The sequence below is a fragment of the Triturus cristatus genome, chromosome 5_2, assembly GCF_964204655.1.
Source record: "Triturus cristatus chromosome 5_2, aTriCri1.1, whole genome shotgun sequence".
NCBI lineage: Eukaryota > Metazoa > Chordata > Amphibia > Caudata > Salamandridae > Triturus > Triturus cristatus.
This window is the reverse complement of record NC_140588.1, coordinates 880,619,613-881,196,328: the sequence shown is the minus strand read 5'-3', so window position 1 is coordinate 881,196,328 and position 576,716 is coordinate 880,619,613. Positions and strand designations below refer to the sequence as shown.

The following is a 576,716-nucleotide window of genomic DNA, read 5'->3' as shown; positions in this document are numbered from 1 at the left end:
ATTAATGATTACAACTTAAGTTTTCAAAAAATTATCTAAAAATAATATGCTTTTATTATTTATTAGATATTTTAACAATTGTTTTCCACTTATACATTAATGTCATGTTAACTTTTTTTAAATATAATTACATTAAATTACTTTTAATTAATTCTGTATATCACTTTTAAAAATTATTAATGCGAAGTAAAAAAATATTTTGTAGGTGGGAATTTATATTTTGATTTAAACGTCATTAATATATTTATACTTTCTTTAATATATTTAAATTCATTGAGGATTTTCTTATAGATTAGGTTAATTGTGCTGTAGCATTTTTTATTTAGTTCTACATTTAAAACACATTCATAAAATTATTTTAGAATAAAATTTCACATGAATATTTTTAGTATTGTTTTTAAAGTTAAATACACCTTTTTACTTTATGCTATACTTTACCAAAGTCAGGGTGGAGCTCTCACTATTCTAAAGCATAGGGAACATTTTGAAAGGTTTATAAAACTTTATATTAAATTTGTAAAAATATTTTTATAATAACTATTAATGCAAATTAATTTTATGTACTTATTTCAAATGTAGAAAAAAATAATAGAATGCTAAAAGACTATGAACTTAATTTTGAATTCAATATTTCATTTTAATGTCTTATTACATACAAATTATTTTTCTGAAGTTTAAACTAAAAAATACATTATCATCTAAAGTAAATGTTATTTTTATTATGCATTAATAATTATTAAAAGTGATGTAGATGATGTTATTTAAATTAATTTAAATATATATTAATAACTAGTAATGATACATTAATTTACAAATTCAAAAAAGTTATTAAAACGTATAATTACATAATAAATATGTTTTATATTTAGATTTTTTAACATTAGATTATATTTATTTATATTTTTATGTAATAAATAATTTAGTTTAATGTAAAATTATTTTCTATAGGATTTTGTTTTAAGTCGCTACCTCTATTGGGTTTTATTTTAAATTGCTACCTCCGTTATTGTCTATGAGAGGGTGTTGCCGTATCAGTGGTGGGTCACATGTGGTACTGGACATACTACTGTTTATTTTTTGGTACTAATAACTTTTACTCGTAAATTTGGCTTAACACCCTTTCTTCGGGTGAAGATGTTTAAGGCTACACTTTAGAGTGGTTTCCAGCTCAGAGTTTGTGAATGGCCACAAATAATATAGTTATTCCATAGTGTAAGAGTAAATTACACATGTGCATTACTCAGAAGTGTAAGTTGCCTTTGTGAATACCCCTGTAGTACATTACTTACAAGTGTAATTTACCTTTGTGAGTAGCCCTGCATGTTCCCCAGAAACACAAATTGCAGATATTTAAGAGTTGCAAGTTCAGTGCAAGAGCCACTCACTTATTCATTTGGGAATACACTTATAGAATAACACAAAATCAATAGATATACTGAAAGATTTGTAATATAAGTATAAATCTGCCCCAAGTGTCATTCATTAAACGTTCAATATTAACAGTGCTCTCCATACCCAGTTTAAGCGCAGCCTGCAGCTATTAAACATGTATCTATTTTACCTGCTGTATTTTCTAAGGCACTAAAGCAGGTCATGGTGCAGTTATCAAATATAATTGATTGAAATGTAAGAGAGGTTATTAGTGTGGTTAGAGAAGTACAAGATGTGAAAGTTATGATGAGTTTTTTTATCAGTGTTTCTAGGTTGGCTACTTCAGCTGGGGTGCATGCACACTTGTCACAGGTGTAAAGGTGTAGAAAATTAACCCCCTGGTTTTTAGTCACTAATTGTAAGTATCCAAGTAATGTTTTTTATGCAGCCTTTGTACAATATTTCTGTACAAGACTATCTGGAAATACAGATATAGGATGAACTGATGAGTTTATTACAAAACGTGCAGTATAATTAAAACCTAAAATTTTGCTATAGAACATCCCCACTTATAGTAGGTTATACAACTTTCTACGGGAAAAACAGACAGACATTAATTGGTCGTCCAAATGTTTGTTCTGAAAGCTACTGGACATTGTGTACTCCCCTCACACACTGTTCTCAGCGCAAGAAGCAGAAGTAGTACGATGCTTGTTAAAACATCACTCTCCGTGGACAAAGTCATTTCTTATCAGGGTTTATTGTTTTTCTAACACAACAGTCCTTCGAACATAAAACCACACTTATGAACCAAAGTGAAAAGACAAAATACAGTGCTTATTTAAAGGTTTGTAAGAAGCACCCACGATTATTATTATTAATATGTTTTTATTAATTTATAATGCATTTTGACAAGATAAAGGTATATCAATTTATTTCTGTGCATTTTTCTACTATTCACGTTATTTCAGTCATTAAGATGTTAAAGCTGAGTGTCAATGAGGTATCCCACAAAGGAAGTGAGCAGGACTGCAAAGTCACTCAATCATGATCCAGGAGCTGACCCAAAGCCCTCTCTAAGTATATGTAATGTATTGCAAATAATTGGCTGTTGCCAACAGCCAGCTAAAGCTCTCTATAGCCAAGACCTAAACCTGTTTTATCTTTGGCTGCTTCACAAATGCCTCATCCTGAGTTTTTATTTGAAAATGCATCATTTATATTGTCTTTGCATTAATTTGTGGCTAAATATAGCCGACGTGAATGGTAGTTTCCACCCACTGGAGATCGTCCCAGCTCCTGGCAGATTCGATATGTTTAATTCTAGACTCCTATAATGAGGTAGGGAGATATTCGGGACCGGGGAGACTAGATGGAGCAAAATCAAACGCTCCAAAGAGACAGTACTCAGCAGACACTGACAGGAGGGGAATCTGAAACTAGAGACTTTGGTAGAGGATTAAGGACATCAGTGCTTAATTTATAAAACAATAGATAAGTACCAGGGCCCTTGTCAGGAGGTCATTGCGGCTTGCAGCACCCATTGCCCCTGTCAGAGCCACCAGCGACAGAAGCAACACAACAACTGACCTTAACACCCTACAAGTTTGACAACTAAGACAATTCCTGATCCCCAAAGATATAAGAATGGCTTGGGCACAGATTTTAGCCATTTTTTATGTATATTCAATGAATACACAACAGTTGTGCTGTTCATCTCTAATTCATACAAACAGTGCCACCATGTGGCAGACTCTCATAAGCGCCAGTGTTGACAATTAAAGTGCTGGTGCCCAGCACCCCGAACTACCATCTCAAATTAAGCACTGAAGGACATGCCCCAGTAGGCATGATGCAGGGCAACAGGTGTTAGCTAAAGAAAATTGGGTGTTTAATTGTCTATGAAGCGAGCACGGGTGCCATTCTCTCTCTCCTTCTCTCTTCTCTCTCTTCTCCCTCTCTGATCGCTTTCTCTAAGCATTCCCTCTCACTCCCTTTCTTTCTCTCTCTCTTGAAGCCTCCCATGCCTACAGCAATCAGGTAACCTCAGGGAGCTGGGGCAAGTGACAGAGGCAGCAGGAGTGGCCTCCATGGGTAACAGCCCACCAAGGAAATGCCTGGTAGAATAAAAGGTCTGTCTGGCCCCTTATATGCTTGTTTTAAAGTTACGACTGCACTCCAACATTGTCCCAATTTAGAGGTTTATGACCGAGCAGCATCAGTGTTTCCCAGACCCAGCAATAACCAAGTGGGATCACAACCCTTCTCAGGTTAGACAGCTACTTCTTGCAGATAATTAACAACGCCAAATGCAAGTAATGCTACAGATTAACGTTTCTATGGTTCCAGCCGCGGTCGGTAGTAGGAGTAGCTGCAGGGCGGTGACGTGGGGTGGGGGAGGGGCAGGGTGGGGGGTAGTAAACTATGGATTACGGAGGTTTGCAGGTTAACATATAAATTAATAAAACGAATTTTGTTGCGTGCACTGCATCGCATTTGGGGATGCAGTGCACACAACGAAATTCGTTTTTATTAATTTATATGTTAACTTACCTGTAAACCTCCGTAATCCATAGTTTACTACCCCCCACCCTGCCCCTTCCCCTCCCCACGTCATCGCCCTGCAGCTACTCCTCCTACCGGCGGCGGCTGTGTGGTTCCTTGTTTTCTAAAACCTTCCAATAACCTTTGGAAATGAGCTCGACCAAAGTGATTTATTGTTTGCCAGTTCTACATAGCACTTTTTTTTTCTTTAGATGAAAGAACAAGGAGTTTTTCTTGAAACTTAGCAAGGCACAACTTTCGCATCTTTAAATATTAATTAACTTGGCATGGAATTATATCTCACTTTGTACCTCTACATTTCTACAGTGAATATATTCATACCCAAATGGCGCCTTCCTTTGGCCTCAGAGATTGTGAACACACCGGAGAAGAAGGCAAAGATTTACTGGCAGGAAATAATGATATTTCTTGAACCGGCTTAAGGTCTGCGGCTTCCATTAACTTTCGAGCACCTGATGTCAGTTTAGTTTGATGGTTTCTATTAAGTATATTTCCAAAGTCAGTACTGCCCCTGGTATTCTGTCTGCATCCTGTCACACGAGTGAAGGTACATTGTCAGATCACAAGCTGGTAAACGTCATAATTATACTTCCTGTGCCCGAAAGAAGTCAGTCAAGCCATGTTTCCGGGCAGTTAATTCTCCCCCAGTCACCAGTGACACGCACAGGACTGCAGGCTGTCATTAACTTTACAACTAGAGGTTACTGCGTCAAACTCTCCGGTTAGTCTACCATTAGAGGTGATTGACTGTCACTTTAGTCTTTTTTTCAATACATTCAATGGATAGATGCTTCCTATGCCGTCATTTTCAGCCTTACTCGTAGTTGCGGATTTGCAAATGTTTTCCTTTGAACAACGTACTCTTATTCTTGCGTATATACTTGTTATTATTAATAGTACACAAATATTTCTGCATGTGGTTTTCACTTTGAAATGAGAACTCGTGAAAAGGGCTTATTTGTTTTCAATGTTAGTTATCACTCATGAGAAGTGATGCCACTCGTGGGGAAATAATGCCAGTTTGCAAGAAAACACTATGGCGGAAAAGTGGGAAACTGTGAAATAGGGAAAAGCCAATAATCGGGAAGTAAGCAGGACCATGGCACACAGTTACATTTTTTTTTCCCTAATAATCCCGGCCCCCTGCTGTACCTCTGTAAAAAAAAATGTTGTCCAGAGGTTTTCTTTTTTGATTTGTGTTTTTGGATCATTAGAGAAGTAATTTAGTTTTGGTAGACATAGCTGATTCAGGACAACTTTTTCTGGATGACATTATTAAAAAAGGTGGATGTGTTGCAGTGATTAATAAATATTTCATGGACTATAAGACCTATACACTTCATTTTGTGTCAAAACATAGGTTTTAGGGGCAAGTAGTCTTATAGAGACAGAACATAACTCCTCAGAGCAACCGTTCCATCATTTCCAAAATGGCAGCTATAAAAGAGGAAGAAGAGGCATTTATATAAATGACACAAATAATAATGGTTTTTAATCCTTCTATGTATACACCATATAATGTTTATTATCTGACTATGAAAACAATTATGTGTATCACTCCTGTTTTAGACACATTTTCATAGTTTACTGTATTTATTTGTTTCAGCAATCGCTTGTGGTACATTTGCAATATGTTGAACATTTGAGAGCAGCATATCGACAGGGACATCTTTTTGTAGCACAGGTTATGCAAGTACATGTACATATAGAGATCTGTGGGTAGAGGCTTTTGTAATTCCATAGGTTTTAACGCCTCATCACTATCTTCCCCCAAAAATTCAAACTGCTCTTTCTCTACATATGCCTGATTCAAAACATTTACACATCTTCTGATCAAGTAGAACGCTCTTTTAATGTGTACATGCACAGTATATGATGTCAGTGGAAGGTCACTTAGAGGGACTTATCTCTTGAACTCACTATACCGAAGTTCATCAAATGTGTGACTGTAAGAACTCGTTTTCCACCAGCAGCGGCCTCTACAGGTGAGAGGGTGGGGCAGTGGGGGCGATGGAGGGGGATTTTGACAGACGATGTTGATGGAAAATGAATTATTTATTTAATCCTTTCCACACACGTAAGAGGTATTTTTCTACGTCTTTAAAGTCTTATTCTTCTTCTTTCTCAGCAAACCCTTTTAGAAACTTCACAGATTCATCTGATAAAGCTCCAAGCTTTGTTCCAATTTTTCTCATAGTTTCATCACCCATAAGAAAATGTGCCTTGATAAGAACACGGGGCATCTCTGAGTCTAGATTGTTGTACAGAACATGAAGAGGAAGCTGGATTTCTTTTGTCTGTTCCATAACATGTCCATAACTATGACAGTCCTTCACTTATGAACAATGCAACAAATCTAAGCAGCACATTAATAAAATCTGTTTCATTTGACAGTACAATGACTCGATTTGAACCATTTCGAACAGTCCACTCAACGTGTGGCACAACACGGAGGTCGGCTTCCTTAAATTTGCTGTTCAGTTCTTGAACAATATGTCCTGTACCTTTTGAATATATCTCTGCAGGCATCAACTCCTCATTGACAATCATTCCACTTGCAATAATTGGAAATTCAGTGTTCACTGAAGCATCAGCAATGTTTTGTCGAGTTTATATCTCCAAGCTCATCTTGTTCGGTGTTGATGACCAGAATATATGAAGTTGCACAGGTATAGGTGTCTAATTTTTGATGCAGGCAAGGTCAATGGTTCCACTTGTAGACAGTCATCTGATTCTCTCACATTGTTTGACAGATAGTTCAAGGTAACTGTCAAAGACAATGTGCAGTTCTTGCAACGTGCACACTGACTTTAATGTCTGTAGAACAGTCTGAACAACCTCTCTGAAGTTTTGCATGGATGAAATCTTGACTATTCGCAATTGTGACATATAATCCACAACAGCAGTTTTCAATGAGGACACCTTTTCAAATTGAAATTTTTCAGGTGAAAGTCTTTTTTCGAGCTCTTGTATGTGTTTGTGCTTCACTGGTATGGTTGCAGCAACTCCATCAAATAATGCGTATGTTGGAAGATGCTCATGCACCAGAATGTCCTTGATAAATTCACCCCTTTCTTTTGCCACATCCAACTCTATGTGTTTGCGAAAGTTGTTTTTTTGTAACAGCTGGTTGTATGAAACTCTTACTTCGGCTATTATAGCGTGGAAGTTTAGCTTAAGTGATTATGTCAAACAGCTTTTTCTCTTTCACTACAAATCTCTTCTGCTTTAGTTCTGCATATAGTTTCGATCCATGTTCCAGGATATCTAATAGACATGCCTTTATATAGTTATCCATATATTGTTTGGTCACGGAGTTGTGTTATCGCACAGGCTCAGTCATTTCAAAAGGGTTTCCTTGCTGCTGCATGAAATGAAGAAGGCTGCAGGCATGTTTATTAAAATGTTCCCCTCTCTTTCCCACACGTTTGTGGTGAGGAACAGTTTCATGATGGTCTTAAAGTTAGGATTTTTCTCAGTTTAGGAGTAGTAAGTAGTAAAGGACTCCTAACTTTACTACTCCTAAACTGAGAAAAATCCTAACTTTAAGACTTTCGGTATTCACAGAAGGCATTTAGGAGTCCTAAAGTTAGGACTCCTAACTTCTGTGAATACCGAAATGAGTAAGTGCCTTCTGTGAATACCAAAATTATAAGTGCCTTCTGTGAATACCAAAATGGTAGTAAGTTTAGGATTTTGTCTTAAGTTAGCTCTGTGAATGGGGCCCATTGTTCTGACATTTTTTCACATTCTTTGACAAGGTTTTCTGATTTTAAACTGAGTGTATTGAATAATGCCTGGCTTTGCATTATGTCTTTTGAATGAAGTGCACCCTGCGCCATGTTCACTTCTGAGATAAGATATACAAAACCTAATTTGTCATTCTTGTTCCAGAAAGCATTCCAACACAATGTTTCTATAGCCTCAGCTATGATGAGCAAACCTTGTAATGAACGAACATAATGAGTTCCGCTCAATTCTGAATGGACAGTTTTGCTTCCAAAGATTTCAGCCTCAGTAAGTGCATCGTCTATGAAACATCCACTGAGATAACTTCCTGCACACTGCAACGCAAATTTTGTCATGTGTAAAACGCCCATCGTTTGATAAATATCCTAAAATCCTACTGGTTTGCTCATAAAAATGTCAGCTACATTACAGAAAACATCTTCATTGCAGAAAATTGGCAGGATAAGCCGAGCACACACATTTTGGAATTTCCTTTTGGGCTGTGTATGCTGTTGCGTAGTTTCTGATTGGAGATCGTATTACTGATAAAAACCCACCCTTCTTCAGTGGGAATGTATTCTGGTAGATCAGAGCATGAATTCCAGCCCACAGAGGAACTGGCTCTGCTTCATCGTTTAGTGCACCGAATAAGCGATATGATAAATTCAGTTAAATCAGCTTTGTGGACCGCCGCATCAGGTAGAAGAAGATCCATGTCCTCACCACTTTTACACTTTCTGGTGCACTGGGATGTGTTGAGGGATTTTAGTGATTTTGCACTCGCTGGCAAGGCAGTTGGGTTATAAGTTTGCAGCTTCATTTGTTTATGCCTACAGCTGACACATCTTGTTTTCCAGCAGCTACTTCATTGGCACAGTCTTGAAAAAGCACCATGACAGTATTGTGTGTGCTGGATGTTCCAGATAAAGAAGAGCTGTCTTCAAAATCAAAACTATCAAGAGCAGCAATTGTAAATCCTTTACTGATAAAGTGACTTGGAAGTGGTGTGCTGTCGGATTCACAAGATTTACAGCATGTGCTGCTAACTAGTTCCTGCTCTGTACTATGTCATTATTATTTGTTGATACACCAATCCTATTCATTGAAGTGATTAGCACTCTACTTTTGCACTTGTGATAAATTGCATGAGCGGTCATCATGTGTAGTGGAGTTTTCTTTTTGCCGTGATGTAATTCATAAAACATGATTTGGAAAATACAGTACATTTGCACAGCATAAGCCTGTCAGTTCTGGGATTGTCTTCCACTTCTTCGCTTATATCTTCAAAGCCATCATCAATGTTGTCATCAATGTTGTCGTCTTCTGTTCCAAACTCAATAACTTTTGTTTGTAACAGTTTTGCTTTGCTGATATTAAACAATAACTAAAAAATGTTATGACAAAATTAGGCATTCATGTTGACTCCCATGATGAGTCCCGGGCATCACAAAATTTGTCATTAAGGCTAAAATCTAAATCTTTCAGGATGTTTCTTAAAATGGTTCCTGCTGATTTTACTGTATCCTGTGATATTTTTAGGCAGCAAGAACTTTAGGATTCAAACCAGTTGAGAACACCATAAGTGGCTCATTCTTTTTATTAGCATGACAAAAACTAATTCTGTCATTTTACATTCTCACCAGAAAAATCTTAATTTCATTATTATGGATCAATACAGTTTCAACAATGTTGACCATTATTTCTCTGATCTTACTGAGTGTGAACCCGTAGCAGCACTCAAGACTGGCTTTAAAACTTAATTTGCTTTTTCAAAAAGTGCAAACTCAACTGAAGGCTGGTGGCTACGTTGCTGCTGGGAGCTCATTGTGCTTTCATATTTTCGAATGTAATCACGCATGCAGTCGGGTAGGCATACAAATCCGCTGCAAATACATTCACCTCACTGTTTAGATGAGCTACTCGGCTAAAAACTTCATCTTGGAAGAAACTAGCTGCAGATAAAAACATATTTGCCCTTTGAGACTCACATACTCTGTACTTTGTTCTTTCGTCAATCCCTTTGGCCCTTGTTCTGGCTAAACCACAGATAACACATTGAAGATCCTCTGCTTTCTGATCAGTTGTTGGAGGTGGATGAGGGGTAGCCATTGATCTTCTAAGTGGATGAGAATTAGGTTTGGTTGTCATTGGTTTCTCAAAAGACTCAGATGATTCTTGTTGTGATTCACTGGTTCCTGCAATTTTTTGGCAATTTATTTTCTGGCTTTTTTTCCATTGTTTATGACTTGTAGCACTTGCCGTTACAATGATAAAATGTTTGATCCTCTTCACCCATCAGCTTCAATCTTTTGTGAACTTTGTCTTGCTGTATTTTTGCAGCATATTGAACTCTCTTCTGTCCAGCCACAGTTGATGTTAGCTTTTCTTTCGGATTAGTTTTGCATATGACACATTTTTCTTTGTTGAAGGAGTCCTCAGATTTTGTAGTTAGCAACACTCTGTCAGGAGGTAGAGATCCTCTGCTACCACCTGCTTCACTCATGTTTACAAATTTGAATCAACAGAAAACCTGAAACAAAAACAATATTAAAATTAATTACCAATATGATGGCTAAAACACACAATCATAGAGCTGCCATTTCGGAACATGGAGGAAGGGTTGCTCTGAGGACTTATCTTTTGCCTCTATAAGACTACTTGGCCCCCAAAACCTATGTTTTGACACCAAAATGAACTCTATAGGTCTCACGGTTCGTAAAATATTACACCATCAGTACAGCACATACGCCATTTTTAAAAATGTCATTCTAGAAAAATTTGACCTGGATTAGCAATTTCTACCCAAGCGAATTTACTTCTCAAATGATACAAAAACACAAATGAAAAATCAAAATCTGTGTACAACAATTTTTTTACGCGGTATAGAAAGGAGCCAGGAATAATTACATTAACTCTGAGTTGCCAGTTCAAATCCAAAGCATTTTAAGCCAGTCGCAACTATGTTGAAACGTGAAAAACGCATAATTAATTTAAATGGATAATAACACGATGGGCCAGAATTACTATGCATTGTTCTGATCGCATACACTCCAAATCAGATTTAGTGACAGCAAAAATGGATATTCTAATTTATGAATCAATCCTATTTTAGGAGTTAGTTAAGTTTTACTGACTCCTAAAATTGGATTGCGACTGGATACTGAATCGGTATTTGGTAGGCGAGTGTTGTGGGCATCTATTCCAAATACTGAATCAGTATGCAATGTATCAATGGTTTGCATCTGTAATTCAAGTCACAAACCATTGAAAAAGTGCTGACCCAAGTTAGGGTGGTAACCCTTTCATAGACAAAGGGCTCCCTTTGAGCCCTTTCCACTTTATGAATGTTGACAAACACTTCATAGGCACTAGGCAGTTGTGCACAGGACCACAGGCGATTCTCAGTGAAACCTTTTAGAAAATAAAGCATTTTTTTAAGCAATCCCATTTCCTTGAATGAAAAAAGGCAGCATTTTTGTTTTCTTTTCTTTATTTAAACACAATCATTGACATGGTGGTCAGCTGGCCCTGGCAGGCCACCATCCCTGCAATTGGGTCAAATCAGAGTGAGTAAAAGTTGCATTCTAAATCATGAACATTAAGGAGGTAGGTCACATTGCAACCCACTCCAATTTGGAATTTGTTTAACTGACCTATTAGTACATTGGTCAGTTCACAAAATGCCACACTAGATGCATAAATACTGCTGGCTGTTTTTGCAGCCATTGTAATAGAACATCTATGCCCTCATTGTCTAATTATGTATACCTATGTGTATTTACAGACACATGCATTTCCAAATCGATACGATGCTTTAGATAATGGTGCTTAAAAGTGCAATTTTTGGTATCTTGTGTGTTTTTCCTATGAAACACAGTAACACATGGTAGTGGAAGCGAATGACATCACATATTTGACCCATTGTCCCTTCCTTAAGTTCTCTATCAGAAACCCCAGAAAGTAAACAAGTCTCTTAGGTCTCTCTATTCTTATCCTGCCACTACATTTTGATACCTGAGACCAGGGCTAGAAAGGATAGTTGCAGGGCAGACAGAGGGCATGCCTGGAGAGGCCAAGTCTAACCACAATTGAGGTCTATGATGTTACAGAAGCCGAAAATGACATCTGCTGCTGCACAAACTAACAGGTAAGCACCCCACCTTCAGTGGCATGGCATGTAGCAGTCAAAAGTGCAGTTGTTGTGCTGCACCGGGCCCCAGGGGTGGGCTGGCCACCTGCATCCCAACTATGGGGACCCACTTTTTTCTTACATTATAGCTCATGGCACAATTGCAATTCCACAGTCAGTGCTTAGGCATCGCCCAAACATTGATGCGTGAGCTAAAAAAATATTTGCGTATTTTACTCTAAAAATATTTTTGGAGGCAGGATGCCAACAACATGCAGTACCCACTAGGTTCACACACTGAGGAAGAAACAACCACATGTGTCTCACTAAAAGCAGTCAAGCTTACTCTCAAGAACAAGAAAATGATACTACAAATGCTAGCTCCACAGATTGCAAAAAGATTTAAGAACTGCAAGCTGTGAAAAAGGCCACAATTATGTCCTACATGAAGAGACAAATGCAGATAACTAATAACAAAGTAGCGCCAAATCATGCTTTGAAAGACGGGCATTACTCTAAGCAGCAGGCCTTCTCACAGTATTCTCAGAGCAAAAGAACACTATACTTAACAAAACTGTTGGTGAACAGGTATCAGAAGGATGATCTTGTCCACTTCAGGGTTTTTTTATGCCCTGAAGTAGGAGAAAATACCTTTTGCTTATACCTAGCCATTTCCAATTATTACATAATTCACTAAAATGTAAAATAGAGGGGGGGGGCTACTTACAAGTCTTCCTCTAGAATCTCACTGCCTATTATTCACAACCATTGCATTTTGCACTTGAAACATCTCTTAATGTGTGCCATAGCATTTACATTATGTGGCAATTTAGAAGTCAGTTAGAGGCAAAGTGGGTAGAAACCCAGTTTGTGCAAGTATCAGCAGTAGCGCCTCCTGGCAATTGAACACAATTATCACTTGCGTCCCTTTCGTCCTAACTCTTACCTGCAGCTTTATACAGTGGTAGCCAGTGCTTGAAATAGAAGAAATACTTCAGGATCCCAGGAATTGCGGGGCAAGATATGCCTGCATAAAGGGGGTAGACTCACCAGAGGCAGAGTCATGAAAGAAGAAGTCTGACAGTTAACCTATACATTTATGGCCAGATTTACTAAGCCCAAGACTTGCCATTGTGTCATGCAAGGTGATGCTGGGCAACACAAGGGCTTAAGTCATATTTACTAAGCCATGCAGAGCCTCACTGGGTGACTCTGCATGGCTTAGTAAATCTAGAATAATGCAAGGCAGCACAAGTCACTGCCTTACGTTACTCTGCTTTGAGAAGGCATTCCGTGGGTGGAGCGTGTGTGTTTCCGCAAATCCACCCATGCAATTTGACGCATTCCCAGATTTACTAAGACTAGTAAAACTGGGAATGCATCAAAATGGTACGCCTTCCCAACAGAGGCGTGACAAGGAGAAATATGTTTAGTTCTGCTTATTATTTCATCATATTTTACTAAGATCAGCCTAGTTCCAGGATCCAGATTAGTAATAGCTGCCAGATATGGCATCCACCTGGATATGCCTTATTTTCTGCACTGGTAGTTAATGCCCATTGTAAATTCTATGTAAAGGTATTAATGTATACAAAATGGATGCAAAGCAAGTTTGCACATTTTGTGCACTTGTGTAACTCAGATACAAATAACTCCAGATGGCGCAAATGTCATTTGCAACTCTGTTTTTGCAATTGAGACGCAGGAGTGCAAATTAGCTGATAAATGCTTGTTTTACAAATGTTTGTAAGCCTATTGTGTATCAAACCTTTCCTCTGCACAGACCCAAATCAAAGTAGCACTTACAATTGCCTTATTTTGTTTTTTGGAAACTTATAAAAATAGAACAGATGGTTTTTGTTGTACCTCTAATATGTTGCATGAAAATAGATGGAAAGTCCTTGTCTCACTGAATCAATTCACTAACAAATGACTGAACAGGAATTTCTAAAATAATAATAATAATAATAATAAGGCATACACTATAAGCTCAGTGCAAGAACCAGTAGATTTCATCACAGAGGCAGCACACCAACCTAAATATTATAATCATTCTCATACAATTAGTTTTAAATTAATATTTTGTCATGTGCAGAACATTGCATCATAGCTATTTACTTGGCTAGTGATGTGGTCTAAAAACAATCTAACAGCCATTGACTCAGCTCATTAAAACGTTGGGAATTCCCTAAACATACCATGGCAAAGGCCCTACACAAGGCACACTCCAAAGATTTATAGCAGGATCAAACTCATTTTATTTTTACATTGATCAAAACAACCAAACAACTGCACACAACTGAGGAAAATCTCAAGGACGTATGAAAAGGATGCCCAGTTTTTAAAAAGGGCTACAATGACAAACTAATGGTAGAAGGCGCTGTGCCAACGGGGGGAACATGAAAAATTTATAACATATGTCAAAAAAGTAAAGAGTATCTTGAAGATAAACTTGACCAAGATGAAAAGCTGAAATTATGACTCACATTTCAAAGGGCAGTGACGAGTGATGGAGTGGATTAAGTGGTGTAATTGCAGAGCGAAAGACCACTTCACACACACATTCACTGGTCAGCTCAGCGCCTGAACAACACATTGTTCTTCTGGGCCCGTGTTCATTTTAGGGTGCACTGTCTTTGTTTGAGCCACGGGGAACCTTTAAGTTGCTAAGGCAGCTGCAAACAATCCAAACAGTGAAATACAGAGTGGCTGCTTCAACGCCGCTCTGTGTTTCATGATGCAGGTAGCAACCCACATGCACTTTCTTTTTTCCAGAGTTTTATACAGCGCAAACTTGACCCGAAGGTATCGGGTATCAGGGAGCTTTATATGAGCACCAATTGCATTACACAAGGACACAATCATTTTTGTTAGGAACAGGAAGATTAAATGATTTGCCCAGGATCACAGGATGTTGAGCGTCATTGCCGAGACTCAAACCCGGTTCCCCAGATTTTAGGTCGACCGCCCTAGCCATTAGACCACATCCCATCCCCTCTTTGAAGAGGGAAGGGAGATCCCCTTGCAGGAAGGTACAATGAGTGACTGCATCCGCTTGCAAAGGGATGTCTGGGGGCTCATGGGAACCCTTTCATTCCTCCAGAGGGCTACCCTGAAGGGACTACTGTCAGTGTACCTCCTAAGGGCATGGTTGCCTCTGCACCACGTCCGTAATACAGCACGGGCACAATTGATTCCCCCATTTGCATAGGTTCACGCCCCCATGCAAATGAGGGAATGGCCCCTGAAGATAACACTGGTGCTACATGTGCACCAACACTATCAGTATTGCAGAAAGGGATGCACAAGAGTCTGCAGTTCCTTCTCTAATACTAGAGTTCCCCGGGGTGGAAAAACAACTGTTGGGGCCCTTGGGCACTAGCTGTAATACGGCACCTGTTGTCATTTATTGACTTCATTTTCCATGCTTTTTCATTCATTCAATGCCATTTAATGATGTTCAATATACAGATTTAGAAGTGTCTTCATTTTCTCTAAATATTTCCATGGGCAACATTTAAATGTATATCCAACTCCCTTTTGAATAATGGATTTTCTGTGTTTTTTGCAACAACAAAAAGAAAACTTAAGGAGAAGCTAGCAGACGTCAAATAAAAGAAGGAAGATAGATAACCATCTTTTAGGCCTCATTCACAAATCTCTAGTTCTGAAAGTCGATAAGGTACCTCCTAAGTTTGCAAAAGAGTTCCAATTTTCGGGGGGTATTTACAATGAATTTCAGATGTATGCTTTGAAATCTATGGCATGCAAATATTTCCAGGAGGTGTTTTAGGTTCTTTATAGAAAATGTCTACGTTGTTGAAATTATAAGTAAGTAATGGAGAAATATGCCTTTACACAAACATTTTATTCTTTATTCTCTCCAACTACAAGTAATTTTCCCTATGGAAAAAAATCTTCCCTCGCATTCCAATTGAAGATGGGATGTACCAACTCCAAAAACCTGGAAATATGCTTTATTCTACACCTTTCAATGTGCAGTGTAGAGAACTATGTGCACATTGATCATGAATTACTACAGTTTGCAATGCATACTTATGCAATTCCCACATTTGTGCCCCAGCCCTTTATTTATTAATTCAGAAAACCCACCATCCAAACTGGAAAGTGCAGTTTCCTGGGGAAACTTTCACAGAGCCTAAGGGCCTGATTTAGATCTTGCCAGACGGGTTACTCCGTCACAATGGTGAAGGATATCCCATTTGCCAAACTATAAATCCCATTGGATATAATGGGATTTATATTTTGGCGGACGGAATATCAGTCACCGCTGTGACGGAGTAACCCTTCTGCCAAGATCTAATTCAGACCCTTAATCTGTGAATTGATATGAGGAATTCACTCTAGCAAACTGCTGTTTTGCATACCCAAAACATTTGTGAATCAGCTAATGTGTTTATCTTAGTTAAATTACCTTGAGACAAAAAAAATCTTAGGTTAGATAAATTGACAAATTTAAAATATAATAAAAAAATATATATAAAAATATTGGACGTGAGTATTAGGGACTTGGCATTAAGAATCTTTATGTTTAGTGTAATTAAAACTATGGGATAGTTAAAGGTGGCACATCGGTCTCTACCCATTGAGTTAAAACACAATTAAGTTAGATATAAAAATGTTCATTTAAACTTAAAAATAGAAAGAATGTAAAAATAAATGTATTGGAAAATGTGTTTGTAGATAGCACAAAGGTGCCATTTACAGGCTATAAAAAACATGCATTGGCAAAGCCATTAGGGCGCACCGCTCAGGACCACATTGGCTTTTTCCATGGTTTTAGCCAAGAGGCACAGCATCCATGATGAAGTGCGACATGGTAAAAGTAGTAAAAAAAAAAGATTTTGATCTCTCCCTCTCGTGGCTTCGCTTTCGACGGTAAAAGTTTTGCCTGGATCACTCTAATTAGGGGAAGGAGGTTTGGGCCAGCGATGTTATTCTTAAGGTTCCTTAGTGCCACAGCGATCATTAATCCCCTTTTTTTCATGGCCTCAGTTTGCGCTGTGTACTTCCCTTTATCGTCAATCATGATTCCCAGGTACTTGTAACTTTGAACTGCCTCCAGTTTCTGTGACGCCAGATACCATTGTGGTTGTTTCTTTTTTTTGCGCCAGTTCACACAGAGTGTTTTTGTTTTTTCTCTGTTGATTCTGAGTTTATTCTCTACAGAGTACTGAGTTGTTGAGTCGAGCAGGCGCTGTAAACCCACCGGTGTCTGACTTACTAGTACCAGGTCATCTGTGTAAAGTAAATTAGATAGCTGGAGCCCACCTATTTTTGGTGCATGCAAGTTATTTTCGTTTAGGGTAGTTGAAAGCTCTGCCATAAAAAGATTAAAAAGTAATGGGGCAAGTACACAGCCTTGCTTTAATCCGATGGTTGTTGGGATCCTTTTTGATAAGTGGTCTCCTCTGCCCAGTTTGACTTGCACCCAGGTGTTGCTATGCAGGAGGACTAGCTGTTTTAGGAGTAGTGATGGAATGTTCATTTTTTCCAATTTTTGACACAGTAAGTTCCTATTTATGTGATCAAATGCGGCGCTATAGTCAATAAAACATAGATATAGGGGCTGTTTTTTGGCGAGTGCAGCATCTATCACTAATGAAAGGGTCATGATGTTCGTGGTAGTGCCCATGTTCTTGCAAAAGCCTGTTTGATTTAACGGGATTGCAGATGTTTCCGCCGCTCAAGTTGTTAGTTCTTGTAGGAGCAGTCCTGCGTAGTATTTTGCTTCGTTATCAAGCAGAGCTACCAACCTATAATTTTTTGGGTGGTCCCGTTGCCGTTTTTATGGATGGGGGAGATGATCGAACACCTCCATGAAGATGGTATCGTAGAAGTTCGCAAGATTGATTCAAAGGTTGGTTTTAATATGGATGCCCAATATTCTGGATCTTGTTTGTATAATATGGGCGGGATCCCGTTTGGGCCTGGGGCACCCTCGCGCCTGCCTTTTGAGATTCTTTTGCAGATGTGTTTCCGCGTAATTTTGAAAAATTGTTCTGGAGTTGGATTAGTAGACAGTTGAGGTGTTAAGGTTGAGGGAGCATTGATATAAAGTTGGGTTTCTAGATCTTTATTGAAGTGAGTATGTAGGAAGGTTGTCCAAGCCTCTTCAGTAACGTATGAGTTAATGCCTAATTTATATGAGCTGGCAAGTGTGTTGACCTTTAGCCAAAATTGAGCGCTGTTGTTGTTTTTAATATCGTGCAGGAGTTTTGCCCAGAAGGCCCCTTCAGCATCTTTTTTTAGGCGCCATAGTAGTTTCCTTCGTTTGACTTTCAGAGCCCTCAGTTCTTCTAGGGTCGTGTGGTCCAGTTGATCTTTCTTTAGTCTCCGGAGTGTACGGTTTATCAATGTTCTGAGATTTTTAAGTTGCGCGTTGTTTTCAATATGAAGGAATGGGCATTTCGGTTGAGCGAGGCCTGGGCTTCTCTTTGAATATGATTCCTTTTTTACACCGTATTTGTTTCCTAGTTTCCTTGTAAACATCTCCCAACTTCTTAGGCTGTCAGAGTCTGCAAGTTGTGCCTCTTCCATCAGTAGTTTTGCGAGGATGAGAAACCCTTCAGGGTCGTCTGTTTTGCATTTTATTCTCATTTCCATAGCTGTGAATTCTAAGTTGTGGACGTTTGCTGACAAGGTATGTGGTGTAAAGGTTGAACATATTGTAATTTCCTGTGGTAGATGATCGCTGTAATCAGAGATTCCGATGTGATAATCAATTATTTTTGAGAACATGCAGCGAGTAACAAATGTGTAATCTATTGTAGTACTTGCTATTGAGTTATGGAATGTTGCAGTCTGTGGGCGGTCTCCAGGAAATCTTCCATTTAGTGATCTAAAGCCCAGCTGTTCAAGGATTGCTAGAAGCTTCTGAGATGTTTTCGGTGTTTTTGTGTGACTCCCGCCTACGTTATTATCTTTTATTATTGCGGACCATGCAAAGGGATCATCCCCCATGTCGGTTTCTTCAGGTGTTCTCCTAAACATGTTTGCATTGAAGTCCCCAGTAATAATCAGCCTATTGGTCTGCTGTTCCGTTAAAATAATTTCTAGCTTCTCCTTCAGCTGCAAGATTCCTTTAGATCTGCCGCGCGGATGTAGATAGAGGTTTATAAGAATTACCAGCTCATTTTTTTCCTCCCCTTGCAGGGTTAATCTGAGTACTTGCATAACATTTGGAAGAGTTAAGTTGTGCGACATTGACTCCAGAGCGTAGATCCTCTTTATGGAACTGTATGTCGCCAGACCTCCCTTGCTGTGTCCAAATCTGGCACTTTTTGTTGCAGGTGTGGAAAACAAATTGAATCCATTCAGGGCTGGCGGAATTTCACACCAGGTTTCCTGGAGCGAAATTATATCGAAGCCTTCTAGGTAAAGTTGCAGTTCCCGGTCAAAGATCTTCTCTCCAACCCTGTTAATATTCCACTAACAGATTTTAAGAGTTTTATTTTTTATTTCGACATTGGGTACACAGAGCTTCGAGTGTCACGGGTTTTGGTTTTTTGTATTTATGGTCCTCGATAACCAGGTCCACTCTTGTGGGGGTGTGGTTTTTGTTACGTTGGGTATAGGGTAACGCTGGTCCCTTGTTTCATTGCACTCTGGGCTTTCGCTGCGGGCTCCGCGGAGCACTGACTAAGATTTATTGCTCAGTTGTGTCCCCCCCGGATCCTGTTTGATTTGACAAGATGATAATTAGTGGTTCCGGTTATCTTGGTTTGGAGTAAGGCCGAAGCTTGATACCCCAGGTGTTAAATTTAGCATGTTCTTTTAAAATTGTATCTGCTACCGTGGATGAGACCCAATCTGTTTTAGTTGCTTCTACCCCCGGGTACTCCGAGGACTCCACAAATTCTATTGACTCTAGGTCCTCGGATCTTAGGGTCTTCAGGCTGTTAATCGAGTGTATTAAACGTAGAATGTTTCCTCTGTTGAGTATATCTATCCGTCCCCTGGACTTATATTCAGGGTGGAACATGATTGTTGTGGGGTTCAATTGCGCAGTTTGGACTAAAGATGGTTCTTGGATGATTTTAAGAGTATCCACTAGCTCGGGAGGTTCTCTTGGGGTGGATGGGACCATGCCGTCGGTTATGCCCTCTTTAGCATAACCTCTTTTTTCAGGGGGGTAGATCTTTTGGGCTTCTGCCCCGCTTATGGGTGTTCTAGGGGAATTGCTTCCCTGCGCTCCTGTCCCCTCTTCCAAGTGTTCTGGGGGTTCCTGGTGACGCTCTGTCACCTCGCCCAACTGAGCTGAAGTATCTAGGGGATCTGTGCTGAAGTCTTTCCCCGAGTCTCGGACCGTAGTCCTACCAGAGGGGTTTAATTCAATAGGTTCAGTAAGTTTCTGATTTCGCCTCTTTCTCATCAGCTTCCTTCGCTGCTTGCGGGTAAGCGAGCTGGATGATGGAGTGTTCGTTTTGTTGCGCTTTGTTGGCCCCGGCGAAGGTGTCCGAGATCCAAACCTTGTTTGGTTGTTTTCCTCTGAGCTTGTTGGGACAGAGGCCTCTTCGTGGGGGCTGGAGTCTGATTTCTGGTCCGTAGTGGCCTGCCTCACGTCCCCAGTTGTCAGTCGTGGTAGTTGTTGCTCTGCTGTACTTGTTATTATGGCTGACCCTTTCAGGGTTGCCTTCTGTGACACGGTATCTTTTATGTCAGATAAAAGATTGTCCCTTGCCTATGGAAGGGTAGCCAGCTTCTCTATTAGTGTTGCACAGGTGCAGCTGGCCTGTGTTATTTGTGTCTCTGCCTGTGCTCTTCTAATCAAATTATTAAGGTCTGCCAATTTGTCATCGATATTTGCCACAAAAATCGAGAGGGAGTTCAGAACTGACAGTTGAACATCCATCTTATCTGAGTGATATTGCATGGCGTTAACTGACATTTGCATTGTGTGTAGCAAAGTAGTCTAAATGTCTTGTTTTTCCTGTTTTTCCTGTTCTTTTTCCTCTTCTTTTGAATGTTTTGTGTTATTCCTTGGCGAGCTATTTCTTCGTTGGAGTTCAACTTGGGGACCGAGAGAGTAAGAGGCAACTAATTCCTCCCATTCCTCCGGTGTCAAATAAGAGCATTCGGGTTCAACTTCCTGTGTTATTAAGGAGGATTGCCGTTGTGTGTTATTTTGTGTTGTTGATTCGTCTTGTACAGATCTTGTAGTCAGTTGGCCGTGACTACCTTGCGGGCATTCCTGTGTAAGTTGGGAGAATACTTCCAATATTGCCTTTGGAGTGGTCTGAATTTCTCCCACCGCCATTTGAGTTGGCATATGCAAGGGGTCTTTATTCCCCATCATTGCAAACTTGGACTCTAGCCTCTCACCTCTCCCTCTGGACTTCCGCACCCTCCCAACTGGAGCGGTACCGCCAGACACCAGGACTACTGGAGCTCTGATTACAGACACTCCACGTCCTCTAGACACTGGGAGATCCTCCTCAAATGACCTATTGGTACAGCCTAGGCCCCCGACCTGATGTTCCCTAAAGAAACCATCCAGGCCCTGAGACTGGGTTTCGGGCACCTGGAGACACGCAGTCCCACCCACTCCTTCTCCGCAGAGACAGGACGTGAGCCCCTACACCGAGACCTAGCTGGGCTACTCTGAACCTCTTCCACCACGCTGGGCTGGAAGACACCTCAGCCACTCCTTTTGGAATCACTCCCCAATGCAAGCTCCCTATCCCAGAGAACTCACACCCAATCAACCAGCAAGCTCCTCATTTCAGAGAACTCACACCAAAGTTTTCAGCAAGCTCCTTATTTCAGAGAACTCACACCATTCATACACACACACACCCCTCAGACTGGTAAGACAGCTTCTACCGCCCCTGATTTCTCAACCTGACCACCACGTGACACAGGTACCATTACTCCGGGAACTTTGAATGGGACGTTCACATTCATCCAGCGCATTACACATTCATCCCAACCCCTCCCAAGACTGGTAAGACAGTTTCTACCGCCCCGGATTTCTCAACCTGACCACCACGTGACACAGGTACCATTACCCCGGCAACTGGGAATGGGAATACATGCACTGGACACACATCTGCTGCCACCACTGGATCCCACCCTTACTGGTGAATCCAGAAACACATTTCCACAGAAATGACACTTAAAAACAAACTTAGAACAATAATCCCTATACCATGTGACTATCTAAAATGCAGAGTTTTGTAGTGCAGCCAGTTGCTGCTGCGGTACAGCGCAAACGCAAGTCCTATCCCACCGCTGCCACCAATGTTAGAAATGGGATTTCTGGTTGGCTAGGGCTTGCGCCAAAGCCAGGCAGAAACCACCACTCTAGTCAGGGCTGGGGAGTTACACGCCAAAGATAACCCCTGCTCACCCCCTTGGTAGCTTGGCACGAGCAGTCAGGCTTATCCCGGAGGCAATGTGTAAAGCGTTTGCGCGCGCACCCAGCAACAACACCCGAGGCCCACCACAAAAGAAACTCCACACAAGGTTATATATAAAAAATAGCCTTTGTATTGTACCAAAACACATTAGATAATATTCACACAATTTACACTGTGCCAACTGGCACTGGGCAGAATTTTACAAGGGACTATTTACACGGGACAGGGCCACATGGACCACTGTCAGAATCAGCCCAAATCACCAATAGTAAATGTAGAACATATACCCATGGAAACACAAAGTAACTGTAGAGCACAACCAGTAACTACTGGCGCAATAATGACCTCAGCGTCATCACACTAGCTTCAGGTATAAAACCTATCCTGCATCCATCACAGGGGCATAAACACATTATGCAATTTCTCATTAGTCTAACGCATTAGACCTTACCTCCTAAGTATAACTACTCTAGGGGCGTACATCGCACAGGGAAGTACAATCTCCCTAACATCACCCTAAACAGGTAAAACAACCTCCTAGGCAGAAAAGACCACATTTAGAGGTATAAAACACAGGGTGCGCAAAACATGCTATACTCAGTACATTTCCTAGCACCCAATCCCATTAGCATGAATCACAACAACACCTCAATCACATTAGGGTCCAGGTCGTACCAGAACCTAAACGTAGCAGCTGCCCACTACTTGCTGGGCAGCCGGGGACAAGAACAGGGCCTAAACGCTGCAGCTGGCACTAAGTGCTGCGCAGCTGTGGAAGGCCAATGATGAGGCATGGGCTTTCAAAGGGTCCCTGAAACAATATCAAAACGTTGGAGCCACCTGGGCTCTAAAAACGACATGTCCCCCAGTACTGTGGAGCGCACTGGCGCTGTTAACATGAAATATGGCCCCCAAACGTTGGAGCCATCGGGCTCTGAAAATAACCATGTCCCCTGGAGCACACTGGCTCCTGAAAGTCATATGCGCCAACTGTTGGAGCCATCTAGGCTCGGAGAACAAACTTGCACACGTGTTGGAGCCACCCAGGGCTCTGAAATAACTAACAGACTTGCCCCATCGCTAGAGCCACACGGGGCTCTTTAAAATTACTATGCGCCAAACTGCTGGAGCCACCGGGGTTCTGAAAGGCAGCATGCCCCTCACACGTGGCAGGCATGGGCACCACAGGCCGGTGGGGCAGCGGGAAGACATGCAGCTATGGGCATGGGCACCTCTGTGCCCTTACTTTGGAGCCCTCTAGGCTCTAAACAAAGATAGGCAAACCGGTAGAGCGCGCTGGATCGGGGGATCACTTTAGGCCCACGCTCTGGCACCCTCCCTCCCCTCCCGGCAGCTCTACTCACCGGGCTGCTCTCCGGAGGCGGCGGGGAGATGCGGACTCTTCTTTGCGATCTGCCGGGGCTCTCCATTTCTCACTGGAGCCTCGGCGGGCTTCATCGGTGTGGCGGGCGGGGCTCTCTCCCTCTCGAGAGCCTTGCTGGCAGCGGCTGCATTTCTCTGTGGCGTGGGGCTTCCCTTCACCTCGGTGAGCCCCGTGCTGCCATCGGCCATTCACCCGAGCCCCCCCCCCGCGGCATGGCATGGCTTCCCCCAGGCCGGAGGAAGAGGAAAGGGAATCCTCCAGGCCCCGCCCCCGGTCAGGCGGCGCGGGCCTGACATCCGTTTTTCTTGCACGAGGGCCGCGGCAGTGATCTCACGATGTCGGCAATATGAGGGGTAGGCTCCCTCGGTAGAGAAACACAGTCCACAAGCGGGGTGGGCTCCCGCGCAAAGTACAAATAACCACGGCGGTCATGCGGGGTGGGCACCCGCCTTGGAAGGAAATGAGCGGGGTGGGCACCCGCATTCGGTATTAATCAATTAAAGAGGCACATGCGCGGGGAGGGCTCCCGCTAAAGGCAGGACAGGGGAATCCCCACGCTGGGGGTTCCCTCAGGAACCAAAGACGGCAGCTCAGCGCTGCACAGATCCCACGCATTCCCCTTTCCTGGGGGGAAACAAATAAATACAGCATAGCGCTCACAAGGCGCAGAAGAGTGCTGCCAAGGTCCTGGAGATGAAGAAAATAAATCCAAAAATGTCCCAGAGGTCTTCCAGGTAGCCAGGGAATCCAGGGGCTGGGCAGGGCCCAGGGAGGCAAGCATTCCCCTGGGCCCCAGCAGCAGCACGCCCCTGGTAGATTCGAGTCAGAGCAAGAACATTTTCATGGGGTCACAGCCCCTCTTTTATACACCAAATCCTTTGTTCTCAGATACAACTGGTTCCTGAGCACTTTGTTTTGCTCAGCCCCTCTCCCTATTCACAGAACAGGCCAGGGTCATCAGTCGCACCACAGGGGGCGGAGCCAGCCCTATTTAGGTCCTAGGTGTACTCCTCCCATTCATCAACCTGCAGAGCTCTCCACCCACCACTGGGGCAGACCCACCCTGGCTCCTGGAGCCAGGCACACCAGCCAATCACACGCCAGACAGTCACTGCACATTTATGCCAGTGTCTAGAAGTGCCGCTTCTATACTAGCTACAGTAACGCCGCACACATCATTACGCAGCATTCAATCTCACGAGTTTGCACATATCAAACTCGACCCTGCACTCCCCACGCATCAGGAACTAGCACGGTCACTCAGATCCCCCATGCATTCCTATGGGAGGGCAGGTCAGTCTCATTCAACCACAGAGTGCACGCGCTTTCCACTGGGACACAGTGTGAAAGTGCCTAGAGGCCTAAGACCACTAGTACAACACAGGAAACAGGCTACGATACTGCAAAAAGTTCTAGGGGTGAACTTGCGAGAAGGGCCAAGTCCAACAAGGTGGGAGGGAGATTTCTTTTGCCGTATGCGGATCTGTGTTTTGCTTTTCCGTTGCTTTTTCCTCCTGTAGCGGCTGTAATTCAGGAGTAACTGAGTCCTCCTTTTTTATAGTAATTTTATTGTGATTGTCAGCAATGCTGTTAGCAAGATCACCTGGATCTTGTTCCTCGCACTCATAGTGCATTGATCCCTTTTTAGGGCTCGCTGAGACAGCGAAAGCTGTCTCTTTGAGACATTTTGTAAGTGGGCTTTCAAAAGTGCTACCCACATGGTTTTGCTGGCCTAGGGTTTGAGTGCACGATGGCGTGCACGTGCACAGCTGCTCCTCTGCTCCTTGCATTCCCTCCTCCCTTCTCACCCAGCCCTTTGATGCTCTGCTCGATTACTTTCACTTTAGCCGCTTTGACCCTTGAATTCCCCCCTCCCTTCTCACCCAGCCCTTTAATGCTCTGCTCGATTACTTTCACTTTCACCGCTTTGATGTTTGATCGCAAACGCGATCACTTCCGCTTGGCATAGCCTGTACTTGTTCTCTTTGTCCTCACATATGCTCTTCCCTCTATGTTTTTCTCTCTGGTCTCACATGTGCTATTCCCTCTGTATTTTCACTCTGCCCTCACATGTGCTTTTCCCTCTCCATTTTTCTCTCTTTCCTCACACATGCTATTCCCTCTGTATTTGTCTCTCTTCCCTCACATGTACTCTTCCCTCTGCATTTTTTCTCTATGCTCTCACATGTGCTCTTTGCTCTGTATTTTTCTCGCTGCCCTCGCATGTGTTCTTCTCTCTATATTTTTCTCTCTGCTCTCACATGCTCTCTTCCCTCTATGTTTTTATCTCCGGTCTAACATGCGCCCTACCCTCTGTATTTTTCGCTTTGCTCTCACATGAGCTCTTCCCTCTCTATTTTTCTCTCCTCCATCACATGGACTCTTCCCTCTGTATTTTTCTCTCTGCCCTCACGTGCTTTTCCCTCTGTATTTTTCTCTCTGCCCTCACATACTCTTCCCTGTATGTTTTTCTCTTTGCCCTCAAGTGCACTCTTCCCTCTGATCACATGCATACACAACTATGCACACATACAAACACACACATGCATTTACACACACATATGAACATATACAAACACACACAGACATGCATAAACATATGCATATACATGCACACCAACACACCAACCCCACATACACATATAAACAAGCACGCACACCAACATACTCAAACACATATACATACACACAAACATGCATACAGAGACATAGGTATACACACAAACATATGTGTACACATCCATGAAGACAAATGAACACAATGACACACCCATACTTGCACACCAACACACACATGCATACACAAACATATACACATACAAACACACACACATGCATACACACACAGATATATACATATAGACACACACACTATGCACACACACGCATCTCCCTTACTGTCTCAGGGGAAGAGTCGGTGTCAGCTGTCTCCTAGAGGGAGATCTCGCATGAGACAGTAAGACTCAGAGACATGTGGCGGTGGGGAGAGACAGACATGCCTCCCTTTAATTGTGTTGTTGCAAGATGGTGACTATCTTCTGCCACTGGTGCATTCAGATAAGCGGCAGGAAGTTCGTCGGACACATGCACTGGTTTCAATTTCGAGAAAGTGGGGTGAACGTTTCACAGATCGGGAGTGTGTGTCAACACGTGTTTCTCCTTCACGGCAAGGCCAATCAGTATTTAATTGCATAAGTGAGCGGGTATGGATGTAAACAAAAATGTAACACTAATACCACTCTTGTGAACAGGTTTGCTGTGAATGTATGAATGAGAATGGCGTTTTAGAATACGTTGCATGGAAAAGGGTCAACATGGTGTATACGTGCTTTTGGGTGTTTTTTATTTTTTTTTAATTTATTTTTTATTGCATGGTTAACGTCATGATATACCGGATTCGGATGCTTCATTGCAGATCAGTTGTTTGGCCCGTGGTTATTTACGAGTTTGGAAAATACTTTTGTATTGGTTCGATTCTTTTTGTCTCTGCCCTATCTCTTGGCTGCGTCCTTACTCTCTCCCATCTTCTCTCTCCACCTCTTTGCTACATGTTCTCTCGTAATGTTTTCATTTTCCCCAACTCTCCTCTTTACTCTCTCTAATTCTTTTTTTGCTCCTTTTCTGTCTCTGTCCCTTCTCTCCTCTTTCTCTCCCCACCTGTCCCTTCTCTAACCCCACTCCTCTTCCTCTGCCCGCCCGCCCCATCCCTCTCTCTCGCAGTACTGCTGCATAGGCAGCACCAGGTCTCTGATGCCTTCTCAGTGTTGGCCCTGGGGGTGGAGGAGGTAAGTCAGCCCCCAAGTGAATCCCATTATCAACAGATAGTGAACCTCTATTTACCAACAAGTACGGAGCGGTCTCGGGTGACGGCTGATGCGAACAGTGATCTGCTCTCGGCCCCGGCAGGGCCTGTGGGGTGGGGACGTTACCTTACACTAGGACAGGAAGTAAAAGTGATATCCTCCCCTCCCCCCCACTCCACCACTGTCTCTCCTCACCCTCCACCTCTCTCTCTCCTCCACTTCTGATTCCCTTCCAACTCGGTCTCTCCTTACCCTCCACCTTGGTCTCTCCTTACCCTCCACTTCGGTCTCTCCTTACCCTCCACCTCGGTCTCTCCTCACCCTCCGTCTCTCCTCACTCTCCACCTCGGTCTCTCCTCACCCTCCACCTCCGTCTCTCCTCACCCTCCACCTCCGTCTCTCCTCACCCTCCACCTCACCCTCCACGTGTCTCTCCTCACCCTCCACCTCACCCTCCTCACCCTCCACGTGTCTCTCCTCACCCTCCACGTCTCTCCTCACCCTCCACGTGTCTCTCCTCACCCTCCACACGTGTCTCTCATCACCCTCCACGTGTCTCTCCTCACCCTCCACACGTCTCTCCTCACCCTCCACACGTCTCTCCTCACCCTCCACACGTGTCTCTCCTCACCCTCCACACGTGTCTCTCCTCACCCTCCACACGTGTCTCTCCTCACCCTCCACACATGTCTCTCCTCACCCTCCACACGTGTCTCTCCTCACCCTCCACATGTGTCTCTGCTCACCCTCAACACGTGTCTCTGCTCACCCTCCACATGTCTCTGCTCACCCTCCACGTGTCTCTCCTCACCCTCCACACGTCTCTCCTCACCCTCCACATGTCTCTCCTCACCCTCCACACGTCTCTCCTCACCCTCCACACGTCTCTCTCCTCACCCTCCACCTCACCCTCTACACGTGTCTCTCCTCACCCTCCGTGTCTCTCCTCACCCTCCACGTGTCTCTCCTCACCCTCCACGTGTCTCTCCTCACCCTCCACGTGTCTCTCCTCACCCTCCACGTCTCTCCTCACCCTCCATGTCTCTCCTCACCCTCCACGTGTCTCTCCTCACCCTCCACGTGTCTCTCCTCACCCTCCACACGTCTCTCTTCACCCTCCACACGTGTCTCTCCTCAACCTCCACACGTGTCTCTCCTCACCCTCCACGTCTCTCCTCATCCTCTACACGTGTCTCTCCTCACCCTTCACATGTGTCTCCCCTCACCCTCCACACGTGTCTCCTCACCCTCCGCCTCACCCTCCACATGCGTATCCTCCTCATCCTCCACATGTGTCTCCTCCTCACCCTCCACAGGTGGCTCCTCCTCACGCTCCACATGTGTCTCTCCTCACCCTCCACACGTGTCTCTCCTCACCCTCCACACGTGTCTCTCCTCACCCTCCACGTGTCTCTCCTCACCCTCCACGTGTCTCTGCAGCAACCCTCACACTGTTGCACGCCACACACTGCTGCACGCCTCACACTGCTGCACGCCTCACACTGCTGCACGCCTCACACTGCTGCACGCCACACACTGCTGCATGCCGCTGCGCGCCACACACTGCTGCACGCCTCACATTGCTGCATGCCACACACTGCCACACACTGCTGCACGCCACACACTGCTGCACGCCGCACACTGCTGCACGCCGCACACTGCTGCACGCCACACACTGCTGCACGCCACACACTGCTACATGAAACATTGCTGCACGCCACACACTGCTGCACGGCACACATTGATGCAACCGGCACACTGCTGCACGCCACACACTGCTGCACACTGCTGCATTACTCACTGCTGCATGCTGCACGACACTGCTGCACGCAGCACACTGCTGCACGCCGCTGCACGCCGCTGCACGCCACAGTGCTGCATGCCTCACACTGCTACACGAAACACTGCTGCACGCCGCACACTGCTGCACGCCACACACTGCTGCACGCAGCACACTGCTGCACACCGCACACTGCTGCACGCCGCTGCACATCACAGTGCTGCATGCCTCACACTGCTACACGAAACACTGCTGCACGCCGCACACTGCTGCACGCCGCACACTGCTGCACACCGCACACTGCTGCACACCTCACACTGCTGCACGCCGCACACTGCTGCACTCCACACACTGCTTTTATGCGAGTTTATGCTACTGACATTGTAAATGACAATGCCTTTTATTTGTTTTAAAACCAAAACATAAATAAAAGGCATTGTAATTTTACAATGCCAATAGCTCAAACTCTTATAAATGCGAGACCTATTGCATTGCAAATGCTTGTTTACTTTACTGCTGGTGACCCCGCCTAATACATTGATGTGATCACTGCTAACAATCTTGGATCGGGTGGTCGCTATCAGATCACTAACATTAGTAGCTCTGGCTGATTTTCAATGATCATAAGTAGCTCTTATTGCAGAATAGGTTGAAGACCCATGTTCCAGAACTTCCCCACACAGGAATCACAAAAACACATGATTTTAGCCAAAATGTGAAGTATTCAGGGCATTCTGGATAAAAAACCCCAGTGGGATCCACGCAACTCAAACCATCCTGGACTCCAGCGAGTTTCTGGGTTTCAGAAAAATCAGTGTTGCTACATTTTCTTGGGTGGCAGCAAGATCGGGTATTTTTTTTAGGTCCACACTAGTTACCGTTTTTATTGGTAGAATTGTGGCAAAACAGTGTAGTATAACTGCTGAGCACATTTAAAAAATACATAGGGTTCGCTACTACTGACTTGTCATACATTAGATTTTACTGTATCAATTGTGCATGGACGCTACACAATAAAATACCATTATGAGTTGCAGCTCGGTTGATAAATCTGGGCATCACTAGTTTTTGGACAATCAATTAACATTATATATATCCCTGCGACCAGTAAAGTCTGACATAGGTAACAGTATATTGCATTTGTATATAGGCCATTGGGGCAAACAGTTACAGATCGCACAGTCACCTATTTCTGTTTTGTACATGGTGGGAATCACAAAAAATAGGAAAAATCGACTACCGTTTAAGGACAATGCAAAAATTGTGGTTTATACAAAGAAGTCATTTTTTTTGTAATGCTGCTCATTCCTGAAAGCAGGGAAGATGGTTCTTCAAGCATAGCAAACCTTTTGATGATCCCATTTCTAGGGGAACAAGCATTGGCATAGCCAATAGTTCTCGCTTTTGGGACCTTATAAGTATTTAGTTATGCAGCACAATATCCTTGGTGCAACATCAACTGTTGCATGGCTAATAAGGTCCCAAAGGCGAGACCTATTGGCTATGCCAATGCTTGTTTCTCTGGTTATGTGGTGTCCAGTCAATCAGGGTTTCTTCTTTGTTGTCGCTGAGAAATGTGTGAGTATTGTGACTTGTGTTCTCTCCATCTTTCATAGCCCTTGTAAGACTGTTGGTCCGAGCTTGATCAGCTGTTTCACTTAAATTAATATTTTCCTGGGTGTTTACTTTTGGCGTCGGCGTCAGCTCTAGTTGGTTCAGTTTGATGTTTTTTTCTTCCGCGTATGCCTTGTCCCCCTGTTTCATCTTCCCTTCATACATCTCGTACCTCTCATCTTCTAAGCTAATTTCGCGCAGTCTTGTAGCACCTGGCACTTCCCTACTGGGCGAAGGCCTCTCGTAGCCTTTATCTAGCTGCTGCTGCTCTTCGGTGTAGAATGTTTTGATGGGTTGAAGGGGCGGTGGGAGATTCTTTTCTTTGTTAATGGCTAGGTATAGAACCGATCCTGCGTCTTTTAGAAATGAGAATTTGGTATATATTTTTGGCTGGTGGTTTTTGAGTTTGGTGATCCCAGTGGTTGAACTGTTTATGTTGACTATCGGCGGTACCTGCGGGCTGCTAAAGAGTGGGGAGAGCAGGAGAGGTTCCCTTTCCTCTGTTGAATGAGTTTCTATGCTCTCTAAATTCTCTATGGCGGGAGTCTTCTTTGTCCTGTGCGCTCCCCTGTTGGGGTTCGACGTCACCTGCTGTCTTGTCTTCCCTGATCTCATTGTTGCGTCCGATGTGACTTGCGTTGCGGGTCCCTCCGCTTGCCACCCTCACCTGCTCCTCCCCCAAGGCTCCGCACAACAAGAGCGGGGGGCAAGCGGGGTAAAGTGTGCGGGAGGCAGCGAGTAGCGCTAACGCTAGGAACAGCGCAGGAGGGAACCAGAGGGCTGGGAGGGCAGGCTGGGAGGGGTGAGAACAAAAGGAGCTGGGGTGGGCAAGGGAACAGCACCCCCCCACACGCATGCAGCAGTCAGCCCTCACCAACCAGCCCTCACCAGCAAGCTGCCTCTAGTCCAGGCGATAAGCAGCGGTCCGATTCGCTTACCGCCTCTCAGTATGGCGTGCGGGCGTTTGATGGTGACTGCGGCACTAAAGGAAACGACAGCAGCAAAGGCGATTGGTGGTGATTGCTGGTGAATGGTGGCAAGGTGAAGCGTCAGGAGGTCACCTACTGCATGCCGCGGATTTTTTCACAGGGTCCGGGTCCGTGTCCGCGTCAGCTGTTGCAAATCCGTTCAGGACTCCCCCACGCTTTAGCCCTGCTCCAGGACTGCTCCAGGACATCCCGGCGGCTTGTGGATCCGGCGGCTCTATGGCGGCTCTATGGCGGGTCGGCGGCGGCAATGGCAGTGGTAGCTTTCAGCGGCGGTTATAGCGGCTTCTGTGATAATTTTAGAGGAACTTATTTACCCAATACTTTTTAAGTTGTGTCAACAATCCTGAAACATTAAAATCTGCTATGGTTACTGGTGTTTCATGTAATAAGTTATTCTTGCAGGAGGCACAAAACAAAAGATGTCACTCTCTCTTCTATCGATAGAGCCACCAACACTTAATCCACTATGTATTGCATGTAGCGTGCTTCAAGGTTAGAGTTGGTTGTGAGACAGTAATTACTACACCTCATATAAAGATAAACTTACTTAAAATGACAATTGCCCCGATATCTGCTACATCCACCCATTGTTCCAATTGTGTAATTCTATCATAATATAACCCTGCGCTCACTCCCACAAAACCTTTAGAACTCTTCCAACTGCATCCCACTGGGTGTGTCTACAGGTCATTAGAGTATTTGGAATTATTGAGTTTTTCATCTTTCTTCATGAATTTTGGAGTGTCTCCTCAATATTCATTATACCACCGCAAATATTTACTGCTGTTCTCTGAACATCTAACACACATTACGTTATCAGAGAGTTATATAGCAGTGTATCGGATAGTGTGATCTGACAGTACCACGGCTCGAGCAACGCTGCATTAAACATGAAGAGAAAATGATCAGTCACTGCTCTATGGCTTTTGCTCACCTAAGTGAGACCATCAAACCATGTTTGTAAATTCACCAAATGATGGTCGTTGAGTGTTCAAATAAAGCTTATGACGCCATACTTCCGAAACAATATGTTTCATCATTATTGAAAAATGAGAGCGTTAGCAGGTTTCATACTTCCCTTTGTCTCACTACCCAATGTTTCACCTGGCACCGCAGGCTTTTTCAAGGTGCCATTTAAATACATTTTTCCTCAACAGGTCATAAGTAAAATACAATAAAAAAAATTGATCACTGTTATTGCTTGTGGTAAAAACATCCTAAAAAGCACACTAGGACCTTAAAGGGTCTCTTCATGCTACTCAGCAGCTGATCCATGACACTAATAGAGATACTAGCAAGGATAGCAGTGCTCTTTGTCTTGCTTTTGGAGTTTTAGAGAGGCGCTCCCATAAAAAGCTAGGAGTGATGGTTTCAGGGGACACAGATACTCGCGTCCATAACTATCAGTAGTCATCAATGGCAGCTCGCAGAGGGAGTGCTGCGGTTGGTGGGCGGGGGAGGGGCAGGCTGGGGGGGTAGTGGAGTCGGACATACTACGGCCAAGAGTAAAGCAAGTAAATAAATAAAACTATTTACCTTGCGCTCGCTGCATTGCCGATTTGGCGATGCAGCGTTTGCAAGGTAAGTAGATTTATTTATTTATTTACTTACTTTACTCCTGGCTGTCGTATGTCCGACTCCACAACCCCCCCACCCGGCCACTCCACCGCCCCAGCCCACCACCCCGCAGTACTCCCTCTGTGAGCCGCCACTGGTAGCAATGTAGAAGTTGCAGGACGTGTGGGGCTAAACTGCATGTTGAATGCATGGAGCAGGAGGTGTTATCTCAGATCAGTAATGCTTGGACACCTCCTCTTTACAACAACATTGAAGACATCTATATGCACTATTGCGTACAAAACGTTTTCCACATCATCCCTCAAACCTACGTAATGTTGTTACAGTGTAACCCAAAACATCTTTACATTATTACATCTAATGTATGCTGCTTGCAACTAATGAAGGTAATATGGGATGTGGCACACCAAGTGAAACTGCTTATTTTGTGATTGACCGAATGACAGAGATATGTAAGTGCCATGTTTCGGGAATGGAGATTAGCCTCTGCGCCATATTTTATCTGCTGTGTTTGTTGACCTTTTGCTGGTAGTAACCAAAGTCTGTGCAGACAGCATATGAATTAATTTACCTAACCATTATACAAGCCATCCATTTAAGGGTCTCGCCATTTCTGATTGCTCATCATGAAGATTTATTCAATATGGTGTATTGTCTGTTATACAGCTATCTATACACATATACATACTTGCAGGGAATGTGTACAAAGACTGTTTGATAGCCTAGAAGAGTGAAAATAATTAAAATCAATGTATTTTGTTGCAAAATCATTTATAGCACTGAAAGCAGCAACACATTACATTCAATGAAAGTGGCCATGTTTAGGGTGGAAAATAAAATATGGTACAATTAATGCACACAGATTGGAGAGTGTGTATATGTTTTCGCCAGATATAGCCATTTAGGCTAGATCCCATGTTTCTAGTTATGGATTTTCATTTAACGATCGCATCAGTGCATTCTTGAGTTTATAGTAAATATTATCTTCAACCGACCCAATTGAACTAACACATTATTGCTAAAAGGAGCCAAGGGCTAGAAAACACCCTAGTGGATGGACATGAAACGACAGGGAAACCCATGTCATCTATGTTAGTCTTCGAGAGATGCAGTTGTTCCATTGCTCTACAACATATGTATGTTTAGAATGAAAAGGCCACAGATGCAACCAACATGCAGAGTGTGCTGCTTCCAAGGAGACCACGGATGGAACGGCATTCCGACTGCACTGTATTATCATTTAAAGGCAGGTTCACTAGAATTTTGAGGCCCAAATTTAGTAGGGGGTTGACTACATTATGCATCATGTTATGCGGCAGGCCCGGTTCTAGAGGGTGGGCCTGGTAGGCCAGGCCCACCCAAATATGATCTATTACTACGAAGACCTAGGTTTCCGAAGGTATATCGGCCATAAAAATTGGTTCAAAACCCTATAGGTATTTTGTACTCCCCTTAATTTGAGAATTTTTGGGTAGTCACCAACCAGTTAGCCACCTTCACTTTTTAAATCGATAAAAGATTTTACTTCGAGCAGTCTCCCAAATGATCGTCAAGGTGTCTAAACTCATGTATAGTACACCAGAAGTTTCTCAATTCAATTGCCTCATGAGAGAAACGTGAAAAAATAAATGTGAAAAAATGTGAAAGAGACGTGATGGCACCTCACGTGTGCAACCCCAATCGAGCCTGCTGGCTGGTACTCGTCAGCTCTGCCCACTCTTCTCATCATCGGTAGCCATCACGCTCGAAAGTAATAAACGAGGTGTCCACAAAATAAACCCAACGAAAAATTCGTAGGTAAGTGATGCGACTGAATAGTGAAGAATAAAAAGTGAAAAAGGTACACCCTCTATAGGTTCAAACTTTATTCCGCCTTAGGAGTGCACCCACTTCAATGCTTAAAAAGGTTGCTAAATATGCATACCATTCTTATATGCCAACATGTTTCATCGCCTGGAGTCTTTCTGGCGATTTCGTCAGGGCAACAACAGTCGCTTGGCACACGATAGGGACACTTCTTAGAGTCACATTCGGGGACTGCCAAAAGTAAAAATGAACAGACACACACAACACTTTACCATTATAATCACCCTTTCTTCATAGATCAACATGATATCTCTCTGTTGAAAAATTACCCTCGTGGAGCCATGGCCTCGCGTACCAGCTCATTCAATGAGGTCACCCTAAGGCTCCTTGTGTGAGTCCTCGTGGTTAGTGTAGCATTCAACCGTAATGCCAATCTGTCAATAACATAAAAACACTCAAAATCTTGTTGTGTAGAGACTCTATTTGGCAATTAGGATACCACAATCATAGCTACATGTCATAATCCTAAAACAAGCCCCTTGTTGTTCCTAATATCGTTTTTCTCTCCGTACTTATCACTACTATGTTTAGGATGCTCTTATTCAGCCTGCTATGTAATCACCCACGTGACTTGTAGTGCTCATGTATCTTTACGCATTCAATAGCGCCGTATTGGGGGGAGGAGCCTAGCGCGCAACCAAGATGGCCGCGTAGGTACGAGGCTCCCGAGGACCTCCGCGACCTCCTGAATTAATCCTGGCGATATCCTGTCCTCGTTGAGGGGACTGTGTTGGGGAACCGGAGCTGAGGCGCCACCCGTTTTTTGGGCTCGAATCGGACCCCGAACGCCGGTGGGAGCATCGATCGAAGGTTGCGGCCTTCTCCTCGCCGGCCCCCCGGATTGGAGTAGTGGGGCGATCCGGGGACAAAGTGAATAACAGCGGCGAGCGGGGCTGGGCGACTGGCGTACCCCGCACTTTCACTTTCGCTTTTGCGCCCTCCTAGCTCTCAAGCGGGGTCGGGCTGCGTAGCGGGGTGCGGTGGTGTGGCCTTGTCCAGGAGCCCGGCTGACCCGCCGGCGGTGGGTTGACCCGCGGTTCGGTGGTCGCCCCTGCCCCCCCCCTGGCACCCGTGACTTGGTATAGCGGCCCGTTTGGGGAGCTTGGCACAACGGTGGAAGAGCCAGCATGTCCACCAAACAAGATGGCGACCGGGCGAAGGTGAAGACGACCCGCCGTGGCACGGCGCACCAGGCCAACAGTATGGACCGCTACACGCTCCAGAAGGGTTCTCCGGAGACATCGCGTGCATCCCCGGTGGGCCCGACGGAGGCATCTGCTCATCCGGTGGATCTGACCCTCCGGGACGTCATGGGCGCCATCGCAGAGATGAAGGCCTCGGTGGACCAGCGTTTCGACACCTTAGCGCAAAAAATAGACTCGGTCCTGGTGGATGTGAGCCTTGTGAGGGCAGACTTGTCCAAAACAAACGACCGAGTCGACTCCCTGGCCCACACCGCAACGAGCCTCACGACAGACGTGGTGGCCCTCCAGAAGGAGGTGCGCCGGCTTGGCCAGGCGAGCGCCCTGATGGACCGGCGACTGGAGGACTCCGAAGGTCGGGCCCGGAGGAATAATGTCCGTATTGTGGGGGTGCCGGAGGGACGAGAGGCGGAGGCGGCGGATCTTTTCGTGGAAGAGTTGATCCTGACCCATCTCCAGCCCCGGGGGCTGAGTAAGCTTTTTGCGGTGGAGCGTGCTCACCGGGTCCCCGGGGGCAGACCTAAGACTGGTGCCCCGCCGCGGCCTCTCATTGCCCGGTTTTTTAATTTTCGGGACAGAGATGCTATCCTCCAGACCTCCAGGCAACAGGGACCGGTCAAGCTTGACAACATGGAGGTACATTTCTACCCAGACTTTACTCCGGCGGTCCAGAAGCAGCGACAGAGCTTTCTTGGTGTTAAACGTCGCCTAAGGGACCTAAACCTCAAGTACTCAATGCTCTTTCCAGCTAAGCTGAGGGTAGAGGTGGATGGTCGCACGCACTTCTTTGACCGGCCCGAGGCGGCTGGGGACTGGCTGGACACTCTGCCTGGAGATCGGGGCCGGGGGGGCGGGGGGGGCGCGGCTGGCGAGGAGGGCCCGCCGGATCAGAATTGAGGGGTGACTGAATAGGCCTTGCTCTGGACGTTGTTCCTTCACCATTTATTGATTGCGTATGTTCCCCTCCTATGGAGGTCGTGCGGGGTCTGTTGGGGGCTTCCCTCCTCCTCTGGGGGACTAGTTAGTATTTTAGCTATGGGGCGACAGGCACACTGCACTTTGGGGGGGCTGTCTGGGCTCATGCAGGGGTGCAGGGAGGGGGGAGTTCTGTTGGGACCGGGGGGTGGGGGGGGTGTGTTGTTTGTTAGCACCGCAGGGCAAACCCGCTACTATGTTGTTGTTTTTAGGATGCTCGATGGGGGACGACCGATTGTTTCGACTTATGATGGGGGGTAGGGATTTGACTGTGTTGTCATGGAATGTTAACGGCCTGGGGGATAGGATTAAGCGTGGTGTGGTCCTGCAGTACTTAAAACGTATTTCACCAGATGTTGTCTTCCTGCAGGAGACGCACCTTATAGGTAACTCCTTTCATGCAATGAATCGGCGGGGATATCGTTTGGCGGCCCATTCCGGCTTCACCTCGGGCTCGCGGGGGGTGGGTATTATGATCAAGAACTCGCTCCCGTTGGAGATTGATGAGGTGCGCCATGATGAGAGGGGACGCTACACGGTTCTGGTGGGAAGAATGGAGGGTAGAGTGTTTATCTTTATATCAGTGTACGTCCCGCCTGGGTTACAAGCCACCACATTCGCGGACCTGGGGCGCCTCCTTCTGGACCTTCCGAGTGGCCTGCTGGTGGTTGGAGGGGACTTTAATGCGGTAGCCTCTGGGTCTATGGATCGCCATCCCCCTAGGGACCTCCCCCGGGCACAGGCGTGGCTGCCCGGCCTTCTGGACACGCTGGGCCTGGTGGATTGCTGGCGATTAAAGCATCCCGCATTGCGACAGTACACCTTCCACTCGGGTGCCCATGGTAGCCTCTCGCGGCTTGATTACATCCTTGTCCCGGCGGCCCATGCAGGGAGGGTGGGGGAGGTGCGCCATCTGGCGCGGGGTATCTCAGACCACTCCCCACTGTTGTTGCATTTCGATGTCTTCCCGAGGGGGGATGGCAGGGTGGCCCCAATCAATGCATGGTATTTGCGCGACCCCACCATTCGTGCCGATTTGATCAAATCCTTACAGCGATATTTCGACGAGAATGTGGGGTCGGTCTCTTCGGCCATCTCCCTGTGGGAGGCTTTCAAGGTAGTCCTTAGAGGGGAGGCCCTCTCCTTTATCTCCCATGCCCGGCGGCGCGAGCGGGAGGAGGTGACCCGGGTAGAGGCCGAGATTGCAGAACTGGAGGGTGACCTGGGGAGCGGGGTAACAGACGCCAAGTTGCATGTTCTACACCTAAAGCAGGCGGCCTATCGGGCCCTCGTCACGGAGGCGGCCAGGGGCCTCAGTAGAGAGCAGCAGGGGCGATTGTATGATGTGGGTGATAAGGCTGGCAAATTGATTGCGTGGTTGGATAAGAGGGAGAGAGCGAGCCGCGTGGTGCCTTTGATTGAGAGTGTTGATGGTGCGTGTGTCACTGAGCCGGAAGCCATTGTCTCCTGCTTCGCGGATTATTTCCGCGAAGTCTACTCCCCGGTTTCCCCCTGCTCGGAGGAAGATTCCCATGCCCTGCTTCGGGACATCGCACTGCCCTCCCTAACGGTGGAGGACAGGGATTCGCTGGACGCCCCTCCCACCTCGGACGAAATTGCCTTGGCTATTCGCTCGGTTGCATCCGGCAAGGCCATGGGCCCCAATGGTATTCCCATCGAGCTCTACAAGCTACGCCCGGATGTGTTGGCGCCCCACCTGCGCGCGATGTTCCTGGCGGCCCACTCGCAGGGTTCCCTCCCGCCGGACCAGCGTCTGGCCACAATTGTGGTGATCCACAAGGAGGGGAAGCCCCGTGAACGGGTCACATCCTATAGGCCGATTTCGCTTTTGAACGCGGAGCCCAAAATCCTCGCCAAGGTGTTGGCCAACCGGTTGGTTGGCGTGGTGGGCGATTTGGTCCACCAAGACCAATCTGGCTTTATACCGCACCGCAACACGGCGCTCAATCTGCGGCGCTTGCACGGGGTGCTCGCGCGTGTCCCATTTGTGCGGGAGCCGGCCATCTTGGCGTCCTTGGACGCCACCATGGCGTTTGATACGCTTGAATGGCCATACATCTGGGCGATGCTGGCGAAATTCGGGTTTGGCCCGGGTTTCATTATCTGGGTCAAATTGCTATATTCGGGCCCATTGGCGCAGGTGGTAGTGAATGGGCGAGTCTCGGCCCCATTCGCGCTGGGGAGGGGTACGCGACAGGGTTGCCCCCTGTCGCCTCTCCTGTTTGCCCTGGCCCTGGAGCCCCTGGCGGAGTGGCTGCGGTGGCACCCTTCTATCCGTGGTCTCCGCTGGACTCCCGAGCATGAGGACCGTGTGTCCCTCTATGCTGACGATATCCTTCTGTATCTCGCCTCCCCGCGTAAATCACTGATCGTCCTGGTTGATGTTTTGCGCTCATTCGGTCGCAACTCAGGCCTGGTCATCAACTGGGCGAAATCCTGTGTCTATGTGCTTTCCGGGGAGGCTCCGGCCCTACCACGGGACTGTCCGATCCAGATTGCCTCCCAAGGTTTTCGGTACCTGGGTATCTATATCACACTTGACCCGGAGGCCCGCTATGAGCGGAATTTGCTGCCCCCCCTCCAGCGCTTGAAGGAGGACGTGGTGCGCTGGCGGCGTCTGCCGCTCTCGCCGCTCGGCCGAGCGGCCCTGTTTAAAATGATGTCTCTGCCGCGCTTCCTCTACGCCCTCCAGAATACTATGGACTTGGTCCCGGCACGCTATTTCCGTGAGGTGGAGGGCCTCCAGCGGCGCTTGTTCTGGGACGGGAGGCCGCGTATTGCTCTGGCTAAATTGACGCTCCCGTGGTACGATGGGGGGGTCGCCCTCCCGGACATTAAACGGTATTACTGGGCCTCCCAACTAGCTGCAATTAATCATGGCCTTTATGGGCCCGCCTTGAACCCGGCATTTGAGATGGATAAGATGCTCCTACCCGGTGGCGATTACAATCGCGCGCTCTATTCTGGCGCGCCCGACTCCCGTTTGACGGGACCGACGCGTGTCATGGTGCGTGTCTGGCACGCGGCTAATGCAGCTATGGGGTGGAAGGACCGTTTGACCCGGGCGTCACCGCTGTATGCGTCTGAGAGGTTGGCTCCCTGTGGACGTCGAAGGGCTTCGAGAAGTGGGACACGATCGGAATCAGCACGGTGGGAGATCTCTGGACGAGGGGGGGATTCAAGACTTTTGAGATGCTGCAGGCGGAGTTTCAGCTGCAGGGCAGTGAGTACTTTCGGTACCTACAAGTCCGCCATGCGCTGGGCTCCGTCTTCCCGGACGTCGCATCCATTCCGGAGTCTTCCCCCCTGGAGGACAGAGTGCTGGATGGCCATGTACCGGACAGCACAATCTCCCTCATATACAAAAAACTGATCAACGATAGATCGTGCCTGCTGACTAGTCTCCGCGAGGCCTGGGTTGCCGACGGGCTGGAGCTGGACGACGAGGATTGGATTTCCGCGGTGGCCTCTCCGAAAGAGGTGGCCATCCCGGCTCGCCTTCGTTTCGTCCAGCTCAAGATCCTTCACCGGGTTTACGTGACGGGGCCACGGCTTCTGCGTATGGGTTTTGCTGGTGACGGACTGTGTAAGCGTGGCTGTGGTGCGTTGGCGACTTTCATGCATATACTGTGGGAGTGCCCGAAGGTGGAGCGATTCTGGCGTGGTGTGCATGAGGTCCTGCGTGTGGTTACGCGTGTTGCGCTGCTGCCTGAAGCGAGGAGATGCTTGCTGAATGTATGGGAACCGAATGACTATTCGGTCCCGCAGACGCGGTGGGTGACTCTGGGATATATGATAGCTAAGCGGGACATTGCTCAATTGTGGGGATCCCAGAGGCCCCCTGCGGTGTCGGCTTGGAAAGAGCATATGGATTGGTGTATGTTTCGTGAAAAGGTGGTGTATGTGGCGAGGGGTAAGCCTGGGGCGTGGGTGAAACTCTGGGGCCCCTGGAACGCCTACCGCGGGGGTATTTGTGAGCCACCATTGCTACCGGCTGCCTCGCCTGCTCCGTCTCCCTAGACGGCCCCCCTCCCTCGGCCGCGGGCGCGCGGTCCCCCAGTCCCTGATCTACTCCCATTCCCCTCCTCAGAGTTCTGCTGCTGGTTCGGATCCCCCACTTCTGGAGCACGTGTTGTCACTTTGGATCGCGGGTTGCCTTGCGGGTGTGGTTTTTTGGTGTTGTTTTGTTTCAAGAAAAGGGAACCGTACTGTGGGCTTGGAGCTGTGTGGCCTGCACCATTGATTACTCCTGTTTCACTGCTCTGCACTGCCGAGAGACTTTTACTGTATGTATGCAATATGCTTTTGTCATTCTAGCGGCCGGCCGGGTGGTTGTAGGCCCATACCTGTAACTTTTACAAACTGCAATAAACGGTTTCAAAAAAAAAAAAAAAAAAAAATAGCGCCGTATTGGACTACTCTCATACCCTCTAATATGCAATCCCCCTAGTTTCACCGGCAACGCGATGTGCTGTTTTTTTATATATACATGCATGGATAGGGATTGGTTCCGGCCCCGGTCTCTCGAGTTATGATAGGGACAGCTACCTAACATCCAAACCGGACAAACATGCATCATGCTGGCCCCCTTTCCTCAAATACAACACCTCCTTACCGCCCAAAGCCTCACGGAGCTCCTTCTCTCCGCCGGTCGACGGTGTTGTGTTTCCGAGGCTGTTTATATTCCCTCCCCCTACGCGTCCTCCTCAACGCGGGACCAATATAGGCGCCATTTTGGATTGGGGAGGTTCGTGTATGTCTAGGATTGGGTATTAAGCGCCGTAAGCCTCGATATTAATTTAATTTAATTTAATGTGGTGTCTTTCTTGTATAATGCGATCTTTAACCTTAGTCTGGAGTGTTGTCACCTGGTGTGTATATTGGTGGTTCTAAGTAGGGTATTGCCCGCAAAACAAATCATCTTTTGGGAATTTTAGGCGCCATCTTGGACTGTACAGTAGATAGGCTCTAGGGTAACCAGTTTGGTTTCAGAACACTGACTCTGATGCATCAATGTAGTCATTCCCAGGGTGTCCAAACAGACCTACGGCGAGTGATAGAACTCGACTCGAGTCCATTGGTAATCACTGAGTATTCATGTGGTTGGTGTCTTATTGTGTATCACTGTTTTCCAGTATTACCCGACCTCCCCACAGGACTAATCAGAGGTTCAGGGATTAAGGATTGGGGGGCGACCATTATTCACTGATGTAGATACTTCTATATTTTTAGGATTCAGTATCTCGCCTTCCCCCATTCGATTTGGTCATTCAATCCCCCTCGGTCGGACTTCTCCTGGAAAATCCATCTTGCTTCTTTTGAAGCCAAAATGTCTTCCACGTTTTGAGGTGAGCCCATTATTCTCTCCAAGACCACCCACGTGAATGTGTGCTTGGTGTTGTGACAGTGTTGTACCAATTTCGTCATCAACTTGCCTGCTCTAATAGTGCTTAGGTGTTCTTGCATTCTAATTTTCACCTTTCTCGTTGTTAGTCCTATGTATTGAAGGTTACATTGGCACGTTAGTCTGTAAACCACATTGGCAGTATTACAATTGCTAAAATGCTTCAAAAGCCAAATTTTTCCTGAATTCAGGGCTACACTTTGGGTTTTCTTCGTTAATCCGCACACTGAACAAGACCCACACGGGTAATGACCAGGGGGAATGGACGACTCTGTAAACTTCTGTTCCACTTTGACCCGTGTATGCACGAGTTTGTCACCCAGGTTAGTAGATCTTTTAAAGGCGAACCTGGGAGGGGGCATACTAAAATCCTCAGTTGACAACAAAGCCCAGTGTTTACGAATGGACTGTCGGATCTTCGTAGCTAACGGGTCGAATGTCATGACAACCAGAAGGCAGTCTTCTTTCGTTTTTTCATTCTTCTGGAGCAAAACGCTCCGCGGGGTGTTCATTGCTCTTTTTCTAGCCTGTCTGATGGTTTTGCGAGGATATTGTCTCGTCTCAAGTTTGGCACATAGTTCTTCTGACTGGTCCAAAAATGTTGCAGTCGAAGAACAGTTCCTGCGGTACCGAAGGAACTGACCAACAGGAAGGTGTCCCTGAGTGCTCTAGGGTGATACGAATTGTAAGACAAAAGGGAGTTTTTATCTGTTGGTTTTTGGTGTACTTTGGAACATAGCCTGCCCCCTTCTGCATAAATGTCTAGGTCCAGATATACTGCTGTATGGTTGCTATAGTTCCATGTGAACCTCAGACTTGCATCCTGATGGTTGAGCCAATTCAGAAACTGTAATAACCCATCAGCTAGGCCTGACCAGACGCAGAGCACGTCGTCTATGTATCTCTTCCAGAGACGGATGTTACTCTGGAAGGGATTAGACTGATGGTGTATGACGTGCTCCTCGAACTGGCCCACATAGATACAGGCCAGGCTCGGCGCCATCGTTGCGCCCATAGACGTGCCCGTAGTCTGCAAATACATGGTATCTTTATAGCAGAAGTAATTTCGTGTAAGGGCAAGTTCTATGCATTGTAGTATGAAAGATTGTGGAGCATCATAGAACCACTCTTGTGCCTTGAGCGCATGCGCTGCTGCCACCAACGCTGCATCTTGTGGTATACAGGTATAGAGTGACTCTATATCAATGGTTACCAAAAATTCATTATCTGGGTCAAACTGGAAGTCTTCAAGGATATTGAGTATTGCTGTGGTGTCTTTTTCAAAGGATTTCTGATTAACAACTGATTCCCTCAGGAAGAAATCGGCGAACTGCGAGAGAGGCTCTAACACCGACTGGATCCCCGAAACGATTGGTCGGCCGGGTGGAGGGCGTTGTGGTTTATGGATTTTGGGTAAAGTATAGAAAGCCAGAGTTCTTGGCTTATCGTTAACCAAGAACTCGGCCTCCTTCGCTGTTATCCATTTTTTCTCCTTCGCCACAGTCACCATGTTCTTGATGATTTCCAAAAGTTCTTTCTGGGGGTCCTGTGCCAGTGGACGATAGTTTTGGCGGACACTTAGTAATCTCAACACTTCGGTGTCGTAGTCGATGGTATTCATAACTACTACAGCACCGCCCTTATCTGCGTTTTTGATCGTCAGGTGCTGGTTATTCTGAAGGCCCTTGACTGCTTCCCAATCTACCCTTCTCATGTTGTTAAATTTAAAGGTTGTATTTTGCTGTTCCAATCGAGAAATATCTTGCAGTACTTTATTTTCAAAGACCGTGATCTCAGGGCCTACCATTGTATTAGATGGGCAAAAGTTGGATGGCTTTCTAAGTGTGGTGTTAAACACGGTTGTGGGATCCTGTGGTTTATTGGCGAAGAATTTCTTTAATTTTATTCTTCGCAACGTTTCATGGAGTTCAATCCTGCATTTCAAGGGGTCCACCCAAACATGAGCCTTGGCCCTCGCAGTGAATCTGCCACCGATGTACAACAACCACAAAAAAAACATCAGATAACTGGTGATTTATGATCCTGCTGCAGAGCAACCATTTGTCTGTTGGTAGTTTTTAAATGCTGATAAACTCAACTTTATGGGAATAGCTCAGTGGGTTACTGCCTTTGTCACAGATATCCTTGTGTTACTTGCAGTTCAGAAGTTACTATCCTAACATAGAACAGTGACCTATGAACTGTCATCAAAGAGCTGCATACAAACTTCACTTTTTTGTGTTGTGATATAGTTAGAACTTCTCCAGTCTTTCATTATTCTAATGTTGCTAAAAAGAGTTTGTTTGGGCAGTTATACATTTTTTTCAGTAAAGCCAACCCCCAACCACTGGAGTACTCTTTAAATCCTGAGTTTGTGCTTCTTCAGACCAAACCCTCGTAAAATATATTGCCCACGAGTATGGATGACATGTGATTTCTACACCTTGTAATCCTCATTTGCTTATGTGGCATTCCCCGTAGACTGATTTATTGTCCCTGTATAACGTGTGCTGTTATGTAAAGTACTGTGACACCCTACACTGATATGAGTAGCGTTAAACAACAAATTAAATGGATATGAGAGAGAGGCAACAGAGAGATGAGGAGCACTGGTGGAGGGTGGCAGTGAGGGAATCCGAGGAGGAGGCCAAGGGGAGGGGGGAAGCTACGGAGAGATGAGGGGCGCTGGTGGAAGGTGGCAGTGAGGGAATCTGAGGAGGAGGTCAAGGGGAGGGGGGAGCTACAGAGATGAGGGGTGCTGTTGGAGAGTGACAGTGAGGGAATCCGAGGAGGAGGTCACGGGGTGGGGGTGGAGCTACGCAGAGATGAGGGGCACTAGTGAAGGGTGGCAGTGAGGGAGTCAGAGGAGGAGGTCACGGGTGGGAGGAACTACGGAGAGATGAGGGGCACTAGTGGAGGGTGGCATTGAGGGAAGCCGAGGAGGAGGTCATGGGGTGGGGGGAACTACAGAGAGATGAGGGGTACTAGTGGAGGGTGGCAGTGAGGGAATCCAAGGCAGAGGTCACAGGGTGGGGGGAACTACAGAGAGATGAGGGGCCCTGGCGGAGGGTGGCAGTAAGGGAATCCGAGGAGGAGGTCACAGGGTGGGGGGAACTACAGAGAGATGAGGGGCACGAGTGGAAGATGGCAGTGAGGGAAGTCGAGGAGGAGGTCATGGGGTGGGGGGAACTACAGAGAGATGAGGGGCACTAGTGGAGGGTGGCAGTGAGGGAAGCAGCCGAGCAGGATGTCATGGGGCAGGGGGAAACTTCAGAGAGATGAGGGCACTAGTGGAGGGTGGCAGTGAGGGAATCCCAGAAGGAGGTCATGGGGTGGGGGTACTACAGAGAGATGAGGGGCACTGGTGAAGGGTGGCAGTGAGGGAATCTGAGGAGGAGGTCATGGGGTGGGGGAACTTTGGGGAGATGAGGGGTGCTGGTGGAGGGTGACAGTGACGGAATCTGCGGGGGAAGTCATGGGGTGGGAGGAACTTTGAGGAGATGAGGGGAGCTGGTGGAGGGTGGCAGTGAGGGAATCTGAGGGGGAGGTCATGGGGTGGGGGGACTACAGAGAGATGAGGGGCACTGGTGAAGGATGGCAGTGAGGGAAGCCGAGGAGGAGGTCAAGGGGAGGGGGGAGCTACGGAGAGATGAGGGGTGCTGTCAGAGAGTGACAGTGAGGGAATCCAAGGAGGAGGTCATGGGGTGGGGTTGGAGCTATGCAGAGATGAGGGGCACTAGTGAAGGGTGGCAGTGAGGGAGTCAGAGGAGGAGGTCACGGGGTGGGAGGAACTATGGAGAGATGAGGGGCACTAGTGGAGGGTGGCATTGAGGGAAGCTGAGGAGGAGGTCACGGGTGGGGGGAACTACAGAGAGATGAGGGGTACTAGTGGAGGGTGGCAGTGAGGGAATCCGAGGCGGAGGTCACGGGGTGGGGAACTACAGAGAGATGAGGGGCCCTGGCAGAGGGTGGCAGTAAGGGAATCCGAGGAGGAGGTCACAGGGTGGGGGGAACTACAGAGAGATGAGGGGCACTGGTGGAGGGTGGCAGTGAGCGAATCTGACGTGGAGGTCATGGAGTGGGGGGAACTTTGGGGAGATGAGGGGTGCTGGTGGAGGGTGGCAGTGAGGGAATCTGAGGGGGAGGTCATGGGGTGGGGGAACTTAGGGGAGATGAGGGCCACTGGTGGAGGGTGTCAGTGAGGGATTCTGAGGGGGAGGTCATGTGGTGGGGGGACTACAGAGAGATGAGGGGCACTGGTGGAGAATGGCAGTGAGGGAAGCCGAGGAGGAGGTCATGGCGTGGGGGGAACTACAGAGAGATGAGGGGCACTGGTGGAAGGTGGCAGTGAGGGAATCCGAGGAGGAGGTCATGGGGTGGGGGGAACTACGGAGAGATGAGGGGCGCTGGTGGACCTACGGGAGCTACGGAGAGATGAGGGGCACTAGTGGAGGGTGGTAGTTAGGGAGTCTAAGGAGGAGGCCATGAGGGGGAGGGGCTACGGAGAGATGAAGGGCAATGTTGGAGGGTGGTAGTTAAGTTATCTACAGAGAAAGAGGTCATTGGTGGGGTGCCAAAAAAGACTTCCACACCAGCACGAAAGCCGGCCCTGTCATGGCCTTCCTGTTTTCGTTTATTTAAATAACAGTCAGGTGATTAGGACAACTGTGGAGTATACTTTAAAGTGCTTGCTAATTACATTCACTGCTATATTGAATGTTTTAAGTTTGAAGGTGATTTTACTGTTGTTTTCTACTGGGAATAATTAAAGTGGAACTGAATGGTGGCTGATATTGGGCTGGGGCCCAAGGTCAGCTGTGAGATAAGGTGCAATGGAGTGGGGTGGTAGAAAAATGGATAATCAAGCCTGTAAGGGAGCGCGCTGCAGAATCAGGGGTCAGGTGGAGGTAGTAACGAAGAGGGTTTCTCCCTGAAGGCTCGTACAGAGGGAGCCTGAGTGGTGTCACTTGCCTGATACTCCCACCTTAGAAACCCCCTCTTCCCATCAAAGGGACATTACATGGAAAAAACAGATTTTGAGAGTGATAACATTTAGAAAGAGACATGGGAAAGAGTGCATTTTACTGGGCCTTGTAAGGCTAAGGGGAGATAAAGGAGGGCCCAGAAGCAGGCCTGGCTAGATATAGAAGTGATAAATCGGGCCAGCAGTGGCCCACCCGAATGCACCCTTGGCCCACCCAAATAAAAATTCCTGGAGCCGGGCCTGTTATGCGGTAGTATTGTCTTGCTATTTTGTCACTTTAGCACACATTGATACAAAAGGGACCCTAACGCTATCTATAAAACAGAGGTTTCGTAAGAACTGCCCATATTCACCAGACTGGCCGTAGCGGGCACCGGGCAATCCCCCGGTGCGCCGCACTGATGGGGGCCGGTTTTGGGCCCCTGGGGGCCGTTTTTGTTATAGTGCCATTTTTGCAGCATAGCTGCAAAATCGGCCCTGTAACAAAATCGTCTGAAAACCGGCCCTGGCAAAGAGCTTGGCGGCACCCCCAAGCCCCGGGGGGGCATGCCGAGCACTTTTCCAGGGCAGGTTTTGGTTCCCGATCCGGCCCTGATATTCTTCTGAATATATTATTCATCCACAGATAATGATTCCATCTAGCATGGCAGCACATGACACAATTGAATTAACAATGTCCCTTCTAACTCCCAGAGTAAAATAGGTAGCTTGTGTAATGCAAACAATATTGGACGAAGCACAAAACAAGCCTACATGTGCAAACTTAAGGCCTGACTCCGAGTTTGAAAGATAATTCCAGACCCTGAGTAAACTGTCTCCAAAGTGATCAGAATTATGAGTATTGAGGTCACATCTGAACCACTACAATTTTACCCTAACAAATGACAGCAGGTCTAACCTGCTGAAATGTACTGGAGAACGTCTTGGGATAAACCACAAAACATGCAGAAACAGCTGCAGTAAGCCTCATCTGACCCTTTATCCCCCCTGCAAACTCATAATAAGAGGTATACCCCACCCAATAAATATCTCCCTGGGGGAATCGGTATGCACTGAATGGGGTAAATATCCCTGAATGTTGCCCAACTTGGAATTAGACCCTTAATGTGGCAAAAGGTGTCGCATCTTTTATGCTTTAGGACTGATCTTCAGATTTGGTTTTACAATGTGTATATATTATGGGCTTATTTCAAACACCATTTTTCAAAAACAAACAGCTTTGCGAACACTATTTTACATTACATATTTATGATGCAAGTGTCTTGCTTGGAGACCCGGTAGGAATCGGCATTTGAACCTAAAAAAAAAAAAAAAAGTTACATGTTTGGATTTGTTCTGTACTCTAAGTGCCCTGCTGAAATAACCATTGTTTTTAGAAATGTTTCAGTGGTAAAAAATGAATTTGTTTAAATAATGAAGAAAAAAAAAATCCTGCAAAAAAAGAAACATTATTCACTTACATGTAAGTATGTTGGGGTTTTTAAAATGCTGGAGACAAAAGTCCATGCTCTTTTCGTCAAATGTCAATATTAGTTGAACGTTTATTAACTGAATACAGCAATCAACAAATGGAGGGTGATCGCTTAACCTTTGAAAAGATTCTGCCTTAAGTTGCAATATTTGAAGTAACGGTTGACGGTTGCCAGTAGGTAGATTTAGTTAGGACCAATTTTCCAGAGGAAATCCGCAACATTCTATTTGGATTAACTTTGGCGCTGATTGACGAATCTTCGTGAAATTTTCAAACCTTTTGGCGCTCCTATTCTGAAAGTTTCATGGTGATTCGTCAAGCGGGAGCCGAGAAAAAAGGGGAGGTCCCAAAACGCGTTTTCCCCATGCAATTTCCCATGGCACCTTTAGCCGCAGCTACAGCCCGAACTGCTGAACGGAATTACACCAAATTTGGCAAAGAGGTAGTCCTTAGTTCAGACTCATGCCTTTTGCTTAAATGGTGTAAATCCGTTCAGTAGTTTGTGAGAAAATTACATTTAAAAGTACATATATATCTATGGCCTCGGAGGGTCCGCGTACCCTAAGCGCAGCCTAAGCGCACCCTGCCGTGCACGAGCTGTATTCTAATTGCCTGTCAACACTCCAAATCAGGAAGTGTTGGCAGCCATCTTGTGCCTCGGTAGAACCGAGGCACAAGAAATCAGCAAAAGAAAAGCGAAAAACGCAAAAAGGGGGCAGGGTAGAAACACTGAGGGGGAACTAATTCCCCTTGAATACTGGAGGTCACTGGGGGCCAACTAGCCCACCAGGAACCTACACTATGCACCAGGGGGCTGCATTGCAGAGAGGTGCAATGAGGCCATGCCCCTTTTTACACCTCTCTGCAACTCAGCTCTATGGCACTTACTGGAGGTACCTGGTGGGCTAGTTGGCCACCAGGGGACCTCAGGATTCAAGGGGACTTAATCCCCCAACTTAAAACGCACCATGGGGCGCGTTTGCCCAGTGGTGAAGGTAGGGGGCGGGGCCTGAGGTGATTTGTGTGCAAACACGCCCTGTGGCGCATTTTAAGTTGGGGAATTCATTCCTCTTCAATCCATAGGTCCCCTAGGGGCCAACTAGCCCACCAGGTACCTCCACTAAGTGCCATGGAGCTGTGTTACAGAGTGTTGTAAAAAGGGGCGTGGCCTCTGAACACCTCTCTGCAACGCAGCTCCCTGGTGCATACTGGAGGTACCTGGTGGGCTAGTTGGCCGCCAGGGGACCTCAGGATTCAAGGGGACTTAATCCCCCAACTTAAAACATGCCAGGGGCGTGTTTGCACAGTGGTGAAGGTAGGGGGCGGGGCCTGAGATGATATGTGTGCAAACACGCCCTGTGGCGAGTTTTAAGTTGGGGAATTCATTCCTCTTCAATCCAGAGGTCCCCTAGGGACCAACTAGCCCACCAGGTATCTCCAGTTAGCGCCACGGAGCTGTGTTGCATAGTGTTGTAAAAAGGGGCGTGGCCTCTGAACACCTCTCTGCAACGCAGCTTCCTGGCGCATACTGGAGGTACCCGGTGGGCTAGTTGGCCCCCAGGGGACTGCAGGATTGAAGAGGAATTAATTCCATAACTTAAAACGCGCCACAGGGCGTGTTTGCTCACATCACCTCAGGCCCCTGCCCCTTCCTTCACCATTGTACAAATATTCCTCTAAAATCAGCCGACCTACGAATTCCGATTTACTCTCCTGTTATCAGGAGAGAACCCAGTGTGTTATATCCTAAGTATTGCATGTATGTGTAATCAGCCTAGGTCCTCCTAGCTGCTCAGCCAGAGTGAAAGATGGTAATGGAATGTTGGTGTGACTGTGATGCGTGGAATGCCTGGGTGCCTGAGTGGATGTGTGGATGACAGTTGGAGATGGGCTGAGCAGCTAGGCAGGCTGCTCCTGGTGGGGCTGGTGTATGGCTGGTACATGACTTGTACCCATCTAGAGCTGGCTGGACTAATAGTGTTAATATCCTGACGTGGATCTAATAAAGAAGACTTGAAACTACTCACAAGGCTACCAGTGTCTCTATGCAGGGCACAACATTTATTTGGCGACGAGCGGACCAGGACTCAAGCGTCTTCAAGGATGTAACAGAAACAAGGAGAAACCAAGACTACAGTAACCACGAGATCAAATGAAACATGAGAACCTTGATGGAAGAAATTAACCATAAAAAGGAAAAGAGCGTCTTTGTTGGAGCAACAGGCAAGCCAGCCCCACCAGTGTCCTGTCATCGGACGGCCCCAACAACCGTGTGTGTCCAGCCTGAACTTACTCCATGGACATGTCAACAGTTATGGTCTAAATGTTAGGGTGTGTCTGGAATACCTTTCACCCTACCACATCCTTAAGTATGTGCTGATTGGATATCGCGTAAAAGGATTGTGGCTATACAAAGGTGAGTTAAAGACTAACTCTGTGAATGTATTCACATGTACCACACAGGAGCGATGTGGTTATGCCAAGTTTGGTGTCTTGGTTACGCATGGAAAGCACTAATTACATCTGAGATCTGAGTTATACTATATGGACCTGTGAAATCAGCAAGTGCAGTGACAGATGTGGCTCTACGCAATTTGTGCTTTGGAACTTGTGTGTCTAGGAAGTTATGTACTTTACTAGAGGTCTGACACACAAATGGTCCTGTGAAATCTCAGCGCAGGGTCAGATGTGGTCATCAAGCGGTCTACGCAGTGTTTTCCAAATTCTACACATGGGCACAAGAAGAGAGGTGTTATGTTACATCTCTCTGTTTAGGAGCGTATGGATCTGGATTCTTCTGTGGGGGAGATATGGACACATCTATCGTTATCATGCGTTATCAAGATCTGACTTACAATCTGCACATGAGCCTTTTTGAGGTGAGCTTGGGGTCTTGCCTACACAGTGTTTTGTTTGCCACGATTTGTCTGAAGTGTCAACTAGGAGCAATACATTGACGGTGAGGCCTTTCCATTCTTTGTTTTTTTTTCTTGCTTTTGAGGCCTCCTCGCATCGATGACAGTTTAACTGTCTTGTATCTTTTGAAACCCGGCACGAGTCAAACAACTCGCGCGTCTACCTTTTTCCTGCTGGTTGGTCGCGTGTGATCTCTCCTGCGATGTGCCCTGCGTCATCTGCATTCTGACGTGCAGAGCTGCCTCGGCTCTGGCGCTGCTTCTCGACTGATAGGATGTTGTGGTGCATGTACGCACCGTGAGCCACTCTGCAGCGACGGAGAAGACGTGCCGCTATCTTGTGTTTGGCGGCTGTGGTCAATTTATTGTGCTTTGCCATCCACGTTATTTCTGGTTTTGGAAATAAAGTTCTCTTTATGTCAATATGGAGTTCGGGACAAAACGGAGTTCGTTTCCCAGAACAAGTGTGGATTTGACAACGTGGGATTCGGCGGCTGAACGAGTTGAGGATTCTACCACGAGTGATCCCTTTTAGGTTTGATGCTCCGTTCCATGTATGTCGGAGTTGTTTTTTTTCCTTTGGATTGTGTCATCTTTTGTCCACCTCATTTTTGACCAGAGCAAATAATTGATGTGTGCATTCTGAAGACCACCCATTTCGTCTGGACCAGGGATTATGTTTTCCATTTGGTTCTTTTGGGTGAAGTTCCACTTTTGCTCACTGTTTCATTTTGGATCTATTAAGCTATGGGTATTGCGGTGCCCTGTGACTCTTACGTGCCACGGATTGAACATGTAGTGCTGTCAAGAACTGGAGTTCTAGATCTGTAATGTTTTGGTTTCAGGTGGCGTTCGTTGTACTGGTGTTTTCACAGTGCAGCGATGAATTGTGTGACATCGCACATTAGTGTCGCTCTGGGGTAGTTATTATTCGTTTAGGAACTTTGATAAATGTCTAAAGGAAAGTGCAGGTTCGTGCTATAGTTCTTGTGTTTTAGACAATAGATAACTCCAGTGTTTTGGTCCTTGTTGTGCTTTTTATTCCCTTACTTAGGGGGGTGTCATGACCCATCACAACTCAGGTGAGAGATCGCTCACCGGTGTGGGGCACAGTTCAGTAGTGATGCCACAGTATTTCGCTCATAGGTTGGGTCGTCTATTTGTTCTAGAGGGTGGTATTCACAGTGTTCCCTTAAACTAGGGATGGGTCTGGGTAATAGTCCCTTTACATTTGATTATTTTTGGCCATAGTACATCCTTACCTCAGGGATGGGGATGGGTTCGAGTCCCAGTTAGTAACCTCTTTAGCAGGTTTGGGTTTTGGTGTAAAAATTGTTATGTACAACTCTTTCACAGTGTTGGGTTTGGGTTTAAATCACATTTTTCAGTTGTGCGCAGTACTAATCTACAACTAGGACAAACCCTATTCACAGTTGCGCGCAGTACAAAAGTACAACTAGGGTGTGTGTTTTGGGAGCTAGCCCCTCACACAGTGTTATGGGTCGTTGTCCCATGTCTTTGTGGTTCCCTTGTATTTGGGATAGGTGTTGCGGTGTATTTTACCTTTGATTTTACAGTACAGTGTTTTACAGCTTATGTCATTATATTATTACTTGTACTTGTTTCTCAACACTACGCTTCTTAATGATTTTACAATTTTTATGGGGGAGGATGGAGGATACTGTTGCACATGTATATTGATGTTGCATTTTTCCCCATCTTTTCTGAATTAGTATTGTTCATTTTTCTGAGATGTGTTGCTTTATGTTGCATCACGGAGTTATGAATTTTACTGCTTACGTGTGTATAGTTTTTCCTTTATTTGCTATTGTTGTTTTGTTTGTAAAGGAAAGGGATAATGTTATATCCTAAGTATTGCATGTATGTGTAATCAGCCTAGGTCCTCCTAGCTGCTCAGCCAGAGTGAAAGATGGTAATGGAATGTTGGTGTGACTGTGATGCGTGGAATGCCTGGGTGCCTGAGTGGATGTGTGGATGACAGTTGGAGATGGGCTGAGCAGCTAGGCAGGCTGCTCCTGGTGGGGCTGGTGTATGGCTGGTACATGACTTGTACCCATCTAGAGCTGGCTGGACTAATAGTGTTAATATCCTGACGTGGATCTAATAAAGAAGACTTGAAACTACTCACAAGGCTACCAGTGTCTCTATGCAGGGCACAACACAGTGCTGCATCTTTTAGCCCTGCACTGACCCTGAAAAGTAATTCTAAGCGTACTTACCAGTAACTTGTATTTCCTTCCATAGGAATCCATTGTGTGGTTTTCAGCAGAAAAGTTTCTAAGTGTCAATTTTTGAAATGTACAAATATTCCTCTAAAATCAGCGGAACTATGAATTCCGATTTACTCACCTGTTATCAGGAGAGAACCCAGTGCTGCATGTTTTAGCCCAGCACTGACCCTGAAAAGTAATTCTAAGTGTACTTACCAGTAACTTGTATTTTCTTCCATAGGAATCCATTGTGTGGTTTTCAGCAGAAAAGTTTCAAAGTGTCTATTTTCACAAACTAAAAATATTTCAAAAAAATCGTTTGTATGACTTAAACACATTCTTTCAACTGTTTACCGGAGATGCACCAGTGCTGGATCCAGGATCCACCACTGAGAAAGAAGAGCTAACGATTACACTACTTACCTGCTAAGTGAATTTTCTGCCATAGGATAACATTGGTGTTTCTATGTGAAAAAATGTCTGTGTCAACTTTTAAAATACAATAATATTCCTTAAAAGTCACTACTGTAACCAAAACGCTTTTACTCAACTGTTTACAGGAGATGTCCAAGGACTGAATCTAGGATCCAGTCCTGTGGTTAGAAAAGTAATCCATAAAGTAACTAATTGCATTTGACTAGAAATTCACATTGAGCTCAATGTTGCATTGTGTTTCAAATTGTGTTGCCCATTGCAACAACTGTAACTACTGTACTTAAAATTCTATTGACTATTTGCAAAGTATTAAACTAAAGTAATTCATTCTGAGAAAGTATATTTTGTATTGTAATGTATAATGTAATTATAATGTAATTAAAAAACATAAAATATCTCAAAATAAATACTTTAAAAATGTAGTAAATCAGTATAAAAAAATCAGTATAACAATTAATACATTAAAGATTTGTCATTTACAAAACCTTTGAAATTCACTGAAAAAACCATAGGTTTCAGGCCTGATATAGTTGGGAATTAGCATTTAAAAAACCTTTGAAATTCACTGAAAAAACCATAGGTTTCAGGCTTGATATAGTTAGGAATTAGCATTTAAAAACATTTGAAATTCCCTGAAAAAACAATAGGTTTCAGGCCTGATATAGTTAGGAATTCGCATTTAAAAAACCTTAGAAATTCACTGAAAAAAACATAGGTTTTAGGGGTGTTATAGTTAGCTGGACATTTCACTCGTACAAAACCATTGAAATTCCTCCGATATAGTTAGTTGTACTAACTACATCTCGCTCACCCGCAATCCACTGCTGATGATGTCACATATTACATCATTCATGACATGGTCAGTGACATCACTGATGACATCTCAAATGACATCACTGATGACATCACTGATGACATCATTCAGTGAATGTGGTTTGGTTCGTTATTTAAATATGTATTATATATATATAGCAATTTGCATTGAACGAACCAAACCACATTCACTGAATGATGTCATCAGTGATGTCATCATTGATGTCATTTGAGATGTCATCAGTTATGTCACTGAACATGTCATGAATGATGTAATATGTGACATCATCAGCAGTGGATTGCGGGCGCGCGAGATGTAGTTAGTACAACTAACTATATCGGAGGAATTTCGATGGTTTTGTATGAGTGAAATGTCCAGCTAACTATAACACCCCTAAAACCTATGGTTTTTCAGTGAATTTCTAAGGTTTTTTAAATGCTAATGCCTAACTATATCAGGCCTGAAACCTATGGTTTTTTCAGTGAATATATGTATATATATATATATAGATATTAAGTACCCAATTTCCAAATGTATTAAAAAAACGCCAGGACACCTTGAAAATGCAGTGTAGTGGTACTGACTGCACCAGCAACGCGTTTCAGCTTTCGCCTTGGTCACGCTGAGGTTAACGCAGAAGCAGTATCTTTTTATTTCTGATTATAGTGCAATAAACATAGTAAAAGGACCAGTGCATTAAACAATACCAACTCATTCCACAATTTTAGCGGCCATCTTAGAGCTATAAATCATTGTCAAGTGCTAATTGCATATATACCTATACATATACCTTCTCAGTAAAGCAAAGCACAAGAAACCAAAACAAAGTTATGGGTACTTAATATTACAGGGTTCTGCACCACTCCCCTGATAAGGAGTTGACGCCTCCCCCAACCATGTGATTGTCTACCATACTGTAGCTTCAATGCGTACTACAACTCCCAGAAATCTTCATACCTGGGCGGGTGGGACGTGGGGAAACTAAAAGTTAAATCTTGATGTAATTGAAGTGTTGCAGTGTTGGGCGCACTATGTTCAGTTTGAATAAAGTCATGAAACCTCTCGAGTCCCCACACTACGTTCCAACCAGATGAGCGCAAGTCCGCAGGGTCGTGGGCTGATTGCAGTGAATTAGTGACCTCTGTGGAGTGACAGACTGCCAGCTGGCAGAGTCCCTGGCTTGTCCCGCACTCAGGAGGTGGGCTGCCGCATGTCAATACCTTGATCGAAGAAAAAGCTGCTTGCGCAGGAACCAGTAACGCAGGCAGCCAACTTGATGGAACAGGGCCCCTTGACGTGTGTCTGGTTGACATAAACATATCCAACAAAACCTCCAGCAGCACAAAAGGAAGAGGCCACAGGCAGGGATTTCTGACGAGGTTTCTTTATTAAACAGCAGATATGGCATGATGTATTTCGGCTTCTTAACGCCTTCTTCAGATGCCGCTGCTAAACTGAAGGTAAATTCTGCCCAGCTTTAAATAGTTCTGCACCACTCCCGATATATATATATATATCTTCAATCTGGAGGAGTTTTTTTGGGATATATATATATATATATGTATGTATATTATCTACTGGTGGTCGCCAGTAGATAGTTATAGTTAGGACCGAGTTCCCATAGGAAATCTGAAAATTCTATTTTGAATAACTTTGGCGCCAGTTGACTTATCTTCGTGAAATTTTCTAAACTAATGGGGCGCTCCGCTGAGCTCCTACCCTGAAAGTCTCGGGGTGATTCGTCAAGTGGGGGCTGAGAAAAAAGGTGGGTCCCAAAACACGTTTTCCCCACGCATTTTCCCATAGGACCTTTAGTCGAAGGTACAGCCCGAACGGCTGAACAGAATTACTTGAAATTTGGCAAAGAGGTAGTCCTCAGGTCAGGCATGTGCCTTTTGCATATATGGTGTCAATCTGTTCAGTAGTTCCTGAGAAAATTGCAGTTAAAAGTACATAAATATCTATATGCGCGCTCCGTGCGCGCACCAAATGTCCACGAGCGTAATTCTGATTGGTGGTTACATGACTGTAAACATTCGAATTGGTCGAAATCAGGAAGTGTCGGCCTCCATTTTGTGTGTCTCACACTGATAAACAAAGGAGGAGAACATGGAAAGGGGGCAACGAAGAGAGTTGCAGACCCCCTAGCATTTGTCAGGGGGTCCAAGAAGGTCATAAAAGTATGAAAAATAAATGTAATTTTTTTTTTTTAAATCGCGTGGTGCGCGTATGGTAAGCTTACCGTACGCGTACGGTAGAAACAAAAAAAACAAAAAAAAAAAGAAGTAAAAAACAAATTTAAGTGTTAAGATATTAGGGGGCTCTAAAAAGAGCCGTTGTGTTTATGAAGTGTTTTTTGGTACCTATAAGTAAGTACCGATGCAGAGTCTAAAGTTCAAGAGGAAGACTCTGTTGCCTTCAACATTGAAATGTACACCGTCTCCTCTATAAATGTCTTGCATGTTGTAACGCAAGTTGTTGTGGTATATAGAACCCATACCATAGTCTCTGAGGAAAGCAGAAACAGACTTATTGATGTGCTTTCTTGCTTTGTCAATTTGCAGACAAAATTGGTTGGACCAGTTCCACTTTTGCCTTTGGCATATGTTAGAATATACGAAGGCAGATTGAGGAAAAAGCGACATCAATTGCACAAAGGTGTCCTTAATAAGCATTTCCAGACCTACACCAGTTAAAGTGCCTAGGTCATTTCCACCACAGTGCACAATAAAAAGGTTAGGCTGTGGGAGATGTTGAAAGGTTTTTACCAAAGGCAATAATTGGTGCCACTTTAACCCTCTCTGACCAATCCATTTAATGTCTACATTTGGCAAAGCAAGGTCTCTCACCATACCTCTGTTTTCTGCATACTTTTCACTCCAGAAGACATAGCTGTGACCTACAATCCACACTGTGAACATCTTTCAAGGAGATCTGGATGCACTCAGAAGGTGTCTTTCAGTAGAATGGCAATATGAAATAAAAGACAGTTTTAAAATGGAGGCATACATATTTTTTTAAAATAAAAAGAGCTCATTGGCTGATTCAAATCTTTTTACAGTAAAAAGTAGGCTGTATGTGTACATTTTTAGAAGCATGTTTTGTATTGGTTCAGAACATTGTGTTCCCACAGAAGATTAGTTTGGATTTGCTGTTAGGTTGGACAGGTGAAGCACTCTTGCTCTTTGGATTTGAAACATTGTGTGCTGAACTCCTGACCTCTCTCCTCACAGCAGTGTTCCATGAGCTGTTGCTATGGTAGCAGGCAGAAGTCAAGTTGGGGGAAGGGTACATTTGGAAAAGGGTTGAAGTTTTCAACCAATAGAAATGTGTGATTTCATTTGAAAAAAGTGGGAAGCACTGAGATTTGTAATTAACATGTATATGTGTGAAAAAAGAGAGGGAAACATTGCCATTTACTGGTTCTGGAGAGAGGAGAGAGGTGTAGAGCTCTGATATTCTGACTCTGATAGTCTGCTGTTTGAGTGCCACATTTCTTTCTCAACTAACTCATTTTAAAGGTGAGTTATGAGTTTGAGAGGGGATGTATGTGGTGATTTTTTATATAAATATTAGAATTGTGATTCTTCTTTAAAAGTTATGTTTTACATTTTATGGTTTGGGAGATATTTAACTGTCTTTAACTATTTAAATATTATGGAGTGTGTTTTTACCATAAGTTAAGGTGTACTGGTATCACTGAGGAATACTGTTTTGTGCCTAGAATCAACCCATGAGTCTGTGGGCACACAGGAATTGTTGTCAGAGATTTTAATAGTGATGGTCCGGTTCTGTAAGAATGGCATTTGTAGGAAAGGGGCAGCTTTCTTTTTGTAAATACGATGGTTTCCATTCAGCATAAATCAGTAAGACACAAATGGGAGGCAAATGCTAACACATTTGAAATTGTTATTGCAGATTTTGCTTCTCATCATGCAATTGCTGAGCTTGGTCATACATATACAAAACTGCAATTAAACCTTGCCACACATGTACTTTTACATACATTACTACAATGTTTATGCTGTTATGGATGCATGCATGCATCCATCTCTTGCAACTGAAAATAAACAGTCTACATAAGCAGACTCTTAGCACACACCCAGCAGTTTATCCTGTAGAATCATGCTTAGTATTCACAAGTGAGTGGTGTTTCAGGTAGCAGTGAGTAACGCTAATACATTCAACATCACTAAGGCTGATTTCTTTTGCTGGAGTGTAGTCAGTCACCAAGGTCACACATGTTCATGGTCTCAAACAGCTGTTTGCACATGTGCTGTTTTCTGTATCTCAAAACTGTAATGAAAATGTATGCGACTGTTAGAGTACCTAACACTTGCAGAAAAAAACAGTAGTAAGTGTGGTTTGAAATTGGCAAGCACATTTCATTTTCTGCCTAAAATCACAGAAAACAGTAGTAAGTGTGCTTTGAAATTGGCAAGCAAATTTCATTTTCTGCCTAGAATCACAGCATGAGTCTGTGAGCACACAGGAATTGTTGTCAGAGATGTATTTCGTGTCACTCTGGCTATTTTTGGATGTATCTATGCATATGTCTCTTGTAACTGGAAATACACAGTCTGCATAAGCAGACTCTTAGCACACACCCAGCAGTTTATCCTGTAGAATCATGCTGAGTATTCACAAGTGAGTGGTGTTTCAGGTAGCAGTGAGTAACGCAAATACATTCAACATCACTAAGGCAGATTTCTTTTGGTGGGGTGTAGTCAGTCACCAAGGTCTCACATGTTCATGGTCTCAAAAAGCTGTTTGCACATGTGCTGTTTTCTGTATCTGAAAACTGTAATGAAAATGTATCAGACTGTTAGAGTACTTAACACTTGCAGAAAAAGACAGTAGTAAGTGTGCTTTGAAATTGGCAAGCAAATTTCATTTTCTGCCTAGAATCACAGCATGAGTCTGTGAGCACACAGGAATTGTTGTCAGAGATGTATTTCGTGTCACTCTGGCTCTTTTTGGATGTATACATGCATATGTCTCCTGTAACTGAAAATACACAGTCTGCATAAGCAGACTCTTAGCACACACCCAGCAGTTTATCCTGTAGAACCATGTTTAGTATTCACAAGTGAGTGGTGTTTCAGGTAGCAGTAAGTAACGCTAATACATTCAACATCACTAAGGCTGATTTCTTTTGCTGGAGTGTAGTCAGTCACCAAGGTCACACATGTTCATGGTCTCAAAAAGCTGTTTGCACATGTGCTGTTTTCTGTATCTGAAAACTGTAATGAAAATGTATGCGACTGTTAGAGTACTGAAAACACTTGCAGAAAAAAACAGTAGTAAGTGTGGTTTGAAATTGGCAAGCACATTTCATTTTCTGCCTAAAATCACACCATGAGTCTGTGAGCACACAGGAATTGTTGTCAGAGATGTATTTTGTGTCACTGTGGCTCTTTTTGGATGTATCCATGCATATGTCTCTTGTAACTGAAAATACACAGTCTGGATAAGCAGACTCTTAGCACACACCCAGCAGTTTATCCGATAGAATCATGTTTAGTATTCACAAGTGAGTGGTGTTTCAGGTAGCAGTGAGTAACGCTAATACATTCAACATCACTAAGGCTGATTTCTTTTGCTGGAGTGTAGTCAGTCACCAAGGTCACACATGTTCATGGTCTCAAAAAGCTGTTTGCACATGTGCTGTTTTCTGTATCTGAAAACTGTAATGAAAATGTATGCGACTGTTAGAGTACTTAACACTTGCAGAAAAAAACAGTAGTAAGTGTGCTTTGAAATTGGCAAGCACATTTCATTTTCTGCCTAAAATCACAGAAAACAGTAGTAAGTGTGCTTTGAAATTGGCAAGTAAATTTCATTTTCTGCCTAGAATCACAGCATGAGTCTGTGAGCACACATGAATTGTTGTCAGAGATGTATTTTGTGTCACTCTGGCTCTTTTTGGATGTATCCATGCATATGTCTCTTGTAACTGAAAATACACAGTCTGCATAAGCAGACTCTTAGCACACACCCAGCAGTTTATCCTGTAGAATCATGCTTAGTATTCACAAGTGAGTGGTGTTTCAGGTAGCAGTGAGTAACGCTAATACATTCAACATCACTAAGGCTGATTTATTTTTGCTGGAGTGTAGTCAGTTACCAAGGTCACACATGTTCATGGTCTCAAAAAGCTGTTTGCACATGTGCTGTTTTCTGTATCTGAAAACTGTAATGAAAATGTATGCGACTGTTAGAGTACTTAACACTTGCAGAAAAAAACAGTAGTAAGTGTGCTTTGAAATTGGCAAGCACATTTCATTTTCTGCCTAAAATCACAGAAAACAGTAGTAAGTGTGCTTTGAAATTGGCAAGCAAATTTCATTTTCTGCCTAGAATCACAGCATGAGTCTGTGAGCACACAGGAATTGTTGTCAGAGATGTATTTCATGTCACTCTGGGTCTTTTTGGATGTATCCATGCATATGTCTCTTGTAACTGAAAATACACAGTCTGCATAAGCAGACTCTTAGCACACACCCAGCAGTTTATCCTGTAGAATCATGCTTAGTATTCACAAGTGAGTGGTGTTTCAGGTAGCAGTGAGTAACGCTAATACATTCAACATCACTAAGGCTGATTACTTTTGCTGGAGTGTAGTCAGTCACCAAGGTCACACATGTTCATGGTCTCAAAAAGCTGTTTGGACATGTGCTCTTTTCTGTTTCTGAAAACTATAATGAAAATGTATCAGACTGTTAGAGTAATTATCACTTGTTCTACCACAGTAGTAAGTGTGCTTTCAAATTGCAAATCAAATTTCTTTTTCTGCCTAGAATCACACCATGAGTCTGTGCGCACACAGGAATTGTTGTCAGAGATTCAATTCGTGAAACTCTGCTTCATTTAGAATTGCCTTCGTATGAAAGGGGAAGCTTGATTTCTGGAAATGTGATGGTTAGCATTCAGCCCAAAACAGTTTCTCAAATAAGAGGCAAATGCTAACATATTTGAAATCAACATGGTAGATTTTTCTTCCACTCTTGCAATGGGTCATGTAGTTGCTACATACAAACAACTCATATTAACCCTTACCACACATGTAGTCTTACATACATGTTTACAGTGTTTAAGTAGTTATGTAAGGGACCATTCAAGTCTCTCTTGCACCTGACAGTAGACAGTCTCCAGAACCACACTCTTAGCAGAGAGCTAGCTGTTTTTCCTGTACACTCATGCTTACTAATCAGCACTGTGTGGTGTTTTAGGTAGGAGTGAGGAACGCTAATACATTGAACATCACCAAGGCTCATTATCTTTGCTGGAGTGTAGTCAGTCAGCCAGGTTACACATGTACATGCTCTGAAAAAGCTGTTTGGACATGTGCTCTTTTCTGCCTCTCTAAACTATAAAGAAAATGTGTCAGACTGTTAGAGTAATTAACAGTTGCAAAAAAAAAAAAAGTAAGTGCTTTTGAATTGCAAATCAAATATCGTGTTCTGCCTAGAATCACTCCAAGAGTCTGTGTGCACACAGGAATTGTTCTTAGAAATTAAATTCGTGTTGGTTTTGTTGTGTTTTTCACTTGTAGGAAAGGGGTAGATAGTGTTATAAGATTAGAAAAGATCATAACAAATATAGTAATATATTTAAATTACAAAAAGGTATTTTTTTTTACTTTCTTTCAGGTATTGCTGCAGAGCAGTGAAGGAAATATAAGATGCCTATAAAATCAAGAAAGCGAAAACAACAGAAAAAACATGTATATTTGAAGACAACTGGAGGACCCAAGTTAGTTGAAGATGCTCATGTTGGGAAAAAGAAAAAGTCTTCTGGTAAGCAGACAAAGGAATTCTTTAAAAATATATTCAAAAAAAGGAAAAATGTAAAAAATGTCCCCATTGGAAAAACTGTTTCAAGTAGAAAACAACAGGACAATAGTGAGAATTTACTAAATGCTAATGTAGAAGCACAAGCAATAAAAATTGACTTGAAAAGAAAATCAGCATTTAAAGAGATCCGTAGGAAAATGTTTCAGAGAAGAGTGATGTCCAATTTGCTAAAGGATGTGAAAAAATATAAGTAAAGAGCTTAATTTTACAAGAGAAAAAAAGATATTGAAGCCATTGTAGCTAAGGCTTTAGAATTAAAAAGAAAACTATTCATTTTAATTTTGAACAGGATGCGTACATTGGATAAAATGGTCAATGTAATGAAGTCACAAAGCAAAACGAAAAGAGTAGTGAAAAGAAATAACTTTTGTAAAGTGTTTTTAGGAGAATGGATGCATAGTTCAAGTACTGAACCATTTTTTAATGAAGAGAGTTATCTTCAAAGTAATAGTTTGCTGCATGCAGTTGACACCACTGGACGAGCATATGAAGTTAAGGATGGTTGTGTAATGGAAAAGGAGAAAATGGTTCCAAGAAATGAGGAAGAAGTGATGGCTGCAGAGGTTATGCGGAGATGTCCTAAAGCCCCAGTGTATACTTGGAATTGTAGTAGTATTTGTACTGTGCGTCAGGAATCTATTGATAAATTACGTAACTTTCTAAGAGAATATAGTAAAAAGAGTGTTAAACAGAAGATTAAGGTGCTTCAAAGACTAGATCCATGCAGAGTGAGAGAGAATACTGATTTGCAAGGACATTCTCTGGCTTGTCTTTCTAGGAAAGTTTGCCAAAGTGTTTTTCATCATTTTAGGATGCTGGCAGTTCATCATACTGAAATGAGAAAGTTTGTGAGAAGATTGTATTTTGCTAAAAGTCCAGCACTAAAGTTAAATGAGTTGAATAGGGCTCTGTTCCGTGGAACTGTATCAGATGTAGAGAAGGTTACTGATGAAATTCAGTTTTGTTACTTTGGTCCGGAACAAGAAAGTGCAGAAAATGACACAGTTATTGAGGAAAATGTGGAAGAGAATGTAGAACCCTCTGTAAGTAAGAAATTTGAAGATCAGATGACAAAATTTGCTATCACCTCTAATGAAAGACCAAATATTACTTGTATATGTTGCCCGGAGAAGCCATTACAAAAATCAAACAAGAAATGTTGATCTGTATGAAAAAAGTGAAGAAGAAGATAATTATAAGTGGAAGGATTTTGCAACATATATATTTCAAGAAAAATGTTTTGATTTGGGTGAAGATCAGCGTATTTGCAAATATTGTTATAACAAGTTACAAGAAAATAAAATGCCTGCTAGAGCTGTACATAATAATTTAGAACTGGTTGATATTCCAGTTGAACTTTCTGATTGAAATACGTATGAGTCTATACGCATTCAATGTGTTCATCCGTTCCAGACCATAGTACGTATGGAGCCAAAAACCGGTAAATTAACTCCTTCAGATTTACAGAGAGGTTTAAAAGGAAGAGTGGTCTATTTGCCATTGGATTTGAAAAAAAATATGGAAACTATTGATGCAGATACTTTGGAAACTGAACCATTAGTTATTCTGGTTAATGGTGTACCTACGAAGAATAAGAAAATTTGGCAGGAGCTGGTAGATGTACGGAAAGTACAAAGAGCAAATTTATATTTGAAAAGGAATAATAAATGGCATGAATCAATTTATATAGATGAAGATGAAGAAGATGTACTAGGAGACACAGAAACACCAACTGGGCAAATTGAAAAAGTTGACAAGTCAAAAGAAGAAGAAATTTATGAACATTTCAGCATACATTCTCTTCATTCAAAATAAGTAATGGCAAACACCATTGATCTGTTTCAAATGAAAAAAGCCAAAGGAACTCCCGTGAGTGTATGGGAGGAGAGCTTGGAAGCTCGTTGTTTTCCCCAGCTGTTTCCTACAGGAGAAGGTGGACGATACGATGAACGCCCAGTACACATTCCTGCTTCTGAGTATCGGACTACAAGATTATATGCAGAAGATCCAAGATTTCGTCAAAGTATTCCATATTTGTTCCATCTGTTATTTGAAAGTGACTTGTCTGCACTATCTTATGCAGTAAACCACATTTTAAAAAGTGGAACACATTTACATAATGTGTCTGCTAAGGATTTTATGAACAAAGTGCAGCAGCGAGATGATCATTTGGAATCACAATTGATCAATCTGATGGCTTGTCAGCGTGGGACAAATGAATATTGGTACCGACGCCATGGAGAATTGAAGTGTATGTTACGGAATTTAGGAACTCCTACATGGTCCTAACCCTAAGCTGTGCCGAGTACGCTTTGGATGATTTACTGGATTTTCTACGAGAGGCAAATTCAAACATTAAAAACATCGAACACAAGACAGCAGGAGAACTGTGCTCATTGGATCCGGTTAATGTTTGCAGATATTTCAATCATAGATTTGAGGCTATGATGTCCCTCATCTGCAATAAAAAAATCCACCTCTTGGAGAAGTTGTGGATTTCTTTTGGAGAAAAGAGTACCAAGCAAGAGGTGCTCCTCATATTCATATGCTGTTGTGGATCAAGGATGCTCCAAAATTTGGAACAGATGCTGATGAAGCAGTGTTATCTTTCATTGAAGAATATGCAACATGTGCTATACCTAAAAGCACAGAAGAGAAAAAGTTAAAAGAGCAAGTTTTACGTTTCCAAAGTCATCGGTGTGGAAAATACTGTCAACGGAAGTACAAGACCAAAGATAAATTCTACACAAAATGTCGATTTGGATTTCCTAGACCTGTTCTTTCAAAAGGAAGAGTCAACAGTTTTATGTCAGCTGTGCGACATACTATTACAAGAAAATCTCCCAAAAATACGTACAACCTAAGAAGAAAAGAAGAGTCAAAATATATAAATGACTACAACCCAGTCATTTTATCCATGTGGAATGCTAACATGGATATTCAGTATGTGGCAGACAATTCTATTGCTGTTGCTCGGTATGTCACATCTTACATCACTAAATCTGAGAAAACGGAATTGAAGGAAATGTGGGAAGAGATTTCTCACGAGAAGACTGTCAGTAAGAAGCTGTACAGTTTCAGTTTAAAGATGTTATCACATCGAGAAATTGGAGCCTACGAATGTTCAGATAGGTTATCATCTGCAAGTCTGTATTCGAAATCAAGAAGAATAATTTGGGTCAGTTTAGGCCTTGCAGGAATGCAAAATCGGGTACTGAAATCTGTTGGAGAAATTGAATATTTGGTCGAGAACGACCCAGAAAGTACAGATATTTTGAAAACAAACATGTTGGACACATATTACCCAAAAAGAAGTCATCATCTTGAGAACATGTGTCTCTATGAAGTGCTGCAGAACTACATTTTTTCACGGAAAGCCACAGAAGACATCAATAATGGAAAATAGAAAGTCATTGGTGAGGAAGGATGTTTGGTGAAGCAAACAAAAGGAAGTTTGATTAATCACAGGAAGCTGAGTTGTGACACTACTGACAAAAAGGAATTTTACTACTTGGCACTTTTACAGCTGTTTAAACCATGGCGTTCAGCGGACGAACTACTTGGAGAATTTCAAAGCTATGAGGATTCATTTAATGCATGTAAAGATACCATTGAATGCAGTATTTTCAGGAATTATGTCCAAATGTTAAACGAAGAAATTGAACAGGAAGCTACAATTGCAGCTGAAGTAGCTAGAGACAGTTCTCAAGACAACCAAAGTTCTGGAACGCTCAGTCAAGATCCACTAGGACAGCCAATCTTAGAAAATGAAGCTGCAATAGCCATGACTGAAGTGGAAACGGCTATGAATCAAGCTCAGGAAGATTTAATAGACTTACCAAATTTGGAACAACAACTGAATGAAGAACAACAACAAATTTATGAAGAAGTCAGAAAAAAAATTGATCACGGATTACTACATGAAAATAAAGAGTGCACATGCACATCATTTGAACCAATTAGGTTGTATGTGAGTGGACAAGCTGGAACTGGGAAAAGTTTCTTAATTAAAGTCATCAGAAGCTACCTACAGCAAAAAACTGATTCAACTTTGTCTTGTGTTGTTACTGCTCCAACTGGGTTAGCAGCATATAACATTAAAGGAATTACTCTCCATCGCTTGCTAATGTTACCAGTGGAGCATGAGAACAAAATAGAATATCACAAGCTAACTGGCGAAGCATGCTTCGAAGTTTCAAGAGTGTTGAAGAAGATGCAAGTTCTCATTATTGATGAGGTAAGCATGGTATCAAACTTAATGCTTGCCTTTGTGCATTTAAGAATGCAGCAAATTCTAAAGAGAGACTATGACGTGTTATTTGGTGGAAATCATGGTATAGTTTTTGGGGATCTTCGACAGCTTACTCCAATTAAAGGACAACCAGTGTTTAATACTGTGACACATGAGGACACGAAGAAGTCATTAGGAAGCATTGGTAGTGCGAATATTTGGTCATTATTTGAGTACAAAGAACTCACTACCAATATGAGGCAAGCAAACGATGAAGAATATGGAAGTATTCTGAAAGATATCAGAATTGGACTACTCACAGAAGTTGGCAGAAAAGCATTACAGAGTCGGTTGCTACATAATTTATTTCCAAGTGAAGAAATAGTTGCAGAGAAAATATACAAGAACATTGCAGAAAAAAATACTGTAATCTGCTTAATGCCAACACTACGTGAATGCTCAATATTCAATGAGGAACTTTTGAAATTGGAAAAGGAAGAGATTAAGAAAATGTAAGCAGTGGACAAAATCCAACATGAAAGAATTACTATTACATTAACAGGCGAACTGAAAAATAAATTGGATTCTCTTGAGAAGAACATTTCGAAAACAGCTGGATTAGAAAAAAATCTATATCTTTGCATGAACTGTCAAGTATTTTTAAGGAGAAATTTGGATGTTGAAAAAGGTTTAGTAAATGGAGCTATGGGTAAAGTTGTGGGTTTTGTTAACTACCAGAAAAAAGAAGGAATTGAGTTTTTAAAAATAAAATGTGATCAGATTGAAGAGGTAAAAGACATTAGTCGTTGTTCAGTTCGTTTTTTGCTTGTGAAAGACTTATATGTACGTAGGAAGCAGTTTCCATTTTCTCTAGCATATGCTGTAACTATTCACAAGTGTCAAGGATTAACTGTTGATAGTGCATTTGTAAACATTGGATCTACTGTGTTCAAAGAAGGTATGGCATATGTTGCTTTGTTACGAGTGAAAACATTATCTGGTTTATTCATGATAGACTTTGATGACTCAAAAGTTAGTGCAGATGCAAATTGTGTAAAGGAGTATAATAGATTAAGAAGAACCTATGCTCCTCATTTAGGTCAGTATCCTGTGTTGGAGAAACGTGTTGTTTCTCGGAAAAGGAGATTTGAGAATATCTGTAATGAGGATGTAGAGAAGAGGAAACAAAAAGAGAGTCATGTAATTGCAAGCAAAAAGAAAAAGGACAATGTTGAAGAGGTTGTTGGTTGCCATTTTGAAAATAGCTCTGGTGTCAACTGCTACGCAAATGTAGTGCTGAATGTTGTATTTTTTCTTGAAAGTTTGCAAGAGCAGATAATAGAAAATCATGAAAAAAGATTCTGTTCTGTGCTAAGTCTTCTTTATGAGAAACAGAGTGTTGATAACGCTAAAATAGAAAGTGCGACTGAAATTAGAAATCTATTAGATGTATGTTCAGGACGAACACAGTTTTCTCAAAATGTCCAGCAAGATGCACAGGAATTCTTGATGTACATCCTTTTGGTACTTGAAGATGAAGGGATAGAAATTGAAAATTTGTTTGGTCTCTGTTATAAATGGGAACATAGCTGTGAAAACTGTTTCTACACATGCAGCTCTAATGTTGATTCAGAAAGGTTTATCTATTTAACATTGCCAGAGACTAAATCAGTGACTTTTAGTAAATTAGTTAAAGATGCCAATCATAGCATGGAATGTTGTGAATGTAAATCTGACATGTTTTCAACCTTACTTTTAAAGAAATATGGACAGTATGTAATTTTAATGATGCAACGTTGTAGAGCTGATGGAACAAAATTGGACACTTTAATAAAGAAATTTACAGGACAGCAATTATCAATTTCTGGAAAAACTTTTGTCACAGTTGCAATAATTTTCCATGATGGGCCGATTGTAACTTCTGGTCATTACACAGTTTTTCTTAAATGTGAAAAAGGCTGGACACTGTGTAATGATTCTCAATTGGTTTTCAAGCAACGTTTGCCTTTTGATTTAGCAAATTCCTATTTAATTTTTCTGAAACCAAAATTTTAGACAGAAATTGCAACATCTGTACAAAACATTATTGCAATTTAATTGGATTACCATTGGAAATTTCATCAAAAAATATTTAAAAAATTACGATTTGGCCTAAAGGAAAGGTAATAATTTGCATTGTGGACTTCTTTGACACAAATTATTTTGGTGATTATGCTTATGCAACAGAATTTTCAGACGATATTTATTGGTATTAGTTATTGTTCTTAGGTGAGATTTGTATTGCAAATGTTACATTTCTATTACGGTATGTTTTAGTGAGAAGAGATTCTGGGCTTTTTTTAAACAATCTTTCAGGTTGTTTTTTTTTTTTGCCCGCTGTTAAGTGATGAATGCAATTGCTTTTACGATTTACAGTGAAATGCAATATATTCTGAAAACAGTAAAAAAAGGGCAAAAATTTTTTGTTGAAATATGAAAATATGTGCACTGTAGTCTAAAACGTATTGTTAAATATTAATACTTTTTTCTTTTTTTACAGATTGAGAAAGGAAAAATATGAAAAATAAACTTCTTTATAGAAAGTTAAAGAAATCACTTATTTTTAATTAACTTATTTTGATTGGCAGGTAAGTGGGAAATTTCTGGAATTATCACACATTTACTTTAATGCTCACTTTTTTTCACTACTCTTCTCTATGTTTTTCTCATTTCTGTAGTAGTCCCTCAAGGACCTTGTAGGGTGATTAAAAATATTTTGTTTAAAAAAAAAATTTAAAAAATGCGCGTACGGTAAAAAAAACCAAAAAAAAAGTGATTACAAAAATTTCAAAAAAGTTAAGAGGTAAGGTTGGCTCTTAAAAGAATTGTTGTGTTCATAAAGGGAAAGAGGAAAGAAAGAATGGGAATATTAACAAGGACCACAGATGTGCTGGTCTATCCTACTGTTTATTAGGGAAACACTAGTCTCCGCATGAACAATTAGGCCATGACATCTTGTGCACCTCATTGAAACCCTCCCAAAACGAGGGTTTATTTCCAGAGGAGCAGAAGAGGGTGATGCTCCCACCGCAGAGGAAGGGCTCAGCTGAGCTGCCGAAGATGTACTCGGCTGAGCTTCTGCAGGTGTGCTCGGGTGACTTACTGGAGATGTTTCTTCAGTATGTCGAGCATAAGTCCTGGGATGTTTATCCTTAATGTGTCTAACCATAGAGTGATTTCCAAAGGAATACTTCTTCCTTGGATTCCCTCTAGATAAGACACGCTCACAAAGTGAGCAGGTGACTAAAGGAGCATTTACCTTTTTCTGCCCCTCTGGATAGGTAAAATATTCCCATACAAAAGAAGTCTTTTGTTTCCTCCTTCTCTCTCTGATGATGCTGCTACCAGGCTCACTCTCAGAAGAGGACTGCTGTTCTGCCATCGTATCTCAAAGACAATTCAGATCCTTCTCCTAAGGGGTCACAAGCAGTAATGAGGGGAATGGGTGTGGTGTAGGAAGGTTCTAGAACTGAAAGTAGTTTAAACCAATCAAAAGTGTTGTTTCTTGATCACATGACCAACCGTACGCGTACGTTACGCTTACGGAGCGCTTACGGTAAAACTACGCATGCGCGTACGGAAGACACGCGCACGCGCGCATGCGCATTACAGGCACGCTCGTACACTTCCACGTAACGTGCGCGCGCGTGCGCGTGTAAAGCATGCGCTTAGGCGTCGCGTAGGAAGTACGGACGCCTACGCAAATTGCGTAACCATACGCAAACAGAGTAGAAATATTACGTACATAAAGCGAAACGTGGGCTTACGGTAAGCTTACCGTACGCGCACGGTAAAAAAAATAAAAAAAATAAAATAAATTGTTAAAAAGATTCACTATGTTATACAACTATATCTTACCTTTTTTTTAAAAAAAAGGTGAAACTTTATATATTGCAGAATGCATTAAATTTTACCATAGTGTTTAAAGGGAAAAAAAAGTTTAAGAAAAAGATGTAAAAAACCTTGCAAAGTAAAAAAAAAAAGAAATGTTTCACACACGTTAAATTTAACAATTAGCATTTAGAAAACCATACAAATTCACTGAAAAAAGCATGGGTTTCACACACGTTATAGTTAGGAATTAGCATTTAAAAAACCTTGCAAATTCACTGAAAAAAACATAGGTTTCACACACGTTATAGTTAGCTGGACATTTCACTCGCAAAAAACCAATTAAATTCCCCCGTTATAGTTAGTTCCGCTAACTATAACTCGCGCACCCGCAATCCACTGCTGATGACGTCACATATTACATCACTCATGACATGGTCAGTGACATCACTCATGACATCACTGATGACATCTCAAATGACATCACTGATGACATCACTGATGACATCATCCTTGTGATAGAGTGGCAGACCTTCTCTCACCCTAATATAACAATTGATACACACATTCAAAAATAGAGACTAAAATTTACAAAATATTGGACATACCAATACCAGTTATAACAATCTCTTCAGTAATTCTAAGATCCACATACACATCCACTCATTCACCAACAGTCCTATACAGTCACTCATACATGTACTCACTCATCATATGTACTCATACACCTATACATCCTGATACACAACGCCACTCATCCATAGAGTTACTCACACACATTGTCACTCATGCTAATAAAGAATCAAACATACATTTACTTGCATATACAGTCATACACACACCACCACACTTACTTCTACGGAAACTTACACATACTTAGTCTTTTAAACAATCACTTATAGAAACACATACTTATTCATACAGGAACTCTTTCAATCTCTCACTCTCACATATACTCACTTATATACACCAATAGTCACATATACTAGTTTAAAACATATGTAGTTACTCATAAAGACACTATTGAGACAGTCTATCACTCACTAACACACCCATGCACACACTCATCCACCCATACAGTCCTGCACACATGCTATGTTCAACACATACAAACAGTGAGTCACTCATTCATGCACCTATGAACTACGTAAAACCCCCCCCACCGAACCATGCAGACACTCAGACTGATACTCAAAAAACCAAGTAATAACCTATATAGACACCCATGTAGCTACTCACCAACCCATGCAGCCACTTATACACAAAGTGAGAGACTGATACAGATATTTACATATTTAAACATTACTCACTAAGCCATGTATTCACTATGATACACTTAATCAGTCAGTTACACAATAAATTAAAAAAAAAAAATCATCCATTTAGACACTTATATACCCATTTATTCTTCCATCGACCTTGAGATATACATATATTAAACATATTTAATTTTCAGAAAAACACACATTCACTGGATGATGTCATCAGTGATGTCATCAGTGATGTCATGAGTGATATCACTGACCATGTCATGAGTGATGTAATATGTGACGTCATCAGCAGTGGATTGCGGGTGCGCGAGTTATAGTGCGCTGAACTAACTATAACGGGGGAATTTCATTGGTTTTTTACGAGTGAAATGTCCAGCTAACTTTAACGTGTGTGAAACCTATGGTTTTGTCAGTGAATATATACATATATATATACATACATACATATATATATATATTTATATATATATTCACTGAAAAAACCATAGGTTTCACACACGTTATAGTTAGGAATTAGCATTTAAAAAACCTTGCAAATTCACTGAAAAAACCATAGGTTTCACACATGTTATAGTTAGCGGAAATTTTACTGATAAAAAACCAATGAAATTCCCCCGTTATAGTTAGTGCAGGCAACTATAACTCACGCGACCGCAATCCTCTGCTGATGCTAATACTGTATTTAGACACTTATTTGCCCATGTCTTCTTCCATTAAATTTTAGCTATACATATATTGCAAATATTTTTTTTTCATAAAGACACATATGTCATCAGCAGAGGATTGCGGTCGCGTGAGTTATAGTTGCCTGCACTAACTATAACGGGGGAATTTCATTGGTTTTTTATCAGTAAAATTTCCGCTAACTATAACATGTGTGAAACCTATGGTTTTTTCAGTGAATTTGCAAGGTTTTTTAAATGCTAATTCCTAACTATAACGTGTGTGAAACCTATGGTTTTTTCAGTGAATTTGTACGTTTTTTTAAATGCTAAGTTACTTTACGCCATTCGTGACGTGCGCGCCCACTTAACGCAGTTCGTTCCGTGCGCGCACGGTGCGCTTCGCGCACCGTGCGCGCCCACTTTACGCAGTTAGTGCCGTGCACGCACGGTGGGCACGCGGTGCGCTACGCGCACCGCGTGCCCACGTTACGCTAGATGGGCCATGTACGCACGGTGATATATATATCAAAGAAACTTCCCAATGTGCAGTTGCTCACAGCAGCAGGAACGGACAACTTCACTCGCCGATGCTTGCATATAGTGTTTATTAAATATAAGTTACGTGCCTAGTCCATGACGCGTTTCGAGCCACTCGGCCCTTGCTCACATGACAGCGTTACGTGCATAACATTGTATTTAAAGGGAAAACACCAACCAACACCTGAAAACAATCAAATGGCATTGCTGAAGAAAATAGAAGAAATACTGTTGCGTACTGGTTCATTGTTAAAACAACTCAGTGTCGTATTCCAAGCATGATTTAAAGAAACACAATTCATTAAAATATGTTACATTTTTCTTTGTGTGTGCAAACTGAAATTACCCGAAATATTGCCAAAGTCAAATGGTATAATTACTAGTCACGTGATCACAGACATTGGTTGCACTAAATCATTGAATCTGTCCTTCGATATGTAAATACAAAATATAAATAATACAGAAACAGCTCATACAATGTCAATGGAGACAAAAATGAGTGGTCAATTAGTTGGTCAAGAACACTCACGATTGGTCTTAGTACAAAAAATGTGCAAGTGAATGAGAATTGGTATTGCTAGGTACAAATACCCTAGTTGACACCTGATGTGGTGACTCCACTAATTCATAAATAGGTAAAATACTGTATGCATTAAGGATGATTCACTAAAATTTGTCACCTGGAATGACCCCTTGGAAACGGTTTACTAATGGTTGTTTGGATCCTGGTTGAAAGATATTATGAAACGAGTAACACAATAGGTATGCCAAGATCAAATGAGTGCTCAGTGCTAGAATACAAAGTAAAATGTGTGTAAAGTGCTAATGATTTAGAAATACATAATCTAGGTATCAGCCTTACATGTCCCCTGTTCCAAAATGGAGAGGGACTAAGAAATATATAATCAAAATATGTGGTATAAGTACCTAAGGCTGATGACTGATTGAAGGGATCCCCCTTAAAAACAACACAATGTATGTGGTAAAACATACAGAGTAAACAATGAGTTTGCAAATGTAATGTGATTGTAGGTCAAAGAACATATCATTGGTATACATTGCACAAATGTACAGATGTAAGTCAACACCCAGATATTATTTGCTGTTAGGTCAAAAACGGTATTAATGAGAGGGACTTAATAATCACATATAAAGAGGATACAGGATAGTAGTGAAACTAAGTCAATAATTGGTTGGCCATAGAGTATGGAAACATGGCCAATAACTGATTGCTGTACCTCAAACATTGGCCAGATGTTAATTAAAGGAAATGGTGCATGTCCTCGCCTGTATTGAGACCTTGGGGGTATTTGGTATCGAGCTCGATGATATAGCGAGATTCCAATTGTCGCAATCGCTTTTCGCGATTGCCTCCCCTTTTCTGGCTTGGTACAGAATCCAGGACACAATATTTAAGGCAATTCAGATTGTTGTCATGCACCATTTTGAAGTGTCTGGCCACTGGATATGCGGGATCCGAGTTGACGATAGCTCGTAAGTGCTGGAGAATGCGAGCATGAACCGGCAACTTAGTGCTGCCGATATATTTGAGACCACAAGTGCATTGTAACATGTAGACTGCATATTCCGTTCGGCAGGTGTAGTGCCCTTTAATAGGGTAACTTACCGTTGAAAAGGCAGTGGTATAGCTAGTTGTCGTTATCCCAAATTTGCAGGCGCGGCAGGAACTGCATTTATAAAAACCCAATTTGGGAGATAACCAACTGCCTTTGGTTATAAGTTCAGGACTAGATCTAACTAAGTCACTGTGCATGGAATGAGCTTTACGGAAAGTGATAGTGGGCCTGATGGGAAGTACCTGCTTGAGAGTAGCATCTGTCAAGACAATAGGCCATTGTTTATTGATAATGGTCTTAATGTCTTTGGCTTGTTTGCTGTATGTGGTTATAAGCCTACATGCGATTTGATTGCACTGTAAATCATTAGTTGGATTTGATGTGGGTGTGTTTGAAGGATGTGCAGTGTTGCTTAGAAGTGAAAGTATGTTTTTGCTGTTAGCCTTGTCTTTGGCTGATTTAAGTTTGGTAGGATTATATCCTCTCTCTAAGAACCTCTGGGTGGCATCATTTTGATGGCGAACTAAATCATCAGGGTTGCTACAGGCTTGGCGTATGCGTAGATATTCGCCATAGGGGAGACTGGTGATAGTGTGGGCAGGATGGAAACTTTTGGCGTGCAAAATGCTATTCCCAGCTGAGGGCTTGCGATACAGACATGTCTCAATGCGATCATTCTCAATGTAAACTTTGATGTCAAGAAAATTACAGGCTAAATTGTCTATGTTCGCAGTGAAATGTAAATTGATGGTGTTCGTGTTAATACTGTTAACAAAATCCTCAGCTTCCTCATGAGTACCATGCCAAATCACAAAAATGTCGTCAATATAACGCCACCATCGAATGACATGTTTTCTCCACAATTCCCCATGTTCTCTCTGTAGGACATGCTCCTCCCACCAGCCCACGTGTAAACACGCGTAGCTGGGGGAGAAGCATGCCCCCATCGCCACTCCCTGCAGTTGTTGAAATAATAAACCATCAAACGTGAACACATTATTGAGAAGACACCAACGAATCATTGATAACAATATCTCATTGTGGCAATAGAATTCTATAGGTCTTTGGTTAAGAAAGTATTCAATAGCTTGAATTCCGTCAATGTGCCTGATGCTGGTGTATAGTGCAGCAATGTCCAACGTTATGAAGCAATACTCTGATGACCAAATCTGATTGTTAAGTTTGCACAGAAAGTCTTTGCTGTCACGTAAATATGAAGGTAATTGGGTTACAAAGTCCTGTAAATAATAATCAATGTAACGGGAAGTGTTTTCAAAAATGCTTTTGTTGGCAGAGATGATTGGTCTGCCCTGTACCGGGTTTGTGCCTTTGTGAACTTTGGGTATAAAGTAAATAGTTGGAAGAACAGGATATGAATTGTGCAAGAAATTAAATTCGTCTTTGCTGATCAAGTTGTCTCTTTTCCACATGGTGAGATCATCTTTGTAATTTTTGCTTATTTTATTGAACTCTGTTGTGTTGGTTCTGCGGTAACATTCTTCATTGTTTAGATGACGATATGCTTCAAGTTTGTATTCCTTCTTGCCCCACAGTACTATATTGCCACCTTTGTCACTTTTGTTGATAATGATCTCATGATTGGTGCTGAGCTTTTTCATCAATTGAAAATATGCACGAGGTTGATGTTTGGAGTAAGCACCCTTGGTTTTCTGCTTGTTTCGTCTCAAATGGATTTTTTTGAGTTCTTCAGTGATCCGATCGTGAAAAATATCAACCGCATCGCGGGGCATGATGGGAACAAACGTGGAAGTTGGTTTGAAGGGACTTTGACCAGGAAGGGAGATGTTGATGCCTTCTATATCTGACAGTTCTTGAGTGTTAATACTTGTAACATCATGGTCATCGTAATTGGTACTCAATGAATGGAGAGTTTTCATAACTTGAAGATCGCCGGCCACGAGGTTCTCGGATTTGTTAGTGGCTAAGCTTGTTTGTTCTTGACTGTTCGATGATTTAGGAGTACTTGTTTTTGTTTGGCACAAAACTGAAACATTTTTTTCTTTTTCTTTGTATGCTTCGTTAATGTGAACTTGTTTTTTGATGGTATAATATTTGGTTAATTTAAGTTTTCTGATGAATTTGAAAACATCAACTCTTGTTTCGCTGTAATTGAAATTGCTTTCATGGCAAAACTGAGACCTAGAGCTAGTAATTGTTTTTCTGCATTATTAAGCTCAACATCCGTTAAATTGATGATGGTGTGATCAACTGATGTTAGCGTTGTTGCCATCTCTTTCTCTGCTGCCCTCTTCCTCTGCCTCTTGTTGCATTTGCGCCTCTCTCTTCTGCAGTGATTTCTTTTCTGTTTGGTTGAGCTGTAGCATTCCGAGATCTCAGTGATTTTTTCCGGTCCTCTGCTAAAAAATCAATTTCCTCGGCATATGTTAAATGGCCTAAATCTTCTCTATTGGTAGATGAAGAATTGCCACTAGTATTCGAATCAGTGTCGCTCAAGAGAGCACTGAGGTCAGACGTGGAGGCATTTGTATTTGTTGCTGTGGCCTGTGGTACTTTGTCATTGGACTCTTTGCCACTGTTTCTGGATTTTCTCAGATAGTCATATTTGCGCGCGAACGTGAACACTTGCCCCAGTTCATAATCTCTTTTGTTGCGCGCAAATTTGAAAGCCTTTCTATTCTTAATGATGGTCTCTTGTTTAGAGAGGCGAGTTTTCATTTCATCAATGCCTTTGTCAATTGTATCATTAGTGGATGTATTACGGATTTTGGTTAGTTCAGAATTCAGGCGTTCAATTTCTTTGAGATTTGCGTCTCTATCAATGCGGGCGTATTTAATGAGTAAACACACCAGATGCATGGAGGCCTCTAGGTTACTCTCTGCCCATTCTTTGAGTAAAAGCGGGTTCGGGCTGTGAAAACTGGGGGCAAGCATAATTCGTAACCCACGCTGTATCCTCCCCACTTCGTGGTATTTTTCCAATGACTTTATTTCCCACCATTTTGTAAGTTCACTTTTGCTGTTTTTCTCCAGTGCTCTCAATAAAGTTTTTACATCGTCATTACTTTGATTGGTATCTTTGTTAGAGTTGGGATTTGTTTTAGCGGGGATTTGAGGTAGGTTGGTAAAAACTTCTTCAGCTGCTTTTTCACGTTCACGTAACGCGTCTTCGGACATGGCAATTGTCGGATATCTCGTAACGATAGATATTGTAAATGAGCGATGAAGGAATCGTCCCTCAAAGCACGAATCAGCATGTATGGCACCTCCCCACCTGCTGTGTTATACCCAGTAAACTTACTGCATGTACGATGGAATCTCGAACGGTCCTCCGACTTTCCGACATTCACTTCGATGCAGCATGCACGGTATACAGGTTACGCAGGGGGCCGGTCCGTAGAGCTCCTCCAGGAGCAGAATGCCACGTAACTTGTAGATACAACCGGCCAACTTCCGGGTGAGGGGTCCGTTGCTTAGGGAACAGGCTGGATCCCTATCGAAATCTCAAAGAAACTTCCCAATGTGCAGTTGCGCACAGCAGCAGGAACGGACAACTTCACTCGCCGATGCTTGCAAATAGTGTTTATTAAATATAAGTTACGTGCCTAGTCCATGACACGTTTCGAGCCACTCGGCCCTTGCACACATGACAGCGTTACGTGCATAACATTGTATTTAAAGGGAAAACACCAACCAACACCTGAAAACAATCAAATGGCATTGCTGAAGAAAATAGAAGAAATACTGTTGCGTACTGGTTCATTGTTAAAACAACTCAGTGTCGTATTCCAAGCATGATTTAAAGAAACACAATTCATTAAAATATGTTACATTTTTCTTTGTGTGTGCAAACTGAAATTACCCGAAATATTGCCAAAGTCAAATGGTATAATTACTAGTCACGTGATCACAGACATTGGTTGTACTAAATCATTGAATCTGTCCTTAGATATGTAAATACAAAATATAAATAATACAGAAACAGCTCATACAATGTCAATGGAGACAAAAATGAGTGGTCAATTAGTTGGTCAAGAACACTCATGATTGGTCTTAGTACAAAAAATGTGCAAGTGAATGAGAATTGGTATTGCTAGGTACAAATACCCTAGTTGACACCTGATGTGGTGACTCCATCAATTCATTGTCGGGAGTGGGCAGTGAAGAGACGTAGACCAGGTTTGCTCGTGTAGGGTTTTATTCCCTTATATTTACTTTTGCCATATAAGAGCTTTGGTTTGTTCAGTTCTAGGTAGGGGTCCGTCTTCCTTCGCTTCTTGATTAGGTAAACAGTCCCTTCTCAAAGGTAGCGGGGGTTTTCGGCCGTCCTTGGATCGTCTCGTCCGCTGGTCGATCCCTCAGGAGATGTAACCCAGAGAAAAGAACAGACGGGGAAAGGGTCAGTGGACTGTGTATACTATCTCAAACAAATACCCAAGGGACCAGGAGTGAGGGGATGTACCCGAACTGAACAACTCTTGTTCCTCATGCACGGCAGTTATCGCAACGGTGTTGTGAGCGCCGAATTCAAGTAGGGAAGGGAAGGAGAGGTGGAACAGGGTACTGGCGCACGTCTTAACAGCGTTTAGTTATTTCGCTTTGTAACTCCGAGACTCTACTGATGCGCTGTCCCGCCTTCCCAACACCCTTGCCATTCGCTCCCGTACCTGTCGAAGCCACGCACCCCTTGGTACGTGGCTCGGGGATTCACCGTGTCGTTGGCCTCCTGGCTCGCCTGCCGTTGCTCCCTCTTCCTCGGAGATTCCCGTCCTCGTCCTCACCACGGTAGCCCGCTCCTCCGATTTCCGACTCTCCACTCCCTCTGCAGTCCTCTCTTCCGGTTTTCTCGCTCTCGGTGTATACCACACCTCCTTCAGGGAGTCCCGATCTTTATCCAATGCCAGTGACATGACGCTGCTGGCAGGCGGGGCTTCGTTTTGACTTTGAGTCTGGTTAAAGGGACCGCTGCTCCACTCGTGGGGAGATGTCGTCTCCCATTCGTCCACATTGTCTCTCCAGTCCTCCTGATGGAGAGAAAACAAAGGGGCTAAAGGTGCATATGCAGACCACCAGTCGTCAGAACGGGCAGGGGTTGTGTCTGGCGCGGCCCCCGTGTCACATTCATAGATAGGTAAAATACTGTATGCATTAAGGATGATACACTAAAATTTGTCACCTGGAATGACCCCTTGGAAACGGTTTACTAATGGTTTCCAGTAGGTAGTTATAGTTAGGACCATTTTCTGTTTTGCTTATAACTTTGGCGTCGTTTGATGAATCTTCATGAACTTTTCCAAACGAATTCTTTGTTCATATCAGCTCCTATGCGGCAAGTTTGGGGGTGATTCGTCAATGGGATGCCGAGAAAAAAGGGGGTCCCAAAACGTGTTTTCTCCATGTTCATTTCTATTGGAAACTTTAGACAAGGCTACAGGCTGAACGGGTGAATGGAATTACCCCAAATTTTGCAGGGAGAAGGGTCTTGGCCTAGAAGGCACGCTTTTGTTTATTTGGTGTAAATCCATTCAGTAGTTTTTGAGAAATATCGAAATTTATAGATAACGATATTTGGGAATTCTGCCATCTGATTGGCTGAGGCGTTACGAGCATGAGCTTGCTGCTTATTGGTTGGGAGCGCTGTGAGCGGTTGCAACTAGGAAGTGTTGGCCGCCATTTTGTGATTCTGTTGAAGCGAGTAAGGGGGAAAAAGGGCAAAAAAAGTAGGAAAGAGGAGGGTTGGAGCACTGTAACCTCTGTGGGGTGTTTAGGGTGTGCTATAGAGGGGGTGCAAAGCGAACTACTCATACCTACTGGCCTGAAAGTGCTGGGCTATGGAAATTAAGTGAGGTAGTACCTAGAGTCTGATGCTGCTAAGGTGAGGGGCTGCCGGACTCGGGGATGAAAGAGTAAGTCGAAACTGTTTGTCATATGCTGTGAAGTCATGTGCTCTGGCCGCTGTGCCATATCTGTCAAGTAGTGTCAGCATGTAGTTATACCTACTTGGAGGAACTTTTGTTTCGAACATTGTAACTTGTGTATGGTGCTTAGGGTGTCATACAGGGAGTGCAAAGGTAAATTTGCGTGTATCAAATCAATACGGTATTTGTAAAGCGCAAACTACTCACCCCTATGGGTCTGAAGGCCCTCGAGGCCGGTGTGGAAATTATGTGAGCTATTAAGTGAGCTATTGCCCAGAGTCACATGGTGCTGAGATGAGGTGCTGCCGGAGCAGGGGAATAAATTGTGAGCCCTGTGCTCTGAACTCATGTTTTATGGCTGCTGCGGCACACCTGTCCAAGTAGTGTCAGCATGTGTGCATACGTAGTAAGAGGAACTTTTGTTTTAAACAGTGTGACGTCTGTAGGGTGATTGGGGGTGCTACAGAGGGAGTGTGAAGTTCAATTCTGCCGTTTCGAATCAATCCGATATTTGTAAAGTGCAAACTTCTCACTCGTACGGGTCTGCAGGCACTGGGGGCCGGCGTGGAAATTAAGTGAGCTATTGTGCAGAGTCACATGGTGGTATCCTGAGCTGTCGCTAGAACCGGTGGTCAAAGCGAGAGGTCTGTGCTGCAAAGTCAGGTTGTCTGGCCGCTGCGCCACAGCTGTGTGGAGAATACATTTTGGCGAGGGTCCGGGAGTTGCCGTTACCTAGCCCTAAAATAGCGGGCCTAAGTTGTCAGTTATAGGGTGGCTAAAGCCCTTGTGTTTATTAGTTGGAGCTACATGTAGGTGCGGATGCACAACTTCAGGTTATTTTGTGATCTGTGAAGTGTACTCCATCACTTCTGTAGATATCAGGCATATCAAAACGTATGTTGTTGTTGTTGTAGATCAACCCCATTCTATCGTCTCTGAGGTATGCAGACACAGCTTTGTTGACATTCTTCCTAGATTTTTCAATCTGAGGACAAAATTGTTTTGACCATTTCCATTTTTGGCATATATTGGAATATACAAAGACAGTTTGAGGTAAAAGTAATATCAATTATCCAAAGGTGTCCTTCATAAGCATTTCCAAACCTACCCCAGTCAATGTCCCTAGGTCATTTCCAACACAATGCACAATCATGAGGTCAGGGTGTGGAAAATGCAAAGGGGTTTTAACCAAAGGTAGCAATTGGTGCCACTTCAATCCTCTCTGTGCAAACCATTTAATGTCCACATTTTGTAAAGGTCTAAGTCAATACGTCTGTGTTCTGCATACCTCTTGCACCAGAAAATATATCTATGTCCTACGATCCACACTAGCATTTTGAAGTTATGGCTGGAAGGTATGGAAAGATGTATGTAGCTCATGCAGTTCCTTCGTAGAATAAGAGATATGTTTAAAGATGGGGAACTACTTTTTTTTGCCATACAAAACGATACGTGATTGGGAGATGATAAGCATTTTTTTTTAAAGTAGGGTGCACATTCGTTTTGTGGAAAAGCATCTTTGTGATTGGTTAAGAAAAAGCAGTTTCAACGTGGAGTACATATCATAGGATAAAATTTGCTCAACTCAACCTCACCTGCTACTTGCATTTGGAAGGCACTGTTCGAACTTAAAACAATTGTGAACTTTAACCTGCACGTGCCGTTAAATGTTCGAGAAAATGTTGCAAAAAAATATCGTTAAGTTTAAAAAAATTGATGAACTTTTAACCTGCACGTGTTGTAGAATGTTCTAGAAAGTGTGTTGATAGAATACGTTGCACTTCTGACTTCTATGTGTTGCTGAATATTAAAAAAAGAAACCAATAGAGAGAAGTTTTGAAACCTAAAAGAATTAAGGAACTATTCTAATTTGTTCTTTACATGTATTTATGTGTGGAGCAACAAAATTATAGACACAACAGCACCAGGAAGAGGAAGAAGCAGGGAGTGGGGGGACGGGGGGAGATGGGCAGAATGGCCACATGCACGATTAAGTACAGCACGAGTATAGACAAACAATGGCCAAAACGAAACACACCAACAAGGAGCACAAGTCACACAACCCAATAACATCACACCACTGAATGAGCATAGAAGTGAAAACCACGCTGCATTCATACAGGATGTGTACAAAAGCCGGTTGTGGGTGTTGTGGGATGTCCGCGACCATGGTCATCATGGATGAGATGCCCAGCACATGGCACATGGGCGAGTTCACTGTGTGTTACGTTGCCAAACAGCTGCTCCTCCCTCCCACGAGCCCCCACACTTTTGTACGGTATGCTGTTGTATCTCGTGCCCTCGTACGGCACACCATTGTAATGCCTATTCACGCATGTCCTGTTGCATTCCAACTACACCATCACAGTGCCGTTTGGAGGTGGTGCATGCCACTTTACAACATCGACTGCTGCGGCCCTTGTGGCAGGCCACACCAGAAAACAGAGACACACTTACCGCACTTCCTGTACACAGACATGTCCGAGACACCCCGTTCCCCTTGCTGGATAGGCACACCCCTGCGCTGACCTGTGTATGCCGGACCAGCACACGCCGGTTGTGCATGCAGGAGGATGTGTGCGTAGCTACATGTCCAGGCTCACAGCCAACGCTGAGGTGACAGCACACTGTTATGTTGCAGGGCCTGTGCCTATCATGCTAACACAATGACCACAGGCACACACTCGCTCAGATGTGGGTTTGGGGGCGTTGGCGGTCCTGGAGTTGTTGCGATGAGTCTTGTGGCCCTCATGGGTATCCCTGTATCATGCTCATTGACTCTATGGCACCTGTGGGTGTTCTGGTGTGGCTCTTGGGTGTGTTTCCTTTCATGATTCAGATAGTCGTCCTGCTTAACACCAGCAGAAAGCAAGTGTAAAATCCCTGGTGCTAAAGTGGCTTATCGCCGGAATTTGTTTCGCATTGCAGTTGGTGTGAAAGTTATGATGTGATTTTTTTCGTGTGCAGAACAATATACGAACTGGGCAGTGTATCCCATCAAGATCCAGCACCTGACGCACTATTCCCAATCAATATAAATACAATGAGATTTCTTAATTGATTTTGTGTGTACACTGTAAGTGCAGCCACTACCTCAGTGCAATTCAATACAGGATTTTAGTATTTAGAATAAATTGCAAAGGTGCACCTTGTGTCTTTTTGCACGGGAACGGCTAGTTTGCATTTCATTATCAGCACTTTAATGGAAGTAAAGTTGAGATAAATCGAACACACTATTCAGAAGTTGGGGCAAACTGCAGACATCACCAGTATTCATGCGATAAGTGCCCCAAAATTTAACACCATGGTGGACACCATCAAATAACAGTAATAAGAACAGGAAAGAGTCACACAGCAGTTAAGGAAAACAACCAAAAATGTAAAAAAAAAGAATTAAAAAAAACTTCCTTTTTTATAAACATATATATTTAAACGATAAACTAATAAACAAAATGTAACAAAAATAATACAAAACAACAAGGCGGAACACTCCTGTGGGGACCATGGATGTCAACGACAGAGCCTGGAAATAAAGTACAAAATAAGGACGTGTGTAATGTGCATATCAAAGGAGAGAGACACAGAGAAACAGAGAAGGAAAAAAAAGCCAGAGAGAAAAAGAGAGGGAAGGAAAGAAAGGGAGTGAGAAAGGGAGAAGGAAGAGAGAGAGTTAGAGAGATAGAAGGAAAAGAAGGAAGAGAGAGAGTGAAGAGAGGGAAGAGAGAGAGAGAGAGAGGGAGAGAGAGAGAGAGAGAGAGAGAGAGAGAGAGAGAGAGAGAGAGAGACACTGCCGCCCCTGCGCATCCATGAGCAAATAATTACCTGGTGCCACCGGAGTGTGCAGCAGTGGGCACTTCATGTGCCCCGCAAAACTCCACGCATACCAGATATGTCACTGAGTCATGAATGGTGGAGACCACATCAGCTTCTCCGCGGATCTCACATATGTCGCTGCGTCCTGAGTTATAAATGGCGGAGACCACATCATCTTCTCCACGGCCCAGCAGATCTCACATATGTCTCTGAGTCCTGAGTCATCAATGGCGGAGACCACATCAGCTTCTCTGCTGCCCGGCAGATCTCACACATGTCGCTGAGTCCTGAGTCATCAATGGCGGAGACCACATCAGCTTTTGGTGCCACTGAGACTGTGGAACTCAAGTCCGTGCCACGTGGTGGTAGGCCCCTGATGGCCATATGAGTTTCGGGTGGCACTAACCCTGTGCATCTGAAGTCCGCGCCAAGGGGATGGTAGGCCTCTGACGGCTATGCAGATCAGGGTGCGACTAACCTTCCGCGCAAATTTTCAAAGACTCTTTATGGTTGAGACGCGTGGAGCGTCCGCCATCCAGTCAGCACCGGCAATAAAGGATGGGACGTTGTTGATCTATATTTGTGTGATCACATGGCCTGTGACACATGTTCTTTCTGTGATAGATACCCCTTTGAAGCTGCCTCTCCCCACATCAGCAGGTAACGCACCCTCTTCCCACATTACCATCATACCCCCAACAACCTTCTTGGGCCCAGTAGTGTCCCTGTGTGGTTGGACAAAGAAGAATCTTAGTCATGTATAGATTTACATATAAAAAAATTATTTAAAGAAAAGAACAACAAATAAGACTGAAGGGAGTCTGGTGCTGTGGTCACTGCCACGAAGTTGGGGTGACTGCCATTCAGGACTCAGGACACAGTTACACATGTGGGCTTGTGTTAAAGAGGGTTAGTGGCACCAGAAGCATTGAGACTGTATGAGCCTGTGATGATGCTTGGTGTGGACGGGCTGCACTGGGAGCAATGTGTCTTGGCTACTGGACTGGGTCATGTGGAATCAGGACTCTATCTGAATTGTGAGGTGTGCTGACCGTAGTGTAGGCCAGAGGTAGCGATGAGCAAGTGCCCACAGCCACGTGCATACGTTGGTGGCCCCACCAGCCTGCGTAGCGCAGGTTCAGTGGCACCATGTGTCGCCAGCTTTCCATATGCAAATACCCCTCACTAATCGAAGGGAGTGTGCTGCCGTGGTCGCTGTCACGAAGTTCGGGTCACTGACATTCAGGACTCAGGACACAGTTACACATGTGGGATTGGCTTGTGTTAAAGAGGGTTAGTGGGACTACATGTCGCCAGCCTTGCATATCGAAATATGCCTCACTGATCGAAGGGAGTCTGGTGCTGTGGTCGCTGCTATGGACTTAAGGTCACTGCCATTCAGGACTCAGGACACAGTTACACATGTGAGATCCGCTTGTGTTGGACAGTGTTAGTTGGCACCACATGTCCAAAATTCAAATTGCGAGGTCTGCTGCCCACAGTGTGGACTGCTAATGAGTGTTCGTTTATACTTGAAAATGAATTTGGTGATTTCACTAAAGCTATAACTGATATAAAAAATGTTCAAGAAGAAAGGATACTAAAAGGATATTATGTAGATTTGAGGCCTGTAATAGTTACTTGCCTACTGGACTCTGGAGTTAATGAATGAAGAAATAATTTTCATTGTGAGCCATACTGAGTGCAGTGTAGGCGTATGATGAAAAGATGAAATAAGTATAGAATACACTGACGAAGTGTTATATTTTCTGAGTACAATCTTGTTGTTAGAAATTAGCATTAAAATTGGAATTGCGAGCTGTAGTGCCTACAGTGTAGACTGCTATTCCATGTTAGTTTGCATTTGAAGATTAATTTGCTCATTGTAGTAAAGCTATAACTGATATAAAAAATAGTTCTTGAAGCGAGGATACTAAAAGGATAATATGTAGGGTGTAGGACTGTGATAGTTACTTGCCTACTGGAGTCTGTAGTTTCATATGGAAATACCCACCACTGATCAAAGGGAGTGTGGTGCTGTGGTTGGTGCTACGGACTTGGGGTCACTGCCATTCAGGACTCAGGACACAGTTACACATGTGGGATCGGCTTGTGTTAAAGAGAGTTACTGCCACCACGCGTCGCCGCCGTTGCATATGTAAATATGCCTGACTGATCAGAGGGAGTGTGGTGCTGTGGTCGCTGCCACGGTCTTGGGGTCACTGCCATTCAGGACTCAGGACACAGTTACACATGTGGGATTGGCTTGTGTTAAAGAGGGTTAGTGGGACTACGTGTCGCCGGCCTTGCATATCGAAATATGCCTCACTGATCGAAGGGAGTGTGGTGCTGTGGTCGTTGCCACGGACTTGGGATGACTGCTATTTAGGACACAGTTACACATGTGGGATCGGCTTGTGTTGAACAGAGTTAGTGGCACCACGTGTTGCCGCCATTACATATGGAAATATGCCTCAAATCCAAGGGAGTCTGGTGCTGTGGTTGTCTCACGGAGTTGGGGTCACTGCCATTCAGGACTCAGGATACAGTTCCACATATGGGATCAGCTTGTGTTGAAGACGGTTAGTGGCACCATTTGTCGCCAGTCTTCCACAGTGTAGGCCAGAGGTAGCGGTGAGCAAGGGCTCACAGCCACGTGCATACATTGATGGCCCCACTGGCCTGCATCTCGGAAGGGCCGTATGGGTAGCGGTGTGTGTACAGGTGTGTTGATTAGTGAATTGATGTCTCAGTTGTATATATGTCACTAACTATATATGTTTTTAGACAATATATGTGAGTGTTGGGGTGTATAATTGACTATATGTGACAGAGAGTGATTGCAAGAGTTCCTACATACATGAATGTGTACTTGTATTAGTGATTGTATAAGAGAGTAAGTATGTGTTAGTATCTATATAAATAAGGAAGGTGGTGTGTGTATATCTGAATAGGTGAGTACATGGGTGTGATTGATTTTTGGCATGACTAAGTAGATGTGTGAGTAACTGTATGGATCAGTAGCACTGTGTGAATGTATGTGTAGGTATATGAGTGGATATTATACTGATGTAATGATGAGTGGCAGCATGTATGAGTGACTATGAGTGTATGTCTGGCTTACAATATATAGATAGGAATCAGTGGATGGGTATCTAGTATCTGGTATTGGTGGGTCTATGGTTTCGAAAATGGTAGTCTGTATTTTAGAGTACGTGTATCAAAGGTTATATTAGAGTGTGAGGAGGTGTGTCAAACTATCACATGAATGATGTCATCAGTGATGTCATCAGTGATGTCATTTGAGATGTCATCAGTGATGTCATGAGTGATGTCACTGACCATGTCATGAGTGATGTAATATGTGACGTCATCACCAGTGCATTGCGGGTGCATGTGTTATAGTTAGCTCAACTAACTATAACGGGCAAATTTCTCTGGTTTTATATGAGTCAAATGTCCAACTAACTATAACGTCTCTGAAACCTATGGTTTTTTCAGTGAATTTCTAAGATTTTTTTAAATGCTAATTTCTAACTATATCATCCCTGAAACCTATGGTATTTTCAGTGAATTTCAAAGGTTTTTTAAATGCTATTCCTAACTATAACGTCTGTAAGATCTATCTACTATTGTGCTATTTGTCATTAGTACTGTTTTTTCTAACTTTTCAACTACATAAAATAAACTGCACAACTGATATGTAATGTAAAATATTTCACAAATTATAATGAGTTTTTAAATAATACAAAATAATTTAACATTCAGAAAACAATTTCTCTCCCTTTTTTTGCTGTCATCAGCTTCTACTTAACTTCACTATTCACATTGATGTCAGTGTAGATTCATCATAAACAGAAGGAAAAAAAAAACAATCAACTAGATTGTTAAAAAAAGAAATCCCTAATTCTCGCAAATATAATACAAAATCAACACAAATAACACATCCAATACTATTTCCAATCTTCCAATCTTTACTTTCCTTTGTAGTTTCTGTTCACATTTTGCAATATGCCAAATAATGTATCAAAAATTTCGCTTTGAAATCATCCAGTATGAATTCCTTAAAGTATCTTAAAACCTTCCCACTAGCCCGAATGATGTATCTAAAATTTTTGTTTCAGAAATATCAAGTATGAGTTGGGTAATTCATAAGGCAATCTCGGTTTCATTTCCAAGTGTGTATCGTTGCAGTGACTCCAACCATTATTACACTTTAAATAAACTGTATAATGTCTACTTGTGGTAGTACTTCCAGCATGCAAAACAATAGCAACTGTTGCAAAAGTTCTTCCAGAAATAGATACTTGACTAGCAACAAAATGTTTAATTTTGGTTTCCACTTTTCTTCCATTTGGTCTACAGCGTTGCAGCATTATAATCAAAGATTTTCCATATCTTTGTAGTCATAATGTAGATAGCATTGTTAATTTACAACAAGAACAGATCATCTTGTGATCAGCTTCTTTTACTAATTTGGAAAATGGTACAGATTTGCAGTCAGGTATTGTCAAATATAGAAATCGTTCTCTGTCAAATATAGTGCTTGAAGTTAATGAACACTGTTCACATTTATGTTCCCATTTGTAACTGATATTTCACAAAATCAACAACTTTCCCCATTGCTCCATTCACTAAACCTTCTTTTACATTCAGATTACACCTCAAAATTACCCAACAGTTTAAACATACATCTAAAAAAAATTCTAAACCAGCAATTTTTGATACAGACTTTTCCATCTGTTTTATTGCCTTTTTATGCACAGACAAAAGGAAAAAGAAATTCCAGGACACCATAAACATCAAAGCATGTTCTTGAATATAGAATGACCCCCAGGCTATCCGACACTGCGCAGCCTCGAAAGCAGTACAATGTTGTAGTACCTGGAAGTGGGGAAAGCAAATAAGTTGGAACAGTCAGAGGAAAATTACAAAACATTCACCGCGGAGACCACATGATGATCTCCTATGGGCTATTCCCCACAAAACTGTCTACATATAGAAAAGGAAAAAAAGAAAAGAAGGGAACGGAAAAAATAACAACTACACACTCAAAGTCATCATGCCCCTAGAATGAAGGCCAAAGCAAATAATAAAGAACAATTCGAAAAAGCAACTCGTGCCTATCAAACTATCATATGGAACTCACACATACAATTTTTTTTTTAAAAGGGGGCGGGAAAGGAAAAAAACACCTAACAACTTCCAGGGGACCATTTGCTCCTAAATGGGAGAGAAAATAGACGTTAAATCTCCAGGTATAGACGGGGGGAGAGGAAGGGGGGAGAGAAAAAAAAAAGGGGGGGTGAAGGGTGGGCGCAGTGCCCTTTGCTAAGCGGGAAGGGGGGGGGTTGGATCTCCCAGTACCCAGCTCCCAGAACACCCTAGACCATAGACTCCGGTGAGGAGAGTCCCGCAGGACGGTCCGGCATATGACGTGCCTCCCGGCCCTAAGGATTTCCCCCCACGGTTCCGCATACGGCTGGTGTCACTTGGTGATCCTGTCTTCCGCAATCAGGGCCCGCTCCTCAGTCCTAGCCCAACGTGTAACATCAGCCTCCCACAAGGTCACCAGGGGGGGATGTGCAGACTTCCAGCCAATCACTATCCGTCGTTTAGCTAACAGAAAGGCCAGATCAACAAACCTATGTCCTAACTTACGGGCTTTAGGCCTCGGGAAAAGGCCTAACAGGCAAACCTTAGGAGCACACACTAGAGTACGGGACAGCACCTTATTAACCACATCCAATTCTCCAGTAGGCAGATAGCTGCGGGCAGGACCAAATCATGTGGTCGAAGTCCACATCTTCCAAGAGGCACCTGGCGTAGGAGATATCTACCCTATTATAGACCACATTCAGTCTGTGTGGGGTAAGATATGTTCGATGGAGTATGTTTAATTGGAGGACTTTAAAAGCTGTATTCCTCAAGTCTTTCTTGTGGCCCTTCAGGATTTTCTGCCACTCCTTGTCCGATAGACTCCTATGGAGGGTCCCTTCCCAACGCTCCCTGAGCCCCGATAGAGGACTCGGATTCAACTCCAATAATGCAAGGTAGAGCCAGCGCACCAAGTGCCCCGCTGAACCTAACATCACCACCGCATGGAGGGCTGGGTGGGTCTCGGGTTCTACCATGCTGTCCAACCACAGCGCTCGCATTGCCCCACTTATCTTGTGATAGTTTAAGAATTGCCCAGCCGGGAGTTCGTGATACTCTAAAAAATCTCCCAGAGGGAGCAGTTCCCCATCCCTGTAACAATCTCCGACTGTCGACACACCGGCTTCCTCCCAACCTGCCAGTTGGTGCCGCGGTAGCGGGGGGCCCATCCCAGATTGAGGGAGACACGCCAGCAGGAGACTAGGAGTGTTTAACAATTTAGTTCTGGAACGCGTCGTACACCTATTCCAGCATTGCACCACCACAGAGAGCAACAGGCCATTGGGGAAAGTTTCTGGCGCCTACAAAGAAGCCTGGGAAAGAGCTCAGTCTGCAGAGCACCTGCTGGAAGCGGCAGTGTGGCCAGATTCCTGTCATCCAGCCATCTGGCTAGCCACTGCAGCTGTCCCGCGAGATAATAGGCTTCAAAGTCCGGGTCCCCCAGACCACCATCCACAAGCGGGAGCCGCAGCATCTGCGAAGAAACTCTATTGCGGCTGCCATCCCATACTAGATCTCTCAGGAGACCGTCCAACAGTTTGAACCAGGATCGTGGAACCAGCACTGGAAGATTGACAAAATAATATAGTAAGCGGGGCAGGACCACCATTTTACATAACGCCACTCTCACCATGATGGGCAACTTAAGAGTGCGCCAAAAGGCCACATGGCCCGAAGCGCCAGGAGGACGCCCCCAAGATTCCCTTCAAATAAGTCAGCCTGTGCATGGTGAACCGCATCCCCAAATATTTAAACGATAGCGGCGCCCATTCGATAGTAGTCGGCAAGGACAATGGTCTGTCCACGGAGGGGTGCAGTGGGAACACAAAGGTTTTATTCCCATTGACGCACAGACCTAAGTAATTGACGAACTCCTCCAGGATGGTTAAAATAGGGTGGACCCCCACGAAGATAAATCAAGACATCATCTGTATACAGCAAGATAATGTGGTGGGCCCTGCCCAGAGATATCCCCAAAACCGCTGCCTCCCTCCGAATCCGCGCCGCCAGGGGCTCCATAGCCAGGGCAAATAACAATGGCGACAGGGGGCACCCCTGCCTGGTCCCTCTGTAAATAGGATAGGAAGCCAAAATAGTCACCCCTGTGAGCACTCTGGCAGAGGGCTCCCCATAGAGGAGACGGACCCACTGCAGCCAGTCCACTCTCAGCTGCATTCCGCCCATGACCGCCCACAGAAAGTCCCAGCGGAGAGTGTCAAATGAAACATGACATGATACAACCGCCTGAGGTTATTGGACGTTGAGCAGGAAGGGGGAAAACCATTTTGGTCAACATGGACCAGACGACACATAAGAGGGAGGAGTCTCAGGGCCAGTTCCTTCCTCAATATTTTAAAATCCACGTTCAACATGGAAAGAGGACGAAACTCAGTCAAAGGAACGTGTTCAGTCTTTGTCCTGGGCAAGGGGATGACTAACGCCTCACGCAGCGAGGGTGGTAGCTGCTTAGCCTGAAATGCAGAGGCATAAACGCGTACAAGTTGTGGGGCCAGCATGTCAATATAGGTGCTATAGAATTCGGCTGGAAAGCCGTCAAGCCCAGGTGTTTTAACTCGGGCCATATCCCGGACCGCTGCTCGAATCTCACCTGCACAAATTGGGAGGCCAAGCGGGTCACTCGCAACCGTATCCAGTTGCGCCTCAGGTTGGTCGGCCAGATAGATACACAAGGCTTCTTCCTGGCGGGGCCCCAGGACGTCATAGAGCATTTCTTAATACTCTCTAAATGCATCATTGATCACCCTCGGGGAGGAGAGAGTGTGGCCACGAAGGTCCCTAACACTCAGGATCGGCGTGCCTCTACTATCGGATTTAATCAACCAAGCCAAGAGCTTCCCAGCTCTACCTCCCTCCATGTGCTGAGTGGCCTGATACGTCGAGACATCTACTAACCGTAATCTATCCCAAGTGGTGCTATACAGGCTCTTAACTTCAGCTAGCTGCCTGTGGACCCCAACCCCCCCCAGCAAGTTCCCTGTCCAGGGCCAGAATTCGGGATTCCAGCTCCTCCAGCTCCTGGGTCACCAGGCGGCGGGTGCCTTCAGTTTGACCTATGCAATCCCCATTGAACGCTTCCCACTCCAATAGCGGTGAACTAGCGGTGCCCTGATTAGTCAGGAAATAGTCACCGACAGCCCCAGAAAGCACCTGACGGAACCCATCATCTTCCAACAAAGAAGTGTTCAATCTCCACCACGGTATCGGGGTCTCTCAGGGAGCGGGGTAAAAGAAAGGAGTAGGGGGCTGTGGTCAGAGAGGGCCTTACCAAGATATTCAATTCCAGACAACAAAGGGGGGGAGCAAAAAAACATGACAATGCACGTGTGTAGGTCGTAGAGAGGGGAATAATTAGAATACTCCCTTCCTGCAGCATGTTGGAGGCACCAGATATCATGAAAATCCCAACCAGAGGCCCAGTCGCGAAGTCCTCTAGCTATGGAAGTAGCTGTGGCACTGCGTAGTGGAGGGGTAGACCTATCCCACTGCACATCACACACACAATTGAAGTCGCCCCCCAAGATTAAATTCTCATGGGGGAAGCTCACCAAAACACCAGAGAGACGATTAAAAAAGGACAACTGGTTTCTATTAGGGGCATAAATAGACCTCTTTGCCTTCCAAGACACCCTCAATGATCACATATCTAACCTCCCTGTCAATCACCTTCCGAATAAGCTGGAAGGGCACCCCTGGTCTGACCCACACCAAGGCCCCCCGAGAGAAGGCCGAATACTCCGTTGCATATAGCTGACCCCGCCACCTGAACAACTTCAGCCACAGTAAGGTGCATTTCTTGCAGCAGAACCACATGCACTCCTCTGCGTTTAATATAATTCAATATAATATATCGCTTAGAGGGCGATCCCATCCCCCTGATATTCCACGTCATAAGTTTATACTCTCCACGGCGACCGTCAAGTCCTGCCATGAGAAGTCAAAGTGTGGGTCCCACAACCCACCCCGTCCCAGCACCCAACTCGGAGCTACCACAGTTCCCCTGGCATATAACAACAACCCCAACAATGAAACTCCCCATCCCAAGAGCGGTCTGACAACAGCCAGCTGCCCAAACTTATACACCATGGCCAAAACCATGGACCTGGTGGTATCCTACACCAAACCGGCAAGGTCCAAGGCAAACAACCCTAAGACCTACAGAGGGGGCGCAGCACGCACAAAAGGAAAGCGAGTGTACCAGAGATCTAGGGCCATATGTAGGTAGCATACAAGTTACCACTTCTTAAATACCGAACTTTACCGATTCGGTATTTAAGAAGTGGTAACTCGTATGTAGGTAATCATTCGGTAAATATTACCGAATCGGAGAAATTCGGTAATTACCGAATCGGTATTTACCGATTCGGTAATGAGGCATACCTTCCCATTGATTGAATCAATGGGAAGGTATGCCTCATTACCGAATCGGTAAATACCGATTCGGTAATGGGGGGAGCACATTCAAAGGTGGCAGGGTGTCACATTGACACCCTGTTGCACCCCTGATTCCTGCATGTGTGCACATGTGGCGCACATACATGCCCTAAGGGCATGTATGTCTGCCACATGGCACTGTTAGTCCAGCAAAATATTGCTTTTTGCAATGAATTCGGTATTTAGCACCAACATATATTTGGTGCTAAATACCGAATTATTTTCCCTACACATCACTCATTTGAGTGTCACCTACATCTCATTTCAGGATTCGGTATTTACCGAATCGGTAAAATTACCGATTCGGTAATTTTACCGATTCGGTAAATTACCGAATCCTGAAATGTTCCCCCTACATAGCAAAAGCCTAAATACCGGTCGGTAACGGTATAATTACCGAAAATCGGCCGTTACCGACCGGTATTAGGCTACCTACATATGGCCCCTAGTCTCCTACCAGTGTAGCCACGAAGGGTCGCCCCAGCCCTCCCCCTGGTGCTGACACCCAAAGCCCCCCACACCAAGAGACCCAAGGAGCAACATCATAGACAATGCAGCCTAGAGCACCCAGAAAAATGGAGCATACTAAGTAGAAGTATAAAGGAGAGGGAGAAGGAGAGGAACAGTGGGACCCAGGTCCTTCCCAGAGTTACTTTAGTCCACAATGTCATCCGCCGTCTGTGGGGTCCCCTGAGGCAGACCACCTGTCATGGCCTGCGACGAGTCAGAGTCAATGTCTTCTTCTCCGTACTTGGTCTCCGAGTCCTTCTCCGAGGAGGAACCCCCATCCCGCAGCAGATGTGCCACAGCTGCCAATGCATCGGCTCTCTCCAATTCCCTCCGAATCCTCCAGCGAAGCGGTCTTTTCTCCGAACAGGTCGATCTAGTCGCCGGTCACTCAGCATTTGACTTGGGGGCACCTTCTGATCTGTAGGACTCAATCTAGTCTCATGCATGTTGCGGGTCCTCACAGAGGAACGTTTTTCCGTCCACCATGATCTTAATCCTGGCAGGGAACAACAAGGAATGCTGGATGCCTTCCTCGCACAGTGTCTTCTTAACTTCCAAGTACGAAGAGCGACGTCCACAGCAAACGGACCATCAGAGCGAGCTTTCCGTAATAACAAGTCTCGATCCCGGAAATGAAGCAGCCTCGCGATCACTGCATGTGTGGGGCTACCAGATGCCGGCAGGTATTCGGTGGGCCCTCTCCAAGGCGTGAAAGGGAGAGAGGCCTTGGGGCGCCACTACATCCCTCAGCCAGGAATCCAGGTAGGTGAATATATCCTGCCCCTCCACGCCCTCTGGAAGGCCCACCACCCACACATTGTTCCACCGATTACGCCCTTCCACATCTTCGGCCCTCTTCTCCAGGGTGGAAACCTTACCCGCCAGCTCGTTGACCTGGGCCGTTAACTTGTGGTGCTCGGGGGCCAACACCGCCAGGTCCACCTCCGATTGCTTCACCCTGTCCGCCAACTTGGCGTGCTCCGCGCGCAACAGGCCCAGGCCCACTGCCACCGTAATAATGTCCTGATGCAGCATTGCCTTGTCTGCAATGGCCACCAGGATTTTGGCCAGTTCCTGCTGGACTGGCACCTCAACAAGAGTGTCCCCCATCGCATTCTCAGCCATCGCCGGTGGAAGGGACTCCGAGCCCTGCAGGGGCCCAGCCTGCCGCCCCTTGGGTTTACCCATGACAGGGGGGGCAGAGTCAGCTGCCCGCGATCAGGTTCTCCTCTCCCTGGGCGGGCTCGATTCGTCTGCCACCACTCCAGGGTCCAACAGGTCTCCATGAGCCCAGCAGAAAGTCTTCAGAAGCACCCCAGCGCCCACTCAACAATGCTCAGCTGCAGGGGGTGCCCAAGGCCGCTCTCATGCGTCTCTCACTGCCACTCCTGAGCGTTAGGGGGGAAATCAGCAGACTGCAGACGCCCCGAATGTTGCAGCGCAATGGGCCCAGACTTCACGGGAGGCATCCTCCCCAGCTCCCAGCCAGGTATCCGGATCAGCAGGGAGCGTGATGGACAGGTTCCAGCGCCTCCGTACACTCCATCTCCCACCAGGCGCTGCAGCCGCTCGGAAGTCAGGGTGCACGCAAGCTGTTCCACAGGTGGGCCGCCGACGCCTCCACACAGTTGGCCCAGCCAGCCCAAGCCAGGGACACACTTCCTCCTGCTCGGGGCAGCTCCATCGCCTCTCCACCAGGGGCACACCACCGTTCACCAAGTGTCAGGATCATCACTCAGCCAGGGCTCACTCGTGCCGCCCCCGCACCTCCTCACCAGTAGGCCAGCAGTGTCCCCACACAGCAGGCTCCATCAGCCCGAATCTTCCTCCCGCCTGCCACAGCGCCATTGCAGCTCCGGCCGAGAAGCGGCCGCACGCTGGGGAGCAGCCACCGCACCTCTGCGCATCCCGCGGCCACCACCACGGAGCCACGCTTCCGCTCCAGCCACCATCTTAAGGCCCTCGTGGCCAGCGCGATCAGTCTCGCAGAGCCTCCGAAGAACAAGCGCGAGGCAAGCCAGGGGTGAAAACAGAGCCCCCAGGGTGCGCAAGGGCCAGGCCAGATCTCCGATCCTAGGCGGATAAATGGCAAGGCTGGCGCGGAGCTCTGGGCTCACGCGTCCACCATTGTTGGCTCTCAATCCACACCCCCAAGAATTGTTATTCCTTGATGCTCGATTTTATCAATAGCTTCAATGTGAACTATTTCTTGATTTTCTAATTTCATAAGCTTTCTATTAAATGTATAACACTCTTAAACTGTAGGCATTAAGCAACCTACAGACTTTTTTTCTTTCATTTTCTTGTATATAACTTCTGCTGGTGTGTTTTCATATGTAAACAAGTTCTTTGGTAGACGAATTTGAAAAGCTTCTTTACCATGTTTGCTTAGAACACCAATTCTTACATCTTTTAGAATATTTGCATAATCTTCATCTCTTACTTGTCATATATTCTGAGTGAGTTCTTTATATTCAAAATTTAATCACAGATTCACATTTCCAATACTTCCCAGAGATTTCTTTGTGTCTTCATGTAGAAGAGTTTTAAACACTGGTTCTCCTTTTACAGGGGTTAGTTGTAGCAGATCTCCAAATACAATTAAATGTTTTCCTCCAAAGAGAACGTCGTAATCTGTTTTTAATACCTGTTGCAATCTTAAGTGTACAAAAGCAAGCATTAAGTTTGAGACCATGCTCACCTCATCAATAATTAATAGTTTCATTTTCTTCAGGACTCTTGACACTTCATGAGAAGCTTCTCCAGACAACTTCTGATATTGTAATTTATTATCATGCTCAACTGGTAACATCAGTAATCTATGCAAAGGAACTCCTTTAACATTGTGTGCAGCTAATCCAGTTGGAGCTGTTACCACAGAACATAAATGTGAACCAGTAGTTTTTTTAAGATAACTGGTCAAAACTTTAATTAAAAAACTTTTACCTGTCCCAACTTGACCACTGATGTACATCAGAAGAGGTTTAAAAGATGAACACACACATTCTTTTTTTCATGCAACAAACCATGGTCTATCTGTTCTCCCACTTGTACATATATTTCTTTCTGTTCAACATTTAGTTGTTCTTCTAACTTTTCCAATGTAATATTCTCCTCGCGTTGTTGCATTGCAATTTCGACTTCATGCATAGCAATCGCTGCTTCATTTTCCAGTATTGGTTGTCCAAGAGGATCTTGACTACATTGACCACTACTTTGACTATCTTGGGAACTTTCATTAGCTATTTCAGCTGTAATAGTGTTTTCTTGTTCAACTTCATCATTCAACATTTTTAAACATGTAGGGGAAATTGTACATGCAATGCTATCTTTACATGCATTAAAAGAATCTTCGTAGCAGTCAAAGTCTCCAAGTAATTCACTTTCGGTACACCATGGTTTAAAGAGTTGGAGAAGTGCTAAATAGTAAAATTCTCGCTTATCTGGAGTTTCACAACTGAGTTTCTTGTGGTTTATAAGATCACCCTTTGCATGTTTTACTAAACAACCATGCCATCCAACTAATGCATATTTTCCTTCTTTTAAATTCTGTTTAACATTTATTTTGAAGCTGCAATGTTGAAGTACTTCATACAGACATAGCTATTCCAAATGTCGACTCCTTTATGGATAGTATGTGTCCAACATATTAGTTTTAAGAATGTCTGTACTGTCTGGTTCATTTGCTGCTAAGTGTTCAATTTCTTCTACTGATTTCAACACTCTATTCCGTGAGCAGGCAAGACCTAAACTTACCCAAATGATTCCTCGTTACTTTGAATATAAACTTGAAGAGCACAAGCGGTCTTAACATTCATAGGATCCAATTTCTCGGTGGGAAAGCATTTTCAAAGTAAAGCTGTACAATTTTTTGCTAAGGCTTTTCTCTTGTGCAATTTCTTCCCACATTTGTTTCATCTCTGTTTTTTCTGATTTTGTTCTGTATGATGTAATATAACGTGCAACAGCAATTGAGTTATCTGCAACATACTGGATGTCCATGTTCGCATTCCACATTTTTAAAATGACTGGATTGTAGTCATTGATATACTTTGACACTTCTGTTCTTTTTAAGTTGTAGGTATTCTTTGGAGATTTCCGAGTTATTATGTGCCTTACAGAAGAAAAAAAAGAATTTACTCTTCCTTTACAAATGACTGGATGTGGAAAACCAAACCGACATTTGGTGTAAAATTTTCCTTTAGACTTGTATTTTCTTCTGCAGTACTTTCCACAATGGTGACTTTGGAAACGTAAAACTAGCTGTCTCAAGCTTCTATCTCCTTCTTCTCTCGGAATCTCACATGTCACATACTGTTCGATGAAAGACAATACTGTTTCATCAGAATCAGTTCCAAATGTAGGTGCATCCTTGACCCATAGTAGCATATGTATATGAGGTGCACCTCTTGCTGGGTACTCCATTCTCCAAAAGAAATCGGTAACTTCTCCAAGAGGTGGATTCTTTTTATTGCAGATAAAAGATATCATAGCTTGAAACCTATGATTAAAAAATCTGCACACATTTACAGGATCCAATGAACACAGTTCACCAGGAGTCTTTATTTCAACATTTTTTATATTGGAATTGACTTCTCTTAGAAACTCAAGCAAATCTTCCCATGCATACTCTGCACAGCTAAGTGTGACAAACCATGTTGATGTACCTAAGTTCCGTAACATACACTTGAGTTCTCCATGAGTTCTCCAATTCTCATTTGTTCCACGTTTACATGCCATCAAATTCATTAACTGTGCTTCTAAATTTTCATCTGTTTCTTGAATTTTCTCCACAAATTCTTTTGCAGAAAGAAGTGATTGATGAAATCCAGTTTTAAGTATGTTGTTCACTGCATACGACAGAGAAGATAGATCACTTTCAAACAAAAGGTGAAATATGTATAGAATGCACTGTCAAAATCTAGGATCTTCAGAATATAATCTTGTTGATCGATATTCTGAAGCTGGAATCCGTACAGGTCGGTCATCATATCGTCCACCTTCTCCAGTAGGAAACAGCTGTGGAAAACAACAAGCTTCCAAGCTCTTCTCCCATACACTTATTGGAGTTCTCTGTGCGTTTTTCATTTGAAATAACTCAATGCTGCTTCCTATTACTTCTTTCGAATGCAAAGGACATATTGTGTAATGTTCATAAATCTCTTCAGTCCTTGACTTGTCCACTTTCTCTATTTGACCACTTGAAATTTCATATTCATCTTCTAAACTTATCACCTGTTCATCCACATTTACAGTTTTGTAATAAATATTGTTCTCTATAAGATATAAGGTAGCCTTTTCAACTTTATTAACATCCACAAATTCTTGCCATATTTTCCGACTCTTGTTATCGGTACACCATTTACTAGAATGACTACTGCCTCATTTTCGTCTTTCTCTCCAGCAATAGTTTCAATATTTTTCTTAAAATCCAAAGGTAAGTACACCACTTTTCCTTTCAGTCCTCTTTGCAAGTCTGTTGGTGGCAGTTTACCTGTTTTAGTCTCCATCTGAAGTATAGTTTAAAAGGATGAACAGATTGAATTAGAACCGACTGTATGTATGTATTCAATTCTGCCAGTTTCTCTGGAATAGCTACAAATTCTAAGTTATTATGTACTGCTCTAGCAGGCATTTTGTTCTCTTCTAATTTGTTGTAACAATATTTACATACACGTTGATCACTACCTAACTCAAATCGACCTTCCACCAACAAGTTGCAAATTCTTCCCACTTACTATTGTTCTCCTTTTCACTTTTCAAATACAAATCAACATTCCTACTTTGACTTTTATAATGAGTACGTCGACAACAAACACAGACATAGTTTGGTATTTCAGAGCACACTACATTAAACTTTCCAATTTCTTCTTCAAACTGATCAGTGCTAATCACTTTCCCATCTCCTTCAACATCTGTAATTGTCAAACTTTCACTTTCTATGGACTGCTCTTCTGAACCAAAATATCGCATTTCAATATCATCACACTTTTTTTGAACATCTGATAAAGAACCATGTAAAAGACCTGTATTTAGTTCATTTAAACATATTGCAGGACTTTTTACATAGTACAGTTTCCTTACAAACTTCCGCATTTCTGAATGGTGTACTGCTAACATCCTCAAGTGATGAAAAACACTTTTACACACTTTTCTTGAAAGACAAGCCAAAGAATGCCCATGCTTCTCAGTATATTTTCTTACATTCCATGGATCGAGTCCTTGCAACAACTTAATCTTCTGTTTAATACTTTTCTGTGTATATTCTCATAGCAAATTCCGCATTATATCAATAGATTCCTGTTGAATACTACAAATACTACTAACACCCCACTTATACACAGGAGCTTGTGTACGTTTCTCTTGCACTTCTTCAGCTATTAACTCTTCTGCACTTTTAACAACCAATTCCTCTTTTGGAAGGGGACAACTATCCTGAACTTCGTAGCAATGACCTCCAGTATCAACTGCAAATAGTAAACTATTTTCCTGGAAGTAACTTTCCTCATTAAAAAAAGGCTCACTAGTAAAAGTATGTTTCCAATGTCCACTACAGATTTTGCAAAAGTTGGTTCTGTTCACAAGTCTTTTTCTTCTACTTTTCTCTTTCAACACTTTGATTACTTTATCCAACACTTTGATCCTCTTCAAAATCACAATGAATAACTTCTGTTTTAAAGTGAAAGCAGTATCCACTAAACTTTCAATACGCTGCTTCTGTTTGAATTGCAGCACTTTCTTTTTATATTTGCAGCATGTTTTCATTAAATTCTGAATCACTCTAGTTCAAAAAGTGTCAGACGAATTTCTTGAAATTGTTTTTGTCTCCAGGTAACAGATACTGTTTCTTTATCATGTTTTCTTTTCCTGGTATTTGAAATTGAATTCTCCTTCTCCTTACTTGAAAAATTCTTCTTTTTCCTTTGTGTGATGTTATTTTCATTAAATGTTCGTAAAAAAAATTCAGAAATGATCTAGTGTTTTTACCAGAAGAAACTGTTTGTGTAGTACTCTCATTTTTTTCTAATTGAAAATCTTTCCTTTTCTTTAAATATATATGTTTTTCTCTTGTCTTTTTTTTCAGTTCTTCTAGGCATTTTCAATTTTTAATCCAAATGAAATAATTTTCTGAAAAAAAATAGATTAAATTATTTTTTACATCAGTTCAATATATTAAAACAATAACATACAATTACATAAGTTCTACTAACGTCTTCCAGAGCATTAGGATGACGGGTAGTGCCATAGAACATACAGCAAGTATTTATTTAATTATTTACATACACCTTTAAATTTACATGTAACTGCACTACCTTGTACTTTTCACCTCTCCACCACACCCCACCACCTCACAGCACTCCCTCTGCAACCCACTGCAGACAACTTTATAGATAGTATTTTTAAAAATGGTACTTTATGTACTTAGGATGATATTATCAACCAAACGGCACACAGAAAAATTACCATTATTAGGCTAACAATTTTATCAACAACTTCGCAAACATAACACTGCACCCAAAGCTTTAAGTGGGGGGGTCTGTGGGGTCTGAGCACCGGCAGTTTATTTTTGGGGGCCTCGAAACGGATCTCTATGGGGCTCTATTTTCGGGCCTTGCAAAGGTAGTCCGTTGTTTTTTTTTTATTGGACTGTAGTGAGACAGTGAGAGCATGCACATTGCTCACTACTGAGAAGTGGAGACATCATGCCAGGTGAGTCGCTTTGTAGGAGAAAAGAAATCCTTTAAAGAGAGCCATTTTCTCTCATGATTTCCCTTCTCTTTTTGCAGCGCAGGAGCAAATATCATCGTGGCGTGATTAGCAGAGAGACCACCAGGCCCATTGCCCTGGACTCCCTGAGACAGCTTCCCAATCGCACACACAGAGCCGCACCTGAGTACTTCACAGGTCTTCAAAAGACCATTTGCTTGTAAATGATGCTCTGTTCTTTTCCACCCCTTTTTAGAGCCCCTACATCCCCACTCTGCCTATTGCTGAAAGAATTAGCCTCCCCTGAAATTTCGCTCTGGTTGCGCCTTTGGAGACGACCACACACAGCCAACTCCAGCACAACCCTGCTCTCACCTTTCAAAGTGTCTTGTTGTAGTGCTACGAAAACACACGCTTTGCCTGGCTCACTTAGGGGCATATTATCAAGAACGGCGTTAATACTATCGCCGCTTCAGCGGCAGGAAACTGCCGTTAAAGCGGCGTCAATGAGCTTGATAATATGCCCTTGGTAATTCCCATAGAAGCCCAGCTTCACAACAGAACCTAGGCTGCTATGGGAATTCACAAGGGTGTATTATCAAGCCCATTATCGCCGCTTTAGCAGCAGTTTCCTGCCGCTACAGCGGCAATCATTTTAACGCCGTTCTTGATAATATGCCCCGTTATGTTTCTAAATTAACGTCTTACACTGAAAAGCTGCTTTACATTTCTTTCGCTGGATCAACCTTTGTTTAAAACACCACCAGAGAAGGGTGGTGAACTATGGTCCACAGAGATCAACTCAAAGCTTTCTTGTTCTTTATCAGAAACATCTGCCTGTCAATGATTATCGCCAGCCTTTTCGGCTTCTTAAGAGGCTGGGTGGATGAGTATACGCGGTATTTAGGATCGGGGAAGAGGATGCACGGAAATAAGGACCGATAGTTGAATAAAGTGCGAGTGGATAGATGGCCAGATGGATGAATGGATAGCTAGATGGATGGATGTATGAATGGATGGAAGGATGAATGGATGCATGGACCAGTACTTAGGATAGACGGGTGGGCTGATAGATGGGTAGGATTGGTTCTGGGACAGATGTATGTATGGATATATGGGCATATGACTGGATGGATGGCACAGTGCTTACCATAGGCGAGTGGGTTGATAGATGCTTAGGATAAGTGCAGGGACAGATGTATGTATGTATGTAGGTAGGAATGTATGAATGAGCTGAAAGATGGTTGGATGGCGCAGTGCTTAGGATGGATGGATGCAGGGCTTTAAGAGGGCCGCTCTGATGGGAGGAAAGAAGGTAATTTCAGGAAATATCTATGTTGTATCTATTGTAAGAGGAAAACGACTGCCTTTATGTAAATATTAATTGCATTGGATTTGGTATAATGGTCATTAAATAAAGTATGTTATAAAAAATAAAAAATAAAAGTGGGCCGGCTCTAAGCACTGGCAGTTATTTTCAGAAGGCTTCGAAACGGGTCTCTATCGGGTTCTATTTTCGGCCCTCGCAAAGGTAGTCAGTTTTCTTTATTTCTTTTTTTATTGGACTGCAGTGAGAGCATGCACATCGATGTGCGCATGCTCATTTTGCTCACTACTGAGAAGTGGAGACATCATGCTAGGTGAGCCACGTTGTAGGAGGAAGGGAAATCCTTTAAAGAGCGTGTTTTCCGAAAGTAGGATAATTGGAGGGGATTTTCTTAAGCACACAATGCTAGTTATCTTGATGTAGACCACGCCCCTACTTGGATAGCCCACACCTCTTTAACAGGTTTGCCCCGCCCCTTTTAGAGCACCCCCAGCTTTTTTTCCCACTTAAAGCCCTGACTGCACCATAGTAACAAAGAAATAGTCCAAGCTTCCATTTAAATGTACATTGACACCAGGTTTCAAAATTTGCCATCAACGCTGGCAGCCTTCTACCACAGTGCAAGAGTGTCTATCAGCACGAAGAATTGTTATCCACAGAAATGTTCTGTGATTTGCGTAGCTGTCTGCTGGAACACTCATCACCAAAAGGTATTAAAACATTCAAATTTGCAAGTAAAACATATACCTTACCATAAAGCGGTTCATAAATGGGCCCAGTACAACTACACCACCCTCATCCCCATTCTTGCTTAGCCTTACGAAATCAAAGCAAGAGCCCCAGCAAACCGGGTAGAGCCACTATAGCAATACAGGGACTTAATTTCAACAAGTGTCTGCCGGAACGCTCAGCAACAAAAGGTATTAAAATATGCAAATTTCCGGAAAAAACATATACCATACCATAGAGCGCTTTATAAATGGACCCAGTGGCACTATTTCACCTTTACTAGCTACACATGTGCACTTTACAAATGTCCGTCTTATAATCAGCAACATACCCACCTCTCCCACCCCCACCCCTGCCCTTGCTTAACCTTACGAAATCAAACAACGAGCCCCAGCACTCCCGTTAGCGCCACTATAGCCATACATAGACTTAACTTCAACAGGTGTCTGCCGGAATGCTCATCAGCAAAAGATATTGAAACCTGCAATTTTGCAAGTAAAACATACACCATACCATAAGGCGGTTAATAAATAGTCCCAGTACCACTACACCACCTCCACACCCGCCCTTGCTTAACTTTACGCAATAAAACAAAGAGCCCCAGCATACCTGGAAGCGCCACTATAGCCATACAGAGGCTTAACTTCAACAGATGTCTCCCGAAACACTCATCAGCAAAACGTATTAAAACATGCAAATTTGCGGGTAAAACATATACCATGCCATAGGGCGCTTTATAAATGGTCCCAGTGGTAATACATCACCTTTAGTAGCTAGACATCTGCACGTTACTAAAGTCTATGCTTTAAACACCAACATACCCACCTCCCCACCCCCACCCCCGCCCTTGCTTAACCGTAAGAAATCAAACAGAAACCCCCACCATTCCTAGTAGTGCCACTATACCCATACACGGGCTTAATTTTAACAGGTGTCTTCCGGAACGCTTACCAGCAAAAAGTATTCAAACATGCAAATTGGCGGGTAAAACATAAACCATCCCATAGCACGGTTTATAAATGGGCCCAGTGGCACTACACCACCTTTACTAGCTAGACATCTGTATGTTAATAAAGTCGTTTAAACACTCTGTAGAGTGTATAGCAGAGGATGGGGAGAGTAAACAAAGTTCTAATTCCCAAACTTTTGATATACCGTCCCTTTACTGTATGTATATTAAGGACATTAAATGGAATGAAAAAATTGACGAGGGTCTCAAAAGGGATAGTCAAGCTGAGCACCGGTAAAACCCGGACCACTTAAACACCTACGTATATTCAGCACAGGGACACAGCCTGACAATTAGTATCACTCATAAGCACATGTAGTTTACTAATGTCAAGAAAGTCATATAGAAAATATACCGAACATTTTCATTTCTTTTTTTATCTCTCACACATTTATAAAACATCTCTTCTAAAGAAACACTCCCCAACCACTTCTATTTCATAAGAACAGACAATCATTAATACGTTTACTACCATATATTTTAGTATATCTACCTTTTTATAATTCACTAGTCACAAACTACTAAAACTATTAACTATACCCAAATGCAAAACAGAAACCATGTTCATATTATATCTCAACCTATATTCAAATGATTCAAACTATGCGTACATATAAAAGGAACATATCACTTTTACTATCCCCATCTCCTCTCCATGTAATCTCCAAACACTGTAGACGGCCTCACAGTACAACAACCTATCTAGACTATCTACCTCTCACTGTCAAAAATGAGACTACAACCTGTCCACATAACATTTCTGGGTTTGGTTTTATCGCTTTTAACTTAATAACACATACATCTCCTACCCCCCCCCCCCCTTCTCCACTACTTCCACAAAAAGTATAATTTGCAAACGTGGGACATTTTGTTTATCTCGCCTGAATACATTAGCAAACCCAAATTAACGCTGTACCTCATTTTCAAAACCATACAGTCCTTTAAAGATGACAAACTACATTTCTTCTTAGTGAAAAATTCCTAAACATATATGAAGTACTTATTTAACAACAGGTCAAACTTTATGCATATTTTACAACCAATATGAAACACCACACTTTACTAACAGTATATTATTTTGAAATAAAAAATGCTTTCAAACTTAAAAATATCACCGCAAATACTTAATCACTACTACAGAACACATAACACACCTTGTTCATTTCTACCTCACCTTTGTAGTTGGTATGCAGATTTCAAATGTCACACACGCATGCAATTCTTTCTTTGTCACACAGTACATGTAATGCACTGCTTTCATCAAGAATGGAACCAGTAATGGCACAATTTCTCTGTCGCTATATAGAAAAAACCTCTTATCTGACCTTTCCAATTTTCCAATGGTAGTCACTCACATATAGACATTCCCCAAAACAGTATTACATTGCAAAGACAGCTTTCTTTTTCATCTTTTCTTTGTTTTATTTTTTTACAAAACATTCATATAATATTTTTTACGTATGAATTGTATATCATTTTTAAGTATTTTTATTAAAATATTTCCACATGGAGTTAAATTCAAACTGAATACTGTTTTAGGGAATGTCTATATGTGAATGACTACCATTGGAAAATTGGAAAGGTCAGATAACAGGTTTTTTCTATATATTCACTTTCTCCCCTCCTCTTAGGCCTAAAAGCAACTAGGGGAATCCTTCTTCACACATACAGACAATTTCTCTGTCGCTCCACATATAAATACATGTAAAGAACAAATCAGAATACTTAATTCCTTCATCGACATTCCAAAACTTATCTCCATTGGATATATTTGAATTTTCCATCTGAAAAGCTACTTAATATTCCGCGCCACATACAGGTCAGAAGTTCAACCTATTTTATCACCACACAATTTTCTGGAACATTCTACGACACCTGCAGGTTAAAAGTTCATGATTTTTTTAAACGTAACTGTTGGACTTGGCCCTTCTGGCAGGTCCACCCCTAAACTTTTTTGCTTTTACTAGTGGCCTGGTGGTAGTGATTTTTGGTTTCTGCGCACTTTCCCTGTGTCCCAGAGTAAAGTGCGTGCGCACTCTGAGTGCATGTGGTGAGATAGGCCTACCCTCCCATAGGAATGCATGGAGAATGTATGTGTCCCTGGTAGTTCCTGATGCGTGGGGTGTGCAGGGTTGAGTCTGGTATGTGCGGACTCGTGTGATTGAATGCTGCGCAATGATGTATGCAGCATGTATGTGTCTAGTGTGGAATTGCCACTTCTAGACATGGCTGTGCGTGTGCTGTAAAGGTGCTGACACGTGATTGGCTGGAGCTGGCTGGTGAGCCTGACTCCAGATGTCTGGATGGGTCTGCCCCGGTGGTGAGTGTTGAGATCAGCATGTGTGATGTGAGGGAGTGGTGCACCTGGGTCCGGTGAATAGGGCTGGGATTTCCCCACACAATGCTGGCTCCACCCCCTGTGGTGCGACTGATGACCCTAGCCCTGCCAGTGAATAGAGTGAGGGGCTGAGCACATCAAGGGTGCTCCCCAACCAGCTGTGACTGGTTTTCCCCCTCACCCTGAACCAAGAACCAAGGGAAAAGGTGTATAAAAATGGGGCTGTGTCCCCACAGAGGTGTTCTCTTCCAGGATCCTCTCTGAGGGGGGCTGCTGCTGCTGGAGGCCAGGAGGAACCGCCACTTAGGACTGCCTTCCTGCCTGGAGGGCCCAGTGAGCTGGCCCCTGGCGCAGCCTTGCCCCCCTGCCTACCTTCCTGAACTTTACCAGGACTTTGTTCCTGGACCTTGCCTGCCAGCGCCTGGGAAGCACTGCCCTTTTATTTGAGAAGCACCTGCATCTGTGGCCAGCAGCGCGGCACTACGCTAATCTAGGAGGGAACCCCGACGTAGCGATTCCCCCGCTTTGCCCTGGATTCATAGCAGGTACCCACCCCGCATTGTGGCGCTCGTTGGTGGGTGCCCACCCCACTTATCTCTTTATTTAACGTACGGGAGCCCACCCCGCATACGTGTGCTCTAGTGGGTGCCTACCCCGCATATCTTCCGCCTTGTATAGTTATTTTCGGCGGGAGCCCACCCCGTCATTGTATTCCTGCCCGCGGGTGCCCACCCCGCCACTTTATTTAATTTAAACGAAGGCGGAAGCCCACCCCGCGCTTCGGAGAAAGCAGAGAAAATCACGCCGCAGCCGGGCTTCAACAGGAGGTCAGGCAACCTCCTTAGAGACGTGGGCAGGGCCTGAGTTGATCCCGGAAGTCAGCGCCGGCTGGAGCGGGGTTCCCGTGAGGAGAGGGAGAGCCCCGCGTGGCACATGGTGATCGGAGAAAGTGAGGTTGCCGTGCCAGGGGCACCCGTGTGAAGAGGAGAGCCCCGCGCGGCAGTCTTACCGAAGCAACCTTCCAGGCGGGGCCTCCGGTGGTGAAAGGGAAGCCCCATGCGTTTTGAAGTCCCGGGTGAAGAGAAGGTTAGAGGAGCCGCATCCCAACCCCGGGCAGTCCGCCACCACGGAGCGAGACGTCCCTGCAGGAGTCCCGGTGAGTGGGGCTCTAATCCAATTGTTGGGGGCATCGTTATTCAAGAGTCCCCCGAGCGGGACTCCAACGTTTGCGGGCATTGGTTGCTTTAGAGCGCGAGTGCGCTCCACCGTCAGGGGCAGTGTTCCTGAGCCCCTGAGAGGCTCCAACGTCCTGGGCAAATTGGTGTTTTCGAGCCCACGAGGCTCCCACGCTGTGTTGGGCACGTTTCCCTTGCCGATCTAGAGCCAGAGAAGGCTCCCACGCCAGGCATCATGTTTGGTTTAGGGAGTTAGTGCGCTCCAAGTGTGACATATATGTTTTAAAGGCACCGTGGTGCCAGGTTCCTTTCCCCAGCTGCCCAGCACTTAGTGGGCAGCTGCAACGTGTAGGTTGTGCTCAGTTGCTCCTGGCTTGTGCAGCCTTGCCTTGACTTTGCTGGATATTGGGCATTTCTGCACCCGTGAGAGGTCAGTTGGCCTGGGGACAGTTTTACTGTGTTGTGCCCTCACCTAGGGTACCTGGTGATTTTTACATATGTACTTTGGCACCTGCACAATGCCTTTATGCTATGTTTCTTTCTAGCTGTGCCTATGCGTAGGAGAGGGTTTTTCCTAGTATAGGTTAGGCTGATGTGTACATGGTTCCCTGCGTAATATTTCCCTAAGGTGGTTAGGGTTGCGTAGGTGGTACTTACCCGTTACCAGTAGTTACTGGTTGTGTGCTACATGTGTTATTTTGTGCTACAGTAATTTTATATCCTATGTTCTAAGTGCTAAGTTCTAAAAGGGCTAATTCCTGACAGTGGTCCATGTGGCCCTGTCCCCTGTACATATAATCCCTTGTAAAATTCTGCCCAGTGCCAGTTGGCACAGTGTAAATTGTGTGAATAGTATCTAATGTGTTTTGGTATAATACAAAGGCTATTTTTCATTTATAACCTTGTGTGGAGTTTCCTTTGTGGTGGGCCTTGGGTGTTGTTGCTGTGTGCGTGCGCAAACGCTTTACACATTGCCTCCGGGATAAGCCTGACTGCTCGTGCCAAGCTACCAAGGGGGTGAGCAGGGGTTATCTTTGGCGTGTAACTCCCCAGCCCTGACTAGAGTGGTGGTTTCTGCCTGGCTTTGGTGCAAGCCTTAGCCAACCAGAAATCCCATTTCTAACAGTAATGGTTTTTTTTCAGCATAGTCTCAAACATTTAACAGCACCTCCGGGTTAAAAGTTCACCATTATTTTAAGTTCCAAATGTAGCTTCCAAATGCAAGTAACACGTCTGGTTGAGCTGAGCACATTTCATCCTATCGTATGGACTCCACGTTTAGACTGCTCTTTATTAACCAATGACAAACATGCTTTTTCACGCAACTAATATGCACCCTAGTTTTTAGTACCCAATGCTTCTTATCTTCCAATCAATTATCGTTTTCTGTGGGGAAAAAAAAGATTTTCCCCCATCTTTAAACATATCTCTTACTCTACGAAGGAACTGCATGAGCTACAGACATCTTTCCATACCTTCCAGCCATACCTCAAAATGCTAGTGCGGAATGTAGGACATAGCTATGTTTTCTGGGGCAAGAGGTATGCAGAACAGAGACGTATTGACTTAGACCTAGGTTTACAAAATGTGGACATTAAATGGTTTGCACAGAGAGGATTGAAGTGGCACCAACTGTTGCCTTTGGTTAAAACCTGTTTGCATCTCCAACACCATGACCTCATGATTGTGCATTGTGGTGGAAACGACCTAGGCACATTGACTGGGATAGGTTTGGAAATGCTAATGAAGGACACCTTTCGACAATTTGTGTTGCTTTTCCCTCAAACTGTCTTTGTATATTCCAATATATGCCAAAGAAAGAAGTGGAAACGGTCAAACCAATTTTGTCCTCAGATTGAAAAATCTAGGAAGAATGTCAACAAAGCTGTGTCTGCATACCTCAGAGACCATAGAATGGGGTCGATCTACAACAACATACGTTTTGATATGGCTGATATCTACAGAAGTGATGGAGTACACTTCACTGATAGGGAAATCGAGTTTTTCTGGATAACCTGAAGCTGTGCATCCACACTTATATGTAGCGCCAACTAATAAACCCAAGGGCTCTTTTTAGAGCCGCCTTATAACTGACAACTTAGGCCCGCTATTTTAGGTCCAGGTAATGGCAACTCCCGCACCCTCGCCAAAATGTATTCTCCACACAGCTGTGGCGCAGCGGCCACACCATCTGACTTTGGAGCACAGAGCTCTCGCTTTGATCACCAACTCTAGCAAAAGCTCAGGATAGCACCATGTGACTCTGAGCAATAGCTCACTTAATTTCCATGCCGGCCCCCAGCTCCTGCAGACCCGTACGAGTAAGTAGTTTGCACTTTACAAATACCGGATTGATTGGAAACAGCAGAATTGAACTTCACACTCCCTTTGTAGCACCCCCAATCACCCTACAGACGTCACACTTTTTAAAACAAAACATCCTTCTAGTACGTATGCACACATGCTGACACTACTTAGACAGGTGTTCCGCAGCGGCCAGAAAACATGAGTTCAGACACAGGGCTCACGGTTTAATCCCCTGCTCCGGCAGCAGCTCAGCTCAGCACCATGTGACTCTGGGCAATAGCTCACTTAATAACTCACATAATTTCCACGCTGGCCTCCAGGGCCTTCAGACCCATAGCGGTGAGTAGTTTGCGCTTTACAATACCGAATTGATTTACCTTCACACTCCCTGTATAACACCACCTAAGCACCATATACAAATTACCATGTTCCAAACAAAACTTCCTCCTACTACGAATAAAATATTACTGACACTACTTGGACAGGTGTGTCACAGCGCCCAGAGCACATGACTTCACAGCATAGGACACACAATTTGGGCTCACGTTTCATCCCCGAGTCCAGCAGCAGCTCAATTTAGCAGCATAACACTCTAGGCAATACCTCACTTAATTTCTGTACCCCACACTTTCAGACCGGTAGGGGTCAGTAGTTCAGCGCCTTTATCCCCAAGTCCGGCAGCAGCTCAGCTTACGCCCTCAGCGCCATCAGACCCATATGAGTGAGAGGTTTACACTTTCCAAATACCAAATTGATTTGATACGCGCAAATTTACCTTCGCACTCACTGTATAACACGCCCTAAACACCATACACAACTTACAATATTCGAAACAAAAGTTCCTCCGAGTAGGTATAACTACATGCTGACACTACTTGCACAGATGTGTCACAGCGGCCAGAGCACATGACTTCACAGCATAAGACACACAGTTTGGACTCACGCTTTCATCCCTGAGGCCGGCAGCAGCTCAGCTTCGCAGCATGAGACTCTAGACAATAACTCACATATTTTCCGTACCCAAGCACTTTCAGACCAGTAGGGGTCAGTAGTTCGTCCTAGTAGGTATAAACACATGCTGACACTACTTCCACAGGTGTGGTGCAATGGAGAGGGCACCTGACTTCACAACATAAGACACACAGTTTGGGCTCACGCTTTAATCCCCGAGTCCCGCAGCAGCTCACCTTAGCAGCATCAGACTCTAGGCAATACCTCACTTAATTTCTCACTTTCAGACCGATAGGAATGAGTATTTCGCTTCGCACCCCCTATATAGCACACCTTAAACACCCCAGAGAGGTTACAGTGCTCCTACCTTCCTCTTTCCTACTTTTTTTGCCCTTTCTTCCCCTTACTCGCTTCGACAGAATCACAAAATGGCTGCCAACACTTCCTAGTTCCAACCGCTCGCACCGCTCGCAGCCAATAAGCACCAATCTCATGCTCGTAACGCTTCAGCCAATCAGATGGCAGAATTCCCAAATATTGATAACTGTAAATTTCGATATTTCTCCAAAACTACTGTACGGATTTACACCAAATAAATAAAAGTGTGCTTTCTAGACCAAGACCCTTCTCCCTGCCAAATTAGGGGTAATTCCATTCACGCGTTCGACCTGTAGCCTTGTCTAAAGTTTCCTATGGAAATTAACATTTGGAAAACACGTTTTGGGACCCCCTTTTTTCTCAGGCCCCCCTTGACGAATCACCGCCAAACTTTCAACATAGGAGTTGATATGAACAAAGAATTAGTTTGGAAAATTTCATGAAGATTCATCAAACGACGCCAAAGTTATAAGCAAAACAAGAAATGCTCTTCCTATGGAAACTTGGTCCTAACTATAACTACCTACTGGCGTCCGCCAGTAGGTTTTATATATATATATATTCACTGAAAAAACCATAGGTTTCAGGGACGTTATAGTTAGTTGGACATTTTACTCATATAAAACCAGAGAACTTTGCCCATTATAGTTAGTTGAGCTAACTATAACTCGCACACCCGCAATGCACTGGTGATGACGTCTCATATTACATCACTCATGACATGGTCAGTGACATCACTGATGACATCACTGATGACATCTCAAATGACATCACTGATGACATCACTGATGACATTATCCACCTGAATATCTGATGCACATAGTGATGGCCTAATATAAACTTTGATACACGCACTCTAAAATACAGACTACTATTTTTGAAACCATACACACAACAATGCCAGATACTACATACCACCCACTATTTCCTAGGTCTATACTCACATCCACTCACTTATACATGCAGTTACTCATCAAGACAGTACTATAATATGCACTCATACACCTATACATACAGTCACACTCCGCCACTCATCTCTCAGAGTTACTCACACACCTAGTCAGTCATGCAAAGAATCAATCACATACCCATTTACTCATGTATACAGTTATACACACCAACTGCGTTATTTTTACACACACCACATCACTGATTTATTCAAATACTAACACATACTTACTGTCTTATGCAATCACTGATACAAGCAGACACTTTTATACACCCACTCCTTCAAATAACTTACTTTTACGTATAGTCATTTATATACTCCAACACTCACATATACTGCCTTAAAACATATGTAGCTACTCACACATATACCAGTGAGACAGTCATTTACTCACCAACATACCCATACACACACTAACTCACCCATTCAGCCCTTCCCAGATGTACTTTTGAATCCATACAACCAGTGAATCACTCACTCAGACATGTATGCAGAGAGTCACAACCCCTCCACCCCCCCACACAGATACTCTGTCACTCATACAGATACTCAGACGACAAATAAATAACCCATATAGACACTCATGTAGTTACTCACCAACCCATGCAGCCGCTTATACACCAACTGAGACACTAATACAGATTTTCACACAGTTTAGTCACTAACCCATACATTCAGTAACACATGTTCAATCACTCAGTTATACAGTCAGTCACGCACCTACTAAATAATCCTTTCAGGGACTTGTAAATTCACTCTTTCTTCAATACACCGTGGCATAGATATATATGAAAAATATTTAAACTTTACAGAAATACACATTTACTGGATGATGTCATCAGTGATGTCATTTGAGATGTCATCAGTGATGTCATCAGTGATGTCACTGACCATGTCATGAGTGATGTAATATGTGACGTCGTCACCAGTGCATTGCGGGTGCGCGAGTTATAGTTAGCTCAACTAACTATAACGGGAAAATTTCTCTGGTTTTATATGAGTCAAATGTCCAACTAACTATAACGCCTGTAAAACCTATGTTTTTTTCAGTGAATATATATATTATATATATATATGTACTGTCAATGCAGTAAAAATGCGGATACTTGAACATCAGAGGGCGATTGCCAATAAGGATGAGAACTATCCAGTTGCCCGTCATTTTGCAGGCTATCACAATAGCATTAGATCGCTACTAAAGTTTTTCTGCTTAGACTGTATTCCCAAGGATATCAGAGGGGGAGACAGAGAGAAAAGGTTACGACGTCTGGAGTCGAGATATATTATTGAACTCCAGACCAAGTACCCTTACAGGCTTAATACTGGTGAAGAATTAATAACCCATCTTTGAGACAAATTAATTAATTAGTGCAGCACTCTCTAACACCTTGGCACCAAGAAAGAATACAAAATGATGACACCAAAACAATGTAAGCCCATTCAGGGCAGCATAACGAATAATAACAACGTTATTTACGTTTGAAATTATTTATTTGAATACAATATATAATAATATAATGTGCGTTTTTATTTAAACTAATGCAAAATAATTACAATTTATTGAGTATTTAATGATTGTCAACAGTAATGAATTGAAATTAAGGTTGATTTGCACATTCAAATATGGCGCCCTGAATTTGGGGTAGTCCTTCATTTGATTTGATGTACCATATCTTTATTTACTTTCGCCTCAGAGACGCTAGCCGACACTGACGAAGGCTACGGCTGAAACACGTCTGTTTTGTTGAATTTTTTGCACCGAATAAATCCCTCATTGGATTGATACCAACGAGAGTGCTGGTCCTTTCTGTTTGTGAGAGCAGCAGTAGAGCGAGAATATATATATATATATATATATATATTCACTGAAAAAACCATAGGTTTCACACATGTTATAGTTAGCTGGACATTTCACTCGTGAAAAACCAATGAAATTCCCCCGTTATAGTTAGTTCAGCTAACTATAACTCACGCCCCCGCAATGCACTGCTGATGATGTCACATATTACATCACTCATGACATGGTCAGTGACATCCCTCATGACATCACTGATGACATCTCAAATGACATCACTGATGACATCATCCAGTGAATGTGTGTTTTTCTGAAAATTAAATATGTTTTATATATGTATATCTCAAGGTCGATGGAAGAATAAATGGGTATATAAGTGTCTAAATGGATGATTTGTTTTTGAACAATTGATTGTGTAACTGACTGATTAAGTGTATCATAGTAAATACATGGCTTAGTGAGTATATTTAAATATGTAAGTATCTGTATCAGTCTCTCACTTTGTATATAAGTGGCTGCATGGGTTGGTGAGTAGCTACATGGGTGTCTATATAGGTTATTAGTTGGTTTTTTGAGTATCAGTCTGAGTGTCTGCATGGTTCGGTGGGAGGTATTACGTAGTGCATAGGTGCATGAATGAGTGACTCTCTCTTTGTATGTGTTGAAGACAGCATGTGTGCAGGACTGTATGGGTGGATGAGTGTGTGTATGGGTGTGTTAGTGAGTGAATGACTGTCTCAATAGTGTCTTTATCAGTAACTACATATGTTTTAAACTAGTATATGTGACTGTTGGTGTATATAAGTGAGTATATGTGAGAGTGAGAGATTGAAAGAGTTCCTGTATGAATAAGTATGTGTTTCTATAAGTGATTGTTTAAAAGACTAAGTATGTGTAAGTTCCCGTAGAAGTAAGTGTGGTGGTGTGTGTATAAATGTATATGCAAGTAAATGTATGTTTCTTCCTTTATTAGCATGAGTGATTATGTGTGTGAGTAACTCTGTGGATGAGTGGCATTGTGTAACAGGATGTATAGGTGTATGAGTACATATGATGAGTGAGTACATGTATGAGTGACTGTATAGGACTGTTGGTGAATGAGTGGATGTGTATGTGGATCTTAGAATTACTCAAGAGGTTGTTGTAACTGGTATTGGTATGTCCATTTTTTTGAAAATGATAGTCTCTATTTTTGAATGTGTGTATCAAAGGTTATATTCGGGTGAGAGGAGGTCTGCCACTCTGTCACAAGGATGATGTCATCAGTGATGTCATTTGAGATGTCATCAGTGATGTCATGAGTGATGTCACTGACCATGTCATGAGTGATGTAATATGTGACGTCATCAGCAGTGCATTGCGGGGGCGCGAGTTATAGTTAGCTGAACTAACTATAACGGGGGAATTTCATTGGTTTTTCACGAGTGAAATGTCCAGCTAACTATAACATGTGTGAAACCTATGGTTTTTTCAGTGAATTTGCAAGGTTTTTTAAATGCTAATTCCTAACTATAACGTGTGTGAAACCTTTGGTTTTTTCAGTGAATTTGTACGGTTTTTTAAATGCTAATTTTTGTATTATTTAATTAAAAAAAAAATTTTTTATTAAAAATAAAATTCCTATGTATTCATTTATATATTATCTGTATCTTTTTATTTGTTTTTGCTTTTTTTTTTAAAAAATTCAGTTAGGATAAAGTTGAATAGTTTTTTTAATTTTTGCAATTAATTTTTCTCCACTTTTTTTTTTTTATATAAATTCTTGGGGTGCGCTCTCTGAGCGCGCTCCTAGTACAATTTCGTACGTTTTTTATGAATACCGTCGTACGTTATTTACGTACGCAAATATACGTCATAGTGCGCGCTGGGAGCGCGCACCCAGTACGTATGCGTACGTACGTACGCATGCGTGCGTGCGTCCTACGCGCTCCACGCGGTTTACTTCCGCATACGCTAAAATTACGCGCAATAACGGTCGCGTATACGCGTGTTCAACGTATGCGCGCTAGGTACGCGCATATGACATATGCACATGCGCTCCTACGCGTTCGCGCATACGTAATCACGAGGTGCGCGCTCGGAGCTTGCGCAGTGCGCGCACCTCGGGTTTATGCATAATAAAACAGCACTTCTTATTGGTTATCATTACTTTCAGTTTCTAATTCTTTCAACACCACACCCAATCCCCTCATGGCAAGTCATGTGATCAAGAATCATCACTTTTGATTGGTTTGAAGTACTTTCAGTTCCAGATTCTTCCCAAACCACACCTACTCCCCTCATTATTAGTTCTGATTCCTTTGGGGAAGGAGCTATTCTGTTGTTGAGAGACAATGGCTGAACAGCAACCATCTTCAGACAGTGACCAGGACACTCTTGAGAGGCAGAGGATCAGGAAGCAGAAAGACAGCTTTATATGGCAGTTTTTCACTTTTCCAGAGGGACAAAAAAAGGTAAATGCACCTAAAGTTACATGTGTACTTTGTCAAAAAGTCTTGTCACGTGGGAATCCTAACAAGAAATATTCTTTTAGCATTCACACTATGTTGAGGCATGTTGACAAAATGCATCCAGTGACTTTTCGTCGAGCTTCTGGAGCAAACCCTCCACCTGCTCTACCGACGACATCTGCAGCAGCTCAGCCGAGCACATCTTCGGCAGCTCAGCCGAGCACTTCTTCTGCAGTGGTGCCTTTGCCTTCTTCCACACCTCGTTTTGGACCACCTTGTTTTGCTAGGTTGTCCACACGCTGCACTGATTGCGGTAAACTTATTTCTGTGTGTGAGACCAGTCTTGATCTCATTCAGAGAAAATTTGATGCCCATGAGTGCAGTAGGCCATAGATGTTTTTTCTTTTTTTTCGTTTTTCTCTTCCTGTTTCCCTCCATTAACTCAAGGGCTCTTTTAAGAGCCACTTATAAACTTAACCCCAAAACATTTTTTTGAGGGATTTTTTTTTTATTTATTTTTTGAGGTGCGCGCACCCTGCGCGCGCCCAAGGTTTTTTTTTTAAATTATCTTTTTTTTTTTTTTAAGTTTAATGTACAAAAAGAGGTGAAGAAATGGAAGCATGAAAAGGGAGGGTTGAGTAATACTAATATTTTTCACTTATTTTTTAAAAAAAATAAATTTTTTTGAAAAAATTTTTTTTTAAAGTATTTTGCAAAGGAACAGAATTTTTTTTTTTTTCTTTCCAGTTCTGCAAATAAAGAAAATAAGTATTAATATCCAATCATACATTACAAAAAGCATTACATGTTTTTACATATTTTACAAAGCAATTTTTGCCCTTTTTTTCTGTTTTCAGAATTTTTTATTTTTCACTTAAAATAGTGAAAACAATTGTATTCATCATTTAACAGCGGGCAAAAAAAAAACAATCTGAAAGATTGCTTAAAAAAAGCCCTAAAACTTTCCTCACTAAAATATACCTTGTTAGAAATATTACATATATATTACAAGTACTTCTCTAGATGAATACAAATTTTCTAGACAAACCGTCTTTAAACCTTGTCGCAAAAGCACACATGCCAAAATAATTTCTGTCAAAGGAGTCCACAATTGTTTTTATTACTTTTCCTTTAGGCCAAATAGTAATTTCAAGATCCTTTTTAAGTGATATCTTCAATTATAATCCTTTAAAATTACAAAAAATGCTTTCTTCAGATGCAGTTTTTAGTTTTCAAAATTTAGGTTTCAGAAAAATTAAGTAAGAATTGGGAAAATCATAAGGAAAATGTTGCTTGAAAATCAATTGGGAATCATTACACAGTGTCCAGCCTTTTTCACATTTAAGATAAACTGTGTAATGTCCAGAAGTTACAGTAGGTCCTTCATGAAAAATTATTGCAACTGTAACAAAAGTTTTTCCAGAAATTGATAATTGTTGTCCTATAAACTTCTTTATTAAAGTATCCAATTTTGAACCATCAGCTCTACAACGTTGCATCATTAAAATTACATACTGACCATATTTCTGTAAAAATAATGTAGAAAACATGTCTGATTTACATTCAGAACATTCCATGTTGTGATTGGCATCTTTAACTAATTTACTAAAAGTCACTGATTTACTTTGTGGTAATGGTAAAAATATGAACCTTTCTGAATCAACATTACTACTACATGTGTTCATACAGTTTTCACAGCAATGTTCCCATTTGTAAGAGACACCAAATAAGTTTTCTACTTCTACTCCTTCATCTTCTAGTACACTCAAAATATATATTAAGAATTCCTGAGCATCTTGCTGGACATTTTCTTTAAACTGTGTAGAACCACAACATACATCTAAAAGATTTCTAACATCAGTAGCACTTTCTATTTCAGTTTTATCAGTACTCAGCTTCTCAAAAAGGAGACTCAGCAGAGAACACAATCTTTCTCCATGATTTACTATTATCTGTTCTAGCAACTTTTCAAGATAAAATACAACATTCAGCACTACATTTGCATAGCAGTTGACACCAGAGCTATTTTCAAAATGGCAACCAACAACCTCTTCAACACTGTCCTTTTTCTTTTTCCTTGCTATCACATCACTGTCCTTTTTTTTTTGTTCTGTTCATCCACATTACAGATATTCTCAAATCTCCTTTTCCGACAAACAACATGTTTTTCAATCACAGGATACTGACCTAAATGAGGAGCATAGGTTCTTCTTAATCTGTTATACTCCTTTACACAGTTTGTATCAGCACTAACTTTTGAGTCATCAAAGTCTATCATAAATAAACCAGATAATGTTTTCACTCGTGACAAAGCAACATATGCCATACCTTCTTTGAACACAGTAGAACCAATGTTTACAAAAGCACTATCTACAGTCAATCCTTGAGACTTGTGAATAGTTACAGCATATGCTAGAGAAAACGGAAACTGCTTCCTACGTACATATAAGTCTTTCACAAGCATGAAACGAACTGAACAACGACAAATGTCTTTAACTTCTTCTATCTGATCAAATTTTATTTTTAAACATTCAATTCCATCTTTTTTCTGGTAATTAATAAAACCCACAACTCTTCCCATAGCTCCATTCACTAAACCTTTTTCTACATCCAAATTTCTCCTTAAAATCACTCGACAATTCATGCAAACATATAGATTTTTTTCTAATCCAGCTGTTTTGGAAATATTCTTCTCTAGTGAATCCAATTTATTTTTCAGTTTGCCTGTTAATGTAAAAGTAATTCTTTCATGCTGAATTTTGTCCTCTGCTTCCATTTTCTTAATCTCTTCCTTTTCCAATTTCAAAAGTTCCTCATTGAATATTGAGCACTCACGTAGTGTTGGCATTAAGCAGATTACAGTATTTTTTTCTGCTATGTTCTGGTATATTTTCTCTGCAACTATTTCTTCATTTGGAAATAAGTTATGTAGCAACCGACTCTGTAATGCTTTTTTGCCAACTTCTGTGAGTAGTCCAATTCTGATATCTTTCAGAATACTTGCATAATCTTCGTCGTTTGCTTGTCTCATATTGGTAGTGAGTTCTTTGTACTCAAAGAACGACCAAATATTCGCATTACCAATGCTTCCTAATGACTTCTTCGTGTCTTCATGTGTCACAGTATTAAACACTGGGTGTCCTTTAACTGGAGTGAGCTGCAGAAGATCCCCAAAAACTATGACGTGTTTACCTCCAAATAACACGTCATAGTCTCTCTTAAGAATTTGTTGCATTCTTAAATGCACAAAGGCAAGCATTACATTTGAAACCATGCTCACCTCATCAATAATGAGAACTTGCATCTTCTTCAACACTCTTGAAACTTCGAGGCATGCTTCTCCAGTTAGCTTGTGGTATTCTATTTTGTTCTCATGCTCCACTGGTAACATTAGCAAGCGATGTAAGGTAATTCCTTTTATGTTATAGGCTGCTAACCCAGTTGGAGCAGTTACCACACAAGAAAAATTTGAAGCTGTTTTTTGCTGTAGGTAGCTTCTGATGACTTTTATTAAGAAACCTTTACCAGTTCCAGCTTGTCCACTCACATACATCCTGATTGGTTCAAATGATGTGCATGCGCACTCTTTCTTTTCATGTAGTAATCCATGATCAATTTTTTTGATGACTTCTTCATAAATTTCTTTTTGTTCTTCATTCAGTTGTTGTTCCAGATTTAGTAAGTCGATTGAATCTTCCTGTGCTTGATTCATAGCCGTTTCTACTTCAGTCATGGCTACTGCAGCTTCATTTTCTATGATCGGTTGTCCTAGAGGATCTTGACTAAGTGTTACTGAACTTTGGCTGTCTTGAGAACTGTCTCTAGCTACTTCAGCTGCAATTTTTGCTTCCTGTTCATTTTCTTCATTTAACATTTGGACATAAGTTGAGAAAGTACTGCATGCTATACTGTCTTTGCTAGCATTAAAATAATCTTCATAGCTTTGAAATTCTCCCAGTAGTTCGTGCTCTGAACGCCATGGTTTAAACAGCTGTAAAAGAGCCAAGTAGTAAAATTCCTTTGTGTCAGTAGTTTCGCAACTGAGCTTCCTATGATTTATCAAACTTCCTTTTGTTTGCTTCACCAAACATCCTTCCTCACCAATGACTTTATATTTTCCATTGTTGATGTCTTCTGTGGCTTTCCGTGAATAAATGTAGTTCTGCAGCACTTCATAGAGACACATGTTCTCAAGATGATGACTTCTCTTTGGGTAATATGTGTCCAACATGTTTGATTTCAAAATATCTGTACTTTCTGGGTCATTCTCGGCCAAATATTCAATTTCTCCAACAGATTTCAGTACCCGATTTCTCATTCCTGCAAGGCCTAAGCTTACCCAAATTATTCTTCTGGATTTCGAGTAAAGACTTGCAGATGATAACCTATCTGAGCATTCGTAGGATCCAATTTCTCGATGCGATAACATCTTTAAACTGAAACTGTACAGCTTCTTACTGACAGTCTTCTCGTGAGAAATCTCTTCCCACATTTCCTTCAATTCTGTTTTCTCAGATTTAGTCATGTAAGATGTCACATACCGAGCAACAGCAATAGAATTGTCTGACACATACTGAATATCCATGTTAGCATTCCACATGGATAAAATGACTGGGTTGAAGTCATTTATAAATTTTGACTCTTCATTTCTTTTTAGGTTGTAGGTATTTTTGGGAGATTTTCTGGTTATAGTATGTCGCACAGCTGACATAAAACTGTTGACTCTTCCTTTTGAAAGAACAGGTCTAGGAAATCCAAATCGACACTTTGTGTAGAATTTATCTTTCGTCTTGTACTTCCGTCGACAGTATTTTCCACACCGATGACTTTGGAAACGTAAAACTTGCTCTTTTAACTTTTTCTCTTCTGTGCTTTTAGGTATAGCACATGTTGCATATTCTTCAATGAAAGATAACACTGCTTCATCAGTATCTGTTCCAAACTTTGGGGCATCCTTGATCCACAACAGCATATGAATATGAGAAGCACCTCTTGCCTGGTACTCTTTTCTCCAAAAGAAATCCACTACTTCTCCAAGAGGTGGATTTTTATTATTGCAGATAAAGGACATCATAGCCTCAAATCTATGATTGAAATATCTGCAAACATTAACTGGATCCAAAGAGCACAGTTCTCCAGCTGTCTTGTATTCAATGTTTTTAATGTTTGAATTTGCCTCTCTTAGAAAATCCAGTAAATCATCCCAAGCGTACTCGGCACAGCTTAGGGTAAGGAACCATGTTGGAGTTCCTAAATTCCGTAACATGCATTTTAATTCACCATGGCGTCGGTACCAATATTCATTTGTCCCACGCTGACAAGCCATCAGATTGATCAGTTGTGTTTCCAAATGATCATCTCGGTGCTGCACTTTCTCCATAAAATCCTTAGCAGACACATTTTGTAAATGTACTCCACTTTTTAAAATGTGATTTACTGCATACGATAATGCAGACAAGTCGCTTTCAAATAAAAGATGGAACAAATAAGGAATACTTTGACGAAATCTTGGATCTTCTGCATATAGTCTTGTAGTCCGATACTCAGAAGCTGGAATCTGTTCTGGACGTTCATCGTATCGTCCTCCTTTTCCTGTAGGAAACAGCTGGGGAAAACATCGAGCTTCCAAGCTCTCCTCCCATACACTCACGGGAGTTCCTTTTGCTTTCTTCATCTGAAACAGATCAATAGTGTCTCCCATAACTTCTTTTGAATGAAGAGGATGTATGCTAAAATGTTCATAGATTTCTTCTTCCTTTGACTTGTCCACTTTTTCAATTTGACCAGTTGGTGTTTCTGTGTCTTCTTGTAAATCTTCTTCTTCTTCTTCTATATAAATTGATTCATACCATTTATTATTTTTTTTCAAATACAAATTCGCTCTTTGTACTTTTCGTACATCCACCAGCTCTTGCCAAATCTTCTTATTCTTTAGGTACACCATTAACCAGAATTACTAATGGTTCAGTTTCCAAAGTATCTGCATCAATAGTTTCCATATTTTTTTTCAAATCCAAGGGCAAATACACCACTCTTCCTTTTAAACCTCTCAGTAAATCAGAAGGAGGTAATTTACCAGTTTTGGGATCCATACGTACTATGGTCTGGAACGGATGAACACATTGAATGAGTATAGACTCATAAGTATTTAATTCAGAAAGTTCGGCAGGAATAGCATCCAATTCTAAATTATTATGTACCGCTCTGGTCAGCATTCTATTTTCTTCTAACTTATTATAACAGTATTTACAAATACGCTGATCTTCACCCAATTCAAAACAATTTTCAAGAAATATATATGTTGCAAAATCCTTCCACTTATAATTATCTTCATTTTCACTTTTTTTATACAGATCAACACTCCTTGTTTGAATTTTATAATGACTTCTGCGGCAACAAATACAAGTAATATTTGGTCTTTCATTAGAGGTGATAGTAAATTTTGTCATTTCATCCTCAAAATTTTTAGTAATAATGAGTTCTACATTCTGTTCCTCATTTTCCTCATTTACTGTGTCCTTTTCTGCACTTTCTTGTTCTGGACCAAAGTAACAAAACTGAATCTCATCAGTAACCTTCACTACATCTGATACAGATCCACGGAACAGAGCATTATTCAACTCATTCAACTTTACTGCTGGACTTTTAGCAAAATACAATGTTCTCACAAACTTTCTCATTTCAGTATGATGAACAGCCAGCATCCTAAAATGATGAAAAACACTTTTACACACTTTTCTAGATAGACAAGCCAGAGAATGTCCCTGCAAACCAGTATTTTCTCTCACTCTGCATGGATCTAGTGTTTGAAGCACCTTCATCTTCTGTTTTACACTCTTTTTACTATATTCTCTTAGAAAGTCACGTAATTTATCAATAGATTCCTGACGCACAGTACAAATACTACTACAGTTCCAAGTGTACACTGGGGCTTTTGGACGTCTCCCCATAGCCTCAGCAGCCATTACTTCTTCCTCATTTCTTGGGACCATTTTCTCTTTTTGCATCACACAACCATCCTTAACTTCATATGCTCTACCATTGGTGTCAACTGCATGCAACAAACTATTACTTTGAAGATAACTCTCCTCATTAAAAAATGGTTCAGTACTTGAACTGTGTTTCCATTCTCCCAAGAACACTTTACAAAAGTTACTTTTTTTCACTTCTCTTTTCCTTTTGCTTTGTGACTTCATTGCATTCACTAATTTTTCTAATCTACGCATCCTATTCAAAATTAGAATAAAAAGTTTTCTTTTTATTTCCAAAGCCTTACTTACAATATTTTCTATAAAAATGTTTTCCTTAATAAATTTTGATTTTTTCTTATATTTTTTCACATCCTTTAGCAAATTTAACATCACTCTTCTCTGAAACATTTTTCGACGAATGTTTTTAAAATCTAATTTTCGTGTTAAATCTGTTTGACATACTTCTGATTGTACATTCGCTTTTTTTTTGCTGTTGACTGTGTTGTTGCTTTGTACATAAAACTCTCTTTGTTTTACAGTTATTTTTGCCATTTTTTTGTTTTTTGAAAATCTTTTTTAAGAAATCTCTGCTCTGCTTACCAGTAGACTTTTTCTTTTTGCCATCACCAGCTTCTCCTGCTATTTTTTTTCCCAGTTTTGTCCAGATATACTTGTTGTTGCTTTTCTTTCCTTTTTCTTGTCCTTAAAGGCATTTTTTTTCACTGTTGCCCAGCAATACCTGCAAGGAACTAAAAAAAAATCCTTTTTGTAATTATAATTCATTAAAATATTTTTTTTTACTTTTCATTTATTTCAAATGTTTTTCCATTTGTCTCTCATTTGTGATTTACTAATTTGTGCACAGTACTAACCACCACAGTTGAAAAAAAACAAGCTACCCCTTTCCTGCAAGTGCATTTTTTAACAGAACAACTACAACACAAATTATATCTGTGGCCACAATTCCTGTGCACACACAGCCTCATGGTGTGCTTCTAAGCAGAAAACAGAATTTGATTTGCAAATTCAAAGCACATTTACTACTCTGGTAGATCAAGTGATAATTGCTGTTTCAGCCTTACACATTTTACCTGGAAAATCACAGAGGCAGAAAAGAGCACATTTCCTAACAGCTACTTCATACCATAAGTATCTGCAACCTGGGTGAGTGTTTAGAGTAGAGCAAAGAAAATGAGGCCTTGGTGACGTTGAATGTATTTGCATTACACACAGACCTGAGTAGTACGCATGGGAGTGTTGGAGAAGCTGCTGCGTGTGTCCCAAGAGTGTGTTTCTGCAGACTATGTATTGTCAGCTGCAAGAGACATGAGCAAGGAGATTTCCAGAACTGCATGAAGACTACAGGGATGTACGTAACAGTGCATGTGTGCTAAGGGATAATTTGTGTAAACACAACAGGCTGCCCCTTTCCTGGGACTACAATTCTTACTGAACAGCATCCTCACAAATTAAATCTCTGCCCACAATTCCTGTGTGCACACAGACTCATGCCATCTTTTTACGCACATAATACAGGCTGCCCCTTTCCTGGGACTGCATTTCTTACTGAACAACATCTTCACAAATTAAATCTCTGCCCACAATTCCTGTGCGCACACAGACTCATGCTATGTTTTTTGGAACAAAACAGTGTCCCTGAATAGTACCAAATTACTGTTACAGCCTAATACATTTCCCTTATCATTTACAGAAGCAGAAAACAGCACATGTCCTAACAGCTCCTTAAGACCATGTCCATGTGTTACAGGGTGAGTAATTAGACTAGATCAATTTAAATGAGGCCTTGGTGACGTTGAATGTGTTTGCATTACACAGTGCTATCTGAAACAGCACACAGAGCTGAGTACTACACATGAGAGTGTTGGAGAAGCTGCTGCGTGTGTGCCAAGAGTGTGTTTCTGAACACTGTGTATTGTCTGGTGCAAGACAGATGAGCAAAGAGACTTCCAGAACTGCATGAAGACTGCAGGGATGTATGTAACAGTGCATGTGTGCTAAGGGATAATTTGTGTAAACACAACAGGCTGCCCCTTTCCTGGGACTGCATTTCTTACTGAACAACATCTTCACAAATTAAATCTCTGCCCACAATTCCTGTGTGCACACAGACTCCTCCCATCTTTTTACGCACATAACACAGGCTGCCCCTTTCCTAGGACTGCATTTCTTACTGAACAACATCTTCACAAATTAAATCTCTGCCCACAATTCCTGTGCGCACACAGACTCATGCTATGTTTTTTGGAACAAAACAGTGTCCCTGAATAGTACCAAATTACTGTTACAGCCTGATACAGTTCCCTTATCATTTACAGAAGCAGAAAACAGCACATGTCCTAACAGCTCCTTAAGACAATGACCATGTGTTACAGGGTGAGTGATTAGACTAGATCAATTTAAATGAGGCCTTGCTGACGTTGAATGTGTTTGCATTACACAGTGCTATCTGAAACAGCACACAGAGCTGAGTACTACACATGAGAGTGTTGGAGAAGCTGCTGCGTGTGTGCCAAGAGTGTGTTTCTGAACACTGTGTATTGTCTGGTGCAAGACAGATGAGCAAAGAGACTTCCAGAACTGCATGAAGACTGCAGGGATGTACGTAACAGTGCATGTGTGCTAAGGGATAATTTGTGTAAACACAACAGGCTGCCCCTTTCCTGGGACTGCATTTCTTACTGAACAACAAATTCATAAATTAAATCTCTGCCCACAATTCCTGTGTGCACACAGACTCATGCCATCTTTTTACGCACATAACACAGGCTGCCCCTTTCCTGGGACTGCATTTCTTACTGAACAACATCTTCACAAATTAAATCTCTGCCCACAATTCCTGTGCGCACACAGACTCATGCTATGTTTTTTGGAACAAAACAGTGTCCCTGAATAGTACCAAATTACTGTTACAGCCTGATACAGTTCCCTTATCATTTACAGAAGCAGAAAACAGCACATGTCCTAACAGCTCCTTAAGACAATGACCATGTGTTACAGGGTGAGTGATTAGACTAGATCAATTTAAATGAGGCCTTGCTGACGTTGAATGTGTTTGCATTACACAGTGCTATCTGAAACAGCACACAGAGCTGAGTACTACACATGAGAGTGTTGGAGAAGCTGCTGCGTGTGTGCCAAGAGTGTGTTTCTGAACACTGTGTATTGTCTGGTGCAAGACAGATGAGCAAAGAGACTTCCAGAACTGCATGAAGACTGCAGGGATGTATGTAACAGTGCATGTGTGCTAAGGGATTAATTTGTGTAAACACAACAGGCTGCCCCTTTCCTGGGACTGCATTTCTTACTGAACAACATCTTCACAAATTAAATCTCTGCCCACAATTCCTGTGTGCACACAGACTCATGCCATCTTTTTACGCACATAACACAGGCTGTCCCTTTCCTGGGACTGCATTTCTTACTGAACAACATCTTCACAAATTAAATCTCTGCCCACAATTCCTGTGTGCACACAGACTCATGCCATCTTTTTACGCACATAACACAGGCTGCCCCTTTCCTGGGACTGCATTTTTTACTGAACAACATCTTCACAAATTAAATCTCTGCCCACAATTCCTGTGCGCACACAGACTCATGCTATGTTTTTTGGAACAAAACAGTGTCCCTGAATAGTACCAAATTACTGTTACAGCCTGATACATTTCCCTTATCATTTACAGAAGCAGAAAACAGCACATGTCCTAACAGCTCCTTAAGACCATGTCCATGTGTTACAGGGTGAGTAATTAGACTAGATCAATTTAAATGAGGCCTTGGTGACGTTGAATGTGTTTGCATTACACAGTGCTATCTGAAACAGCACACAGAGCTGAGTACTACACATGAGAGTGTTGGAGAAGCTGCTGCGTGTGTGCCAAGAGTGTGTTTCTGAACACTGTGTATTGTCTGGTGCAAGACAGATGAGCAAAGAGACTTCCAGAACTGCATGAAGACTGCAGGGATGTATGTAACAGTGCATGTGTGCTAAGGTATAATTTGTGTAAACACAACAGGCTGCCCCTTTCCTGGGACTGCATTTCTTACTTAACAACATCTTCACAAATTAAATCTCTGCCCACAATTCCTGTGCGCACACACTCATGCTATCATTTTACACACATAACACAGGCTGCCCCTTTCCTGGTACTGCATTTCTTACTGAACAACAACTTCATATATTAAATCTCTGCCCACATTTCCTGTGTGCACACAGAGTCATGCCATCATTTTAGGCACATAACACAGGCTGCCCCTTTCCTGGAACTGCATTTCTTACTGAACAACATCTTCACAAATTAAATCTCTGCCCACAATTCCTGTGTACACACAGACTCATGTCATCATTTTAAGCACATAACACAGGCTGCCCCTTTCCTAGGACTGCATTTCTTACTGAACAACAACTTCACAAATTAAATCTCAGACAACAATTCCTATATACACACAGACTCATGCTGTGTTGGTAGGCACAAAACACAGGCTGCCCCTTTCCTGAGTTATCAATTCTTACAGAACTAATGCTTTTTTCAAATGTGCTGCCATTTTCCTCTCTTTTCTTTCAAAGTGATTTCTGCTAAATGCTAACCATCACAATTAAAAACAAGCTGTCCTTTTCTTTCAACTGCAAGTCTTACTTTTCAACAGCAACACAAATTACATCTCTGTCAACAATTCTTCTCTGCACACAGACTCATAGTTTGATGGTAGGCACAAAACAGTATTCCTCATTGTTACCAGTACACATTAACTTATGGTGAAAACATACTCCATAATATTTTACATATTAAAAACAGTTAAATATCTCGCAAAACAGAAAATGTAAATCACAACTTTAAACAAATAATCACAATTCTTTTTTTATATCTAAATTAACCACAAACACCCCCTCTCAAACTCATAACTCACCTTTAAAATTAGTTAGTTGTGAAAGAAATGTGGCAGTCACACAGCAGTTTATCAGACCAGAATCTCTGAGCTGAACACCTCTCTCCTCTCAGCAGAACCAGTTAATGGCACAGTTTCCCTCTCTTTTTTCACACATATACATGTTAATTTCAAATCTCAGTGCTTCCCACATTTTTTCAAATGAAATCACACATTTCTATTGGTTGAAAACTTCAACCCCTTTCCAAATGTACCCTTCCCCCAACTTGACTTCTGCCTGCTACCATAGCAACAGGTCATGGAACACAGGTGTGAGCAGAGAGGTCAGAAGTTCAGCAGACAATGTTTCATTTCCAAAGAGCAAGAGTGCTTGACTTTTCAAACCTAACAACAAATTAAAACTAATGTTCTTTGTTCACACATTTTTCTGAACCAATACAATACATGCTTTTTAAAATTTAAACATACAGCCTAGTTTTTAGTGTAGAATGGTTTGAAACAGCCAATGAGTTCTTTTTATAAAAAAAAGTATGTGTGCCCCCATTTTTCAACTGTCTTTCATTTCATATTGCCATTCTACTGAAAGACACCTCCTGAGTGCATCCAGATCTCCTTTGAAGATGTTCACAGTGTGGATTGTAGGTCACAGCTATGTCTTCTGGAGTGAAAAATTTGCAGAAAAAAGAGGTATGGTGAGAGACCTTGCTTTGCCAAATGTAGACATTAAATGGATTGGTCAGAGAGGGTTAAAGTGGCACCAATTAATGCCTTTGGTGAAAACCTTTCTACATCTCCCACAGCCTAAACTTATTATTGTGCACTGTGGTGGAAATGACCTAGGCACTTTAACTGGGGTAGGTCTGGAAATGCTTATTAAGGACACCTTTGTGCAATTGATGTCACTTTTTCCACAAACTGCCTTCGTATATTCTAACATATGCCAAAGGCAAAAGTGGAACTGGTCCAACCAATTTTGTCCGCAGATTGACAAAGCAAGGAAGCACGTCAACAAATCTATTTCTGCTTTCCTCAGAGACTATGGTATGGGTTCTATATACCACAACAACTTGCGTTACAACATGCAAGACATTTATAGAGGAGATGGTGTACACTTCACTGATGAAGGCAACAGAGTCTTCCTCTTGAACTTTAGACTCTGCATCGGTACTTACTTGTAGGTACCAAAAAACAAACAATAAACACAAGGGCTCTTTTTAGAGCCACCTTATATCTAAACACTTAAATGCGATTTTTTATTATTTTTTTTTTAAAGTTTTTTTTCGGGTGCGCGCTGGGTGCGCGCACTCGGCGATATTTTTTTTCAAAATATAAATCTTTTTTTTTGCCCTACAAGGTCCTACTGTGACCCCCTTACAATGCCTAGTGGGTCAATATCTCCCCACTCTGCCCCCTTTTCAAGTTCTCCCCCTTTGTTTATCACCCCCTCTTTATGCGAGAGACAAAATGGCGGCCGCCGCTTCCTGATTTCCACCGATTCGAATGTTTACTGACATCTGGTAAAGGTGACCTTCATTGGCCATCGAGCGCTTGCAGCGCACACTTGCTCATATCCTGGCTGCTTACACTGCTTTTAAGCTTCTTGTTTTGTATTTTGGTTCTTTATAATTTCGGTATCCCTTGTTTTTAATCTGGGGTTTCCCCTTCCCTGGCCCTTACCTGCACGATAAAATCTTGATATACGCACCGCTGCTTTGGCGGATCCGGGCTCCCGGGGCTCCCGCGTGCACTTTGGCCGCCATCTTGGAGCGGGTTGAGACGCTCCTGCATCATCCAGGTGAGCGCTCGTGTGCTCCGGCAGGAAAATCTATTTCAGGTGCTGGATTCTGGCTGGTCAGCCTGGTAAAGGTGACCTTCATTGGCCATCGAGCGCTTGCAGCGCACACTCGCTCATATCCTGGCTGCTTACACTGCTTTTAAGCTTCTTGTTTTGTATTTTGGTTCTTTATAATTTCGGTATCCCTTGTTTTTAATCTGGGGTTTCCCCTTCCCTGGCCCTTACCTGCACGATAAAATCTTGATATACGCACCGCTGCTTTGGCGGATCCGGGCTCACGGGGCTCCCGCGTGCACTTTGGCCGCCATCTTGGAGCGGGTTGAGACGCTCCTGCATCATCCAGGTGAGCGCTCGTGTGCTCCGGCTGTCACTTTTATATTACATCACTTCCGTAGCGCAGCGGTTACGCGCAGCGGTGAAGTGCCTTCACTACGCCTGAGTCTCGCCAGAGTCCTGCCCGTCTGCGCCCGTCAGCGACTCGGAGGCGACGGAGCGGCGGGAGACTCTGGCCAGACCTGACGCTCTGTCAGGATGATTTACTATTCCTCCTCCTCTCTTCTTGCCATGCGGCCTCATTCTCGCTCCTGTAGGACTATCTTCCCGGGACGATTTAAGGGGAAACGCTGTTGTCCTGCTTGCGGCTGGTCGCCTATCTGGGTTCCGGTGGCCGCCCGCCGACCTGATAAGGCTTGCACTATTCATTCGTGCCTTCTGCTTAATACTAGATCTTTAGGTAGGCATGCTTTGGACATTTACGATCTGTTGGTCAGGGAAAGCCCTTCATGCCTCCTATTAACAGAAACCTGGCTGGGTGAGGCGTCGAATCCGGATATCTATGCGGCCATCCCTCCGGCCTATAACGTCTCCCGGCAGGACAGGGTCAAGGGGAGGGGAGGTGGAGTAGCGGTGGTGGTGAAGAAGAGTATCTCCTGTTCTCTTCTCCCCTTTAATCCTCTTTGTGGTTCTGAGGCTCTTGCCTTCTCGCTTAGACTCTCCCCGCACCAAGCATTGAAAGGGCTTTTGGTATATAGGCCTCCAGGTCCGGTGGGTTCCTTCTTTGAGGACCTACAGACGGCCATCTCTGAGTTGGCTCTGTGTAGTGAAGTATTATGGAATTAAGAGTAAGAGAGTTGGATACTTCAACTGATAGGTTTATTAGCCACAGCTGCTGCAGTCCCAGAGTAACTGTCTCACATGGAATCTCTCCACTCCAACCTCATCAGTACATTCCACATTCCAATGACATAACACCGTGTCATTGGAATGTATGCTAGATCACCACAATATCATCCCATCCTCGTCGCCAAATTGTAGTGAAGTATTATGGAATTAAGAGTAAGAGAGTTGGATACTTCAACTGATAGGTTTATTAGCCACAGCTGCTGCAGTCCCAGAGTAACTGTCTCACATGGAATCTCTCCACTCCAACCTCATCAGTACATTCCACATTCCAATGACATAACACCGTGTCATTGGAATGTATGCTAGATCACCACACTCTGTCTACACAGCACTGCGTGCTGGCGGGTGACTTTAATTTGCATCTGGATGTGGAGGACGACCCTGATGTTATCAGATTGATGGATATTACGTCTCCGCTGGGCCTTGTACCCTGTGTCATGGGCTCTACTCATGAGAGGGGCCACACTTTGGACCAAGTGTTTTCGTCGACATCTCTTGTCGACATTGATATTGTGCCAGTGCTATGGACTGATCATAGATTGATTAAGTTCTCTATACCGTCGGCGGTGTTCTCACACAGCGACGCTCCAACACAACCTATGTCAGTCCGAAGGGCACTGCACAAAGTGACGCCTGAGCTGTTGGCGCAGGCACTGGTGGACCATCCTTGTCCCCTTACGGCCGATCTGGAGCGGGACATCGAGGCCTTGCAGAACTGGTTGGTAGCAAGGCTAAACGATCTCGCCCCTATAGCTGCTCCTCGGTCCACAGCCAAACGTCTATCAGCGCCATGGTTTACTGAGGCGCTGCGCTTGTCTCGTTGCAAGTGTAAGGTTGTGGAGAGGGCCTGGCGTTGCCATTACGACGAGGAGGTGAAGCAAGCCTATACGGCGGTAGTGAAAGTCTATCATCGCGACATCTTGCATGCTAAGAAGGAGTACTTGGCTAGGAGGATTGAGGCATCTACGAACTCCTGCAAGGAGATCTTCACCGTGGTGAGGGAGTTCACGACCCTGAGAGCCACTGTCCCCCTGCCAGCATCGTCTGACACTTGGGTAGGTGATCTTGCCAGTTTCTTTACCGAGAAGATTAAGGCCATCCAGGCCTCTTTTCCGGAGAGGTCTGGTGAGGAGAGGCGCAGCTTTGGGGTGGGAACTGTTTCATCGTCCATGCCAGCTGCTGTGCTGGAGGAGTTCCCCGCCATTTCCAACGAAGCTTCCCTGATGCTGCTAACCAATCTTAAATCTGGTTCACCATTGGACCCCTGCCCGGCCAAGTTTTTGGCCAGGGTGGCAACGGTGGTGAACCCTTTGGTTAATCCTCTCCTCAATGCCTCCTTGAGGGAGGGCAGGGTCCCATGCGCCTGGAAGAGGGCTATGGTGATCCCCCTCCTGAAGAAGCCTGGACTGGACGCCGAGGAGTTGGCCAATTATAGGCCAATTTCCCTTCTCCCGGCTCTGGCGAAGATCACGGAGAAGCATGTACATGGCATCCTGTCTGGTTTCTTAGAAACCAACCATCTCCTACACCCATCACAATCCGGGTTCCGGCCCAGTTTAAGTACTGAGACGGCTTTGCTGGAGGTCACGGAGGTTATCCGTGAAACGTTGGATGTAGGCGGTAGGGCCATGCTTGTCATGCTTGACCTGTCGGCGGCCTTTGACACCGTCCCCCATGAGGCGCTTCTTGCTAGGCTCTATGACATCGGCCTGAGGGGGGCGGTGCTCAAATGGTTTACATCTTTTCTTGAGGGCCGCCGTCAAACAGTCTGGGTCTCCCAAAGCTCCGCTGAAATGCCGCCACTGGGTGTCGGAGTCCCTCAGGGATCAGTACTGAGCCCGACTCTCTTTAATATCTTCATGGCCCCTCTGGCGGCATTGGTGGAGGACTTTGGGGCCCAGATTGTTTCTTATGCAGATGATACCCAATTGCTCTTCACTTGCGGGAAAGATCAGGCATTTGACGGGGAGGGCATTCGGGGTTGTCTGGGGATGGTCTTTGACTGGTTCCAGTGGAACGGTCTGAAGGCCAACTCCAGCAAGTCGGAGGTCCTGTTCTTCGGATGTACCGTTGACCCTGAATGGCAGGCCTGGTGGCCTATGGACATGTGTCCTCCGGCTCAGTCTTCGTTGGTTGCCAAAAACCTGGGAGTTAAGCTGGACAACAAGCTTACGCTAAGAACACACATCCTTGGTTTGGTTGGCACCTGCTTTGGCTTTTTGAAAATGCTCCGCAAATTTCTACCTTTGCTTTCCGAGGAGCACAGACGGATCACTGTCCAGGCTCTTATAGGTTCACGTTTGGATTACGCCAATGCCCTTTTTTTGGGATTGCCGGACTATTTGGTCCAGCGCCTGCAGGTGGCGCAGAATGCTGCGGCTCGCGCCATCTTTGGACTCCATAGGCGAGTGGGGGCTTCTGGGCTGCTGCAGGCATTGCACTGGCTGCCCGTCCGGAAACGGATTATGTTTAAGACTCTGACCCTGATGCATAAAGCTTTGTTTGGCACAGGGGCAAAGTATTTGCAGCAGAGGCTGACTTTTTATCGCCCAGCTCGTTCCTTACAATCAGAAGCTCTCTACTTGGCCTCGGTACCTCGGGTAAGGAAAGCTCGTATGGGGGGGGCGCTCTTTTAGCTTGAAAGCCCCCCTGCTTTGGAACTTGTTGCCTTTGGGTCTCCGCAGCATGTCTAGTCTGCTTTTGTTCAGGAAGGGCTTGAAGACCTGGCTTTTTAATTTGTAGGTTTTGTTTCTTTTTCTTTCTTAGTTTCTCTTCTGTTCTGCTTGTATGTTGTTATGTTTTTCTCGATGTGCTGCAAGTGAAAAGCGCCGGGACACTCTGTCGGAGTAGCCGTGCGCTATATAAATGTCGTATAACATAACATAACATAACATCTAACAACCAATCAGAAGTGCGCTCGCGATCGGCAAGGTGCGTGCACAGGACTTGCTCAGTGCGCGCACGCTGCGCGCGTACATATATATATATTGATTTAAATGCTAATTTCTCAGGAAATACTGAACTGATTTACACCAAACCTGCAAAAGGCACTTCATGGACCTTATGGCTACCTCTCTGCCAAATTTCACATAATTCTGTTCAGCCGTTCGGGCTGTAGCTGCGACTAAAGTCCCTATGGAAAAATGCATGGGGAAAACGCGTTTTGGGACCCCCCTTTTTTCTCAGCCCCCGCTTGATAAATCCCCCCGAAACTTTCAGGGTAGGAGCTGAGCAGAGCACCCCATTAGTTTTGAAAATTTCGCGAGGATTCGTCAACCGGCGCCAAAGTTATTCAAAATAGAATTTTGAGATTTCCTATGGAAACACGGTCCTAACTATAACTACCTACTGGCGACCGCCAGTAGGTAATATATATATATATATATATATATATATATATATATATATATATATATATATATATATATATATATGAAACAAACTCCAACTTGTCAAAAAGTATCAAAATATGCTGAAGCTTCTTAAGCAGGAAACGGACACCAGTTAGTGCTGTTGCTGTTTAGATGCAAGAAATGCCGCCATGACGCATTTCGGGCCCACAAGCCCTTGATCACATGACATGCCATTTGCATTTTTTTCCCCGTTTTAAAGTGCTAGTGCAGAGAATGCCCGTGAAGATAGACTCTATGCGTCTGTCTTCCAACATACCGGCTCGCGGCATAGTGCCGAATGCTTAAAAGCTATTTTACATCATATTGCTGTTTGTAAACAATTACACTCACTGTTTAAATACAATAACAATGTGCAACGTTGATTTTCTGCTAGTGCAAAAGGCGACATTGAAGACAGACTATGAATGTCTGTCTTCCTACAAGTCGATTTAAGACAAAATGCCGAAAGACAGCTGTTTTGCGTCACTATGTAATTGTAAACAATTCCACTCACTGTATAAATACAATAAAAATGAACAACGTTATTGTTTTGCTAGTACCAAGACCATGTGGCAAATGAATTGCCATTAAGAATTTTTAGAATTCAACACTATAAAAAAGTATAAAAAAGACTTCTAATATATCGGTAAAAACATTGACATATGGTAAATTGGATGGTGTATAATAGCTAAAAGGTGGGGCAGGAAATAAATAAGAGCATATACAATTACGAGTGTTAAAAACATTTTTTTACATAAAACACTCAAGGTTAAAACAATTGTATACTGTTCTGATCACATTTCTTACTCTTTAAGATGATTCCTTGTCCCCTAATTGATAGTCAGCGGTATGTTGGGCTAAGTCATATATTGTAAAGTGCTAGAAATATGTGCAACACCTGAATAGATAAAGTGCAAAAAGTGCTTTGAATCTGTTTTAGAATTTAAAAACAATTAAGATTCGGTGCTTAGAAAGACATATTCCTTTTATAAAAAAAGGAAAAAATAAAGTTTAAAATTAAGGTTAGATGAGTCCACTGGGATGCTAGGAAACACCCAATTTTGCGACTGGAATGGAGTATAAAGGCCCACTAGCTTATTAATTGTTACCAAATGTCTAGTTGGAAAACTCATTTGAATGACACTTGTACAATATATTTTTATCTAGAGCCAAGTATATAAGTCTTCCGTTGTATTCAGGCCATTCGGATGCTTACTATCAAACTCCAAAATGTATTTTGTTTCCAGTTTCCTCAATTGGGCCTCTCTGTTACCCCCTCTCCTCAATGACGGTATTGAGTCCACAACATAATATTTATGGTCTTGTACAAGACTGTTATGGACTTCCTTTATGTGACGGGCCACAGGATAGCTTGGATCTGCATTGGCAATGGCTCTGGTATGTTGAAGGATTCGTTTGTGGACTTGTAGCTTTGTGCTACCGATGTATTTCAATCCACAAGCACATTCCACCCACATAAATTGCATACTCTGATTTACATGTCAGTGGTTTGGAGATTATGGTAGGGGCTGATTTAAAAGGGGTTATGAAGGTGTTTTTGTTTAAACCCAGTTTGCAAGCTTTACATGAGGAGCATTTTTTGAAACCTCCAGAATTCGTTAGTCAATTTTTGTTCACAGAGATTTCTGGACTGCTTTTGACTAAGAAATCACTGGATGAAGGAGCCTTTCTATATGTAATGACTGGGTTAGCCGAGAGATGTTCACCAATTGTTGGATCATTGCGCACAATGTGCCAATTTTTTCTTAGAACACGGCTGATTACATCTCTTTGTTTGTTATATGTCAAAATTAATCTTGGATTGAGAGCTCCTTTGTGTTTTGGCTAGGAATCATGGAAAGTTCTATGTTGGAGTTGGGAAACAACAAATCATCTCTGCGTAGTTGGTTAGTTTTACTTATAGCCACCGAGATTGTATGTGTAGAGTAGCCTATCGCTAAAAAACGCTTTCTGCAATCTTCCTGTGCTTGGACCAGATCCTCATCCCTACTACATATTCTGCGTAGCCGCAGCATTTCTCCATACGGAATGCTATGTATAGTATGTTTTGGATGGAAACTAGAAGCGTGTAAGATGGTATTACCCGCTGTCGGCTTACGATACAATCTAGTCTCCAGTTTATCGTTATGTGTGAAAACTTCTACATCTAAGAAGCAAACCGAATGTTCACTGATATTGTATGTGAGATGCAAATTAATGTCATTATCGTTGAGCTTAGTAATAAATGCTGCTGCACTTTCTTTATTGCCATGCCAAACCAAAAATAGGTCATCTATGTATCTCACCCATTTGATTATATATCTATTGATTATGTCTTTATACAGGGTATGTACTATTTCCTCCTCCCACCAGCCCATATGGAGGCAAGCATAGCTTGGTGAAAAGCTTGCCCCCATAGCCATACCTCGAGTTTGCTGGTAGATTTGATTATGGAAGAGAAAATAATTATTGTTCAGGCAAAATTCAGTCAAGGCAAGTAACATTTTGTTATGATTAAGGAACTGAATTGGTCGGCTGTCCAAGAAGTGTTTCAGAGCTCGCATGCCATCTTTATGGTGTATGCTCGTATATAAACTTGACACATCTATAGTAATCAATAGATACTCATTACACCATTGGCATTCATGGATTTTTGTTAAAAAATCTGTAGTGTCTTTTATGTATGATGGTAGGGCTCTGACATGCTCCTGTAAAAAAGAATCAATGTAAATGGAAATGTTCTCCAACAGACTTTGTTTGGCCGAAATGATAGGTCTACCTGGGGGGTTGTTAGTGTCTTTATGGATCTTTGGAATGAAGTATGTCACGGGCGTGACAGGCTAGTCTTTTTTTAGAAATTTGTATTCGTCCGTGTTGATCAATCCTGCGCTTTTCCATGCTAGTATGCGTTTAAAAAGCTCATTTTGTGCTGCTACTAATGTTAATTTGTTGCTTAATTTGTAGCATGACCTGTCATTCAATTGCAACAAGGCCTCTTCCAAGTATAATTTCTTAGGCCAAAGCACAACATTGCCACCTTTATCTGAGTTCCTTATAATAAGGGAATCATCTTTTTGTAGTTTTTTGATCAGCTGGTAATATTGGTGCTGGCGTGCTTTGTGATGATTGAAAATGCCCCGGGTTTTGTGATTGAGCTTTTTTATTTAGTTCAAAACTACTTCATGGAATACGTCGATGGAATCACGTGGGAGGATAGGGACAAAGGTTGATTTCAATTTGAGTCCAGAGTTGATCGTGGCATTGGTTGAAATGGCTTGTTGCTCCAAGATTAGATTAATGTTTTGTGAGTCCAATGTTGGGGAAATGCCTGATTCGAGAGCTTGCATATCACACAAGAGAGTGGTATCTGATACAGCTAAATCTTGCGGCAGTTCATTAGTTGCCAAGTTTGAAATAGGAAGGGAGATTTTAGATTTTTGTAAGCTGTGGAACTTTTTGAGTTTTAATTTCCGTATAAATTTATAAACATCCACCCTTGTTTGTGTATACTGGAAATTAGATTCCGGACAGTACGATAATCCTAAGGATAGCAGTTGTTGTTCAGCTTCACTTAGATTGATATCAGAGAGATTGATAACTGATCTTTCATTGGACACTTGGGAAGCTATTTTTGCCTCCGATTCTTTCTTATCGGTTTCTTGTTGTTGTTGTGTTGGGGACGCATTGATTCGCTTGCGCCGTGCTCTGCGTCTTTCCTTGCGTTTGATGTTCCTCCTTTTCCTCCTCTCATGTTTGTATTCCTGGGGCGTAGATTGAAACGTCATTCCTCTTGTAAAAAAACAATTTCTTCACTCAAGGAGTGTTTGGAAATTTCTTTTAGCAGATCCATCCTATATTGAGCATATGGAAAAATGGATTAAGGATTTCTTTGAGTTCAATACAGGATCAACGTCTATTCAGATGGTATGGGATGCTTTTAAACAGGGGTGAGGGGGGAGACTCTCTCTTTCTCAATTAACAAGCAAAGAAAGTATCCGCACAAATTAACAACTTATTATAACGCAGTACTGGAATGTGAGACAAAACTAGCTGTAGCCATTAAGAATTCTCTAGATACCGAGAATATCAAAGCTACTTTAGACATATTCAAGTCTAGGCTATATTAGAATTTTGCTTCTAAACTTGCAGAACAGCTCGCTGTTTTCAGGGCACAGGTATATGAGTTGGGGGAGAGGTCAGGACACATTCTGGCAAAAAAATTTGGCAAAAGAAATCCGTAACACTATAAATAAAATACAGGATGAATCTGGTCAAGTTCATGAACAGCCTGATAAAATTTTGGAGGTTTTTCGTCTGTTCTATGGGAATCTATATACGGAGGAGGTGACATCATACACATCGGACTCGATGTTAAATTTTATTGTTAATAATAACATCCTTAGGTTATCATCTATACAGGCAGTCTCACTAGACGAAGATATTACTTGGGATGAGATAGAAGCAGCCATTCTTTCCTTACCAGCGGGTAAGGCCATGGACCCAGATAGAATTCCCCTTGAGTTCTACAGAACTTTTCGACATGTATTAAAACAGGCGTTACTTTCCATATGTTTGGCAGCACAGAAAGGGACAGCTCCCCCTTCTTGGAGAGAATCAATAATCATGGCCTTTCTTAAAAAAGAGAAACCACCTTTACAACCAGCCTTATATAGACCAATCTCTCTTTTAAATGCAGACAGCAAAATTTACTCAAAAATATTAGCCTCCCGTCTTTCTGGGGTTATCGCTACAATTGTTTCGCATCTGCAGCATGGGTTCATTCCTAACCGAGATACTACTGACCATATCAGACGTGTGATTGCTTTAATGGACTGGGCCCATGGCTCAAACATAGATATGGGAATCACCCTGTTAGATGCCGAAAAGGCATTCGATAGGGTGGCGTGGCCATATCTCTGGGATCTTCTTATCTTAAAGGGCTTTGCTCCCAAAATGGTTACGGCTTTAAAAGTACTCTATGATTCCCCTTCTTCCTATATTAGTATTGGTGGGAAGAAATCTCTTCCCCTTAGTATTCATCGTGGGACTCGACAGGGATACCCTGCTTGACCTCTTCTTTTTGCTCTATACATTGACATCTTTTTAAATAGATTGAATAAAGCAGAGGATATAAACCAGTTCAGGTGGCTGCCACGACATATAGAGCTCTAGCTTATGCAGATGACATAGTAGTACTGACAACGGATATTAAGGGGGCAATACTAATAATCCAAGATCTTGCGTCCCAATTTGGCAATTTTTCTGGTTACAGATTAAATATACAAAAAACACAAGTTTTGTTTGTCGGTCTGAACCCCCCATCACAACTAAATTTTGTTCCAGAGGCTACTTATTTGGGCATAAAAATTACATCACCAGTCGCTGCTATTCCAGAACTTAATCTGACTCCTGTACTGAAAAAAGTGAACTCATCTTTAGAACGCATTGACCATCTCCATTTATCTTTATTTGGCAGATGCAGTGTTCTAAAAATGATGATCCTACCTACATTTTTATATATGTTCAGGGCAATTCCATTAGCGTTCCCCTCAACCTTTTTTCAACAATTGGAAAGGATGTCTGCCAGATTTCTTTGGGGGTACAGGGGGCACCGTAGGTCATATAAAAAAATGATTCTTCCTAAATCAAGAGGAGGCTGGGGGATCCCTCATTTTCTTTACTATTATCTGGCTGCGGTGTTACAGTTTATCTCACCACTGATAATTGGGCCTAGAATACGAATTCCAGCTAGTCATTCACCATCAATCTACGAATTTGCAATGGGTACAGAATGCCAAGGAAGCTTTTTGAGAATTATAGAGCCTAGCTACTTCATTAAAACCAAGTTTAAGATTTTGAGTGCTGCGTTTGGTGCTTGGCGGCTAATTAAAAGGCAAATGGGCTTTGGTAAAATCCTGTTGTATACTCCGTTTACTTCATCTAGTATTTTCCCAGTAATTTTTCAGGATGCAGTAATGTCACGGTGGCGTAACTTAGGAATTAGCTGCATCGGCGATCTATGGCAGGATGCTCAGCTTATTACTTATCCATTATTACTGAACAAATATAATTTAACCCGCAATGATTATTTTAAATATGTGCAGATACATAGCTTTTGTAATACCCTTCGTCCACAAGATCGATCCTGGTTAAGGAGGATCCCACTCATTGATAGTTTGTTCACCAAAAAATCGATTGGCTCATACTATAACTTGCTTTTGGCTTCACTCCCAGACGATATTTTGTTACATCAAAACAGATGGAGTGAAAAATTGGGTATTGCTAATATCAAAATACAAGAATCAATAGTTTTGGCTAACACTATATTAATAACTGGGAGAGCCCGTACACAGCATTATATGGCCTTATTTGATTTATATTATTCACCCTCCAAAATTAGTACATGGGGTACTACTGTAGGTACTTCATGCAACAGATGTGGACTTTTTGCAGCAGATGCACTTCATATGTTTTTTGTGTGTCCTCACCTGTCCTCTGTGCTGTCTGAAATTCAAACTTTTCTTAAAGTATTGATAGGTCAGACAACTGTCCTGACAGGAGAATTAGTGCTAATAGGTGTATCGTCTCTTGATCTATCCGAAGGCCAGACACACTTTCTTTTCATTTCTATGGCAACTTGGAGGGCATGTATCACTCAAGGCTGGGTGAATCCAGATCCTCCCTCCTTTTCTTCTTGGAGAGCATGCTTATTAGCCAAGTATAATTTGGAAAAGGCCATATATAGGGCTAAAGGCAGGAAAAGGAGAATGATGGGTGTACAACTCTGGGCGCCTCTAGAGAGTTGGATTAATGAAATTTTGAATTAAGATGTTTATATATCATGTGTCCGGAAGTTTTCTATCTTTGTTAACAATTATGTATATTGTGTTAATATATTATGTGTTTTGTTTTTCACTTCTGTCATACAATTGCTGTTTCCTGCTTGCAATAAATGAAACTGTCAATAAAGAGATTTAAAAAAAAATAAAAAGGAGTGCTTGGAAATAACAGAGGCTGTTGCTCCCCTACTTTGTTCCACATCTGACTCGCTGTCTATGGCCGAGCTAAGATCTGATACAGATGACGCCGTTGGTATGTCCATTGTTTGTCACTGTCAAGAATTCCTGTCATACGAGGGGAGGAAAACGGTAACCGGCGAAAACGGACTACATCTCCCAGGATGCTTAGCGGTTGAGAGGTTATGTAAACAGGAGAGCTGTTACATAACTCAAGGGAAACACGCCCTTATGTAAACAGGAGAGCTGTTACATAACTCAAGGAAAACACGCCCTTATGTAAACAGGAGAGCTGTTACATAACTCAAGGGAAACACGCCCTTATGTAAACAGGAGAGCTGTTACATAACTCAAGGAAACACGCCCTTATGTAAACAGGAGAGCTGTTACATAACTCAAGGAAAACACTCCCTATAAAGGGAGGAACCGGGAGGTACAACGCTGTCGGATATTGTGTTCACACCGACGTACCTGCTTCGTGAAGAGCAGTGTTCCGGAGTGGTGCTCCAGTAAGGCAAGAACGGAGGTAGGTCGAGTCGTTACTCCCTGGGCCGTGTCTTGCCCCATCGTCACCTGTGAAGGACCCGGAAGCTCTACCGGTCAACCATTGAGCTTCGCTTTTTGACTCGGCTGAGTCCAAGCGCAGTGGCGCTTTTGCTGGTTGGAGTCGTAACTCCCAGCCCGACCAGAGACACAGGGACTGCCAGCTGTAACGCACACCAGGAGGTGTTTGCCGCGTTACAGACTCGGAAGTCCACAGGATCGATCGAGCGGCTGCTCTCGTTTCAGTCTTCTTGCTTGTGATTGGGGTATCGGTGACGCATCACCAGGAGGTGACTCCGCGTCCCGGTGCAGTCTGAGGAAGAGGTTGAGCGGCTGCTCCCTTCAGGTAGAGACCCCGGCTGGGTGTTTCCCTGACTCCTCGATTCTCCCCAGCACTCTTCGTGCCCCTCACAGCCTACCGATTGGCATTGTCGGCCATTTCATTTCTGCCCTCTGTTGGCATACGCCGGGACCGGCGTATATGCAGAGGACGGTTAGGACCATCCGTGCTGTGGGCTGGTAACGTACTTAGCCTGGAGGATTCCAGTGACTATAACTTTTGTTTATTCTTTGTATTATATTTGCCTTCATTAAAACAACTAACCCTTCACTAGTGGTTGCGTCCTCATTGTCGTGTCTGTTAAACGATCCTGAGACGTTCAGGGCGTTACAGCCCCGCTCTGTTGTCAGGATTCGTTTGAAATCTAACTGCTTTGCGCGGCATCTTGACAGCGTCATATTTCCGGGCAAAAGTGAAAATCTGTCCTCTCTCATAATCAAGTTTGTCACGTTGAAATTTATATGTTTTACGTTTTTTTATTATATCTTCTTCCTTTTTTAGTCTTGTGCTCATTTCTTCTCGTAGCTTAGACGAATCAGTGCTAGTTTCCCAGGCCATAATCTGCTGGTTGATCACATCGATTTTATTTTGTAATTCTGCTCTGTCACTATCCGCATACTTGATGAGGATACACATTAGATTTTTAGAAGCCTCCAAGTTGCTCTCCGCCCACTCTCGCAGCATGGTTGGATTAGGGTTTTCATAACTCGGAGCGAGCATGATGCGGAGACCTCGTGGCATTCTGCCCACTTCCAGATATTTAGACAGAGATCTGTGCTCCCACCATTTCGCTTGCTCTGTTTTTATGAGTTTTTCCAACTGTTTGTATAAGTCCTTCAAATTTGATGGCTGGCTATGCATTCCTGTGTCCGATACCGGTATCTGAGCTTGGGAGTTAGGGCTCTCAGTAAACATAGCATCCGCAGCTTCCTCCCTACTACGTAGCATGTCGGCTGACATTTCTAATTGCAATAAAATATTTTTGCGCGAGTTTCGGTGATTGCCTTGCTCGCAGCACACCTCTCACCAGACAATCTTGGCGTCTCCTACCTCGTGCGGCGCTTCTTAGACTCGTACGCGTCCTACGACCTGGCCGGTTCCGCTGCACCGCAGTCAGTTGGTTGTTTTGCCGTCTGGGGGTTACAGGACCTTTTCCTCAGGGAAAGGGGTTGCTTCCGGTTCACGAACCGAAATCGGCTTTACGTCCTGTTACCACATCGAAAGAGGGGGTCCGCTGATCCAAGTAAGCCGCCTTGGAAAATATGAAACAAACTCCAACTTGTCAAAAAGTTTCAAAATATGCTGAAGCTTCTTAAGCAGGAAACGGACACCAGTTAGTGCTGTTGCTGTTTATTTAGATGCAAGAAATGCCGCCATGACGCGTTTCGGGTCCACAGGCCCTTGATCACATGACATGCCATTTGCTTTTTTTCCCCGTTTTAAAGTGCTAGTGCAGAGAATGCCCGTGAAGACAGACTCTATGCGTCTGTCTTCCAACATACCGGCTCGCTGCATAGTGCCAAATGCTTAAAAGCTATTTTACATCATATTGCTGTTTGTAAACAATTACACTCACTGTTTATGTATATATTTTATTTTTTTGGGCAAGTGCAGTAAATCTGCAAAGCCATGAAAAACGTGGCTGCACCATCACATATCTTACATCGGCCTTCTTTAAAGAAGACCATTGTAAAGTGGGCCATAGTGGGATCAATCAATCAGAATCTTAATTAGGCACGACTACTCACCTGTGAGGGTCTCAAGGCACTAGGTGGGGTGTGGGGGCTGGATCTGCGGTTCAGTCGAAGAGCCTGGTCTTGATGGGCATGGCGACTGAGCTATTCCCTCACCCAACAAAACTGATCTCTCTGAGCATAGAACAAGGGTTTAAAACACTCTACTATGCTCTCCACCTAGCGTGGTTTCCTCCACAGTCAATCAAACAATCAATCATAGGCATTTGTATAGCGCACTGCTCACCCGGAGGGTCTCAAGGCGCTGGGGGGGGGGGAAACGCTACTGCTCGAACAGCCAGGTCTTGAGTTGCTTCCTGAAGGCGAGATGGTCTTGTGTTGTCCGGAGGTGGATGGGGAGGGAGTTCCATGTCTTGGCTGCCAGGTAGGAGAAGGATCTTCCTCCGGCGGTGGCTCTGCGGATGCGGGGGACGGTGGTGAGAGCGAGGCTGGCGGAGCGGAGCTGGCGGGTGGGCTTGTGGAAGGTCAGGCGGCTGTTGAGGAACTTGGGGCCCAGGTCGTGGAGGGCCTTGTGTGCGTGGGTGAGGAGTCGGAACGTGATTCTTTTGTTGACGGGGAGCCAGTGCAGGTCTCTCAGGTGTACGGAGATGTGGCTGTGTCGGGGGATGTCCAGGATGAGTCGTGCTGAGGCGTTCTGGATCCGTTGGAGTTTCTTCTGGAGTTTGGCGGCGGTGCCGGCGTAGAGGGCGTTTCCGTAGTCCAGCCGACTGGTGACGAGGGCCTGGGTGACCGTCTTCCTGGTCTCGGTGGGGATCCACCGGAAGATCTTTCGAAGCATGCGCAGGGTGTTGAAGCATGAAGACGAGACGGCGTTGACTTGTCTGGTCATCGAGAGGGAGGAGTCCAGGATGAAGCCTAGGTTGCGTGCGTGGTCCGTTGGCTTGGGGATGGCTCCCAGGGCGGGGGGCCACCAGGAGTCGTCCCAGGAGGAGGGTGATGATCCCAGGATGAGGACCTCCGTCTTGTCTGAGTTCAGTTTCAGGCGGCTGTTCTTCATCCATTCGGCGACGTCTTTCATCCCTTCGTGTAGGCTGGCTCTGGCGGCGTCCGGGTCGCTGGTGAGGGAGAGGGTCAGCTGGGTGTCGTCGGCGTAGGTGATGATCTTGAGGTTGTGTTGACGTGCGATGGTTGCGAGGGGGCTCATGTAGACGTTGAAGAGGGTGGGGCTGAGCGATGACCCTTGTGGAACGCCGCAGATGACTTTGGTGGCCGCTGACCGGAACGGGGGGAGGCGGACTCTCTAAGTTCTTCTGGCGAGGAATGAGGTGATCCACTCCAGGGCCTTCTCCTGGATGCCAGTGTTGTTCAGGCGCTGTACCAGGGTGCGGTGGCAGACAGTGTCGAACGCTGCGGAGAGGTCCAGGAGGATGAGGGCAGCAGTTTCCCCTTTGTCCATTAGGGATCTGATGTCGTCTGTGGCTACGATGAGGGCGGTCTCCGTGCTGTGGTTGGCTCGGAAGCCGGATTGCGAGTGGTCGAGGGATCCGTTGGTCTCGAGGAAGGCGGCTAGCTGTCTGTTGACGGTCTTCTCGATTACTTTGGCAGGAAACGGGAGGAGCGAGATGGGGCGGTAGTTCTTGAGGTCGGAGGGGTCTGCAGTTGGTTTCTTCAGCAGGGCACTGATCTCGGCGTGTTTCCAGCACTCCGGGAAGGTGGCGGTGTTGAAGGAGGCGTTGATGATTTCGCGGAGGTGGGGTGCGATGATGTGGTCGGCCGTGTTGAAGATGTGGTGTGGGCAGAGGTCCGTAGGAGATCCGGAGTGGATGGTGTTCATTGTGCGTGTTGTGTCTTCGGTGCTGACTGGGGTCCAGGCGCGGAGGGTGGCGGTGGGGGGCATCGGTTCGGTGATGGGGTTCGTGGTTGGTGGGCCGAAGCTGTTGTGAATGTTGGCGATCTTGTCGTGGAAGAAGGCTGCGAGGGAGTCGCAGAGGTCTTGCGAGGGAGTGATGTCATTGTTTCCGGCGTCGGGGTTGGAGAGCTCTTTGACGATGCTGAAGAGTTCCTTGCTGTTGTGGGTGTTGTTGTCCAGTCGTTCCTTGAAGGCTGTCTCCTTTGTGGCGCGGATCAGTTGGTGGTGTTTGCGGGTGGCGTGTTTGAGGGCCGTCATGTTGTCTGTGGTCTGGTTGGTGCGCCAGGTGTTCTCCAGGGAGCGGCAGTTCTTCTTGGAGGTGATGAGCTCGTCGGTGAACCAGGAGGCTTTCTTGCTGCCGCGTCTGCTGGGGGGGTTCTTCTTCAGTGGTGCGAGGGCATCTGCGCAGTTGGTGATCCACTGTGTGAGGTTGTTGGCGGCTTCATTGGGGTCCGTTGAGCTGGTGGGGGGGTTCTGGCTGAGGAAGGTGGTGAGCTGGTCGCCGGTGATCTTGTTCCAGCTCCTGCGGGGGGCTTGTTGAGGGTGGTGGTGGGTCGTCGTTTTACTGAAGCTGAAGTGGACGCAGCTGTGGTCAGTCCACTGGAGATTGGTGGAGTGGCTGAAGGTGACGTATTTGCTGGATGAGAAGACTGGGTCAAGCGCGTGGCCCGCGTAGTGGGTGGGGGTGGTTACCAGTTGCTTGAGTCCGAGGTTGGCCAGGTTGTCCAGCAGAGCAGTGGTGTTGCGGTCCTTGTTGTCCTCCAGGTGGAAGTTGAAGTCCCCCAGGAGGATGTAGTCGGTGGAATTGATGGCGTGCGGGCTGACGAAGTCTGTGATGTCTTCGCTGAACTGTGTGCGTGGTCCCGGTGGTCTGTAGACGAGGGTGCCTCTGAGCGTGGTCTTGGGGTCGGTGTGTATATGGAAGTGGAGGTGTTCGGCGGAGGTGAAGGTGTCATCGGAGTTGGTCGTGCTGCGGATGGTGTTCTTGTGGATGATGGCGATGCCTCCTCCTGTCTGGTTGACGCGGTCCTTCCTGGTGATTTTGTAGCCTTCCGGGACGGTGATGGCGACGTCGGGCGCTGAGGAGGCGTTCATCCAGGTTTCCGTCAGGAAGGCGATGTCTGGTGCTGTCGAGTCGAGGAGGTTCCAGAGTTCGACAGCATGCCTGTGAACGGAGCGGGTGTTGAGCAGGATGCACATCAGGTGTTTGTTGCTGGGGCTCGGTTAAGCAGGTGCGGTGTTGGGTCGGAGGCCGGTGAAGCGGCAGGTCAGGCAGGTGAAGGGTCCGTGGGTGCGTGTCGGGGTGGCTCGGTAGCAGGCGGTGTTTCGGCCGGCGTTGAGTGCGTGGAGGGTTTTGGTGTCTTAGATATGCAGGGTGTGCTGGCAAGGGTGAGGACAAGGGGGTCTGGCGCTGGGCGCGGTCCAGGCGCGGATGGGCGCAGACGGGCTTACCATTGGCGCACCTTCGGCGCTCAATCGGCGCTCCCGCTGCACGCGTCCGCTGCGCGGTCGCTCTGGGGGCATCATAAGTAAGGAGCCGGGAGGGAGGAGCAGCTGGGTGGCGGGAGCGGGGCGGCGAATGTAATCACAGGGGGGCGGGGCCGCAGGGAGGCAGCGGCGGGAAAATCCAAGAAGCAGCGGGAAATTCCCAGGAGCAGCGGGCAGCGAGCGAAGGAATCTGCAGGCAGGAGGCGGCAAAGGCAGGCAGGAGCGGCAGCAGTGAGTGGGGCGACCAAGCCCTGTGGAGGGCTGAGCGGTCACAGTGCGGCTCTATATATAAATATTAGGTGATTATAAAGGCCGGATCTTCCCAGCACATTTTAAACATCCACCAGTCCGTCCATCTCTCTTCTAGTCACATATTTTTTGGGGCAAAAGTGAAAGGCAACTCTGCAAAGGGCCTGCGGGAATCAAAGATTACTCAGAGAAATCAATATTGCGACAGAAGACTGCTAATCCCATGTATTGTACCTATTTCCTGCCTGGCCATAATACATGGGCCCTACATATTTTGTGTGATCTCATTACTGATATGAAAATGTTTTTATACATGAACGCTATGAAATTATTGAATGTCGTCCTTTTTCTAGTACTCCAGCAGGAAGATTATAATATGCACTAATCCCCATTTGTGTAGAAACACGCTCTAGTGTTATTCCAGTGTTATTCCCTAGATTACCTCTGCTGTTTCCTATTGTGTCATCTAGTTGTAGGAGTACATGTCTAGAAAAATGCACTCCCACCCCCTTATTGTGTTACTCGTTCAGTAATAATCATCAGCACATACTTTTCTGCCTGATGACTGAGCCAATCTTAGTTATTGCCTTGGGCTCCCAAACCACATGGCGACCCACAGGCGTGCTAAGTATGAGTGACCACTCATCACAGGCCAACTGTTTTTCACAATCTGACTACTAGATTCCATGATTCCATCACCCCAAGTAGAAGACAAGAATTGAATGGGCGTTCAAAATCCTATCTTGTTTCCACCCTTATTGTATTTCCTCCGCAGAAGGACTAAAAATTGGTGGATGCCCCATCTGCCATAATTAGAGTGTATAAATGTGTAAACATTTTAAATACGGCGGATGCGGCATCTGCTAAACATCTGGATGTCCCACACCCACAAACTCTATATAATCCTATAAGTGTATGTGAAGTCTGCAGCGATATGTTCTTTAACCCAGGTAATCTCTGTAATCTGCTTGTGTGGCATTTGTCTGCCTTCAGAGTGGGACTGTATGAGTGCCTGTATGGGAACATCAGATATTCCTATTATTATCCAACTCAGTAGTACTCAATTTATCAACTTCAGAGGAGTGATGCTGGGTCAGCTATTTGATGAGTACTCATATCTGCTACTACACTATAAAGCTGAGGCGGAGGCTGGCTGCTGACCTCACATTGTGCTTCTATGTTGCCGCTGTCTCTACCTCTACTAAGACTAGTGCAATAACGTTAATCACCCCTTTAGAGGTCATTAATGGGATGGATATCTTACACCTCGTGATCAATCTATTTTCTTTAAAACACCAAACTTGAAGATCGGTCAATTATCTTCCCACTCTCACTGTGCAAGTGTTCACTAATGTGTTATAATTGTCATATGAAAGCCAATTCACGGATATGGAAATATTCATCTATGTAAGAAGCTCTGAAAAGGATAGTTCTGTAAACCTTTCTAGTATGGGAAGCACAAAGGGAATAAATGTAATGTTTCTGTCCGTCTTCTCTCCTCTCTGGTTCGCAGCAGGCTCCAATTACCACCATATCACCGGAGAACCCCACTGTTCAGAAGGAAGAAAATTGAGAGGATTCAAAAGTAGGCATGTATGCATTCTGCACTTCTGTCACATGCATTAATGCATATGTATTATTAATTTGCATAGATTAAAATAGATTTTTCTTTGCTTTTGAATTCCAGTTCCTGATTGTCATGTATTTTAGTAGTGAAAGTGCAGTTTTATACATTTGTATATAGAGACCGACCTGGATCACAAAAACATGTTGTTTGCTTTATTACTTGACTTTGGGGGTAAATAATGCAGTGCTTATTTGTCACAGATCTTGTCTTCATATGACAGCTTATTTTTTGTGGTAGTACTATGTGAGGAAAATATTGGTGCATGTTTAAACAGACAACCTGCAGGTGAGGAGGAGCAACACCAACAAATCTATATTACAAAACACATCAAAATAAAAGTAGTACAGTGCATCATTAACCCATTTACAACTAATCAAAACAACAACACAACATAGTACGAAATACAACAAAATAGCAACACAGTAACAATGCAATGACAATATAAAAACACATTCCAACTCAACAATGCGCCAGTACAACACATCAACTGAACACAATAATAAACAAACTCAAAAAAATACAACAGCACAATTTTGCAATTGAGTTATGCTAGACTGTGGTGTGTGTTTGTATGCTGGAGTTCAGGTGTTGTGTTATTGTACTGTACTGTACTGTACTGAGATTGTACTTTTGTTGTGTTTTGTTAATCTGTGGGCTCCACATTTTGGATTTGTTAAACATTGTTGCCATAACGCAGGTGGGCTCCGCTTATAGAACTCTGATGAACGCAAAGTTATACAACTAAGTGTCACATCAAGAACGTTTGTTTTCCATCTTATATTTTATACTGTGAAGTATTCCTTGATGACTTAGTCACACATTATGTTGCTTAACAGGGGACATCATCACAGTTACGAAAAAACCCCTGTGAAGTAAAAAGCGAAAGGCTTCTAGTTATGTGCAGAGTTGTTTATAGAATTACCTGAAAAGGAAAAAACTGCAGGATAGTGGTCTCATGCGCATTTGACATGTGTCTCTTGTTATAGATGTAAATGCTGATCTGCTCAAATCAAGGAGTCTCAGGAATACAGCATCCTTTTGTTTTTACAGGTATATGTAGTACAGGGGGCACAAGTGATATTAATGAGATAAAGCATACGTTAAGATGACAGAGCATCGTAATCTGGTTTGTCTTTCTTTCAGGTCTTCCTCACCGCTGTTCCCTTCCCATCCTCCCCTCTTCCCTCGCTTGATCACTGCCGCTGTCTGTGCTGCAATATCATCCAGCTGTGGGAGATATCCAGAGGTGGACTTCTTGAGCTTCACGTAGATTCCGAGGAGTTTGTGTGGCTGACACTCCTGCTCCAACTGTTCAACTATTTAATATACCAGTTAGTTCAAAATAGTGGCCTAGACCATGACCTTTGTCATTTAAGTGCTTGGTGCAAACATCTTTTACTACTGTATTAGGAAAGCATGTGTCTGGATGTGGTCATTTGTGACAGGAATGCTTGCTTGAGCATATATATTGTGTGGCACTTTATTGTGGTGAAGATGTGTTCGATTGTTTTTGTGTAGAACTTGTGCAATGTGATGTTGTGTTGTAATGTGGTTGTTTTGTTTCATTTTGTTTTTACTGTTGGTCATTTAACAAATGTGAACAAATGCTGCTTCATTTCAAGGAAAAGCATAAACATAACAGAGCATAACGAACAATACCGTGAAATTGGAATGCAACACGACAAAAAACAGAAGAACAACACTATGCCTTATTTCGGCACAAAACAGCACTTAACACAGCACCACTAGTACAGAATGCAACCCAACACATATGCACAAATAATCATGTCTCTTGTGACCAACTAAACCCATTTTCTTACACGATATATGGTGGTAGAAGTTATTTGCATCAAGGGGAACCTTTACCACCAATGAAATAAAAGAGTAACGACCTCTCACTCGAATTAGCACTTCCAATGCAGGCTCTATGTAATTCGGAAAACAAATCACAAGTCAGGGGGATGCTTCGCTACCTACCCTTAGCTGAACCACTCTACCTACAAACGTCATCGACCACGTGGACCTTTGGCAAATTGTTACAGCGCGAGATTATCTCAAAGACAGCGTTGTGACTGGAGTGAAAGAGCGGCGGGCGGAAGAATGCAAAGGGTCTCCTTGAAACTCCCACCCCCAGAACATATTCGGATATAACACAAGTGCAGCAGAACTAGTATAGTTTGCATGCGCAGCGGGTGGAAACAAACGCGAAGGTTCCAGGGTTTCTGAGGACGTTTAGAACCCCTTGTCCTTTGGAAGCTTTAATTAGTTTCTTTGCTCTTTGATGTGTTACAAAGATGGCGGCTGTCGTGCCCTCGGAGGAGTCTAGCATTAATGAAGAACATTGTGAGCATAGTTTTTGTCCAATTTGTTTACCCTTGGTGACCTCGACAGATTATAAATCTAGTTTGCCCGCTAAGTGTAAAATAAACAACTCACAGTGCTTGGCGTTCAGCGCTTTTTTCAGTCTTATAGAAAGTATGACTCATTTTACAGAACTAACATGTCGCATTTGCACACCGATGATGCTGTTTTTTGCCCCGAGTTCACTCCCGTAGCACCTCCTGCTGCTGAACATGTCATAATGTATGTCAGTGTTGTTGTCAGAGCTTTCTGGAACGTGCGTCTGAACTCATGCCAAAATAATTCTTGCAACTTCTGTCGGGACACATACAAAAAACTACTGGCCAGACTCATTACTAGAATTCTTATGAGCGCCTTGTAAGGATGACTCTAAACCAGTGGTCGAAGTGGGCGGGATCGGCAGGGCACGGCGTGCCCCTACTTCTTTAATTTAATACAGTCTGTTCCCCTACTTTATTATTTTAGATAAGCGTCCCAGGACAGCCGAAATAGCCCGGCCGTTCGTGGCTGTTCAAGGACGGGCGGGCACAGAAGGAAAAGGGCTGTCGCTTCCTTCTTGCCGAGAGAAGTCAAGGACAGTGTCCGCGTCTCCTGCTCCACCGCTAGCAGCCGCCCCCCTCTCTTTCTCTTATTCTGTACCTTTTTGTCGTGCTCCAGGTCACTTGTTGAAAACTGTAACTTTTCTTTCCTCTGCTTTTCTTCATTCGTTCCCCTGAGAAATGGATCCAAAAAAGAGGAAACACTTTCGCTGCAAATGTCTTTTTCTGACATTTTTCTATGCAGCCTCGGGAGGAGAGAAAAAAGGTTTAAAATTTGAACAATAAATACATAACTAAATAAAGCAAGAGAGAGTGGTCGCAAATTGGCCTGATTGATTTTATTCACCCCCAAACACATTGGCACTTTACAGCGTTTGCCAATGAATCGCTACTTTTCCTTTCTCATCTTTCTTTAAACAGCGTTTTTTCCCGGGTGGGGAAGTGCGCCATTCATGGAGGTACTGCAATACCAGCTTGATGAGTGGATTGGAAAATGTTTAATGTGATCCTTATCATATGTTTTCCCTATTTTAGTTCATAAAATGTGTCCTGCAGCTCTGTGTCCAGGGATGTGGTCTTTTTAAACCATACTGCCTATGTTTTGTAAGGATATAAGGAATGGACACTAAAACTGGTCCCTTCTGAGCCCTGTAGTCATGTGCTTAACTTTTCAGGCAAAAACGCTCATTGATTTCTGAATAATGAGTGTAAAAGTGTTAAGCTGTATTCCCTATGAGTGTTTGCTTTTTCCAGAATGTTACTTTTTTCAGCCAGGGTATTACTCTTGTCTAGTGTATAATTTGAATTGAATCTCATCTAGGTGTTTATAGAGGGGCACAATTTGGTTGTAGTTAAAGGCAGTGCGATTTTCTCTATGTTGGGCAGTATGGTGTCCAGTGGGGGAGAGGATGTGGCACTTCTTTAGCCAGAGATGTCGAATTTGGAACTGGGGAACCAGGTTCAGCCTTTATGACCAGTCCAACAGACTACTCTCCTGAGAGAGCACATTCCCCTGCTAGACCTTAGAAGGCCCAGCTAGACCTTAAAAGCCCTGCTGTCTTAGCATCAGCAGGTGGACCCTATGGGTGGCAAGTGTGGGTTAATCTTCAAGGCAATCCATACTGAAGTTCACCTCCAGTCTTGTCGGCAGGCATACAAAGAAGCACACCCTAGAGCAACAGTAACTCTGTCCCTGAGGTCCCAGGACCCTTGACGCCGGTCCGCCGCACCCATTGGTACCTTCATTGGCCTTGTTTCAGCAGTATTAGCTGCAACTCATCAGGGCTCGGCAATGCAGGATTTGCACGCACACCAAAATAAGTTCACAAACTTAACAGTCTCTTTACTTCATGCACAAGCACTTGTAACATGTGCTGCCTGCTTTGAAGTCTGCAGTGTTAACTAAATTATGCAGCAAGAAAAAGGCTGCAGCGTAATGCGGTATATTTCCTGATACTTTATTATTTTGACATTTTTACACATACTAACAATCTTTGCAAATATTTTGACTCGTTAGTACCAGTTCAAAATACAAATGTAGCAGTGATAAAGGTAACAACTCAACCTTTGCAAAGGGCCCTTCAATTCGCAGCAACACAAGTCACCTTTTTAGTAACTTTTGATCCGTTTGAGCTACAAACAATTTATTAGTTAAAAGCGTCAGATAATGCAGCAGATGATGTATTATGTAGCAAATATAGCAGAGCCATAATTATGTGGAAAACATTTGCAAAACAGGATATTTTGCCATTCATGTTTGAACTGCTTTTGTGGAAAAGGGAAGGAAAAGCGCTTTTGACAGAAACTGCACGGCTGAGAGACAAATGGCTTGTGATAGCACTTTGAAGCATGTTTGGGACATTATGTGATTGGATACGTATCCCAATTCGTGAATGTATTTTAATGTCAATTTGAATGAAATAACGTAATGAGCTGTAACTGGTCAGTGAAATGCAAAACAAATACTAAAAATTGATATGTTTTGCTCCTTCTGGTCACACCTCTGACTCTGCCCACTGCCCCAATCCTCTGGTTTTTTCCTTCCTCTGATTCTCCGCCCACAGTTCCCCTACTTTTCCCCCCCACTTCGACCACTGCTCTAAACCAACAGTTGATTTGAAGTGCCGTTCATTTCAGCACTACAGGTGACAGCCGTGCCTGCCGTCCAGTCCCCTCCAACTGCCGTTCTTGTAGTTTTACTATGCAATGACGAAGTATTGACATCGCAACATTAACTGATCACACAGAAGACAGACATTGGCATTGCCAGTAGGTCTCACCTTTGGGACCTTATAAATGTTTAGCCATGCAGCACATCATCGTGGGTGCTGTGCCACCAGGGATTGAAGAGCTAAACAATCACTACACAGTGGGTCATGCAGTCTGAATCAGGAATACATGCTTGCTTCAGGAAACATTTATGGACACATTTCAAGACTTTTTGATGCACAGACAGAAAGACAAGTGACTTGATGTAAGTCAACAGCACAATCAAATTCTGTATGCGACTGCATCACTAGAGTATTTTTTCTTTATTTAAATGTTTAGTTTATTTTCATTGTCAGCAACAGCCATCAGATGTGCAAACAGTAACAACAAATACATGGAAGACTGACGCAATTCACAGCTGTCCAAGCAGCAATAGACTTGTGCAAGAAAGACAGCATAGTTGGAACGAAGTAGTACATCTTATATTACGTTACCAGCATATCCACTGCCCGTTTGGCCCCCCATAAATCCTCTAAGAAGCACCTACTGGAGCTTAGGAGAGGTGCGTGCCCCTCTCCTGAAGTTTGCTGCCACTTGGGGAACGTTATGGAGTTTAAGTGTGGGTGCTGTGATTTCGGTTTTAGTACCAAACTGACTTGCGCACTGGCAGGGACTGATGGCACAAACGCTGAGCCTCGACCCTCCAAGGTAATTTCCAATGACACAGTTGCTACCTTAGCAAATCGTGGTAAAGTGGACATATTCTTAGGGCCCTCTCAGGATCACTTCTTTCAGTGCATTCTGCTAAACACCCGCTCACTAGTCAAAAATAAATACCAGTTCGAATGTCTGATGCAGGTCTCTATCTGGATATTGTATTTCTGACTGAAACCTGGACTAATGAGGCATCGGATCCGGACTGGCATATTGCTCTTCCAGCAGGTTACTCAGTGATGAGCCAGGATAGGCTAGGGACTAGAGGTGGAGGTATTGCAATAATACATCGCTCCCAGCTAAAGGTTCGGGTGGAAGCCATCACACACCTTCCGGTGGAAGCTTTGTTATTTACTTTTAATATTAATAACATCTCCACCTTACATGGGCTACTGTTATATTGTCCACCTGGACCTAGAGCACCCTTTACTCAGGTGTTACAACCTCTTCTTGAATCCTGTTTAGAGTATACCACTTTTACTATTGTGGGTGGTTTTAATTTCCACTTAGAACTTAACAACAACAGTGACACTACGAGGCTACGTGACAACCTGGCTGCCTGTGGCCTTACACAAATTGTATCGGATTCGACCCACTCGGCCAGCCATACACTCAATGGCATTTTCACTAACAACCCTGATATTACCTTGGTCAAAATTGCTCCACTACCCTGGACTGACCATAAGGCTGTACATTTTACACTCAAATACAACAACCCTAATAATGCCACCTTAAATAGACCCTCTGTGGTGAAAACTCGTCCCTGGTATAAAATAGGGGGAAACAAGCTAAAAGAGTCACTCGGCATCAGCCCACCCCTACCGGTCATTGACAACAATGACACGGTTTCCCAATTTGAGGATTGGATTCGACAAGCAGTAAATCGGGTTGGTCCGGAAAAAAATCTCTAGAACTCAAAGATGTCAGGCGACACCTCCGTGGTACGGACCAGGTCTTAAAAGCATTAAATGTAACTGCAGGAGAGCTGAACGATTATGGAGATCCAATTATAGTAAGGAGCACAAACTAGCATATAACTTAGCTTTGGAGCAATACAAGGAGGCCATTATAAGGGCCAGACAGGACTACTTTACAGCCAATATTGGGGAGGCTAAAACCTTCTCTAAAAAACTTTTTAAAACAGTTAAAACTCTATCCAAGCCGCAACAGTTCAATCAGTTTAGGCCTCATCAAGCCTTCTGTAACAAGCTGGCTAGTTTTTTTCAAACAAAAGTCCAAAATATTTATGATGATCTCCTTCTTACTGTATCCACTGCAACTGCTTATACTAAGTCACCAGTGGAGGTGTTTAGCTCTCAGAGCCAACTCACGAGTTTTCTTAGCTTTTCACCAGAGAAGGTGAAGCGCCTTCTTTTAACTACTAAGTCAGGCTCATCCAATGATCCTTGTCCTCCTGCAATTTTACATTTAGATCCAGACACAATCAGTACCGACTTAAACCCCCTCCTTAATAAAGTAGTTGAATCAGGGAGATTTCCATGTGCCTGGAAAAAAGCTTGTATCAGGCCGATCCTAAAAAAAACCTGCCCTAGACCCGACTAAGGTTAAGAACTACAGACCAATCTCTTGTCTGCCATTAGCAGCCAACATTTTGGAAAAATCAATGAACATGGAACTGACTCAATTCCTTGAATCTAACAATTTCTTAGATCCCAGTCAGCTTTCGATCCTGCCACTCTACTGAGTCGGCATTGATAATGGCTACAAAAGGGATTCTCGGTCTGGTTGACAGAGGGGTCCGGGCCATCCTCATCCTCCTAGACCTGTCGGCAGCATTTGACACCGTGAACCACACGGTGTTAGTGCAGCGGCTGACGACCCTGGGGATTGGGGTTATGGCTCTGGCCCTCCTTACCTTCTTCCTAGCATCCAGAGAGCAAAGTATAGTCTGGGATCATTTGCAATCTGACACTTTTCATCTTCATTGCGGGGTGCCGCAGGGCTCGGCCCTATCACCCACCCTCATATATGTCACCCCACTGGCCAGAATTATTAGAGAGCATGGTTTCCCCTTGGTCTCCTATGCGGATGATTCCCAACTCATTATATCCGTATCAAAATATCCAGAAGCCACGGCTGTTAGTTCTCACTCCTGTTTGACCGAAATCATGAGCTGGATGGGTCAAAACTTCCTGAAGATTAATACTGAGAAAACTGAGGTGATGGAATTTGGTAAGGGCCCCTCTGTGTGGAACCAAACCTGGTGGCCAACAGAGGCGGGTGAGGGTCCCTGTCCTACAGCCAAGGTTCGGAATTTAGGAATCATCTTGGACAATGAATTAAAATTCGCAGGCCAGATAAACCGCTTTGCGTCTTCTTGCTTTTTCCTATTAAAGATCCTACGAAAGATTTTCCTCTTTATCCTTCAAGAACTCAAGAGAACAGTGGTGGTAGCTCTTATTCTATCTAGAATTGTCTACCGTAATGCTCTTTTTGCGGGCATTGACAAAACTCAGTTGTCCAAATTACAGTCTCTACAAAACGCAGCTGCTTTTAAATATCCCCAAAGGTCATTCTACTTCAGCTGGAATCAGAGCATTACATTGGCATCCCATCCAGCAACAAGTGGAGTTTAAGGCCCTTTGTCAGGTCCATAAGGCACTTTATGGTGGCGAAGCTGCTGACATCCAAAAATTGTTCCCAAGGCATGTGCCCATGAGGAACCTCATATCAACGAATGGGGGTCTTGTTCAAACACCTAAATTTTGCAGAGCTAGATGGGGTGGCAGGAGCCTTTCCTATCGTGCTTCCACGCTATGGAATAAGATGCCAACCGCCATGAGGCTGCAACCTAACCTGCAGCTTTTTAGGAAATCACTTAAATCCTGGCTGTTTTCCTCTTAAATCAGCTACAGCAACTTACAGTGCACCACGGTCTCATCATTTCAGCGCCAAGACGCCTCGACATTCGAGCGCTTTATAAACCTAATTTTTATTTCATTTCCACTCCCGGAGTGTTTTGTGTTGCATCGATAGGCACTGGTTCTTGTTAGGTATTCAGGGTTCTGTACTGGCTACAAGCCCCTCAATCCCATCTATCAGGTGCAATCCGTAGTATTCTATCCAGCAGCCCCACACTTTGTGGAATTTCAACGAACACCCCTTACTGTGATAAGTAACCCTCTCTGCAGCCATATAGAGGTCCATTCCTGTCTTCCATTCATGGATAGTGGGTACGTCTTCTGCTCCCTAATGCCTGGCTATATCTCGCTTAGCACAACCAGTCCCAGGTCACTAAACATGAGTTGTGGGAGTGGAATGTCTATAGTGTTCGGTGATGCCTAGTAATATATATTTGGGGTCTGTTGGGAGGGTTACTTTGAGGATGGCATAGGAACTCTCCCATATAGTGTGCTAGAAATTACCTCTTGCTTCACGGCAACACTAGCACGTCGGTGCCTCCACCCTACCCATGATTTGTAGTCTCTATCTGTCGTAATACACCATGTGTAAGAATTTATACTGGATCAGTCTCAGGCAGGATTTGTTGGCTACCTCCCTGGGGTGCATCAAGGCGGCTTCCCACTCTATGTTCTAGAGTTCTCCTAGGTCTAGCTCCAACCTCCCTCGAAATGAACCAAATTGTCAGATATTATTGTTTAATGTTCTGTATGTGAGGGACACCACTACCCTCATGAGCGCCTCTTATAGTAGGTTCCCTTCCAGAGGTGCATACTCAGGTATCTCACAGCCTACCAGTCCTTCCGCCAACCAGGCGTGTCTCAGTTTAGCGTATTGAAGAAATTGGGACTGGTGCAAGTTACATTCCGTACAAAAAGTTGCTAGGGATTTGAACTTGCCACCCTCCAAGACATTTCCGACTGTAGAGATTCCAATCGAGTCCCACAACTCGAGCCCCCACTGCTTGCCTATTTCTTTAAATCAGGCACCCCTCCACAGCGGCGTTTCCTGGTAATTTTACGGGACCACACCAGTGTTCCTTTGAGGTTCCTTTCCCAGGCCTCAAAGGTAAGCTGCATTGCAGGGAGCAATCTCTTAGTACCCTTACCACCATACGTGTAGTGTAGGTGCGAGCAGGGTTCCAGGACAGCCCTTTCTAACCTATAGGTAGGGTGATCTTGTGATGCATGGGCACAATTATTAATCGAAAGAGATGTGCTTCCCAATAGTATGCTTCAATATTGGGGAGGGCAATCCCACCATTATACTGATTATGCTGTAGGGCCCTAAGAGCTATTATAGGGTGCCCGCCCTTCCATAGTAAAGTTCTTATGTCACCATTGAGAGCAGTGAATGTGGCCATAGGGAGTGAGTGGTACGTGTTTTTGAGGGTGTACAGCAGCTGTGGTAAGGTGATCATTTTAAATAGGGCTGGCCGTCCTGGCAAAAAGAGGGGGAGATCATCGTTCAGCGACCTTCTAAAAATTAGTTGAGGCACAGTTCCTTATTTGGCATCATGAAGATTCCAAGGTATTTAAAACCATCAGGAACCACTGTTAAGTTTCCTGGAAGCGTTGGAAGATTTCTGGTTGGCCATGGGGAGCAAATCAGGGAGTTATCCCAATTAATTGTATAGACTTAATGCTTCCCATATTCTACTAGTGTCTGGGATATAAGTGAAATCATTATTGCGGGTTCAGTCACATACAGAAGGATGTCATCCACATAGAGGGAATTCTTATCCTCTAGTCCCATCGTTAGGAGAAATTTGGAAGCCCTTAATACCAGGGTAAGCATGTATCTTACAGGCCTGGGATTCCACAGTGAGGGCAAATAGAAGGGGAGAAAGAGGGCAGCCCTGTCGCATCCCTCTTCCGATCGCGAATGCTGGGGACAGCATCCCATTTACCCTCACAACCTTGACCGGGTCGGCGGTATAACACCACCCAATTCTTGAATTTGGGCCAAAATCAAAATTTAAGAAGTGTGTGTTCCAGAAATGGCCAATGGACCACAAAAAACATTTTCTCTGCGTTGAGGGACAAGAACATGCGAGGGGACCGTTGGTCTTTCACCACTGCCGTCCAGTTATGTGAACGTTGTAGGTTCAGTCGGGTGGCCCGGCCTGGCACAAATCCCAACTGGTCGTTGTAGATGAGGGGGGGGGGATTACCTGCAACAAACGGGATGCCAAGACAGTTGCCAGAATTTTTACTTTAGTATTTAGTAGTGAAATGAGGCAAAAGGATCCACATCTCTTTGGGTTTACCCTTTTTATGTATTACCATAATCGTGGCCCTCCGGAGATCTGGGGAGAGCACCCGAATCACTCACCTCATGATAAAGGATTAATAAATGAGGTCCCAGGAGATCCGAGTATCATTTATAGAACTCTTCCATTTGGCCACAGAGTTTTCTCCAACTGTAATTTGTCGATGGCGTCCTACACTTCGCTAAGGGTAGGGTCAGGATCCAGTGCCTCTACCGCTCCTGCTTCCAACACTGGCGTTGAAATGGCTGCCAAATAATGGGCACTTTCTGCGGGTTCACTAAGGGGACGCGATGCATAGAATGACTGTAATAGCTAGGAAAAGCCTGAGCGATCTGCAAGTCGGAAACGTGCGAAACCCCCTCATCATCTAGAATGGTCTGGACCCAGCATGCTTCCATTTCGTTTTTACTAAACCATGCCAGGAGTTTCCCTGCTTTATCACCCACTTCATACAGCTGATGTAGTGTTGCCATCTTGTGTTTTTTGGTATTGTCTTAGGCCAAGTCACGGTATTCTGTGCGCCGTGTTTCGAGCTGTCAAAGCATCTTGGGGTCAGTTGCTGGAGGGGACCAATCAATCAATCACGTGTTTGTTGAGCGCGACTACTCACCCGTAAAGATCTCAAGGCACTGGAGGGGTGGCGGGGTGTAGGTTCCAGTCCATCAAGGCGGGGGTCTGTCGAAGAGCCAAGTTTTGAGGTGTCTTGTGAAGATGGGGAGTGATGTTGTCTGTCTGAGGGGGAGCGGCAGGGTGTTCCAGGCTCTGGCCACGAGGAAGGAGAAGGAGCGGCCTCCCGATCTGGTCTTTCTGGTGTGGGGAACCATGGTGTAGGAGAGCTGGGCTGATCGTAGGGTTCTTTGGGGTGCATGGAAGTTGAGTCGGCTGTTCAGGTATGCTGGTCCGGTGTTGTGGAGGGCTTTGTGCGCGTGGATGAGGATCTTGAAGGTGAGTCTAGTCTTAATGGGGAGCCAGTGGAGTGTGCGCAATGATAAAATCATCACAGGAATTCTGAAGTCTTTCATTTACTACCAAGTCAATGGTTGTACTCAGGTGCCCCAAATGTGTCAAATGCTAATCAAGAAAGGTGTTTTACAGACATTTATTATGACTAGTGTAAATAAATAACTTCACTGGCTTGAATAGTGTCTGTGTTTTTAAACTTCAAATTGAGCAATTCAAAGCTATGCCTAACCAAATGCTCAACCCCCTAGGTCTACCAAAAGTTTATTCTATGTCAGGACATGGAGGTGAGGATTAGGCATGTATTTCTTCTTTATTTTTAACATCAGCAATGTTAACAGACAACAATCAACATTGGACGTCATTTCCCATGGGGAATACTTCTTGCATGATTCCAAAAAACCATAAAGTTCTAAGGAAAACAGGATCAGAAAAGTGAGTTCCTTTGGACTGCCCTATAAGGAAAGTACTAACTACTGATCACATCACCTCGTATTGGCTTTGGCCACACAATCTCTAAACCACTTCACATACACCATACACACAAGGGAGGCATAATAGTAAGCCCAAGGTCACAATAATGAAATATATATAAAAATAGATCTATTTATTGATAATTGTATCAGAAAAAATACAAATGGAAATACACATTATTTCTGTGTCTCCAGTTAGATTGTATGGACATAGAGGGGAACTATAATGTGAAGCCCAGGGGGATGGTTCACACCAGAAAAAAGAATTTTGTATTTAATGGCTCATCAATACTAGTTCTTCTGGTTTTATTATAAAAAATTATTTTGAAACACAAGATTGCGAATACTATAAAATGTGATAGTACCATTGGATACATGTTTATGTTTTAGTTTATACGCATAATGATGTTTTGCGATTTAAATCAATTAAAACACAGTTGTTGAGTGGCAGATGAATATATGTATGTTAACATATAGGTATTTCTATTTTAGTTTTCTTCAAAAATCATTTGACCAAGAGAGTCACAGATGCTGTCTTGAAAAAGATGGTGCAATAATATTTTCCATCGAAACGTGTCGATGCTCCATGACACAATCCGTCATAAGGCTGGAACAAAAAATCATTAAATAACTTTGTGGTATCGGGTTCTAGTGCTTTACATTGTTTTATAACGGATGTGTACCCTGCTAATGAGAAAGTGTACTCTCTATGTTAGATTGTATAGGTTTTTATTACGTTTCTAGGCTAGGAATTGATTATGTTTGTCATATTACATATGAACATTACCAACTCTGTGTGCAATATTTTTCTCTTGTCTTTTGATTAAGTGTTACAACAAACAAAGTCTTTTTAATATGGTTTTAGAAATAATGTGTATTTCCCTTTGTATTTGTATGTGAAGTGGTTTAGAGATTGTGTGGCCAAAGCCAATACGAGTTGATGTGATCAGTAGTTTGTACTTTCCTTATAGGGCAGTACAAAAGAAATTCACTACAACTAAAGAAAAGAAGCCTATTGAATCAGGAGCCTCTGTAATTGGCATTGTCCCTCATCGAACCACCTCTTTCTTCACTGCTGCAGCGGTGTTCAGATGCGTGCAGGAATGCTGGTCTCCCTTTTCTTTGGCTTTCTCTTTGTATTACTTTATTATTGGTTGCAGTCTGTTTGGCGAAGTCTCCACTTCGCTTCCGCAGTCGTGGGAATGCTCTATCACTCCTTTGTGGCCGCACCCTTAATTGGTTTTTCCTGTCAAAGCCCGGGGCCAGAGTGCGCAGCGGTCCTCCGGCCACTAGAGGGCATGCCTCCTCATCTGTGATGAGGCGCTATTGCCTCAGCATAGAGGGAGGGCGCATCAGTTACGGCTTGTGCTGAGTGCCTCCGCCCATGTTTGTAGTGCTTACAAATTTTGCCCCGGCATGCGTGGAGTGAGTCACCCTTCAGGGTAAGGTTTGCAGGGCAATTAACCTTGCGCTTCAGCAGAGGGGTCCAGGCTGTGATAAAATACTCTCACCCATGGTGAATTGAGGGACGGTGTTGCCTTCTGGGTTGTCCCCAGTCCTATTCTCCCTCTTACCTGGTGAGCAGCCACTCTTCCATACTGCTACCTCCTGCAGGTGGCTAGCGTGCAGTTACACTTGCCTCATGGAGGACTTTGAGGATTACAATGAGGAGGAGGAGGACGTACAGTATTTCCTTGTCACTGATGACTTCTGTGATGCAGTGGACGCCTCCTTTGTCAGGGCGGTCTCGGATACAATTGCCCCTTTGGATAAGACATTGATGGACTTGGTGCAACAACCCCTCGCACTGAGGGAAGAGCTTCCTGAGCCTTTGGCCCCCAAACCTCCAGAGGAGGACACTGCTCCTCTCCCAGACAACCTGTGTACATGCTCCCACCCCAAAGTGGTGGACCTAGACACCTTCGATAGGCTCAAGAAGACGTTCCTGGGAGCCAATGCCCCACCGCCTGAGGCTCCAGCTGATCTTCTGCCAGCACGCGATCAGAGCCTGGAAGCCTCCCCCACACCCTCGGATGAGTCCCCTGCAGGGTCTGATGGTGAATCGTACCAAGACCGGACCTGTCGCCCTTCGCCACTCGACCCTCTGACTCCCACCCTACGGTGGTTGACCAACAAAATGCACAGTCAGACTTTCCAGTGCCTGGGGAGCTCTTACACCCCCGCTCCTCGGAGTGGGTCCACTGTGATGAAGTGGCCAAGTATTTGGCCGGTAGGCTGCGTGAACCACTGGACCAGGAGATCCATTCCCCCCGGCCTTCATTGGAGGGCTAGGCGGTGGTCACGCCCAAAATTGATGGCCATATTGTAACCTTCTTGACCAAATACATCAAAGACCCTAAGAAGTCATGCCAAGATAAGTGCTCGGACATCACAGGCCCTTAGTTAAAATCTTTGATATGGCGGAGGACGCTAAGGTATATGGGGCCTTGATTCCACCCGATATCTTCTCTAGTTGGGCACAGAGAGCAATCATATTCCTTGGCAACGCCAACTGTGCCATTCCCACTGAAAGGCATAGGTGATTGCTCATCAAGCTAGATCCTAAGTTGGGGGACTAGCCAAGTCAGAAGCAAGGCAGGTGGCACAGGGCGGGCTCTTTGGCAATCCATTCGTCAAGGAGCTTAGCAAATTTGTGTCCACATTTAATTCCCTGGTTAAGGCCCAGTCAACCGTGAAGTGCATTTTTCATACAAGTGTCTTCTCCGAGCTAGCTGTGATGGGGAGCACTTGGCTGGCCATTCCTCTCAGTCCTCCTCCGGCATAGGCCAACCTTCGCAGAGAGGGCAGTAGCAGGACTCTTTATGGTTTGGAGGATTCTACCTTACCAGGGGCCGATCACGCCACAAAGGACAGCGCAACATGCCCTGCGGTGAAGAAGCCACCATCTCCCTTGGTGAGTTCCTTAATTGTCTCATGCTATTTCTGAGGGGGTCGGCTAGCTCAGTTCATAGACAACTGGCGGGTTCTTACACCCATAGCCTGGGTGCTGCAGACTGTGCAAGGGTTTCACGTGAAGTTCTATGGGTCTCCCGTCCAACTCTCCCCTCCCCGTCCACTTCTCTTCTCAGGCTGGGAGGCCATTCTTATCCAAATGGAGGTGCAGGAGCTGTTGTTCAGGTTGGATATTTGCCATTCCACCCCACATCCTATGGGATTTTTAAGCAATCTGTTCTTGGTGCAGAAGCAGGACGGGGTCAGCGAGCAGTGATAAACCTCCGGGAGTTCAACGAGTGGTTGGTATAGGGCCACTTCACAATGGGGGGATTCAACTGCTCTGCGACCTCCTTCACCCCAATGATTGGATGGTCCGGCTGGTTCTCAAGGATGCAAATCTCAGGGTCCCACTTTTTCTGGCGTATCGATGGTTTCTCGAGTTCCAATGGCAGAACAAAACTTTTGAGTTCACCTCGCTTCCTTTCGGACTGTCGTCGGCACCTTGGTGTTTCTCCAGAGTTCTTCAGCCAGTGGTAGAGCACCTACGGGCAGGCAGCCTGCAAATGATCGTTTACCTGGACGACATGTTGTTCATGGAGCATTTTCCTCTGTCCCTCACCCGCCAGCTGTGGACATCAGTGGAGCTGTTTCAGTCACTGGGGTTAGTTATCAAAGAAAGCGAAGTCCAGTCTAGTGCCCTACTGTACGATCACGTTTTGGGATTTCGTGATCAATTAATTGGAGGCCACGCTGAGTCTACGTTCCAGGAAGATAGCGAAGATCCAGAACGAAGTATGACGATTGTTAGCAAATCCACAGACCTCCCTGCCCACCATCGTCAGGGTGGTGGGCCTCTTATCGTCCTTAATCCAGGCCATTTTTCCAGGTCCCCTCCATTTTCATACCCTGCAAAGGCTCAAGGTTTCCCACTTGTGTGCGTGCTGACTCACGCCCAGTGGGTGCCCCTGTCCAAGGAGGCCAGGAAGGAGCTCAACTGGTGGCTTTTCCACATGGAGGCGTGAAACTGGCATGCTATTTTTGGCTCCCAACCAGACATTATAATCGAGTCAGACGTCAGTGGTTGAGCTGGAGGGCCCGTTGTGGAGAATTCATCACCTGCGGTGGATCGTCCGCCGAGGAGCAGTCGCTCCATATCAATTGTATAGAGTTGATGGCTGGTTCCTTTGCAGTCCTGTGTTGGACCAAGGACCGGGTGCAATCTTGCGTCCTGCTCAAGATGGACAATGTGGCGCCAGGCCCAGCTGGATCTTGCCAAGAACTTCTGGGAGTACGGCCTGGAGGATCAAGTCTTGGTGACAGCAGAGCATCTACTGGGTTCAGCCAACGAGGTAGCGGATTGGCAATCACGTAACCTCAGGGACTCAGACTCTGGTGATTGTTCCCTCCAATGGTCCAGTCCCTTCTCTCACTTTGGGGACCCCTTCATGATGGACCTGTTTGCGTTGCGTCTTGATCACCAACTTTACTGGTACTTCAGCTGGAGGCTAGCACCGGGGGCAGTGGCAACCAATGCCTTCCTCCAGGATTGGTCAACGGAACAAGGTTATGCATTTCCCCCGTTCGCCATAATCATGGGGCTGACAACTCCAATGCTCCGACAGAAGGTGGATTTGGTGGTGAGGTTACCACGGTTTGGAAGTCACAAGGGTGGTTTCCAGTTCTGATGGAACTTTTCTGGGCTTCTCCAATCCGTCTACACCCATTGTAGTGGGGAGGGCAATGATGCTTTTATCAGTGTATTCCAGTCAGCAGGGTCGCTCACATCACCCCTGGTGCTCTCAGGCAAGGTGCACCTATGCTATCTCAATCTTTTCCTTTCTGCTCCGGTCTCAGATATTTCCAGGTCCCTACAGTCCTAGTATCCATGTCTTTTGTCTGCCGGCTGCCAACTCTACGGTTCCCTTTCCCCAACCGATTCCCATGCAGCCACGGAAGTGCCAAAAAAGAAGTATTTACCATTGGAATGGACTGTGAGTTTTGCCAGATACATCAATACATCTGCCAGTTACATTACATGAAGCTTCTGCTTGACTGTAAGAAATGATCTTCTCTGCTACTGCACTGCATGTGTGAGATCTGGAAAAGGCATGATGGTATGATTGTCATGGGCGATTGTGGCCAGTATGCATGCAGTGCTGATGATAACATCCCTCGCCTGATAATTGAGAAGGCGTGCAATGGCAAGTCTTTGTATGGCTCTTGGAAGGGGCCTTAAAATCAGAGTATGTTGTGTACAGTCTACCACAAAGAAGTTAGGACTGTGGAGGAGACCCATGGTTTCAGCCAAGTTGTGAGGAATCATTCCGTACTTGCACCTTATACTCCCTTAATAGCTTCTAATAATTTGGAAACGTCCGCTTACATTCAATGAATCTAGTCGTCTGATGTGGAGATGCGTGTCTCCGCCTGCATTACTTGCTTCGTCATCTTGCGGAGGTTTTGTATTAGAAGGGACATGTCTTCCTGCAACCCCTCCATCTTTGCCTCTAAGGACATACTGGTGTAATTTATGATCTGAAGTGTTGTCTCATTTGAGGATGTCATTCCCTCTTGCAGTGCGATATGGAGTCTAGATTTCTCCCCCTGGGGCATCCTGATTCATCGCTCGATATTTGGCTGTGACTGGTGGCTGCCCTTATCTTTAATCATGACACAAACCCCTCCCATGCTCTGGGAGCACCCACTGGACACTATGGGTCTCCAGGTGCAAGTCTGGGAATCTGGCTACCAGATGAAGACCATGGCTTATTTGTTCTAGGCCACCGAAAATGCAGGTATAGCCTGGAGACGGGGGAAAAAAGAAGGAACGGCCCAGCCTGAACCACAAACAGCCATGTGCCAACCAACTGCAGCAAGTGGTTAACTCTGAGGGTAGCAGCCCACACAGCACAGATGGAGAGTATCCCTTGGACCAGACTCCACCAACAACTCACAGAAGGCAAACTCACAGAGTCTGTCCATTGCCTCTCCAGTGTCCCACTGGCCTAAACCTCAAGCTTCTGCATCCAATGCCCAAATGAGGTCCATCTTCTATCAATAGGTCATTCCATCCTTCAACACCCTAGGATACACTGCAGGGTAAGGCTTTCCAGGGTCCCCTTGATTGCATTCACAGTGGACATGAATATCTTACCCCCCAACACCACCAGGTTCAGTCAAGGAGGGGCTTGGACCAAGCAGAGAAGCACAAGGCCTGGATTTTCGAATTATCCTATCCCAAGAGACCCTCACAGGAGAGTAGCCACACTTTATAAGCCCCTAATTGATTGATTGTTATGTGAGTGTCTTAACAAAAATTGGATGGGCACATAGGCCCTTGTGTTGTTTTTCAGCCACTGTACATCCATGAGTTTGGAAAAGGCTTAGCTAACCTGCATCCAAAAAAAGTGGTGGAATGTGCATTTATTTGACATAAAGCACATCCATTGGTTCTATGTTCAATTCATGACATAATAGTGTGTATTGTGAAAACCCACCAGCCAACATTGTACCATTGTCACATGTGCCATTTCGTTGTCCAGACATAACGTTATGTTTTGATTTACAGACTACGAAACCATTGTCATGGTATCTGTGCTTCTACCTCTTACAATGTGTGTCACAGATTAATGATCAAAATCATTTTGGAAAGGGGAATAATCCCTATGCTTATGCAACCTGTTTTGTAGTACCCTAGGGTGGCACACCACTTGTACACTGTCACATAGTCCCTTTACGTTGGATGTGTGTAATTATGTTGTGGTCTACATAGTTATTGGGAGGGAAGGGGTATCACATTATCCATGGTATACATTATTGGCATTAGAAAAATGAATGATGTACTTTGTAGTGGCCTATCTTGCTTAATGCCGATTAGGCCTTCCAATGTTATGCAGACATGTTTCCCATCACAATGTAGACATGAGATGGGCCTGTGCTCCAGAATAGCATCATGATAGATGACAGTCCCTCATCCCATTATACTGGTTAAAGTGGCCCACACTGTCTTAGTCAGAGTCAACATGTGCAACTTGTTAACTATATGTTGTACTTTTGACATTCTATATGTGATAAGAAATGGGGCCACAGCAACAATGTATACACAGTGGAATTCAACACAAGACCAATTTGACAATCTTTCCCTACATGATTGAGTGCCTTGTGGTCTAATGTGTGTTGAAGATGTACTTACCAACAAGCAGGCCATTCCCATGGGTCCCATTCTGGAAACGCTGATTGATGGCAAATTGCCTTAAGATGTAGGAGTCATACGCACTGCCAGGGTACTTTGCAAGTACGTTTATGAATAAGCCCAGATGGTTCACGATTGCCAGCATATTCATTGAATAGGTGAGATTCCTATTGCGGTATATGAGTGTGGTTTCCACAGGAGGCAGAAGTTGTATATGTGTGCAGTCCATTGCTCCCAACACATGCGTGAATCCAGCTATTGCATAAAAGCCTTGCTTCTAGTCCTGCTGTTCTTGTGTATTGTTGTGGAAGTAGAGGTACTGAGGCATGAGGACCTAGAGAAGGATGTCTCCGATACTCCTGCCACTCTGGCGGTGGTGGGTTGAAAAGTTCCTGACACCAGCATGTGCAGGGCAGTGAGTAGCTTGGTCTGCAGAGGGATGTTGGTGCAGCACTGGGATGTGATCTACAGCCATGGCACAATTTGGCTCAAGAGGCAGACAATGGACCTCCACTTGAGCCTGTAATGAGATATGACATCCTCTTGCCTGAGGTCAATGAGGATGATCTTCAGACGGTATGTCCGCTCCCTTCTCCGGCGTTGCCTCTGTGGTGGTGGTGGTGGTAGTAGTAGTGGTCACCTTGGTGCTCCTCATGAGCCAAACCTTTTATTACCTCTATACAAATGTAATACAGATGTGCATGCTGTATTCAAAATGTACTCCTCGCTTACACCCAAAAAACCAAGACTGCAAATACCCCCACAAGAAACAAGCATTTGCAATGCAATAGGTCTTGCATTTGCAAGGATTTCAGCTATTGGCATTGTAAATGACAATGCCTTTTTCATGTGTTGTTTTTTAAAAACAGATAAACTAAAGGCATTGTCATTTACAATGCCAATAGCTTACAACTCTCGCAAATGCTAGACCTATTGCATTGCAAATGCTGGATCTGTGCCCCATGCAGCCTGCAGGTTGCGATGTTGTTATGACCATGGAACCAATGAAAGTTAGGAGAAAATAAATCTATAGTTATACACTGCCACAATGAAGACGTTAGTAGTGAACATCTTAATTATAGTAGTGCATAATGATAGTTTTCTTTTCTCCTAACTTTCACAATGCAAAGGGGAGAGGATGTGGCCTCACGTCTAGAGCTTCCGACTTTGGAGCTGGGGAATGAAGTTGGAGCCTTTGTGTCAGCTCAGCAACCTGTGATTCTGGGTGAATCACTTAATCTGCCCGTGCCGACCAAACAACGAATGTGTCCTTGTGTAACATAACTAGCGCTTATGTAAAGCTCTCCTATATCTTCGGGTCGAGTTCGCGCTAATAAATCAGCAAAATATTTTTTTAAATGCCTTCAAATACCAAGCAGTGGAGGAGGAGGCAGCTGCAGCACTGGTATGCAGTATCAAACAAAAGCCCATTTATGCAAGGACAGGGTGGGGAGATGATGAGCCCAGCACTGCAGCATGTCCAGAGCCCTCTGGGGCCACGCGGACTGCTGTTAAAAGCAAAATTAAGTAAAGCACTTGAAATGTAAGCTTTCCTCCCAGGGCACTGTCCTGGATATAACAAATGCATTTTCGCAGAGAGGCTGAGTGCCCTACAACTTTTACTGACATAGCATGCATTTGTTTTTCTCCTCTTAACGTGCAAGCTTTGCTGCTAAAGTAATTTTTTTTCAACATTTAAAAACAAAGTATCCCTCAATTACATTGTCCCAGAAAATCGGTTGTGCGTCGCAGTCATGAATCCGAAGCGCTATGACACCTTTGGGTAAAGTCCACGCTATGTAAAAATGCATAAAATAAAATATAAAGGAGGAGGAGCCTAGCGCGCATCTAAGATGGTCGCGTGAGCACAGGGCTCCCCGGACCCTTTCTGCTCCTCGGAATATATCCTGAGATTATCCTGATTTGGTTTATGGAATCTGGGAGATGAAGACCAGCTGATCATATATCTCTTTTTAAAACTCTAATTGGACCTGGGAATCCTGAGTTGTCGTCGTCGGAACTTTTGGGACCCACCCGGCGGAGGTGGCCGGGGTGAAGGTGACCCGTGGGGCCGGGCTGCAATTGAACAACAGCGGCCTCAGCGCGGTGCCAGTTGCCGAGTCAGCGCTTTCGGTTTCGATTTTGGCCTTCAGTAGATCGGCTGGCGTGCGTGCTCAAGGTGGCGAGGTGCCTCCTGGGCCTCTGCCCGAGGCTTGCTTCCATCTGCTACTGGTGGGCCTGACGCCTCCGACCCCCACATCGGCAGTTTGTGGTCCTTTTGCTGGCGCCCGCACACCTTTTGATCGGAGGTCCCATTGAGAGACTGCGCTCGCATGGCGGGCAAAGGGGGTCCGGAGGGGCGCAAGACCAAGGCTTCTCTGCGCGGGGGAGCGGTCCAGAGCAACAACATGGACCGCTACACCCAGGGCAGGGGGCCCCCTGGCGCTACTGGCCTCTCCCCGGATGCTGCGGGGGGAGGCACGACCGTCTCTGCGGAACTTTCCCTGCAGGACATTATGGGCGCCATCGAGGGCATCAGGGAAACCATCGCGACGCAATATGAGGCCCTGGCCCGTAAGATCGACACAGTCGCAATCGATGTCACCCTGATTCGGGCCGACCTCTCCAAAACCAACGAGAAGGTCCAGGCCCTTGATACACGGACCTCCACCCTGGGTGCGGAGGTGTCGGATCTGCGGGCCGCGCTTGGGGACATTAGAGTGGTCAACGACCATATGGCCCGGCGGCTTGAGGACTTCGAGGGACGGGCCCGACGCAACAACATCCGCATCATTGGTGTACCGGAGTCCTCAGACGGCCGCCCGGTGGACCTCGTGGTCGAGGAACTTATCCTGCAACAGCTGTCCCCGGCTGGCCTAAGTAAATTCTTCGCCGTGGAGCGGGCCCATCGAGTTCCGGGCGGCCGGCCGCGGCCGGGGGCCCCCCCGAGGCCTATTGTGGCTAAACTGTTCCACTACAGGGACCGCGACGCTATTCTGCAGGCTTCACGGACCCGTGGCCCGGTCCGCTACGAGAACTCGACTATCAATTTTTATCCGGACTTCACGCAACTGGTCCAGAAACAGCGGATGGGATTCCAAGGGGTGAAGCGCCGTCTCCGCGAGCTGGGCCTGAAGTATTCGATGATCTACCCGGCGAAACTCCGAGTGGAGCATGGAGAGCGGACAGCCTTTTTTGACTCTCCTGTTGCCGCAAGTGACTGGCTGGACTCGCTGCCGGACGGGGGTGGCCGGCCCGGGCCCTCTGGGGGCACCGCAGGTGACGGGTCCCCTTAGACTGACATCTGGTCCTTGCTTTTGCGGTTTTGTACTGTACAGTTGGGTCTTACTTCTTTTGCATACTGTGTTTTACCAGGACCCGTGAGGGGCGCGGGCGGGTTCGGGTCCCTTTCCTCCTCCGGGGTCTTTTTGTAGAATGGGGTTAGGGGGGCGACAGGCACACTGCAAGTTGGGGGGGGTCATTGGCCCGCAGGGGTGCAGGGTGGGGGGAGTTGGACTTGGGGTGGGGTTGGGGGGGAAGGGGGGTTGTTTTGTTGTGTGTTTTTTGTTTACAGGGCGAGGTATTGATTTTTGTCCATATTTGGAAACCGTGCTGCGGGCTGGGGGCCTCTTGATCTATTGGAGGGGATGGGGGGAGACGGGTTGAGGCTTATGTCATGGAACGTCAATGGGTTGGGGGATCGTATTAAGCGGGGTGTTGTACTGCAATATTTGCGTCGTGTGACTCCTGATGTGGTGTTTCTCCAGGAGACGCACTTGGTCGGCAATGTCTGCCATGCGATGAACAGGGGGGGATACCGCCTCGTAGCCCATTCTGGTTTCACAACGGGCTCCAGGGGGGTGGGCATTCTCCTGCGAACCTCCCTTCCGGTGGAGATCACGAGGATAGTCTCGGATGACAGAGGGCGCTATGTGTGTTTGCTTGGGAGGTGGGAGGGGCAGCCCCTTGCCCTGGTTTCAGTCTACGTCCCCCCGGGTCTCCAGAACTCCACCTTTACTGACTTGGGTCGAATGCTGCTTGACCTTCCGGACGGCCTCCTGCTCATGGGCGGGGACTTTAACTCTGTGGTTTCGGGTGAACTGGATCGTCACCCACCGAGGACCCTCCCCGCTGCCCAGTCATGGCTGGGTGGGATGTTGGAGACCTTCGGCTTGGTGGATAGTTGGAGACTAATGCATCCGACCCAGTGTCAGTTCACCTTTCATTCGGGGGTGCATGGGAGTCTCTCTAGGCTGGACTACTTCCTTATGCCCGCGGCGCAGACTGGTCGGATTCGAGAGGTCAGACACTTGGCGCGTGGTATCTCCGACCATTCTCCGCTGTGGCTTCTCTTTGACACCGGGTCGCGGTCTGCAGGGCGGATAGCTCCTATTAACCCTTGGTACCTGCGGGACCCTGCGACTCGTGACAGCCTGGTTAGGGCCATGGACCAATACTTCAGTGAAAACGAGGGGTCGGTGTCGTCTGCGTTGTCCCTTTGGGAAGCCTTTAAAACTGTGATACGCGGACACGCCCTCGCCCAGATAGTGGTGGCCAAGAAGGTTAGGAGTGAGGCGGTGGTGAAGCTGGAGACTGACATCTCGGGGTTGGAGTCGGCCCTGGAGGCGAATGTTACTCCGGACGGGCTACATGCCCTTAGCCTGAAACAGTTCGAATATAGGTCCCTGGTCACTGACGCGGCCAAAACTATGTACAGGGAGCAGCAGGGCCGATTGTATGACGCGGGGGACAAGGCGGGAAAGTTGATCGCGTGGCTGGACAAAAAGGAGAGAGTGAATCGTGTGGTCCCCGAGTTGCGTGCTGCTGACGGTGTGTGTGTGACTGAGCCGGATGAGATTGTGGAATGTTTCGCTGACCACCTCCGGGCGGTGTACTCCCCGGTGACTGACAGGGATGAGGATGACTCTCGCCTCCTACTGAGAGATATTGCTCTGCCCGGCCTGTCCGTTGAGGACCGGGAGCGGCTGGACGCTCCCTTGTCGTCGGATGAAATAGCGACCGCGATCCGTTCCCTTCGCTCGGGCAAGGCTATGGGTCCTAACGGTCTGCCCATTGAACTATACAAATTGCGTCCTGATAAGCTTGCGCCCTTCCTCAGCCGCATGTTCCGCGACTCTCTCGCGGCGGGTTCCCTTCCGGCCGACCAGCGCTTGGCCACTATAGTCGTTATCCCCAAGGAGGGCAAGCCGCGAGACCGCTGTACTTCTTACCGGCCCATTTCACTGCTCAATGCGGAGCCCAAAATCCTGGCGAAAGTCCTGGCCAATCGATTGTTGAGTGTCGTGTGCGACCTTATTCATCCGGACCAATGCGGCTTTATCCCGCACCGCAACACCGCTCTTAACTTGCGGCGTCTTCACGGTGCCCTTGCCAGGGCGGAGTTCCTCTCCGAACCGGCCGTGCTGGTTTCTTTGGATGCCACGATGGCCTTTGATACTATTGAGTGGCCATTCCTCTGGGCCGTCTTGGATAAATTCGGCTTTGGAGAGGGATTTATTGGCTGGGTGAGGCTCCTTTACACGGGACCCATGGCTCAAGTGGTGGTGAATGGGCGGGTCTCTCGGCCCTTTGCCCTCGGCAGGGGCACGAGGCAGGGGTGCCCGTTGTCCCCGTTGCTTTTTGCTCTCGCCCTGGAGCCGCTCGCTGCCTGGCTCCGTTGGGAGTCCTCGCTTAGAGGGATCCGGTGGGGCCCGGGCTTCGAAGATCGGGTCTCGCTGTATGCGGACGACATTCTCCTGTATCTCACCTCACCGCGGCAGTCACTCAACGTCCTCTTTGACGTTCTGACCTCCTTTGGGAACAATTCGGGTCTCACGATCAATTGGTCTAAATCCTGCGTTTATCCCATCTCTGGTGGTCCTCCTCTCCTGCCGCCTCAGCTCCCGATTCAGATATCTCTGAGCGGCTTTAAGTACCTGGGGATATACGTTTCGCTGGACCCGGTGGCTCGCTATGAGCAGAATCTCCTGCGTCCACTTCGGCGGCTGCGGGAGGACACGGCCCGGTGGTGCAGGCTCCCCCTGTCCCCGCTGGGTCGGGCCGCGCTGTTTAAAATGATGTCCCTTCCCAGGTTCCTCTATGCACTCCAGAACTCCTTCGATGTTATCCCAGTGGCCTACTTTCGGGAGGTGGAGAGCCTGCAGAGGAGACTGGTGTGGGACGGGCGGGCGCGTATTGCTCTTGCCAAGCTCACTCTCCCCTGGTATGACGGGGGCATCGCGCTTCCTGACATTCGCAGGTACTATTGGGCCTCGCAGCTATCGGCCATTAACCACGCCACGTATGCGCCCGGCTTGAATCCGGCGTATGAGATGGACAAGTTCCTGCTTCCCGGCGGGAACTACAACAGGGCACTTTATTCCCGCCTGGCTGGCCGGACCCTTACGGGTCCTACTAAGATTGCGGTGCGGACCTGGAGGGCTGCCACTGCGGCCATGGGCTGGAGTGAGCGATTAACATGTGCTACTCCCTTGTTTGCCTCCGACCGCCTGGGCAGCTTGTGGACCACGAAGGGGTTTGACCAGTGGGACACGATTGGTATCAGCAAAGTGGGAGACCTGTGGCATAAGGGCGCGGTAAAGACTTTCGCGGTGCTCCAGGCCGAATACGAGCTGACCGACAGGGAGTTCTTCCGCTACGCCCAGGTTCGACACGCCCTGCTCTCGGTCTTCGGGGAGGGGACCAAGATCCCTGTTTCCTCGCCCCTCGAGGACCGTATACTTGACGGACATGTCCCTGATAGTACTATTTCTTTAATTTATAAAAAATTAATTAATCACCGGGCGGACCTTTTTGTGCGCCTTCGGGAGGCTTGGACTGGGGATGGGGTGGAATTGGACGACGAAGATTGGCAGTCTGCACTGTCGTCCCCCAGGGAGGTTGCCATTCCGGCTCGTCTCCGGTTGGTACAGCTCAAGATTCTCCACCGGGTGTATGTGACGGGTCCGCGCTTGGTCTCGATGGGATTCTCCGGCGACGGGCTCTGTAAGCGAGGCTGTGGGCTCAGCGCCACCTTTCTTCATATCCTTTGGGAGTGCCGCGAGGTGGCGGACTACTGGCGCCGGGTCCACACGGTTATGGGACAGGTCACCGGGGTCGTGCTGCTGCCGGAGGTGCGTCGCTGTGTCCTGAATGTGTGGGAGCCCAATGACTACAGCGCGGCTCAGACTCGGTGGGCGGCCCTAGGGAACATGATTGCCAAGAGGGACATAGCGCAACTTTGGGGCGCTCAACGGCCGCCCACCGTGTCAGTATGGAAGGAGAATATGGACTGGTGTATGTTTAGGGAGAAGACTGTGTATGTGGCCCGTGGCAAGCCGGGGGCATGGGGTAGAATTTGGGGGCAATGGAACGCGTATCGCGGAGGCATCTGTACGCCCCCCCTGGTAGATACTGATATCGCCATGTCCCCCTGACCCTTGATGGCTCCTGGCGCCTTTTGGAACAACTACATATGGACGTTCATCTTCCTTGACCCCCTCCCCCCCCCCCCCCCCTCCGTCCCCGGCCTCCCGGTACTCCTCTCTTTAGCGGTTTGCTCAATTGTCCTGACTGGAGTTTCCCGGGGGGAGCCTGACCCGCACTGGTTTCCCTCATAACTCGCATTATGTTGTATATTGTTTTTTTTTTTTTTTTTGTTTTTGTGATTGTTGGACTTACGCTTCCTGTTCCTCGAGCACTATCTGGAGCCACTGCAGGGCAGTGCCCTGGGAACTGATTGTAGCCTTGATAAGTGTAGATTTCCTTCTGTACCTAGCGGCCGGCCCGGGTGGTTGTAGGCCCGTACTTGTAACCGAATTATTGCTTAATAAAACTTTTTCAAAAAAAAAAAAACAAAAAAAAAAAAACAAAATAAAATATAAAAATTAGCGCAGGGACAGTGCTGTGCGGATTATGATACATTGAATTGAACTCCCTTTTCCAGAACCGTGCCAGCACCGAGCCTGAAAGCCGCACTGTAGCCATGATTATGTTGCACTTAGAAAATACCTGAATCCCAGGGGGCAGCCTGCGCTCTCCTGCTAAAAAGTACGTTTGGACTTGGGCAGAAGCCCTGGCGTTCCCAGTGTCGGGCTGCCCCCGAGCCGCTGTGTATTTTTCCAGCAGTAAAACCCTGTAAGGAAAATAAAAACGGAAGACGCCCATGGCGGAAGGGAGAGGGGACGAGAAAGGAAAGAGGAACTGCAGAACTGCTGAGACACCGCTTGCCAATATCTGTTACGCTGCTGCTTATGTGTGCACGGAAAGGTGGGAAGGGAAGATGGCGAGGAAGGCAGCTGGAAAGATTCATCCCCCTCACCAAGACTCCCAAGAACACGTGAACGGAAAAGCTATGAGAGAGAGGGACACACAAACAGACGGGCTGATATAGAAAATATTTGAACCAACAGACACGCTGAGCTATGCGAGAGCGCGACCGTCACCGACAGGCTAACTGTAGGAGACAGGAGCAAGCAGACATGCTGGGATTATGGGACGCGCCGTGAGCGTGTACATCTGCTGATCGCCAGAGAAGACAAGGAGCAGGCAGACATGCTGGGATTATGGGACGCGCCGTGAGCGTGCACATCTGCAGATCGCCAGAGAAGACAAGGACTTGGTGAGACCTAACTAGTGATGACTCGCAGAAACAAAGATGGCGTGCGCTTGTCCGGATGGGCTGGCCTAAATGTCCACAGGGCAGTAACCGAAATTACGAAAAACTAATCGCGAGGCTGCGATTAGCATAAAGTACGACCCTCACCTATTGGAAACAGGGGCGGGGCTTAAAGCCCCCTTCTGAAATATATCGTTGACTATAGCTCTCGCAGGCGAGGAGCGCATGCGTGCTGCAAGCAAGGTGAGACCTAAAAAGGGAACAAATACTGAACATCAATCCTGATTCAACCCCTTTATTGAATGGAGCATGACATGGTCAAACCTGATCAAAAATAAGATTGCCCCCCTTCTAGTACAATGCAGACTTTGGACAACACATATATCACATTGGACATCAGCGAAGCTTCTCAAACTTGGCCTTTTAAACTCCGGCTTATGTTGGAGTTGTTGAAAGAACAATAGGTGATCTGCAATCTGCCCAAATATTTTTGAACAGACATTAGCTTACTCATTTACCAAGAACTAAACATAAAGTGGATCCAGACTTATCAGCCATCGCTCTAAGCATATAACCTGCATCGGTCACGCAAACCCTCCAGCACAATGATATCCTTTTCTAGACATTCTCATAACAATCTGCCTAAGGCTGTCCTCTGTGAATGGAAAGATTTCAAACAGCTATCTATTTACTCCTGGTGGGCTTCGACACAATTTATTAGAGGCACCAATAAGTCCTTCAACTCAAATCTTCGCTCGAACACTTCCAAAAACACTAAAAGCTGGAAGAAGCTGGATAAATACATGTCCTTCCTGAAACCACCACTTCCCCACCAAGAGAATATTCTGTTTCCAATCTTTAATACTTATGAACCTCCCCTTAACTCGTTAAAATACCCCAATTTACTCAATCATGTTACACAACTTTGAAAATCTTGTGTTATCATGCATGGATGTGTCCATTATGCAGATTCGGGTGAAGAACTCTACCCCGCTTCTGTGACAGAAGATCCTTCTTAATTGGTAACCTGATCGGCGGGCAGATGCTCATGCCCAGAAGGTACAACACTCTTGTGGCCCAAACTGGATTCACTCAAATGATTTGGCTCCTGTATTTCCAGATCTTTTCAGAACTTTGGACAGGAAAGATGGGGCAAGAAGGCATACAGACGTTCTGTTTTCCACTCACGAAAACTCCAACCGGCAAATCTTTACACACTGCATGTGCCAGGTGACGCCACCTGAGTTCGACCACTCTGGCATTCAGGAATCCTGACAGGTGGTTTATAATCAGGGAAATGCACAGACTCACCAGCCAACTCCGCAGGTTCAGAGCCTACTGGCACAGTACCCAGGAACCCACTCTGTCTTGCTTGTTGCAATACGAGCCTCTCTTTAATTTACGGCACGGCCTTCAATACCAGATCAGAGGCCTGCAACTCCAACAGACTGATATGGAGCCGGGCCTCTGATGGAGACCAGAGTTCTCTGATCTCCATCTCCCCTAGAAGACCTCTACAACCCGGCAGTAAGGCGTCCGTAACCAACGTCAGCTCCGGGTGTGAAATAGAGAGGCGAGTGGCAATGAGTCCAATTGCAGAACTTGTGCAGTCTCCTTTGAGAGCTAAATGGCCTTTGTTCTGGGCCCACTATTACGTTAGATCCCATTGCAAACCCCACATATGCTACCTGAAGTAGTCAACAAGGAGGAGGCATGAGGCTAAAAGGCTAATACATCTCAAAGTCAAGACCCAGGGCTGAGGCTGTAATTTGGGCTCAAGACTGAATGTCCTGGTTGCATTGGAGGGAAAGTCTTGCGCTGCATGGTATCCAGGACAACCCCAATTAAAAGAAACCTCTGCAAAGGAATCAGGTGCGAGTTCGGCTCATTGGTCATAAACCCCAATGATGTCAGGAGGTTAGCTGTCATCTACAGGTAGTCTAAGACTGACTCTGGTGAGCTTATCGTTATTAGCCAGTCATAGGGGAGTGGAAAAATTGGTATCCCTGACCTCCGACGATGGGCAGTGACCATAGTCATTATTTTCGTGAACATCTGAGGGGCATTGCTGAGGCCGAAGAGAAACACAGCAAATGGAAAATACTCCTGACCTACTTGAATTGCAGGTGACATCTGTTAGTGAGATTCTAAGGTATTCCAGGACTGCCAACAAGGTCTCACTGTCCATTTCCCAGAGGGCACATATACATATATATAAGCCCAATGAGCAGACTGCATTAACCGATCTCAATACTAGGCTCGCCAAAAAGAACATTTGTTTTCCAAGAGAGTCAATCCTCTTAGACTCCTTAACCAGGGCAGTCGCAGGGAGTGAATTTGGGTTTGTCATGTGTTTCCTGCATGGCCCATTGTCGTTTTCCCTATGTTATCCTAGTTGTACATGTTGTAGGCTGCATTTTTGTTGCACAAGTTACTACATAAGCACATTTGCTTTTGTGCCACATTGTATTTTCACACAGAACCTGCAAATTTTTTTGTTCTGTTCTTTTACTGGGATTTAGTCTGAACATCATAGATAAGGTCAAGCAACAATGCCCGTGTTATTCTACTGTACATAACATGGGAATGCAGCTTCTGTTTGTGAGCAAATGTCTTGTCATATCTGAGGACAGGAGTTTAAAGCACGCACACTGAGCGAAGGTCCTGAGGCAAGATTACACATCTGCTGAGATGTAGTACGTCCATCTATGCATGCTAAGGTATGGGTTACGCCACTCATCCCAGAGATCTTTGATAGATAAGTATTTGCTTCAGTAGAAAGGGGAGTTCAGGCTAATCTGTCTTATCGACAGGGCTTTTTATGGTATATGATTTGTTAATCATGCGAGAGATAGTTTTGCTATCCATTCGTTTTTTTAACTATGATGCAAATACTGCATCTTAGAGCACAATAGTTTAAATATTCTAAACTTCCTTTGTGTCTGTTGTTTATCATATTGTGGACAAGTACGAGTAAGAGAGTGAAAGGGTGCACCCTGTAACTGCAATCCCTAGAGGCTCAAGAGTGTTGTGTTCTGGGGTGCCAACTCACTTGTTTCTCTGGCAAGTGAGACACTATATCAAGTCGGACTCGGGCTCATAGATACTGAGGTAGTATGGTGACTCAGTCCCTACATGCCGATGTTCTATGATCACAAGCATAGTTCTGTTTCTGAGCAGAATCCCTGCAACAGGTTCATCTTGTTGGTTGGAGCCTGAACAATCAGACTCTCTGGAGAAGCTGTTTAGTGAGGAAATCAGGGTCACCCGGTGCCGGCCTGTGACGTCTGGCCACATTCCTAGTCACCAGTGGGCAAGAACAGTGGTTCAACCAGGTGCCCATTAAAGTGTTAGTGAGCAACTCATTGAAAAGAAGCAACAACTTGGATGTGGCTGGCCCAGGTTATAAGGTTTCCATAAGGACATTTTTCTTAACCGCAACAGAGGGCAGTTGCAGGTCCAAGGCCTCAGCTGCGTTACGAATTACGAAAGCAAATGTTGCACTCTCTTCTGTTAGAGGTCCAAATGGAGAGTTCAACTTTGTATGAGGGAAAATATCAAACCCACTGGCCTCTTTTAAGTCCATATAAAAACTTTATTCATCATAAGGGGGAAACCATCAGCATCCCCACCATCATTATCTCTGGGTGGTGGCAAGCTTGGATCGGAATTGCAGCCAAAAAGATAACGGCCCTAGTAAAGGCATAGGATCGTAGTAAGTCTTTATGATGACCAGTTGCGCTTTAGTAATCTAATTGCGCAACATTGGTCAGAATCGTGCTGACATTAGTGTAGAAGCTTTTTCTAACGTGCAAATTTGTGTGACAAATTATTTATGAGAATGTCTAATTCTTAAGCTGCATATAGTTATAACAGGTTAACTGATGATATTGCACTTTAAATTATAGCAAGTATAGTTCAGAAGTTTGGTTAGTCATGTCATATTTTTGAATAAAAAGACACCTTTTTATCAGAACTGGATGCTGTTTTCTTATTTACCCTGCTCATGCTTATTCCCCCTTCCCAATCAGACACATGCTGCAAACGTTCTCTCCTCACAGTTTTCAGAGACATGGCAGATGTAATGTCAGTTGTACCATTGGTTAGACAGTGTGTACGGTGAACAAACTTTTCTATGTGTTCCTTATGTATAATTTTGAAGGACTTCTGCTAGAAGTTCAGATGTGGGTGGGCTAAAGGTATCATTTTGTGAAGGTGTTTGTCTAGAAAATGTTTCATATTGTATTTCCAAATCTCTGCAATAATGTTGCTGAGGGAGCGAGGTAAGATTTACCTTGCCTTAAGAAATGAGTTTGTTCTAAGAATTAATGTAGTGTGACGCTGTTTAATCTGATTTGCCCAAAGTAAGCTAACCATGATCATGTCACTCTGAATCTGCAGTTTTGCTAACTGCTTATGCATAAATTGTGTATATAAACCACTGGTTTTAGGGATCTGGGCGACTTCTCGTTTTACTCCCAAAACTCTGTCTGATTTTATTTGGATTTCCCTCACTTAGAATGCTGTAAGAACTCTTTATAAATTTGATGTTTAAACTTAGGGAATAGCTGCTTACTAGGATTAATGTTTCTGATGATGATTTTGTATTTCTGTATGAGTCTTTATATCATTTCTTACAAAATGTTCGGTAATGCCACATGAGATTTCCTTTAAGAAATCTTTTGAATGTATTTCTGATCTAGAACTCAATTATTGAGTGGTCCCAGTCACTATTTGATCGTACTGTTCATACTCTGCAAATTGGATGGGGTTAAGGAAAGAGGGTGGTGTCTCTAGCTGGTATATCAACTGGAGCTGCCAAGGTAATACCTGGGGTGTAAAAAAAATTAGGGTTCACTTGATTATTGGAGTTCTGCACCCACAAATTTTGGCAGCAGAGGATGGTTACATTATAGAACCTCCTCTTTTAGGAATCCCCCCCAAAATTTCCAGAAATATTGATACTTCTCAGATGGAATAGAAAAGAGTTTTGGAATTTCGTAAGATATTCCGAGTCTGGACTCTCCTGCAGAGTGACTAGCTGGATAGGCTGTACTTTCTGAGCGAGATTGGAATTTAAGTATGAACAGCGAAATATTGTGCATTGTATGCGATGAGATTATGGTAATGGATTTCTGGTTTTGTGTTGAGTTGTTTGGGTATGAGATGATGATTGTGGGCTCAATTGGTGGAAACATTACTGTTGTGCTAATGTATTATTCACATTTGTAAACTGTATTTTGAACCATTAATTAATGTTTATTAAGTGTTCAGATTATTGAATTGAGGTGGTTATTGGATTCATTGAAATCCAAGATCTCAAGATATTTTGATTACTTGTCTGTCATCCTGAAGTGTAGAGTGAGGTGTGGCTTACACACTTAAAGGGATTATGAGATAATGAATTTCCTTTTCTAAGTTGTGCATAATAATATAGGTTGGTATAACTAGCTCTTGACAGCACTGGAGCAGGCGCACTAATCGGGTAGATGACTGCAGGTCGGTAGCCTTCTTGTAAGGGAGCTTTGTTGTTGTGCAGGTTGGAGAATTAACAATCTTACAAGTTTTATTTTGACTGGTTATCTCCTTTCTAGGGCAAACAGACAAGGGGGTTGTTGTGGTTTTACATTATGTGAATGGGGTTGGCAGGAGACATGGAACGTGTAGGGGATTCCATGGACAAGGTTCGACAGTATGGCATTCCCTGCGAGGAGGCTGATGCAGTGGTATCTCAGCAGACCTGCTCACCGGTTTCCTGTTACTGAAGCTTGAATAAAGACAAGCTAGAACTACAGAGTATCGCGTGTATTTGTGTGGAACACTCCGGCTTAAAAATAGGTGACGATTTGATTACATGGTTGCTGTCATCACGTGTACAGTAACTTTGAAGGATCTACGGAGGAAGATTTATAAGGCTGCTTAAATCTCTACCAAGCAGTGCATTTACACTTTGCACCATGCCAATGATGGAATCCACAGCAATTGGGAAGTAAGGTAAATTACCTTAACACTGAAGGTAGAACACCACTGGGATCAACCGCCTCATCAGCCGCATTTTTTGAGAGGCGGAGGCATTCTGGCTGAGCCATCGTTGCACGTGACGTCAGTGAGGGCTCGTCATGATGCAGGGTCACGCAATGTGACCTTGGATGGCGGCCATCTTGGCATATCATTGGCAAGTGTATTATGGTTGCATAGCAACAGGGTCGCAGATCTGTTACAGATACCACAGGGAAGGCGCTCTAACGAGGCAAGGAAGCCGTTTGAGAAGCTACACCGCTGGGAAGTCGTGGAGTTTGACTGCTTCCTTCCTTATCTTTTCACGGAAAAAAGGTGAGGGTTTTTTTCCCCCCTATGGTGCTAGTGACATTTTCTACACTGAGGTGTGAGTGCATATTTAATTGATGAAAAGTAAAAAAAATTGAACAAGAAGTTTAGGATCAGGTACACATTATGGCTCATCAAAATTAGCCCATCTCATACATTTTGGGCATCAGGATCAGCTACGAAGTGGGTTGAGTTGAAAGACTATTTTGTTAACTATATTAAGGCTGTGGAAGAGGCTGAAAAAATGAAAGCAGACACAAATGAAAATGATTTTATTGCATTCGTTAGGGCCAGTAGGGTTGAACACCTTCACGTTCATGCTCAAGGCCATCATAAGTGAAGATACAAATGTTTTTGAAGCGACATTAATGGATTTAGATAATTACTTCGCACCGAAAGTGTGCATGGGCATCATACGCTACAAATTCTTAATGCCGTTTTGAAGAATTAAAAAAAAATTGAACGGCTTTCCTGTTCACTGATAAGTTGTGCTGTAATTGGTTGTCCAGCTAGGAGCTGCACTGGGATTGGTGAGACATCACCACAAAGTAGTGCTCTATTTGGTTGATGTTAGACCTTTCATCTTTAGGGTAGTCTTCCTCCAAACCTTTTGCCCGCTTATCTCCACTTTTTGCTGCATCTTTTTGTTGGCATACACATTTTAGGTAACCCCTGCTCACCCCCTGGGTAGCTTGGCACGAGCAGACAGGTCTATACCAAAGGCAATGTGTAAAGTATTTGTAATCAAAACACATAGTAATACAGTGATAACACCACAAATGGACATCACACCAGTTTAGAAAAATAGAGTATCTTTATATAAACTCAACAAGCCAAGTTATATTTATAAGATGTTATGAATAAACTCCTATTCTATCCTATGGGACAGATGGCCTATCCATAGTGAAAAACGAATTCCACTGTAATTCACTACCAGGACATGTCATACACACCAGTACATGTCCTATCTTTAACATATACAGCTCCCTGCCCACAGGGGTACCTTGGGCCTACCTTAGGGGTGACTTATTTGTAAGAAAAAGGAAGATTAGGGACTGGCAAGTTGGTGCACTTGCCAAGTCGACATGGCAGTCACAACTGCGCACAGACACTGCAGTGGCAGGTCTGAGTTACCTTTTCAGGGCTACTCATGTGGGTGGCACAATCAGTGCTGCAGGGCCACTAGTAGCATTTGATTTACAGGCCCTGGCACACTCGGTACACTTTAGTAGGGACTTACCAGTAAATCAAATATGCCAATCATGGATAACCAAACATGCTCACAATTTACACAGAGAGCATATGCACTTTAGCACTGATTAGCAGTGGTAAACTGCCCAGAGTCCTATAACCAACAACAGGTCACGAAAAAAATAGGAGGAAGAAGCAAATGGTTTGGGGATAACCGGGCAAAAAGGGCCAAGTCCAACACAACCCCCTTCCAGCCTAAAGCCAGGGTAGACCAATCCATAACTTAATGGGCTTCCCTGTTAAGGGCAATAGAACATGGAACCTGGCACGCAACAGCAGGGGTCTATTCCCGTTCTATGCCTTCCTGAACCTAGTTAGATCCCTCTATCCATACTCTCAGGGCCCACTAAGCTGACCCATGGGGAACCCTTCTCCTCACCTGTGGACCCCATCTGTGCAGCGCCTAAACTTACTTTGCTCACAGATGTGTGCCAACAGGCAGACAGTACCCACATGGCCTAATCATGTGGGTGGCACAATCAGTGCTGCAGGACCACTAGTAGGCTTTGATTTATAGGCCCTGGCACACTCAGTGCACTTTAATAGGGACTTACCAGTAAATCATATATGCCAATCATAGATAACCAATCATGTTCACAGCTTACACAGAGAGCATATGCACTTTAGCACAGATTAGCAGTAGTAACGTGCCCAGAGTCCTATAGCCAACAACAACAGGTCAGAAAAATATAGGAGGAAGAAGCAAAAAGTTTGGGGATAACCCTGCAAAAAGGGCCAAGTCCAACACATGTGAAAGTTGAGATTCTGAAAAAGAATACTGCGCGTCATTGTTGTGGAAGTATCGGGCATTAGAAAAGGGAGTGCAGACAAAATCGAAACAGGGTAAAGGTAAATTCAGAGCAAGTTCCACAAATGCATGGAAATGGTGGCATGTCAATAATGCAAAATTCAGAGCTGAATATGCAAAATCAGAAATCATTTCAAATATCAATGCCAGCAGCTCCAGTAATGCAGTAGAATTTGAGAAATACAATGCCATATAATGGGAGCTATCAACAAAATCCAATGATCCTAAATGATGAGTTTGTAGGAAGCAGTTCACAATGACAGTGCCTGCTTATGTGGAGCAGTCCTAGAAGTAGATCAAAGTGGCCGACATATTGATGCAGAAGCCAATGGCCAAACCAATTCATTCTTAGCCGATATAGGAGCTACCCATTCTAAAGTTCGTTCTGCCGAAGTCCCAAACCTACCCTTCTCAGGAAGAGCAGTCCAAGTTGTAGGGAGCAGCAATAAACAAATTGGTAATCAGTTTACAGCAGATGCTCCAGTTAAAATGGATCAATTGGAGAATAAGCACCAGTTCATATTATGTGATGCTAGTCCAGTGAATCTCCTTGAAAGGGACCTTTTTCGTAAGTTGAACAGTGTGATCTATTGCGCAATGGATGGTGTTGTAGTTTAAATTCAATATGAGTACTCAGTTGTTAAACTTATCTCAGAAGACTCATGTATTGAGTCATACCCAGTGCTGACAAAAGTAGACATACATCTAGATTTAAGACGTACTGTCAGAGAAGAGGTATGGGATTATACAGGCAGAGATTGGATTGATCAAGTGAATAAAGCCAGTAAAAACAAAGATATAACCAGATGTAATATTCAAGCGTTAGGCAATACAAGTTGACAAGACAGAGAAAGGAATGACCAGTAATTGAGAAAATGATTGAACAGGGAATCTTCCAAGAGGTGCTTGGTAGCACTTGCAATTCTCTGATCATGGGAATTAAAAAATGAATGGGAAGTGGGGAATCTTAGAAAAATAAAGACAATTGTTGTTCCATGCTGTCCAGAGGTACCGAATCCTGCAGTGATTCTTTTCCAGATTCACTCAGAAGCAGAAAGGAATACAGACATTGACTTAAGACAAGCATTTTTCTTGATAACTCTTCATAAGAAAACTCAGTATCTTTTCGTGTTGCAATTTTAGAATAAAGTAATCATATGGTGCAGAGTTCCTTAAGGGTATACTGAGAGCCCATCAATTTTCTCACAAACACTAAAGAAATATCTAGAGTCCAAAATGTCCATTTAATTCAGTACTAGTACAGTATAGAGATGATTTACTGATTGCATCCAAGACTAAAGAAGATTGTAAATTGGATATGTTTATCTTGTTCAACCATTTGGCTGAACATGGGCATTAGGTTTCCCCGACAAAAATACAGTACTGTAAAAGAGAAGTAAATAATCTTGGACACCGTGTTGAAGAGAGTGTGAGGAAAGTCTCAAAAGGATGCATTTCTGCAATTCTGAAAATAAATCTTCCAGCCACCCAGAGGGAGGTTTGGATATTTTTGGGAATTGTTGGATACTGTCATCATTTCCAAACTTTTTACTGAATGCGAGGCCCTTAGTGAGATTGACATGTAGTGATGTCCAAGATCCGGTATAATTTAACAATGAATGCAATGAAGCATTTAAGAAGCTGAGAGAGTTTGTGTCATTTGTCCGCACTCAGGATGCCTGACGACAATATGATGTTTTTCCTGTTCTATCATGAGAAAGAAGGATGTGCACTTCAATCCTCGGCCAGAAGCATGGGGAGGGGATTGATGCGCCCAGTGGCTTATTTGTCTGCTGTGTTCGATCAAGTAGCTGTAAGTCACCCAGGTTATCCGAAATGGGTTGCAGCTGCAGCGGCCGGTGCAGGTACGCTCAGTGGGGGCGGGAATTGACAGATGATGGAATAGGGAAAATTAAATAAATAAATAAATCCTATTCCTTCTTCTGTCGACTCAACCCCCTCCCCTCTACTCCTGCATGCCTCACTGCGCTTACCTGCACCGAATAAAGTGAAGGGAGTGTTCATGTCCTACATTTGATTGAGATCCTTTTAACAAGAACCAGGACTCAGTACATGGCAAGCAGTAGGCTGACTAAGCAGTGAACATATCCATTCAGAGATGCAATGTCCTGACTCCAGCAACAATCCTACTTATTGCAGACAAAACTGATGAGGACAGGGAAAGTGAAATGGATGATGATTTGGAACATATTGCCTGGAGGTGACCAACGTATTCCCAAAACCAAGACCAGACATTTAAAAAGAATCTGTTGCAAATTGCTGATTTAACACTGTTTGCGGATAGTTCCTGCTTAAGGGATGAATATGAAGCGTTGAAGGCTGCCTATATAGTGTGGTCTTTTTCAAAGGCACAAGGGGTGTCTCCCTTTCCAAATGTGACACTGGCCCAAGAGGCAAATTGGATTGCCTTACCTAGAGCTTACTGTCTATCTGAGAATTTGAGCGAACAATCTATACAGATGGCCGATATGGTTTTGGTGTTGTTCATGACTATGGGCAACGGTAGACACAAAGGGAATTCATTACATCCTCTTGAGCTCCAATAAGAAATGGTATGTACATACTAGAATTATTAGGAGCTATTCAAAAGTTAAAAGAAATAGATGTGGTCAAGTGCACAGCTCATACAACTGGTAAGGATATGTCACCCTTGGAAGTAGATATGCTGACCAGATGGCAAAGTGATGGCACAGCAAAGTGGAAGTGATTAATTTGAAAATGAAACAGTACAGGAGTTAAATAATGTAAATTGTTTCTTTATGGATTAAATGCAAACCTATGAGTGAACTCTGTGATTTACAAGACGATGCTCCAGAGGAAAAAGAAGTGTGCAAAATTGAGCTATAAAAATAATTATCAGGATGTGTATGTTAATGCAGATCAGCAATACATTTTGCCAAATGCAATGTTACAGCCTATGTGTAAATATTGGCATAATTAGACTCATGCAGGAAGAGGTAGTTTAGTTAGACTTTTTTTTAAGTATTGGGAAAATTATGGATTTTGATATATTGCAGAGGATATATGTAGCCTCTGCATGGTCTGTCATTTGAACAACCAGGATAAGAAAACTGTAACTATCATGAATCATATTGGCAAATCAGAAGGCTCATTCTTGAGAATGCTGGCATATTTTATTGAGATACCACATTATAATGGACTGAAGTACATCTTATCGATTATCTGCCTATTCTCCGAAAGGGAGGAATCAAATCCCACCAGGAGGGAAGAGAGCCTTCCAGTTGCCAAATTGCTATTGAGGGAGTTGATACCAAGATGCGGCCTACACACCTCTATTGAAACAGGTCCTGGTGCACATTTCAAGAATGAGGTGCTGTAAATAATCTGCACGGCATTTTAAATATCGAGTAGTGTTTCCATTGCAGGTATAGACTGCAATCCTCTGGATTAGAGGAGAGAATGAATTGCACTCTCAAGAACAAGCTGACGAAAGTGTGCTCTTCATCTTGACTTGTTATGTTATGTTAGAGTGTTTTTTATTGAGTGCACATTTCACCCGAAGGTCTCAAGGCGCCAGCCTGTTCCAGGAAACTGTGGAAAGGAGAAAAAAAAGAGAAAGGATGGACAGAGAGAGTATCTCAAAACAACCAAGTTTTGAGAGCCCTACGGAACTTTCTATGATAGGTCTCAGAATGTTATATTATGTTATGACTTTTTGAACATGAGCAGTACCCCCAACATGAAAATGGGGTTATCTGCTGATAAGATGGTGATGGGCAGAACAGTGAGACTTGCACTTACTTTTACCTTCAGCTGCACTGGTTTTAATAACTGAGGACATTGTGTCTGAGTATTGTAATGGTGTGGCCTATATGATGAAATCTGTCTCTCACCAGGTGGGTGTATTACAGAAATCTACAAAGACATACCCTGCCACGGGCTGAATGTTGGTGACTGAATTATGATCGTAGGCATGTCTGAAAAGGGTGCATGGACGAGAGATGGAGAGGGCCTAATCAGGTCGTGTTGACAACAAATACAGCAGCCAAATGTACGGGAAACCCTCAGTGGATGGTATAGTTCAGAAGAGTGTTTAAAAGATAATTTTGTCATTTTCGAGTGAAGCAAAAGCAACAAATGATGGACAGAAGGCTGAACAATGCAAACATTCACCCATAGTAACAAATATCTGGGCTTAATCCCAGTTTGGATCAAACTATATGCAAATCAGTCTTGACCCTGTGCCTCATGGGAACAGTCCAGTCCGATCTGCCAAGCCAGGTCCTCCCTGGACTGGAAACAAGTATCCTGGGATTGGTTTCGGGACATCACCCCGGCTAGCTTGAATCCAGTCGCACAGTGAGCATGGGACCCATGTCTGGGCAAAGCCTTCCCATTTAGGGCAATAAAAGCAAAAGGAACAAATGATGGCTGCAATGCTGAACAATTTAAACATTCACCCCCCGTCACAAAGATCTGGGTTTAATCCATTGTTCTTTTGCTCACCACGCCACCTCAGTTTGGACCCAGCTACATGCACATCAGTCTTGACCCTGTGCCTCATGGGAACAGTCTAGCCCTAACTGCCAAGCCAGGTCCTCCCTGGACCAGAAACAAGAAAGAAAATGTGTCATATATTATTTTCACATCTCTGGACTAATGTTGCTGAGGAAGTGAGGGGAGATTTACCTTCCCTTAAGAAATGAGTTAGTAGTAATGGGGGAGAAATGCTGCAGTCGGCGCTACTATGGCAGGTACACTGGACAATTTCATTGTAAGAGCTGCTACCCTCCTTGAACGTGAAATTGACCTCACAGGGCGTCGCCTTTCCCTTGACCCTGTTTCCCATAAACGTTCATCATTGGGTAAAATAGCATCCTCTGTTACTTCCAAGGGAAATACTAAAATTCTTTTTTTTTAAATTTTTATAGTCCTCATTATGCAATACTGGGTTTTGAGATTTCTCAGGGATCTCTTGACGTTTGAGTTACTCTCTTTCGTGGCACCCATTGTAGAGAGTTGTCAAGGGTACTGTATCTCTTTAACCCTTTTTTTTTTTGGAAACTGGGGAGAGATAGCCCCTCAGGCTACTCCAGTCTTCTAGACTTCAGATGTATTGCTAATGCTTAATCATTGGACTCAATTGCAACATCCTATAGTTTAGCTAGTCAAACCATTTTGTTCTTCCCAGATTTCCCAAAATTTAAATCTTTTATTTACACTCCCACTCCTGTCCAAACGTGAAATTCTATGTACATTGTTTATCCACCCCATATGTGTAGGAGTTACAGGTCTTATCCAATTCACACATATTTCTCTTCTAGCGAGAAGAATTAAGGTGAAGAGCAGGTTTTCTTGCTCTTTCGTTAATTTAGGAAGATTTGCCTCTTCTTCTCTAATCCCAAAAATAACCAAGTGGGTACTTACTTCGATTGGAAGTTTAAATACCTCCTCCAGGGTTTTGGACACTTCTTTCCAGAAGACATCGATCTGAGGGCACTGCCGAAACATATGCAGGTCGTCTACTTCATCTTCATCGCATTTCGGGCATTTTTTCGGAGTTGAATTTTTAAATTTTGAAAGTTTTTTCGGCGTCCAATACGCTCTATGAAGGGTAAACAAGTGGTTTCTTCTTAGGGCAGCAGATTTTATAACACCCCAGCATTTCCCCATAGATACTTGCCATAGGTTTTCGATGTCATTTGTCGGCAGTGCGTTTCTCCAGATCTTTTCTAATGTCTTGAGGTTGTCTTCTCCTGATTCTGTAAGTGTCCAGTACCATAGGGAGACTTCTTTCTTTTGCGCTCCGATATTGAGCATTTTGATTTCTATTTCTCTATCTCCTTCATAGGGTTCCTTCAAAGTTTTGATCCAACTGGATAACTGGTAAAACTTAAATTTGGATAAAGTCCCTCCCGTGTTGTCATTCAGGAGTGACCAGCTAATGATGTTACCCTGTTTTATCAGTTGTCCCCATCTAGTAATCCCATTTGTTAAAAGAGGAGTTGAGAGACTATCTCGGAGGCATTCTGGCGTGCCCGGGGACTCCCAGATCGGAGCATAATCACTGTAGTATGGAATTCTAATTGTTTTTCTTACTTGTGTCCACAGTTTGACAGCAGATAGGAGGATCTTTAGTTTTATTTTCTTGTAGAATTTTGGGTGACCAAATTTATATAAATATTTTCCCACAGGACTCGTTATAGCTTGCAGGTGTGGTGGGTAAAATTTATAATCGTTTAATAAGATTCTTGCGTATTTAAACTGGAAGGCCCAGCAGTAGTGCAATAGGTCTGGGCTAGCAATACCCCCTTGATCTTTCTTCTTTCTAAGTTTATTCCATGCAATGCGAGGGGTTTTATTGGCCCAAGTAAACAAATTTAACTCTCCCTGCAGTAACTTTATTGATGTTCTGTTAAATTCCAGCGGGATCGTGCTAAAAATATAAGTGAATTTCGGTAGTATCATCATTTTAATGATATTTGACCTGCCCATAAAAGTTAACTGTAAGCCACTCCAAGTTCTTAGGAGCTTTTTGGTTTCGCTGAGTACCCTCTTAAAGTTTACTTCTGCAATTTTATTTATGTCAGTAATTATGTCTAGCCCTAGGTATCTTATTTTTGTTTTTATCAGGGGATGATTATTAGTGTTAGTACAATTCCATACCATGATTTCAGATTTGGCCTGGTTGACCATATATCCAGAGAGTGCACCAAATTGGTTAATAGAGATCTCAATATCATGAAGGGAAGTTAAAAAGTTGTCAGTGAAAATCATCAAATCATCTGCAAAAAGGGCAACTTTTTTTGTCCATCCATTATATGAAAATGGGGATATGTTAGAGTTATTCATTAATTTTATTGCTAAAGGCTCTATGTACAGGTTAAAAAGAAGTGGCGACAGAGGACAGCCTTGTCTAGTGCCTCTCATGATTTGTATTTTATTTGAGAGATTGTTGTTAACTAGGACTCTGGCTGAGGGATTTTTATATATTGATTTAATTGAATCTTGAAAATTGTCTCCAAGTTCGTATCTACTCAGAGCCCTGTTCAAATATGCCCAGTTAACCCTATCGAACGCCTTGGCAGCGTCCAAGGTGATGATAGCTAATGGAAGTTTTTCCTCGGTTGCTATGTCAATAGCTGTAATAAGTTCTTGGGTTAATTCTTGGATTTTTCTGCCCTTCATAAAACCCTTCTGGTTGTTTCCAATTAGGGGGTTGACTACTTTGGTTAGTCTTGTTGTCAGAATTTGCATATAAATTTTATAGTCGCAGTTTAAAAGAGAAATGGGCCTATATGATTCGCACTGTTCTGGATTTTTTCCGGGTTTCAAGATGATACTGATAGTCGCTTCATTCCATGAAGTAGGAAGATTCTTTTTATTGATAAAAATGTCGTTCATTAGTTCAGTTAAGTGAGGAATTAGTGTTTTACTTAGTGACTGGTAAAATTCGTTTGGTAGAGCGTCCGGCCCGGATGCTTTTCCTCTCTTTAGATTCCTAATAGCTTCTGAGACCTCTTCTTCACCTATTTCTTTGTTTATTTCTTTCCTTTCTTGCTCACTAATAGATGGAAGATCTATAGACTCCAGATAGTTTTGAAGTTGGGTCTCGGTCGGATAGCAGTCTTCTTTATATAGTTCATTGAAGAAATTTTGAAATTCTTCTCTGATTTCTGTGTCTTCTATTGTTAATGTTCCCGATTGGCCCTTTCGTATCTTAGGAATCTTATTTCTAGTTTGTTCAGATTTTAGCTTCCATGCTAGTAGTTTCCCACAGCCTTCGCCATATTCATGGTGTGACAATTTACTAGTTTCCCATTTCTCCTTTAATTTAATCTCTAAGTGGTCGGCTAGATTTAACTTTTTTTGAGCCCTTTCTGCCATCAATTGCGCTCTGTTTAAGGGTGATGCTTCTTCTGCCAGTTTGGTATCAAGAATGTTTAGTTCATCCTCCATAGATTTAATCGTGGATTTACTCTTTTTATTTTTCCAGGCAGCAATGTTTAGGATTTTATCCCTCATAACTGCTTTGTAAGTATCCCAAACAATTTGTGGTGTCATCTCCTTCTTATTTATCTTAAAGAATTCTATTGTTTCAGACATGAGAAGGTCTATATTCTGATTATCCAGAAAGATCGTACGATCTACTGTCCAGCGCCCTGTAACGTTGTTTTTTTTCACCTGTAAGTCCAGGGCTATTGCTGAGTGATCAGATAAATGTGCAGGGATGTGGTCTGCTCGAGAGGTACATGGCCCAAGACTGGAGTCCAGGAGGAAGAAATCAATTCGAGAAAAATGGCCCAGTCTTTTATTGTGAAAGGTAGATCCCTTTTTTCCGGGGTTTTTTCCTCTCCAAATATCGACCAATCCCAGATCTTTTATGCACAGCGATAACCATTGCCTCATATTTGGTAGATTTAATTCTTTCCTTGAAGGATGCCTGTCGAGTATTGGATCTAAAATGATGTTAAAATCCCCTCCCCAGATTATGGGGGCTGTAGATGATAACAACTGGGTATATTAGTTTTGTAGGGGTTCAGAATCGTCGCAATTGGGTCCATAATAGCCTACTATTGTAAACGCGTTGCTTTGTAGTTTTATATTAGCTATAGCCCATCTCCCTTGTTTATCAACTAGGCTCGTTGTGACAGATACTTTGGCGGGTGATTTAAATATAATAATGACTCCCTTTGTATTGTGTTTCTGGTCCGTACAAACATATGAATCTATCCATCTGTGGTTTTTTATAATGTCTGCCCATTCTTCCTTGAGAAGATGAGTCTCTTGGAGAATCAAGATGTTACACTCGGACAGTTTCAAATACTCTAAAATCACCCTCCTACGACTTCTATTTCTAAGGCCGTTGACATTCCAGGATAAAATTTTAACAGTCAAAAAATCATCCATGAGATATTATCTTTTCTTTCGTGTTGAGAAGAATTTTTGTTGCCTTTAGATCCCCTTCCACCTTCCTGTTCGCATTATGAGGACATTTTTTTTTTCTCCCTAGTTTGCTCCCCACCCTTTTTGTGCATTATTTTATTTGTTAGAATTACAGTGACTCTCGAAACCCACCCCGAGGAAGCCTCCCTTAATTCCATTTGGCAAATTGGATTTGCCCGTTTTGAGCTCTTTGCCCACCAGCCCACCAGCCCATTACTTACTTTTTTTTTTTTTATTTTTTTTTATTGTTGTTCCTTCATTTGTGTCAGTAGTCGTTCGACCTCTCTTGGATCTCTAATGTTGTGCATTTTATTTCTCCACATGATCTTTAGGGAAGCCGGGAATTTCATCTGCACCGTCGCTCCAAGAGATTTTAGTTCGGACATAAATTGTCCGAGTTGCCATTGTCTGTCTTGAGTGACCTTAGCGACATCAGATCTGATTCTAAAGGACCAATCATCCTTATTGTAGACCCCCTGTTTTAAAGCTTCGCCCAGTATTCTTTCTTTGAGAGAGTAAGTTTTAAAATTAACAAGGATTTTTCTCGGGGTTTTTTTGAGTTTATCTTTCCCAAAGGGGTCTCGATGTACTCTTTGTATATCTTCAGCTAGCACTATAGGGTCTGACCAAGGGAAATATTCTTTAAGTAGCCCTGTAACGAAGCCTTTCATATCTCCACCCTCACGACCCTCTGGAATGTTGAGAATTTTTATGTTGTTTCTTCTAGCTTGGTTCTCAAGCGACTCCAACTTATCGCGAAGGGCGGCTTCATTAGATTTCAAAGTGCTGATCTCGCTTTGCGAAGATGCTACCTCCTTGCTCAGAACTTCTACCGTAGCTTCTACTATTTTAACTCTCTCTCCCAGAGCGTTCAGCTTGGTGTCGAAGGCATCGCACGTCTCTTGGATTTTTAGTTGATTCTTCTCTGAGATTGCAAAATTGTTTCTCATTTCTGCCAAGACGGTCTCGAGGAGGCTACTCGAGGGAGCCATTAATGACTGATGGTCAACCATATTTGGAGCAAAAGACCTCCCTTCGGATGAATCGACCTGTGAGGGCTCGTTAGCTGTGACACCAGAAGGCATGCAAACTGGACTCTTCTCCGCTCTGGTCTTTGGTAGAGAGCTTAGGTCTGAACTAGATTCATTCATGGTCGCTGTTTCTGTCTCACTTGAGCTACTCCCGGCATTGGCTCGGTTCCCTGCCGAATTCATATCGGCCATATCTTGGGTTTCTGCTAAGATGTTATCTTGAACGGGTGTAGCGTGATCTACACTAGCTTGCAAGGTAACTACAGCGTTTTGAATACCCAGTTGTTTTTCCTCTTGGGTCTGGATTTTAAAAAAAGATCGAAGAGAGGGTGTAACTTTGGGTTTAAGGTTTGTCTCTAAGAGGGAACTATTTCCTCTGTGCTGTTTACTTTTTGGTTTTGAACAAGACGTTGATGATAGTGGCTTTGTCACGATACCTCTCTTTCTACCTTTAACTTTCTTGGTACTGATAGGGGTAATCTGCGGGGTATCTGGGTTAGGGCTGGTCGGAGGACAATCTGCTAGGAATTGCTTATTCCTTAGACAGTAGTTAATTCCCCTATTTAACTCCCCAAAATCACTATCGACCTCTTCCGTATTCCCCGAAGTTGCACCACTGCCTACTAGTATTGGTACTGTTAGTGTTATTTGCGAGGGCGAATTTAGGACAGGAGTTAGAGCTGGAACTGAACTAACATTTGGGGTTCCAACCTCCGTTTGCTTATTACCTACGGGAGAGGGTTTAGTACTTGCAGCCTTCACAGGGGGAACTCCCTCGAATCTCTTTACCCTCCTCATACAGCCCTCTGCTCTTACCTTATTCGTTGAATCCCCTCTTACTAGAACAGGGACAGTTTTCTTTCTAATATCGCTGGTTATTTGGTTCTGAGATCCTGATGAGTCTTCCAAGACCCGTCTCTGCGTCAATTTCAAAGAAGGGGCTGGTTCAGGCTCCGCTGCTCTGCCTTGGCCGACCCGGAAGGAAAACCCCGCCACTGCCCGCCAGAAGCCGGACCTTGCCTCACGAGCCTCCGCCCAGACGCCGAGCGAGGTGTCACAGATCGAGTGCGGCGCCAGCGGGATCTCCGTAGCTCTCACTGCTGCGCTCACGGACTCCGCGCATAAGTCATATTTCATTTTTCAATCCGGAACAACAGTGTAGCCCAGGCTATTCACAACAGCTTGAGATCGCTACAGAGGGGCACAGTGATGGACCAACATCCCCCACGGACTGGTGGCCGGTGGCTGGCGGCCAAGAGCTCCCGACCGGCAGTATCAACCGGCCGCCATCTTCCTCTCAAAAAGGGAAATACTAAAATTCTTACCCTAAATGACTCTATGGTCATGGACGAAGACAGTAATAACGTGTCCTCGGACATAACTATGGAAAGTAAGAGTGGTAAAGAAGGGAGAGGTGCCGCTAGGTATTCAACTACTAAAGTAGCCTCTACGACCGCTCAAACAGAAGGTGTATTTACTCGAGCACAAACACACGCTGTTACAGAGGCTACCATTGTTTCCCCTGGTCAAACCTTAGGAGCTAAACCGAAACAGAAGACTGTCCAGCGAGAAAAAAAGGGCAGACAATCGAGATCGACGAAATTGAAAAATACAAAATCAGTATCCAATAACCAATTAAGTGCTGTTGACCAATCCCTGTCTACAGTGTCTGCAGATCCAGCTAGGAATCTGGACGAGGGTCTTTGCTCTAAAATTGGGGAACTTTTCGCCCTTTCAACTCATCCTATTCTGGACAGACTCAAACTTATCGAGGAGCGTCTTATGAAGCTCGAACAAATAGTCCTGTCGAATCTTGAATTCAACCAAATGCTGAAGTCAGGCCCACTAACAGAGCCTAGTGAGGCAAGTAAGGCCAAGGGGAAAACTCTTGTGCCTATGGTTCCTACTTCAGAACCCCCGAAGGGATTACACAGGGATAAAGGTGAGGATATATCATCCACTAAAAACACCTTAGACACTAATGGTCCTAAAGATCTACTTATAAAAGAAAACATATCTCAAAAATATTCTGATGCTAATGAAAAAGCAAAATGTGGTACGGCTCAGAATCCTAATGAGATAGAAAATATCTCTGTTCGCAACAACAGTAGAGGTTTTTTGTTACCTAGTTTAGATTTGCCGCCAGAATCCTCTCCCTATGTCATTGTATTGGCAGGGGTTCCTGGTCTGGAAAATAATGCCATTGAAACATATCATGAGTTAAAGAACAAAACAACACACTGGCTTAATACTAATCGACCACTTCCCCCTTACATACATGGTAAAATCTTGTTTGTTCGAAGAGTCAGCTGGGTGGGTAAGGGTAGCAAAGACATAACAGGGGATTGCATCGTTGTTAATTTTAAAGATACACAGGCCGTAAAACATATCCAGCAGGGGCGGCCATTTATGTCAAATACAAGAATTCGACCACTTCCCCTTGATTACTTTTATGGTTTTAATTCTTTTTAATCAAATAATAGTACTTGGGAAAAGGTTGGGAGGGACAAATTAGATATTGTTACCCAGAGATGTAGGTCAGCCCCAGTAGATCATGGCTGGTTAGAGGCCTTCCCGACAAAGAACAGATACAGTGGTCTAGATATGGTTGATTGACTGTGTCCAAAACTTACTGACCTTGAACATGCACGGGAGGTGGTAATTGATGATAGGAACAAGTTAGTTAGCGATCATAATATACCTTTTGCCTCCTTGGCAGCTTATTTGCCGATTGATCATAAGGACAAATCTAAAAATGCTCCCTCTACTAGTGAAGATGGGGAGCAAAATAATTACCCCTCATTGATTGAAAGCTCAAGAGGAGCTCCTGTAACCGGGGTCCCCGCCCAAATTTCAAATGCGAGTACACCTAAGGATGTTGATAGAGTCTCCGATCTAAGACTCTTAACCTGGAATGTTGCAGGGCTGTCTGCCAGGCTAGGGGATGCAAATTGTATATCCTTTTTACAACATTTTTCGATTATTGGCTTACAGGAATGTTGGACCATGGATCCCATTCATATGAATGGCTACCGTACCTTTCATACGCCGGCAATTAACAATACAAGGGGGAGAAATAAAGGAGGTCTTTGTACCTATGTATCCAACTGTCTAAAAGAAACAAAAATTCATTTTGCCCCTGAATCTGATTTTTATCAAATATTGACAATTACGTACGGGGGCAAACAAAATATAATCTTGATACATTTTTATAATAATATCCCAATAGGCGATCGGGCCTCGACTTTCAATGAATTAAACGAGACCCTTAAAAACATGGAAGATAAACAATCTGTCGATACCTGCGTGATCTGGATGGGAGATTTTAACTCTTTTTTATGTCCTCATAGCAACTTAAACATTTGCGGGTTGGGTGAGGCTATAGATGATCCCACAGCACACTTTTCCCATACGCCTTTGGGTAATTATTTAAATGAAATAATGTCCCGCTTAGACATGGGGTTTGTTAATGAACTCTGCTCCCCTTCAGTCCCCTTTAACACTACATTTATAGGAAGGGGCTGTAAGTCAGTTATTGATTTTATGTTAATATCTAAACGGTATTCAAGCTATATTCGCTCATTTGAAATATGTGAGATAGTAATGAGTGATCATTTGCCAATTAGCATGTCTATCACCTTCTTTGAGGGTAATAGAAAGGCCAATTCAGTGGTTCAGAACCTATACACCTATAGGTTGGGACTTGCTAGGAAGAATGGTTACACTTTAAAATGGGATAAAGTGGAACCAGTGGCTTTTTTTAGAAACTTAATTCAGTCTAAAGTAAGGGAATTTGATACCTGTCTTACTGAGAATGACGATCCCACCAATGTGCATGACGCATTTCTTAGTATTTCTGAGGAAATACGTAATTTATTCTTTAAACCTCAGAAACTAAGGGAGAGTCAGTTGAAGAGGTGGTTTAACAGGGAGTGTAGCAAGACTCACGCCTGCTTAATAGCACAGTTAAAACGAGACCCCAGGGTTATGGCTGAAGTAAGATCTGCTAGATCTGCATACCAACGTGTTCTGAAAAATAGAAAAATACAGATAAAACAGGAAGCATGGCAGACCTTGCAGGAAGCCTGCCAGACAAAAGATAATATTGCTTTTTGGAGAGCGGTAAATGCTCCCTTTTTTAAAGATAATGTAACAGACACAATTGAGGTAGCAATTACGGAAGAGCGATGGGTGACTTATTTTGGGGAGCTTTACCAAGAAGAAACCGTGGAAGGCTCAGAGAGGGGGTTCAACTTATCAGGGCAGGACATTGCGCCCTACCCAATAAATGTAGAATTCCTATTGGAAGATGTGCTGGTAGCTATTGATAAGAGAGTGGCAGGGAAGGCCCCGGGCCCCGATGGAATTCCTGTTGATATCTTCAAGGCTAATACTGCTTTGTGGGCCCCGCTTCTAACAAATGTCCTAAACAGCTTTACTAAAATAGGATTTCCTTCTACTTGGCAGGAAGCTATTGTGGTTCCTATTTTTAAAAAAGGTGACCGAAACGAGCCAAAGTGTTATAGACTGATTTCTTTATTGGACTCGCTCATGAAGATTGCTGGGAGAGTTATACTTAATAAACTGCAATTATGGGTTGAAGATAACGGTATTCTCTCACAGTTTCAATATGGTTTTAGGGAAGGTTTGGGAACAATAGAGCAAGGCCTGAACTTAGCTCTTCTAGTAGCCAAATATGTCGAGGCAAAAAATGAAAGCTTATTTCTTACCTTTGTTGATCTAAGCTCAGCTTTTGACTGTCTTAATCACAATAAACTCTGGCTAATAATTCAGGAGATGGGAGTAGACCCAAATCTCTTGATCTTCATTAGGGAATTATACCGAGGAGCAGGTGCTCGGGTTCGCTATGGGGATAAGGGGGATTGTACCTCCAAATTTGCTATAGGGAAGGGTGTGAGACAAGGCTGCATATTAGCCCCATTTTTGTTTAATTTATATATTAATTCGGTAGCCTCTCACCTCTTGGAAGATAAGCAAGATTATCCCAAAATTGGAAATTCCTATATCCCCATTCTTTTATATGCAGACGATGCAGTGATCATGGCCCGGACCCAAGTGGGACTTCAGAGACCACTCAAAAAAAATTCAGATTATATGGGCAACAGGGGCCTAAAGATCAACATAAGTAAGACCTTCAATATGTGTTGTACTAAAAAGAAGAACATTACTTGTAAAATCTTTATATCCAATTCAAAAATTGATACAGTAAACACATTTTCTTATTTAGGTATCAATTTTGAAAAAAAGGGTTCTTGGACTGTAGCAGGAGAAACAAGAAAGTTGGCGTTTTCTCGAGCAATCGGGGCAGTTAAAAACTTTGCCAACAAGGTGGGAGGACGCCCAGTACCCGTCTTAGTAGACATTTACAAATCTAAATGCGTGACTACGGCGCTACATGACGCAGGGATTTGGGTGATAGCGAATAACCACAGCATACAGTCTTGTGAGAATGCTTTTCTTCGCTATCTGCTGGCAGTGCCTGGGTCCACTTCCACCTATGTATGCCATCAAGAGCTAGGCCTACCTTATATTATGGATCTTATTAAAGTTGACCCCATTTTACTGTGGCACAAAGTTTGGTCCTCTAATGAGACAGGCCTGAATAGGGACATAATCATGGATTGTCTAGGCCTTGAGGGGGTTTCAATGATTTCCTGGTTCAAGTACATAAAAAACTTTTTTGCGGCTATGGGTCACCTGGAATACTTTGTCACACCGGATAGCATGGCAGGGATGTCAAGGAAGAAGCTCAAAGAAATATGTTTGCAATTTTTAGAAGACAAACGTTGGCAGATAGAGAAATGCAAGAGCACTGTTATGGCTAATTGCTTACTCATACAAAACCGAGTCACCAGCCATACCTCATGCAAGTGCCAAGCTGCTATTCCCGCATGTTATTGACTCGCTTCAGGGTGGATACCTTTTTTAGATTAGTTGACTTCCCGGAGATGAATTGTTGGACAAAAGAACTAATTCCTTGTCCATGTGACCTGGTTTCCGCTCAATCCTCCCTTCACTGCATTCTCTTTTGTAAATTTTATTCAGGACCCAGGAAAGGTATTCTAATTCCTGTCTTAAGAAAGTTTGGCTTGAGTCAATGTAGAGTGGCACTGATAAGATTACAAATGTTGGATGACGAATTGCTTATGTCCTTGGTGTCAATGTTTCTTAAAACCATTATTAGATTTAGGATCTCAATGAACTAAGTTTTTAATTGTAATTCTTAAATTGATTCTTAAAGTTTTATCATTTATTAACCACGATGTACTTATGAATGAAATGTTTTAAACTGTGCTTTTATGGGTTTTTTTATTTAAAAATCGAATAAAGCTGTTTTCTGATTCTGATTCTGAGTTAGTAGTAAGAATTAATGTTTGTTTATTCTGATTTACCCAAAGTGAATTAACCATGATCATGCCACGCTGAATCTGCAGTTATGCTAATTGCTTATGCATAAACTGTGTAAAAAATACCCTGGTTATTGTGAATTTCCTTACTTGGGGTGCTGTCAGAACTCTTTCTGAGTTTGTCGCTTAAAGTTAGGGAATAGCTGATTTCTAGGATTAATATTTCTGAAGATTTTGTATTTCTGTAATACATTTTTTTCATGTTTTTCTAATCTAGAACTCAATTATTGAGTTGTACCCAGTCACTATTTGATTGTACTATTTATACTCTTCTAATTGGATGTGGTTAAGGAAAGAGGGTGGTGTCTCTAGCCACTAGATCAACTGGACTTAAGGTGCCGAGCTGGCAAAGTAAAACCTGGGTTGTCTAAAAATATTGAAGTTCACTTGATAATTGGGGTTCAGCACCCACATCAGTTCGGGTCAGACACTGAAGCCAGAACCGGATCCTCCTCAGGTGCCGGCAGTGTTGAAGCCGACATCGATTAGGGCGTGGCTAGGGTAGGTCATAAATTAGTGGTAGAAGTCTGTACCAGAGGCGTAATGGAGTGTGTAATGGGCCGAAGGGGGTCCAACGGCACTGAGGATGGATTTGCTGGTAGAAGGAGCCTGCCGATCCTTTGGCCCAAAGGCACACCACATGGAGCCCAAAGAGCACCATGTATCTGCAGCACGGCCTCCTTAAAGGCTTCAATTTTCTGCCATGTCACAGATGGCCTGTGGAATTCTGGGAGTATGGGGACCAACTGTAGACTCGGCTGAACAATTGGAGAACTAGTAAGAGACTAACACTGTGACACCTTCGCATCTTCTCTTTGAATAGAAATTGGCGGGAAGGGGTTCAGCCCTGCTTCGCTTTCTTGTGCTTACATCTGGAGTTCAATCTTGACTTACCAGAGGACTTTGACTGCAAAGTTGACGTCTCGCAGGGATAACCTTGGGAGCAGGAGAAAGTCTGCCCCCCCCAACTTGGAGTGAGAGCAGAACTTGAGCGAAGCCTATGACTTGCTTTTGTGTTCGGTGACCTATAGCTTTACTTCTCAGTGCTGGATTGCCTGCGGGTGCACGAGGGCTCATTTGTTGCACAACTCTGAGACAAAGCTTGTGTGGGTCTGTGACCAACATCTGTTATCTACAGTCATGGCATGATTTGAAACCTGCAGTCTTAGGAGAACAAGAGTTGCAAAAGAGTGCTACACCATGGAGCAGAGTATTATGTATGTGATCCTGTACCTCAGATCCGAAACCAGAGACTCAAAGCCATGCATGTCTGAGCACCAATAAGGGTGTGAGTATTTGTCTGGATATGTTCGCTACCTGGTCTATGCATGATTTAATAGTAGCACTAGGAATGCTCCCATTGACACTTGTTATATCTTACAAAAAATGCAGTAGCATTGTTAAAGTGCAAACTGTATGCTGTATTGGTGAGGACTCATCGGGATATGGCCTGTAGGCTCTTCCTTCCTTGTAAGTGAATCCTAGGCCCACAGTCTCGGATAAAGACTGGGTCTTAAGTGGTAAGTTTATATTTTTTCACAATGCTGGCAAAGACTACCAGAACAGACCGAGAAAGTGTGAACATCATGTTAGAGTTCATCAGTTTGAGTAAGCATTGTCAAACAAACAGCGGTTGCACAATATGTGAGCTTGTACGATTTGAATCCATAAATCTGAATTCTCCTGGTTAACCTCAATGGGGGTTAGCAATTTCCCTGTGTACAATGCTTGAAAATAGGTTGATTTCCTCTTCAAGATAATATGTCAATTCATCCTCCTTTTCTATGATTGAATCTATCACATTATAAAGTTCTGCCCCCACCCCATTTAACCCATTGTTATCATAGTGCCAGTAGGGGTCCCCTCTATCGAGCTAGGTTCTTCTCCTACGGTTCCTAGTATCCTGGATGCTACTCTGACTGTAAGCTTTGACCTATGGACTTATGGCCCACCTTGTGCCTCTCTGGTAGTATGGCATATTCTTGGATGCTTGAGAGGGGTTTTAACTCCAATTAGATGTCATAATTACATAAAGTGAGATGCACACCAAATATACGGAGTATATTTGGTGTGCATCTCATTTCCTGTGAACTCATAACATGAATTTTTCCTCTCTCATGAGATAGCACCCACAGTGAAAATTATTGGAGAAAAGCCAGTTAAAATAACAACAGAAACGATGGACAGCATTTAGAAACTTGAAAGGTCACTGGAAGTATGGGATAAATTACGTGCCATGTTGGAAAAGAATACATCTATTTAAAAGTCAAGTTCTATTTTGATGAGTTTATGCTAGATATCATGGGGTAATTCAAAGAGTTATGGAGTTGTAATTATGTGTTTTTATTTAAGGCTAAGGGCTGTGAAAATACGTTATTATGCCATATAAACCGGGGAGAGCAGCACAAAGAGAATTGCATTCTGGTAGAATGAGGTATTCCTATTGAGCGTGTTAGAGAAATTGAGGTTCTTTTAAAGTATCACCTGTTGGTCATTGTGGAGGGCGGGGACACATACTAATATAAGGATGCGAAAGTTGGGAGTCAGCTTGTTGGAACAATAAAGATGCCTGCCACGGCATGCTAGGAAAATGGAAAAACGATTATCGTTTTACATGAAGGTAGCCGAAAGGAAATGCTCTTTCAAGTAATATGATTTGTCTACATGTCATGTTAAGTTTAAAGATTTAAATATGTGACCGCAATAGAGGTGGGATTAATTGGGATTTCTCTTTAAGGTAGTCAGGGGGTGAACTAAGGGTGCACCATAACAGCTATTAAACAGAAGTGAATATCGAACGGTTTTTGACTGTATCTAATAAAAGTGTAACAAATGTTAATGATTAGCGGCACGTCGATGATTGATAAATGTAACTTGTGATGTAATAGCATATTGTTAAGTAATACTGGCATAAAGCGCTTAAAGACATGTATTTGTTTATACTTTTAGATGTCCCTGACGAAGGGAGGGTTTCTCCCGAAATGCATTGGACCATTGTGAATAAATCATGACATGGAATGAACCCTATGCTTCTGAGTGCTTTTTGGAACTCGGAAAGTAATACATTGAATAAAATGAATTGAACTAAGACAAAAGAATGGTGAAAGTGAAAGGAGTAAAACGTAATAATAAAGGAAAAGGAAATAAATTTGATTCATTGGATTTAATCCATTACACGGCTGTGCAGCTTTGTGGAACCATAACAGGGTCCCTCTTCGAAGTAATAATTACATAAAGGCCATCTTGTAAGTCCCTAAATAATAACAGGTTTGGAAATCCCTAATGCACTTACAAGGGCTTACATTTTGTTCTGACTAACCCTGGGCAAAGCACTACGCTACGCTCGCGTAGTTTGCGCTACTTCGCACTATGCGAATTGCACGTAGCACAGTGCAAACACGCGTAGCGTAGTGCAGCGGTCATTTTTTGCTTGCTCGCGGTCCTCAACGTCAAGTTGGCGACCGCGAGCAAGCAAAATGACATCCCGGCGAGACTTTTTCCTCGTTCACGATCAGCAACATCAAGTTGCCGATCGCGAGAGTGGAAAATAAACTTCCCTGCGAGATTCTCAACACGGGGAGGTCAGGTTTCTCAATGCGAGTGGTCGCGTATGCTCGCGACCGCTCGCGATGAGAAACTACCCGTCCGCGTTGAGAAAGCTGCCGCTCGAGTACAAATCTACTCGAGCGGCAGAAAACTACAGCTCGCACTGTGCAAGATGCTGTTTTCAATGATTGCACAGTGCCGGATGCTTGTCCGCACTGTGCAATCATTGAAAACGGCATCTTGCACAGTGCGAACAGGGTACTACGCAGTTCGCGAAATGCTACGCATAGCTCGCGAAGTGCACTTTGCGTAGCTACGCGTAGCGCTACTTCACGAACTACGCCCAGGGTTAGTTCTGACGCATTGATGCTGACTTTTGGTGAGTCCAGAGACATTCTGAGTATGGGGTGTAGGCTCAAAAAGCCTTTTTAATTTTGCATTTCAAATTCTGTAAACTGAATGACTTCTGCTTCCGCTTTTGCCTGAAAAAGGAAAATGAACCACATAGAGTTAAAGCTAATTTCCCTGGATCACAGAGTTCTAAGAAGTAAGAGATGCTGGAATTCTGGTCCAGGCTTCGTGGACCTACAATTTGTAGTTTGGACACTAGGCCATTTTCCTGCTCTACACATATTTAAGGCATTCTTTTGTTTCTAGAATTAAATTATTATTTGTTAAACATAAATATAATATTATCATTTATCTTCTGTGGACTGATTGGTCTACAATATATATGTAGGTTTTTTGCACACTACGTAAAAGAATCCTTATGGAAAAGGGATGCTTTGAATTTTGTACCAAATGGTAAGTGTTGCAGATCTGAGCAAACCATTAGTTGATGAGCTTTATAACAGATTAATGGTGGAAAATATGTATTAATGATGTGAGAAACATACGGTGTAAGAGCGAAAACTGCGCAATGCTTGCATAGAAATTTCAATATATGAAATATATAAAAAGTGTCTGTAATTCAAGGGTAAATAAATTTCCACTAACCGTTCATACGAAGTATAGCTGTAATTCCTTTTCCTCGTCCCAGGAGTGTTAATTTATCATTTTAAAAAACAACAATATTTTAGGAAGATTATGGGTCCTGTCTCAATTACTTACCGGTAATTGCATTACTCTGAGTCCTACTGCCTCGCTTCCATTACGTACATCCTTTCCTCCCTGGTAGTCCAGGCCAACCTTTTGGTATGGTTTCGGTCTCTGTGGTAATATAGGAGGTTTGAGGGGGGTGGGGGCTACTTATTGCCCCCGCGTGATAAATCACGTGGTATGGGTGTCTGGTGAGGCAGGGATGCCTCAACTACGTAAGGAATGGAAGCGAGGGAGGGACGAGTAGGTAATATTTAAACCTTTTGACATTTACTAAGACATCAGTACAAATTATTATATGAAAGGTGACAAGATACTTCAAACGTATGGGCACACGCAAGTGAACGGTGGTGTAATGGCAGACACTTACAAAATGCTGCTGAGATGGGAAACGTATATGTAACTTTTCCCTGGCAGTTTATTATGTAATGAAGAAAAACGTCATAATTTCTGTGCTTGAAGCGGTCCATATATTACAAATGTATAGCAGAAATATGGTGTGACTATTAAAATATGATTACAGAAAGTATGAACAGTTTAGGTTTACAGTACAGTGGATCTTTTATAAACAGACTCTTAAATATACACAACAACAGAAGCTGACGGAAAACATCAACATAAAAAAAGCTACCGACTGGACTTCTCGTCTGGAAAGTGTTTCAGTAAAACAAAATCATGATGAAAAGTCTTAAAAACAGGAACACATTACCTGTACAATACAAATATACAACGGCGAGGTGTGCAAACCAGGTTTGAAATTCATTGATGTAAGAGAAATTCTCATCCTCGAGTCAGGCCTATCACAATTCGTCTAGGTATGTTTTCATTGGCTGTCATTCTCCGTTTTAATAGCTGATTGGCCCATATCCAGTCTTAGATTTAATAAGAAGCTACAGACACTCCATACACCATTTACGTCATCGTCCACTCAGCTGTAGCTGAGAGGGAGTGCTTCCAACGTGAATGACACAAACAAAACTCACTGTGGAGAACTGATTAGACTGGCTGAACGTGAAAAAGAAAATCCCGAATGCTGTTTTTCGGCCCTCCCTCTTGGCGTCGCATTCTGTTCACGTCTGTTACATGCGGTAAAAGGCTGAAACCATGGTTTGATATGCAGTTTCCTTCAGTTTGTGATGCACCCCATGTCATTTGTTATGTTATGTCAAAAACATAACAGGTATAACTTGTTGTAATACACAGTATTACTCAAACTAACAATATTTGCATATTTATAACAAGTAATAATCAATTAAAGTCCTATAATATAACAAAACCTTATACTACAGTTTTATTTACAAACAGTCCAGCAGTGAAGTAGAACTGATTCCATACTTCATATTTTGGAAAACATAATTTAGAAAATATTTACCTATATACACGTCTGGAGAAAAAAAATGCCAATATTAAACTTTTTTTGCAAGCAAAGAATTGTCAGTGTCACCTCATTTAGTATCGAGGGAATTGTCTTTCTCTTTCAAGTCAGATGCCGTATTTACAGATATGTCTGTGTCACTGTATGCTAGACATGCCCGGAATTCTGAGTGTGCTGCCCCAAAATGTCATCTAGCATTGTCAGATTGTTTAACCAGTCCTCGTCGTTGTTACTGCTGCTCTTCATAAGACAGTCAATGAAGTCGGCCTCCGTGCAGTGACCAGACAAGGCTGAATTACTCTGCTGTGGAACAAAGCTGTACTGAGGTAACTCAGCAGCAGTCCCCATTCGGTCAAAAGTTAACGAGGATTGGCCTGTTGAGGTGGAATAAGTGGGTGGACCAAGTTGAGCCGGGTTCATCTGATTGTAGCTGCCCACGCTTTGTGGGACTGGCTTCATAACATTTATGCCTGCTACCTGCCCCCGTGCTATATTGTTTCTTATGTTCTGGCTGTTCAGCGTGCCCATGCCCTGGCTGGCCTGTGCCGAGTTCAGTTTTTGCATTTGCCTGATTGGCACTCCTGGTGCAATCTGGTTGGGAGGGACCACACCTTGATGAGAAAACTGTTGGCCAGTCATATTTGGTCTAACATTTTGTTTAGTGAAGAGAGGGTTACTGGAGAACTGCTGCATGCTGGAATCCATCTGATTCTGATTTGGCATTCTTGAAATCCCAGGCGATGTCCACATCTGGGAAGATGAGTTGGAGTAGATGCTGGGAATTCTCGCCATGCTGGACTGCCTTGACTGATGCTGAGCAGCAGGATGACTTCCCAATGAACCGGAAGTAAAACCAGACAATGTCATTCCAGGTCGGGCGGTAGACTGACTGTGAACTGTTTGGCAGCCAGAACTCATGCTCAGCGAATTTTGGCTCTGGCGAAGTGGGATGCTAAATTCTGAGCCAGCGGGATACATTCCTTGTTGCTTTCCTGGGTTGTGGGGAATCATTACCATCGATCCACTGCTCTGGTTAACAGTGTTGGGTGATATTCCCGGGCCCATCGCATTCTGCAGCATCCCTTGATTCGATGTCATCATGCGGTGAGTAGGTGGCCCATTGGGAATTGGCTGGATGCAATCCGTCGGCATTGGCTGCTGCACACCTGCACGAACAAAGTATCAATGGTCAACATTTCATACACAATTTTAGTAAAATTGTAGAAAATACAATCATGTAAAAGTGCAATTAAATAACATTGTAGAAAATACAAAATAAAGATGATGATTGAGAGATCACATCGAAAATATAAAAAAAATGTTCAGAAGGACATACAAAAGAATTCAGACAAACAGGAATGGGCTCTGATCCTGAAGAGAAGAAGGCTAAGAAAATACGCCATAGGCAGAGCCACATCAAACACAGAGTTGAAGATAACCTCTGTAACCTTGCTATGACTCTGAACTCAGACTCCTGCCTCAATACTCATGCTAAATTAAGAATAAGAAGTGGACTGGGCAGCAGGGATAACTGAGGACTTTGTGATTAGTTAAGCAATAGCTATAGAAGCATCATGGTCCATGAATGGAGTTTAACCCTCACATCACACTTATGTGCCATCTAATGCTTTCAGGGATGGCGCTGATATCTAGTTATGCCAGTGTTCTTTGTAGTTAGACATTAGGTCTAAGGCCTTTACATATTTCAGGGTTAGAGTCAGTATTAATGCTCGGAATGTCCATACCAAGTGATCCCTTCTAACATGGTTCACCTTATCTCTGTTAATGGCTCACTGGAGTGATTTACTCCTTCAAGTCTTAAGTGAAATGTGAACATGAGTACCAAACGTTTCCAAGGCCAGACGCTAAGAATAAAATATAAGGCATTCACATTGGCTGTAGCAAGTCTGCTAAAAACGCCCTTAGTAAATGATTTTTAGAGAAGGCACCAACATTCATTGACATAGTAAACACCAAATGTATTTTTTAGACTTGTTTACTTTTCATTCATGCAAACTGAAGTGCACAACTATGGTTACTAGATGTCTCCATGTATGCTCTAAGCTGTGTTTCTGGTTCCGTGTTTTCAGTTAACAAATTTGTGCATTGTGCCAGCTAAGTATATTTAACTTGACTACCTTGGACTAACATGCTTTATAACAAGGATTTGTAAAAAGATAGCCCAGAACAGGATATCTGTTTTATGTATGATAGTGTCAAAGAGGCCAAGAATGGAGTGAGCATGCAGAGCACACTGTTAATTAGGAATAATCAATTCAAAGACGGCAAGGATTGGGTGGGGGCTTAAATGCTTCCATCATTCATAACAAGTGATTTCGCTAATGAAAGAACAATGATTCAGTGGCATTGACATGCCATTCCATTCTCTACGCTGCATGTGAAATCCTTCACAGATAGGATATATATTAAGTGGACCTGAAACCTAAATCCCCGGAGCACCAATTAATCATCCTCTATGAGTTGAATGGGCCTGTGTATTGGTCTATGTGCGTGGGTGGTTGCAAGTTGGTTGTCTGTATGCAAGGGTCCCTCCATTTCGGCAGGTCTGCATGTGAAAGTGGATGTCGTTTTTGTGGTTTTGCGCATGGGATCCTTGTAGGTCTGGGCTTATGTGTATATTCAGGTCTGGTGATGTATGTCTGTGTTCTAGCCTACAAGTGTATGCATTTTATAGGTGTGTTGATATATCTGCATTTTATCATCTATATGACTAAATAGATGGTTGCTTTGTGATTCGTCTTCCCTGTATTACACAAACCCCACCCCCCTGGCTTTGAAAATGTTCATTTTGCCTACACAATTCAGTAACCTGATGACATTATATTGCTTTAGCTACCACTGTTCAATTTTGATATTCGCGCTAAGACATGTAAAGTGCAACATTCCCTGTGTTCCCAATCCGAAAGAACTTATTTGCAATTTGCAAACATTTGTAATCAATGTGGTTCAAGGAACCTGTGTGTATAAATTCAAAAGCTGTGAATACAGGTTCCGGGTTAGTCACCTATGAGCGCTGGTGTATGCTTGGGGTTGTCTGCTCTTAAAACTCCATTAGCAGTTACTTTAATATTAATATTCTTATCTTTGACTTGTGTCATAGAATGGAGACCAGCTCCTTGTGGCCTATAAACGTATTCGATTTGGAGAGATGATTAGATAATTTTGTTGTAGCTGCCATCTCTTTATAGGTGATAAACTAGATTATTGTAGTGTCAACTACTTTCCACCAGCCGTGACCTCATTAGAAACTGTGTCTCAGCTGTCTTACTGATGATAGGTAACCTCTGAGTTAAATGCGTCTTACAGACAGTCAATGACATCTCATTATGTTCGGGTCTTCCCATCTCTATTTCCATTGAAAGGACCACCGTACTTTTGACACCAGACTCTTTGCATTCACATAATTTCCTATTCGCCCAACTTTCTCTTCCCATTATCACTATGGTACTTTCCTCACCTAGACTGCTATCTTGCCTTGGCTAACTAGTTAGATGGATAAATGGACTTGCTACAAACTACAGAATAGGACTGACCCATTTGTTTAACTGACTTCCTAACTCCTGTTCCTTTCACCCATCGTCCAGGCACTTATTCTTCCTCACCACCTTCAAGCTCCTCATGCACACCTACAAAGCCCTCCACAACACCGGACCTGCATACCTCAACCACCGCCTCTCCTTCTACACTCCCACCAGACATCTATGCTCTGCTCAACTGGCCCTGGCCACCATCCCATGGATCTGCAAGACGACTGCTGGAGGAAGGTCCTTCCTCCTACCTCGCTGCGAAGACCTGGAACTCCCTGCCGCTGCACCTTAGACAATCACCATCTCTGCCGCAATTCAGAAAGGACCTCTAGACCTGGCTCTTCGACTGAACCGCAGGCCCGCTCCCTCCTCTTAGTGCCTTGAGACCCTTACGGGTGAGTAGTTGCGCTTTATAATTAACTGATTGATTGACCACATAAACTGCCAACTCCACAAAGTCTGCTTCAAATTCTGCCCGCTTCAAGCTTATACTGCCTTGCCTCCAATCCTCCTTCTACACTTAGACCCCATATCATATATTTCATTTTAAGTGGGTGTATTGTATTCTCTCCGCTACATGTTGTTAGGAAGTTGGTGTCTGCATTTCAGCTGTACTATTAACTTTCAGGTGCTCTTCCATCTGACTCTTACTCTCATCTACTTTGTATTCAGCTCTGAAATCGCCTACAATAATGCTTGCGCCATGACTCTGCCCATGACTCTTCCACAATATAAATCTATGTGACTGCTGCACGACTGTAAACGATGCTCCCCATTGCTTTGTGTTGCATTTCCACTTTTTACTGCACTATATTGAAAACATGCATATTATATAGATCATTGTTCTACATAGGCCAGGAGCCAAATACCATGCATTTACAATAGTGTTTTACACCCACTGTAGGGGTACAAGGGTGCATTATTCTTGTTATATCACCAGAATAAATAGCAAATTAGTATGCCCCTTAGGCCCTAATACTAAGCCTGGGCAAAGTTCGCGGAGTTCCGCTATGCAGAACTCCGCGAAGTGCAAAAAAAGCTCTGCCGCACTACGCGGAGCTCCGCAAGTGGCGGAATGGGTTAGAAAAAATGCTGTTCGCGACAATTTTCAGTGCTGAGTGTTTTTCTGCGCTATGAAATTATCGCGAACGCCACCATGCACAGCGTAAGCAAGTGCAGCTTCCTTTCTGCCGCTTGAGTAGATTTTTTAACCGAGCGGCACCTTTCTCAATGCGAACAGACAGTTTCTCAACGCGAGTGGTCACGAGCGTACGCGACCACTCGCCTTGAGAAATCCACCCGCCCGCATTGAGAAATCTCACCTGGCGGTTGATTTTCCTCGCTCGCCAACTTGACGTTGTCGAGCGCGAATGAGGAATAATCTCGCTGAGAGGTGGATTTTCCTCACTCGCGCTCGCCAACTTGATGCTGATGAGCACGAGAAAGGTAAAAACTCTGCTCTGCGGTGCAGAGTTTTTCAGAACTCCACGAGCTCCGCGTAATGCGGAGTGCAAAAATCTCTGCAAACTCCATGAGCGGAGCGGAGTTCACCGCCCAGAGCTACCTAATACGAGTCGGGAGAAGCGGAACTCCTGTATGGAATTCTGCTCTGCTCAATCATGAAGTGCCCAGTTGTTTTGCATCTGCTTTCCTCAGATGCAGAAACATGATTTTATTGACTGGAAAAAATTGCTGGTAAAATCGTTTTGCAATGGCACCTAGGCCTTGTCCCCATGCCCAACCCAATTTCTTTCTCTGGCAAGGGAAGGACATGCCCCTGCCAGGACACCTCTTCCCCTTCCTGTTGCCCCCCTCCACCCTTTCCCAGACAGCAGCCCCTGCTCCTATTTACAGCCTGCTCAGAGTAGGTGGTAACGCGAGACCCCATAGATCTCTGAATTCCAAGCAGTTTTATGCCCGGTTAAACTGGATCTGCACAGGTATTTCCCATTCCAAGAGGTTTAACTCATAATTGCATGGTGCTAGTGGGGTGTAAGCACATGGTACCAGTACTTACTGGTGCTGCATTTGCACCCTGTCGGTAATGTACAACTCATAATGAGAGGCTTAGAGTCAACAGGGAAGCCAAGAGAAACATGGCCATCCTAAAGAAGAGACTCTGCACACTTCTATAATGAGCATTGAACGGCTCTCTGTGGGGGGCCTCATGCACACTTCTATAATGAGCATTGAACGGCTCTCTGTGGGGGGGACCTCAATCTACTTGGAAACAGGGTGATTCGCCTGGTGAATGTAACCTGCGTAAACCACACAGGCCCCTCTGACGAGCCGTCCTCCTCTAACTAGCAGTCTCCTGGACAAGTATGTGGACAGAGGGGACACTTCTCTCTCCAAGCCCAGAGGTCCTGGAAGACCTGAAGCAGATCATTACCCTCTGCTTCACAAAACTCACTTCAAACCTTCCCCTTCGATCACCCTCCGAAACCGTCGATGAAGCGGGTTGTGCTAAAAATAATGATGATGATGATAATAGTATCAATGATAATGACAATAATACTAATGACGATGGTAATGACAATTATTAAACAATTAATAACCACTAGTGCTATTTATGATGATGATGATGATGATGATGATAATAATAATAATAATAATATAAATGATGATAATGACACTAATACTAATGACTATGCCACTATTGCTATTTATTCTGATTATGCTAATAATAATAATAATAATTATTATTATTATTATATAATAATATTGATTATGATGATAATGACAATAATACTAATGATGACTGTAATGATAACTACCAGTACTACAACTATTATTATCATTATTATTATTTATGTCACTTGGCCTTTTACTTTCCTTCTGATATCTAGAAAATGCACAGTGGGAATGTTAAACGCGTTTTTGGTGAAATAATACACACATAATTGTGAGCAACAAAACATCAACATAGTGCAAAATAACAGGGCGGTATTACAAAATATTGTGAAAGACATCTAAGATTTCCACACCGACCGTGTCATTTACCTCTCCCTCTCCACACAGGCATGAGTTTTAATGACAGTGAGCTTGTCCTCCTCAGTTTCAATAGTGGTGCCCTACTGCAGTGGCAGTGTCTGGGCCACAGAGAAAGAAGGGCTCTCGCAGAGACTCATGAAGAGTTCAGCTCTTGCGCCCCCAGAGTTGTGCGATTCTGCCCTCTTGTGGTCTACTGAGTCATGGGCTAAAGGGCGGTGTCTGCGGCACCTCAAAAGCGCAGTCGATCCTTGCCCACAACCAAAGATTGCGGTGGCTTCTTCAGGACTGTGTTGTCCATGAGTTGGCCAAAGCGGCGAACTTCCCATGGTACTTACTCTGAAATGGGTTCATCTGCTGGGTCACAAAGGCATTGCGCTGTTCCGATGAGACACCCATCATACCTGGTCTCTGCTTCACCTGGAGAGACAAAGGAACAACGTCAACAGCAGTCTATGGTGCGTGCCATCATGATTCTGAGACACCCTGAAAGGTTCACTAAAGCCCCAACCAATCAAACATTTGCATCAATCTTACAGGCAATGGAACTAAAACAAGTCCCACATTTTCCATTTTTCTCTGCTACAGGAATCATATCCAATCCGTTTACTCCCTGCCTTTCCCTTTATTTTACGCTCTTTTTTATTCTAGTCAGACCAGGAATTCTACAACATTATACGAGTTCACTTTATTCATAAAGGAAGAGCTATTGCAAATTTTCTAGTACACTGTTCCTACTCTTATAGCAGCAGGCTACTGCAAAGCAGACCTCCACAGGAAAAATCCAAGTATGTGCAATTGCACTGATGATGCACTGCTATTACCTGCTGGTCTCAGATGCAAGACATTGGGGTTTAATAAAAAACAGAAAAGAACACACAAAAAGCACACTGAAAGGTAATTTTCATAATAGGTAACATAAATTAAAAGGAGATGGCTGAGTATCATGCTGAACTGCATTGGCATATCATGGAATAAATGATAACCGTATTTAAGAGACAGAACATCCTAAGAAGTTGGGAAGGGGGTTAGCAATGTCGATGGGCATACAAGGACAGATTAAAGACAAGAGGAAATGGATTATGGGTTACAGGATGTAGACTTCCTTGTTAAAAAAAACAGACTAAACATGATACGAGAGTGATTGTCAACTGTAAAACTAGAACCTGAGTAATGCCACTACCTTTCTGACTTCACCAAGTTATGTAATATGGGGCAAATGACTCTAACTGTCCAATTCTGGGAGCAAATATTCTGCCTTGTAAAAAAAACTTGATAATTCATATTTAAAAATGTAAGACTATATTTATAGACAACAGCGATCATGCTTGGATTCGTCCTTTGCCACAGGGCAATGCATACATTCAGACTGTGGTTCTTTAAAATGGCACACCAACATAGCATGTGAACTTTTGGATTGTTCCCATTAAACTGAGAACTGCTGCAAAAAAAATTTGAAAAGCCAATAGGTCTGGTGTTCGCTAACAGCCTTTTTGATTTGCTAATACTTGGCTTATAATGGTTTTGTAAAACTTATTGTTGGCTGAGCTGACGGGCCCTTGCCATTATTGATATTTAATTTTTTTTGCCTATAAGCACAACAAATCGTTTTTGGGTCTCAAAAAGCACACTTTGCCCCTGTCATTGAAGTCAACTACTTTGTGTGCAGACGTGCTCTTTGTAAAAGAGCACAATGCCTTCATTCACACTGACATTAGCTAATGACTGAAGTAGGCTGACCCACTGTCCCATGCTGTATGCTGTAGGAGGCGGAAGAAAAAAGTGAATGACACACTGATAGACCAATGGATGAAGAGGGTTGTCTGAAAGTCCCTTTAGTGAGAGTACTATGTACATTTTACTCAAATCAAAAGGTCTTGGCTAATGCCAGAACTCAAGCTTCCGTTTTTCCATTTTCTCAAATCTGACTGAGTGATGCATATCTTTAACGATGGCAGTGATGAACTGCAGGCCAATGCCACCTTCTCCTCAGTCTATTTATGCATTCTCTCTGGTGACGCGCAGGCAGCACGCTGTGCTCATCTAGTGCTGTCAGTCGAGATGATGTGCTGCTCCCAGCACTGGCACAAAAGCCCAGGAGAGCAACAGGTGGATGCCTGGTGAAGGCTTGCATGCACTTCTTAATTTGTAAAATAATAAGTGCCAGGGCCCTGACCAGGAAGACACGCAGTTTGCACCACCCACTGATCCTGTCATCATTGCCAGAACAACTACTAACCAATCTCTCTCACTTGCAAGTGCGACAGTCCACATTATTCCAAGTTTCCAAAGCTAAAGGAATGGCTGGGAGGCAGGCATTAGTAATTTTGAACATATATTGCATTCATAAACAACTGTTGTTATGCTCAACCCTAAATTAGATGAGCGGCGCCACCATGTGGCAGACTGTACTAAGTGCATTATTGACATTTCGGGGTGCCAAGCATTAGAAACCAATTAAGTGCTGGTGCTGAGCACTGGAAACCACTGTCCTAAATTAAGCACTGCTTGCATGTCACTACAGAAGATGCATAAGAACTTAAAAGAAGGAGAATAGAGTGGTCCCTGCGGTGGCTTGAGTACTTCACAGGTCTTTAAAAGACCATTTACTTGTTAACCAGGCTTTGTTGTGTTTTCACCCCTCTTAGAGCCCCTGCAGCTCCATTCTGCCTACTGCTGGAAGACTTAGCCCCCTCCCCACCCCCAAAATTTGTATTAGCCCCTCCCAATTTTGGCTCTAGTTGCGCATCTGGTGAAAGGTAAATATCCCACTCTGTTTACAACTGCTGAACTTGGGAGTATCCAAACCGGATCACCAAAATTGTTTATCAAGGCACTACAGGACACCCGCCCGCCCAGGAGCACACGGGCGTAGGCGCGCTCAAACACTGGCGCGCGGTCGGACAATCGGGGCTTGGGGGGCAGCCGAGCACGGCGAGGTCTGCCCCCGGGCAGATTGGGAAGGGGGGGGGGGGGTATGGCCGGCGAGCGGCCATTTTGTAAGCTTGGGCTACATTGGGACTAGCCCAATTGTAGCCCAATTTCATTAGAGTAGCCCAAGGGGTATTTAGGCAGTTTTTGCACTTCCGCAGCCACCATTTTAGGTTTGGTGACCTGGTGGCTGGGAGCGCTGTGCTAGTCAGGTTTTTTGTCCCCACCCTCCCTCCCCAGTTTTTTAGATTTCTTGGGTGGGGGGGGGAGGGGAGGCGTTTTTTCTGGCTTTCTTATTTTTTGATTTGGGGTTTTTTGTTGTCAGCATTTGTTGGAACAGGTACATAGGGGTTGCATATGTTGTATTTGTCGCTTGGAACAGGTGCAGGCGGGGTGGTTGACAGTTGGCCGGGATTGGCTTTAGTTTTTTGTTATAAGTTGGTAGTTTTTGAGAGCAGGAGCAGGGAAAAGGTAACCAGGTAGGATAAGTTTAGATTAGAGGTTGGTTAGTTACAGTAGCACAAAGGCAGGTAGGTATTAGGGTCAGGGGAGGTTAGGATTTGTAAATGCTAGATTGTGTAATATTATTGTTATGGAATGTTATGTTGTATTTTGTAGGGTGGGGGATCTGATGTGGGGATCGTAGGGGTGGGGGGGAACAAGGGGTCAGAAAATTCATGTATAGTGAGGTTTTAGTTTTGGAAGGCAGTTGCCAAGGTGATGAAATTGTGATATGCACCTGTTTCAATAAAGCGGCATTTTTCACACACAGAAAATTGGTCTTGTGTCAGCTTGCACCCCCCCCTCTCCCAACGCAGGATCTTTTCATTACGCCTTGGCGCTGAGGCGTGCAGCACGCGCCCCCTAGAGTCCCGGGCCTCTCCCACTCCATCATTTCATGTCCCCTGCTGCCAATTAGTAATCCTCAACCACACCCTGGTTGTTGGTTGCTGGGGGGACATGACCTCATCTTGTGAGGGAAAGGGAAACAGGCTCTTCTGAGGCTTATTGTTAAATCCGAACAGTTATGGTGGCTCTGGGTGCCTACTAGCAAAGTAAATGCTTTTGGACGGTGTGTTCAATGTGCTCAAAAGCACACCCTAAATGCAGCTGACATGTTAACTAACGAGACAACCAGATGTCAACACAACCCTTCTATTTGCAACAACTATTTTAATTTAGTGTGGATTTTAAAGCGCAATTCTACCCAGAGTTTTCAGCTCTCTGTGTGCATAAGAATAGCACAATAAGATGTCAGGCTTCCCCGTCACAGAACCAACATATGTAACAACAAAAACATAACACTACACAAACCGTAACCGCCTTCCATCATAAAGGTTTGAAGCAACGAGACCATAGTTAGCATGTCATACCTTCCTCACACTGTAGTCTCCATCACTCACATCTTCCTAAAGGATCACTCAATAAAATATAAAGTCTTCAAAATGTTATATCCTTGCACTATATCAAACTGTTGCGCTCGCCTGCCTCGCTCAATGACTTTCCGCTCATCTCGTGGATTTTCCCACTCTCTATCTTTATATTTAAACACATTTTCTGTATATAACGCATTACTTTGTTACTTCAGCCCTCAATCTATCAACTATGTGCAGCATATCTGCAGCGTCTATCGATGCCACCCGCTGCATCTCTCGGCAGCATTTCTTCACCTACATACTATCATACCTGTATTCCTAACATCTATTTAGCATCTTTCTCGTCTAGTGAAAAAATACCTGTCTGTCCACCTGTTGTTTCATCTACTCTCCTTGGCCATCATGCATAACCATCCTTTGTGTCAACTTCTTGATGTCCAAATTATGTAAACCATCTATCTACCTACCTAATACATCTTATTTAACAGCATTACATTAGATAAATGTTACACCTGCTGTTTACAGTGCATAGAAACAGGGGAAGTGTGGCATTAACCATTATAGCTAATATGTTGTTTCTTGTGCTATAACTAAGATGTTTTTTCAGTTGATCGGACTGTTTTATGTCTATAGGTTATTACAAGAATTTAATCTATAGAATGATCCTATCTGTCATCAATCCAACCATCCATTACGCAGCATATCCATCTGTCCACCTAAATAAATACAATACCACTTCCGGCCTGTACCCCTAATCACTCACCCATCCTTTCATTTCCCTCCTATCCAACCTGCCAGTCAGTGTGAGTCATTTACTCTTGCTATGTATTCGAATCACCAGTCTATACATTTACCAATAATAGATACACAGTTATTCCTGCTAAGTATCAGCTGCTATGTTTAGCTGTTCTCTGAATGCATCGAAACATTCTCTTTAGGCTAGCAGTGGGTTTGATACATATTTGTCCATTGTTGCTAGTTATTGTAACTGGTGTAATCAACTGTTTTATGTGGACAGTCTAACCAATTACTATGTCAGAATGTGTACCCGGCATTGTATCACCCATGTAAGTATTACTCTGTGGTTCTAGCAGTCTACTGTCTGTCTATCTATCTATCTATCTATCTATCTATCTATCTATCTATCTATCTATCTATCTATCTATCTATCTATCTATCTATCTATCTATCTGTCTATCTTTCTGTCTTTTGATTACCTATTCACTGATCCATCATGTAATCTAACCATCCATCCACTAACCCCAAACCATTAACCCATAAATAACCAATATATTAAGGGTTCTGTAAATGTGGCCCATTTAGCTACATTATTTTATCCATCTAGCCAGGCCACCCATTCGTCCAGATAGCTAAACAACAGTTTAAGGAAATCTATGAGTCTAGAAATTTGGAGTGTGCATATAACTATTTAGCTTTTTACATTATCCATTCTTCAACTCATCCGTCCTTCCTTTGATCGATCACCAATTCACCCGCCTATCTATCCTATTGCTTTTTAACTATGGTCAATCCAGGTAATCAATATATTCATCTCTATGTACTTAGTTCACCTTGCATTAACTTTTTCAAGAAGTTAACATCAAAAATATTCACTTTAATTACAAAATATAAAACATCATAATGCATAATGTTTGACCTTTTAAATCTAAAGTTCTCCAAAGTCAGTCCTGAAGGGCGGGATCCATGACAGATTTTTAGCATGTGCCCATTTAGGTAAATGGGGTTATCTTAGAAATTTGGCATGGATCCGGCCCTCCAGGACCAACTTTGGAGAACCCTGCTTCTAGACTACGCACCTTACATTGTTGAGCATATGTCTACATATTAGATTTTCAGATGGACTGTCTGCATTCCAGAGCACCCACAGTGCACATAGAACTAGCTACGCATGATGATGTTAAAAACAAGGAGTCGGGCAGTGGACGGGGTTAGAGCTAGGGCCAATGACGGATGACATATTTGTCAGAGAACTGCATAATCTCTGTAGAAATGCAGCAGGTGCATTTATCTATTGCTCTATAGGGTCAAAACTAAGAAAACCTGCCATGGAAACATACATGTTGTTTCTGGCTCTGTGGCTTTAAGCTGGTTGCGGCACTAGTGTGGGAATGTCTGTCAGCAGCCTTGGGATCAGCATCAGGACAGCGGGTGTTGCAACACGCAATCTGGATCACCGCGTGTTCAACAGATAAAGCATTCGCGTAGAAATCGATAATAAACATAGTGTCTTAAGTTCTAAAAGGTAACAATTTATGACATATTTCAGTGTTCTTAGGCTGCTTCGTTCTGGATAAACATTGAAAATAAGTGTACCAATGTGGATTCTGGATTTCATGAATTGGGATCTCATAAAGATGTTTTTGCTCAATTCCTATGGATGCGCTGATGTCATCATACCTAAGGACAATATTCTTACATTGCGTTCAGTGAGTGATGCTCATGCCCACAGCAACTACGAAAAGTGAAGCACACATCAAACCTGCAACAGCTGCCGCCTCATAATCTGCTCCTTCAGTATGGCGTTCCTCATGAATCCATTAGCTGTGGGCGGCGCGGCCACAGAGCCTGCAGTTGGTATGGAGCCGGGTTCATGCAATCTGGGAACGAGTCCAGGATTCTGCTCCTGCCAAGAAAAGAGCAGAAAAATATATATTTATATCATTCCAAGTAGGAAGATTACTAAACAGCAGTTTATGGCAGCGAACAAACTTCATCCTCTCCGCTGTTCGAAGGCCTCCTCCACTCTCCCCCCACCACACCCTGCACTTTGTTTTGTTGAGAAGGGTACATCAAATGCAAGCTTTTTTTTGGTTGGCTCAGCTGGCAAGCGGTCAATGACTCCAGCACCAAGGAGGGAACGTCAACAAGAAACGGAAAGTGAGTGCTTATCGAACACACGGGCGCGGCTCTTCTTGTAGACTATTGAAGCAGGTTACGTCGGCATTCTTTCAGCCCTAGCTCTCGTCTAGGGTTTTTTTCATTTCCATGCATACCCTCAATCAATCACACACACACACACACACACACACCACACACACACTCTCTCTCTAACCACGATGAAAAACATTAAGACACAACATGCAAACAGTGAGCAACAAAGGCATTGAGGGGGGGGGGGGCAATGAGGACAGGGTAGCAACAACAGCTGTATGATTGAGACACCAAGATTGCAAACTGCAAGAATGAGGCTCCTTGCGAGAAAGGAACAGGTTTACCACCTTGTACAGAAACAGGTCAAAATGGAAAGTCTTCAAACCACAACACAAGTTTGGACTTGATAAGATTTTCTCTTAAGTATGGGGATTCTAAGTTTAGGACATGCATGGTATGAGTCAATCAGGTCTGGGTGGGGGCCAAAGACTCAAGTGAGTTTGATACAACAGAGAATGGATTTGTGAGACTAGCACATCATGCTTGTAGATCACATCCTTCGATGGGGATGAGGTTAGTAACTGGAACAGTGCTAGTGGGTACTCCATCAAACATAATGTTGACCCTATTTTTCTTTGCAAAAAATATATATTGTGATGGAGGATTCAATGCCATTGGGTACCCCATCAAACATAATGCTGACCCTATTTTTTTTTGCAAACAATATATTATGGTGGAAAATTCATTAGTGAGTGAATTATGTTTTTTAATTAGATGACACTTGTAAAGAGCAAACATGCCTGGAATAAGCTGTTGGAGTTTTTTAAATAGTAGAAGTACGAAGCCCATCTTTTTTGCTGCACGCCTCCTATTTTTTCGCTCTGGACATCTGGTGTTTTTTACCTCTGGAGTCACTAAGGTCTGTCTTCTGCTCAGTTATTTCAGGTACATGCATCCGAATAGAAAATGGCAACAGTTTTTATCATATCACCACTTTGGAAAATCAACTACATATGTGAACAAATGGTTTTAGCATTTGTACAAAACAAAGTGCAGTTACTTGGTACAAGATTAAAGGAAAGCTTTCACACTTGCACCTACAAATATAAGATGGGCTTTAGACAATGTAATCTCTCTACAGCCAGTCTGCTAAGTCTGCATTAAATGTAAAACAGGGATTGAACCCATTTTGGCTAAATTTAAAAAAAAACTATCATTGGCAAAGCCAATAGGACTGGTGTTGGCTACAGGACTTTCAGCTTTGACAATGCTTCTTTTGTTTTGTCATAGTTTGTATTTAACTACACAGTTATTGTTGGTGGTGTTGCCGAGAACTCACAAACAAAACAAAAAAATGTGGCTAAAACCAAACATATTTTTTGTCTAAAAAAAGCACTCTTTGCAATAGTAGTTCATGGAACCAAAGGGAACTACTTTGTGGGCGGATTCGTCCCTTGTAAAAGAGCACAATGTTGTCACTCAAAATAAGGTTAGCAAATGGCCTAATTGAGATCACTCATTCCCCGGTAATGTATGTGGCAGTGGGCGGGAGAAAAATGTGAATGAAACAACACCAGACAAATGGAAAAAGTGGGCTGGCTGAAAACCACTATAATTAAGTATATTTTATATTTAAAACAAAAGACCTTTAATAGCGTCCGACCCAAAGTTGCTATCAAACGAAAATTAGCAACATTTGTAGCCAAAAACCACATGGCATTTGACACAGATATGAGTCTGGGGAATGAGATAGGGGGTCCGCTTTATTCCTTGTTGAGTGTAACTGGGCTGGGCTGGAACTTGGGGAGCACTATGGTACTCTGAAAGGAATTATGGTATAGAATATTGTCTGAAAGAATGTCCAGAGAAGAGGAAATGAAGCACACTACTGCAAATGACTTGTGACAAAGTCTGGTAAATTTGGCGTGAGTGGCTTAGAAGTCAACACCACCTGCGGATGGCTTCCAACCCATTAAATTGCCTCCATGACCCACCCACAGCAGCTGACTGGAACAGAAGAAGACTGAGCAACTTCCCTGCTGCTGCATTGAAGATTTTCTGGCTGCCCTGTAGCGGCCTGTGGAGAAACGTTTCTCTAGTTTTATCTTGAACTTCTGGGACTAGGAAGATGCCTCCAAAGGGCTGACAGAACTGGCCATTTGCTGATCCTAAGGCTGCAGGAATCCAGGCCCTGCCAGAAAGCAAAACTGCCCCATTAGAGCCCTTTTCCTGTGCTTGGAGGGGGCAGGTGGTCCTTCAAACAGGCAGGGCAGATGCAGCCATAACCAAAACAGGGCACAAGTTATATACCCAAGATTACTCCCGCCTGATCCAGTGAAACTTCTCCCTCGTGCCTGCAGAGTGCAGTCAGCAAGATTAATGACGTAACCTGGTGGTGCTTCTGAGGAGTCCAATGGCCAGCTGGAATAGGCAGTTTGCTGCGGCCCTGGGTTCTAAGGAGCCCCCGGAAACTGAAAGCCACGTAATGGTGCTAAGTAACAACTCATGAATAATTTTACACGTTTGTTTAAAGTACTTTTTAGTAAAAATATTGTGAGACATAATATTGAGGCAAGTACGTCGCCTTTTTCTTGTAAATAATACTGCCATTAAATATATAACATATTAAAATATTGAGGTATTTACATAGTGTTCCCTAATATGGTAATGTAAATGTTTTTGGTTATAAATATAGACATGAATTAGTTTTTGTTTTAGCTTTTAGTAATAATTATTTTAATTCGTGATAATGTTTTCTGGGTTGTTTTGAGGATTTGTTTGGTTTGTGCTGTTTTAGATTTAAGTAGCTATAATTAAATTAATATTCTGAATATGTTTTAAAATGTTAGAGTATGTGAAAACAGGAAAGCAGGTGGAAAGTTAAGCATTTGAAAACGGAAAGTTAAGCATGTGAAAACGGGAAAGCAGGTGGAAAGTTAAGCATGTGAAAACGGGAAAGCAGGTGGAAAGTTAAGCATGTGAATACGGGAAAGCAGGTGGAAAGTTAAGCATTTGAAAACGGGAAAGCAGGTGGAAAGTTAAGCATGTGAAAACGGGAAAGCAGGTGGAAAGTTAAGCATTTGAAAACGGGAAAGCAGGTGGAAAGTTAAGCATGTGAAAACGGGAAAGCAGGTGGAAAGTTAAGCATGTGAAAACGGGAAAGCAGGTGGAAAGTTAAGCATGTGAAAACGGGAAAGCAGGTGGAAAGTTAAGCATGTGAATACGGGAAAGCAGGTGGAAAGTTAAGCATGTGAAAACGGGAAAGCAGGTGGAAAGTTAAGCATGTGAAAACAGGAAAGCAGGTGGAAAGTTAAGCATGTGAATACGGGAAAGCAGGTGGAAAGTTAAGCATTTGAAAACGGGAAAGCAGGTGGAAAGTTAAGCATGTGAAAACGGGAAAGCAGGTGGAAAGTTAAGCATGTGAAAACGGGAAAGCAGGTGGAAAGTTAAGCATGTGAAAACGGGAAAGCAGGTGGAAAGTTAAGCATGTGAAAACAGGAAAGCAGGTGGAAAATGTGCTGTGCGATAGCTTTAGAATCTGGGAGTGGCATTAGAGATTAGGCCCAGAAATCTTGGATCCCGCATGTAATTAACTATTCCGGATCGATAACACGTAATGTATTTCTTTTTCTGAGTTTTATACAGCGGGAAGGTATCAGAGCGCTTCAGTTGGACACATTCATTTTTGTTAAGCGCAGAGAGATTTAAGTGATTTGCCCAGAATCACGGGATGTTGAGGGTCCCTGCCGAGACTCGAACCCGGCTCCTCAGCTTCTAGGTCTACCGCTCTAGCCGTTAGGCCACATCCTCTCCCTCTGTACCAGATTTGCATGGTACAGAGGCTGCAGATTGTAATTTTGGGGCCTGTATTCCTATGGCTCATGTACTGTGCATCTCTGAATCGGGCACCAGGTCTGTTTGTGCACCCTATGAACAGCCAGAACCGGGTATCATTATAATGGCAGGTCGTTCCACAACTTTAGTGTTAACATCACAGTCTCTACGCCAGAAAAAAGAAACGCGTGCTACCCTAAAAAACAATGAACGGGACCCGAGGCCTTTTCGAGCTTAAAAGGCCCGGGGCTGGTTAACAAGAGACGCGCTTGGAATGTTTTAGGAATTGTTATTATTGGCCGACAAGAGGCCCCTATTGGCTAGATGAAGCCCTCGCTAACTAGGCCGCACTTCCTTTGTTTTCAGAGTGGACGTCCTCTTCCTGTAATTCGGATTCAATGTTATCAGAAGATAAGTATTAATCAAACGCTGCGCCGCTTTTGACATCTGACAACTGGAATCGCACAAGAACAGAACAAACAGGAAACGGCCAGTGTTGTTTGGCGACTGGGAGGAAATGGTTGGCGGGAGAGACGCGGTGAGGAGCGAAGAGTTAGCGGAGATAGGTAGGAGAGGTGAATTAGGCGCTATAATACACATCACGGATATGTGCTTAGATGCCTCGGCGGGCACCCCAGTTCCTGGCTGGTTGCTGTTGCCTTACTTTTGTACTGATGCACATACGCGCAGTAATAAATAAAACCAAAACAAGAAATTATGCCGAGTTATGGTTTTCCTTTCATGGCAGAATGTATTTATTATCCAACGGATAATAGTGCCAATTGCTTCTGGGGAAGGAGGCGCGTCAAAACAAAAAAAAAACTGCAATGCCCTTTCCTCCCAAATAATAAAAGCCAACACTCAGTCCGGTTCCATTCAAGCAGTCAGTCGCTGCTGCCAGCCTAAAGGGGCTGTGTTCACTCAAGCAAGTCATATTAATACAATGGCGGTCTCTGTCATGACTCGCCGGGGGCAGAAGTGTACGCACGCCGTGGCACCACGCCCCTGGTGCCCGTCATGCCCGTGCCACGCATCTGTTTGCTCTGAAGTTCCTCTGCAGAGGAAAGGCTCGCTTTAACTTGACCTCCCCTCCCACTTCCTGCTCTTTGTTGGAACTCTCTGTGAAAACCTCGCGTCCCCTCTGATGCAAATCTGGGAACGGCAAGCCTGCTGGAGAAGCAAACCAAATGAGACCCCATAAATAGGGTGCCCGGATTTGGAGAAGCAAAAACCGGGACAGGTCAGACATAAAAGTGGGACTAAAGTCTTTAGTCTCACTTCTGTATTTGGCTTGTCCCCTTTATTTGCACAGCTTTGTAAATATGTGTGTGTGGTGTGTGTGTGTATGTATGTATGCAATATATGTGTGCTCGCACACATACCTATACATATATATCAGCTTCAAAATATTGTGTACACACACACACACACACACATTTACTAGCCTATGTTTACATATAGTAAAGCAGGACCTCCACCCTGCTTCCCCTGGCCCCCTCTTCCCCACTCTTTCTCTCTTGGGAACAGGCGTCGACCTCCCCCAGTGATGCCTGGCAGAAACAAGGATCAGCCTGTTGTGGATTCTATTGCGTTCCCTATAGGATTCTGCGACCAGCTGTCTTTTTCGTAGAGTTGTGAATTTACTTCTCTTGTCACATATTCCACCACCTGCTTCGCAATTTGTAGAACATTGCCTCAAATGGAGCAAAAGTTACTTAAAAAAGAGTTGTCACCTGTGGTGTGGCGCAGTGCCACGCCCTTTCCAGCCGGTAACTGATCGCCTTTCAATTGCGGAATCCAAGCGTTACGCTGGTATTAATGGGGTAAAGCTTTCGCCCAGTCAGTAAGAAAGTGTGTTAAAATGATAACATAGCAAAATAGTACTGCCACAGAATGTGCCACATTACGCTGCACAATTTAGTCGACTCTACCATTAAAACGAGGCACTCTTTTTCCGTACAATCCTGTGGTCCTGCGTATATTTAGGCCTATTTGCAGGTTGCTGCTGTAACTAGGCCCAGGCCTGCCAGCAGCCGCCTTTGCACTGTGGAAGGCAACAACGAATGCATCGAAGCCCTGACCTCGGCTGTCTCGCAGCCTTCACCCCACAACACGCAGGCTTCAGGGAATGCATCTTTTTTCACCACTAGTGGGCAGTGGTGTATTCCTTTCTGCCGCAGAAGGGAAGGCACCATGGGAGGCTCTGTTCTAAGAATATTTTTAGCCTGCGGTTTGAAAGGACATTGTTATCTCCATCTCGCAAAGGTTAATGAACTTGAAGTTTTTCCTTTTCGTCATTCCCAAGTCAAAATTGCCCTGGTTTCCACACTGCTGCTAAATCAAATATTAGCCTGAAAGAGCCCCAAACTGCTGCTGATATGACAAAACCGGCTAATGGCACGAATGCAACTTGTTAGTGGGAGCTGAAAGTTCAGGGCCTAGCTCTGCCCCCTGGAGTAGGGGCGGCGCCATGAATCCCCGGGGTGCAGCTAACATAACACAAGATGGCGCAGAATTACTTCAAAGGGGCACCTCGCAGCTCTGTATACATTTCAAACACAAAAGGATTAAAGGGAAGGAAAGAAAAAAAAGAACCGAGTGGCAAAATGGTGGAGGTGGACGCTTTACATTTCCAACCCCTGAGTCATCCTACATTCCTAATGCCGGGCAGGCTGACAAGCAGCCGTTTTCCGGGATGTGCTTTGGTTGTGCAATGATTTCTCTGGCGCACCCGACTGTGTGATGATGCAGCCAGTGTGTGTGCACGAGGTGGCAGACCACAACACAGAGACCCACCTGGCTACTGCAAATATGCAGGCCCCTTCTGGCACGCCCACTTCCTGCAACACTCACACCGCCCCGCCCCATCCAGCTCTGGCACATCAGCCTGCCTCCTCCAGAGACGCCACTTTTCACACTCCAGTTGGGGAGAACAATAAAAGGTGATCTTCCTTTAACAACTTTGGAACTGGCTGAGTGCACCCTTTTCTTCTCCTGCACTTCCAGTGAGCGGGCTGTCTATCTCTGTGCCTCACGCACACCTAGCTCCAAGGCGCTTCGAAGTGAATTCAGACATGCTCGCTTTATGATGAGTGATTTTTAGGTTTCGCCTGCACAGCGCTTGTGAAATCTATTGTATTAAGTATATCGTTCAAGGGTCTTATAACCTACTCCCTTGCGTTTCTTGCTTCTCACTGGTCCCTGTGCTTGCCACTTACTTTCCCTCAATTTCTCCAAACTTAACACACGATGAGGGAAAAGACCTGTGTGCACCGTGAAATATTCTACAGCTTCAGTTGTTCTGAAAATATCTAAAACCTGCGCTCTACTTCCTGTGGCCTACCGTTAAACCACTGACAATATAAACCATACCAAGCAGATGGAGCACTATTGTAATCTAAGTATTAACAATCGAATATTAGAAGTCCATGAATAATCCAGTTCCAATGCCGGCTTCTTTTATTCTCAATGACTGAGTTCAGTCCTTTATTAATATATTTCTTTTCATTCAGAAGATTTCTTCACATGGACATATCATAAAATGAATCATAAAAAGCACAATGTATACTCCACAGCCTACGCGTTTCGTCCCCCACGGGACATCATCAGGGCTGTGAGGAAAAAGAAAAAAATACAATAAACATTTTTTGTCTTACTCTATACATATATCCAATGTAACCAATCTGTTTTTAACAACATTAATAGAAACCATGCCAATATTTACAATCAAGAAGCCTGCCTATATACCATTCTGAATAAAACAAGTTTATACAATATACGAATCCCCATCCTGCCTGTTTGACAATCTGATATTCAAATCACTATTTCAAAACGTTGGGACCCTCTGTCACATTTAAATGATTCCTTTTTCCAGAAATTCTCACAATCTCCAAAACCAAAACCCGAACACTTAATAAACTGTAACTTCTCTAGTTCATTTCTTTGTCCATTATACAATTGTAATGGTTTAGAGTAGGAATACCTCAGTTAGTCATATTTTGCATAGATTGTCACACTCAAGAATGCTATTTTATATAGTGTAACAGCCCGAATAATGCTAAAAAATGTCCTAATCTTCCTCTATAAGTAATCCTGTTTTTCTTATTTAATCCAACCGAGTATCTATATCTGTAGGAAACCACAATAATAGGGGGAAATTACCCAAACACCCTATGTAATACCTTTCCTTTTAATAGCCTAATTACGAGAACAACCTCTCACCTTTCTATTCTAATCCAAAAATTATCACTGAAAAGACTTTTCGTCAACAAGCCTTCTAGTACGTTTAGATTCCCAATAATCAATCCTGCATATGTAGAGATCCCTGAAAAGTGCAAGGAAACAGACCATTAGGTCCTCCTCCATCTACTATACTGTACTATTATTGATCAATTCACCATAATTCACTCACCTCTATATAGAGTTTGATATTATATGCACTGAAGATGTGCTCTCAAAAAAGTATCCAAATCCAAGTTTCCCAGTGACGCTTTATATTTCACACACCATACCATCTATATGAAAGGAAATAAAAAATAACGAAAATCCCACTTTTTATCTTTCATACTTTAAACAAACAACCGTTATAGCCCATCCTCCATTAAGAGCCACCTTCGTCTCACCTATTCGTGGCTGAAATCGCCGTTCTGAACACCCTCCGTGGACAACCTGCCTCGATAAATCCCGCTGTCGAAATGCGTTACCATACTCTCCATTTTTAAACTCGCTGCCATCCAATCATGAGTCCGTATTGCTACACCTAGTTGAAAACTGCTCCCCGTCCTTGCTCTCATTACGGGCCGCTCAACCAAAATTATTCATGTTAAACTACCGAAAATAAAACCAAACTATATCCTAGCGTCCTTCAACCAATCACTGGCTTTCCTGAAAAGCGTTTCGCTCAGTGATCATTGTGGCTAGCTGTTACCGGAAGTCAATGAAAATATAACCTGTTGTTACTCTTGTCAAATCATCTTCTCTTCTCTAATCACCCGTCGCCTGCTTCCTCTCCGGTCCGCACTCGGTTTTGATATATATTGATGACACTTCATAAGGGGGAAGCCTGTATCCTAAAAATTATATTTCCTTCCCAAATGGTATAATGTACAAAAACCTCCATTTGACGGAAATTGTTTAATTTACGAAAACCTCTATTGGCCGAACACTCGATATGCAAGCGCACTATCTCATCACTAACCAACCCGTACAAGCGTACAACTCATGACGGGAGGCCCGTTTCCTCAGCGTTGTGTTACCTGCCTCAAATTGTTGGATGTACAAAAAACTTCTATTTAGCCGATAACTCGATACATAAGAACACTATCTCCTCACTAACCGACTTAAACAAGCCCGTCTCCTAATCGTTGTAAAAAAAATACCACTCTTTAGGCCGAACCCTCGATATGCGAGTGCACCATCTCATCAATAACCGACCTATACAAGCGTTTCTTTATACATGTATTTTCCCAACACTGTGTAGAAAATCAAAACGGCATCCAAGCCTGCCCCCCTCAAATACCTCATTACAATCCCTCGGTATCGGTACCCGACTCCCTGCGATGTACTTAGCCAATATTAAAATCAGTTTAACTACCAACAAAGTTCATAGACATTGTAGGAATTATTGTACTGTGCATCATATTCTGACACCCAAGTCAATTTCATGACCACCTGTTCATAGCCTTTACCTTCATTACTATCAATATTATCTCTCCTGGTAATCAAGAAAGGTATATTCAGAACTGTCCAAATATACACCTCAATTCTATAATGCATCCCCGGTGCCGCATTTCTTCAAACAATTAAATTATCACTACCGATAATAACAATACCCCTCTTTATTTCTTCTAAAAGGAGTCCCAGGTACCACATTAAATTGAAGAATCAAATATAACGCAACCCATCCAATTTTTGGCATTTGTACATTACTACTGAGATCCAACATAATCAAAAACACAAGTTGTATATTTCTTTACCGCTCCTCCAATGCGCCCCCGTTTCCTTACTTTCATGGACCCACCATGACCTCAGTGGCATATTGCCCCCCCCCCCCCCCCCAGTTCTTTATTCCAGAAAGTAGTGTAATTCAGTATCGTTATTGAGTCCCATTGTGACCACTCTACAACGACTTATCCATCTTGCTTCCTGTTGTCTAATCATCAACTCCCAGTCACCTCCTCTACTCTTTGGGACAATTTTCTGTATGCCATGAAACTTAAACTCCTTCAAAGCACTGTGTTTCTCCAATATATGCTGATAAATTGGTGATTTAAGATCTTAGTTCGTTATTGCCCGTTTATGCTCCTGAATTCTAATTTTCAAATTTCTTTTGGTGCTAACCAATATAAATTTTACTGCATGCACATTGAATTACATAAATTACGCCAGTGCTATTGCAATTAATGAATTCATTAATTTGGTAGCATCTGTCTGTATTATATTGGAACTTCTTGATCTTATTTATGCCCAAATTGCAAATCCTGAACGTCCCACACACAAAAAACCTTTCGGTGGCTGAGGTAACCAATTCAAATTAGTTCTTACTGTGGGCTCTATTTAGTTCCTCATCATCATCCTACCTATCGTCGGACTTCTCCTGTAAATTATTCCTGGTTTGTCACCAATCACGTTAACTAAACCCGGAACTCCTTTAAATAAATGCCAATTTTTCCTTCAGCATCTGAAAATCCTATCGTTTTGCGTACTGAATGTAGTAACAAAGGCCAATCGTTGGCGAGACTGCGACCTATCCTTCGGCACCAATGTAGTTTCTCTCTTAATGGACATGATTTTAGATTTGGCTTTGTCCAGATTTCTTCTAGCATAGCCTCTGTTTAATAATCTGTAATTTAATGTATCCAATTCTTCTCTAAACCCAGTATCCGTACTGCAGTTCCTGCGTATTCATACCATTTCTCCAAATTGTATTCCATTGATTACAGATGTCGGATGTGCACTCTCAGCTCTTAATATTCTACAGAAAATTGTCCCAAAGAGTAGAGGAGGTGACTGGAAGTTGATGATTAGAAAACAGGAAGCAAGATGGATAAGTCGTTGAAGAGCGGTCACAATGGGACTCAATAGCGATACTGAATTACACTACTTTCTGGAATAAAGAACTTGGGTGGGCAATATGCCACTGAGGTCATGGTGGGTCCATGAAAGTAAGGAAACGGGGGGTGCATTGGAGGAGCGGTAAAGAAATATACAATTTGTGTTTTTGATTATGTTGGATCTCAGTAGTAATGTACAAACGCCAAAAATTGGATGGGTTGCGTTATATTTGATTCTTTAATTTAATGTGGTACCTGGGACTCTTTTTAGAAGAAGTAAAGAGGGGTATTGTTATTATCGGTAGTGATAATATAATTGTTTGAAAAAACGCGGCACCGGGGATGCATTATAGAATTGAGGTGTATATTTGGACAGTTCTGAATATACCTTTCTTGATTACCAGGAGAGATAATATTGATAGTAATGAAGGTAAAGGATATGAACAGGTGGCCATGAAATTGACTTGGGTATCGGAATATGATGCACGGTACAATAATTCCTACAATGTCTATGAACTTTGTTGGTAGTTAAACTTATTTGAATATTGGCTAAGTACATCGCAGGGAGTCGGGTACCGATACCGAGGGATTGTAATGAGGTATTTGAGGGGGGCAGGCGTGGATGCCGTTTTGATTTTCCACACAGTATTGGGAAAATACATGTATAAAGAAACACTTGTACAGGTCAGTTAGTGATGAGATGGTGCACTCGCATATCGAGGGTTCGGCCTAAGGACTGGTACTTTGTATATTTAACAATTGAAGAATGAACACAACGATTAGGAGACGGGCTTGTTTAGGTCGGTTAGTGAGGAGATAGTGTTCTTATGTATCGAGTTATTGGCTAAATAGAAGTTTTTTGTACATCCAACAATTTGAGGCAGGTAACACAACGCTGAGGAAACGGGCCTCCCGTCATGAGTTGTACGCTTCTACGGGTTGGTTAGTGATAAGATAGTGCGCTCGCATATCGAGTGTTCGGCCAATAGAGGTTTTCGTACATTAAACAATTTCCGTCAAATGGAGGTTTTTGTACATTATACCATTTCGGAAGGAAATATAATTTTTAGTATACGGGCTTCCCCCTTATGAGGTGTCATCAATATATATTGAAACCGAGTGCGGACCGGAGAGGAAGCAGGCGACGGGTGATTAGAGAAGAGAAGATGATTGGACAAGAGTAGCAACTGGATATATTTTCACGGACTTCCGCTAACAGCTAGCCACAATGATCACGGAGCGATACGCTTTTCAGGAAAGCCAGTGATTGGTTGAAGGACGCTAGGATATAGTTTGGTTTTATTTTCGGTAGTTTAACATGAATAATTTCGTTCGAGCGGCCCGTAATGAGAGCAAGGGCGGGGGAGCAGTTTTCAACCTGGTGGAGCAATACGGACTCGTGATTGGATGGCAGCAAGTTTAAAAATGGAGAGTATGGTAACGCATTTCGACAGCAGGATTTATCAAGCCAGGTTGTCCACGGAGGGTGTTCAGAACGGCGATTTCAGCCACGAATAGGTGAGACGCGGGTGGCTCTTAATGGAGGATGGGCTATAATGTTTTTTTGTTTAAAGTATGAAAAATAAAAAATGGGATTTTCGTTATTTTTTATTTCCTTTCATATAGATGGTATGGTGTGTGAAATATAAAGCGTCACTGGGAAACTTGGATTTGGATACTTTTTTTAGAGCACTTTTTCAGTGCATATAATATCAAACTCTATATAGAGGTGAGTAAATTATGGTGAATTGATCAATAATACTACAGTATAGTAGATGGAGGAGGACCTAATGGTCTGTGTCCTTGCACTTTTCAGGGATGTCTACATATGCAGGGTTGATTATTGGGAATCTGAAGACACTAGAAGGCTTGTTGACGAAAAGACTTTTCAGTGATAATTTTTGGATTACAATAGAAAGGTGAGATGTTGTTCTTGTAATTAGGCTATTAAAAGGAAAGGTATTACATAGGGTGTTTGGGTAATTCTCCCCTATTATTGTGGTTTCTTACAGATATAGATACTCGGTTTGATTAAATAAGAAAAACAGGATTACTTATAGAGGAAGATTAGGACATTTTCGAGCATTATTCGGGCTGAGTTACACTATATAAAATAGCATTCTTGAGTGTGGCAATCTATGCAAAATATGACTAACTGAGGTATTTCGACTCTAAACCATTACAATTGTATAATGGACAAATAAATCAACTAGCAGGATGGGGATTCGTATATTGTATAAACTTGTTTTATTCAGAATGGTATATAGGCAGGCTTCTTGTTTGTAAATATTGGCATGGTTTCTATTAATGTTGTTTAAAACAGATTGGTAACATTAGATATATGTATAGAGTAAGACAAAAAATGTTTATTGTATTTTTTTCTTTTTCCTCACGGCCCTGATGATGTCCCGTGGGGGACGAAACGCATAGGCTGTGGAGTATACATTGTGCTTTTTATGATTCATTTTATATGTCCATGTGATGAAAACTTCTGAATGAAAAGAAATACATTAATAAAGGACTGAACTTAGTCATTGAGAAAAAAAGAAGCCGGCATTGGAACTGGATTATTCATGGACTTCTAATATTCGATTGTTAATACTTAGATTACATTAGTGCTCCTTCTGCTTGGTATGGTTTCCTCAATTTCTATTGGCTGCAGCATAGTTTCTTGCATTAACCAATGCTTGTTAATACAGATGTCAAATTAAGGCAGTCCCTGAACAGGGCAACGCTCCCCTTTCACAGTTTTTAACATTTAAATACACAAAACCACTAGGCAAACTAATTGAGAAAACTTCCTTTTCCAAGCACACAGAACACCGCACCCTCACCCCTTCCCAACACTGTGCAGCTGTTTATGCAACGCTATGTGTTTTTCTGTAAGTGCACCAGCCTCGCTGGACTTTGCACTCTCAAGGGAAAGGAAGACAGCAGCGCCTAGGAAACGGCAAGCTACGGTCCTCCTGTGCACAGTCACTGTGATAGGTTAACTTTGAACAGGATTAATATATTGATATGAGAGGTTTCACCACAAAGGTTCTCCTAACAACAATTCAGTAGCACCTGCCTGGTTTACTAGAGGCTGCATGCTCAGTATGGTAGCTCAGTGAGTTGAGTGCCAAAGAAACACGGTATTACTCTGCAGGCCCCACATCTGAACCCTAACAGCATGTTCTTTTTAAAGACCTCAGAGAGATATCAAATGAGTGCCGTTGATTACTGATATTGTTGTGTGTGGTACGCAAGGCGGCCCAGTGAGTTGCAGCCTCACCACTGAGCCATTCAGTGATTTGCGAGTCATTAATTCGAATCCCAGCAAGGCCGACTTTGCCTTTTATTCTGATGAGGTGCGTAAAGTAAGTACTAATGGATTGAGTAAAGATGACCTTTGTTATTTATAGCACTATACCAATCTGACATGGAGTGCTGTATAACAACCAAGTGGATTTGTTGCAATTTTAAGCACTTTCTTGCAAACTAAAAGAGCTTTGGGAGGAACATAAAATGAATAAAAGGAGATTTGATCAGCTGGGGAGATGTGCCATGATCTCCAGTGTTGACTAAGGGAATACTAAGGGAAGCCTTCATCTATTACTTGTTATCCTACGTTTTCCCATCAAATATTATATTGAATATTTTATCTTCAGACTGTTCCCGCAATAATCCTTATTGGGACCTGCTTCTTACACATGGTCCAGCAAAGCTTGGAAATGACAACAAGGAGTTGTCAAATGAAGTACTCCTGATCAAGGAGATGTGTAAGCAATCTGGACTAACCCTCAAGGCTCCAGCCATTAAGATCATGCTCACAGAAGCGAATAAAAAGGGCAGTTACCTTACTGAGGATCGGGCACAAACCTAGTACTGACATTTCCACTGACTGAGTGAGGCGCCAGTCTGTGATGGAAATCTCCAAAACAAGTTTGGAAACCTTCAGAAGTTCAGATATAATGTGTGCGACTGTATCAGAGGCAGAATGCATGCTATATGAATGCCAGTAACATAACATATATTTTGGGGTTCCAGTCAAGCCGTTAAAGAGTTAGGCCAACATTAACCAGGGAAGTATGAGAAAGAAAAGACATAATTAGTGTAAGGGTAATAAATGAATGCAGCTTTGCTAGTTGATACAGTAATCCATAAAATTCCTTAAGTCTTTCAAATTGACAGAGGAATATGGAAATAATGGCCTCTGAAATTCATTGCATGTACTTTTACATCATGCACTTTAATTGTGGACATTCTGTAAACCTGACTGGCTTTTAATATTTGATGGGTTGTCAAGACTAGTCCTATCTGCAGTTTTAAGAAAGTGATGGAAGGAGTGTTTGAAATATTCCCAGTGTCTGGAGAATGTGCAGCACTGAATTCCATTCCATCTTTTTTCACCCACCAGAGAGATCACCTTTGGTCCTACTACAGTAGAAGCAGTCCACTCTGAACCGCCAACACAGATCCCCCAAGACGTGAACACAAGCAACTCCAGACCATTTTCAGCATGCTTAGGTCTCATCAGTGACGTACACTTGAGCCCTGTAGCACAGTGAGCACAGACCCAATGCCTGAGCTTGCCTATCATACTTGGGAGCATTTACTGCAACAAACAACAAACTGATGGAATGAATGACTGAATTCGTCTCAATCACTAGTGATCGCTTGGATCTGCATTCCAGGCCACTGTTTTTCCCTAACTGTGCCACTCTTTGCAGAGACCAGCCAAATGCAAATCAGCCAAGGTTCTGCTCCAGTAGGAACAGTCCAGTCGGCACTGCCAAGCCAGGTCCCCTCCAGAAAGGAACACAAGGAACACCGCACCAGTTTCGGCAGAGGTAGGCTTCATCAGTGAAGTACAGCTTGAGTCCAGTGGCACAGTAATCACAGGACCCAGGTCGTAACATACCTGCCACGACTAAAGCGTTGCTGTTTTCTGTTGTATTTTTCAATGTAAAAGTTAAGACTAAGAGACTAAGACTGTGCTGGCTTTACAAGGGACTCTAACGACTGCTTGAAGAAAAGCTGTTTGGCCAAGGGATTGCGGCAATTCTAGGGGGAAATTTTCCACAAATACAGGGCAATATCTTCCTTGTTTCTGAGTTTCAGCTGAACTTCTAATGAATGTTACAGGTAGAACTTCTATAATCCTCCATAACTTTACTTTTGTGCATTACCTCAAGTGAATCAGTAATTGTTGTCAGAATAGAATATATTCAGAAAGCAACTTAACCACAAGCAGCCGAAAATGGGGAACACACAAAAACACACTACTATGTAGTTAGTATTTCTTTATATCTAACTGCGATGCCTCTTTTTAATGCATTAAAAGGCTATTGGTTGCTGTGCCATTTGATATCTTATTTGTTTAGAGATGGGCAAGCCGAAACATTAGCAGGGAGAGCTGAGCCAGAACAGCAGCAAAGGTTGTCTCTGGCTCTCAGACCCTGTGCACGAGCCCAGCCCTAAAAATAAGTGACATTTAAATAATTCTACAAACATTTTCTTTGATCATGATAAGGTGTCTTCCAAATTCAATAAAGTGTGACCATTTCATTTGAGTACTTCAAATTGAATTAAACACTTTTTTTACAGCGCACTCCCAGAACTCCAGTATTTGAAGGTGCTCTCACAAAACGAACAAAAACAGGAGGCTGCGTGAAATAAAGTACTTGCCGTGGATCACACTATTTGGTCAAGTAGAGAAGCCAGGATCGATCCTCAATGTTCTAGTTTCACACTGCCATTCAGGTATTTGATTGTTGGCGTATGAGATTAGAATATGGGTGACAACTAGAACCCACATATTTTTGGTAGTTTTCATAGCGCAAACTTTGTCATAGGACATAGGAGCGCTTCACAAGATACATGGTCTACGTGGTATGTTGTTCTTCAGCACAAGGAGATGTGCCATAATTCAAAGGATCCTGAGCCAGGGCGGGATTCGAATTCGGTCCCCCATGTTACTTGGCTGGCAACCGTAGCCACTCGGCACATCGCTCAGCTCGTTCTGGGCTCAAAGTTCTAAGAGGACCTCGATCCGAGCTAGAGCCAGGCATCAGGCTTGAGCCTTCAGCGGCTCGCCCACCTCTGTATTAGTAGTTTATGATTATTTCCAACCCCAAGATCGACGCCTAAAGTGTCCTTGCATTGTGGATTGTTTTTCTGCTCTCTTCTTGTGGGAGTTACATGTAAGGAGTTGCAGCTGTACGGGTTCTGTGTCATGCCTACATGTGATGGAGAATAAAAAAGAGAAATATAAAAATAAACAGTTCGGAAGAAGACAGAAAGAAAAAAGGAGGTTAATAAACTGAAAAAAGGGCAGAATTAGAAGGAGGCAGAGCTAGCGAAATAAACTGCAAGTAAATAGGATGGCAAATGAAATAAGAGAAGCCACAATAAGCCAATTTAAAAAGAAATGCATACAAATGAAGAAAGTAAAAACATAATACCAGAAACGGTAATATCCACACAAAAACTGTGTCGCAAAAAGACCATACACAAACTGAGAAAACAAAAAAGAAATAAAGAAAACTATATGGAGGAGCACAATTTTTAGCAATGGTGGATGAAAATAGATGAAACAATTACTAATGATCAGAAACATTTCGGACAATGAATCGGGGTTTGATCATTTTAGTTAGGAGCGTATGGAGTTAGAGTGGTGAATGGTGATTGTGAGTTGTGATGATGTATGTGTTGAGTCTTTTGTAAATTTCTCTGAGTTGATCGCATCTCAAGTGGAGTTGAAGTCTTCATTTTTCTCATTTTTCTAGTGTGGACGTACTATAATCAATCCACAACAGTGGCTACTGCGTGTAAACGAGGAGAGTGGTGAATATCGCTATGTGTGTTTTGTGCGCTGTGCGTGCAGATTTGAATGTTTAAGCAATGGGATAATAAGTTATTGTTCTAGGTACTGTCTTCTTAGAAGTAATAGGCAGGGACGCTGAAATTATGAAAGTCTGAGGCTACAGCTTTTTTCGTATGATTATAGATTTACCACTTTTACCACATAATCCATTATCTGCTACATAATCTGCAGATTTTAACAAAAAAATGTTTCTAGCTCATCAGATCACCAGATACTAAAAACGTGGCAACATGGTCACATGCAGTAGAAGGCCCTTTGCAAAGGTTAAATGGTCATCTTTCAGTTGTTTATTTCTGCATTTAGTTGTTAAACTGGCACTAATGATGTGAAATTTTTGCCCAAACTGTGTGACCATGAATAAAAAGCATAAAATAATGAAGTAACACTAGCAAAAAAAATTTACTGCATTTTACAGTAAATGTGCATTTTCTTGCTGCAAATTTGGAGCTCCCCGGACGCATAATTCCAATAGCCTTGGTAATAGGGGTGCACGACTGAGAAATGATATTCGTGTTTAACATAGCGCACACTCGTGAAAGAAGACATACATATACAGCTTGTAACTCCACAACCCTGCCTTGTCACATAGGTGTACATCCTATACTAACGGCAACCCAAATCTCTCCTATGGCAGAGAGCAAACTGAAGCATAAAAGCTAGGACCACAACCAAGGAAGAGCAGTTTTGCTGCCACTACATAGATTTCATGTGTCAAGATAATGAGTGTTTAGATTGGAGCAGTACTGTTGTTATATAACACCCCCACCCCTCTAGTCAAGATTAATTTTTCATTCTTTTTCGACAGTTGCTCCCATCTGAAATTAAGTTTTATGGTTGCTCATCATGCATCTCTAACAATGTTTAATGCAGTTAGTTCATGTTCACAGCTCCCACAGTTCCATTAGCTGCCAAATGAACTGCCACTGGCGACTAGCACTGAAAAGAGGTCCGTGCTTTAGATAAAGTTGCAATGAACAATGTCACATCACTGTATTTATATAATCGCATAATTTCCTCTCCCATAGTCAGTCGCTTCCTCCTCTTTTCCCTCGTCCAGAAACTTCTGGTACCCTACCTAAACCCCCTCCCCTCCACACCTCTTCCACAGATGGTCTAGTTTAGTGGCTTAGAACCCAAAATCGAGGGTTCTAATACCGGCATCCCTTTTAAACCCAACAACCTGTGATTCTGGGCAAAACACTATCTACCTGTGACAAACAAATGTAAAGAAATGTAATGTAAATATGAGTAACTGTATACTGTAAACAACAGGGTAAATACATGTAATGTAAAAAAAAGGTGCAGTGCGCTGTTTAGTACTATTCCAGTGCGATCCTGTTGTTTCTCCTACTGTTCACACCGCTGTTTCTGTGAACGGTTTCCAACAAAGAGGTGTGGCGCAGTGACCAGAGCGGCTGACTCCAGAGTGCAGGGATCTCGGTTCGATCTCTGACAGCAGCTCAGCATCGTGTGACTATGGGCAATAGCTCACTTAATCTCCCTGACGGCCCCCAGTGCCCTGAAACCTTAAGGACATGTTCATGCTTTACAAATATAGATTATTATTATAACAAGCCCATACAAATTACTGTTTTACACCTCATGTGTGAGATGGCCCTGCTGCAATAAAAGTATCCTAAGGGAGGTGTCCTGCTGCGCCTTAGAACCAGGTAGGGATATTTCAAAACCCCCACAGTAAAAAAAAAAAACAGAGTTTAGTACGGTCTCCCAGTGCACCCACCAGAGCAAAAGAACCAGAAGATAAAGGCAACCTGAACCCTGAATGTTTCCCTCGCTGTTATGGGTACTTGACAAGCTGCTCATTTACTGACATACTGCTGCCTTCGCTCTCACCCGTGCCTAGAAGGCCCTCCTTGACTGGCACTGGCTGCCAGCTCAAAAATCATTTCCAATATTTGTGATGTGTTTGAAAAAAGTTGCCTTAGCTTCTGTCAGATTCACATGGCAAGATGTTTCCATATAGGGTGTACCATCCAGCATCTAGTCTTTCCCCTTCCTTCTCTTCTAAAACTTCTATTCGTTCTAATTCTAGCACAAAAATGAAAGAGTTCTTAAACAAGTAAGCTTCTAGACACACTATTTGGGTAGCTGTCCCAGTGATTAACTGCTCTCACTAACTTTACCCGAACAAATGTCTTCCAGTTTTGACAGAGAGAAGGGGAACTTGGGTTAATATCTCAGTTCTTGTATCTTCTTCCCTAAGGAACCCTAAGCACTTTCAAGCAAGATAGTGACATTTATAAAGCAAAGAATCGTCATCAAAATTCCTAACTATACTATGTCAAATGGTCAAAACGTTCATATCCAGGTCTATCCAAAATTAAAGTCTGGGTCTAAAATCAGGAACTAGTTCTGAATCTGGCCAGCCTTCTAGGCATGTCTTTGTAGGTGCTGCAACAAACTGGGTCATGTGCTCTTTAGTACATTGTAAGAAACTGGGGGTTTGTTGCAGTACTCCCCCCCCCACACACTTCTTGCCTGGTATCTGATGCAACTTTGACTGAAAGTGTTCTGGGTTTCTGCTAACCAGGTTCCCAGTATTGGTGTTCTTTCCCTAAACTGTACTATTGTTCCACAATTGGCACCCCTGCATGATCCCTGTAAGTCCTGAGTAAGTGGTACCTCTGGCACCAAGGGCCTTGGTAGTAAAAAGGGTCTCTAAGAGCTGCAGCACAAATTGTGCCACCCTAAGGGAGCCCTCACCAATTTCATGCAAACTGCCACTGCAGGCTGCATGACTTGGTGCAGAGAAAACCGAAGAGTCGACATCCCCGTGTGCCAGGCCAGCCAGCACTACATGTGGTATAGGGAAGTCACCCATAAGACGGGGTGCACTATATTCATGTGTGGGCATATCTGCAGGATTGAATATGTCCCAGTGATATCTAAGTTCACACTTAGATATTACAAGTGCACAGGGAAGCCATAACGAGTACATGGGCTAGACACTTGGCATTGTGAGTTCCCCAGCTACATGATGGCTTCATTGTACCCTAAGGTGTTTGGTACCAAACACCTTGTCTTGATAAGTACTCACTGATGCATGCAAGCGATCGATATATTAAGTAATGCATCCAGAGAGCACCTCAGAGGTTCCTCCTGAGTGTACTTTATTTTAGTACATTATATAGGAGTCCAGCTTCGTACATGCATTTCCATAAAAACCTGCAGTGCGTGTGGCATCCTCATTTTGGGATAATAAGTCTATTTATTCATAACATAAGAGAAAATGGGACAATATTACCATGAAGGTGAAAGGAACACCACCAAATGCCATGGAGGTGTAAAAGAAGGTCCTTCGCCACAGGCAATTTTTTTTCCCTTTAATAAGCATCTGCACATATGCACTGCCATATGACAGTGCACAAATGTTCCCTATATTCTATTCTATAGTCTTCAAACAGCAGTGCATGTGACAACACAGAATTCACACAAACTATCCCATGAGGCTAATGCAGCTTTTCAGGTCTACCCATGGAAAATGTTTTGAATGCCTAGAAACCAAATGTACGTTCAAGTTGCCTGGGCTCACTGAATCTACTTTTACACTTTTATGTGAATTAGCACAATCTTTGGGCCACACCTTGCTTGCTTCATCACACCAAGGCCACATTACACAATACCTACAATAAAATAAAAAAAGTAAATACAATACGATAAAAAAGCCCCACATTTGCCATTCTTACCTCAACTACTTCTATAGGTACCAATCTGTTGACCCCAGAAGTAATATTATTTATTTTTGTAGCTGTTCTTTGCAAGTTACATTTCATGAAGGTTAGCAATCTCACCTTTTTAGGACCAGTTTACAGCACTACATATCGATTTTACTGCGCCTTTAAAGCATTAATTTAAATCTTCTCTTTTACTGAGACTTTTGATCAGTGCTATTTTGCATTTAACTAAACAATTTGCATTCCATTGTTTATTTATGCCCTCACTCATGTGTTATAAGGCATAATCAAGCATTGGTAATCGGTTTTTCCTTTCTAGGTCTTGCATTTGCTAATTCCTTTTTATTTTACTAAAATTATACGTATAGTATACTTACTTATAGGGGCTTTCAGCCAGCGGTCTTCATCCATTGGTTTGTTAATGTGTCATTCACATTTTTCTTCCACCCACTACCGCATACAGTATAGGGCAATGGTTCAGCCCAATTCAGACATTGGCTAACTTCACTGTGAGTGACGGCATTCTGCCCTTTCACAAGGAGAACTTCGACACACAAAGTAGCGACATTGAGTGTCAGGGACTACTGTAGCAAAATGTGCATTTTGAGACCAAAAAATATTCATGCTTTTATCCAGTGTTTTTTTTTTTAGAATGATGAGGGCCCAGCACCTTCCCTAACAACAAAGGTTTGCCAAAACCATGACTAAACAAAGCAAGCATTGTGAAAGACAATCGTCCAGTGGCCACACCAGATCTACCGGCGGCTTTGCCAATGCTTGTTTGAGGACGCCGTTTAAAAAGACACTTTCACTTCAGTTCTGCTTTCCCAGTTAAAATTAATATTTTCACTTCAAGAAACCCTCTGAGACTTTTACTATTTGGCCCTAACTTGATGTATGGCCATGATAAAATGTCTCTTTATGTGGCTCGGGGGCCCTTTCATCTGCCTCGCGCTGGCTTGATTCGAAGCCATGTGAAATACGATCACACTCAAGTTCCCGCGCTTATCTCCGGGGCCGCCGCTCAAGCGAGCGCCGTGTTTGAAGACTGTAAGTGATCCACGGTTAGATGTTATTGTAAAAACTCTTTTAAGTTGTGCTTCCCTCGTCCTTGTAGCACAAGCATGCGCGGCTTCAGACAACAAAGCGAAGCCTCCTGCTTTGATGGCAGCGGTGACAAGATTAACACAGCTGACTGGCAAATATAGCCGCGCGCGCGAGCAGCGCGACATGGCGGCCGGGGAAAGGGGCGCGCGCAAAATCATCGATTGACTTGTTTCCTGATGTCCTGCAAATCTTTCAAGTGGAAGGAACATGGATTATTCGCTGAGCCTCCCACCACCTCTAACACGGATTAATACAGAGACGCTATAATTAATGTATGAAAGCAGGAACACGGAAGGACACCTTCTCTTGAGGGATGTGCAGCGTTTTCAAGATATTAGTACTTTATACCTTTCCATACATATGGAAGGAGAAACACTCTGCCGCCATGACACCCGAACATTTGGGTTATTCAAATATTATAAAATATGTGATACTCTTCCAGAACCCAGCAGTAAGAAACGCTCTTTCTAGATTAATGCTGGAGGTAACGCTCTTTCTAGATTGATACTAGGGCAAATCTAAAGTGGCAAAAGAAGGCATTATGTCAGCTATTAATGTTAACGATGGAAAATGTATCTGTTTTTTGTAATGGTTCTTTCACGTGGACTCATATCTTGCTGAACTGTGGTCTGCTTTTAAATATACATAGAACGGGTTTGCAACCTGTATTTTCAAGGAATCATTTTTAATCCCCACATCGCCTATGGAACTTCTGGGTGAAAATAAATATACTGCGGCAGTGGATGCTGCAGAAAATGATATCAGTACAGTGGGAAAAACTTATTTTACATGGTTTTTATGATGTTTGTATTTTAAGAGCCTGATGTATAAATTATAAATGAACAATAGTTGTGTCCAATGAATATAAGTGGAATAGTGGACGGTTGTCACGTCTCTCTGTGATCTCCTATAATGTTACACAATTCCGAGTAAGGAATCACCCAGATGTAATACTGAGCCTGTAGGTAAGGTTGAGCGGAAATGGACTAGCAGTTTATCGTTTCTGTCACCTAATCAGGGGCGCATTACTGGAAAAAAGTTGAGAGGCCTGATAAGGAAAGAAAGTATTTTATCAGTACCTGCACATTTACTATTTTTAGGAATTTACAAAAGGATAGCTTGAACTCCTACATCCTTCTACTGCAGTGTAACATTATCCGGCTATTGCAATCTGAGGGAGCCACACCTCACTAGGGAACAATTTGGAAAACTTTTATTAGTTCCATTTACTTGTGAGAAATATAGATATGTATATTTTTGCATAAGAAAATCAGTAATGCCAGTGACTATGAACTTACAAACTCACAGTGCATTTCCGCCCACAATGCTCACTCACTGAACCTGTGAGTAGATTGAATCACGCAAAATACTATGCATAAGTAAATCCATTTACTAGTGCAAAATCAACTTCCCAACTGTTCAGAATTAATGAAAAAGCTTTTTGCATGTGTAGGTTAAACGTACCCAGGCCAATAGCTTTGTGAATTTGATCCTGTCTTTAAAGTCTTTTAAAATTTCAGGTGGTTTGGTTGACTTCTCTGTACAGGCGGGATGAAGTCAGACAGCGGTGCAGTTTGAATTCAGAAGTATCTTGTACCTGATTAGCTACCTAACCCAAACTCTGGAATTATAAATCTGGAGTTAGCTCAAAATCGGGGGATGCACCTCGGGTGGCAGCATTGAAATTTCAAGGAAAAGTGGATAACCTCAGAACATAGACACATTTCTCCCCTCACAGCAAATCCAGCGTTCTCCTGCTTGTCCCCTAGACTCTGGGACCTCATCCCTAAATCAATTAGACTGAACCCGAACCTTCCATTCTTCAGGAAAAGCCTCAAGATTGATCTGATCAGTATACATTTTCCAGAATAGTGCACCCCACTCCCAGATTATTCTGTTCTATGATTTGTTACATGTAATTTGTATCTATTCAGTTCTATGTAAAGCATTCTGTTGGCCTTAAATGAGGTCCATGCTCCATAAATACCTATCAATAAATAACTAACAAATTCGACATCCATAGTCTAGGGTGGAAGATATGACAGTGTTCACCAGGAAGCAGGACACATCTGGGCAACAAAGGACAGGCTGGAGCCACTCAAGCAACCCACATTTCAAGGTGATATGCAGTGGCGTAACATAAGCCCCTCCACAGCCCCGCAGTGTGGGGGTCCCCGAGCTCCAGGTGGCACCCTCAGCATAGTACCCAGGTCTAAGAGCTCCCAACTGAGTCTGGGGGGATGAGGGGGGCCTATGTAGTTTGAAGGAGAGCCCCCTCAGGTGTCGTTACACTAGTGATCATATTCTTCGTCATCTTGAAGTCGGGAAATGTGCCTGCAGTAGGAAGTGTCAGGCCATCCGCAGGATCTTCATTTGGAGGTATCACCTGCTGCCTCTCATGTGGCTCACTTGTAAATTGTTTTGCTCCATCTGTTAAATAACCAGTCTGATTACTGGTCTTACAAAAGAGAATGTGCTTTAGTTTTGGCTAGTTTTTCTAGATGGTTCTTTGGCCCGCTATCGCTTACTGTGTGTTTGAAAGTGACAGATTCCATTAAAAAAAAAAAAAAAAGGAAGCCTGAAGGCTGATCAGCGAGGGCAAACGTCTTGTGCTGTTGAGTTAAGGTGTAGAGCTCTTATCTAGTGCACTGACAGCCAGAGCATCTCTAACGTCTGTGTTAGATCTGGTACCATCGGCGTGAGTCTCCCTTCCATTTTTCGCTGTTGTCTCCTCTGTTTTTTATATGTTTTTGCTGGTTTAGATGCTTTGGGCACTGTGCCACTGTTATTCAGTGCCACAGTCCAAGTGCTCCCTATTGTAAAGTGTTGTAATGGATTAGTGACTCCATGATTGGCTTATTTCATTTACTTGTCAGACCCTAGTACAGTGCACCATGTGTGCCCAGGGCCTGAAGATCAAATGCTGCTGGTGGGCTTGCAGCACTGACTGTGCCACTAACAGAAGCAGCTTGTAAAGTGTGTCTCAGGCCGGCAATTGCAGAGCCTGTGTGCAGTCTGGTACTGCCATGTCAACCTGGTAAGTGCACCCACTTACCAGTCCCTAAACCTTCCCTTTTCTACATGTTAGCCACCCCTAAGGTAGGTCCAAGGGCAGGATGCATTGTAAGTAAAAGGTAGGACATTCTCTGATGTGTGTGGCATGTCCTGATAGTGAATTACAGCCATTTTCATTTTTCACTATTGCAAGGCTACCTGTCCCCATAGGCCAGAATGCGCAGTTTGATTATAACATCTTATAATCCTAACTGGCCCAGGGAACATGGTAGAAAAACTAATTTAGTATGCCCGAACTCAGAATGTTAAAATACATCTTTTAGTGAAGGTGATTTTTACATTCTGTGTTTGAAAATACCACTTTTAGAAAGTAGGTATTTTCTTGCCTAACAATCCAGCCTGCCTCTGCTAGGTTGTGTATGCATGTCTGGTTTGTGAGTGACAGGAGGGCTTGGGCTCCAGCAGTCTGATGAGTCAGGGCTAGGCTGAATAGGACCTTGGCTGCAGAGAGAGTGGGGGCAGAGATTTCCTTTCACTCCCCTGAGCCCTCATAGAATAGAGAGTAGGGGGAGGAGATTTACTTTCAGCTACCTGGGCCAGGTCTGCTTTCAACAATGCTGTCTCCACCTCCTGCCAGGAACCTGCACAAAACTAGTTTTGGCCAGGCACAGGCACCCTCTGCCTTCAGAAGACAAAGGATTTACTAGTATAAATATTGGGGCCCAGACCCCAAGACTTTGGATCACTTCTTGGAATCAATACGAACCTTTGCCAAGGAGAGGAACCATAAGAAGCTGAAGGAGTTGACTGCCCCTGTGCCAGTGTGCTATTTTCTGGGGTTGGCCTGCAGTGCTTGCTTATTTGCCAAGGAAAGGAGAAGGAACTTTTATTGAACTTTCTTTCATCTTGAAGAAGAATCTCCAAGGGCTTGAATTGTACTTGACTCCTGCTGAAGTCTCAGGGATACAAGACTTCACCACCAGCTCCCCCCTGAATTTCCTTGCTGGGAATTCTGTCTGCAGAAGCCTGGGTACTGTTGGGAGCTGGAAGCGCGACTCAAAGAGGAGAAGCATGTCGCCACCGCAAGGGTCGCCGTCGCATCACCAGAGAAGGGTGTCTCCGTCGCAGCTGTTTGTCGTCGCATCACCGGAGAAGCGTGTCGCCACCACAAGGGTCGCATCACAGGAGAAGCGTGTCATGGGGCCTGTCGCAGCTCAGAAGTTCCAGAGTCGCCTCACGGCCGTCGGGCATGCACACATTGCCTTCACGTCATCGCATAAAAGATGCCATCTTGTCGCATTGCACCGGATCATCGCATCGAGGCGCCATCTTGTCGAATCGCAACAGGAACGCAATACGAGATCGGCGCATCACCTCCTCTCCGGTAAGGAACAGACGCATCGCCTACTTTGCTCAAGCACTGAGGAACCGACGCATCGCCTCCCCAGAAGCAAGGAACCGACACATGGCTCTCCCTGTGAACCTTTAGTTTATCTTGCGTTACGCATCCAAAGGTACTTTGTGAGAAATGTGTCGCATTTACCATCATCTTTGAACTAAGCTATTTCTACCATCTAAAAGTAATTTTTCTTAATACTGGATTGTGGATTTTTGTCATTTTGGGTGTTGTGTTAAGTCTATATAAAGAATACTTATTTTTATAAAACCTGTGTGGTGTCCAGCTGTGGTGTTTTCATTGTATTACTGTATATGTTCACAAATACTTTACACACTGCTTCTGAGAGAAGCCTTCCTGCTCATGCCAAGCTACCACAGAGTTGAGCTGGGGTTATTTTAGGAATGTAGCCCCCTTACCCTGACTAGAAGCAAGGGTCCCTATTTGGACAAAGGTGCAAACCATTGCCAACTAGAGACCCCCAGTTCTAACAGTCTGTGATGTAATTAAAAGGAAGGAGAGGCTCAAAGGGCTGTGATGTTACATCTGTTCCCTCTAGGTTTTTGCTGAAACGACATTACTTGTTAAGCATGTGGCCTTATTTAGAGTTTGGCGGATCGGATACTCCATCACAAACCTGTTGTATATCCCATCTGCCTTATTACAACTGCAATACAGTAGTATGTAAAAGCGCCCTTATACTAATGCAGACAGAATACCTACCACGTTTGTGACGGAGTTTCCCATCCACCAAACTGTAATTGAGTCCTGAAGTCTATAACTTCTCTGAAGGTAAGTCAGGAGAGCCAGGGAGAGTGGAAAATGCTCAACTAGTGAGTGAGTTAGTGAAAAAGTACACTTATACAGTATATACTGCACGGACAACCCACTGCTAGAACTCGGCACCTTAACATCCACAAGGTGGGCGGCGGGGCTACAGGACACTGTGATGTAGCCCTGATTGGATGGTTTACTGTCTGTCACTCAGATACTCACTGTCGTCAACATAGCTAAACATGCAGAATGATAACGTGCTGCTAGCTGTTCCTGCTCTGGTGCGTCACTTTGCTAAATGTCCATTAGCAACAGCCTCTTAAGTAGAACTTTAATTGAAAATAAAACGAAGCCACAAGTTCCCCCTGCCGCAGCATATCCCCGCCATGGGCCTATTTCCAGTCTTTTGAGGTTCAGGGAAGGACATTCTTTACATAGAGATAGTAATGAACCCCATTGGCCTGCTGCCCCCCTGCCCGAGGAAGGTGGCAAAGACACTCCTGCTAGTAGTGAGTGTGCAGGCGACGCACTGGCACGTGGAGCTCGGTGTCTATGGCCAGGAGGAGGTCCTAAATGGCCAGCACAGGTGTGGGAATCGGCTCTTTGTGAAACAATAATATTGTAGGTACATCTTTTTAGGAACTTAAATGGTAAAAAACAGTCATGGGAGAGCTCCTGGTAGAGGTTGGGTCTGTAAAAAGATTTCAACTAAATGGCAGTCTCTTTTAACACTGAACAACCGGTCAGATTGTCAGTTTGAAGGACACATAAAATGAATTGCTGTTTTTAAATGAAAAAATCTGCAGTTTTAAGTACAATAGTAATCCATCTCTGACACAAGGGAAGATCACATGGGGGCAACATCATGGAATCTCCATATACACAGGGAGAACTGCTCACACTTGTTTCTACATTCCTCATTAAGGGGTACAAAATGGAACGTGTTCTTACCCATGCACAGCCTTATCCCTTTCTCCTTAAGGAGGTAGTCCTCTGAGCCATTTCCACAGAGAAAGGTCAGTGGAAACCCACATTTTTGGAGTTTTGGGGGTCTGCTTTTTCTTTTACGCTACTGTGTCTTGTGTTTCTGATGCTCTGGCAGACATTTTTAATTATCCACAAAATTTAGACTATTAACACCCAAGCACAATTCTTTCCCACTCATTGAGCTTTTGACAAGGGAGCAGAGAGTTCAGTTTTGGGTCTTTTTCGTGGGTCATGGGTCACATATGGGGGCTACCACTTGGCCAGTTTCACTGCTATTCATCCTGAAGATAGACAGGCTCTTGTGCAAACCAGACTTTGTTAACAATTAGATTAATGTAAAAACCATGATTTGCAATTCTAAATGCTTTTTAATCAAGTTGTAAATGAGCAAATGATTGCAAAATGAAATAACAAAGTAAATTAAACTACCTCATCGTCTCCACAGAAAGATGCAGGCTTTTCCTGCACTTCTAAATCCCACACATTCCCGCTGAAAGTCTGGGCCTCAATTTGCATCCTCTGAAAAGAAAAAAGACATGTATTTTTGGTTTGTTTCACATCATTATCGTTCATCTGTTTGATAATCCTGCCTGCAAGGTTTGAGATATAATCACTTTCTGTCTTCACGCACAACTCTCATCGCGACACTCGTTTTTAAAGACCATCAAGCAAGCACTGCTTTTGTTATTTATGAGATAACAAGATGCACACATTCGCTGGCCGCGCTTTGGTGGACTTTGATTAGAAGACTGGGATCTATATGCATTAACTGAATGTCGTAGGAATTGTAAGTGATATCATGGTAGCGGTAATTGTTCATTTAAGTCTATATGTATATATATTTCACTGAAAAAAACAAAGGTTAAATGAAGTGGAGCTATCGGTGAGAAAGATTTTAACCTACATTAAAAAAACTCAGAAATGTACTGACTAAGCACTACCATTAAAAAAAACTAAAAAAAACAATTTGCCCGTTATATGTACCTGACATAAGTATAACTTGTGCCGTCATACAATTCAGATGTCATCAGTGATGTAACATTTGCATAAGCATCACATCACTGCGGGGTATTTCATACTTATGTCAGTTACATATAACTGGTGAATTTCAGGAGGGGGGTTTGGTCCTGATGGAGTCCCACTGGAACATATATCTATACATTTTTAAGCTTAATTTTTCGAAAACGGCTCCACAGAATTACACCAAATCACAAAAAGCATCCTTTCTCAATAAATATCTAACTTTCTGCCAAATACGGTGTAATTCATTTCAGTGTTTTTTTCTGTATCATTGTCTAATTTTTCCTTGAGAAATTGCACAGTGAAAAAATATGTTTTGGAGTTCCCTTTTTCTCACCCCCCCTTGATGGATCACCCCAAAACTTTCCAGGAAGGAGTTGTGCTAGATCAACTTTTTTTGGGAAAGTTTTATGAAGATTAATCAAACGGCACCAAAATTATTAGCAAAATAAAGAACGCTCTTCCTGTGGAAACTGTGGTGACTCACGCATAATTACACAGTGGTGAGCACCACTTTGTAAGATATATATATGTATAGATATATAGATATATATATTTATATATCTATACATATATATATGTGTATGTGTATATTACCTACTGGCGGTCGCCAATAGGTAGTTATAGTTAGGACCTATTTTCCATAGGAAATCCGCAACATTCTATTCCCAATAAGTCTGGCGCCGGTTGACAAATCTTCGCAAACTTTTCCAAACTTTTGGCCAGCTCCGGTCTGCTCCTATGCTGAATGTTTCGTGGTGATTCGTCAAGCGGGGGCAGAGAAAAAAGGGGGTCCCAAAACACGTTTTCCCCATGCAATTTCCCATAGGACGTGTTGACGCAGCTACAGCCCGAACTGCTGAACGGAATTACACCAAATTTGGCAAAGAGGTAGTCCTTAGTTCAGACTCATGCCTTTTGCATAAATGGTGTAAATCCGTTCAGTAGTTCCTGAGAAAATTAGAGTTAAAAAGATAGATATATCTATGGCCTCGGAGGATCCACGCACCCTATGCGCACCCTGAGCGCACCCTCTGCGAACCGAGCGCGCACCCTTCCGATCACACACTGAATGCTAATTGGCTGTCAAGTGTCTGTCTACATTCAAAACCAGAAACTGTTGGCAGCCATTTTGTGCCTCGGTAGAAGCAAGGCTGATTAAGTAAGGGAAATAAGTGTGTGAAAGATGTAAAGGGGGCAGGGTAGAAATACTCTGACCCTCTAGTGTTGCTTAGGGGCTCCCAGGAGGACCCCCTGGGGTCCCCCCCCTTTTTTTTTTAAACAGCGAAAAGCGCGCAGGGTGCGCGGATCCGGCCGGAAAAAAAACCCCAGGCGCGGGATTCCGCGCTTCCTTAATAATTAACCCCCGGGGGGCCATATGCCGGGGGCAAAATCTGTAAAAATGAATGGGGGGCCTGGGGGGGCCCCCCAGCCCTGGGGACCGCTACTCCCCAGGGATAGAAAATAGACAGGGTGGGGGGGCGGAACGGCCCCCCCAAGCCCCGGGGACCACCACCCCCGGGGCTTTATTGTTTGAGGGAGGGGGGCTGCGTGGCCCTCCTCCTGGAGCCCTTGAGGGCCCTGGGGACCGCCACCCCCCAGGGCCAGCTCCTACAGTGTCCTGGAGTGCCCACCTCAGGACACTGTTGTTTGGTATGAGAGGGCGGGAGTCTCCCGTCCTCCCATAGCAAACTTTGTTAGGATTTTGAGAGAGAGAGCAGGGAAACCTGCTCTATCTTTCAAAATCCAAACGATATTGCTTTTCCACACGGGGAGCTGCATGTCAGCAGCTCCCCATGTGGAAAAGCAATGCTGGCTCCCAAAGGACGCGGGGAGCCGGCTGGGACCGTGGGGGCGTTGGGGCTCCCCCCACGGTCCCCAACGTTTTTTAATAAACCCCGGGTGATGGGGTCCCCGGGAATAATAAAAATTAGTGATAGGGGCTATTTTTTTTTTTACAGTAAAATTAGGAGTCGTGCATCCTAACGCGTTGGGTGCACGATTTCTCTCGCGTAGGGTACGCGTTCCTAGCGCGTTGGGTGCTCGGATCCAAGGAAAAAAACCTGACATTTTTGTGAGATAAACATCAAGCTTAAGTGTTTCGTTCTTGAGTGGCTCTAAAAAGAGCCGTTGTGTTCATTGAGAGTTTTTGGTACTGATAAGTAAGTACCTATACAGAGTCTAAAGTTGTTAAGGAACACTCTGTTTCCTTCATCAGTAAAGTGTACTCCATCTCTCCTATACATCTCTTGCATATGAAAGCGCAGATTGTTATTGTAAATGGACCCCATTCTATAGTCTCGGAGAAAAGCAGAACCAGATTTATTCACATGTTTCCTAGCTTTCTCAATCTGTGGACAAAAATGATTGGACCAGTTCCATTTCTGCCTTTGGCATATGTTAGAATACACAAAGGCAGTTTTGGGAAAAAGTGAAATCAATTCTGCAAAGGTGTCCTTCATAAGCATTTCCAGACCTACCCCGGTCAAAGTGCCTAGGTCATTGCCACCACAGTGCACTATTATGAGGTCAGGGTGTTGGAGATGCATAAAGGATTTTACCAATGGCATCAATTGGTGCCACTTTAACCGTCTCTGTCCAATCCATTTAATGTCTACATTTGGCAAACCTAGGTCTTTGTGAATGCCTTTGTTTTCTGCATACCTTTGGCTCCAGAAAATATAGCTGTGTCCCACAATCCACACTCTAAGCATCTTGAAGGGAGGTCTGGATGCACTCAGATGGTCTCTGTAAATGAAATGGCAGTTTGAAAAGTAAGATTTTTCTAAAATGGTGACTAAGATGCAGTTTTGAAAAAAAGACAAGAAATCATTGGTTGTTTGACAACCTTCTACACTGAAAAGTAGGGTGCATGTTTCTGTTTTTTAAACCCATGATTCTTATTGGTTAACAAAAACTGATTGAAAGGAACATTATATATGATAAGCTGATATGTTGAAAAGTCAAGCACACTTGCTGTTTTGATTCGCAACATTGTGTGCTGAACTTGTGACCTGTGTGCTCAGTTCAGTGTTCCATGGCCTGTTTCTATGGTAACAGGCAGAAGGCAGACTGGGGGTATGGTTCAAATTTATGTCATTTGGAAAGGGTTGAAATGTTTAACCAATAGAAATGTGTGTTAGCTTTTGAATTAATGTGGGAAGGAATGTGATTTGATGTTTACATGTATATGTGTGGAAAATGAGAGGAATTGACACACTGAAATAGAAAAATTTAGAAATCCAATGAAAATCATTAAACATCATAGCTTTAGAGATAAGTTATAGATAGGAATTAGCATTTAAAAAACCTTTGAAATTCACTGAAAAAAACATAGGTTTCATGCACATTATAGTTAGGAATTGGCATTTAAAAAACCTTAGAAATTCACTGAAAAAACCATAGGTTTCACGGGTGTTATAGTTAGCTGGACATTTCCCTCATACAAGACCCTAGAAATTCCCCCGTTATAGTTAGTTCAGCTAACTATAACTCGCGCCCCCGCAATGCACTGCTGATGATGTCACATATTACATCACTCATGACATGGTCAGTGACATCACTGATGACATCACTGATGACATCACTGATGACGTCATTCATGTGATCATTTGATGCTTCTTGTCACACCCTAATATAACCTTTGATACACCCACTCTAAATGACATACTGCCACTCTCAAAACCATAGACAATCCAACACCAATAAGTAGATACCTCATCACTGACTCTTACGTCTAAACACTCATCCACTCATTCACCCATACAGTCACTCATACTTATGGTCACTCAGTACAGGACTATCATATGCACTCATACACCTATATAGACACACCCACACCGCTACTCATCCATAGAGTTACTCACACATATACTCAGTCATGAAAGTAATTAATCACACTGCCATGTACTCACCTATACAATTATACACGCACAAGCTCAATTACTCATACAAATACTAGCAAATTCTTATGGTCTTATACAATCAATGATACAAGCATACACTCATCCATACAGCCAATCACACTATCACACACTCTCAGTTATAGTTATTTCTGTACTCCAACATACATATATACTGCCGTTCACATATGTAGTAATATACACATGTACTAATGAAATATATATTCACTCACTAACACAACCATACATACACTCACCCACCCATACAGTCCATCACAGATGCACTCTTAAAACCATGCACCCACTGAATCACCCACTGACATCTATGCACAGAGTCACACACACTCCACCCACACAAACACTCAGGCACCCATACAGGTACTTAGACAACCAATCAATAATCCATATAGACACTTGTGTAGCTGTTCACAAACCCATGCAGCTGCTTACACACCAACAGACAGACAGATACAGATATACACACAGTTTAGTCACTAGTCCGCACTTACATAGATTTAATCACTCACTTATAGAGTCAGTCACGCATCTACTAAATCATCCATTCACACACTTATACACCCACTCATTCTTCCATAGGCCTTTCCCTATAAATATATAAAACGTATTTAAACTTTACAAAAACACACAGTCACTGGATGATGTCATCAGTGATGTCATTTGAGATGTCATCAGTGATGTCATCACTGATATCACTGACCATGTCATGAGTGATGTAATATGTGACGTCATCAGCAGTGCATTGCGGGGGCGTGAGTTATAGTTAGCTGAACTAACTATAACGGGGGAATTTCTAGGGTTTTGTACGAGGGAAATGTCCAGCTAACTATAACACCCGTGAAACCTATGGTTTTTTCAGTGAATTTCTAAGGTTTTTTAAATGCCAATTCCTAACTATAACGTGCATGAAACCTATGGTTTTTTCAGTGAATATATATATATATAAACACACATACATATATATGGTTTAGCAACCTAAACATACATACTCAATCATCCGCCAAATTATTATTATTTTTTATTTATAGAGTTTTATATAACGTGGACTAGACCCAAGGACATCAGAGCGCTTCACTTAGATTTACACAAGCAGCAAATACCTGAGATACGTTTGGAGTGAAAACATAAATTAAACTGAACCTCACCCACCCATCCATAACAACGAGCCTACCCGCCCATCCAATCCCATCCATCTAACCTTTAAAATACCACTCTACTGAACTAGTAACTCATCTTTTCATCCAAACACGCCCACTCATCCATCCATCCCTCCGTTCATCTTTTTACCCATCCTTCCACTCATATATTATTATTATTGCATTTTGTAAAGCGCAACAGCTACCTCCAACGGAGGTGTCCCAGCACTGACAGCAAGTTATGTGAGAAAGAGAACTGGATACTTGGATGTATCCAGGGCTTTAAGTGGGCCGGGTCTTTACGGTGCTCGGCACAGGAAGTTCTTAAAAGTAGGTGCTGAAACCGGTCCCTTTCGGGCTCGCCATTGTTACCCTCAGGGTGGGGGGGAATAAAAAACTTAACTCTGCAATAGAAGCACCGGTCACTGCTTTTGATGTAACTTCTAAGAGACTTGTTTTTTAGTTTTACACACCGGAAACTTGGAGCGCTTTACATGCGCGTCGGTCACATTACAAAAGCACATATTCATGTTTTGAATCAGGGGATGTTGAACCGACCTCAGGCTCGAAGCTGCTTTCTCAGTTCGAAAGTCAGCAATTCTAGCCTTACGCCACATCCTTGCTCACAAAAACTGCAGCATTTTCAGTATTATATACAGCGAAAACATAGTTGGTTCATATTTATCTTCTGCTACTTACAACCACTGACAAAGTCAATAGTCCTGGCTTGTTGTAGGTGTAATGTTACTTGTTGTGTTATATATCTAGAGGCAATGACAGAAGTAGCAAAATTCCAGTGGGGCGGTACACTATGCTAAGCACAGATTTTTAGCTTAAGTGTTTTAAGCCACGCCCATAACTACATAGGCCACGCCCCTATGAGAGACCCCCCCCAGTTTTTTTTATCCCACGTAAAGCCCTGCATATATCCTTGTATTTATCTCTTGCAGCGCATGCATATCTGTTGCTACACACACATGCGAATATATTTTTAATATATCAATTAATCCCGTCAATTATCACAATGAATTAACCAGTGTTGGTGTTAAAGATTAATATCGTAAATCATTGCTGGTGTTTCCGGTTCCTTTACACAGTGATGTGTCGCCCCATGCCAGGCCGACCTGCTGCCCTTCACCAGGCTGCCTCCTCTGTCAGGCTCTGAGCAGGCACTGTTTGTTCTGAAGCAAAGGCACCGAGAGCAAAACGAACAAAGTGGACCTGATTCCAGCCACCCACCCGCACTAGAAGTGCAGGTGCCCACGGATTCACATGCATCCACTATTTCACTTTTATCTTATTTTCCTGATGCATTTACTCGGGTTGTGTTTGTTGCGGTGCCGGTTCAGCCTCACACATTCACCCAAAACTGAGAGCGTTCCACTGCACTTCAGCCACAGGATAAGTGCCCCGACACGTCTGGTTTGGGCGCCGGTGCCGCCGTTTCGGGTGTATTCACCCACCGTGGCCGCGGCGCCCCTGCTTGCGTCGTCTCATCGGAGACCTGCAGCTTCATTCCATCGGGCTCCGGCGCATCCTTGCAGCAAGGTCACCGGGGACAAGAGCATCAAATGATGCTTTCCACCACTGACAGCTCCTCCCCCCCCCCTCCCTTCCTGGGAGGCTGCTCGCTCGTTCTAAATACCTCTCCCCTTCCGGATCCACGCGGGGTCTGGGCACAAATACATTAACGAGCTGCTCGTTATGTAGGCCCTGCATGATACACTCTAAAAGCAATTAATGGTGTTTATTTGTAGATAACTGAAGCATTGCCAGCTTCAGCCCTGGAATCCGTCCTGGCTTCATGTGACTTGTAAGACATTAGGCACGGGTCAGCGCGCAGGACCCCGGATTAGCAATTCCCGTGCGCGCGGAGCGCCTCTGTCTCCCGTCAGCCGGGAGCACGGGCAGAGTCTGCCTGAAGTACACAAGGTGCCAGGGCTCAGAGCGGCCCTGCTGTCCGTGCACCCGACAGGGTGTCACTAATGATGCATCAGGGGGTGAGCCAGGCAGCTTGAGCGGAAATCTAGCAGATTATTTAAATACAACCCTTTTCCTGCGACAGATCACTTCATTTATTGCAGATTTCCGGGCGCGTTTTTAAAAATTTCCCGGAGCGTTGGAATTGTTTTAAAATTCAAACACACTTTCTTTCTGGGCCTTAATTTCGAGGAAGTACCTGCAAAAGTTATCAGTAAGGAAGAAGGAGTGACTATTTATTGTGATGTTAGCAAAGTGGCAATAATCCTGGTGATCAGCTCCATTTTAAATCACCCCGGGAGGCTCTCTCCTGTTCATCGTGTCTGAATGTGTGTGTACTTTTAGGAGTACGAGCTACTGTGGAGTCACAAGCATTGTGCACCGACACTCATCCTATGTATTGTGGAATCACAGGCCTCGTGCATAGACACCCACTGTATATTACTGTGGAGTCACATGCGTTGTGCACTGACACCCATCCTATGTTATTGTGGATTCACAGGCCTCGTGCATAGACACCCACTGCATATTACTGTGAAGTCACAGGCGTTGTGCACTGACACCCATCCTATGTTATTGTGGATTCACAGGCCTCGTGCATAGACACCCACTGTATATTACTGTAGAGTCACATGCGTTGTGCACTGACACCCATCCTATGTTATTGTGGATTCACAGGCCTCGTGCATAGACACCCACTGTATATTACTGTGAAGTCACAGGCGTTGTGCACTGACACCCATCCTATGTTATTGTGGATTCACAGGCCTCGTGCATAGACACCCACTGTATATTACTGTGGAGTCACAGGCGTTGTGCACTGACACCCATCCTATGTTATTGTGGAATCACAGACCTCATGCATAGAAACCCACTGTATATTACTGTGGAGTCACAGGCGTTGTGCACTGACACCCATCCTATGTTATTGTGGATTCACAGGCCTCGTGCATAGACACCCACTGTATATTACTGTGGAGTCACAGGCGTTGTGCACTGACACCCATCCTATGTTATTGTGGAATCACAGGCCTCGTGCATAGACACCCACTGTATATTACTGTGGAGTCACAGGCGTTGTGCACTGACACCCATCCTATGTTATTGTAGAATCACAGGCCTCGTGCATAGACACCCACTGTATATTACTGTGGAGTCATGGGCGTTGTACACTGACACCCATCCTATGTTATTGTGGAATCACAGGCCTCGTGCATAGACACCCACGGTATATTACTGTGGAGTCTCAGGCTTTATGCCTTGACACCCGTCCTATGTTATTGTGGAATCACTGGCCTCGTGCAAAGACACCCACTGTATATTACTGTGGAGTCACAGGCTTTGTGCCTTGACACCCATCCTAGGTTATTGTGGAATCACAGGCCTTGTGCATAGACACCCACTGTATATTACTGTGGAGTAACAGGCGTTGTGCACTGACACCCATCCTATGTTATTGTGGAATCACAGGTCTCGTGCATAGACACCCACTGTATATTACTGTGGAGTCACAGGTGATGTGGACTGACATCCATCCTATGTTATTGTGGAGTCACAGGCGTCGTGCATAGACACCCACTGTATATTACTGTGGAGTCACAGGCGTTGTGCACTGACACCCATTCTATGTTATTGTGGAATCACAGGCCTCGTGCAAAGACACCCACTGTATATTACTGTGGAGTCTCAGGCTTTGTGCCTTGACACCCGTCCTATCTTATTGTGGAATCACTGGCCTCGTGCATAGACACCCACTGTATATTACTGTGGAGTCACAGGCTTTGTGCCTTGACACCCGTCCTATGTTATTGTGGAATCACTGGCCTCGTGCAAAGACACCCACTGTATATTACTATGGAGTCACAGGCATTGTGCACTGACACCCATCCTATGTTATTGTGGAATCACTGGCCTTGTGCAAAGACACCCACGGTATATTACTATGGAGTCACAGGCATTGTGCACTGACACCCATCCTATGTTATTGTGGAATCACAGGCCTTGTGCATAGACACCCACTGTATATTACTGTGGAGCAACAGGCGTTGTGCACTGACACCCATCCTATGTTATTGTGGAATTACAGGCCTCGTGCATAGACACCCACTGTATATTACTGTGGAGTCACAGGTGATGTGGACTGACATCCATCCTATGTTATTGTGGAGTCACAGGCGTCGTGCATAGACACCCACTGTATATTACTGTGGAGTCACAGGCGTTGTGCACCGACACCCATCCTATGTTATTGTGGAATCACAGGCCTCGTGCAAAGACACCCACTGTATATTACTGTGGAGTCTCAGGCTTTGTGCCTTGACACCCGTCCTATCTTATTGTGGAATCACTGGCCTCGTGCATAGACACCCACTGTATATTACTGTGGAGTCACAGGCTTTGTGCCTTGACACCCGTCCTATGTTATTGTGGAATCACTGGCCTCGTGCAAAGACACCCACTGTATATTACTATGGAGTCACAGGCATTGTGCACTGACACCCATCCTATGTTATTGTGGAATCACTGGGCTTGTGCAAAGACACCCACGGTAAATTACTATGGAGTCACAAGCTTTGTGCCTTGACACCCATCCCATGTTATTGTGGAATCACTGGCCTTGTGCAAAGACACCCACGGTATATTACTATGGAGTCACAGGCATTGTGCACTGACACCCATCCTATGTTATTGTGGAATCACAGGCCTTGTGCATAGACACCCACTGTATATTACTGTGGAGTAACAGGCGTTGTGCACTGACACCCATCCTATGTTATTGTGGAATCACAGGCCTCGTGCATAGACACCCACTGTATATTACTGTGGAGTCACAGGTGATGTGGACTGACACCCATCCTATGTTATTGTGGAGTCACAGGCGTCGTGCATAGACACCCACTGTATATTACTGTGGAGTCACAGGCGTTGTGCACTGACACCCATCCTATGTTATTGTGGAATCACAGGCCTCGTGCATAAACACCCACGATATTTTACTGTGGAGTCACAGGCTTTGTGCCTTGACACCCATCCTATGTTATTGTGGAATCACTGGCCTCGTGCATAGACACCCACGGTATTTTACTGTGGAGTCACAGGCTTTGTGCATTGACAGACACCCACCCTATGTTATTGTGGAATCACTGGCCTCGTGCATAGACACCCACTGTTAATTGTATGGAGTCACAGGCGTTGTGCACCGACACCCGTCCTATGTTATTATGGAATCACAGGCCTCGTGCAAAGACACCCACGGTATATTACTATGGAGTCACAGGCGTTGTGCACTGACACCCATCCTATGTTATTGTGGAATCACAGGTCTCGTGCATAGTCACTGTATATTACTGTGGAGTCACAGGCGTTGTGCATTGACAGACACCCACCCTATGTTATTGTGGAATCACTGGCCTCGTGCATAGACACCCATTGTTAATTGTATGGAGTCACATTCGTTGTGCACCGACACCCATCCTATGTTATTGTGGAATCACAGGCCTCGTGCAAAGACATCCACAGTATATTACTATGGAGTCACAGGCATTGTGCACTGACACCCATCCTATGTTATTGTGGAATCACAAGCCTCGTGCATAGACACTCACTGTATATTACTGTGGAGTCACAGGCATTGTGCACTGACACCCATACTATGTTATTGTGGAATCACTGGGCTCATGTATAGACACCCACTGTATTTTGTATGGAGTCACAGGCGTTGTGCACCAAGACCCCTCCTATGTTATTGTGCAATCACAGGCCTCGTGCATAGACACCCACGGTATTTTACTGTGGAGTCACAGACGTTGTGCACTGACACCCATACTATGTTATTATGGAATGACAGGCCTCGTGCATAGATAGCCACAGTATATTACTGTGGAGTCACAAGCGTTGTACATTGACACCCATCCTATATTATTGTGGAATCACAGGCCTCGTGCAAAGACACCCACTGTATATTACTGTGGAGTCTCAGGCTTTGTGCCTTGACACCCGTCCTATCTTATTGTGGAATCACTGGCCTCGTGCATAGACACCCACTGTATATTACTGTGGAGTCACAGGCTTTGTGCCTTGACACCCGTCCTATGTTATTGTGGAATCACTGGCCTCGTGCAAAGACACCCACTGTATATTACTATGGAGTCACAGGCATTGTGCACTGACACCCATCCTATGTTATTGTGGAATCACTGGCCTTGTGCAAAGACACCCACGGTATATTACTATGGAGTCACAGGCATTGTGCACTGACACCCATCCTATGTTATTGTGGAATCACAGGCCTTGTGCATAGACACCCACTGTATATTACTGTGGAGTAACAGGCGTTGTGCACTGACACCCATCCTATGTTATTGTGGAATTACAGGCCTCGTGCATAGACACCCACTGTATATTACTGTGGAGTCACAGGTGATGTGGACTGACATCCATCCTATGTTATTGTGGAGTCACAGGCGTCGTGCATAGACACCCACTGTATATTACTGTGGAGTCACAGGCGTTGTGCACTGACACCCATCCTATGTTATTGTGGAATCACAGGCCTCGTGCAAAGACACCCACTGTATATTACTGTGGAGTCTCAGGCTTTGTGCCTTGACACCCGTCCTATCTTATTGTGGAATCACTGGCCTCGTGCATAGACACCCACTGTATATTACTGTGGAGTCACAGGCTTTGTGCCTTGACACCCGTCCTATGTTATTGTGGAATCACTGGCCTCGTGCAAAGACACCCACTGTATATTACTATGGAGTCACAGGCATTGTGCACTGACACCCATCCTATGTTATTGTGGAATCACTGGGCTTGTGCAAAGACACCCACGGTAAATTACTATGGAGTCACAAGCTTTGTGCCTTGACACCCATCCCATGTTATTGTGGAATCACTGGCCTTGTGCAAAGACACCCACGGTATATTACTATGGAGTCACAGGCATTGTGCACTGACACCCATCCTATGTTATTGTGGAATCACAGGCCTTGTGCATAGACACCCACTGTATATTACTGTGGAGTAACAGGCGTTGTGCACTGACACCCATCCTATGTTATTGTGGAATCACAGGCCTCGTGCATAGACACCCACTGTATATTACTGTGGAGTCACAGGTGATGTGGACTGACACCCATCCTATGTTATTGTGGAGTCACAGGCGTCGTGCATAGACACCCACTGTATATTACTGTGGAGTCACAGGCGTTGTGCACTGACACCCATCCTATGTTATTGTGGAATCACAGGCCTCGTGCATAAACACCCACGATATTTTACTGTGGAGTCACAGGCTTTGTGCCTTGACACCCATCCTATGTTATTGTGGAATCACTGGCCTCGTGCATAGACACCCACGGTATTTTACTGTGGAGTCACAGGCTTTGTGCATTGACAGACACCCACCCTATGTTATTGTGGAATCACTGGCCTCGTGCATAGACACCCACTGTTAATTGTATGGAGTCACAGGCGTTGTGCACCGACACCCGTCCTATGTTATTATGGAATCACAGGCCTCGTGCAAAGACACCCACGGTATATTACTATGGAGTCACAGGCGTTGTGCACTGACACCCATCCTATGTTATTGTGGAATCACAGGTCTCGTGCATAGTCACTGTATATTACTGTGGAGTCACAGGCGTTGTGCATTGACAGACACCCACCCTATGTTATTGTGGAATCACTGGCCTCGTGCATAGACACCCATTGTTAATTGTATGGAGTCACATTCGTTGTGAACCGACACCCATCCTATGTTATTGTGGAATCACAGGCCTCGTGCAAAGACATCCACAGTATATTACTATGGAGTCACAGGCATTGTGCACTGACACCCATCCTATGTTATTGTGGAATCACAAGCCTCGTGCATAGACACTCACTGTATATTACTGTGGAGTCACAGGCATTGTGCACTGACACCCATACTATGTTATTGTGGAATCACTGGGCTCATGTATAGACACCCACTGTATTTTGTATGGAGTCACAGGCGTTGTGCACCAAGACCCCTCCTATGTTATTGTGCAATCACAGGCCTCGTGCATAGACACCCACGGTATTTTACTGTGGAGTCACAGACGTTGTGCACTGACACCCATACTATGTTATTATGGAATGACAGGCCTCGTGCATAGATAGCCACAGTATATTACTGTGGAGTCACAAGCGTTGTACATTGACACCCATCCTATATTATTGTGGAGTCACAGGCCTCGTGCATAGACACCCACTGTATATTACTGTGGGGTCACAGGCATTGTGCACTGACACCCATCCTATGTTATTGTGGAATTTCTGGCCCCGTGCATAGACACCCACTGTATATTGCATGAAGTCATAGGCGTTGTACACCGACACCCGTCCTGTTATTGTGGAATCACTGGCCTTGTGCATAGACACCCACTGTATATTACTGTGGAGTCACAGGCGTTGTGCACTGACACCTATCCTATGTAAATGTGGAATCACTAGCCTCGTGCATAGACACCCACTGTTATATTACTATGGAGTCACAGGCTTTGTGCACTGACACCCATCCTATGGTTTTTTAATGTTTTGTTTTTTAGAGTTTTATATAGCGCAAACTAGACCCAAGACATTAGGTATCAGAGCGCTTTATAGGAGCACCAGTTTTGTTACAGATGGACACTTTCCTTTTTGTTTGGCACGGGGAGATTAAGTGATTTGCCCTGAAACACATGATGTTGAGCCTCGATGCTGAGACTCGAACCTGGTTCCCCAGCTTCGAGGTCGACCGCTCTAACCGTAAGGCTACATAGTCTCATGTTATTGTGGAATCACAGGCCTTGTGCTTTGACAAAAATTGTATATTATTGTGGAACGTTCAAAGAAACAATCACACAACATTTTCACTCAGTGTATATTGCACTGACAGCCACTGTATGTTTTTGTGGAGTCACAGCTGTTGTGCACTGAAAACTTTTGTCTGTTATTGTGCAGTCACATGCATCTTGCATTGACAGGCATTGAATATTATTGTGGAGTCACAGGCCTTATACTTTGACGTGCATTGTTTGCTATTGTGTAGTCATAGATTTGCATTTACAACTGTTGAATGTTATTCTGGAATCACAAGTGTTGTGCATTTACAACCGTTGTATATTACGGTGCAGTTATGCATTGACACACAAGGAGTGCTATTATGTTGTCACATGCCTTGTGCTCTGTGATTGTGTGCTGTTGTGAAATCAGCCAATGTATATTTCTGCTCATCAGTTTGATAATCCTGCCTGTAAACTTTGAGATACAATCTCCTTCTGTTCTGGTGCTCCGACAGCAGCTGCATGTGGTTCTGCAGTCACAGGCCTTTCTTTCCACTGCCAGGCAGGAGGGGAGCATAACTTTCCTGTGTTTTGATGCAAGTGATTCGCCTCCTCTACACTAGCAACATCATTGCCAATGCATTCCCAAACAGAGCCCACAAAGCCCAAATGATCGCTGATCATATGTCACTGGCCTGTTTAACAAGCTATCTTTTGCATTATTAGCATTCATAAGTTGTTTAAAGGGCCACAGATTAGTCAGGTGTCCCATATGCAATGTATCTTCAGAGGGCGGGAGACAGCAAGCATGCTGTGAAAAGGTTAAAGTAATTTTCAGTAACTGCTACCTGTTTTCATCTTGCAGTTTTATTGACTTATACCAGCCCAGCAGCCAACCAGTCATTAAACCCCTTCATTCTTTAGCCGGGAAGCAACAAAAAGAGGAGAGTCAGGCGTACAAAAGTGGCTCTCGGGAGACAGGCAGGGATGATGGAGGACTGAGGGACAGGATAACAATGTAATTCTTGATGTCCGCTGGATGTTCAAATATGCCAAACCTGTCCTTGAGGACAAAGTGGTCTCTGGGTTTAATATGACAAACTCATTCGTTCCAGTTATTTAGGGATAAAGACAGCCACCCTCGCTCCTGTGCATCTGCTAGAATTTCATATGTAAGGACATCCCCATCTTTCCGGCAAATAAACAAAATGTTCACAAAATTATGTCTGCAGATGCTTTAGGAGTCTTTGTAACTGAAAATCGTATAGATCCTGTCGCTATTTCGCTCCAATAAATGCAAAATCTAATTAATCCTTCAGCTTAAACAAGATAATTGAACTAAATATGAATTCTCCTGAGTCAAGAGCATAAGTGAGCTCTGCCTTTGAAGGAAAATAAATTAGGCCATCAAGTGATGCTGAGATTTTCTTAATTCATGTAATTGATAAAGACAGTGTTTCCACATAACCGAAGCACAAGGCTGGTGAGGCAGTAGGCTGAGCGCCTGTGAAGTGCGATGTGGGCCTCTTGCTTTTGATGGCTGTCTCACTGAGATGTGGGTTTCATGAGCATGGGAGCCCCACAGGCGGGTTTGATTTTGCAGCTTTTTCCAGACTCCTATTTGTATTGCATTTGTGATGTGCTGAGTAGTTGTGTGTTTGCCTCGAGTCTGAGGCAACATGGTTGGACCTGGTGGCCTTGTACATCATTTAAAATATATATATATTTTTTTTTACAGAGATTTTATATAGCATGAACTTGACCCAGTGCCGGGGTATCAGAGCGCTTTACATAGCACCAGTTGCGCTACATGAGGACACATTCATTTTTGTTAGACACAGGGAGATTTAAGTGATTTGCCCAGAATCACAGGATATTCAGCGTCATTGCCGAGACTTGAACCCGGTTCCCCAGATCCGAGGTTGACCGCCCTAGCCGTTAGGCCAACCCCTCTCCCGTTTATGTGGATTTTAATTGTGACTATCCTTGCATGAGCAGCTTCAAACACTGGATTCACCCGCTCATCTAATCCTGAACCACATAAATGGCCTTTCTGTTTCCTTTGCTATTAGCTTCTCATATGTCTCTTCTTCTCTTTTGTTTTGTGACTCCCTCAAGGCCTCTACATTGGATGGTCACTTTTCCTTGCACTATATACTCAGGTCCTGTATGTTGGGCTGAAAAATGTTTCTTCCGAACAATCTTCCATCTATAAATCTACAATGCAGGTTAACTTTGGACTGTCGGAGAGGGTGTGTTTCACAATATAAGAGGCTGTAATAAGCGTTCTTATATCTTCTTGCCTCATTCATCAAAGATTTGTGCTACTTGTTAATTAAATATCAGAGTCTACAGCCGACACAACTTTACCAAGCAAAAGAAAGTGCACAAGAAGGCTCACCATGGTGTGGTTGAATGGAGTATAAAGTACATACACATGCGACATATAGAGCTCATATGTTTGCGTACCCTCCCTTGAATACCAAGATGAAAATGGCGCAACAGTCTTCAGGCCCATTATGCCCTTCTACTCAGTGGGATCTTGTCTGAGGATAAACTGAACAAACCTCATTCAAAATATTTCTCAACGGGTTATGATCAGAAGATGAGGGAGTAACGAGGACGTGTCCTGTCTGGAATCTCTGTGTTATAGGAGTGAAGTGAAGCTGAGGAGCCGAAGAGGCCGTTAGAGCTCTACGTTTTTATCTGAAATTTGTTTTTTTTTTAGTTTTATATGGCACAAACTCAACCCGAAGGTATCATAGCGCTTTACATGAGCAACAGTTGTATTACAGATGGACACGTTCATTTTTGTTAGGCACGGGGAGATTAAGTGATTTGTCCAGAACCACAGGACATTGAGCGTCCCTGCCAAGACTCAAACCCGGCTCCTCAGCTTCGAGGTCGACTGCTGTAGCCATTAGGCCACATCCTAAACGAAAGATAAAAACTATGTTTTTATCTGGGAATAAACTAGAAGTTTACCTCAACCCAAGACAACATTTGCAGGTCTTTCAGCCCAATCAGATGCTATCAAAAATATAATTACCAACATTGTAGGGGAGCACAGAGTCCTGGTGAACTTCTTCAGATCTTTGCAACTGAAGGTGAACAGATGAAGGGCTCTCAGAACTTGAACCAAGCAATCTAGCAGAAGGTCACATCAAGGGATCATCTTTACTGGCCTAACAACAAACATAGTTAGCTGCTTCTCTTTATTGTGGTGGCTGGTCAGTCCAGGGATGGCACACATAGCATCTGGAACAGCGGCTCTGCATGTAATGACTTGATTCAATCAGTGTGCCAGCTCCACTGAGGTGCCCAGATCAGCGTCACTGCTGCCAGGTGGGGCGCTGATAGGAAGATGATATTACGCCTGCTCGTTTCCACACCTCAGCTGCCACCGTACACACTGGCAAGCTGTGTGCCTTTGCTTGCTGTTTTTATAAAACATAACCATGCTATTATGTGTTGAGGTAGGAAAAACTGAAGGAAATGTGGAGTGTTACAGACTGAAGTTTCTCAGGGCTTATTTAATCTGTGTGTGGTGGGGGAGTATTAAACAAATAGTGAAGAATTTAAGCTTGAAACTCTACAGCCAAACCATACTGGGCCAACTGGGCCAACTGTGTGTTATTGAGCGTGAATGTCTCTTGACCCCCCACATCTCCCCGAGAGGAAACGACATAAATAACTATAGAATGTATTTTAATTGACCGCACTGGTTCTCGTCACCATGAGTGACAGGTTTGCCTCCACCCGTTCTTTCCCTATCTTGGCATGCAGTGGTTGGAAGGTGGCCCTGGCCATTCAATGCTCTGTGAAGCAGAGCCAAATTTAGGAATTTAAATCCTGTGTGGTGCAGTAATGTGCAATAAACAATGCTGCCAAATCCCAAGCAACAAAACAACTCACACAGAATGCGGTAAAGAATTTGTCCATAATTCAGAGAGCAACTACGGTTCAGTGGCCAGGTCTGTTTCGAGCCTCCAGTACATCTGTCCTAAGAGCAGGGCCACTGGAATTATGCAGCAGGGAAGGGCCATTTATGCAGCAGGGTTAAGTAAAAATGTTTGCAAGAAAAGGCAAATTATGCGGTATAATGTGGCACTTTTTGTCTTATTACTTCATTATTTTGCAATTTTTACACTTTTTAACACTGCCTGGGCATTGGTTACATCTCAGTACCAGTTTATACCAGTTTAACACCCACACATAGCACTAAGCAACAGAAAGGTGACCAGACAACCTTTGCAAAGGGCCTTCCTTCCACTGTGCGTCAAGATGCGTGCCTGCGTTGAACCCTTTGGGCAAGAAAGAAAAAAATGTGTGGTCAAAATCTGCAGAATATGCAGCAGGTTATGGATTATGTGGTAAAAGCTGCAAATCAATAATTATTTGAAAAACGATGTGGCCACACAATCGCAGAATTTCAGTGGCCCTTCCGTGGAGTGCCATTCCCATTTAATCGCAAGGCAAAATATCTTGATGCAAACAGGTAATCTGCTGCCCTACTATGTATTGCTTGATGTTTTTTATTGTTCTATAACTGCTGGCCAGGACTGGTTGGATGCATTTAAATCCATCGACTCAGAAAGAAAACTTCAAGGTCTATCAGCTTTGACCTGCTGTGTCCTCCTTAGTGTCCATACACATAGTAACAACTAGTTCACAAAATCAAATCGTGACTTGAATAAACAAGATTAGGACTGCAAGCTGAGGAAAGTTAATGGCCTTTTTTCAACTATTATCACTTTTTATTTCATAGTTCTTTCATAATTTGGATGGCCTGGGTCATGGCATGGCACTTGAAAGTTAATCAATTAACTGGTACTAAATCTTTGCAGGCTACTTCACTGGCATTACTTTTTTGGACTCGTGGGTAATGGAGAGGTCTACATTTAAGATCTGGCCTAGACTGCCTGCTTTTGTAAATATTATTGTCCTTACCGTTTATTCCATGGCTGATGCCTTTTGTGGTCATGCCTTGTTGCTTATTGAGTTTCCCCGAGCTCTCACCTGTTCTGTTGAGTAATGCCCATCATCTTCGAGTTAATACTCATGAAAAGGTCCTTTACATGAAAAATCCTGACCTGCCAAATTGCATAAATTCTACTTTCAGTGGCTACACACTTTTATGTGGAAAAGTTTGAACTTAAGGCATGTGTGATACCACCATTTTTTATCTTTAGAAGGGATTCTTGGTTCCAGCGCATGAGTCAAATTATTAAAATAGTGTGAATCAACAGATAGGTGTCTAATGCTAAAGACTCTTGTACGTGGCTTCTTATGCATTTTATTTGGCTAATCCTACTATTTTTGCCAGAAGTCAACCTCATCCCTAAATTTCAGCTAGACTGTATGAATAGCCCAACTTGGTCATGCAGACATCTACTGATGGTTTTCAGTCCGGTCTCCATGCAGCCCATGCTCCATGGTCACCAGAGGCAGGGCTTATTGAAAACCTCCTAAAAATCGAGAAAGAAAATGGGCACACCCTGGGTAATCCAGGAACGTCAAGGGGAGTTATTGGAATAGCGCAGATACCATATAGAGTCATGTTCGAGCGATGATTCAGTTTAGGACATGCATCTAAAATTGGACACCTTTGTGACAATTCATGTGTTTTGTGTGAAGCACAGAATACTTGTTTGTAGGATCAGTAAACAAAACAATGAACCGGACAGTCCTGGCTTCACAGCAAGACCTATAAGTATCAGTTCTTTAAATTGCACATAGAGTGGTCTTTATTTCTATCCAGAGAAGTATCACTCTCTCAGCTCATGTTATTGGCTATTTTGTGTATTCTTCCACAACCTCTGGAGAGCCTGCATTGCACTGCATGAGTGACTACTTTAGATTTTAATGGTGCTCTGAAATATCACACATTCAATTCATCATCTCAAAAATGCACTGAATACCGATTTTTTTTTTGTTTTCACTGAGGTAGATTTTATCAGTCTAAAAGAAAATGTCATGGGAATGATAAAAACAACTTGGCTGAAACAAAACATGAAGACGCATGGGGCAGGAAGGGAGAAGCACTGGGCACACGTCAACATTGTGTTTTGCATTAAGGGTGTGATACCATAGAATTGCTGTTTTCTGCACTCTACATTACATACCAGGTGTTGCTGTTCCCCTTCTCATGGGAACTTATTGAATCGACGTAAACAGGGGAAAAGGCACACAGCAAGCATAGTTACAGCACACAGATTTCGGGCCCAAGTGCCGAATGTGACAGAAAGGAGAAAAAGAAGCATTGGCAAATCTAATGCGTTTAGCCTTGTAGACCTATTGATTGTTATCACTGCTTTTTCATGATGCTGTGCAGCATGGACAAGAAGCAAAATGCTGTTTGCTAATGTTGTGTAGCATTGTAAAAAAAAAAAACAATGCATGATTATGCTGCCACCTTTGCCGGCCGCATCCACTATTCTATAGTTGTGCGCGTGCACTATGATGTATGTATAATGTACCACTCATCTGCCTGCCTTCTGACTTCAATTAGATTGAAAGAAAAAAAAATGTAAGTGTGTAAAAGAGCCTCCTGTGTACTTGAGTACCTGTCAGCAAATTGCAGCTGCTGGGCTCGTCAAAAAAATCAAAGGTAAATAACGTTGTAAATACCCGCAAGAGGTGAGGAAGCAACAGGGGTAATCGGGGACTGGGTGAAAGTCAAGCGGAGGGAAGCAAAGACGGGTGGGCATGGGGGGGCATGGGAACAACTGGGAAGCATAAAGGCGCTTGTTATGGTCCAGCCGCAAATGTCAGCTAGTGGGCACTCAGAAGAAAATATATTATTGTATTTGAAGAACAGTGAGGAGTAAGGGAGCAGCAGTTCATATGTGGGCAACGGATGCGGGTATTTGAGTACGATACGCATCACACAAGAGAGAAAACACGTGCACTCTCCTGGAATGCTTGATAAAAAAAAAACATAGTAGTTCCTTAAATGTGAGCAGTGGAAGGACACAAGTCAGCTAATCAAAAGTATGGTAAAAAGGCTATGCTCCGGAGAAGGGACAAACACAAGAACTGCTGTCTGGTAGGTGAGACCTAAAACCATCTGGGACTCCCCTATCCACAAAAATATTTGGATAAAAATTGGATAATTAATTTTACTTTTTAGCCCCATGAATGAGAGCAAGTATCAAGCGTCAAAGGGAACACGGGAAAGGAAAAAACAGTCTAATGGATATATTTTCTTGACTTTCACTCCCTTTGGCTTGATATGGAAAATGCATCATTCGGTTGAATAGCTGCTGTTCTTTTTTCAAAGCTGACTTTTGCACCTCTTGCCAAGAAGCTTTTCCTGGTTCTTCTAAAGCATTAGATGCATACCGACATATTGGTGCTGCTGTTGTACACAAGCTTATCTAAAGGGCGCGGAAGTGTCAACCTGCAGACAGCTAGTATCAATAACATCTGAATGGGGTCGGCCCTGATACAACTCATTAGTCTGTGGCTGTCAATGTAATAAATAAACTACCACTCTCACTACTACTACTACTGCTGCTGATGCTAGTACTCATACTGACACTCCTTCTGATACCACCACTACTATTCACTGCAACTGCTACTACTACTACTTATGCTGCTGTTGCTATTATTACTACTACTTCTATTACCACACCTAAGAATGCTAGTGCCACTGGTACTACCACTACTAGTACTTCTGATACCAGCACTACTAATTGCTGCTGGTGCTACTATTACTACACCACGACTACTACAACTGCTACGAGTAGAACTACTACTGCTACTACTATTACTCCTTCTGCTGAGGCTGCTTCTCCTACTACTGACACACCTTCTGGCGCCACCATTAACTACTATTTACTGCTGTTACTGCTGCTAGTACTATTACTGCTCCTACAACTGCTCCTACACCTATTATTGGAACTCTTCTGACACCACCACTACTGTTACTGATACTACCATTATTAATACTATCGCTAGTGCTGCTGTTGCTACTTTTACTACTAATGCTACAATCTCTAATGCTGCTGCTACTTGCACTAGTACTGTTGATGTTGCTACTAATACTGCTGCTACTACTACTAACGATCAGGTCTAGACTGATGGTGCCGGCTCGCGGGCTCCACCCAGCATGCCCTGCAGGGCAGATTAGAATGGCACGTCAGCTTGACGCGTGACAAGTTGCTTTTCTGTCCGGCCTGTCAGACAGACGGCTGCGACACTGATGCGAGTGTCTGTGAGCTGGGGAGGTTGTGCGTCCTCGTGCGGGCGTCTCTCACAGCCAGCGAGCGGATGAACATGGTGTGCCGCGGGTGTCACTCAGCACTGCCATAATTACCTAGCTGCTGCATCATGGCCGCCCCTTTGGAACCTTCACCTTCCGGAGACAGTGACACCGCCACTCGTCGCGGCGCCGACGCCACGAGGAGCTAAAGGGCGTTCCAGCCGCACCAGAGCTCTGCTTAGGCGGACATCCTCTTATCAGCAAACCCTAAGCACTCTCTTTGTGATTGAATTTGTTGTCTGCTCGCAGAAGCATCAGCGATGTAGATCAGTCATTTTCTATCATGCCTAACATTGCTGTTCTGGGAATACGTGTTTTCTTTTAAGAAACGAATTTACAGGAGCGAGGATTGAGACTTCACCGCTCGCAGACAGTGTTTGCAGAGCACCGCCTGTTGTCTTTAGCCCACGAGGTTTGAAAACGGCATCGGAATTGTAAACGTGACCACAAACCTGAAGCCAGGTCAGCCCCGGGAGTCAGAGGCCGGGCTGCAACGTGCAAGCGGTCAAGCAGGGGACATGGGTGTTACATTTCACCGGTGCCAGGCTCGCGGCTGGCTCGAACCCCAGAGGCCAGACCAGAGGGCATATTACATAAAGCTGTCTGTTTTGCTAAACACGGAAACGTGTTTTTTGTTCCTTTTGTGTTGCTTGCAAAATGAAGGATCACTTTGCTCCATTTCTGTAACAACTGTTGTGCATGACTTCAGTCTTCTGTTTGCTGATAAATGTATTAAATAAGGAAAGTGATTTATAGACAATATGTGTTCTGGACTCGTGCCCGCTTCGTCACAGCCCGCGTCCGTGAATGCGTTTGGCAGCTGGACTGCCACTGATCATGCCACGAGCTCTGAAGTGGTCCATTACAGGCAGGATGAGGTGCCATCAGACATCCGTGCCAGGGGCGGTATTAAGCGCCTCGTCCGTTTCCTGTTCCTTTTGTAAAAGGGCTGGTAACATATTAGCTCCATCAATTCAGGGCTTACTTGTAGTTAGATTAATGCTACCTGATCGATGTTCTTTTGTAATGTAATTCTTACATTATATATTTCCATTGTTCTCAAATTGTCCAACACTTATCAAAAATATTAGACAGGATAAATGACCAATACACAACAGTGCACAAATGCGACATGGCAGCCACACAGCACCACACAGCACTAACTAGTAAGAAATATCACATATAAACATCCAACTGAACACATTAGACACATTCCGAACACTGCCAAGGCACGCCACAAAGCCGACCTACACTTGGCTCACACTAGCACTTTTGACCAACCTTGCCTACTCATGAACATTCAACATAACAGGTTAGACAGGACATGCATCAACAGAGGCAGCACAGCCTAGATCCAAAATACACTCGCCCATACCAGAACCCAACCGAACTAGCCACCAATAAATTCTACACGCACAGAACTGCACATATTATACAGAAAAGCTTGCACACATGCACCACACGCAATTCTAACTCAGGCATGTGTCATGCACAGCAACAACATGCTTAGACTATTTTCATCTACTTAGCAGAGGGTATATCCACCAATGGAGAAGATGCATAGGCAACTGGTAAAACCCTTCACCTCACCAGTCACAAAATAATAACACCGTACACATAAGACATCATCACAAGCCCACATAGAGTCTGGTGTGTGATGGAAACCTTTGACCTGCCAAAGGATATTCAGGGTCATGCCAATAGCAAACTGTGCACTTTCGAAATACAACATTTTTCTAATGGTTTATTGGAATATGTCTCTTTACTATGAATGTGCTACAACGCAGTCGTTGCAACGACTGCGTTGTTTCAAAGCAAACCATTACATCGCAAGTCATTACACCGACTTGCTGTAGTGGGGCCGCGGGACTTAGGAATAGTATTATTAACTATTACTACTCCAGTGTGTGAAACAGCAGGGAAGGTGTTGGACTGTAAATCCAACACCAGCGCGCCCTCTACAGCAAGTCAGAAATGACTTGCGATGTAATGGTTTGCGTTGAAACAACGCGCTCATTGTAACGACCGTGATGTACTGGAATGCGTTGTAGGGCATTCGTAGTAAACGATGTCTCCCGGTTTATTGCCCTGGTGCAAAATTCCTTATGTAGCAAGGCGTTCAACAAATCCCACATGCTGCATTCCCTATTATTTAAGAAGCAAAACCACTGCATAAAAAGCATGGCTTATGTTTTCACACCAAAGGAAACTTTCCACAATCCAGACCCAGTATTCAGAGATGATGGCTCTCAGCACAGAAGTCAAGATTTTGATTGACTTAAGTGACATAATTGTGCCAACCTTTGAGTTTGAACAAGAGACCTGAGCTATCACGAGAGACGGGCAGGGACCAACTCAATGCTTTGCATCCTGGCAGTCATGGTCCCTCCACTCAATCAACTATGTCAACAAATAATAGAATATTACACTCAGTGTACATGCATAGGTACTGCGTATTGCCTAAATATCACTCACTACCTTGGGTGGTACATCCAAATATTCTAAAATCTACAATTTTGATGCCCAGCATGGGCCTGAGCTCTTCAAATTGCTATCTAGCTTGAATTTCTAAGTGACAACCATAATCTTTTTAAATAGCAGTACACGTCTGTCGGAGTGCGTTTAACCAGGAAGACACGTTCGATTGATTGCCTGCTACACCACCATAGGTCTCAGGAGCAACTGAAGAAGACCCTTATGTTACTGTTCATGTAACTATTTGTACAAAAACCTGGATGCCCCAAAATTGCCCTAGGAAAAGATCTGTAGCATTACAGTCATTTGAAGTCGCCCTGAAACAAAATTCATAGTTTTATAGCACACGCTGAACTGTTCTAGGCACTTGGAAAATAGTTGTTATCGCTATATTGCTGAATAGATTTATAGAGCACCCTACCACTGTTATGGTCTGGTTCTGACCCAACTCAATGCTGCACCCTTTAAAGACTTTGCAAGGATTAAGTGCTGATCAGCCAAGCCAAGAATCGAATCCCTGACGCGCATGCCTGTGGATGGACGCCCTGCCCACTGAGGTATTTTATGGGTGGAGTCAGCCGAGTGAACTGTGTCACCTCTGGGTTAATCACGTTTGCCAATAAGACTTGACTTATGTATTATGTCAGTTTATGCACATTATCTTCCAAACAAAACAGCATTCTATGAGCTACATTATAACTTTCCTGCAATCTAATCATCATTCTAAACTGGTGCGCTTTGAAGTGGCATCTTATGAAGCTAAATAAAAGACCATATTTCTATCCAACGATCATGTTTAAGTACTTTTCTGACAATAGCTTCCCAAATTACTATCTTAAAGAGACCTATTCCTTTGCTTATGTTTTTTCTTTATTGGCTCATAGAAATTAGCGTTTCTGCCCAAAAACAGGATTGTAAATTGTTCGGGAAAAGCACTTGGGTGTTTCTCCCAGTTCGCATTTTGCCAGGAAAAACTGGGTAATTTGACTGGCGAAATTTGCTTGCTTAGAGGAAAACATGCTGGAATCAGTGAATAAAACGCTGATTCAATATGCTTGGTCTCATTCTGAGCAGGAAAACCTCGAAATTGGGTAGTAACACCACCCCTGGTATATAACACTTCCTGTACAAACATAGGGATTCATTTACAAAGGTATTGTTGCATGTCTAGATCTACTCACGTGAGGTCTACTCCTCCACCTAGGTGTAAATTTCCACTTTTTTGCTTTTCACCATTTTAGAGTATACAGTTATACCTAGATGTAGACTTAAGAGATCCATTCCCTCAAATGAGAGGGGGTAAAGACACCTATAACTGAATTTATGAGGGTAAAGGTACTAAAAGTAGCTTTCCACTAGTTTGTTGCAATCTCCCCCACTGTGGCAGAGCCCTCTACTGGAAAATATAGGGACATTTATTAATGTTTTTTTTTTTTTTAAGAATAGCTAAAATAATTTAAAGTAAAGTAAAAAATGTAAACTAATTTTAAGCAAACAATATTAACCTAGGACAAGGTACAACAAAGTGCCTCAATAATTAACTTTGTAGTAAATTGGAATTTTTTTCAAATATTTTTTAAATGTTGGTAACAATACTTTAAAACCATCTTACTCTTATATTTGTGTTAGAATGCCCCTCACTAAACCCCTCATTAAATTTCCCTTAACTCCACCAATTTTGTAATAGTTATGCCACAGTTTTCCCCAACTCCCCCTTGTCCCTCCCAAGTTTACTACTAAATTCTATCTATACTTATGTGTGCACAGAGGCCTGCCAGTGGGGCAAAAATCACCGTACAGAAAAGGTGGGCCAGCTGTAGATCTCCGGCCGTAGGTTTGCGAAGTGCACTCTGTAGTAGGTAAAGTAGGACTATCAAAGTACTTAAAGTACTCCAAATTTCTTCTGTGAAACAGGCCCCTAAGGAGATTCTAAGACAGTAAAATATGAGGGTAAACTTGCGGTTCTTGTTTTGTACACACACATTGAGCAACACTGTTACTACAAAGACGCGACACAACGCAGTGCCTGCATTTCTATGCAGGCGTGTCAAACATCTTACACCGTCTGTGTGCCTGTGGCTCTGTGCGTACATGAAAACTATGCGAAGAATTTGATTATTCGTCTGTCTGGAACTCTTGGAAGTTTTCACAGACTGCAAATGTAGCCACAGGTTCCAGCATCCAGCAGGCAGTGAAGAAATGCACTTAGCAATAATGATCCGAAAATCAGTCATTTAGGAACAAAGTGGCGTTGACAGCATCCCCTGCCGCGTTACACGCACCGAATTGACACTGGTTAATGTGATTTAATCAGATATCAATATTGTAGTAACACAAAGTTGTTTTCTCTAAAAAAAATACTGCAATTATTTTGAAGTGTTGCAAAGTTCCTTTCCAGGTTTCATTGAGAAAAAAGGAAAACGGCGCTAGCTTTAAATAGCCACTACTCCCTCGCCCATCAGCGGATAGGATATCTGTTCTGCCTAGGGTCAACAGGGCTAGTTGCAGCGCCAGGATACCCGCAGGGTGACAGTTTCGCGCTATATAAATTCAGACACAATACAACAACATATAAAGAGGATATTTCAGAGCAGTCCTTCTAGTAGCACTCACCCGCACAGTTATATACTTATGTCTAGACATATAAACAAAGTGTGCCCATACTAAATCCTAGAGTTTGGCCTGGTCGTGCAGCGTGCTGTTACCATTATTATGGCTACTAGCCGTCAGACTCTTACAAGCCACTGCTGTCAGATTGGGGGCGAATCCCCTTTCCATATCCAGGTTACTGTTAGCTGCAGAAAACTATTTAGGGCTGTTGAGGGTGAAATTCAATTTGGAAGCTAATTCATTGTAAGTGGACTTTTTTTGTTGTTGTCAACTTCCCTATGCCTATGTGTCCTTGTGTATAAATACATTTACAGCAGAACCATGTGTCACTGTCCTTGCTCTACTGACGATATTCTTTCATGTGTAAACCGGCAAAATATCATAATAAGCTGCAGTCCACAGGTTTGTCTCTCGGACACCCGAATGAGATAGCAGGTAAAGAATCAGACTGGAGTAAATTTCTTCCATATGGTCCATGTTCGGTGGTCTGGGGTCCCACTTCAATTTGACTTTCCGCCTGCTATATGCAGTGTGGCACAGAGTCACTGCTCTCGGCCAGTCTCATGATTGACTGCAGCCTGTAGGGTGATCAATCAATGGCTCGTTGTCCCAGGGTCGGAGGCAAAACCTTTTTCCATGTGACATCAAAACTACAGACCTCTCTTCACATCCATCTTGGCTTCCACTCCAATCATCATTCAGTCTAAGAGGTTTCGAAGGACTAGCTCTTCACTCAGATCCTCTCTTACTAACATGTATCTTAGTCGCCGGATACTATCAATCTTATCCTCAGAAGCGCCGAGATAGCGTTCAAGATTACTGATGTACTACACAGCTGCATTCATTTGTTCGCTCTTTTACACCATATTTCTATGATCAAGCCAGTTGGTTTAGCCTTGCATAACAATGCAGTTGACAGCAAGTGTTGGTTATGTGTTCTCTTCTTCAGGCCGAAGCTGTATACCGCACAGGTTGCGTGAGTGCAGCAAGTGCAGTCACTTCCTGTAGGAGTGCAGACTCCTTGAAACTGAGCCCCTCCAACAACCCCATTTAATACATCTCTCTGGACACCTCTGCTTTGCTGCATTTATTGGTAATTTCCATACCTTGTGGTCTCAAAAGAAGAACTTGGGAGTTTTCTTTTATCAGTGCCTCTCAATGGAATTACTTATGTGAACAATACCAAAATCAGGCTGTTTCACCATCCGCGTTTGGATGAGGCTGTTTGGATACCTAGCCTATCGTCCAGGAGGGCGAGTCGTGGTAGATCTCATTCTCTCATGGTTAGACATCATGAACCTTGCTTGCCTGAGTCTCTTCGACTATCTGCTGTGTCAGCAGAGTAGATTTTAGAAATGTGCAATTAGTTGCTTCTGAACCTGTGCCAGAAGCACTCCATCTCTCAGGCACTGTAGACATGCCACTTTTTTTTCTGGGGAAGGTTTGGCACCTTGTCCAAGCCCTCTGGAAATCACAAGGGTTCTCAATCCAAGCTTTATCAGAAGTTGAATATTTTCTTACTGGATGCTCCAGTCGATTGCAAACTTTCCGAAGCATCTCTGGGGTGGGAGGGTAATAGGTCCCAAATTCAGATGTAACAAGCTTCTTATCTCTCTTCAGCACGCAGCCAAACACCCAGCTGCAATTGGGTCTGCTTGGTTTATACAAAGTCGCACAGTGCAATCTGCACTGGGCCTTCCTTCTTCTCATTGTCTCCAATGGAGCCAGTTCTTGTAGCCTCTTTTTCCTGTGTGTCGGCAGGAGACCAGCTTCCCTGTTCCTTAAAGTAGCCTTCCGTGGTCCTCTAAGATACAATGGAGAGAAGATACAGTCCTCACTCCTCCCCAAACAGACACTGCCTCCAGCACATGTTTAAAGGTCAGCTGCAAAAACCCGCTCTGAAACCCATCTAAAATTCTGGAAAATTAAGATTTAAAAAAACCACACACGTTCTCAGTGGCGAGAAGCATACCTTTTGGTTACAATAAGATACCTCGTGATGGCTCAATTTAAGGAAAATGAGGCACCATGCGAATATCTGCAATAAAGGAAAGAAAAAAAAACTACTCAACCACTAGGTTATTCAGAAAATGACAGCGCGCTGCACTTTGGTGATGTATATTTCCATCTTTGGCGGAAGAAAAATGTGATTTTTAGAAGGAACGTAGGTGAATAAACATTGATGCGTTCATTCTCCTCTGACAGCAGAGTCACAAGATGGCGTCTTCCGCTCCAGCATCAAGGACACAAGCTGAGGTAACCAGGGTTGATTAAGTAGGTCTAATGTTCTCTGATAATTGCCCTAGTTACTGCTGCAACCAATTACCCTTCAGCCCTCCACAAAACGTCCAGGCTGTGTTAAACAACACGCAACGGCAAACGCCTCGATTATGACAATAAAAGATTAGACTCCGAATTGCTGGAGCATTCGGTGTCTTGACTTTTTTGACTTTGGAGGTGAAACCCCGGGGTCATTTCTCACACCCAAACACGGCTCGCAAAAAAAAAAAAGCTAAACTCCAAATCAAACTGTCTGAATTTCACGGTCAAGAACAAACTGCGCCCACGTTGCTAGGAGCCGCGTTTTAATTACAGGGTTATTTTTATCTGGTTCGGTAACTTGTTATTAGATCAGTGGAAAACAGAATTCAGCATTCCCATTGGCTTCGAGTCTTTTTTTTTTCTTTGATTCCCCAGCCGCTCGTCTAATCACCGCTCCTCCTGTCTGCGCTCCCAGGGGCCCTTGCCTTTCTTTCATTCAATCATGTCTTTTCTTGAGCACACAAATGCTTCGCCCCTGAAAAGAGCGACCCGCGCCAGGCAACACATGCAATGGTGGAGCGATGGAGGCATGGACCTTAATTCAAGCAAGGAAAAGAAAACCCCCGACCTTCTCCTGGCAATAAAAAACACCCGTGATGCGAAGCTGAGAGCCTCTCTCACCTCTGGGCCCTGGTGCCATGGACCTGCTTCCCTAATTATAGCCAAGCACCTGAGCAGGTGAATTTTTAAAACGTTCTGCCTCATCTATAAACATACAGCCTCACCTTCCTGAAAACACTTCACAGGAGTATTTGTTCTTGTTTGTTTTTTTAAACCGTTTGTTAGAAAGTGAGATGAGAACATTTACATTTGTTTTCTACTGGTATCCCTTTTCTTTATCTAATTCAAGTGGTTGTGCACCATAATATATTTATACACATATATCAACACAATAACCTTTCAGGCTTAGAGTGCTGCATAAATTATGCAAAAAAAAGAAGCAGGGAACTCTGGGTAGTTCTCAAGTTTAGGTGGCGAGCAGCTCCTGCATAGAGCACCTACAACACCAGTGACACTCTGAATCTGCTCGCTTCAAATGTCTGTTTTTTCAGAAGAGTTTTAAAGCATAGGATTAGCATAGTGCGATCCACGCCGAGCTAGACAGGGAACAAAGCCTTTTGCCATTTCTACCGCAAAGTCTACAAGCATTGGATTATCACAGTGCCATCCACGCCCGCCTTTTGGCTCCGATCAAGTGTAGTTCACTTGGTGGTCCCTAGAGGGAGATCGGTCAGCTGGGATGTAATCATTGCACTTTGTGTGGCAATGAAACTCTCGAGCACGATGAAGGAAAGGTGACAGTAACGTCAACGTTTTTTTAGTAGCTGGACTGCTGGTCGGCTCACTGTGAAGTGGGCTGTCAGACTGGCTGGATGGTGATTTTTTACGTAGGTCAGTGGGTTTGGCTGGACTGCTGTGCAGGTCAGCCAGGACTCACGGCCAGGCTGACGACCTCGGAGGAAAGTCGACCCCCTGTCTGGCAAACCCCTCCTAGGTCCGACCAGCGCAAGGCTGACCGGCTAATGGCTGACTGCGGATTGGTTCCCCGCAGTTCGGCTGGGCTGGTTGGCTGCTAGAGGGAGGGCAGAGCTGGACAGAGCGGGGAGGCTGAAAAGATAAGCCATGCCTAGTACCCCCTGGGCTAGTACGCCGAGCGAGTTGGCCGGGACGGGAGGCTAGGCTTGCCGGTGTGGCAGGCTGGCTGGTGTGGCAGACTGGCTCGACCGGCCGACTGAGGGCTAGACGGGTAGATCCGCGAAAAAAAAAAAAGTACTTTTTAGTGTGATTTCATATGTAAAGTCATGAGAACTGCTTGGTCAGGTGTCAGGTATAGTTAGTTCATTGATTTGTAAATTGAGAATGTCATTTAGTTTATGTTTGTTTAACACTAGATTTTGTGTTACCTCAACACCTAACTAAGCTACTTTAACTTTTTTTTCCTCAGTGAATTTCTAGGATTTTTTTTAATGTAAGCTAAGATCCTATTGCCATACCCAACTACAATTTTACTTTAACTTTTGTTAGACTTGGCATCTTTTGGCATGTTTCCCCAGAGTTTTTGCTTTCTGACCTCCCGGTTTTGACTCTGTTTTTGCTGGCGTAACGTTTCTGTGCACTTTTCGCACTGCTGATCAGTGGTAAAGTGCAGGCGCTTTCGATATTTGATTTACTTGTCAGTCCCTAGTAAAGTGCACTGAGTGTGCCAGGGTCTGTGAATCAAATGCTACTCGTGGGCCTGCAGCACTGATTGTACCACCCACGTGAGTAGCCCTAAAAGGGTACCTCAGACCTGCCATTGCTGAGTCTGCGAGCAGTTTGTAACAGCCATGTGGACTTGGCCAGTGCACACACTTGCCAGTCCCTAACCTTCCCTTTTCTTACATGTCAGGCACCCCTAAGGTAGGCCCAAAGTACCCCTGTGGGCAGGGTGCAGTATATATGAAAGGTAGGACATGCCCAGGTGTGTGTGGCATATCCTGATAGTGAATAAACAGCAAATTTCGTTTTTCACTATTGCAAGGCTATCTGTTCTCATAGGCCGGAATGGGCAGTTTGATTATAACATCTTATAATCCTAAAATGACCCAGGGAACAAGGTATAAATTCAAGTTTAGTATGCCTGAACTCAGAATGTAAAATACATCTCTTAGTGAAGATGATTTTTACATTCTGTGTCTGAAAATACCACTTTTAGAAAGTAAGTATTTTCTTGCTCAGTCATCCCGTGTGCCCCTGCTGGTATGTGGATTGCCTGTCTGGATTTCGGATGACAGAAGGCTGGGGAGCAGGAGGGCTCCAGATAGTCTAGGTAGGGTCAGGAAAGGGCTGAATAGACCTGGGCTGCAATGGGGGAAGGGGGAGGAGGTTTCCTTGTACCTCAAAGGGCCTCGTCTGCCTCTGATAATGCCGTCTCCACCTCCTGCCAGGAATTCACACCAGATAAGGCAGAACTGGTTCTGGCTGGGCACAGACACTATCTGCCTAGAGGATCAAAGGATTTTTGGATACAAATACTGGGGCCCAGACCCCTGAACTTTAGAACTCATCTGGATCAATAAGACTGCCAAGGAGAAGAGCTGGAGAAGCTGTGAGGAGGAACTACCACTTTGCTGTATGCTTTGCTGGGCTGACCTGCAGTGGCTGCTTCTGTCTTGGGCAGTGAAAGGCCTGGACTGGACTTTCTGCAATCTATTTTGTGAGTCTCTCCACGGGCTTGAAGTAGAGCTTGCCCTCTGTTCACGAAGTCTCAGGAACAGCAAAGACTTCCAAGCTCTTCTGCCCGCAGCACTGGGGATTGTGTGCTTTGTGCTGTATCAGAGGAAAAGCAACTCAACGACGTCTACGACGCTGCTGCCGACTCCGTATCCTGAAGGCCCCGCAGAGGGCACCGCCGCAACGCAACCTTGATCTCACCGATGACGCCTGTCGACGCTGCCACCGAGCGACTGCTCACACCGCGACCTGTTTGCACCGCACTCCGCACCGCCTTGCTTCACGAGGACGCCTGGGCCTACCCGACGCCGCCGCTCCATGCCGAAATCGACGCCGCTGCTTGCACCGTGGTTCGAGGGCACCGCTCGTAGGTCACAGGAAGCATCGCCCTCATCCTGCACCACAGCCTTGGCCCACCGACGCCGGCACCATCGACTCCCGCTCTTCAGCCGACGACAGCGCTTCAGCAACGACGACGCCGCTGCTTGCACCACGACCTGCTAGCACCGTGATGAGCACCGCCAGCATCTCACACTGCGACCCTGGTCTCACCGACGGCACCATCCGACGCCGCCACCGAGCCGCTGCTCACACCGTGACCTGAGGTCACCGCGCGCCGCACTTTCCGACCGCAGCACCCGACGCCTGCCGACGCCAGCGCTCCTGATTCCATCAGAGAGGAGCTCAACCTGCAACGCAAGTGACTTTGAGGGCCTCATCGCCCTGCATTTCTCACAGGTACTGTTTGCGGGTCTTCCCGACACCGTAGCTGGCCCGCGACCCCCCGACCAGCCAGAACTGTTGGATTTGTTGTGGTAGCTCCGGACGGAGTTATCGACATCGAGGAACTTTGTTTGAAACTTATTTTGATAACTACAGACTTTTTTTTTACATATAGTATTGTGGATTTTTGATGTTTTTGGGCCCGTTTTAATTATATAAAAATATTGGATATTTTTCTAAACTGGTGTGGTGTCCTTTTGTAGTGCGTACATTGTATTACTGTGGGTTATGTGCAAATGCTTTACACACTGCCTCTAAGATAAGCCTGACTGCTCGTGCCAAGCTACCAAGGGGATGAGCAGGGGTTATTTTAGGAGTGTAACTCCCTTATCCTGACTAGAGTGGAGATTTTTGCCTGGCTTCGGCCCTTGCTCTAGCCTACCAGAAATCCCATTTCTAACAACTTTTGATTTTTTTCAGTGAATTTCTAGGCTTCTGATCATATTCAGCGGCTAAGTTGCCAAGAGGATGCATGGGGAGATGAACGAGGTGTTGTTAGGATTAAATTTTACATCTCCTTGGGAGGGCAATTATCTTGTTTGAAAAGTGACTTAAACAATAAATATGCTCTTCTGCTTAAGATTTCAAACAAAAAATCTGGCAGGTTTTGCAGAGCCAAACGCATCTGTTCCCAGGCATCTAACTCTGCTTTGCCAAAGGACCATCAAAGGTTGTGATCAACCTTTCTTCCAAGTGAAACTTCTACAATGTATGCAGAATAGAATGCTGTGGCTCCGACTGGCACCGCTGCCGACTGTCCCGCATTCAAGAGGACGTGCATCACAGGAACTGCCGCCTTTGTTCAGACAAGGTTCTGAACTTACTACTGGCAAAGAGAAAAAAGTCAAGGTCACTTGAAATTCAGCAAAGCAATAAAGACTTGGCTGTCCCCTAGCAGGTGACAGCCGTACTACAAAGGGTCTATTACCTCTACCAAGTAAAATTAGCCACCCACACAAAGATTGTAGCTGTGAACAGCTCAAATACAGTCATTGAAAACCCAGCAAATAAAATGACAGAGCTGCAGATGCCTTGGTTTTGAATGCCTTAAATGATCTCAAACACTCCAAGACAATAATAGATTTTAGTGTCATATTTAAAACAAGCACTGGCAAAGCCAATAAGTCTCGCCTTTCAAAGGTATTATTTGTCCTTCTAGCTCTGACAATGATTTTTGCTGATGCAGAACAGTATCAGCAAAAATAAATAAAAAGTTTGTTTCCTGTGTCAAAAAGCAATGGCATAATAGGCCAATATACCCAGCCCCAGCTTTATGCATGCTACAACAGGGGGACAGTAAGTCAATACCTCTGATGTGTGGTGGTGGGCGGGGTTGGGCAGGGGAGGAGCTGGGAAATGTATCAAAAGAAACCAAGTGAGACAGGGAACTGTGGAGGGCCAACAAACAAGTAGGAGGGGTGACACAAAGAGTGTGGAGGGATAGACATTAAGGGGGAAGTACCACACAGGACACAGGGCTCAAGTTGAGATGCAAGAAACCCATTTACTCCTATGGAGTACTGAAAGCAAAAGAAGGCATAGCTGAATGATAAAGAAGCTACACTTCAGAGAAGGAGCAAACACAAGATAACGAAGGAAAGCCATCAAAGAAGATGCAAGCAAATGACAAAAAGGGAACCAATGATAAGCAATTGGCTGACCCAAGGCTCACTGGATGTATTGGTATTTTACAAAATGCGTACTTTAAAAACAGGCAGCTGTCTGTAGGCGAGACCTAAATAAGGTCTGTGGTAACTGTGCAGCTTTTGCGTTTGTTGTAATAATCTTATACTGCCCAGATGTACGTAGATCTTTGAAACTAGCCACCAGTGAATTTCAGGGATCCGAACATGTTTTCTTTACAGAAATCCACTCTCTGTGCCTTTTATTGTGGTACCACATTTTAAATATGATGTGAGGATATTTTATAGTTACTGGGTACTGGGAGTTAACACAACATGCTGGCTTCTTCTGCAAAATGCAATAGCAAGTGCTCAAGGTTCAAGCACCTTGATTTACATATAGACATTCGGCTGAATTCCGCCCCCCTCAACTGCCTGCCAGTAAGGTGCTGGGGTGACACCTTCCCTTCTCGTCTTGTGCTGGTGGGGCTGCAGTAATGACATCATGCAACAAACTAGATGCTTACTCATGGGTATTTCAATAGTGGGACAATCCTGAAACCCATCTGCTTCTCCCAGGGGAAAAAATGTTTCCACACTATGAAGGTGGAAACTGTATCATACTTGCAAATGCCCATTTACAACTGTAACATTCCACATGTCCTGATACTGTGGATTAGGATGCAGAGTATAGGATTAACATTTAATGCTTGTGCTCCTAAGATCCAGTTCAGTGCTAAAGTCTTTGAGAATCAGGCCCCATGTGTGATAGGTGACAGCCCTGGCGGATCTCCGACAGCCCTTAAGAATGGCCGACCTGTGAAAGCATTGTTTTCCACTGACACTTCCGACATGATTTTCATCTTGGTTGAAATCATATCTCATTGTGTTGTGTTTTGCTATATGCTGCATGAGAGAGCTTTCCATGGTATCTGAGGCTGCTCTACAGTGTCCGACTGGTGCGGTAAGAAAACATCATAAAAAAGATCACTCTGTTAACCGACAAAGCAAAAGGACACCAACAGACTACAAAAGATACAAAACATGCATGTTGGGTTAGAGTCACATGGTGAGGATGCCAGCATGTTACACTAGCAACTAACTGACCATGGTTAAATTAATGGAATTTAAACTGGTACACAAATCTCATAAAGTTCTCTGGAGAACTGATAAGTGCATCTGATACAGATCATGTGAAATAACTGCCGTCTCAGAACATGTTTTTAACTCGGTTCAACAAATTTAGGGCCTCGGGTCTGAAAACTGAAAGCAGCGGGTCATACTCTATTGGTTCTGGGATTATTGGCCTGATCCACTGTGTGCAGATCCAGACCACCAATGCGTGCGGCCATTCAGGACCTCATTTTATTGGCCGCCATTTTGTTCCGATGCATCCCCGACTTTGAGTTCATAATGCCCCTGCTCAGAAATATCCTTCTGGTTGTATGTATTGCTTGGATTGTAAGGGACTAGAAACATGACATAACAAACGTACAGTAGGAGATGTGTGCAATTTTTACCACACATCTTCCTCTGCAGTTAATGAACGCATCATAATATAAATGTAGTTCTAAAAAATCTAAGAAATAAGTCACTTTTCAAAGTAAGGCATTTTTACAACGTGCTTTTGACAATTGTTTCACAGGGTAATACAGGCTGAGATCAGGCTGTGCAGACCAGCCTCAGCCACACGCTCATATTTCCATAGACTAGCACAGAAACTGTCTAGTGTTCAGCACTGAGTGAAATATGTTCTGACATATTGCCATACTCATGAAACGGATTTTCAGTTCATTTTCTAGGAAAACTATTAAAAACGGCACAACTGCCAAATATATCTCTCTATTGCTAGGTTGGTCTTGTTCAGAGACACAATTGTCTTGCCTTGAAAGGCGCTCCTTGCATTTCAGAGAAAAAATGTATAGTTTAATAATGCAGGAGTTGACCATTTACCGATAACAGGCACTTTGAATGATGTTAACTACAAGATGGAGTGCTCAAAAAGATCTCCTAAATTTAAGCAATTAAAAGTATGCTTGCACTTCCTCCGAAAGAATCAACGGGCAGATAAAATTGGCACAACGCAGAGCAATGTAAGATACGGGGCTGCAGGCCTCTTCCCCAGCACTGGTGCACAAACAGGCTGTCTAGTGCCACGCACACACCTTTGCACCACACGTGCAAAAGAAAGTGTCTGACGTCTAGCAAAGATTTTGCATAGGAGGGGTACTTTTAAAGAACAAAATACTATGTGTAGACTAACTTTAGAACTTTTCATACAGTGCAGCAAATATGCAATGTGAGAAAAATTAGAAGAAATGTGACACTTCGCCACTGTGTAGCGTTGATAAATCCGCTTCAAAGTGTTGTGTTACTGCCTCACAATAAAACATATTGTAAAGCTTTTACAAGAAGCACTTGTACCAAATGAATTCCACAAAAAAAAGTCTGTTTTGACAACGCAGAGTAACTGTTATTGCTGAAGGCGTGAAAATAACATTTAAGAGAATGTGAAATGGGAAGGAAATTAAATAGCGGAGTAAAAGAGAAGGATTAGCAATCCCTGTAGGATCCCAGATATAATTGTTATCTTGGTATGTGTGGTTGGTAGCTCAGAAACTGCCAAGAGTACAGCAACTGTCGCTTTCCATTCGATGCACATCATCAAAAGAAGCTTTATGAGGGGGCGTGGCCCAGATGGCGGCTCGGTAGGACGTGAAACTCCGTCCCTCCGGCCTCACCGATCCATAGCGTTGTATTTGCCTCATCCGCTGGTCCCCCAATAGCCGAACACGAGTAGAATCGGCTTGTGTTTCCTCCGGTGCAAGCGTGGAAAAGTTCAGCGGCCGCATCGGCGCTCCTGACCGGCTGGGCGAGCTTGAGGCTGCTCCGCCTGGAGCCTTGCGATTCCACCCGCGGGGCCTGAGTGAGCGTCCGGCCCGGCGACCTGTCCTGCCTGGTGTGAGGCTTGACGCCCGACACAACATGGGACCGCAGTGACTCCCCAGAGAGAAGCCGGCCTTCCGCCTGCTATTTTGTCTCCTCTCCCGACCTTGCCGGGCCGATGCGATATTGACTGTGCAGCCTGGAGCTTGGGGACTTCTACACATGGAGCCCACACGAGCAACTGCCCCAACAGCCCCCCAACCCGGTGCAACGATTGGCACCCGACGACGGTGTGAACTGTCCAAAGAGCACCACACCAGCCCTCCGGACCCCCGGTGAGTGTGGCCTACACCCCCATAGCGAACCTGCCTGAACTTGCCTGACACCAGCGTGCCGCAGCAGCGGACACCCGTAGACCCATTGAGCACCCCATTCAGCTGTTGGTGGGAGCAGCCCTGGTCGTTATGGCCGGTCTGATGATTTACCCAGCCTGGCACAAGAATTGGCGCCTAACCTTGCAGCAGTCCGAGTGGTAGTCCCCACACTGACCAGCTAATCAGGGAAGCCAGCTGAGGGTACGCGGCTGCTACCGGTGCAGGTGTGGGCCTCTACCTAGGGAGGGGCCTCGTACAGCAAGTACATCTCTCCACAAGTGGGCCTCCATCAATATCGTTGCTGAATGGCAGGCCGGCCCTAAGGACTGTCTGTCCCAGCGCTGGAGTGGGCACCTGCGGCTGGGGCTTGTCTCCGGGTGAGTGCTGCGTTGACCATCGCCTTTACCAGTGGGGAAGACCTGTCGGCCATTCTCGAGTCTGGCCTGGGTGGAGGGCGATTGACATCACACACCTGGCATTGACTGTGAGGGGCAACACAGCTGGTACTCGAGCCCCCCCTCCCCCGGGGCCCCTAGCGACTGTTAGTAGTCACCATCTGGGAAACTGTTCCCTTGGACAAGGGGAGAGCTGCTCTACTGCCGGAGAGGGGGCTGGGAACGGAACCTAGACACTGTGCCAGCCACTTTCTCGCCTGCGACACCACAGGACCCTTCATTTGCCTACAGACCGGAACGGACCAGTCGGTTTTACTCGCCGCCCTGCCACGCGGGTGCTGGGATTCGTGGACCAGGATCATCGCGCCGGACACGCACAGCCCGACTGAAACCGACTGGTGAGCCTGGGAGTATATCCACTGCATGCCTCTGATCTAAAGAAGCTCGACGGCCCGGTGGTCCATAGACGTGGACTTCGGCCTGTGCCACGACCCTCTCGCACCCCTGAGCCTGGAGGACGGCTGGGCGTTATCCTAGCGGATCCCTCGTAGCCCTCCCCCGTGAACCCAGCACGGCATCATGGAGTCAACCAGAGCGAAGAGGGAGAAGAACCTTAAGGAATTGTTACTAAAGCAGACGTCTGGCCCAGACATAGCAACCACACCACCCCGGGATTCAGGGCATCCGGACCAAATAGAAGGAGCGGACGGACCAGCCACATAGGCCTTCATGATGGAGCTATTCTCTGCCCTTAAAAAGGACATATTAGATGTGAAGGGTCAACTCTCGGCTGATCTCAAAGAAGTACGGCAAGATGTAGATTAAGTAGGAGAGTGGCCGTTCTCGAGGACCACGAGCTACACCGTGAAGAAGACCTGCACCAGCTACAACAGGAAGTGCTCAGGCTGGGAGACCAAAATTTAGACCTCCAGACCCACACGGAGGATCTGGAGAATCACTCACGAAGGAACAATATCCGCATTCGAGCGATCCCATGGCGAGCAGAGGGAGATGACCTGCGATCCTATGTCCTGGCTTTCTTTCGGCTGATCTTAGGAGACGACGGCCCACAAGAAATTTAGATGGACAGGGTGCATCGCGTGGGCCTGCCCAGGGGAGAGAAGGCCCCCCTCCAGATGTGCTAGTCTGCGTGCACGACTTCCAGCTCAAGGAGCAGATCCTCCGCAGGGCAGGAGCGACCCAGCAGTTCCAGCAGCATTCCCCGGCCCTCTTTAAGGATCTCGCAGCGTCCACGCTAGCCAAACGGAGAGACTTCTCAGTGGTCACCTCCTACCTTCGCGACAATTAAATTCCCTACTCGTGGGGCCATCCCTTTCACATCATATTCAAACATCAAGGGAAATTGTTCCAGATCCGCCCTCTCGCTGAGGCTCTTGATTTGCTAGGACTGGACAACACGACGGATGCCGAGCAGAGGGAGAGCCCCAAGGCCGGGCCTCACGTAGACTTTCACAATGGCACACTGTTGGGAAACCGACGGTCTCTGCGAAACCAGACCCAGAGGAGATGGCGAAGGAACGGGAAGCGGTGATCTCTCTCTCGCAACCACACGACCGTCCGTGTTCCCCTTGAGCACCCCAGTTACGCATACGGAGATGGATGTCATGGAGTGAGGCTGGAGGGGCTCCTGGGACGATCATCTTTCTTTGCTCAGTGGAATGCCCTTCTACAGTTCCTGGTTCTCCAGATACTCTGTTGGATGGTCCGCCGCCAGGGGCCTGGCCCCCTTTGACTTTGCCTTGCAGACGGACTTATGTCTAATGTTCCCTCATGGGTTTGTGTTATTTTGGATTGCTTTTTTATGCTTACATGTTGGGGTTATCCATGTTCTTTCTTCATGCGCTGGCATTCTTATGTTTGAGACGATTACCACTTGGTTGCTTTTGGGGTTGTTTATTTCTACTGGGTTAGGGAGGGTTCTCTCTCCAGTGAGCCTTTTTTTCCTTTGCACTTACTCTTGTCCGGCGAGATCTGTCTCCCTCTTTCCCGGGGCCTCTCTTCCAGCCCTGCCCTCCAATGCATCACCCAGGGCCTTAACAGTTGCACTAGTTGGCTTGTCCCCTACAGATGGAACTCAAAATTGTTAGCTTCAATGCCCGGGTTCTTAATAACCCTGTTAAATGGAAAGCGGTCCTTTCCCTGCTTGAGCACTCGGGTGGCGATGTTTGCCTTCTTCAAGAAACCCATTTGCTTCATAGTGACACACACCGCATGCGCCACAGCCACTTTCCTTTACAATGTTGGTCCTCTGGGAATAGTAAGCAGGGTGGGGTAGCCATCCTACTCTCCAAACGCTTTAGGGGTTCGGTGGTGGGTCCCATCGCTGAGATCAAAGGACGCCTATTAGCGCTGCGCTTCCATATGGGGCATTCTCACTTCACTGTAGCATCTATTTACTCCCCAAATGAACGACCTGATAAATTCCTATTGGACCCTTATGCTGACGTTCTGCACATGCCCGACCCTACGGTGGTGGTGGGGGGGCAACCTCAACTTGGTGATGGATGCTGGGCTGGGCTTGACCGTTCAGGCTCGTGAACCGGGGGTGCGGGAGCCCTGTCGGCGGGAGGTGGTGACTGGCTGCGCGATGCAGGGATTCAAGACGCCTGGCGCTGTTTACACCCTGACGAGCGGGACTTTTCATACTACTCAGCGGCCCACAAGACCTATGCCCGCCTTGATCAATTCCTTGTTACCCCAGCCGCTTGGACATGCATTACAGACTCCACCATTGAGGCCCGTTCCCTGTCTGATCACGCACACATTACTTTGACCATGCGTTTTCCCTCTGTACGATCTTCCCCCACCTCACACTGGCACTTGCGAGATTCACTGCTCCGATCCCCGTTGCCTGATTGACTATTTAGCGATTAACGACTTGGGCTCTACGCCACTATCTTCGGTGTGGGAAGCACTTAAATTGGTAGCGAGGGGGGCCCTCATACTCATAGCCAAAGCACCCTATGAGAACAAGACCAGACAGTCCAAGCGCGCGGCCTTAGAAGCTACTGTTAGGGAGCTGGAAGCTATTCACAAACGCACTGGTGCTCACAGAATTTGGTGGCAGTTAGAAAAAGAGTACCTTCAGCTTCGGCGTCTAGACCTTGACCGAGCTGAGCACGCTGTGGTCTGACTGAAGCACAAATACTACTTGGGCTCTAATAAAGAGGGACATATGCTGGCTCATTGCTTGCACAGTCAGCTCGCGGCGCAGGCTATCACCGCGATACGGGGAGAGAGTGGGTCGGCGATCACGGATGATGCCGGAATACTAGCGGTCTTCCGCTCATTTTACAAAACTCCCTATGCTGCTGACCCTTCTCTGCTGACTGATCCCACTGAGTTTCTTCATGAAGCACCAGTCACTCCTCTTCCTCCGGGCGAGGCGGAGGCCCTGTAGGCCCCTATTCATATTGAGGAGGTGATCTCTGCTATCGCCCGGCTGAAGACCATGAAGGCTCTGGGCCCTGATGGCTTTAGCACTCTTTTTTATAAAACTTTCTGTGTCGAACTAGCCCCGCTGCTTATCTGCTTGTTCATCTCCTTCGCTGACATGGGATCCCTTACAGCCTCAATGTTACAGGCCTCTATCTCGGACATCCCCATGGCGGGGAAAGACCCGGAGCTTTGTAGTTCCTACCGCCCAATCTCCCTATTGAATCTAGACGTGAAGCTGTTCTCTACCATTCTTGCATACCGGTTTAACTCTCGCATTCTGGGTTTGGTCGACCCGGACCAATCAGGCTTCATCCTGGGTCGGCAATGTGGGGACAATACCAGACGACTCTGCCACTTAATTGACAAGGTGCAACGGTCCAAAGAAGAAGCCCTACTGCTAGCTGTGGACGCGGAAAAAGCTTTCGACCGTGTGCATTGGCCATATTTATTTGCTACTCTTGAGCGTTTTGGGCTGGGGCCTAGGTTTCGACAGTGGATTGCGAGCATCTATAGTGCTCCAACAGCAGCTGTTTGGGTCAACGGCTTTGCGGTGGAGAGAGGGACGCGGCAAGGCTGCCCCCTCTCCCCTTTGCTCTTTGCCCTTTATATGGAACCCTTTGCCCAATGGCCTCGGGACAACCCCACGGTGCAAGGTATCCCGTTTGGCTTAGACCACCATCTCATTAGTCTCTGCGCAGATGACGTCATTTTTTCAGTGGCTCATCCCTGACCTCTCTGCCGGCTATTGTGGATGACCTACGGACCTTCAGCCAGGTCTCTGGCTTCAAAATTAATATGCAGAAATCTCAAATTCCCAACCTCACCGCAGCCCAGACAACAGTTGACGCCTTACGGGCCAGCTTTGACTTCGACTGGGTGTCGGACGGTATTACATATCTTGGATTGGTCCTCCACAAGTCTCGCTAAAACAGCGGACGTGAACTACACGACCCTTCTATCACGCATCCGTGCAGACCTGGCCCGCTGGTGGTGCCTGCCTCTATCATTGTTTGGTATGTTGTCTGCTGTTAAAATGAACGTATTACCACGGGCCCTGTATTTGTTTCAAATTCTCTCCTTGGAGCCCCCGCTGCATTCACTTCGCCATATTCAGACCGCGATCGAGCGCTTTGTGTGGGGTCCAATCTCCCCTCGTTTGCAAAGGACTTACTACAATGCCCTAAGAAGGAGGGCGGCCTCGCCTTCCCTAACATTACCTGTTACTTCCAAGCTTCACTACTACAGTACCTAGTGAAATGGAATCGTCCTATAACAGAGAAATACTGGGTCTTCATGGACCAGATGGTGGCAGGCCACCACATCTGGCGTGATGCCTGGCTACCGAGACCTGCTCGTGCCTGGGGGCTCTACTCCTCGCCGGTCACCCGCCCCTCACTGCTAGTCTGGGACAGGGTCTCTCTGCGGGCTAACTTGACTACGTTTCCCTCGCCAATGACCCCGATTTTCTCAAATCCTGCCTTCCCACCTGGGATAGACAAAAAGTTTGTGGCACGCTGGTTAGAGGGTGGTTGCAAGCACGTAGGGCATCAGGGTAGAGGTGTGGTGCCGCGGCCAGCGCGACTGACTCCGGAATCTGGGGATCACGGTTCGATCCCCGGCACCGGCGGCAGATTAGCCCAGCACCATGTGACTCTGGGCAATAGCTTGCTTAATCTTCCCGACGGCCCCCAGCGCCTAGAGACCCTTACGGATGATTGTTCACGCTTTACAAATGTGGATTATTATTCGACATTCAGGGTCTCATTCCCTTTAAGGACCTGCAGGAGGACTATGGCCTCCACAGCTCTGATCTCTTCCTCCATTCCCAAATGATGCATTGGATCCCGGGAGCCACGACATGCCCTTTGGCACACCGACCAATGAGACCGTTTGAGAAATGGCTCACTAGTAAAAAGGACAATCATGGGCGTATTTCTGAAATATACTCCTTTCTCACTCAAGTCATCCAGAAAGTCCGCACAGCAGGGTAGAGACGCTGGGAGGCGGAACTGGGGCGCACACTGTACAATAAGGAATGGGAAGATATTTTCTATAGGTCTCACCACACAGCACACTCCATGGGTCACGCCGAAACTGCCTTTAAGATTGCATCCTATTGGTACTATACCCCAGCCTGCCTAGCTAAGTGGCACTCTCGTTGTCACAGCCTCTGCTGGCGAGATTGTGGTAGCCCTGGTACCCTCCTCCATCTATGGTGGCACTGTCCAAAGCTCACGCGTTACTGGGAGAGAATATTAGACGACATTGATAAAGCCTTCCACACCACCATCCCCAGGCTTCCGGCTTACACTCTCCTAGGCCTACCCAATGTGCTGACCTTCCCCCTGTGTTCTATTAGAGTGAGATAGATAGCGCTTGCGTTGAACGCCGCACACCGGGTGATTCTGGCCGGGTGGAAATCAGATAGGATCCTGAACCACACGCAATGGTTGCATCAACTCTGGAATCTTTTAGGTATGGAGAGACTCTCGATGGCTGCTTTGGGAAACTGCGCAGACTATGCCAAGATTTGGGCCCCCTTCATAGCTATCCAATCCACTTAATTCCGGGAACTGACCTGCCCTAACTATCTCCAGATACTGAAACTGATCCCTGAGGACAATACCCCCGCCTAATATGGTAGCTCCCTGCTTGACTTGCAAACCCTTTGGACTAATAGAGGTCCGCATTCTACAGTACCTACAGGCTGGACTCTTCCCTTTTTCTTTGTTTCTTGCTCACTGGTGAGGGTGGGAGGGGGTGGGCAGGGGTGTTGACTTTTTCCTATTGTTGTTCTTTGTCTCTTGTTAAAAGCAGAACCACTATTAAGCTTCGATCTGTCATAGGCTGTTGGCTACTATTGATCACATGCTTGGCAGCAAACTGACTATATGGCTATCCATTCGTAGGGGATGTGGTTGTCGACTCCCCCCTCCTTTTTATATACGCGGCCGGCACTCTCTGGGTTGTAGGCGACATGCTGTGTTAACTACCGGTTTGTATGCTTTCATTCATTGTCTCATTTTCATGACCTGGTCAGACGTCAGCCGGCCCGCTGAGTTGTAGGCGCCATTGTCCTGTTTTGCTTTGCCTTGGGTTCTGCCAATAAAAATTGATTTAATACTAAAAGAAGCTTTACAATTCCTTGGGCTCAACTGGTCTCCACCCATGGACATTGATACACCAAAACTCCTGGGGCGGTGGAGGTGATATCACACTGTCAACTCTCAATCATATCACAGCGTTGACATCATGTCCTACTCTTACCCTCTCCATTGCCTTCTATTAGCCGCTGGGGAAGGAGATAAGGACAAGGAGTGGCATCTTCAGGAAGTGCTTATGAAGCCCAGTTTACCTTTATAGCACTGAGACCACTACCAGCTGCCACCACTGGCTACCCCTAGCTGAAAGTGCTCCCTTAGCCTTTCCATATTCAAGGAGGTCAGTGCTGTAGTCAGCTTCAACCCCAGTGCACAGCAATAACAGTGAGGAAGACATAGCACGCTCCATTCTCCCTTGCCAAGTGCTATCTACAAACTAGGCTCTGGCCAAAGGCTAACCATGATGGCTGCATAGAAGAACAAAGTACCACACCAATCAATCAATAAATCAGGAAATTTTAAAGCGTGCTACTCACCCGTGAGGGTCTCAAGGTGCTGGGGGGTGGGGGGAGAGGGGCTGGGGGGGATACAGCTCAGAGTTAGCCAAAAAGCCAGGTATTGAGGCTTTTCCTGAAGGTGTGCAGGTAGGGGAGCGTCTGATGTTGACCGGGAGCTCGTTCCAGGCCTTAGTCGTGATGTAGGAGAAGGCTCTTCCACTCGCTCTGGTTTTGCGGATGCATGGGGTACCTGCTAGGGCGAGGTCAGCGGAGCGGAGGTTTCTTTTGGGTACGTGGAAGGAGACTCTTTCATTGAGGTATTTGGGTCCGGTGTTGTGGAGAGATTTGTAGGTGAGTAGCTTGAAGGTTTCTCTCTTCTCAACGGGGAGCCAGTTGAGGTCTCGCAGGTGTTGGGTGATGTGCTCATGTCGTGGGATGCCAAGGATGAGTCTGACCTCAGTGTTCTGGATGGTCTGGAGTTGCATAGCAGGGATTTGTTGATTCCAGCGTAGAGGGTGTTTCCGTAGTCCAGTCTACTTGTTATGAGTGTGTGGGTGACGGTCCTTCTGGCTTCGGGGGGATCCACTTGAAGGTCTTGCGAAGGATTCGGAGGGTGTTGAAGCAGGTGGAGGTGACAGCGTTGATCTGGCGTGCAATGGTGAGGGGGGAGTCGAGTATGAGACACCCTGCTAATCATTACACATTAACATTAATTGGCGCCTCCTCTTTCAAGGAGAGCTTTCCATTTCAATCAGCTACAAACCTCAATGTGACAGGTCAATAGAAGAAAATGAAACCAGGATTCTGGAAGTTTAGTTTAAGAATCGCAAACACTTGTACTTATCCTGTGATGTTGGCATTGTTGTGTTTGTGCAGCTACAGGTGAAAGAATCTTACGCTGAGAATAACATTAATCAGCTGGCGGATTGAGTATCTTCCTCCCCACTTGGAGCATCTCCCTTTTCTCTTGAGGAACGCAAGAAGAACTTGCCTTTCACCAAACACAGAAACCTCTTCCAGCAACTCCTGTTTGCCCATACAGGGGAAACTATTATTATATTTCCTTTTGAAAATTCATAAAACATTCATTAATACATAGATAACACATGATCAAATAACTATCACAAAAACTCAGGATGCTAGTCAAAAAAGAAACATTAAGAATAATATATCCATAAAGTGATTCAAGTTTTTAGAACATGCCCCCCTCCCATATGGTACCCTGCACCAATAATGTATTTATGCTCTCTAGAAGTGCCAATCCATGGTCGCCTAAATCATAACTAATCTTCAGTCCATACCACATATATACATCAACCATAACTACAGGCATACTACATGGAAAGACAGTTGGCACGGATTCAATATCTTCCACTAGCCATCTTAGTTTATTTCTAACCACTTCCAAAAAAAATTATGCACTACTTTTTTTTCTATTCATCAGCTTTTCAGAAGGTTCGGATTTTAAAGTGTTTATTAAAACATCTTAGAACGAGGTAGAGAACAGACATCATATTTCTGACATCACATCCTACCTTTAACTTCTCAAGGGCACTGTACCAGAATATCGAGTTTTGATATCGTTGTGCCAAAATATTGTGGCTAAAACTCCAACTACCGCACTATAATGTAACAGTCAGGTTTAACGGTAAGTATAGATTTAGAATTCTGATCTCCAGATGAGCATTACTCTGTGAACATTTGTCTTATACTTTTAATTCAACGTTATATTGACAGGAAGGTTTCAATCCCTGCCACATAAATAATACCTTTTTATTTTTTAAAGGTAAACAGTTATTTCCCAAAATAAATCTGATGTGTTAGAATTAGGAATTTAAAGCCAACATCTATTTAATAAATATCTAACTTTTAGGAACGCAGTTAAAGTAATAAAAGATACAAGCAGACTTCTAGAACTACACGATTTTTCAGACAAAAGATGGGACTGGAAATCTCTTGGCCCCATTGGCCAACAGATCGCCATATCGTGAAAGGCCATGAATACCGCTCCCAGGGTCCGGAGAGAGAATGTATGTGTCAAGAACTGACATCTGTTTGATCTCTATGGATCTCTATGGATTATGAGAGGTTTGTACAATAGAGATTTTAAATGTCAAGCAGAGGTGTCTGCAAACAAAGGACTTTTTTGGTGAAAAAAATCCTTGAATGTAGTTTGCTGCTTTCCAAACTCAACCAGCTTTCTCAACCCACAAAATGAGCACGCGTTGTACCTTCCTTCAGCGTTTAGATGACCATTTTTAACATATCAACAACGACCGTTTCAGAGAGGGCAGACTCTCACAGAACCGCCAAGGAAGAGGGCACCAATGGGACAACATGTGCCCCTCTGCCATAACTAACTATCGTCATGTTTCAGGAGATGCCGTTTCAGAACTAAGCACGCTGGGATTTGTAGTTTCACTTTTCCACTCATAAGTATGAATCTACAAGTCCCAGCGTACTTTCTTCCTCTGACTGGAAAATCACCTTTGTGATATGGGGTCAGATGACAGCTGTGCTCTGCCCCCTGTATCGCCCGCTTCTAGGGCCACTACTTTGCAAACAATAGTAGACTGTCGCTGGTCATACCAACAATTGTTCTCTGTGGACTCTTGAGGCCACCAAGGCTCTTTCGATGCAAGAGTAAATGAGAGGTGATCTTGGCAGGCGGATCTCGGTATTCATGTACTCAATATTTTATTTACTCACATCTGTATAATGTATGGCCTACTTAACCCAAGAGGGTTTCATAGTGCTGTGCAACAATTGGGAATTAGCATAAGAAAGGAGAGCACAGTTCTGGCACTTTACGGAGTTTTGGTACAGTGTGCAGACAACAGGATGGTACTACAAATGCCCAGTTTTCACAGGTATAATATGGTCTGTGGAAGCTGTGCATTTGCAAAAGCAATGCGAGTATAAAAATGGTGTGTCATAGATTCCTCAGAGCATAGACACAAGGACAAACGCTGTATAATTCCTTGGGGCATAAATACGCAGACAAACTAGGCTGCACAAAGATTTACCGGGGCATCGCTTCAAGAGCTGCACAGAGGGTGTAGATAAGGTCAAACGTGGGCATGCGTGGTCAACTGTAGTCATAGGTAGAGCGGCTGAGCAGCATGTCTCAGGGGGATAGGTTACGGTCAGTGCCGTGAGCCATGACTGAATTCATGCATTTCTGGTCTCATCAGAGAGGCTTTTTTCAGATTTTGGGTGTCCGGTCCGAAAAGGATCTGTACGGGCACTCATCTTTGTAATGTGAGGTGTGTCGAGCATGGGTTTCTAAGAAATCTGGATCCACCTGAGCCTTCAATTTGTAGTTGGCCTGGCTTTTTCAACCTACCAAGTATTAATATCCAGCTAGATTATGATAGCCACAATAGCTATGTCCGGTGTGAATCTGTATGCAGAGGACTTTATCGCCAATCTTTAGCATATTTTATATTTATTTTGAAAATCTAATTGGATTTTACTTTTTGGTGGCTCAGCAAGCTAGTCCTAGTTTGAAGTAAACCTTGGTGTATTCGTTCACTAAATGCTGAAGCTATTACATGTTTTTATATGCCTACATTTTATTGTGCAAGACCTACGGTAATGCCTTAATTACTTACTTTTAATTGTTCTTACTTCTAGTGTTGGTACATCCCATCTCCCCCTGGCATGCGTGAGGACTTTGGTGATCTCAATGGCTGAGGCGTACTTCAGATGGAATATTGAATGGCTGGGCCTTTTGTGATTACCTCTGTGGTGGGCACAGACATCTTTTTAACAAATTGCTTGTAGTAAGGCGTTTCTGCCTTCTAATCTCAGGACTGTGACAAGAAAGAGTAGGATGATGAATAATGACAAATATCTGTCAGTTATAAAGGTAGTCAAATACCTCTCAAATGTATTTGACAGATGTCCCTTCCATTCCTCTCACCCCTCATCCACCAGCCAAATGGTTTCACCTACCATGGTGGGCAGCCATCAGCTCCAAAAATCCGGAAGGACACCTGTGTTGCCTGGTCAGTTTGCATACGGTGCAGTTGAACCGGTGGCAGCTAGATCATAATTTCAGGCTACCCTGAGTCAGCCGATGTGTGCCAGCAGTCTTACTGGCCTTCACCTTTATGCAAGGTAGTAGAAGGCAGCAAGGCAAAGCCAAGCAGAAACCAGTGTGCACATGTACTCCGGTCATTGGCGAACTCTGCGTCTGTCATTATGCTGCTGCACAAGTCCTGCGAGTTCAGCGCCAACAGCTGGGGACCCACTCCTGAAGTTGGTTCGAGGTTGCAGTGGGCTGTCCTTGCCACTTTTTTTACTTCCCAGCAGAACCTCTGAAAACAAACGAGTGCTGTGCTTGATCGCCTCACTCAGAGCCCTTTGGGATGTTTTCAACGCAGGAGTATCCTGTTTTTACTTCTACTCCGTAGACCACAATCCATTCTAGTCAATGGGCGCACAGCCTCCTCCTGTGGAAGCATGTGGCACACTTCACATTCATAGCAGTCTACTTTACATTTTTGAATAGTGGCAGGTCTGCTGAGCTTGTATGTGACATCTCAACGCTCTACACTACTTGTTCATCGTGAGCAGAACTAGAACACAGCTGCAGTTATGTTCATAATGATGAGCTACATTTCTGAAACAGCTAATCTTTGGTGCAATGCAATAATATCCATGAAAGGCCTTAAAAAAAGCAGTAACACTTGCCTACTTTTGTGTATCAAACGGATTATTCAGGAACACGAGTAGTGTCACAATAAACAATACAGTGGACGGGAGTAAGGGACAGAGACTGAGTGAATGGAACATGGGAATAAAAGTGAGCCAGACAGAGAGTAGCAGAGTTGAGAGATTCTAGTCAAGGTAGGGGTACTAGGTAAAGTGGTGCCAAAGAGGGACGGGGGGGGCTGCAGTGGCGGCTGCTGCCACTAAAACTTGGTGAGCAGCGCAGGGGGGGGGAATAAAACAAACTTATCTGCCTCTGCCGGACACGTCTCTGTGCTCCTCTGCTCCTGCCACCTCAGTGCTCCTCTGCTCCCCTCCCGAGGCCAATCCAGATGCTGCTCTCATGCTCTTACAAAGCGTGGCAGAAGAGTCGGGAGTGGTCTGAGTGGGCTCAAATGCTGCTCAGTTAGGGACGGGGAGCCAGAGCCTCTTGTCCCACCCGGCTGTGCAAGACAGCTGGGTTGGAGAAATGTTAAGTACGCATGTCGGTTTGGCCATCCTAGGACAGCCGGCCAAACTGACACGCGCACTTACAGTCCACCTACCAATCCTCCTCCCTGGTTGCTGCTGAAGGAGAGTTTGGCCCCGCCCCTCCCTATGCTAGGCAGACTCAGCTGAGTAAGCGAAAAATAAAATGATAAAATAGTTTTATTATCATTTTATTTTTCATTTGCTGCCTTCAGCAGTGGGGCGACGCTCCTACGCCATTACGGAGGAGCCACCCCTGGGAAGCTGGAGATCAGGGTAAGAAATGTTGAGAAAAAGACACTAACACAGATGAACTCAGAGATATATTCAACTGGAGTTGCTGAGACAGTGTAATAAATGTAGACGCAGCAATAAAAGACAACGAAAACATGCAGATGGCTGAGTAAATAAAGGGAGAGGCAGTCAGAAAGTGTAAATGTCAAAGTCCAAGCTGCAATGCCAGTGTACAGTCTGGGCAGGGGATCGACCATAAACTATTCCATACCTCCCCTCAGTTAGGAAAGGGGAGGTAAGTTTATTACGGGTCATCGTTTCACTTTCTGTGATGTCACTGTATCACGTCCTGTGACGTCATGGGTTGGTTGTGTGACATCACTTACTCCCCTGCCACAGGGTCAATGGCCGTGTGACGTCATGGGGCCTGACACTCACCCTGCAGGCTGCTCTGAAAGGCTGAGCAGTATTCATTCGTGGATGAGAGTAGGCAATCAACACACAGACCTTAAAAATTGGAATTAAAGTCTTGCCTCGGTTCTGGCATGCTCTGCTACTTAACTAACATCAAGTATACATACGCAGATTATAAACATGCTTGTAATAAAAATCCATGCTGCTCTGCGTGTTCATCTATACAGCGGTTACCCCCTGGTAAGCGATGCATTCCTGCCGCACATTAATGGCGCATGGCTAACCAAGCGCAAACACCACACGGTCTTGCAATCGCATACAAGAAATCTCCGATTTCTAATCTGAGCATAAAGTGAAACACATTTCTAACACATGCAAAATAAGGTAACAGTTCCTGAAGAAATATATAGGCCAGTATGGTCTACTCAGCGTAAGGAAGGGGAAAAGGAGAGAATGGCAAAGGGTCTCAGACCAGGTTCGAAAGTGATAGTGTGATGGAGACTAGAGACTCCTGGATGGTACTAGAAGTGCCCTCACACACCCTTGCGGGTGCAAAGCATCATCATCGGGCTGTGCTCCTCGTGGGGGTGGCGCTGCAGTCCCTCACGGGCCCTAAAAGGGCTCTCTATCGGAGATCTTTTGGTGGAGTCGCCGTAGTTGTGCGTGTGGGTGTGTGGGGAGGGGGGTGGTGGTGAGGCTAAAAAGACCTAATGGTGCCCTAACTGTTTATTGGTGGGCCCAGGAGGTCTGCTAAAAATTGCGGGGGATAATGTTATATAAACATTCTGGGTGGGGGACAAAAAGCTGTAAATACGTCCCGCTGCTCTCGGCCCGTAAGAGTGAGGGTTTAGAGTGAGAGAGAGGGAGTGTAAGTGATGGTCAACATGTTTCGCGCTGTTGCCGGTCCCTAATGGATCCTAGCGCTTCGTCAGGACCAAGGTGGTGATTAAAAAGAAAGGGGTGGGATTCAGAAACAAGGGGGAGAGTATACTGTAATCCCAGAAACACAACAAAGTTGTGAGAGGGACACGGATTATTCGTGTCCTTGACGTCGAACCCGCTAGAAGTCCGGGTCCACGCGGTGCCGGGTCTTGACAAACTGGGGTGGGGGCTTCAGATCTGCCCCGGGACGTTGCCACAACAACCTAAGGTGCCTCCAGAGTCGCCGGCGACTCTGGAGGCACCTTAGGTTGTTGTGGCAACGTCCCGGGGCAGATCTGAAGCGCGAAACATGTTGACCATCACTTACACTCCCTCTCTCTCACTCTAAACCCTCACTCTTACGGGCCGAGAGCAGCGGGACGTATTTACAGCTTTTTGTCCCCCACCCAGAATGTTTATATAACATTATCCCCCGCAATTTTTAGCAGCGCCACCCCCACGAGGAGCACAGCCCGATGATGATGCTTTGCACCCGCAAGGGTGTGTGAGGGCACTTCTAGTACCATCCAGGAGTCTCTAGTCTCCATCACACTATCACTTTCGAACCTGGTCTGAGACCCTTTGCCATTCTCTCCTTTTCCCCTTCCTTACGCTGAGTAGACCATACTGGCCTATATATTTCTTCAGGAACTGTTACCTTATTTTGCATGTGGTTTAACTTTAGGAGCATCGGTACAGGACCTTTTCCCTTTCCTACTCATCCGCTCCTTGTCCCCCCATTCTCCCTGAAGTGTGCATACACATTTCTAACAGCCACAAGGACAGTGGAAGGGGTCAGGCAAAATATGTTGCAAAACTAGAGATTGCGAGTGGGGTTTAAAAAAACAAACAGCCGGGAGCACGGAACAGGAAGAATGCGAGGCATGTGTGTGTGCTGTAGCACGCAGGGCCCTGCAGCGGGCGACTGACTACGAGTAACGTAAATACAGGGCAAAGAGGAAGTCGCCACCGTCACTCATGTAAGGCACATATAGCGCGCGCTCGGTCGCTCGTGTACTCTGTGAGCTCTGGACTGCACTCTCACTGGCCCCGGGAAGCATCACCCCATAAATTAAAGGGTAAACTCCCGCCACTGCCAGGTTCCTCGCTGCTGCTGCGGTGCTGGTGGGCGTGGATACACGCAGGGCAGAAAAAAAACAGCAACAGCTGAAAACCAATTAAGCCCGCCTCGGCCTGACTGTCCAAAGCAGTCAATCTAATTCGGCCTGGTGCCTGGGCTGCTCCAGCCGTCTGGTGCCTGCCCGGGACTCAGGAAAGGAGCTGTCTGACTGCCCACTTCGTCTCGCGCGCCAAAGGGGGCCCTCCCCAGGCACAGTTTCCAGAGGAAAGAGCACTTGGCCGGCTGCATCTTTTTCTTTCAGGGAAAAATATGCGATGGCTGCCCTCCCTCCCCCTCGGCAAATAAACCGAGGAGAGTTGCTGTGTGAAAACAAGGCCGATGGCTCTGCCCGCTTCGGCACTTGTCCGTCTCCCCGCACAATGAATCAATTAGTGAGTACGGGGTGTGTGGTTGCTGTGCACTTCACAAGCACGGTGCAGACGGCGGTAGCTCTGTCCCGGTCTCGATCTGTCACAACACAGGGCAGTGACTAAAAACATGACATGTTTGTCTGGCTACATGTGAGGGAAAAAGACACCAGGCAAGTACCTTTCGGGTTGTTTTTTGTGCAGACGCCTTCAAAGGTAAACAAAATGTTGTAAGTGAACGAGATAGGAGTATGCAATTTTTCTTTTTGCAGAGTTTTATATAGCGCGAACTTGACCCGAATCCAATCGGGTATCAGAGCGCTTACATAGCACCAGTTACAATTCATTCTTTGTTAGGCACGGGGAGATTAAGTGATTTGCCCAGAATCACAGGATGTTCAGCGTCATTACCGAGACTCGAACCCAGTTCCGAGGTGGTCGAGCACCCTAGCCGTTAGGCCAACGCCTCTCCCTTACACGATCTCTCTGTATCCGAGGGTGTAATGCAAGCCCCAGCACCCCTTGAGGCACAGGGGGCGGGGTGAAGTGTGGGACGCTGGGGCCACCATTCCTTTAGAGATGCCCCACTGAGGCCACGGCTAAAGTATATCTATGAGTAATGGTAGACTTGAGGGCCCCTTGTCAAATTTTGCTGGGGGGCTGCATCATTTTGCGTTACGTCACACTATCTATTGTGTACGGGCGTCCCCCTGGAAATCTCGATGACAAGATCGGGTCCAGAGAATATCGAGGCCGAAATATTGAAAGTTAAGTACGTAGAGATTTGTTTTAAAACAAACTTCCTATCTATGTACCATGACGATATATATACATTTATTCAAGGATCATAGATGTGGGGCTAAGAATAGTAAATTTATAGTTCTCAACATATGCTTACCTTTTATAGGAAGCTGGCTCTTAATGTAGTATACCAGAAGGAGGTGTACTGTGCCACCAGGGATTCTTTATAAGCGGGCAGGGGCTTGCTTAGGGGGTAGTGTGGTCGAGCAGCCTTAGGGTTACAGAGAGGAGTGTTAGACACCTACAACGCACACACAGTCAATAAATGGTACACACAACTCAATAAGGAGATCCACACCAATGTATATCAAGAACACACACATATCTTTATATAATATTTGGCACTAAAATCATTACGATCAGGTATGTACGTTTCGAAATAGAAATATTTATAGTTTTCCAAAGTCGACAGTGCAATTTTCAGAGGCGACATTGTTATCCTACGGAGGAAAACAAATACTGCACACAAGTTCTCCACAGCGACTTATGAGATCAATCTCCTGAACTGAAGGTGAGTATGGGGCAAGGTCCAAGACAGCACACCCACAGGTCACCTCAGCCGGCACTGGGGCGCCCGGGTGCAGAGGTGCAATACAGCGTCAGGTGCCCAGTTGAAGTCAATGGTGATTGGTCCGGTCACAAAGAGGCTGCAAGTTTAGACTGGGGGGCCAGTCCGGCTGAACCAATAGGGGGGCTCGGGTCTCACGATGCTCGGGGACATGGGGGCACTTTTGGTGCTCTTCTTCTTGGGCCAGGGGCGGCCGGGTGCATAGGTGTCTTGAGGTGTTGGGTTTCTGTCAAAGGAGACACTCGCGGTAGAGGGGTCCTGCACAAAGAGGCTGCAGGCGGCGGCGCGTACTCCACAGCTGGGAAACCCAAGTTGGGCTTCGAGTCTGGAGGGTCTGAAGACCACGCTGGCACCGTTGGCCCACTTGAACTTGGGTTAGGGGGCACAGGTTCAGTGGTGCTTTTTGGTGTCTATTTTTGGTGGTCCAGAGTCCTTGCTGCTCTTCTGGGGTTCCTGCAGGGGAGCAGCTCTGCTGCTCCACTGGATTTCCTAGGTCTTAGTTGAAGGCTAGAGGTCCGCCCAGGCCTTTGGAGGCACGGGCAGATGGAGGATGAGTCGTTTTTGGCGCAATGGTTGAGGACAGTTGAGACAGGGTTGGCGCCAAGACAGTTGCTGGTCTTCTGTTCTTGCTTCTTGCGACAACATCAATCTTCTTCCTTCAGGTGAGTAGGATCTGATTTTCTGGTGCCAAGGGCACCCCTAAATACTAAATTTTGGGGCCATGGGAGTATAGGGTAGTAACCGAGCTACTTACCACTAGGCCACTACACCCTCTATCTGACCACTTCCTGTGGGAAGTGGGCATAACCCTGTCCCAGACTTCCTAGACTGAAATTTTGTGTCCACCTTAGGTAGCCCACCTTAGGGGTGGAACTATCCATGCCTCTTACTACTAATTCTCCCACCTGACCAGGCGCCAAAAGGGCCCTGGTCAGGTACAGTGGTATTCCTCTTAGGGAAGCCAGATTTGTGGACTCTTTGAAGGCCCCTGCGTTCAAATGCAAATTTACAGGTTATCCTGCTAGAAGGGGGTGTAACTCACCTTCTGCCGGAGCAGGCTTTCTTCCTGACCTCCTGAGAGCAAATGCCCTTCCCCAGAAGGTCGGAAACTCGTAGGTGGTGGCAGGCTGGTCAGAACGAGTCAGCCAGCACACTAGTAGTTTGTAGGTTTTTAGGGGGCCCCTCGAAGGGACTCTCTGCATGTATGAATTGAAAAATCCATTGCTGCCATCAGCGTGGGTTAATTAATTCAAGATGTTTGATACCAAACATCTTTGGTTTCAGTGAAGCCATCATGTAGCCGGGGAAATCGTTTTCACCAGTGTCCAACACATGTACTTAAAATGGCTTCCCTGGTCACTTGTAGCAACAATGATTGAGCCGGCATATCTGCTCATGAAGACATGTCCACACATGCAATATAGTGCACCCAGCCTGTGGGGTGACTTACATATGCTGCATGCAGTGTCTGTAGGCATGGCACACAGGGCGGTGTGTCATGTTGTGTTTTGACTTTTGTCTACACCAAGGCATGCAGCCTGCAATGGCTGTTTGCACGAGTTAGGTGAGGGGTCCCTTAGAGTGGAACAATACATGCTGCAGCCCTTAGGGACCCTCTTTGGTACCCATGCCCGAGGTACTTGGGGCACCATTTACTAGTGACTTACAGGGGTGCCAAATGTATTGCCAATTGGGGGAACAGTTTTGGGAAAGAGATCTGGCACTGGGGACCTGGATAGCAGGAGCCCAGTGCACTTCCAGTCAAAATTACATCGAATAACAGGCAAAAGGTGGGGTTGACCGTGTCAACAAGCATTTGCAATGCAATAGATCTCGCATTTACGCAAGACCTATTGCTCTGCAAATGGTAGGCATCACAAACAACGGTAGGGAGAGCGGGCGGGGGGGGGGAGAAGCCACGGACAACAAGAGGGAGGGAGGGTGTGCGGAGGGGAGAAGGCACAGACTATGGGAGGGCGAGCAGGGGGGCGAGAAGACACAGACAAAGGGAGGTCAGGCGGGACGGGGGGCAGAGAAGGCATGGACAACGGGAGGGCAGGCGGGGTGGAAGAAGGCACGGACAACGGGAGTGAGGGCGGTTGGGGAGGGGGAAGAAGGAACCAAAGCATGTCGTGCCTGTAGTAGGATAACCGCATTAAAGAAAATAGTGCTCAGTCTAAATAACACGTACCATGTAACAACTGATGTAAAGGGGCCAGTTGCCAGGGGAGGTGGCAAATGAAGAGGAGGCAGTACTAAGGAGGGACTAACAAGCCTACTGACAAATCAGAAGCTAGCATTTTGGATGGACAATAACACAAGCCAATCGCAAATATAAGCGGAGAGTGGGCGGGGCTTCTATTCACTAGCTCCTCTATAATAAGTTTCGCAGAGCAGCACATGCGCGCTGGCTCTAGGCTCAACCTAAAAAGGGGCAATTTCCTACACCTTTCAATATTTTGTACTTCAAAATTCTGTCCACGATAGTCTGATACCATGTTATATGTTGTCTGTTGCTCACTGGCATTTTGTATGTTGTTTATTGGTGTAAACAATCATATTTGTATAGTATGTGCCCAGTGTCAGTTTGGTCCAATAAAAGGGGAATTACAATAATAAGAAACGGCCACTGCCAAAACCAACAGGTCTGAGTTTGACATGCTAATGCATGCAGCTTCAGAAAATTAGAAACATATGGCAGGTAGCTAGCAGGATGGGAGAAAGCAGAATATGGTTGGAAAGTAGTCCCTTATGTAGTTCAATGCAAGTCCTGGAGTGCAAGTGGAAGGATAAACCCAATACCATTGGGAGAGAGGACCATTCCAGGCTTAGCAGCTTCCATAACCACTCTGGGTTGAGCCAAGAAGAGACTTATAATGTTTCAAGCCAACAAATGAAAGATGATAGTCCCAGAAAGCCAATGGTTGAAAGGGGTAGTCCCAGGGCTTTAAGTGGGCCACGTCTCACCGGTGCTGAGCACCGGTAGTTATTTAAAGAGGGCCTAAAAACGGGTCTCTATCGGGCTCTGTTTTGTGCCCTGGCACAGGTGGCCTGTTTTTTTCCGGACTGCAGTGACAGCAGGCACATCGATATGCGCGTGCTCACACTGCTCACTTCTCACTAGTGGAGAAGTTACGACATGATGTCATGCCAGGTGAGCATTGTAGGGGAAGGGAAATCCTTTAGAGAGAGTAATTTTCTCTCTGGATTTCCCTTCTTTTTTTGAAACTCAGGAGCAGCCAAAAAGTAATTGACAAAGACTCAAGCCAATAGCTAAAAGATAATGGTCTGGAGAAAGCCAATGATTGAAAGAGAGAACTCAAAGCCAACTCTCTATATATTTTAAGCCATAGACAGGACCACTGTAATTATGCGGCAGGGAAAGATAAAATAATGTGGCAGGGTTGAACAAATTATGCAAAGCCAAATTATGTGGCTTAATGTGTGCATTTTCTGACTGTATTATTTTGTCTTTTTTACACGTTAATACTGTTTCTTCAAGGGTTCTTTAATAACAGTTTTAAAGTCAAATACAGCACTAGGCAATTGAAAGGTGACCAGTCAACTTTTGCGAAGGGCCTTCCACTGCGTGGCAAGACACGACCCTGCATTTTTAGTAACCTTTGTTCCGTTTGAGCTAGACGCACATTGTTTTTGTAAAATCTGCAACTTTTTCAGCAGATGATGTATTATGTGGCAAATCCATAATTATTTGGAAAACTCAGCAGCTGTAGAATTTCATAATTCTAGTGGCTCTGGCAATAGGTTAGTCTTACAGATGCACTGTCAAAACCAAGACTCAATGAAGTTCAAGTAAGCTTTTTCTGGGCCACCACCAATCATCAATAACAAGAGTACTAGAAAGTGAATATGTCTGGTGATATCTGTTTTGGCTTTGATAGAGATTGTGGCCTCATTCACTGGCTGGCTACCAGATGGTTCCATGCCACAAAAGGAAAAACTTTTCATTGTTCGTCTTTTCTTTAACTACCCATTGCATTCTGGGAGTTGTATTCCTGGTGTTGTCAACTGAACCAAATACACTAACACACCTGAAAATGATGACTTGGAAAAGGACAGTCCAGGAATTTAATACGTGACCTTTGTGATACGGAATCGCCTGGTCACCCAATGTATATTTTCAACAGCCCTTTCTTAAGAAAAACAAATATGGAAAACCAAATGTTGACTACTCTTTATCTAGGAATACTACAAACAGTAGCAGGACTTGCAATGAGCGCAGTCCTTGGTTGTCGGATACTCATTAGAAATTCCATGTACCAGGTCACCAAAACCCCTCAGTGCCATAGGAGCACACATCTTCTATAGGAAAATGTATAGGAGTCAGCTGTTGTGCCAATTTTGTAGCGACCTATAGTTGGAAAAAAATCAACAGTTTTCATTATTTAAAGGTAGCTTGAACCCTCCTCGTACAGTAATTTCCCAGAATTCCATTAATTACATACAAAAGCATGTCTGGTGGAGCAGGTACCGAGGCTTAACACTAACTCCCTGATCAGGAACAGGTCAAGCCCCATGCAGAATGGTGGGGACGTGGAGGGAAGTCCTGTACCATGCAAAGGATCTGTGATGAACTGATCCATCCATTGCTGCCTCCCACCAGCTTGGCTCCCTCATTTACATCTATTTCCAAACTACTCATCTGTTTCCTTCTTCTCTTGATGCCCTCTTCACTACCGTTGTTCTATTCCCTTTTCATTGGTTACTATCTTGCAAGTCATTACCCACCTATTAGCTCTTCTTTGCTTAAATACTGACATTGCTTTCTCTCTTTAACATTTTTTAGTTTCTCTTCCTTACTATGCCCATTGATTTGCTGACCCAGAGGTCAAAAAGAGAGGGAATTTACTTTTACTTGTTTAATTTGTATTGTTCTATAGTTCCATTTGTTTTTACAGCCATGTTACCGGTCCAAAATGTTCCCCCTTTTGTTAAAGCATATCTTTTTTTTTCAAGTGTATTTTAGAGTCGTAGACGCTAATTTCTTCTTTTGAGCTCCTGCAGATCTGGAAGGCATGAGTAATTTGGGTAGACCACTCCCTGTGTTACCACACGCCACTATCACTCCCCGTCAGAGTCCTACTACTTTTTGTTACATTTCGACCTCTGCTCTTACCACATATTTTAACCTCTTAGTTTCTTCTATTACCGTCGTCAGTCATGGTTAGATTGGAGCCCCTCGTTTGTACCTTCAGTTTCTTGTACTCTCATCTTTCCTCTCAGTTTCTCTCTTTCTGTTTATTTTCCCACTACTTTTACAGCTACACCTTCTTTTCTTATTACTAGCTTTTTGTCTATTTTACCCTCAACTACATCTTCCAATTTCCTTTATGACTTTCTTCTCTAGTCTTTCGCTTCTCTCTCGTCCTTACCATCTTGGTTCTCGCTTTCCTCATTAGGTTTCTTAATCACTCCCCTTAACTCTCCACGTATCATCACAACCATCCTATATACCTGCCTCTGTCCTCTCAAGGACCCTACTGTATTTTCTATCACTTATGCCCGCCTTATATCTCATTATCCCCCACATTACTTGGCCTTGAGGCCACTCTCAGCATCAACTGGGTTTTTACCTGGTCTGTCTAGTCAAGTCAATAAATAGTTACATTCAGCCATGTTTTATGATTTTCACAATGTATACGCAAAAGACCAATTTACATAAAATGAATTCCACTGGTGATGAACTGAATGCTTGTGGTCTTTCTGAAAAGTGAGTTATTTTATATGTTTTGCTTATATGTGGTTGAACGAGACTAGCCGTGGTTGAGTGTACGGATTCTGACTGCTTTAACAGTGCCAGCAAATATGTTTCTTAGCTTTTTTTTTTCTTCAGAATTTTATATAGCACAAACTTGACCCAAAGGTATCAGGTATTAGAGGGGTTTCCCAGAGCACCAGTTGCAGTACACAAGGACACATTCATTTTTGTTAGGCACGGGGAGATAAAGCGAATTTCCCACTGTCACAGGATGTTGAGCGTCATTTCCGAGACTCGAACCCGGTTCCCCAGATTTGAAGTCGACCACCCTAGTCATTAGACCACATCCTCTCCCCATATATTATATATATAATATTATATTATATTATATTATATATATATATATATATATATACTACTCTGATCACAATTCGCTTTCATTGAATTGATGTGGAGGTGCACACGCCTGACGCATTTTTGCACCAGGACTGCAAAAATTAGAAACTACCTGAATCACAAACATCCCATCCCATCTGCTGAAAATTAACACAAGTGCAATTTTTTTACGATTTACAAAAAAAATAATTGGTTGGTGATTGGGCATAATGAAAGAGGAATATTTTTCTGGTTGAACCTGGCCAGAACTAAAAAGAACCAAGACAACAAGCTTTACATCCTGGAGTTAGTAAAGTAGCCCTTAAATGTAGGGGTGTGAGGTGAAGCCTTACCCAAAATAGACATAACCTAGGCCATCTGGATTCTTAGAGTCTAATCTGTCCATGCAGATCGCACACCTGTGGAATGGAACAGTGCTTAATGTGTGGGGGGTAATTGCAGTTAGTGGGCACTGGCATTCATTTTTGGGAACCAGGCTTACACGCGTGGCTGGCACAGGTAAGAGCAGTGGGGTGTGGCGGGGTTGGGGGGGGGAGTTGACAGACAACGGGATAGGTAAAATTAAATAAAAAAATTACTAAAACCACTTACCTTACCTTGCGCTCGCCGCTTCGGCAATGCGGTGAGCGTAAGATCAGTGGTTTTATTTATTGTTTTATTTAATTTTACCTATATTGTCTGTCGACTTCCCCACCCCGCCCCACTGCTCTTACCTGTGCCGGCCACGTCTGCAGGCTTATCTTTTAACATACGATTTTGACCCACAGCAAGAGAACGGGAGGTAAAAATGAGAGAAAGATGGAAGACAAAAAAGGTATAAATCTAATAACAATAGAACAATTCAGCAATGAAAAAGAACCTGCAAGAATGAGATAAAGATACACAAAATAAAGGGGGTGGAAGAAAGAAGCAAGAGGCAGAATCCAACAATCCCAGCATTTGACCGGGGACTCCTAAAGGCAACTTTGGGTCACACGTTTATTATTATTACTATTTTTTTTTATTTTTTTTACAAATTAGGCACTGGGAGCAATGCTAAAATGTGGACTCATCCCAAGTTTCCGCTAAGCATTCATGTTACATTTTTTCCAAACAGCTGAAAAAAGACTGAATGAATCCATAATACTAAATCGAGATGGATGAGTCACGCAGTGCAGGGCTGGGTTTCCTGACAGTATTCCAAATCACAGGCAGTGGGAGCTATCCACTGACTATTCACTGTCGACCCATGCCTTCCGCGTCGAGATACGTACTCGTAGAGCCAACACCTTCCGCGTTATCCACTTCTTATTTCTGAACCCTTGTCGGCACTTGATAGCATCACCATCTCTTATGTTCCTGCTAATCTTAAGTACTGACAACCCATTAAGCACATAATTCTGATAATGGGACGCTGTTCACATCTTTGGCACAATAATCTGGTTGAATGGCGAGATTAGACTCCCTCTAGTACATTAAGTTGCGGAGAGAGGATTATTTCATGTGTACTTTGCCTGGTTTTTGTTTTTGAGAGAAAAGCCTGAACGTGAAATGAAATCCGGCCTTTGAACATGCTCAGCATTTGCATCTAAAAAACTAATCACTGCATCAAGAAGCGTCCGCTAATGACTTCTCAGCAACGCTTCATTATGCTCTGGCAAAAATGGAAGTGGCATCCGCAACTGGCAGTGTCGCGGGGCAGGAGAGAGAAGCCAGCGATGAGTGAGAAATAATACATGACTTATTGAGAAGCCAGTGGATGGACTTGTAAAGATGGGACTGAGCGTGGTTACCTGCCTCAGGAACTCGGGCGCCCCTTCCTGCCACCTGGCCGAATTGCATCTCTCGTAGCTTGCACCTTCCCTAACCCAACATTACCAATCTCGCTACTCATAGGTCAGTGAGGTGCAACGATGCTACCCCAACATTGGCACTTACAAGGACAGAATTAATAAGAACTGCCACGCGCAAGCCATCAGCCCAGGCTCCCACGTGCTGCTATACAAGGTGCGTAGCTTTTCCATCAATTGCCCCGATTGAAGCTCGCCTGGTTCTCCTTCAACATCCTACAGTGGACATTTGCACCGATGGTTCTCGCCGCGTTCAGCTACCTTGCCTCTTAGCTCTGTGCCGTGCTCCAGCAATATGTAATGCAACCATAAATGTGTTCAGAAACATTACATTCGATTGTTTAGCTCTTAATTGTCGCTTAAATATTACTTCAGCAGAAACATGCTGTATTTTTTTCCAGCTAATCAAACCACCTCCACCGACCTGCTTACTCGGAATGGATATCTCCTTTTCGCTCTTTCCCTCCTTACGGGAGTTGGGGTGCACTTTCCCTGGTTCTATCGTTGTTCCTACTCCGTTGTTTGGACTCTTCAGCCCATGTAGAGAGGATCCATCTATGGCCGGATTGTTAATAAAATACGCGTGACCTTGAAGGGCCTTGTGGCTGCGGCACAGAGCCTTGAGCGCAATCCTTTAGGTGCCAATGCAGGGGCAACAGTGCAGTGATGTGGGCGACAGATATGTGTGAAATTTAGGGGAAAGTTGAATACCTGCAAATCCTTGTCGAACTGTCAGCACTTGATGCCACAAAAGAGAGCCCTAAGTGCCCTTGGAGAGGGAACGGGACCTAGACCGTGGCAACACCTGTGCCCTTCGGGCCTGTCCTTTGGAAGCTGTTAAACCTACAAGGGTTCATTAGAGTCCACATACGTCATGCACAAGCTACAAACCTATTCTCTGCAATGTTTCCAGCTCACCTTACTGTTCATCATATAATAAGGTATCTTCGTCGGTGGCATTATAGCGAGTATTGATACCTTGTGACACATTAAGATGCTAAGTCTGGTGTTTTTAAGACAGGAAGAGAAGGTAAACTAGTAAAGAACATGATTCAGGAAGCTGGGAGGCTTGAAGAGAAAATATAGAGTGAAATAAATGAGATCAAAAGGGCAAAGACAGAAAGTTGTGGAAAAAGTCGAAAGAGAGAAGCCATTGGGCATAGAGAGATCACAGGTAGTCTAAAGGCTACCACCATGAGCCTGTGAAGAAAGTCTTACAGATGTAAACATGTAAACATGAGAAAAGCATGAGTTAAACATATTTAGATTGCTAACAAACATAATAACAGAACAGAAAGTAAATATTTTGCACACACAAAAAAAAGATTCGGAACGAGGAGGCAAAATATAGTAAGATATGTGTGAGTCCAACATTTCTGATTGAAATATCACTGCTCCTAAACGAATGAATACATATTCTGGGAGCCACAGACCTCTGAAGGTGAGCCTGTCCTTGAAGCTGGGCTGCGAGGACCCCTCCTGTGCGGCGGCGTCTCGCTGCCAGTGAACCAATGTTCGCTGTGGACGGGCCCCTCTTAGCATCTCAAAGATGGCTGAAGACGAGAAAGAGGCATCCTGCCAGGCAGCGCCTGGGGTCCCGCCAGGGGGCTCTAATCCTCCCGAAGAGCCCGGACAATAGACGCCGCACGCCAGCGCGTAATGGGGGACAAACCCGCAGAAAACAGGACGGTAGCCAGCCACCCCGCGTGGCCTTTCGGGTGGAAAACGTCCTAACCTTACAGCGAGCGAAGGGTCAGCCCGCTCAACGCTCAGATCAAGACCCCGGACACCCCAGTTCAAATTAAGAATTACAATAAAATGTGGCAAATCAGGGAATGTTCTCAAAACGCAATGTTCGTAAGGGAGAGACGTTCTATTTCAGGCCGAACGGATACGTGACAACACTCGCGGTTATTTCTATCAATGTGGACATTCATTACGCGCAGCCCCCCCCCCCCCGACCCCCAGCAGAAATCTCTTAGCGCCAGCGAGCGCCAAAGCAGACCTTACAGCCTCTGCTTCAGTACCCTCGTTTTCAGGTATTTTCTAAACTTCACACTTTCACACAGGCAGAGAAACGAAACAATTTAGAAATAAATTATTCAGTGGCTATCTGATTTCTGTGAGTTGCGAGATGCACTCAGACCTGCAGCCACGCTCCCCGAGGCCCTCTCCCGAAAAGGGGAGACGTGAAAATGCATGGACCATAGGCAGCATCTACACTAGCGCCTCAACTCCCCGTCAGGGGCGGTAAGCGCTGTTTAAATTTAAGTAGCTCGTGGGCTGGAGTGCCACCCCAGCCCCCCCGTCTTCCAGCAGAGCTTTGACGTGCCCTGCAGTTGGTTTTCAGGCTCTCAGCGGTTACTCCTGAAAGCTCTGAGAATCCTGTCCGGGGGAGGGGGGGTGGGGGATGACTGCAAGGCTCGGGGGGAGATGGGGGCGTTGGGAACAGATTAATTCCAAAATCTAAATGGGCGCAGTAGGGAATCAAAGCGGCCAAGTCAGTGCCAGAATGTGCACTTCTCCCCACCCCGTCCGGCCCCTTTGATCGCGGCGCATCCCGAGCTCTTGTGATTAATGGGGTAATAGAGGAAGTCATGGGACATTCTCTCGGGAGAAAAAAAAGTGACTTATCTCAAGCGAGAACTTTGCCTCTCGGACAATAAACGACATTATCCCCCAAATACCAACAGATCTGGCGTATAAATAAAACTCTGTGTTGCATAAAATATACAGCAAGGCCGCATTAGCCATGGCATGAAAATGAAAGGGACTTTTAGGATCGCTCGGTGGTTAAGACAACCCGCTGGAGCACCAAGACCGCCCGGCCTATTCTAATGGCTAGACAAGGAGGCCCTTTGTCAACGGATAACTCTATAGATTGTGCCTGGACCTATGTGCGGCACTGCTCAATGTATGCCTGCTCGCGCGGCGTCAATTTACAAGCATGCTGAGTATGCAGGAAATGCCACCCCCGCACTGTCTGTAGTGCCCTGAAGTATGCAAAAGGCGAGCCGAAGCACTAAAAAAATACGCACAAACTGAACTGATGTGTGTATGGTGCTGGACAACAGTGCCTCTCTTCCACATTGACATATTTTCAAAATGCAGGTTTGAAAACGACAAGCAATGTAAGAAAATACGGGTTTGGCAGTTAGTGTGAAAACTGCAATCAATGCGTTTGGTGAAGTACATTACTGAAGACCTGATTGGACAAACTGATTGGCAGTGCTTAATCTGTACGAAAATAAGTGCCAGGGCTCTCGTCAGGGGCCACTGCAGCTTGCACCACACAATACCACTGCTGCCAGTGATGGTAACAACTATTAACCAACTATTCTAGGTCCCCAAAGCTATAGAATGAGTTGGGTAGCAGACAATAGTAATTTTACTGTATATTGATTTAATAATTATTTGATGTTGTGCTCATCTCTAAATTAGACAGGGCCACCTTGTAACAGACTATCACAAGCAACAGTGTCATCAAATCCGTGCCGGTGCCGAGCACCGGGAAACACGGGCTCAAATTAAGCACTACTGATTGGTTAGCGGGAACTTTTCCATTACACCAAATGATGCCAGAGGCACCTCTTCAGGGCATCTGCAGAGGAAAGAAAGGGGGAAGGAGGAAGGAAGGCACCATCGTTCAAGAGAGGAGAGCTTTGTTGTTTGCCATGCTCCACATAATTCTGGGTTATCATATCAGCAGGACTGTGGTGAAGAAACAGAGATAGAAGCCACACTACACGAGGCATCTTGTGGAAGGCTGCATTGGTGTTTCTGTTTACTGCAGGAACTCCTTGGAAGTTCACACTTTTTGCCCAACGCTTTGGGCTTGATTTTTGCCAAACCCTTCGGATCTCATTCACAAAGACTTTGCTGTGACTTACTCTTCTAATGCTCCTGGCATCCTCTGAATTCTTGGAATTTGCAAATGCAAAACGTAATGCCGTCTCAGCTCCACCTCCCACCTCCACCCTTTTGTGGTGGCTAACCGTCATGCTGGACTACAGCGACCCAAATCTTGCCAAAAGGCTAATGCCAAGGGCTAAACGGACACTTTTCCACGCTTCAGAAATGAATGCCCACTTGCAAGTCCGGTGAAAGTTCCAGGTCGGTACCACAAAACCTTTACTTAAGATGTCTAAGTACATATACGTATTGGCCACCATCAGCTTAGTATTTCCAATGACAAGAAATGTTGCCTCTGTCGCAGATTCAGTGTTAGGTGTACCAGTGTTCATAAACATGGCAGAGTTCTGGGCATTATGCCAACCAGTCTATGTAAGAAGATAAGACGCAGCCTTGCTCAGTGCTGATCTTTACCTTCTGTTAGCCTCTCCGCTTACCTATGAAGTACTTTTCGACCAGCGTCATTCATGGAGCTTTCGTTTGCTCTAGTTCTTTCCCTGACAACACCAACAAAAACTGTTTTCAAACCCAATCTGACCACTTTCTGTAGGTACACCTTCTTGGCCAAGAATGACGGCTTAGCGCTCTAGCCAATGCATGCACAGCCTTTCCCGAAGCATGAAACACCTACCCCTCTGCAGCTCTACACCCCAAAAGGCAGAAGAGAGCCTGGCAAAGAACTTCACCGCTAACAAGTAAAATAAAAAAAGACAGCATTTTTGGGCTACTTTATTTCACGATTTAGTCACCGCTAACAAGCAAAATAAAAAAAGACAGCATTTTTGGGCTACTTTATTTCACGATTTAGAAATAGACATTACCACACCACATCTTTTTGATCTGAACCAGTTCTATAGTGACCAAATGTGCACTGAGACCTGGAGTTAGCCTGTCTTCCTATAGGATTAGATGTTCTTGCATGACCAGATTGACAGCTTGTGCCACCAATGTAGTAGCGAGTGGGGGAGTGCTGAAAGTTTCTCCGAAACGCTAAATGAACAGAATCGCTGAGGGATCTCACCACCATCTCCATGGAAAGTGACGAACTTTCCACTTCATTGTGTGCCTGTCCTGCCTCATATGATAAAGCGCAGATCCTATCCACCTATCTGGTGAAACACACTGGTCATTCTGACCAAAGAGACTTGGAATGGCCATATTGCTTCCATCCTGCGGCTGTCAGAGGCAAAATACTGGGTGTTCTAATCTAGGTTTGGGTGTTCCACTCATATGTACAGAAAGCTAAAAGAAGGCAAAATGGACCCATTCAAAGACGTCACTCTGATGAGTGCCGATGGCACTTTACACCGACTCCTAGTTAATAGAATGGATTTCTTTCTCCATGACAATGAAAGCTGCATGGAAAACAGGTTAATTTAGGAAAATGATTCCAGATAAGTTATGATAGTGGAAGGGCACTGACATGGAGTAACTAAGGCAAGTGACCAATACCACAGTGCATCTGCACAAGTGGGGGAGAAATGATTTATGGTCTAATTTGCCACATTTTCAGTTATCTTTGGGATTCTGATGTTGCTCGTATTGTTTCCAGGAAGAAAGACTCTTTTGAATTCGCTGAAACATGGGGTGTCTAACAAGATACTGACCAGTACTGACACTGACTTGACGCCGAGACTAAAACACGAAGGGTTTAGTAATACCTTATTGGAAAGGCCAGGGCTTTCCCAAATCTTGACAAAAAACAATGAAATGCATTGAAATGCGTTCGAAGAAGTTAGACATAGCACAGAGCTACTTGTGTATTGAATGTCTTTTTATATTTTACATAAAAAGTACGAAATGGAAAAATAAAGGTCAAGCAGGTGCTGATAAATTCATTTAACTTACGATTGTTAAACTTATATAAGTAACACCCCAATAATGCTGCATTTTACAAATTCAACAAAAAAATCTCTTTGACTTTGCAAATACTTAAGGCTGATCATCTTAAACATGCAAAGTGGACACTGAATGTATATGTGAAGTCTGAACTTGCTACTTACCCAGTAATGACAAGACTTTCTGTGGTTCCAAACATCTGTATGATTCACACCAGCAAGGATCCCACACCATATAATAATGCCTCATCTATTTGTGGTCTTTATGCTCACAAGAATATAGAACAGCATAATGTAGGGCTCGGTGGCCTCACTATTGGAGGCCTTTGTTGATCAATGGAGATTGCACACCTTACTACATTTTCAAAGGCTTCTAACCCAGCTAGATAACCATACCTGACCTCTGGGATGACCTCTCTAGTGGTGGTAATGCACCATGGGCTCCCAAGAGCAGGATGTCTCTCCATGTCCTAACACAGTCCTCAAATGCACAAAAGGTTTGAGATCCAGATGTTCTAGGCCAAAGAGCTACCCTGCCAAACACAGGTCTGCTTCTTTTCTTCTGACCCTTTTAGGTGTACGCAGACCCACACCATGAACGCTTCCTTGCAGTAGAGTTGCATGCACTCCTTATTTAGGGGTTACAAAAGGTCCCTACTAACCGAACAAGAAAGAAGGTTGTGCACAGAACTCAGAGGCACACATGCTATGCTGAAAGAGAGCCCTGCATAAGAAGAATGAAATAAGAGATGTCAACTTCAGTTCGGGCACTTTCTCCCTTGACCACAGGACTAGGGTTGCCATCTTTCCAAGAGAAAAATACCGGCCATTTGTTGTTGTTTAGGGAGTTTCACTATATAAAAGACACATTGTATATATTCATTAGTAACATATATTTTCTGTTGTTCTTTACTTCAATTATTAGTCATGGGTCGTTAACACGGCTCTAGAACACATTTAGAAGTGTTTTTCTATTTCTGTTTGTTGTTTGAAGTATGAACAGATGGATGCTAAAAATACCGGCTTTAGGTGAATATGTTTATTTTTGTGCCAGCTGGGACAGCAACATTCCAGCAGCACTGGCAGAATACCGGTCAGGTGGCCAACCTACACAGGACTCTATACGCTCTTTGGTTACGCATCTTTAGGTTCCTCGTACCAGAAAGAACATGACAGAAACATATTTGGAATCTGGATGCACCATTCCTGCAGCTGTTCACAATCAGTATTGATTAGACCGTAGTTTACATTGTATGATATACCTGAGTAACAACGACAACAATATTATTATTAATATAATTATTATAGATGATGATGATAATAAAACATGGAAGCCTGCAACCCCAGTACAAACATCTGTCTCTTACTTCGTTATTACAGTCGAGTTGTGACATCTCTAGTCACGTATAATAACAAAATGACCTGGCGGCTCACTGGGAAACAGGTCTTACTTTTGACTAGTGACGTGATAATACTGGCTGCCAGAGTCACGAACCAAGGTGAAAGGCAGGTTACGAAGCAGGTTACAACTGCAGTTTAAGCACTTTTCCTTCTTATGAACTGTTTTTTTTAAATGAACAGTGATCAGCATACAGAAGAGGTTCATGGCAAAATGTTTATTTTTTTGTATTCTTAAGTTCGTTACAGGAAAGAATCTCTGCATGTTACTGCTCATTCTGAACCTTTTGCTTTCGATTTACAATAACTGATTCTAAGATGCTTTTACGACAAATCACTAAAGGCGTTGTAAAGTGTGTCATTGTGCTCTACAGATTCTGCTTTTATTCTTCATGCCTACAGCCCAAATTGAAGTCTCTGCCAAATGCTTTATCCAAATACATAAAAGTATTGATAATGCCTGGCCTGATTGTTGCAAAGATGAACGCAGCCAAACACTGGGGAGCAAGAGCTCTACTGTCCCTGAAATCCTGGACGGAGGATATGGGATGACGCGTGCTTGCAGAGACGCAAATCTATGAGGGTAGAGGATGCCCCAGGAAATGGGGAAAAATGTGCACAACATGACGATCCCTATTGAGGAATACACAATTACATAGGGTGAAGTGTAGGTAGTCAAATAGGACAACAAGGTGAGTGGTCCAGCTCTATGGTGGAGGGAACTGCCTGTTCCCCATTGAAGTAAAAAGGTTTGTTCCTAGCTGCTGCTAAACCTCAAATTTGTAATGATGATGGTGACTGGTTGTTTTCTGTTCATAAAACCCAATAAAATATTTTTTTAAATACCTGCAACAATGCCAAGCATCAAGGATCTATGTGGCTTGTGGGATGGGTGATGGTGTGACTAGATATTATAAAGGAATAATATACCCTCTGCTGTGCGTTACAAGGATATCACAGATCACCCAGCATTTCCATGACCGCATTAATGAAATAGGCCTTCTGCCCTGTTCGTCTGTATGGTCATAAAACTCAGCTACTGCCAATATTTGTATAATGTACAGCAATCCAAACTTTGTCCATTTAACAACAGCAAAAGTAATAATAACAGTAAAAAATAATATAAGGGATAAAGTACCTCCTGCTGTACATTATAGGGATATAGCAGGTCATCAAGGAGTTCCATAACCATATAGAGGAATGAGGCCCATCAGCGAGTTCTTTTTATAAGGTTATGGAACTCCGAGGGGACTTGAAATATCCTTATCGTGTACAGCAGGGGGCAATTTATCCTATATAATGCATAGTCACACCATCATCTTTGACACAAACAACTTAAAACATTGGCACATAGCACTTTCATATGAAAGAGCGAGCATGTTAGCATACATGAAGAATAAAACTAGAACTTTTAGTGAAAATTAAACACATCAAAAACCTATTAGATATTTTTGGCAAAATGAGATTAGAAACAGTTCAGTACACACATGTCAGTTAAAAAAGCTGCAGCAGCTCAGAATGTGTAGAAACATACAGAAAGATTCTAGGTTTTGCATAATTATCTATTGAGTGCAGCATAAACATGTTCTTTCTGCTTTTCATCCTAAACTAGAAGAAAGAAAAGCAATGTTTAATTTTTGTTGCTTTAAACAGCTGATCCCTGACCTGCCTTTCACCTTGGCTACAGGCTCTGGCAGCAGGCATTGTGAGGTTAGAATTTGACAGTAGTAACTTATTATAGTTGATGTCTGACGCCTTTTCTTTATAATCGGCGACTGGGTGAGCCACAAGACTCCGATTATATAAGGGATAAAGAACCCATGCCGTAAATTATAAGGATATTGCAAGTCACCTATGAGTTCCATAACCATATAGAGGAACAAAAACGAAGGCCGAGTTCCTTTATATGGTTGAGGAATTCCGAGGTGACTTGCAATATCCTTATCATGTATGTCAGGGGGTACTTTAGCCCATGTAATAATTTGTCACACCATCAACTTTCCCACAAACCACTGGAAACCTTGGTGCGTGGCTCTTTCACATCAAAGCGCGAGCATGTTTGCAAACATGAAGAATACAAATAAAACCTCTAGAGCAAAATTAAACACATCAAAAACCTTTTTAAAGAATTGTTGCAAACAAATATTAGAAACAGTTTAACACAAGACAGTTTAAAAAAAAAACATCTAGAAACTGTAGAAACATGCAGAAAGATTCTAACTTCTCTCCATCTAAGGAGTGAACAAAATAAACGTGCGCTCTGCTTGTCATTGTAAGCTAGAAAAAGAGAGCAGAAGAAAGTTAAGCAATAGTCAGTTTTCCTTACTTTAAACCGCTGCTTCAATTATGCTCCATGACCTGACCCGCCTTTCACCTGGCTGCCACCTCTTTCAGCAGGCATAGTGATGTCAGAACTAGACTGTAATAACTTATAATAGTCGAGCCCTGGCTTTATAATTGGCGACTGGGTGTGTCACAAGTTGCCGATAATAAAGAAATTAGAGCCTGGCGTTTATACAGGGATTACAAAATTCCTTCTATTATAAAGAAATTATAGAAAGTGTGTGTTTATACAGGGAGTGCAGAATCCCATGTATTATGATAATAATAATGACAATAAAAATAAGTGTTAATAAAACAAGAGAAACAATATTAATAACAATAACAGCACAACAATGACATACCTGTGTTTTTATACACCACATAAAGCCAGCCTACCATGCCACTCAAACACTATGAAGACGTATATATTTGTCTCTGTCTCTAGAAGCGTTCTTCGTAACTGGGAGGATGACACGCCGAGTTAGCCCCTTTGCTATGCACTCTTGACATCTCCAAACAACACAAATTTCTGCAGCATTCACGTTAACCCACTGAGCGGCCTCACCAACCAAATCCAAATAACAAGCCTGCAGGGTATTTGGATAGGGCGAGCAGTCGCATGCTGTGCTGTGCAGTTTATTTGTTAATTAAAGAGATGTGTCTAGGCTTTTGTGCAACCGCAGCACAAACCTTTGCCGTGAATGAAACCCCACCCCTGACATCAGATTCAAGGAAACGGACTGTCTAACTTAAAACGGAGCTGGTGGTTTCAGGGGAATCACACGCTGCGGAGTCTAATCTTGTGTATAAAACATCTCTGTAATAGCTGCTATCGAGCACACGTTTGCTTGTGCCTGGATGAATCACTGAACTCTGAATCATTCCCGTTTTTCGGCATTCACTGAAATGCAAAAAATAAAAAAAAACACAGCTAATAAAACCGCCGTTTTATCCTCTTCGAATTCAGAAGCAGAGACAATGGCAGCTGCTCTTTCCAGTCACTTCTTGGTTTCCCCGCCCACACTCGTGAATTTTCGCCTAAATGCCCAGAAAGTTACCCTTGAATTCATTACGTATAGGAGAATCTATCTATCTTTTTTTTTGTTGAGTTTTATATAGTGAAACTAGACCCGAAGGTATCAGAGCGCTTTACATGAGCACCAGTTGGAACAGACGGACACATTCATTTTTGTTAGGCACTGGGAGATTAATTGATGTGCCCAGAATCACAGAATGTTGAGCGTCTCTGCCGAGACTCGAACCCGGTTCCTGCGCCCTGAGGTCCACCGCCCTAGCCATTAGGCCACATCTATCTATCTATCTATCTATCTATCTATCTATCTATCTATCTATCTATCTATCTATCTATCTATCTATCTATCTATCTATCTATCTATCTATCTATCTATCTATCTATCTAGCTGTACCACAATTACTTTTATTTTATCTACACAGAGCAGCACACCACTAGGAACACCATGTAGATAAAGTAATCCAAACTGCTGCCTGCATCCTCTTATGTGGTATACCTTATTGCAACTCTCCACAATTGAATATTTGCAGAGCGCTTCATTGGCAGAGTTTATGCAAATCCAGGAAGTGCAGTATGTCACGGTGAATCCCTAATCCAGGAAGTGCAGTATGTCATGGCGAATCCCTAATCCAGGAACTGCAGAATATCATGGTGAATCCCTAGGCTGGAAGTGCAGTATGTCATGGTGAATCCCTAATCCAGGAAGTGCAGTATGTCATGGTGAATCCCTAGGCTGGAAGTGCAGTATGTCATGGTGAATCCCTAGGATGGAAGTGCAGTATGTCATGGTGAATCCCTAGGCTGGAAGTGCAGTATTTCATGGTGAATCCCTAGGATGGAAGTGCAGTATGTCATGGTGAATCCCTAGGCTGGAAGTGCAGTATGTCATGGTGAATCCCTAGGATGGAAGTGCAGTATGTCATGGTGAATCCCTAGGATGGAAGTGCAGTATGTCATGGTGAATCCCTAGGATGGAAGTGCAGTATGTCATGGTGAATCCCTAGGCTGGAAGTGCAGTATGTCATGGTGAATCCCTAATCAGGAAGTGCAGTATGTCATGGTGAATCCCTAATCAGGAAGTGCAGTATGTCATGGTGAATCCCTAGGATGGAAGTGCAGTATGTCATGGTGAATCCCTAGGATGGAAGTGCAGTATGTCATGGTGAATCCCTAGGCTGGAAGTGCAGTATGTCATGGTGAATCCCTAATCAGGAAGTGCAGTATGTCATGGTGAATCCCTAGGATGGAAGTGCAGTATGTCATGGTGAATCCCTAGGATGGAAGTGCAGTATGTCATGGTGAAGCCCTAATCCAGGAAGTGCACTATGTAATGGTGAATCCGTAATCTAGGAAGTGCAGTATGTCATGGTGAATCCCTAATCAGGACGTGCACTATGTCACGGTGAATCCCTAGGCTGGCTACTTACATCCATTTGGTGAAAGCAACACATAGCCCTGGGCAGACACTAGGACCGGAGCCATGTTAGGTGAGCGAGCTATCCAAGAGATAAGGGCTTGCACAGCAGATCTAAATGGGATTCATGAACCACTCAAGACAGTCAATTGTTCCATCGCCTGTAGTCCAATGGTGCTCACCTGACAACTATACTTCCTCACAACTATGTTCCATCCCACAATGACGAGATAAAGAGAATCATTGGTAGTAACAGGAAACTGGAATACTGGAACACATCCAGTCGCCATGTTTCCATGGGAGCTGTAAAATTACTGCCACCTGTCATAGTGCTAGTGAGAGGGGCGCATCTGGCACCCATTTGTGTTAACCTGAGGCACATCATTAGTCGTCTCCTGTATCATCAGTCTTCTCCTGTAAGCCATAGTGTAGTGTCTTTAGATGTCTGGACTGATAAAAATCAACCAAATGATCTGTTTTTATCCTATGGCAAAGTAGTATGTACTACTAATTACAATACAGAAGTAGAGAATTTAATGAAAAGATGCCTTAAACAGCAAAGTTATCCTCAGCTGTCACAACCACATCCAAAAGAATTGGTTAGACACATCTGCTTACTATTCACTAGGTGGGTCAGGTTTGCTGAATTTCAAGTTAGTCGTTTGGTGTATCTTGATACAGTTCTGGTTATCCAATTTGATGCCAGATACTGTAAAGCAGATTTGCCTACTCATGGTGCCACTGTGTCTCATGCAACATAAGCTCTGATCATACCGTCACGGTGAAGAGACAACATCGCAAAGTCGCAGAGAAGATGACCTGGAAACCTCTGCACTGAGTGGGTTTCTGCTTCGTCTTTAGAGGCTCTGAGCAGCTGATGTACATTAAAAGGCATGAAAGCACCCAAGAACCTTGGTGGCAATCTCCGCAAGATTTATTTTTTGGAGAGGAGGGGACTTTGGCAAGCAAGGGGGCACAAGTGCCTCTCATCATGAATCCTGCTCCCTCCGAAGCCCAGCCCCTTCTCAGAGTAAATGTACTTTTTGAGGTTAGCAGGTCTGGTGATGCATGTCATCAGGATTCATCCACTTAAACCATTTTTGGCTAGAGCAGAAATTAATAATTGATGATTCTCGGAACACACCCACCAACCAAAACACACAGATACCTTCACACAAACATTCACACAGAAACCCAGCCCCTCCAACCTACACATGCGCACACACACATCCTCACACACGCCACTTTTGTCAAATGCCCAACACCATACACGCCTACCTGTCAAAAGAGATTTAGTGTGGCAAGTTGGCAGACATGCCACACATAGAAAGACAAGTCTTAACCCTCAGAGACATATTGCAGAGTACATTTTCTAGAATTTCAACTCAACATCTAGCAAGAGTATGGTAAAAGCCATGGTCTGGTGGGCACTTCACTTTACTGAGTTAATCTAGAAAAATCTATAAAATAGGTACGTTTACCAAAAAGTTCCACCAAATACACCTCGCTAAACACTTAAGCAGACTGGCTGTTGAGATTTGCAAAATAAGAAATTAATTTCTAACTTTTACACCTCTGCTTGATGCCTCTTTCAAAGGACTCTGCCTCAAAATATAATAGTTTATTAGTCACAATCCTTCTGCTGTCAGGGAACCTTTTTTTTTATTGATTGTATTACAGTTCTTATGTTCTAGAGAATGTACAATTGAGCAATAGCATAAGAATAAGTGTAATAGTTCTTCCATCACAATACTGTTAGCAAATTGTAATTGTGTACATCAACATTTACAAATAGTAGCATCCATTGTGGAAGACAGAAATACCAGTCAGGGAACCTTAGCAAAGCCCGGGCCTAGTAAGTAGTTATGTTTGCCAAATTAGAAGCCGTTAAGGCTTCATGTGCTAAAGATAGAGCTCAGGACCTGAGGTGTTATAAATGTCCAGCAGTGTGGTAGACACTTGTCCTCCATGGATAATGAGATCAGCCTACTGCAGTCAGTGCATCAGACCGCTTTGTAGTGACCGTCTCCCCTAAGAATGCTGGAGTAGCCTCACTTTGAAGAAAGAAAACACTAGCCAACTAAAGTGACCTCGCCATCTTGCACGCTGTAATGTTTAATGTCCGGCAGAGATGATAAAGAGGCTAACTGTGCAAAGAGGGATAAAACATTGTGATGTCAATGTGCGTCTGTTCGTGGTCACAGTCTGCGGTCTTTGCGCAGCATTATGCTTTAATTGTAGGCATACTAGCTTGCCTTTATACAATAATGCCCAGAGCACTCCAAAGTCTTTGTGGGTCTGCAACAGTGAATGCAGGTCCTTTTATTGCAGATATCTCAATGGTCCAACTTGGTCTTGCTTATCAAGGACAGCCGACACGTGTTTCGTCTTTTAACAACTTTTTCAAGGTGGTTGATAACAATAAATACATATGTAGAAATATCTTTATCAATAAAGGTAGTGTATCTAGTGCTCCCCACATGCCTCCATGTCAGAGCGAATATATTATATAGAACGGTGTGTCTCCGGACCATAGCCACAGCTAATAGGCCAGAACCCAAAAGGATCTAGATGTGTGATTAGCCTGTGAAAAATAGAGATTCCATTTATGAGAGAAAACGTGAATGAGAATATAATGTGTCACACAGGAAGAGAGAAAACCTTGTAGAAGATTGTAATCACACTGGAAGAGTAGGCGGAAGAAGAAATTAAAGGAAGTGAAGGAAACAAACTTTGCTCCCAGTTGAGTATTGTCTACCATTGCAAAATGCATGCCCAATGTTAAGGAGCATATGTTAGGTGTGTATATATATCTGAAATGTATACCATTTGGGTGCCATGGTGTAAACTGCCCATTGAGCACCATTAACGTTGTTTGTTTGGACTTAGTGATCCTTTACTAGGTTAAAGTGCGGAAAACCTATACCACAGCCACCTAGCCTGCCTTCATACCAGACGAGCACAGTACCGCTGTGCCAGAGTTACCAACCCTCACGGAACATTGTGCATTCTTGGATGCACATACACTAGTTGCCTCATTTCTTTTGCCAGAGGATCCGGCTGGTACCATCCCAAGCTCCTTAAGTCTCGTTACAGTGTGAGTTGCCCAGAGGATCGGTTTCATTTTAATATATTTACAGCTGAGTCATCCTACTGATGTCTCTTCCACTTGATACCACCTCTAAAGACTGGGCAAAGATTAGGGCCTTCATGGTAGAATTTGTTAAAGTCCAAAATACTGCTGGTGACCATTCGGCGATTGGTCAACATATGAAAGAAGTCAAATGAGATTAGGAAACTTGCACTTTGGAATGCGCAGAGTTTTAACGGAGAAGAGCGCTACACTCAGCCCACCCTCCCTCCGCTTCAAAAGCTGCTATAGGCACAAAAAAATCTTTCTAACTGCTGTTGCCTACATCTCACCTGGGGTTGACTACTCTACTAGATCACTGATCTGATTATATACAGGCCAACAGAGCAGACCACAAGGATGCCACATCACACAAGAAGATTGGAAACATGTGCCTGACCTTAAAACAATGGCTAACTATGGAGAGGGATCTCCCTTTCAAACCACCCCGAGTCACAACCATAACATTTCTGTTCAGGAACACTTGCTCTAGAGCGCCTTGCTCTTCATCTGAATCATAGTGCTACCTTTCAATGGGGCAAAAAGGTGCCATTTTAAAGGGGGTGGTGGTGTTATTTTTGCAAGAAGCATTTGACGTGACTCAACATGGAACTGCAATAGGGCACACTTTCAACTCAAGAACAAAAACAGCAAGCAAAAAACAGGTAACTCACTGGGCAAAGGGGTATATTTAAAAGAATTTTACTTATTTTCAAATAGGGTTTATGGCAATAGACAGCAAAAATACACAACGCACCTTAATCATAACAACATAAAGCAAACAGGATCAACATCAACAATCCTCTACAGAAAACCTGCAGATGCGAAACAATCCAATCAGATACTGTTTGAAAAAATACGCTTCTGTTCTTCTATTAGCGACGTCACGGCAGTAAAACCAGTTCTGCAACGCAGCGAGATAAGCACTCGCACCTGACATCTGTAAAACCAGAGGTCACATGTCTGAATCCTTTCAGGCCTGGCTCAGTGCCTCGTCATCCGACGTAGACAATATGCGTACCAGCACACTGGATCATAATAATAGCACCGGTCCTTTGCAGCGCTACGAAGCCACAACATTTCTGCAGCAAGTGCTCTATTTAAAAGCTGATTCCTCCGCTCTGTTTGTAAATGCCGGCGCTGTAACTTTTCAAGGCGCTCATCTGCGGTGACGCTCGTCCACGGAGCACGGGGCCGTGACGCGGCCGTCTCGTAAACAGGCGCATCGAAATCATCGTGGAGGGAGATGTTTCCACATCAGCGGGGAGGAGTGGGCGGGCGAGGAAAGGTCAGGCTCCAAGCTAACATGCGTTTCCTTTAGTAGCTGTGATTCATCGCCTACAACCCCCATTCACCTATTTAAAAGCGCTGACTGTGCCCGGAGGCTGCTGCTTCTCTTCAACTGCTCTCCCTTGAAAGCCTTTGCGCGAGGAAGAAAAAAAAGATCTCATTTTCTGCAGAATGTTAATCAAGGTGTTTTTCCCTCACAAAGGCCTTAATAATTAAACGTATACATTAGATCTTTCCTCATGGAGAGAATACGATGAAGAGTCTTTTTGGGGGAAATGCATATGCCAGGCCCTGTGTCAACGTCCGGCACACACAATGCAACCAAACATACATTGCACTGTATTGTGTCACGTATATAATGCTTCGTCGTGACGTATTCTTGTTGCTGTGTAAAGCATTCATCTAATCTCCAGGGTCAGACCCCCCCCACACACACACAGACAATAAGATACATGCAAGTCTCTGCTGTAGGCTGTAAGAGCAAGGAAGCCCTTTTTGGAGCGGATCAATAACTCCGACCATTGTGAGCTCTGCTGCAGCACGCACCCAATGCACGGCCCTTCTGGTCTCCGGGTGTTCCACGTGTGGAAATAATTAAAATCTACCAGTCTTTTAGTAAGGTCTTCATCAAGGGAGGTGGCTTTGGAAGATTAGAGAAAAAATAATTTAAGGAGGTGGGCCTGGCGGTGCTGCAGCGTGTTGTACATCTACACTGGATCACGCCTAATCCTTAACTGTTTTATCCATCAAAGACATGCAGAGAGCATGGGGCTAGCGGCTCTAAGGGCCTTCCCAAGGAGGGGTTTTAAATGTATTTGTGGTTTTGTATAGCCCTAACAAGGACCAGGCTTGAATTATTTGGGAGCACTTTATTTACATAGTCACGTAAGACACACAACCAAATGACATAGAATAGAAAACACAATGAAATATTTCACAAAGACAGATCACAAAGAATAATAAAAATAAATGAATAGATTGGTAGAATGAAATGTACAACAATTTATAGTTAAAGCTCTCTGTTTTCCGTGTTTACTGATTTTTACAGATAAATACAGACCGAAGACCATTTATTTTCCAGTCTGTATTATTTTTAAATGTGGATAAACACAGAAATTGCCTTTTTTCCCCAGAGATTCTAAATGCTGTAAGTGTAAACAGCTGTGCGGTTTGATAGGGGTTTACAAAAAATGTAATTGTAGTAAAAGAGGCTTAAACAGCAGTAGATATGCATAACATTGATACTCAAATGTACATATTTTCATTTAAGTGCATTGATTTATCATCTGTGGGTGCTCATCACTGGACACCTATCAGGCGCTCAAGCATGAATACACATTTATTGGTTACACAAATGTTGAAATGTACTAGTTTCAACTTCATTTATTCACAAAACCTCAAATAAATATGGATAAATACAAACAACATAAGCACAAAGTAAATATGGATTATTACACACAGAAATGTCAAAAAAATAAATACCATAAAACTGGGAGCCCTGATTAGCAACTTTTTCATCGACATATCCCGTTCATGTTTTAAGGTGGTGGAAGGATAGTAAAATAACAATTTATGTAAAGTTCTCTCTATTCTTTTTAACAGGACAATTCCGCCTGTCTTCACTTTCATAATCATCTAGGAATACTTTGCAAAATCGTAAAAACCTGTTAAGTGATATCTTGTGTTTGCTGTTTGTGTTTTCAGTTAAAAATTGAAAGGGGAAAAATACGGACTTTTAATGATTTACATAATTTGCCACCGGACTTGATGTAAAAATACCAGTCACGTGCAAAAAAATGCCGTGTTCTCGGAATTTTATGATTTTTCATGTTATGCATGTTGCACAATGACTGGCTAAAATGCCCGCATTCCCAACTGACCTAATTTCAGAAAGGGTTCCATTGAACCAGAGGATGAATATGTGGGTAGACCAATTTGCTCAGGGATTAGGGGCCGGGGTTGGAGAAGGGTAGGCCTAACTCAAAGGTCTGCACCCATTGTCTGAACACTGGTGTTTGACCAGAAGGGTGCTTTCATTAAAATAGTGGGTTTATTTTTACGGTGACAGGGTCTGTATAGCAAGCGTATGATCAGGACCACTGGAATTATGCGATTTTGCAGCCGTGACATTTTCCTCATAGTTATGGATTTGCCGCATTTGCCATATAATGCACCATCTGCTGCATACTCTGAAGATTTTAGCAAAAAAGTAGTTTCTAGATCAAATGAATCAAAAGTTACTATAAATGCAGTAATCCATATTGCCACGTAGTGGAAGATCCTTCACAAAGATGAACTTGTTCTGGTTATATATGTATTTGGTTGTCAAAGTGTTACTAATGAGGTAAAACCTTTACCCAGATAGTGTTAACGTGTAAAAAATAAAAAACAATGACGTAATACTGACACAGAAAGTGCCACATTACAACGCATAATTTGCTGCTCTTGGTGCATATATTAGCTAATTCTGCTGCCCAATTATGACGTCCGCTACCACATAAGTTCAGTCCTGTTTATTGCATTACACTGCATAATTTAATTTTTCTTGTTGCATAATTTAGCTAACTGCTGCACAATTTAGTCGTCCACAACCACATAATTCAGTGGCCCTGCTTATTGCTGGGCAGTTATGGCGCTAATCCCCGGAACTCTGGACGCCTTGCCATGTTCAGAGGGATAGTAGAGGGGTTCTTTGTGGGTTACACCACGGCATAAGGACCGACGACAGGAAAGTATCCTAAGGGGGTGGTCATTATTGTCGCGAGTATCAAAATAAGCTCAGAGCTTGAAGGGACCGTCTCAAACAGCGTCTGCTGTCAGCGGCAACATCCGTGCCTGTCACCACAGCGACTACACGCTGTCACAGTCACTAATTGCCGAACAAACATCACGTCTTTAGACGCAGACGTGTGTGCTGTGTACGCTACAACCTCCCTCACGTTCTCCACCCCTCTCTGTTTTTCCACAGTCGGTTGTTTCATGTTCAGTGCGTGTACTGCTCGGAATAAAATCTGCCTAAAAGCCTTAGGTCTGTGTCACAACAGCTGCTCCCCTTCCAGTGTTCTTCTGCCTGCTAGGGGGATCACGTTTCATGCCTTTGTGCGTTTCCTGCACCGGCAACCACTCGCATTCCACATCCCCACAAAGCTGCCTGCCTGCCTGCAAAAATACTGCATATTAAAATCAAGAGGCGGCCTGCCCTCTCTCCACAAATGACTGGGTGCGTGTACCTATGGACACACGGGCACCGAGATACCGAGCCCAGAGGCACGCTGCTATTTAAATAGACACTTACACAAACAAATGCAGAGGAGAATGCAAAAACCCATACATACACCCAGCACAACCACATCTAAAGTAGATACAGACAAACAAGTATCCAGAGATGCATATGCACTGGCACATAAACACACACAAACACACCCTGTCATTTGCAAGGATCACACACTCTCCACAATTACAACTAAACAGACAAATACTTCTACACCAAATGTGTGTGTGTTTGCAAACATGCACACACACAAACACATTTCTGACTCAATTACAGACAGAGACAAACCACTACTTAATAAGCATGTGCAAGAGCATGCACGCAAACAGATACACACACATACATACACACAAACACACACCCATGCTGTTGCTTGCCAACATTTTTCATGAACTCATTTAATAAAGAAAATACATATAAGTCTGGAAAAAACGTAGATGCTATAAAGGGCTGGCCATAGAGCGCTTAGGCCCGGATTATGAGGTGGCCAGATTGATGTGTGGGGAAACTCTGGGTCCATAAATAGCATTTCAGCTGCTATCCTAGCACATACATTCAGCTGTGAGTATTTACATCCAAATGGGGAATAACAGGAGGACTCAAAATTAGCAGGTCAAAATCTGCATGTGGTGTTCTCATTCCATTGGTGAATCCACTTCATTTTACCACTTGCTGTTAGCAGGCGGTAAAAGGAAGAGCGAGCATGCGCACAGGGGATGGAAGGTAAGGGAACAACGTCAGGGTAACGAACAGGCTGGGCCGGCAGGGAGGAGGGTTCCCTTGCAACCCACGTGTTGGGAGAAGTGAGGGCGGGGGCTGAGACTAGCCTGACTGGGCTTGTAGCAAGAGTCTCATGTGATTTTACAGGCCAGATTTTCTGGCCAGTAAAGGGGGGCCGGTTGCCTCACACCCAAGAAGTTCCGGTGTGGGAACACAGGGGCGATTATAATTGGGCGCAACTCTATCCCCCACTGGGATAAGGCTCCGCCTACTTTAAACCCTGGCCATATGTGGCTCCACAATGCAACATCTTCTTTTTACTGTAGTCCATCCCCTAATTTCAGAATAATCAAACACATAGTGCATAAACGAAATGTTTGCAAGAATACGTGCAGCTATCTTGGAATAAAATCTGCAGACCTGCTGTCTATCTGAGTGTAAAATATGCAGACCGGCATCTCTTGCTGTGTTAGAATCATTTCTTGTTGTGTGTGGTATGGGTGCTGCCTGGAACCTGTACAATAAACTCAGTTTCATAACTCTACATGCTCCAGTGGATCTGCTACAAGGTAGCTGCTGCTGCTGAAACCAGGACAACTGGCCCCACACTAACAAGCATGACGACGCCACAAGGGGACACCAAATGGTAGTATGTCGACGTCCACCGAAAGAAAAAAAAAGAAAAAAAGAGGAAACAAGTACAACAATTCCAGACACACCCACTAGATGGCGGAATAATGCGCAGCATGTGAATCCAGAAAAGATTCGGCTTCAAAACCACCATATCCCAGTCGCCTGGCCAACATTCAGAAGACAACCAACTTCTCATTATAAGACGCAGAGGTGGTTTAGTTACCCAACAATGTGATCAGGCCACATTCCCAGAAAGTGTGATAATTAACACGTTATAGATGTAGACACTGGGTGTGAGGGGGAACAAGTGAAACTACTTATTCAAGGGCCTGCATCTCCTAACAAGAAGTCAACTTACATGCATCATTAGAAGTTGAATTCACTCCTGTGTCATCTGAACATCCAGCAGCTAATTTTCTTTAATACAGATGTCCAGCATCCTACAGTTAGGGACTCCATTGCACTTAATTAAAAAAAATATTATATTATCTATATGGATCCCGAAACCAGGAGAAATCAGTCTTGGGTTGCTTGGATTCTAGTTCAGAGAGGACCTGGCCTGGCAGTTCAGCTGGACTGGTAATATTGCAGCAGGGTCAAGACTGGTTTGAATATGGCCGGCTCCAGACTGAGGTGGCATGATGTGCAAAATAACAATGACAGGGATGCGGTCCTGAGTAGTTGCCAGTGGCTGAGATTTATTCAAGCGTTCCGTCCATTATTTTTTTGCATACTTCAGCGCAATGCCCCACAATAACCAATGGCATAGCTTTCTGAAGGACAAATGGGTACTACTGCTAGGCACAAGGAGAAATTCTAGTTCCAATCCGAGGAATAAACAGAATTAATTTGTGGCCTGCGTTAGACATACCCTTTTTTGTATGGTATACCACGAAAAGTGTCCAATGGAGCTCTCCTTGGCGGAATTATCGTTGACCCTGCACCTTGAGTAATCCATTACACAGTATTAACCTGCCAATTGCACTCAGTATTACCACTAGCTATTCAAACCCCAAAACAGCTCACACAAACACACTGAAATATCTCCTATTTCTGCTCCCTCCAGAAACTTTACTGAAACTGTTAATTATTAAATACAGTGGGGCAGATCCAACAAACAGAGAAAAAGACAACTGAAATACTGGCAACAATGGTACATCCGGCTGTAAAAGACAATAAACTGGACAACAGAAGACCACAGCTACGGTTACTTACGGATGGCCCTCGATGCCCGAATTAAGTCGGTCATTCAGGGTTCCTACGAATAATTTTCATGAGCTAACTTGGCAAGCAAGTGATCTGGACAAGAGGCCTTTTGCCCATTTATTGATCGTTCTATAAACCTGCCTTGACCGTATGATCATTAGAGGAAGACTGCAGGCCTGATGAGTGGGAGCATTGGGGCACACATGCTCTTCAATAGGCCAGTTATACCTGCTCTTTCTGAAATGGTACAGCTCACCACTGGTTATCCAGAAATGTCCGGCAAAAAATGTGTACAGTAGGACATCTACGTTGAGGCCACACAGATAAGCTCAAGCAAAAGTACAAATGATGGACGGAATGCTGAACAAATCAAACATTCACCCCCAGTCACAGATCTGGGTTTAATCGTCAGCAGTTTGTAGTTCAACTATAGTTCAATACTGACTGGTACCTAATTGCATCAATTTTTCAGAGTGTACAATTAGTGTATTGATCTTTTGGAGATGGGGAGAGAATGCAGGTTAAGATTCAAATCATAGATAATAATATTCAGTGCAACCATTTTTTTGGTACAAATTTCAACAATAATCTATTTGCCTGTGGGTCATGTGGAATTTACAGCAGCAGAAGAGAGAGACATACGAGTGGGAGAAGTTCCAAGAGAAAGGGGAAATGTAATCATATTGTAACTGTTATAGTTGCTATATAAATTTCCAGCAAATCCTTGTCATTAGGGTTAGGGTGAGATATAAACTTGAATAAAAGGTCATTTAAATGGTTTTAAAAAATTATGTTTTGTGGTAAGGAAATATTACTTCACAAAACCCTACAGGATTGTGTTTGAAATTTGGCATTCATAATGTATATCTAAAAGCGTGCTGATTACACTGGATTTAACACTCACACCCAACACACAAATGCAGACTCATTCACACACAAACACATAGGCACAAATAACAGGGGTCAAAGAAGCGCTCCCCTGCGTGGGCGTGCGCACACACACAGGCCCAGACAGACACACATAAATATCAGAGCATTGTGCAATACACTACCAATAGTGGCAAAATTAAATTAAAAAATATCACTCATTGCAAGTTAGAAATTATGAATTTTTTATCTTAACAGGAAATAATCCCATATATGTCAAGAAATAGCATATTGTATATGTCTGTTTAGATCAGGCTGGTAATAATGATACAAGATAAGTGATTTTACAACGAATATCTATAGTATAACACCAATTTTGAATGGTCCTTTCTGCTCTTGATTTTCCATGGTGGGATCATCCATAACTATACATTTATCGAAATAGGCTGTGTCCCTGTTGGATTGTTTCATGACACACTCTTAGGTGTGAGGTATGAGCTTGCCATGAATACACATGCACTTTACCCAGATTGCGGCACTGATACAATAGAAGGACAAGCGCAGTCCGGCATTGGCCAAGAGCGACATGATTACCCAACAGATGTACACACTGCTCGCTTCTACAACACGCATTATGGTTAAGTACTATCCTGTTTCAGGCCACTTTGTTCCATTCACTCTAAAAGTGTATGCTCTGGATGAATCAATATTTTGATGGCATATGGCTACACAAGGGTGAGGGGCAAGACCTTCCTGTAGAATGAGGTTAATGGGCAAAGCGGGTGGGCCGATATGTGTGGAGCAGCGGCAGATGCTCACCCACAGTCCAGGTGGTGAAGTGTGGAGCGGGTACAGATGCTCACCACAGTCCCAGTGGGCCACATGAAAGGGAAGGGTGCCTTCTCTCATGCACTAGAATGTACCCGTCCTTTCTTGCTCTAAGTGGATGAATGAATGGATCATTTTTAAATTCATGTGCCGGGGGTGTATTTAAGACAGTAATCTGCATTTTAATGCCAGATTCTGTGCCGCAGGAGTGCCACTGACCAACACAACGTTAGTGGTAAGAGGTTATATTTTTGCGTCTACTGTAGATAAAAATGTGGTCCTTCAAACAGGCTAGCAGACAAATTTAAACGTGTCGAGGAGGAGCAAACAAAACCATTAATTCATTCATTTAATGGACGCTTGGCAAGATAAAGACAGTCAATGCCAAGGGATGCCCAGGGCATGTCCCTGTTCCTAAATGGTCTGTATTACATGGACCTACCAGCCGTGTGCGAGGAGTTAGTGAACATGAGACGAAGTGAGGCGTTGGCAAAAAGGGAAGGATGTGTTAAGCGCTAAGATGTGTTTTAAAGCTAACATAGCAGTTCATTGATTTTTATTTTCGTTTTTTATAAGGTGCTCAATAAAACTTTGCATTGGTTTCAAAGATGCATGTTTTAAATCTAAAATGAATCCACTACACTTCCGGAACAAAAGACTGTGTGAGAAGATAATTAGTAAAGCTGAAAAAGCAGCTAAGAGGGAAGCATTTAATATTTAATTTAATGAAGAGGCTCAAAGTCACGTATGTGTGGCTTAGTAACAAAGGCATATGTTTGGCATAGTAGCAAAGGCGTATGTGTGGCTTAGTAATAAAGGCGTGTGCGCAGCTTAGTAACAAAGGCAAACGTGTGGCACAGTAGCAAAGGCGTATGTGTGGCTTAGTAACAAAGATGTATGTGTGACATAGTAGTAAAGGCGTATGTGTGGCTTAGAAACAAAGGCGTATATGTGGCTTAGTAACAAAGATGTATGTGTGACATAGTAGTAAAGGCGTATGTGTGGCATAGTAGCAAAGGCATATGTGTGGCTTAGTAACAAAGATGTATGTGTGACATAGTAGTAAAGGTGTATGTATGGCTTAGAAATAAAGGTGTATGTGTGGCTTAGTAACAAAGGCTTATATGTGGCTTAGTAACAAAGGTGTTTGTGTGGCTTAATAACAAAGGCATGTGTGTGGCATAGTAACGAAGGCGTATGTGTGGCTTAGTAATAAAGGCGTGTGCGCAGCTTAGTAACAAAGGCATATGTGTGGCATAATAGCAAAGGCATATGTGTGGCTTAGTAACAAATATGTATGTGTGACATAGTAGTAAAGGCGTATGTGTGGCTTAGAAACAAAGGCGTATATGTGGCTTAGTAACAAAGGTGTTTGTGTGGCTTAATAACAAAGGCATGTGTGTGGCATAGTAACAAATGGGGGAGAAACATACGAGGTATAGCTGCAGAAAATAATGTCTAACGATTAAAATATGACCATCTAAAAAGGAAAGAGGTGGTATTAGAGTCAGCTGCTGTGCTGTGCAGGTGAATACACCAGGAAATAGGAAATTGTGAAAAAGTCATTCCTCTTTAGAAACATTGTGTTTAAAAGAGTAGGGTTCAAATAAAGCATTATGATAGGCGAACCAGGTGGAATACCTGGTTTTACAGGTAAGTAACTATTTCTCTGCTATTTCTTTGTGCCGGTGATAATGTGCGCCAAAGGAGTGAGCTTGTGAAACCTCCTTGCAAGCCATCCCTTATCAGGAATATTGTATTTTGAAGAGTAGGGTTCAAATAAATAATTACACACTGATACTGAGTGTTACAGGTAAGAAACTATCTCTTGGACATTTCTTAGTGATAAAAAGCGCACAAGGGGAAGTTTACAAGCCCTAACAAAGACAAAACATTCTCATAGAATGGAAACTTAGCAGTGTGATCCGTAATTCCAATTTTCATGTGTTGCCCTTCATTGTATAGCAATGAATTAAGCGTGGCTGTTCTACTCTAAAATTATTACCTACACACCGCAGCACGTCTCAGTCAGGGTTTTAAGAAATATTATAACCCCCCCCCCCCATTAAAGGAACTCCACTGGCTCTCCTTGCCAGCACGTGCCAACTTCAAGACCAGATGCTTCATTTACACAGTCATGACGTCCAGCATCCCTGCTTATCTTGCAGACAAGCTCACCATCCCTCGTGGTTCTTGGCCCACCTGCAGCCATGACACCTTCAGACTCCAGACTAAGAAGTACAAAACAGTGAAAACAAGACAGCAGACTTTTTCTATCTCTACACTCAGGATCTGGAACAACATCTCTGTATCCATCAGGACCGCCTCAACACTGCTCCACTTTAGAAAAGAGTTGAAGACTCATCTCTTTAAAGAACAAAGCATTAACCCTTCACAACCCAGCTTCCTCTCTTACTGCTTACTGACTTTAAACTTGTCTTTGACCATGTACAGTGTTCCACTGTCTTTTGGTGAGTTTTGCGCTATAGACTTACTATACACATTCGAATGCATATTCATCTCAATAGAATAAAGACATATACCATCAGAACTGGATCAACAAAAAGGAAGGGTGTGATCATTAAAAAATGGTCAGAGTTCATCTGACAACTTAAAGAATCCTCAGATGTGGGAAACAAGGCTTAGAAAACGTGTGGGTTTATGTGGCCTCAACTTACAAATGTGTGACTCTTGAACCTTCTGAAGAAGGCATTAGCCGCCCCACTAAAATCAATTAAATTCCTCTGAGGAGATGATAAGCTCCAGCCATGAATCCTTTAAAAGAGGAGAATGGGAACCAAAATAACATTCAAGAATTTGGATTCTGCTATCCTGGGGAGACAGGCCACAAATACTGTTCATGACCCGCATGATCAGCGCCACTCGAGGGATCTTGGAGGTTGTGGGCATCACTTTGAAGTCAGCAAACATGCGTTCAAGTTTCCAAAGAAAGGATGAGTAAGAGCAAAGAGGGGGTCTTCTGCATTGTGGAAATGAACATGGACCAGTGAACCCCTCAAATACCTTTCTTATGAGGCTTTGCAGGGCATCTACAAGTAAAAAAGATTTTTTTTTAAATCATAGAACATTTTTTTTGGTTCCTTTTTGCGTCCCTCAAATACCTTTTTTACGAGGGTTTGCAGGGAATCTACAAGTAAAAAAGGATTATTTTTTTTAAATCATAGAAACGTTTTTTGGTTCCTTTTTGCAAGCTCTTTCACAGTTTATGGTCATCTAAATGGTGACACTATTAAAAAAAAGTGGGCATAGTGTTATTTAATATATCTAGCAATAATTCAGTCTTTATTAACATGGCCAGAGTCGTTGCTTTTTCTGAATTTCTTTGTCACAAATAAAACAAGCATTGGCATAGCCAATAGGTCTCGCCTTTGGGACCTTATAATTGTTTAGCCATGCAACAGTTGCATAACTAAATACTTATAAGGTCCCAAAAGCGAGACCTATTGGCTATGCAAAGTGGCCGTACAGCCGCGAAAGTTAAAGTGATCGCCATCGGGATCACGATCAAACATCAAAGCGGCTGTGCAGCCGCGAAAGTGAAAGTAATTGCGGTAAAGCGCAGAGCGCAAGCCCGCGCACATGCACTTTAGCTCTAGGCTGGCCTGGTAGCACTTTTTGGAGCCCTCTCAATAAGTCTCTCCAGACCAGCGCATGCGCTGGGTCAGGCGAGACCTAAAAAGGGCCATACTGCACCAAACACACCACTGCTTGTCGCATTTTACATGAGAAACAGACTCACATATAGATTTTGCTAAAGGGCAGGCATTTATAAATCATTTGCTGAAAATTAATGAATGGTCTGTAAAGTATGTAGTCATGAAGCTGGCACGCACTGCAGTATTTCTTCAAGAACCTTATAAAAGTGTTCTGAAGTTTGTGAAGAAGACTAATGTGTAATATGACAAACTGGGAAGTGATTAAAATTTTGGAAAATATCAGAGCACATGCTTTGATGTACAAATTGTGATATTTGCTTGTTCGAAAAACGACCACACAGATTAGGTCAACACAAAGTTATAGGAGGTCAAAGGTTTCAGAGACCGAATATTGTTCAGAAAATGTTTAGTGAAATAGTTTAGCAGCTTGTTAGGTTCAGTCAGCACATCCCTGTAGTATGTGCGAGGGCTCGTCACGCATGATTAAGGCCATGGCTACTAGATCATGGGCTAAGTGCTGCCTACACCTGTGTGTAAAAGAAACGTGCAGCGGTGAACGTCGGTAGATACATCACAGTGAACCTTCACAGGCGCATGACTGTGTACGTTCGCACTCCCAACTGAAGAACATATGCGATGTTCCTTTTTATAGATTGTTTTTTTCTCTGCAAACCTATTTGTGTTCCCAAGATGCGTCCCACGCGGTGTTTGCGTGACTCACCGGCTCTTTGGGGCTTCCTGTGGCTTCCTTGGAGTGAAAAACACAGCTCAGAGCAAAGAGATGTCACATAATCCTCTCCACAATGCACACAAAGCGTATTGAGACAAGTAACAAAAACCCACTGGGCGAGGAATGCACGGGGGTGGGGGTGGGGTGTGTCACGGGGTAAGAATGAGATGGGCAGATTAGCGATGTGAGGGTCCCAGCCAGCACACGTGATAGCAGTGAATCAATGTAGCGCCGCCTTTTCGAACCACTCAACATTCATTCTGAGTGAAAACCAGATTCTGCACTCACTGAATTTCACAGCAGGGTGTAAAATAACTTGCACACAAAAGCTGTATCGTGACGAGCTGCACCGGCTCAGTGCACAGCTGAGCGCCAGTTTTTATGCACCTGCATTGTGTAAAGTGAATTCATTTATCCCAACATATCTCCAAGACAGGGCTTGATTTTCAGACAGGACGGCTCGGCAACAGTGAGCAGGCTTTGCCCAGTGCTTAATTTGAGCCGGTGGTTTCCGGTGCTTGGCACCGCCCCGGCACTTAATTGTCAACACTGGCACTTATGACAGTTTGCTGCATGGTGGTGCTCTTTGCCTCAACAGTTGTTCATTAATCCAGTGCACTTTAAAAATGACTAATGCCGCCAAAGCCATTCTTATAGCTTTGGGGGTCTGGAATAGTGAGAATTGTCACACTTGTTGGGTGTGATGGTTGGTAGTTGTGTTGGTGCTGTTATTGGCAGTGCTGACAGCAGCAATGGGCGATGCAAGCGGAAGTGGCCTCCTGAATTTTACACTGGGTTTGCCTCTCTCTGTTTCTGAGCTGTGCTGTCTAAAAGAATGTCCTGATCAGAGCTACAGCGGGTTCAATGAATTGTCTTTTTATACTGCGGGGGCTCAGACGAGAGTGCTCGGCTGTGCACCGAGCCATAGTGGACCATCATGATGCAGACCCCCGTAGACTTCAGCTCTAGACTCCACGAACTGACACCCAGGTCAACTGACCCACCACATGAGGATGCAGTGATAGGTTCATCGAGACAGGGAATTTTTTTTGACAAATGTAAAGACTTTTAAGAAAACGGATAGACTGGTTTTATTTTTTAAAGAGTTTATGTTGATGTTGAACAGTGATAATTCAGCTACTGTATATTGGATTCGATTTTTTACCATTTTGAATTTAAGGCTTTATAATTAAGCAAAACAAATGATAACAAATAAATACGTGAATGAATGAATACATACATTAAATCCATTAGTTCGTTTGGCCTGCTTTACAAAAGAGTTACCAGCTCAGTTCATGTCTCCATAGAGTGTGTAGGCAACAGGGCCCTGGGCTTTGCTGCTTGCCCATCTTTGAACTTCTCGGCTAAGAGCATGGCGGGTGTGACTGCAGGGTCTATTCTAAACGAGAGCCTGGTCGCTTGGTATCCAGGGTCAGCTCAGCAGTAGCTGGAACTTGAAGACTGCAATGCAACATTATCATCAAACACATGCATCCTTGGCGGATGGTTAAACCAGAGGTACGCCAAGTGGCATATCGTGTAGTTAAAGTACACTTAAAAATGTGTCCGGTTCTCTGTATTCCCTGGTACTTAACAAAAAACAGGCAGTTTTCCATCAGATCAATTTAGTATTTTGTCTGGTGAAATTACATTTTGTTTTAGTTCAGTGTGTACAACCATAACATGCCACTAAAATTATTATTCGTAAAGGAGACCTCTCTCGTCTAGCACTCATCTTCTTGCACAGTTATTAGATTCTTCTTCTAAAGCAATAACTTAGTCTCAATTGTTTTTACTCGAGCCATCCTCCAAATTCATCCTCAAAGAGGTGACAACTGAACAGTCCTACCAAACCCATTACACAGCCGCAGCCCGTGCAGATAAGTGCGTTGGGGCCGGGTGAGGGGGATTTAGACAGACAAGGGAAAATTATTTATTTATTTAATTTTCCCTCATGGTCGTCTGTCGAATTCCCCCCCCAGCCAGGCCCCACCGCCCGCCGCTTTTACCTGCACGGGCTGCGGCTGCCATTACACTAATATGAGCCTTAATGCGGCTGCTGTGGAATTTGCACTACAATATGTCACACTCAGGAAAGAAAAATTGCTCACCTGTCGTACCTGAGAAGGTAGTCCAGTTTGCTGCAAGTGTCTCGGCATCCCTTGTGGTTGCATTAATTGGCGAAGCTGTTGCTGCAGAAACTGAGTGTTGCTGGCTTGTTGGGACTGCTGCGTCACTGGGGCCACCTGTTGTTGCTGCTGTTGTTGAAGATAGTGAATTAGCGACTGCTGTCGTGAGTTTGCCGGCATATTCATCTTTTGAGCTGACTCTGGAGCAAAATGGGATAGTGGTTTGGTGTTATTAAAGGAGAACTGATCTTGAGGGACTGTATTCTCGCTCACCATACTGGTCTGCAACCCGTTTGATGACTGCTGCATGATCATGTTCATACTTTTTGACTGATTTGCAGTCATTGACTTATAGAGGGAACTTTGCATACTTGTGGGGTTGCTGGTAGTAGTGATGTTTGACAGCAGACTATTTTGAGGGCTAAATGGCTGTTGATGTACCGCTGGGCTTGAGAGTTTTTCAGGCTGATAAGGAGGCGAGGGCCCAGTACTGCTGGATGTTATGTTGGAAACCAAGTTGCCCTGTGGACTTTTGATGCTATTTGCTGGGATGCTGGCAGGTGCCATGTTCGTTAACATGGAATTTTGAGGGCTGAAAGGTTGTTGATTCACAGCTGGGCTGGAAAGCTTCTCTGATCCATACGGAGGAGATGGGCCGCTGGAAGAGTTGTTGTTGGAAGTAATGCTCGACAGTAAAGTGTTTTGTGGACTCTGAATATTATTGCCCTGTAAGCTGCCAGAACTTATACTAGAAACAATGACATTTTGAGGGCTGAAAGGTTGGTGATGTGGAGATGATCCTGCCCTGTAAGGTGGAGACAGACCTGGAGGAGACATGCTCGGCCAGGTCGGGCCCTGCACTTGCTGTTGTTTGGTCGAAGATATCTGCTTACTTGCAGCCAATTGCTTCAACTGTTGTGCATGCCAGTTTGAACCTGGCATGTTAGGCATGTTCACAGGAAGTTGACTCTTATTCTGTACGGGTGGAGGAACAGGTTTGCTTGAAGGCTGGACAGAGTAGTTGGTACCAGCAGATGAAGGTCTCATTTGTGGCGACCCAGCCCCTAATGGGTTGCAACCTGGAGAAAAGTCCTTGCTTGTCAAGTGGTTCTCGAGGTGAGATGTTTGCGGAGATGGTTTCGATGTGGTACTGATGTTTGCCTGTGGATGACTCATACAGAGAGGGTCTGATGGTTTGCTGTCCAAAATCTTGTCCAGATCCAGCTCATTGGGAGAAGGATCTGGCATCTTTGTCAGCTCCTCCAATAGGTCCTGCAGGTCCTGATCCATCGATTGCAAGTTGTTGCCTTTATCGTCATAAGGAACGATGCTGTTGTGCTCATCGACCGCCCCCTTTGGGCCCATTCCTGCATTTGGCACTACTGAAAATGGAGAACCGATGCCGCTGCCGTTCATGTGATTGTTTTCAAGCAGCACCGAATGGCCAGTCACTCCCACTGTTGGAGTACTGTGGTTGCTGGAAAAGGGTGAGTGCTGCATTTCTGAACAAGACATACTTGGGCTCGCGCCTTGGGGTTGACCCATGGAAAGAGTAACATCATCGAGGCAGAGTCTCTTATTGTTACTTGGGAATAGAACATCGGGAATGCCGCCGGAAACAGGGGAGCTGTCATCGTCGATTTTTCTCTTTATGGATCCTTGTAACTGTGAATGAAAGAAACCATTATTAGCATTAAGTAGACATTCAAATTGGTCAGAACATATTTTGGTTACTCACATATGTTATTAATACCACCAAACAACAGAAAAGTAAACAAACATGTGACCTCTTTCTATACTCCCATATAATTTAATATTATAATTAATTGAAAACGACAATTAAATGCACAATATTCATTATACTATTTGTGGAATTACTGGCAATTGGCATTGCCAGTACTCAGACACACTGAAGGATGTGAGTTCATAAATTTGCCTCTAGTTCTTTGACTGTAATAAAAAAAACCTCTCATCTGTTGTTTCACAGTTGACATTTTTCGTGACTTTCTGCTCACTGATTAAGGACAACAGGTATTTTGGAATGCTTATCCCTAAACCTGGACACTTGAAGAGAATTTGCTCATTGTAAGGTCAGGAAAAGAGGTAGCACGTTATAGAAAGAAACCTAACAAAAAGTTGAACCTAAGATACCTTAATTTCACACTGGCACATAAGAGATAGGTGTGAAAGCAGCCCTTCTGTGTCCATTAAGGTTTTATCATGTTGTGCGATTCTGCCACAAAAAAGTGTAACAAAAAATGCAAACGGAATTGCGTTGTTTGACTGTCATAATAAAGGAAATGTATGTATGTCTCGTTTTTTGAAAAGCGCCGTTAACCTGAGAAACCTTCACTGGCTCCTGATCAAAAAAAGAATCACCTTCAAGCTCCTCATGCACACCTATAAAGCCCTTCACAACACGGGACCTGCATAACACGGGACCTGCATACCTCAACCATCACGTCTCCTCTACACACCCACCAGACATCTCCGCTCCGCCTAACTGGCCCTGGCCACTGCTCCATGGATCCGCAAGACCTCGGCTGAAGGAAGATCCATCTCCTACCTCACCGTGAAGACCTGGTACTCCCTGCCTCTGCATCTCAGGCAATCACCGTCACCGCCCCAATTCCTGGCTCTTAGACTGAATAGCAGGCCCCCCCAACTCCCACCAGCAGCATGAGACCCTAACGCGTGATTAGTCACGCTTTACAAAAACCCTGATTGATTAATTAATATATTTTGCAATACAGACTGAATTCTCTATGAGTTGAACTTTTTTGCCCTAGGAGGGTTATCACAAGGACATTGAACAGACTGATGACGGTATCTCCGTAAAACCACTACTTAAGATGAGTGTTGACTTGGTGACTCTCTCCAAGTAGATTTCTACTGGTTCAGGCCAAGTGCCTAAGAGCATTACCTGAATTGTATTTGCCTAACATTTGCATGATCAGTCTCAGTCTCTAGCCGCCAACATCTCTCGTCTTCTGCCACCTGCGCCATAACATAAGGCTTGTCACGGAGGAGTGCATAAGCACTTCTTTCTTTATGCTTGCATGTCAGTCCGTGGAACGAACAAGAGGAAGAAGCAGAGATGGGCCAAACTCTTTGCTGGTGGCTGTCAAGTAAGAACTAGAAGGATGCAGTAACTCGATTTGCACTGCTGGAGGCTACAGAATGCATTGAGAAATCTGGGACTGCTCTGGATTCACAGGGGCGTAGCTTGGTCAGTAGGATTGGGGGGGGGGGGAAGCCTGAGCTTCAGATTTTCCAACAATCACGCTGGCGTATAATGTTAATGGCAACCTGGATACATGAGAGGGGCTTCATGGGCAATAGAAAGGGAGAAGAATGCAGATAGTGAGGAGTACCAAATAAGAGAAAATACAATATTTTGTAAAACAACAAGCATTTTTGAGGACTTATAAAATAGACAGAGGGAGAGATTGTGTGTGTTTTTGTCTGTGTGTAAGTAAAACTTCCAGGTAAATTCCGACAAACACCTCGCCATACCCGTCTGAAAGCACCTATACCTAACTACTTACGAGGAAATACATTTATTGGGGCTGCAACACCCTAAATACCCCCCCTTAAGCTACGTCCCAGTGGAAACATAAAAATCTGAGTTTACATAAAGTTGCAGTGGATGCTACGACAGTCCAGGCCACAACACACTGGCTTTTGGAAGCTTATTCTGCCCCTTTGGAAAATCCATCTGACCAGGAGCGGCTCCTCCACTAGTGAGGAGGAGCGTCGCCCCACTGCTCTCTCGCAGTGCGAGAAGCAGAAACATTAAATGGTAAAACTACCATTTTATGTTTCTGCTTCTTGCACTGCGAGAAAGCAGAAGGGCTTGGTTGGGGGTGGGCAGGTGGGCGGGTCTGCTCTAGGGCAGGAGATCAGTGCCTTACCCACCGCTGAGGGCGCAGACTGTTTGGTCGGCCCTCTGGGGCTGACCAAACCAGTCATGCACATTCTGCCTTTTCTCCATGTAGGCTGCATGACCCCGTGCCCCCACCCGTGAGCCATGCCGGCCGCGACTGCATCTGACCAGTTACAAAAGGAGACTGGGTGGAAGCATACGGACTATGAGCATTGGTCCTCATATGTCCCATTATAAAAACGGGAAATCTCTCTACTACACAAAGATTTAAAATAAAAAGACACAGTTCTGAGATGCAAATGGTACAAAATCCAAATTGTTTTGACAGTGATTCAGTAGTAATTTTAAAAACCATACGCCAACAACAAAATTAATTAGAAACACTTCGTAATTGGCCAACTGGATCTTCCACCAGGGATGTCCCTCTGTCTGTGCGGTGCTGGTGAAAAACGGCCCTATGGTTGACAGATTCAAATATTGTTGACGTAGACACACAGCAAAACAATGGCACGTCACTGCACAATGGGAAACGCCAATCTAGTAAAAAAGCAATTATCCACTGCGGCAGCTTTAATAGCCATGACCTGCGTGTCACCTATATTAGTCAGTGATTAAAACTGTTTCTACAAGGAATGGGGAACACAGTGACCTTATTTAATCAGCAGAAAAGTTTACCAAAACACCTAGCTGATGAGAAACAACACTGAAATACATATTTATTTTATTCTTTTTGAGCTTGATGTAGTTCATTAGATTTAAGGGTCCAATATAGAGGTTCCATGAATAATATATTGCATGGCTCATTTTAGGTATGCTCTCTGTATAAGAAAGTTACCTTTAATTAGTAATTTGCCAAAGGCACATTTCTTTTAAAGTTTGCTTACTTATGTTTCTTAGGGCACACACAACACCCCCTATGCTACACCACCGAACAGATAAAGTTATATAGCACTTTAGAGCCCGTCTCCTACTTTATTATCAGAAAGAAAAAAAGGAATGCTCACTTGGTTAAATGTTCATCTTTAAACACGCAGTGATTGACAGGTCATAAATGCAAACTCAGAAAGGCTAGCTCATCCTCCTAGTCTCCAGAGGCTGGTAAAATGAGGATGGCTAAAGCTGTTAATAATAACCTGTTATTCACAGCATAAGTGTGGCGGGTGTGACTATATAAAAGAAAAGGTTTTAATATTACTATTCTTGCTTGTTTACACACACACACACACACACACACCCCTGACTTCTATATTGTTTTATATAGTCCTGAGATACAATATACAGGCCTGCTGAATGGCCCCATGTCGTGTGTAACACATTAAGGCAACTCTGGATTTTAAGCAACATTGTTGCATACTAGGAATTGTAATTTTGTTCTTAAAAATGCTATTGTGGCCTCTTGACGGTATCATTGGCCGAAAGGCTTAGGCTAGTTGACATGGCCATATGAGATCCAATCAGCTGGCAGCTGAAGACAGGTGTCTTTCGATTATATATGTGGGTCCTTGTGAAAAGTGCAATGAGGACAGCGCAGCAAGGTTCACTAATATTAGTCTGGATTAAGAAGAAAAATACATTTACAAGAATTCTGTTTGTATAGTAGATTACACTGCGCCACACTGTACACAAACACACACCCTTGAAAAAGCAAAATCTCTAAAGCAGGAGTAGAAAACACTAGAACACCTGAAATAAAGCCTGGTTTTCAACGACTCCTTAAAAGAAGACACTGAAATGAGCAAGAGCAGTCATTTAAAATTTCTTAGCACTCCATGGAAGTTAAAAATGTATTTGTTTCTTGCTGCCAAACAACGAGGAAAGGTTTCTTGGAATGGCTCAAATCTCTTTTTTGCTCAAGACTATGCCAAAATAACTGCTGATCGTCGGAAGAAATTCTTGGATATGAGACCAGCGCTTCGCAGCATGAATGCACGTTATGGCTTATTTCATCCATGTCTGTTTAAGGTGACTTACAATAACAAAACGAACAACTATGAAGATCCTGCTGTGCTTCAACAATTTTTGAATTCTTGTAGAGGGGTCTCTATGGATACTTCTGTGGACACTTCTAATTCATAACATGTCATGATTTTCTCAATATCAAAGGCTCATTGTTTTGTTATTTGTGTGTCCTTGCTTGTGGATTCCTTCATTTAGATATATTTGTCAGTTTTGGTGTTATTATCATTTTCTTCATTATTTAATATTTTATTTTCCCCCTTTTACCAGGTTGTGGTTTCTGTGTTCCTTTGTGCTCTGTCTCTTTTATTCCGCCTGGAAGATGTTCTCCGTGTGCTTCTCGTCATGCGACCTCTCGCCCGGTGTCCGGTCTTCCCATGTGGCTCCACCTACCCCATCGTAATTGTTCTTTTGTGGTATGCTTTTTTATTACTGTAGTGGCTTATCAACTGTTAATTTTGTTTTGTCTTTTTGATTTTTTGGTATATTCACTCCTTCTCTCTGTTTCTCCCTACTCATCTGTTTTATTTCAATTTCTGGTTTTTCTTTTACTCTTCTTATTTATATCGTCGTTCTTCTCACCCTCATTTTCTCTTATATTTCATATTCTTCTATATATTTCTCACTATTATCTCTCTAAGATAACGCTCTTTTCTCCTAATTGGTTAAATGATGTACAATGTTCTCGCTTTTATATATGACAGTCTTTTTTAAGCAATGTTTTGATTATCAATATATAAGATTCAAATGTTGTTAAATATTATATCTTGGAATGTTAAGGGTTTGGGTTCTCCTATTAAGCGTCAACGAGTCTTGTCACATATTGCACATCTGAAAGGAGACATTGCTTTACTGCAAGAAATTCATATTCCAGATAATGAGATAACTAAGCTTAGGCGCAATTGGGTAGGCCATGTTTTCGCATCTCCAGGTTCTGGTAAACGCAATGGCGTTGCTATTCTCTGTCATAAACGCTTGGATGTTCAACTCATAAGGCAAGATAATGACTCTGAAGGTAGATGGGTTTCGGTTTCCTTGCTGATTAATAAGATCCCTCTCACCATTTTTAACATCTATGCTCCCACTAATCAGGATACATTTTTCTGGCCCCACATCCTTTCCATTTTAATGCAATACACAGATGACTATTTGATTTTTGGCGGGGATTGTAATATGGTTGTGGATGCCTTTATGGATAGGAGATCTAACTCCAGGTTTTTCCCTTCCTGTATGCATTTCCAATTCACCTCTACTATCTCTCAAAGGTCTCTTGTAGACTCCTGGAGACTTTGTCATCCTACATTACAAGAATACACATACTACTCACCTGTCCACTCCTCACAATCTCGAACAGATTACCTTTTCATTTCTAAAGCTCTAATTCAACACATTTCCCACTCAGATATAGGATCTATTCTAATTTCCGATCATGCCCCAGTTTCATTAAACTTAGATCTTCTTCCTCCCACTAAAGGTTCTAGACGCTGGAGATTTAATAATTCTCTTTTATTAGATCCTAATTTCACGGCAAACTTTCATGATTTTGCAACCTTGTTTTTCAAAGAAAATGAATCTGCTCAGGTATCTCCTCAACTTGTATGGGACTCCTTTAAAGCTGCTTCTAGAGATTTTATTATTTCTTTTGTTGCTCAAAAACGACGTGCAGCCTCTCATTCATCACAGTTGCTTAGTATCCAGATTAAAAAACTGGAACATCTTTATTATTTAACAAAGAGCCAGTCTGATTTAAAAGAACTTATTAATGCTAAGCTATCTTTTAATAAACTTTCTACTGATTCTGCAAATCTATACTTGCTTAAATCCAGTGCTAAATTCTATAGTGCACAAAATAAATCTGGCAATCTTCTTGCTAAGTATCTCAAAATCAAAAAGGAACGTACCAAAATTGAGTCTATTGTATCCTCATCTAATTCTGTACTCCATAGGGATGAAGACATTCTTTTAGAATTCTTCAAGTTTTATAGTTCATTGTATACTCCTGAATCTCCACCGCTTTCATCTGATATCGATCAATATTTAGCTTCTATCCCTCCACCTCCCTCCCTGGATGTACATTTCAATTCCTTAGAAGGTGATATACAAACTAAGGACATTCTCACAGCTATCCATTCACTTAAAAAAGGAAAAGCTCCCAGACCTGATGGTTTTCCTATAGAATTTCACGCTCATTTTTCCAATGTAATCATTTCCAAATTACTTAATTTATTTTCATTTTTTATAGTTTCTCAGAAGTCTGACGGTTCATTTCAAGAAGCTTTGATTTGTCTCCTTCCTAAAGAAAATAAGGACCATACATTATGCAAGAACTACAGACCTATCTCTTTAATTAATTTGGATTATAAGATTTTTGCGAAAATCCTTGCGCTTCGGTTGGACAATATCTTACCGCAACTAATAGGTAAAGAACAATGTGGATTTATTAAAGGTCGTCACCTCTCTGATAATACCCGTCTCTTTTTCAATGTACTTATTAAATCTCATTCTTACAGTTCCTCACTAGCAGCTATCGCTTTGGACGCTGAAAAAGCATTTGACAGGGTTAATTGGCAGTTTATCTTTTCAACACTTACTTGGTTTGGCTTTGGCCCTAAATTTCTTTCCTATATTTCACTTCTTTATTCTTTTCCCAAGTCGTTCATCCTTGCCAATGTCCTTGTTTCCTCTTCATTCCCGCTCTTTAGAGGTGTTAGGCAAGGTTGTCCTCTTTCTCCTCTTTTATTTATTTTGTCTTTAGAACCTTTTTTATCTAAAATTCGGATGAACAAAAATATTACAGGTTTTCCATATGGGGATAAACACCTCAAAATTTCGGCGTTTGCTGATGATATTCTTTTATTTATATCTAATCCTCAGATCTCTTTACCTGATTTTCTTTCTGAGGTTTCTACCTTTTCTTCAGTTTCAGGGTACAAACTTAATGTTGACAAATGTGAAATCCTTCCGTTAAATAAACATTGTTTTCATGCTGATTTTACATCTTCTTCTTTTCATTGGAGTCCTGCTAAGATCAAATACTTAAGCTTATGGTTTACTCCCTCTATTAAAGATACCGTATCTCTCAATCTTAAGCACCTCCAATCAACTTTATCTAACTCCGCATCACGATGGCATCCCCTATTCTTATCCTGGTGGGGTAGATTAGATTCTGTGAAAATGATGTTAGTCCCTATAATCTTATTTTTCTTGTCTAACCTCCCAGTCAATATTCCTAAGTCTTGTTACAAACAAATCTATACTATTTTATAATTTTTTTTATGGCAGAACAAAAAAGCTAGGATGTCTTTTTCCAAGCCTAAACAACCTAAACATCTGGGTGGAGTCAATTTTCCTGATTTTACCTCATATCACACCTCCTTCTTTCTTAAAAATTCTTCCTCACTATTATCACAGAATAAGACTGATTCGATGTCTTTACCTTTATGGGTAGAAATTGAATCTTATTTCATTCAACCTTTTTCATTTGAAGAATTCTTAATCATATCTAATACTCCCCAAAAAATTTCTCTCCCCATTTTTAAACTTGCTCGTAAAACTCTTCAGCCACTTATACTAGATGGATTAGATGACCGAAAATGTTTTCTGCAATCCCCGATTTGGTATAACAATCACATTAAAATTAAAAATAGAACTCTTTTGGAAAGACTGGTTCAACCTTGGTCTTAAATGGACTAACCAGCTTTTTCTAGGGGATACTTGTATACCTTTCTCTACAACGCAAATACGTTATTCCCTTCCTTCTTCTTATCAATCTAAATATGTATTACTGACTCAATGTTCTTATGATAACCTTATGGCCTCTTCCACACATATTAACTCTCCTTCTGTTAATCTTTCCTTCTTAAATTTAGCTCCCTCAGCTTCTCAAATTTGTAATAAATTAAGAGACATTGGTCATACTCGTGATAAATCAACAGTAGAGTGTAACTGGGAATCTGACTCAAACGCTTCATTTTCCATTCTTATGTGGGATAAGATTTGGACTAAAATAAGGACATCTTCTAGAGCAGCAGATACTACACAAACACTATTTTTTATATATAATAGACTTTTAATCACCCCGGCCAAATTACATCATATCGATCCTCTCCATTCCCCTGCCTGTTGGTCCTGTCCAGCCCCAGTTGCAGACCTTAAGCATATGTTGTTCACATGTCCATTTATTCATCAATTTTGGGTTAATGTATGGCAGCAAATAAACAAAATATTTCATACACATATTCCTTTTTCTTTTTCTCATATTTTTCTGGGTAGTGTTGCAGAAGTCTGGTCCTCCTCTATTTCTTGTAACTTTTCCATCATTGATTTACTTCTCGCAGTTGCTTTTCAACAAATTACAAAATCGTGGAAAAATACTACAAATGTTTCTTTTCAAGCCTGGTGGTATGGTATTTGTTATAATCACAGTTTAGATAGGGCTTCTGTTCACCCGATTACACTCGCCATTAAGCGTGATTTATTATGGTTACCCATTACCAATTTTCTGAATATATCTGCTCAATCGTTATCTCTACATACTCCTGCCATTGAAGAAGTTTCCAAACCTCCTTAAAATACTGTTATCTAGTTATTTTTTGTATTTTGTTCCTATCTCCAATATATAGTTAAGTGTATAATAGTGAGATATTTATGATTTCAGTGTTGTATTTTTGACGAATATTCTATTTATACCAGTATTGGATATATTTTTTTCTCTCCCCTCCCCCGTCTATACCCCTCTTTCTTTGTTGTGTACAACATATTTACTCTATATTGTTCTTATATACTGGATTGTATTACTGCCTTATCTTATACTTATACCAATAAACTTTCTTAAACTAAAAAATGTATTTGTTTCTGTACATTTAGCTAGAGATAGGCAGAAATCGTTGGCTCTAGAAGCTATGGACCTTGCTCAGAAGGCAAAAGAAGAAGCATATGGGCAAAGTATAATTTCCATATTACGCTTTGACATCTATTTTTGATTGATTCACTTATATATATTGCACCCCTTGGTGGATACTTCAAAGCACTCTGTTTTTCACTGGTCTTTGGTCCATATGATAAGTCAAATTGCATTGAGGAGATCGTGGACCACAGGCGACCTGCAACAGATGACTCTATAGAACTTGGGAAATCTTTTGGAAGTTCTCTTCAATTCTGGATTACTAGCAGATGCAATTCCGAGGCGACTTGCATATGAGGGATCGCCAGCCAAACCACTGGTATTTCATTGGTTGGATGGGTAAGATGTTCAGTGAAGCCAACATCAGGCCTTTAGTCAGCTGGTCAGGGTTTCATGAGATAACCCATTGTCTTTCCTTACAGAAGTGTGTAAACTAGGAATAATTACTAGTGCTTGTCTACAGTTCCTCAGAACAGTTCCTAGCTGCGAACTGAAGTAGCAGGAATTCCTCTTGGTAATTCATGCATGTGGAGAGTACCACCCAGGAGCATCTCAGCTCGTTATTCCACCAGCACAACCCTGCTCTATGTACATCCACCTCCAGTCACCCAGACACAACAGGGGGGCCAGAAAGGTTAGCCATCATCTGAAAGACCAATGCATCAGATTTTCATTACCCCACCATCCAGTTTTGAGTACCCAGGCCCTGGGGGTCATGATGCCCCCACTCAGCCTCTTTAGGTCTCGCCTGACCCAGCGCATGCGCTGGTCTGGCGAGACTTATTGAGAGGGCTCCAAAAAGTGCTACCAGGCCAGCCTAGAGCTACAGTGCATGTGCGCGGACGCGCGCGCCGCTTTTACCACGATTACTTTCACTTTCGCGGCCGCACGGCCGCTTGGCATAGCCAATAGGTCTCGCTTTTGGGACCTTATAAGTATTTAGTTATGAAACTGTTGCATGGCTAAACACTTATAAGGTCCCAAAGGCGAGACCTATTGGCTATGCCAATGCTTGTTTTAAGTAGCTCCCAAATGTCAAATGCAACTGAACCCAGGAACAGGAGAATGTAATTTCTCAGCTGTTGGTAGCCAGCTGGTGTAACATAAAGGTAGACATCTTTGAAGCACAAGGAACAACAAGGCTTGTACACATACTAAGTGCCTAGGGTTTCAGAGAACACATCTAGCTCCTCTGTTTAGTCCCACGAGGTTGTCACTCATGGGATTGGATGTACGCTTAATCCCCAGTGCATCCTGGTTTGATGGTCAGGCCATTCCTTGATGCAACTGAACCTGCACCCGAATCCTAAGCTTATCGATGACGTCATTCTGAGTGCAGTGCCCAGGGAGAGGGGCTGTCTCTTGCCGGAGACTATGTTTACTGCAACCATCCATCACTTTGGAAAGCTGCACATTATTTTTCACTTTGCTTTTCCCGATTCTGTTTTCAGAATTTTAACAGTTTGATTAAGCATAATTGTTAGCACGTTTCTTAAATAATCTATTTTGCTTTGTACAGTGTTATTATGTTCCTTGATGAACAGAGATTTTGGATGAATGGAAACATAATACTTTAAAACAACTATTTAAAAAAAGCTAAATCTATATGCTTGCAGTTTTATAAAGGACTTACAGGACCCCAACCCATTAGTGCACTCCAGAGAAAAACACCACAAAAATAGGAATTAAATGTAAAGCACAGCAAAAAAGATAAGTTTGCCTGAAAACAGTTGTCCTTGTGGTAAGCTCACCCCACGTTCACTGGAGCCCCATCTTCGACCAAAGCCAGCCTTACTTAGGGCTAACTCAGGGGATGTGGGGCATTAGGGTCAAGACGTTACAAGGTGCCCCTTCTTTTACTGGTGCGCAAAAAAAAAACTATTCTGTGGGCCTGCACTGGCTTCCAATCAACGAAAGAATAAACAACAAGGCTCAGGACCCTGGCAATTGCTTCCAAGGCCATGCATCTATTCTAGAACCATCCCACCCCCCACCCCCCCAGTCAGTCGGACAAATACGCCTAGCACGGAATACAGAACATCCTGCTCGGTGTAAAATTATCTCATAAAATATCTTGACTGAAACTTCTTCTGTACACTGGAAAAATATGATGATTACTAGACATTTTCTGAAGAGTGTCTATATAATGTTAATTGGTTTAATACCACTTTCTTAAAAATCATAATTCACCCCATTGTGCGCTAGAGACATATCGTGTGCTGCAAAGATACTGACCATTTTTGAATTTCTTACATACCCCAAACTGGCCTAGTTTTAATCACACTTCCACAATAAATACAGCTACGCACGAATCTTCCACCGAATCATTAAAAGGAAGGTAGACATTGAGAAACACATTTCAGAGGCCGCCTCTCACCCCCGTTTACTGCAGTGTCTTTACTGTGAGCACAAAAAACAGAAGAGAGGTTAACTGAAAAGTCTCTCTGTAGAGAGCTCCAAAGAGCACTGTATGCTCTACTTTCTTTCTGGACAAGGTGCTCAAAAGCCCTAATCCCTAATGTGGGAGGGTGGCTGTTGTCCAGATTTAACAGTGTACAATACCATACTCGCATATGTAGAGCGTTCACGCCCATTCTTCAACAACCGCTATGCACAGTTGAAACAATAGGATCTACCGGTCTTCATGCTAAACAGCTCTGCTACTACATAGTCAGGGCCACTGGAATTATGCAGTTGTACAGCCGCGGCGATTTTCACATAATTATATATTTGCAACATTTGCCACATTATCTACAGATTTTAACGAAAATCTTTGAAAAAATGGGGAGTACAGTCAGGACAGCTGGAAATGGGAAACTTTATTTCATGGAAATCACCCATTTTTTCCTCTTTATTTTTTGCTATTTTCGCTTTTTGTTTTGTATTATTGTAATTTTGCTTCCTGTCACGAATAGAAATCTTGAGATGCAAGTAGTTAACCGAACTTTGGAAGATTATGAGCCTATGCTATGAACGAGGAATCTTACACGGTGGGTTTAGCTAGAGAGTCCACAAGGTCGGGCCCTTCGTCCACAGGGCAGGGCGCCCCTAGATTGCTATCTACATTCATACTTCCGCTTCCGGCATTCTCAGAGATTAGGGGCCCTTGTTGGTGAAATGGCCGCATAAAGCAAACATGCTGATCAAAACATGCTTTGCCTATGCTGGCTTGTTGCTTAACACCGACAGCGATCATTAGAGAGAGCTCGGCCATTTTACAAGTTCATTCATAAAGGAAAAAACAGGCTGCAGCAGACAATCCAGCAATGTGTTCTCATGTGACCTTGTAAAATCTCATTCCACGGCAGTGCAGGGCACATGACAGCTTGCCTTTAAAAGCAATATTTAGCAAACAAAGCACGCTTTTTTCCTTTATGCCAAATTAAACAGAAGAGCTTACATTTTGCCCTCTCCCTCCCATGCTGATGATTTAAAAAATAGGGAAATTTAAAAAAAGGCAGAACAATGCCGCATATTGAATCGGACAAATTTAACTGGAAACGAAAATGATGGAGAAGGGCAAGAGACTACTTGCTGAAAAGTGTCTCGTCTTGTTTATTTCAGACGGTGGCTGTGTACACTGTGAATGTGATGGAACCTGTTGTACTTTCTTAGAGGAATTTGTTTATGCATATCTGCTATTGTGTAGGCCTCGCAATAGATGGTTTCATGCCTCCTCAATTTGTTCCTGAGGATTCCATTACAGAGCATGCCAGTATTGTGCATACATCCATTCTTTGGTAATGTGACTGTGCCATGCTCTTGAGACAGTGAGAGACACAGAGTTAGAAAGAGGGACAGAGAGGGATAGACAGATATGTTCTTCACACGTTTAAGAGTGGATGTTCGAAGTGGTATGTTATAAGTAGGGCTACTGGAATTATGCAGTTCTTTGGCCGTGGCATTTTCCGCATAAGCATAGATTTGGTGCCTTTGCCACATACTCCATCATCTGCTGTATAATCTGCAAAGTTTAGCAAATTGATTTGATTCATAATTTTAAACACCACTCGAATGTCCTGAGGCGTATTGGTGCTGCAGCTTTCGTGAAAGAGAAAAAGTAAAACTGGAAAAGCTGCTCTAATGACTAAAAAGCCAGGTCTTTAGGGACCTTCGAAAAGACACGAGGTCTAGACATTTTCTTAAATTCATGGGGCGAGCATCCCATAGCTTTACCGTCCCCAAAATGAAGCTCCTGCCTCCCCATGATGCTCCCCTGACCTTAGGCAATCATTGGTACTTGGCTTCCGAGGATCCAGCTTTCCTGGGAGGGATGTACCAGACAAATCTGTCATGGAGATAGTCTGGATCCATGTGGGGCAAAGCCTTAAAGGCTATGCAGAGGGCCTTAAATTCCATTCTTTTTGCCACTGGAAGCCAATGTAGCTTTGTCAAAGCGGCAAGCCTGATTGATATTTTGGTATTCTTAAAAGAAGCCGGGCCGAGGCATTCTGTAACACCTGAAGTTTAAGGAGAGATTTTTTCTGGATGCTCATAAATAGGGCATTCCTACAGTATAACTTTGCTAGAACAAGAGTGGTAATCAACATTTTTGGGGGGCCTGAGGGAATGAAGGTTCAGACCTTTCCAATAATTCTCAAAGTGAAGAATACTGATGACGCTAGAGTGTTCCTATCTCAAAAGAATCAAGTGACTAAAAATGTTGTGCCATGTGTTGCCGCACATTGGAAAGCCCTTTGCAAAGGTTGACCAATCACCTTTCAGTTGCTTTTTGCTGTATCTGTATTTGGGTGTTGAACTAGAAATAATTAGGTAAAACCTTTCCCTAGTCAGTGTTAACGTGTCAAAATCACAACAAGGTAATTCTATCACAAAAATTGCTTCCTTGTGCTGCATCGTTTGCTTTTTCTTGCACCATAATTTTGTCAACCCTGTCACATAATTTGATTCAACCCTGCCACATAATTGTAGTGGGCCTGGTTATACGTATTTGTATGCCACCTGTTCCTTCTCGCCCTGATGTTGATGATTTCATCGCAGAGAGGAATGTAGTGTTTTTTGACTTGTAGTACCCAGTAGGCAGCGTAAGGTTGTTTGATTCATCATATTGCTATGTTTGTAACTATGCTGGGTGTGGGTGGTGGTACAGCAAAGATGCTTATCTGCTGTTTTTTTTGCTGGGGCACTGGTGGATTAACTGGTGGTGCGAGGGAGCTGGTGGTGCTATGCAACAATGCTGCCGTCTTATCTGGACTGTGTGTGATATCCTAAAGCTAGCGGACACTTCATGGCGCAGTCAGACCTGCCATCTTAGAAATACTGTTTGCTGTGGTAGGGAGGGCGGAGCCCGCAGAGGAGGCGGAGCTGTCGGTGCATCCTAACCTGAGCACTATGGAAGAACATTGTAGGGGTGAGACTTGACGGGTGAAGAGCTTTGTGCTTGAGGGGCCACTCCTTGTAGCACAAACATTGAGCCCGAGGAGGCGGCATAATCGGTGATGGACTTGCAGGGTGCGAAGCCTACACAGGAGCTGGACACCAACATTATGCAGCGGGATGGTGCTCACCATGTGCTCCCTGAGTGATATCGGCTGGTGAGCGAGCGACCGAGTGAGGAACACCATATTGTGCATTAGTTGGGGAAGTTCCAACCCCAGGGCGATGGACTGTGTATTTCCAAAGTGCTGTTATTGTAACAGAACTTGAGATGCAGTTAGCCTGACAGGTGTGAGAACACTAATTAATAATTCTCAACACGTGCCTGGGCTCGGTCCACAAAATGGCGCCTTCACACACAGATATATTTCCATGACCTACTGCGCCAACTCTTAACATTTTCTGCCAGCGGCAAAAGCTGATGTTTTGAGATGAAGGTGACAGCAGGCGCAGCTGTGAGAGAACATGCGCCCCTTTACCAGTCATGTTTCCCTGGCTGATGCTAAAAATTCAGAATTTCCTGGGGGCAGGAGAGCGGACGAGGGCAGCGTTCTTCTCGAAGATTAAAGTAAACACGAGGATCCTGTTTCTCTTGCAGTTCCGCTCTCTGTCACAGCCAGCAGCACTTGTGTTCTCTTGTAAAATGTCTGCCTCATAACATCACTCTGGTCTCAAATGGATGGCCTGTCAATCACTGTCGTCCAGTTCAGAAATTGCATCACTGCCATCTTGAAGACAGGGCATGGGTAAGTAGGGTGGTCTGCTTTAGCCCTAGATTCTACACAGGTAACGAGTTGATAGATTAGCTGTGGGAATACTCGAGACAACACTGTGAGGAGGAAGGCATTCACAATTTTTGCATGAATAAGATCACGAGGATGTCACTTGGGGCCAGATTATGACCGTTTTCAGCAGTAGGAAATGGACAATCGGGCTGTTGGCGAACACTAAAAATAGTTGTAGCATGTATAACCCTATTTTGCGACTCTGTAACCTATTAGTGACTCGCAAATTAGAGTTTGCGAGTCGCTATTAGGAAGGGGATTGCCAAGGGCATCCATTCCTAATAGCGAGTCGCAGGGGGATGTATAATTGGTTTGCAACAGCAAATGCATTCGCTAAACAATCGCACTTACCGCCAATTTCAAATTGGTGGTAAGCCAGTTGCAAACGGAAAGGGGCCCCTGGAGACCCCTTCCCCTTTGTGTTTGGCAGCAAAAATATTTTTTAAGAGCGGGCAGTGGTCCCACAGACCACTGCCTGCCTTTGAAAAGTGAAAAGAAAACTTTTATGGGCTTCATTTGAAAAGAAAAAGTTGCTGTATTTGAAAAGCAAACACAAACATGGTGGTCTACATACCCCAGCAGGCCACCATCCCTGCGTTATTGCCCATTCCCAGTGGGTTGCAAATTGTGACCTGCCGCACGAATATCGATAAGGCAGCTCATTTGCAACCCCAGTGGGAATCGCTGATGTGTCTGAGACACATTAGTACATTTCATGTTGTGAGTCGCAAAAAATCGCAATTTGCAAACCGCAAAACGGAATGGTAGTGCATCTGGCCCAAAAGCTCTTATCCTTGCAAGTATCTGGTTACCAGCAACAGCGCTCATCCAGTAGAGATTATGAATATGTCTTCTTGTATTGGATGTCGAGCAAACAATGGCAGGTCCATGCTTCACCGTGGTTGACTGCACCCTAAGATAATCCTGCAACTGCAGAATTACATTCGGCTGATGCATTTCAGGGCACGTTTGTGTTCTGCAACATGCTAGGCTGCACAGTGAGAGATGCATAGCCATGGTCACACAAAGCTGGTGGATGCTTAGTAGCCGTTTCCAGCGGTGCATAGCAAAACTCACCTCGTGCAACCGTTTGGCAGAATCGCCCTTCTACTCCCCAATAAATAAAACAAACCACAGCAAATGTATATTAACGTCCATACGTGTACAGACCTGATGGACAATGAAAGCCTAAGGTCGTTCTGGCCTAATTTGGAACCCAATGCAGGTTCAATGCTGCTTCTGAAAAGTGGCCCCCCCCCCACCCCCCCCAAAGGGGCTTCTTGCATTATCAGCATGCTCAGGCTAACTGTTTATTATCACCTCTTGTAGCCTTCTTGCTAGGTGAAATGCTTGTGGCGGGCCAATGAATACTTTCATCACTTGAGATGAATACCAGCTTGGAACGAGATCCTTCGCCAGTTTTCGTCCGATATGTACCCCACCTTAAACTTATCAGGGAACATGCAGGCCCTACGTACAGATCCACATCAGAGGCCTTATTTTGGTTGTGAATCTGGCAACAAATTAGACCTTCTCAGTTTTCAGATGCAGTGCGAGCAGCATGCATCCTGTTTGTGTTGATCACTGTACGACCAAAGCAAAAAGAAATAACCTTCAGATTGACGGGCACACATCTTCCTTCAATGACAACATAGTACAATGACCACACACACACACACACACACACACATTCTCTCTCTCTCTCTCTCTCTTCACCCCTTTTAAGTTCGTGTAAACAATCGTACAGGAAGTTCAGGAAACGAATCCATTTTTGGGATCCAAGCTCAGCCAGCATAAATAAGCAGAAGGGTTCGGAAAATTAGCACCTTAAATCATGCATTTCCAATATATATACCACAAATGGCAACTAACCTGCTGCTTTAAAAAGGGAACTAGGCAACACCATGTCGAATCGTTGGCAAAAACGTACTAGGCCTACTGCTGCATCGGGATACACTTGCCTACTGCACATGTGTTTACTTGAGGTAACAGGTTGGTTGGCTTGTGGCACTGCAAAAAGGACGTAGACAAGCTAACATATTTACTGCTGCAGGCTTCCAGTTTCATAGACCTCAAAAGTAATAAGGTTATTGCTTTCAGACAGTAGAATTATAGGCTACCCTGCTGGGATTTGTACCCTATACTTAGAGACTGCACACAGACCCTCTACAGTTAACTGTACAACACAAAGACACTTGACTAGGCTTACTGACTTGAACAACCCCATCAGATGTTGCACATTTTAGGTTATCCACAAGGGCGAAATATTGCACGATTTGTGCATATTGTGTGTAACAACACCTATCTTATCAGCTGAAGCTTCACTTTTGAAATACTGAGTGCCCAGAGATTTCCACCAACCTTGCCTACGTGCGAAAAAAGATTATGCCTGAAAGAGCGCCATGTTAGTCTGAATTTGTAGGGGTGCATTATAATCACTGGTAGTCCACACCCTTATATTTAGTGGGGAAAAGAGCAGCATATACCGGTGTAATTAGAAATGCAACAAAGTCATTTATGAAATCTAATGAAACGTTTAAGTCGAAAATGTATGTTAGATAATGCATAATGGATTAGTCCACGTACAATGTGATGTGTTAGGATTTGAACGTGCACCATATTAAGGTCCACACGCGTAGATTTGCTTATTCATGTATGCAATTTAACGAATATCTATGCTTATAGTATGATTCTAGAATTGTGTGTTTAAAATGTGTAAAGGCCTGATCGCATATACGTTTAAGAGAAAGGCCTATTCGTTTCTATTGTAGGCCGAAAACTCTTTCCCTTGAAAAGGCTCCGAGGGTTTGTGACAGTTAGCAGATCTCAAAGAGTGGAAAGTTTCTCGTTCCCATGTTTCTGTTGCAGGTGCAAGGACACCTAGTTCATTAGGAAGACTAATTCTTTGTTTTAGGAGTTAGGATGGTAGGAGAAGCCAACATGGGAGTACACTGGAATGCAGGGATGATACTTTCAGCGGAGAAGGGGCCTGGGACCCAAGGTCAAGTTAACCGTCTTTGGATGAAGTACAAGTTTCAGTGGAAAGGTCCCGGAGGAAGACCTGGATGAAGAGGTGTGACGGAGGGCGTGTATTACGATTTTGGGATTTTGAATTAGGGACAGTGCCCCGTGGGTTGAGCAGTTGAGGATTAGATGAGAAGCTAGAAGGAGCATCTTAGAACGAGCTCTGTACTGAGCAAAGTGAGTGTACTTCTAAGGAAGTCTTCACTTCTGACACCTTTCTACTCTCTTGCCTGGGGAAAATGCTAAGTACGGATATCACCTTAGAGATAGAGTAGGGATAGACTAATTGATTTTTCTTTGTAGGTTGATGACTTCTAATATAGAGATTGGAGCAGTTATTGGTTGCCCAATGCTTCTGGAACTGACTATTCTTCTTATTCTGAGGCGGATGAGACTCCTGCATAGGATATCTTTTGTACTAGTGCCCATTTATATCCTCAACCTCGTGATGAGGTGCTTGTATGTGTAATTATTTTTGGCTTTATAATAAACCCCTAAAAATTGAAATTTGGAGTCAGTGATCCTTTAGAGTTCAAAATTTGATTCGATTTGATTATGGGCTAAAATTGGATTTTCTCCCCTTTACACTATTTAGCAGATAGAAAGATCCTGGCGACCTGAGAGGATTCTTGGTGATGGTAAGAAGGATAGGGATCCAACTTTATCATGCCATTCCTACTCGAAATATACACACACATACACACACGACTGCCACGCGAATGTCATGCTTGGAGTGGATAGAGCCTTAAATCAACAGTAATTCACTTATAGATACTAAAACATGCACCATGACCTCTTAAGAAGTAGAGCCTTTGGTAGCTTTAAATTGTTATTTTTCCTGAACAGCCATTGTTAAAAAAAGAAACATGCATTGTGGCCAAGTTGGATGTGTTTAACTGATCTGCAGTGACACAGTTTTCGATAAAATGCCTTTATTATGAATGAAAAACATAACAATTTAAAACACAGTTAGTGGTCTATTTGGCGCTGTCACACCATCCCATGTTAAAACCCCCAATCTGCTTCAACAACAGAGAAAGTAAATGCTAATGAAGATGAAAGCCAAAATTAGATCATGGAATTTTTATTTGTGACAAATTGTATACCAACACAAACAAGGCAAGGCATTTTGAGTTGGCTTATCAGTTAACACTTACTTATGTAACAGTTTTCTTTAGTGCTTCTATACCTCGCAGAATACATATAAGAGAAATTTGTCCGAGAACAGGATAAAACAGTTGAAGTAAGTCAGACTGGACTGACTTTAAGCCAGCCTAGAGCACACCGCTACTACAAGAAGGGACAGAAAATGAGAGATTTTAAGCATTTCCTAGCATGCGGCTGAGGGCCTATGTTCACATCGCAAAACTACAGTGGGGCACGGGGAAAAGAGTGGCTCTGAGCTGGGAGGGATTGAATGAATCTCAGAGCTACAACGTCTTGGGAATTCTGGCTCCTGAATTCTCTTTGACCTCCCGAAACCGTAATTAATTTGGCCAGATATGCGGTCCAATGGCTAAAGAATTGTATGGCACAGCAGGAGCCAACAAGGAAAGGAAAGACATGAACTTATAGCATGAATTCCGCTGCAAGGTGGACCTCAGCTATAAGTATAAAAAAAATGTGAGCTATGAAAAAAGCTAAAGTGTATGACAAATTCAAATATTAGTTCTCTTATGTTTTACAGAGCTTGGTGATTTGGGCTCTCTGTGCACTGAAGATTTTCGTAATTTGTACTGAATAATTTAGATTTGCAGATTGCTTTCCTGGCTTCATCTGGTAGCTTCACTGAGACGTTACTGTCAGAAATAGGCTTGCTGTGCATGTGTCCACAGGCAAATTGTTTGTTGCGCTCAGCCATCAAAACCGCAGTCGCCGCGCCTTTAGTAGGTTACTTCTGAAGACACAGCTTGCTGCCACCAGTGCTGTGTGTCAGCCTCAAACTGCTTCAATGGAACGCAACTTGACAAAGGGAACCACACGACACACGGGTGTACAATGTACGCTTCAGTTTCCTTACGGGCAATGATATCTGGAGCACAGGACAATCATGGTAGACACAAGTAGGGATGGTTTGCATGTAACATCATACATTTGAAGAATCCAATGCTCACCAGGGTCAGCTTGTGTAGTAGGATGTGCTTCAACATCAACATCTGCACTGAATGACAAATTAAAAACAGATTTTTTTTACTGGGCCTATGCAAATGTTTATGTTGGGGGAAAATTGCGCTCCACTAGTGAGTCTGAATGCAGCAGGAGCAGCTGATAGTAGAGCTGTCACTAAATGTCAAAAGGGCTCAGAGAACAATATTTTCACATTTCTTTAAGTTAAGAGTATTTAATAATTTTTAGATGCATACTTCCAACTGCTTCTAGTTAAGTTTAGCTTTGAAGCACAGTTGTCTGAAAACATACTATTAATAATTATTTAAAGTATAATTAAAATATAAATAAATGGGTTGGGGCGCTACAAAGAGGAGCATTTCTCTCTCATCTCATGCAATAGGCTGCTGGATGTATCATTCCACCTTCTTTGGAATGCTTGCATAGGGAAGCATAGGGACTATTTTACCATTTCAAAATTACTCTCAATCGCCACACAAATGTATTATCTCATAGATGCATTGCATACAGACCTCAATTTTTTGGTTTGTTTTTACAATTTAGCAGGTGCTTCTACTGTTTGGCTTTGGATCCAAAGATATGAGATATGCAAATACTTGTTTTAACTTATCCACCTTCCTATTCGTTGGTCGCAGTTCTATGAAATTTACATCACTGATAACACATGCTCTTTCAGTCTTGATAGGCACCTGGTAATTAAACATAAATCAAGTGACGTCCTACTATGTCACAGTTTTTAGGAACAGTCAATAGCATGGCCACCAGCCGCGGTCCGTGCAGGTAACAGCAGTGGGGCTGTGTAAGGGGGGATTTCGAGGTATGATGCAGAGGGAAAAGTAAATAAGTGATTAATTTTCCCTCTGCATCGTCCCTCCAAATCCCCCCTTACACGTGCCCACCGTTGTTACCTGCACGGAACGCGGCTGGTGGCCACACAAGCAAGCCGCTCAGCCACTTGATATGGAAGACCGCGCTGCAACTGTGGAAGCAATCGGTTCCTAGCTGGTCCACTGCCATATCAACCTCTTAAGTATTGTAAAGTGGATTGAATGACATCACCAATGAACCACCAGTACAGTTTTTAAGATTTTCCAGAGAAAATAAAATTTATAGTTGAAAATATTTCACTGGGTCTTGTATCCATATAATTCCACGTGCGCTGCCTAATGATTACAATAGACGAATTGACTTCAAATATAAACATAAAGATCTTTGAAATGCCCGCATACAGCGTTTCACTTCAAAACCTGATCACTGCCTCCTTTAGGCCGGCGGGCAGTTTTAAAGGTGAATCATGCAGCGTTTATGGTTAGTTTTATTACCACAGCATTCCTTAGCGTGAGAGTAACCGCCACCTCCTCCAATATAATATTAATCCAATACATCTCCAGCTATGAAACTCCCCAGACCTCAAATGATATTTTCACCAAAGACATTGTATAAACACTAGACACGTTAACACAGTGAGGCAGACAAAGCACGCTGTCTGCTCCCTTAGAGAGAAATGGACCAGGAAAATCAAAGAGATTTTACAGTAACGCTCACTCCAACCAACACCCCCCTACCCCCCACAACCCCTCCAACGCCAAGTAAAATGAACCATTGAGCTTCAAGTTAGAATTACAATTTACAGACAGGGAGATATTTCTGGGAGCTAAAATTCAACTGCTAAAGGAACTTTGCGAATCGCTTCACTGATTTAAGACACCAGTATATTTTCATATTCCTGGCAGCCTCCTTGCGATGCAAGGATCCGATCTGCATAATAACTCCACTCCTTTGAAGAAACATGTCCTTCATCCCAGACCTTTATTTAACCTGTCTGGAACAATGCATACATTATGGAAGGCGCTGCTTCACCACGCCGCCTCTCCTGGATGACAGCAAACATTGTGTTTCGAGTACAATTTAACAGGATTTCATTGGGCGATAAGGAGAAAACAAGAGAATTGATAATGGCTTGCCCTTGGCTGAATTACTAATAGGATGCACTGAGGTTGTCCCCCCCCCCCCACGCGACTATTCCCTTGCTAATTAAAGCACATTACTCCCCCCCACCCTTCTTGTGTGCTTCTGTGCTCAGACACCGATCCATGCCTGCTCCTCACCCTTCCCTGGAAGCCGGACTACTTTTTATGCTAAATGCTCCTGCTCATTGAGCACAGTTTCTGCAGCAACATTTCCATTTCACAAACACGCGTGGAATGGCCGGTCAATGCAGCCTCCTCGCAGTCAAGCTCAGCATCAGGAGGTTTCTTTTGAGATGCGGCTGCCTTCATAACACCAGATGAAGAAATTGTTCTGGCAGCCTCTGCTCCCCCGACTGCCACACCTGAAGGATCACCACCTCTTTCCATGATCTTGCAAAGACAATCCGAGAGATGCCGCTATAAAAAATTAAAATAACCAAATCGCAGCTTCCCTTTTGCCTTATGTTTTACTTAGAGAAAGCACACAGTCAAACACTCCCCATTACATTTAATACAAACAAAGGCATTATTTAATTGCCAAGTATCATTGGGCGATGTCATGAAAAGAAAAATGAATAAGTTGAAGGACACAAGATTGTACTTGATGTCAGCTAGGGCTGTGGATTCAACACCATCCAGTCCTTTCCCAACCTAAAATTCTTTATTATAAGGTGCATGGCTTCAACATTTCTGTAGCTGGCTTACTATTCACAATTGGTTCTTAACACTGCTTGCATTAAAATAAATACTCATTGCAGTGCATGATGGCGGACACGAAGTTGGAAAGAGTTCCTGTGTAGTGCCTTTTTCATGAATGCAGTGGTTTGCGTTAAGACATTTAAATTTAAGGCGACACCAGCAATGATGCTAGGTCTGCTTTGTAGAACCCCTTCATCAGTAAAGAGTGCACCTTCCGAATGCCTCTATGATGATTTTGAGCCAAATAAACACATTAAATAAATAAGCAATCCTGAGTGATTGTTCACAGGGCAGGCTGTGTCTGAAATAATCAGGATAAATGGCACTCCTGAAAATCAATCTCTTCCACAATCCCACAAGTCACAAATGGAGTGATTTTGAGGTAAATTCATAGAACGTGGTATTATCGTCATTGCAAAAAATGGCCACTTCACTGAAAAGGCAGCAGTGGGCGATTTAGAGATTATTTATTATAGCTGTAAACCTGCAGTTTCTCTGTATGCGGTGAAGGCAATATCACCAGGCATGAAGACTCAATGATTTCAAAGAGAAGAAAGCAAAATTTCAACCTGGGAATTTATCCTTTTGCAAGCCACAGTCAGAAATGACCTGATCGACTGGCGTCTCATAACATACTGCGCGAGAAGGGAGACAAATACTTAAATAGTATTAAATGAATGAATCAGTAACCACATATTACTGCCAGAGGAGTATGCATACACAACATCAAATACTCTTATGCAAAGCAACCTGTGAATGATGGAAAGATGTATTAATCTGCGCTTTTACACTTGACTACAATAAGGAGTAAGAAATGTGGACAATTTAAAAAACTTTAAGATGATTGAAATAATACGCAAAATAGTACTTCACTAGTTGTGTTTTAAACTACATACTCTTTAAGACTTAAATCTTAATCTGTAATCAGAAGTGACAGCAACTGAGTGAAACCTCAGCTTATCAAGAATGTCAAGACTTGAGTCTAGAATTTAAGATTTGCACAAATGTAATTGTGATTGCAGTGGCATAACAATTTCCCTCTGCTCCTCCCCCTCCGCTGTGTGGTGCGGGCGAGCTCCAGGGGGCCCCCTCCAGCACTATGCAGGGGCGGGCCTGCGAGCTTCTGACTGGGTCCAGAGCATGCGGGGGGGGGCCTTCCATGCACTGTGTAGGGGGGCCCCCACAAGTTTCGTTTCGCCACTGTGTGACTGTTTATTCAAAATCCAAAGAAGTGACCACAAGTGCCAAGAGTGTGAAAACACCGAACCTTTGAAGAAAGTATCTATGAACAGATGCTACCCGAAGCGTCAGAGAGAATAATGTACAATAAAAGGAACCAGGAGAAGAGGCACAAAAAATAAGCAAGAACTTGATAGGGTAAAACCCAATAAATTAGAGCAACACAGCAACTGGAAGACTCCCTTCTTTAAAAGATGTTGTAGAGTGCATTTCTTGCTTTTCTCCCACTTTACTACTGAACATTCACAATGCAAACCGTAACACCATTCTCCTTTGTCATTTGTATATTCTTGACATGGATAATGATAATTCTTTACGTTTAAATGAGATATTACATTGATCTGATTTATCATTTGTGATATTTAATTGTATTTGATATTGAGAAGATTGTTATATCAACAACAAACAGAAAAAAAAATGTCCCTACATAAAATTAAGTGAGTGGTTAATGGACGTGGCAAGGAGGGTATATGAAACAACCAAGGGTCGAACTATACAGCATGATCTTTAATATCTGTGTTACAAGCTGTTTGGCAGGAAATGATGGACTGTGATATGAAAAATGTATGGAATTACGTGCTACTTTAAAAAATAGGTAACTACAACCCACCTGCAAATCTATGTACTGAAAAGTGTTTCAACACTGCTGATTTAGTCGTCATTTGTACACTTTTGGAGAAGTTATGTTGGTTAAATGTGAATGCTGTCTCTTTTACAGTTCCCCTTCCCCTAAATCTCTCTGATCGGCACTAAATACTGCATTAACTTGAAATACAAACCTTCTGAAAACAGTAAAAGGCCGGTAAGCTTTTATGCTGGCTGAAATGATTCATTATCTACCAATGTACTTTTTGTTTTGCTTCCAAAAGCTTCCTTTGCCTGTGCACATTAAAAGGATCTTACGGAAAGCCCTATGGTTAGCTCACATTTCGTGGTTAGGGCCTCTGGACCTGCGAGTCTTAACCTTCTGGTTTCTGTAGACCACCATCGACTGAAAGTGGTGAATGACACAAATATTGTTTCAAAGATATCGACTTGCAAGAATACAGTGCCCAAAATATCAAGTCAAAAATATGAAGGTGAAAATAGCGTTTTTTATGTATATATAATTATTGTTTTTTAAATATTGTATAATATATTATTTACGTCAATATAGTTGTATTACATATGATTTTAATTTGTTTTATATATGCGTTATATTAATTGCAGGTATTTGTATTATTATAATAATTGTTTTTCATTTTAGTATACATTGTAAGTTTTGTGTAATAAAACATTTTTTGCATTTAATTAGTCAATTTTAATTTAATAGCAGGTTGTTGGGAATAGGGTGGAAAGCTATTTAAATGATGCATTATTGTTTTTATTTTCAATTGTTTTTGTTAATTACAAATTTAGGTGGTGATTAATTACATTAATTGTGTAATTGAATACTTGTTTTAAAAAATGAACTGTATTTTATTTTTAATGTGTAATTAATTTTTTTTTCTGCTTACTTACTAATTTATCATTTAGTAGCAGGTTATTGGATGTGTAGGAGATTAAGTGAGTTATTTGAATTCTAATTTTTGTTTCTTTTAATGAATTCCTTATTACTATATTTCATTGATAACTATGTAGATCATTCAAAAGATTACTTGTTATGTCAATCATGTTTTATTTTAATTAATTGTTAATTCATTCATACATGTATTTAATAATTAACCTTTTACAATGTATTTTACATTTTATTATTTGCTGTATTCGTATTTGTTTTATTTATTTACTATTTTAAAATTACTATTGTTTCATTTTAAAGGTTTTTTTAGTTTCTGTCATGTTTTTGGAAAGTCGGGAGGGAAATGCAGTTATTTATTTTTTATTTTGTTTTAGATATTTGGTCAATTATTTTTGTATTATTACAATTTATTTTTTGAATTATGTTAAATTGAATGTATTTGTAGTATATATATATTTATTTTAAATATGTTTTAATATTTTATGTTGTAAGGCGTTTACATTTTTTAAATGATTAGGAATTGGAATGGTATATCTCAGCGCTTCCCAAACTTTTTTAGAACCATGACCCACTTTTTAGAACAATCTTTCGGACCCCACCTAGCTTTAGTAGACATAAGGCAGGTGATTTTTTTAATGCTAGTAAAATAGAGTGTAGTAGTGGTATGTCATTTACAAATGGCACATTTTCACTTGAAATAGCCACTAAATTTGCACGCACATACAGTTTTACTGATAAAACTATATAGCATACAAATTATAATGTGTGGAAATTGGGTTTTGGTGAATACTTATCATTTGTACATCGCCAAGTAAACTATTTTGATTTGTTTTAATCCGCTGAAAATCTTTGTTTTCATCACACTTCAGAATTACAAAAAAGTGCTTAATTATTTTTTCTTTCCTAACTGGTGAATGTGTACAGTTAATTTAAAGGTATTTACATTTTGTTGTATGTTACAAAAAATTACATCCTACAGTCTTTCCTTTCACAGCCCCTGAACCCAACAAGATTGTCACCAAAGCGAGAGAAAAATATAAACATCAATCCCCATGTTAAAAAACATAAACAGCAATTTGTCAGAAGAAATAACCTGACATTTGACCCTTGTCTTTGAAGGGCAGCAAATGTGACAAGTTAAATCCAAAATTTAAAGGCATTTATTTACTACTTGGAGTTTCACTATCCACCAACAACTGGCTAGCGGCCCGATCAACAGTTTGAGAAACAGGGGTATATCAAACTCTTCCTAAGTCCAACACTTTTCCTGCGTTTGCCTAGGCTGGAGTGGGACCAGTAAGCAAACTCTTCTAAAGTCCAGGACTTTGCTGATTTTGCTTACGTTGAAATGCCAGTCATAAATGTAACCCCTCCAAAGTCAAACACTTTCCCTAATGTTGCTTAGATTGGGGTGGGAATAGTAAATCTAACAACTCTAAGTTCAACACTTTTCCCTATTTTGATTACGTCTGAGTGCGAATAGTAAATGTAACCCCTTCAAAGTCCAAGACTTTCCATACTGTTGCTTGGATTGGATCTGGAATAATCAATTTAACCCTTACAAAGTACAAAACCTTCCCCATTGTTGCTTATGTTAAAGTGGGAATAGTAAATCTAGCCTACACTCCCTGCTTTTCCTTACCTTGGAGTGAATATAGGAAGTCTAACCACTCCAGAGTTCAACACTTTTTCTACATTTTCTTACATTGGAGTGATTAATTTTGACCCCTATGATGTCCCACTTTTTGTTACTGTTGTTTATTGTCGATTGTTGTTATTTTTCTAATGCAGGTGTCTCCAGCCTTCAGAGTAGCTCACAGCCTTGAGTTTATTTTTAAATAAACACAGGGTCACTCACATTTTCTTTTTAAAGTAAGGGAACACTGTTTATTTTACATTATTATCATCAGGCTCCAGATAGCAGTGCCTGATATTATGCAGTGCTCTGGCAGATTTATGACCCAGGTTTAGGCATAGAGGTTAAGAACTGAAGCACTTAGGTATTTAACTCTTAAATAAATGTACTTGTCAACTCAATATTGGAGCATGAGGACAACATGATGCTTCTGGATACTTTTAAATGGGAGAAAATAAAATGAAGAGTTAACTTAGTGATTAAATTAACTCTTCGTTTTAATTTTCTCCACTTCAAAGTGTCGCATTTACAAACAGAAGGCCTGTTGATTCCATTGGCCAGTAGACACTGTGCCATATTTAAAAATAAAAAATAGATGGTTTATTTTTAAAATGGGTAAAATCTAAAATGAAGAAAACAAATTCTATGAAACATTAGGGGACCGATTTCGATGTCAGACGGACCTGAGTCTGTCCAACATCGACTGGGTACTGGGACCGACCGACCTCATGTCGGCTGTCCCAATACAGCAATTAGGATGCGACCAAACACGGTTCATCGCAGTCCTAATCTTTACAATGGGAGCATGCATTCCAACCAGAATGCATACTGTCATTGTAAAGAGACGAGATGCAGTTCATCCCTCCACGAGTGAACCTCTGTGGAAAGGCTGGCAGGGATGGAAAATCGTAATCCCTACAGTAGTGCCTACTGCACCGCCACCATTTCAGCAATAGGGAGGCCCTCCGCCGCACTGGCGGGCTCAAGGAGCCCGCCGAATGCGTGGCGGTCGGAGTTTAAGAATGCCACGCTACCGCCCGCCATAATAATATGCCAGGCAGAAAACGGCCTCACGATGGTGGTGAAACTGCCACTGACAGTCTGTCGGTAGCAGGTTCACCGACTTCGTAATCAGCCACTAAGAGACAATGTCATAAGCTTGCCTCTATCATTTCGGTTTGCGTTTTTTGCTCCTAATGCATGATCTTTTTATGTTATAGCATACCAGTGCTTTCATTGATGCCACCAATTGTCCACACTAGACTCCATTTGCTGTACTTGCACTCTTCCAATTAATCAAGATATGGATATTTATTCGATTTTACTAGCAGCTCTCTAGTCTTTCGCCTACCTTCTGAAAATTGAGCAGTTTTATTGGTTCTGCATTTTTTTTGTGATGGGCTTAGTTGACTATATACAATAAAGATTACTTACTTAAAAAAGATATGGATATAAACTAAATTTTTATCCACCAATTTCAAATTCCTTCACATTTACAGAGAGTTTGAAAATTTTCAATTTTGCTTTTTATTCTAATATACTGTATTAATCTGCTAATATGATTTAATTGCCTAAACAGTGTTAGACCATCTGAGTAGGTTTCGTAGACTCCACGGGTCCAATGCTCTAGAGTCCTAGCATTACACACATATGTATTGGGGATGACAGCCTTTTCGTCCAATAGTGATAGATCTGCTAGGAGACTTCAAACAATTACAAAACAGTCAAGTCTAATATGGTGCGACAGAATCACTGACAGAATATCGACGTCAAAATTATCGGAGCCGAAATATCGATGTCAAGAATATCGAAGTCCTGTCTACATTATGGTAAGTACAAAAATATCGGAAAAAAAATATCGTTGTCAAAAATATCGCTGTTAAAAATATCGGGGTTTTTAATGTTAAAAAATAATGTAAAATAAAGTAAATGATACATATATTTAAAATAAACATAGTTAAAAATATGTTTAAAATTGTAAGCAATACATATAACTTACAGCGCAGCCAGTGATTTTAATTATGCCCAGACACGGATTGACATCTTTAAATATACTCGTAAATTGAAATTAAGCAAATACCATGTACTTAACAAAAAACAATGGGACAGGCAACCTAAAATGGCTTTGCTAGCAACATGGCAACATGGGATTTGAATGCTAATGATTTTGGAACCTTGCAAAATCTTCAAGATCTGGCAGAAGAAAGCACCGGCAATATCAACAATGAACTTATTGCTTTAAACATGACTGGTAACACACATTTTAAGTCCAAATCAACATTTACTCCCATTATGCTTCATGATAATATTGACACGTTCACCGAATTGGTTACAATTGAATTAAAACGACTGTATATGTATATAGGTCATTTCCGGCACAGATACACACAACAGAACAACTGTCATTCCCAACTTATCAGGAAACTTCAAACTAATGAGAACATTATTGTACACCAGGCAGATAAGGGGGGTAATGTGGTGCTATGGGCCAGAGAATTATACCTAGATGAGACATTAATGCAGCTTAATGATCGTAGCTGCTACAGGAGAAGTTATATTGGCAAAGTCAAACAAATGTGGTGTGATTTCTATCTGAAATTGACTGCTTGGAGAAGTGCAGGTCTCATTAGTAATGTAGAATTGAAATTTCTTAAAAATGATCATCCTGTAATACCGGTTATGCACCTTATTCCCAAAGTACACAAGAGTTTATTTCCGCTAGGAATAGTATCACTGAAAATACCTCCAGGTATGTAGATTACTTTCTACAGGAGCATGTTAAACAGCTCCCGTCGTATATTCAGGATACAAGTGATTTCTTAAACAAAATCAAAGATATCAAATGGTACCCAGAGTATTTATTGATCACTCTTGATGTCACCAGCCTTTACACCAGCATACATCATCTAGATGGTGTAAAGGCAGTAGGGCACTTCCTTGGAACAAAATCCATTCACATGAGCAATCACAACAAGATGTTGTTAACAATGATACGCACTTGTTTGGAAAATAACTTTTTCTTGTTCCAAAACCAAGTTTCCAGCAAATCAGGGGAGTTGCGATGGGGGCCTGCTTCTCCCCCAGCTATGCATGTTTGCATATGGGGCTGTGGGAGGAGCAGGTCCTTAGAGCGGCCTTTTCTGAGAAGCTTGAGACTTGTGATTTATTGGTATTGTTTTATTGACTATCTTTTTTTGATTTGGAAGCCTGTAGTTCTGTACCTACAGGCTACTAACCTCATACACCAAATGAATGTTAATTCCCTGAACTTGGAATTCACGGCCAATATTAGTAAGGAAACCAGTGCATTCCTAGATGTGGAGGTTTATATCTGTGAGGACCAGTTGGAAACTAGGCTCCATAGAAAACCCACCGCTGGGAATTCAGTACTCCATGCATCAAGTCACCATCCGGGCCACCTGATCCGCAGCATTCCCTATGGGTAAATATTGCGTATCAGGCGTATTTGTAGCCGACATTAGGAGTGTATGATGGCGCAAAGTGCAAGCAGAAAAAGGTTCCTAGCTAGGGGTTATTCAGTAGGTGATATTGACCGGGCAATTATAAGAGCCAATCAGGTCTCTAGGACGGACGTCCTACGAAGTACCCGGGTTGCTTCATCCACAATTTCAAACCAACCTGTAGAACCTACCAGATTGGTATTAACTTACAACCGCCAACATCGCACTATACGGAAAATCATCAAACACAATTGGAATCTAATTCGCAATGATTCTGTTATTGGGGAGCAGGCTACTCCGGACCCTAACATAACATTCAGAAAAGCGCGATCCATGTGTAGTGACTTAGTTAAAAGCAGCCCAGAGATATTGGTGACTCAAACATGGCTAAACTCCAGAAAGGGTTTCTTTCATTGTACAATTAGCAACGCATGCAAATATGGTGTAAGCACACCATCATACAGAACTCCTTTCCATATGAACATGAGATGGATCACCAAGTTGCTCACTTGTAAAACGGAGTTTGCTGTCTACGTGCTGGAGTGTCCCTGTGGCCTGCAATATGTGGGCAGTACCAAGTTGCAGGTACACAAGAGGATACTCTAGCACGTTAGAGCCATCATTAACAGCGACCCAGCTTATCCAGTCGCCAGACACTTTAAAGAATGTCATGGCAATGCAGTTGAGCAACTCAAATACTTTGTGATAGATTCTGTAATGCCCCTCAGAAGAGGTAGTAATCGCGAAGCAATGTTACGCAAACTTGAAACCCGATACATTCTCGAACTAGACACTAAATCACCGAACGGTTTGAATGTCGGTGAAGATTTCTATACTTGTTTATAGAGTTGATGATAGAAACTGTTAGGCTTGCACTTGATATAGTTTAAGAGAATATAAGACTACAGATGACAGACATTTTTCCAGTAGTGTCATTTCAGCCTCCTCTAAAAACTTTTTTCATGATATCTTTTTAATGTTATTTTTCTAGCACATATTTTTAGCATTGGGTAGCACTTTTTTGCACAAGCACTTTAAATTGAAAAAAATTTAACATAGCCCACTTGGGCACAATGTTTAGGCATCAGCATTTTATGTACGATAATGTACATCTGCAGCATTATGTTATTTGATCATATCTACATTTGATATTTGATCCTAGGGATCCAGCACACATACTTGCGGTATTAACTTTCACAAGAAAGCAGTAAATTATGATTGGGGGACATTTATATCTTTGTATGCAAGTAAGTTTTATAAACCATTTAATATGCTTTTTCTCTTTTAAAATATGTACAATATTTTAAAAAATGAATTTTAGAATATACCCACTGGGGTTTTATTCTTTTAGCATTTTTAGATATTAATATTTATATTTACGTTCTAAAACTTAATGCGTTTTAAATGTATCCAACATGATTTTACTGACTCCTTTAAAATTACATGTTTTTGAAATGCAAACATTAATGAATTGTGTAATTTTAAAATGCTGAACTTTACCCTCTTACCATCCTTTATGCTGGTTCATCAGTTGCCATTTTCATGAAATTAATGAACAATGCAACTTTTACTAATAGAAACTAGATGCCCAGTAAGTTTTCTATGTATATGTGATAGTGCTTTTTTTATATATCACGTGTTCATGCATTGGCACTTTAAGAATGTGGTTCTCCTCATTACACGTCATGTGATCAAGTCCTCTGGAGGGCTGAAACGCGTAATGGCGGCAGTGCTGGGTGGCATATAAACAAGAATACTTGCACTGACACCTGGGTCTGTTTCGTCTTTTCCCGGGAACGTGGAAGCTGGTGACGGAGTGTACAGCATAAAATATAATATATATACTTACTTAATAATATTTACAATTAATTAATGTAATAACTTATAAATTGTTAAAAACCATTTTCTAAATTATAAATACATACATACACCAATAATATAAATAAAAATATAAAAAATATATATAATACATTTTTTAAAAAAAATTACTATTCCCACTCCAGAGAGTGCAAAAATAGGGAAAGTGTTGGATAGCGTAGGGGTAAAAATTACTATTCCAACCCCACAGAGTACAACAGTAGGGAAAGTGTTGGATAGCGTAGAGGTTAAAATTACTATTCCAACTCCAGAGTGCAACAGTAGGGAAAGTGTTGGATAGCGTAGGGGTTAAAATTACTATTCCAACTTTAGAGAGTGCAACAGTAGGGAAAGTGTTGGATAGCGTATGGGTAAGAATTACTATTCCAACTCAAGAGAGTGCAACAGTAGGGAAAGTGTTGGATAGCGTAGAGTTTAAAATTACTATTCCAACTCCAGAGAGTGCAACAGTAGGGAAAGTGTTGGATAGCGTACGGGTAAAAATAACTTACTAATAATTAAAATATATATTTTTAAATAAATAATACTGTAATTATTAAATAACAATAAATAAATTAACAATACCTATAAATAACAATAATTACCAATTTATAATTAACAATTAAATTGATAAATACAATTAAATAATAATTATTAACAATTAATTACCAAATAATAATAATAAAATAAAACGTAATTTATTTCCAATACCAAAAAACAATAATTATTACAACATATTTAGCAATTAATAATTACTTAACAATAAATTATTGATAAATACCAATAAATAATAAGTAATGACAATTAATTGCCAATTATTAATTAATTAACAGATTATTCCCAAAACATAAAAATATTAATTATTAAAATGTTATTAGCAATTAATAATTCATTAACAATAAATAAATTATCAATACTCAACAATAAAATAAATAATTACTTAATTACAATTAAATTACTTCCCACCCTATTGCCCTATAAACTCACAACACACTTCAATAATAAATTAATACACTTAATATAATTACCAATTAATCAATTAATAAAAACAAATTATCAATTAATCAAATTAATTACCAATTATTCATTATTTAACATAAAATTAATTATCAATACCAATAAAGAAAAATAAATAATTACTTAATTACAAGTAAATTACTTCCCACCCTATTGCCCTATAAACTCACAACACACTTCAATAAAAAATGAATACACTTAATATAATTACCAATTAATCAATTAATAAAAATTAATTACCAATTAATACAAATTAATTACCAATTAATAATTATTTAACATAAAATTAATTATCAATACCAATAAATAAAAATAAATAATTACTTAATTACAATTAAATTGCTTCCCACCATATTCCCCTATAAACCCACAATCTGCTCCAGAACTAAAACGCAAAATTTACTTAAAAATAATTACTAATTCCTAAAAATATAAAATTCATTTAATATAATTAAATTACTTCCCACCCTATTCCCCTATAAACCCACAACCCGCTACGGTACTGAAACGCATAACTTACTTTAATTTTTTTTTACTAACTTCTAAAAATTGTATACATATATTCTAAAACGAGTACAATAATTAACAAAAAATATGAACACAAACATATAAAATACATAATAAAATACATAACACTAATATAAATATCGATGTTAGTAACATCGATATTTTTGCTATCGATATTACTAACTTCGATATTAACAAAAACGATATTTCTTACCTTCAGGTCTATATTCTGGTCGTCGATATTCTTGACTTCGATATTGTGTCCCTACGATATTTCAAACTCGATATTATTGTAGGTCGAAATTAAAAACTCGATATTTAGACTGTTTACCGGTGCGACACACTGCTAAACGCTTCTTATAAAGGCTTAAATGTACTACAAAAACATTTTATTTTCTACTAAAGGCTAGTCAGCGATACAGAAGCGAGGACTGTTAAAAATTTAACCATCATTGATCGTTAATAGACAGTGTCAAAAACTAAATCTGATTGGCATACATGGATGAAGCTCCTCTGGCCTGAAAATCGTATGGCTCTTACTTTGGTTATGGAAACATTTTCTACCGAGGAACAATTCCCTGGACTTGTCTGATTGTGGAACAATATTCAAAAATCATCCATTGAGTTTATGCATGCCACAAACTCGAATTTTTAAAAACATATTTGACTCCCATAACATTTTTATGATCAATTAAAATCAGAGCATCACTGCCTCCAAATACAAGTGTAGTGTTCAGGTAGACTCTTACAATGTCCCTTTTAATAACTACATTAAATCTAGTTGAAAATCTTGTCGGGCCGTAAGCCTCATTATTCAACAGTGGGAGTAGTTAATGTCCTAACAGGGATTTATGGGGCGGGGAATAAAATCACAACAGACATATGGAAGTAGAACTGGTTCTGCCATAAGTATGTAGGGGCTGGGGTCAGAAAGGAACAGACATCTCAACTCTGTGTCGCCATTTATCAAACCCACCACGGCCTAATTTAAGAAAATATTCACACTACATGTTGCGTAACATAATGTTGGCAGTAAACACCACCATGCACATTAACACACATAGGAGTGAACCACGCAGACAACAAACAACACTGTATTCAAACCTTTACAACTAATCAGTAACTTAGACTCCGATCTGAGATGGAAACCTCGAGGTGAGGGTGTGAACAGAGTCAACTTTCACAGCACTGAAGCCATATCAGTCGCAGAATGTTCTCTATAAAAATTTCTCCACCATAACGCAGCATTTAAGCAGCGTATATCTGTCTTTTCTATTGCTTCATGGAGCAGCCTGGATTACGTGTTTCTGTGGGGTCCTGAGCTTTTTCCGACAAGAGCATGAATTCAAGCATATTGCTGTGTCTGATGCATTGGGAGAGGCTTTTTTTCCAATGGCACAATTTAAAATCCTATCCTCGTCGCCAAATATGTAGAATGCAGAGGGACACAGCTAGATGACTTTCCAAGTTTAATACATTAGTAGACCAACCACATACAGCCCACCAGAACAACAGTTCCACTGCCAACTGACAGCATTCATAACACAATAATTCTTGTTCTAGAATAATAAACATTCTACTCAATTACATCAGCAGAGAACACAACACATTATCAGTCCTTGGGTTATAAAAGAAGAATCCACGTCGCGGCTTTGGTTACCCCTCAATTTGCTATATATCCTATGATCTCATTTTGTCTTAGTTTTATAAGAACACCGCACGTGCTGTGTGATACTACCTTGCCTTTTACCGCCCTCTTTCTCAGCCTCGGTTTGCATTGTGTGGTGGCAGAATGGAGCAGATGGCGAAAAACAGGATCCTGCGATCTATTGTCCAGAGGTTATCGCTGCACCTTCATCAGATTCGGGTTTTCCTATGGACGTGTTTTATAAATGGATTTGGCACCGGGCGCTTCTCTCGGCATCCTCTGTTTCCGCAGATTTAAAATTACAGGTTTAGCAGGAGATAAAGGGTGAATTAGCCCCGAGAATGACTGCGCCTTTCGTCATTAATCAGATGACAGATCGTGGCGCCTCCGCGCCGCGGTGCCGAATCGCTCAGAGGTCAGAACTGCTACCCAGGCAATATTCGGTGACATTCTGATTTACAGAGGAAGCGACCATGAAATTCACACACATTGTTCTCATGGAAACGTTTAGTACGTAGAAGAGGAGTAACTTTATGGTTGTAGAAAACAAATTTATTACTGTGTTTATGGGGAGGGTTTTGAGGGGCAAGATGTACATGACGCCAGTCGGTGGCAGACCTCGTTTTAGACAGCTAAAAAGATATGCACACAAAATAATAATTATTTGTTTTCCATAGCGCTTCATTTCACGCTTGTATTTCCACGCGCTGTAAATAGCAAGTGGTGTTACAAGAGATTGTATAGGACGCATGCTATTTTACATAGTACACTTTTTGGCCACCTAATCTGTTTTTTACTACTGCCTTTTTGAGCTTCTCCGCTAATATCACTGACTTGCCAGATCTCGGGCTCCGAGGATTATGACATTAAATTCCAATGAAAATATGGCCTCCATGGAAAAGTAGGAAACCGTGAAACATAAGCGTAAAACAAACCAGGGGCGGCTCCTCCGCTAAGGCGGAGGAGCGTCGCCCCACTGCTCTTTGAGCAGACAAATAAAAATGATAATAATGCAGTTATCATTTTTTCTTTATGGAGGTTTGGGACTCGGTTAGGTCGGGCGTGGTGCACACTCCAAGGGCACATGACTGCTTGGCCGGCCAAACAGTCATACACACTTTGCATGTTCCCCACCAGGCTGCATTACACAGCCTGATGTGGAACATGCCCAGGGTCCCTGTCCCCATCTGAGCAGGGACCAATCACAACGGTGCATTGCAGCCTTGTGATTGGCTATGGAAAGCCTGGGTGCTTCCTGGTTCTGGGATTCGCCGGAGAAGCAGAGGAAAGACGCGGCTGGTGGAAGAGGTAAGTGGTATTTTTTTTAATTTTGTCCCCCCCCCATAACTTGCCTTCCACCCAGTCCCTCCACCCTCATTCCCTGCCAGCCACTACTGAAATAAATATATTTCTATAAGACGCAGGCATACTCGGTCTCATTCGGAACTTTGTAATCCTAATTCACACGAAACATACGTTCTTATTATGGAAAGTGGGATCAGAAAAGCGGTGGATGTCCCCAGTGGCGCAGCAAAGGCCCCCACAGTGTGGGAGTGCCCTAAGCTCCAGGGGTACCCCTAAGCACAGTACCCTGGCCAGAGAGCTCCTGGATGAGTCTGGAGGGAGGCCTCTCCATGTACTCTGCAGCCCCCCCCCCCCAAAGCTTAATTACGCCTCTGGATGTCCCACCTGCCATATTACAAGTGCATTATAGCTTATGCCATTTATAATAGCGGGAGGGAAATCTGTCCCATTTTGAGGGAGTATCCCGTCTGCCAAACTCTAAAAAAGGCCCTTAATCCAGTTATACCAGGAGAAGCTTTAACCTATGGGTATTCTCCCCTTCACATTTTGCCTTTCAAAAACATTCAAAGTGTGAACAGGAAAACAACTTCAGAGAAGGCAAAACGAGGAAATTGTTGCACAAGACAGCATGTTATGTCTAATTCTGAACTGTACAGCGCATAGGATTCGGTAACGTTGATCCTGTGAAACACCAAACTCACAGGACCAGTAATAAGTGAGGGAGGATTGAAGGCCTCTTCCTGAATTCGACAGTATAGGGGATTTATATAGGCAACTCATGAGATGATTTCCATTTGGGTCCCTATCATAGAAGGTGTTTGCGAAACTGTTCGTCCAGAACTTTTCTATGGAGAGTGCTCTATCATAAGCCTAGCTCGCTCTGTGGCTCATCTACTCCAACACTACCCTGTCCCGCTCATGCAGCGGTTTCTGACCAGAAACCCCACGGTAGCTCACCAGCATTTAAGGCAGTACCTTGACGAGACTCGCTGCTGACTCCTGGCTTCTCCCGCTCTGGCACTTCTTTCATAGTCCCAACCTGGGGTGTTCTAGGTCTCCCTTCTGTCTATTTCCTCCCAGGCTATGCGTATGTCACAGCGAGTGCCAGTGGGTTTCCACTGTGTTGAGTCCTAGATGATTCATTGTTCCTGGTGCTGTTCAGCTACAGCCATTTTATAATGCCTTTTCGGACTATGTGCAATAGCTTCTGTTGCCTTATGCTTTGGACATTAGATTTAGGTGCTTGGTCTCACTCGTCACTCCTTGACAACAGGCCGCTTAGTGCCCTGGTCCAAAGGTGGCTGCCATGTCTCTAAAGAACCAAAACTAAGATGGTTTCCCACACCAGAACATGTGGCGTTTGTTTAAATGCTCTTTGGTACTGTGACAATACACACTAGAATAGTGTTATATAGCTGGATAAGTGAACTACATTTGTATTCAGTACCCATCACCAGTGAGGACCGAGTCAGGCTCTACATACCGCAGAAGTGCAGAATACTCCTAATCTGGTACTTAGCTCCTGCAGCTTGCTCGACTTTGCTGGTATACATCCCGTCTTTCTAGATCCAGGGACTCCAGTTCATTTGCCTATTCACCTCCCCTGTCGGTATCGCTTGGCACATTCTAGACTTTGGTGATTTTATGTTGTTGTGATTCATGAAAGACATTTCCATTTCTGAGTCACTCCTGCAATTCCAAGAGATAATCTTCTCTGATACTTGGAACCGTCAGAGCAGAAAAGCACATTCGTTTTCAGAGAACTGATCCCCCAAGGTCTCCATCCTGGCTCACAGCCTAAGCATGCAGTCTCCATGCTTTTCTTCTGTTTAATCCACTGCATGCTCGCCATCCAATCACGCAACGCACATCCTAGGTCTTGCTGCATGTGTCCCTCTAGATATTCTCTTCCTGAAACTGGACACCAAAGCTGCGTATGCACTTCCATGTCCATTCTGTTAGTCTGCTTGACCTCTGTGCTTTCATCGGTACTCTTTCTGCACAAGCTTTCTTCAGTTCTGATCCTTGTGCTGTTGTAGCCTTCTCATTGTTATATATCTACCAGCCTCCCTGCTTTATTTTTATAATTTGCTATCAGCTGCTATTTTACCGCTGGGTTTCTCATTGTCTAATCACCAGTGCATCTCTTTCTCTATCTGAGAGCAGCTGTATGTCTTTCTGGCTTCTGCCAAGAGTAGTAAGAGCTACAAAGAGAGTATTCTTCGGTCTCTTTAGTTCATACCTCATCCACGCGATCCGTTGGCTCAGCTGCTGGCTGGAAGCGAAGCTTCTTGTCATTTGTATAATAGTACATTTGTTTCATTTGGTTACTAGTGTCATTTATAATTTTCAGTTATTGCTTTCGCTCTAAATATTCCCTCCATGAGTAGGGCATGAGGGAACCTGCACACGTCCCCAATATCTCCCTGGGAAAGCCCACACACCTCTGTAATTCAACTAGGATTCTAATCACTTTTTTTCACACAGAGTGCATTTCCTTCCTCACACTCTGTGGGGACTGTTATCCTGTCAAATCAGTAAACAGCCCCCTCCTCTATAATCACAGTCTTAATGAGCCCCAGTTGCCAGTCACTATTGACCGACTATACAATTGTTAAGCTATGATATATAATGACTCGAATCACTAAAATAGATCAAAGGTGTTGTGCCAAAATCCTGCACATGAGCACAGTACTTGCCCTGTTGAACGCCCCTTAAATACAATAAATGGACTGAAACATCAAACAATCATAGATTGGCCGTCTGACTGACTCTGTGTGTACATTACAATGGATAGATGCACCACATAATTGTTTTGTGAAAATGTCTGTCAATCACTGAACACTCTTTACTGTGATTTTTGGGCATTACCTACTGAACTACTCTGTATACACCAAAACCGCAGTTGTGAACAATCATGGAGTATTGAGTCATCCTCTGTATTCACCCTTTCGTCATTCCTTGAGCTAAATTCATCATCAAGTGATTGAACGGTAAAACAAAAATCTATAACAATAACGCTTTTCATTCTACAGCTATCTCAGTTATTAATGACAAATGTATCTCGTTGGCCACACTGGCTTTTATGAAAGATATCTGGTGCACTACAGCTTTTTATTTTAATTCCTTCAACTTGATTGGCTAAAGAACATATCGGTGTTTATTGCGCTTTAACACAGTCTCATCCTTTTTTTAGCTTTTGCCTGGTTGATTTTGAAGTTCTGTAAATTGTGCCTGAAAATGCGAAAACTCAATCCATACTTGACAAATCCATCATACTTGTATCATATCTTAATATAGTGAGGAAATGGGCCCCAAAAGTTAGAGGAGCTTGAACTCCCAGGAAGAACGCGCTTTCATCCCGCCATGAAAGACAATGATAAATACCGCTGGCTCAACTGTCTAAATACAGCGCTTGTCACGTATGTAAAATTATATTCACACATTTACAGGAGCGATAAGGCTTTTCTGTCTTTCAAATATAGCAGATAAATGAAAAGATAAAAGACTTACTTATCTTTTTATGTGCAGAGTCTCCACCATATGTTGTAAAATTAATGTTAGTAAAATTAAACAAGAAGTTTGTGGATATCACACACTTTTGTCTAAGTTTACCTTTGTGGATCAGGCCCATGGTTTTTACTTTACATATTTAGCAACTTGAAATTTTAATGCTGAAACAATCATTAAAAAATCTGTCCTGCCTTTCATATATGCTTCTTTACCACTCCACTTTTTCATTAACTGGTTTGTGAGCCATGAATAGGTGTTAAGGAAAGATAGATACTGCAAGCATTTTAACCTCATCACCACAGTGGTATATTGTGGGTGCTCTAGGTAGAGTGCAGGTTAACACTTCTTCTGCCACCCATTGGGGCAGAAATTGCTAGATTTGCTTTTAGGGGATATTTGAGTGTCTGGTGGGTGTTGGAGCAGCCCAAGAATTTCTTGCCTTAGAACTAGCACAACAATGTCGGCGGGGCGATTGCTCTGATGAAAAGTAATACCTGGTGAGGATTGTGTAGAGTTAAATTTGAGGTGTGTTTTTCCTCCGAGGACACTAAACGTTTTACGATAAAAATGTCTTTGCAGGAGGCTGCGCGCGGCAGCAGTCTCTTCAAACACGTCGGCACCTCTGACAGGTCCCTTTGGCAAAACCTTTAGTGTGAAGCAAGTGTCAATATGAAAGGTTGTTTAAAATCTGAGAAAGCGCGCCCATGGAAGTTGCCACTGACATTTATGCTAATTGCTCCGAGCCTCAAAGGTAAGAGTGCGCGTTCCATTACCCAATCCATGGATTACTCCTGGAGCCGAGCAAACAAACTGCTGCGCGGCAGGAGCGCTTCAGCCCGCCGTCCATGTTTAGGAAGAAAGGACTGCTGTTGCCGTACAGGTCTGACATTTTACTTCACCCACTGGAATCACTTAGCTTTTCCTGAAAAGCTTTTCAATCACAGAGGATCTTTAACTCGAGATGTGTGGAAACCTGCAGCGGTAAAGGCTAAATTAAGTTAACAGCGATAGGTAAAAACAGCGCTGACTGTCATAAATCCAGTAGGCAGCGGAAAAATCCATTGTTGTTTTCAACGGCACGCCGGCGAAATGTGAGACGAGGCACAGGCAGGCAATGCGGAGCACCTTCCTTTCCTTCAGGGACTCAAAGACCTCTCTCTGGAACCACTCTGGCATCATCAGGGCCGGTTCCCAGGCGCCTACAGAGAAGCCGAAGGCGGCTACTTACTGGTAGGGGCACTGGAATTATGCGGCAGGGGAGAGGCAAATCAGGCAGCAGGGTTGACTAAATTATGCTGCAATAAAATGCAGATTATGTGACATAATGCGAAACATTTCTGATAGTATTACTTCATTATTGTGCAAACTGTAGACATTAACACTGTCTACACAGCTCAGGGTTATTTGCTAAGGAATTTCCATTGCACAGCAACACGTATTGCTGCCTGTTTTGTAACTTTTGATCCGTTTGAGCTAAAAACAATATTTTTTTGTGTTGAAATCTGCAGATTATGGAGCAGATGATGGATTATGTGGCAAATGCAGCTAATCCATAATTATCTGGAAAACAATGTGGGTGCAGAATGCAGCATTCTTGTGGCCCTGCTTACAGTCTACCCCAAAAACTTGAGAATGTCTGTGTGTTGAGTCCATTGCAATGATCCTAAAAAGATGATCCAGCCCTGCTGCAACACAAGGTGACAATTGACGATTAGAAATTGTTTAGAATTGGGGAAACGGATTTTGAGGTACATTCCCCTTGCAGGAAGAGAATAAACTCTTGGGAAAATGCTAGCCACACAAATCTACGCATGCCTCACAATCAAGCTTCACACCGTTGATACCACACAAATCTACGCATGTCCAACAAACAAGCTTCACACCATTCGAAACCTGTTTGGATATGAGGTCCCAATCAAGTCATCCCATGTTCAGGGAGAACATTGAGCCTTGTCTTTGTCGACAATTCTGCGTGACAGCTCAATGAATGCAAGAATCCTTACTCTTGCGGTAAAAATGCGCCCTATTCAGAGTCCTGCACCATCAAGAACAACCCTGTTGAAAGCTTCTTTCAGGGAATGAGGAGTCTCGAAGAAGCTCATTCCAAAAGCCACAGCAGCAAGGTGGAATGGCTTGCTTATGAACACTCTCTTATGCCACACGGACGTGACGTACGAACTGTTGAAAGAGTGCAGTGAATGAGCCACGGGAGGGCATGCACAGGTTTAACATATACATGAAATAAATAAATCATCTATATCTCTTTGCGTCCCAAATGTAGATCTTCATCTATTCTCAAAAGCCACTGGCGAGGACTGTAGTAGACATCACTAACGTTAAGTGTACATTGTTACGGCTGCACTGGCACCACATGCTGTCAGTAGGAAAGACCACCTGAAACAGGAAGAGAGGAGTAAAGTCCACAAAAGGGACAGAGCGAAAACAGACGAACGGATGAGAAGTATGGCCGATCAAACTCAGCTCATAAGACATGGAAATGGAAATTTCCTAAAGATTTCCAAGGCCTAATTAATGCAGCTGTCAGCCATTTGGCATCATGAAAGGAGTGGCTTTGATTTTACAAAGTATACTGACATTTTAGGGAGTGTTTATTTTAAGAAGTGTTTATTTGCTGCTGCTAAGTTTACTTGTGCCTTAAATGACAGAATGTTGACAAATCCTTTTACAGCATTTAAAACTTTATGTTTCACCTCCCTGCCAATTACACCATGGGACAAGGCCAACAGAGGGCGTTCCCCAAAATGAGAGATAAAAAGGAAATTCTGCAATGTAATATTGAAACCACGCAAAGATATTAGAATGTGTGCCAATCCGAATCTTGCTACAATCTAGAATGTTTTAAGCGTCAGATGCATTGGGGGTGATAGTTAGAAGGCTGAATACAAACTGAACAACCAATAGGCAAATAAATCGAAGTTGAAGGCAATCAATATTTGAATCCCCTTTTATTATTTCAATAGCATGCTACAGTCCGACATGTATTGTCCATAAGGTCTACTGCAGCAGAGGATCAGGATATGACAAAGCAGAACTGCGATATATGCCTAACGGGAATCTGCACTCCGCCATTACCCTTCAATTGGATGAATCATGGAGACCGGATCCTGGGAGTCCAAGGCCCCAGGCTGTCGAATGCACTAGATCCTAACTTAATTGCACCACCAGACTACATGTGCTTCATCTTAAACCTTAAAAGCGAACTGCTCTAGCTTCCCTACAAATTAACTCCACTCAAACAGGGGCCATGAACGAAGAAGAATTATGTTTTGGGACTCTCACCCATTATTGAATTTTAGATTCCCTGACTGCAAGCCATATAGACGCTGGCAGGACCGCAGCACTCTACAATGGTCAAAAGGTAAAGGACATTTTGTAAAAGAATAAATGAAAAAAGACAAACTCCACAGGTATGTACCTTATTACCACAGTGATAGGCACGCAATGAAGCCTATTATGAGATCTTCACCACTACTCCAGACATATTGTGCACTAGCTTTTATGAACACTAAAAGGAACTGGGGCAGGCCTATTCACCAGGCTGACAGAGGAGAGGATGTGGCCTAACGGGTAGGGCGGTCAAACTTGGAACTGGGGAACCAGGTTCGAGTCTTTTGAGGGACGCTCAACATCCTGTGATTCTGGGCAAATCACTTAATATACGCGTGTCTATCAAAAACAATGAATGTGTCCATCTGTAACACAACTGGTGCTCATGTGGAGCGCTCAGATACCTTAGGGTCTAGTTCACGCTATAAAAAACTCAAAAAAGAACAATGTCCTAGCATGCCCCAGGACAGGAATGAGATGTACTTCTGCAACAGCACATGTGAACGAGGTCCGCAATTCAGAGACAATAATCACAAGTTCAGTGGCAACAGTTTATTTGTGCCCAGAAAGGTAGTGACAAATTACAAGCTGTACGATAGAGGAGTTGAAGTCGTCTTGCAGGCAAAGTAGTAGAAGACACAGAAGTTCAGGATAGAAGTTCAGTTGGTTTGATGGCCACCCAATCATGTCCCTCCTCCGAGGACCTTTTTTTAAAGTGTTTGTGGACCTAGGCAAGTTAAAATAAATACCTTGTAACTGGCGGTGATGAGTTCCCAATGGACAGGAGATAAACAAATGTAGCAAGTGTTCCATCTCTATCACAGAACAGCGAAACTTGACAAAGGGCCCAGAGAAGGGTATACAGGAAAAATTGTTATTGCACAGCTCTACAGATTTTTGCATACTAACGAGAGTCAAAGTAGAATTCACAGCCATTGAACTAAATTTAAAATAAGAACATATTATGACACTAAAAGTACTCCAAGTTCAAAACAATCCCAATTATGCAGAATAAAATATACCATTTGACCTATCCACCTGGTTTGATATAAGCTAACTGGCAGGATGGAGTGGAACACACAAGTATTTTATGTCTACATCACAGACAAAGATGGGATGACGGTCAACCAAGGGACTCATAGACAGAATTGGTCAATTTGCGTTCATCATGGCGAGGGCCATCAGACAAGGTAAAAGTTGATGTTGGACCATAATGCTTCTGAGCCTATGGACGTAGATCTATAGTATCAAATAAAATTATGCATGTTGCATAGTCTCTCTCAAGTTTTGCTGAGTTCACAAGTTGTGACTGCTTGTAAACATTCCTCGTTGTACTTAAGCTCACTGTTAATGTAAAACATCAAGGACTTTTCTGCTTTCTACATAATTCCTGCCATACAACTGGATGACTAAAATGCATCAACTCTCTTTTCTTATATTTCTTAAAAACCCTTTTGCCAGCAGTGTAAACGCCAAATCCATGGTGAGCCCATTAAGCATTATGTTGTGTTTTGAGGTGCACTTGCACCACTTGATCCATGCTCTTTTGTTTTTTTTTGCCAAAGCTTCACTGATGCCAACAAATACCTCTGCTTGTGACAGCAGGAGAGCATCACAACTCTGTTAAAGGTATTATAAAATTGTTAAAATCTTGATGGTAATTCAGACTTGGAATTTCTGGCCATGGACTCAAATTAAGGTAGGTTTGTTATCAGTTGTAATAAAATCCTAAAAAACCTAATTCTGGAATGACAGTCATGCGCATTGCCTCAGTATTTAAGAGTTTATGAAAGGACCATCAAGTTGATTTAACTTTCTTGTTTTGCCATACTGTTGATGTGTACACCCCTCTTCTCCATGTGTTAAGCTGAAGCAAAAAAGCTTTTTTACTTTACTCTTAATAAATCTTATCGCCCAAATTTAATTTCCTATAGAATCATCCTCAAGAGAATCTCAAAATAAGTTAGAAAAAACTATGTACAATTTTTTAAAATTATTTCAATTTGTTGCCATTTATTTCAACAGATAATGTGTTTTTCCTTTAGACAATCATAGTCCTGCCAATAGCCAGTCCGACTCAGAATTTCGCCATTTCAGGACCAGATTTCAACCCTTGATCCTCACTTTCTGTTTAGTCACACAGCGAGGTACACCATTTGCTCTCCACTTTCTGGGAGCAGATCTGAAAACACCATAATGGGAAGGAAGAGCCCTGGTAAAATGCCTGGAACAGCTCCCACTGTTGCCAACCACAGGGCTGGTGGCAAGACAAACTTGGACCCTAAAATCAAGCTTTCCCATCGACTTCTCCGCTCCAAAGAGATAAGCAATGGAATCGGAATCCATCATCCTGAACTTGGCTAAACATCTCGAGCTCTACATACAGAACTGACCTATCCTCTCAGGCACCCTGCGTTGTACAACGCACCCTCCACCGTTAATCACTCTAAGGTAGCAGAGTTCATGTTTTCAGATATCAAATTCCAAGCATTAAATAAACAACGTATAGAGATACAACTGATGTTTTTCTCTCAGAACTATTTTATGATAAAAAAAATTAAGAATTAAGTTAGCTCTATCCTCTCATTATCTGTTTAACTTTTGTGGTGAAGAAAATGTGTACAATAGTACCCAACAAAGAGTTCAGTGGTTAGGGGGGAATACGAGCATAAATGTCACTGTAGTAATTTCTCATTTAACTAAGTCTCTCAGTCTTTAATCCTCACACATTAAAATTACTATTATTGTGTTTTTAACCACATGTAATACCCAATCGACATTAACATAATTCATATCTAGGTTACATCTAGAACAGGAAAAATAATTAATTACATAATAGAATTTTCTACCAAAGTTCTTAGTAGTCACAAGAGCACAACCAACACGATTTGCGGTGTTCAATAAGACAACCACTTCATCAGGGCATCACAGTACGTCAATGAAAGGTTTGCTTTTAATAGCTCAATGTATTTTCTTGCATCATCTAGACAAATCTCATACGTTTCCTTTCCCAAGTTTGTGGACGCATCCATATACAACACTACAGGGATTCTTAAAAAAGGTAAAGCGTCAATTCCCAAACTCGGCTCACCTACTGAACATCAATATGTAAATTGTAAGTCTCCGGGCATTGCTTTAAAAATCAGAAAAGTTGTGGATAATGAGTTTAGTCGCTGGAGTTTATACCGTCATCCTGAAAGGGTTCGACCACCAGTGTGGGCAAACATGCCCATTACACTGCAGGAAACCAAAGGTCCCAAGGACTGATGGTCGTAGACACCCGCTGCAAGGTAGAAAATTACTCTAGTGAAAAAAGATGACCCCAGACATTGACAGTAGGCCAGAAATCTTCTGTCAATAAATCAGGGGGCCCAGAAGTCTAGAACACTCACGTAATAACAATCAAAGTCCTAGACACTGGCAGCAGGCCAGAACACCACAACTGGGGACTTTGACACTGCAAGCAGGGCAAAGATAAACCACTGTTAAAACTACAGCTCCCTGACACTGGCAGTAGGCCAGAAACCACTCTCATTGGATCCCAGGCCCTGTTTGCAGCTCAGATCCCTCTTTTTACTTTTATTATTGAGCGTTTCGGACATAGAAAGCAGGTTAGAACACCACTGTCATTGAATAAAACAGAGGGTCACTGGAATGCAAACAGACCAGCATCCCACTGCCGTTAATACTGGGCGCCCCGAGTACTGGCAGCAGACCGGGCCCCATTGTCATTAAAACAGAGGGTCCCCGAGGTGGACGGTATGCCAGACTCCCACTACTATGGGCAGCACTTGCATTATGAAGTTATACTGTGTGCGGGGGACATCTAAGAGGGCCACCATCCTATTTTGTAGGACGCGTATTCATTTTGATTATGTCAGTGGTTTGTCCGTTATTTAATTGGTACATTTGAAACTTGAATTATCCCTGCAAAAGTGCTTCCATCTGAGGAAAATTCCCGTAGGGTCGGTCAAAAAGTGATATTTCAAATACAGTGCGATTGCAAAATCAGAAGTCGCTCTAATTTCCCTCAGTGGCACTTTCAATCATGTGATCGTTGCTAAAATTGCTCTTTGGCACATTAATGCACCGTTGTGTACTCTGCTGTACATACAAGGTCACAACTTCATGGTGGGAAGATAGTTACTGAGTGAATTTCCCCAGGGCACTTTTTTTCTGGTGACCTCCTCTGGCATTTCCTCAGTTGAGCAGATGAGCTCAATGTGATGTGCTGCAAGAGGAACCATGAAGCATCAATTTGTAAGCCCCCAAAATAGGGCTTGAGCTCATGGAGAGGCGCTACCGTCTAAACTGTGCATCTGTCCACCGGCGACGAGTGTCTCAGTACCCATCGCAGGGCAGCGTTCCATAGAACTTGAAGTACTGGACTGATAAGAAAAGATGGCTGTGGTAGACCATGGAGGCCCGTTGCGTAACAGTCAACAGTGGGTCTGCAGGGAACATTTTGAAAACTGCTATTTTGTAGCATCTGATAGCAGAAGACTAACAATTTTTATTAAAATGTTTAAAATAAGTTAACAGCATCTAAGAGATCAATACAATCATATTACAACAATAGCAATATGAAAAGTCATAACTTCTGGTAATTCAAGAATAATGAAAATGAAACATTTATATCAATTACTAGAAAGATACAACTAAAAGCTGTTTCTCTTTTGACGGAAAAGGTAGACAAGGACTGTACGGAAACTGCTGTTATTCTACCCAAATACTCATGATCTTGTCCACTGACGGTCCAGAAATATTGCACATGCACGTGTCTTTAGGCTGGTAAGGAGCTCACATTCTGAGAACATATCTCGCGTGCCTGCTTTTTACTATGCACTCTCTCTCTGGCTACGAGCTGTAGCTAGCCACACGGCATAGCTTTAGCTGCAGGAGATGTCAAATAGAGCAGCAACTACTGAGCCTCAGACTGCTAACAGCTGAATTACTAAGAAGAGAGCTACCAAAGGGAGAACATTGGGCTTTCCCCGGCTGTCTGTATTGCACGATTTCCTGGCACGCAGTACATTTTGATTTCTGGACTGGGTTTCATACCTTTCAAACTGACTTGCAAAATATCACAGCAGTGATTATTTAACTCTTCATACATTAAATGTTTTGTGCTAACTAGTTCGATTGAAAGTCTTCTAAGAGAAGCGAGGCCTTAGTCACCAAACATAATTTGCTCCGGTAAGGTTAGTCCTACGATTGGAGCCCATTGTGGAATTTCAAGCAATTCACAAAGATTTCCAGTACTTCCTAGAATTTGACACTGTCCCAGCTTCCCAGGTGTAATGATATGCATAAACATTTACGCACCTTGAAATGTAAGAGGTGTACATTTCCACATGGAATTACTGATTTTTCTTTTTCCCCATTGGGAAAATTCTTTGACAAGACATTTACCCCTTCTTCTGTACCCCAACAATTTCAGAGCTTTTCTCGCTCACTTTCAGTTCTGAAAACAGATTCAACCCCATCTTGGACATATGTAAAGCTTCATCTGTTTGCAGTGTGGCAAACTACCCGCAATGTTTCAGGAAATGTCCAAACTCTTGGAGGTCTGTGGTGATTCCCCAGCGTTTGCAGCTTTCCCTTTGTGGTATGGCGACAACCTACCTTTCAGATTTCCTCACAATTTTGAGTAAATCCATTTATGACTGTAGATTCATATTCTTTGAATAACACAGTTGAATTAGCACTCTTAAATGCTAATATATGCGCTCCCAAGTGTCACTTAGACACTCGCATAGCTCTGTGATTTGGGCACAGGGTGTTCAGATCATCAGGGTACATACGGCCACACTACATAACTGCCCTGGATGCAAACATGGACACGTGCTTTTGGTGCTCGTGCAATTTGATGCCACCCCATTCGAACAGGGGATTGTTATCGATTGCAGGGGACTCTGACCCCTTCAATTAATCAGCACCACTCAATTGAAGGAACTCATCTCAAATTCATGTCCTTGGGTATGTGTGTGGCACATTCCACAAAGCACAACAGTGGCCTGCTTCCAGCCTAGACAAATGTAACATTTACCAAAAATAAGGTTGTCTGAAAACTGCAAAATGAAATGGAGGGCCAGGGTTGGAGGTAGATTCCAAGAAGTCAGGCACTCATGGTACCGCCCGGGTCCTGCCAGACACGATCTTGGCCTTTCTTGGCTGCACAATTCTGCACTGATCTGACATTTTGAGCCTTGAAAAATACCACCAGGATCACATATAAAGACTACATGTGCAGAAGCTGAAACACTGCTGGATAGCACACTCTCCCTTCAAATCTACACAGTTTTTTGGAAGACTTTAGAAAGATTCCTCTAAAAAACTTTACTTAAAACTCATCAATAACATTCAAAGGCAAAAGTTAAAATCCCCTATAAATCTCCCACTGCTTCTCAGCTCCTTTATGCCCCGGGAAACCTCCACCACTTACTAAACTACCCTCCCACACTTTCTGTAAAAATGCAGTGGACAAATCTCTAGAAAATCACCACATATTACCGTAATGCTCGAAGTGAAACTTGCTGTAAACACTTGCCTTTTCCATGAAAATGAAAGTAACAGAAGGTGTACTTAAGGGTAGCGTTTCTGTAGAGTGTAGAATTTCCCATTGACTAAAGCAGAGACAAGGGGACACAAAAAGCATGGTTATAGTAGAAATTGTTCGCTAAATCTGGATCTGCGATATGGTGATTTTGAGAAATTCTTGTATGCATCTCAATTACCTCAAATATATGCCCTGCACAATAACTCGAAGATGGTTAACCCTACTACTAATAACTACATAAGTAACATTTGTTTGGGTATAAAAGTCAAAATAAAGTTATTTGAAAACATAAAAAAATACCATGTAGATATTGCCATTCAGTGAAAATGTACATTAAGATGTTTAATCAAGCTAATACAACTTTACCAAGCATCATGTATGGCCGCTGCACTCAACAAGAATGAGGTTCTAGTGATAAAGTGAATTTTTACATTTTTACCAAGCATCATGTATGGCCGCTGCACTCAACAGGAATGAGGTTCTAGTGATAAAGTGAATTTTTACATTTTTATCAAGCATCATGTATGGCCGCTGCACTCAACAGAAATGAGGTTCTAGTGATAAAGTGAATTTTTACATTTTTATATTAATACATGGGATACGTAGAAATTGAAAATTTTAAAATGTGAGTTTACGTATATCAACCCGAGTATATTTGTTTGTCATAATTATTCTTTATTTTCATCGATTATTTTGTTCCAAGCGTGACAATGTTAAAAACAGTAATATTGATGATGTGTTTAATGATACTTTAAGATGGCCGCCGGGTGTGTACCAACATACAACATACAATTTGTTGTTTGTTTGGGTTTTGTTACTGCAGATTTAAATGGTGTATGATCAGTAGGCTGACTAGCTGAACTAACTATAACGGGGGAATTTCAAAGGTTTTGTATGAGTGAAATGTCCAACTAACTATAACGCCCCTGAAACCTATGGATTTTGACAGTGAATTTCTAAGGTTTTTTAAATGCTAATTCCTAACTATAATGTGCTTGAAATCTATGTTTTTTTCAGTGAATATACATATATATATATATATATATATATATACACACACACACATACTAAATATATATACGTTTTGACAATATTACCTTAACACTGGCGGACATTAAATTGACCAATCTAAAAATTGTATCAATTGAATATCCAAATCCACAGGAAAATTGAATGAATGTTTCCATATAAACCCATTTCTCTACTTATCTAATCACATAATGTTCTAAGATTAGCTCATTGTACACGCCCCCCTCTGTTGCCTGCTTATGTGATAAGCAGCAACTGTCTTGAGATTTTCGTACAACACATTAAATTACCATATGTAACCTTTTAACTGAGGGTCACATGCACTTCAAAATAGAACAGTAAATCCAAGAGACAGATTGGAACAGTTAATTATACATAACCATTTATATTTATACAAACCCGCCCAACAAGTGCATTTCCAAAAAGAGAAAACACTTAGGAAAAAATGCCAGTGAAAAGACAGCATGTACCAGTTATGAACCAGAGATATATTATCTCAGATGCTGAAGTAGTACAAGTACCCGGAAGGTAAAACAACAACAATTTTGCTGGCACTAATCTTTGACTGTCTGATCCTAGAATATGGGACATGTCAATGAAATTTAATTCTGATTTTGTTTCTGAGTGTGCATGTGTTTGAGGCAATCAATGTGCGGCTCATTTGTTCTTATCTGGAATTCAGAATTTAAAAAATCTTTTGAGACCAATTGTTTCTTCAAGTGTTTAAGAGATAAAAATATAAGAGATCCTAAAGACTAAGAGGACGGATGGTGAAGAGAAAAGACTGAGTAAGGAACTCTCCTGTTAGGTGTAAACCGAAGCATGGCGTGCTTGCGCGCGGATCCCAATCTTCTGATTTTAAGAGCGTATAAAATGTATATTCAGATAAGTGGCTTGTCCTATTATTATTACTGTGGCTAAATTCTCCCCTTCCAAGATATGTGTTAACCTGGCGCACAAGGAGTATGCCTTTAGGCGAAATTATCAGTTCTAGTTTTGGCAAATGTTTTAGAACAGCCAGAAATTTGTGGGTTGTCATTCTCATCCAAACCACGCAAAATAAAGGGTCAAAGAATAAAAGGATTTATTCAAGTACTTACTCAAAGGTAGTGACTATAGGACATTTTTCCAAAGATGCTGTCTGGTCAACAGTAGAGGGACTGTGGAGGGAATGTACACGACCCCATCACCAAGGACTGCAGGTTGCTTGGCCTCTGTTTGATTCAATGATTTAAGTAATTTAAGATAATCTGCCAAACCGATTATGCACAGAGTCTCTGGTAAATGCTAGTTACATTTGAGCGCGCCAGCAAATTCTCCAAAGACTTGGATAACCCCATTTTTATCAATGATGCACTGCTTGTTGAAAAATAGGGTAAAGAAAAGCTGTCTTTGACCATGTCACTCAACCCATGTAAATTCAAGACTATCCCGTTGGTAACGCAAGAGCGTACTGCTCTCAATCACCAAGTTAAATACACTCCACACAGCAACTTTTAAGAGATAGAAACCAGAAAAATTAGTACAAATTTCCTTTTCGATCTTCCAAACAAACTAGGCCGAAACATATATGCAGATCTTTTTTATCAAGCAACTAAACACTGATACACTGTTTCCACAGGGGGATGTCAGCAATGTAATCATGGATAACAGCCAGATCACATTTTTATCAAAGGCTGAGCCGACACCCTGGATGTGGCTTCACACAGAGTACTGTAATGGTAGGGTCGGGAGAGGCAACTTTAGAACCATAGGAGGCACCAGAACAGTCAACTGCCTGAGGTACTAGGAGAACCGCACCCGATATGTACTTACCTCCTAGGACATGCACCCCTTGAGGTAACATGAGTACTACTATGTAGGACTTGAATCACCTGAGGCAACCGGAGCACCACCTAGGATGCACCATCTGAGGTAACAGGAGCACCAACTGGGACATCCACCCCCTGAGGTAACAGGAGTAACACCTAGGACATGCATCGCCTGAGGTAACAGGAGGACCACAAAGGACGTACACCGCCTGATGTAACGGGAGTAACAGGTAGGACGTGCACCATCTGAGGTAACAGGAGTACCACATAGGATGTGCACCGCCTGAGGTTACAAGAGTACCACCTAGGACGTCCACCGCCTGAGGTAACAGTAGTACCACACAGGACGTCCACTGCCTGAGGTAACAGGAGTAACACCTAGGATATGCATCGCCTGCCTTAACAGGAGCACCACATAGGACATGAACCACTTGAGGTAACAGGAGTACCCCCTAGGACATGCACCATCTGAGGTAACAGGAGTACCACATAGGATATGCACTGCCTGAAGTAACAGATGTACCCCCTGGGACGTGCGCCATCTGAGGTAACAAGAGTTCCCTCTAGGATGTGGACGGTCTGAGGTAACAGGAGTACCACCTAGGATATGAACTGCCTGAAGTAACAGAAGTACCCCCTAGGACGTGCACCATCTGAGGTAACAAGAGTAGCCCCTAGGACGTGCGCCATCTGAGGTAACAGGAGTACCCCCAGCATGTGCGCCATCTGAGGTAACAGGGGTACCACCTAGGATGTGCACTGCCTGAAGTAACAGGGGTACCACCTAGAATGTGCACCATCTGAGGTAACAAGAGTACCCCCTAGGACGTGCGCCATCTGAGGTAACAGGAGTACCCCCAGCATGTGTGCCATCTGAGGTAACAGGGGTACCACCTAGGATGTGCACTGCCTGAAGTAACAGGGGTACCACCTAGGATGTAAACTACCTGAAGTAATGGATACCCACCTAGGAAATGTACCAGCTATGAAAACAGCAAAACAGCCATGTCCCTTTTCCCCCCAACCCAGCGCTGTCAATGATAACTGTAGGACCTGCAGGGCGTCGACTTGGACTGCATCTGTGCAAAGGCCACGCGTATTCTGAACCCCACTGGGCTAGGTGTAAAACTACCCCCCTCACAGAGAAAAGCGAGCTGCAGGCTGTGTGGTGAAAAACAGGTCTGCAGAAGGCTTGTAAGCGAAAACAAACATTGCATTCTCTCGTCTCCTTTGGCAATGGCCCCTGCATTCTTTATCTGCTGTTTTAGCAGAGTTATACTCCTGCGCCTAAAAAAAAGCTACAGCTAAACGCAAGAAGCCTTGAAAAATGGGCAGGAAAACATAACCCGCTGCTTATCAGTTGTTCTGGCCCATTACCAAAAGTATTTGAGCAAGTGAGGCCCAGTGGAAAACAAGGGCTTTCATGAGCATATAAAGTGCATATGTTATGCAACAAACACTCTCACAAAGGCCGGAGAGGCTGGCGGTGGAAAACCTGTTTGTAGGAACGGAACATTTCTGATTCGGACACGCCACGCTCTGATCTGGGGCATGAAACGCGGGGTCGAGCGAAAGACAAGAGCTTACTCTGCAGGGCTGCTGTTCAGAGGGTGTCCAAGGCACGTTAAAGCACACCAACCATTATGCTGTTGGTATGCACGTTAAAGCACACCAACCATTATGCTGTTGGTATGCACGTTAAAGCACACCAACCATTATGCTGTTGGTATGCACGTTAAAGCACACCAACCATTATGCTGTTGATATGCCCCTATGCCACCAGTGGCGGACGGTGACACTGGGGAGAAGGGGGGGGGCGGGGTTTCCAAGAGCCAAACCCAGTAAGGGGGGGGGGGGAGATAGTTTACAAAAATCAAGGTACTTACCCGTGTTTCGCTATCATTTGTTATTTCTTCTGGCGTCAGCAGGCACCCCGAGGAGCCTCAGGCAACCCCCTTCCGCCAATCCTGACGCTGCTTTCAAGCTGCAGATGACCAGCACGAGAGCAGCACCAGGATTGGCTGGAGCGCGCTGCCTCCACGCATCAGGAGGCCTGTGGCTGCTCTCCACCCAGCTGTCAGAGACAGCTAGGTAGAGAGGTTTACACTGCGCTTGTCAGGCTGGAAGTCGCATGACGGCCGGCCAAAGTGACTTGCGCAGTGTAAACTGGTAGTGAGCAGCGCTCCCCTGCTGCCAGTCGGCAACAATGCCCGCCCCCAAACACTGCTCGGGCGGGGAGCAGTGAAATATAAAAAGGTCATTCATTTGATTACCGTTTTAACTTTCACTTTGCTGCACTGGCAGCAGGGGGGCGACGCTCCTCTGCCCTAATGGGAGGGGGGGCACCACTATATGCCACTGGAGCATACACCTCTGGGCAAGATGCACCTCTGTAAAAAACAACACTGTGAATTGCAACTATCCCCCTTAGACGGTTCGTTAACACCAAGAAGAAATGTTCCCACGAGATAGTATGCTACCTCAAAGGATTTCTAATGTTCTGTTACAGAGTTTTATATAGCGCAGACTTGAACCACTATCGGGTATCAGAGCGCTTTACATGAGCACCAGTTGTGTTACATGAGGACACATGCATTTTTTTTAGGCACGGGGAGATTAAGTGATTTGCCCAGAATCACAGGCTGTTCAGCGTCATTACCGAGACTCGAACCCGGTTCCCCAGATTAGAGGTGGACCGCCCTAGCCATTAGGCGAACTCCTCTCCCCATACATGATATTTTGTTCTTCACACAATAGGATGCTATCTTGACAAAAATAAATATCCCCAAATCATGGTATGCTGCCCACAAGATGGTATGTTATCTTTAATAATTGTAAATCTGAACACAGATGGTATGCTATCTACAAGCAATGAAAAGGTACTCTGGGAACGGTAGGTCACCTCCAAGATTTGTGAGAGACCCACTCAGTCCTTGCTCACATATTTTCCTGTACTTACGCACTCTTTTACCCACTTTGAATACAATGATGTCTGTATCTCATTATTAAAACATAATAGATAACCACTGGTAAAGCCCATTAGACCTTTTGCATATGGCCAATTCCTTATAGAGGCTACTTATACTCTAAATTTACCCTCATTCTTCCTCCTCTAAATTCTTATTTCCCCTTGCTGATGATATATTATTTTAAATCCTGGCTGATTTACACAAACTTCTGAAGTATGCATGATTTTTAAACTCTGATTAACTCACCCATTCATACTGAATACAATGTGAAAGAAAGGTAATTCTGAGCCACCCACGATTTTAATGCGCCAGAGTATATCACACATGCATATCAAATGCAATGCGAGGGATAGACGGAACTGGATTACCAGTAACGCACCCCTTCATATCAATTGTAGTTTGAGGGACAGACAGGCGTGAACTACCTCTCAGTTAGACGCTTCAGAGTGGTACACTTATTCAAGTTAATTATAAAGTGAGGGACAGGCACAGCTGAAGGAGACCTGAGGTACAACCGCCAAGTAGCGCAAATTTTCACATCACATGCAATGGCCTCCTCTGGAACTGGCGAACGACGCAACAGTTCTGCTGGTCGCCTCCAGTTTACAACAAAGGAGAACTGAAGATGCTGAGTGCACTGCATAGGTAGGTTTCAACCCTGCCCAGATGTTTCAAAACTGAATGAGTGGTCCACGCTTTCAATTTCATTTAGAAAACAAAATGCTTTCCTAGTTTAGTGAAAACCCAGAGTTTGCCTTCTGAGCCAATAAAATGTTATTTGGTTTTGGTGTGAGCGTGACAATTAATTCTTGACCTGCTAATAAGATGAACAAGAATTAATAACTTATATTTTGGAAAATGTATCTGCTGTACTGCACAAACCGTAACCACTAAAGGCGTACACCTCCCATTTCTGCCCAATCTGTTCTCTAATTTTACCTCGTTGATCTCCCTTTTGTCCTACCCTTGTAATGCGCAGTACTGTTTGCTCCAAGCCGGCCCCTCCACTGACGTCAGACTGCCTCTGGACCCTCTGCCCTCGCGCTTCTTTGGATGAGGAGCCGTCTCCACGGCAGGGTATTCCTACTATGACAGTGGGGAGTGCCACGAGGACCCTAACCTGCCCTGGGGGAATAGATACGACAAACTATGGAGTACAAAATGGGACTGTGGTGTGGGGTATTAAAAGATGCATCACATTGCCGACAAGTTACAACACATAAAACAATTTGGTTTGATTTTTTTAAATTTATAATGTCAATTATACAATGATTTCAAGTGAGTCCAATCCTGTTGTCTTTTGAAATCTAGGTAACAGCAGAACGCTACCTATTTAATAGTTCTAGTTATTCATGGCGGTCATACAAGCACGCCAGGTGTGATTTATACACACATCCCTGGTGTGTGCACAAGGGAGGCCAGTCCGGATACTGTAACAGGATATATGAGCGCCGGTAATCCAAATCAGGAAACGGGAAGGGAACACATACTGCTTCTTGGCTGCAATATTCATTTCAGAGGTGAATCGAGATATCCCATTATGGCCGCAAAACTACCTTCTCTACCATTAGCTGAAGTCATACTTGCTTTGTAGATTACGTGTCCAAACGTACTTTTCATCAAAGGCAACAAATGGGATATGTGGTCTCCGAGAGCCCTCCTGCCTGTCGCTCTGTGCATCTGTCTGATCGATTGACCGACTTACTGTCCAACCAACTTACCAGGCCCAATATTTGGATCTGCCTTCTAAGGGGATCTTTAAAACCAAACACCCATTTCCCCAGTTCTCCAGGTCCTTTCGGTCTCTTCCAAATACAGAAAGAAAGTCTACGGACACCAAATGCACACTAATCAGCCAAGCATACGTGCCAGCCATGCTTTCCCAAAAGGTTAGGATTTGTACAAATTAAATTTGATACCCAGTTGATGATGGATTTTTTTCAACTCCCTGGCCCTAGGTATGTCTTGAGCGATGATGTTTGTCCATTGTTGTCGATGAAGACCTCGACTGCTCATTGGCTGGTTGACCATGCTCTGTGCGTCAACTGAGGGAAGTACTCAATTGTTGGCATGTACGAACATACACGCATACATACACACATATACTGAGAAGGTCGGTTCTAGCTTTTCGCTGGATCCTGCTGCGTGCCAGGGAGCGAGCCTTCCTGCACGCTCTGCGATACAGTGCATTAACTGCCATATTCCTACTTCAAAACACTCTTTCTGTTTCACTGCGCACAATTCCTCAGGGCTGTTTGCAGATGCCTGTTGACCTTTAATAATAGAGCGCCATTGCATCTCCTTTCCCAAATTCCAATGACACATCTTGCTTTACGGTTGGAATATAAGTAGCGAGCCGCAGCTCCGCCATGGCATCACTGATACTTGCTTTTGATTCTCTTGCTGATTATGCAGATCTCAAATGAGATTGGTTCCTACTCTCCTGGCGCTGGAGTGATGGCGCCACTTATTCTCGTGATACCGTTCATGATAGAACTCTCAAAGAAGATGGAAGAGTGAGGGCTTCTGGGTGTGGGAGAACAGACCTCGAAGTTCGAGATATGTAAAGATGTATTGAGCACGGTTCCTAAATGCACAGTACTCTACATGGATCCGCAATCTTTGGATACATTGTCTTCTGTTTGTGAATGACCCTTGAACTCTAAGACAGTTAGTATAAAAATGAAAATAGGTCCCAGACATGCCAACCATCTTGCCGGCGCAAGTCCAACGCTATCCAGGAAGCTTAGCCACCTAAATTTACACTTTAGGACTAAGAATCCTTCCAATACGGAACACCGAGTGGTGGGGGCAGTGGTGAGTTGTGTAAATACAGGAAGTGTACTAACTTTAGGATGAGCTGTTTTTTTTATTGCACTCTTAAGTAGTTCTTTTCCCCCATCATGGATACATAATAATATTTTTCCAGGATGAATGAAGAGGTCCTTGAACGGTCAACCCATCATGAGCACTTGACCTTTCTCCACCCGAGCCGAGCCCAGCTTTGCTGTCCAGCTGGGTGGAGAAACCAACACGGTCTCCCAGTCTATATCTGAGCTCCCAGCCGAGGCACTCAGACCAATCGCAGTACTGCTCACATGCAGGCTGGGAGCCTGCGCAGTGTGCAGCACCTCTTGGATGGAGCGTAAAGATAGGGAGCAAGGCGGCAGCCATTGGAGCAGGAAAGTGCAACTTTCTTTATTTATATTTCTTTTTTATTGCTGTTGTTTGTTTTCCCGCTCCCTTCGCCCCACCACTTCGCAATACGAGTGGCCGCTACTGCATGGAGGACATACTGCAGCATTTAGCAAGCTCAAAAGAATGCAATTCAGGTAGAGTATAATTTGCAGCAATCAGAAACTGTTTTGAACAGCCTTCCCTCTCATACTGTTTGCACAGGTTAAAATGCAAAAAACCCAACCTATTGCTCAAGTGGCAGCAGTGAGTCACTAACAAAATTGTCTCTGCTGATGTCTGCAGTAAACGGGAAATATATAAGCTGAACACTGTTTATCCAAGCCCTAGCCTCGGAATGCAGACCTAGGCACACCGAGCTCATCGTGATAAAACCATGTCTATTTATTGTACTTGCTCGAGCTGGTTGGTCTCTCCCCTCAGGAGGCCTCTTGCAGAAAATGGAGAAAAAAACCTCTCAAACGGCTGATTCTGAAAGGCAGCACACACTCTTATGCCATGCCAGCCAAACCCTTTCACTGTGGTGAGCAGCTCTGATGTCAACATGAGGCTACATGTGCAGGCCATCAATCCTGCCTTTGGAAGGCTTTATTCGGCTCAACGGTTGACAGTAAATGTGGTTCCTTCAGGAGCTGCTCTGACCAGGTGCCAAGTATCACACAGCTCTGTGGCTGATGTTACCAGATGACGCGTGTTAATAAGGATGAGAGCGGGGCTTTAAGTGGGCCGGGTCTCACCAGGTCTGAGCACCGGCAGTTTTTTTAAGGAGGGCCTCGAAACGGGTCTCTATCGGGCTCTGTTGTGTGCCCTGGCACAGGCGGTCCTTTTTTTCGAGCGTTATAGGTGAAGGGAAATCCTTTAAAGAGATTCATTTTCTCTCTGGATTTCTCTTCTCTTTTCAGAACTCAGGAGCAGCAACATTGTCGTGGAGTCACCAGGGCTTTATGTGGAAGATTTTTTAATATTATATACAAGCCACAGTTGCTGATAATTTATCTTATGCAACTAACAACCACTGACAAAGCCAATAGTCCTGACTTGTCGTAGGTATGATGTTACTTGTTGTATCATATAACTGGATGCAATGACAGAAATAGCTTAATACCAGTCGGGCGGCACACTATGCTAAGCACAGATTTTTAGCTTGCGTGTTTTAAGCCACGCCCTTAATTACATTGGCCACGCCCCCTTGAGAGACCCCCCCAGTTTTTTTCATCCCACTTAAAACCCTGCATGTGAGGTTCCAGTCCTGGCTACGCTTAACAACCTAATGTATTCTAGGAGGAGTAGTCTCAATTCAGTTTAGTTGCACTAACACACAATAATTTGCTTATTTTTTTAAAAGTCATAACTGGTGCATTGTGTTCTTGCTGAGATGGAATCATCTGGCAACCTTATTTGTGGCAGTAATGCAAATAAGTCCAATTAGTCTGTGTTAATATTAAAAAATAAAATAAATAGGAAGGGTGATGCAGTGATCAGACTCTCTAGGCAGTAACTCCATTCTTGGCAAACTGTGAACATGAACAATGGCTTATACACAGTGTGCCCCATAAATCAAAAATCAGGGGTCTGGCCTCAGAGTAATTACAACAAAGCTGGGGAACCGGGTTCACTTCTCGGCAGGGATGCTCAACATCCTGTGATTCTGGACAAATCACCTTATCTCCATGCACCTAACAAAAGGAATGTGTCCGTCTGTAACACAACTGGTGCTCTTGTAAAGCGCTCTGATACCTTTTGGTCGAGTTTGCGCTATCTAAAACTCCCACAAAAAAAAGTGGAGTCTGCACACTCCCAGCTTACCCCAATGTGGAGAAGGTGGCTTTCAACTAGTTCTGATTTTCAGCCACTAGCATTAAGCATGCGGGTACTTGAAGTCATATGCTAGTAAAGGGAAAAGGGAAACTGCTAGTCCCACCATGAGTATTGCTGTTGGTGGAACACCAAAACTGAATTAAAGTCACTCTCATAACATTGAGCGAATTGAAAACAACGGCATGTGGGTGAAATAGTTGAAGCTGTGGAAAAGACAAAGATAACCGGGTCCAATTTAGATCAGGGGTTCCGTTTTAGACCAGTTGTTGTATTGTACTGCAGCATTTATATAGCGCTTACTATCATTAAGTGGCGCACTGAAATGCTCACCTGCATGTGGAGCAAACTATGCCATAGGAGGCTGTGTGATTGGAAGGGTGTTGTCTTTGGTGATCCTATGTGGGAAGTGTGAGGACCACAGAGGTGCAGTTATTGTGTTATGGGATACAGCATGCAACAGTGTGATGGATGAGTAGATTTGAGACGCAGACATGCAGTTTTATGGTTTTCAGTGTGGTGGCAGCTTTGCACAGCTGTGCAGGTCGCTTCATTGTATTACTTATGATTATAGGCTGCTTAGCAGGTTACGGGACTAGTGTGTCCAATCTGAGATTTTAAGTACAGTTGCGGTCCTAAGCGGGCATGGTTGAACCCCGAGGGAGATCTGTTGGGATTGGCATTTTAACTATCATCCCATATCGGAGTGTCATTGTGAGATGTAAAGAAGCTATCAGAATGTAAAGATATTTGCTGGACTAGTCCTTTAACTTGTCCGGGAGTGTGTGGCAGATCTCTTCAGTTATTCCATGCCTATTGTTTTAGTGATGTCAGTTTATTTGGTTGTACGGTACTGATGATGGACAACCCTCCTAGCAGTATAATTATAAGCTGCTGTCTGCTGAGTAGTATGGTCCTAGTATTATTGTGGGACATAAATGTTAAATATGAAATCACATAACTATACAATTCCCTGGTGAACCACAGATCAGCCCTTCTTAGTTTACCTGCATATCAAAAGCTGTTTGCTATTTAGGTTGTTTCCAATCTGTGGGTTGTAAGCCTGGCCAGACTGGTATTTTGGTGGGCTGGTAGGGTGGGTGCCAATTTTACTGCTCTTGGGGGCAGTTTTGTCGATGGGCACCATGTTCCTACTTGCAGCCCTTCTAATGCTATGAAAGCGTGCCTAAAGCATACTTCAAAGTCATTTGTTTGTGAATTTCTTTTTTAGAAGCTTTGCAAGTAGGAAACTGGCCCGCAGGCCACCAGCAACAATAGCACCCCCCCCCCCCCCCCCTCCCCCCCCCCAACCTGCCAGCCCGCAAAGACACCTGGTGCCCAGTTGGCCAGACCGGCCCTGGGTGTAGGTTGAATAATGTTCTTGAGGGGGCGACTGTCTTTCTAGGCTCTGGGGTCGGGATGGGGGGTGGCTGTCACTGACTGCAAGATTTTAACTGATCATTTATTGCTTTGTCTTGTGATGGCTCATTGATTTGGTGTAATTTTTGCCATGAATTTCAAGGATGTGGTGTGATATCACAATGTGTTTTATGGGTCTCAAAAAATGCAAAAAAAGATATTTGTTTTCATTTGAAAGGGCATCGGGAGAATGGTTTGAACCTCTTAAGCCTACAATGGATTTTAAAGTAATGACACATAGCACTGGCGTAACGAAACTTGAGGGGGTCCCCCTGCAAGGCACGTGGAGGGCCCCCCTCCGTAATCAATCATGAGCTCCCCGGCCATTGTAATGTGCTGAGGGGGCCCCCTGGAGCTTGGGGCCCCCCCCGCACAGCGGGGTATGCGGGGGCCTGTGTTACGCCACTGACACATAGAGAACACTGGATATAAGGAGAAGCAAAGCCTGTGCCTCTTAAACTTACAAAGTGACGCAGGAAGAAGGCCACCGCTGGACTCCATGTCACCAGAGAATCACAGAACATGCTAGAACATTATCTGCGGGAGAGGGGACATACTGGAGATAAAAAATGACAAAAACAAGTGATTCAGAGAGCACCTAGAACACAAAGAGCATAACAGGGGAGCATTATGATCACACGGAGAGCACCAAGAGCATAAAGAGTATCTCAGGGAGCGCGTCATGATCACACCAAGAGCATAAAGCGTATCACAGAGAGCACGTAATGATCATACACAGAGTACCTAGAGCATAAAGAGTATCACACGGAGCACATCATGAACACACGGAGAGCGCCAAGAGCATAAAGAGTATCACACGGAGCACATCATGATCACACGGAGAGCACCAAGAGCATAAAGAGTATCACAGGGAGCGCGTCATGATCACACGGAGAGCATAAAGAGTATCACAAGGAACGTTTCATGATCACACAGAGAGCATAATGAGTATCACAGGGAGTGAGTCATGATCACACCAAGAGCATACAGCGTATCACAGAGAGCACGTCATGATCACACACAGAGCTCCTAGAGCATAAAGAGTATCTCAGGGAGCACATCATGATCATACGGAGAGCACTAAGAGCATAAAGAGTATCACAGCGAGAGCGTTCTGATCACACGGAGAGCACCAAGAGCATAAAGAGTATCACAGGGAGAACATCATGATCGCACGGAGCACACCTAGAACACACAGAGCAAAACAGGGGGAGCATCATGCTCACACAGAGAGCACCAAGAGCATAAAGAGTATCACAGGGAGAGCATCATGATCACACCAAGAGCATAAAGCATATCACAGAGAGCACGTCATGATCACACACAGAGCTCCTAGAGCATAAAGAGTATCACAGGGAGCACATCATGATCCTATGGAGAGCACCAAGAGCATAAAGAGTATCATAGCGAGAGCGTTCTGATCACACGGAGAGCACCAAGAGCATAAAGAGTATCACAGGTAGAGCGTCATGATCGCACGGAGCGCACCTAGAACACACAGAGCAAAACAGGGGGAGCATCATGCTCACACAGAGAGCACCAAGAGCATAAAGAGTATCACAGAGAGCACATCATGATTAGGGCTCCCAGTTTTCCGTTTTTACTGATTTTTACAGATAAATACAGACAGAACATTATTTATTTTCCTGTCTGTATTTATTTTTAAATACAGGAAAATATGGAAAATAGGCCTTCTTTGGATGATTTGTTTTTACTGCCAGGTGTGTAGGTGTACAGACTAGGAGGTAGGGGAGATGAAAAAAGACAATAGATTTCCTAATTAAATTTAATTAAGTGCAGACTTACAGTTAATTAGGCCATTCTACAATGCAAGTCTTTTCAGGCAACACTAATTGCACCACATACTCCTAAAACCTTTTGGACATTCAAATGCGAGTATACATTTATCAGTTAAATAAATGTGGAAAAATACCCATTGCAGCTTCATTTATACAGAAAATACTAAATAAAAATGGATAAAACCAGAAAAAAATGAGCAAAAAATAAATATGGATAAATACAGACAGAAATGTCAAAAAAATAAATACCATAAAACCGGGAGCCTTAATCATGATCATACGGAGAGCACCAACAGCATAAAGAGTAGCACAGGGAGAACCTCATGATCGCACGGAGAGCACCAAGAGCATAAAGAGTATCACAGGGAGAGCATCATGATCACAAGGAGAGCATAAAGAGTATCACAGGAGTTGCATCATGATCACACGGAGAGCACCTAGAGCATAAAGAGTATCAAAGGGAGAGCGTCATGATCACACGGAGAGCACCAAGAGCATAAAGAGTATCACATGGAGCACATCATAATCACACGGAGAGCGCCAATAGCATAAAGAGTAGCACAGGGAGAGCCTCATGATTGCACAGAGAGCACCAAGAGCATAAAGAGTATCACAGGGAGAGCATCATGATCACAAGGAGAGCACCAAGAGTATCACAGAAGTTGCATCATGATCACACGGAGAGCACCTAGAGCATAAAGAGTATCAAAGGGAGAGCGTCATGATCACACGGAGAGCACCAAGAGTATCACAGAAGTTGCATCATGATCACAAGGAGAGCACCAAGAGCATAAAGAGTATCACAGGGAGAGCATCATGATCACAAGGAGAGCACCAAGAGTATCACAGAAGTTGCATCATGATCACACGGAGAGCACCTAGAGCATAAAGAGTATCAAAGGGAGAGCGTCATGATCACACGGAGAGCACCAAGAGCATAAAGAGTATCACAGGGGGAGCATCATGATCACACGGAGAGCACCAAGAGCATAAAGAGTATCACAGGGAGAGCATCATGATCACAAGGAGAGCACCAAGAGCATAAAGAGTATCAACGGGAGAGCGTCATGATCACACGGAGAGCACCAAGAGCATAAAGAGTATCACATGGAGCACATCATAAACACACGGAGAGCACCAATAGCATAAAGAGTAGCACAGGGAGAGCCTCATGATTGCACAGAGAGCACCAAGAGCATAAAGAGTATCACAGGGAGAGCATCATGATCCCAAGGAGAGCACCAAGAGCATAAAGAGTATCACAGGGGGGGGCCTCATGATCACACGGAGAGCACCAAGGGCTGGTGTTAGCTGCCAACATTTTTGCTTTGTCAATGCTGTTTTATTTTGGCATGGTCTTTGTAAAACTTTATTTTGAAGTTGCTTCTGGGCCCTCACCAATATATAAAATAAATATTAGCAAAAAGCAAAAATATGTTTTCCCTCACTAAGTCCACGTTGCCATTGGAGCACCTGGTACTGAAGGAAACCACTTTGTTTGGTTGTGCTCTTTGTGAAGCAACAGATTGCCATCGCGCAGTGAAGTTAGCCAATGTCTGCAGTGGGACAAGCCTCGACCCCATGCTGTAGCGGGCAGAAAATAAAATGTGAATGACACAACAACTGATCACTGGATGAAGACGGATAGCTGAAGGCCCCTACAAATATATTATACATATCATTTTTGTAAAATCAAACGGTCTTGTGCAACCTCTACAATGCTCTCCTTTCATGGATGTTGAATCATCCACATGCTGAGGGTTGTAATAGTGACATCACTTACTCTTTGACCTTTATTGTGATATCACAGATTTTACCGCATTTTCCAGCCTTAGCCCATCAAAAGCTTCCAATCTGATGCTTAGAGGTTACCATAGGGACAAACAGTGGTAACTGGTGAGAGTAAATGCAGCCCTGAAAGCCCCGTGAATTGTCTGTTCCTGTCACTGGGCAGTGCTCCAAAGAGCAAGTCAAGGCTAGCAGGCGTCACACCTGGTTTCCCCAGTGGATGCCCACGGCTTCTCCGGGAGGACTCATAAGTACAACTCTCTTGGAAGCCTTCTGCGGCAAGTGAAACAGTAAGTATTTAATAGACTACTGACCAGTGGTTCTTAACGTTTTGACTGCTGTGGACTCCCACCGAATCATCACAAAAAAGATGTATACACAAAACAAATAACCAAATATTGGAATATTTAGTTTAATTCACAATCACATTTTGAAAAGCTTTAAAATGTTCACTTGTCCTTCATTTGCATATATTTTTATTAATTTTAATGTGTTAATTTAACATTATTTAATTTTGTAAAACAGTTGCGGACCCCCGAGGTCGCCAGACCACATTTTAAGAACCACTTAATCCATTAACATTCACTTCTAAGTGCCAGAACGATCTCATGGGAGTTTTTTCTGGGGAATCTCCAGATTAAGAGGCCTACAAGAGACAGGGCCTTACATAAAAACGCGAATCCAATACCGTCTAAAGATCGGTTCTCCGTTTTTTTAACGAAAGAACAATATTTAAGGTTATGGCCGTCAGGTCGTGAATCTCATGAATTCCAACCGCATTCCTCTCTTGCCATGGACCCCGGCAGGATCCAAGACAAATGGAGAAATAATGTTTCACCATAAAAGCAAACCTTTTAAAAAAACGTGAGATTAAAAGCAGGTGCTGCTCCCACTTGGTGCGCTTCGTGGCCGCAGCCTGTGGGAGTGACCGTTCCCTCCTAAATAGCGGTCCGGCCCTCCTCCGTCACCATCACTCTACATTCCGCTGCTAAGTGACCCCGGCGTGGCACTGCTGCTTATCTGCTGACAGCGGGACTGTTGACTTGTCACCAATGAAGTGTTCAATTAAAAAGCAACATGTGAACCGCACCGGGGCGTCTCAGCAGGGCGCGCGCACCGAGGGGGCGCGCGCGCCAGTGCAGCCACGAGCTCCGTTAGGGTCAGGGGACGACTTCTCAGCTTACAAGAACTTAGATTTTGATTTTCCAGGTTTAAAAATATATATATATCCATGCAAGTCTCTGTGGAATTTGTCTTTGCTTTGTATTTGAGTCATTTTCTTGTTTCAATAGAGAAACATTTTTATTTTTTAGAAATGAAGTCTTAATTTCGGCAACCCTCGAACTGAAAACGGTTGCAGCGCCTAAATATTCCTGGGGCAGTAACAGTAAACGGGGCAAACCAACCCGCCGTCGCGCGGAGGCGGGGAGGTAGCAGGGATTCCGGAAGTTGCGCCTGGAAGATTAGTCACACAAAGAAATCAGAGGTGTGAATTCTTTTTCAATTTCTGCAAATTGCGTTCACCAGCCCTCTCCCAGGCCGACACGAGACTGCAGAATAACACCAGCCCTCTCCCAGGCCGATACGAGACTGCAGAATAACACCAGCCCTCGCCCAGGCCGACTCGAGACTGCAGAATAACACCAGCCCTCTCCCAGGCCGACACTAGACTGCAGAATAACACCAGCCCTCGCCCAGGCCGACTCGAGACTGCAGAATAACACCAGCCCTCTCCCAGGCCGACACGAGACTGCAGAATAACACCAGCCCTCTCCCAGGCCGACACGAGACTGCAGAATAACACCAGCCCTCGCCCAGGCCGACTCCTGACTGCAGAATAACACCAGCCCTCTCCCAGGCCGACTCGAGACTGCAGAATAACACCAGCCCTCTCCCAGGCCGACTCGAGACTGCAGAATAACACCAGCCCTCGCCCAGGCCGACTCGAGACTGCAGAATAACACCAGCCCGACTCGAGACTGCAGAATAACACCAGCCCTCGCCCAGGCCGACTCGAGACTGCAGAATAACACCAGCCCTCTCCCAGGCCGACTCGAGACTGCAGAATAAGAGGCTTTGCTTCTTTTTCACGTCAACATACAACCTCTGCCCGTCCAGTGCAAATACTTTTGGCATGGGGTGGATTGTTTTATACGCTCTCGAAATAGGCGAAAATACCCTCTAAAGTTTACTCAAAGGAGGGCCCTTAAGACGTAGGAGCAGGGTTTAAAGTGGGATGGAAAAACCGAGGGGTTTCTCTTAGGAGCGTGACAGATGTAATTAAGGACGTGGCTTAAAAACACGTAAACTAAAAATCTGTGCTTGGCATAGTGTGCCGCCAGACTGTTATTTTGCTGCTTGTGTGACTGCACCCAGATCTATAGTAGAAGTAGTATTACATCTACAATAAACCAGTACTATTGACTTTGTCAATTGTTGTTAGTTTCACATGCTAACTAAGTGTATATAATATTGAAAATGCCTCCGTTGTGAAATTATAAGACAGTGAAATAAATATAACGAGTCTTGTTGACCTTACAGCAAGGGCAGTAAAGGGTGGTACTGCTGTAGAGTTAAAAAAATATATATACCACCCGGAAGATGAGGGCAAAAAATGGAGAGCCCGATAGGGACCCGTCTCGGCACCTGCTTTTTATTACTGTCGGTGCTCAGCAGGACCCGACCCACTTAAATCCCCACGTAGAATTTGCTTCATGTAGACTACCAGGCCCACTTCCTCCTTTGTTCGCCCTAAGTTGGCAGGGTATGTATGCCCAGACATGGGTCCCTTGTTCACTTTACCACTGGATTCAAGATAGCCTGGCTGACGAGCGTTATGAACCCGAAACCGGTCCCAGGATGCTTGTTTCCGGTCCCGGGAAGACATGGCTTGGCAGTCCGGGCTGGTCTGTTCCCATGAGGCACAGGGTCAGACTGATTTGCATATGGCCATGTCTGAACTGGGGTGGTGGAGTGAGCTAAAGAATGATGATGGATTAAACCCAGATCAGTTGACAGGGGGTGAATGCTTGCAATGTTCAACACTCCGTCCATCATTCCCTTTGGTATCAATTCCTCCTAGGAGCATCTTTAACCAGGCCACATATTGCCTGTGGAGATTTCCTTGAGGCAGGGGGTGGCACGGGTACCTCCTACATATTGCACTGCTAAGATTAGCAGTATGTTTAGCGGGACAATAACAAAACACTGAAGGGAGGGGGTAAAGGGACGACACCAATGACCAGCGCCACTGGAATTATGGGACTGGGGAGGACCAAATTATCCGTTTGAACTAGAAACATTTTAAAATCTGCAAATTATGCAACAGATGATGGATTATGTGGCAAAAGCGGCAAATGCATAATTATGCAGAAAACACCGCAGCACCACATAATTCCAGTTAGCACTGTATTTCACTCCTAAATGCTTTGAGACTCCCCTGCTTCAGTCTCCATGTCAAAGGAAGAGTCGAGTTCAGAGCCCCACGAATGCACTCGTAAGCCGCCCATAGGACTGAAAAACATTCCCCACGTTTCCCCTTTGTGTCATTGAACGCTAGTAAGGAACTTGGAAAACCATGTTCGCATTTACTGGAGCAACGGTAGCCGATTCTCAAACAGCAATTTGCGTCGTTTGCCCTGCACGGACCCTGCTTTCAAAAGATGATGATGTCTCATTTGCATAATATTGTACCTCCATACAAATGAAGAAGTTCCTCTTGCACATCTTCCCATCACATGGACAAGCACACAGGAACCAAGTGTTGGCAAAGCCAGAAAGTCTGGAGTTTGGTGAGGTGTTGGATTTAGATTAGAGAGCGGCGTTAAAGAGGCCACAGAAATTGCCTTTACATTGTTAAGGGGAGTCCTCCTGCATACTCTTTAGGCCAGCACTGAGGCGGAGAGATGGTAAGCTCACCCCAGAGAGAACGGGACACCGGCTGGGGGCAAGGGCGCCAGTTTTAAAATAGGGCATGGGGCTTCCGCCCCTGGTTACTCCCTACGAACGCCCGATGAGCAGCCTGGTGGTGGAGGGGTGGGCCCCTCAGGTGGCGGATCTAGACCAGAGGACAGGGGCTCACCCTTCAAGGACGCAGGTGGGTTGCGCCTTGCGTGGTTCTCAGTTGGTTGGGGGACGCGAGCCAGAAGGCCCCTTAGTGCTGGAGCAATAGACAACGTTCTTCGTGTAAGTAAATTGAGTTCTCCCCGACTTGCGGATGGAGCATGAAGCTAGGGAGAATTTTAAATTAAAATGGTGATTAACGTTTTGAATTTGATAAATACAGATCATATCAAATTGTTTGATTTATATATTGTCATGTTTGTGTGAAGATTTGTAATAAACATGGCCTTTTTAACCCACAGCTGGTTGTTAAGCATTGTTTCGTGGGTTTGGAGGAGGGCTGGGCCGGGTGCCATCCTGGGGGGTACGAGTCCTATGGAAACAGGGAATATGATCCCTTTGCTGAGCAGACTGGACCAGCAGAGTGAAGCTGAAAAATATCATGAAAACTAATCATAAGTTTACACTGTAAGGGATGAACATAAAAGGCACGTACAGCAAAATATTAGACAGAACACACTTGTAGCAAAAGGTGCTGCATCTTTGAGAACGCCTACGGCGTTTGCCTTTATGAACACAAAATCTGTCAACTTAACAATGCTATCATCACAGCAAAGTAAAACAAATGAACATGCAAAGGCAATTAGAGAATGGCTCGGTTACTTTAAAACAAGAAACACATTCAAACTGCATGCATTTTGTTGTGTTGTGTCTGCAAAGTAAATACATTGATGAGTGCAGACTGGCTCTATTCTCACAAAAGGACTTCTTGAGCCTCAACACCAAAATCAAATGTGAACACAAATGGGCCAATGTAACCATCTTTGAAACGCCCATGGCTTTGATGGACAGCCCAACCGAGCAATGGCAAACCAGTATAAAACGGATTAACACAAATGGATGGAAGAGGCTAACACATGCCCTATTCTCTCTGTGCAACTCTTTGTACTTTAAAACAATGATGAGATGAGATCATCTAGACAATTAAAATTGTATACAGCCAGACTGAAAAACGTGCCAGAGGAGTGTGGTGAATGTCTCATGCCACCCCTAGGGAGAACTGTTGGCAAAGGGCCTGTGTGGTCCATTCTGGGAGGGGTGATAACTAATTTTCAAATGGTTGCCGGGGTTGTATAATAGTCTAACCTGCTTTGAGGATGGTCCTGGGCAGGGCTTTAAGTGGGATGAAAAAACTGGGGGGGGGGGGGTCTCTCAAAGGGGCGTGGTCAGTGTAATTAAGGGCATGGCTTAAAAACATGTAAACTAAAAATCTGTGTTTAGCACAGGGTGCCGCCCCACTTGTATTTTGCAATTCTTGTCATTGCGTCCAGATATATGATACAACAAGTCACATCATACCTACAAGTCAGGACTATTGACTTTGTCAATGGTTGCCAGTTGCATAAGATAAATAAGCAGCAACTATGGCTTGTATATAATATTGAAAACACTTCCACTTACAGCCCTGATGACACCAAGACAATGTTGCTGCTCCTGAGATTAAAAAAGAGAAGGGAAATCCAGAGAGAAATTGTCTCTCTTTAAAGGATTTCCCTTCCCCTACAATATCACTGCAGTCCGGAAAAAAAACGGACCGCCTGTGCCAGGGCACGAAACAGAGCCCGATAGAGACCCGTTTCGAGGCCCCCTTAAAAAAAACTGCCGGAGCGCAGACCTAGTGAGACCCGGCCCACTTAAAGCCCTGGTCCAGGGGCCTCATTTAAGGTGAGGCCGCCAGTGATTGCACCTTTTCCCTAAACTTTGGCCAGACCAATAGCGCACCATGATACGATACAGTGGCATGCATGTAAAGTAAGGTAATAGTACTCTGGATAAAAATATAGCTGAATTCAAAGAAGCAGTTTCCCAAGTGTCGAGGAGCACACAGTGCTACCTCACTTTTCTTAGATTGTAAGCTTAGTTCTGCTGTAAAATCGAATAAAACTCGTGAAAAGCATTTTCTGACATACACTATGATTTCTCAGTTCAAATGAAGGGAGTACCTATTTTCATTGTAACTTTTTTTAGTCAATCTTTTGCGTCACACCATTAACTTGGTGCTTGAACATTATGCTGGCGTCTGGCCAGATTGGTGATATAAACACGATGGGAGCTATTTGAAAAGGTACTCTGAAGTACATGAAGTCGAGCTCCTGAAGTACTGCTTCACATACTCCTAACCGTCTATGTAAATCGCCTCAACTCATGTAAAGTGGGAGCACTTAGACAACATTCATAAACAGGTGGCACAGATAGAAAGAACTGTGCCCTCTTCCCACTTTACTGAGAGCTGCAGTTGGACGCTTCACGGGCGGTTCAGAAATGCATTTCGGAGTACGTGACGTAGTGCGCTTACAGTACTCTGAGGACTGATAAATGCCGAAGTGAATTGTCCTCAATATTTATGAAGATAACTCTCAGATTATTAAGCTGTCATGAAAAAAGTAACAGCTTACTAAAGTTTCATATCTTCACCACTTTTACATTATCCTGATGAAGGCCTCAAGACCTGGCTTTCGGCTGACTGGAGCTTTTCCTTTCCCCCCCCCCCCCCCCCCCCCCTCGAACGCCTTGAGACCTCACGGGTGAGTAACCCGCTACAAAATTACGTGATTGATTGATTGATTGAAGGTGCCCAGCCACCAGCGACGGAATTCCCATATGGAGATTCCATATCCTCTCCCTATTGATTTTGATTGATAACGACCATGTACTTTGCCTATTTTTCAAGAGAGTGTTGATTAAAAAACATACATCACATTACGGGAAACAGCAGTACAAACGTATTGACAGAGAAGTTGCCAAATAAATCAGCTGGACAAAGGTACCCTCATATTTGTCACAGCCATCAATGTGCTTCACTTCTGTAGTGACCAACTCTACATTGCAGCAACATTTGGCAGCCCCTTTGGCAATTTTCAGAGCACCAGTCTCAAAGTCTGTCAGAGGAGGGTAACTAGACTCTATACGTCAGTTCTTGATCTATGCAGCTCTGAGACACACGTCAATGATCTATGCTATCTGGCAACCCGAAATCATGTATATTTCATGATCCCTTCTTGTATTGTGAGATGGCTTAAAACGTGCTTTCACCGCTGTCGCATCCTCAGATCTCCTGCTAACGAACAGGCGCACTATAATGCCAAACTGTCATGCCTGTGATGCTGTTTTGAGAACGATGATGTTCTTAAGTGGGCCCATGTTTTTCCACTTATTTCTAACATCTGAACATGGTAAATTTTCCTTAACAAAAAGCAGCCTGTCTGGGCAGGAAAAAGGTGCAGTTAAAACTGATGGATGTGGTAAATGGGAGAACCCAGAGGACAAATGCATCGGGAAGCAGGATGTTTTTCGTGATTTCTCTTTTATGGAAATATTAATTAGAATTATACTTAGCTTTCCTTTCTTGTTTCTCATCATCCTTTTTATTAAAATGGTTTTAAAAGTCAAGCAAAGAACAACGTCTCCATTATATGAGGTTTATTGGGAAAATATGGGCAGAACAAGATGCACGCCACAAATCCATGCCAGTCAGGGAAAGGAGCCTGTTGTGTTTTCACAGTGCTATTCAGAATTCAGACCTGGAACTTGTTGAAATAACTTGGCATCTAAAGCAGAACAGTGATCCTTATTGAGTAAATCTGGTGCTTTTCGGGATTTTTGAGTGAGGGCAAACAAAAGGACGCTCTATACTTACCTGCAAGGGAAGTAAATGAAATCATACCCATGTTGTTTCCTTCAGGAATGTCACTAGAGTTGACTCCGATACACCTCCCCCCCCAAAAAAAAGGTTTTAAATGTAATTTTGGTACAAACAGGGTTTTTTCATCAAGGAGCAATGTAAATCAAGAAAGTAGCAGGAATGAAGTGCAGGTTTTTTTGGGAAGTTATTTTATAACTCTCGCTCCCTTTCAATATCCAGTTTCACTTTGTGGCACCATACTGCACCACTCATATCCAGCAGCAGCATAGGTATCGGCAGTATTTGGACCGAAACATCAAGAGCTTCACAGCAATGAACTGATGCTCCAAAAACATGAAAAATGATCGAACAGTTCATCAGATATTGGATATGCATAACAAAAAGGTGGTGATTTCATTTTTTTTGTTTTCCCCTTGCATTCACTGTTTTACTAATTTAAAAAAAACATTGGCAAAGTCAACATGTGTTGCTTTTGGGGCCTACTGGCTTTGCCAATAGACGTTTTGTGGCAGGACATTACCTTGGCCCAGTGAAACCAAAGTGTCACCGCAATGAAGCAAACAGCCTCTTAGTCTAGCCAGCCTGGTTCCAGAGTTGAATACCGTTTAGTACTTGCTAAGGAAATACCTGCACACAGTAGATGGGGTTGAAGTACTAAACAGAAGAGGTGCTAGTGAGAAGCTTCTCAGCATGGGGGGAGATGGTCACATGACCTGGTTTCACACCCACAGTATACATGTACTAGTTACTAGTTCTGGCAGATCTTTTCCTCCCAGTCTAGGTCACCTAAATCTTCAACAAGGCCCCCAGCCTAAGAAGAGCACTGCCGCCTAGTACGGAGAGGGGCACTGCGCCTCCTGAGAGGGATGACCCCTTCTCCTCTTTAACACACCTTCCTGTACTGGTGAATATGAAAGTGTGCCCCTATGACATTACCGTGACCAACGCTGTTATTTCAAGTCTATATGTCATAGACTGCGAGTGTGTACAGAATTAGCACTTAATCCCAGAAGTGCTCCTGATGATAAACGTTTCACTCAGAGAATAGCTCCTTAGAGCAAATAGGACTTTGTTACTCGGACACTGTGTGATCTGCATCACAAATGCAGTTAGTAGAAGCAGTAATAGTCGCCTAGACAAGAGTGGTAGCAGCAGCAGTAATAGAACTAGTACCAACAGCAGCTGTGGTACTAGTTGTAGCAACAGAGGTGGAAGTAGTATGAGTAGTAGACATAACAGCAGTTGTATTAGCAGCATTAGTAGTAGCATCAGTAGTAGAAATAGTGCTAGAAGGAGTAGACATTGCGGGAGTAATAGTAGCAACAGCAGCATTAGTAGCAACAACAGTGGTATTAGTAGCATCAGGAATGCAAGTAGTAGGAGTAGCAGTTGCAGCAACAACAGCTGTAGTAGCAGCATAAGCAGTAGTAGTGTTACTAATAAGAGAGGTATCAGCGTACCCTCATCTACATGTGCCTCGGCTTGTGAATGATACATTTTGGGATGAATTTGGCGGGCCATTTAACTCCATCCACCTGGTTTTAAGAAGCAAACAAATAAAACCAGAACAAAAAATCACACAGGAGGCCTTTTCCCCTTATTGTTGTCCACGTTCATTCCTTCATTTGCTATATGGATCTTTTTCTTTTTTCATTCCTTTCTCTGACTATTTTCACCAATAACATATCACTCCTACTGTTTTTTTAGATTCGACATTAGGACTTCTGGCGGAGGCATGGACCAGTGATGCCTCCTAGAAGTGATTGATGTACCTGGATAGAAGGGAGGCGGTAAAGAGAGGACAGTGATACCCCAGTTCCTAATGGAGTACAGGGCCGCCTCATCTATTCATTACTTTCCTCCCAATGACATTTTGGTGGATCTCTCTTATTCTTGGTAGTAACAACCGTAGACACAAAGACTTGTGTTTGAGGGCTGCTCAATGAAAACCCACGCGGAATGTTTCATTTCTGGTCCTCCTTGGAGACCGTGCTAGCTCTGCGCACAAGACATTGTGTGCTAAAGGGAATGCGCCCAACATGATGCGGTGCGTCCCTGAAGGCGCTCGATAGGTATGATGGATGGCGAACCTCTGCGGCGTGACAGGCCTCTAAAGCGCGACACTGAAAGTAGCATACCTAGGTTAATTTCAATTATTTTTTCAGCGTATACAGGCGGGTATTGCCTTATATCTCGCTGGTTAACGTGCATTTGATTTTTGATGTAATACTATAAACTAACAGTAATTCTTTAACATGTGAAGACTCCTTTGCGTAGATGGTTCGTTCTATAAATTCATCATCAAACTCTCCACAAAAGGGTGGCCAAAGTAGGCCCAGGAGGGTGGCATCCAAGCCAGAAGCTCACAAACTTACAATCAATGAATCTAAAATCTATGCTGCACTGTCAGAGCTTATCCAGAAGATATGCCAAGAAACTGGTTCTTGTGGGTTTACGATGGTCACTGCATACATTTATTTCAACCATTCACTGCAAACACGACATTGCTAATCCTGTTCTAAGCAGAAATAACTATAGTCATTTAGTCCCTAAACGCTGTTGTTTTTTTCATCAATTTGTGAGCAATTTTTAACATATATATTTTTTAATTTGTTTTACTAATTTAATCCTTCCTTGCTTTTTTTAACGAGTGTAGTAGACTCTTTATTCGCCCACCCCACCCTCCCTTTCACCCGTGGCACAATTCATAAGCACTCTTCCCCCAATTCCACAGTGTATCGTCGTCTCCAATTCAGAGTTCAGCATCAGGAACACAATCTAACATTTCTCCTCCTGCTTTGATTTTGCTCGAGACAAGACCAGTGATCAGTGCTTAGGTCTCGCCTGACCCAGCGCATGCGCTGGTCTGGCGAGACATTTTGTGAGGGCTCCAAAAAGTGCTACCAGGCCAGCCTAGAGCTACAGTGCATGTGCGAGGGCATGCGCACCGCGCTTGACCGAGCTTACTTTCACGGCCGCACGGCCCCTTTGATGTTTGATCGTGATCACTTTCACGGCCGCCGCTTGGCAGAGCCAATACGTCTCGCTTTTGGGACCTTATAAGTATTTAGTTATGCAACTGTTGCATGGCTAAACACTTATAAGGTCCCAAAGGCGAGACCTATTGGCTATGCCAATGCTTGTTTTATCTTGCACTTGGTTCTTAACCAATTAAAGCAAATCCAGGCCAACCAGTTTAAAGCACAGATTCAGCCGATTTGATAAAAAATGGACTTCTCAATTTTCTTTTCAATGTTACTCCTCTTCTCCACAACATAATTGTCCTTATTCCACCAATGAAAACAGTACTAATGGTATAAGCAACTGCAATGTTGACATTTAGCATATTTACAGATGCACAGGGTATATATAATATGTTATTTAATAAACTGTGAGTGTGGTTAGGAACTCATGACAAGCAAAGCCACCAGTGTGTTGTGATGCCTATAGTCTTAATTAACAATGGTAATAAACTGCATACTACATGCCAAGGAGCTGTAAGTACAGTTTATGCCATGCTGGTTTTCATGTGCGGTAGTTATAAACAGGGCCACTAGAATTATGCAGCAGGGGAAGGCCAAATTATCCGGCAAGCTTGACCAAATTCTCCATCAAGAAAAGGCACATTATGTGGCATAATGCGGCACAGTTTGTTGTATGTTTTCATTATTTTGTCATTTTTACACTTGTTAACAGTATCTATGCATAGGTTGCACCTCACTGGTACCAATTTAACCTCTCCATATAGTAATAAAGAAGAGAAAGAGGACCAGTCAACCTTTGCAAATGGCCTTCCACTGTGCGGCAATATGTATCACTGCGGTTTAACTAACTTTTGAACCGTTTGAGTTGGAAACAAAACTTTTGTTAAAATCTGCAGATTATGCAGCAGATGATGGATTATGTGGCATATATGCCAAATTCATAATTATGTGAAAAAAGCAGGAGCCGCACCATTGCATAATTGCAGTGGCCCTGGATATAAACAAAGGTATGCAGCTGTATCAAAAGCACAGGATATTAAATCTGTGGTTGCCTGTCAAACTACAAAAGCATCATCCTACAAAATATAGGGGCCAAAGTATTTACTACCATAAGATCATGAAAGTAAGACTATACAGGCAAGTATAGATTTACTTTTCTTAAATCCACATTTGCAAACTTGGAAGGTATATACATTGTCAAAGGACATATAGGGGGAGTTAAGAAAAGGAAATCTGGACTTACCTATATATTCTTACCTTCGCAATATTTTGCTAGTCGATATTTTGGCCACAATACGGTGACAGGATAATATGAGAGTCTCCACAGCCTGTTAGAATGCCTATGTCTGTGCAATGAGATAAAAGCACAGGAAACCTAAGACATGTCTGCACGGCCCCACTTGTTTCCTTCAGTCAACTGATTCCTGAAAGGAATCAGTGAAACATAAAGCAATGTGTTTACAGTCAGTTACACTGTACAGGGGACATAAGGAAGTGACCTTTGCACTGTAGCAATACATGAGTGAAAGTGAGGTTGTTAGTACACTTGTTTCAAGTAACACGCGACTTGCCCACATTTATTTTCACTATCCTGGCATGAACTTAGTTAACTAAATGCATTCATTGACACATCATATTAAAAACCGTTCACGCAAATCCTGTGTAACTGGACTTGAGTCCAGAGCCGCAGTGTGGAACCCTGACCTACTACATGTAGGGAACGGTTGATTGCCTTAAACCTAGACCTTGGTACTAGGGTATGAATTAACAAGAGCCCTTGCAGATTCATATCCGGTAGGATTGCATCACCAGGAAGGGGGGGGGGGGCGTGTTGGTTGCAGTGTGCTTGGAGTACAGTTGGTAAGCACTGAAGTGATAACAGAGGGCTTTTGAGGAAGTTAGAGGAACGTATTTGAAAGGTTGTGGTTTAAAAGTCCAGAGCTGATTTTCTGTTCCGGCTTCCTGTTCCAACAGTAGACTGCAAAGGGGGTGTTTGCCAATCTATGCTTATTGACGGCGCTTTCAAATGCAAAGGAATAACATCGGGGTCAATATATTAAACTCTGCACACTTTAGTTTCTCTCCTGTTAACACTTGTTGCAAAGATCTCATTCTTGGTCATCTAAAGGCACTATCTCCATTGGTGGAATGAGGAACTGGTAAATAGCCTGCACGTGGAAATGTTCATTATGATTCATATTCTGTTGAAAAACAATGTATGTACCCGCTGTAAGAATCGGTGCAACAACAAAAGGGAGGTGGATGGAATGCTTGAATTAATCGCAGCCACTGGAAATCGCTCAGGGCTGAAATCCAGTCCGTCATATTTTGCCTACTGTGGCCCTCTAGACAAAGGCCAGCCTTATGCAAATCAGTACCAACCCTGCTCCTCATGGGAACAGTCCTTCCCAGCCTGCCAGGCGAGGACCCCTCCAGGAGGGACCCCGAGAAACCCCAGATGAGTTTCGCCCTACTTAGGTCTCATCAGTGAGGTATAGCTAAAGTCCTATGGCCCAATAAGAATCAATGGGTACAAATATTTTCCACATAGACCATGGGTTTAACTATGTGGAACATAAATATCTAACATGGTTATTTTCATTGGTTTTCTTTGCCTAATGTCCACTTCAATTAGCTGAGCAAGGGAAGGCGAGACGGTTGCAATGGAGGTCAGGGTCAAAAATAGCTGAATTCTCAGGAGACATCATATGATAGCAGCAATTCAGACAGCCATCTTTGATGTAATCCTACAGCCTTTCCACATAGATGCAACATAAAAGCTACGTATTTTGCTGCACACCTATCGGAATACGTCAGGAGGCTCTTTTATCTCTTTCGAAACCCTAATGAAAAATCACTTACTCCTTGTCCAACTTAACACCCCCTGATCCTCGTTTGAATAGCAAGTTTTTATTCCAACCCTGAACATATACTCAGAGAAATATACCTATGTAACAATGTCTACTTCTTGTTATGTAAGTATGGTACATAATCATCTAGTATCCTAAATATCGTAATATTGCCCCCTCCTTCCCTTTGCTTAAAAGAGCCCTAAAAGTGACTCCGATAATGTCTATGATGTTAAAAAATAAATAAATGTCTTGGGTGGCCTGGGTAGAGGTGGAGCAGAAGCATAAAGGGGACCTTGTGTGTATGGGTTTCCAATATAAAATCAAATGCTTGAGACAGAGACTCTATTAAGACAAGGCGTGGTATTTTAAGTAAAGTACATCCCAGGACAAGATCATGAATACCTTTATGGTATTCAGAAACTGATCCTTTACAAGTATGATATTGTGTTAGGGAACGTAAAGACAGTCCTCTCTAATGAGTTCCTTCGCCCTAAGCTGTCTTGCTTTGTCTGACATATCCGCACAGCATCTTCTCCCAGGGTTGTTGCTACATGGTGGTTCAACTCTGCTGCCCCATCTCCATTCCCCCTTTATCTTTATTATCACCTTTTCTCAACTCTCCCCATTTCTCTACTATTATTCTAGCCCCTTCCTCTCCTTACCTCTTTTTTTGTCTGTAATATGCTCATAGTGGCAAGAGCAGCATCCTTTATTTAGACAAGAAGTCCTTTGTCAATTAGTTAGTTGTGGGCAAAATAAATGGGACCTTGCTACTAGCTGCAACCATGGTACCTGCCCATTGTGGGAGACAGGGGAAGCAGGTACACAAAACACCAAAAGTCTCCCCTCTAGAACATGGAAAGGTGGGACGTTGACACAATTTCAAAGAGCAGAATAAAAAGAATGGGGTAGAGGCATGTGATGGTGGGTCAGTGCATGCTTGGTTGATATCCACATTGTTCCAGTACTCTTACCATACACAGAAAAAAAGGAGCAGATAAACGTTTAGATTATGCATCAGCAACACCCATCAAGTCACGGCAACAATACTTGCACACAACTCCAAAAGTCTACTGTACCCTTGAGTGCACAGCTCATTTAAAGGGTGTTACCTTTAACCAGTTATTCTTCCATCCATCAACGATAGATCAGTGTCAAGCCAAAGTCCTCGAGGACCCCTTTTGCACACTTTGGCACAGCAAGGGTTCTGTTGTCACTCTATGTACAGGCCTGATTGTCCAATCTAAGAGGAGTTTTGAGGGAGAGGACGCAATGCCGTCGCGGTGCAATTTAACATAAATGGCTACCCACTTAAATTCATTAAAATAAGTATTGATGATGGAATTTATGTCTACAACTTACCCTTGACCCTAATAGTAGTCTCTCCCATCCACATTGTTCTCTTAATTTATTTTGATCTTGCGGGCATAATTAATTTTACACAAGAGACGTATATGGGGGATGCTAAATGTGTGGATTTAAGATGCTTATTTCTTACATTAAAAATTATGGAGATTTCTCAATGTGTTGAATTATGTATCGGAAAGATCCATTGTACTTTGTGAGCTAGCAAAATTATTTTAATAAAACAAAATGTATGTAGCAGCTGTCATAAAACAACATCATTAAGTGCAAACAGTGCACTAGAAAAGGCACTCTGCAAACTAACTAAGCTTATAATGTTTGCGTTCTACAAAGAAACAGGGGTTCTTTAAAGTCTACTGCTGCTCGTGGAAAGAGCAGGATTGCCTGGACGAATTTGGCCAGCAAATGGATAGCTATTTTTCTAAAATGCATAGCAGACCGTGACATGTTTCCTGTTACTGCTGAAGGTTTAGAGACCACTGACTCAACAAGGTGTTTAATAAATCATGTTAATAACAGGGTGACACATGAACACATTTGTTAAATGATTTTCATTGTGTGTTTACTTGAAGTTAAACAATGTTATTACAGTTAGCAGATCAAATCACTCAAAGCCCTAGAAAATCGAATAATTGGTGCAGGGCTGCAAGGCAAACACGCCCTTGATCTATCAAGCAAATTTTATCTGCTGAAACCTCTCATCAGAGAAGAGCTTTTCTGCCAGAGATCACTTCTGCTAGACAAGCATTGTACAAGCTGTGGCTATTGACCCGTGCCTTCAGTTCTCCGATAAATATACCTTGCAGTCTGGAAAGAAATCAATTAAAACCCTGTCTCTAATGTAATGTTTCACATGCATAGTGAAGGAGCGAGCATGAGTGTTTCTGGCACAAAGACGAAGCCGATGAACATTAAGCAAACTGTGTGGTTATTGCACAGCAGCAGAGGGCAGGCTTTATGTACAGATCTGCTGATGGATACCAACTTCCGCAAGGTATCCAGAGAACAGGCTTCATCAACAGATCTACTGATGAATACCAACTTCCGAAAGGTATCCAGAAAACAGGCTTAATAAACAAAACTACTGATGAATACCAACTTCCCCAAGGTATACGGAGAACAGGCTTCATCAACGGATCTGCTTATTGATACCAACTTCCACAAGGTATCCAGAGAACAGGCTTCATGTACAGAACTACTGATGAATACCAACTGCTGCAAGGTATCCAGAGAACAGGCTTCATGTACAGAACTACTGATGAATACCAACTGCTGCAAGGTATCCAGAGAACAGGCTTAATCAACAGAACTACTGATGAATACCAACTTCCCCAAGGTATCCAGAGAACAGGCTTCATGTACAGAACTACTGATGAATACCAACTTCCCCAAGGTATCCAGAGAACAGGCTTCATGTACAGAACTACTGATGAATACCAACTTCCCCAAGGTATCCAGAGAACAGGCTTCATGTACAGAACTACTGATGAATACCAACTGCTGCAAGGTATCCAGAGAACAGGCTTCATGTACAGAACTACTGATGAATACCAACTGCTGCAAGGTATCCAGAGAACAGGCTTCATGTACAGAACTACTGATGAATACCAACTTCCCCAAGGTATCCAGAGAACAGGCTTCATGTACAGAACTACTGATGAATACCAACTTCCCCAAGGTATCCAGAGAACAGGCTTCATGTACAGAACTACTGATGAATACCAACTTCCCCAAGGTATCCAGAGAACAGGCTTCATGTACAGAACTACTGATGAATACCAACTGCTGCAAGGTATCCAGAGAACAGGCTTCATGTACAGAACTACTGATGAATACCAACTGCTGCAAGGTATCCAGAGAACAGGCTTCATGTACAGAACTACTGATGAATACCAACTGCTGCAAGGTATCCAGAGAACAGGCTTCATGTACAGAACTACTGATGAATACCAACTGCTGCAAGGTATCCAGAGAACAGGCTTCATGTACAGAACTACTGATGAATACCAACTTCCCCAAGGTATCCAGAGAACAGGCTTCATGTACAGAACTACTGATGAATACCAACTGCTGCAAGGTATCCAGAGAACAGGCTTAATCAACAGAACTACTGATGAATACCAACTTCCCCAAGGTATCCAGAGAACAGGCTTCATGTACAGAACTACTGATGAATACCAACTGCTGCAAGGTATCCAGAGAACAGGCTTCATGTACAGAACTACTGATGAATACCAACTTCCGCAAGGTATCCAGAGAACAGGCTTAATCAACGGATCTGCTTATTGATACCAACTACTGCAAGGTATCCAGAGAACACTCTTCATCAGCAGAACAGCTGATGGACGACAACGTCTGCAAGGTATCTGTCAGAAGACATACTGTTCATCTAACCTTGTCATAGTATGGGACATGCTCTATGTAAAGATCTTCAATATCTTCTGGAGAGGCACCTGCTCAACAAAGCATTAAATAAGGAACCTCAAGCGAGTGTAGATGGTCAAATGTACTGTAACTTTTGGATACATACAACTTTGTCCACTTCGCCTCTGAACAGCTCTAAACACCTCTGAACAGCTGTCCTGAAAATATTCTAGAATCTGGGCAAACCACCAGGACAGTTGGGCAAGGTGGATGGAACATGTAGTTTGGCATGTAATGAAAAATGTATTTATCCCAGCCTGGACCCTGAAATGTCTTTATTCCACTCCAGGCCCTGAAATGTCTTTATTCCATTCCAGTCCCCGATGAAGTCAGTTCCATGTAATAGAAAAGGCCAAGAAATAAAAATAATAATAACGTATTCTTATATGCTGCTTCGTGCTGCGCTCTTTCTAAGCACTGTAAATGTGGCGTTGCTATTTCCAAAATGTATTGGTGATCAGTTTACTGACCTTGGAAAGACAGAAGGCTGGATCGAAATTGTGACTTGCCGGTCACTGTATGTAATTAACTCACAGAACTATCCTTCCAGCTTAAAAAGAATAGAGCCAGGTCCTCGGTTTAAGGGAACGCTGAGATTGACAGGAGTACTCATGCTAGGGTAGTGTGATTGGCAAGGGGCTTGAGTCACAAACATTATCATCATGGACAATATGCCCATGGTCTGCCAGTTCAATATCAACTCCAACAAAAGTATTAACAAGCATTTGCAATGCAATAGGTCTCGCATTTACAAGAATTTAAGCTATTGTCATTTACAACGGCAATAGCTCAAACTCTTGTAAATCCGAGACCTATTTCACTTCAGAGAAGCAGCCGCCATTGTCCGGGGCTGCTTGAAAGTGAAAGCGCGCATGGCGAGGAAAGCACGTCTTGCCTGCAGTAGAAGAAACTCATTAAAGAAAATAGTGCTTACAGACTAAATAAGACATACCGTGTCGCAAACAGGAGTAAAAGGGCCAATCACCATGCGAGGTTATAAGTGCAGACAAGGCAGTACCGAGGAAGGACTAACAAGCCTAATAACGACTCGGAAGTCAGCATTTGCAAAGAACAATGACACAAGCCAATAAAAATATGGGTGGAGAGTGGGCGGGGCTTAAAAGCCCATACTCCACTACTGCATGCCTCGCAGCAGCGCATGCGCTGCCCAGGCTCGACCTAATAAAGTCCCAGGCAAAGTGCCAGTTTGCCATTTGGTGGCGCCATTTGAGGCTATTTGTTTCAATCTGGTACCCTCGCCGTGCAACTGCCTAGAGTGACCTTAGAGTAGCTTGATCCCTGGGCCCTTGAGAAAGGTCATTCAAATCCAGATACACTAAAATGAAGTCAATTAATGTCTTCTCTTCAGAAATTGTACTTTATAAACAGGAGCAACCGTACTTTCGGTTCTTAGTATCCCATTCATTTCATATTGAATTCAAAAAAGGAAATGCAGTGAATTTTCCTCATCACATCCCTCGATTTCATAGTGAGATAATAGCACGTACTTCGGGGGATTTCAAAATGGCGATTATTGCCTCGAATACATTCAGTCCAACACACACTCGTCGAGTCTCGGACCCTGTGCACTCACAATAACCCCTTTTTAACCCTTCGCATTTTGGGCTGGGCCGTACATGCCGACCTCCGATAGGAAAAAAACCGAATCTGTCGTTTGATTAGAATGTCTATTTCTTTATCCATGTAATTCCACCGAAGTGATGCAATTAACAAAGCTAACACAAGCCAGTTAAACCGCGCTAATTAAATTCACCGGAGACTCCCTTGCTTTTCCCCTCAGCGAGTGTTTATTTCAGCTCCCAGCGCTCTGATCGCTTCTGACAGCTTGCTGGGACACGGGCAGAACTAGGTCAGGGTAAGCCGGCATCAGCACCGCCGCATCCCATTAGACAGGCTTGTAGGGTAGACTGAGATGGCGGCGTGTGCGATGCGGCGCGGAGTTAGACGCCCAGAACAAACAGCCAGCGAACGGCCTTCAGCCAAACCGATGCACTTAGGCGCCGCATATTATAATGATGTCATATTTAGCTTATCCGGGGTGTAATTCGTAATATGAAGATGTACAGCCAGGACATAATGATATGACCTGTGAGGGAAAAGATGGGCAAACGGAGTTACAATTCCCACATAGTTCGCTGTCCTCGCCAGTGTTTTTCTTGACCGGTTAAAGAAAAAAAAAACTAAACAGATATACAGAAAGCTCTTGTGCTGTACACACACGGGCTAGCAAGGTAGGCGAGCTGACTGGCCCTCAGTTTAGTTTATGGGCCTGTTTAGTTTGTTGGGCTCCAATGCAAAAGGTGCCCGTGTATGGCGGACTTTCGAATGCAAAGTCCAGACCCAGCCGCCCTCTATTTCCAGGCGCTTTAATTTGCCACCATTGCTTCTCCTGGCAACGGAGGGGTGGGGGCGGGGTCCTGTGTCTTGGCTAGGTTCTCTGTAGCCAACATGCACAACTGGCAGAGACAATCTTAAGTTTGTAGGACCGGACCCAAAAAAACTCACAAGAGTGTCCTCTGTGACAACAAATGACACATTTCCAGACGTCATGAAATGATGAACGAGGAAAATAAACAAGGCTGAAGTTATGCCCTTGAAAATCTAGGATTATGGATTAATAATATATGAGTGTTCCCAAGGAAGGGATCAAGAGTGGCCAGGGGAACCCTAAAAAACATAACAATGCGGGTATCCACCAACACTGCTTTTTCACAACAATTTGTATACCTATTAATAGTGGCAAAAATGGTGGAGTAAGGATGCACATTAGGCATGTACACCGCTGCAGTACTCCTATGTTTTAAAGTGAAGTAGAGGAAGGGATTCCCCAAACGAAAAAAAAATATATTACATCGGGAAGAAATGTAAGGTAGCAGATAGAACTTTAACTGAACAATAAACAGTTAAATCTTTAACAAGTTTTAAAATCCACCACTTTAGAGTGAGGCGTATCCACTTACACTGCACAGTCTTTGGAATTTTTGTCAACCCCCAAAAAGTAACAAACATCGTATAGATTTAAGGTGAATGAGGACAGAGAGTACATTTGCATCATTTTCCTACATTCAGCTTACACCAAGAGGAAGTACACACCAAACCCAGTTCAGGGAGCAAGAAGCCAACATTAAATGTCCCCAGAGGCTTCCATGTGAAATTGTAGCTGTCTCACAGGGCACGGATGGGCGGGGCAGCAGCTCCCGTATAATGTCTCAGCGGGGACACCAAACCGCCTAGAGAAGACGCACTAGCCCTGTGAGGGGGGGGGGGGGGGGGTGGGGGAGGTTAAACCGCAAGGTTATTCTGCCGCTCGCTCAAGCTCTACACAAAAATACGTGTTATTGAACGTCTGCTCCAGTGTAGAGTTGGGTGCAATTCTCCTTCGAACAGTGCCTGCCCTGCTGCCCAGGAGGGCACACGGTAGATGGTACGCCGTAATGTGGGCAGTGAGTGGGACAACAACAAGGCCCAGTGGATGGGGGGCTCGCTAGGCGCATCTGAGGGTGATGTGTTCGAAGTATGGGAAAGCGCTGACGTCAACGTTCACAGCACGCCCTGCACGGCTTATCAGCAAGTCAAATTTGCAACCACCATATGCGAGAAATAAAGAAGTATTTCCACTGTTATGATGACATTGCTTTTGATGTAACTTTCTCCTGTTCCCTGGGATATGAAACATTGTCACAGTCCTGTCTGCTGCCTTCCGTTGTGCACACTAGTTCAGACATTTGCTGAAAGTTCCATTGTTTAAATTCATATTAGTTAGAACATCTCTGGATAGTATTAGCATACAGGGTACTGAATAAGCTTTTTGAAACGAGATAGTGCTTATGTGTTAAGGTACTGACGTGTTGCAATTTTCCTTGTGTTCTGATTTGCTAAAGAAACAATAATACTTCTACTGAGACCATGATGATTTTGCAGTTTTTCTAATTTGTTATGCGAGGAATGTGTATAAGAACCCCTGGATTGGGGGGAGGAGCCTAGCGCGCAACCAAGATGGCCGCGTAGGTGCGAGGCTCCCGAGGACCTCCGCAACCTCCTACGACTATCCTGAATTTATCCTGTCTCGGATGAGGGGACTGTGTTGGTGAGCCTGAGCTTAGGTGGCACCCGTTTCCCGTTGTCAAATCGGACCTCGGACACCGGAGTGAGCACCGATTGAAGTCTGCGGCCTTCTCCTCGCCAGACCCCGGATTTGCGCTGAGGGGTAACCCAGTGACAAAGTGAACAACAGCGGCGGGCCGGGCCTGGCGAGTCGCGTATCCCGCACTTTCGCTTTCGCACCCCCTTGCCGTCTCTGCAGGGTTGGGTCGCGGGGCTCTTTGTGTTGGTGTGGTCTCGCTGGGAGACTCGGCCTGCCCGCCGGCTGTAACCCACCCCGCCGATCGGGGGTGGCCCCCCCCGGAGCTTGTGGCCCTGATTGCCTGCCCTTCACTACGTGGCTGGTGCGACCGGGGGACTGGTGGCCATGGCCACGAAACAAGATGGAGACCGGGCAAAGACCAAGTCGACCCGGCGTGGCACCACCCATCAGGCCAACAGTATGGACCGCTATACCCTCCAGAAGGGATCTCCCGGCGGACCGCACAAATCCCCTGAAGACCCTCCTGATGCCCCGGACCTGCCCACGGATCTGACTCTGCGGGATGTCATGGGCGCCATTGCCGAGATGAAGGCCTCGGTGGGCCAGCGGTTCGACATACTGGCACAGAAGATCGACTCGATCCTCGTGGATGTTGGCCTGGTGAGGGCCGATCTTTCCAAGACCAACGACCGAGTTGATTCTTTGGCCCACACCGCATCGGGCCTTACTACTGAGGTGGCGGCACTACAGACAGAGGTGCGCCGGCTAAGTCAGGCGAGCGCGCTATGGATCGGCGCCTGGAGGACTCCGAGAGTCGGGCCCGGAGGAACAACATCCGCATCATCGGGGTGCCCGAGGGACGGGAGGAAGCGGCGGCGGACCTATTTGTGGAGGACCTGATCGCTACCCATCTCCAGCCACGGGGGCTGAGTAAATTCTTCGCGGTGGAGCGGGCCCACAGGGTTCCCGGGGGAAGGCCGAAGGTCGGAGCCCCTCCGCGACCTCTCATTGCCCGGATTTTCAACTTTCGGGACAGAGACGCTATCCTGCAAGCCTCCAGACTGCATGGGCCGGTTAAGCTTGACAATATGGAGGTGAACTTTTACCCTGATTTCACCCCAGCGGTCCAGAAGCAGAGACTGAGCTTCCTAGGCGTCAAGCGCCGTCTTCGGGACCTGAACCTCAAATACGCTATGCTCTTCCCAGCCAAGCTGCGAGTGGAGGTAGAGGATCGCACGCACTTTTTTGATCGTCCCGAAGCCGCCGGAGACTGGCTGGACACTCTGTCTGGGGATCGTGATCGAGGGGGCGGGGGGGGCGGCGGGGGGAGACGGCACACTGGATCGGGACTGAGGGGGTAATATTGAGCTTCACTCTGGACAAAAATGATGCCACTCTCGATTAAGCGTCTGCCTGTATAATTTCCCCTCCTATGGAGGTTGTGTGGGGTCTACTGGGGGTTCTCCTTCCTCCTCTAGGGGGTTTAGCTAGTTTTTACTATATATATGGGGCGACAGGCACACTGCACGTTGGGGGGGCTGTTCGGGCTCATGCAGGGGTGCAGGGAGGGGGGAGTTTTGTTGGGGCGGGTGGGCAGGGATGGGGGGTGTTGTTCGTTCTTACCACAAGGCAAAAGTATCATTGTGTTAGCTCTATAGTGCTCTCGGGGGGACAAATGGTGGCTTCTGTCTATGATGGGGGGTAGGGAACTAACTCTGTTGTCCTGGAACGTGAATGGACTGGGGGACAGGATTAAACGTGGTGTGGTCCTGCAGTTCTTGAAGCGACTCTCGCCCGATGTAGTTTTTCTGCAGGAGACACACCTCATTGGCAACTCCTTCTGCGCCATGAATCGGCGTGGCTATCGCCTGGTGGCCCATTCGGGCTTCACGTCTGGCTCAAGGGGTGTGGGCATCATGGTTAAGAACTCGCTCCCGTTGGAGATTGATGAGGTGCTCCATGACGACAGGGGACGTTACACGGTCTTAGTGGGAAGGATGGAGGGCAAAGTGGTCGTTTTTGTGTCAGTATACGTCCCGCCGGGGCTGCAGTCGACTACCTTTGCGGACCTGGGGCGCCTCCTCCTTGGCCTTCCGGGGGGGATTCTGGGGGTGGGGGGGGATTTCAATGCGGTGGTTTCCGGGACTGTGGATCGTCACCCCCCTAGGGACCTCCCCCGGGCCCAAGCGTGGCTATCCGGCCTATTGGACACTTTGGGATTGGTGGCTTGCTGGCGTTTAAAACATCCCACGCAGCTACAGTATACCTTCCATTCAGGGGCCCATGGTAGTCTCTCACGACTAGATTATGTCCTGGTCCCGGCGGCCCATGTTGGGAGGGTGGGAGAGGTGCGCCATTTGGCACGGGGTATCTCGGACCATTCCCCGCTTCTGTTACACCTGGATATTTTTCCGAGGGGTGAGGGTAGGGTGGTCCCGATCAATCCCTGGTACCTGCGTGACCCCACCATTCGCGCTGAATTGATTAAATCCCTCCAGCGCTATTTTGATGAGAATGTGGGGCCCGTGCCTTCGGCTGTCTCACTGTGGGAGGCATTCAAGACAGTACTACGAGGAGAGGCCCTGTCCCTTATTTCCCACACCCGGAGGCGCGAGCGGGAGGAGGTGACCCGGGTGGAAGCTGAGATAGCCGAGTTGGAGGGTAATCTAGAATGTGGGGTGACGGATGCCGTATTACATGTTCTCCAACTCAAGCAAGCGGCCTATAGGGCCCTCGTCACGGAGGCGGCCAGGGGCCTCAGTAGAGAGCAACAGAGGAGATTGTATGATGTGGGTGATAAGGCTGGTAAATTGATTGCGTGGTTGGACAAAAAGGAGAGAGCGAGTCGTGTAGTCCCGCTGATTGAGAAAACGGACGGTGTGTGTGTTACTGAGCCGGAAGAAATTGTCTCCTGCTTCGCGGATTATTTCCGTGGGGTGTATTCCCCGGTGTCTTCCCGCTCTGAAGAGGATTCCCGTGCCCTGCTCAGGGATATCGCGCTGCCTTCCCTTTCGGAGGAGGACAGAGTGTCGTTGGACGCCGCTCCAACCTCCGACGAAATCGCCCTCGCCATACGTTCGGTCGCTTCCGGCAAGGCCATGGGTCCTAATGGTCTCCCCATCGAGTTGTACAAGTTGCGACCGGATACGCTGGCACCACATCTCCGATTGATGTTCCTGGAGGCTCACTCGGTGGGCTCCCTCCCGCTGGACCAGCGTCTGGCTACAATCGTGGTTATCCACAAGGAGGGGAGACCTCGGGACCGGGTTACATCCTATCGGCCCATTTCGCTACTGATTGCGGAGCCTAAAATTCTCGCTAAGGTCCTGGCCAATCGGCTGGTCGGCGTGGTGGGCGACCTGGTTCACCAGGACCAGTCCGGCTTTATTCCCCATCGTAACACAGCCCTTAACTTGCGGCGTTTGCATGGGGTGCTCGCACGTGTTCAGTACATACGGGAGCCGGCCATTTTGGCGTCCTTGGACGCCACCATGGCGTTTGACACGCTTGAATGGCCATACATCTGGGCGATGCTTGCGAAGTTTGGCTTTGGCGCAGGGTTCATCAGTTGGGTCAAATTGCTGTACTCGGGCCCATTGGCGCAGGTGGTGGTGAACGGTAGAGTATCGGCCCCGTTCGAGCTGGGCCGGGGCACGCGGCAGGGCTGCCCCTTATCGCCGCTCCTTTTTGCGCTTGCCTTGGAGCCCCTGGCGGAGTGGCTGCGGTGGGAACCTTCCATCCGTGGTCTCCGTTGGACTCCCGAGTATGAGGACCGCGTATCCCTATACGCTGATGACATCCTCTTGTACCTAGCTTCCCCACGTAAATCACTGATAGTACTGGTTGATGTTTTGCATTCATTTGGTCGTAACTCCGGCCTTGTCATCAACTGGGCTAAATCGTGCGTGTATGTTCTCTCTGGGGAGGCTCCTATTCTCCCGCGGGGCTGTCCGATCCAGATCGCCCCGCAGGGATTTCGGTACCTGGGTGTCTTCATTACTCTGGACCCGGAGGCCCGGTATGATCGGAACTTGCTTCCCCCCCTCCAGCGCCTGAAGGAAGATGTCGCGCGCTGGCGGCGCTTGCCGCTTTCGCCGCTCGGCCGGGCGGCATTGTTTAAGATGATGTCTCTGCCGCGTTTCCTGTACGCTTTGCAGAATACTATGGACCTCGTTCCAGCGCGCTACTTCCGTGAGGTGGAGAGTTTGCAGCGCCGCCTGTTCTGGGACGGGAGGCCGCGTATCGCCCTGGCGAAGCTGATGCTCCCATGGTATGACGGAGGGATTGCCCTCCCGGATATCAAACGGTACTATTGGGCCTCCCAGCTGGCTGCGATTAATCACGGCCTGTACGGGCCCGCCTTAAACCCGGCATTCGAAATGGATACAATACTACTCCCGGGTGGGGACTATAATCGAGCGCTCTACTCCCGCGCGCCCGACGCTCGGCTGACCGGCCCCACGCGTGTCATGGTGCGAGTGTGGCACGCGGCTAATGTGGCGATGGGGTGGAAGGACCGTCTAACCCGGGCATCACCACTATACGCGTCCGAGCAGTTGGGCTCCCTGTGGACCTCGAAGGGCTTCGAGAAGTGGGACATGATAGGCATCAGCAAAGTGGGGGATCTCTGGACGAGGGGAGGATTTAAAACGTTCGAGATGCTGCAGACGGAATTCCAGTTGCATGACAGGGAGTACTTTCGGTATTTGCAGATCCGTCATGCATTGGGCTCCGTCTTCCCTGACGTTGCATCCATTCCGGAGCATTCCCCCCTGGAGGATAGAGTGCTGGATGGACACGTTCCGGACAGCACGATCTCACTGATCTACAAAAAACTGATCAATGACCGCTCGGGATTGCTGACTGCCCTTCGTGAGGCTTGGGTTGCCGATGGACTGGAGCTGGACGACGAGGACTGGGCCTCTGCGGTGGCCTCCCCGAAAGAGGTGGCCATACCGGCCCGCCTTCGCTTCGTCCAGCTCAAGATACTCAACAGAGTCTACGTGACGAGGCCAAGGCTCCTGCGTATGGGCTATGCTGTGGACGGGTTGTGTAAGCGTGGGTGTGGCGCTTTGGGGACCTTTTTGCATATATTGTGGGAATGCCCGGAGGTGGAGCGATTTTGGCGTGGTGTGCATGAGGTCCTGCGTGTGGTTACGCATGTGGTGCTGCTACCCGAAGCGAGGAGATGCCTGTTGAATGTGTGGGAACCTACCGACTACTCGGCGCCACAGACGTGGTGGGTGACTCTGGGATATATGGTGGCTAAGCGTGATATTGCTCAACTGTGGGGATCCCAGAGGTCCCCGACTGTCTCGGCCTGGAAGGAACATATGGATTGGTGCATGTTTCGGGAAAAGGTGGTGTATGTGGCGAGAGGTAAGCCTGGGACATGGGTGAAAGTATGGGGCCCCTGGAACGCCTACCGCGGGGGAATCTGTGCTCCGCCGTTATTGCCCGATCAGTCGCCGGCCCCATCCCCTTAGCCGACCCATCTTCCTTGTTCCGGGCATTGAGTTTACCCAGCCCTAGTCCTGATCTCTTCCCCTTCTTGATACTCCTATGGACTGGTAGGGTCCCCCTCTCAGGGGAGCACATGCTGCTATTTCTGATTGTGGATTGCCTTGTGGGTTTGTTTTTCTGGTTGTTCTTTCAGTTTAAAATGAAACCGTACAGTGGGGTCCGGATGGTGTGGCTATCAACGCTGCTAACTCCTGTGCATCTTCCTCAGCCGCAATACACGCTCTACAATGTGTATCATATGCTCCTTTTGTCTGCTAGCGGCCGGCCGGAAGGTTGTAGGCCCATCTTTGTATATTTTTTGAGTTTTGTAATAAACGGTTTCAAAAAAAAAAAAAAAAAAAGAACCCCTGGATTTTGGGTGTGAGACAGAAAACGTCCCTGTTCTACTAGGGATGCTGACCAACTTCTTTTTGGATTTTGCTGCTCATTTGGGCCTTAGAATAATTCTGCTTTGGAAATTCTGAGTATCTTTGCATTTAAAAGCCTTTATGACATACCCTGCATCGCTTATTTTTTTATTTTGTAATAAAACCGTTTTACTGATTTAGAACACAATTATTGAGTAGGCCCATTATTTACTGGAACTGTTTAACCCTGCTAATCAATGTTTAAGGGGTGCCATATTGCCCAATTCAACCTGTAGGAGAACCGGTTGAAGTAACATTTTGGGGTGTTTGCTTTGATGTGTCCAAATTTTGGGCTATAGTTTTTCTCCCACAAGATTCAAAGCGCACATGGCGATATTAATCCGTGAAATATGCGCTACACTGCTCCTGTTAAATCAACCACGTGCTCATTCTTAGCCAACATACTTGATGTTACAATGTTACCTGCAACCAGCATGGTGATGGCACGTGCTTGGTCTGGTTTATATAGATATTGCATGTAGTGGGAAAATTGAACTGTGAAGGCTACAATGCTGATCAAAGAAACTGATATTTTGAAGGGAAATTGATGAAAAGCACCACAGGTCAGCAAATGGATTTTTGGGGAATTGCATTTCCGAATATAAAAGAAATTGAGCAGTGTATCGATGAGGTGATGTTGACAACTGATGGCAGCAAACAGAAAGTCCAGCAGTATCAAATAGGCAGCACGTTGAAGTTATCTACTACGCACACTATAAAATATGCATCAATATATGATAACTCTACAATCATACTGTACATTGCAAATCACCGCACTCATATATAGATGTGCTGAGTGGAAATACTGCTCAACAAGAAAATACACAAACTATACACAGGAACACTGTAAAAGAGGTTTTTGGCCTCGGGGCAAAGTCATACATGTAACATAATAGATAGGAAAGAGCTTCCTATGGAGAACTTCACTATCTGTGCAGCAGTTAAATAGACAGTGGAGTCTGTAGTCCCACCACCTGCATTTGTAGTCTCTAGCAAGAAGTGGGCAGAGTGGCGAGATGTGTTTGAAACGTGTTTATATTCAGTAGGAGGAGAAGTTCTATTTCGAAAGAGGAAACTGCCAGTATTGAGACACAACCTAGGTGTGAAAGGGCCAAAAGAGTTAAAGCAAATCCCTATACCCAGGACTGAAGACATGGATGATGTAGAAACTGAGAAATTGAGGAAGAGCATAAGTAAGTTAGAGCCAAGAGAACCTTAGAAAAAATATACAAAGCTAAAGTAAATACTGTAGCGGAAAGACACAATTTTTCTCAAGAGCACTGTTACCTGGTGAATCAATATGTTCCAGGGTTGAGGACGCTGGCAGCCAAATGAAAATGTAAAGGTTTAGAATAAGCAATCAGAGAGGCCAACATGGGACCAATGATATTGGAAAACAAAAGAAACTATTACAAGTAAGGGAAACTAATTTGGGTAAAGCCACCCACATTGTTAGAGAATTGAAATTGCATCAAAATATATTTAAGAACTTAACATCAAGAGTGAAACAGCATTCACTGGAGATTGTCGTATAAACTCCATAAAGATTAGTAACAAGGGGGGAAATGAAAAACAGGACAAGGGAGAAAACAAAGAAAAGGCAACAAATTATTAGGGAAGGAAAGGTCTAAATGTTGCGGATGCTTTAGCAAAAATCACGGAGCATCATTTGGTAATTGATCTGCAATTAAGATTGTTCTGATTGGATCAGGGACAACACTGATTTGCATACGGCTGGATCCAAACTTAGGTGGTATGGTGGAGAAAAAAAGGATGGGTTGGAACGCTACACAAGTGATTGCCTGTGATTAGACTTATTGCAAGCATTCCTCTCATTACCTTTTGTGTGTTTGACGTTAGTGGCCAAGGGAATATCAGACGTGGTTCCTGTGCTCACTGTGCCACTGGAACCAAGCTAAACTCCACTGGAGAGCCCCAATCAGGGTGCAACCAGCCTAAGGTTGCCTGTGCTTTGATTCAGGGAGTTCCTGGCCTGGCAGTTCGGCTAAGACTGTTGCGATTGGATCATGGTCAGGACGGATTTGTATATGGCTGGATCCAAACTAAGGTGGAATAGTGGACAAAGGAACAATGGGTTGGAATGCTACCCGAGGGATTGCCAGTGGTTAGGCTTATTGCAAGCATTTTTCATTAAAGACATGAAGCTGCAGGAGGAAGAAATTTGAACATTTTTATTTCATATGTAGAATGAGTGAAAGAGTTGACAGAAAAGTTGAGAAAAGCATATACAACATTGTAAAAACGGACAGTATTGATGATGAGAATATACTGGTAGTTATGGATGGAATCAGATCATTAATGTGATTCAAGTGCATAGTATAGGGGCATCAAAATAGGAATGATGGCAGATTCTTGTCACCTTATAACCTAATTGATTATGAAATCTGTCATACGTTAGGGAAGATCGAATTAAATAGCAATGATATTAGTCCTAAAGATTACTTCAGGGTCAAATTATGTATGCTAGGGTGTTTTAAAACGAGTAAAAATTGAAGGGGGTAAAGCCTCGGAAAATGTGTATGCTGTGATCAGGGATAGTAAGCGTTATATGAATGTAATACAATATTTTGGGAATTGGGAGAGCAGAGAGTATGGTGCTCAATCTTAGCAGGGAATTTCCTGGTGGGGTCTTGAGACATGTAGCCTGCCTGATGGGATTTACTCATTGGATTGTATTAAATTAGGAAACAGAGTCCAAGGAGCGCATGTTTAGAGGTATGTCTTTCATGATGAGAAATGTGCTATGAAATGAATTGAAAAGATTGTGTGAAACAAATATCATAAAGCGACCAGGCACCTGATGTGTTAAGCTCTATTGTTCTGGCGGAAAAAAAAGGTATTGTGAGAATGAGTGTGGTCTTAAGAGAGTTAAACAAATGCACTTGAATAGATCACCATCCATTACTCAATATAAATGAAATCTTGGCCAGGGTAGTTTATCTAATGCAGATCATCAGACCAACCTACTTCCACATTCTTGGTATACATCCCGTTGGAATGGATTTACAGATTCTTGAAAGTGCTGTCTGTGTCAACATCTGCCTCAGCGGCATTTCAACAAGCCAAGCAGAAGCTATTTGGCAATCTGAATTATGTTACTTTCTTACAAGATGGTATTCTGGTTTAGGGTGACTCAATGGGATGAATTTGCAGAGAGTTCCTGCACGGCTAAGGGATGCTGGATTGACTGAGCTTGGGGAAGGCAAAGTACTTAGCAGACATATTTCAAATGAAGGGGTACATTGCAGTTGGCTGAAGCCATACTTGACTTTCTGCTCTGTGGTGCCCAAGGAACAAAGTCCAGCTCCTCACCTTACAGAGTACTATGCGAAATGTATTGACCATTTAATTGATCGCACAAAAGTATTAAGGACGTAAATAAAGAGGACTGCATTGTGTGATTGATTAGGAGATGTGTAAACCTGATTCCATGCTGCGACTTTAACAATTATTGATCAATCTTACGACACTATTATTGTGATGGACGCTAGTGGGCAGGGTGTAGGTGTGGTTCTAATTCAGGAACTACAAGGTTAGGAGTTTGTTACTGCATCTGCTTCAAGACTATTTTAGGACATGAGAGGACAAAGAGTTGCTGCATTTACTTCAAGCTTTATGAAGAGAGCGGAGTTCTTATACAATTATTGAGAAGGAGGCACTCGTATGTTGGTTGGGCACATATAATTTGAAAACATTCATATGGGGATCCCATTCTGAAGTGCATACAGACCATGAGCTGGACATTGATCTCTTTACAACAAAAAAAGGTATAGGTAAGGCCATGCCTCATTTAGCAAAGTAGTTGTACTATTTGAAAAAGTTTACTTTTACATTTCAATACGTTTCTGGATATTTGAATATTAATGCTGAATATTTGAGTAGGTTGCTTGTTAAAGGACATGCTCTGGAAGAATAGTTGGTGGCATCAATGCGGTCAAGTTGTGCCGGAGTGACTAAAGAAAGCGAAAGCGGAGTTGAGCTGAATGAAGATGGAGAGCTGAAAAAGGTTATGCTCGGGCTTGAGTAAGATTGGTGTGGTGTGAGGGGTAAGGATATAAATTTGAAAAGTGTTAAAATCATTTGTTCAGAGTTGTCATTGCCAAATGGTGTATTCTTTATGTACAGGAAGCTAGTTGGATCCATGGGGTTAAGACGGACATTGCTGAATTGCTTCATGAGCGCCATGATGGAATGACAGGAATGAAAAGGAAATCCAGGTCTGGTATGGATCATCGGATTAAGTGCTTTGTAATAAATTGTATGCTGTGTAGCCCCAGTGAAAAAACTCATGTTGTGCAGTATTTGTCAACAGTATGGTACGAAGACCGTTATATCGGACTGGAGGAGTAAATGAATGGAGCTCCAGTACACTCGCTTTGCTCATCCATGACTAGCATGTGAAACCACTGCCTTTCATGGCAAGATAGGAGTTCAGTGCCTTTCATCTCATGAAGTCATGCTCTGGAACTCCTTTTCCAAAGATCGATAGCTTAGGAAAAAAGGTCCTAAAGCACGGCTTGTTACTGTCTGATCTGATGTGACTTAATACTCAGATACCGGGAAAGGGTTTTCGACCATAGTAATAGTGATATAGGGCTTAATAAACTTCGTGCCATAACATAATACAAAATATAACAATTTCCTGTATGTGTTATCCTTGCAGTCACGATTAACATTTGTAAAAGAACATTGAGTGCGTTTTTGGATATTGTTGGTTGCACTGGTGGTCTATATTTTTTTTAAATATTATTAAGAATGGGTCCAAGATGGGATTTTGCGTTCCTTATTTAGATCAAGGTGAGCTTTAATGTTAGCTGCCTTACAAAGCTGGATGGATTAGAAACTGAATGCTGCACAGACACAGCATTGAGACCAAGATTCAACCAATGAGTGACTGAGACTCTTAGGTCCATGAGGAAGATCATCTACAACCTACTAGAGCGGACATCCGGAGAAGAGAAAAAACATTTCCCTACACCCAGTCCTGCATTAATAAAAATCACCAACAATAAGCAATCTACTATGGCACTTTTCAATAACTATTGCTTAGGTTATGAGGTATATTGTGACATCATTCATCGAATGGCCCCTTTAAATTCCTTCTCTTGCAGTTGTACGCTCCCAGAGGTGCTGTATTAAAAAAGATCCTTACCTGAATCTGAAAGGCAGATAAAACATTTTAAAATTACACTATTCTATTTGTTCACGCTTGCTGTCAAAGCAGCTTTGTTCTGTCTAAGGTTTGTTGAATTGGTGTCAAAAAAACAAAATAAGAACATCTATAAATGCATATCATTTTTCATCACATTTATAACACAAACGCTTTAAATACTGGCTTCTTTGTTTCGTCACTGCATGCTTGACTTTTGGGTACTATTTTCTCGATGTCACTGCAGAGTTAGATAATACTGGGCTGTTCAAATGATACTTGTTTCGTACATTTATATTTTGCAATTATTTTATATATTTGTTAATATAAATCTTCTGCAAGGTGCTTTGTAATGAACATTTTTCATGTTATGTACATGTTTGTACTTTTTAGTGTCAAGTTGCATGTCTCACTTGGGGTCGGAGAAAACTGTAAACTGCACGTCCCACGGGCAAGGTGAATAAGCATGTATCGCTAAAAATGCCTTGTAACGATTAGATAACCATTATATAAGTGCGACTTTTGTAAACTCCACTAGGGGTGCTCTTGGAGGGTGGACAATGTTCCATGTGACCTGTCATGCATTGCCTGGTCCAGATTGTGACCGTGAGCATGTACAAAAAGTGGTAAGACGTGCTTCTGAATTCCATATAAGGTAGAAACGCACAGCTGTAGATTTCACGTTAATCTACAGCCGCAGCGAGCAAACACCAGCAGTAAAACTAAAGTTGCATAAAGTGTGGCAAACAAATCTGATCAGTGCAGCTATGTCTGTATAAAAACATGGTGCACACGCATCATCAGTTAAGCTACGGCTGTATAAAACTTGAAAAACCAGCATAATCAGTGAAATTACAGATTATAAAACCTGCAAAAGAGCATTCATTACCACAGCATCCCATGACTTAAAAGAACCTAGGCAACAGAAAGGATAAGTGAATCCACAGCTACATTAAACATACAATACCTGACAAACAAGCTTGATCAGCGAACCTATAACTGTACAAAAGTTGGCAAACAATCACGATCAGCGCATCTATGGTTGTATCAAAAATGGAACAGAAGCATGATCAGTGAAGGAAGAACTTATAAAAACGTCAGACAAGCATTGACAGTGAAATTATTACTCTATAAAATCTCGCAAAATAGCATAATCACTGCAGCTACGACTGTATAAATCCTCTTGAACAAGTATGAGCAGGGAAGTTACAGCTGTATTAAACCTGACAACATTTGTGTGATCAGTGAAGCCATGACTAACAAAACCCCAGACAGCAAACATGGTTAGTGAAGCTATAAATATTGCAACAAGCATGACCAGTGAAGATGTGACTGTTTAAACCTGACTGTCTACCTTCAGTGAAGCTATGACTGTTTAAAACCTGCAAAGAAGCATGACCGGTGACGCTCCAACTCTATAAAAGCCATGAAACAAGCATGATCATTGAAGCTACGACTCTCTCAAACCTTAAAAACCAGCATGATCAGGGATGCTACGTTTCCACAAAAACCCAGCCCACACGCATAACCAGTGAAGCTTTATAAAAACAGTCAAACAGGTATGAGCAGTGACGATGATACGTGCCAAACCATATTGAACAGTGAAGCTACAACTATAAGAAACTTGACAAACAACCATGATATCATGATCAGTAAAGCTACGGCTGTAAAAAACCCAACCCGCAAGCATGATCAGTGAAGCGAAGGTTGTATTAATCCCAGCAAAAAAACATTATCAAAAAAGCTACGGCCGTACTAACCCAGCAAACAACCATGATAAGTGAAGCTACAACTGTAAAAATCTAGCAAACAACCATGATCAGTAGAGCTACTGCTGTACAAAACCCAGCAAACAACCAAGCTCAGTAAAGGTATAGCTGTACAAAACCCAGCAAACCACAATGATCAGTAAAGCTACGGCTGTAAAAGACCCAACCCGCAAGCATGATCAGTGAAGCGAAGGTTGTATTAATCCCAGCAAAAAAACATTATCAAAAAAGCTACGGCCGTACTAACCCAGCAAACAACCATGATAAGTGAAGCTACAACTGTAAAAATCTAGCAAACAACCATGATCAGTAGAGCTACTGCTGTACAAAACCCAGCAAACAACCAAGCTCAGTAAAGGTATAGCTGTACAAAACCCAGCAAACCACAATGATCAGTAAAGCTACGGCTGTAAAAGACCCAACCCGCAAGCATGATCAGTGAAGCTAAGGTTGTATTAATCCCAGCAAAAAAACATTATCAAAAAAGCTACGGCCGTACTAACCCAGCAAACAACCATGATAAGTGAAGCTACATCTGTAAAAATCTAGCAAACAACCATGATCAGTAGAGCTACTGCTGTACAAAACCCAGCAAACAACCAAGCTCAGTAAAGGTATAGCTGTACAAAACCCAGCAAACCACAATGATCAGTAAAGCTACGGCTGTAAAAGACCCAACCCGCAAGCATGATCAGTGAAGCTAAGGTTGTATTAATCCCAGCAAAAAAACATTATCAAAAAAGCTACGGCCGTACTAACCCAGCAAACAACCATGATAAGTGAAGCTACATCTGTAAAAATCTAGCAAACAACCATGATCAGTAGAGCTACTGCTGTACAAAACCCAGCAAACAACCATGCTCAGTAAAGGTATAGCTGTACAAAACCCAGCAAACCACAATGATCAGTAAAGGTACGGGTGTATAAAACCCAGCAAACAAGCATGATCAGTGAACCTACGGCTGTATAACGCTCAGCAAACAAGCATTGATCATTGACGCTTGTTGTAATAACTCCAGCATACAAGCATGATTAATGAAGCTAGAACTGTAAAAACACAAAGAAAACAAAGCATACAAGCTGATCAGTGTATCTATGACTGTATACAATGCTGCAAAAAAATGTGAAGCTATGGGTAAATAAAACCCAGTGAGTGTGCATGATCAGTGAAGCTAGGACTGGATGAATTCCTTCATAGCTCGCTCCTTCCACTGTTTGTTTATGATTCTGGGACAAAGCGAGCGAGGAAGCCCGCATACAATTTCCCTGCCAAACAATTAAACTATTTGAAAATCTTGTTCGGGCCATTACCTGAATTAATGTTCCTAGCAGTCGATCCCTCCCTCCACATTACACAATAGGAGGCTTTGTGTATTTTAGAAAAGTGTGAATGGATCATTTCGGAACTACTCAAGGCTGTGAACCGAAGGAAGGATACTCGGAACAAGACCATAAATGTGCAGAGCGGGGTCTGCCAGGGCGGAAGCTTTTAAAAGCAGTGAAATATAAAATTGATTTGTGCACATTTTGATGAAAATCAATACAATTAGCAAGTAACTCAGCACTAGAGAGGGAAATTGATTGCAAAAAGGCTCGAAGGACTAAGGCTGGCACGGCAACCCATCTGTGCCGAGAGCCACAGCAGCAATGTATTCTTTTCATAAACCTGCCTTTACTTGTCCATTAATATTATTTACACACGATGCTCTTCTTTTGGGAGTGTACTGAGCTATCCCTGCAAGAAATCTAGACTGGTTATTGGTGAGAAGTGGTTGGGCCAACAATGGACAGCCAACCACGGGCAGCTCCTCATGCACGAGGCAAATAACACGACTAAAAAATACCTGAGGTGGACTTAATGGAGGCAGGAGACTGGAAGAGAAATGAGTCAAGTATGTTAGAACCCAAAAGACCAAGTCATACCACAGGGCTAAAACACCAATGCAACGAGAAAAGCCTAGAGCAAGTGTTGGTCCAAACAAGGGGGCTAAAAGCAGGGAAGGGCCCCAGGTCTGGGCTCCAGGTGTGTTACTACAAATGGTGTGAGAAAAAAAATCAAGAAATTACATTTATGCCCAGTCTCCTACATCACTGGAAGGGTTACACTTGGGGTATCTTCCTCTTAATGATGTTGCAACATTTTCTACACATAAAACATTTATACTAGCTATTTTCCCTTATCCGAAAGCAGCATGGTCTTGCTTCTTTATTGGCAGCGACATGTTTCTTTGTTTTCCTCTCGGGTGTTTAGAAACATTGCTTGCAATTTAAAAATACATTCACATTGTGCTTCTAGGCACTCAGCAATAGAACCTACCCTTGCAGTGTGCAACAAAGCAAGACTCTGTCAATCATAAACTAGAGCTTCTGATTTCAAGGTTTGGGCGGCAGTAGAGACAACTTCTCAAGTGACAAATATTCCTCTTATGAGGTTTAGGAGTACACGGAAAGCATGAAACATTTAGAGGAGTAAAGATGATTTAAAAAAAGAAGGGGTTTAAGTCTGGCCAGGGGTGCCCCCAGTGCACATACAGCCTGCCTCCGCCCCCACAATGCTCCAAATGGAAAGTAAGAGTCCAGTGGCAGACTGGCATAAATACCCCTCGCCATCGCAGCAGCAGAAGACAGAAGTGACGCGCAGACAGCGTGGCAACCATCCGTTTCCTGACACCACCTCCGCATCTCGCGAGATGGGCGACAGGAAATGGCTCTCATTGGGTGAGGCCCAACCCCTCCCAGCTCCGAGCCAGAGCATCGCAAGAGCCCGAGGAGGCATGGCCCACAGTGGCCCCGGGTCCAAATGCCAGGTGGCGTGGCACTCTGATTAAATGGTGGCGTAATAAATAATAGGTGTCCTAGGTATTCCGCCACATAACAGGAGCATCTGAAATAGAGTTTTGTTATTCCTTTTTCTTCCCACACTAAACACAGGCCAAGTGGTTTTAGGATGTTGACTTAAGGCCACAATCCAAATGCTGAAGTATTTACAGAGAGAATGAGCTGCTGCACACAGACACTGAATTATTTCAAGTGACAGGAGGTAAAGCCTCTCTCCTTTCCAGTGCTTAATTTGTAAAATATTAAGTGCCAGGGCTCTGACCAGGAGGCCACTGAGGTTTGCACCACACATCGTCCTTGTCATTGCTACCAAAACAACTACTAACCATCTCTCGCATGTAAATGCAACAGTCAGATTATTACAGGTCCCCAAAGCTAAAGGAATGGCTGGGGAGGCAGGTATTAGCACTATTGTAATTTATATTGTATTCCTAAACAAAGGTTGTTCTGCTCATATCTAAATTAGATGAGCAGCGCCACAATGTGGTAGACAGTCAACACCATACTTAAAACAGTTAGGTGCTGGTGTGGAGCACCTGGAACCCAATTAAGTGCCGATGCTGAGCACCGGAAAGCACCGGCTCAAATTAAGCACTGCTCCTTTCATACTCTAACAAAGACATTATGTCTCAGGGAGCACCTTCTCTTCTTTTGTCACAAGATAGTCTTTTGCATTTCCTCCTCTGAAGCAAAGGTGGAGAACCTTCTGGGAACTGATGGCCAGCACTTCCCCCAACAAACAGTGAGGTAGGTACAAGCAGACAGAAGCCCCAAACTCGACCCCCCCAGAGAATAAGGTGGCTACAGGCAGGCCCAACCACACTCGTCAGCCCCCTTACCAAGGATAGACTACAGAAAGCCGATATCCTTCAAAGCCCAAACATGCAGACAGTTGATGCCCGCAGGTGGGGGGAAGAAAGTGTTTGACAGTCATTGTTGCCTCCAGCAAGAATGACTGCATCGTAGATAGTCGCCTGCACCCCACAAACAAAGAACTTGAAGCAGTGCTTCACCTGCCCAGCCTTGTTTCCACGTTATGCCTCTTTCTTCAGCCAACCTAAAGTAACTGCCTCTTTACCTCACTTTTGCAAGTTCTATTTTAAAGGTGGATTTCTCCCTTTTTGACTATTTTTCAATTGTCATCTTTCTTCGTTCTCTGCTTTTCACTCTCTTGCCCTGTGTCAAACACTAATGATGACAAATAAGTCCACGTCCTAAAAATGAGTGTCGGTGCCCACTGCCTGCAACCACCGGCACAAATTAAACACCGGCTTGTGCACAAACCATCTTCCAGCACAGAATTTTGCATGCTGGAGATTTTCAGCAGCTTTTTTCAAAATGCCTTCAAAGGTGAAGTTTCTGTTTACTACTTGGTTATTTGCCCTTAAAAATAATGAGGCACCGTGCATGGATCAGGTGTGGAAGGCATCAACTGCCAGAGTCCTTGGGGGCTAATTTATTCACAAGTACAGACATTTTTCTTGGGGTTCTGCGAACGTCCCTGCAGCGGGAAGACTGCTGAGGTGGGCACTCTCTGCTGATCGCCTCTGCATCAGCAGTCAGCCTCGCTCGGTGCTGCTAAGTGGCGGTGCTCGCTTTGCTGAGAATTACAGTTCTGCAGTAAAATTCACTGGCAATAAACCCAACCTGCTGTTGCTGGAGAGTTTAAGTAATAGTTCCTCTTCATCCATTTTCCTATCCCTTCTGGGCCTGTAGCCACTGACCAGATACCTCAAAAGTATAGAATGCCGGCACTCACATTCTGCCTACAGCAAAGCATGTGAGCCCAAGGGTCGGGCATCATTTAGGGCAGTGAGCAGAAGGCTATGACTGCAATGATGGGTGGGGTGGCCATAACTAGAGTTACTACACGTATTGCCATCACTGTTGAGCCGGTGCAGTTCCTGAAACACATGGGAGACTTAAGCACATTTTGGTAATCGAAAGCGCAGCCTGGCAGCAGCATTTTGAATTATCTGCAAGCGGTGGATGGAAGTGTTATCCGCACCCAGGTACAGAACATTGCCCTAATCCAATCTGGATATGACTAGAGCCTGAATTACAGTCCTTATAAGCCACTAGGGGAATTAAACAAAGAATCTTTTTTAGCCATTTAAGGACTGAAAAACAGGTGGCTGTAACCCTAGTCACCTGTGGTTTCAAAGAAAGTTTATCGTTGATAAGAAAGCCCAGATTTTAAAACTTAGTAGACAGGCAACTTTTTTTCTGGTGAAAGTGATAATTGACTGCGCACTGTGTTTGGCCATGTGCAGAAGCCATCTGTGGCATGTCTCCCCACTACAAAAGAATCCAGATTAACACAACCTTTGGGTTGGCGAAGAGTAGTGGGCTAGCATGGGCATATACGAGACAGTGTATTCCTTGAAGAGATCTGCCCAACCAAGCCTAGCAGATCATAGTGTCCTCCACCTGACGCTTCACCAGTCAATAAACTGCATTTGCCTTCCAAAAGGATCACAAATACCAACTCAATGTCAAACACTCCTTTATTCAGGAAACTGCAATGTGTACGTGTAGGCTCCAATCCAGCATGGATCTAACACAGGATATGTATTCATGGCAGTGGCTCATTCGGACAGACCTACTGAACATGGCTGGAACTCCCCAGCCCCCTCATGCAGGACAATAGGATCAAGAGACAACACTTCCACACTTGGGACTTCCTGGGTGAGATACTGCTCCACCCTATTATTCCTGGCCTGCTGATCCCACCCCTGGATTTTCCAGGTGTGTGAACATTGGACTCGATTTTACATGCCATAACATCACATGAGACTCCTGCTGCAATGACAGTCTAGGCTTGACCACTTGGCCATCCCAAGACCCCATCGCATGGTATGGGGAGCATGGAATATTCCACCTGCCAGGCTACCCCATCTCCTGAGCCATACCACTCTCCCCACTGTGACCTACTGCCATTCACAAGCCCCTCTGCTTCCATATGCCACCTGCACAGAGCAGTGAATGAGGATATGGTGCACGCGTGCACGCTTAGAGCAGGCGTTAAATTGAAGGTTATTTTTGTCTCCAGAATGGGGACACTATCTGTGGACTTTGACACAATAAATCTTGCTCCACATGTTAGTCTCTATTCAGGGGACATATACTCACAATAGCTATATTTATTTATGTGAATACTGGCTGAAAACCCTATTTCAGGCCACATGGTATCCCCGCACAAAAAGTGTTGTTTAGCCTAAACATTATTTCTCTCTTTGCCACTTAGACGCCGCAGCACATCTAACTCTGGGCTCCTCCAGCCGGTGGTGAAAGTGAGCAAAGTCCCTGGGTCATGCCCAGGGTGCACTGCCTCCGCCGCAGGGGTACAGCTTGGTCAGTATTATGTGGGTGGGGCATCAGATTTCCCAACAGTCACGCTAGGACATCTTGTTAAAACACATTATATGAGAAGCCCGACATGATGGGGGCTTAAGAGGCAGTGGACAGAGAGAGGAGTTTGGATAATCAACATTTGTTAAGGCCTTTCATAAACAGACAAGAGAGGGTTTGTGTGTTTTTGCCAGTGTGGGCATGTAAAAATCCCAGGTGAAATCCACCAGACACTTCACATTACCCAACAGAAGGCACTTGTACCCAACTACTTACTACAGAATACATTTTTAAGGGGGGGTACAACACCCCAATAGTCCCCCCTGGCACTATGCCCCTGCTCTGCAGGGCCCTGATTCAAACAATGGGCTACTATTGTCAACTATCTCAAGGACGTCTAGGCTAGTGCCTGGCATCAAGACATCAAGGAAGCGTCAGAGCCCACACTGCACAAAACATAGGGGCCCAACCCAGTGTCTAACCAACCCAGTGGGTTGGTGGCCCTAATGGTGACCTGCATATCTTGCTCACTGACTCATTGGTGACGTGTTGCCAACTCATGGGCCATATGTCTTACGGGATGATGAACGGACCAGGCCACCATAATGGATGTCCTGCCACTGACTCACCTTGGGGCTGGTGACCCCCAGTCTAATAGGGAGTGCTACTCATGTACTCCAACACGACTCTAGGGAGAGCTTTTGCCGACTGGAATTTCCTAAGGGGGTGTACCCTCACTACCTCAGTAGTGAGGGGGGCCCAAAGCTCCTGCACACCAATTCACTCTCTCTCTCCCAGGACACTGTGGCCCCGACGTTCTTCAGACACGTCTCTCCATGGCTCTCTCACACCAGCCCTGCACATTACTTATACTAGTGTCGCCCTCACTAGCCTGTGTACGCCAAGGTCGACTGCCGCATGCACCACATTGACTTTCAATAGAAACATGTCTACTGCTAAAAACATCCCGTCCTCAGCAGACGTTGCTTCGAAACTTTTTATGTGCCAGAGTAAAGGGGCCAGCCGTGTTTGAAAAATATTTAACAGTGCCTCTGAGCTTCCGACCGACTGGCAGCTGTGAAAAATAAAACACGACAGAGCAAGGTTGTAACAAGCCAAAGAAACACTAGCGCGCGGCAGCGCGTTAACAAGGGGAGATCAAAAGTAAAGGAAACGTCATTTTCCAGAAAATCCACAAGTGTATCTGGTGAAACTGCCCAGGCAGACTCATGGTTCCCCACGTTACTTTCATCAATGGAAGCACTTCCTCCCACAGCTGTGCCCTGCGCGGTGGCCTCTGGGAGAGGTCGGCTCCTCCCCGCCCCTTCCCCTCCTCAGCTCACCCACCGTCGGGTGAGGCCTTGGAACTTATCTGGGCAGCATGCGTCATCTCTGCGGTGAGAGGATCCCTTCCGCCCTGATGCACGTACTTTTTTTAAAAAAAATTTTTATTAAAACGCCAAGCCTCTCGTTTCATCTTCTAAGAGGCATCGATCCGCTGCACTCACCCGCGCCCTTAATATTATTATCATTAAAAATCTAGTTCCTCGTTTCAACTTCTAAATCTGAGATTCAGTGAGTCATTGACATATGAAATGTGCATTCCCCAGTTTCATCAGCTTCGATATGAGTGAGGGGTGGTGTTTGTGTGTGTCGTGGGAGGACTGGTTGTTTCTTTAGACCATTTGCTTACATTTTCCGGCGTTCAGCAATAACATTACCGACCACAGAAGGCGGAGATGGCCCCGATAAGACTCAAAACCGGGGGCTGCAACTTGCAAACAGAATCACAGAATATGAACTACATTATGAGATCTTGGTGGCAATGGAAGGCCTTTGAGACTTTAAAATTGGGCTAGAAGGACAACAAGAGTAACACGAATGGCCTCTGAAGTGCACCCTCCAAAATCACGACGAATCTGAGGTTTTTTTTCTGCTGACGTTATGTAGCTGGAATTCCCCGTGACTACTGGTGTGTTTTTATTTACTTTACAACCTGTCTGCGATGCATCTTCTGTTTTGCACTTTTTGCACAGCAGCAATGGGAGCGCCTCACTTTTGTGGGATTGATAGGAACAATCATATAGTGCCACACGCAGCCATACAGACTTCAGGGTGCTTTTCATTACAACAAGCATCTGTGTGCCTTCAAAAACACAAAAGGAAACGGCTGATTGACGGGTGGCAGAGTAAAGGCTAGTAGCTTTTAGATGGCTAACACTCACAGCATTAAATAAACCACCAACATCTTGATGAAAATTTGATGCATCACATCAGACTAATGATCCACCGCATACAACTTAGCAGCTACAGTGCCCCCACATTGGCATAGGCCTTACCGACTTAAATGTAGTGTTCACCCTGTTTCTTAGGCTCCCAAATTTAGCAAATACAGGTGATGGGGTACATGAAGATGGGGTAAATTGCCCTATGGCAGGTAACACTGGTTGACTGCCGAAGCCTGAATCAGATTGTAGCTTCCCAGTTTCCATGCCGCCTACTTTGCCTGACGAAGAATTCTCACAGTGCTGTACCGACCTCTCTGGACTCTCTTAAAATGATACACCGTAATGTCACAGACTCTTGAGGTACCACAAAGGAAGGGGAGCGGTACAGGAGTATGATTAGCCAAACACAGGGCTGAGGATGGAACCCCTATGTGACAGATACCTGGGTTAATCACCCTCGACCATGCCTAAGTACTCTGTCCAGGAGACGAACTACATTCATTGTGTGTCCCCACCATCTTAATCAATGCTTGAACCGTGTACGTCCCTTGTCCAATGGCTGCATTTGTCCAGGTCACAGCTACTGATGCAAAATGTCTGAATGTAATTATTGTAACTGGAACTTGCTGTACCCTTGTATCATGCTACAGCTGTGAAGCGCTCAGATGCCTTCGGGCCATGTCCGCGCTGTATAAAATTGCAAAAATAAAATACGTCTCTCAGTTCTCTATGGCCTTGTTCCAGGTATGGTTTATAGTGTATATTTTTGTAGTATGGGTGGTATTTGTATCATGCCAGCTTACATGGCGACCAAGAGAGCACTGGACACGGGTGCAAGGCCTGGGATACGAGTTGGGATTGTTTATAAGGAGTCAGGCTAACATAGGCTCTTATTGAGAGGGAACTTGCCATGGCGGTTTGCTAGCTTAGCTAGCCCTCGTTTACTCCCTAGTGTACAAGGTACAGCAAGACTTTACCGTCCGTGAGGGATCTCAAATCTTGAATTACTCTCCTTCTCAGAGACAACACATTAGTCCCCTTTAGTAACTGAAGCGCTCAGCCTGTCTTCCCTCTTCCTGCTTCACTTGAGACCAACAGCGCTTTGAAGCTTGAGTAATTGATGGGCGGAGCCATTCTGGGCGTAGATTAGAGAAGCAGGCCGATGTGTAGTTACCTAATTATTTCTGCTTTCCAAGACTATTCGGTCACCCAGAGGTGAGGCGCCCTCAGGGCACTCTATAGGTTTTAAAGTCTTTGCTTAAAATGTGCACGGAAATTTTTAATACAACAGAAAAGCTAGAATAAAACTAAGGCAATATCCCTGCTCAGGACACCATAGTAGGAATTAAGCTCTTATAAATAAATACTTGTTTTGGACTGTCGAATCATTGTGATTTGGTAGTTCACATATGATTCAATTTTCAATTTATTTTTTCTGGGCAAACCCCATAATAAACAATACAAGTATAATACATTATAAAAACCCTAAAAACAACACTACAAATACTAATGCGCACAATAAAAATTATTAAAATGTAATCCATCAAAATCATTTCATCAAGCTTTCTGTGCACCTTTCATATTCATACCTAACTTTCTTCTCTTGATCCACACACAGTATAAAAATGTACTCACACCAAACACATTCAGAGACGAGCACAATCGGAGACGAAGGGTCACACTGTAATATTTTAAACTCCTCGGGGTAATTCCTAATACATAAAGTGAGGCATAAATGGCGGATCTATTTCTTCCGCGCTAGATGATAAACAAAACTAAGAAATAGAAAATACTTTTCAACTGCGCTTTCATTACACATAATACAGGACTTACTCGGGTTAGCCCCTCTGTCCCATTTATACGGAAAACTCCTAATTCCTAAAGTGTCGTCTCCAAACGTAATAAAAAGAGTCTTTGCCTGCGCTGGTGAAATCTTATCACGAAAAGGCTCAAAAGCCGCAACTGGTTTTACGTCCAAGAATTTTCCTAATGGGCTGCCCTTTAATGCCATTCTTTTGGCTCAGACTAACATTACACTCTTAATATTGTTCTTCCAGTCTAACATTGGAAGATGGATCTGCCCACATTTCTTCCAAACCCAAAGCGCTCACAGCCAGACCCTCGCAGACCCAGGGTAAGGAACTGGCCGAGTCCAGCCTCAGATCTCGTGAAGGTCCACCCTGTAGATGGCAAGTTTGGATGTAGATCACACACTTGTCCAATACCACACAGGTCTAAAAACACTTGTATGTTACATTTTATTTAGGCTCAAGTCACAAAATAGCAGAAGCAATGGTGTACTTTGAGATAAATTATCTTGCAAATGTACTCTATGTTAGGGTTAGTAAATTCACGTTTTCAAATCCCCAAATCTCTGCACCGTACAGGAAGGATGACTGAAGCTTTGCCCTATAAATATCTAGAGCTGGAGGCACAGGTTTAGTGAAGGTTGCTGTATGGGTCCTTCAAATTGATGCACCTTGATGGCATTGTAGCTCTATTCTTCTCAGCATGAGGCCTCCAAGATAAACTGTTATCAACTCGAATCGTCAAACGTTAGACTAACACTTAAAATAATGTAAAATCTTACTTCTAAGTGCCTTTAGGATAATGAGACATTTGCTAGGCCACCCAACCCATATCTGCTGTCCGATACTACAAAGCACTTAACATTTTATAAAAATCCGCTTTCCAACCTTCCACTCATCACGGAAGTGCAAAGGATCAGATTTTCCTTTTCCACATCATATGATGCAGAGCTTGCTCGGAAGTGAAATACTGCAATACCTTCGTGTACCCAGAAGAAGGATCTCCTTAGAAAGCTTTTTCCTTTTTTCAATAGATGGTCTCAACTGACTAATATGAAGTCCAGCACACCGTTTACATCTTCTGACAGTCGGGAACTCAGTCTATAGCCAAATGTCAGTGGTGACTGCTACACTTTTTTGGGCACCCACCTTGTTGATAAGCTGCTCCACCACCACCACCTATATTAGCGTGGTAAAGTTCTGAAAAAATGCTTACAGTGTTTATATTCTGGAGTAGCTAAACCTCAAGAATTTGGTGAAGCCATCAAAGCACTTGAATGTATGCACATTTTAGGAGATGAATGCAGCCCAAATCCATCTGAAGACCTCTACCTCAATACAAACAGAGCATTGTTGCATTCCAGCTATATGGGATAAAGCAATATCTGCTGCACATAATAAGGGTAATGTATGTGTCTGAATAGTTCCATGACCATACGGATGAACAAGGCTGAAGACCAAGTCCCTTTATGAGGTCATGAATGTCTGGGATGACTTGCCATAGCCTTTTTACACATGTCGGAGGGTATTTTATTCCTTATAATACCTAATCACATCATCTTATTATCTACAAATTGATTAAATAATTGATTAAATACTTGGTGTCTTGCTCTTTCATATGAGGTTAATGTGATGGATCACTTGGGAATCAATCTAAAAGCATGCGTCTTCTTCCAGACGACTCCAGCACTATGAAATGGAATCTTCACAGATGTAGGTATGGAAGAAGTGACCTAGAAAAATAGCTTTGATCAGGTGATTCTGAAACAGGACGCCAAACACTGGATGCCCTTTTGATGTTTCTTTTACACATGGAACATTTCAATCAAACCTGAAGCTCTCCCAGGCCACGCAGACCAAGTGCCTCTACCACTGTAAAAGTTAAAAACATACGGATGGGAGCCCCCAAATGCGATAAATGTTTGCTTTCTCTATGGGACTACCCCAAATGGAAGCCATGTCTTACGCATGTAGGAAACACTTAAAAACCTTGTAATGGAATGCTCAGTAGCTTTCTTTAATGCACTATAAATAGAAACAAAACCTAGATTGTATTGCGCATCTACAGCATGGCAGGCTTACATTCTGTATCCCCATTTCTAAAAATAATAACATATATATATATATATATATATATATATACGTATACACACATATATCTATATCTATATCTATATCTATATCTATATCTATATATATATATATATATATATATATATATATATATATATATATATATATATATATATATTACCTACTGGCGGTCGCCAGTAGGTAGTTATAGTTAGGACCACGTTTCCATAGGAAATCCGCAACATTCTATTTTGAATAACTTTGGCGCCGGTCGACGAATCCTCGCGAATTTTTCAAAATAGGTGGGGCGCTACGCTCCGCTCCTACCCTGAAAGTCTCGGGGGGGATTCGTCAAGCGGGGGCTGAGATAAAAGGGGGGTCCCAAAACGCGTTTTTCCCATGCATTTTTCCATAGGACCTTTAGACACAGCTACAGCCCGAACGGCTGAACAGAATTACTAGAAATTTGGCAGAGAGGTAGTCCTCAGGTCAAGGAAGTGCCTTTTGTAGGTTTGGTGTAAATCTGTTCGGTAGATTCTGAGAAAATAGCCTTTAAATCAATATATATATCTGAGCCAGCTTACGGTGCGCTTACGGTACGCTTACCGTACGCGTACGGTGGCGTGCGCGAGCGCGATTCTGATTGGTTCTTAGATCTTAGTAAACATTCGAATCGGCCGAAACCAGGAAGCGGTGGCCGCCATTTTCTCTCTCGCACTGAGAGTGATGATTAAAATACAAAGACCAAAAACATGTAAAGGGGCAGTTTGGACAGCTCCAAAACACCTAGCCATGTTGAGGGAGTCCCCAAAGATCCCCCAAGGCCAAAAACGGAATATTTTTTTTTCGCTAATTTCGCCGATTACGCGTACGGCGTACGGTAAAAAAATATTAAAAAAAAAAAATATCCACACTCACCCCACCCTGTGTGCAAATGGTGCCCGAAGGGCACCATTTGTGCATGGCTTATAACGGGTGCGAAAAATTAAAATATTACCTTTCAAAACGAAGTGCATCATATGGCCTCCATGTGCGCACGGTGCGCGAAGCGCATCGTGCGTACATGGCCCATCTAGCGTAACGTGGGCACGCGGTGCGCGTAGCGCACCGCGTGCCCACCGTGCGTGCATGGCACTAACTGCGTAAAGTGGGCGCGCGGTGCGCAAAGCGCACCGCGTGCTCACTGTGCGCGCACGGTGCGCGAAGCGCACCGTGCGCGCACGGAACGAACTGCGTTAAGTGGGCGCGCACGCCACGAATGGCGTAAAGTAACTTAGCATTTAAAAAACCGTACAAATTCACTGAAAAAACCATAGGTTTCACACACGTTATAGTTAGGAATTAGCATTTAAAAAACCTTGCAAATTCACTGAAAAAACCATAGGTTTCACACATGTTATAGTTAGCGGAAATTTTACTGATAAAAAACCAATGAAATTCCCCCGTTATAGTTAGTGCAGGCAACTATAACTCACGCGACCGCAATCTTCTGCTGATGACATATGTGTCTTTATGAAAAAAAAATATTTGTAATATATGTATAGCTAAAAATGTATGGAAGAAGACATGGGCAAATAAGTGTCTAAATACAGTATTAGCATCAGCAGAGGATTGCGGTCGCGTGAGTTATAGTTGCCTGCACTAACTATAACGGGGGAATTTCATTGGTTTTTTATCAGTAAAATTTCCGCTAACTATAACATGTGTGAAACCTATGGTTTTTTCAGTGAATTTGCAAGGTTTTTTAAATGCTAATTCCTAACTATAACGTGTGTGAAACCTATGGTTTTTTCAGTGAATATATATATATATATATAAATTCACTAATGCAAGCATTGTCATCTAATTGAGCCCTTATTTTCCAATTTAGTGCAACAATGCAATGTAGACATGCGTAGCAGCAATGTAATCATTCTCGGATAAGGCCTTTAACTGGAAGCTGTGGTTTCACCCTGTCAACTGCGCATAATTTGTATCATTAGCTTTTGTGTATCTATAATTGTGCTGCAGACAGTGTCTTGCGGATGCTTCACATCTGGCCTGAACATTCCAGCCACCATTAGCTTTCTTCACACATAAAGAATTCAATTAAGAAGGAAATGCCCGCCCCAAGGACATGCATAGTCTTGTGCCAAAGACAGGCTGGCTCAGTATATGCCATGTCCCGACTAAAAATGATTAGCTTATTACAGTGTTTCTTCGCCAAGATTTGTAAGAGTCCCCCTCAAATATAAAACAAGGGTTCTGGGTCTGCTTAGAGTGCAGAAATATACAACTGTATGGACGACAGGGGGACAGTGTGTTACACTTTATCCAAAATATGTCAACAGCACCATAGCAAAAAGATTATACATAATACACATTTCTTACTGGATGGAATGCTTAAATGAATCCCACCTACTGGTAATTCTCTTGCTCGAAATTCCTGTCTGGTAGTTTTTGCACACTAGGGCTAACCACATACACATCAACCTTGAACCTGTTAAGGGCTAACCACATACATATCAACCTTGTACCCATTAAGAACAGTACACTCGGAACTGCCAGGCTTTGTCCCCTATAAATGGAAACACAACTAACCCCAGACCAGTGTCACCTTTGTGTGGCCTCCTCAGTAAGGTGCAGCTTAGGTCTTATGGCACACTGAGCACAGAGCCCACATCGTAATAGTATTTATATAGCGCTTAAAAAGCCTGACGAGGCATCAATGCGCTTTTTTGGCGAGTAGCACGCTACTCCTGAACTCAAAAAAGATTAGTGGTGAAATAGTATAGTGAGATATCAAATTCATTTGAGCGGTGGATATGTTAGTCTGTTATTTGGATTGGAAAGGATAGTGGAGGGATAGAGGAAGGAAGAGTTTGCATTTATATGGTGCTTGCTACCCCTGATGAGGTGTTGAAGCGCCTTTCGGCAAGTAGCACGCTGCGTGTGTGCATGTCCATCAGACTTGGGGATTCTCACTGAGAAAACCAAAACGTACCAGTGCTGCAGAAGCAGCAATAGCTCTGCACTAATGAGGGGAAGAAGGCTGCTCACACTACACTATCCATTTACATGCCACACTGCTCACACTTTCCACTGCACTTGGTTGGCCCTTTCATTTAACAGTGCAGAGTACCATCTGCCATCAAATAATTTGTTATAAACAGGACCACTGGAATTATGTGATTGTGCGGCTGTGGCGATTTTCATATAAATATAAATTTACTGTATATGCCACATAATCCATCAACTGCTGCATAATCTGTAGATTATAACTAAAATATGTTTGTTTCTAGCTCAAACAGTTCAAAAGTTACTCAAATGCAGCAACACATACTGCTGCGCAGTGTAAGGCCATCTGAAAAAGTTGATTGGTAACCTTTCAGTTGCTTATTGCTGTGTTTGGGTGCTAAACTGGTACTAATGAGTTTCAACTAATGCCCAGACAGATTTAACAAGTTTAAAAATGTCAAAATGTGCCGCATTATTTTCCTTTCCTTGCTGCAGAATTTACTCAACTCTGCTGCATAATTTGCTATTCCCCTGCAGCATAATTCATGTGGTCCTAGTTTTAGACAGAACTTGGGGAACAGCAAACAAACAGTGATATGTGTACCATAAAGGGACATAATACAGGCACCCCTCCATACTAAGAGCCCGGCAGTGACAGACATTGTACCTAACATTGACCTAAGGGAGAAAAAAACACACACATGCATCCCCACTACTACCACCACGATTGAGCAACCAGGTATCAAACACACTGCCCAAGATATGTTAGCAACACATTGAGGAAATTTGTTCCAAATGCTAGTTTGTGTAACTCTCACATTGAATTGTACTTATGCAAGGACTTGTTTTCACTGAAAAACAATATCATAGCGTTTATTAAAACGCATAAGTCACACCACAGAGCTGACCGGTCTGAAACTGAGTACTGTTTTGCACTCAAGCAAGGACTGCGATGACTACAGTCATGTAGCAGACATTTTAACTGTAGGTCTGAAGATACATGGTGAGTAGACATTCAGTATTCATGCAAAGTCTCACCTGCCGGAGTCTGGCATCTATTTCTGTGGCCGCTGTTGCGCATGTGCAGCAATTACAGGCTTCTTGAATAGTAAATGTGATTTTATCAGAAAAGACTCCTGGGAACTATAGGACACCTTAGTGAATTCAAATCTTTACACAGACTGCTCCGAAACAGCACTTATAAGAGCCACCCAAGTCCTAGCCCGTTCACAGTTCAACTATTGTAACTCACTGCTAAGAGACTGAAAAAAATGTTTGCTGTGCTCCAAATAATAGGAAGCTTGTAATGACTCTTCCACTGACTTGCACTGACGTTCATATGTCAAGACATATGATCACTAGAAGGCACAGAAACACGTCATAGCACTTGCTCTCCATTAACTACAGGATTCCATTCAAATACCGCTCTTATACACAAAGCATTCTACATACAAAAGTCTCCCTACTAAGTCAATAAAGTACCACAGCCGAGCAAACAGCACAATATCAGAGTTGTTTCAGTTATGGCATTTTGTAACAGGGCTGATATTGCAGCACTGCTGCAAAACCGGTACCCACGGGTCCAAAACCGGCCCCCCACCCTTTCGGCCCACCAGGAAAACATCTGGTGCCCCCTACGGCCAGTCCGGCCCTGGTTTCATTCAAAGAGATACGATATAATGGCAAGATTGGACTTTAAGAACACTAAAAACTTTGTACAAATATTATTTCCACGATTGAGTGCCGCAGTCCAATGAAGAGTTCATTTAACTAATGAAGTACACTCAGTGTGTGGAAAAAGATAATGCACAGACTGTTTGCCAGTCAAACTAATGGTTGCATGTAGGCCAGACTGAAACTCTTATATTGGTGAGCATCCTGGACAAGCCTGGCCTCTGGAAAACTCAGATGGATACACTGCACACTGATCTTCTGAGAAATGGCAATGATAAATATAACCAAGGACTATTTCCCAGTCCACATCTGCCTGCAATCCTCCTTTAGGCCTGCTAACACACCCTAGAGTAAAAATTCAAGCGTAGGTTGAGTCACGGTAATACCGCAGACCACAGACCTGGAGGTGGCTAGAGGTCTGCACCAGGGTAACATTTATCAAATGCCAGTGTTCGTCCTGGATGGGAATACAAGGGGAGAGCTGTTAACTTCTCACAGACATACCTTGTACCAAGCTTTAGTCGAAAAAGACCACTCATCTCTTGCTCATCACAAGAAGCTGCAACACCAGTGATGGGGACTAAATGTTAATGCAGGCTGCTGTAGATGGAGTTAAGGCAGAAGTCGGTACACATGTTTTTTGTTTGTCGTGCTTTAATGCACAGTGTGGCAATTTGTTTAGTTTTATGTACAGACAAAGGCAACATAATAATATTATAATATATGGGATTCTGGAATCACTGTATATTCTCTTTTCTCTAATTTCTTGATAATCTGCTACTTGTGATGCACCCAGTCATCGACTATAGAGACATCAGAACTCGGCTATTATAAGTTATTACAGTCGAGTTCTGACATCACAATGCCTGCTGCCAGTGTCAGCAGCCGAGGTGAAAGGCAGGTATGGTCATGGAGCATAATTAAAGCACCGGCAAACATCCTTTACAACGCATGAGTTACAATGCATGTCATTACCCCGCATTTTTTACTCCACAAAAACGTTTACAACGCAGGGCTTTACACCACAAACCATTACAACGCATTCCCCATTTCAACTTCCCAGAGGAGTTAGAATAATAAATTGCGTTGTAATGGACAATGCGGGGTAATGGCACACGTTGTAAATCCGTGCGGAGTAAAGTGTCCTATTCAAAGCACCTGTTTAAAGCGACATTGCTTTTCTTTCTTCTGCTCTATTTTTTAGCTTACAATGACAGAGGGAACATGTTTATTTTTTGCACTCCTCAGATAGTTAGAGAAAAGCTAGAATCTTTCTTCCATTTTCTCTGCATTCCGAGCAGCTAAATTTTTAAATACAAATAAAAATGAACTTTTATTAAACTGTTTCTAATATCTGTTTGCAACAAATAACTAAAAGGTTTTTGATGTGTTTAATTTTACATTGAAGGTTTTAATTTTCTTTTTCATGTTTGCAAATATGCTTGGTCTTTCACATGAAAGAGCTATGCACCAAGGTTTTAAGTGGTTAGTGGGAAAGGTGATGGTGTGATCATGTTTTATATGGGATAAAGTACCCCCCTGGCGCACATGATATGGATAGTGCAAGTCACCTCGCAGTTCCATCACGTTATAAAGGAACTCCGCCTTCGGCCTCGTTCCTCTATATGGTTATGGAACTCCAAGGTGACTTGCAACATCCTCATAATGTATGGCAAGGGGTGCTTTATCCCTTATATACACTTCTTATTGGCACAGAAGTGGTGCATGCTCATTTTCCTTAATGGCAGTGCTTAGTAACAGAATGGTATCATTTTTAGCTGGCACTCCTAACTGTAAAAGTGGGGGAGAAGAACAAGTAAATCAGCACTACTTATGGGGAATAGGCTTCGCCAGTGGTTAATTTGTAGAAAGTTACGTGCCGGGGCTCTCGTCAGGAGGCTGTTTGCACCAGCCCATTTCTCCTGTTAGCGCCACCTAAAACACAACCAACTGCTAATCATGAGAGTGGGGCGAGGATGTGGCATAATGGCCAGAGCTACAGACTTCAGAGCTGGGTAACCAGGTTGAGTCTCTGCGTCAGCTCAACATCCTGTGTTTCTGAGCAAATAACTTAATTCCCCCGTAAATGAATGCGTTCTTAACTAGTATTCATGTAAAGTGCTGGTGTTGATGATTAAGAGCCGGTGCCGAGCGCTGGAAACCACTGGCTCAAATTAAGCACTGGCTTTGCCATGTTCTAGTTACAACCCTCCCCTACTACAGCGAACCCATGGTTTTCTGGGAGTAGGAACTGGAAAGTTCTCAAGGGAACAGTCACAGAGCCTCAGATATGCACTAAGAGGGGTACATTTGTCAATTCCTGTCGTTTCAGGTCAAGATCGGATACACCAAAACATCATGACTTTCAGACTTGAAGCTCCTGGGTAAACATATTTAACATTAGGAGGCGTGGTGGGTTTACCCTTCAGAAGGAAGAAACGACAATTCCTTTCTAACAAAGCAGCATTTGTGAGTCTGAACCTCATCTGTTATCCAGAGTAGTTCCTTTACCCTAGGGCGAGATTTTGTGGGTTGACAGCAGACTGAGGCTTCCTATGGTAACAATGCTATGCCTAATTCAGTGCAGTTTCTGGGAAACGTAGGTAGCTTGTGTGAATGAATCCTTCAGCCGCGTACATTTTACAGGCTGGAGTAAGGATGCCAACCTTTTGAAGAAGGCAGGTTTGTCTCTCGGGTGTCAGGTTAAAATCAAAACACGCCTTAGTCAGACTGTAAGACTAACAAACACGGAAGGAAAGGAGGAAAAGCTAAGACACACGGGAATGCTAATATTGAAAATGTAACAATGCAGTTCGTGTGATGAAAAGGTGTACAGAGGTTGTCATACTGTGCAAGTTGTTCAATAAAAAGAATTTACAAAAAAAAAAACATGCCTTAGTCGCACAGATCTCCCTTTTAAGGTAGGACTGTCTCACTTTCAAGACATAAAATTTACGATTTTGTATTTTTATGATCTTTTTCTCACTTAAAATTAATTCTAATGCTAAATATATTAGAAAAATGAGATGACGGTCCTCTTTTTTTATGTAAAATGCCCATTTAGATTGGACTGTTCTAGAAAGCAGAGCTTAATGACGTAGTATGTATATATGGGAATAATATACATAAATGTTTGGAAAAGGCATAAAAGGCAGCACTAGAAAAATATAACCTATTGACTTTGTCATGTATGTTTCTAAACCTTCGAAGCTTGGAAGAACATGTATTTGGACACTAAGCATACTGCAGATTAATGCTTCATGCAAACTGACTGACCACATTTACACCACGCACATGATCCTTGCAGGTTCCTTGGCACTGCAGTGGCACCCTTGCTTTACGCTTAGCATGTGCCAATAAATACATTTTGATAAAATCATTTACCCAACAAGACCACAGAACGCCTCCTGAGACCCCTCTGCAACGCGATAAAATAATTTTGAAAGATTGAAGTATGACATGCTGGGGCACATCCTTTCCAGCTTTCTCTGCCACAGACCAACCACACACAAAAAAGCAATTTCTAGTTTTTCTTCTTCATCTTTTTCATTAACCAGCTGCACCTCTGCAAATTAATCCGGAGATGGCACCTTTGGGCACTCAGTCCTGTGCATTGATGCGCTGGATCTGGAAGGCTGGCAGTTGCGCGTACCACGCTGCCTCTATCATAGGACAGAATTGGCTCCATATTAGAATGCAATTCATGCACGGGATTAGATTAATTCCTGGGGCAAAAACCCACAGGAAAATACAGATTACAGGCATGCGGATACCCTTGAAGGACTTTTACCTTACCAAATCTCAACTATTCAGCTTTATGATCAGGGTGCACCAGATTTGTTAAATTGCTTTTATGTTAAATTAGTTTACCTTCAGATGGAGGGTGAAAGCAGGGGAGTAGTGAAAGGCATTTTAGGTGAGGGCTTGGCTCTCCAGGACCCTTTCCCATTGGATCTCTTCCAACAGCGGGTTCAAAATTGCTGCAATGCGTGGCATGGCTTTGCAGGGTCGCCCCTTGACTTGCTTCTTCCCTGGCGCCCCTGGCTACTTAGTTACAGAGCAGCAAGCACGCTTCAGTGACCCCCATATCAATGAGAGGATAGGAATAATGGGATCATTTCCCCAAAGTATCTAGCAACATACCTAAGGGTCTCTCTCAAAATCAACCTATTCATTTCTAATAGTGATCCTGGTCTTGGCCATGCTCCTGCCAAATTTACTGCTTATTAAAAAATCTTATTGTGCTATGAGTTGTTAATAACATAAGGTTTAAAAACGTTATATTAAGGGAAGTAACGGGGGAATCTACTTAATAAACAATAATTTGACATACGTTACACAGAACACACAGCTGAAATTAATAATCCTATTGTGATGTGCAGCTGAAATTTAAAACTGTGCAGAGTTTGGGTCTGGGACCGAATTGGTAGCATGGACAGTGAATTACAGGAAATTGTTGTATACAGTCTATAAACCTGCAAATAAGATAAAGAATCAGTGGCCTTTTCACTGAAAAATATGCAGAATATTGCTTAGGTGCTAAATTTTTCAACATTTTACTCAAAATTGGAAGATGTTAGCAGAAAGGAAACAAGAACCTATGAAGATGTGATAATTTTGCATATGTTCCCACAGTACATGAATGCCCTGAAAGAGTAAAAACTTCCCTTTCTCAAAAGAGTGTACCCGATTTACACCATTAGCACATGCCCGTCAAAAAACCTACAGCCATTCCACGAGACTAACCACATAGACACACTACAAACCACCAGCAACAAAATGAGCCCCCCTTTGAGTCAATGATAAGTGCAAACATTACTCTATCTCTGCTTCACTCTACGCTTAACCACAGCAACAGGTTTGCTGTGATGAGACTGGTGCACCCCTCCATACCTCCCACAGAACACTCACACTCATCCCATACACTACTCTATAAACCCAGACTCTCCCAACCATGCACACAAAATGGAGTCCCCTTTTAGACAATGGTAAGTGCAAACATGACTATCCCTCTGCTACACTCTGTGCTTAACTACAGCAACATGTTAGCTATGACGGATTGTAGCACCCCTCCATACCTCACACAGAACACCCAAACTCATCCCACATTGGCCACTCTATAAGCCCAGACTCTCCCAACCATGCACAACACATGGAGCCCCCTTTTAGTCAATGATAAGTGCAAACATGACTATCTCTGCTTCACTCTATGCTTAACTACAGCAGCATGTTAGCTGTGACTGGATTGTAGCACCCCTCCATACCTCACTCAGAACACCCAAACTCACCCCACATACACCACTCTATAAACCCAGACGCTCCCAACTATGCACAACACATGGAGCCCCCTTTTATTCAATGATAAATGCAAACATGACTATCCCTCTGCTTCACTCTATGCTTAACTACAGCACCCCTCCATACCTCACAAAGAACACCTAAACGCATCCCACATACACCACTCTATAAACCCAGACTCTCCCAACCATGCACAACACATGGAGACCCCTTTTAGTCAATGATAAGTGCAAACATGGCTATCCCTCTGCTTCACTCTATGCTTAACTAGAGCACCCCTCCATACCTCACAAAGACCACCCAAACTCACCCCACATAGACCACTCTATAAAACCAGATTCTAACAACCATGCACAACAAATAGAATCCCCTTTTTTGAGCACTTAGAAGCACTTGACACTTCATTGGGGTTTTGAGGCACTGTGCACTTGCAATAATTCAAAATGCATGCATATAGAAGGAGGGGTGTAAAGAGGGAGCATGTATGGAACTTAGCAAGCCACCAGAGCACTGCACCATATACAGCATTTAGCCTGACCAATGGTATCGTTTTTCAATGAGCCATTTTTCAAGTGGGCTGCACTGCACCTTTAAGAAGCTATTTTCATACTTTGCTGTTCTCTGCAAAAATCAGACAAAGGATGTTCAGCCCGCATGGCTGTGATGCATTTTCTGTTGCCTGCGCTTGAAGCCCAGGTTACCGCTGTACTGCTGTATCGCTAAAAGCGGTTTTCAATGACGCCCTTTCCTTCTCATGTCAGCACAATTACCGCAACACCAATCGACTCACATTTGACTCCGCAGACCGGATTAAATTCAGCAATCAATGCTAAACAAAATAAAGCATGCCTCTATGTGCTTGTGTTACAGCAAGCATGTTGGGGTGCAGCAAGGTGTGAAGAAAATGCAGTAATTAGATGTTAAATGAATCCTGGAAAGCCACTACAGCTGTGTCCTCATTACAAGACCTATTAGAAGGGACGCCTACCTTCCAGCTATCTGCAACAGAGCACACAAGGTGGTGAGTCACATGTGGCGTGTGCAACTTAATTCACATGGGGGTGGCAATTTAAATATGTAAGAAGAGGTTTGCCACTGTCACAGTTCCAGGTGGCTGTCACCAGTGTAAAGCTTGTTAGGTGATGTCCCGCTGCAAACTAGGTACTGGTGCTGGACCATGATTGCCCAAGACCTCTGAGGATAAGCATGAAGTGTTGCAAGAAGTGTGGGAATAAACACAGTTGTGCAAATGGACACTTGGCATCTTTTAGCAGTAGTTTGACTCATAAGGCAGAACGTACCTTAGATGGAATGGGGGTTCACCAGTTTATATGCTACAAGGAATCTAATCAAGGGCATCAGACGCCTCGCTGTTGGGCATGAGTGGTCAGGGAGCCCTGCACACATATTCCTATTCTCTAAACCCCAGTAGCATGGTACAGAGGTACTTGGCTAGGTCTGGATCCTAATCATGATATACCCTCTCCCAGAATGCATTGCCACCCCAGAAGTATTAATATGTTTTTAGAGATCATGAAGTAACCCAAAGCGTAGAAACATAAATAATGTCATTTCAAATTCTTCTTCTTTTAATATTCATTTTCTTCAACAGTTCAGGTCTCACTTCTTCACCACTTTAGCATGTGGGTCTGAAACAAAGTTCACCGGAACAAGCATGGAGATTGTGCAAACGTTGGCTCAACTTTTTGTTTTCTTCACTAGAGCAACCAATCGTCAGCCCACCTGGGTGAATGTAGTTCCACTTTCCAGTGCTGCGCCTCCTCTGCACTCCCAGACAATAACAGTGTCTTTCATGTCCAAAGAGGGTGTATGACCCACTGTCAGATATTTTGTTCTATGACATCACCAACCAAGTATCATTTGTGCTGTGCAATTATCATGAGAAATGGCATTCATTTGTTGATAACCTTTGCCCTTTCCAATAAAAATTTAGATCATGGACTCTGTCCGAATTAACCCCACGTGTCATCAATAACCCCTAGACACTCCAGCCAATCAGGTACAGATGCAAGAACATTGAGTGACATCCCCAGGGATCATGTGAGGCCCACCCTCGCCGATGCCCCTGACAATGGCTCTTTGGGGCAATTCAGTTAGTTTAAAGCAATAGCAGACGTCAGGTATGCTATGAAAAAAACGTTTCCATATTTTTATGGGAGGTGACAGTTTAAGAGAGAGAGAACCCTCACAGACCACATTATGTTAGATACAGAGTATCAGTGTTGCGCATGTCTTTGTGAACAAACAAAGCCCTCTCATTTTGTAAACTCATTCAGCTACAGTATTACATTAGATGTTACATTTTGGCATGCCTTTATACTGTTTGCAGGAATATTACATGTAATAAGAGTCCATGAACAAACCCCAGGCCCACCTATCAACACTTTCAGATGGCGCAAGGTGAGAATTCAATATCTTTGAACACTATATGTTGGTTTGTTATTGATAATCACGGCCTACAATCAATGCAAGAACTAACTCAACAACAACACGCACGACTTTGGCTATTAAAATGCACACCGATAAATGGCCCACTTTTCTGGCACGAACGTCCAAGAGATCAGTCACAGATGATCTGTCCCCCACTCCCCATTTCAGAAAGCCCCTTTCTGGCCATACAGTACATTTTTAAAAGGGCAAATGTGTTCTTTACCAGGGCAGAAGCTGGACAGTTCATTCCCCATAGGAACCGTTGAATTCTTCATTGGGAAAATTGACTTGGAACCTCAGCCAATTGTTTTTGGATTTATTGCCGTTCGGGATCAGCACGCTGTAAATAAAGAATCTATTATACACCACTAGGGGCCTATGAATCACACATAGTATCACTCTCTGAAAAGGCTAATTCTGCATGCGAGGAGCCGCCATTTGCATCCTTTAAGGCCACTAAAGTGCGGGATATCTTCTCCGTCTTGTAGCACCTGCACGTGCCGGAAGCGGAAGACAAGGTGCTGCCTTCTGACAGATGAAGGGGGTTCCTGGCAGGGTCTGTTTGCCTGCGCGGCATACTACACTCATAGGAGCGCCCCCTTGTTTTCATACTGGAACATGAATCATAAAGGAACTGCCTCCTCTCATGGCCTTGCTGATTAATCCCAATGTCCACATGTTCCTCCAGTGCGACAGTTCTCCTTTCTACAGTGGTATCGGGTTTGAGTTATGTTTGGTCTTTTGAGTGAAAGTGCACGGGGCACACGAGGCCAATGCACCCTTGTTGCCCCTTCCGCTGGTATTACCACTCACCTGCCTTCCTCATTGCAGCCTTAATGCATGAATTTGTGCCTCATGCAGGATACGGGCAAGCAACTTGCTCTCTATCCATGCACACAGATATTTTTTGATACGGCCGCCTCTTTTGACAGCTACATCCACAGGGCACCGTCTAAATATACCAAGCAAGAGAGACCAGTAGGCAAGGCGACGGTATGTGGCAAACCTAAACTCTGACAAGGATAATGCGGTATCAGCGGAACACTTTAAATCCATAGTAATGGGGCACTACAGAATCATATCCTTAGCAAAGAACTCTTTCGTGAGGCTCTCACAGTTCTTCGTCTACCAGTCCTGGGGCTGTATTACACAAAGTGGCCAGGGGGCACAGCGGGCGTGTGCGCCCACTTGGTACGCCTCTGGGGCTTAATGGTATGACAGAACAGGTGAGGGATCGTACTGAGACCTATTTAAATCCACCCAATCAAGGCTTCCCTTCCCCTGCAAGGTTGCCAGCTTCCCTCTATGAAAACAGAGACAAGCTAACAACATTCCTGCATTAGAGAATATAACAATTCTCAGGCCGTATTTATTACAAATTCATGAACGCAACATTAAAAACATTTCACAATCATTCTTGCATATTATTTACAATATGTACATCATTTTATTTTTGGGAATAACTAATACATGGAATATCCTAACAATAACTCTTAAAGGAGTCATGGTTCACCACTCTCCAGGCACCTATGGCACAGACTTTTCCAATTGACTAGGCGGCCGTGATCCCCCAACAATAAGTTGCACATCACAAGGTGAACTCACCTGCCCCTTCAAGATAGAAGTTATCGTTGGCCAGCATGAAATCTGAAGCCCCAAACACAACCATGCCAGAGCCAACCCAAAAAAGGGACCCCCACTGGCACCCAATGGGAGATGAGCCTGGGTAATCGGGCCATACCTGATGCAGTCACCTTCCCCTGACATCCCCAGGGCCATGTAATGGAGTAGCGTGTGAGGCTATGAGCAATCGCTGTAGTGGGTGCCCAAGCCCTTCTCTATATAGTACAGGACCCCCAGCCCTGTTTTGAGCCAAAACGCTTCCAAGTCCATCCTGAATTCACCTGCACTTCTATTCCTGATGCTAAGGTTGTCCACCTGCTTTGTGTTCAAACATGACTCCTTCCCTGCCAGACCCCCCCCTTCCCGCCGAAAGAGGCTATCTACAGGGATAGGAGGTTGGGAATACATCCAAAAACCTTTGAGGATACCGAGAACAGGACGACTGCCCCTGCCACCTGCTCAGGTGATCCCCACACCCCTCATGCCAGCCAACCGTTAGCGTTGCGGGATGCCCGCAAAAAATTAAAAGACCCAGCGGCCACAGTTGGCCGCCGACTTGAACCGGTCTGATCCCGCACGCACCAGTCTTAGGGGCCAGCCATCACCTGCCATTGCCCCTGGTCCAAGAGCCACACATGCTTGTGCGTCCCCTTCTGTAATACTAATAGCGTTGGCAAACATGTAGCGCCAGTGATATCGTGAGAGGGCGTTCCCTGATTTGCATGGAAGCATGGCTGCATGGAAATTAGGGAATCACTTTGCCTCTGTGCCTGTGCCGTATTATGGACATGGGCGCAGAGCAAGCATGCTCATAGGAGGAACATAAATGTGGCACACTTTCAGTGCACCTTTTAAAGGCAGCCCTCTAGGGGGACACGGTGATCCCATGGACCCTTCAGACATCTCTCTGCAGGCAGGTGCAGTTACTCACTGCCCCCGCCTGCGAGTGGATATGTCCCCCCTTTTTTGAAAGTGCAGGCGGGTTCTACCTACACAGTGAAACATGGAGTGGCTTTCAAGCAGCTGCTCCCTATTTAACCTGAATGCGCTGCCCTGGGGCAGCACCAGTTTGCGGCTGCACAGGAGGCAGTGCATTCCTGTTAATACAGCATACTGTCCCTGTTTTTGCTCAGTGCGCCAAGGCGCAAATAGGAAAAGTGCATCGTATACATAATACTGCGCCTGGTCACAGAAGCAGGGCAAATTTCAGATCTGTGCCCCTAGGCAGAGGCACAAACTTGGCCGTCAGCTGAAACAAATGCAGAATAGGATCAAGACAATTTATGACTATTTCACCTTTGTGTATAACATTACCCAATGATTTAGGAGAATCCACTCGAGCAGATGATTGATAAAGAAATCGTCTTTTCTGAAAGGCACTCAGAAGCTAGATGATGAACTAACACCCTGGCAAGTGAGCGGCATACTGATTTTCATCTGCACTGTTCTCCAATGGATGGGTTAAACAGTTGGGGCATGACAACACAACTAAAAAAAACTCTCTGATTTGTCAAAATACTGGCCAACTGATGCATTTGACTAAGAGCTCTTATAAAGAATATTACGCACCAAAGGGGTGGGGTCTCTGAAAACAACACAATACTTCCTCTACATTGCTTATTGATCAGTTGTGAGGTTAAAAAAAGTGGGCAAGCAACATGGATCAGCATCCAGATGCCTATACTCAGCACTGTGCTCTGAGAGGAACACTTATTTTGACTCACATCCGTTTTTGAGGGGTGAATGAATGATTATTTTTTAATCATGAGATTATTTGAAATGTGTGTATCTTTTATGATCTACGAATAAAGACAGAATTTAATTGAAAGGCTCAATTATTTTGATGCACATACAATACAAAACTGTGAGATGCCAGGGGTATGAACAACAGAATGTAGCAGCTTTGACTGCTAATGTCTCAACTATTTTTAATGGCCACCAGCCCCCCTCCATGACCCTAATTAGTCATAGTTTTAAATGTTATCTCTGTCCCTCAGAGACCACTGCTTAAGTAGAATCTGTGTAAACCTATGTTTTAAGTTTTCTCACGTGACAAAATAAAATAACACATATTTGTAGAGTGCATGGTCACCACAAGGTGACGCTCCCATTGCTGTGCCCTTTTTTCAGAGGCACCGCTGTGGGACCGCCAAAGAAATACCCGCCAGACACAAGAAAATTCATAATCTGGCGTGCAGTGGTCACACGGCTTTGGCGGTGTGGGAATGGGGTTGTGGCATGGCGGGCCTGCTCCCACACCGCCAAAGTCATAATCGGGCCCAAAGTAATTTGTTGAACACCTAATAATAGCACTGTTAATTTGTACAACTGTGTGAACAAGAGGGGTCTTCTGGTGGCACGGTGACATGTGTAGGCTTCAAAAGAGTTGGCAGGGGCCTGGAAGGAAAAAAAACAGAGTGTTCCAGTCACTTTTCTAGACACATGCATCCCTGGTGTCAGCTAAGTCCAGCACCCCATTTGGGAGAGACTTAAGAGTCTCAGCAAAGGCAGGTCCCCCTTAATTTCAGTTAACACTCTCTTCCCACCATCTCCTCGCACTTCTTTCTTGGCTGAACACTTGTATTTTCCAACGTGCCATCACTGTCCATGTACCCTGAACAGCCAGCTTTAGCTACTTTATACTGTACAGAAGTTTGTGAAGTTGAGCAAAATGCAACCAAACCGTGTGTTCTATTTTACAGCTTCCTTGACTGACATTTTAAGATTAAAGCTGAACTATAGGTTCATTTCACATTAGGAATAGGCTCGTTCCCAAGACCTTTTATTTCCTTTACTCCTGTTTTTGGAGGTGTGGTCTAGGCTGGGACACTATCGTCATCTGTCTATACAAGTGATGTCTTTGCTATGTCTCTAACACTCCATTCTGCCTAAGACCATTCTTGACTCTTAGAGCACAAGGGACACCACCTCAGCTAACCAAGGAAATACCCTTCAATTCTGACAGAGTGTCATCTATATGATTCTTCTAGAATCCTCACATATTTCACACCTATGCAACTCCCTTGACCACCCCTAGCTCCAAGCGCTCTGGTGCGTATTAACAGCGATGCAGAGGGCTGTACAAAAAACAACACACGTTATCATTATTATGTTGCAGTACACCTGGTAAATCAATCTTGCCTAAGCTATCACAGTCAAACACAATCGAATACAAGTAGTCAAAAAATAGGTTTCCCAGCCTCTCGAAGCACTATGGCGGCATACAAATGCTGATGACGCAACTTTAAAACCAACAGATAAATAACTAAAGAGTGAAATCACACAAACAATGTACATATCAATGGATATCAAAACTATGTCTCTGACTTACACCCACAAAGAACAGTTACATACATGTGACTTGTGTTGCAATGATGGAAGGTGAAGCTGGTGTTTGGTGGCGGTGAGATATTTACCAGAGGGTGTAAAGGTTTGCCTTGTGGATGATGGAGGACATGTTAGGTCTAATGTTGGGAACTAGGGTCTGATGTAGGAGATATATATCTGCCGTATTCCGAGTTCCTGGTGCATGCTCATTAAAAACGTTATCCATTTCTTTACAAAACTTGAAGTGCAAGAAATTATAAGAAAAAAATAAAAAATTAGAGCAAAGAGAAACAAACCAGGAAAAAGCTGCAAATAAGCTTAGAGACTGCCTGCTGGTGTAGTGCAGACCTGCTTCTGCGAACGCACAGTCATTCTTACAGATTTCCAAATTGACAAACTTCTCAGACATAGAGTACCTGCGGGCCGAGCGAGAAGTCACCGAAGCCCTTAATAAATAACAATAGGCAAGCATTAACTAAGAAAACGTTTAACCTACGACAAGCAAGGAGGTCTTTGGCAGGCGGCATCTCTTCAGCGAAAAGCAAGAATGTGAAAGGAAATGTAAAGAAAGCCGCAAACACGTTTCAATAGGATTTGAGGAAATCTAATACTGTTTCTGGCTCACAGAGGCCCGTGCAGGCTTTCCAAACAGATTTTCCATTCACTTATGATCTTTTCTTGATTAAACCCAGGGAAGAGTTGCATTTTGTGTGTGTGTTGGGGTGGTTGAGGGGGAGAATAGTTGTCTGAGAAAAAAAAATAAAGGAATAGTCGAAAAGCGTGCAGATGACTGGTGCTGCCTAGGTTACCCCTGAATGCCATGGAAGCTGGTATATTATTAAGCGCGGTGCATGACGGGAATTCGCGCATTGTGCTGAGCCACAGAAACCGGCTCCGGTTCGTCCATCATTTACCTCCGCCGTGACATATGGGTCTGTCTATTCACACTCTCAGCATTCTATCTGCTCCAACAAACACTTGCCCGTTTCTGCTTGGATAAGGAGATTTTTTTTAGTTACATCCATTATGTGTGTATCAACATTTATGGCAGCAAGATAATTACTCGGGGCTCTGGGGGATGAAAGTTTCCCCTCTGTAACATAAACCTCCTCAATGAAGAAGACCAAATTGAACAGGACCAGTGCCACTGGAACTGTAAGATTGTGCGGCCGCAGCGTTCTTCGCATACTTATGGATTGCCACATTTGCCACATAACCAATCCATCGTCTGCTGCATAATCTGCAGATTTTAGCAAAAAATAATTGGGGTATGGGTCAAACAGATCGAAAGTTACTAAAAATGCAGTGACACGTGTTGTTGTGAAGCATAAGGCAGTTCTCAAAGGTTGACTGTTCACCTTTCAGTTGGATAGTACTGTGTTTGGGTGTTAAACTAGCACTAATAAAAGGAAACATTTGTCTAGACGGTGTTAACATGTAAAAATGACAAACTAATGAACTGATATTAGCACAAAATGTGCCACATTATACAGCATAATTAGCATTTTCTTGCCGCATCATTTAGTAAACCCTGATGCATAATGTGGTCCTCACTTGCAGCATAATTCCAGTGGCACCAAACATGATGCCTGGGTACAGCGGATGCTCCTTCAACATGGCCTACAAAACCCAAGAGGAAGTGACCCTGAGGAAGAAAGGGCCGTGTGGGTCTTCACCATTATGCGGAAAACCACCACCCACCTGGGTGAGTAGGAAAAACACAGTGGGGGGGGAGGGGGAAGCACCAGCAGGTACAGTGCAGGCAGGAAACATGTGGGGAGGACAATCACTCCGAAGTAAAGCATGATGAGAAAAATACGAGGGGAAAAGCAAGAGAAGGCACTTCAGGGGGCGGAAAGGCACGTGGAGGAACAGTGAGATAAAGCATGAGGAGAAAGGGTAGTGGAGGAAAAAAACTCAAGAAGGCACTTCATGAGGAGGAAACGTATGAGGAAAAGCATGGAGGGACGGTGTGGGGAGGAAAATGAGGAAAAACATTAGGGGGGAAAACAAAGTTTGAAAAACGTCAGGAAGTAAAGCACCGTGGTCAAGCAAGAGGAGAAAAAAATGCAAGGCGGAACAAGCATTGGCAAAGTCAATAGGTCTCGCCTTTGCATTTTATTGTCTTTTCAAATGGTTTTTAGTGATGCTGCACACAGGGACATCTTAAGGATTTTGGGGGCAAAACGTATTTTGGGGCCCCCTGTTTGGAACAGATCTGAATTTAAGATCCAATTTTAGCTCTTCCATACCCTCTGTGGCCAGGTCACTGACAGGGCAAAGGCAGACTGGTCCAAATTCTAAATGTGTTTACATCTAATATTCAGGGATAGTGATGTGTGTTTTCAATACTGTAACACAGTAGAGGCTCACTAATATTACTACAAATAATCTCTGTGACGCTCCCCAATTTCTCATATATGAGGTTCTGTTTTGATGTAAAAAACATTTTTTATGGATTTTGCATGAAACATAAAGACCACATGCAGACTGCCTGCAATAGACTCTTACACATCACCCACATTGAAAATAAATGAAAGGAAACAGTATTTAAAACAATCCCTTTAAGAATTTTTCAAGGTCATTAGGACAGGACTCTGCAGATCAGAGCTGGCTCTATCAGGGGGCCCCTCTAAAAGGCAGGGGCCCTGGGTCAGAGCCCACTTTGCCCATGCCTCAAAACGTCTCTGGTTGTGCAGCACCCTGATTATTGGACTAGATGTACCAACAGGGAGGGGATCCGGTGGGTGGGAGAAACACATGGGAAACAAGCAACATGGGGAGGCAGAAGCACATGAGGGTGAGCTATACAGGAGGGAGAGAGGGAGACATACATGGGCAATAAAGCTAAATGGAGCACGGAGGAGGGAAGAGAAGTGCACACGTGACAACTGGAAAACGCATGCACTCATGGAACGCATAACCAAAAAGAAAAAAGGTAGTGACTGAAAATTAAACAGCGTAATGACACAAGTGATGAGGCCGTGCTCTAGGGGAGGAACAAACATAAGATGAGGAAGTAAAGTCTACACAAGCTAACAAATAAAAAGAAAGCAAATGAGAGTGAAAATAAAGCCAACCAATGGAAAGTAATGGGCAGGCTCAAAGGCTACAGTAAGGTGACTATAGTTTATTTTCATAGAAAGCTTGTGCTGTCTGGCCGAAGAGACCTTTAATGTATCAGACACAGCACAATGAGGACAAACACATAGAAGTAAACCACAGGGAGCATGGCAGAGAATCATGAAAGGTAAAAGACTGAGGAGAAATAACACGAGGAAAAAAATAATGCGGAAGAAAACTGTTCATGATAGTTATGAACATGGTGGAGCTCTTGACTTTGCTGTGGTATGTCATATCCAACGTTGCCAGTCGCCTGTGCGATCTAGCAGGCTCCAGGCTACTCCAGCATTCGCCATATAACAACAAGCCTGAACATCTATTGCTCCATTGGACATTGTGCTATTAAATATATAGAAGTTCAGAGTGTGCCCCACCTTCCTACAATAGATGGAAAAACCGGTTTAATTGACAGTCGCTGCTTGTGTTTGCTCCCTCCATCAAAATTAACCTTAATAAGCTCAATATTCAATTTTTATAATTACGAGGGCCTATATTTCATTTTCCTTCATCCCATTAGTTTCATAGGTGCACAGGGATCTGCTGTTTCGAAACATATTTCTTCGCGGCCCAAGACTACATTATGGGTGGTAAATTGGTGCTACCAGCAGAAGTAGACAAAAGCATTTGAGCTCAATACAACCACAGTACGTAGTGCTGGCATAGCCCATTACTGCCAATTCCCTAATTTGCCTGCAACAATCTCCATTCAAATGAGTGATTTTCCAATGCTTTTCCATAATCCTGACAGCAAACACTGGTCAGATTATGTGAACAGACAAGGAGCCTGGGAGCACAGATTTAACCAGACGAGATGTTCTAACTTTTGTAACTAGAGCTTCTGTGCACTGAGGCACCCACAGTGGTAGGATGTCGCTGCACCCTCTGAGACATTTTCAGTCATCAGCCTTTAACTCATGGGTGTCATGTGTAAACTTACGGGGCTGCTACATCTTAAGTGTCTTTAGATCATTAACACCAAACTTGTTTTACTTTTACACTATCCGACACAAACTATTCTGAATCTTAACATTCATTTTCACTACTAACTACACACAACCAAACACCAACGCAAAGCTCCACTCCAACTGATGACCTTCCCAGATCCGCATGGAAGGGCGCTCAGGTAGAGGATGTACTACAACGCCATAGCATATGCAAAGAACGGGGGCGGGGCAGAAGTTAAAAGATCTAATGGAAGTAGTTTACACATCTATCCGACACTGACAGACCAGATCACAATTAATTGACAGTTTTATATACAAACAACACAGCGGTGGGCGGATTACCATATAGGGTGCTTGTCTTCCCAGCACTACAAATGTTCATTTGTGTCAAATACCAGGTATGTACTTTTTGGTGCGATTCCCCAACATGGCATCAGACTGCCCCAATTAAATTGGCATGGTGCCCACTGATGACATGGTATTGCAGGGACTGTCCATGCATGTAGTGCCAAAGGGTACTTCCCTAAAAAAAAGTCAATAGAGCGTAGATAACCAGATGACATAGTTCTGCTTCCTGCCCAACCTTTAACCTGAAGTTTGATCTTCTTTGCCAGTGACGTATTCCGAACAGGGGCACATTTTAAAGTCACAAAAGCAATATGAAGCTTCTGAATGCGTCCTTGAGCCTTTAAAACCACAGGTAAATAAAAAACATTGGGGCTCTCACCAGCTGTTCCAGGCCAAGAAAGTGACAGCCCACTAGCGGTGCACATATATATATATATATATATATATATATATATATATATATGTGCACCGCTATATAAAATCATGCACACAACAGGAAGTTGTCCGCTTCCCGTCTCTCGATGCGGGTGTCCGCAACGCCTTGCTGTCCATCCTAGTATTTCTGTTCAACTTTCCTCACACATATAGAATATTGTGGCATACCGTAGTCTTGATGAACGTATTTTTTGTAAAGAGCTTTACAGGTAAATGAAAAACATTGGGGCTCATGGCCCAGCTGTTCCAGGCCAAGGAAGTGACAGTCCACTAGCGGTGCGCGCACACACACAAAAACACAATTAATATGTATGTATGTATATAGATATATCTATCTATCTATCTATCTATCTATCTATCTATCTATCTATCTATCTATCTATCTATCTATCTATCTATCTATCTATCTATCTATCTATCTATCTATCTATCTATCTATCTATCTCTCTCTCTATCTCTCTCTCTATCTCTCTCTCTCTCTCTCTCTCTCTCTCTCTCTCTCTCTCTCTCTCTCTCTCTCTCTCTCTCTCTCTCTCTCTCTCTCTCTCTCTCTCTCTCTCTCTCTCTCTCTCTCTCTCTCTCTCTCTCTCTCTCTCTCTCTCTCTCTCTCTCTCTCTCTCTCTCTCTCTCTCTCTCTCTCTCTCTCTCTATATATATATATATATATATATATATAATGCACCCTACCGCGTTCCCAGGACACTGCAGCAGCTTCTCCCTTGCCAAAGCCTAAGCGTGTAACCCACAGTGGCCCTCATTTGCCTGGCTATAAGGCCGTTACTGGGTTGCAGACCTGTAACAGTTGCATCCAGTTCATTTTCAAAAGGAAGGGTTTGAGGGTTCGTTGCTTGCCGCGCTCCTTAAGTCAGGGACACCCGAGCCTCACCCCGGGCTAACTCAACCTGCAAACATGTCGGGTGCCCTCGCACAGAGTCCCGGGCCCGCGGTGCACCACGCTAGACCTCTGTCTATGAGCAAGCATCCTGCTTCCGGCCAGAGCCGAAACCTCGGTGACGTTCCAACCTCAACCCACTCATGTTTGTCACTCCCTACGTCAGTCGCGGGAAAACATTAGAAGTCACCCTTGCTAATGCTTTCCTAACATGGAATTTCTTTGCTTTTCATCCTCCTCCCCTCAGCCCCCAACCCTCGTTCCACCCAGCCCTGCCTTTTCCAAGGCATATTTTTTCCGAACACGTTACTGGGGAGGACAAAGGGTTCTGTGTAACTGGCAAGTAAATAGAAACACAGTTTTGAGAGGCAGAACTGGGCCGATTATTAAAAAGTTAGGTGTATTCTCTTTTTTAAACTTTTGCAGCTCTCATAAAAACGTTTCTAGCACAATAATGTCAAATGTTACTTTAAAAAAAAAAAAAAAGAGACACTTTGTGCAAAGAGTCTTTCAAAGATTACCTGGCGCCTTTTATTTCAATTCCTGGTTATTGCATTAAGTTGAATGAAGTTGCTCAACTGGTCCTAATGTGGTGAAGACTTTACCCAACCAGCATTAATGCTGAGACGTTGAGAGCCTTTTACGAGGAAGGAGATTGTATAAGGGCTCTACTGTACGTAGAAAGGAAATAACCACCTAATATAATAAAAGACATTACCACGCATGGGAATTAAGTTATTACACCGTTTCGGTAAACTTTCAGCTCACACTACATTTCACAGCCCCCCCCCCGTGGCTGGCAAGTACTGCAGAGTCCTCTTACTGCGTTCCAGCGGGGGCCCACTGGTCTTTGAGAAACTAGATCTGGTAAGAGCAGAGCAACCAGGACTTTAACAATCTCACCACCCAAACAATAAGGGTCTGTCCCATGCGTGTGGGTATGCACCGTGCTGCCTGGCAGTGAGGGTCTATACCATGCGTGTGGGTATGCACCGTGCTGCCTGGCACTGGGGGTCTATACTATGTGTGTAGACATGCACTGTGCTTCCTAGCACTGAGGGTCTGTCCCAAGTGTGTGTGTATGCACCGTGCTTCCTGGCAGTGAGGGTCTATCCCATGCGTGTGGGTATGCACCGTGCTTCCTAGCACTGATAGTCTGTCCCATGCGTGTGTGTATGCACCGTGCTTCCTGGCAGTGAGGGTCTATCCAATGCGTGTGGGTATGCACCGTGCTTCCTAGCACTGAGGGTCTGTCCCATGCATGTGTGTATGCACCGTGCTTCTTGGCAGTGAGGGTCTATCCCATGCGTGTGGGTATGCACCGTGCTTCCTAGCACTGAGGGTCTGTCCCAAGTGTGTGTGTATGCACCGTGCTTCCTGGCAGTGAGGGTCTATCCAATGCGTGTGGGTATGCACCGTGCTTCCTAGCACTGAGGGTCTGTCCCAAGTGTGTGTGTATGCACCGTGCTTCCTGGCAGTGAGGGTCTATCCAATGCGTGTGGGTATGCACCGTGCTGCCTGGCACCGGGGGTCTATACTATGTGTGTAGACATGCACTGTGCTTCCTAGCACTGAGGGTCTGTCCCAAGTGTGTGTGTATGCACCGTGCTTCCTGGCAGTGAGGGTCTATCCCATGCGTGTGGGTATGCACCGTGCTTCCTAGCACTGATAGTCTGTCCCATGCGTGTGTGTATGCACCGTGCTTCCTGGCAGTGAGGGTCTATCCAATGCGTGTGGGTATGCACCGTGCTTCCTAGCACTGAGGGTCTGTCCCATGCATGTGTGTATGCACCGTGCTTCTTGGCAGTGAGGGTCTATCCCATGCGTGTGGGTATGCACCGTGCTTCCTAGCACTGAGGGTCTGTCCCAAGTGTGTGTGTATGCACCGTGCTTCCTGGCAGTGAGGGTCTATCCAATGCGTGTGGGTATGCACCGTGCTTCCTAGCACTGAGGGTCTGTCCCATGCGTGTGTGTATGCACCGTGCTTCCTGGCAGTGAGGGTCTATCCCATGTGTGTGGGTATGCACCATGCTTCCTGGCACTGAGGGTCTATTCCATGTGTGCGGGTATGCACCGTGCTTCCTGACACTGAGGGTCTGTCCCATGCGTGTGGGTATGCACTGTGCTTCCTGGCAGTGAGGGTCTATCCCATGTGTGTAGGTATGCATTGAGCTTCCTAGCACTAAGGGTCTGTCCCATGCGTGTGGGTATGCACTGTGCTTCCTGGCAATGAGGGTCTATTCCATGCGTGTAGGTATGCACTGAGCTTCCTAGCACTAAGGGTCTGTCCCAAGCGTGTGGGTATGCACCGAGCTTCCTAGCACTGAGGGTCTGTCCCATGCGTGTGGGTATGCACCAAGCTTCCTAGCACTAAGGGTCTGTCCCATGCGTGTGGGTATGCACCGTGCTTCCTGGCACTGAGGGTCTGTCCCATGCGTGTGGGTATACACCGTGCTTCCTGGCAGTGAGTCTATCCCATGTGTGTGGGTATGTACTATGCTTCCTGTCACTGAAGGTCTATTCCATGCATGTAGGTATGCACCAAGCTTCCTAGAACTGAGGGTCTGTCCATTGCGTGTGTGTATGCACCGTGATTCCTGGCAGTCAGGGTCTATCCCATGTGTGTGGGTATGCACCGTGCCTCCTGGCAGTGAGGGTCTATCCCATGTGTGAGGGTATGCACTGTGCTTCCTGGCACTGAGGGTCTGTCCCATGCATGTGGGTATGCACCGTGCTTCCTGGCACTGAGGGTCTGTTCCTTGCATGAAGGTATGCACTGAGCTTCCTAGCACTAAGGGTCTGTCCCATGCGTGTGGGAATGCACTGTGCTTCCTGGCAATGAGGGTCTAGTCCATGTGTGTGGATATGCACTGAGCTTCCTAGCACTAAGGGTCTGTCCCATGCCTGTGGATATGCACCGAGCTTCCTAGCACTGAGGGTCTGTCCCATGCGTGTGGGTATGCACCGAGCTTCCTACCACTGAGGGTCTGTCCCATGCGTGTGGGCATGCACTGAGCTGCCTAGCACTAAGGGTCTGTCCCATGCCTGAGGGTATGCACTGAGCTTCCTAGCACTAAGGGTCTATCTCATGCGTGTAGTATTGCACCGAGCTTCCTAGCATTGAGGGTCTGTCCCATGTGTGTGGGTATGCACTGAGCTTCCTAGCACTAAGGGTCTGTCCCATGTTTGTGGGGATGCACTGTGCTTCCTGGCAGTGAGGCTCTATCCCATGAGTGTAGTATGCACCGTGCTTCCTAGCACTGAGGGTCTGTCCCATGCGTGTGGGTATGCACCATGCTGCCTGGCACAGAGGGTCTATTCCATGCGTGTAGGTATGCACCAAGCTTCCTAGCACTAAGGGTCTGTCCCATGTTTGTGGGTATGCACCGTGCTTCCTGGCAGTGAGGGTCTATCCCATGCGTGTAGGCATGCACCATGCTTCCTGGCAGTGAGGCTCTACCCCATGTGTGTAGGCATGCACCAAGCTTCCTGGCACTGAGGGTCTATTCCAGGGGTCTCCAACCTTTTCTGTAGTGAGAGCTACTTCTGCTCAAAGAAAGTCTTCCTGAGCTACTAGCCCATTTTATAACTGTAAAATAGTGACTGCACTATGACCACCCTAAGCAGGATTATCAGTAGTTATCACCCAAGTATTCCAGGTGCAGTTACCATCAGAAATGCCAGGAAAATGTTCATCAATATAAAATGCCTCCACCTGACTTATGAAGTAACATTCAAATTTTGACATGCCCTACGGCACAAATGACATAAGTACAGCAGTAGGTCTCCCCAGCTTAGCTTGAATTATCATTCATCAGTTTAGTTTCTGAAAATGCACATTTTTCTATCAACTACCACTTTCCACTTTGGGCAAACAAACTCAATTTTCCAGAAGAAAAGCCAGAAACCATATATCAGTCATGACCATTAAAATTCCCGGAATAGGTAAATGTAGGCCAGTCATGCTCCTGGTATGTAAATGATGGCTGCCAGTATACCACAACTTGACAAAAAATACCCAAAATAGTAAAGGATGACCATTATTATGCCATTGGCACTATTATGCCAGGAACGGACACAATTATAATCAGAGATAACACCCTTATAATGGGGGCTAGCATACACATTTGCTGGGGCTTGACACCAGGCGTAGCTTTCAGGAAACAATAGTGTTTATTATGAATGCACATAAATGCTGATGAGTCTCTTAATTTTCTCTGGATCATGCCCTGTTCTCCTCAGGTCTTCAGCTGATCATGCACCCAACTGTCACATTTTCACTCTGACTCCTGCAGTCCCACACTTTGGTGGGTCAGCACTGATTACTGCTCATGCTACTGCTGCATACTTCTTACACTGTTCACACACATGTTGTGATTGATAAAGCAGGGACTAGAACATGGTCAATCTGCTTGTGGCTTAGTTATATTGATATTGGATACAGAGTGTCAAGTGGCAGGCACTATACACCGATACAGTGTGTGTTTGAGTGTTAGTATGAGTTACTGCCATAGGTTTTTGGGGCTGTCACTCTAAGGGTCTTGAGATGAGCAGTGCTGCCTTCTTTAATAGGCACCTACTCTCTGAATTTGATACTGGGCTTGACTTCACCTCTGAGAGCTACTTTGAAGGTACTGGCGAGCTACCAGTAGCTCCCGAGCTACTCGTTGGAGACCCTTGGTCTATTCCATGGGTGTGGGTATGCACCATGCTTCCTGGCAGTGGGGGTCTATCCCATGCGTGTAGGTATGAACCGTGCTTCCTGGCAGTGAGCGTCTACCACATGATTGTAGGCAAGCACCGTGCTTCCAGGCGATGAGGGTCTATCCCATGTGTGTAGGTATGTACCTTGCTTCCAGGCAGTGAGGGTCTATCCCAGGCGTGTAGGCATGCACAGAGCTTCCTGGCACTGAGGGTCTATCCTATGTGTGTAGACATGCACCGTGCTTCCTGGCAGTGAGGTTCTATCCCATGCGTGTAGGTATGCACCGTGCTTCCTGGCAGTGAGGGTCTATCCCATTCGTGTAGGCATGCACCATGCTTCCTGGCAGTGAGGGTCTATCTCACGCGTGTAGGCATGTAACATGCTTCCTGGCAGTGAGGGTCTGCCCCATGCATGTAGTATGCACCGTGCTTCCTGGCAGTGAGGGTCCATCCCATGCGTGTAGGTATAAACCGTGCTTCCTGGTAGTGAAGGTCAATCCCATGTGTGTAGGCATGCACTGTGCTTCCTGTCAGTAAGGGTCTATTCAACGCATGTAGGCATGCACCGTGCTGCCTGGTAGTGAGGGTCTATCCCATGCTTGACAGCATGCACCGTGCTTCCTGGCAGTGAGGGTCTGCCCCATGCGTGTAGACATGCACCGTGCTTCCGGTCAGTGAAGGTCTATCCCATGCGTGTAGGCATGCACCGTGCTTCCTGGCAGTGAGGGTCTAGCCCATGCGTGTAGGCATGCACCGTGCTTCCTGACAGTCTCATCTGTGCAAGTGAGCTACAAGCCCTCACATGGGTTCAACAGCACATTGTGCTCTTTAGTCTCCATATGGGGCACTCATCACCATTTTCTCCGGGGGACCGAACCATCCCTGGAGGGCGGTTGCAGGAAGACCCCAGGTCTGTGCTTCATTCCCAAGCCTCCTTCTCCACATTTAGGGTGATCACTTGTCTTATCATCACGGACGCTGCTTACAGTCCTGGCCTTTTGTGTGATAGGCTATTGCATTCTGGGCACTGTAGTCCTAATTTCCTTCCACTGAACTAATCAAACTAACACACCTGATAGCAATGATTTATGGAATACAAATCCAAGCTTGTCTGCATGTTCAATCAAATATCAGAAGGCGGGCACGGACTCGGGCACGCCGCCAGTATGGCGGTCGCGCCGGTCCCCTGCAACCGGGGGGAGGCAGGGCGTGTCACACACAATGGTGATGTGGCGCCTGACCTCCCTCAGGGCCCGCAAATGATTGGCCATGAGGGCGTGAACCGGAAGCACTTGCATGCTTCCGGTTCACGCATTCATTCAACGTCGGGCAGGCCGGTCGGAACCGGCTTGCCCGATTCTACTCTTTAAAAGGCTGGGGAGCGACGCGGACGGTCTCTTTTCGCCGCTCCCCAGCCTGACTGAAGTTCATTCATGGGTCAGGGCCTCAGTCGGAGGCCCCAATCAATTCTTTTTCTTCTCTTTCCCTGCTGGCTGCTGGAGATTGGGCAATTTTCTGCAGGACGTTTCATCCAAGAAAGCCATCTACCGATGGAGAGCGATGTTTGGTGAAACTTTGGCTGGATTCAGCACTGACACCCCCACGCCCCCTTCTTGTGTACTACAGCGGCGGGCCGCTCCGGCTTGGAGCCGCACGGGTTAGAGTTTAACTCGCCTGACCCATGTGTGTGGGAGCGGCTCCAGTCCGGGAGGCCCAGGTGAGAGTGGGCATGTTGGAGGGGGGGGGGATCGTGATTTCCGAGGGAGCAGTTCTGGGGAATAGGGCAGCCTGCAGCGGGGCAGGAAATGGTATATACACTGTTATGCTATGTCAATCTGTAGAATTCTCCAATGTGGTGTCCGGTGATATCATCATCAGCCCGAGAAGCAGCAGAACCATTACCATAGGTTTCAACAGGGGCTCGTCTTATATAGCTCGAGCTTGGCCCAAAGGCATTGGAGTACGGCGGAGGTTGGAGGGATTTATATTAGGCCCGATTACTTCTCCGAAGCGGCTACTACTACATACGTGACAGGGATAGCGGTCGGGTAAAAAATTATCTGTGACCGCAGGTTCCCCGTACCATACCATTGTTTGGCCATGACACACTGAGAGTTTTCTTTCACTGGCACGAATGTATAAGTATTATACGAAAGTAGATGTGACCTTACTAAAGAAAAACTACATTCACTGCATGGCCACATTACAGGATTTGTATAGTACAGAGTGTGGGTGAGACTGTAATTTGTTATTTGACGGGAGTTCCTTTGGTAAAAAACTCATGCACTGCCTTTTATATTGGGCAGTTACAGCCGGCAGGCTGGAGGGGTGTGGGGGAAGGGAAGTCTTGCTTCCAGTAGGCTGGTTGGCCAATCCCCACGCGCGCATGCGCTCAAGGGCGCAAGGATGCATAACTGCAGCGCCCCCTTTATGGAGTTAATGTTGAGGGCGTAGGGGAGGCCCGGAGGGGGAGGGGGTGTATCCACCCGGTAAGCTGGACCCCTTACGCAAGGTCACTCGGGTAAGAGGTTGGGACCTAGCTTGATCTTGACCTTGCCGTAGGCTCTAAAAGGGATACGCAGAAAGAGAATATCTTCATCACTTAGCTTACAATAGGACTGGCTATGTATTAGAAGCATGTTAAGGTTAGCCAATTGACATCTTGTACCTATCAATGTAATGGTCTTTCTGCGTATTGTACATAATGTAAATAATAATAATTTTAATGTTTGATTATTGTATGTAATAAAATACGGCCGGGGTTTACGACCCCAAATCCAAACAATTGTGGTGTTTGAATTGCATGCCTTGGGGAAAAGGGGTGGGGGGGGGGAGCCACATATGGGAGCCGGGAGGGTCCCCACCCCAAGGGTCTTTTGGTTTAAAGCTAGTAGGGGGATTTAGGCAGTACCAGACCATATCTGCACTCACACAAAGACACTGGAAATAAATGCCCCTGCTGTGCACGGCAGGGAGTTTTAGAGCACCTCCATCTTGGCACATCATAACCCGGAAGCACTGCCTCCTTCACAGATGGAACACAAAACATAAGCGATGCTCTTCTTCAAACACTGTTCATACTCCTAGCTGGCTTTGCAGTCACACCTCTTAAAGTACAAATATTAAGATCATCAGATGACTGCACCACACCATCAACACCACATTATAATGATGTTACTGATCGACCTAATGCACGCTGCCTGTGGTTCTAAAGGGTTCTAAGAAAACTCTACAAGAGGCATGTCTCACGGAACTACGGCTGCTGCCTATCACATGTAAAACAGGCTTCTGCAGTTGACAATTTCGTAGATACTTCTGCTAGAGAAAGAATAGCAGATATCAGCAGCGATCGAGACATTTAATGGTTTATGCAGCAGCGTCATCACTTGTCAAGGTAAATTTAAAAGTAGTAAGGGGACATAACTTGGGCATTCATTTGAAATGAAACATTATCTTGGGCTCGAAGATACCGATGGTAAATGGCTTTCCTCTGTGCCAGTTGTCATTGAGCTACAAAGGTGACTTCCGGTGATGGCGCTGCAGCTCCGGCTTGTAAGTGGCAGACAGGTACAGTTTGTTTCTTTAACCAGTGAAGGACAGAAAAAAGATAGTGTCTTGGTTCAATCTCAGTTTTATTTTTGGCTTTGTCAGCCCTGGTAGGCCCTAGCCCTCTTTGAGCACTGTTAATCTGCATTACTGATGAGGGCTTCAGCGGTACATCCCGCTTCAAATGCTGGAGTACTCACATTCGGTAATCCAGGACTGTGAGCCTCATTTGCCTGGCCTTGCGATGACCCCTGCCAGGGACACCCCCTGGAGTACTCCTTGGGTAATTCAGGACTGTGAGTCTCATTTGCCTGGCCTGGTGATGACCCCTACCAGGGGCACCCCCTTGAGAGAACCTAATTGGTTTAAAGGGGTCATATGATGTGAGCCTTAATATAATATGCATATGGCTGAACACAACCAATGGTTTACCACATCTCCAAGATGTCATTTAACCCCTTTTGCTATCACTTCAAAATAAAACATTAACGCAAGAGGCTACATTAGCCATCTATACATCGAAAAGTTTCCAATCTAATACTAACGATGGGTTTTAAATAGCATTTACCACCTAGACCTTACAGCAATAATCGGGGTCTAATTACCTGAATCAACAGGACTTGTTTTCCCTAGCATGGGAAATTATTTGCAGTGCACATCTGGCACTGCACGCCCCGGTGGCGAGGCATGTGCCGGTTCCTGCTTGGGGTCTGAAGCGCCTTAAAGCATGTCTGCCGTCCATCCTCCAAACAGGCCATCCGCTTCTGTTTTGAGTGCCTGTGCAGACAACAAGGTCCCACGTGCCACTAGCAAGAAGTGAAACGGGATGAGGCCACCTCCAGATTGTCATGACATGCTGCTGTCAGGCTTAAAAAGGATTGTCGACATGCAGGTGCAATAAAAAGCAAGAGCAAACAGGGAGAGTGCAGTCCCAGGCGAGATCAGACCCACACAAAGCTAGCACTTCCGCCTCTAGAGAAGACACGCCTATAAATATGCAAATTGTGGGAAGCGCAGAGGAAAAGATGTTTCCTTGTGGGTGAGAACCTGATTACTGGGCCCGGGTGAGAGAAAACAGCTGGTCTGTACAGAGGGTTCAAGGCCGTGCCTGCCTGTCTCTCTGGGACGCACCATATGCCAACCCCCCACCCCTATTAGCAGCTCCATGTTATCATAATCGTGTTCATGAAGGGGACTGAAGGCCAGGGAAAGGGAGCAGACACACGATCTACACACAGAAGTACCGACTCATACACGCATTCACCTACCGGCACACGCTCAAAGATAAACACGTGCACACGCAGACATGCGCGCACACACACATGCAGTCAAGCTGACTACTCCCATGGACTCGCATGCAAGCAAACTCATATAGCTAAAAACTCAAACATACACGTGCTCTCAAATGCAGACCCCTGACAATATGCACACTCACCCACACAAACACCCACGTTTACCACAGTAGACAGTGGTCACAGAGTTAGTTCAAAGAAAAACAATATTCAGGTAACTTGTGATTTAATTAAAAAATATAACGATATTATACACAGCATTGTAGGTTTTCTCATAAATATATTTCTTAAACATGACACTTTTGACATATAATTGGTAGCACGAAAATATACGACGCGTGTTCTTTATTTCACATAATTTAATGACTTCAACACCCCTAATTAATAACAATTGTTCGATTTCGTATAACGCTCACAGCCGCAGTTATTTCCGCTTTGCAGCACTGAGCCGTCAGGGTAGTTAATCTAAGCGTAAAATCCCACACATATGCCGCCACGGTTGTATTTGACAATATCGGTAAACACCCCGAAAAGCGCGTGCTTCCACTGGTCTCCCACGCAATGCTAGGAACAGGCTTTCGTGGTGAATTCACCTGGAGCCGCCCGAGTGTAGAAACCCTCGCCTACTGCAAATATTGTCTTGGAGTTGGTAATTGTAACCCTCATTTTCTCTCGGGGTGGTAATCCAAGAGCCCTGCGCCGCGCACAATAACAGTTGTTCAGGCTCTCTCCTCCCTCAGCTCTCCCCGGGTCCCGCCCTGCCCCCACCCCCTCTCGGCTCCCCTGAGGAAGCCCCCGCAAGCGGTGTGTTGCAATGAGCAGAAACAAGAAGTCAACACGAGCCTGGCAACCGGAAAGGGGATGAGAAGAGAGAGAGAGAGCGAGCAGTGTGTGACCGCCCCCTTCAGAGCGGCGCACAATCGGCCAGTGCCATAGGAACGGGCTGGGTACCCACGGGTCCCCCGGGCCACAGGAGCTCACCTGTACAGCCAGAGACACAGAGGAGCCACGCATCTGTGCAGCCAGTGACACAAGGAAGCCACAGGGGGGCCACGCACAGCACGCATCTGTGCCGCCACAGACACAAGGGAGCCACGCACTGCACGCATCTGTGCTGCCAGATACACAGACATAGAGGAGCCACGCACAGCAGGGATCAGTGCAGCCAGAGAGTGGAGACACAGGGAGCCACGCACAGCACGCATTAGTATATTCAGAGACACAGAGGGGCCACGCACAGCACGGATCTGTGCAGCCAGAGACACAGGGGAGCCACGCACTGCATGCATCTGTACAGCCAGAAACAGATGGGGGGGGGGGGGGGTATACACAGCACAGATCTGTGCTACCCGAAACACAAGGACGCCACTCACAGCGGGGATCTGTACAGCCACAGACACAGGGGAGCCACGCACAGCACGCATTAGTGTAGCCAGAGACACAGACACAGAGGGGCAAAGCACAGCATGGATCTGTGCAGCCATAGACACAGGGGAGCCACGCACAGCACAGATCTATGCAGGCAGAGACACAGAGGAGAGCCACGCAGAGCACGGATGAGTGCAAGCAGAGACACAGGGGAGCCACTCATCTGTGCAGCCAGAGACACAGGGGGGCATGCACAGCACGGATCTGTGCAGCCAGAGACACAGAGGAGAGCCATGCAGAGCACAGATTAGTGCAAGGAGAGACACAGGGGAGCGGCTCATCTGTGCAGCCAGCGACACAGGGGGGGCACGCACAGCACGGATCTGTGCAGCCAGAGACAGACATAGAGGGGCCACGCACAGCACGGATCTGTGCAGACAGAGAAACTGAGGGACCACGCACAGCACAAATCTGTGCAGCCAGAGAAACAGGGGAGCCACACAACACAGGATCTGTGCTACCAAAGACACAAGGGAGCCACGCACAGCACATGATCTCTGCTGCCAGAGACACAGGATGGCGTGCATCATGAATCTGTACAGCCAGAGACACAGGGGGCCACACACAGCACGAATCTGTGCAGCCAGAGACAGAGGGGAGCCACACACAGCACGGATCTGTGCAGCCAGAGGCATAAGGGAGCAGAGCACAGCATGGAATCTGTGCTGCCAGAGACACAGGGGAGCCACACACAGCACATAATCTGTGCTGCCAGAGACACAGGAGAGCCATGCACAGCACATAATCTGTGCAGCCAGAGACACAGGCAAGCCGCATACAGCACAGGATCTGAGCAACCAGACACTGACGAGCTAAGCACAGCACAGGATATCCATGCACAGCACAGGATCTGAGCATCCAGAGACACAGGCAGGCTAAGTACAGCACAGGGTCTAGGGCACCTTCAGCACAGGATCTAGGCATCCAGACACAGACAGGGTAAGTAAAGCAGAGGGTCTAGGGCACCTGCAGCATATGATCTGTGCAGTTAGCGACACAGGATCTGAGCATCCAGAGACACAGCCAGACTAAGTACAGCAGAGGGTCTATGGCAACTGCAGCATAGGATCTGTGCAACTAGCGACACAGGATCTGAGCATCCAAAGACACAGGCATGCTAAGTACAGCAGAGGGTCTAGAGCACCTGCAGCACAGGACCTGAGAATCCAGACACAGGATCTGAGCATCCAGAGACACAGGCAGCCTAAGTACAGCAGAGGGTCTAGGGCACCTGCAGCACAGGACCTGAGCACCCAGACACAGGATCTGAGCATCCAGAGACACAGGCAGGCTATGTACAGTAGAGGGTCTTGGGCACCTGCAGCACAGGATCTGAGCAATCAGACAGGATCTGAGCATCCAGAGACAAAGGCAGGCTATGTACAGTAGAGGGTCTTGGGCACCTGCAGCACAGGATCTGAGCAATCAGACAGGATCTGAGCATCCAGAGACACAGGTGGGCTAAATACAGCACAGGATCATTCAGAGACACAGGCAAGTAGGTAGAGCATGGGATCTGTTCATCTGTAGACACAGGGGAGCTACGCACAGCTCGGGATCTGTGCAGCTATGACGAAGGGGAGCCACACACTGCAAGGGATCTGTGCATCTAGAGACACAAAGGAGCAACATGTAGCGCTGGATCTGTGCAGCCACAGACAAAGGCGAGCTACGCACAGCCCAGGAGATGTGCAGCCAGAGACAAAGGGGAGCCACACACAGCACAGAATCTGTGCACCCAGAGACACAGGCGAGCCACATACAGCACAGGATCTGTGCAGCCAGTGACAAAGACAAGCGTCATACAGGACAGGATCTAGGGATGTGTAGAACAGCATCTGTGCAGTCTGAGACAAAGGCGAGCTGCATACAGCACATAATCTGTTCAGCCAGAGACACATGAGTGCCGCATGCAGCACATGATCTGGTCAGTCCGAGACACAGAAGAGCAGTGTGCAGGATACGACTTGTGCAACCAGAGATACAGACGAGCCATGTACAGCACAGGGTCTAAGCACAGGTCCTGTGCAGCTAGAGACACAGGGTAGCAACGCACAGCACAGAATCTGTGCAGCCAGGGACACATAAAGCACAGGATCTGAGCCGCCAGAGACAAAGACATGCATCATACAGCACATGATCTATTAATGTGTAGCACGGCATCTGTGCAGTCTGAGACACAGGCGAGCTTCATACAGCACAGGATCTTTGCAGCCAGACACAAAGAAGTGTACAGCACATGACCTGTGCAGCCAGAGACACAGGTGAGCCGAGTACAGCACAGGATCTGTACGGCCCGAGATCCAGGGGAGGTACGCACAGCACACTATCTGTGCAGCCAGAGACAGGGGTGAGCCACGCACAGCACATGACCTGTGCAGCCAAGACACAGACAAGGTGCGTAGAGCACAGGATCTGTGCAGCCAGAGACACTGATGAGCTGCGTACAGCACATGCGAGCGACGTACAGCACAGTTTCTGTGCAACAAGAGACGAGCCACAGATAGCATGGAATATCTGCAGGCAGAGACAGGGGGCGACATGCAGCACAGGATCTGTAAAGCCAAAGACACAGGCGAGCCACGTACATCACAGGATCTGTGCAGTCAAAGACACAGGCATGCCACGTACATCACAGGATCTCTTCAGCCAAAGACACAGGCGAGTCACATACAGCACAGGATCTGTGCAGTCGAGAGACACAGGTGAGCCAAGTACAGCACAGTTTCTGTGCAACCAGAGACTAGCCACAAACAGCATGGAATAGCTGCAGGCAGAGACACAGGGGGGCTACGTACAGCACAGGATCTGTGCAGCCAGAGACACGTTGAGCCACGCACAGCACATGATCTGTGCATCCTGAGACACAGGCTAGGCGGGTATAGCACAGGATCTGTGCAGCCAGAGACACTGATGAGCTTTGTATAGCACATGCAAGCCACGTACAGCACAGTTTCTGGGCAACCAGAGACAAGTCACGGATAGCATGGAATATCTGCAGGCAGAGACACAGGGGGGCTGCATGCAGCACAGGATCTCTGCAGCCTAAGACACAGGCGAGTCACGTACAGCACAGGATCTGTGCAGTCGAGAGACACAGGGGAACCAAGAACAGCACAGTTTCTGTGCAACCAGAGACTAGCCACGAACAGCATGGAATATCTGCAGGCAGAGACACAGGGGGGCTACCACAGGATCTGTGCAGCCAGAGACATGATGAGCCACGCACAGCACATGATCTGTGCAGCCTGAGACACAGGCGAGGTGGGTATAGCACAGGATCTGTGCAGCCAGAGACACTGATGAGCTGCGTATAGCACATGCAAGCCACGTACAGCACAGTTTCTGGGCAACCAGAGACAAGTCACGGATAGCATGGAATATCTGCAGGCAGAGACACAGGGGGGCTGCGTGCAGCACAGGATCTCTGCAGCCTAAGACTAAGGGTGGGCGTAGTTCGCGAAGTAGCACTTCGCGAAGCTACGCAAAGTGAAGTTCGCACTACGCGAGCTACGCGTAGCACTTCGCGAACTGCGAAGTAACATGTTCGCACTGTGCAAGATGTTGTTTTCAATGATTGCACAGTGCGGACAAGCAACCGGCACTGTGCAATCATTGAAAATGGCATCTTGCACAGTGCGAGCTGTAGTTTTCTGCTGCTCGAGTAGATTTTTCCTCGAGCTGCAGCTTTCTCAACGCGAACTGGTAGTTTCTCATCGCGAGCGGTCGCGAGCATACGCGACCCCTCGCAATGAGAAACCTGACCTTCTCGCGTTGTGAATCTCGCCGGGAGGTTTATTTTCCATGCTCGCGATCGCGAACAAGGAAAAAGTCTCGCCAGGATGTCATTTTGCTTGCTCGCGGTCGCCAACTTGACGTTGAGGACCGCGAGCAAGCAAAAAATGACCGCAGCACTTCGCAACACTACGCTACGCGTGTTCGCACTGTGCTACGTGCAGTTCGCGTAGTGCGAAGTAGCGCGAACTTCGCAAACTACGCGAGCGTAGCGTAGTGCTTCGCCCAGGCCTACCTAAGACACAGGCGAGTCACGTACAGCACAGGATCTGTGCAGTCGAGAGAAACAGGTGAGCCACATGCAGCACATGATCTGTGCAGGCAGAGAAGGAGAGTGGAGTAAATACAGGATCTCTGCAGCCAGAGATACATACGAGCTGGGTACAGCAAAGGATCTGTGCAGTCGGAGACGAGCCACGATGTGCAGTAAGAAACGAGCTGTGTGCAGCACAGGATCTGTGTAGCCAGGAAAACAGGTGACCCACATACAACACAGGATCTGTGCAGTCAAGAGACTCTGGCGCACCACGTACAGCATATAATCTGTGTGGCCAGAGACACAGGTGAGCCGCATACAGCACATGGTTTGTGCAGCCAGAGACACTGGCGAGCCATGTAGAGCACGGGATCTATGCAGCCAGAGACACAGGCGAGCCGAGTACAGCACAGGTGAGCCATGCACAGCGCAGAATTTGTGCAGCCAGAGACATAGGTAAGCCACATACAGCACAAGAATTGTGCATAGAGGCTGCCAGAGCCACAGGAATATGTGAAGAGAGGCTGATAGAGACTCACTGGATCTATTCTAGGCACTTCTGAAGTCCTATGTATAGAGACAATCAAAGACACTCAGGAGGTAAGGACACTGGAACATATGCATGGAGAGACTGAGAGGAGCTAGGCGCACCTGGTAACCAGTGTATAGAGGTTAAGAGAACCACAGGCCTGGGCACAGAGGCTGCCAGAAACATGTAGGATCTAAGCAATCTCTTGGCCCAGTCCATAGATGCTTCCAGAGACATATAAAAGCAAATCAAACCATGGCCCTAGGAATAAAGGGTGCCAGAGACATGTAGGAGCTAGGAACGCCTGGAGACCCGTGCACAGATGCTGCCCGAGACATGTAGGATCTAAGCAAACTAGGGGGCCTGTGCATAGAGGCTGCCAGGGATACAGAGAAGCTTAGCAAACCATGGGCCCTGTGTATAGAAGCTGCCATATGCATGTAGGAGCTAAGAGAGCCTCGAGAACTGTGCACAGATGCTGCCTGAGAGATGTAGGAACTAAGAAAACCTCTGGACCTGTGCACAGATGCTGCCCGACACATGTAGGATCTGAGCAAACCAGGGGCCCATGTGTATGAAGACTGCCACAGACATACAGGAGCGAAGCAAACTAAGGGCCTTGTGCATAGAGGCTGCCAGAGACACAGGAGCCAAGCAAACCCGCGGCCCATGTGCATAGATACTGCCCGAGACACATAGGAGCTCAGGAAGCCATGGGCCCTGTGCACAGAGACTGCCAGAGACAAATAGGGGCCAAGAAAACAGGGGGATGTGCGGACAGGCTACCAGAGACACAAGAGCTGAGTAAGCCCAGTACATGCCCTGTACAGTGACTGCCAGAGACAGCTGGGGCAGCTGAGCGCTCTACATGACCGCATAACACAGGAGCTAAGTACACCCCAGGCGCTGTGCAAAGAGACCGCTGAAGACGCATGAACATATTCACATCACACGTGACAGAGTGGCTCGGTCCCCAATGACTATTTTGGAATATGAAGGCACAGGTAATAATTTTTAATATTTTCACAAAGGCTTCCTTACATCCCTGGCACAGTTGATGTGTAGGCGGGCACTGAACATTTGGCTATGAACACACAGGGCCAGGGGTGCCCAGGTGAGCACACCCTACCTCAGGGCAGGACGAGGGGACAGGGGTCACCGGAAGCACCCGGGGCACTCGAGGTCACGGCAGTCTCCCGGCGCCAGCCTACGAACGTGTGTCGACCGTGGGACGCTTTGGGGCGAAGGCAGACGCAGTTCAACATGGGAACAGCCTTGTTTTTGTTTGTTTAATTTTTCACGTAGGACATGAGCATTGCTGAGCGGAAATTAAAAAAAGAACGAATGGGAGGACTGGAAGGGGTCTTGAGAAGCATTAGCTGAACGGCCACACGTGTATTTTCCACGCAAAGCTCTTCGTCAGTATAATGTTTTAGGCATTTATACCCCCCCCCCCAAGCGTCATTGTGAGCAAACGATGCATGCATGCTGTGTAAATCAACATAGTGAAGGGGTTTTGATAGAAGCCGACATTCTGTCCCCGGGGACACCAGAACAGGGGGAGCCGCTTTCCTGGATGGAACTGGGACGAATATTGGGGGGGTGCAATGGGTAATCGGGGCAGTGGTATGGACGGCTATACGAAGCTCTGACAATATAAACGGAACTGGCTGCCAGTTCTCCCCAGGAAGACGTGCTTTGCCCCTTTGATGGTAAAGGGCAGTTGCAGCCGCTTCCCTTTACTGGGGTGAGAGGAAGGGAGCGCGTGTCTCACCCGGAGATTTGGGGCAGGCAAAAGTGTGTCCCCTGGGGGGACTGGGGCAATAAGAGCAGTTTTTCACCTCAACGTGTTGCACACCCGGGTGAGGGGATTGGACCCGCTTCTGTTTTGGGAGCGGGGCTGGTCAGGCCAGAGCGCCCCCCCCCCCCCCCGCCCATAGCGCCCCCCCCCCCCCATGTCCCGCACAGGTAGCTCGCCGCTTCTGCCCTGGGTGGCTGGAGGGTGAACGCCGAGCCGCGGGCTAGCATCCTAACAAAGCACGGCTTGTTCTGCTCCGAGCCTGGCACCGCCAGGGAGGAGTGCAACGGGCGCCCATTCAACCGGAGCACAAACCAAACTGTGTGCATCCTCCTCGCGCAGAGACACCCCGGGCGCCCCCTGCCAAACCAGGCCGGCCGAGACACTGGCATGGCGCGCGGCTCCGGGCAAAAACACGCCAAACACGCGTCAACAGCTAATAAAACCCATTTGTTTTCTAATTGGGAGAATGAAAAGCTGCTCTGAGCAGGTTAAAATGGGTGCATCGAGTCAAGTAAACAAGAGAACTGACTAAACCATCTCGTAATCACCGGCTGCGAAAGGGAAAACACTTGAAAAAGATGAGTAAGCGATCGGTCTGCGATGCAGGATGTCTCAGCAAGGGGGGCATTTTCACTACACGAAGCCAGTCTGGTGGCGGCAGCAAGAGACTTGCCCAACTCCATCACACATAACTCTGGCGGCGGCGACCCACGCACGTCCACTGCACTGTGCAACTGGCAACACAGGGGCAGCCTGCACTATGCACATGACAACACAGGGGCAGCACAAATAAGGGCACGACCCAAGATAGAAATACACAATCCACCTAGCATGCAGAGACCACCCCTCCAAGGAATGTGAACACAAACGCAAGCTGCAAAATAGCACACACAGCACGTGGAAAATGCACAATCGAGTACGCGGGATAAACTCAGAAACATAAAGTAATTGAAGCAAACACACAAAGGAGATATATGAACGCAGCACAAACACACAGAACGCGAAGAAAAAAACACACTGGGCAATCACGCTGCATGTCACGGATGCACAATGAATAAATTAAATGAAGACACAATCCTAATGCAGAAACATTACGCAACGCCAGCGAACACAGATCTCAAGGCACCAAATCCATAGTCGCACATGACACAAATGCACAATCACATAAAGACAACGAAATTCAGTGACAAGTAACGGGCGCTGATGCACAATCACACACAGCGCGACAAATGCACAGGGCATAAAACAAATGGAGTGACAACACGGCGCAAATTTACAGTGACACATGAGATTAAAGAAAAGCACAATCACACACAACAGAGGCGGAGTACATTTTCCGTTCCACCAGTGGGTGCATGGCTCCGCAGAAAGGGCAGCGCGCACCTTTCACAACACACACACATCCTTTTGTTCCTCGCTGTGAGCAGCATGTCTTCAGACAGAGACAGTGAGTCTAGCGGACAGGATGGAGGGCTTGGAATCCCTGCCTTCCCCTCACCCCCCCCCTCGCCCCCACCAGCCAGAGCCGGCCGCGAAGATGATGGGGTGCCCTCTTCCACCACGCCTCGTTTAAACCCTCCGCCCCCGTAATGAGGCCGAGCGAGGCTGCCCGCGCCCCGTGTTTACGCAGAGACGCGGCCGCTCCAGCAGCAGGGTATTCTGGCAGCCTCTCTGATCCCATTAGGCCCCCGCCCGGGCAGCCTTTATTCTTGGAGGAGTCCTTAAAAACTGATGCCAGCCACCTCTCCCTCACATACACACAGCCACATACATCCTCGCGCGAGGAGGGCACGCGAGCGCAGGGGGCAGCGCCGTGACTCCGCTCAGAGGACGCGATCAGATCTCATCAAAGGCTGCCCCACACATGCCTCACTTTTAACAAGACCCCCCCCCACCCATCCATCCCCAGAAAATAAGCCAGCAGAACGACCCAGACGCTCGGCGGGCTTCAGCAACCGCGTCCTTCTGCCCGCACCTGATTTCTCCAGTCAGAGACTTTTAAACTCTCCTCACATTTCAGACTGGATTGCACGGATCCATTTTAAAGCAGCTATTGTTTTACTTCACTTGTCCCCGCCACAGTCCTTCGGCACCTCGCTTAACCGCCTGTATTTACAAACACCCCTGCCGGATTCGCCTGCGAAACCTCAGACGTGCAAACACATCTTTTGTCTGTTCATCTCTCCTGTTTAGTTAAATACTCCAACATCTATCGCTCCAAACTGCCACCGTGCAGCCCAGGCGCGGCGCATAAACCCACATCACATTTATTTGAGAAATTGAGATTTTTTCAGGAGACACTTGCAGAGAAGTTAATAATTTTATTAACGACAGGAGCGTCTGGTTAGTTGCACGTCATATTGTAAGTCTCTGCAGAGTGCTGGGAAACACATGGTGATTACCGGTAACAGAAGAGATAAACCGCGAACGGCACTTACCGAAATATGAGCCTCCATGCGTGGTGCTTCAACCCGCTGGGATACCAGCAGCATCTTGGACCGGGGGTCAACCCGCTTTTACATCCACTTTGGCGTCGTCACAAAACCCAGAAAAAAAAATAAACAAAGCGCACAGAGGTGTGTGCGCTTTCTTTTCCTCCGTTTTTCAGGTTCCAGACAAGTTCATCCTGGCCTCGCAGTTCGCTAATGATTCACTGTCTGTCTCAATCTGCTCGCTACATTTCCATCAGCCCTCCGCTTCCCCGGCTGGGAGGTGGAGCCTCTCGGCTTTAATTTAGTGATAGGACATTTACAGCCGCCTTGTCACCCGGAGAGGAGGGACAGTCGGGAGCTAATCCGACCTTAAAGGGGAAACACGCTTCTGGTTACAAGAAAATTACACTGAGCCGATTCGAGGAATTACTGTCTGCTGACGTGAATGTGTATTCAGACCAAGTTCTAGTGTAGAAGCTGGGAGGCTTCGCAGGAAGCCCAAAAGATGCCAGTCGCGCGCAGATCCAGAAAGAACAGCTTGTAACCTCTCAGTTAACCAAAAAGTGCAGCTTTAAAAGAACCGCAGTCAAGAGTTATGTTTGGATTGCAGAGAAAGCAGACATCTGAAGTCTGTCTGCCTCACTGTTTGGGTGCGAATCTGATTCACTGTAGCGCACTTTCACTGTTGATATAAATAGACTTTTCCACTTACTACTTTTAAATTGAGTTTCACAAAGGGGACATATTATTCATCGGCAGAGGCGCAACTAGAGCCAAATTTCGGGGGGGGGGGGGGGCTAAGAAAAAATTTCGGGGGGGGGGGCTGAATCTTTAAGCAATAGGCAGAGTGGAGCTGCAGGGGCTCTTAGAAGGGGTGAAACAACAGCAAGGCCTCATTAACATGCAAATGGTCTTTTAAAGACCTGTGAAGTGCTCGGGTGCGGCTGTGTGTGCGCCCGGGAAGCTGTCTCATCCCGGGCTGCCACACAAGATGGGGGGTGTCTGAAGCCCTTTGAGTCCAATGGGTTTTGCGCGCCTGTTCATCTGTTAAAGCATCAACTTTTGGTAAAAAATATAATAGACTAGACACAAGTAAAAAAAAAAGGGGGGCGGGAGGGCCGCTAATTACCAGTAACATAGTAACATCACGCTGACTGACGTCATAGGAAGTGATGTCACAATACCATCATATCCCTTGTCAGCTCTTTTTATCATTAAAAAGGCCGATTTGTAAAGTGCCAAAGTACAATGGCCCAGAGAACCCACAGAGGAAAATCCACACCAGAAGATGTTCACTGGAAAATCCACAAGGAACAAGGTTGAAATACAAACCATGAAGGTTTATTTAACATTTTGAAATCATTACAAAAGGGAAAATGATTAGTCATTATTATTATTGATACTTTATTGTTTGATTTCTTAAAACCATTACAATGTAAACGCGTTCAATTCATTCATAAAAAAGACAACTCAAATATTACAAAACTGTGTTTTTCTTTTAATTCGCTAAAACAATGTAAGCAGTTAAAATTCAGCTAAAAGTCAGATTCAGATCGTTAATTATTAACAGTCGAAGGTTCTGTTGTGGGTCTTGTAGACAAAATGCAGCTCTTCTAAAGTAAGAGAGATTCAGCAGTTCTAGTATCTTGCAACAGTCTTGACGCTTTCTGAACCCAATGTTCAGCTTCGTGCTGTCCGGGTTTATGGCAGCTATTATCGCTTGGCGGCATGATCGAACTTCTAGCCTGATCCAATCTTCTCGCAATAGAAGCATTGCGGAACATACACAGACTATATGTTCAATGGATTCGGAGTAATAGCCGCACATCCTGCATTTAATACTATTGTCGGAACGACGCCATTCAGGAAGGTTCTTCAAAAAAGGCCATTCACCCATCCTCAGTGCCAAAAACTTTTGTTTCCAGTAAAGTGCAAACGTTCTTGCTAAGTAGGGTGACTCAACGCCTGTTTTAAAATTGGAAATCACTGCCCATGCGTGCTTCCTCCTTGAAAATATTGCCCTGTCAGAATGAAAGGACCAGTGCTGGACGCTCTTCTTGATGATCGGCTTTAGCACCAGCTGTGAGGGTGTCACAGGTCCCTTTGGAATCGTGGGGGGTGCCGCGAGCAACGCTGCCATTTGCGTGGCTTAGGCTACCCTCCACTCTTACCTACGATGTGGAGAGAGGCTCCGTGACGTGTGGCGCAGCGTCCAGGAAGCGAGCGGCTCCTACGCTCTTCCTCGACGCAGCAGAAGGAGCGTGCGTGAGGACGTCAACCCGGAAACACTCAAAAGAGGCTTCCGGGTTGAAAACGAAGCAGATTATTTTGCTTCTGGATCGGAGTAACATGCTGTGAAGGAACAGCGTCTTCTGGTGCGGTAAGGTGGCGGAGGGTACCTGTGGTGGATTATTAAGGAAAACCCTGCATGTTACTTGGGCTCTACTTACCTTGAATATCAGAATAAAAAATTAGCTAGCATTCGTGCCAAGAATTTTCAATTCTATTAAGGACACGGAGGCGAGGATTATGCTTCTCTTTCTTATTTATTGCTACTCACAGCAGCCAATGAAAACTTTTCTTATGCAAAACAAACTACATTTCCCATGATGCATGCACCACATCACTTCCTGCAGAGCTCCATAAGAGCCAGTAATACCGGAACCAGTCCTCTTTCTTTGCTCCGAACAATAAGTCCAATAATTATAACAAAGTTCAACAACAGCTTCCAACGTGGAATAAACCAGACCAGCTGGGAAGAACGTCAACTTCAAGCAGGATTACAACTAATCCATCTTCTTTTCGGATCATGAAAAACAGAGATAGAACAACCCGTAACTTCTGTATAATCAGAGTATATATGCAAAACGGGTGGGCAATAATTACAATACTGTAATTTAACCGGGTGGGATAATCCTCGCCTCCGTGTCCTTAATAGAATTGAAAATTCTTGGCGCGAATGCTAGCTAATTTTTTATTCTGATATTCAAGGTAAGTAGAGCCCAAGTAACATGCAGGGTTTTCCTTAATAATCCACCACAGGTACCCTCTGCCACCTTACTGCACCTGAAGATGCTGTTCCTTCACAGCATGTTACTCCGATCCAGAAGCAAAATAATCTGCTTCGTTTTCAACCCGGAAGCCTCTTTTGAGTGTTTCCGGGTTGACGTCCTCACGCACGCTCCTTCTGCTGCGTTGAGGAAGAGCGTAGGAGCCGCTCGCTTCCTGGACGCTGCGCCACACGTCACGGAGCCTCTCTCCACATCGTAGGTAATTTTTTATTCTATTACAGGACCGGAGGCTTCGTATTATGCTAGTTTAACGCTGATTAAAAACAACAGAGGATATGTCACCCACCGGTTTATAATAAAACTGTTTAAATGTTGACTCAGATGACCAATCTGCAGAATGCATGATATCCTGAACAGTAGAACCCAACATGAAGGTCTTAGAGGCCATAGCGCCTCGAACAGAATGTGCACCAAAGACATGAGTATCTACACCCGCCTCCTGCATAACATTTTTTAGCCATCTGGCTATAGTAGCCGCAGTCACAGGTTTGTACGGTTTCTGCAGAGCAATCAACAATTGTACCACACCATCAGGCCTGGTAGGCCTGGTACATTCTTCATAAGCCTTAAGGCATTGGACCATACAAAGTTTAGCATTGTCGGGAAAAGCATGATAATCCACACTGCGTGACATGGTTTTAGTTCTAGACGTAATATTAAACAAAACTCCCTCCGGAGTAAATACTCTACCTGTAATATCAAGAGCCTTAACATCCGAGGAACGTCTACAAGCCGCTAGGCATAGCAACATGGCCAGTTTGGCCGATAATTGTTTCCTGGACAACATATTGTTGTCAGGCCATCTGTTAAACAGTGACAGAACCAGCGAGACATCCCACAAGGAAGAATACTTTGGTTTGGGCGGATTAGCTACTCTGATACCCTTTAGCAGTTTGCATATTAAAGGATGCATTCCAACAGGTTTGCCCTCGATCTGAGAGTGGCCCGCCGATATGGCGGAACGGAAATTATTAACAGAGCGATACGCTAAACCTTCCGATGCTTTTTCGGACAGGAAGTTTACAATAAAGGGTAATCCTGCCCCCATGGGATCCACATGCTGTCTCATGCACCAACGAACCCAGCATCCCCAGGCTGAAGAATATCGCTTCCTGGTAGAGGGGGCCCACGCTTGGTTGATAAAGCCTGAAGCTTATTCCAAAAATCCTGGCATTTGCCAATGCTGCCTGAAAGTCTCCAGGCCATCAGAGACAGATGCCCCGATAGAACCATCGGGTGCTTCTCTCCATGAGGGCCCTGGAGCATCGTCGAGGACCATGGGATCCTCCTGGGGAAGTCGCAACTCGCCTCCAGCAACAACGGGAACCAAGGCTGCGACTTCCACAAGGGAGTCACTAATATCACTTCTGCTTTTTGGCACAGCACCTGAGTGAACACGCGAGGAATGAGAATGAAGGGTGGAAATGCATAATTCAACTTCTGAGTCCACTTCTGCGCAAAGGCATCCGTCGCCAGAGCCAATGGGTCCGGCCTCCAGCTGAAAAACTTCGTCATTTGACGGTTCAGCCTGGAGGCAAACAGGTCGATCTCGCAAAACCCCCATATCTCCTGCAACCACCGGACCACCCGTGGGAGGAGTTGCCAGTCGCTGTAGTCCCTGAGGTGGCGAGAGTTCCAATCTGCCACCACATTGGACTGACCTGGAATGTATTCTGCTATGATTGAAATCTGATGACTCAGGCAATAGTGCCAAAAGGCCTTCGCTATCTCCACCAACATTGAGGACCTCGTGCCCTCCAGTTTGTTGATGTACCGTACCGCCGATATGTTGTCCATCCGAAGAAGGATGCAACATGAGACCTGCCTGGGAGATAGTGTCCGGATCGCAAAGGATCCTGCGAGGAGTTCTAGACAATTTATGTGAAGATTTAACTCTTCTAGGGACCAACGTCCTCCTGTGGAAATATTTCCGCAGTGCGCTCCCCAACCCCAACGGCTGGCGTCGGATTCTATGACCACTTCCGGTAGAGAGCCGAAAATCGCTCTGCCGTTGCACGCCTCGACGTGGGCCAACCACCACTGCATCTCCTCCCTCACTTCCTGGGAAAGAGGGACTACGTCCGTGTATGAAAGACCCTTCTGCAAGTGTTGAATTTTGAGTCGTTGAAGGGTCCTGTAGTGTAGGGGTCCCGGAAATATTGCTTGAATGGACGACGCAAGAAGTCCCTCTATCCGGGCAATCCCCCTGAGAGAAACCATTTGTTTGGTCAGGAAGGAGCGAAGCTCTTTCTTGATATCCCGAAGCTAGGAATTTGGAAGACTGAGCTGGGCCGTCTGAGAGTTTATGACGAACCCCAGAAAATCTATCGTCTGCGTGGGGCACAGAACCGATTTTGGTTTGTGGATCACGAACCCCAGGTTCTGCAAGATACGAATGGTCATGCGCAAGTGCTGAACCGCCAACGCCTGAGACTGCGCCATGATGAGCATGTTGTCTAGGTAGGCAATCATGCGAACCCCTTGTTCCCTGAGGTAGGCTACGACAGGTTTCAGAACCTTGGTGAAGCACCACGGTGCTGAGGAAAGTCCGAAAGGAAGGACCAAATATTCGTACCACCGGTTCCGCCATTGAAATTGAAGGAATCTGCGATGGGGACGATATATGGGAACGGACAAATAGGCGTCCTTCAGGTCCAGATGGACCAACCAGTCCTCCTGCTTCAATAGGTCTGCCAGCAGATGGATGCCCTCCATCTTGAAGTGCTTGTAAGTCATATAGTGGTTGAAATCCTTCAAATTGAGTACCAACCTGTAACCACCGCCTTTCTTCTGCACCAGAAAAATATTGCTGCAGAAACCGCGAGGGCCCTCGTCGCAAGGTGCTATCGCGTGTTTCTGCAGCAATCCTTCTATTTCTGAATCTATGAAATCGCACTCTAGTTGGGAAAAAGAAAGCTGTCTGGGCCGATGAACCTGACAAGGAGTCTGAAAGAACTCTAGATGGAACCCCTGAACTGTCTGCAAAACCCATGCGTCCTGTGATAGTTGAACCCAATTGTGATAAAACTGCTGAATACGTCCCCCCAATGGAAGAAGAAATAAGTCTGGAGCGCTCACCTGAAGACTCGGTGTTCTGGAATCCTCCACGATAGGATCCCTTGTTAAAGCGTCGCTTGTTGAAGCGTTGCCTGGTGGGGTAGAAGGTGCCACCACGGGTGGAGTCCCATTCTCCCCTGCCGCGTCCGAAGTCTCTTCGCTGAGGACCTTGAGAAAATTGACAGCCAAACGAGCGTCCCCGGCCTCGTCCGGCCCTGTTGAAAACCCCAGCTTGGAATACACATTTGATTCCTGCCTGAGCTTTGTCCAGGGTCGTGAAGGTGCCCATGTATTTCGCCACATCTTTGACGAAGCAGTCGCCGAAGAGGTTTCCGTCCGCCAAGGGGCCAGGCTCCACCGCCGCCAACTCCGTAAGGTTAGAGTCCATGCGCATCAGGATGGACTTCCTGCGCTCCGTGGAGATTGCGCAGTTGGCATTACCTAATAGGCAGATTGCCCGCTGGGTCCAGCCCGCTAATACATGGGAATCAATAGCGGTTCCCGATTCCTGCGCCTCTAGAGCCATCTCCAATATCTTGGCCAGGGGACCGACCACATCAAGAAGCTTGTCCTGGCACTCTCGCCAGGCGCGATCTATACCCTTCTTGGGGTCCTTGGCAAACTTTTTAAGGAAAGTTAGTAGACTGGAGTCAATTTCTGGCGTTTCCGCCACCTTCTCCGAAAGATCCGGTCGGAGACATTCAGACCGCAGTCTGTTGCGCACTTCCTTGTCAAAGCTTTTGCGCAGATTCTCATGTAGGTACGCTGCCACCTCCGGGGCGGGCAACCAATCAGAGGACCTACGGTAAACAATATCCGAGGGGATGAAGGTGAAAGGCGTAGGGGCCGTCTGTGGAGTCTCCACATTCTTAGCCTTCCGAGATTTCTTCTTGGGAGGGGAATCATCTGGGGTGTCCGATGAGGTGGAACCAGGTTCCGAGTCGGTATCCTGAACCTTCTCTCTCTCCGTCTCAGGACGCGGAAGTGACGAGTAAGTGGCAGAATGAGGCCAGGACTTAGGCCGTGGCTCTTCTGTCGGAGCTTCAGCTGGGGAAATGAAGCCATGATGCTTCGCGAACCTCTCCAATTGCCTAGTAATAGGCTTCAATGCAGTCGCCAATGCCTGCTGCACAGTTCCCAGAACTGCCTTGTTGACTGACTCCTGCACGGACGCGTCCAGGGCCTCAACAATATTTTCCTCGATGGAAGGTGTACCTACTTCCTCCTCGTATAAGGTGTCATCTTCCTCATAGTGCACCCAATTTTCCATGGTGGAGCCAAATTTATAGACGTACTTGCTCATAAGGCAACAGTAAGGAGGAGTAACGGGGGGGAGCCAACCCACAGCACCACAGCTCCGGTACCTAGCTCCTCAGCCAAAGCTGTATCTCAATTATTACAGCCCACAGGGCGTAGTGGAGCCAAAAAGAGCAAGAAAAAGTCCAAGGGGGTGTGCTCCCTCCAGGCCCAGGTCATTTTTGCAGCCAGCCAGGCGTAATGGATGCTCTCTGTATGGGACTCAGCCTGGAATGGCCAAAAACGAAAGAAAAACGACAGAAAACGGGCAGTTACGACGTGCGTAGCCCAAATCCTACCAAAATAGCCCAATTGGGCTACGCACATGGAAACCGAAACAAAAGCAAAAGTGACTGGCTCCCAGCGCACCGGCTTATTAGGGGAGCCTTCGCGCTATGCTCAGAATTGAATTGCACCCACCGAAGGCGGGGCGGTACTGTGCTGTGTATTCTGGAAGCGCTCAACGCGCTGATATGTAATGTGCAAGACGCGCTTGTCAAAATCCCAGAATTCGGCGCAATGAACCCACGCATCGATCGCCGTATACAGGGAACTCCGCTAAGCCCTGAAACTCTCCCCGCTCCCAGCGGGAACTCCGTAGCACCCAGGGCGCGAAATCCGGCCCGCCCCGCAAAGTCGGGCAGTATAGCTGAAATGCAAAGCGGCGTTAGTGAAGCCGTTACACAATATAACACAAGCGCCGCTGCCAGCAAATAACGCATCAATCATTAAATCAAACATTAATCATTTAAAAAATCGGGTGCTCAACTTAACTGTCTGCGTGAGCAGCAAAGAAAGAGGACTGGTTCCGGTATTACTGGCTCTTATGGGGCTCTGCAGGAAGTGATGTGGTGCATGCATCATGGGAAATGTAGTTTGTTTTGCATAAGAAAAGTTTTCATTGGCTGCTGTGAGTAGCAATAAATAAGAAAGAGAAGCATAATACGAAGCCTCCGGTCCTGTAATAGAATTGGGGCATTGAACATTCATGGAGAATCTTGTTACCTTTGACTACTAAAGATTTACGGACTGCCATTTTTGTGAAAGAACTTGTTATCTAGTGACTATTACCTTGATGAGAAAGCGTTTATGCCTTGATGTCATTATAAATTGTTTGACCGGATAAGAGTCATTATCGGTCACCGCAAGTACAAGAGTACAACCACGATTCCTTACTCTCGCTGCACTTGGAGTATAATTGTTTATTATTGTTTCCTAACAGGGGGTTATGAGGTCTTACTAGGATTCATCTCCTGTGACGCCTGTCGGTCACTGCCTTAGCCAATAAGCACACCATAGCCACAGCCGCAGAACAAGATGTCACACTTCCTTCTTGTTACCATGAGATTCTGGATGTCTTTTGTGAAAACCAGTTATAGACAGGTGTGAACCTGTTTAAACTGCGCACTGTGCACTGGTGTTGCTATTTACGCCACAATTTAATCCAAATCATACTCCTTAAACAGTTTTCAAATAAATTATATGACATTTACTTTGCGATAATGCTTGTCTTGTCACTTTTCAATAGTCAAATAAAGTTTCCCAAATTGAACAATACAAAAAAACATACACATCAATTTTACATGTATTCCATGTCAATTCACAAATATGTTAGTAATTCACATAATTGCATTTTTAATTCACATGCCCAATGCATTTCGTAACACTAAGGTTCCTTCTTCAGGGGCCAATCTGGAAAGAAATAAATGTATACATCAGTATTCGTTTTAGTGATGCTTGCATGGAAGGCTCTAGATGTAAAGCGTTTGTAACAATGCATACCTGAATGATCAGAAGTTAAGGTGCCTGTGTATGATGTTTACTGAAATAACCCCAAAAAAGTTTGTATAAAAAATGTAATGTGCTAAATTGTTAACGGCTGAATAAATATAGGAACAGTGTGGAGGACGTAAGAGTGAACCGCTTACCTGTGTGGAAAGCGACACTAAGAGTCACCTACATGATGCGAAAAATAAGTAAGGTCTTAAAGTTACATGAACACGAGGTAAGAGATAAATAATGAAATAAACATAAGATAAATAATCATAAAATAAATGAGGGCGGATTTACCTCGACGAGATGAGGATCCACTATGTCCTGTAAATCAAGGAATATCGAACCATGAGTTCTCAATGCGTAAACGAGATAAAGATAGTGCAAGAAGAGTAACACTGTTCAAATGCTTACCAATAATCTGGGTACATTTGTCCCGTAATCAAGTTACTGCCAAAATGCATACGTGACAGCCTGAAAATCAAGGAATATCGCACCGTAAACACTCAATTCGTAAACGAGCAGAAGATAGTACGGAGAGAATGATACTGTCTAAAAGCTTACCGATGATTTAGGTTAATTGTCCCGTAATCAAGTATCTGCCAAAATGCATACGTGACAGCCTGCCGCGAGATGTAAGTTTAAAGCCTCAAAACGGTAATGAGTCGATATAGAAAGCGGACTGCGATTAAACAGTGAAAGCGCCCATGATAGTAATGCGCCATGTTGAAGTGGAAATAAAGTGGATAAAGGAATCTAATGGGTAATATGTTTGAACTTACTGAGTTGTGGTTCCGAAATATATAGAAAAACCATGCTAAAAAACTGAACTAAACATGCGGAGTGCCGCAAAGAACTATAAAGTGATATGATGTGAACGTACGGACTAAGCTCACTAGGTTGAATCTAGATGCATAAAAAGTGCCTAATGATTCTAACCACTCGGTAAGCGTGATCATAGCTGAAATGCAAAGCGGCGTTAGTGAAGCCGTTACACAATATAACACAAGCGCCGCTGCCAGCAAATAACGCATCAATCGTTAAATCAAACATTAATCATTTAAAAAATCGGGTGCTCAACTTAACTGTCTGCGTGAGCAGCAAAGAAAGAGGACTGGTTCCGGTATTACTGGCTCTTATGGGGCTCTGCAGGAAGTGATGTGGTGCATGCATCATGGGAAATGTAGTTTGTTTTGCATAAGAAAAGTTTTCATTGGCTGCTGTGAGTAGCAATAAATAAGAAAGAGAAGCATAATACGAAGCCTCCGGTCCTGTAATAGAATTGGGGCATTGAACATTCATGGAGAATCTTGTTACCTTTGACTACTAAAGATTTACGGACTGCCATTTTTGTGAAAGAACTTGTTATCTAGTGACTATTACCTTGATGAGAAAGCGTTTATGCCTTGATGTCATTATAAATTGCTTGACCGGATAAGAGTCATTATCGGTCACCGCAAGTACAAGAGTACAACCACGATTCCTTACTCTCGCTGCACTTGGAGTATAATTGTTTATTATTGTTTCCTAACAGGGGGTTATGAGGTCTTACTAGGATTCATCCCCTGTGACGCCTGTCGGTCACTGCCTTAGCCAATAAGCACACCATAGCCACAGCTGCAGAACAAGATGTCACACTTCCTTCTTGTTACCATGAGATTCTGGATGTCTTTTGTGAAAACCAGTTATAGACAGGTGTGAACCTGTTTAAACTGCGCACTGTGCACTGGTGTTGCTATTTACGCCACAATTTAATCCAAATCATACTCCTTAAACAGTTTTCAAATAAATTATATGACATTTACTTTGCGATAATGCTTGTCTTGTCACTTTTCAATAGTCAAATAAAGTTTGCCAAATTGAACAATACAAAAAAACATACACATCAATTTTACATGTATTCCATGTCAATTCACAAATATGTTAGTAATTCACATAATTGCATTTTTAATTCACATGCCCAATGCATTTCGTAACACTAAGGTTCCTTCTTCAGGGGCCAATCTGGAAAGAAATAAATGTATACATCAGTATTCGTTTTAGTGATGCTTGCATGGAAGGCTCTAGATGTAAAGCGTTTGTAACAATGCATACCTGAATGATCAGAAGTTAAGGTGCCTGTGTATGATGTTTACTGAAATAACCCAAAAAAAGTTTGTATAAAAAATGTAATGTGCTAAATTGTTAACGGCTGAATAAATATAGGAACAGTGTGGAGGACGTAAGAGTGAACCGCTTACCTGTGTGGAAAGCGACACTAAGAGTCACCTACATGATGCGAAAAATAAGTAAGGTCTTAAAGTTACATGAACACGAGGTAAGAGATAAATAATGAAATAAACATAAGATAAATAATCATAAAATAAATGAGGGCGGATTTACCTCGACGAGATGAGGATCCACTATGTCCTGTAAATCAAGGAATATCGAACCATGAGTTCTCAATGCGTAAACGAGATAAAGATAGTGCAAGAAGAGTAACACTGTTCAAATGCTTACCAATAATCTGGGTACATTTGTCCCGTAATCAAGTTACTGCCAAAATGCATACGTGACAGCCTGAAAATCAAGGAATATCGCACCGTAAACACTCAATTCGTAAACGAGCAGAAGATAGTACGGAGAGAATGATACTGTCTAAAAGCTTACCGATGATTTAGGTTAATTGTCCCGTAATCAAGTATCTGCCAAAATGCATACGTGACAGCCTGCCGCGAGATGTAAGTTTAAAGCCTCAAAACGGTAATGAGTCGATATAGAAAGCGGACTGCGATTAAACAGTGAAAGCGCCCATGATAGTAATGCGCCATGTTGAAGTGGAAATAAAGTGGATAAAGGAATCTAATGGGTAATATGTTTGAACTTACTGAGTTGTGGTTCCGAAATATATAGAAAAACCCTGCTAAAAAACTGAACTAAACATGCGGAGTGCCGCAAAGAACTATAAAGTGATATGATGTGAACGTACGGACTAAGCTCACTAGGTTGAATCTAGATGCATAAAAAGTGCCTAATGATTCTAACCACTCGGTAAGCGTGATCAAAAAATTACTGTGATCAAAAAATGACTGCTGAAAGTTACCTGGTATGTGGGTCACTGCTTCAAATGAAAGGAGTGAGCCAGGAAGTATGAAAAAATAAAATGGAAGTAATGCACGCTGTGCGATAATAAATTCAATCCTCTGTTCCATACCGTTCAGGGTACTTAAGGACATAAAAGAATTAATGTCAGCGTGATGCCAAGTGCACGATAACACTGCTAAATGAATTTGAAAATAAATGAAAATATAAATTGTTATGTGTGTAAAAAAATAAAATAAAATAAAATAAAATAAGATAATATTCAATATGTAATAATGAAGGACCTCTTCAATGATGTTATTAAAGCCTGATACGTGTGTGAATGAAACGTGGTTATCATTAGATGGAGACGGTAAATCACTTACTGCTGTAAAGTAATCTAGCTTTCACATTTTAGGAATGACTGGTGGGTGTTACTGATATAAAGCAATCTTACTCTCACATTTTCGGAATGTCTGGTGGGTATTACAAATAGCATCAACAAAAAGAGGGGGGGACCGGGAGCATAATTAGAAAATAGGTCCAGTACCCATGCTCCCTCAAAATCACGTATTTATATTGAGAGGGTAGCTGTTCCTAAAGAAAGAGGTAGGAAGATCTGCTGTGTGTGCTTTGAGATTGGTTGGGCCGGAATGAGTGTGGGGAATTTCTCCTTTGAAATTTAGTGCCCTCACACACCCTTTCAGGTGTCCTGCTTCATCATAGGGCGTTGCTCCTCGTGGGGGTGGCGCTGCAGTCCCCCACGGGCCCCGCAAGAGGGCTCTTTGTCGGAGTTCTTTTAGGAGACGCCGCAGTTGTGCATGGGGGTGTGTGGGTATGTCTATGAGGGATGTGAGTGGTGCGTTAAAACTACTAGGTAGAAACCAAGACCTTTATTCACGGCTCTATCTAGCATTGATTAAAAATGATCCTGGAGGTCCTCAAAAAAACAATATAATGAGGGCAGATATAGAGTTTACTGCAACTCTCAGGATAGGTGAGTGAATAGGGAGTGAAAGTTCTAGAAAAATAGGGTCAACATGTTTCGCGCTTCAGAGTAGGTCCTTAAGGGATCCGATCGCGCTTCGTCAGGACCAAATCAGACAGGTGAATCTAAAAAGTATATGAATGAAAAAGAAAAGGTTCCAGTGAAAGTGAAGTACTGTGAACCTATAGTACCTTGATAGTAAGGGGAAATTGCGTCGTCGCGCTGGTAGGTGCTCCTTCTTATTGGAAAACCTACACCCAACCTATTAAAATAAAGACAAGGACAAACACACACATAAACAGAGATGGAAAATACAACATCTGTCATATTATTGTGCCAAGAGATGTCGTGAATTCATTGCACAGTGGCATGATAAGTGTTCACAATCCACATGCTTCTAATGTACACATGCAGATTTGAGTGAAAATATTCACAGAAACAATTTCTATAAGTTAAAGTGAATCGGGCCGCTACCTGCAGTGCATGTGTGAATTTGTTAAGCTAATCAAATACGACCATGTGCCATAACAAAAACCAGAATGAAGGTCTCTTCTCAAGCGGCTCTTAGATTTAAAAGCAACACCCGGTGTACGTTGGGGTGTCGTTACATGTAGAAAAATAACTAAGGACAAGCCAGGCCTACCCTATGAGATGAAAGGGAAGGGCTCCGTCAGCGGTTCGGATTAGGCAACAGAGAAACTGAGGGAAATCAATCAAAGCATTAGTCTACCTCGTCTCAGTCGTTCCGCCGCCGATCGTCTTCCCATGATTGGGGAATACTCACATGTGTTCAGTCGCCTGTGGAGTGGAAACCTACCCCTTCTCCGTTACGCGCCGGGATTGTAGACGGGGGTGGGGGGAGATGGCTTATATGTGTTCCATAAAGACGCTGAGTAAAATGTACGCGCGGTCAAATGACGCCAGAATGTGACGTAATGACGTTGCGCGGACAGAGAGTCACGGAGATCACCAATCGCTTCCCGAAGCTGAGAGGTGACGTAGTGACGTTCTCTGTGAAGTTGCCATGACGATTGTGTCCATTACGGGAGCGTCAGACTACGCAGAGGTTAATCGGCAAGGTTGTTTAAGACGTTGTCATGACGATCACGTTGGTTATAGGAGCGTCAGAGTTAGGGGCTGGTTTTACGGAAGGTTAAACAATGTGAAACCAGGTGACCTTAAAAAGAGTTTTTTCAGTGAAAAAAAACTTTATGTGTAAATATAGTGCGCACAGTCACTGAGTATCTAATAATAGGGAGATGGTACATGATGCTGGGGCCGTTAGCAAGCAGCAATAAACAAGCTTAAAAGTGGTAAAAACTAGTAAACTAATCCTGATGCTGCATGTTAAAAATAAAAATCACATACCTGATGTTATAAGAGGTATTTACATTAATTTCGAAGTTCTCGTCATAGTGTAGTAGCGAGTCAGGATAGAACTCGTTACACGGTGTTAATTACAGAATTCGAGTGCATTTTGCATAAGCCCATACTTCCGGACAGTGTAGCTAATCCTAAATCTGAGGGGTTACGATCTGATGTGAAGTTTTTCAAACAGATATCTGCTTGACATCTCAAAATTCATTAAGAGTTTCTCTGGGGGGAATCAGGTTAGCTCGACCCACGGGATTTCGTCATTTAAACCTGTGGTGTCACATCTCAGTTTATGGACCCATTGTTGTTCTTGTATGAACAAAGTGCGTTTGTTCCAATAAGGATTGGAAACTATGATGGTCCATCGAAGACTTTCTGCTGGATGTCCTAGTTCAGAAAAGTGTGTTAATAATTTGGTATTAGTCTTCTTGCGTCTTATGGTGCTCTTATGCTCCCCTATACGTATTTTGACTGCTCGTGTGGTCATCCCCACATACCTCTTATTACATGGGCAAACTATGGTGTAAACACAATTAGTCGTGTTGCAATTCGTGTGTCTAGTTTGGCGCCAAGGTGTCATTAGACCCAGGTCGATTTCTTTTGAGATCGCAGTTTCTGCACAAGTTGAGCATGAGCCACAAGGATAATGTCCCACTACTGGTGGCAAAGACCATAATGTAGATTGGTATGTGGGTTGTGGTTTCGGTCTCGTATGTACCAGGTGGTCTTTTAAATTCTGCGTACGTTTGAATGCAAACAACGGTGGGGGACCAAGTTCGAAGGCTCCTGAGTTCAATATTGTCCAGTGTTTTTTTTTTTTTTTTTTGTTTTTAAAAGTTTTTATTGAACAATAATTCGATTACAAGCACGGGCCTACAACCACCAGGGCCGGCCGCTAAGTACAGAATGAAATATACATTTATCAAAGCTGCAGTCGGTTCCCGGGGGTCGGCCCCGTAGTGAGTCCGGATAGTTCTAGAGGCACAGGAGACTTAAATCCAACAAACACAGAAAACTAAAAGAAAAACAAAAGGCGAGGCATAAAGACAAACGGCGCAGGTCCGGCTTCCTCCGGGGAACTCCAGGTCAGACCATTAAGCAGCACACGAAAGGAAGGAGTACCGGGAGGCTGGGGACGGGGGGGGGGGGCCAAGGGAAATGAACGTCCATATGTAGTCATTCCAAAAGGTGCCCGGAACCGTCAAGGGTCAGGGGGACATGGCGATATCGGTGTCCGCCAGGGGGGGCGTACAGATACCCCCGCGATATGCATTCCATTGCCCCCAGATTCTGCCCCATGCCCCCGGCTTACCACGGGCAACATACACAGTCTTCTCCCTGAACATACACCAGTCCATATTTTCCTTCCATACTGACACGGTGGGCGGCCGCTGGGCACCCCAAAGCTGCGCTATATCTCTCTTGGCAATCATGTTCCCCAGGGCCGCCCACCGAGTCTGAGCCGCGCTATAATCATTGGGCTCCCACACATTCAGGACACAGCAACGCACCTCCGGCAGCAGCACAACCCCAGTGACCTGTCCCATAACCGTATGTACCCGGCGCCAGTAGTCCGCCACCTCGCGGCACTCCCACAGGATATGGAGAAAGGTGGCACTGAGCCCACAACCCCGCTTACAGAGCCCATCGTCGGAATATCCCATCGAGACCAAGCGAGGACCCGTCACATACACCCGGTGAAGAATCTTAAGCTGTACCAACCGGAGACGGGCTGGAATGGCGACCTCCTTGGGGGACGACAGTGCAGACTGCCAGTCCTCGTCGTCCAATTCCACCCCATCCCCCGTCCAAGCCTCCCGAAGGCGCACCAAGAGGTCAGCCCGATGATTAATCAGTTTCTTATAAATTAAAGAAATAGTACTGTCAGGGACATGTCCGTCAAGTATGCGGTCCTCGAGGGGCGAGGAAACCGGGATCTTGGTCCCCTCTCCAAAGACCGAGAGCAGGGCGTGTCGAACCTGGGCATAGCGGAAGAACTCCCTGTCCGTAAGCTCATATTCGGCCTGAAGAGCCGCGAAAGTCTTAACCGCGCCCTTATGCCACAGGTCTCCCACTTTGCTGATACCAATCGTGTCCCACTGGTCAAACCCCTTCGTAGTCCAGAGGCTCCCCAGGCGATCGGAGGCAAACAAAGGAGTAGCACATGTCAGTCGCTCACCCCAGCCCGTGGCCGCAGTGGCGGCCCTCCAGGTCCGCACCGCAATCTTAGTAGGACCCGTAAGGGTCCGGCCAGCCGAGCGGGAGTACAGCGCCCTGTTATAGTCCCCGCCGGGAAGCAGGAACTTGTCCATCTCATACGCCGGGTTCAGGCCAGGCGCATACGTGGCATGGTTGATGGCCGACAGCTGCGCGGCCCAATAATACCTGCGAATGTCGGGAAGCGCGATGCCCCCGTCGTACCAGGGGAGAGTAAGCTTAGCAAGAGCAATACGCGCCCGCCCGTCCCACACCAGTCTCCTCTGCAGGCTCTCTACCTCCCGAAAGTAGGCCACTGGGATGACGTCGAAGGAATTCTGGAGTGCATAGAGGAACCTGGGAAGGGACATCATTTTGAACAGCGCGGCCCGACCCAGCGGGGACAGGGGCAGCCTGCACCACCGGGCCGTATCCTCTCGCAATCGCCGAAGCGGACGCAGGAGATTCTGCTCATAGCGAGCCACCGGGTCCAGCGAAACGTATATCCCCAGGTACTTAAAGCCGCTCAGAGATACCTGGATCGGAAGCCGAGGCGGTAGGAGTGGAGGACCACCGGAGATCGGATAGACGCAGGATTTAGACCAATTGATCGTGAGACCCGAATTATTCCCAAAGGAAGTCAGAACGTCAAAGAGGACGTTGAGCGACTGCCGCGGTGAGGTGAGATATAGGAGAATATCGTCCGCATACAGCGAAACCCGATCTTCAAAGCCCGGGGCCCACCGGATCCCTCTAAGCGAGGGCTCCCAGTGGAGCCAAGCCGCGAGTGGCTCCAGGGCGAGAGCGAAGAGCAAAGGGGACAACGGGCATCCCTGCCTCGTGCCCCTGCCGAGGGCAAAGGGCCGAGAGACCCGCCCGTTCACCACCACCTGAGCCATGGGTCCCGTGTACAGAAGCTTCACCCAGCCAATAAATCCTTCCCCAAAGCCAAATTTAGCCAAGACAGCCCAGAGGAATGGCCACTCGATCGTGTCAAAAGCCATCGTGGCATCCAAAGAAACCGGCACGGCCGGTTCGGAGAGGAGCTCCGCCCTGGCAAGGGCGCCATGAAGACGCCGCAAGTTAAGAGCGGTGTTACGATGCGGGATGAATCCGCATTGGTCCGGATGAATCAGATCGCACACGACGCTCAACAGACGATTGGCAAGGACTTTCGCCAGGATCTTAGGCTCCGCATTTAGCAGTGAAATAGGCCGGTAAGAAGTACAGCGATCTCGCGGCTTGTCCTCCTTGGGGATAACGACTATCGTGGCCAAACGCTGATCGGCCGGGAGGGAACCCGCCGCCAGAGACTCACGGAACATGCGACTGAGGAAGGGCGCAAGCTTGTCAGGGCGCAATTTATATAGCTCAATGGGCAGACCGTTGGGACCCATAGCCTTGCCCGAGCGAAGGGAGCGGATCGCGGTCGCTATTTCATCCGCCGACAAGGGGGCGTCCAGCCGCTCACGGTCCTCAACGGACAGGCAGGGCAAGGCGATATCCCTCAGTAGAAGGCGAGAGTCGTCCTCATCCCTGTCAGTCACTGGGGAGTACACAGCCCGGAGGTGGTCGGCAAAACATTCCACAATCTCGTCAGGCTCCGTCACACACACACCATCCGCCGCACGCAACTCCGGGACCACACGATTCACTCTCTCCTTCCTGTCCAGCCACGCGATCAACTTTCCCGCCTTGTCCCCGGCATCGTACAGTCGACCCTGCTGCTCCCTATACATAGTTTTGGCCGCGTCAGTGACCAGGGACCTATATTCAAACTGTTTCAGGCTGAGGGCATGGAGCCCGTCCGGAGTAACATTCGCCTCCAAGGCCGACTCCAGCCCCAAGATGTCAGTCTCCAGCCTCACCACTGCCTCACTCTTGACCCTCTTAGCCACCACTATCTGGGAAAGGGCGTGTCCGCGGATCACGGTTTTAAAGGCTTCCCACAGGGACATTGCAGAAGACACCGACCCCTCGTTATCCAGGAAGTATTGGTCCATAGCCTTAACCAGGCTGTCACGAGTCGTAGGGTCTCGCAGGTACCATGGGTTAATGGGAGCGATCCGCCCTGCAGACCGCGGCCCGGTGTCAAAAAGAAGCCACAGCGGAGAATGGTCGGAGATACCCCGCGCCAGGTGCCTGACCTCTCGAATCCGACCAGTCTGCGCCGCGGGCATAAGGAAGTAGTCTAACCTAGAGAGACTCCCATGCGCCCCCGAGTGAAAGGTGAATTGACATTGGGTCGGATGCATTAATCTCCAACTATCCACCAGGCCGAAGGTCTCCAGCATCCCACCCAGCCATGCCTGGGCAGCGGGGAGGGTCCTTGGTGGGTGACGATCCAGTTCACCCGAAACCACAGAATTAAAGTCCCCGCCCATGAGCAGGAGGCTGTCCGGAAGGTCAAGCAGCATTCGACCCAAGTCAGTGAAGGTGGAGTTCTGGAGGCCCGGGGGGACGTAAACTGAAACCAGGGCAAGGGGCTGCCCCTCCCACCTCCCAATCAAACACACATAGCGCCCTCTGTCATCCGAGACTATCTTAGTGATCTCCACCGGAAGTGAGGTTCGCAGCAGAATGCCCACCCCCCTGGAACCAGTTGTGAAACCAGAATGGGCCACGAGGCGGTATCCCCCCCTGTTCATTGCATGACAAACATTGCCAACCAGATGCGTCTCCTGGAGAAACACCACATCAGGAGTCAAACGACGCAAATATTGCAGTACTACACCCCGCTTGATACGGTCCCCCAACCCATTGACGTTCCATGACATAAGCCTCAACCCGTCCCCCCCCATCCCCCCCAATAGATCAAGGGTCCCCCAGCCTGCAGCACAGTTCCCAAATGTGGACAAAAATCAGTACCTCGCCCTGTAAACAAAAAACACACAGCAAAACAAACCCTCCTCCCCCCAACCCCACCCCAGGACCAACTCCCCCCACCCTACACCCCTGCGGGCCAAAAAACCCCCCCAACTTGCAGTGTGCCTGTCGCCCCACTAACCCCATTCTACGAAAAGAACCCAGAGGAGGTAAGGGACCCGTCCCCGCCCGCCCCCCTCACTGGTCCTGGTAAAACACAATGTGCAAATGAAATAAGACCCGACTGTACAGTGCAAAAAGGCAAAATCAAGGACCAAAAGTCATTCTAAAGGGGACCCATCACCTGCGGTGCCCGCAGAGGGTCCGGGACGGCTACCTCCGTCCGGCAGAGAGTCCAGCCAGTCACTTGCAGCCACAGGAGAGTCAAAAAAGGCTGTCCGATCCCCATGTTCCACTCGGAGTTTTGCAGGGTAGAGCATCGAATACTTTAGGCCCAGCTCACGGAGACGACGCTTCACCCCTTGGAATCCCATCCGTTGTTTCTGGACCAGTTGCGTGAAGTCCGGGTAAAAATTGATGGTCGAGTTCTCATGACGAACCGGGCCGTGGGTCCGTGAGGCCTGCAGAATAGCGTCGCGGTCCCTGTAGTAGAACAGTTTGGCCACGATAGGCCTCGGGGGGGCCCCCGGCCGTGGCCGACCGCCCGGAACTCGATGGGCCCGCTCCACGGCAAAGAACTTACTTAGGCCAGCCGAGGACAACTGTTTCAGGATAAGTTCCTCGACCACGAGGTCAACCGGGCGGCCGTCAGAGGACTCCGGTACACCTATGACGCGGATGTTGTTGCGTCGGGCCCGTCCCTCGAAGTCCTCAAGCCGCCGGGCCATATGATCGTTAACCACCCTGATGTCTCCAAGCGCGGCCCGCAGATCCGACACCTCCGCACCGAGGGTGGAGGTCCGTGCGTCGAGAGCCTGGACCCTCTCGTTAGTTTTGGAGAGGTCGGCCCGGATCAGGGTGACATCGATCGCGACAGTGTCAATCTTACGGGCCAGGGCCTCATATTGCGTCGCGATGGTTTCCCTGATGCCATCAATGGCGCCCATAATGTCCTGCAGGGATAGTTCCGTAGTGACGGTCGCGCCTCCCTCCGCAGTATCCGAGGGGAGGCCAGCAGCGCCAGAAGGCCCCCTGCCCTGGGTGTAGCGGTCCATGTTATTGCTCTGGACTGCTCCCCCGCGGAGGGAAGCCTTGGTCTTGCGGCCCTCGGGACCCCCTTTGCCCCCCATGTGAACACGGTCACCCGAGGGGACCTCCAATCAAGAGGTGCAAGGGCACCAGCAAGAAGACCACAAAATGTCGGTATAGGGGGTCCGAGGCGATAGGCACTCTAGTGGCAGGTGAAAGAAAACCTCATGCAGAGGCCCAGGAAGCACCTCTCCACCCCGAGCGCACCTCCCTGCCGGTCTCCTGAAGTGCAAAACGGAAACCGAAAGTGGTGGATCGGCAGCTGGCACCGCGCTGAAGCCGCTGTTGTTCAATTGCAGCCCGGTCCCTCGGGTCACCTTCACCCCGGTCACCTCCGTCGGGTGGGTCCCAAAAGTTCCGACGACGACAACTCAGGATTCCCAGGTCCGATTTGAGTTTTGAAAAGAGATATACGCTCAGCTGGTCTTTATCTCCCAGATTCCATAAGCCACGTCAGGATATTCTCAGGATAAATTCCGAGGAGCAGAGAGGGTCCGGGGAGCCCTGTGCTCACGCGACCATCTTGGATGCGCGCTAGGCTCCTCCTCCTGTCCAGTGTTTTTTAATTACCTTCTGTACACTGTTAGAGCTAGGAGTGAACGTGGTGACACATGTGATCGTCTCCAAATCAGGTTTTTCTTTTATTTCCAAAAGGGCTGTCCTGGGGCTGTTTCTTGCTCTTTTGTGAGCTTGACGGATAATGTTCTTGGGGTAGTGTCGTGCCTCCAGATTGTGCTTAAGTAGAGCTGATTGTATCTCGAACTCCTTGGTAGTATCACAATTCCTTCGTAGACGTAAGAACTGGCCAACCGGGAGGTTGTTCCTCAGAGCACGGGGATGGTGGCTATCATAGATCAGAAGATTGTTCCTGTCTGTAGGTTTTTTGTAGTTCGTAGTGTGCAGACAGCCGTTCTCCAGTGAAATGAGAAGGTCCAAAAAGGGGATTATATGTTGAGATCTTGTGCTCGTAAACTTCAAATATGGGTTTAGAGTGTTAACCCAATTACAAAATGAAATACATTGTTCTTCATTTCCTTGCCAAAACAAAACCACATCGTCCATGTAGCGACGCCAAAGAAGAATGTGTTTGATGTAGGGAGGCACGACACTACCCCAAGAACATTATCCGTCAAGCTCACAAAAGAGCAAGAAACAGCCCCAGGACAGCCCTTTTGGAAATAAAAGAAAAACCTGATTTGGAGACGATCACATGTGTCACCACGTTCACTCCTAGCTCTAACAGTGTACAGAAGGTAATCAAAAAACACTGGACAATATTGAACTCAGGAGCCTTCGAACCTGGTCCCCCACCGTTGTTTGCATTCAAACGTACGCAGAATTTAAAAGACCACCTGGTACATACGAGACCGAAACCACAACCCACATACCAATCTACATTATGGTCTTTGCCACCAGTAGTGGGACATTATCCTTGTGGCTCATGCTCAACTTGTGCAGAAACTGCGATCTCAAAAGAAATCGACCTGGGTCTAATGACACCTTGGCGCCAAACTAGACACACGAATTGCAACAGGACTAATTGTGTTTACACCATAGTTTGCCCATGTAATAAGAGGTATGTGGGGATGACCACACGAGCAGTCAAAATACGTATAGGGGAGCATAAGAGCACCATAAGACGCAAGAAGACTAATACCAAATTATTAACACACTTTTCTGAACTAGGACATCCAGCAGAAAGTCTTCGATGGACCATCATAGTTTCCAATCCTTATTGGAACAAACGCACTTTGTTCATACAAGAACAACGATGGGTCCATAAACTGAGATGTGACACCACAGGTTTAAATGACGAAATCCCGTGGGTCGAGCTAACCTGATTCCCCCCAGAGAAACTCTTAATGAATTTTGAGATGACAAGCAGATATCTGTTTGAAAAACTTCACATCAGATCGTAACCCCTCAGATTTAGGATTAGCTACACTGTCCGGAAGTATGGGCTTATGCAAAATGCACTCGAATTCTGTAATTAACACCGTGTAACGAGTTCTATCCTGACTCGCTACTACACTATGACGAGAACTTCGAAATTAATGTAAATACCTCTTATAACATCAGGTATGTGATTTTTATTTTTAACATGCAGCATCAGGATTAGTTTACTAGTTTTTACCACTTTTAAGCTTGTTTATTGCTGCTTGCTAACGGCCCCAGCATCATGTACCATCTCCCTATTATTAGATACTCAGTGACTGTGCGCACTATATTTACACATAAAGTTTTTTTTCACTGAAAAAACTCTTTTTAAGGTCACCTGGTTTCACATTGTTTAACCTTCCGTAAAACCAGCCCCTAACTCTGACGCTCCTATAACCAACGTGATCGTCATGACAACGTCTTAAACAACCTTGCCGATTAACCTCTGCGTAGTCTGACGCTCCCGTAATGGACACAATCGTCATGGCAACTTCACAGAGAACGTCACTACGTCACCTCTCAGCTTCGGGAAGCGATTGGTGATCTCCGTGATTCTCTGTCCGCGCAACGTCATTACGTCACATTCTGGCGTCATTTGACCGCGCGTACATTTTACTCAGCATCTTTATGGAACACATATAAGCCATCTCCCCCCACCCCCGTCTACAATCCCGGCGCGTAACGGAGGAGGGGTAGGTTTCCACTCCACAGGCGACTGAACACATGTGAGTATTCCCCAATCATGGGAAGACGATCGGCGGCGGAACGACTGAGACGAGGTAGACTAATGCTTTGATTGATTTCCCTCAGTTTCTCTGTCGCCTAATCCGAACCGCTGACGGAGCCCTTCCCTTTCATCTCATAGGGTAGGCCTGGCTTGTCCTTAGTTATTTTTCTACATGTAACGACACCCCAACGTACACCGGGTGTTGCTTTTAAATCTAAGAGCCGCTTGAGAAGAGACCTTCATTCTGGTTTTTGTTATGGCACATGGTCGTATTTGATTAGCTTAACAAATTCACACATGCACTGCAGGTAGCGGCCCGATTCACTTTAACTTATAGAAATTGTTTCTGTGAATATTTTCACTCAAATCTGCATGTGTACATTAGAAGCATGTGGATTGTGAACACTTATGCAATGAATTCACGACATCTCTTGGCACAATAATATGACAGATGTTGTATTTTCCTTCTCTGTTTATGTGTGTGTTTGTCCTTGTCTTTATTTTAATAGGTTGGGTGTAGGTTTTCCAATAAGAAGGAGCACCTACCAGCGCGACGACGCAATTTCCCCTTACTATCAAGGTACTATAGGTTCACAGTACTTCACTTTCACTGGAACCTTTTCTTTTTCATTCATATACTTTGTAGATTCACCTGTCTGATTTGGTCCTGACGAAGCGCGATCGGATCCCTTAAGGACCTACTCTGAAGCGCGAAACATGTTGACCCTATTTTTCTAGAACTTTCACTCCCTATTCACTCACCTATCCTGAGAGTTGCAGTAAACTCTATATCTGCCCTCATTATATTGTTTTTTTGAGGACCTCCAGGATCATTTTTAATCAATGCTAGATAGAGCCGTGAATAAAGGTCTTGGTTTCTACCTAGTAGTTTTAACGCACCACTCACATCCCTCATAGACATACCCACACACCCCCATGCACAACTGCGGCGTCTCCTAAAAGAACTCCGACAAAGAGCCCTCTTGCGGGGCCCGTGGGGGACTGCAGCGCCACCCCCACGAGGAGCAACGCCCTATGATGAAGCAGGACACCTGAAAGGGTGTGTGAGGGCACTAAATTTCAAAGGAGAAATTCCCCACACTCATTCCGGCCCAACCAATCTCAAAGCACACACAGCAGATCTTCCTACCTCTTTCTTTAGGAACAGCTACCCTCTCAATATAAATTACAAATAGCATGCCATATCCAGTCTGTCGTTCAACCCTTTTGGGAGCATAGTATCCAGATGTTTTATCCAGAATGTTTCTCTTTGGAGAAGTTTGAGATGGTTATTTGTACGTGTTCTACAATTTGAAATCTCAGTTGAGAGATTGAATGGTGAGCTTCTGACCAGTGGACAGCAAGAGATGAATTCAAATTTCTTGTTCTTATTCGACTTTTATGTTCTGTGAGACGAGTTTTGAATTTTCGCTCTGTCTTGCCAATATACAATTTGCCACATGGACATTTGATACTGTATACTACATTACTCGTGTTGCAGTCACTGGTATGTCGTAATGCTATCTTTTTCCCAGTGATGGGGTGTGTTAGTTCATGTCCCAATATAACATTATTGCAGTGAGAGCAGTTTGAACATTTCAAAGTTCCTTTAGGGATTGTGGTGATGACTTGTGTTCGAGGAGGAGTTAATAATTCTCGTAAATTTCTGCCTCTGGTGTATGCATGTAGTGGAAGTTCCTGAAAGATATGGTTGAAATCTGGTTCGTTAGACAAAAGTTCCCACCGGTTATTGATTATTCTCTTGATTGCAGGTGAGCTTGTGGTGTATTTAGATACAAACACTATGTTGTCTTTCTTGAGCATGGGGGTAACTTGAAGAAGTTCCCTGCGAACTTTACAGCAGTAAGTGATTTACCGTCTCAGTCTAATGATAACCACGTTTCATTCACACACGTATCAGGCTTTAATAACATCATTGAAGAGGTCCTTCATCATTACATATTGAATATTATCTTATTTTATTTTATTTTATTTTATTTTATTTTTTTACACACATAACAATTTATTTTTTCATTCATTTTCAAATTCATTTAGCAGTGTTATCGTGCACTTGGCATCACGCTGACATTAATTCTTTTATGTCCTTAAGTACCCTGAACGGTATGGAACAGAGGATTGAATTTATTATCGCACAGCGTGCATTACTTCCATTTTATTTTTTCATACTTCCTGGCTCACTCCTTTCATTTGAAGCAGTGACCCACATACCAGGTAACTTTCAGCAGTAATTTTTTGATTACAGTAATTTTTTGATCACGCTTACCGAGTGGTTAGAATCATTAGGCACTTTTTATCCATCTAGATTCAACTTAGTGAGCTTAGTCCGTACATTCACGTCATATCACTTTATAGTTCTTTGCGGCACTCCGCATGTTTAGTTCGGTTTTTTAGCATGGTTTTTCTATATATTTCGGAACCACAACTCAGTAAGTTCAAGCATATTACCCATTAGATTCCTTTATCCACTTTATTTCCACTTCAACATGGCGCATTACTATCATGGGCGCTTTCACTGTTTAATCGCAGTCCGCTTTCTATATCGACTCATTACCGTTTTGAGGCTTTAAACTTACATCTCGCGGCAGGCTGTCACGTGTGCATTTTGGCAGATACTTGATTACGGGACAATTAACCTAAATCATCGTAAGCTTTTAGACAGTATCATTCTCTCCGTACTATCTTCTACTCGTTTACGAATTGAGTGTTTACGGTGCGATATTCCTTGATTTTCAGGCTGTCATGTATGCATTTTGGCAGTAACTTGATTACAGGACAAATTTACCCAGATTATTGGTAAGCATTTGAACAGTGTTACTCTTCTTGCACTATCTTTATCTCGTTTACGCATTGAGAGCTCATGGTTCGATATTCCTTGGTTTACAGGACATAGTGGATCCTCATCTCGTCGAGGTAAATCTGCCCTCATTTATTTTATGATTATTTATCTTATGTTTATTTCATTATTTATCTCTTAACTCGTGTTCATGTAACTTTAAGACCTTACTTATTTTTCGCATCATGTAGGTGACTCTTAGTGCCGCTTTCCACACAGGTAAGCGGTTCACTCTTACGCCCTCCACGCTGTTCCTATATTTATTCAGCCGTTAACAATTTAGCACATTATATTTTTTATACAAATTTTTTTTGGTTTATTTCAGTAAACATCATACACAGGCACCTTAACTTCTGATCATTCAGGTATGCATTGTTTCAAACGCTTTACATCTAGAGCCTTCCATGCAGTCATCACTAAAATGAATACTTATGTATACATTTATTTCTTTCCAGATTGGCCCCTGAAGAAGGAACCTTAGTGTTCCGAAATGCATTGGGCATGTGAATTAAAAATGCAATTATGTGAATTACTAACATATTTGTGAATTGACATGGAATACATGTAAAATTGATGTGTATGTTTTTTTGTATTGTTCAATTTGGCAAACTTTATTTGACTATTGAAAAGTGACAAGACAAGCATTATCGCAAAGTAAATGTCATATAATTTATTTGAAAACTGTTTGAGGAGTATGATTTGGATTAAATTGTGGTGTAAATAGCAACACCAATGCACAGTGCGCAGTTTAAACAGGTTCACACCTGTCTATAACTACATATCTACAGCATAAGAGGACAACTTATGCTTAACTGCAGCACCATTGTTAGAAATTTAGCAAACAACTCTTTTACAAACCACTAACTAGGAGTGCTTCCCTGATCTTATAACATTACTTTTGTGAAAACCAGGCAGAAGTGCTGCCACCTCACAGACCATATGACTGCCAAATCGACCTGGTTCCAGGGGCGAAAATACCATGTGGGCGGATTTATACCCTCACTGACCCAGAAAGCCAACATACAAGCAATACCTGGATAGGTACTTATCAAATGGTTTTATTCAACCTTCCAAGTCCCCTGCAGCGTCGCCTTTATTTTTTACACCCAAGGCAAACGGCAAACTCAGAACGCTTATCGACTTTCATGCTCTCAATACTATAACGATAAAAGATTGATACCCGCTGCCTATGATCCCTTTTCTTCTCGATCAGGTGAGAGGGGCCAAGATCTTTACCCGACTGGACCTTAAGGGGGCTTACCACTTAGTCCGCATGAGGAAGGGCGACGAGTGGAAGACGGCCTTCTGTACAAGGTATGGTCTCTTCAAGTATAATGTGATGCCCTTTGGGCTCTGTAATGCCCCTGCGGCATTCCAATTCTTTATCACTGATGTCCTCCGAGTATTTTTGGATGTTTTTGCCGTGGTATATATAGATGACATTTTAATCTTCTCTGCTGATGAAGACATTCATTGCCAACATGTCAAGTCTTTATTCCATATATCACTATCAAAGGAGAGAGAGAGGACTAGGTAGCTAGTCCGTATCCCCGGGGTTTATATGTGAGATCAAAAAGGACTAGCCTATTTGTGAATTTACATAGACTGAAGACTGTAAGGCAGGGTACAAACCATTTTGTTTGTTCATGAAGCCCTCACCCACCAACCTAGTTGGTGGCATGCTTCATCATCGGGCCCACCCAGTGACACCGAGTGTGTCCCGGGTGTGCTTCGACGCCTGGATACAGCGGAGCAGGTATGTATCTGAGTGTGCAGTGTAGTGACATGAACAAACAAAATGGTTTGTACCCTGCCTTACAGTCTTGAGTCTATGTAAATTCACAAATAGGCTAGTCCTTTTAGATCTCACAAGTCTGTATTCCAAGCATTATGCAACAATGGATTGTACTGTAAAATCAGCAAATGCGTGTTTCCTGTGCAGGAAGTGGAGTTCTTGGGTGTTATGTTAACACCTAATGGATAAGAGATGGCTAAACATAAGGTCCAGGCCGTAAAAGAGTGGAATTCCCCTTTTTCGGTGCGTGAGGTACAGTGTTTTCTTGTCTTTGCCAGTTTCTATAGACGATTTATACACCAGTTCTCCAAGGTAGTGTCTCCCATCACCAAACTCTTGAGGAAAAACACAGCCTTCCATTGGTCGGTTGAAGCCGAGCAGGCCTTTGAACGCCTCAAGGAAGCCTTTACACCTGCTCCCATTTTGGCTCACCCTGACCCAAAACGGCCTTTTATAGTAGAACCTGATGCCTCAGACGTGGCCCTAGGGGCTATCCTATCTCAAAGAAATCAAACCACCGGACAAAAGCACCCTGTGGCATATATGTCTCATAAACTGAATGAAGCAGAATGCAACTATACAGTTGCTGAAAAAGAGTTATTGGCGATTAAGAGGGCGTTTGAGGTATGGAGGCACTAATTGCTAGGTGTTCAACACATGGTCACAGTGTATTCTGATCACCGTGAAGAACCGGATTAACCCACTTACTGGGTCTCTGCGGCGGGGGAACCGCCCAAGTCTTCCATACCCTCCATACTTAGTAAAAGGAGACACAGGAGCCTTCGTCTGCAGGAGGAACCCAGATTTATTCAAATAGCCCGGGCTATGGAACAGAGTCCCAAGCTAGTCAGAGTCAAAACCCAGGAGGCTGCTGCTTTACTCCGCAGCTTACAAGCCTTTTATACTTTTTCATTCCAGTCTTTTGGCTGTTAGTCCATTGTTCAATCAGGGCAGTGTTTGCAGTTGATAACCAGATCCAGACGATGTTTGTAGGTGGTGACCTGGTCAATGCTTGGTACACAAATCATTGTTCACTCAGCTTGATCAAAGCCCGGTCTTTCCGGTCATTGTTTAATCACCCTGATCAAGGCCCAGCAGACAGACCATTGTCCAGATAACCTGATCACAGTGTCAAGGATGTTTACCAGGCTGGGAGCAGGAGATGGAAAACAAATCATTTACCCAGGGCATGAGTGTCTCATGGCTTTCTGTTGAACTGCAAAGAACAGGGGGGTTGGGTGTGCGACAGTTCCTGGGCAGAAATGCAAGCTGCAAGATGGTTTTTGTCGTGTCAGTTAGAATTTTCCTAGGCATCAGCAGAAACGACCAGGTGGGTCGTGTGGAAGTGTTTGACTTGACACAAGATGGCAATGAAAAAACAATGGAGTCTCGGTACAAATGATGCCGATCAGGAGAGCACTTTTCCTCAACCGTAACCTTCAGTTTATGAGGTCCGCGCACATGTTATCTCCGTGACAACTGAGATGGATGCTATTCTTTGAAGAATAACATTTTATGGTTACCTATAGACCGGGCGCAGAGAATAAAAAGGCAGATGCTCTCTCCCGACAGGATTAATCACAAAACGAAAAGGGAAGAGAAGTACACTCCATTTTGAAACCTGTTCAGGTCATCGGAGTCCTCCAGACCGAAGCATTCCTCCAAAAAATAAAAGACGCCATACAACGACCCTATTGGAGGAACTGGCTAAGGGAACACAACCAATGGAAGGTCATACAAGGACTACCTATGTGTCATAACCAGCTGCTGGTCCCCACAAAGGTGAGACAGCAGGAGGTAATTCAATGATGTCATCATATACCCAGTGCAGGACACAACGGGGTGGACAAAACATTAAACCGAGTATTAAGGAATTTCTGGTGGCCCTCGGTCCACAGAGATGTACAACAAGCCGCTCACAGCTGTAAGACTTGTAGTCAAACCAAGACAGACCACGCAAAACCAGCGGGGTTGTTAAGACCTCTGCCCACTCCTGAAAAACCATGGGAAATCATTTCAGTGGATTCATCGTTGGTCTACCCAAGGACAAAGGGTTCTCAGCTATCCTAGTGGTGGCTGACAGCCTAACAAAAATGGGTCATTTTATAGCCTGTACTAATGTTCCTAGCGCAGGACAATTGGCCCATCTGCTTCTGGTACATATTGTGCGTATACATGGACTTCCAAGGATTATAGTCTCAAATAGGGGATCTCAATTCACCGCTCAGTTCTGGACAGCCTGGTGTAAGGCATTACATATGGCCTCTGCAAGGTCTACCAGCTTTCATCCCCAGACAGACGGTCAAACTGAGCGCCTCAACCAAACACTAAAACAATACTTGAGGTGTTATGTGGAGGAAGGCACCAACTCATGGGTGGACTTACTATGGATAGCTGAGGTGGCGTATAATAGTGCTTTACACCAATCCACCTCTATGACTCCCTTTTACAGTAACTACGGGTTTCACCCTAGAATAATTCCCTTTCTACATCCCAGGGTAAACACCAAGATTCCAGATGTCCATCAGAGAGTAACACACATACAGAGAACTATCAAAGTCACTAAGAAACACCTTAAGGCAGCCAAGATACGATATAAGACTCAAGCTGACAAACACCGTAGACCCTGTCCTGACTACAGACCCGGTTCTTTTGTCTGGTTATCCACCAAAAGCCTCCGGTTCCGGAAATACAGTATTTTTAATCCTAAGTACATAGGTCCGTACAGAATCAAGAGATGCATCAATCCAGTTACCATGCTATTAGACCTACCTAAAACACTACGCATACACCCAGCATTCCATGTCTCCTTACTCAAACCTTCATACACCTCACCTCAGAAAAGGCCCCCTCCCGTGTGGGTAAACGATGAACCGGAATATGAGGTGAAAAGTATCCTACACTCAAGAAAAAGAGGAACGAAGATGTGGTGTCTAGTTTCCTGGAAAGGATATGGGGCTGAGGAGAACTCATGGGAACCAGCCTCAGGCATCCATGCCCCTCAGTGCATTCGTAAGTTTCATAGACTAAACCCGTCTAGGCCGCGCCCATGTCAGCGTTCCTCGGGGAAGGGATGTGCTGTCACAGGTCCCTTTGGAATTGCGGGGGGTGCTGCGAGAAATGCTGCCATTTGCGTGGCTCAGGCTACCCTCCGCTCTTACCTACGATGTGGAGAGAGGCTCCGTGACATGTGGCGCAGCGTCCAGGAAGCGAGCGGCTCCTACGCTCTTCCTCGACGCAGCAGATGGAGCGTGCGTGAGGGCGTCAACCCGGAAGCACTCAAAAGAGGCTTCCGGGTTTAAAACGAAGCAGATCATTTTGCTTCTGGATCGGAGTAACACGCTGTGAAGGAACAGCGTCTTCTGGTGCGGTAAGGTGGCAGTGGGTACCTGTGGTGGATTATTAAGGAAAACCCTGTATGTTACCTGGGCTCTACTTACCTTGAATATCAGAATTGGGGCATTGAACATTCATGGAGAATCTTGTTACCTTTGACCACTAAAGATTTACGGACTGCCATTTTTGTGAAAGAACTTGTTATCTAGCGACTATTAACTTGATGAGAAAGCGTTTATGCCTTGATGTCATTATAAATTGTTTGACCGGATAAGAATCATTATCGGTCACCGCAAGTACAAGAGTACAACCACGATTCCTTACACTCGCTACACTTGGAGTATAATTGTTTATTATTGTTTCCTAACAGGGGGTTATGAGGTCTTACTAGGATTCATCCCCTGTGACACCTGTTTTCATTATTATGTTGGTGGGTATTGTGTGTGTGTGTCCCATTGATAACATTACGGACTTAGATATAGGTGCCTAACATTAGCGCAGGTATTCATTGCTTAGTTCTTTATCTTCAGCTACCTTTTACCATCATTGACTAAATAGGAATAGGACATTCCTTATGTGCTCTTGTGCAGGACTGTGTTGTTTTCTTTACATTTAATAGATAATGCTAGTTTCCGTATTTTATATGTTAGTGATTGTTATCCATGCTCAAGGTATTGTTTCTCGTTTCAGATCTCCCTCCCTGCTGTCCCCTTCCTTTCCTTCCCTCACTTGATCACCTTATCCTTCTGTGCTATTTTAGCACACAGAAATGAGGCTATCAAGGGGTGGACCCACTTGAGCCACAAATTGACCCCGAGGACTCGACAGGAGAAAACCGATAGCTGACAGTGGGATTTGTTCCCCAGAAATCCTTAACTCCAAGTAATTGTAGGCTGTGATCCAAATGATGTCGATATTTCTGGCTAGTAGGGCATTTCGATATTTCCTTCCAAAGTCTAGCCTCCAAGGAGCCCCCCGGGCATGGCGCAATTTGTTGCAAACCTTTATAAACGCGCCAGCCTCTACGCCATGATGGTCTTCTAGGCCTAGTTCGAGACGAGCTTGGGCTGGCGAGGCTGATTTGGCAGGCGGAACACATATTTATACATTTTGATTGTTAGTTTGTTCAATAAAGTACTTGTTGAGCCCCTCATGATCTCGTACCCGTATTACAGATAATTAGTTATCTTTGCCTTCATCACTTTCAGCACATGGGTGAGACTTGAGCCAAGTAGCTGTTTTGACAGTTTCACATCGGCGGCTTCTAGTGACAAAGCTTTGGCCTTTAATGCTTCTTTCTGCTTGACTAATAAACATCTAGTATCAAGAAAGATTCCCAGGTATTTGTAGTGGGGTGTTGATTCAAGCTTAGCATTATTGAAATACCCCCCTCCGCGTGACCTCTTGTGCTTCCCAAAATAAATGTTTTTTGTTTTCAGCAAGTTCAACTCTAGGGAGTTTCTTGTTGTGTAGGGGAGCAATTCAACGAGTAACCTCTGTAGGCCAACTTTTGTTTGGCTTAGCAACACCAAATCGTCGGCATACAGCTGGTTGCTGATGCGGGTTCCGTCTAGTTGAGGGGGGTGGCAGTTAACGCTATCAAGTATTGGGGATAATTCCGATATGAACAAGTTAAAAAGGAGTGGGGCCAACACACAGCCTTGTTTGACACCACTATTGGTTCCGATCTTCCTAGAGCCGTGGGAGCCTTCACCCAGCTTGATTCTAATTCATGTTTTCGAGTAGAGTTGGACTATAGCATGTAGAAGGGTCGCCTTAAAATCAACAAAGCAGCAATGTAGTCGGGTTTGTAAGACTGCTGCTTTCTCTATCAAGACGGTTAACGTAAGTAAATTGGTTGTGGTGCCGGAATTGGCCAGAAAACCCGTCTGGTTAAAAGGGAGGTGCTTTGTTGTATCGGCCCAGGCCAGAAACTCTTCTTCTGACATTATTTGGACTCAACATCGCGGAGTGCTGTCATTCGATAATTATTAGGATTGTTTCTCTTCCCGCTTTTATAAATTGGATGAATGATAGCACCTCTCCGGGACTCTGGAATGGTATTATTTAGCCTGCAATGGAGAAACAGGGGGTCAAGTAGACCGACCATAGTTCAACTTCTGATTTAAACAAGGCCCGGGGAAGACTATTTGACCCTGGGGCTCCTTCGGCCCTAGCTTTCCCTGTTGAGCGTGAGATCTTGTTTTTTAGATCGTCTGATGTCAATCTGGTCTCTGACAGTAAATTGTTGTTTTCCACATAGCCCTCGTTTATTGGTTCGTCTATTGCGTTAATAGCTGAGGGACTGAGGCCCGGTGGGCTTGAGCTCTTAACTTCTGGAGATGATATCACGGTATTGGCTAATCCAAGGGGTTTGCGGTGGTCGTCCTTTCTAGTATGATCTCGGAAATGAGATGATAAAAACTGGATCCATTCCTCCGCGCTGATGTTTGTGTTGCCGTGGTCGTGTTTGCCTTGTAAGCCCCTATTTACTAGTGAACAGGATTGTTTTGAATTGGGGTTCTTGCTTTCGTGGATAAGTTTCAGCCAAAATTGATCCGAGGCGACTTGTTTTTTTCCTATGTTAGTCAAATGGTTAGTCAATTCAATTCAAAATATAAACAAATGTGAACTAGCATTGGTAATAGAAGCTGCACCCTATTCTAGTTCAGTGCAAGAAATGAAATATGGTCTAGCACAAGGCAACTAATGACCCAAATAGCAAATTGTAATAGAGACTACAAAGTTTCAAAGGCAAGAGAGAATCATGAAAACTATCTAAACATACATTCAATAAGAAGATTGACACAGAGACTTCCTATAAGGAGCAAAAGGGAAAGACCAGGATCACTCACTACCCAGACTCAGCATGTTATATAGCTTTTCAAACAGAGAACTCGTACTGCCACTTTGGTGTGAAACTAATGATACATTTGTTGCTCTCATATGATTTTAACTTACATAAATGAAAAGACAAGAGGCGTTTGGCAAAACACAAACAAGTTGGTTTAATTAAACGCAGCAGCCGAGACAGTCTCGACAGAGTGAGTGCGTCTGAAGAAAATCTCTTGTTGTACAAGTTTTCTCTGACAGTATATACATCTCGTGAGGTACATTAAAACAATTCTGCATTCTTGAAAAAGCATCTCAGTCATAAATTAACAAGTTTGGGCATCTGATAAGGACATAGATGGCTCTCGACCTTGGGGCGAGCTCGTATGGGCCAGTGTGTATGTGTCCAGATTTCTTGTGTGGGGAGCATGTGATCACTACGGATGGTGAGCATGTCATGTCCTGATTGGCTGAGTGTTCATATCTACATGTGGCATCTAGCTTTGTAGTATTTTTGGGGAATGCGCGACTTTGGCCAAACATGTTTTATTGGGGCCAATTTCCTCGGACCTGCTTGTGGTACGACTATCTATCTGTGGGATCAATCAGGGTTTTTCCTGGGTGCGCGTTCGTCTCTGGGCTAAGTGAGACCTCACCCGTGATCCAGCGGGTTATCAACCTCAGGTACTCAACTACCATATACTCACCTGGGCCCATAAGCTCACACACATTCACATAGGCTAGTAAATCCCGCTGGGGTCAATTTTTATGATTTTTTCTCTGGATTAGTTACCTGCTAATTTAACTAATCTTTCACTGATCAAAAAGTTCTTTCCTCTGGTCAATGGACCTTTTAGTTGGAACTAGTTGATGGTAAAATGACATAAATCTAATTTCTTTCTAGTTTGAAATAATCACAGACTGGAAAGTTTTAAATGTTTATCTGGTTAATTTAACAAGAGCAAATTCATATACAGAAAGAACTCAGTTTCTCCAAGGAAGAAAGACAATTTGCTCAATTAGGTCATTCATCTATTTAAACAATATTACCAACAATGACAGTACCTGGAGAGGAGAGGAAAAAGAGAGCAGTACAATGACATACTACACAGAAATATATTTACCTAGGATGGTGTGGAAACCAACCCCTTGGCCAAGGAGCTGGGAAGGTCCCCTGGGATAGATCAGGTGACAAAGCTTCAGGACAGGTTACCGGACAGGATAGGTGACCGCTTCTAGATCCGACGCCTGCGTAGTACCCCTCTCTGATACTATCTTCCTCCTCGATTCTTCCGCGATCTTCCTCTAATTCTTTGCCTAATTTCCCTCCTCGATTCTTCCGCGATCTTCTTCTAATTCTGATTAAGTTTAGGATCTAAGTTCTGCAATTTGATTCTTCTTCAGCATTTGTTCAGCTCTCGTACAGCATCCCGGTCTCTCAGCATCTCAGCAACACGAGCATATCTAACTAACTAAACTACCTCAATTAAACTTTCCTAATGTTATGTACCACCCCTAAATGTTTAAAATGTATGAAACTCCTAATTCTGATTGGACGAGCAAGGGGGGATGATCATCACACCATGCTGAGTTTTAATAATTTTTCCTAGTTCATTGTTCAGAGTGCCTGCCCCTTAATTTATTTTCCCAAGCTTTATTTCCCACCTGCATTTCACATCTTTAAAAATAAAAAGAATACATATAACAGTTGTCTTGTTCATCCTGCAGGATGTCCATCACTTTTCCAGGACATGTTGCGAACGCGGCCATGGACGGGATCCAAGCACACCCTCCTGGCTTCTGGCTGGTTGTTACTGTGCCCGAGGAAGGAGTCACGTGAAGTATAGACTTTAGCATCGCTCAGAGGACCAAGTACGAACTAATACAGAGGTCAAAAAGAAACATGTTAAAATCAAAATAAAATGATTTCACTGTGTACCACCTTTCTCTACTCTAATCCCATTTACTTATAATAGGTCTCCCTGCATTAGCATTTAGTACACAGCATGTTTTAGTTTCGGCAAGGCAGATGCTTAGCATGTGAGTTTCCAAGCGGCCATTTTAGAAGCAAGTGCGCAGAAGCAGAAAGTTCCCTCCAAGCAAAGACTCGTCATACTGCATAGATGCAGTTGACGCATGCGCAATACAGTTTCCCGCATTAGCAGGCATTTTAGGTTTCACTTGAGTTACTTGTTAGTAAAACACATATGCAAGCGTCATTCTATCTAGAATATAGAATGTGGTGTACGTTAGTTTACACAAAACATAATTAATACAGAGTTACATGTTATATGAGAGGATCGCATCTGAGCAAGTCTCTTGTATACGAGTCCTTGCTCCATCAATACCCTCTCTCATGGCATTTTATGCCATCATAAAATTACTCATCACCCAACCAGATGCCAACTTTAGCACATCTCAATTCCACTTTCTATCTTTGAGTTTCCTTCCTCATTATTGCCTTGTAAACTTTTCATCCTTTTGTACAATTCGCGTTTCATTTCTTCTAACTTGATTTCTTCATACTTTCTTTTCTTTCCCTTTTCGTTCACTACATATCTCTTTCTTTTTCTACAACATTTGCACCATATCATTATTGCTAAAACGAATACTGTTATTCCAAATATGGGTAATATTATTTGACCTATAATACTCTTGCCTTTACTAGTAAACCAACTTCCTATTGAAGTAATACTATTTGTTAATTTCTTCCATACACCGTCAACTTCCAGTGGTTTTAGATCTTCCTCCAATTTAGAAATATTTTTCATGTACCCTCCAATTTTGACACTTTTGTCAGGAATATAAGTGCAACAATGTTTCGCTTTCAGCATTTTACAGACTCCGCCCTCTTTTGCCAATAATATATCAAGAGCAAGTCAGTTTTGTACAACCATTGACCTTATTGCAACCATTTCCGTATTTATCATTAAGCAACCTCCAGCAGTATCCGTCGATAGACGATCAACCACTGTTGATAACTGACAAATTGTTCGTGAGTTTAAAAGACTCCCACTGAAGGTATCAATGCACTAAATATGTCACCTACTATTTCTGAAAAACAAGCTCTTTTTATGCCTGTTAGCTCCTTTGTGTTTTCATTGCTTCCAGTGATTCTTTTTACATGATAGACTTTAGGGAATACCATTACAAATTAGCACCTCCCATAACAATGTGCCGGCAGCCTAAAATAGGCTTTATTCCCACACACATAATAGACTCCAGGGAAAACTGGATCTGTTCCACCTTTTAGTCCCCATCCCCCAATAACTAAGAAATTATGTCCACATTTACTGGAACCAATAAATACATTGTTATAGTCAGTTTTTAATCTATGGAGACAGATTTTCCCTTTCTTTTCAAAATCTAGAGACATCGCAGCATGAGTCTTGCCAGGTGTATAAATCTCCTCTTTCTCAGCCCATTGAGGGATCTGAGGTGAATATGTGTTGTTAGTTCGCATACCATTAGTGCGCAGACCATTAGTGCGCAGTTTTTACTTCGCACAAGGCATTTCTACGCATTTTTTTACATCGTATGCTTTTACTTTGCATCGGCTTGAAAATCGTTTCAAAAGGCAATTACTTCGACTCAAATTACTTCGTATATCACTACATTGAAAAATAATTTAATTTTACATTTATTCCTAACAAAAAGTAACCTAAAACCTTGAGCGGGATGCCAGGAAATCAGGGGTTTTGGGTGGGGAAGTAATTCGAAAATACACCGAAACCTTTAACAATACACACCACTACTATTCCCTAAACCCTAAATCACTACCCTCTGCACAACTTCCTACACTACAAAAACACAACACAACCCTGAACCCTAATACGCCACTCCCAGCACGACCCCCTACACTACATATACACCAAAACACTACCCTAAACCATACCATACGACCCACCTACGCTACCCTTAACCCTAAAACACTAACCTAAACTACACATACACCACAACACTACCCTAAACCCTAAAACACTACCCCCGCACGACCCCCTACTCTACACATACACCACAACTCTACCCTAAACCCTACACTCAAACCTTAAACACTACACATACCCCTTAACACTACCCTCAACCCTTAAACTGTACCCCCAGCACAAAAACACCAAAAACACACTACATCCCCCTTACCTCACTCTCTTTGTGGTTCCTCTCTCCTCCTGGCACCTTCCTCACGTCGTCCCCGATGGGCGGTGCACGTCGTTGTGAGGAAACAGCCTCAGTGTCCTTACAACGACATGGATCAATTTCTTTTCAAGCATACCATTACAACGCATGCGTAGTAGCAACGCTTGCGATGTAACAACTTGCGTACTAATGGTACGCGTTGTAACATCGCAAGCGTAGTAACGCTTGCGAAGTAATGGTATGCGCAGTAGCAGCCGCTGAGGTTCTGGACTTTTAAGAGTCCAGAGGTGTCAGGGAAACAACACCCGAAGACCCCTGAGTTCCCCCTGTCCCGGTGCACAAACAAACAGAGACACGGGCTTCTCGATGGCGGCGTCAAAGACCAAGGTTTATTTACTGCAGGGATACAGAAATCATAGGAACCACACAGAGGCAGAATCTAGGAGACTGTTCAAATTGCATTAAGTGGGTCGCTTCTTAAATACAAGAAAAATGTCTCGGGGCAACATTACACAAATATTTCTCATGCCCAACCCGGTATCCCAAACAGACAATAAATAAATATCAAACAATGATTAGTTGTAGGTTTTCGGTATTCGATCAGGTCCTCTCGACAGTTTTTCATTCTTCGCCCGATCCTCCCCACCATAAAAATCGTAACCTCCCCATTGTAAAAGCCCAGAAGGAAAGGAGCAGTGCCAGGTGCAAAGGATTGAAATGTAGGATAAGAGGTGTTTATGGATCATAAACGGGCAGGGCAATCGTCTTTGGCCTTTCAGTCGGGACAACGGACACGAAAACCAGTATAGCAGGACTGGCCTCAGGCAAGGGAGGCAGCTTGATTCTGCCGAGTCATGCAGCGTCAGCCTTTCTCGGGCTCGAGCTTACGTGTCCTTAACAAGGTGATCTTGCCGGGGTCATCGTCCGTTCATTGACTATGTGAGGGCAAGAAACAAGATGGATGCCGTAACTAAAATGAATGCCGTGACTTTTAGAGAAAATGCCCTAGTTTCCAGTGAATTCGTGCTAGTTGCGCAGCGAAAACACTGTCACGTATACAATGGATCATTTGCGGTTCATTGGTACCAAAATCGTGTCAGTACTATGATACCGAATTCACGGGTTCGGATCGCTACAGAACCTCAGACCGTCCTTTTGCCCTTACATAGGCAATAACTCACTCTATATCAGAGTCCATTTCTATGTTCATTAGGTCACTGATATGTTGTTGTAGCATTACTTTATCTCGTGATGCATCTCCGAAAACAGGTGGTCTCCTTACACACGATGAAACACAAACGTTACATAAGGCAGGGCCACACTGAATAATGAGACAGCACGAGAATAAAAATACCAACGTAACACCAATGACCATTAGAACCTTCCACCCCCATGCAGATAACAGATTCCAGAACCATCCCATAAGTGACCAGTCACCTTCCTCTACATGAATGGAGTCGGAGATTTTGTGTAACTTAGAGATGGCCTTGTATACTGTTGGCGCATTATCTGGGATAAAAACGCAGCAACTTGATTGGATCATTTTGCATACCCCACCTCGATCTGCAAGTAACACATCAAGAACCATACGGTTCTGTAACGTCATGAGGCGATCCGCTTGAAGCTCAGCTGTCAGGTTACTAAGGGCACCTGTAGTTTCGATAATGGTGGATTCAACTACTCGTGTTAGTTGACGCAGGTTTCTACTGTTGACCATAGGCCCCCAGAACGGGAGGAAACCTTTGAAAAAGTCTCCTGCTTCTTGGCCAGCAGTATCCTCTTTACTGAATACACCTCTCACAACTCTCGTTTTGTGATAATCCGGTGCAGCAGTGTATGTCGGAGGTAACAGTTGAGCGATATAACATGAGCCTGAGAAGTCAGCGGGCAGCCATGTATATGCTCTGTCTTGACAAACAAAATAGGTACCCTTAGCGGCTAAGAATGCAGGGGAAGATTGTGACGGGAACACGTACGTTTCAATACAGTCACTCTTCCCTAGTCGAGCTTTCGGATTCCTCCCATTTCCTTGCAAACAGACCTGACCTTGGTGGGGTACGACCCAGATCGGGGTTGAGCTCTTACGTTTGTTCTCACCCAGAGTGATGCCATATTCTGTAATGTTCCACCCCATGTAAACTCGCAACTCATCCTTGGGAATGTACGGAGTATTAGTGACATCTCTTACCATATCAGTGATTCCTTTTACCAAGGCTCTATTAGCAGAGTTATACCGGGTGGAACGCGGAGGTCGTGGAGGGTAGGTCTCTAGAGCATAGGCGAACATGGTCTGAAATGCCCAGAATGATCCATTATAACTGAAAGGCAGAACCAAATAAGGGATGCCCTTGTCCATGGTATGTGGTATCAGGCCACATACCCAGCAGTTTGTTGTGTTAACCACTAGTTGATGTTGGTGCAAGAGCTGAATGAAAGTGTTATTTATAAACTCAGAGCGTCGAGCTTGCTCGTGAGCAGGAAAAGGGTGGAAAGAGTGAATAGTACCAATAGTTGGGGAAACAGAAATATGGGGAGATACTGTAGATATAACAGGTGCAAAGATCAATTGAATACCAAAAATAATTCCGCCTACTAGAGTTATAAAAACAATCAGAAGTGTCAGAGCACATTGCATTAGGAAACATTTACTGTACAATATGTCATATAATTTTGTCTTGTGCACATTTATGACTTTAACCCGTCGTAATTCAGGAAGCTCCATCTTCTACAACCGTTCGCAACGGATGGTTTGTACCTGTTAGAAACTTACCTCTGTTTATCCTGGGAGTTCCCAAGACAAACAGAAGAAACCGACCTAATGTCTGATTCCCTGTAAATTAAAACAAGGCACACGTTACGACCCTACGGTAACCCAGACGGCAAGGCAAGAGGATAGCAAAAATAAAAGCAAACTTCCTGACTGTACGGGATGCAATGCGATCAAAACAGTTTTACAGTTATCAAACGGAAATGTAATAATGCAATGTCATCAGTTCATCACATGAGAACGTAGATTATATCTGTATTTTCCAGGTCTTGTTTGGTCTTGAAATAGCTGGTCCACAGGTGTAGAAATGTTCGACTCCACAGGTGACAAGTGTTCACTTTGTGCAATACTTGGTTCAGGATTCAAAGGAACGGTTTCTGCTGAGGTGTCAAAGTTCTGTGTTTCAGTTCGTGGATGGTCCGTTAGGTACTCTGCATCACTGAAACGGATGTGCCTAGGAACAGGTTCTGTCTCGGATACACCAATTCCCTGTCTAACCCAGTTGTCATAGGGAAGTGGAAGAGGGACACGCTTTGTGTGGCTGGCATGCACCCAATTTTTCCTGCCAGCCAGGCGTACTGCAGTTCTGGTTACAAGGAGGACCTGGAACGGGCCTACGAATCTTGGCTGAAGGTTTCGGGTGCGTTCAAAGTTCCGCACCACTACCTGGTCACCGGGTTTCAACGTATGGCCTGGACTCTCCGGCAGTTTAGGCAAGGATTCGAATACCTGTTGATGAATAAGGCTCAGTTTAGCAGTCAGATCATGAAGGTAATCAATCAACATTGGGTATTCTATTTGTTTAAATTCCTTTGGCCTAGGGACTCCCCAAACATTAGCAGGGCGGCCGAACACAATCTCATATGGGCTAAGCCCTACTCGAGAGTGTACAGTCGCTCTGGTGGACAGTAAAGCTAGAGGCAGTGCGTCTGGCCAAGAGAGACCAGTGGAAGCTTGAATTTTCGCAAGTTTCAGCTTCAGGGTGCCATTGTACCCTTCCACCAAACCTGCTGACTGTGGATGATTCGCACTGTGGAATTTTTGTACAATTCCTAGACCTGCACACACACTCTTCATAACTTTCCCTACAAACTCACTTCCGTTGTCTGACCAAACAATCCGTGGCATACCATTCCTAGGGAAGTATTCTTTGAGGAGGATTTTGGCAGTGGACATGGCAGTGTTATCCTTTAATGGGTATGCCTCAATCCATCTTGAAAAGGCACATACTACCACTAGGACATACTTAAGATTGTTACACCTGTCCATGTGGATATAGTCCAATTGGATCACTTCAAAGGGACAAGAAGGGGGAGCAAAATGACCAGTTGGGGTTGGGGTTCCCTTGCCAGGATTATGCATCAGGCATACCATGCAGTTTTTCACCACTCTTTCCGCACACTTAGTAATTCCATCGTTCTTCCATACTGGAGCTAACATTTTACAGATCCCTTTCGAACTGATGTGCGCTGTTCCATGCGCCATCGTGACTACCGCAAGTACATACGCGTCAGGTAACATCCAATGTTGCTGCTCAGACAGATCAATCCAACATCCACTCGAATCTATTTTACCCGTTTTCTCCTTCCATTCATTCTTCTCATATTCAGTTGCCTCATTTTGGATTGCTTTCACACTGTCAATCGTATTCTCACACATTCCTGATTCAGCAATCCATCTTGCAGACGTTGCAACGTACATTCGGCTCATCATGTTCTTGGCCGTTTCTTTAGCGACCTCATCAGCAAACGCATTCCCTCGGCCAACATCATCCGTAATCTTTCGATGTGCACTGCACTTCACAATCGCAACTTCATTCGGTAGAGTCAGGGATTCTAATAGATCGCTGACTAGCTGTCCATGTTGGATCTTAGTTCCATGGGACGTGAGAAAACCTCTTTCTTTCCAGAGACGTCCAAAACTATGTGCAACGCCGAAGGCGTACTGGCTGTCAGTAAACACATTCACTCTCTTTCCCTCAGCTAAAACACACGCTCTTGTCAATGCAATTAATTCTGCTGCTTGGGCAGAATTCTGACTCACTCTTGCAGCCTCAACAATCGTACTCAAAGTCGTAACTGCATACGCGGCCGTCACATCACCATTCTGGAGTTTGAAGCAGGACCCATCGACATATAACGTGCCGTCTGGGTCTGATAACGGAGTATCTTTCAAATCAATTCTACCTTTTGTCTCTTCCTCAGTTCTGAAACAACAATCATGGGGCTCTGAATCACTCGACTCCTGAGCAATCGGCAACAGTGTTGCTGGATTCAATATGTTGCATCGCTTGATCTGAATGTGACTTGCCAAAAGCGTCAGCTCGTAGCCTGATAATCTAGCACTGGTGAGGTGCTGAGTCTTCGTTAGATTCATGAGTGTATCCACAGCATGTGGAACCATGACTACTAGCATGTTGTTCATGACTAGTCCAGCAGACTGTCGAATAGACACTGCGGCTGCTGCCGTGGCTCTCAAACAACTTGGCAATGCTCTGGCTACCGGATCTAACGTGGATGAAAAATATGCACAAGGCCGCTGTTTGTCGCCAAATTGTTGCGTTAATACACTCAATGCACAACCTTCTCTTTCATGGACATATAGTGTAAACGGCTTACTGTAGTCAGGAGTACCCAACACAGGAGCTGAACACAGCGCATCACGTAAGTCAGAGAAGCTCTGTTGACATTCATCAGACCATGGCAAAGGGCTCGGAACACCTTTTCCAGTCAGGGCTACCAACGGTTTTGCCATGAGAGAAAAATTTGGGATCCATTGCCTACAGTATGACGTAATACCCAAAAACGCACGCACTTCTCTTTGGGTGCTTGGTACAGTCATCTGTGAAATTGCTTTGATTCTCTCTGGGGTCAACTTTCTTCCCTCCTTTGACAAAAGATGACCTAAATAGGTCACTTCTTGGCAACAATATTGTAGTTTAGAAGGTGACACCTTGTGATGTAAGTCTGACAAATGACGCAATAAAGAAATTGTAGCTGCTTTGCAAATTTCCTTGTCATCAGCGGCTAGTAAAAGATCGTCTACGTATTGGATCAGAGCAACACCTTGAGGAAGTACAAGAGCGTCTAATTGACTTTTTAATGCTTGGCTATAAATTGAAGGGCTCTCACAATAACCTTGTGGAGCGCGTTTGAATCTGAAACTGCGTCCTCCTAATGTGAAACCAAAAATGTCTCTACTTTCTTCGGCTATGGGAATGCTGAAAAAGGCATTTTTCAAGTCGATCACTGTAAACCATGAAGCTGAGGCAGGAATCAACGTCAGTAATGCAGTGATATCTGGGACTACAGGAAACTGTGGAATCACTATTTTGTTAACTTCTCTGAGATCAATCACAAATCTGTAAATTGGAGGTTTGGAAGGATCAGTGCGTTTCAAAATCGGCAGGACAGGACTATTGCAGACATTTCCTCTCGTTTCTTCTATCACATCCTTTTGTATCAAGTCCTTTACAATCAGTAAAAGTGCTTGTTCACCTTCATTTGAAATCCGATACTGTGGGATTCGTGGAAATTTAACATTCGCTTTTAGACTTACCACGTAAGGGGGAATTTCCAAGAGGCCTACATCGTTAGGACCAGTTGCCCAAAGAGTATCAGGGAGAGAACGCAGCTCCGGTGGGAGCTTGTCCATCGACATGTACATCGGGGAGATGACTCCTTTACCTAATGTGAGCTGTACTCCCGAAGGAGAACAGTACAACGTCGCATACAGGCATTTCAACAGGTCTAAACCAAGCAGATTCTCATTACAACCGGTTGTTAAAATGAGGGGTGCTTCTAGCTCGCATGGCCCAACAGAGATAGATAAAGGACTAGACACAGGATTGTGAACAGGGGCGCCTGAGAAACCTACTGAAGTGTTCGTTAAGCCGGACAAAGGTGCGCCAGGGAGTTTCGCACGCATGATTGAACTTTTTGCCGCACCAGTATCCAACAGAAACGGTTCGACCACGCCTGAGGTAACTACTGTGACATAAGGTCCACTCTGATCAACTGGAACTGATACTACTCCCTCTCTCTGCCTGCGGCTGTCCTATTGTTCGTTTCTTTGAATCTCTTCATTATGATCATAGTAATCTTCAACATGATACTGTGGAGATCTACCTGGTTGCGTAGGTTGTACATTTCGCTGGTCGAAATAATTCGATTGGCGATCAGCCTGTGGTGTCATCGTACCACGCCCTCTACCTCTAGGAGCTTGCATAAATCCAACATTACCTCTCTGAGCTGGGACACCACTAGTTTGTGGGTGTAGTACTGGACACTCATTCTTATAATGACCCTCCTTTTTACAATAGGCACACTGATTCCATGCTAACTGTTGTCGGGGAAAACTATAATTAAATCTCTGGGCCGTCCCTTGCTGGAATTGTGGCTGCTGCTGAAACTGGGATCGCTGCTGTGAGTCTGACTGATTCGAACGAGGCGGATATGCCTGTTGCAAAAGAACTTTGGTTTTTAAATCTTTCGTTTTCTTTTCTGACTTTTCCTTCTCTTCTTTCTCTCTATTCTCGTAATACTGAGCAGTTGCAAGTATCTGTGCTGTCGTCGACACTGCCCATGCACTTTCAGAATCCTTTAACTTGTTACTAAGCTCAGGTAGTAAATTAAACACGAACTTATCAACAAACAACCTCTGACATCCCTCGGTACTCATATCTTGCCCACTGTGATCTACGAAGGTCTCTTCAAATCTAGTGAAGAAGTCAGAGATGCTTTCGTCCTTCTTTTGCTTGCATGCTGATAGTTTATCCCAATTTACTCGTAACGCTGGCATCAGCGTTTTCATCAGGTTAATTATTCTGCCAGGTAAGTCAGCAATCAGAGGTTCGGGTTTAGCTCCGCCAACCTGCTGTGCGTCTGCCGCTACGATAGCTGGCCAATCACCTCCTAAGGCGACTGGGTGGTTCTTTTGCCGAATCTTGGCCCATATAGGCTGTGGCACTACATTACCAAACAGCATTTCAATGTCTGCCAAATTCATGATACACGCTTGGACTGTCTGTGTTAATTCTTTGTAATAACCAGCAGGATTCTTACGAGGATCTGGCAATGCTTGTTTTACCGCTAGTACTTCAGCCCGTTTCCAAGGAATGTGTATCCACACTCTCTGGAATTGTGCTGGAGCAGCTACAATATTATTAGCCCCATCAGCAGCAACTGCTTCGCGCCATATGGGCGGAACTTCCCTCATCGGATACTGACCTCGTCTTTTTCTAGTTACCGGTGTACCATCAGGGTCTCTTGCCGCCCTAAAAGGGAACTCATCCCTATAAGCTAGAATCAATTCTATCGCTCTCCCTACTTCTGAACCTATCACCATTCCTGCGGCGAATTTCTGCTGAATATTTATTAAATCAGAAGGGACGGAATCTAAGTCATCATCTTCCCATTCCTCACGCACAAGAGAACACATCACGTCAAAAACATAACGTTGAATTGGTTCATTCCATTGCATAAATGTGTCTAATACTCTTCGTGCATCATACTTCACAGCTTTCGACATCCACCTAAGAGCTGTCGAATCTAACGTCTCTCGTTCCTCGGGACCAGGAAGCTGGCTACGTCTCTGTATAGAGTCAGAAACGGGGGTCCCAATTAAGGACCTGTAAAGAGGGGTTAATATATTAGTTACAGAGTCGGTTATTTTCCGACGAACGGAAAGCGGAGTCAGAATGACAGGGCTTGGGGACAGGGCAGCTGAAGCAGATGAAGTAGTAAGGGTAGGAGTAGTAGGTAAAGCAGTTTGCGAAATGATAGGCAAAGGCGGAATAGGCGACCCAGGAAGAGGGGATGCCGTAGGATCATTGACCACGGGAAAGATAGGAGCTGGATTCAAAGGGAGTGGGGCACCTATCCCAGGCTGACCAACAGCTGGCTGTACAACAGGTAGTAACTGTGGTACTGTAATACCCTGTGCATACGGTGGAGGTGAACTCAACAGGTAAGACAACAGGGGATCCTTTTCAGGGTCCTCTATCGGCTTAGCAGGACAAGATGGCAAGACAGGGTAGCATTTATCGATCGCCAAATTATGTTTTCTACTCGCCATCTCCATTGCTTTCTCGGTCTCGTTGACATGCAGCTGCCTAGCAGACTCCCTTAAAGTCAACCCTTTCTCTTTCTGTTCTTTCTTTGTTTTCCTAATTTCTCTCTGTTTGGCTTCTTTGCGCCATACGCGAAAAGAATCAAACATCGCCGGCCGGGCTTTTCTCTTAAACAACTTCATTTCTAAATTATCTAGAATTTCCGTTTCGAAACTACCATGCGGTGGCCAACTAAGGACACCATCTTTCTTGGTATAACGGACCCATACTTCATTATACGTAATAGGACCCACACCATGTTTACAATAGAGCTCATATGTAGGAGTCCCAATCGGAGGAACCAAACACGAGTCCTCCAACCGTGAATCCCCGTTGCAACGTAACCAGGACAAAAAACAATTGTTACCTTTAGTCATGACTATAAAGACAAATTCCAACCAAAATGCGCAGAGAACTTAGGCCTACCAAAATGAACCAATACCGAATACCAAGATTATCTTAACAAGAGCAACCAATGATAATCTACAAATCCAAAACAAACGTATCCAAATAACCAGACTGAGCACAACCCAATTAATACTTAACTGAAATGTGGAAGACGTCACCAAGGAGAAACCCGTCTGCGTCTCTCCGTACTAAGGTCTGCACCTCGGGTCCAAGACAGGGCGACAGTCAAGGCAGCGGTCCTCTGTAGCCGCCTGGGAACGGGAACCCTCGTGGAAGAGATCGTCGGGCCACTTTTACGACATGTAGGGATCGATGAAGCGGGGTACCTCCCTCCGGAATCTTCACACGAAACTTCTCGAACTTTTCAGGCTTTGGACCGGTACCGGATGACGTCGCCCCACGTTGGGCGCCAAACTGAGGTTCTGGACTTTTAAGAGTCCAGAGGTGTCAGGGAAACAACACCCGAAGACCCCTGAGTTCCCCCTGTCCCGGTGCACAAACAAACAGAGACACGGGCTTCTCGATGGCGGCGTCAAAGACCAAGGTTTATTTACTGCAGGGATACAGAAATCATAGGAACCACACAGAGGCAGAATCTAGGAGACTGTTCAAATTGCATTAAGTGGGTCGCTTCTTAAATACAAGAAAAATGTCTCGGGGCAACATTACACAAATATTTCTCATGCCCAACCCGGTATCCCAAACAGACAATAAATAAATATCAAACAATGATTAGTTGTAGGTTTTCGGTATTCGATCAGGTCCTCTCGACAGTTTTTCATTCTTCGCCCGATCCTCCCCACCATAAAAATCGTAACCTCCCCATTGTAAAAGCCCAGAAGGAAAGGAGCAGTGCCAGGTGCAAAGGATTGAAATGTAGGATAAGAGTTGTTTATGGATCATAAACGGGCAGGGCAATCGTCTTCGGCCTTTCAGTCGGGACAACGGACACGAAAACCAGTATAGCAGGACTGGCCTCAGGCAAGGGAGGCAGCTTGATTCTGCCGAGTCATGCAGCGTCAGCCTTTCTCGGGCTCGAGCTTACGTGTCCTTAACAAGGTGATCTTGCCGGGGTCATCGTCCGTTCATTGACTATGTGAGGGCAAGAAACAAGATGGATGCCGTAACTAAAATGAATGCGGTGACTTTTAGAGAAAATGCCCTAGTTTCCAGTGAATTCGTGCTAGTTGCGCAGCGAAAACACTGTCACGTATACAATGGATCATTTGCGGTTCATTGGTACCAAAATCGTGTCAGTACTATGATACCGAATTCACGGGTTCGGATCGCTACAGAACCTCACCGCGCACTAAAGACTGTTTACCATCTGAGGTTTCTTTTCAGAAGCTTTTCTTTGGAAATCCTGTTTCCTTTGCACAACTACATTCAAAAACTACCTTTTCTTCTTCGTGTAATGAACATGTTAGATTGTTTTTGTGTGCTTCCGCTATATCTATTGTTTTCATGGTTAAGAAATATTCACCCTTAAACTGTGTGTCTTTAGTACTAAGAACTGGATTCATACTCTTTCGAATAGGAACCTCTGAAAAAATCACATCTACGTTAGAATAATAATACTGTAATTTTCCTGTTCTATAAAATAAACTTGATAATATACTACATGAAATACCATATGTTAATGGTAAATGGTGGTAAGTAACACCTTCTGCTACTGGTGCTGGTAATTTCATACACATATAACAATCACTAATCTCCATTGTATCTAAATACTGTACTAATAATTTTGTGAATACATTTAAAGCTGTGTCATTATTTGTCACAGTGTGATGTAAGTCTAACTCATCTGGTGCTTCTAATGCTACTCTATCTCCTTTGATGTTAGCTACCTTTTCATTTGTGTTTGTGTTATTTTTCTTTTCTGTCACCATCAAATAAGGGATGGCTATGGTTAATACTAACCAGATTATGAGTACTAAAAATATACTACGTATACATATGGTGGAGAGGTGTGGCTCACTGGTTAGAGGCAGCCGATCCATAAGCAGAGAATCAGCCAGGGACCAGGGTTCAATTCCTGACGCAGCAGGGTTGTGGACCAGGGTCAAAACAGACTCAATAATTCTTGCCTCGGTACCTACTCTAACCAGGAACACACTCGGCAATTCTGGCCATTAAGCCTGCCTCATCTCCACAACAGCCCCCCACAGACGCCGGGGATGCCTGGTTTCCCCTTGGAGATACCCAGAAAGGGACCATCTCACAGGGAAAACCAGGATGGGTTCCCCAGCGGTCTTCAGCGCCAGGATACTCCATGGAGTCACAGTGCGCTTTACAAGTACACCCACATTTACATATTCCACAACATTTCTTTATACACGTTTGTTTTGGTCTTCCCGCAACCCTATCATCAGCCATTTTGGACTAAGAAGATTTCTCTTTTTTTTCTTTGCTTTTGTGAAACTTATGTTTTAGCCTTCAAGGGGGTCTCACTTCTCCTTCGTCAATCTGATCTACAATTAATTCTTTGTCACTTTCTTCATTCAAATCTAGATTCTCAAATTCTTCAAGAATCACATAGGTCCATTCGGGACCTTTGAACTTATTGTTCAAAATTCGTAGTCTATGGCTTCTTCGCCTAGGTTTCGCAGTCAATTTCCCAGATTGACTAGTGACTTCATTTAATTGTTCAGGTAAGTCACTTATTGTTCTTAAGCGATATTTTAACCTTTTAACACCACCTGGCCATTAATCACATTTTCTGCCCTTTTTGGCTTGTACTGCACTTTCACTTTCCTCATCTCTTTCAAGTATTCTTTTATTTTCGTTATGTTGTGGCACAATTTGATTATCTTCCTCTTCAGAGTCCCTTTCTATCTGTCCTGGTTCAGGATTTACTGTTGTGACTTCATTTACCTGAACATGTTCTTCTTTCTCTATCCGGCCCTGTTCAGGTCATATTTCGTCTTGTTCTCCTTCTTCCTGAACTTGTTCTTCTTTTTCTAACTGGTCCTACTCAGGTCTTACTGCACTTTGGTTTTCTGCAGCATGAACGTGTTCTTCTAGACTTATCTGTCCCTCCACAGATTTGTGAATGTATTGGTTCACCTCTGTCTGAGTATATTGTTCTTTCCTTGTCTGATCCTGCTAAGGGTCTCCAACAGTTTCATTCACCCTTTCCTGAGCTTGTTCTTCTTCACCTGTCTGGTCCTCTCTATTTTCCTGTCTTTCTAGTCTGGCTCTGCTTCTTGTTTTAACAATCGCCTTGGGTATGTCAACCCACTGGTATCCAGTTGTCCTGATTTGTGCTTGGTTGTTCTTGGTCAGCTACTTCAGGATCTGTTATTCTAGATCCTTCAGCTGCACAACCTTCAGCAGCCTCAAATGCATGAGTTAATTGAGGTCCCTCTTCTTCAGGAGCTGGTACTCTTTTGGTATGACTGGCATGTATCCAGTTAGGTATACCTGCACATTTTACTGCTGTTATTGTAACCAATAGAACCTGATGTGGCTTATCCCACATGGGTGCTTGGCACGACTCTCGAGTGTGATTCTTCACCACCACCCAGTCACCAGGATTCAGATCATGAGCTTGTTTCGGCTGCCTGGCAACTGCGTCTTCTCCAACCTGATGAGAGACAGAACTCACTAGATCAGCCAATCCTTTGCAATAGTCTAATACCAAATCATCAGTTATATTTAGCCTGTCTGGATTTCGGTTAAAACTGACTCTGCCCGAGATTACCCTACCGATTGCAAATCAGCTGACCCGGTTTAAACCGAGTATCGCTGAATTTTCCAAATTGGATTCACCACTTGGCCATTTGCACCTTTTGGCCACTTGAGGGAGCCAAAGCAGTATATATCGAGATCCCCGCTTTGGAAATGCCGGTTTGCCCTAGTTAGCCCTACAGTGTAAACTACTATCTTCTACGGAGGCACCTAATGGCTTTCGGGCAGGATACAACAGCTGGCGGATCGGCCACAGACTTTCTGGCGCGATGGTGGCAATATGACTCACTGATACAAGCGCAAGTCCTCAACTCTGCACTAAACAGAGCGGATCTGCGAACATAAGCGCCCGCTCGCAGGAAGGAGAAAGAACACTCCGGGAGACGGCTGATAACTGCAGGCACAGAGGCCGCGGCAGTGCGAGAAAACCGTATTATTGTTGGACCGCCCTAATCAGAGCGAAGCGCTGGGAAAGCGGGATATCGGGAGGCACGCTGAAGAAACCACAGACTGCTACTGAGTGCGCTGTGAACTGGCACAGGAGCGTGCAACAGACGTCTATACAGATCGGATGTAACAGAGAAAGCAACTGTATTAGCCCAGCCAAGAGATTACTGCCAGCAGGATTAAAGTATATTTAAGGCACACTGATGATGAGGCAAAGCAGTATGGACACTGCTGAGCATACTGCTGTTTAACTAACCTCAAATACGTCGTTGTGGAGGTTGTGATGCCTCTATTCATCCTCCCACCGCCATCTGTGTGTTCATGAGTGAAAACCCCCTCAGAAGTTCAGTAACCTGCTGGGTTTCCAGCTCTGATGCTCAGTAACTGAGGCTCAGTGAGTGCAGGGCTACTACCCTCACCCACATTCAGGGTGTTTATAACTGAGCAGGCCAACGCCGCAAGTACGAAGACTAGAGCTGGGGTACAGAACCTGTGTCTCTGTCCTCATTGGGGTCTGACATCCTGTCAGTGCAGAGCGCTTCCTCTGCACTCAGCTCTCTTCACACACATACAGCTCTCTCACACACACCTAGCTCTCACAAACATCGTCTCTCAGCCCACCCCGTCGTGCGGGTCAGCCCGGGCTGAGACAGCTTCCCGGGCACAGACACAGCTGCATGCAGGTACTTCACAGGTCTTTAAAAGACCATTTACATGTTAATGAGGCTTTGTTGTTTTTCATCCCTTCTTGAGCCCCTGCAGCTCCACTCTGCCTGTTGCTGGAAGACTGAACCCCCGCCCCCACACCCCCGGAATATTTATTAGCATGTTCTTGAGTTCACTGCCTCGAACCACATCCTCGACAAACAGCTTGATTTGAAGAGGTATTGGACTTTTATATTATTCACAAAAACATCTGTTTGTATTCCAGGAAATCTTGAAAATCCTCATGCGTAAATGAGGCAGGCATTCCTATGCACCACTGATATTTCTTCTGATATGGGAAAACATTTTTTTTCTCTTAATTAATTGCTATATGAGTTTGTTTACTTACCAGGTAGGTCCCATTATTTTTATTTAGATCGGACTGTCATTCGTCAAGGTAGGTCATTTATCCTGTGTAAATCTGCCCCTTCACTTCAGAAGTATCTCCCTTTTTTCTGTGTAGATTCCCCTTTTACTTCCCGGGCAGTTCTATTTATGTCTGTGTACAGTTCTCTTTTAATTCCCAGGTATTCTCCTTATTCCTGTGGCATGTTTTTTTTTACTTCTCAGGCAGACACCTTATGTACAGTTGCTATTTTTACTTCTGGGGTATGTTCCAATATTTGTACACCCATCACTCGTTTACTGCCAAAGGCAGGTCAATTTATCCTGTGTAAAGCTGTTCTTTTACTTCAGAGTTATGTGCCGCGGGCAGGAACCTTACTGCACTGTAAAGCTCTTTTTTACTTCACAAGTTGAACTCCTTACCATTTCTGCAGTTTTTTCTCTTTCCAGGTATTTCCCTTATTTCTGTGCACATCTCTTTTCCTACCCCAGCAGGTCAGCACAATTCCATTACATGCATTCAGTTGGGTGACTACGTCATTGTTTATGTGTAGTGCTGAGATACAGTCAAAATCTACACAGCACTTTAAAAAAACACAAGTTCTTAAGCTGAAAATTTGTAAGCCCACACTTATATTGTTACAAACAAAACTATACGTTCCATAATGTGAATTGTTTTTGGCATAAAATTCAGGACTGGCTGAAGATGTCACTCGTCACTTTGCGTCCCGCTGGAGTACTGCAAACTATACAGACTCCACAATATGGAACCACAAGCATAAGCCGGTCGTGACTTCTGAATCATCAGTACTTTGTGTACTTGTAGATTTACTTTCAAAATAAATACAGGCTGAGAAAATCCAAGTCCCATAATGGTGTTCCCTATGAAGCCAGAACTAAAAGTGCCTCGGATGACAAAAGGCCGCAGAGTGACAAACCGACCCACAAAACAGTTGTGGCATACATCAGGAGGTTTCACAAGCAACACACAAGTAAACCCTAGCAATAAACATACAACGATCAACCAAATAAAAGTAAATTTTCTAGCATCAATAATCTGAATTGGCTGAAATGCCCACATCCTACATGGAGTGATTTGACATCTTTTTTTACCAATGTTGACTGTATACTTTCAGTTAAGAGCCCTAATACCAGATTTAGAACTTTAAAAAAAAAAGTGTAATCTTGGGTACATCACTTTTGTTGTACACGTTCTAGATTTGTAAATATAGGAAATTAAAATAAGTGACAACCATTTGTACAGTGTTGACAATTATTTTCGTAATGATATCTTTCCACCCAATTCCCCAATACATCCTTGCTTGTGTACTCTGGTTGAAACCAGGCCCCAAACTAACTGAAGACCTTTGTTCAAGGTATGTCTTCTGTGGATCTAATGCAAAAGGACAAAGATGCAGTAAATGAGCTAAATCAAGTGGGAGACATCTTTCACACTGACAGGTGAAAATCCTTCTGCAAAGGGCCGGGATGAAGGCATTCAGCTTCTTATAAGAGAAGGAGTGTGTGGTGGCTTTTTTTTCTTGAGATAATTGTTCTTTGGGATCCGCTCTCCACGTCCAGCCGGGAAACGATTAAACTTGCACGCAAAAAGTTATGTTTGTGCCAAGAGGATGAGGGCAAAGGAGCCGCTGCAGCAGTTGTACTCTAGAACGTACCTGTGTATGTGTTTAATCACCTCAACACGCATGCACAGTTAAACATACTTACATTAATGGAGAAAGACACTGAGATATCGAGAGGAGTACCCATGCGTGCTGTTTTGACTATGCAATGAATAAGGGAATTTTTTAAGACCGCAGAATGTGTATTTGCATTTTATAATATTTAAAACAGAGTGTGATTGGATATAAGGCCGTTGTTGTGGGGATGTTTGAAATAAGCATTGAGTTTCTCTATTCCCCTTCTATTTTCCCAATACCCCTCCCCCAGGCACTTGCTTTGACACTGGATCCACCCTGGCATCCAGGACCTCTGCGCTTCCTCTGGGTGCTGGACGCTTAGCACTTGAGAGACCCAGGCTGCCGTAAATAGTGACCTCCAAGCCTTTTAATCAGCCCCTCACCTGCATTGCATTGAGTTGTAGAACTGCTCTAGAAGTCTCCTGGCTCTTTTAGAGGCCTCAAGGTCCTTTCTGTTTGGTCAAGTGAGTAGCTACTCTGTTGTCTATCACTGCAGGAAGGATAGGGTTGGTAGAGGTGCCTGCTGCAAGCAGACCCTACTGAGGTCCTACTCTACAGGGTAGGACCCTCATGCAGTAATAATATTACTGCAATCAAGAGGTGAATTGAGAATTCAGGAACAAATACATTTGGAAAAATATGCATAACAGCCATCGCTAGAGTATGGAAGCCTTATTGGGCACACAAAGGACCTCTCCTTGCCTCTGCTGTGGGTGAACCCCTACCCTTCCTATGTGCCCTGGTCTTAGCTCAGTCATGACCTGGACACAGATTGCTGCTGTCCTTGTTTGATGGTCAATGTTGAGATGGCATTTTCACAGATAAAAGTTTACCTCGGAAGAAAAGGGTGAGTGCGCATGACCAAAGACTCACTAAAGAAGTATTATATGGTGTAGTACAATAAGTTTGATATGTAAAAATGTATTTGGCCCTCATATACACTGTATGTACACTGTCTAAATACCATGCACTATCCGTGCATAACCTTTCCATAAACACCGGAAAAACACTGTTTCTGTTGTTTTTAATGGTGCGAAAATGTGTAACCACTGATAGCCACTGTTTTTTTAAGGTATTGAAATCACTGGAAAACACTGAGAAAACCCCACCAGAATTTACCAAAAAGAGAAACTGAAAACAGGAAAGCCTAGTTATATTCAACAGTTTGTGTCCTGATAAGAATGCTTGTCTCATTGCTCTTCCCATGATAATTTCATGGGGACTCAATCCTGTGTTTCTGTCAGGAATACTTCTGAGTCCCATCAGAACAAGAGGTAATGCATCTGGCCATTCCAATGAGGTGGACGCACACACTTTTGCCAGTCTTGATTTAATTGTGCCATTCATTTGTTCTACCACTCCATAAGTCTCTGGGCGATATGCACAGTGCAGTTTCTGTTCAATTTTAAATGCTTTACAGATTAATCAAATTATTTCATTATTAAAGTGAGATCCTCTATCAGATTCCAAAGTTACTGGAAAACCAAATCGTGGAATTAATTCCCTCAACAGCAGTTTGGCAACTGTTATGCTGTAATTTCTCCTAGTTAGGTACGCCTCAACCCACCGGGAAAACAAACAAACAATAACAAGAACATACTTCTGTCCTCTGCAAGCTGGTAATTGGATAAAGTCTACCTACAACCTCACAAATGGTCCTTCTGCTTTTCCAATTTTTCCCCAACTGACCACTGTCTTCCTGCCTGGGTTTATTTGTTGACATGTTAAACATCTCTGGCAAAGGCTTTCTGTGACAGCCCTAAATCTCGGAGTATACCAATCCTGTCTAAAGAGCCTGATCATGGTGTCCCTGCCTACGTGTGTGTCTCCATGATACATTCTGGTCATTTGTGAAAGTAAACAATCTGGCATCACTGTTCTGCCATCTGGATCAATCCACACGTCATCCTCTGTTCTTCTCTGACATCCTACTTTTATCCACTCCTCCTTTTCACTCCTTTCCACCTCATCCTGCAGTTGTCTTACTTCCTCCCATGTTTCTATTCCTGAGAGTAGCATAAGTTGGCAGCTGATTCCACTTGTTTCAATTTTCTTGTTTACTGCCAATTTATTTCTGGCACAGTACTGGGCAACCTGGTCAGCGTATCGATTACCAGCTACCACATAGTCATCTCCTGACTGATGTGCAGCACACTTGACCACTGCCACTTCTTTTGGCAATTGGATTGCTTCTAGCAATTCTTTCACAAATTTCCAATTCTTAATAGGGGATCCTGAAAAAGTCATGAAATCCCTCTGCATCCAGAGCTGGCCAAAATTATGCACAACCCCGTAACCACACTGGCTTTCAGTAAAAATGATTACTTTCCAATTTTTCCTAATTTTGCAATGTTTAATCAGAGCTATCAATTCGGCTACTTGAGCAGATTTGACTCCTGGTAAATAGGATGCTTCAACTATTCCAGCCAATGTGCATACTGCATAAGTAGCACTTAATCCTCCTTCCTCATGCCTAATGCACGAGCCATCTACAAATAGCTCATGCTCAGATTCTTTCAGGGGCTCTTCCTGTATGTCTGGACGGGGCTTAGTGCATAATTCAGTCACATCCAAACAGTCATGCTCAACCTCATCTCTTACTTCCTCTCCATATACATCTGGCAATAGTGTAGCAGGTGCTTCCTTGAGCTCCGGTGTAAGGGATAGCCACTGGCTGTATATCCCTGTTAAACCAGCCCATTGTGCCCAGCAACCAATACCAGCAACGTAACAAGCTACTAGAGACCTCTAGAAAGGCTATTTACAACTTTGTACCTTTTCTGGACGTCTGGACAAAGACTCGAGATTAGACGCCCTCCGGCCTCGTTTCAGCCGCTCCTGGTCATCAGCGGAATCCCCTTGGGTCACGATGAGAGCTGAACCGAACCAACTGAGCCACAATCCTCACTCCTCAGGGCACCAGAGCCATCACGGGTGACCCCCTTGCAGTTGGAGTTTCACGGATTATCTCGGCAAGGTGGGTCCCAGCCGACAAGCCGACGCTCTCACTACCGGAGGAACCGGCCGATCGACTATTCCCGGATTCCAGCCAGGGGACTCCGGCCATCGTCGCAATCGGAGATCCCGAGAGACCTCATGAGACGATTGCAGGAGGAGGGGAAATCAGCGCCGAGCATGCCAGCAATTCCGATCGGTCTCCTCTGACCTGGATTGCCTGCTGAACCGCACTTGTTTTCCCCAGGATTCTGCAGATGCAGAGACTCTGACGACCGCATAGACGAACCCGAAAGCGAAGATTGTACCTTGCCTTGCAATCAGAGTCCGGAAGGTGGAGCCCGGCCTGAGGACGCCGGCGGCCCCGCCCGGACTTCGGATTTCACTGATTTCCTCTTCTCTACTAGGCACCCACATATGTTCATATTCTGATCCGATCAGGGAGGCGTTTACCGGACCAGCTCCTGTTTCTCCTGTTTCTGTGGTCACTTTGCGAGCTCACCAGTTGTCCCGCTCCCAGGTGATCGCATGCCTCAATCATCCTCTGCCAGTGCGGCGGATTCGCACGGAAGTGCACAGGCACCAGCAGAGACTTTTTAGTTGTTCTCTTATGTCTGAGCTGCACACATCCTACCGCCCTCCATGGTTCTCCTTCATCTCCCTACTAGACTCCTAGATAAGGAGTGCCACCAGGATTTTTGTAAGTAGACTCATATAACTATTGATCTGATTTCAGCCGAATAGATGGAAAGAAACTTTATTTTTACACACTTCTCATGTAGTTGAAGTCTTTTCATGCTATATGCCACCTTCCCAGCCAGCATGTAAAATGGCTTCCACCTAATTAGCATCCATCTTGGATCAACTCCCCCTCAAGTCTACTGTCTACCCACTGAAAATTATTTTTCTTGGCATACTTCTTGCATCATTTTCTACCTCATCAGCTGCCATCTTGGAAGGATCTTCATCCAATAGAGGCAACCATCCTATAATGCTGGAATCACCTTTAATCACCAACACCAAAACAGCCTCAAGCTGCTGACTAAAACGGCAGCCATCTTGTAACGGCTATTTGCTTAGTCAATCAACTCCAAATACGCAGACATCCTGCTTTATACCCCCACGAATCGGCAGCCATCTCTTTAAATATTTCTATCCAGACTCATCTTTATCAGCATTAATACCTTCCAAGCCATTTATCTTTTTCTATCGTTCTGGGGGCCCTAACTAATCGGCAGCCTTCTCAGTATAATCTATTTGTATACTCCTTCGATCTCTATCTACAGCCGCCTTGTAACAACTACCCACAGAAGGAGATTTAACACCCTTTAACATACAACCATCTGAAAACCGGAGCTCAATCGGTCTGTCTGTCTTACGATCACTCCCCCACGGTACTAAGGATATTTCACATCATGGCGGGTCCTAATATGATACAGGATGGAAACAGCGCATACTCTATTCAATACCCCCCTAATCTTTCGAAAAATGCCTCTAAAAACTTCAAGCATAACTTGCTCAGAAAAAACCCCGATACCTTGTTCCTACTCGCCTTTAATGCCAAAAAAGGCACCATACTCAATAACCTCATATTCTTCACAAGAAAAATAGCAAAATGACGATCGACCTTCTCCAAGCTTTTAAATATCAAGGAACTTAAAAATATCCCCTACGGAACTAGGATTACTACGACACCCGCGGTAAATCTCAGAGCTACACTGAACATAACATCCTACAAAAATGGCACCGTGCTCATTCAAGCAGCTAACAAGGACCTAGAGCTATTCGACAAATACTTCTTCACCTTTAAAACACACACCTTCACCACATTCAACATCTCTCAGAACCTTACCACTCCTACCACCCCTGCATCTCCTGAGGATCAACGACCCCCTACACCCCTTAGAACTGGTGAAAGTAACATTATCAATCCTCATCAGTCCTGTACTTTAAAAAGCCAGTCCATCAACCCATCCTTTGTACCTCAGGACCTTACTTCTCCCTCCACCCCATCAGCTCATCCTGAGGATCAACGATCCCCTACCCCGCCCAGATCTCTTGAAAGTAGCATTAACAATTCCCATCAGCTCTGTACCTTAAAAAGCCAGTCCTTCAACCAAACAAGGGTACCTCAGGACCCAACTTCTTCCTCCACCCTATTTGCACCTCAGGAAGATCTACGACCCTTGCTTCATCCTAGATCTGCTGAAAAAAGCGTCAACAACCATCATCCTTTCTCACTCACTACAGTGACTCCCTCTTCCAGAATTAGCAAGAACAACAACAACGCCCCCTTCCCTACACCCAACTTCAGCTCCCCCCGCCCTATCAAGACTGTCCCAAAACACATACTGTTGACACCGTCCGAAACTTACAAAACGTTATCTTAGAAATCAGAAACATCCTTCAACTCACTGAAAACTCCCTTTCTACACTTAAACACCTTGAAAATTCCCTAGCAACAGTCGAGAAGGGGATAAAAACTACCCCCCTACCTCTAACCGATCGATTCCTGCACACATGCAGACTCTCCAACAATTTAACGGACTGTGAAATCCAAACACTGCTACGGCTATATAAAACAACGGCTGGCCCTCCCACAAATAGAGATGAATACGCTATACTCCCAGTCCCCAGCGACCCAAGCAGAACTTCCCATCCAAGACTTAGAGGAATAAACCTGAATAACCTTCAAGCACTAACCACATACACCGAGAAGCCAGAACCTACTGTAAAGAATTCATCAAACGCTTTCTCCTGCCTGCTACTGAATTGCCGTTCAGCCCCAAAACACGCCTCTGACATCGTCGACCTTGCCCTAAACAGGAAAGTGGATATAATCATCCTTACAGAAACATGGCTCAATGAATCATCCTCCCCTTGCCCAGACCTTCTAGTCCCCCCGGACTACAACATCATTAGATTAGACAGAACACACAAGACAGGCGGAGGCTTAGCCTGCATACATCGTTCCGACATCTCTATCTCGAAATTTCACTCGGAACCCCTAGTCTCTTGTGAATATCTGGGGATCTCTGTTAAATCATCAAATATCCTCTCTTATAAACTACATATACTCTACCATCCTCCAGGTGATTTCAATCTCCACTGGGATAACCCCTTGGACAAGCAGGTTAACGCCCTCAAAACCTTCCTAGCAGATCATTCCCTGACCCAAGCTATCTCAATGCCAACTCACACTAAGGGTGCCACTCTTGATTGGATCATTTCTAAACATAATACTATTTAATCACTCTTGATTATTCCCTTTGACTGGTCAGACCATCACATTATCACCTTCCAAATTCCATCAACTTATAAGATATCTTTCTTGCAACAAAGAAAGCAAAAACACTGGATAAGAGACACAAAAAACATCGACTGGAACAACCTAGCCCCCCACTGGGAGGAAGCTCTCACTCCCCCCATTAACATGTCAGACGTCAACGACCTCACAGCCCACTACAACTCCTCAATGACCAAAGTCTTTTAGCAAGCCGCTCCATCAAAACTCAAAAGAATTCCGGATAAAGACAAAAACCCATGGTTCAGTGGAGCCTTAAATGAAGAGAGACGCAAACTTAGATCAACGGAACGGAAATGGAGGCAACATCCCTCCCCCAATCATCTTAAACTTCTCCGGAAATTGAGAAACTCCTACAATAAAAGTATCCTACAATCAAAAAAAGACTTTTTCAGATCAGAACTAGACAAGGCCAAAAATAGACCAAAGAAACTCTTCGAAATTCTGACACAGCAATCTAACAAATTAGCTAAATCCTCACTCCTAACATCGAACTCACAGCTGAGTAGTGTTGAATTTTCCTCATTTTTCACAGCTAAAACCAACTCCCTTCAACTCGAACTTAGTGAGGCGGCATCCAGATCAGACATTCCAAAGAGCAGCCAAACTGAAATTCCTGCACTGCAAGAGCTAACGCTACCCAAAAACAACTCTCACTGGGCCACTTTTAAACTCTACGATCTCATCGACATCACCAAAATTCTAGCGACGACCAAACTTAACAACCACTTCAACAACCTGGTCCCCTGAAATTGCTTACCCTACCTCTTCCATATCATCTCCCCTCTCTGGACCAAAATCATCAATGCCTCTCTATCACAAGGTCACATCCCAGATTGCCTAAAAACTGGCCAAGTCACCCCTATCCTATAAAAACCAACAGCAGATAACTCCGACCCCAACAACTTCTGACCAATAACCAACATTCCCATGCTAGCCAAGGTCTTGGAAAAGTGTGTGCAACAACAACTGAACCAACACATCTCGCACTTCAGTCTACTGAACACTCACCAATCGGGTTTTAGACCAGGTCATAGCACAGAAACAGCCATACTACACATAGTGGATGACGCCCTTCAAGCCCTTGACCGCAACAAAACCTGCCTGCTAGTTCTACTCGACCTCTCATCAGCCTTCGATACGGTCAATCATGACAAATTACTAAGAAGACTAGAAAATAGGATGGGCTTATCTGGTAAACTCCTTCCGTGGTTCAAATCCTTCCTAGAAAACAGAACGCAATCGTATATGAGCAACAATAATATCTCCTTTTCCTCCCCTAACCCACTGGGAGTCCCTCAAGGTTCCACACTATCCCCCATGCTATTCAACCTATACGTTGAACCACTCACCGAGCTACTACAGTAGGAGAATATCTCCTTCCACATGTATGCGGATGACACCCAACTGTACATCAAGATCTCCTCTATCGAAGAGATAAAGACAATGAACCTAGCTCTCGAAAAGACAGTCCAATGGCTATCGACCAACTTCCTCAAGCTAAACTCTCAAAAAACTGAGTTTCTCTTAATCTCCCCTCCTAATAACTCCACTGAGACAAAGGAGTGGATCAAAATCATCACTGTGTTGAATTGCACGCCAACTGTAGTAGATTCCTCCATATCATTAGGTATCACACTGGATAAGAACCGTAACATGCAAAATCATGTCAACTTATTGGCCAAAAATGCCTGCTTCCACCTCAGCTATCTCAGAAAAATGAAACCTTTTCTCGAGAATTCCGACCTCAAAACTGCAGTCCAGTCCTTAGTTATTTCAAGGCTTGAATACGGATGTACCACCCTCGCTGGGCTTCCCAAAATCTCAACCGCCCCTCTCAAAGCCTGTCTCAATACCGCAGCAAGACTCATAACAGGCTCTAGAAAATTTGACCACATATCACCACACCTGAAAGCACTCAACTGGCTACCCTACAAAGCTCGAATCCACCTAAAATTGGCCTGCATCACACACAAGGCGTTACACCACAACACCCCCCAAAACCTAGCCCAAAAACTTTCCTTATCTGGAGGAAACAGACACTCAAGGAGCTCAAACAATCTACTTCTGAAACCCGCACGTTTCAAAAAGACTAAAACTTCCAACGGAGCATTCTCTGGGGCAGCGCCAAGAATTTGGAACTCGCTGCCACCATACATCAGAAAAATCACCTCTACGCCTCTCTTCAAAAAGGAAGCAAAATAATTCCTGATGAGCAAATTCCTACCTTAATTCCACACAACCACTGCCTACACGAACTTTGAATGTTTTTTTACTGTTCAGAACAATTCCTCGCAATGTTGTTACTTATTTGTTACTTTCAGATATTGTCTCTGTATACGCTATGTTCACCCTTTGAATGTGCTCACCATTCGCTTTATGTAAAGCGCTCTGATACCCTAGCTTGGGGCTGGTTTGCGCTCTATAAAACTATAAAAATAAATAAATAAATAAACACCTGACCACTGTCACATTTACGGCTCCCAAAATGATTCTTTCGTACTTAGTAATTCGACTAGGAGTAAGGTACTGTGTTTGTGTTCTTGTTAAACAAATCTCAACTGAATGTGGAGCATACACCTTCATGGGATGTCCCATCACAATTGACTCACTTTGTTACAGACTCATACAGGTGGCAGCTACTGCTTTCAAACATCCAGGTAATGCTGACGCTACAGGGTCCGAGGTAGCAGAAAAGTATGCTACTGGGCGTCGACTTAAACCATGTCTTTGTGTCAACACTGAGAGTGCACAACTTTCTCTTTCACAACAAAATAGTGCAAATTCTTTTGTGTAATCTTGCATACCTAGAGCAGGGGCTTCACACAAGCAATTTCGTAGTTTCACAAATGCTTCCATGCTTTCATCATTCCATTCTACTGGGTCCTTTGCTCGTTTCTTGGTCATTTGTATTAAAGGTTTAGCTAACAACGAAAATGCTACAATCCATTGCCTACAGTACCCCACCACTCCAAGGAACATCCTAATCTCTCTTTGGGACTGTGGTAATTGCATTTGATTTATTATCTTTATTCTTTTGGGGGTCACATTCCTTACTCCTCGTTCTATTTGGTGTCCTAAATATCTGACTCCAGTTCTGCAAAATTGCAGTTTCTCTGGTGACACTTTGTGTCCACCGTCAGCCAAATGATTTAATAGGGCAATCGAATCAGTAACACAATCATCTCGTGATTTGATGCGATGAGTAAGTCGTCGATATATTGAACCAAAACTGATTTTCTGGGCATCACTAAAGTTTCTAAACACTTTTTCAAAATTTGATTGAATATTGAAGGACTTTCTGTGTACCCCTGAGGAACTCGATTCCAGACTAAGATACGGTCCTCAAACATAAACGAAAAGAGATACTGGCTGTTGGGGCGTAAAGGAATGGAGAAAAATGCTTGGCATAAATCAATTACAGTAAACCATCCTGCCTTCCATGGTATCTGAAACAGAATTACTGCTGGATTGGGCACTACAAGGCAACAGGGCAATACAATTTTATTGATTGTTCGTAAATCTTGGACTATTCTTTATTTCCCGCTAGGTTTCTTTATGCCAATTAAAGGCAAATTACAAGGACTGCTCATGATTTCCTTCAAAATGCCTTATTTAATCACTCAATCAATTTCTGCTGCAACACCAGCCTTAACTTCAGGACTCATTTTGTACTGTCGAGTATTTGGATAAACTGCACCTTCCTTCACAGTCACTTTCACTGGGTCTACATTTGCCATCAACCCTACTTCTTTTCCTGTAAAATCCCACACTTCTGGGTTCACAGTCATTTTTAATTAATCGGGTAAATCATCTTTTGTCATTAATGAATACATCTCGTCTGTCTCTGTGCCATGTTTTGCTAACATTATTTTATAGACCCCATCTTCATCAGGGGTCTGAATTGCAACTCCATCCGGTGTGCAAAATATTGTGCAATTCATTTTACACAATAAATCTCTCCCTAGCAAGTTTACAGGACTGGAATCACACACCCTAAAGTTGCCAATTCGCACCTCCATTGGTTCTGTAATTGGGGTTTGGATCTGTTTATTTGAAATGCCCACTACTTGGATGGCTTCTCCCGAGAGGGGTAGGTTTGGAATGTCTGCTGTTCTCACAGTAGAACGGGTAGCACCAGTGTCCAACAAAAAGGTAATATCCTTTCCTTCTACTTTACCACCAATATATGGACCTGACTGATCTACCTGTAAGGATGCGCCAAGTACGCACTCCTCTTCCTCCCCCCTCATGCACCGTCATTGTTCATCTCCAGAAAGATAACTATTCTGCAAAAGAAACTGTGAAATTACAGAATTTTTCTTACCACTTTCTCCTGGAAATCCGGTGTCCGCAGTGTATTTTGCTCTGTTCACAAAATTTGGCATAGGGCAGATGGAAACTGACTCTGTGGATTTACAACCTGCTGCGGTTGACTCATTATCACCTCATTCTGCATCTGGATTAAAATTTTGATTTGGGCCATTATTATTCTGAATATTTTTACACTCGTTTTTCCAATGTCCCAATTTTCCGCACCCAAGACAGGGAAATTCATCCTTTGCTTCCTCCCTATTCATTCATCCTCTTTGTTTTCCCCCATTATTATCATCCTGACCCTGTCCTCTCACATGATCATCTGTCTGACTATTTAATTTAAGCTCTTGGTGTTCTGCCAATTTCACTTGTGCCCACATCTCTTTTTCCTCCAGCTTTTTACGTCTATTTTCTATATCGTCTCCACAATACTTGGCATATTTTAAGATTTCATCAATAAGTTTTGCCTGCCAGCACAACATGTGCTGCTGAATCATCTGGGAGATTTCTGGACTTAAACCTGACACAAAACAATATACACAATGACCCATGCCTTTATCTCCAATATTCTCAAAACCGCTATACTGTTTGAGCACCTGTAAGAGACGCCCATAATAGCATGTACAGTCTCATTTATTTCTTGTGTTGTTCTATCTATTTTTACCCAATCTGTTTCTTTCGGTGGGATTTTCCCTTTCAAGAAAGTGATCACTTGGGGATACTTCTTCATTACCTCTTCTGAAGGGGCTCCTGCTTTCTCATCTCTTGGGCACTCTTCACTAGGCCAATCAACTGTGATTTTACATTCTGTCCATAAATCAACAGGCACCACTATGTCAAATAGACCATCTAAATCTTTCAACAAAACTTTTGAAACATTCACAAACCTTTCAACCTGTCTGTACCATTCAACGGGTTTTTCTCTCAACTTTGGGAAATCATTAGTAAATGACAAAATATCTTGTTGAGTCCATGGAGCAGGTACATATCCTCCTCCTGGAACTTCTCTCATAGGACACAATCTTTCTGCCTTTCTTGATTCATTCAATAAAAATTCAGATGTCGATCGATTTGCCTGTGCTTCTTCCTTTTTCTTCATCCACCTAGCTTTCCATTTGTCCAGATCTCCCCACTTTTGTAATATGTTCATTAATTCCTTATTCTGTAATTTCCTTCTAGACACATTCATGTTTTCCAAATCTTCCTCAGAAAATTCTGCTCTACATGGCTTCTGTAGTACTTTTGATCTCCCTATTTCAATCCCCATTTCAGAAGCAAGATCTGTCAATTTCTCATGAAATGTCTTTGCATTTCTAGTGATGCTTCTACAAATAAACAATAACTCTTCTTCATTGTAAGCATTTAATCTGTCTAGTCCCACATTTCCAGCTATCATTTCTGCCAATTCCACTTTCAATTTGTAAATATCTAAAATCTTTATTGGTTGGTTCGGCTTATCCATTCCTTTTGCACATCGTTCTAATTCTTCTGGGGATACTATTGTGGCACTCTTAGTTCCTGTAGATGTTTCTAGGTGTATTTCATTTGAACAACTAGGTGCAACTCTTCTCGGGGTTTCATTTATCTGTCCTCTTATCGGTAAATCCATTAAGGAGATTACTGAATCACATTCACTGGCTTGATCATCCATTATTATCTTTTCTTTTCTAGGTTCTATTGGGGAAGTTGTCATATCTGGTGGTTTGGGACAGTTCACTTTATCCACATATAATAGAACAACTGGACCTATAGTCAGTGCTTCAGGATGTGTATTCAATTGAGTTTTTTTCTGTATCAATTCTTCACTATTTTTATTTATTGCTTCTCTTTCCTTTTCCTGAAGTATCCTTCCATTCATTGGGTCATATATAATCTGTGGAACCAAAGGTGTTCCCAAAACAGGGGCGCTTGGAGTAATTCTATTAATTTCTTCCTGATATGGCGGTGGGTTTTTCATAAAATATCTTCCATAAACTCATCTTCTGATTCCCCACAACCTGTCATTGTTAAATGCTTAGTTTTCCCTGTGCACTTGCCTCCTGACTGTTCCTCAGCCATTAATACAGGAAACAGTCCCTCAGTAACCATTGCTTGTCTCCATTGTTTCATCTGACTCTCTCGCGATTCCCCCATCTGTCTAGGGAAAAATCCTCTATAACTTCTGCTACTTCTAGATCTATCGCGCTCAAATGCCTCAGTTTCCCATTCTTCTAATGCCTCATATTGCGTTAATCTAGGTCTGGGCTCTAATTCATTCATCCACATTCTCAAATTATGAAGGATTCTCTCATATTGAACGTACCATTTTCTGGGAATGCTAACACTCCATCATTGTTGGTATACTCTATCCAATTTTCTAACCACACACAAGTATGGTAGCCTCTCTCCATCATCATAAACGATGCAGGTGTCTTTGGGGGTGGAATAAGAATTCCTTCTCTAGTCTAAATGGGTTTATCTTTCTTGAAGTAATTTTTCATTTTCTGCATAAATGACATCTTTCTCTTTTCTCCGTATATTTTTGGTGAAGATCTTTTTATATATTCGTCTCTGGCAAATCCTAAATATCTCCTGTCTGGGCGATTCCCTATTTGTTTTTTAAACTTATCTTTATTGATTTTCTATTTACATACTCATCTTGTGCTACAGGATTTATCTTGAACATTGCATTTGTATACAAACAAAACAATCCCAAAAAAATTCCAACCCCCCAACTCTGGCTTAATCTAACATTTGTATGTACTTCAGTAAGTTACCAGTCATGCGGGTTTAGGCATACACATCATGTAAGTCTGTTACAGCATATTCATAGTACATATGTAATTCACAATATTATACCTCCTACAATGTTTACACCAACTGACTTTATTTACATTCCTGAGCCATACATCCTATTACTATTCCTGTAGGTCTTTGGCCACAAACTCCTCTATTATTGCATTCCACTCAAGTGATATTGGCACCTTTCTTGTCCCCTTCTGTTCCTCTCTTTGTAGCTCCGCTCCCTCAGCCCTTCCCCATCGCACTACCTCATTGTACCAGTCTAATATTTTGGGTGATCTCGTTGCCTTCCATTTCACGGTTATATTTCTTTTGGCAAGTATCATTGCAAGGTTCACAAACCTGCGCATAGGAGTTCCCTTTTTTCCCTTGGGGCCTTAAACCTAGTATACAGCAGTCTAGGGTCCTGATGTTCCTTGTTGGCGCCACACTATTTACTAGGTCCTGCACGTTCGACCAATAATTCAGTACTCTTGGGCAGTCCCTGGGTGATTCCCTATTAGTGTTGGATCGTATTTCCACATACAGACTCCACTATCCAATAATATTACAGCTTCTATTTTTAACAACCAATTCGATCCTTCTTCACACTCGAGGTTTGACCAATCCCAGAGCGGCTTCTATTTATTTGACCAATCAAACTCGGGCTCACGCTATTCGTCTAGCCAATGCTAGCGCGACATTTCTGTGACGTCAGTATCTCTCCTTACTACTGACACCTCCTTTACAATTTTGCGTCAGTCATACGCCCACTGTTTCAACCAATCCCAGCACGGCCCTCTGTGACACCAGTGCCACTCCAGCAACTGACCCCTCCTTCACAAGGTAACATGAAAAACGTATTTTCTTACAGTTTTTCTGAAAATCTTCATTAATAACAACATAAAAACATATGCTACTCTGTCTGATCCACTAAAACCAAAGGATAGTTGTTTTCTTTTACTACGAGTAAAACCTTCCGCTTACTCTTCACACACTGCGAGTAAAACCCTTCCATTTACCCTTCACCCAAGCTCCGACGAACCTGTTACTCCTTCAGTATAACACCAAAGTTTCACCAGCGAACTCTTTTTGCTATCAATCACTCTCACTTGTATACGAAAATAGGCCTTAAGTTAACACTGCCAGCCCTGCGTAGCTTTTCAGTGCTATTCCAACAGACGAGTAACCTCACTACAGTGTGGCTTCCATTTACCACCCGCTATTCACTTCCCGGGAATTTCCAGACAACATAAAACAACGACAAACGGGTTTTTAAAACATAAATCAATAATCGATAATCACCAAACTAGCCAATAAAAACCACAGCTCTGCTACCAGAAAACTGATCCAGTGGGTTACCAACCTCAGGTACTCAACTACCATATACTCACCTGGGCCCATAAGCTCACACACATTCACATAGGCTAGGAAATCCCGCTGGGGGTCAATTTTTATGATTTCTCTGGATTAGTTACCTGCTAATTTAACTAATCTTTCACTGATCAAAAAGTTCCCAAATACAAACTAATAGAGAGGTCAAAAAGAAACATGTTAAAATCAAAATAAAATGATTTCACTGTATACCACCTATCTCTACCTTAACCCCATTTACTTATAATAGGTCTCCCTGCATTAGCATTTAGTAAACAGCATGTTTTAGTTTCGGCAAGGCAGATGCTTAGCATGTAAGTTTCCAAGCAGCCATTTTAGAAGCAAGTGCACAGAAGCAGAAAATTCCCTCCAAGCATAGACTTGTCATACTGCGTAGATGCAGTTGACACATGTGCAATACAGTTACCCGCGTTAGCAGCCATTTTAGGATTCACTCCAGTTACTTGTTAGTAAAACACATATGCAAGCATTATTCTATCTAGAATATGGAATGTGGTGTACGTTAGTTTACACAAAACATAATTAATACAGAATTACATGTTATATGAGAGGATCGCATCCGAGCAAGTCTCTTTTATACGAGTCCTTGTTCCACCACCTGTGACCAGCCACTCAATAGATGTGGTTTGGGGTGGGGGGGACCTGTCTGACCACGTATCTCTGACTCGGGGTTGATGAGGCAGTCATCTTGGGTGAATCCGACAGCAATGATTTGAGTTTCGTAGAACTTCGGAAAATAATATGGCAGTCATTTGCATAATTTCTACTGATATTCTCAACATCGTGCATACAGTTGTCACAGGGTACATTAACATTGTCTTTACTGATATTGACATAGTTATGCATGCCTAGATCATGGCGTACATCGACATTGTTTCTACTGGTAACAACACTGTTATGTGTGAAAGGATTATGGCATACCATGACATTGTTACTACAGGTATCAACACTGTGATGCGTTCATAGATTATGGCATACATTGATTTTGCATTTATGGATATTGACATTGTTATGTGGGCACAGGTTATGGCATATGTTGACATAGCATTTATTGGTATTGCCATTGTTGGGCCTGCACATACCATGGTATTCATTAACATCATATTCACCCATTCCAACATTACCCCCTCTAGTTGAATTTCCAATTACTCTATCCTCTTCATATGTCACGACCGTTATATTATTCAAGACTGTGTGTGTGTGTGTAGTGTCGTTTACCTTTTCCTCACCTATGTGCATACTATCTAATTTTAGGACTGCGTTTTTAAAGTAGGAAACCCCCACTTGTAGGAAACCACACAACAGAAGTACAACAACAAAAACTGGGATTAGTGACGTGAATAGTTTGGACACCCATAGGGGAATCCATGAAAAGATACTATGAAACCAGTCCTGCTCCGGAGCACCGCCGTTCTTCTTCATGTCGGCTTGCAGATGGCAAGAGCTAATGTCCCATTGGCCATATCATTTCTGGGGATAAAAGTACAACAGGAAGCAATAATTGTGGCACACACCCCACCCTCCATCATGGTCATCAATTCCAACACATGCTGATGTTGCATCACCATAAGGTAGATGGCTCTCAGTTCTTCCTTAATAGCGT

General features: G+C 44.1%; 1 protein-coding gene across 6 annotated transcripts; it reads right to left on the bottom strand.

Moving 5' to 3' along the window:
- Positions 1-209,731: 209,731 nt before the first annotated feature.
- MAMLD1 (mastermind like domain containing 1) lies at positions 209,732-506,001 on the bottom strand. Of its 6 annotated transcripts, none has more exons than XM_085608007.1 (6): positions 505,710-506,001; positions 347,969-349,651; positions 253,608-253,697; positions 224,059-224,202; positions 217,590-217,671; positions 209,732-211,878 (listed from the first exon to the last, which is right to left on the bottom strand). In XM_085608007.1, the coding sequence occupies exons 1-6, from the start codon at positions 505,761-505,763 to the stop codon at positions 210,860-210,862; spliced, it is 3,072 nt and encodes a 1,023-aa protein (XP_085464133.1). In that variant the 5' UTR covers positions 505,764-506,001; the 3' UTR covers positions 209,732-210,859. The 6 variants fall into 6 exon arrangements, with proteins under 6 accessions (XP_085464133.1, XP_085464134.1, XP_085464135.1 ...); XM_085608008.1 differs by having other exon boundaries at positions 347,978-349,651; XM_085608009.1 differs by lacking the exon at positions 505,710-506,001 and adding an exon at positions 475,452-475,533.
- Positions 506,002-576,716: the final 70,715 nt, after the last annotated feature.

Coding starts and splice junctions, on each gene's coding strand:
- MAMLD1 (XM_085608007.1), bottom strand. CDS start 505,763: ATGCTGCTGGTATCCCAGCGGGTTGAAGCACCACGCATGGAGGCTCAT. Junction 349,652..505,709: donor GCATGGAGGCTCATATTTCG/GTAAGTGCCGTT, acceptor TTTCATTCACAG/TTACAAGGATCCATAAAGAG. Junction 217,672..224,058: donor TGAGGCGGCAGCTGTTGCAG/GTTTGATGTGTG, acceptor TTGTCTCTCCAG/GTGAAGCAGAGACCAGGTAT.